Source organism: Amblyomma americanum, chromosome 7, assembly GCF_052857255.1.
Source record: "Amblyomma americanum isolate KBUSLIRL-KWMA chromosome 7, ASM5285725v1, whole genome shotgun sequence".
Lineage (NCBI taxonomy): Eukaryota > Metazoa > Arthropoda > Arachnida > Ixodida > Ixodidae > Amblyomma > Amblyomma americanum.
This window is the reverse complement of record NC_135503.1, coordinates 77,596,196-78,172,911: the sequence shown is the minus strand read 5'-3', so window position 1 is coordinate 78,172,911 and position 576,716 is coordinate 77,596,196. Positions and strand designations below refer to the sequence as shown.

The window sequence follows — 576,716 nt, the reverse complement described above, 5'->3', positions numbered from 1 at the left end:
AGTGCTCCCAGCAGGACTTCCGGGGTCGTCGGCTCGGTGCTTGAACTGGTGTCGCTGCAGATGCAACAACGTTGCGTCCCCTGTTTTTTTTTTTTTGTCGTCGTGCATAACGTGGTTGAATGATCGAGCGAATATACCAAGCAGCTAGACAGCCAAGCTCAGAGCCTGTAGCGGAACCGCAAAAGTAGCCGGAATATTTTACAGCGCTTAACTACAGTAAACAAGAAGCATGAAATGGCGTGGAATCGGTTGCCGCGCTTACTGGAAGCATGACAATCGCTGCCTTTTGTACGAAGGCGCGCCTGGTGCCTTGCAGGCCACCTTCGCACTGCAAGCGGTGGTCATGGGCTGCAAATTAAACTTCTTTTCAATGCGTTGAGAGTGGGCCGTGTTTGCTCACTTTGTCTGTTCGCCCGTATCATTTGAGTTGTTTTGCAATCGGGAACAACCAACTAGCCCGCGCTTCTATCTCGGTTTCTGCAGCAGCCAGTCTGTAGAAACCAGTCTATATATACCGCCACCCCCGCATGCTAGCAGTTACCAATGTGATCAGGGAAAATGGAAAGAAGCGTGGCAGTGGATTCATTTCTGCCCCCGCCCCCCCCCCCCCCCCCCAAAAAAAAAAATGGCACTGGAAGGTGGGGGGCACCGCGGATCCATACCGACATCGCAGTCGCCGAACACCGAGAATGGTTGCCGGCGAGCGCCATAGGAACAAAGAGCGCGCCATACGAAACGGTCAGGCGGGGTTTAACAACGTTACTGACAGTATCGACTTGCGTGGTCGCATTGGATTAACGCAAGGCTGCCAGTATAAGCGATAAAAGTCAAATAATTCATTAGAACGGGGCGAACCTCCATGGGTCCATTTCTTTCGTAGCAACAGACTGGCTTTGCATTTGTAGTTCGAGTGCTCAAGTGTTACATGAGTTTCATCAGGATTGCTTCCCCGAACTTCGTGAACCCCGAATTTTGGCTCCTGTCTTATGACCGTATGCGGCCGCGAGATGATTTAATGTGGGTTCTGTTTTTCCGCAACAATACCCTTAAAAAGCCATGGTTACCTCCAAGCAACTCTGCTCAACACCTCCGCTCATTTAAACGGCAGCAAATGACTACTGACTGGTGAGAGTTGCCGGTATGAAGTTATATAAGGTTAGGCGCAGTCGCATGGAGGAGGAAACAGAGGCAGGGCGGCGCAGAGGCATGCAGCAGGTCTTGTTACACTTCCATGTGTCTGCCTATAACTTCATGCCGGCTACGTTCACCTGCACGAGCCAACAAGCTTGGCTCTAGGATACTACGGATAGACGGACGCTCATTTACACTGCCTATTTGGTCTTGCCGCTGTGAACAAGATTAATTTGTTGCATAGGAGTGCAGAATGTTTGCACTAATTGGCACTATTTTACTCGCCGACGACATCGTTCGTGGCTGCCGCTTCGTGCCCACTGTATTTTTCATTATCTCCTGACTCCAACACTCTCTAAGTATTTTATGAGTTTGTAACATTCCTCTGTCTTGTACAGTATGTATTTGACTCCTGTGCGCATGCAATCGTTTGTGTTTTACATTGGTGGTTCAGGGAGAACGCCGGCTGGTAAGGAAAGCAAACTGCTCCCTGTAGCAACCCGCCAAAAAACTGCTGTGCCTGCAAGATCTCGAAAGCGATACAAAGAAGAAAATCAGCTCGTGCAGCGCGCGCACGCACTTTGCCATGTCATCCGCATGATGCGATGTTGATGAAAATTTTCATTCGAGCCAATACTGGTGCTCGGTCCCACTATTCTGGAGGTCCATTGGATTACAGCCGCTCTTGCCGTTTCTGTCAGCTCTTGCTGAACTTTGAACTTTCGAGTCTGAGCTGGACAGCAACTTCTCGCAGCGTTCACTCGTCGGTTCTTTTATTCTTCCTATTACTGCGTTGTTTTGGCAGGTCCATACAATGTGGTATAGCTGCGCCTCTATGCCGCAGTGTGCGCATTGTGGCATATAGAGTTCTGGGTAGATTCTGTGAAATCGTTTTGGGCTTGAGTCTGTGCTTGTTTGCGTTATTATCAGCGTTAATTCCAGTTACCTGTCCAATTCTTCCTCCGGCAACGAGTATTCTCTTCTGTGTAGCCTATAATGTAGTAGTATTTCTGAGTATGTGGTCAGCATGTTTGAGTAGTGGCGCTCGTTCGTGTGTTGGGGTTCCCAGTCGGAGTGCCCTGGCTATGGCGTGTGCGCCTTCGTTCCCTTCTACGGACTAATGCGCTGGTGTCCATATGAGCCTTGCTCGCTTTTCAGCTTCCTTTATGTCCTTCAGTATCTTAACGGCTGCCCATTCTCTCCTGCCACTGATGTAGTTCCTGCGCGCTTCTTGCCAATCCGTGATTACATTTGCTCTTTTCTAAGTGGTTATTGCGAGCGCAATGGCTGGCTCCTCCACTTGGGTTGGGTCTTAGCATCTGATTGATGCGCTGTTTCTGTTGACTAGATTATTGCGGCAAGCAGCAGGAAAATTTGGTTGCTGCTTTAAGATATGACACTGAAACTGATTGTTTTTGATTAGAAGTACAGACAAATATAACGGTTGATGTTGATGCTTCGAAGGAAACTCGATGCGCTGTCGATCCTCTGCGACGCTGTCTCACTTACATGACACGGCGCTTAAGTTGACAGCGTAGAGTATGGCATTATGTACATACAAGTCATACAAGCCAGCTGAGTACAACTGTTTAGCATCCTCAGACAAAGGCCTCAGGGAGCGCTTGAACAAGAGCATCGCTTATATGCGTGCCATGTATGCCGACGCGGAACACAAGGCCTGCGACGTCGTCCTCCCATACGTCGTTTTCGCATGCAGCACCACTGTGCAGGAGACCACTCAGATGACGCCTTTTAGGATCGTCGTCGACGGCAGGCATGAAAAAATTACGCTTGACCCGATGCTGCCCAGCGTCACCGAAGAAGACAACCTAGACCTCGGTGCCTGACGACCTGCCCGATTACGGATCAAAGACCTGCAGAGCAGCTACGCCATACATTACAACGTACGGAGACGTGACGCTGAATACAAGCCAGGAGACCGAGACTGGCTGTTGGAAGCCCATTCGCTGCCGTGGACTGAGTGGAAACCTCTTGCGCCGCTATTTCGGCCCGTACAAGATCCTTCGTCGACTTACTGAACTGGACAATGAAGTCGTTTCCGAAGAAGTTGCACATCTCAGCGGCACCGTTCACGCCCAAAAGTTGTGCATGTCGTGCCCCTCAAGCCATAATATGCGCGCTATTGGACGCTCTGTGTTAGAATCCTGAGTGTTTACTCTTGGCTACCTTTCATTTTTGTTTGAAAGCATAGGGCTGATGCTTACTCAAAGGGATGGGGGGGGGGGGGATAATGCCGCGAAGGCTTGTAATGTTTGTTCCTTCCTCAAAGCTGCCCGCACGCAGCTTTATCGCTTTGTTTGTGATGCAAGCCGCGACCATATTCATTTCATTTCATTTATTTATCCTAAGGGCCCTTTCGGGTATTGCATAGGGGGGGGGGGATAAAATTAAACAACATTGGTAGTACATGCAAATAAGCAAAAATCGCACTAACAAGGTACCCATAGAATAGATCACAGGAAAAAAATGCAGGAAGAACTTAAAATTATTTTTGAAACTTGAATATTTATACAAAAGATATATACTTTTAGATGATTTAACAACGCTGTGAAAGAATTAGCTATATACACGCGCAATACCGGGAAGGGAGGGCAATACAACAAAGAATACAGTTAGAAACACTAAAGCAGCAACAAAGCAATCAAAACAGCTTAACAGTCTATTCTCTCCAGAGCCTCGAGGAATATTACCGCCACGCGCATCTTCTACAAGGTTCGAGATTGTTGTGGTTGCTTTTAGTGGTTTATCTCGATAGTTCTTTGTCAGCTTTAAATTGAGAGCGGCCGAGAGCCGCGGCGATTCTGTTCCGCGACGACCGCCGAGCCCGTTTGTCGCAGTCGCCCAGCTGTTCAGTTCTTTGTGGGTGCAAGTCAGCTCAATTATTAACTCGTTTAACCGTCACTTTTGTCTGTTCGTCCGTTGTGCACCACGTGAAAGTATTACATGCAAAAAGCCCGACAAGATATTTTAGAACATAAGAGATGGGTCGCCAAGAAATTTAAATACTTGTAAAGAAAGAGCGCTGACTCACATTGAGACAAAAGAAATAACTAGAAAACTAACCAGTGCGTACGCCCGAGATCAGGGGCAGAAATTAAGAGCTTTAAACACCGGGCCAGAAACGCAGAACTAGTTTATTCAATTGAAAAAAAAAAACAGCAGATTACTTGCATATAAAGCGAAAGTGGCAAACCAGTGAAGATTCGTTCTATGACAGTTCTAGAGGCAGCGCATGCTCTGAAGCGAAATCAGGGTGCGTAAGTGCGGGCCACTAGAAAAAAGAAATTGAACCGTGAAGATAACATGTGTGCACTGTGGGGTAAATAGGTAGAAACCATCGAACTTGTTTTAGTAAAAGGTGGCTGTATTCATTCAGGTGTCGACACAAACGCTGTCATTCTTGCTGGGTACCCAGAGTTTAGATATAACTACAGTGTACTAGAGAGAACAAATGTATGTGAATTAATATGGGGTAGACGTTACCAAAAAAAAAGCGGTCCAAAGAGCGTTGCCTTAAAATTAAGGCAGTGGCTTAAGGATAGAAGCTCAGGAATAAAAACTGGTCAAGTGTAAAAGTAAAGAGAATTTGTATATATAAATAAAAAGCAAGAATTCTACGTAGATGATGCAGGTAAGTTTGACATATTAGTTAGAGAAACATAAAGAAAAGAAAGCACCTAGCATGGTGACCACAGTCGCCATCCCGTTTCAAAGGGGACGTTCCGTACATTCGTTCAACGTTCATCCAAAGTTAGAGTCCATCTCTTAATTTACCGGTGTTCTGGTCTTACGTGCGCATGTGGAAATGTTGGGCGGGGGGGGGGGGGGGATATGCGGAGACTGCATATCTATTGATGCTCCACGTCATAAAACTGGGCTAAGAGCTCGCAACACCTTACGCTGTAAAAAAAATCTGGCCCAGTCTAGCACGCAAGAAAACGCCCTTCTACCAATACAACACGTGGTCCCACATGGACCACTGGAACGAAGAAACAGCAACAATTCTGCTTAACGCAGGTTGTTCAACCTCTGTCAACTCATACACGGTTACCGAGCACCAAAAGACCATCCTGTACACCCATCTCCACTTTAAATAGTCTAGATTTTTCCTGGGGTCCTTTCTTCTCATTCGCAAACTTTTGTCAATCAAGGTCGACTGCGAGAAATTCTTGTTCCCGTAGTCAGGATGCTGGCTGGCTTTGGCAATGCCTCAAAGTTTAGGAAAAAATGCGTAATTTATAAAGTTTCTAGAACGAGATTATAGCCCTGAAAGGCAAATTGCGTTTAGTCTGCATAGTTAGTCCATTAATCGGACCACCCTCGTTTATTGGGCTCTTGTGTCATGAAGCTTTGTGGCACCTCCCATTCTTGCTCCATTCCCTTTGTTTTTGTCCCTCTTTCTTGTCAGCCTTCAATGTATACAACGAAAGAGCCGACTGCCCCCCCCCCCCCCCCCCCCCTCCCTCCCTTCCTTGGCACCTTTACTTTCCCAGCTCATTGCAAAAAAACGGTGTTTTGAAGTCGCGAAAAGAAACAATGGCAGAACGCAGGCGGGTTGCTCTTTTTTGTAACCTTGTGCAACAAACGTGAAGAAACAAACGTTTCCTCGTTCTCGCCGCGCTGTTTTGTGCTCGCGTAATCGCAGCCTGCACTTAGCGCTCGCCTGCGTATCCCCGCCACTAGCCGAGTCCTTGATTCACGCGCCTCTGGCTCACCGAGCACACGAAGGCAGCGACACATTTTCACGGTCAGGAAAGCCTTTCTCTCTCCCATGCGAGTAGGTGGTGCCAAATTTACTTGGCCAACCCGGCATCACACTTGAACAAAGGTGTCGCTCGTGGGCGAGAATCACAACATATTTTTAGCTTTGCTGCTGCCCTTAATGATGAGGATAAATTTCGAGCGTGTAGTTTTACCAGTTTTTTGTAATTATTTTACGCCTTGCTTTATGCTATGATCAGCGTCATATTCAGCATTTCCTGGTCTTAAATGCCTTCTTCTGGCACTACGTCAGCGTTTGAGGGCTCCAATTTTATGCGCTTAAGACCTTCGCGACGATGAAACTCGTCTAAAGTGCTATGTTTTCTCTGCTGGACGCTGCGTCCAGTGTCGCTATGCAATACCACCTAGACGCTATGCAATACCACCTAGAAAGTTATCTAGGTGGTATTGCTCTATGTCGCATGCCTACGTGTAGATGTGTTCAAAAACACCGCAAGAAATTGGCCGTATCGTGATCTTATGATGGCAAAGGGTGCCTCCTGCCCCGCCGCGGTGGCTCAGTGGTTAGGGCGCTCGACTACTGACCCGGAGTTCCCGGGTTCGAACCCGACCGCGGCGGTTGCGTTTTTATGGAGGAAAAACGCTAAGGCGTCCGTGTGCTGTGCGATGTCAGTGCACGTTAAAGATCCCCAGGTGGTCGAAATTATTCCGGAGCCCTCCACTACGGGACCTCATTCTTCCTTTGTTCTTTCACTCCCTCCATTATCCCTTCCCTTACGGCGCGGTTCAGGTATCCAACGTTATATGAGACAGATAATGCGCCATTTCCTTTCCCCCAAAAAACAACCAACAACCAAAGGGTGCCTCCATTCTTCAGCTTTTTCTTAATTTCGTTACTTTTAAAAGATATGTTAGAATCATTACATCCATTTTGAGCACCGTGAAATAAAAAAGAAAGAGATCGCTTTTTTTTCGTCAGAACATCATTAATAGCGCATGAAAAATATTTTGCAAGTTTTCATCTATTTCTATGTTCATTGCGGCTGAGAGCCTTGCTTTAAATACGGTTTGTCACTGCTACTGCTGCTTGTTTTCTGCACGGTGGCCTGCCTACATTCATTTTTATTCTGTTTCTGAGTGTTTAGAATAAAATGTGTGAGTGAACAATAAACTAAGCGCGAGCTGAGTGCATGAAGACCCCAACGCTCCGCTTATTTGAAAAAAAAAAAACGCTCCTGTTGTTGACATCGGTTTGGCGCTGAAGACGAAGTTAGCATGGCAATGTCACTATAAACATTACTTGGAGCAAATGTGGATACTTTAGCAAGAGCCAAAGTAAAACGCTCAAATCAGGCATCATGTGTTCCTGTACACATTGGTTAACCCTCGGTCGTTTTTATCTACTATGCCTGGCTGATACAGTTAACTTTTGTCTCAGTGTTTTTCGCGGATAAGGTTAACTTATGTTTTCGCGCCCTATGCGGTTCAAGGCAAGAAAACGGACCGCGGGACGGTAGTGCCGCATTTCGTCTTTTTGGATTATCAAACCATTGTACTGACTTGGAATAGGTCCTCTGTGATGTCTATCATCGCCGCCTGGAACGTACATCACGACATAAAATGTTACGCTGATTTGGAGTGGGAAATTAGTTCTGTATTAATTTAGATGTAGAAGATACCATTAAAAAGGATAGACGAAAAGTCAACCATATGCAACAGGTGGGAAGCAAACCTACGACCTCCGCATGTTGCGCGCAGTGCTTTACTAACTGAGCTCTGGTAGTGCCTGTCTCTCCATCTACTTTCGAACACACTTGTGTGGCCTCACCTTGAGAGCGTCTACCAGCGCCACCCGCGACTGTAGCGGTGGACGTGGAACGTACTGTTGTACCTGAAGGGGATGACGAAGGGGAGGGCGGAGCAAAATGGAGGACGGAAGCTAGGAGAGAACACAAGCTGTGCATGGCATGAAGACTACCAGAATCAAGACCATGTCACTGTGCCTTGGAAACCTTCCTTGAAATACTGCCAGACAGGGTGTATTTAATGCGTTAGCATTAGAACCCTTATGCCGGGAAAAAACTGTCCGGCTAGTGGCGCGGTGGTCCCTAAATCGTCTGAGAACCACCTGCCACCTGCCATGGTTAATAGGCGACAAAGTGAAGAGAGGGAAATCATTCCCCTATTCACTCGTAGGGCAGAGGAGCTTGAGGCTGAAAGGTGGCTACAACGGGAAGAACCCAGAGAGCGGCTACCGCGGACGGAGGTGCTTCTGATGCGGGCGGAGGAATGCCCATCCTAACGGTGGTTGCCACGGGACAATCTGGCGGGTGGCTACTCCGCAAGGTGGAGAATGAGGGGGTTTGTGAGCTGAGCAATGAACCGCAGATATTAGATCGGCGCGCGCGCCGGATGCCACTATTCCGTTGAAGCGGCTGTGTGCAGCTTTCCTTGATGGCTTAACGAGGCTGTGCGATGCTTGCGAGGGGGTCTCAAGTAATGCCGGACCTTCAGTAAGCGGCGTGGGTGTGGATAAGGTGAATGTTAAGAAATGTGTGTGATGTGTCGTGTCATGCAAAGGGTATGGACATTCTCCAACATAGGTTTCCCAAAATGTAGTTTACCGGAAGGGAGTTTCTCCAACAGGGAGTTCCTCCAACATGGAGGTTCTCCAACGAAGGGATTTCCAACATGAAATTTCTCTAACAGAGTATAAAGGTCCAATGATACTCATTTCCGCCGGCCCGGCGCATCAATAGCCTTGCATATTTTTATTTTCATTCCATCATTTCGAAGTCTGCTCAAATCGAATCTTCTTTCGCGTAGACCTCAGTACTGTCCTTGACCTTTTTACAGACCCCATTAGATTTAGCCACGGACGCCAGCACATAGTCCGCTGTCTCCGACGGAAGTAGGTGGTTGAGAAACCGCACCACCGCGTCGGCAGTTCCTCCCGTCCTGTAGTGCGCCTTGGGATACTCTTCTCGCACAGCCAAGACCATATCGCTGACTACCTCGTCGGGATCATCTCGGAGCAGGCCCTCGACGAATACTCTGGCCATCGCTCTCACTTTGGACACTCGAGCAGGGTCGATGTCCTTCTTCGCTTCAGGAGGAAGGCTCGCGACGAGCTCGTCCATTCGCCGCTTAATTTCCTCGGGGTCCGACAGCGCTGTTCTGCAAGAAGAAACACGCCCTATTAGCATCGCTGGCACACAGCTGGAAAATTCAGGGCACACATAATCACTGAGTACGTGTGATGGTGCGATAGCACAGATTTAAAGCCCACCAATTTATATGTGAATTTCTTGTTTCATTTCTCCCTCTGTCTCATGTGATTTGCCGCCTGCTTGAGATATGGAACTTCTAAGCACCTGTTTTTTTTTCCGTTGTTGTTGTCAGTACAGCGGCCACGCGCTCGAAATTCAGCTTGCACGCGCAAGTACCCGCGTGGTCTTCGTGGACTGGCTTGCGCACAAATGGAAGATGATGTAGACGACGACATCTAAAGCACGACGCGACAGACAGGCTGCTGCGATGGCGTTGCCAGCCAAGCGCAACGCCATCGCACACACGGTCCGAGTGTTCCTCTACTTGCTGCGATGGCGTAACGGCCTAATGCATAGGGCAGAGAAGCTTATCTGTTCGCGCCGCCGCGGGTTCAAATCTCACTCATGGCAGAGTATTTTTTCTTTTATTTCACACCCCTACCGAGTTGGACACGAGACATCGTCACGGCGGCTATCACAACGAGCTCCTTATACTGTCGCACGAAACGTGTAAGCGAAAGCCTGCAAAATATATGTGACCAAATGACGCGCCTTGATGAAGGCTGGTGAACGAGAAAAATATTTGCGACTTGAAAGCGTTGTTGCTGAGATTTAAGGTTATATGGATTGTTGCAGCATGCAGTATTTGTAAAAGGTGCTCAAATCAGATTGAAGCCTCCGCGGTGGCTCAATGGTAATGGTGCTCGGCTGTCAACACGAAAGACGCGGATTTGATCGCGGCCGCGGAGGTCGGATTTAGGTGGAGGCGAAATGCTTGAGGCCCGTGTACAGTGCGATGTCAGCGCACGTTAAAGATGCCCAGGTGGTCGGAATAATCCGGAGCCTTCCACTACGGCGTCCCTCATAGCCTGAGTCACTTTGGGACGTTAAGCCTCATAAGCATAAGCATAAACATTAAATCAACTTGTGCCTGGCATCCAAACCATGAGTATCAAAGAAAGGAGAACTGTAGATTTCAATGACAGTCATCTGGAAGTGCCAAGTGTGCCAAAAATGCCTCGCTCTAGCCTTGACGTAGTTTTCGGCCCGGAGGGAAGTGTCTTGTATGCATACTCGATGCGCGATGAGCACCCGTCGCGGTGGCTCAGTGTTTATGACGTTCGGCTGCTGAGCCCGAGGTAACGGGGATGGATCCATGCTGTGGCTACCGCATTTAGATGAAGGCTAATAGCAAAAACGCCCGTGTGCTGTGCAATGTCACCACGCGTTTAAGAACCCCAGGTTTCGTAATGAACCCGGAGCTCGCTCAGAGCTCACGCGTAGTTTCGGAACGTTAAACTGTGCATACCATACCATACTAACCATACTATACCATACCACACCACACCACATCACATCACACCATACCATACCATACCATACCATACCATACCATACCATACCATACCATACCATACCGTACCGTACCGTACCGTACCGTACCGTACCTTTCCGTACTATGCCTTATCATACCAATAAAGTGTGCTGATGATTTTTAAGATTCATAGATAAAAATCTAAAGGTGGCCAAGACAAATGTTCTCTGCGTTCTCCCTTGCATACGTACAGCCTTCGTAGAAAGTGTACAGGACGGAAAATTCGTTTCAAGGATGCGGCATGAAGCTCTTAGTCTGCCTGCCAATCCTAAGCTTAGGAAGGAAGAGATTCCCCTCAACCCTTAGTGGTTTGGAATGCTGGTGGTGAGAAGCGAGCCGTGCTTCATAGTACAGAACCGAAACTCTGCAGCCGGTACAGTTTTGGCGAAGGCTAGTCAGAAACATCATCGGCAGCAGCGCAATGACGCCCACTGCCGAACAGACTGGCCAAAAATCTTGAATCAGCAGTACTGTCCTAGCCCCGCCGCGGTGACTCAGTGGTTAGGGCGCTCGACTACTGATCCGGAGTTCCCTGGTTCGAACCCGACCGCGGCGGCTGCGTTTTTATGGAGGAAAAACGCTTAGGCGCCCGTGTGCTGTGCGATGTCAGTGCACGTTAAAGATCCCCACGTGGTCGAAATTATTCCGGAGCCCTCCACTGCGGCACCTCTTCCTTTCTCCTTTCACTCCCTCCTTCATCCCTTCCCTTACGGCGCGGTTCAGGTGTCCAACGATATATGAAACAGATACTGCGCCATTTCCTTTCCCCCAAAACCAATTATTATTATTATTACTGTCCTAGGCCAGCCGCGGCCGTCCTATCCCGCAAACTTCCTAATCACTGACGGAAAGCATGCGGCAACGCTAAGACGGGATAAAGGGAACAAGACCAGTGTTTGTCTCGTGCCTTACCTGTCCTTCCGTTCCCATCTTGTTACTGCCTTTAAGTTAACATGTACGAACCAGTTAGTATCTGCCCTCTTCTATAATTCCTTATCGCCTCCGCACATCTAACTCTATGGCACCGCCTGCGACGTCCACGATAGCTTGGGATACACTCCGTTATCCTGGGGACCACAGGTTATCTGCTCTCCACCTTACATGCACTGCCCGTGTCCATTTTTCATCTTTATTTGTGGTATAATATCATTGTATTGTGTTTGCCCCCTAGACGTATCGTTGCTGTCCCTGTCTTTCAACGTTAGTCCTGGTCGCGCGGTGTCCTCAACTTTATTTCTACCATTCTCCTTAGGCTCTATGTTTCAGCCTAAGTTGGCGCATACTATGACTGCACGTATCATGTGTTGGTATATTTTCTCTCAAATGTCAGCAAGGAACATTAACATTATCGAGACCTTGCTTTTAAATCTGTCTCCGCTGGCTATCGTTAGTGTTCAGTTCATTTCTGCGGGTTTCGAAGCACGAACAAGGTCGCATAACATTTGAAAAGCAGAACAACAAAAGACGAAAACTACAAGAATAGGTTGACATTAAATAAGGTCATATCTACGCAGCAGCTCGTTTGAATTGATGAAGAAAGCCTTTGAAATACATTAAAAGGTGTTCAAATCCTTCAGGTATCCTTCTGAGCTTGCAATCTGACGCTAAAGTGCATACCTACGATCACAATCGTTCTCATTCTTTGTAGCCAGAATTTACTTCTGCGCTTTTCTTCTGAGCTAAAATTTGTGATGAAGAAGGCCATATGCTCCTTGTTCTAAATGGTGTTTTTACGCTGAAAATTGGAATGATTAAATTCGTTAGTAGCTGTGACGGCAAAGAAAGGAAAGGGGTTTTTGAGTGCTGCGCCATTTAAAAAAATCGGCAGCAGGCCAGCAATTTCCCCCTTTGTTCTTGTACTGAGAGCATTTCTGTCCTCGATATGCCGAAAAAATTGTGTAATTATCAATGTTTTAAAAATGATGTTTATTCTAAATTGGCACAGTAAATACCTAATTATGAACTGCACAGCTTCTGCGCGGCCGGAATACAATATTGAAATTTTGATTCTGTTCCATTGACACAGGCATGCACTATCCCTGTACCACCGTCGAAATTCTCGCAGTGGTTCAAACGTTAACCCTTCTAGCTAGCAGCCAGCCCTCCTTTAAGAGGCGAAATTCTAGAGGCCCGTGTACTGTGCGATGTGAGTGTACGTTAAAGAACCCCAGGTGGTCGAAATTTCCGGAGCCCTTCACTATGGCGTCTCTCATAGCCTGAGTCGCTTTGGGACGTTAAACCCCCCTAAACCAAACCATACCAAACCTCCCTTAAGAACGCTGTTTACCTGTATGCCGTGGGCTCGATGGTGATCACGCGAAGTTTTGTACCATAGAATCTCCGGCGAAGTCCGTCAGCAAGGGAGATGCAGGCGTGCTTTGTCATGCAGTACGGGATGGTGAACGCACCCGTCATGCGACCTGCAATGCAAGCAACCAGCTCAGATTTATGTGGAAGCTTAGGAGTCCGTGCGGTGCATAGTGGAAGTATTTTCAAACCCAAGAGCTTGAAGACTGACGAACAGCATCTGCCACAAGTACCCAAGCCATAGGGTTATCCAGAGCGGCAGTCGGGCAATAAAAATATGCTCATTCTTTGGTAGTCTAATTTTAAACATCAAACGCATACTCTCTTTCATTGATCAGTGATTCCTGATATATTTTTATGCATTCTGTACAGAACTGCTGAACACTGCGCCGAGACAGATCAGTCCACTGGAGGCATGCTTGACTTCAGGTACAGTGAACTATATACATACTAGTTCATCCTACGTCAGCGCTTTACAGCAGCTTTTCTGATACCGGTTCGCGCGTTTGCGCGTTTGCGCATTCACAAACGGTCGACTAGTCGAGCTTGTACATTAGGCGCGGCACTAACCAGGACAGCAATTTTTCCATGCGATTCGAGAACATGTAAACGTGATGCGGCGTTAGAGAGATGGCCGATATCACGTGTCCGTCGACCGCCATATTGTAAGTTGACCCGTTCGACTGAGACTCGGCCTCACTCGGACTGAAGTAGCTTTGATAGTTCAATAGAAGCTAGCACAGCAGTACACCATTTAATTGCTGTTATATTCAAGTGTCGACCAAATGAACTATTGTCTAGAGAGCGTGTGTAAAACGGTAAAAGGCAATCAACACAGTGGCGGAGGAAACGGCCACTATGGCTGAATGATTTTATCTTCCTTTATTACTGTCTTCTTTTTCAACCACAGACCCGCTAATATTTTTCTTACTGCACTGTAGGTTATACACAGTATGCAATCCCACTCCCCTATGTAATGCCTTCAAGTGCTGAGGGTGATTAAATAAATAAACGAATGCGAGCGACACCGTGCCTCACCGAACATGCTGGATACAATGACGATCCTTCCACCAGTCTTTCTCAAGAGCGGCAGGAACTTGACCACCACACGCGTCACTCCGAAGACGTTCACGTCAAACAAGGCGCGCACCTGGTCCATGCAGTGCCACTCCAGCGGACCCACGGTCATCACTCCGGCGTTGGCCACCACAGCCCACAGCGCTGCATTCGCGGACACCCGGCGCGCAGTGGTGCGAGCGAGTAGTGATAAGTCATGAGCTATGAAGCAGAACTGCACAAGACAGAGTCGCCACGCTTAAAAGAAAAGAATTAGACAAGAATTACGGAAATGACCAATAAATACTGCGATGCCGGGTTGACGTGGAGACCGCTGCTGAGGTTCTCATCACATGCCCCTGAAGGGACCCTGAAAGAGCAACGGATTTTATCGCTTCGACATTGCTGTGAAACCTACAGACCTTGCGGTTTCAGTGCTTCACAATCTGTGGAGCACGAATCGGCGTTTTTTGCATACTCTTCTTTCCTGTTAATTCTTTTCACATATTCGTGAAACTATAAAGCTAAAATCGCAGCTACATCATGACCGAGAACTACGAAACAAAGTATAGAATTGGGGTCTTATAATGCCTATAGATACTGTCATATAAAGGGTCCTTCTTCCAAAAAATACGTTGAAGGCTTTTTGCATCAGCGAAGAATTGACGGTCGAACGTTGACCTTAAGCGGCACAGTGGCTTTCCTTCTTCCATAACCAACTCTGCTGCTTTGGAAGCGACGTGCCTATGCCAGCATTGGGACATGTTATGCCCAGTGGAAGATCGTTATGCTGCGATTTGCTCCCCCCTCCCCTCCACATAAGGCCTAAGCGGTCGCTACCCCTTTAGGAGGGCTATTCGGCGTATGTGCTCGGCTTACTATACTCTGCTGATATATTCTCTTGCTGGGAAGAGCAGAATTACGTGGCGCACAAGAAACACGAAGAGTGGCAAAGACTCAAAACGGGCGCTCGAAATGGCGAATGGCCTCTCTAGGTCTAGACGGTGAGTTCCTTACTGTGCGAATAACTATATTGTCGGCCGAAGCAGCCCTCGGGACCTAAGAAGCGACGAAGTGGCACTTTCGACTTTTTGGTGCGATATAGCGAAAACTTCCGCGCCTCTACGAAATAAACATTGAGTTGAAAGTCAGCGCTTGTTCGTGTCCGGTTTCTCCCAGTCTTTAATTGTCCTGGCTGTGTCCTGTCTCTCCCACGATGTACCTCTTAAGAGCCCTTGACGCAGAAAATGGGCGGGTATATTTATCGTATGCTACGGATATCTCTGATCATAGGCCTTTGCCTTTCGCCCCAGTAAGAAAAAATGGGGTGGAATTAAAAAAAGAAAGAAAATTAAACTTTTTCAAAGTGGCGCTTCACTGACCTTTGTAATTCTACCTATTTATCTTTTTTTTAACTTTAGGGTCTGCCCTAAAGTAAACTATTTTAGTCGTTCCCTTCTCGGTCGCCTTCATGACCAAATTTTCCGCAGTCGCGTCGCAGGCAAACCTGTCACGGCGGCATTAGGCTGTGTACAACTCTACAAAATACAGTCGCTACAAGTATTACTGTAGGAATAGCAGTCTCACCTTCCTGAATACCACCTAAAGTTTGCTGGTTGGGGAATAATTTTCCGTTTCCATCTTGGACGTCGTTGCTGCCACGCTGGCTATCGTGGTTTGCCTGCGTACAGGGGGGCTCAAGTAAGAGAAGTTATCAGCAAGAACGCGAGCCCAGTGTAGACACACCGCTGCTGCTAGGGTACAGACTTCCGTCCCGTAATGCAGGAGGAGCAACGCGCCTTACATAATACAGCTTCGAGGCAGAGGTAAAAGAGACGCGGCAAGCCACCCGGTTATACGTATGGTTTGCGAGACAAATAGTTTTTTTCTTCTATGTAGCAGGCGCGGCGACGATTGGCCTAGATACCAACAGAATTTTTGTAGCAGTTCTGGCCATAAACTTGTGGTAACAACAGAATATTCTTCAGTACTGAGCTGTTAATGTAGCGACAGAACTGCAGGAATGTACTACAACAGCAAAATCTGTCGTTCCGGCAAAACGACAAAACAGTCTGTTGTGTTTCGGCACAATTCTGTCGTCTCTTGTTTTACTGGGGAACCGCCGCTGGCAGACACAAGCAGCGAAAATGTCCTCGCCTCGCGAGCTTGGAGAAAATGGCCTCTTATCTCGCACATAACGAGCGCTCGCACCCGGCACTAGCAATTAAGCGTAACCACGGCTGCACGCTTTGAGGAAAACGGTCGCGGGCGGGCGTCTCCAGCTTGTTTCCGAGCATGCCGCTTTCAGTTGCTTCGAGAATAATCGCATGAGTTTGTGTCCTTCGCTTATCAATGTCCCGTGCTATCGTTCTACAGAAGAAACTTGTCATGTCTTGTTGTGCATTGTAGTTGACAGAAGGACGCTTTCCCGACAGAGCCACTGCAGCTGAAGAATAAAAAAAGACACTGCTTGAGAAGTCATATTTGCATTTATTATTTTCAAGAGCGCACTCGGAAGCACAAAGTCATCTAAACTTACCATCTAAACAACGTTCAAATACTTAACACATCTACGCACTTAAACACCTAAAAGTAGCCAATCTTGTATGCTAAGAAAACGCCGAAAAAGACAGGAAAATTTCCTTAGGAGCCCTTGTCGCAACTTTTGTCGAAAAAATATTTTGGGCAACCTCCCCTTCACAGAAAATGTTAAGAACAAAGTTTGAATGCAGACAGAATTCGGAGAATTGCGTGTCCTTCCACAAGTAGCATATAATTTCGGATTCATGATAACGAAAGGTTGAAGGATTTGCTGAGGTAGTGTCACCGACTGGCCACTTGGCTCGCTGGTGTCACATATGAAACCGCCCGCTCTCCTGGGCAGTGCTTTGGGCGGCCTATCTTCTTTCCCATGGTAACGAGCGGCTCTGTGAGGGCACGCCCGTGAGCTACACACTAAACACGCTGCGAGCCGGTAACGTCTGAGTAAATCAGGCACTGAAATTCGTGACAGCAGCCGACCTTCTCTCACAGAGTAAGCTCCGTAATATCGGCCAGAAGTTGGAGCGGATCACACACTCCCTACACATAAACTTATATTTGGAAAAAACAGCGCACCTTTAGACACGGACAGAGGCAGATATAACGACATAGCGCTGGTAAAAGGGCCCGAGGAACTAGAAATTTAACTTGCAAGGGTGGTCAAACGGGCTAGTTGGTAGCTCATATTTGGAGCTACCAAGCTCATATTCAGCGCTGTTGCGTTATATCTGCTTCTGCCCGTGTCTAAAGGTGCGCTGTTTTTTCCAAGTATGAGCTACCAACTTGCCTGTTTGACCACCCTTGCAAGTTACATAAACTTAGCCTTACGGGCGTAGACTGCTTATGCTGACGACATCCAGAGAGGTTCGGGGGGGACTGACCCGTCTGATAGTCGGCGTTGATGATCTCCTTGTACGCTTCGTCGATCTCGTCCTCTTTGGTGACGTCGAGCTGCAGGACGTGGACGTTGGGGACGAGCTTGAGGACACATGCTCCGTCACTCACGGAGCTGAGGCAGCCGGCGTAGACTCGGAAGCCGTTCTCGGCCAGACGCTTAGCCAGGCGGTGTCCGAAGCCCGTGTCGCAGCCTGCGATCAAGGCAAGCGACATCAGTTTTAGGATCCATCGTTGGCGAGAGCAAGTACAATACTAGTATGAATATCCAGTGAAATGTGCGAGAAAAAAAAACATATTATACGGCATACAAATAAGATAGCGAAAACATCTCAAAACCATTGAATAGATTGTTCTTTTGAAAGTTTCTCTTGGTTCAGAAATACCTGCGTGTGGCTATATTTCTTGGGGGCTTCCTGGTGAATACGCAAGACTGCATATGACTAATAAGAACGCGCCTGAAAGGGATATTCATAATTGAGAGAGAAACTGAGAATGAGAACTGAGCAGTGTGAAGGGACTAGGTGGTCCAAAAAAGTTGTAGTGATTCCGCGTTTTAGCGCCTGTTTTTTTTTATATGACGCGAAATTCCCTTTCCAACTAATCAAGTATAATTTCCGTAGTGACTATGCACAGCCGGTAATAAAAGAAAAGCCCGAAGAGCTTGGCATTGCTTATAATGCATTTTAATGTTGAGAATGCCACTAGGTGCAGAGCCACGGAGCCGTAAATTTTTTTAACGTGACGTTAGTATTAGTGGCATCGCTGTGAGCCGCATTTAGCGCTACAACGGACCGTTTGCCTATCAAAGCTCTAGCTAAAATTTTGCTGATAAAATGAACGCATACTATGTGCATACATCGCCGTTACATATTGGTACTGGCCGTGTGTACTGCTGCCCTTTATCCAACAGGCTGAATGGAGACTAAATTCCTAACGGATGCGCAGCAGGCAAGCAGCGCCGCAAACGCTGATTTACGGATGTTCATTGGTTCTCACACGTGCTAACACCATTGCGTGTGGCTCTAGAAGTCAGGGCTATAAGGAGCGTTGGGTGCAGCTATAACCTTGACGGCTATGATCGAGTGTTTCATTCAGGTGCAAAGCAACCCGAAGACTGTCCACCGGTCAAGCGAACCCAGTTCAAAGGTGGCGTTTAACTCTCTGAAGTTTCTTATGTTCCCGATGCAGGTTTTCAAATTTGGTACAGTGCTTATTTAAAATTTACCGTGTGGCATTGACAGTGCACTAAAAAGTCAGAAGATGTGTGAATTACAGGCTTGGGCAAGAGAGGTAATGAGTGAAGAAGGCAAGTGACCGCCACAACTTTGCTATGCACTCATCGCTCATCTTCTCTGTGAGTGCCCTGCATTTGCGAGTGCAAGACATACACTGTGTTGTGCCTTGGACCGCCTCGATCCTCGCCCATTAACAGAGCAAAAGATCCTCGGTCCGTGGCCACAGCAGTCGACTGCCCTCAAGGCATACAAGGCACTCTTTGCCTACTTGAGAGCGACTGGATTGAGTGACAAATTGTGACAGCGTTGTGCGTGTGTTATGCCTTTTTCCCCTTCTCTCTTCCTCCTTTAAGTCCCCTAATCCCTCTTCCCCAGTGCAGGGTAGCCAACCGGAACCCCTTTCTGGTTAACATCCCTGTCTTTCCCTCCTCCTCTTTATCTATCTATATCTATTGCTATGCACTCGAACCCCACATGGACCCTTGACATAGACAACCCACCGCGGGCATCACATGGCACTCGCATGTTTTCCGCTAAACATACACCCTAAGCTGACTTTTACGTACTAGCTTTGTAAAATCTGAAAGAACAGATTTTCGTTGACCGCGTTTGGGGCCGATCGCTCCTCTCACCAGTTATGAGGACACTCTTCCCTTTGGCGTCGACGAGTCCGTTGAAGAAGATTCGCGACACGCAGCGGGACAAACAGCACAGCGCTAGCACTAGCAGAACAGCATTCGTGGCCACAGTCAGCAACACAGATAACCTCGAAACGGCCGTCCAGAGCACCAGGCCCGCTGAAAAAGCCAGCTGAAGAGTCGCCATGTCTTGCTCCCGAGTGCGGCCGGGCAGCGCTTTCTTCCCAGAGAAGCGGCAAGTTCGGCTGCTCGCATTCAAACTGTGAGAACTACCACTTCCTCGTTGAGTAAGCTAGGACAAAAAGTGAAAGTGAAAAAGTAGCACAAGGTTGCTAATATTGTATGCCGCGGAACTACTCTGGAGAGGTTTTGTTGTCGCCACCCGGCTTGCGAGGAATCGCAATATACGTTGCCAAGCGCTTAAATGTCCACAGTTTGTTGCGCAGATGCTGAAACAACAACAAAATAACCAAAAGTGCAATTTATATTTATGTCTTCCGCCCTTTTGCGGCTTGAGGTCGGACACACTAGTAGTGGTCGTCGCGTACGGGCGGTTTTCATTCAACGTAGCCGCCCAGAAAACTCTACGAAGGTCATGAGGGAGAGGGAATGGCGCCTGACGACAACGTCGAACAATAGGAGGTCCCATTACAGTCGCTGACTACGGACCTCCTTCTGCATACATTTATTCAGGCTGTATCTCCTTCTTGTATAAACAAACATGATTCTGATTCTTAAAAAGAAAGGAAGCATAAGAAGCGTTGCGTTTTTCTTTTGGTCCGGTAAACAGCGTTGCGTGCTTTTCTTTTTATAATAAGTAATACAAAGGATTTAGACGATACGTGCCTGCAGGGATACTAGATCACTGTTACTTTGCCATACCTTGTGTATCAGGGGGAAAGAACGAGCGCTGTACTGTGGTGCACAGCAGAAATTGCTTGACTAATAACAAAGTGCTGCAGTGCCGCTGCTTGATTAGCCCCTATACTACAGCAGGCCAGCGTCCAAGAATGTCTTTTTTTTTTTTGGGGGGGGGGGGACGGGGGGATGGGGGGGGGGGGGGGTAGAGGAAAGGTTCGGTCTGACGAAAGCTCGACTATAGTCGAATACAGCTCAAGAACGAGGCGGCTTTTCCCCCCCAAAAAAGGACCCCCTTCCCGCCAGTGGCGTCGGCCGATTCTAGGGCACCGTAACGTAGGATCGAGGAAGGTAAGTTGAAATTATTATGGCATAAAATTATTCATTGCGCTTACATTACATCGAGCGCTTACATTCACAGAGCATGTGCTGCTTTTGTATGGGGTTCGTCAATTGAATCTATGAGACAGGGCTACCTTTTCCGCCCCTTCATCTCTGGCGGCTTTGATTTAGTCCACCTTTAAGCGCGCTCTATTGCTTCGCGTTTCGTGTTCTTCAGTGGCCCCACCCAATAGTTCTTGCTTTCTTGACAGTCAATTTAGTTAATGTTTTACCAATCCTAATTGTCTGTTCTTATAGTTGTGGTCGTCCTTGTTTATTGTGTTTAATTTATGAGGTGTACTTTGCGGTTTGTTTCCTGCCGGTTCGCCTCTTTGCTAAGTTCTTGTTTACAGTGTCGCGCGAACGGTTGCAGTAATATTTTATTTCTTTGCTCTTCCTTCCGCCCATGCACTGCTCTGTATGTCGAGCCTGCGAGGACATGACGAACATTGAAGAGTAGTGAAATGCCTCTCTTGCCGTGCACAAGGACTTTCTTCTATAAGTTACACACAGAGGCATTGCCCATGGACACATGCCTTCAGAAGAAGGGCGTCTGTGTGTCCTCGGTAAACTGCCACCTCTCTGACGTTGCAGAAACAATTTACCGTTGCTTTCATCAATTGTGGAGGCGCTGAACAGTTCTGGGATACCCTACAGCGGCCGAAGAAAGAATTCATTTGACTTTTTCATACCGTACGATACCTACCTGCTCTCCAATATGTTGATGAACCTCTAGGCATGATCTTTCTCACTGGACTTCACAGCCCATGAAAAACACGCATGCTGGATCCACATGGTGAATCTGTTGCTTCACCAGAATCCCGTTTAAGCCAACTGATTGTTCATCTTAGGGAACTGTAAGGCACGAGAGGCTAAAACCGGAGTGGTAGTTCCTCTTGGTGATGTACTCAGCCTTCCCTGCCCCGTAGCGGTTTCTTGCTTGAACTTGTTTTGTTTTGAGGTGGCTTTGATATCGCTTCCTAAACGCTTTGTGGAGATTTCATGCACAGAGAACATTATTTCCTAGGAATAAGCACCATGGCGACAAAAAAAAAATCGGAATTCACTAGGTGCCGCGTCCGGCTCCCCACTTAAAGTCCTGCGGTTGCTTTCCCCCCTCGGTCTGCCGACTCTTTTTTATTTCTTACATTTCGTTGTGGCTGAGTAGAGTGTGTGAGGATTCTCGACAAAGATGTGAAATATGGGACAAGTGTTTACTCCATCGAAATGCGTCACACTCTTTTACTTCAAAGATTGTGGCCCATATATAGACCAATTCCTCGGCTTAGTATCGTCACGCTAAATATTTTGATATCCTGGCGATGCATCGAACAGACGCAGCTCCTTCATAATTGATGATTTAGCCGGCACTTATACGCAATTCAGGCAAATATCTCCTACCTTCCTCGTATGAGCATGTCTCTGTGCACTATGCATGCACGCTCAGGTCACAATGAGAGACCTGTGGAGTGTACTTATTCGTCAGCAGCGAGCTCACAGTCCAAATGACCCTGGTGCAGCACGCTTGTGAGGCAGCGCGGCTCAGCGGAGCCCTGGAATAGGGGCCCGACCTTGCGAGGACAGGACCCGGGACCGCCTGAGACGAGGACGACGCGGGTCCTGCAGCCGCGAATTCCTTAAAAGATCCAATAAAGTTTGCTTACCTTAAGTGATTGCGGAGAGTGCGCTCTATGACTTGTATGTATGTATGTATGTATGTATGTATGTATGTATGTATGTATGTATGTATGTATGTATGTATGTATGTATGTATGTATGTATGTATGTATGTATGTATGTATGTATGTATGTATGTATGTATGTATGTATGTATGTATGTATGTATGTATGTATGTATGTATGTATGTATGTATGTATGTATGTATGTATGTATGTATGTATGTATGTATGTATGTATGTATGTATGTATGTATGTATGTATGTATGTATGTATGTATGTATGTATGTATGTATGTATGTATGTATGTATGTATGTGTGTGTGTGTGTGTGTGTGTATGTATGTATGTATGTATGTATGTATGTATGTATGTATGTATGTATGTATGCACACTAGCAGTATGCGTTGGGCGCAGCTGGCAAAGGACATGGTTAATTGGACAGACATGGGAGAGGCCTCTGCCATGCAGGGGGTGTAGTCAGACTGATGATGAGGATGATGATAGCACCAGATGCTCTGGAACCTGCCTGACGAAGGGTTACGAAATTTTTTAAGATCTCTTAATGAGGTATGGCAAACACCAAACAGCCTGGTTAACAGTGTAGAAGGTGCCTGTTTTGCTGACATCGCTATCGTCATGTGTCTCGAAGTTATTAGAGAGGATGGTATACAGTCAGCTCTCCTGGCGGGTGTCCAGGGAGGAAAAAAAAATGAAGGTAGTAGTTTCGGCGGCTGGGTACTTGCACGGAAATCAAGCAGTTGCACGACTCGACCGAAGCCAGTGTAGCAATTGACAGAGGAAACACAAAGCAGGTGGTGGCGACTAAAACTTTATTTGACACAGGGGTGTTTAGGACCATTTCAGCGCTTAAAATATCTGTTCTTCAATGAGCAATCTCTCTCTGACCTACTGGGTGAAATTCCAGCATTTCATTTTATCTTTTGTAATTGGATTCTGTTCGCGTCTCAGCGCAGAAGAAAGCACCTCATAGTTGGTAACCCATATTAAGCTAAGCAAGATAAAGGGTCTTTCAACCCTTGCCTCGTTTAGAGGTGTATCGAAAGCTATATTGGGGCGTACTGAACATAACATATCGTCAATCGATTAGAAGTTCAATCGAATCGAATATTCGCACAGCCCTCCTTGAATTCTTAGGCCATGAAAGCACGTGTGGGTGGGGGGTCCGCAGTGCACACTTTTCTGCGTGCCTCTCAGCCGCAGTGATGGAGAGATAGAATTTTGGGCCAAAATCTGCGACTAGGAAAAAAGCCAAATAAGAACTCGTCCCCAATAAGACACCCAGCAAAATGCGGAAGAGCAAAGTAAAACCACGACCTTTTATTCATTTTATCGAACCAGAGTTCATCAAACCCGTGTGCCGCAGCCACAACTAGTGGTGCTGGAACCCTGGGCAGCTGCGCGACCCCCATTCCAGCTGTTGCTCTCATTAGCGCTATCCACGTATTTCAGCTGCCGCTCTGGGAGCACGTATTAGAACATACGTCGTTGCATGCATGCGGCACTGAAAGGTCAACTATATATCTACCTATTTAGGAGGGCTTCTCGTTAGACATGGAACTGCCGCGGGTTCTCGCGGTCATCTGCGCTGCACTTTTGTGCTGTACTGATGCCGCTCCTGAAGGTATCATCGACACGCTACTGCAGAGCAGGCCGGATCTCGTCGTCTACCAGGACTTCACAAAGGTGAGGCCGCATTAATTGGCGTCCAAAAGAAAAAAATGCGGTAGGCTTTTAACTTAATTAACCGAGTACGCTTGCGAGAGCCTGGTTGGCTAGCGGTTTTGCTTTGCTGGGTCGTCAGCACATCTGGCGGCGATATCTGTTCGATAGTAGTGAAAGGTGAATTACTGCGACGTGAGAAGCGCCGGCGACTATTACTCTTGCCCAAGTAATCGATGAAGCAACGGGGCGAGAGGCAGGGTTACAAGCAGCAGTTAGGAGCAGATGGGGCGAGCTTGAAGGCTGGCTCTTCTGCCCACTGACGTCATCGGTTTAGGGGACGCGCAATGAGGTGTGTCGCCTTAATCGGTTGCGAGGTACTCCTGGAAGAGATTTTTTATAATTATTTCTAAACTATGGGGCCCACACATAGCTTTAAAATTTGACTAGAATACTTACAAATACCACCTGTACAGATCTGTTGCCCTATAATATGTCCATGGAAATTGTTTCAGGGTCCCTTTAAGGGGAGACGCGGGCCTTGAAATGATCAAATGTGCGAAAATTTCGATTTTGCAAAAAAATGCGTTTTCGGAATCAATACAATATAATGTCCTGCATAAAAAGTTTCATGATCTAAATTTGATTTCCAACTACCAAAATATCTATACAATGCGTACCTATGAAGCCCGGAAATGACGATTTCAGAGCGAAATATGGCATGGCATCGCGCCTGTGGCTTCCCACGACCGCGTTCCCGATGGCCGCAATCTTGACTTTGTTTAAAAGCTGGGCTCCTCCCAACTACCCGGTATTACTCACTACTGAGAAATATTTTTGAAACGTCCGCCTTCCGTTGTTTTTTTTAGGCTCCTACAACGACGCCAGAATGGCTGGCGCGCGCACTTCGAATGCACTTTTCTCAGCTTCGTGTTTTTTGCCAAGAAGACCGGTCTTACGGAAGTTTTTGTTACGTTTTTATAGAGAAATTTCAATTAATCCTCAATCGTTGAATTCAGAAAGGACTAAACTATGCAGCTATTGTTTTTGTTTGGCTGAATCAAACATTTCAAATTTTGTGAACCATAATGTCACTTGACTATACTTCATAATTATGGTGTTTGGACAAAATTTTACATTTTTATATGATACACTTCAACAACAATATAATTAGCATATCTCCATATGGCATATGTTTGGCTATGGCCACATATAAAAAATTTGTCTTAACAACCCATGACAATTTAACTACTTACGCTTCAGTTATTTTTTCCACAAAATGGGGACTAATTGAGATAGACCGAAACTAATCATATTTTTGAAATTAGGAAGAAGAAACACATATACATACCAAATTTCATTGTGAGATCCTTAATAAAAAGAAGTTCATATCAAGACCCGCGCCTCCCCTTAAAAGAAGTGAACTCGTAGGATTATAAGGCAGGGCATTTGCCATGCCGACGGACCTTGTCGCTCGAATTTTCTTTTTACAATAAATGAGCACTAACGGAGTCACCTTTTACTTTCTTTTCATGAGCTCAAGAATGTCCTTGCTACTACTCGCAGTGCATGTTTCCGGGATCAACGTGGTACACGCTGTACCGAAGCACGAGGCAGTCTGGGTTCGGGCCTCACGACAGCTGCCTTAGGGAAACCCAGTTGAGCCAGTTAGCTGACGGAAGCGCTCGCGTCCGCTTCCGCTACGGCGCCGGAAACGAGCGGTTAGTTCCTGCACTTTTTCGTGCATGTACGGTCTTTGTCAAAAGTATACAGCCCAAGGGGTCTGCTTCTGAGCCCTGCATACTAAGGAACCCTAATCTCACGAAGGCGGGAGGAACTCAACTCCTGAAGCCTCCCAAGCTTAGGACAGTAAAATGGCTTGGAAGCAAATCCCTTGGGCTGGATATTTTTGACAAAGACTGCTCGTTTACGCAGAGACGATGTGTTGACAACGGCGACTTGTCGTCCCCTACAATGTGTTGAGGACTCGGGAAAAAAACTGAATTAATTTCCAAGAATTAAAGTAAAGATGGCCCCATTTCTGAAATTGCGGGTCTAGTGGGAAACACACAGAACGTGAATAAGTTCGATAAGCCTCACTTTTAAATTTATGCGCATTGCGTTAAGAAAATAGTGCTGCAAGCAATGACAAAAAAATTTAGAAGTAGCATTTCGTGTTGGTCGTGACGAATGGGAAAGCGGTTCCACAGGGACTACTGGTGCTTCGTGTGAATGTTCAGTGAGTTTAAGTGAGCAGGATGTCATGGAGTATGATCACATTTCAGAGAAATGATGCCGGTGTAGGACGCGAACCCCCCCCCCCCCCCCCCCCAAATTTCGCAGTGTTATAACTCTTGAAGTTGGGCGTTTAATGAAGCTTTCTTTTAGAGAACAGCTCTAAACAGGAGGCGTGCTTTGATGTTGAGTTATCTGTGTTTTGGTGATCTTAGAAATTAGGCAAAGGCCATACAAACGCAGATAACCGTATTCGCGTGACTATTGATCAACTTGAATATTTGGCGAGTCCACTTTCCCCACATTCCCACAAAGAACAATGCACTGTCGCCGTGTATGAAAACAAACCGCTCCTTTGCACGTTAGTGTAGGTTTTCAGATGTTAGCATGAGGAGACATGAAGGTTGTGTAGTGCAACAGCGCCATACATTAGCTTGGGGGGTTAACATGACTACAATTTCCGAGAAGGGTGCGGTGAGGGGCAGGCTTACGAAAGCAAACTGAGTTTTGTGCTACACGTTCAGTTTTACAGTAAAATCACTCATACGATCGTCAGAGTCGAGCAAAAATATTTCTCGTGCATCCTGCTTGTGCATCGCTCGTTGCCATACAAATTGTTACGCCAAGCGGCAAGAATTTGGCCCGGGCAACCACCAAAATTTTACCTTGGCCAATTTGGACCAAAATCGATGTCCAGTCATAATTGAGCGTGCCCATCATGGTGGCGACCTGCAAATTTGGCCCGGCCCATTGCCTAAATTTCACTTTGTCCGATTTCGGCCAAAATCATTGTCAAACAATGATTGACCATGCCTAACATTATGCCAACCTCCAAACTTGGCCCGGGCCATTGCCAAAATGTCACACGGCCCATCTAAAAAATTGACCTTGGCCGATTTGGGCCAAAATCGATGTCCAGCGATAATTGACCATGCCCTACACGACGGAGACCTCCAAATTTGACCCAAGTCATTTCGAAAAATTTGGTCCGAGCCACCAACGAGAAAGTTGTTCACAGCTTAGAGGAGGAGGAGGAAAAACCTTTATTGAGCTCTAAGATTGGTGAGACTCGCCGGATCAGATGGTGTCTTCCATCTTATTAGCAGTGGCCGTCTGCCCGTAGCCCAGGGCTCCGCTGCTGCCAGCTGACCCCGTCGGATCAGCCCAAGTTGAACGTCCTGACGGTCGCTGGAGAGCATTCCTTCCCACTGCTCCGCACTCGGGTTTGGTACCCGATTGCCATGCTGTCGCTTGTGCCGTAACTATTTACGTCATCGCACTTTCACACGTCACACATCAGCGGAGTTGAACCTAGGCTAATTTTCAGAGCGAAAAGCTGTACTCTTCCCATGCTAAACCTGAAGGTCAACTGGCTCTTGGATTTGACCTCTACCGGGAGGCGAGCCGCATGTGCAAAATCGCGCGTGGCGGGTGCCTCGACCTTCATCTTCACCTTCGTCGCCATAGCTGCGCGCTTGGCAGTCACGTACGCCGCTGCGCTGGCTGCTGCTCGGCCGCTCCTCCTCGCCAATTGTGGCATGTGATGTGTCACGTGACTTGCTCTTGCGCTCGGCAGCCACGTCCGCCGCTGCGACGACCGCCACTCTGGACGCTCGCTCTTGCACTTGTGGCACGTGATGCACCACGTGATTTGCTCTCGCCGAAGTCTTGAAAAATAAAGCTGAATCAAAGCTAAACTGTGTCCAGCTATGCTTAACAGAGCTTTCGCTCTGTATATCCTGGCTCAGATGAGTTGAGCCACAGCCAGTTTTTTTTTACTACTTCTTTGTGCAGTTCCCCGAGTCGTGCTCCTTCTTTATATTTTCAAGCTTTAAACCTCTTAATTATCACACGCCCCGGAGATAATCTCTTCTGCATGTGTCTTTGCAGGAACGGGACGCTGATGTTCGGATCTGACGGGCGCAACAGCACGAACTTCTTCCGGAGTCTTCTTGACGGCGGTGAGGATAGCAGAGAGCACAGCACGTCAGGAAAATAATGGCGAGGAAGGCGCGGGTTCAACGAGTTGTGCGCAGTACAGCGACTTATTTTGCGCTGACTGGGGGCCTGCTGTTCGACAGATATTATGCTGCTATGTCAGCACAGAAAACCACAATGTGGCCGTCTACGCGTATCATTAAATTTTACGCGCTGGCAGCACTACTGTGTGAAAGGAAGGCAAGCAACAGTTATAAGTTCAAAAATCAAGGACATGAGTATTATCATATCTGCTGCCCAAAATATAGACAGTGTTTGGTTTTCCTCAAAAGAAAGTTGTTGGTGGCCAGTAAATGAGTGTGCAGGCAAAGAATCCTTAATATCAACAGAGATAATCTGTGAAGCTTACGAAAAGAACGATGACTCGTGCCCCCGATAGGCATGGCCTTCTCAGAGAGAGTTCATACCATCAATATGACTAACGGCTGCCTTGCAAGGAAGGCACTTTTGAAGGAACTTTGTTGGGGTTCTCCCCTGACTCTTATGGTCCTCATGTCTGTTGGTCTGTTGTATGTCTTGAAACCTTTCAATTCCTGTCTCACGACTCCGTAAAGCGGTATGGTTGGTTATTCTCCCACTGTCGGGCGACCTGAATATAAGCTGGCAGTAGACGCCGTTAGAAGAATATGGTGCCATGGTATTGAACCAGACCCTCTTTTTGCAACGTTCAACGCAGAGTTCAGAACCTCAGCACACAATGTTTTGTTCGTCGACTGTCATCGCTGCAAGGTCATGAAGAATGCTGGAAGTGAGTATATACGTGTGGTTTATCATAAGACTTCCCTTTTGCTCATCACCAGTTGATCCCGAAATATCGCTATTCACAGCAATGACAAAAGCATTTTACTATTTTCTCTATTCATTATGTATCAAGACAGAATTGAAGGCTTGCAATGTAACAGGCAAGCGTTGGTATCAAATGACGCTGAGGCAATAGGAACGATGAGTTGTTGGCGATGTTGTAAACAATGAATAATTATTTTTAAACATCAGGTGCCCACAAGATAAGTAATGTTTGCAGGAACGCTAAGGCGAAGCCAGACAAATGCAATGAAACGGGGCAGTTGAAGCTAGCGACATAATTTTTGCAAATTAAGACAGCATTCGAAAGTTTGGCTTCAAGTTCATATAGCTAAGCAAGAGGCACTGTTCGTCCAAGATGTTCTAATTTTAGATCTCCAGAGCTTGTCCGCCTTCAAACATGTAGTTTCTAAATACGATACCGCTCTAAGCTTTACAAAGTAATGCTCGTTCTTCGTGTCAGCGCCGGATTGTTTCCTGTGGGTGCGCCCGGCGTCCCTACGAGACGGCGTGCCCCAGTATTGCCACTTCGTGTTCGACCTACTGTGCGGTGCATCGCCCAAGTACACCATCTCGAACCCGAGCTGCCTCAGCGACGCCGGGGCTGCCTGACACCAGGTTCTAAGTGGTGCCAGGAGGGCTCTACATCCTATTGACCTGCATATAAGGAGACAACACTTCTTGGCACGAGACCGTCTAGCCGCTGTGGCATGGATAACCTGAAAGCTGCCGATAACAGCAGTAAAAGAGTACAAACACCAAGTTTTTGGAAGCGTGTTTTTGTCTTTAGAACGATGAGTAAGACATTCGTATACGTGGATCACCATTCACCTGCGCTCGGTAAATAATTTACAGTTGAATTTATTCTTTCATGCTGTGTCAGTTTCGACAGCCGAAAGGAAGGTATGACGTCAACTCGGACTTCGAGTGAAGTGAGACATCAAAAAACGGCAATTTATTCGCTTATTCTTCATTTTAATTCCCGCGAGCTGTTACACCGGAATAAAAACAAATAAGCAGCGATTATATAAGCTTTAATTTATGCCTCACGAATCAGAAAGTATAAGTTGCCGTCACAGCCACAGTCTGGCAGTTGAAACCGTTAGTGAACAGCATGAGAGAACAAAAACAATTATAAATTCCAACAATTATAACTCCTGCTGCCGGTTTGTGCTTACTGATGTCTTGCGAATAGTTAGAAAGAAAGCAAAAGGATTATTGTGCAGCTGTACCCCTTTCAGTTGACACTATAACACAGGTTAGAGTGATGACCACACGAGGATTTGTGAACAGGAACAAATTCTTGCTGTTACAGCAGCTGAAATATCTGACTGAACCTACGTGAGCACTCTAACAATAAATCCGAGCATTACTTCACAAACATATTAGGGGCCGTATTTCATAAGCTGTTCATTTTCCGTTCGTTTCGCGTCCATTCGGTCTTTTGTCAGTGGTTATTCAGATGTACCCGCGGCTTTCAAGCATCTGTGGCAGTCGACGTGGCCGTTGGATGCTTGGCGACCGGCCTTCGCCATTGGCTGCATATTGCGGCCAATGACAGCCAGTGGTCAGGTCCGGTCGCCTGCTGTTGACAGAACGCTGCGATGCACCTCACCATTGGCTGCATATTGGATCCAATTTCAGCCAATGGTAAGGTCCGGTCGACAACCATCCAATGAATGCAGATGTGAAAACGTCGGTTTCGAAAAGGACGAATGGTGACAAAAGTTATTGGCTGTACTTTCGTGCCAGATTTCTCAGGTATAGTCACACGACGAGGGTGAAAGCGGTGCTCTAGCGGAAAAACAGTCGGTCGACTGAGGCGTTTCGCCAGCGGTTGCGATATGCGAGGAAGGGTGTAGAGATTGAACAAGCATTTGGTTATCAGATTAAAGCTAACGTAAAAGAATGGCTAAAGTGCGCAGGTGCATACGAAGATCACGACAAAGTGGTCGAGTGCATTGGGCCGGAAGAATGCTATTGAGGGATATCGGATGACACTAGACTCCGAGTGCAGGACAGAATGACCGGAATAAATCTGGTCAAAGCACCCGAACTGACTGAGGATTACTACACTCGCAGGAATTTACGCTCGAAATCAGAAACAAAAAAGCTATAGATTGGGCTTTGGTTCGCGGAAAACCGAAGGAAGCAGATTCGTTGCAACCAAAAACTTGGAAGGGGAACCTTCGCAGTTGCGGAAGAGAGTAACGGAGGGCGAGATGACCTAGTGACTACGCAGGCACATTTGTTTCAAGTGCAAGGAACGAGGCCACCTGGCTAGAAACTGCGAAAAGAGAGACGTTTTCGCGAGTATTCAGGATTCTGGCGAGAACCTGCGCCTTTTGCAGCCGTACATGCAGCACCTGTTAATTAAAGGCAAGAAATGCTGAGTTCAAAGCGATTCTGTGCCTACCATAGATGTGGCACATCAGCGCTGCGTTTCTCCTGGTCACTTTACCGTACAGTGTGCGTAGATCCGGCCGGCGGCAGAAAAGCAGACTGTCTGCCTGCAACTGGCTAAGGTAGTCATCGAAGACCCTTTCGGCAATTTTGAACTGAGGCAGCGGCTTCAGCTAGCGAGCCAGAGCATTTCGTATATCTGCCTTCCAACAAGTCCGAGCAGATATTGAAAGATAGGGGAGAGTCGTTGTCACCCGACATAGTGGGCACAGCGTTAACCCGTCCGAGGGCACGTGATCTGCCAGAGAAGCTGGACTGCCCACCACCACAAGCATCGCCAGTGGATGCAAAAGCGAAACCCGAGGCTGCTCAGAGAGGCGACAGCGAGGGTTAGGGAGCTGAAAGCAATGCGGAATCTCTTGCACCACCCCGGCGCGATGGCTCAGTGGTTAGGGCGCTCGGCTACTGATCCGGAGTTCCCGGGTTCAAATCCGACCGTGGTGGCTGCATTTTTATGGAGCAAAAACGCTAAGGCGCCCGTCTGCTGTGCGATGTCAGTGCACGTTAAAGATCCCCAGGTGGTCGAAATTATTCCGGAGGCCTCCACTACGGCACCTCTCTCTTCCTTCCCTCTTACACTCCCTCCTTTATTCCTTCCCTTACGGCGTGGTTCAGGTGTCCAACGATATATGAGACAGATACTGCGCCATTTCCTTTCCCCCAAAACCAATTATTATTATTATTAACCTCTTTCGCCGGCTGACGACAGCCAGGACGTAGGCACGTGGTGTTGAATCCGGCGTCTGATGGCTGGAAGTCGCTCGCTCAACTGGCTAAGGCAACACGTGCTACTGAGGAGAAAAGCGAAATGTCAGTGAGCCGTTTGCTAGAAACACACAAGAAGGGCGAACCCAGAAAGAAAATTTCGTCCTACGAGAATAAAAACAAATGAAACGTCATTTCATCTTTTGTTTGGCCAGCGCCGTTTATTTTCCGTTACTAAGGTACCCCGTTCTGCACGGACGGAAGAAATGGGCTCTCACGTACCTTGATTATGTAAGAATCCAGGATCCTTTCCGGGACATGGGAGAACAATATTGATTACCTGCACATCGTGTTGGAAGGGCTGGGGGGTGAAGGGCATCCCATGAAGGAACGGCAGAATATTTAGATGAAATATAGTTCTTTAGCAGCAGAACTTTAAAGTGCGTCAGAAAAACGGAAAGCTACACACTACTGCTGATGATATCATTCGAGCATTCTAATATAAACTGAACCGTTTAGCTACCTTATTAGGCCACTGTTTAAAGGAATCGATTGGATTCGATTAACTCTTCTGATTTCAGAACGGTGCATACTCCACAGAGTCGAAGAAGCATTCTAATGCCTGCCGCTAGTTTTGTCCGAAGGTGTGAGGAACTTTGAAGGCCTCGTAACGAAGCTAGCTTGAAACATGGAACAGCTAGAGTGCGCTCTCCCCTGCCTTGCCTGACATGTCTCTTGATTTATTTTATACTTTCAATCAGCTGCGTTGCATATATCGGATGTGGGCTCATTGTAAGGACGCTTTTGTGGGAAGTTTTCTATGGGCTTGTAGCACTTCAGAAGCCCTCTGGTTCGTTTTGTAGCTCATTAATGAATATAATTAATTGATTAATAGAACAAATATCTCCTGAAGATCTGGTGAGTCGAGTGGTTTTCATGGGTTGCTTTCAGCGCTTGGTGTGTTTGGTAATGGCGATCTTGCGGGTGCGTCATATTTACACAAATAGAGGCGTCGCTTAGTCCGGAGGGGAAGGCACTAATAGAGACCACGAGAACATCGACTAAAAGCTGGACCGACCATTCTCCCAAGGCTTCGAGCAGCACCGCACAGCTCGACATCCTGATGCAGTGAGAGGCGGTGGGGGTGCTGTTGTGCCCGAGCAGCGATTTCAATGTCGCGTCTGGCTCAAAGCGTTTTCCACGGAGCTACAGCAAACAGCCTCTTGCACAGAGTATTCACTCCAGCTACGTTTCGTTCGTTTATGGCGGTCTGCGTGATCTCGACCAGAAAGAGAAGCTGAGCTCTGGGCGATGGCCGACAAAGCACTTCGCCCTGTTATGTTTTGTTCGCGTCATAGACAAGCCGAGACTCCGGCGCCTTTTCCCCAGCGGCGGAAAGAACGCGACCGGTGCTGCAGCCTGCTCCCAGCAGCTCGGATATGCCACTTCCGCAGAGCCGCCGCTTGTGTGGCTCGTAAATTAAGCTGCCCTTCGAACCTGGGCGGTCCTCTTCACCCTCCCCCATGACGACGTAATGTGACGTGTAGCATATGGATAATGTGCTGAGACCTGGGGAACTTTTGGTCCCCTTAAACAGAGCCCAACCAACATGCACGAACTCTCTTGTCCAAAATCCGCAAGATGTAATCTTTTGCACATGAAGCTCTTTCGTCTTCCAAAACTTCGCATCTTTGTTTCCTCGGGCGCGACCCCAAGGCTTGTGCACATAAGCAGGTCCTAGAGGACGACCTGGACGGACGGACGGACGGACGGACGGAGAAAACGTGCGGACAACGAAAAGTGAAAATGCAGCCCTTAAATGGATTTCTGCATTAAAACTTCGAGAAAGACAAAATTAGGGCAGCATCTCGCCGCCCACACTTTATTCTATTTAGACATGGGGGAAGAGGACTTCTTGGGTAGAGCTTCCTTGGTAATTTGTCTATCCCCGCTTCATGTCGTGTTCAAGGCAGCTGGCGTCCGAGACCTGGTACATGGGCTCAACTCCGCAGAAAAGGCCGTACAGGAATTGGCAGTGCTGGGGAAGGCCGTGGCGAAGAGAGGCCTCGGTCACCGAGAGCGTGCATTTTGGTCCTGCGACGAGCAGTAAGGCATCATGTTACGCCAAGCAACTGCTTGAGACTTCCGTAGCAAAATTTTAGGGCACGTGTTTTAATTCTCAGCAATCACCATGAGTTTGCACACAGCACACGGGAATAAGTGACCATGAATATGCATTTTGCACAGCTCGCGCTAATTAGTTCTGAAACAGGACATGAACGCTCCAGAAGAGTTTACCTCTATTATAAGGGTGACTACATTTCCATGTGAACTAAACATGAATCCTTGTTACCAGAATTTTCTGCGTTCATCCAATTTGTAGATTGCAGTGGGTTATGAAATACCTTTAAGATTGCACTTTAAAAATAAATTCATCATCGCGTTCCTAGAAAATTCATTTCTTGCGAAAGACGGGCTCAGAAGCCATGAGTTGTCCAAGAGACTCGATTACTTATCAGCAAAAGACAACGACTCCTCATAGACACAAAAGAACCAAGGCTGGAACAGTGTATGACTCCTAAGAGCGCCTTGGTAAAGAAATAAAATTTAAGAATACGATCGCCAAGCGCAACTATTTTAATGCTTTGGAGCTGAGCTGCAGAAAAATTCTATGGAAATGTGGAAATTCTTGAAATCTCAAGGAAGAGAACCTGCGGGCCTCCCGAACTTAGTGCATTGTAACGGTGATATGGTGGGTGAGTACTACTAGGAGGCCTGTTCACATAACACTTACTTCCATTCGGGTTTCACTCGACCTATTCAGGTAGATCCCTCCACAGTGGCAAAGGCACTAAGTATTGTTATGTCTGACCTGACTATTACACGCAACGGTATCGTAAAGCCGCATCAGGATATTAAACCTCGTTCTGCTGGCAGGCCTGATGTCCTGCTTTCGTATGTCCTGCGGGCTTGGTCTGATGGCTGCTCATTATTTAGTTATTTTGTTTAATAAATCACTTAAAACTGACTTTCTGAATGACTAGTGGAAAATGGCTGCCGTTGTCTCGCGTCCGAATGGTAGTTCAAGAAATAGTGTCGCAAACTAGAGGCCTATTTCCCTTGCTTGTAGCTGTTGTAGAATAATGGAACACATCCGTTACGGTGCGTTTATAAAACAAATCAAATGAAACAAATTATTCAGCGATTCCCAAACGGGTTTTAGTGCCACCCGCGCATGCACAACACAGCTGGCTGAATTCACTTATGACCCTTTTCCTGCCTTCGACAGCCGTGAACAGGTGGACTGTGTGTTCTTAGACTTCAAAAAGGCCTTCAAACAGCTCCACGCGCCCTGTTACCTGACATGCTGTGTTTTCGTTCAATTGGAAACGAAATGTTTCAATGCATAAAAAGTAATCTTTAAGGGGGCAAGCAACGAGTCTTTCTTAATGGCTGCTTTTCAGACATTACAACAGTCACTTCTGGCGTCCTGCAGGGGCCTGTGTTGGGGTCCCTTATGTCCTTAATATATGTCGGTGACATAGTGGGAAATATTAGTTGCCAGGTGTGACTGTACACAGAAGACAGTGTTTTATACTGTTCGATAAAAACCCCATGTGACATATATGATCTGTACAAATTGTCCGTACATAAGGCGTAAAATGGAACATAGATTTGAATGCTGCAAAATCCTACTCTATATTCCGCTTAAGCGAAGGCGTACCCCAGCTGCGTCTAAGTACCTTTTAAGCAACCAGCCTCTATCTAAAATGACAAGTTATATATATATATATATATATATATATATATATATATATATATATATATATATATATATATATATATATATATATTGGTGTTTATTAATGCGAAAGCACTATTCCGATGGGTGACCCCTGAGCAAGATCTCGCTATGCTTGTGTGCCAAGTGAAATAAATAAATAAGGCGGGGCGAACAAACCAGCTTCGCTGGCCACTGCACGAGAGCGCTATGCTACCACTGCAGTCGATCACGCGTCATGTTAAACTACAACATACCCTTGCTCTGCGCATTGCACATCGTCATCTTTGTCAACAAATACTACTATTAAACTAATAATCGCGCTTAGAGCTATGGGGCGGTAGTGACGAGAGAGATATGCATGCGTTGGCGCGCACAATGCTGTGGCAGAAGCACGGCAATACGCGTTGGTGTTGACAACACTGCTGCAGGAACGCGGCACTGAAGCACAGGCCAGCGTCGTACATTGGGTAAATTGGCATTGACGATGAAAAAGCTGAAGACGCGCATAACAGGTTCCCTGGGTCTGTGGACACCTCAATCGCGCTTTGAGGCACGTGGCGGTGGTGTCCCTGCAAATATATGTTCTTTCGCCCGATATTTCATGGTAAACAATGCTAAACTGCCAGCCATTTTTTTCTGGGGTAACCTCACCTCGATGGAGCAGGTCGAATATTTGTCAACAAAGGCTTCAACAGCGCTAATGTTATTAAACGCAGTTTCAGGGATGCTCTTCAGAAAGTTAAAGAACTTTTATATTTCACAAAGACCAGACCAATTACGGAGTACGCCGGGGCAGTTTAGGATCCTCGAGTCAGGATTCAATTTACAATGCTGCAGCGTGTTTAGAATCGTGCAGTGCGGTTTGCGAGCAACAACTATTGTTTCAGTGTTCGAAGCAAGTGTGTAAATCAGGAACTGAGGTGGGACTCTCTGGATAAGGACCGACTGAGAATTAGGTTAGAATTTCTTTGTTTCTTTCTGCCATTTATTTCAATTAATCTGCTATTCACCCTTAAATTTAATCACTACCACATTTTAGATCCGAAATGTGCGACCATGAATGAAATATGCACGGGATAATGTGCTGCACTATCGTTTTCAAGCGGTCTTTCTTTCCACACACCTTCAAAGAACGAAAAAATCTGCCTGATTGTGTAGTTGAATCCTTCAGATCGGGCTCGCAGCCAGAATTTTTTTTTCGTAAGGGGACCGAGACAGCTGTATACGGCGAAGCCCGGGGTGGGGGGGAGGAGGTAGGGGCGGTTGAGTGCGATTTCGGGGCCATCCGGGCCCCCTCGCGTACCCTCTAGGGTAGGTCCCTGCTTCACATTCTTCTTCCCAGCCCAGCTGTTCCTATACAGTTTTCGCTCCGAGCCCTTCTGACCTAATTACCCCTGCCCCTGATCCAACGTGGCTATCCGTTCCCCACAGTACCTCGACCGCCCCCCCCCCCCCCACCCCTCTACCAATCGACAGGAGTGGCTGGCCTCTGCGGCTCGCGTGGACCAATTGGCTCTTGTCATTCAGGTGGCATAGTACACACTGGGATATATGCAAAATTCAGCAAGGGCGCTTTCCTACATAGCATCGGTGCCATAACATAGATGGCCGACTATGCGTTTCCAGCTGAAGCAAAGCAGCCAGTACTTGCTTGTTGCATTCTTCGGAAATACGATTCATGCATTCCATCCATACATTTGACGCCTATCCTGCAGCACTAGTAGTTATTTTATAGAGAACTCCGTTATCTACATATGTTATGGCAACTTAGTTATGTGGGAAGCGCCCTTGCGGAATTATGCATCTCCTTTTTTTCTCTCTTGAATGCCGATCCGAGACAATGTTCCGGGCACTGCCTGCGGAATTGAGGCGTGCATGGATGTCCGGTTGCTGTTGCCCAATTGTCAGTCTTTTTTTCCTTTTAGTTTTTTTTTCGTTTTACAGTCAGTCTGTTGACGTATGTAAATGCACAGTTACTTCCCCTGTTTGTCTTTCCTGTGCCTGCCATTCATCGTTTATTTTTTTTACGTTGTGCGAATCGTTAGCTCATGTTTTGTATAGGACTTAATAATATACTCCCCTTACAATTATAGTTTCGTCGGGCTGCAGGAGTCGCGAATAAACAAATTAGTGATTAGAATACAGAGATTGGAATACGTCGTAATTTTGCCTTAGTACAGCCCGGAATGTCTAGCGCTTTGGGCAAACTGCTCCTAGTGGCATTTGTAGTTATGCAGAGCCCTTGCATTTCAAGGCAAGACACTCACCTGTTTGACTCTTCAAGATCTTGCAGTATTTGCAGTCCACAAACAGCAGGTCGTACAGCGCCGGCTTAGGGGCTGAGCAGAAGAGGACATGAACACGTAATTAATAATACTTTTTCAGAATATCATCAAAGTGCTTTACGAAGCTCGCGCGCTGTGTGTCTGCGTGAAACAGCTGAAAATGCCACTTTGGAGCCTTCCGAGTAGCAGAATAAAATGGCGCAGTGTCTTGAATAGAAAAAAAGTGTAATAGGTTAAACTTTTGCAAGAAGCCTTGAATTTAATAGGATAACAGTCTTAGTTATAGTTCGGCATTTGTGACATCTAGATCTCACTAAGTTAACAAGATCTTTCCTGAAACCTGAGACCGGGCCACATAGGGCACTGTAAGATGGTGGCTTCCGCTGAACGTCGTATTATTGTAGAATGTCGAAGTACAGGCTGGCACCAAGAGAAGACAAAAATCGTAAGCCAAGCTAATGTCCTCAAATTCTTGAGTGTCGCTGAAAAAAAAAGAAATAAAGAGGCTAGCATGGCTGCAATAAAATCGAGTATTCGTGTAACATTTAAACGCGTTCTAAATTTTCCTTCCCCAGCTTCCCTATGTTCTGGCCTAGTCCCTGTCAATGCAAATCGTAATTTATTTTTGTTTCTAGGGCAAAATATCTTCTGCGCGTGGTACTCACCTCCATCGAGCAGAATCTCGACAATGTTCTTTCCTGTTTGTCCCTCAGACGACCTGAATTTAAATGTTGAATTCCTGCAAAGAATCGAAAGTACAGTGGCAGCTGTAGAGACGTAACAAATTTATTATGTGCTAAAGAACGAAGGAAGATTTCTGGTTCTGATTATTGAAATATATTAGTAATGTCGCAGCGTTGCAATTAATGTAGAACAAAATAATTTGCAGCCGTGAACGCAGCAATAATTTCTCTATGACCTTTATGACCAATACCCGTCAAGAGAAAAGTGTACAACAGCTGTATCTTGCCGGTACTTACCTACGGGGCAGAAATGTGGTGGCTAACAAAAATTATTGAGCTTAAGCTAAGGACCACGAAGCTAGCCATGGAAATAAAATTGATAGGTGTAATGTTAAGAGACCGGAAGCGGGCAGAGTGGGTGAGGGAACAAACGTGGGTAAATGATATCCTAGTCAAAATCAAGAGGAAGAAATGGGCTTGGCAGGGCATGTAATGCGAAGGCGAGATAACCGCTGGTCCTTAAGGGTAACGGAGTAGATTCCAAGAGAAGGGAAGCGTAGCAGGGTGCGGCAGAAGGTTAGGTGGGTGGATGAGATTAAGAAGTTTGCAGGCAAAGGGTGGGTGCAGCTGACAAAGGGCAGGGTTAATTGGAGAGACATGGGAGAGGCCTTTGCCCTGCAGTGGGTGCAGTCAGGGATAATGATGTGCCTATGCACGCACCGAAACATTCATCAGAGTCTTATGACGGGTATCTTGCTAAATACATACATGGCAGAATGCGTAGTGTTACCAAGGCTGCAAATAATCTCACTGTAAGGCGCGAGAACGTTTGAGTTAATCAGCCAATGGGGCGGGAAGCTTATTTTGAGCCTTGTTATTGAATGTATAACGGTTGCTGCGGTCGCCATTTTTGTAATTGTTTTGTCTTGTTTCTCTTTACTTGTTTTATTACTTTTGTTATGGGATTTTCTTTATTCTTGCACTTGCCTTACGCATGCACTACGTATATTCCCCACTCTAAAAATGCCCTCGCGTCTCTGCAGGTATTTTCAAATAAATAAATAAATAAATAAATAAATAAATAAATAAATAAATAAATAAATAAATAAATAAATAAATTCAAACAAAGTAACCAACTCGGGATGCTGAGCAGAGCACCCCGTTTGTTACCCATTTATTGAAACGGCTCCGACTTCCAGAGCCACCTGAGGTGCAGAACTGATGTGTGTTCGTTTGTTTGTTTGTGTTTGCTTGTTTGTTTGAAAAACTAAAATACAGGCGTGCAATGCAATGTGCCCTTGGTATGACGATGACTTGACGACACAGGCGAGGAACGGACGAGGTTCAAAGAGAGAGGAAAGCTGCTTGGTGCACACTGCCATAGCCTCCTTTGTACTTTCTGTGCCTGTCAACTTTGCGCTCCGCGGCCGTCGTCGCCGCTCCTCCTCCTTTGAGAAGTTACGCCGCTGGCTGCCGAGAGATGGCGACAGCGACGTTGGGGCACCCACAGCCTGCCCACAGCAGCCCGGATAGCCGCGTGCCACGTGCTGTTGCTCTGTCGTCGTTACGTGGGCTTTTTTGCAGTGTGCAAGGTCTTACTTCCACTTTTCTGTGCCTTCCGATGCCGCAGGAATACAGCATTGCACCAAGTGGTGAGTGCCAGCTTTGATTTATCCTTCCGGCTATCGCTGCGTAGTGTTCAGCTGCATTAAGGCTTGTGAAAAATAGTGGCGGCACAAAAAACTGCGTTTATCACGCGTCAGTACTGCAATAGTAATTCGGGATGTGCACGTGTTTTTTTTTTTGGACTGCAAATGCTCCTTTTTGTATTATTTTTAATAAAAATTCCACTACCACCAATGCTAATTGCTTCTCTGCCTAGTTCGTCTGCGTAGTATGTTGGATGTGCTCCTGCGCATTTTTTTTTTACAACATACGCTAATTGTGAAATTTTGTGAAAAAATAGAAACAGAAGATTTACCTATTGTTATGGTGGCTACTTTAAAGTGAGCTTAACCGAACGATGGAAAGCTATATTAGTTTAAAATGTTGTCAACTCAATCGTTGTGTCCCTCTCTTGCATCGGAAACCGCCAAACTCGTATTCAGCCGCATTGAGGCCTGTGAAAAATAACGACAGCACCATAAACTGTTTATTACGCGTCAGTAAGGCAATAATATTAAATGTGCGCTAGTATTCTTTGGTCTGCGGTGCTAATTTCTTCCCTGGTTAGCTCGTCTGTGTGGTATGCTACATGTGCTCCAGGGCAGTATTTTTTTTTGCAATGTATCGGCTAATTGTGAAATTCTTTGATAAAATAAAAACACAAGCTTTACCTATTATGACCATTGCTTTGGAGTGAGCGAAACCGAAAGATGCAACGCGTATGTTTGTTTTCCTTGTTTTTCAAGTTAGAAAAAAAATTGTTTGCAGGACGCGATGAATCAATTAATGTAACAGCTGATACCGAAATTGTTCTTCTTACAGCTCCCAATGCCATACTGCTGCGTACCATTGTGCCGGTCGGACAGTAAAAAGAAGGAGCCCGGCGTTTCTTTTCATGAGATCCCCGTCGAAGCTGCACAGCGTGAGCAATGGCTGAAAGCAATACGAAGAGGTGACTGGGTACCTAACTGCACTTCCAACTATTCAAGGGTATGCAGCAAACATTTCAAAATCTCTGACTTCGCAGAGGGCAAACGGCGCCGTCTGAAAAAGGGAGTTGTACCATCAGTGTTCAGTGACTACCCGTCGTACTTGCAACCTCGAGTATTGAAGGAGAGGCACAGTGTAAGCGGAAGAAAAAGAGCAGCTTTTCAGCCCCACCATAGCCAAGATGAGCCAGCGAAAAAACTCATGAAGCATGACGAAAGCACGAACGTGGAAATGCCGGCGTCTGATGCTGACAGTGAGGTCTCTGAAGCCGCTCCAACTACAAGTGTCAACTATTTTGAAGTGACGCAACACCAATCAAGAGCCACTTGTACAAAGCATGAAGAAGAACTTGTCCGCGCCGACAAAACAACGCAAGCTGACATCAGATCTTCCTACTGGCTGGCAGTGGAAAGAATCAAGTGGAAGAGGAAGGAGAGAGACTTAAAAAAGCAAATAGAGAGGCTTCGCACCACGGTAGATAAATATAAAATGGAGCTGAAAAGGCTTAAAGAAGACAGTAATTTTGGAGATATAACATATATCCGGGAACAAGCGGAAGAAAAAAACATTGCTGCAGTTTTCCTGCTCAACCAAGTTGTCAATTTCAAGCGAAAAATGCCAACATGGTCTGAAGATGTAGTGCGACACTGCATTGTACTTAGGCATCTTTCTACAAAGGCCTATGAGCACGTCCGAAAGGAAAAATTGTTGAAGCTTCCAAGTAGGAACACACTACAAAACTTCATTGGAAGTACCTCTGGAGAGACAGGTTTTAGTCGCTTGGTACAAGCCCGGCTGAAAGCAGAGCTTGACAAGCTTGAATCGCCGCAGTCCAGAGTATGTTCTCTCATCGTCGACGAGATGTGAATAAAGCCAAGGTTGCAGTATAACAAGCAGCAAGATAGCTTTGTAGGCCATGTGGACATGGGTGTGGCCACCGATCTTGACAGTGCGCCGGTACTGGCAAATTCCTTGCTTTGTTTTGTAATTAACGGCCTGTCTACTTCATACAGAATACCAGCATCGTACTTTTTTACGAAAGGACTGAATGGCGCACAGCTGTCCAAATTGATGCGATATGTTCTCACTAAGGTTGAAGAGGCAGGCTTCAAGGTGGTGCGCCTTGTGAGCGACAACCATAAAGTAAACGTGAGTGCCATGAAGGACCTCTGCGGCGGATTCCTCACGTACAGGATACAGCATCCGTGTAATCCTGATCGGCTGCTTTTTTTAAGCTTTGATTATTGCCACGTCTTGAAAAACATCCGCTCTCAGTTCCTTGCATGCGACCTTGGAAAGAAAGGCGAGGTTTCGTCATCTCACTTGAAGAAACTCTACGAGATGCAGAAAGATTGGATTGTAAAACCTGTGAGGAGCCTAACCAGAAAACATGTTTTTCCGAACAATATTGAAAAAATGAACGTCAAACGAGCTGTCGAAGTTTTTTCTCCAGGCGTTACATATGCTCTGGAGTTTTTGAAAGAGCACTCAGGACAAAGCTGCCATTCATCATTTGCCTATGCGGGACCCACAATACTCTTTATGAAGAACATCCATCGGTGGTTCCTACTGCACGACACCAGCAACAAGTACCAACATATCGAGCAAAATTTCCCTGACGTCAGGCACTTTGACGACAAAAATGATTCTAGGCTGGAATGGCTGGAAGTTACATTTCCGCTATATATCGACCAACTGAAGAAAGATGCAACTTATCCTCGTGCCTTTTTCACAGCCGAAACGTACGAGGCCCTTCTGCTCACAACATACTCGACTGCTTGCTGCATTCGCTATCTGTTAGCTGAGGAGAAGTTCTGTTTTGTACTAACGCGGAAATTCAGCAGTGACCCGATTGAAGCGCTGTTTGGAACCCTGAGGCGGTCACTGGGATGCAACGACCAACTTGACGTGCGGTCAGTACTCTCAGGACTAGAAAAAGTCTTGAAGACGGGAATTGCCGCGACATCTGAACACAGCAACGTGCTATATCATGAGAGTCACCACAGCACTGGACTTAGGACTGCAGGGCTATGTGCACTTGGGAGGATCGATGAGCTTCCAAAGGCTGCTTTGGAAATCTTGGGACGCTTAGACGTGCAGCATGTCCCTGCTTCTCTACCTACATTGCAGCTGTCGGCCACGTTCTATGTAGGTGGCTACATTGCTCGTGTGATAAGTGAACATATGGAATGTGAGCAGTGCTGTTTACTCACAACCAAGCCACCTACTGGTAACCCACTCGAGCAGTTCACGCGAGAACAGGACCGTGGTGGGCTGCTTTACCCATCTGACGAATTACTCTATGTCTTAGACACGCTGCGGCTGTTTGTGGAGACAAGCTTAAAAGAAAACCCACGACTTGAAAATCCACTGAAGAACCTGACAGATGCAGCTGTTCCAGCCATCTGTAATCAAGGCTGCTGAAGTGCCCTTTCAGTGACAGCAGTCACCGTGAACATTTTTCTCTACTTGTAGCAACTAGATTCATCAGACCGCTGCTGGTGAACTACGCCTGTTCGATAACAGACAAGAATGATTTGTATAAGCCGCTGTTTCGGCAGAAGCCACTCTCACGAAAAGTAATGAAGCTGTAAAAGTAGCTACTCTTGTAGCACAGCGGCTGTTGTGAAATGTGTAAATAAATGTTGGTGCCTTTCTTCTTAAGTTTTGTTTTAGCGCAGCGTAGACTAGCATTGTAACTGTACTATAACCACTTACGCTAGCGGAGCAGTCATGTAGTTTTTCGAGCCATGCCCACGTATCTTGAAACTGCCTCACATAACATGTCATAGCGTTGGTGTTACTGGCTAACTAACGTGATCACTTGTTATGCTTAGAGGATGTCTGTTTTACGAGTAAATATAACGAGTTTGTACGATTCATGCTTAGTAGCAGTTATCCCGCGAGCGAATAACAGCGCTCCCATCCTCGCGCCGGCATTCGCACCAGTGCGCCTCGACACCTACGTCAGTGGCGCCCTCAGCAGCGGGAGCGGCAGCGCCGCGCAACTTTACCCGACGGCGCCGCTGTATGGTTCGCGCGGCGCGTTGACAGTCACAGAAAGTATAAAGGAGGCTATGACACTGCAAAGGGAGCAGCCACCCACCATTCCTGTCCGGCACCGTAGCGGAAGCGGAAGTGGGCTTTCCCGTCGACCACCTCGCCTATCTGGGTGTCCCTGAGACAGCCGTCGTCGGGTCCGAATCCTCCCTGCTCCGTGTTGCGGTACATCACGTACCAGGTGGTGCCAGGGGACACGCACTGCGGCGAGCATTGTATCGGTAGGAATTACGAACGACATCTAGCGCCATAAGCCATGAAGGTTGCGCTGCAAAAAACGCTAAGCGCGGCGAGTATAGTCTCTCACAGTTTCCCTGTATTGACGCAGTTGGATGATGTACCAGGTGTTTCAGGGAACACTAAGTAGTTCTCAAAAATTTGTTCGTTGAGACAAAAAATATGGCTTTTCCCGCATAGTATTACAAGTGTTGGCGGGCAGCAGAAAACCGGTGAATCGTGTTAAGTAGCTAGCAGATTAACTAATTTTTAATAATTGACTTTTTAACGAGCAGAGTTATGCGCCTCTTGATTATTATTATTATTATTATTATTATTATTATTATTATTATTATTATTATTATTATTATTATTATTATTATTATTAGTTACAATTAAAGATTTCTAGCCGGTTGTTAGTAATAGCCATAAAAATTTTTATACTTTCGAAAACGCGTTTACCCTTGGCACTGTGGATCGACAAATTTGGATTTTTTTCTAGTTACGTGCACTGGAAAGCTTACTTTGCCGCCATGCTTTTCGAAAGCGCATGTATTTTGAAACGATGTGGCCATATTTTGTCGAGCCAGAGCGCCGAGAGTAATAGCGTTTTAGAAGTTCTAAAAAACTGATTTGACTATTACTAACGACCGGCTGCAAATCTCTATTTGCAACCAGTTCCTTAGCTGTGATAATAAAAAGATAATTATCAGTAATTATTTAACCAGCTTACTAAACGCAATTCACCTGTTTTCTGGTGTCCGCCAACACTGGTAATACTGTACCACAAAAGACATATTTTTAACCCAAATATAATATTTTTGAAAATTACTTTAAGTTTTCCCTGAAACACGTGGTATAGACCAACCCCGATCTGCGCCGTAAGCAAGGTGCGGCGGCGCTGCTGTCTCCGGTAGGGGTTAATACTATTCGCCATTTAAAGGAAATGGCGAATTGTATTAACAACTTCCAGCAGAGTAAAGAAAAAAAAGGAAAAAAAACTGAGCATAGTGGCAACAACCACTGCCCCGTTTCAAAGGGGATGCTCCTACCTTCCATCCATCCATCCGGGGTAACATCTGAGGGTCCGCAGGAATGCATCCAAACAAAAGTTTGAAAAGTAGTTTACTTATTTCGCATTGCAGCTATACATGGCTTGCACCGACGTCATCAACAGGAATGCTGGGATACGCGGCCGCCATATTCATGACCCACCGCCGCTCCGTGCGCACTGGAGTGGTCGCGGTAGTGCCAGCTCGTGTTGTTTTCCGCGTGTGCGTAAGCGTTGCAGTCTCAGCATGGTCAACTGCGCCGTTGTGGGCTGCTCCAATCGCAGCGACGTTACAGGGAGAAAGAAAAGGCCAACTAGCGCGAGGTTTTTCTCTCTGCCGAAAGTGATCGAAAACCAGTGCGAGCGAACCAAGACTCTGAGTGCGAAGCGCCGCAGCTTGTGGTTAGCGCGCATAAAACGTGCTAATTTCAACCACGAAAGCCCCAATGTGCGCGTCTGCGGTGTGCATTTCATAAAAGGTGAGCCCACTGTATGTATCTCCGTTTTATAGAAAAAAAGCCAACACGACTACGTGGAACGCTTTGAAAACAGCTTTGCCTCCGCAGGAGAACCGTCCAACCTGTTCGACGAGACAAATCCAGACTGGGCCCCGTCTCTCAGTCTCGGCCACGGGACCAGGCATGCTGACTCCGCGCGGCACGATCGCAGAGCAAAAAGACTCGCTCACAAGCGACGGGCCGATGTTGAAGCGACAGCAGTGGCATCGGAGGCGTCGCCGCGTGCCTGTCCCGATTCCCCACAGCCACCGCAAGCCGAGGAAGTCAGCGCCGATGAAAATGAGACAGGTCAGTAGGCATTTTTTTTTCATAGTAATGCATGGTCATTTCTTTTTGCTTACGATGCATTCCAAGGCCTTTGGTGCGTTGGTCCGCTTACCTAGTGCTTGTGATGCCTAGCCAGCATGCAGTTTCGCTGGCTGCCACTCTAGTTTACGAGCTTATAAACTTTTTTTTATACAGGAATCGCTGTTCAAACCGACATGACCATGCAAGACATACAGGCACTGGAGCAGCATTCTGTAGTGCTGAATGAACATCTGCACACATTGCAGAAAGAGAAAGAGCAGCTCGAGGTGACTGAAGACTCACTGAAAAGTTGTGAAGCAAAGGTGCGACTGTACACTAGGATGCCAAACTTTGCTGTTTTATTTGCTGTGTTCGAAGCACTAGCAAGCTTCATTTCACACAATGTCAACAATAAGCTCACAAAATTTCAAGAATTCGTTCTGTTCATGATGAAGCTAAAAGTAAATCTGCAAAACGCTGACCTTGCATTTCGGTTCAATATTTCAGAGGCTACAGTATCGCGCATTTTCGACAAGTGGCTGCACGTGGCGTATTGCAGACTTAAAGATGAAATAATCTGGCCCACACGAGATGCTTTGCAAAAGACAATGCCACAGGCATTCTACGACTCGTTTGGTGCGAATGTAGCAGTCATCATCGATTGCTTCGAAATCAAGATAGAAAGGCCATCATCGTATCTTCCAAGATGTGAAACATGGTCCCAGTATAAAGGTAGCAATACAGCCAAGTTCCTGATTGGGATTGCTCCACAAGGTGTTGTTACATATATATCCGAAGGTTGGGGAGGCAGGGCAAGTGACAAACATATCACCGAACACTGTGGGTTGTTGGACAACTTGGTGCCTGGAGATGTTGTACTCGCCGACAGGGGTTTTAACATCAGCGAAAGCGTCGGTTTCTACTGTGCAAAGCTTCACGTGCCGGCGTTTACCAGGGGAAAGAAACAACTTTCAGCAGAAGATGTGCAGAGCACAAGAAAGCCCGCAAACGTGCGAATACACGTGAAAAGAGTAATTGGACTAATTAGGAATAAGTTTATTTTTCTGAAGTCTGTCGTGCCAATCGATTACGTTGTGTGCCGGCCAGGAGATGAAGTCGCACCACTCGACAAAATTGTAACTGTGTGTTGTGTGCTATCTAACTTGTGTGCATCAATTGTTGCTGCACCAAAGGACGCCACTGGACAGCAGGCTTCTCAGTGGATGGGTGATTGTGAATCCTGCTTCAGCATGTCTGAATAAAGCACTGGACAGCAGGCTTCGGCCTCAGTGGATAAGTGATTGTGAGTCCTGCTCCTGCATGTCTGAATAAAGCAAACTCAGAATCTGCTGACGGCATTGTCATTTCTCAACGCCAGATTTCAGCGTGTCCCATATGGGCCACGTGTGTTCCAGCCTCAAGACGCACTTCCAAGGTTGAAACATGAGGCAGCTGTCCAAGTTGTGTTACAGGTTGCTTAGCCTTTGGGTCCTTTGCACTCTGGACAAAACCACAGTGTAGTTTTTGGTGCTCGCTTGAGTGCCACGCATGAAAAGTGGAACCATTTGTAGTGGCAGGATGCGTTGTCGCAAGCAACCATCTTTCCAGTTTCTGGTCCACGGCAAAAACAGTAGACATCACTGGGAGAGTTTACCACTGGACCAGCATGCTGCCTGGTGAAGTAGGTGCTGAAAAGCTCGGGCAGGATTGCATGAATGAAGAATTTTCTTCCAGCAGCCAGAATTTTCTCACAAAAGTGCCTGTCTTTCTGTATTCTCTCCACGTGCAACAAATTAGGTGTCCACACCACGAAGTCGCACCACTGAACATCACATACAGCCATTTGTGTTTGCACTTGGTAGAAATATCCGTGTTGTCGCCGTAGCTGGACTACACCATTGACAGTTTCCAGGCAGGAACCTGCAGTAGCCATCTCTGTAACGTCCTTCACTTCCCTGAGCGAAAATGGGCACTTAAGTTCAACAACACCCTTCCCACAGCATGCGCAACAAACAAGACCATCTGGTGTTGCTCCAACAAACGGATATCTTGTACTCAGGTGCAGCCCCGACTTGGAGCACTTGAACATGTCGTGCTTCTCGGCTTCACTGGTTTGGTATGCCCTGAAGGCACGGGGCTCATTTTTCACTCCCCATGTGATGGCAGGCGTCTTCAGCGACTGCTTTTCAGGATAGCATATCAGTTTTAGCAGTGATATGCTAGGGTTATCAATGCTTGTGTGGCACACCCTTTTCATTACAGAAGCAGTCACCCTGCCCGCTCGGTACAAAAACCAATTAGACGAGCTGCTCTGTTGCCTTGTCAAAGCTTCAACGGCCTTTACGGTCTCTTCACTTATAATTATTGATGGCATAACATCATTGGCTTTCTTAACCAAAACATCCAAATCATGCGCCAACATTTCTTCGGAGTAGAGGTTTCTCAAACGGGCATCATGCATCGGTACAGGATTTTGAAAGTGTCCATCATATCCGGGGAGGACTGAAAAAATTGAAGGAACAATGCCGGCATCCTGAATTGAGCCGTAAAGCTTGGTACGCTCCTGCTCTGAAAGTGGCGGGACATGAGCCCGCTCCTTGACTGGACCTGCCTCAAAGGAATTGCTATCAAGCTGCCGCTTTTTCCCTTTAGATGATGTGAAGTTTATGTCCTTGAGTCGCGTATATTGTACTTTTTCGACATAAGCGGGCAGCCACATATTATCCTTCTGGGTGCAACTTCTTGACTTCATCATTTTGATGTCGGTCTCAACTGCAAACAAACAGACTCCAACATGGGAGCATGCTTCCCCTGCTCCAGCCATACATGTGCAGTGCGCAGTGATCACAGCGCCATCCTTCTTGCACAAAATCCACACTTGGAGAGGTTTGTGCCCCAGCCTCTGTGAGTGGTTCACCTGCGAAGACAACGAGAAAAAACGTCGGCTTTACTGACCTATCGTTTCAAAATTGCTGCGGTTCAGTTGCACTTTGCCTAGGGATGTCGTCTTAGAACAAAACATTTGAGCCGTTTTTTTTTTCAGAGTTGCGGTGTACGAACTTGTCTGTCTGAACCTGCTCATTTGCAATGCCATTCAGACTGTGCAAAATAAAAACAAAGGCACATAATGGGAGCTGCAACTCGGTTCTTTTAATCTGTGGGAGACTGCGCTGCCCAGCTCGGACTTGGCTGTTCAACGCCGGGTTCTCGAGCGAGCCACCGAGGTCATCACGAAGCAAAGTATTCTGATCACCTAGATTTGACCTCAAGTTCCGTTTTTCTGTTTGTTTTTTGGAACCGATAAGGTTTTTCCGCCTCCTTTCACGCTTTGCGGGCACTTCACGTGCTCGCGTACATACATAACCGAATGTCGCGCTTCAGATGCGCCGCACAGAGCGCTTAGCGCAAACGGCGTACGGACCATTCGTCACAGCTTTGCTCATACAGATTAACAAGATTTGGAATCATCAAATGGATTCGTAATGCTTACCTCGCCGAGCAGGACAACTTTGCCGTCCTGGAATTCCTTGGCAGAAAGGTGCTTCACCCAGCCGCTTGTAAAATAATTGTGGGACTCCAAAGCTTTGTACGCTTTCATGTTTTCCAAAGTCACAAAGTTCGCGGAAAACACAAGATACGTGACGATGTCGCCGTGCGAAATCTCGGGGAAGCCACTCACATCGGCACTTGTGTCCACTCCGGGCCGCAGCGTGTATGGATCGATATCATCGCACAGTTTCAACTTGTCTTCGTAACGAAGGCGAATACTGCCGATGAGTTCAGAGTAATAACCCGCGTTTAAAGGTTCATGCGGCGCCATAGCAGGCGCAAATCGGATGAAGAAGAGCTGTGAACGGTGCCGGTGCCACGAATTTGAAAGCATCCGCGGCACCACAGCACTGAACGAAGACTGAGCGACTGGGTCACAAGCATGGTCGCCGGGTCAAAGAGCAGGCGGATGTGACGTCACGTGCAAGCCATGTATAAGATTACGCCTTTGTGAGCTAAAGATCAGCACATCACAAAACAGCGCATACAAGTATGAAATTTCAGACCGGAAGAAATTTTTTAAAAGACGCAATATGTTAGTGCAGGAGCTACCCGCGGGTTTGGGTACCGGAAGTGAGCGCCGCCAATGGACACACACGTGAACAAAACTTTCCAGAATAATTTTCTAATTCGACGGTGCATCTATGAAATTGTCCGTTCGTTAACACCCGGAGAGTACTTTTAAGAAGAGCACTTAAATGTATGAAGCGCCATTTCGAAGCAGATATGTTTTAAAACGCCGGGATAGTTGTGTGTTTCGAAGCCACGCATGCCTCCAAAAGGTGTTCTATCCACTGCGTGTTTCTCTGAATCACGAAATCTTCTCATGAAGCCCGACTCTCTGCCGCCTGCTCCACATTTGGTCGCGAAGCACTACAGCTTAGACGGCTGAACACTCAAGACAGTTCTCAAACGGCATGATAAGCGAACCACACAGCCTCGGTGCAGACGATACCTTTCTGTAACCTCTGGTTAGCCCCCGGTGAGGTACAGCAGCCACAAGTTTGTAAACACGATGTTCATCCATAGGCAACTCCCGTTCCTAGGCCGCTCCGCTATCTGAGATCGCATTTTTTTGCTCACATATGGTGCGTACATGCACATTATTTTTTTTTCGTCTCAGTCATGTGTAGTATTTTTTTTTCGTCTCAGTCATCTGTAGCAACCCGGCAGTAAATAAGGCAGAAAACCCTCTCCAGTCACCAGAAGGGAGGAGTAGGGAAAAATGGCAGTACAAATTTTCAAATCACCGCGAGACTTTTACTATTCTCAAGTGTCAACAAAAAAATATAACAATGATTTGGTAGCGATCTGCCGCCTCACTTAGTGGATGCTGAACGCCGAGCTTATGCGGAACCCAGAAAAATTTTATGATGTTAAAAAGAGCGAACTGTGGCGTTTTACCCCAAATTACAGGCCCAAATTACCACCACATCAACTTTCGAGGAATTGGCTTGTTGAAATCTAGCATTTTTTCCCGGCGATTTAGTACAGACGGTATTTGGAATTGAATATGTTGCCTTTCGCAGTTTCTCCTAACCATAGTTTTTGCGCTGTGCGCACGGAAGCAATAATCTGCAGAGTGGTTTGCTACGAACTAAAGATTGTTGCTTTCGACATAATGCAAGAATCCATAGCAGTATATTTGGTTAGCCGTTATCAGTGAATATTTTTTAAGAGCGGATCCCGTAAATATCGCGCATGCCCTTGATTATTTTCAAATATACGCAAGACTCGCATCTGTAGAGTAATCAGCTTACAAAAATCATGCGTGCTCGTTCCCCAGATTAGCGAGCAATAAGACATTCTGGAATAGAGACGCGCGCAATAAGCGAAGTTTGAAGTTCTGCGGGGACGCCCTCGCACCCCCCTTTAGTTTCGATTTCCCGCTATGCACCCTGCAGCAACAGCATCGCCTCAAGGGAGGGGAGCATTCCCTGGTTGGTTACCGTAACTAACAAGGGAGGGCGCCACAGAGAGACTGCTTGTATATTATCAAGGAACTTTAACTGCTTGCTGCGCGCGCGCGGGACATAGCGCGCAGCATGAGACTTTTCGGCTGGATCGTCGGCGCGAGCGGACTTGTCGTCCGCGGCTCCGCTCTTCGCCAGCGGGGCGCGGAAGTGGCGGGGAGACTTGCTCCCGCCTCTTGTCCCGTCCGGCTTCGGAGTATCCCCTGTCCTAGTGTGGGCGAACATTCGCTCGTAACTTTGCTGGTGAGTCGGACGACCTCGATTACTCATCGTATTCTGTTGCTACCTGGCGTGGTTGTTGTTGTAGCAATAAATGCCTTGTTTGTGTCGGCCAGTGTGTCGTTCCTCTGTTCCCTCAGAGCAAGTCCCGACATGGAGATCTTGCGTCATCAGGGGGTGGGGTCTGACGGTTTTGAATTGAGTCAGCCGCGATTAAGTGGGGAGAAGGCATTTATCTCCCCTACTTCAAAACCCACAGTTCATAAAAGGCAAACCCATGCCCGGCTTAACTAGGCTGCCAGCTCCGACACGTGAACATTCCGTGTTTAATTGCCACGGCTACTACGCATCTTCCCTGTCGACAAGAGCTTGCTCTATTATCCATGTGCTGTACATGTAGCCGTCCGTGTTAATCAGAAAAGGGGCGGTGCTTTGGTTCGAAAGTTCGAGCGTTTTCTTCCCTCATGTTCCCTCGTTTCCCTAACTGTTTAATGGGGCGGGTTGTTTAGGGAGACCAATACACTTGGTAGCAGGGGCACTGTTTGATGCTCTCCAGAGCTTCCTTCATATCTTCATCGCGCCATTCGCCAATCGATGTTTTCCTTTTATACATTTCGACCATTCTAAAGAGAGATAAAACAAGGCCAGTGCTTTGCAGGAAACAACAAAACAATTATCTTTGCTTTAGGCCCTAAAGAAAAACATGAGGTGACGTTTTGCCGTGTGTGTAGCTCGCCGCTAAACTAATTCAGTGGCAAGAAAGTGGGGTACAAAAATCCTAAAATTTTGCACGAGATAACAGCAGTAACACTATATTATAACTCTAAGGTAGGTAGCCCACAACGCGGTGGACACACCGAGGGACCTCAGAGACGAGGGCTAAACATCTGAGTGGAATTTCTAGTGCTTACGCATTAAAACAAATCTGCCAACAGTGCAGCTCATTTCACTGGGCGCTAATTGGTCTAAACAAATATACGCACACGGCCTGCTTAAAATGATTAATGCACTCATATGCCACAAACACGCTGGCACCTTTAGGCTTCTTATTTCTTTGGCGCCTCTAAAGCGCTAATTTAATTGAGGATTAATCCGGAATCGCCCGGTGGTAATCGCAAAAATTCGAAAGGAGAAGAATATGACAATGATGTCATGATTTTAATGGCAAAAGCTCGGCCAAAGAGCGCCAACGCCAAGGTGTTCGGATTATTCGACGTGGGGCCAAATGCCTTTTAAGTCAAGCCTTTAAGCACGGAAAAACGAAGCATCAGGCCACGAAAAAGCTTGCGCCCTAATTTAAAACCAACGGGTGCACGATGGAGCTGGGGATTGAACGCAACACCTCCAGCGCACGAGGCAGATGCTCAAACCATCAGGACACCGCTGAACTAATTGAAAGAAGGCGTAGAGCATGGCGGCATCACAACAGGCCCGAAAAAAAAGGATAACTCTCAATGGTCCCGCACAGAAAGCGAGCGATCGAAATTTTTGCGGGAAATTGTGAAATATTTGCGTTCAATGAAAATATGCAGCTACTAAGAGCTTCAAAACACTATAGCGCAACCAAAGAAGAGGACAAAAATGAACAGAGGGAACACCACCAGCGCTAAATCAGAGCGCTGTATCAGATTCCCTTATCTTGTGGTAACAAATATATAGGGCAACAGGAAATGAGCGGCTAATGGATTATGCTCGCAATATCAAGAACAGGAATGAGGGAAGCTCGTTGAACATATTCTTTCATGCGAGACAAAAACATGCAAAGCTTTTCTGTATAAATGTGTTGTCATTGCTAAATGCAGAGATAGGTTAACATGAGAAATCATTGAAGCTGAGAAGATAAATGGTTCAGGTCACACATGTGTTAGTACGCCTGTCATCTTGCTGATTGATAAAGACCTCGCTTTTTTGCGAACGCGATAATGTTGTGCAAAGCTTACTACGTGTTCTTTCTGGCATATAAATGTGCTGCTTGAGAACAATAAAGGTTTTGGAGACTAGCGCTTGTTGTGTTCCCTCTGTTCATTTTTGTCCTCGTGTTTGGTTGCGCTACAGTGTTTTGAAGCTATGTACTACCAACAAGCTCAAAAAGTCACCCTACTGTACCAAGAGCTGTAGAACAGTTTCATAATACCTCCAGAATCCACTGGCGCTGGTTCCCGCCAAAGCGCAAAATACGGCATACTTCGTCCTGAGCAAAGTAAAACTAACCGCCTGCTCAACTTTAGTCAGGCCGAAACTTGAATAAGCATCGACCATCTGGAACCCCCATCCAGTCAACCTTATCAAAGTGCTGGAATCCGTCCAGAATAGCGCAGTGCGTTTCGTATATTCAGATTATTGTTACCGCACCAGTGTTCCATCCCTAAAATCTCGAGCTAACCTATCCTGCCTTGAATCGCGCCGCCTTAATCATAAATTATACCATTCAGTCCTGAGCACTCCTGTTATCATCCTAGCCCACCGTCATCCACGCCGTGCTAATCACCCAAAAACCGTACATCAATCTCGAGCATCCACCTCTGCCCATCTCAAGTAATTCTTCAGCCACACTGCCAGAGAGGTGAACAACTTTTCAATGGAAACTGTACTATAGCCCCCCTTACCACTTCAAGGCATTAGTCGAACTAATCACTTAGTATATGTCAGCCCACCCCTCATGTAATTCCCCCTTGCGGGCCTTTGAAATACAAATTAATAAAAAAATATATTCATTGTTTACTTATACTGATAGTGACGCAGACATTACCTATCGGTTTATTCATCCGCGTAATCGGGAAATCTTCTGTTGTGGGCATCTCCAGTGTTTATTTTTGCAATAACCATACCAAAATGAGCTAATACTTTGTGGTTATTAGAAAAAGGTGATTCCTATTAGGTACGGGTTATAAAACTCATTTAAAGCTTGTGACACATGATGCGGCTAAATATTAGGATTAGTTCGAAAAGTAGTTTTAGGGGGGCAGAGGCCAAGGCACAGCTTCTGACTATATGGGTCTTATTGGCAGCGTTGCATCAAGCGCTACCCACGTTGAAGCCGTCCTGCTCCAAGGGTCTTGTGCGTTTAAAATGGCCCCCTGTTATTTTGGAGGAATCTTCTCTCGATGCATAAACAAATGCAGGCTGGTCTTGAACGGACGCAGAAGTGCTGGTCCTGAGATGGTAATGATTTCGGCAAAATTATTTCAGTTCTTAAAAAAAATTGTTATTATCCTTTTTTTAAGCAGTTTCCAGCGATACTTGCTAGTTATATATTGTTTATTAAATAGTGCACAAAATGAGCAGTTTAGTTTCCTCAGAAAAAAACGAGCGCTCATGGTAAATTTACTAATTAATATATTTGTAAATATTTCAGGCAAAAAACTACTCCAGAAGCTGGAATTACAAATATAAATACATTTATTTCAACATCGTAGATGTTAGGAGTGTACTCAAAAACGTATGACTAGCCTGGCACAGGGTACCCCCCTATATACTGATAGAGCGGCAGAAGCAGCGCACGGAGGGAATGTCATCAACAACAAAAGGAATATTTGACATTGCTGCAGATTCCCCCGTAAGTCATAACAGGTCAGGATGGTAAACAATTCATAACGGTGAACAAAACATGAATAAATTGCGTGAACACAGGAAATACAAACAAAATGAGCACAGAAAGTAAAAAAAAAATTGAAAACGTGCGCAGCACGCTAAACTTTTCCTACGTAACCCTGATTTTTTCCTGAATAACCCAATTTGTATCCGAGTTAAACATAAAAAAAATGCATCGCCCGGTTTCACGTACCTCTTCCAATTACGGAGAAAATAAGACCCGAAACGAAGGCGTCTTAATATATCTGCACAGCTACCATAGCCCTCCATAAAGTCAACAATAAAATTCCAATAAAGAGGAGGGTCAGGCAAGGAGATACGATCTCGCCAAAGCTATTCACCGCCTGTTTACCGGAGGTATTCCGAGGCATGAATTGGTAACAGTTGGGGATAAGAGTTAAAGGAGAATACTTAAATAATCTGCGATTCGCTGATGACATTGCCTTGCTGAGTCACTCACGAGATGAATTGCAAAGCATGATCGATGATTTAGACAGGCAGAGCAGAATGGTGGGTCTAAAAATTAACACTCAGACAACCAAAGTAATGTTCAACAGTCTAGCAAGGGAACAGCAGTTCACAATTGGCAGTGAGGTGCTGGAAGCGGTAAAGTAATACGACTACTTAGGGCAGGTAGGGACAGCGGATCCGGCTCATGAGAGGGAAATAACTAGAAGGATAAGAATCTGGTGGAGCGCACAGGGCAGGTTCTCTCAGATCATGAATGGCAGTTTACCAATATCCGCCAAGAAAAAACTGTACAACAGCTGTATATTACCGGTACTCACCTAAGGGGCAGAAACGTGGAGGCTAACGAAAAGAGTTCAGCTTAATTACAGGACAAAGCAGCGAGCCATGGAAAGAAAAATGATAGGTGTAACGTTAAGAGACTGGAAGCGGGCAGAGTAGGTGATGGAAAAAACGCGGGTTAATGACATCCTAGTCGAAATCAAGAGGAAGAAATGGGCTTGGGCAGGGCATGCAATGCGAAGGAAAGATAACCGCTGGTCCTTAAGGGTAACGGACTGGATTCCAAGAGAAGGCAAGCGTAGCAGTGGGCGGATAAGGTTAGGAAGTTTGCAGGCGTAAGGGTGGGCGCAGATGGCGAAGGTCAGGGTTAATTATAGAGACATGGGGGAGGCATTTGCCCTGCAGTAGGTGTAGTCAGGCTGATGATGATGATGATAATCGAATTAAGCCCTTGCATGCTACAAATGTCATCGTCAATGTATGCTACGCTGCAGAAAAGATTCATAGATGGAAAGTTTTCGACCAGAGAAACAGGAAACCAAATTTCCTACTCGATATTTATTATATCTCGCATTCAGGTGCTTCATTCCATCAAAGTGCCCATACTGTAGAACAGCAGATATGTATAATCCCCCCGCACACATTTTCCAAAGCGTAGAGAAGAGCAGTGTCACCTTGCTAACGTCCTGGTAAATGCCAAGCTCGGGCCTCCAACTCAGTGGCTCGTCTGGATTGTACCCCGCGAGGCTACAGGCGATACTCGCGCAGATCACTACTACCATTAACACGACTGAGGCCATGGCTAACACGATTGACTGCTCCAAAACACACACAAAAAATTAAAAAGCTGCAGGTACAGGCTTCAGACAGCGTCGGAAGAACACTGAGGCGTTCAAATCGAAAGCTCTCACGGCGCTGCAAAGGCAATGGGCCTCAGTTTTATACCACGATGAACACCACCGTCCCACGGCTTTCGCCCGCCAGCTCATTAGGTAAGGTTCGTTGAACCGCTATATCGTCTATTTTCCCTGCTAGCATAGTTTCTGCTGTGCGTTGCGCACACATTGCGCTGTTCTGCGCCACCTGGATCCTTAGTGGCGCCGATCGCGCAGGTGGTGCACTCTAACGATACACACTGAGTGTGGCACAGGCGCGCAAAAACCTCGTACGATGCCCCGGTCGAGGTTGGTGACCTTTGAGAAGCTGCCATGCATGTTGCAAGAAGGTCGACGACACGTGCATACTGAGGATCAATGACTCTGTAGCACTGCAAACTACTTTATGTGATGCGCTATTCGCACATAGTTTCTTGTGGAAATGCACCCTACATCACTGCCGGTGCCGCGGAGTTTAAACGACCCAGATTCTTAATACGTCCTCTCTAAAATAAAGGATAAGTTTCCAAATGTCCGTTAATCTATCTGTTCATGTGCTACCTTTTTTCTACCAACGTTCAGCGCTCCGTAAAGACTACACAGTTGCCCCCTCGAATACTGTCAAGTTTTTAGGTCTTCGAAAAAAAAAAGAAATGTAAGCGTGGACGCGAACTCTTGACGGGAAAGACCACACGAAAAAGCATGCAGCACATTTAGCGGTACGTTTATGGCACAAAAACAGTGGTGCGGTGTAACAAAACTTGCCCCCCCCCCCCCCCCCAAAAAAAAAAAAAAAAAACTGCGCTTTACTACTCGAGTCTGAGGAATGAGTGACGGCATTTCAAGCATAAACTGTGAGACTATATCCTCAAGCTAAACCTAAAGCCACGTCGCTGACTTCAGTGGCTCTGAAAAAAAAAAGAAAAAAGAAACAGGATGGCACGCCAGAATTTTTTCTATAGCCTCGCCGTAAAATTTTTGTGCTAAGAATAGAACAGAAAGTCACATGAAATGGCTTTTTCGATACATATTTCAAAAACTTTTGTTCACTGTGAAACCGCGAATTCAGCTCCGTGGTATACCTGGTGTTACAAGGAAGACTTTAAGTAATTTTCAAAAATAAGATTTCTGTGGCAAAAATATGGCTTTTGCGGCATGTTATTGCCAGGATTGCCGGGCACCATAGAACCGGTGAATCATGTTAACTAGTAAGATGGTTAACTAATTTCCAATAATTATCGTTTTAATATTAGAGTTAGACGTCCAGTTGCAATTAGAGGATTGTAGCCGGCCGTTAGTAGCCGCCATATCAGTTTTTGGAATTTCGAAAACGCGATCACCCTCGCCGCTGTGGCTCGACCAAATTTGGCAGCATCGTGCGAAAATACCTGCGCTTTAGAAAGCATGCAGGCAAAGCGACTTCTCCAGTGCACGTAACTAGTCGAAAAAGCCAAATTTTGTCGAGCCACAGCGGCGAGGGTGATCGCGTTTTCGAAATTTCAAAAACTGATATCGCTGTTACCAACGGCCGGCTACAAATCTCTGATTGTAACTAGACGTCGAACTCAAATAGGTAAATGTTAGTTATTGCAAATTAGTCAATCATCTTGCTAGATAAGATGATTTACCTGTTTTCTCGCGACAGCACACGCTGGCAATACTATGCCGCAAAAGCCATATTTTTGCCTCAAGAATCCTATTTTTGAAAATTACTTAAAATCTTCCTTGTAACACCCGGTAGAATGATACCTGTTCATTGTCGCTGTGTTGTTTCCTCTGGTTGGCTACGCTGGCACCGGCGGTAATTTAACGAACATGGTGGTGTGGTAACCTTTCCAGTGCACTAGGGAGCCCGCATCATTGGTCGTATTCAGGGGTCAGGTTTCGTCCACTGAAACGTGACTAACCTGTGCTGAAGAGGAAGGTTATGCCTGAGGTTACGCCACGGGAACACTGACTTAACATTACGAAGATCTAAATGTAAAGTCAGCGAAAATATGAAGGTAATCTTGTGACGGCTCGCCAAATCGAATATTTTTCTTTCTTTTTTTTTCTGACACGACAACCACTTACTTTCCCAACAAAGTGGCGATGAAGAATAGGGGAAATCAAGGGTCCAACTACCTGTATGCGGGACAACTTCGTTCGACTGTGGATGAGGACTTGATCCGAGTAGATTAAGTCTAAAGTTATTACTTACATATTGATTCTTACTGTATGTGCGCCTTTGTCCTGCAGTGGGCGTAGTCAGGCTGATGATGATATCAAGTCCAGCTTTCTCGGGCACAAATTTTGAAAATTGGAAAATGGTAAGACACTGTTACAGAAATATTGAAGGTAATGGCCTATTATTCTGATATGTAGCAAAATCTTTCGTTTAAAGTGTCTCCATCGATCGCATCGAACAGTTAAGACTGCCCTAGAAAACAGAAAACCAATGAGGAACGCTTTGACAATAGCAAAAACATGAATAGAAAAAAAATACAAGACTGCCGTCGGGTGATCTGCGGATATATTGATTGTTATAGTGAAATCTTACAATATATGAAAAACGTGCTTTCATAAAAGGTTTCCCGCTCAGAAATGCTTTTGTCGAGAATTGCTGGATATGCAACGCGCGTGCGCCTATTGACCATTACTCCTGAACGCACCGCCTCCTCGTGGGCCTTATTCAGTGGCCTCCGGTTTCCTACGGTCCAGGATGTGCCATGTGGCTGTCCTTTCCTTTACAAATGTGCCCCGAAATACTCGCTAGCGATAGAATAGCAGGTATCGGTATCGAGGACTCCACTGACTGTCGCCTGTTGTGTTGTGCATCGTTTTCTTTTTGTTTCCATGGCTGGCTCAAGGCTTGGAGCAATTTTTTTGGCTCGTCACCCTGTTGTCTTGGCGTGGTTTTCTCGGTCAGGATATTTAGCACGGCATAAAAAAAGAGTGTCATTTATGGTCGTAATTCCTAAAGAACTCTGTTGCCAAAATGTAGCCGTAAGTTATTCGCATATGAAGTTCTCCATAAATCTTCAACACCCACACTTAATGCCCGATTCTGAGAGAGCGTCTGATTTTCTAAGGATTCATAAATCTTGACATTCTATAGCTGTCAGCTTAAATGTTGCAGTTTCGTTTCTTCCTGGTGAGGACTAATGAGAAGTAATGAGATATGACCAGCAAATTAGAAATGTCTGCACGTTTTCCAGAGTACGTGCGAAGTTGCAACAGAATTCTGCTTAGCACTAATTTTTTTTTCTGAACAATAAAAGTGCAGGATGCGGCAAAGCTGCGTATGCCCCAAAATTGGCCGCCTGTTTTGGATCCAGCGAGGCCTTTGTACTCAGTGACTCTGTAACCTGGGCCAGGTTTATTCAAGGGTTAGGGGAATGGTGGTGAAAGACCAAGGGCCAGATTTCAGAATGTTCCTTAGTTGGGCGGTTTCTATACCTCATATTGGGAGCTCTGCATTCTCTCTTAACTCAAGGAAGCATTGAAGGAAGCTATCCAATTTCATTAGAGCCGTCCTTATCCGCTCCTTGGTTAAGGAGGCACTCCAAGTGACCAGGAGCCGTTTTTACGTGTCTGGTGGCGAGAATCTGCGTCTAAAGATTGAAATATATTTGTATACATTTGAACAAAAGCAAGTACAAATCTAGGCATTCGTATCTGTATATTTTTTTTTATTCACATACCCTAAAGGCTCTTTTCAGCAAGGCGCCCCTGTGTACGCTCGTTTTTGTATTTGAGGCGTACTGTTTTATTGCTCTAATGGCTTTGCAAGAAAGCATAGTTGTCTGGCAACGTGCCCTGTTTTACAGTGCAGCGGTAGTGCATTGCGAACTCGGCATCTCCGCAGCCGCCGGAGACCCCCTACTACGCAAGCGCAGAGCGAGTGGTCGTGCAGTGAAGCATGCGTTCCGGTAAAGCAGCAAGAGAAAAAATGAAGATAACGTCGTGCCTACGTCATGAAAACGACTATCCAAAGGAGACCCACTAAGGGCTCCTTAGTAAGGCGTATTTAAAAATTCAGTGAAGGCGAACAGATTTTAAGGCATCCTCATAGAGCCAAGGAGCGTCTAAGAATTTGGCCCCAAGCGCCGCTGGATGGCGCTAACCGAGAAACCTGCGAGCCTTCTTTCTTTTTCTTGTCTCGAGCTTCATGCCTCTTCTCTTCACGTCTTACATAATGTAGCCCATAAGAGCGCCGACTGAACGATCACCAGAATATGCATAAAGGTTTTATATATTTTTAAAAGAGTTGTGACTGTTATAAAAGAGAGTCTATATCTACAGCTTCGAATTTATAGGCAACAAGGCCTCGGTCTTTAGTTGACGGTGGCAAAATTTTTGCGATCAAAAATCGCTGACAGTTTTTGTTTCTCGCGTGTTTCTGCGTTGAAGGAGCTCTCTGAGGTTTGTGTAACTACTGGTTAGTTCAGTAGACTAAAAATGGCATTCTTTTGTCCAGGCCGCGCTCGGTCCTGACAAAATAATATCATCAAATCAAGTGGACCCGTTTTCAAGATCAGAAAATAAAGTTAAACGCTGCTGGGTTTCCGAGTCATCCTAGAACACAGGAAAAGATTTCTGTGTTGGATAACCTTAAGGTGGCTCTAAAAAGAGAGAAGGCCCGAGAGTTTTCTTGAAAACAGTTGTGATTACATATGCACGCGTGGCATATCTTATTTCAAGAAAGACTGCTGTCGCCCGGCCGTTTGCGTGTGAGTTCAACGCTAACTTGTTCAGATTTGAGTGTTCCGTCAGCAACAGACTGTCAAGAACACTGCCGAGCTCAGTCGTATCTGTACGCTCATTCGTCTCAGTCCTCAGTAGCATCGCAGGTACTGTGGGGTTAAGCGACCAGCTAGCGCTGCTGAAATCCGCAGAATCTTTAAATAAAGCTCGTCTCGGAGTTTTTATGACAACCCTACGTTGGCTCGCTATAGCAGCCAACTATAGTTCAGAGAAGATTATTAAACCACACAAGCGCTTCTGCAGATTTCTATTTCCTAACACAGATCAACAAGCTGAATGTCCTTTACATGCCTGAGGTAAAACCCATTCACGTGAGTTTCACACCCGCTAATTATTATATGTTTCTTTTGTTTTGTTTCTTGTATTTAGGAATGATCGCTTGAGAAACGGATGTTCTCAGGAAGCTGTGTCAGTGCTTCGATAATGCTTTTTTTGTTTACGTGTTAAACTAAATTTTAGCTGCGAGTCATAGCCAGTCCTGTTGCTTTTCGCCTGTCTTAGTCTTTCGCAGTGTATGCTCATCAAGCCGTCCACACAACAGTTATCCCAATTTTCTGTGGCTTGTCATAGAATGTTTTTATATGCGTGACGTGTTACCGGAGTACTAATACGTCGTAACGCTTGCCTCAATTATTTTAAGTCAGTTTTCATTGTGCATTCAAACACCTTTCATTTACCATCGGAAGTCAGCTTGCCACTTGTATGTTTCGCTTCGCCGCGCCGGGATCATCGACCCGCCTCCTGGTTCATCGCCCCTGGCTGCCAACCTGTGCCACGTTGCGCACCAGGCCGAACACTTGGTGCCTGCTTTTGGCGGCTGACGGTCCAAAACCTCTGGTTTTCTGCTAGTTGTTATCTAGTGTTTTTTTCGTGTGTTTGGAAAACTTTTCCGCGTTGCAAACAGAGCATATATAGCCACAACACTGCCATAAACTCGCAGCAGCTTAGGCGGTTATCTTCACTTAAACAGTAAGAGAAGCCTTTAGCAAAACCGGTGAACTCACCATGTCAGCAGTGGCCCTCCGTTCTCTCGTCCTGCGTTGGATCTGCGTGGCAGCGTCTTTGTACGCTGTAGAAGCTTGGGTGAAAGATCCGCACCTGGCATCTCAGCAGGACGCCTCCAAGGTGATGCGCAAAATGCGACTTCTCAAATCTCTAAGCAGAAACCCGTTAGTATTGGCACTCCAGGATGGGCATACATGACTGTGCGGTTGAGAAGACCCGCCGCAGCGGCTCATCGACTTTGGCTTTGGACTGCTGTTCTCAAGGTGGCGGGTTCGGTCCCAGCTGCCGCGGCCTTGTTTCGGTGGAGGTGAAGTGCAAAAACGTCAGTTTCCTGCGCGATGTCAGGTGCTCTAAAATAGTACGGAGCTCTCTTCTACAGCGTCCTTCATGGGCCATATGTCGTTTCGAGTGGTTAGACCCCGCGATTTACAATAAAAATGCTTAGAGTGTAAAAGTCGCCTGCGACAGAGTCCTTATCGTATGTCAACGTCGGCATTAATTTCAACGCACTTCTTCTAAAGTACATTAACAATGGCCAGAGCCTGACTTAATTATTAAGCTGGAGTATGCCACATCACCCCTACATTTACGTTATCATGTTTGTTTTATTTTTCTGAGGAACTGTAGCAATTAGATCAGCATTTGGGTGATGACTTCTGAGACTCCTCGATCGGCTTCACCTGCCACACATTCAGGACTGAAGAAGCTGCCCCTTTAACCAGCGATCCTTAAATGTACGCCACATCATGTAATTTTAATACAGTCGCTTGTGTAAGTGTTTAAGTGAGGAATATCGTGTTCAGGGTGCTCACTGTAGTCACAATGCCCCCCAAAAAATGGATCGTGCAAACACAGAATGTTTATCTGCATGACTACTGCTGGGCAGCAATGGAAGATACAGGAGCCCTTGTGTACACGTGCTCCATTAGGTCCGTCACTGGACGGTTTCGGATTCTGGTTGGATGCAAATCTAGAAGAACCGTTGGCAAGTCGGGGAAAAGTACTACGTGTGCATTACTATACGCTGCTGAGATAAAAACCATGAGGTCTGAGGACTTGTTACTAAAGCTGTGGGCAGAACCTTAAAATAATCGGCCGTTACGGTCGAGAATCTTGTTTTCTGTTTCGTTGCCTTCTCACGCTGCTGCGTTCCTTTGCGTCAGTGTTTGTTGACGGTGCAAGGTCTAGGGCCCGTAAACCATTTTTACACAAAAATGAGATGGGTGGTAACAGTTTCTAATTTCATTAAACGGCATTTAAATGTTAGTCTGATGTGTTTGGAGAATTCTGTGACAATTTCGTACAAGCATGTGGTCGCAGGCGCTGTTTATCCGTGTGTTATTTTGTAATAAAGGACTATCCCCTTTAATATTTGCAAAATTATTATTGCGAGTATTAAGGGCGTGAGTTAATTTTACTTTGATTTTATGTACATCTTGTGATGACCAATTGATTGTAAAGATGCCTTATGAGAAACCACAAGTAGGCTAGAAGGCATCTGCACTAAAATCTGCATGATTCACATCATTCTCACGGTGGACGAGTTGCCACACTGGCGGTTTCTTCAGAAATCAATGTCAAACTTTGATCTAATTATGACACTGCACTAGCTACCTCCCTCATCGAATGTCTAGCTATTGATTACCCAAGTCATCATAATGTCTTCAAGGAATCCATAAATCGTTGTGCATGCTTAATGAAAATGTCCTATTTTATTTCAAGATTCCGAGATAACTGAAAAACTACTTTTGGGCCCGTAAAATGTGAGACTTCTTGCGGCAGATTTATTTCCAGTATTCCAAAAAAAATGAAACGTTCACAAAATGAGCGCATAATTATTCTCAGCATTACTAAGTTACACTGGACCTTCCAAGTCTTGTGCATCGTGCTATGTTTGCCGCTCAAGATCATCTAAATTGCTGCGTAGTTGACAGCAAAAGATGTTCCTGATAATCAGTGGTTGCACATGTTCATATAGTTCCCTTATTGTACCCTGCAAGTTTCCTTCACATCGTTGATGTAGAGCGCGGATCAGGTTCCGATTTCTCTCAGGTGTCTTCATGTTATGTGCGAGCTGACGGTGGCGTCCCCTAAAACTTTCTTTTCCTGCAAACCGAAGTTAGGCAATAAACTGCTAAACGCAATTTGGATCAGCCACCTGCCATAATAATGAAGTCTAGCGAGAAATTCGCCTCTTAGAGCGACGCCAGTTGCCTGCTTTACATGAAGCACTGTATCGGAACCTATCAGCTAAGTGCGCATATTCTATGGAAACTGTTTGTCTGAAATGAATTAGTGTCAATACCTGCGCAGACATTTTGGCATATACCTCCTCCCCTCTTCTTATCTATGCCGCTGCAGGAAGCTTGAAGTTCGAACGAAACTGATTTGGCAGAAGAGGTGCACTAGGTATTTTCTCCGCTTGACTTTACGACGTTTGAAGATGACCTCAAGTGACCGCAGACGTGGCACAGCAGTCACATTTTTTTTACTTTTACAAGCAGCGTAAAAAAAGCTCTGAAAAAAAAAAGAAACTGCAGGGGACACTCACCCTCGACCTTAAAGGGGTGACTTTATACGGCTAATGGGTTAATGCCCATACGTGCAGAAAATGTCATTCCGCACTTTACATTAACAGAACGCTGAGAGTTCGCGTACCACTCCTGGAACAGTGGTGCAGCGATTAAGCGATGCGCCACTGCTCTGTGATGGCAGGTGCTGCCACCCGTGGGGCTTGTGAGACCCATGTTGCTATTCCCGAGCAATCTCTCGAGGTCAATCACTTACTTAACTGTCACCGGTCGCGGTGGTCAGCTTGCTCGCGATCCGATGGGCAGGTTGTGAGGACGCCACAATATCACGTGATCAAGGTTGATCACCTAGGTTGCCGGAGTCTCAAGTTTTCGATCATGCAACGACTGCGTGACAAACGCCGTAAAATACCTTTGAGAAGAATTTCCCGATACCTGCACGCACATATTTTCATGTACCCCGATGATGAAATCTATTACCGGTGGCCACGATGGCGAGAGCACGCCGGCAGAAGTGACAATTTCCACGCCACAAAGCCGAAGCAGGAAGGACAAAATATTTCAGTGAACAATACCATTTTAAATTTCAGACTCCAGTCGTGATATTTGAGCGCTTCAACGTTAACTGGTTAACGTTAACGTTAACGTTAACAGAATGGCGGTGGCAGATACACGAGGTGAACAGCTTCAAAGGCGTCGCGTTATATATGGCAGGTAGAAAACTCTCGTACGCTATGAAACTTGGCGCGTGCACTGGCCGCAATGCTTCTTGACATTCTCACAGTTGTGCCTCCGATAGCAGCTGCCACGCGAATTTGCGCAGGTGCTCCTGTAAGGCACACACAGCAATTGGCCGCGCATACAGTCAGCAGCGTAAGGGTTTTCTTCTGTAAGCTGCGATACACCCCGGGCTAAGTTTAAACCCAAGTAAAACTGGAAGCCAGTATCCTTGTATCGTTACAATTTTTTATCAGTAAGAGCAATAACAATTACTAGCGCCATGCCTATCATAATTTGAAGACCTTTTTTTCGCTCTTAATACGACTGATCCGTTTGTTAACGTATCACACGTTTTATGACCACTCTCACTCCGGCATTTCGCTATGTGTGTGGGTGTAGTAAGCGAGATGTGCGTTTCCCTCTTTTACAACGACATCTATATCTTACGATTTATAAGGGATCTTCTAGGGCAAAGTTCCGCGAAGCCGCTGAAGTTTGCCCGAGAGCCCGCGACATCTGGTATGATGTCGTCATTTGCTCAACGGTCGGACGTTATCAACAGGAACCGGAGCTGCAGAGCGCTTGCATCTGCTGGCATTACGTCACAGCGTGGAGGAGTGGAGGCAAAACGGTTGGCAGCAGCTGTGCGCTTGGTTCCGCGTCATTCCAGACGTCATACTACAGCTAAACCACAGCTCTTGATGGAACTTAGCCGTATGCAAAAGGAGACCTTTGCTTACCCAGTTGCTTTTGCCTTACGGATAGAGGTCTCGACGTCACGGACTATTAGGAGGCCTGCAAAATTATTTTTAAGTTGGTTATTGAACTGTTGCTTACGCCATGTAGCGCTCCGTTTTTATCACCTTGATCTCTATTTTTGCGCGTGAATATCTACGAAAGAATATTACAGCATGCTCTATATGTTACTATACCTCGCCTTCTTCGCACCTCGGCTCGCAGTGCGGCTGGGAGGGCAGCCCCTGGTACGTGCTCTACCGCAGCGTCGAGGGAAGCCAGTTCGGTAAGGAAGCACGCTGCATCAACGGCCTCCAGGTGACGCCACTCGTCAACGACAGCGCCCGCATCCGCTTCCGGTACACGCCCAACGGAGAGAAGTGCGTGCCTGGCCTCAATTTTGCTTATTTTTTTGGCACATCATTCTCTTTGTCTCGTGCCCAGCTTTCTGTGCTTACAGAACCGCGCGCCAAGCCGGAAAGGAGCGTGCAGAGTAGGCGAAAAATCACAATTTCTCACTTGGCAGCAGTACAGCGATACTTCAACAAAAAGATTATAAAAGGTAGTGAATATGCCCAAGAACTTGCACTATTACTTGTGGATTACCTGCTGCGTGGTCCTTAATATGCACTTATGTACCTATCCAAAAATGCTCTTTGTGATCTCTCCGGCGCTATACTCCTCGAAAACTTTTTCTGGCAATGAAGTTAAAGCTACGGAGCTGAAACAATCCACACACAGTGAAAGAATATGGTAACCGCTAGCAGCTATTAAACATACGAAGTTTTCAAAATTCGTTATTTAAGAGATAATTCTAACGCAAGTGTCAGATTTCAACGTTATAAAGCCAAGGAGGAAGCTTTCATGAGTACAGGAAATTTGCTGGGCATGTCCTGCTACAAGCAGCTTCCAAAGATCATCTGCTCCAGTGGCGGAGTAAAGTCAGCGCAGAGAGAGCAACGGGCTAAGCGGCGAGGCGCACTATCGTCCTACCGAGCTATTTGATGGAATGACACAGTTGCGGACGCTCCGTCCTTGTGACTTTCTCTTCGTTGCCAAAAGCTGTTGTCGAGTATAGTCTAGACGTCGTCTCGTGACATCACTACGCAGCACTAGTCGGTAAGACATTTCGGGGATACGGCACTCGCAATGCACTCAAATAGCGCCACCTTGATTGAAGAAGACTTTACACTCTAATGTTGGGAGGCGCTTTCGCCTGGCGATAGACATCAATAGCCTATGCCAGCGGCGACTTCCCTGTTTCTTTGCATATACGTGGGACAGGTTGCACAATGAAACGAGCGGAATCAACTGAACGCCTGTGTAGCCACTCGCTTCATATAAAAAATACCATTCGCCCAAGCGTCAGATTGCTTCTAAGCGCCAATCAACTCAGCTTCAGTGCGCTTTCGCGAGGCATTAGCTGCACACTCCCTAACATAATTCTGCCCTCGAAACCTTGCTCAAGAATCTTGCGCAGTTAGGACGGGACATTTTCTGATACCATGGCTGTGTGGTTATACGAACATAATTCAGCCCAGACAATTTTTAAATTCCTTCTTGCGTTCTCGTCTACAACTTCTAGTGTCCTAAAATGCAGTGCCTTGTAGTAATTCCAGCTTCATTTAGCGCGAATGCCATTTTGGGGCTCCTCACCTGAAACAAGCAAAAATAAGCTTGTAGGATGGCGCGTTTCACATTGAAGCCAACAAAATAATAAGTGTTCAAGCCACAGGGTGTTCTCATTTTGACGATTTGTGAATACGAATGGCACTTTTCAGGTATGCTTCATTTCGTCTTAAGTCTACCGTCCCAGGAGGCGTAAAGAACATCCTCGAGCTGAAGCTGGAAGATGAAGGTAGGTGCCTGTGTGGATATTTCAACAGAAAAGATCTACTGAACCTTGATTTGACCTAGGGGCGTTTTTATTTATCTGATCTCGGGGTGAAAGTCTGAACAGCCGAAGTGACCCCTACTCGAGTGCTCCGAGAAGCGAATCGCGGATCGCCACACATATACAAAATTAGGCGCTCGCTTCCCCAGGCGTGCATCGCAAGCACTCAGGTCCAACGTTATTGAATAAAAAATTTAAATATTGAGAAACTGTAAGGTACTGGTATAGAAATATTGAAGGGAATGGTGCATTCTTCCGATATATAGCAACATATTTTTTTTGCAATGTTTCCATGGCACGCATCGAGCAGTTAAGACTGTCATCGAAAACCGATAGGCAACGCTTTTGACAATAGCAAAAACGTTAACAGCCAAAAAATTCAATCCTGCCGGCGGGAGATCTGCGTATATATCGAATGTTATATTGAAATATTACAGTATGTGAAAAAAAATCCTCTGATAAACTCTTTCCAGATTAAACATGCTCTTCTACAGAATTGTTTGGTATGAATATGCATGCACCAAAAGCCGGAAGCCTAGGACGCAAGGAAGAGAAGAACTCATAAAAATTACTAAACAAAGATACCCAGCAAATAAACGCGATAATATACTAAATCCCGCTCAAAGATCACTGAACTGCGATCCTCCAGCCGGAGGAAGATCAACGCACCATGCCAGCAACTGTCTAGGTTCTGTGTGCGAATAACGACATCTCCTGTCGAAGACGCAATGTAGTGGACAATTAATCATCTGTTTAAAGGAAGCGAACCCTTCATAATCTGTGTGCTGGGACTGGGAACATCGCCAAAAGGGGGCAGGAAGGACGGGAACAGAGATCGGAAATCATAACACCGCGCATGGAAAGGGTTTGCAGCATTCTTTGAGGAAGAAAAATCCTCTGTATGAGGCGTAGGCATAAGAATTGAACTGCCCAAATAGTTCTCTTAATTTGTAAGAGCATATAAAGAGAGGATAAACGCAGCACAGCAGTTAAACATATCGCAGATAAAGTTTCTGCGTGCATAATACTGAAATGGTATTGGCGCCATCAGTGTCGCAATTCTCTTTCCTATTCACGCTGCGCTCTGGTAATGCGTCTAGATTTCATTAGTCTAATAAAGAGCCAAGCGCTGATTCTTGACAGTTGGAAAGATTGAAGTATTTTAACAAACAAGTAAATAAATTGATTTCTATCAGGCCGATCGGCACCCAAAAAAAAGGAACGGTTTCATCATTCCTGTAGATAAAAAAAAATAGAGTAGATCTTTATCGGAGGACTTAAAATGTATCCGAGATGCATAATGTTAGCACTATGGTAACAAAGATAAAAAAATGGCCTCAAAATGAAAAAAAAATATTAGTGTGTACAAGCAGTTGCCAGGTGTTTTTACTTGCGTCAAGCGGTTTAAATCAATTCATTATTCAATTCGATACTGAAAAGAAATCTCGAAACGTATGACGCATTGGACGGTTAGCCAATGTCTTCGCGTGAATATTTGGACAATGAAGATAGAAAGAGCGCTTGTGAGCTGCGGAAAGTACATAAGACAATTCCTAATTTCATACACAGGAAGGAGAACTTGGTGGTCATAAAGAAAGATCAGACTTCAGACAGTACGCGCGCTTGTACGATTACGGTGCGCAGGTTCCAGGACAGTGCCGTTTGACGTTCTCTACTCGGAGTGCGGAACCTGCCAGGTGATCAAGCACGTCACAGCCAAAAACAGTGAGTGCCTTGCTTCGGAAGCCAACTATCTCTCAGGGGACAATATTTACGTAATCCCATTAAATGATTATCATCATCGGTCGGTGCCCTGCAAAATGTGTGGCAAACAAACGGCTTTTCCTATTTGCCTACAAATGGCCTAGCACTGCGCCAGCCACACCCACCCATTCCATCCCAGCGAATTTCCTAATCTCATCTGCCTGCCTCTCTCTGTTGTCTTCGGCTCTTTCACCCTCCGTTCATAGTGCCACACTGCTGACACTCTGCCAGCGCCACCATGAGGCCGGATTGGCGCTTGACCGAGTGTCGTCCTTCTGGATGAGCGCTGCTGTTCTGTGTGAAAATGCCAACGTAAAACGGCTGTGTTGCTTAGTGCTACATTTGTCGGTGACAACATACACTCAGTTACCATAAATATATCTCCGTTTGTCTGCACTAAATAAAATTGCGCGAGTTGAATGGCATTCGTGTCTGTCAAGCACGCGAAGCACTACACAATAACCTCATACAACTCTGAACGCAATGCACTGTGAGGACCGAGCTTTTCCTTTCAGCTACGGAGGTGCACCGCGCTCGACGATGAAAGGCGAGATATTTAGCATAGTGCGCACTTCTACCGGTACAGTTCACCCTGTACCGAGCGCTGTTCCTGCGCATGCGCAGACGGCACAGAGGGCGCCACATGACCCCAGGTGCTGGACAGCTGGGGCCGCATCTGCTGCCTCAAGGCCATATCTTCAAGCGCAGTTGTGGCTCGTGCTATGCTAAATGCCTTTATTCACTCTCTTTTTTAACCGTGACTCAAGGTAGTAAGGCATAGACTTGAGTTTACATAAGTTACGCTCAGTTCTTGGCACCGAACAAAGTTAGATCGCATTCCGATGAGGAGGGGGTTCATTTCCTTTCTTGCCCCGTTATGTGATGGTAGCAAGTTGGGGATATTGAAAACCCTAAAATAATAGTCATTCTTAAGCCTCAGGACATTGGAATCTTCATAGAAGCCCTATCTGCCCGACTATAGTGCTGAAAACACGACCCTGTCGCTTAGGAACTTTTTACCAACCCTGTAGCTGTTATTGGCTACATTTCCAACCCATGTCAGCTTTCGGCCACCTAATATGACGAGACTACGATGAAACTGAAATTAATTTCAGATGGAAGTGCGTTGGATAAAGACTTGGCAACATTAGTCTCGAAAGCAGAATGATCGCTAATTTCAGGCATTCAAGGGCTTGTACTTCCAACCGATCAAAGACTTGTCTAATATTTCCTCATCTTAGTTTACTGCGATATAATACATCATGATTTATCGCTGTACATACTACACACAACACGAGTGGATTTACAACTGAAAATGCGTAATTAGTTTACTTTTGTAAATAAGTTAATCTAAATTTCGTGTTCGCCCTGACATCATTCGCAATGTTCGTTTCTGACATCAAGCTACGTGCCACCCTTCGCTATCAAACCGCCCTTCTGAGTCTCGGTCGCACCCAGTCGCTGCACTGAGGCGTGATCAAAAACACGACTTTCTGCAGCACGCTGATCTTTTTTGCAAGCGAGGAAACATGAGTAGCTTGAAAATTTTCATCGGGCTAAAGTACACCTTTAAGCAGCGCGAAACACAGGACGTAGTGAAAGAAACACGAGACGACACAAGCGTCCTGTCCTATGTTCCCTGTGTCCTGTGTTTCGCGCTGCTTTAAGATGAATCCATTCCAACTTGCCCAGTTTTCTGTTCCCGTTAACTAAAGTACACGCATTAATATATCCATCTGTATCAAATTGTATCAAAAGCCCTAAACATCTACAAAAATAGTGCCAAGGCAAATTAATTAGCTTTAGTAGGAATACTAACCACATTAAATCTTTTAGCAGAACGCAGTGAACTACTGTTGTTTCGCTCTTGCCTGGTTTGGTAATTGGATTTGGGGGGGGGGGGGGGGAACGAAATGGCGCAGTATCTGTTCACATATCGTCGGACACCTGAACCGCGCCGCAAGGGAAGGGATAAGGGAGGGAGTGAAAGAAGAAATGAAGAAGGAGTTTATTCCAGAGTGAAGGGCTCCGGAATAATTTCGACCACCTGGGGATCTTCATCGTGCACTGACATCGCACAGCACATGGGTGCTTTTGCGTCTCGCCTCCATCGAAACGCTGCCGCCGCGATCGGGTTCGAACCCGAGTACTCCGGATCAGTAGCCGAGCGCCCTAACCACTGAGCCACCGCGGCGGGTATTCCGCTCTTCTGCAGATATTTTTTTATGTACGCCTTCTGTGGTGGCTCACTGGCTTTGGCGTTCGGCTGCTGATGCCAAAGTCTCGGGATCGATCCCAGCCGCTGCGGTAGCATTTCGATGGAGGCGAGATGCCACCACAGTGTTGTGCCGGTTTTGTGGGCAATGTCAGGACAGGTTAGAGAACCCCAGCTGGTCTAAATTATTCCGAAGCCCGACCAAAGCGGCGTTATTCATAGTGTGTGTATGTATTACATATACATTCATGTGCATTTGCAGCCACCATCTGCATGCAGTACATTCCAGCCGAGGCCTTCGACAAGGATCTCAAGCACTGCCATTTCATCTACGACTTGGAATGCGGTCACCTGCCAAAGTACTACATCTCGGACAGGAGCTGCCTGTCGCGGTTCGGATGAACAACCTTGAGGCTTGGCACGATGATGAAACAGAGTCATCTATCAATCGAATAAAAGGTCATACCAGAAGCCTGCGTACGTCGTTGATTCATATCGGCAAGCGTGTTTAGAGACTTCTACATCATCTGATAAACTCCGCACCATTAATAAACTGATACGGCTCGTTCCTTCACCAGGGATGTAGGAAAGGGAAGAAGTATTGTCACAATCAAGTGACCATGGCATACCGACTCAAACGCAGCATATAGTATGAGCGAACGCCTGGAAATTCCATGGGGACTTTTAAGTTCATATTCATACAGGTGACTTCAGCCTTGTCTTGCCATTGACCTCAGAGATGCCGGTGAGAGGCAAACGCCTTCTTTTCGGCGTGTGACGCCAGCAACATTCGAAACCAGCAGCCACGTCGAAAATCTTCAACCAGAGGTTGAATGGGGACGCATAGCTTTTGTACAATAAGAAAATGGTCCCTTCCGTATATTTGAAGGTGATCTGATTCACATCGTGGTTGCCTGCCGCTGTGTATTCACGAGGCAGTGCGACAGCCTCTGCTATAATCACTACGGCAGGGTCTCACGCCGAGCAGGTGTTCGCCACAATGTCATCCACGACGCACACCAGAGCCGCACTTCCAATTGCTTAGCATGTTGTCAGCGTGATTACAGCAAGGCTGACAGTGTGGGTGAATTTCTTTGCATTTTGACAGGCCAAACAAAATGAGTGCTTGTTAGAACCTACGCACGCAATGTGAAGCACATCGAAAATGGCTCTTAGGTCACGCTCATGCCTGAGGAACACACAAAGAAAAACCCTTAATGATTCCCTGAAGATAGTCTCACCCTACTGCGACCCTCCGCGGCTAGAGCAAACACCCAGAGGTAGGGCGACCAGTCGTGCTTAGTGCATCGCGCGACTGACGGGTGACCAGAGGCGCGAAACTTTTGAGTTGCTAAAGGAGAAACAGCCCACGTATTTATTGCTTCTTTCTATACAGGGTAGCGGCCGGGTAAGATCACATATGCTGCAATGGTCGGGTTTGCGCAGAACCGTCTGCGCATGTCAGAATAAAATATCCCCCATTTTTAAAGATAACACAAAAGAATGAAAAGTGCAACAATGTACCGGAGAACCCAATTTAGAAGGGAACAAGGTTTGAGCATTCTGTTCATGATAATTCCATAACTATACATGACAAGTGCACTTTTTCGTGCTTTGTAAGAAGTTTTCCACTTTTTATACAATGTCCAAAAGTCATTTTCAATGTCAGTAGAGAAATTTTAAAAAAATTCTTTTTACGCCAATTGGTTTTTCCCATTCATATTAGGGGGACCGTTTGTACAGTACGATGTGCCCAAGTAGAGAGAGAGAGAGAGAGAGAGAGAGAGAGAGAGAGAGACTCTTCAATGAAGAAACAGAGAATTTAGCCGGCGATTCAATATCGCTGGCATGCTACTCTGCGTAGGGAGGGGAATTTGGGAGATAAAGACTGAAGGAGAGCAGCGTGGAAGAGGTGGAAAAAAAACGAAGATAAAATGCAGCCATGAAATGGGTACTAAGGATGCAGTGGCGAGTATTGATGTAACCTATGGAATGATGGAGTGCATAGTCCGACGAATGGGCTGACGAAGTTCACTGCAAGAAGAATGCATGAAGGTAACCTACTGGACTTGAGCGGAAGTGTTTTTTCTTGAGCAGTTACGCTGGCCTTTCCCCAAGAGATCTGGCATATTCGTGTATGCCTGTATGCCTGGTCTACCTCCGCATCCCACGAGTTCTCTAGCAATCGGTTTATTAACTAGACAGTGCCCAAGTACAAATACATGTGAAGTGCACACAGCTCAGTAGACTTCAGATGAGTACCATGAGTACCGTAATGAGTGCCATGAGAGAAACTAAAAATAGCTGTTTTGCTAAAAATAATGGCTGTCAGTTAACTAGGCCCTTGAGGTTCCTTCACCGTTACTTAGCGCCTGTAACGAGTGGCATAAGCACCATGCGTTGCACTTTCCAGTGCAGAGGCCGAAGCAGTACATGAACCGGCAGTTCTGCGACTGAGCACGAGACGTGTTCCCGAGCAGGTGGCTTGCTTTTGTCTGGTCCATCGTAAACACGGGTTCGCGGAACATCACCGATTTCATAGGAGCCGTCGTACCGCTTCTCTGGCTCTGTGTTTCGCAGGACCAATGCTTCGCGGTTCTTTTCAACCTCTATTCTCGAGTCTGTCTGTACAACTTTGGACCACGATTGAGAAGTCGGGTCTAAAAAGGCAGCTCTGGCCCGATTATCTTTGACCTGCACTGTCTACAACAGTAACTACTGCAGCGGCCTATCCACGCCAGTGCTGTCGTAGTTATACAACGCTGCTTAACTGTGAATGCCTCACGCCTCTGGGTAAGGCCTTGTAGGCTTCTTCGAACTGAAAGCACCTACTGGCCTCGATTGAATAGTAAACTTGAGCGGAAGTGTTTTTTCTTGAGCAGTTACGCTGGCCTTTCCCCAAGAGATCTGGCATATTCGTGTATGCCTGTATGTCTGGTCTACCTCCGCATCCCACGAGTTCTCTAGCAATCGGTTCATTAAGTAGACAGTGTTAAAGGCTCCGTTCTCCAGAAAATCCGCTGTCGGCACTGTCGGCGTTATGAGCGAAAATTCACGGGCATGGCTATGGCAGGTGGACCCCAGAGAGCAAAATAGGAGGCAGGTGGGCCCCTAGGCCACTTGATCTAACGACGTCATTACAACCTTCCCACTGGATAGTGAACAAACTGCCGACCGTTGCAGGTGGCAGTTTAATTAATGATTGGAGGCTCGGGAAGAGATAAGCTTGAGCCGCACAAAGCCCACTGCTGGGAGCACCTGTCATCGCAGAGCAGTGGCGCGTCGCTTAACCGCTGCCCCACTGCGCCATGAGGGGTATGAGGACTCCCTGGGATCTATGAATGCAAAGTAGAGAATGACCTTCTGCATATATGGGAATTAACCCACTACGCTATCGCGTCATACACATACGGCGGAGATTAAGTGTTTCCTCTAATTTTTATTCGGCTGCATGATTAGCTGCTTTATTTCATTACGCATACATGAAGCTGGATGTAAGTGCTTGAATCCATAGGTTTTGGCGAAGGCGTTGAATTCATGGGCAGTAGCACACAGCAACGGGACATCTAGCCTGAAATAAAAGAGTAAGTAAAGAAAGCCTTAGGAGCAATGCAAATGGAGGAAGCAGCTGTTCAGGATCAGGTAAAGGCAGATCTGTTGAAGGACGGAGGGGAGATTGTGCTAGAACAACTAGCCACTCTGTACCTCGAGCGTACCATAAGCTTGAAAAAACGACATTATTTTAATTCATGAGATAGGATACGTCAAGAACTTCAAAAATTACAGGCCGATAAGCTTACTCCGTTGCCTGCAAGGTATTACTAAAGTATTACCAAGGTATTACTAAGGTGATCACTAACAGAGCCAGGACAACCTTAGACTCCAATCAACCAAATGATCAGGGAGGCTATCATAAAGGATACTCGACAATAGACGATATTCACACTATCAATTAGGTGATAGAGAAATGCGTAGAATATAGCCAGAACTGTACACAGCTTTCACTAATTACGAGAAAGCATTTACTCAGCGGAAACCTCAGCAGCCATGCAGGCATTGCGGAATAATGGCGTAGAAGAGTTTTATGTGAAAACACGGGAAGATATCTATAGCGACCACACAGCGACCATAGTCCTAAATAAAGTCAGCAATAAAATTCCAATAAAGAAGGACATGTAGGAGATATTTCAAGGCCTGGATTGGGAACAGTTGGGGATAAGAGTTAATGGAGAATACCTAAGCAATTTGCGATTCGCTGATGACATCGCCTTGCTAAGTCCCTCATAAGATGAGCTGCAAAGCATGATCAATGATTTATACAGGCAGAGCAGAACGGTGAGTCTAAAAATTAACGTGCAGAAAACAAAAGTAATTTTCGACTGTCTCGCAAGAGAACAGAAGTTCAAAATTGGTAACGAGCTGCTGGAAGTGGCAAGAGAATACGTCTACTTAGGGCATGTAGTCACCACCGATCCGGATCATGAGAGGGAAATAACTAGAAGAATAAGAATGGGATGGAGCGCATATGGCAGGTTTTCTCATATCATGAATGGCAGTTTGCCAATATCCCTCAAGAGAAACGTATACAACAGCTGTATCTGACCGGTATTCACTTATGGGGCAGAAACGTGGAGGCTAACGAAAAGGGGGTTAAGGACAACGCAGCGAGCTATGGAAAGAAAAATCGCAGGTGTAACGTTAAGAGACCGGAAGCGGTAAGAGTGGGTGAGGGAACAAACGCGGGTTAATGACATCCTAGTCGAAGTCAAGAGGAAAAATTGGGCTCGGGCAAGGCATGTAATGTGAAGGCGAGATAACCGCTGGTCCTTAAGGGTAACGGAGTGGATTCCAAGAGGAGGCAAGGGCAAGAGGGGACGGCAGATAGGTGGGCGGGTGAGATTAAGAAGTTCGCGGGGATACGGTGGCCGCAGCTGGCATAGGACAGAGTTAATTGGAGAGATATTGGAGAGGGTTTTGCCCTGCAGTGGGCGTAGTCAGACTGATGAGGATGATGATGATATACCTGCATGAAATGCAGTTTGCACTTTGCTTCTTAATTGTCCTTACAACGCCTCGGAGGGCGCTTGTCATTACTGCTGGGTTAAAGCGTCTCTGATCAGTATCTGGTAAAAAGTTTGCTATACACCGGCGGTTGACAGGTATTATCTGTGGGTAGCGCAGCCGCCAAAACTTTTTCAGGCAATTGATTCCGCCGCCCTTCTCTTACGTGAGCAGCTACGTGAGCAGCTACGGGCGCGATCGATTATCAATCTCTCGAAAGTTAAGGAATCTCGAGAATAGGAGTGACGGCGAATAGGGCACTGAATTACGCTACAGAACCCGTTGAATTACAAGCGGCTGCACTCGACCCCTGTCATGGGACGAATTTAATGTCATTTCTGACGAATAATATTAGCCTGAATTGACACCCTTTTCTGGGTTGTCGTCACGTGCCTAAAGCTTTGACGTCCCTTACGAATGTTTATAGGGTGGATTCCCCACCGAGAGGTTCAGCTATATGCTCGATGGCGGCGCTGCCGAAGCCTAAATCCATGCCCGTCTCCATTCGGAACTGCGTGTTCCGGCTGCGGTCGCCTGGGGTTCAAATACCCCAGCAGCTGCGCTCAGAAATCGCACTACCGAGAAGCGTAATCGTCGGCCAATTTTTTTGTGTTGAGACGAATAGCGGAGCGAGAAATATAACAGCTGCAGATGACGAGGCGTCGTCCGTCATCCACCCGTGAACCGCAATGAGAGACCAATGAAATGCGGTCCTCTGCGGCTTCACAGCGGCGTCTTGGGTGCCAGAGTAGAGGAGAAGTTTGGCTGTGTCGAATGAGAGAGCGAATGGGCTCTGATTTGACTTTTTGACCGCCTTATAAGGTACGCTTGGCTCTTATACTTTTGAAGAGATGATCATAACGGCCCGATCAACACACTGCCCTTGTTGATTTGAAACGTCCAAACCTGGTCAGTGCCCCACTCAGCACAGGTTTTGAGAACTTCGTCCATTGAAAAATTGCACTCACAATATAAAGAATTATTTTGACAGCCATTATCGGAAGCGCAGTGCATGAAATAGAGGAATGATAAATATCAGCAGGCGAGGAAGACTAACATTATGAAGCCGAGAAATTTGCAGACTGTCTCCTCGACGGCCCACCGCGGTGGCTACTGAGCCAGAGTTCCCGGGTTTGAACCTGACCGCGGCGGCCGCGTTTCGATGGACGCAAAATACAAAAGGTACCCCGCCGCGGTGGCTCAGTGGTTAGGGCGATCGGCTACTGGTCCAGAATTCCCGGGTTCGAACCCGATCGCGGCGGGCGCGTTTCGATGGAGGCGAAACGCAAAGGCTTCAGTGTTCTGTGCGATGTCAGTGCACGTTAAAGGTCCCGAGGTGGCCGAAACTATTCCTGAGCACTACACTACGGCAGCTCGTTCTTCTTTCACTCCCTCATTTATCCCTTCCCTTACGACGTGGTTAGAGTGTCCACCGAGGTGTGAGACAATTAATACGCCATTTCCTCTCCTCAAAAAACAAAATAATTATGCCCGCTGGACCAGCGCTCGCCACGTGCCGAAGAAAGGGGATGGTGTCAGCACGTGTTGCGTGGTACGCTGAGTGTCTCAGTCAGCGGTGCCGCAGCCGACCGCCACGTCGAAGAACAACAAATTAGAGTTGTCGCTGCCGTGCTGATGGATGGTGCCGTGAGGCCTGTGCTGTAGGGTTCACGCCTTACGTAATGACGGCAACTCACGCGGCACTGTCGCGTCGTTTATCAAGTGCAACCAGGACTGCCAGTGCGCCTCTCGGGCTGCAGGGCAGAAATTAGTCGACTCCGCGCCGCGTGACGGCTTCGCCACCTCCATGCTTCGCACCACGAGAGACCACGAAGACGCTGTTTTCGATGCATGAGCTGCCCCAGAGGCAGCGCAGCACGTAGGCAAGAGGGTGAACTGAAAGTTTCGCCAAATTTCGTTTAGGTTCGCCTCCGTGTCTTCCTACGCGTCTAGGCGAAAAGTTCACCCTCGGCGCGCCGACAACGGAAGCTAAAAGCATTTCGTTCTTAATGTATCCCTTCTCAGACAATGCGCACAATACGGCAACCGTGCGGATAACTGTTACTGACTGTTAACGCAAAAGCCATTCCCAGAACTTTTTTATAATTCTTTGTTGGCCATATTTTCCCTCTTATTTTTCAGATATATGTAGCCTAGATTAAGCATCGCGAACAAAGGTGTAGGTTTGTTTTAGTTCGGCTACCTCGCGTGCGGCTGTTCCTACAATGTCACGTCATCGCCAGTATTACCGTCATACCGCGACATCGTGTATTCCTTTCGGAAGTGTACTACGCCGCAGTCAGCTAACGGACTTTCCTAGGGCTCAGCCATCTGTTTGCATTGCGCAAGCCCCATGTGCTGCTACATAATCGACCGTCCGTCGGTGAATGCTCCCACGTTGACCCAGTCGAGGGAATTCGACACACAAGAACCCGAGTGGTCTGATACGTGCCGTCTAAAATTAGCCCACCTGGGTGACATTTCTCTGGTCGGAACAAGTGGAATTCCGGGCTCGTTCCTGCCATCAGTGACAGTGCTTGTTTACACCACCTATCACAGCCGTAGGTCTGACAGAAAGGATCGCATGTCACTACGTACAAAGATCATGAACTCTCATCGTCTCAACGAAATACGATTTTATTTCGATTCGCGACGTTTGGGGCCCTGCAGCCAATACATTTCCATTTTCGGAACTCCCTAATAATGCACAAATTAATAGGAATTCGATTCTTATGAATATATCCACATTAGTGTTGGTTACCACCTTCCAGTAAGAGAAAAAGGAGGTTTATTTGTGGCATACCCGTTCGAACCCGACCGCGGCGGCTGCGTTTTTGTGGAGGAAAAACTCTAAGGCGCCCGTGTGCTGTGCGATGTCAGTGCACGTTAAAGATCCCCAGGTGGTCGAAATTATTCCGGAGCCCTCCACTGCGGCACATCTTCTTCCTTTCTTCTTTCACTCCCTCCTTTATCCCTTCAATTACGGCGCGGTTCAGGTGTCCAACAATATATGCGACAGATACTGCGCCATTTCCTTCCCCCCAAAACCAATTATTATTATTTATTGTTTGTGGCATACCCGCCGCGGTGGTTCAGTGGCCACGGCGCTCAGTTACTGATCCGGAATTCCCGGATTCGAACCCGACCGCGGCGGCTGCATCTTTATGGAGGCAAAAAAACGTTAAGGCGCCCGTGTGTTGTGCGATGACAGTGCACGTTAAAAATCCCCAGGTGGTCGAAATTATTCCGGAGCCCTCCACTACGTCTCCTCCACCTCCTCCACCTCCACCTTCTCTTCCTATCTTCTTTCAATCCCTCCTTTATCCCTTCCCTTACGGCGCGGTTAAGGTGTCCGCCGATATATGAGACAGATATTGCGGCATTTCCTTTCCCCGAAATGCAATTATTATTATTATTTGTAGGCTATCTTCGGTACCTTTACCGGAGCGAACTGAACGCTCACCTTTAATATGTATTGCGAGCTCAGTTTGTTAGACATACTTCTATACGTCTGTGGTTGCGCCCCTACTTTCTGTCGTCCGTGTGTGCGCATGTACGCTGCTTTTTTAAAGCTTTACGAATCTCATTTTCATATTTTTGTAGGATTAGCTGAAGCTCGAGCTCGCGAAAATTTCGAATGGTTATAACATCTCACTAAAATTTGGAGAAAGTAGAACGCTGCCCTTCTTCACCAGAGGAAAGATTCTTCACAAGATATTTCCGGCTATTATGGAAGCAAAACAAGCAAATCCTCAGCTCACTACGATGTAGGGAAGCGGATATTGCCGATTTGATTCATTCATTATAAAAATTCATTTATTTAGATCCAACTGTTAGCCCCATAAGAGGCTGTTACAGGAAAGGGCGAAATGTCCAGAAGGTATTCGAGATGGCAAGAATGATTTTTGGTGGTCACGGGTTCCCAATACCTTCCCCGCTTTCCTGCCCTCGTTACTAATTTCTGTACTATATTTTGTGCTGACACGCGTTAAGCGAGACTGCGATAAAAACGCCTCAAATCTAAGCCAGTGGGGCTGTCCTGTGGCGAATGGTTTTAAAGTGATGGCGATCAACTTCTAAGTTTTAAGGCATGTTCTTCACAATAAAGTGCAATCCGATCATCACAGTCCGCAATTTTTCAGTTTAAAAATACACTGGTGATTAAAAGAGGGGTGACAGTAGTGTTATTGGTAATGGTGGCGGTGCGGTGCTGGCAGTGGTAGTAGTCGTGGTAGTAGGACGGCGTAACCAGCAGGTGCGTTCTTAAGGGGACTACTGGGAGGGCGGTTACCGCGGAAGGAGGAGGATATTGCGAGAGTGGAGGAATGCGTAACCGGTCGGTGATTATCCCCGGAAATACGTGGAGGATGTTTACCGTAGGAGGATGAGGATTCGGGAGGAGATCAGGATGGCGTAATCAGAAGGTGGTTGGCACAGGGACAGTCCGGATGCCACTTAGCGTGGTTGTAGGAAGGCGTCGCAAGAGCGCAGCAGTCCTCAATTGGAGAATGGTGACCATGAAAGGAGGAGGCTATGGCGAGAGCTTAAGAAGGAGCAATCGGTGCGTCGTTGCCACAGGAACCATATGAGCGTAGTTGCCCTGGAAATAAGAGGAAAGTTACCGTGAATGGAAGAAGGTATAGCGAGAGCCTAAAAAGGCGCAACTGGTTGATGGTTACCGCAAGTAATACCCAGAGTGTATTCGCCATGGAAAGAAGAGGAAGGGTACCGTGAAAAGAGGAATGCATGGCGAGAGTGTACGAAGGCGTACTTGGTGGGTGGTTGCAACGAGAAATAACCGGAGTGTAGTTGCCATTGAAGCAAGAGGAAGGATACCGTTAAAGGAGGAATGCATGGCGAGAGCGTACGAAGGCGTGACCGGTAGGTGGTTGACAGTTGACAGCCGTGCGGTGCGGACGCTTGTTTCGGTGCTCTTCGGATTACGCGTGGTGACCGGGACCGGGCGGTCAGACGACTGCGAGAGCGCCTTGAATACGGCAAGTAGATGAGTTCTTTACTTTAATAGTTTGAGAGTTTAGATTTAGGCTAGTTTTAGATCTAGGCTTGTTAGGAGACGTGCTCGCGAAAGAGCAGGTCAGGGCCCTAACGGCCGACTGCTATAGATTTGCAGGGCTCATTTTTGGGTTTACTGGTTTAGACAGGTAGTTAGTATTTCTTTTCTGGGTGATCGGCTTTTGCGGTAGGAAGAATTTTATTTGAGCCCACGGTTGCAAGTAGTTTCTTTTTTTTCTAGCATTTTGTGTTAGCAATAATAGAGTGCTGCTAAGATGGTCAAGCAACTGAATGTTAAATGCAAGGAGTGTGAGGCGTCGGTGAATTTAAAGGAAACGCGGTTCGAATCAGCAGAAGAGGCCGAAGGCGCGGATTTTATGTGCAAATGCTGCATATTAAGTGCACGCCTGGACAGGGCTGACGAAGCGAACGCCAGTCTAGCGTTACGTATGGATTCTTTAGAAAAAGAGCTACAGGTAGAGAGGGGAGAGAAGCGCAAACTCTAAGAGCAGCTCTGTGAATTGTTGGATGCAGAAATGGCTGACACCGCCATGTGAAGTCAAATTGGCGGATATTCCAGCGGCAGCCACGTGCACGGGGCCTGCACTGGCATGGACAGCGATAAGGAGTTAGGTCAGGCGGGTTCAGACAGGAACAGCTATGCACACGTGACAACCAGGAAGTCTGGAGGCGATGGAGAGGAGGAGAAAAAGCTAACTCCAAGGAATGAGGTCACAGTCAATGATAAGCGGCAACATTACCCGGAAGTTAGGAGGAAGGAAGGGAATACCCTAGCGCTTATTGGTGCTGACTCAAATATGAGTAGGTGCAAAAGAACTATAATTGAGCGTTTAAAGGGTGATAAGCGGGTAGCAGTCGGGGCATTCCCGGGCAGGAAAATGGACGCAGTACTGAGAGAGACAAAAAGCGAACTTTCTAAGAACGTTGCAGAGCGCATTTTGGTAGTGGTAGCGGCGGGGCTAAATCACGTCCTGAATGGTGAAGCCGCAAAAGTAGTGGAAAGATTAGCGGAGGGAGTTGACGATTTATGGGCGATAGGACAGCAAGTCCAGACCGTGGTGTGCACAGTGCCGGAAGTGCAAGGAGGGAACGGAGAAATTGCCAAGGACGTTGTGGCTGTTAATCTGGAGATAAGGAAGTTAATTCGGAGAAAAGCCTTGAAGTGGCAGACATAAACAGGGAAGTGCATAGAGCAGGCTTTGGCGGAGGCTTTACACGTGATGGCATCCACTTTAATGGCAGGCTAGGAGCCGAGATTGCCTGGCGCCTGGCAGGCCGGGCAGTAGCTTTTTTGGGGGTCCGCTGCGCATCAGGGCGTAGGGCTATGTAGAAGCAAAGTAGAAAGTGTAACATTGGAGGCATACGCCAATAAAATGGTCGCTAGGAGTTTCAGGAAGAAAACTACAAAAAAGAAATTTAACACCAGGATCAGGTACATAAACATGCAAGGCGGTAGAAAGAGGGCGAAGTGGTTAGCAATAGAACAACAGTTAAAGAACGAAGAAATAGGTGTATACGCGCTGTGCGAGACACATCTCAGGGATCTAGAGCACTCACCAGTTATTGATGGCTACGTCTGGGAAGGGAGCAACAGAACAACAACGGAGAGGAAGGAAGGAGGAGGAGGTATGCTGATACATCAAGGAACAAATTGACAAATAAGGTCAACTTGCTAAGAACATGTCTGGGTATCGGGTACAATTGCCGGTAAAAGGACATAGCTAGGAGTAGTTTATTTAGGGACAGGGGACAAATGCAGGCAAGAGAACAAGGATCTAGTTAAGTGTCTAAATGACGATATAAAGCAGTTTGGAGAATGTGCCGATATTATTCTGCTAGTTGACATGAATGGCCACATTGAGGATCTGAATGGATACACAGTTTGTAACGGGAAGTTGATGCTAGACTTCTCTGAGCGACACAACCTAGTTGTTGTAAATAGAGGAACTAAGTGTGAGGGATAAATCACGTGGGAATCCCTTAACAGGCAAACGACCATTGACTACTACTGCTTAATCTCGCAGGGGATGTATAGCAGGCTCGCAGTAATGGAAGTAGATGAAGAGGGGAAGTATAGCCTCAATAGTGATCATAAGCGCATTAGTCTACAGTTTGGAGCCTTGCTCAAAAGAGAAATCAAGGGAAGTCAAAATGTAACAGGCAAGCGTTGGTATCAAATGAAGCTGAGGCAATAAGAACGATGAGTTGTTGGCGATGTTGTAAACAATGAATAATTATTTTTAAACATCAGGTGCCCACAAGATAAGTAATGTTTGCAGGTACGCTAAGGCGAAGCCAGACAAATGCAATGAAACGGGGCAGTTGAAGTTAGCGACATAATTTTTGCAACTTAAGACTCGGATTCGAAAGTTTGGCTTCAAATTCATATAGCTAAGCAAGAGGCACTGTTCGTCCAAGATGTTCTCATTTTAGATCTCCAGAGCTTGTCCGCCTTCAAACATCCAGTTTCTAAATACAATGCCGCTCTAACCTTTACAAAATGATGCTCGCTCTTCGTGCCAGCGCCGGATTGTTTCCTGTGGGTGCGCCCGGCGTCCCTACGAGACGGCGTGCCCCAGTATTGCCACTTCGTGTTCGACCTACTGTGCGGTGCATCGCCCAAGTACACCATCTCGGACCCGAGCTGCCTCAGCGACGCCGGGGCTGCCTGACACCAGGTTCTAAGTGGTGCCAGGAGGGCTCTACGTCCTATTGGCCCGCACACAAGGTGACAACACTTCTTGGCACGAGACCGTCTAGCCGTTGTGGCATGGATAACCTGAAAGCTGCCGATAACAGCAGTAAAAGAGTACAAACACCAAGTTTTTGGAAGCGTGTTTTTGTGTTTAGAACGATGAGTAAGACATTCGTATACGTGGATCACCATTCGCCTGCGCTGGGTAAATAATTTACAGTTTAATTTCTTCTTTCATGCTGTGTCAGTTTTGACAGCCGAAAGGAAGGTATGACGTCAACTCGGATTTTGAGTGAAGTGAGACATCAAAAAACGGCAATTTATTCGCTTATTCTTCATTTTAATTCACGCGAGCTGTTACGCCGGAATAAGAGCAAATAAGCCGCGATTATATAAGTCTTAATTTATGCCTCACGAATCAGAAAGTATAAGCTGGCGTCACAGCCACAGTCTGGCAGTTGAAACCGAAAGTGAATAGCATGAGAGAACAAAAACAATTATAAATTATTTTACCAGCCGTAGGCGAATTCCAGCTGCCGGTTTATGCTTACTGATGTCTTGCGAATAGTTAGAAAGAACGCGAAAGGATTATTGTGCGGCTGTACCTCTTTCAGTTCACACTATAACACAGGTTAGAGATGACCACACGAGGATGTGTGAACATGCAGGAACAAATTCTTGCTGTTACAGCAGCTGAAATAGTTTAGTTTATGGGGGTTTAACGTCTCAAAGCGACTCAGGCTATGAGAGACACCGTAGTAAAGGGCTCCGCAAATTTCGACCACCTGGAGTTCTTTAACGTGCACTGACATCGCACAGTACACGGGCCTCTAGAATTTCGCCTCCATCAAAATTCGACCGCCGCAGCTGGGATCGAACCCGCGTCTTTCGGGCCAACAGCCGAGCGCCATAACCACTCAACCACCACGGCGGCTCACAGCAGGTGAAATGTCTTAATAATAATAATAATAATAATAATAATAATAATAATAATAATAATAATAATAATAATAATAATAATAATAATAATAATAATAATAATAATAATAATAATAATAATAATAATAATAATAATAATAATAATAATAATAATAATAATAATTCGTTTTGGGGGAAAGGAAATGGCGCAGTATCTGTCTCATATATCGTTGGACACCTGAACCGCGCCGTAAGGGAAGGGATAAAGTAGGGAGTGAAAGCAGAAAGGAAGGAAGAGGTGCCGTAGTGGAGGGCTCCGGAATAAATTCGACCACCTGGAGATCTTTAAAGTGCACTGACATCGCACAGCACACGGGCGCCTTAGCTTTTTTCCTCCATAAAAACGCAGCCGCCGCGGTCGGGTTCGAACCGGGGAACTCCGGATCAGTACTGAAATGTCTGACTGAACCTACGTGAGCACTCTAAGAACACATCCGAGCATTATTTTACAAACATACAGGGGCCGTATTTCATAAGCTGTTCATTGTCCGTTCGTTTCGCGTCCATTCGGTCTTTTGTCAGTGGTTATTCAGATTTACCAGCGGCTTTCAAGCATCTGTGGCAGTCGACGTGGCCGTTGGATGCTTGGCGACCGGCCTTCTCCATTGGCTGCATATCGCGGCCAATGACAGCCAGTGGTCAGGTCCGGTCGCCTGCTGTTGACAGAACGCTGCGATGCACCTCACCATTGGCTGCATATTGGATCCAATTTCAGCCAATGGTAAGGTCCGGTCGACAACCATCCAATGAACGCAGATGTGAAAACGTCGGTTTCGAAAAGGACGAATGGTGACAAAAGTTATTGGCTGTACTTTCGTGCCAGATTTCTTAGGTATAGTCACACGACGAGGGTGAAAGCGGTGCTCTAGCGGAAAAACAGTCGGTCGACTGAGGCGTTTCGCCAGCGGTTGCGATATGCGAGGAAGGGTGTAAAGATTGAACAAGCATTTGGTTATCAGATTAAAGCTAACGTAAAAGAATGGCTAAAGTGCGCATGTGCATACGAAGATCACGACAAAGTGGTCGAGTGCATTGGGCCGGAGGAATGCTATTGAGGGATTTCGGATGACACTAGACTCCGAGTGCAGGACAGAATAACCGGAATAAATCTGGTCAAAGCACCCGAACTGACTGAGGATTACTACACTCGCAGGAATTTACGCTCGAAATCAGAAACAAAAAAGCTATAGATTGGGCTTTGGTTCGCGGAAAACCGAAGGAAGCAGATTCGTTGCAACCAAAAACTTGGAAGGGGAACCTTCGCAGTTGCGGAAGAGAGTAACGGAGGGCGAGATGACCTAGTGACTACGCAGGCACATTTGTTTCAAGTGCAAGGAACGAGGCCACCTGGCTAGAAACTGCGAAAAGAGAGACGTTTTCGCGAGTATTCAGGATTCTGGCGAGAACCTGCGCCTTTTGCAGCCGTACATGCAGCACCTGTTAATTAAAGGCAAGAAATGCTGAGTTCAAAGCGATTCTGTGCATACCATAGATGTGGCACATCAGCGCTGCGTTTCTCCTGGTCACTTTACCGTACAGTGTGCGTAGATCCGGCCGGCGGCAGAAAAGCAGACTGTCTGCCTGCAACTGGCTAAGGTAGTCATCGAAGACCCTTTCGGAAATTTTGAACTGAGGCAGCGGCTTCAGCTAGCCAACCAGAGCATTTCGTATATCTGCCTTCCAACAAGTCCGAGCAGATATTGAGGGATAGGGGAGAGCCCTTCTCACCCTACATAGTGGGCACAGCGTTAACTCGTCCGAGGGCACGAGGTCTGCCAGAGAAGCTAAACTGCCCACCACCACAAGCATCGCCAGTGGATGCAAAAGCGAAACCCGAGGCTGCTGAGAGAGGCGACAGCGAGGGTTAGGGAGCTGAAAGCAATGCGGAATCTCTTGCACCACCCCGCCGCGATGGCTCAGTGGTTAGGGCGCTCGGCTACTGATCCGGAGTTCCCGGGTTCTAATCCGACCGCGGTGGCTGCGTTTTTTTGAGTAAAAACGCTAAGGCGCCCGTCTGCTGTGCGATGTCAGTGCACGTTAAAGATCCCCAGGTGGTCGAAATTATTCCGGAGGCCTCCACTACGGCACCTCTCTCTTCCTTCCCTCTTACACTCCCTCCTTTATTCCTTCCCTTACGGCGTGGTTCAGGTGTCCAACGATATATGAGACAGATACTGCGCCATTTCCTTTCCCCCAAAACCAATTATTATTATTATTAACCTCTTTCGCCGGCTGACGACAGCCAGGACGTAGGCACGTGGTGTTGAATCTGGCGTCTGATGGCTGGAAGTCGCTCGCTCAACTGGCTAAGGCAACACGTGCTACTGAGCAGAAAAGCGAAATTTCAGTGAGCCGTTTGCTAGAAACACACAAGAAGGGCGAACCCAAAAAGAAAATTTCGTTCTACGAGAATAAAAACAAATGAAACGTCATTTCATCTTTTGTTTTGCCAGCGCCGTTTATTTTCCGTTACTAAGGTACCCCGTTCTACACGGACGGAAGAAATGGGCTCTCACGTACCTTGATTATGTAAGAATCCAGGATCCTTTCCAGGACATGGGAGAACAATATTGATTACCTGCACATCGTGTTGGAAGGGCTGGGGGGTGAAGAGCATGTCATGAAGGAACGACAGAATATTTAGATGAAATATAGTTCTTGAGCAGCAGAACTTTAAAGTGTGTCAGAAAAACGGAAAGCTACACACTACTGCTGATGATATCATTCGAGCATTCTAATATAAACTGAACCGTTTAGCTAACTTATTAGGCCATTGTTTAAAGGAATCGATTGTATTCGATTAACTTTTCTGATTTCAGAATGGTGCATACTCCACCCAGTCGAAGAAGCATTCTAATGCCTGCCGCTAGTTCTGTAGCGCTAAAAAGAATACATACACAATTGTCCGAAGGTGTGAGGAACTTTGAAGGCCTCGTAAGGAAGCTAGCTTGAAACATGGAACAGCTAGAGTGCGCTCTCCCCTGCCTTGCCTGACATGTCTCTTGATTTATTTTATACTTTCAATCAGCTGCATTGCATATATGGGATGTGGTCTCATTGTAAGGACGCTTTTGTGGGAAGTTTTTTATGGGCTTGTAGCACTTCGCAAGCCCTCTGGTTCGTTTTGTAGTTCATTAATGAATAGAATTATTAGATTAATAGAACAAATATCTCCTGGATATCTGGCGAGTCGGGTGGTTTTCATGGGTTGTTTTCAGCGCTTGGTGTGTTTGGTAATGGCGATCTTGCAGGTGCGTCATATTTACACAGATCGAGAAGTCGCCGAGTCCGGAAGAGAAGACACCAATAGAGAGCACGAGAACTTCGATTAAAAGCTGGACCGACCATTCTCCCAAGGCTTCCAGTCAGCCGAGCAGCGCCGAACAGCTCAACCTCCTGATGCATTAACTGGCGACGGGGGTGCTGTTGTGGCGAGCAGCAATTTCACTGTCGCGTGTGGTTTAAAGTGTTTTCCACGAAGCTATAGTAAACAGCCTCTTGCACAGCGTATTCACTCCAGCTACGTTTCGTTCGTTTATGGCGGTCTGCGTGATCTCGACCAGAAAGAGAAGCTGAGCTCTGGGCGATGGCCGACAAAGCACTTCGCCCTGTTATGTTTTGTTCACGTCATAGCCAAGCCGAGACTCCGGCGCCTTTTTCCCAGCGGCGGAAAGAACGCGACCGGTGCCGCGGCCTGTTCCCAGCAGCTCAGATATGCCACTTCCGCAGAGGCGCCGCTTGTGTGGCTCGTAAATTAAGCTGCCCTTCGAACCTGGGCGGTCCTCTTCACCCTCCTCCGTGGCGACGTAATGTGACGTGTAGCATAGGGACAATGGGCTGAGACCTGGGGAACTATTGGTCCCCTTATACAGAGCCCAACCAACATGCGCGAACTCTCTTGTCCAGAACCCGGAAGATGTAATCTTTTAATTTATACATGAAGCTCTTTCGTCTTCTGAAAACTTCGCATATCTGTTTTCTTCGGGTGCGACACCAAGGCTTGTGCACATATGCAGGTCCTAGAGGGCGACCTGGACGGACGGACGGAGAAAACGTGCGGACAACGAAAAGTGAAAATGCAGCCCTTAAATGTATTCCTGCATTAAAACTTCGTGAAAGACAAAATTAGGGCAGCTTCTCGCCGCCCACACTTTATTCTATTTAGACATGGGGGAAGAGGACTTCTTGGGTAGAGCTTCCTTGGTAATTTGTCTATCCGCGCTTTATGTCGTGTACAAGGCAGCTAGCGTCCGAGACCTGGTAGATGGGCTCCACTCCGCAGAAAAGGCCGTACAGGAATTTGCAGTGCTGGGGAAGGCCGTGGCGAAGAGAGACCTCGGTCACCGAGAGCATGCATTTTGGTCCTGCAAAGAGCAGTAAGGCATCATGTTACGCCAAGCAGCTGCTTGAGACTTCCACAGCAAAATTTCAGGACACGTGTTTTAATTCTCAGCTATCGCCATGAGTTTGCACACAGCACACGGGAATAAGTGACCATGAATATGCATTTTGCACAGCTCGCGCTAATTAGTTCTGAAACAGGACATGAACGCTCCAGAAGAGTTTACCTCTATTATAAGGGTGACTACATTTCCATGTGAACTAAACATGAATCCTTGTTACCAGAATTTTCTGCGTTCATCCAATTTGTAGATTGCAGTGGGTTATGGAATGCTTAAGATTGCACTTTAAAAATAAATTCATCATCGCATCCATAGTAAATACATTTCTTGAGAAAGACGGGCTCAGAAGCCATGAGTTGCCCAAGAGAGTTGATTACTTATCAACAAAAGACAACGACTCCTCATAGACACAAAAGAACCAAGGCTGGAACAGTGTATGGCTCCTAAGAGCGCCTTGGTAAAGAAATAAAATTTAAGAATACGATCGCCAAGCGCAACTATTTTAATGCTTTGGAGCTGAGCTGCGAAAAAATTCTATGGAAATGTGAAAATTCTTGAAATCTCAAGGAAGAGTACCTTCAGGCCTCCCGAACTTAGTGCATTGTAACGGTGATATGGTGGGTGAGTACTACTAGGAGGCCTGTTCACATAACACTAACTTCCATTCGGGTTTCACTCGACCTACTCAGGTAGACCCCTCCACAGTGGCAAAGACACTAAGTATTGTTATGTCTGACCTGACTATTACACGCAACGGTATTGTAAAGCCGCATCAGGATATTAAACCTCGTTCTGCTGGCAGGCCTGATGTTCTGCTTTCGTATGTCCTGCGGGCTTGGTCTGATGGCTGCTCATTATTTAGTTATTTTGTTTAATAAATCACTTAAAACTGACTTTCTGAGTGACTAGTGAAAAATGGCTGCCGTTGTCTCGCGTCCGAATGGTAGTTCAAGAAATAGTGTCGCAAACTAGAGGCCTATTTCCCTTGCTTGTAGCTGTTGTAGAATAATGAAACACATCTGTTACGGTGCGTTTATAAAACAAATCGAATGAAACAAATTATTCAGCGATTCCCAAACGGGTTTTAGTGCCACCCGCGCATGCACAACACAGCTGGCTGAATTCCCTTATGACCCTTTTCTTGCCTTCGACAGCCGTGAACAGGTGGACTGTGTGTTCTTAGACTTCAAAAAGGCCTTCAAACAGCTCCACGCGCCCTGTTACCTGACATGCTGTGTTTTCTTTCAATTGGAAACGAAATGTTTCAATGCATAAAAAGTAATCTTTAAGGGGGCAAGCAACGAGTCTTTCTTAATGGCTGCTTTTCAGACATTACAACAGTCACTTCTGGCGTCCTGCAGAGGCCTGTGTTGGCGTCCTTTATGTCCTTAATACATGTCGGTGACATAGTGGGAAATATTAGTTGCCAGTTGTGACTGTAGACAGAAGACAGTGTTTTATACTGTTCGATAAAAACCCCATGTGACATATATGATCTGCACAAATTGTCCGTACTCAAGGCGTAAAATGGAACATAGATTTGAATGCTGCAAAATCCTACTACATGCCCCTTAAGCGAAGGCGTACCCCAGCTGCGTGTAAGTACCTTTTAAGCAACCAGCCTCTATCTAAAATGACAAGTTATGTACATACATACATACATACATACATATATATATATATATATATATATATATATATATATATATATATATATATATATATATATATATATATATATATATATATATATATATATATATATATATATATATATTGGTGTTTATGAATGCGAAAGCACTATTCCGATGGGTGAGCCCTGAGCAAGATCTCGCTATGCTTGTGTGCCAAGTGAAATAAATAATTAAGGTGGCGCGAGCAAATCAGCTTCGCTGGCCACTGCACGAGAGCGCTATGCTACCACCGCAGTCGATCACGAATCATGTTAAACTGCAACATACCCTTGCTCTGCGCATTGCACATCGTCATCTTTGTCAACAAATTGTACTATTATACTAATAATCGCGCTTAGAGCTATGTGGCGGTAGTGACGAGAGAGATATGCATGCGTTGGCGCGCACAATGCTGTGGCAGAAGCACGGCAATACGCGTTGGTGTTGACAACACTGCTGCAGAAACGCGGCACTGAAGCACAGCCATCGGCGTACATTGGGTAAATTGGCATTGACGATGAAAAAGCTGAAGACGCGCATAACAGGTTCCCTGGGTCTGTGGACACCTCAATCGCGCTTTGAGGCATGTGGCGGTGGTGTCCCTGCAAATATATGTTCTTTCGTCCGATATTTCATGGTAAAGAATGCTAAACTGCCAGCCATTTTTTTTTCTGGGCTAACCTCACCTCGATGGAGCAGGTCGAATATTTGTCAACAAAGGCTTCAACAGTGCTAATGTTTATAAAACGCAGTTTCAGGGATGCTCTTCAGAAAGTTAAAGAACTTTTATATTTCACAAAGACCAGATCAATTACGGAGTACGCCGGTGCAGTTTAGGATCCTCGAGTCAGGATTCAATTTACAATGCTGCAGCGTGTTTAGAATCCTGCAGTGCGGTTTGCGAGCAACAACTATTGTTTCAGTGTTCGAAGCAAGTTTGTAAATCAGGAACTGAGGTGGGACTCTCTAGATAAGGACGGACTACGAATTAGGTTAGAATTTCTTTATGTCTTTATGCCATTTATTTCAATTAATCTGCTATTCACCCTTATATTTAATCACTACCACATTTTATATCCGAAATGTGCGACCATGAATGAAATATGCACGGGATAATATGCCGCACTGACGTTTTCAAGCGGTCTTTCTTTCCAGACACCATCAAAGAACGAAAAATTCTGCATGATTGTGCTGTTGAATCCTTCAGATCGGGCTCGCAGCCAGAATTTTTTTTTCGGAAGGGGACCGAGACAGCTGTATACGGCGAAGCCCGGGGTGGGGGGGAGGAGGTACGGGTGGTTGAGTGCGATTTCGGGGCCATCCGGGCCCCCTCGGGTACCCTCTAGGGTAGGTCCCTGCTTCACATTCTTCTTCCCAGCCCAGCTGTTCCTATACAGTTTTCGCTCCGAGCCCTACTGACCCAATTGCCCCTGCCCTTGATCCAACGTGGCCATCCGTTCCCCACAGTACCTCGACCGCCCCTCTACCAATCGACAGGAGTGGCTGGCCTCTGCGGCTCGCGTGGACCAATTGGCTCTTGTCATTCTGGTGGCATAGTACACACTGGGATATAAGCAAAATTCAGCAAGGGCGCTTTCCTACATAACATAGGTGCCACAACATAGATGGCCGACTATACGTTTCCAGCTGAAGCAAAGCAGCCAGTACTTGCTTGTTTCATTCTTAATATTAATAATTGGTTGTTTGGGGAAAGGAAATGGCGCAGTATCTGTCTCATATATCGTTGGACACCTGAACCGCCCCGTAAGGGAAGGGGTAAAGGAGGGAGTGAAAGAAGAAAGGAAGAATAGGTGCCGTAGTGGAGGGCTCCGGAATAATTTCGACCACCTGCGGATCTTTAACGTGCACTGACAACGCACAGCACACGGACGCCATAGCGTTTTTCCTCCATAAAAACGCAGCCGCCGCGGTCGGGTTCGAACCCGGGAACTCCGGATCAGTAGTCGAGCGCCCTAACCACTGAGCCACCGCGGCGAGGTGTTTCATTCTTCGAAAATACGTTTCATGCATTCCATCCATACAATTGGCGCCTATCCTGCAGGCCTAGTAGTTGTTTTATAGAGAACTCCGTTATCTACATATGTTATGGCAACTTAGTTATGTGGGAAGCGCCCTTGCGGAATTATGCATCTCCTTTTTTTCTCTCTTGAATGCCGATCCGAGACAATGTTCCGGGCACTGCCTGCGGAATTGAGGCGTGCATGGATGTCCGGTTGCTGTTGCCCAATTGTCAGTCTTTTTTTCCTTTTAGTTTTTTTCGTTTTACAGTCAGTCTGTTGACGTATGTTAATGCACAGTTACTTCCCCTGTTTGTCTTTCCTGTGCCTGCCATTCATCGTTTATTTTTTTACATTGTGCGAATCGTTAGCTCATGTTATGTATGGGACTTAATAATGTACTGTCCTTACAATTCTACCTTGGTCGGGCTACAGGAGTTGCGAATAAACAAATTAGTAAATATAATACAGAGATTGGAATACGTCGTAATTTTGCCTTAGTACAGCCCGGAATGTCTAGCGCTTTGGGAAAACTGCTCCTAGTGGCATTTGTAGTTATGCCGAGCCATTGCATTTCAAGGCAAGGTACTCACCTGTTTGACTCTTCAAGACCTTGCAGTATTTGCAGTCCACAAACAGCAGGTCGTACAGCGCCGGCTTAGGGGCTGAGTAGAAGAGGATATGAACACGTAATTAATAATACTTTTTCAGAATATCATCCAGGTGCTTTAAGAAGCTCGCGCGCTGTGTTTCTGCGTGAAATAAAGCTGAAAATGCCACCTTGGAGCCTTCAAAGGCAGCAGAATAAAATGGTGCAGCGTCTTGAATAGAAAAAAGTCTAATAGGTTAAAGTTTTGCAAGAAGCCTTGCATTTAATAGGATAACATTCTTAGATAATGGTCGGCATTTATAACATCTAGATCTCACTAAGTTAGCGATCTTTCCTGAAACCTGAGACCAGGCCACATACGGCACTGTAAGATGGTGGCTTCCGCTGAACGTGGTATTATTGTAGAATGTCGAAGTACAGGCTGGCACCAAGAGAAGACAAAAATCGTAAGCCAAGCTAATGTCCTCAAATTCTTGAGTGTCGCTGAAAAAAAAAAGAAATAAAGAGGCTAGCATGGCTGCAATAAAATCGAGTATTCGTGTAACATTTAAACGCGTTCTAAATTTTCCTTCCCAGTTTCCCTGTGTTCTGGCCTAATCCCTGTCAATGCGAATCGTAATTTATTTTTGTTTCTAGCACAAAATATCTTCTGCGCGTGGTACTCACCTCCATCGAGCAGAATCTCGACAATGTTCTTGCCTGTTTGTCCCTCAGACGACCTGTATTTCAATGTTGAATTCCTGCAAAGAATCGAAAATACAGTGTCAGATTTTTCTATGAAACACTGAGGTGAGCGTAAAGACAGATGTAACAAATTTATTATGCGCAAAAGAACGAAGGAAGATTTCTGGTTCTGATTACTGAAATATATTAGTAATGTCACAGCGTTGCAATTAATGTAGAACAAAATAATTTGCAGCCGTGAACGCAGCAATAATTCCTCTATGACCTTTACGACCAATATCCGCCAAGAGGAAAGTGTACAACAGCTGTATCTTGCCGGTACTTACCTACGGGGCAGAAATGTGGAGGCTAACAAAAAGGATTGAGCCTAAGTTAAGGACTACGCAGCTAGGAATGGAAATAAAATTGATAGGTGTAAAGTTAAGAGACCGGAAGCGGCCAGAGTGGGTGAGGGAGCAAACGCGGGTAAATGACATCCTAGTCGAAATCAAGAGGAAGAAATGGGCTTGGCAGGGCATGTAATGCGAAGGCGAGATAACCGCTGGTCCTTAAGGGTAACGGAGTGGATTTCAAGAGAAGGGAAGCGTAGCAGGGTGCGGCAGAAGGTTAGGTGGGTGGATGAGATTAAGAAGTTTGCAGGCAAAGGGTGGGTGCAGCTGACAAAGGGCAGGGTTAATTGGAGAGACATGGGAGAGGACTTCGCCCTGCAGTGGGTGCAGTCAGGGATAATGCACGCACCGAAACATTCAACAGAGTCTTATGACGGGTATCTTGCTAAATACATACATGGCAGAATGCGTATTCTCACCAAGACTGCAAATAATCTCACTGTAAGGCGCGAGAACGTTTGAGTTAATCAGCCGATGGGGCGGGAAGCTTATTTTGAGCCTTGTTATTGAATGTGTAACGGTTGCTGCGGTCGCTATTTTTGTACTTGTTTTGTCTTGTTTCTCTTCACTTGTTTTATTACTTTTGTTATGTGATTTTTTTATTGCACTTGCCTTACGCATGCACTACGTATATTCTCCACTCTAAAAATGCCCTCGCGTCTCTGCAGGTATTTTCAAATAAACAAATAAATAAATAAATTCAAACAAAGTAACCAACTCAGGATGCTGAGAAGAGCACCCCATTTGTTACCCTTTTCTTGAAACAGCTCCGACTTCCAGAGCCACCTGAGGTGCAGAACTGATGTGTTTTCGTTTGTTTGTTTTTGTTTGCTTGTTTGTTTGAAAAACTAAAATACAGGCGTGCAGTGCAATGTGCCCTTGGTATGACGATGACTTGACGACACAGGCGAGTAACGGACGAGGTTCAAAGAGAGAGGAAAGCTGCTTGGTGCACACTGCAAAGGGAGCAGCCACCCACCATTCCTGTCCGGCACCGTAGCGGAAGCGCAAGCGGGCTTTCCCGTCGACCTCCTCGCCTATCTGGGTGTCCCTGAGACAGCCGTCGTCGGGTCCGAATCCTCCCTGCTCCGTGTTGCGGTACATCACGTACCAGGTGGTGCCAGGGGACACGCACTGCGGCGAGCATTGTATCGGTAGGGATTACGAACGACATCTAGCGCCATAGGCCACGAAGGTCGCGCTGCAAAAAAACGCTAAGAGCGGCGAGTATAGTCTCGCACAGTTTCCCTGTATTGACGCAGTTGGATGATGTACCAGGTGTTTCAGGGAACACTAAGTAGTTCTCAAAAATTTGTTTGTTGAGACAAAAACTATGGCTTTTTCCGCATAGTATTACAAGTGTTGGCGGACAGCAGAAAACCGGTGAATCGTGTTAAGTAGTTAGCAGATTAACTAATTTTTAATAATTGACTTTTTAACTAGCGGGCTTAGGCGCCTCGTTATTATTGAGCACTCTTTTTCTCATACATAACTTCCCCTTTCATGCATTTTGTCTTTACTGCACTTGTGCGTTTGCACCGGTATTATATTGTTTTTTTCTCTCCTTAATTGTACATCACGTGTACTTGTTTTCATTATTATTATTTCTTTAATACTGTGTACTCACGCCTGATTGTCTGTAACGCGTTCACTAATTACATTTCTTATTGTGTATGATTGTATTTCTAGCTTGTATTTCAGAGGTTTCTTATTCGTTCATATTAGTATTGGCTTTATTCTTGTTTGTATTTTGATATATGCTGTACTTGGCTGTTATCGGTCGTTCTTGTGTTCATTCTCTTTGTTTATTGTTTTATTAGTTATTTATATGTCTGTTGCCTGTTCTAGCTGTTTTCATTTACCGCTGTTCTCGCTGTTTCCTTGTTCTCGCTTTTTTGTTTCATGCTTGCTGTCCCGCCCAGTTTATGTGTCTTTTTTTTCTATCGCCTTGACTGCTGCATTACCTCCCCTGAGTGTCTTCCTTTGTAGTGAAATAAATGTACATTTTGTGCGTGTGAATGGTGTACCAGCACCAAGACCTTTGGGTTGTTCCTGGGCACCGAAAAAATAAAGATTGATTGATTATTATTATTATTATTATTATTATTATTATTATTATTATTATTATTATTATTATTATTATTATTATTATTATTATTATTATTATTATTATTATTATTATTATTAATTACAATCAGAGATTTTTAGCCGGTGGTTAGTAATAGCCATAACAATTTTTATACTTTAGAAAACGCGTTTGCCCTTGGCACTGTGGATCGACAAATTTGGATTTTTTTCTAGTCACGTGCACTAGAAAGCTTGCTTTGCCGCCATGCTTTTCGAAAGCGCATGTATTTTGACACGATGTGGCCATATTTTGTCGAGCCACAGCGCCGAGAGTAATAGCGTTTTCTAAATTCTAAAAAAAACTGATATGGCTATTACTAACGACCGGCTAGAAATCTCTATTTGCAACCAGTTCCCTAGCTGTGATAATTAAAAAGATAATTATCAGTAATTATTAACCAGCTTACTAAACGCAATTCACCTGTTTTCTGGTGTCCGCCAGCACTGGTAATACTGTACCACAAAAGACATATTTTTAACCCAAAAATAATATTTTTGAAAATTACTTGAAGTCATCCCTGAAACACCTGGTAGAGAAAAACCCCGATCTGCGCCGTAAGCAAGGTGCGGTGGCGCTGCTGTCTCCGGTAGGGGTTAACAGAATTCGCCATTTAAAGGAAATAGCGAATTGTATTAACAACTTACAGCAGAGTAAACAAAAATAAAGGAAAAAAACTGAGCATTGTGGCAACAACCACTGCCCCGTTTCATAGGGGATGCTCCAACCTTCCATCCATCCATCCGGGGTAACATCTGAGTGTCCGCAGGAATGCATCCAAACAAAAGTTTGAAAAGTAGTTTTCTTATTTCGCATTGCAGCTATGAGATTAAGCCTTTGTGAGCTAAAACCCAGCACATCACAGAACAGCGCATACAAGTATGGAATTTCAAACCGGAAGAAATTTTTAAAAGACGCAATATGTTCGTGCAGGAGCTACCCACGGGTTGGAATACTGTAAGTGAGCGCCGCCAATGGATACAGATGTGAACAAAACTTTCCAGAACAATTTTCTCATTCGACCGTGCATCTATGAAAGTGTCCGTCCGTTAACACCCGGAGAGTACCTTTAAGAAGAACACTTAAAAGTATGGAGCGCCATTTCGATGTAGATATGTTTTAAAACGCCGGGATAGTCGTGTGTTGCGAAGTCACACATGCCTCAAAAAGGTGTTCTATCCACTGCGTGTTTCTCTGAATCACGAAATCTTCTCATGAAGCCCGACTCTCTGCCGCCTGCTCCACATTTGGTCGCGAAGCACTACAGCTTAGACGGCTGAACACTCAAGACAGTTCTCAAACGACATGATAAGCGAACCACACAGCCTCGGTGCAGATGATACCTTTCTTTAACCTCTGGTTAGCCCCCGCTGAGGTACAGCACCCACATGTTTGTAAACCCGATGTTCATCCACTCCCGTTCCTAGGCCACTCCGCAATCTGAAATCACATTTTTTTGCTCACATATGGCGCGTACATACACATTATTTTTTTTTCGTCTCAGTCATCTGTAGCAACCCGGCAGGAAATAAGGCAGAAAACCCTCTCCAGCCACCAGAAGGGGGGAGTAGGGAAAAAATGGCATCACAAATTTTCAAATCACCGCGAGACTTTTATTATGCTCAAGTGTTAACAAAAATATAACAATGATTTGATAGCCATCTGCCACCTCACTTAGCGGATGCTGAACGCCGGGCTTAAGCGGAACCCAGTAAAATTTTATGATGTTAAAAAGTGCGAACTGTTGCGTTTTACCCCCCCCCCTTTTTTTTTTTACCCCCTTGGGGCAAAAGGTGACAGTGCATGGGGCAACCTGGGATACCCTGTCAAACTCAAGATAGTACGTAGTTTTTCGGCGAAAGCACTCTAGATTGGCTCCACGGACAACATAATATTCTTTGTAAGCCTATCGGCATGACAAATACTGGATCAAACTAAAACGAAGACATGCGACAGAGGTCTGTCTGATTGGGAAAAGAACTTGATTAAACTGTGAAAAGAACTCCAATAAAAAAATGTGTGTTGTGAAGCCGAGTAGGTCCAAAGCTACGTGTTATCGTGTTATCCAGACATACTAGGCATTGTTTTGTTCCCGTACCCACTGCGGACTAGGCAGTTGCACAGCCATGCTTAGCGTATAGTTTGGCTACTGAATTTATTTATTTATTTATTTATTTCAGTACCCTCAGGGCCCGAGGGCATTACAGAGGGGAGTGGGGTACAATAGAATTGTTTTGTTTCCTGCCTTCTTGGGAGCACTTTTATTTAATTTAATTTTATATGTTTCATTATGGCTGCGGAAACCGAAGCAAAGGCAAAAGGCGCCAAGCCCGAGCCTTTGCTCCATGCGAAGTTCGGCACACAGATATTACAGATACGTAAAACGTCAATGGCAAACACAAATCACTTGTTACGCTGAATTAAATGCCGATACAACGGATTAGAAATGGCCTTGGGTCTTTGCTTCAAAACAACTAGGAAAAGACAAAAACCTTATAGAACGCATCTTGAGGAAACTTCGCAAACAAACGAAACATGCAAAGTGCCAACAGAAAATATATACCAGGTGTTCCAGGGAAGTCGATCATTATTTTAAAAAAGTTGGCTTTTGGAGTGAAGAGAAGCTGTTTGCGGCATAGTAATACTAGCGTTGGTGGACGTAAAAAAAAAACAAACAGACGAATCATGTTAACTAGTATAGTGATTAACTAAATACTAATCATTAACTTTCTAATTTTTTAACTACTAACGATAGGCTTCTGTTTATAATTAGAGATTTGTAGTCGGCTGTTAGTAATAGCCATATCAGTTTTCAGAATTTCGACAACGTGATTATTCTCGCCGCTGTAGCTCGATAAAATCTGCCTACATCGTGCAAAAAATGAATGTGAGCTAATCCAGGATATACAAAGCGAAAGCTGTCGGCGTTCATTGTGTTCATCGGCGTTGGCAACGTTCTAGACGCCGATGGTTTTGAGGAAATAAAGATTGCATGCGCTGTGCTCTTAGCGGCTGCCCCGCAGCAGAGGATATAAGCCGCGGCGCGGGCGCTCACCTCGGCAGAAGGCGCAATGAAAGACGACGACGCGGCTGGTGACCGCGTGTGTAGCAAGCGGCATCTTCAGATCCTGCAGGAAGCTGCTGCTACCGACCCCGAAGTAACTGCCTGGCGTGAGGCTGCCCGTCTACGTAAGAATGAAGAGCGGAGAGCTAAGCGCGTGTCGGAGACGCCCGAGGTATACGTGAAGAACGTCTCGCCAAGCGTCTTAACCTGCAACCAGCCGCGTCTTCTTCTTCCATTGCGTCTTCTGCCAAGGCGAGCGGCCGCTCCGCGGCTTATTCTCTGGCAAGCGGTTATATAGTCGGCCTCCGCGATAAACACGCGCTTGCGGCGAGCGTCAAACGATGACGCATAGCGCGCGGCAGTGGCCACTTGCGCCGCGCGTGACGTCACGCGCGGCAGCGGCGAAAGGTCAGGCGACGGAGTCGGCGGCGGCCACCTGCGCCGTGTGTGACTTCACTCGTGCTCCGACATACGCCGGCTCGCGCAAAGCGCGGTGTTGACTAGCGTATTGAAGCTTTTCGCTTCAAAATACATGCGCTTTCGAAAAGCACGCAGGCAAAGCAACCCTTCCAGTGTACGTAACAAGTCGAAATAGCCGTATTTTGTCGAGCAACAGCGCCGTGGGTGATAACGCTGTCTAAATTTGTAAAAACATATAAGGCTATTACTGACGGCCGACTACAAATCTCTAATTGCAATCAGGTGCCCATATGTAATAGTTAAAAGTTAACTATTGATATTTAGTTAATTACCTTGATAGTTAACATGATGCACTAGTTTTTTTTTACGTCCGCCAGCACTGGTATTGCTGCGCCGCAAAAAGCTTCTGTTTACCTTAAAAACACTATTTTTAAAAATGGGTGATCACCTTCCTGAAACACAAGGTAGGTATGTAGGTTGGCAGCACGATTCTAAACCAGCACGGTGATGAACGCGCAGTGAAGCAGTGAAAATTATTTAAGAGGTGACAAAAATTTGTTTCTTCGTTCGCGAGGAGAAAAGTGGTAAAAGAAATAACTTTGAAACGTAATATATGCCATCAAATCGCTGGAAAAAAATAAGTCAAATTACAGAAGAGGAAAATATGGAGCGCACAAAACCGCATGGACGACAGAAGAAAGACAAATACGAGCGCTGACTATATTTTCCTCTTCTGTGATAAACCAACATGCCCAAATTACCACCCTTCATCAACTTTTTGGGAATTGGCCTGCTGAAATCTAGTACTTTTTCCCGGCGATTTAGTACAGACGGTATTTGGAATTGAATATGTCGCCTCTCGCAATTTCTCCTAACCATAGTTTTTGCGCTGTGGGTACGGAAGCAATACTCTGAAGAGGAGTTTGCTACACACTAAAGATTGTTGCTTTCGACATAATGCAAGAGTCCATAGCAGTATATTTGGTTAGCCTTCATCAGTGAATGTTTTTAAGAGCGGATCTGGTAAATATCGTGCATGCCCATGATTGTTTTCAAATATACGCAAGACTCGCTTCTGCAGAGTAATCAGCTTACAAAAATAATGCGTGGTCGTTCCCCAGATTTGCGAGCAATAAGACATTCTGGAATAGAAAAGCGCGTAATAAGCGAAGTTTGCAGGCATTTTGCCATGCCTCAGTTCTGTGGGCACATCCCCTTTAGTTTCAATTTCCTGCGATGCACCCTGCAACAACAGCATCGCCTCAAGGGAGGGGAGCATTCCCTGGTTGTTACCTTAACTAACAAGGGAGGGCGCCACAGAGAGACTGCTTTTATATTATCCAGGGACTTTAACTGCTTGCTGCGCGCGCGCGTGACAAAGCGCACAGCATGAGACTTTTCGGCTGGGATCGTCGGTTCGAGCGGAAGTGTCGCCCGCGGCTCCTCTCTTCGCCAGCGGGGCGCGGAAATGGCGGGGAGACTTGCTCCCGCCTCTCGTCCCGTCCGGCCTCGGAGTGTCCCTTGCCCTAGAGTGGGCGAACATTCGCTCGTAACCTTGCTGGTGAGTCGGACGACCTCGATTTTTTAGCATATCTTGTTGCTAGCAGGCGCTATTGTTGTCGTAGCAATAAATGCCTTGCTTGTGTCAGCCAGTGTGTCGTTCCTTTGTTCCCTCAGGGCAAGGCTCGCCATGGTCAGCTTGCGCTCAGTAGCGTACGCCATCACGGGGTGGGGTCGGACGGTTTTGAGTGGAGTCAGCCGCGATTAAGTGGGGAGAAGGTATATATCTCCCCTACTTAAAAGCCCCCAGTTCATAAAGCCAAACCCATGCCCGGCTTAACTAGGCTGCCAGCTCGTCACGTGAACATTGCAGAGCTCGTCGGAAAAGGGGCGCTGCTTTGGTTCTAAAGAAAGTTAGAGCGTTTGCTTCCCTCATATTCCCTCGTTTCCCTAACTGTTTAATGGGGCGGGTTGTTTAGGGAGACCAATGCACTTGGTAGAAGGGGCATCGCTTGATGCTCTCCAGAGCTTCCTTCATGTCTTCGTCGCGCCATTCGCCAATCGATGTTTTCCATTTATACACTTAGACCATTCTAAAGAGAGATCAAACAAGGGCAGTGCTTTACAGGAACCAACAAAACAATTATTTTTTCTTCAGATTCTAAAGAACAGCACAAAGTGACGTTTTGTCGTGTGTGTAGCTCGCCGCTTAACTAATTCGGTCGTAAGAAAGTGGGGTGCAAACATTCTAAAATTTTGCATGAGATAAGAGTAGTAACACTATATTATAACTCCAGGGCAGGTTGCCCACAACGCGGTGGACACACTTAGGGACCTCACAGACAAGGGCTAAGCATCTGTGTGGAATTTCAAGTTATTACGCATTAAAACAAATCTGCCAACAGTACAGTTCATTGCACTGGGCGGTTATCGGTCTAAACAAATCTACGCACACGGCCTGCTTAAAATGATTAATGCAGTCATATGTCCCGAACCCGATGGCACCTTGAGGCCTCTTATTTCCTTGGCGCCTCTAAAGCGCCAATTTAATTGAGGATTAATCCGGAATCGCCCGGTGGTAATTGCAATAATTCGAAAGAAGAAGAATATGACAGATGATGTCATGATTTTAATGGCAAAAGCTCGGCCAAAGTGCGCCGATGCCAAGGTGTTTGGATTATTCGACGTGGGGCCAAATGCCCTTTTATGTCAAGCCAATGTAGCCCGGAAAAACCGAGTATCAGGCCAAGAAAAAGCTTGTGCGCTAATTTAAAACCAACGGGTGCACGATGGAGCTGGGGATTGAACGCAGCACCTCCAGCGCACGAGGCAGATGCTCAAACCATCAGGAAACCGCTGGAGTGATTGAAAAAAGGCGTCAAGCACGGCGGCATCACAACAGGACCGAAAAAAGTAGTTGAACACCCAATGGTCCCGCACAGAAAGCGAGCGAGGGAAATTTTGGCGGGAAATTATGAAATTTTTATGTTGAATGAAAATACGCAGCTACTAAGAGCTTCGAAACATTGTAGCGCAACCAAAGAAAAGGACAAAAATGAACAGAAGGAACACCACGGACGCTAAATCGGCGCGCTGTATAAGATTTTCTTATCTTGCGGTAACAAGTATATAGGGCAGACAGGAAGGTGCCTCAATGGGCGGCTAATGAATCATGCTCGCAATATAAAGAACATTAAAGGAGGGAAGCTCGTTGAACATATTCTTTCGCGCGAGACGAAAACATGCGAAGCTTTTCTGGATAAATGTGTTGTCATTGCTAAATGCAGAGAGAGGTTAACATGATAAATCATTGAAGCCATTGAAGCTATTGATGCTATTTCAGTTCTTAAAAAATTGGTATTATCCTTTATTTTGAACAGTTTCCAATGATACTTGCTAGTTATATATTGGTTATTAAATAGTGAACAAAATGAGCAGTTTAGTTTCCTCAGAAAAAACGAGCGCTCATGGTAAATTTATTTATTAATATATTTGTAAATATTTCAGGCAAAAACTTACTCCAGAAGCTGGAATTACAAATACAAATACATTTATTTCAACATCGTAGATGTTAGGAGTGTACCCAAAAACCTATAACTAGCCTGGCAGAAGGTACACCCCTATATACTGATAGAGCGGCAGAAGCAACACACGTACGGAATGTCATCAACAACAAAAGGAATATTTGACATAGCTGCAGATTGCCCCGTAAGTCATAACAGGTCAGGATGGTAAAAAATTCATAACGGTGAACAAAACATGAATAAACTGCATGAACACAGGAAATAAAAACAAAATGAGCACAAAAAGTAAAAAAAATTGAAAAAGTGCGCAGCGCGCTAAACTTTTCCTACGTAACCCTGACTTTTACTGAATAACCCAATTTGTGTCCGCCGCCGCAGTAGCTCAGTGGTTATGGCACTCGGCTGCTGACCCGAAAGACGCGGGTTCGATCCCGGCCGCGGCGGTTGAATTTCTTTGGAGGAGAAATTCTAGAGGCCCGTGTACTGTGCGATGTCAGTGCACGTTAAAGAACCCCAGGTGGTCGAAATTTCCGGAGCCCTCCACTACGGCGTCTCTCATAGCCTTAGTCGCTTTGGGACGTTAAACCCCATCAAACCAAACCAATCTGTGTCCGAGTTAAACATAAAAAACGTGTATCGCCCGGTTTCACGTACCTCTTCCAATTACGGAGAAAATAAAACCCGAAACGAAGGCTTCTTAATATATCTGCACAGCTACCATAGCCCTCCATAAAGTCAACAATAAAATTCCAATAAAGAAGAGCGTCAGGCAAGGAGATACGATCTCGCCAAAGCTATTCACCGCCTGTTTACCGGAGGTATACCGAGGCATGAATTGGTAACACTTGGGGTTAAAAGTTAAAGGAGAATACTTAAATAATCTGCGATTCGCTGATGACATTGCTTTGCTGAGTCACTCACGAGATGAATTGAAAATCATGACCAATGAGTTAGACAGGCAGAGGAGAACAGTGGGTCTAGAAATTAACATTCAGGCAATCAATGTAATGTTCAACAGTCCCTTGCAAGGGAATAGCAGTTCACAATTGGCAGTGAGGTGCTGGAAGTGGTAAAGGAATACGACTACTTAGGGCAGGTAGTGACAGCGGATCCGGCTCATGAGAGGGAAATAACTAGAAGGATAAGAATCTGGCGGAGCGCACATGGCAGGTTCTCTCAGATCATGAATGGCAGTTTACCAATATCCGCCTAGAGAAAACTGTACAACAGCTGCATCTTACCGGTACTCACCTAAGGGGCAGAAACGTGGAGGCTAACGAAAAGGGTTCAGCTTAAGTTAAGAACAACGCAGCGAGCCATGGAAAGAAAAATGATAGGTGTAACGTTAAGAGACTGGAAGCGGGCAGAGTAGGTGATGGAAAAAACGCGGGTTAATGACATCCTAGTCGAAATCAAGAGGAAGAAATGGGCTTGGGCAGGGCATGCAATGCGAAGGCAAGATAACCGCTGGTCCTTAAGGGTAACGGACTGGATTCCAAGAGAAGGCAAGCGTAGCAGTGGGCGGATAAGGTTAGGAAGTTTGCAGGCGTAAGGGTGGGCGCAGATGGCGAAGGACAGGGTTAATTAGAGAGACATGGGAGAGGCATTTGCCTTGCAGTAGGTGTAGTCAGGCTGATGATGATGATAATAATCGGATTAAGCCCTTGCATGCTACAAATGCCATCGTCAATGTATGCTACGCTGCAGAAAAGATTCATAGAGCGAAAGTTTTCGGCCAGAGAAACAGGAAACCAAATTTCCTACTCGATATTTATTATATCTCGCATTTAGGTGCTCCATTCTATCAAAGTGTCCATACTGTAGAACAGCAGATATGTATAATCCCCCCGAACACATTTTCCAAAGCGTAGAGAAGAGCAGTCTCACCTTGCTAACGTCCTGGTAAATGCCAAGCTCGGGCCTCCAACTCAGTGGCTCGTCTGGATTGTACCCCGCGAGGCTACAGGCGATACTCGCGCAGATCACTACTACCATTAACACGACTGAGGCCATGGCTAACACGATTGACTGCTCCAAAACACACACAAAAAATTAAAAAGCTGCAGGTACAGGCTTCAGACAGCGTCGGAAGAACACTGAGGCGTTCAAATCGAAAGCTCTCACGGCGCTGCAAAGGCAATGGGCCTCAGTTTTATACCACGATGAACACCACCGTCCCACGGCTTTCGCCCGCCAGCTCATCAGGTAAGGTTCGTTGAACCGCTATATCGTCTATTTTGCTTGCTAGCATAGTTTCTGCTGTGCGTTGTGCACACATTGCGCTGTTCTGCGCCACCTGAATCCTTTGTGGCGCCGATCGCGCAGGTGGTGCACTCTAACGATACACACTGCGTGTGGCACAGGCGCGTAAAAAACTCGTACGAGGCACCGGTCGAGGTTGGTGACCTTTGAGAACCTGCCATGCATGGTGCAAGAAGGACGACGACACGTGCATACTGAGGATCATTGACTCTGTAGCACTGCAAACTACTTTCTGTGATGCGCTATTCGCACATAGTTTTGCTGTGGAAACGCACCCCTACATCACTGCCGGTGCCGCGGAGTTTAAACGCCCCCGATTCTTAATCCGTTGTCCCTAAAATACAGGATAAGTTTCCAAATGTCCGTCAATCTATCTGTTCATGTGCTACCTTGTTTCTACCAACGTTCAGCGCTTCGTACAGACTACACAGTTGCCGCCTCGAATACTGTCATGTTTTAGGTCTTCGAAAAAAAAGAAATGTAAGCGTGGACGCGAACTCTTGACGGGAAAGACCACACGAAAAAGCATGAGCACATTTAGCGGTACGTTTATGGCACAAAAACAGTGGTGCTATGTAACAAATCTTGCCCCCCCCCCCCCCCCCACCAAAAAAAAACTGCGCTTTACTACTCGAGTTTGAGGAATGAGTGACGACATTTCAAGCATTAACTGGGAGACTATATCCTCAAGCTAAACCTAAAGCCACGTCGCTGATTTCAGGGGCTCTGAAAAAAAAGAAGAAAGAAACAGGATGGCACGCCAGAATTTTTTCTATAGCCTCGCCGTAAAATTTTTGCGCTAAGAATAGAACACAAAGTCACATGAAATGGCTTTTTCGATACATATTTCAAAAACTTTTGTTCACTGTGAAACCGCGAATTCAGCTCCGTGGTATACCTGGTGTTACAAGAGTTAGTGCGAAGTTGCAACATAATTCTGCTTAGCCCTGACTAATTTTTTTCTGAACAATAAACGTGCAGGATGCGGCAAAGGTGCGTATGAACCAAAATTGGCCGCCTTTGTACTCAGTGACGATGTAACCTGAGCCAGGTTTATTCAAGGGTTAGGGGAATGGTGGCGAAAGACCAAGGGCCAGATTTCAGAATGTTCCTTAGTTGGACGGTTTCTATACCTCATATTGGGAGCCTTGCATTCTCTCTTAACTCAAGGAAGCATTGAAGGAAGCTATCCAATTTCATTAGAGCCGTCCTTATCCGCTCCTTGGGTAAGGAGGCACTCCAAGTGACCAGGAGCCGTTTTTACGTGTCTGGTGGCGAGAATCTGGGTCTAAAGATTGAAATATATTTGTATACATTTGAACAAAAGCAAGTACACATCTATGCATTCGTATCTGTATATTTTTTTTTTATTCACATACCCTAAAGGCTCTTTTCAGCAAGGCGCCCCTGTGTACGCTCGTTTTTGTATTTGAGGCGTATTGCTTTATTGCTCTAATGGCTTTGCAAGAAAGCATAGTTGTCTGGCAACGTGCCCTGTTTTACAGTGCAGCGGGATCCCGTGCAGCGGTAGTGCATTGCGAACTCGGCATCTCCGCAGACGCCGGCGACCCCCTACCACGCAAGCGCAGAGCCAGTGGTCGTGCAGTGAAGCATGCGTTCCGGTAAAGCAGCAAGAGAAAAAAATGAAGATAACGTCGTGCCTACGTCATGAAAACGACCCTCCAAAGGAGACCCACTAAGGGCTCCTTAGTAAGGCGTATTTAAAAATTCAGTGAAGGCGAACAGATTTTAAGGCATCCTCATAGAGCCAAGGAGTGTCTAAGAATTTGGCCCCAAGCGCCGCTGGATGGCGCTAACCGAGAAACCTGCGAGCCTTCTTTCTTTTTCTTGTCTCGAGCTTCATGCCTCTTCTCTTCACGTCTTACATAATGTAGCCCATAGGAGCGCCGACTGAACGATCAGCAGAACATGCATAAAGGTTTTATATATTTCTAAAAGAGTTGTGACTGTTATAAAAGAGAGTCTATATCTACAGCTTCGAATTTATAGGCAACAAGGCCTCGGTCTTTAGTTGACGGTGGCAAAATTTTTGCGATCAAAAGTGGCTGACAGTTTTTGTTTCTCGCGTGTTTCTGCGTTGGAGGAGCTCTCTGAGGTTTGTGTAACCACTGCTTAGTTCAGTAGACTAAAAATGGCATTCTTTTGTCCAGGCCGCGATCGGTCCTGACAAAATAATATCATCAAATCAAGCGGACCCGTTTTCAAGATAAGAAAATAAAGTTAAACGCTGCTGGGTTTCCGAGTCATCCTAGAACACAGGAAAAGATTTCTGTGTTGGATAACCTTATGGTGGCTCTAAAAAGACAGAAGGCCCGAGAGTTTTCTTGAAAACAGTTGTGATTCCTTATGCACGCATGGCATATCTTATTTTAAGAACGACTGCTGTCGCCCGGCCGTTTGCGTGTGAGTTCAACGCAAACTTGTTCATATTTGAGCTTTCCGTCAGCAACAGACAGTCAAGAACGCTGCAGAGCTCAGCCGTATCTGTACGCTCAACCGTCTCAGTCCTCAGTAGCATCGCAGGTACTGTGGGGTTAAGCGACCAGCTAGCGGTGCTGAAATCTATCCGCAGAATCTTTAAATAAAGCTCGTCTCGGAGTTTTTATGACAACCTTACGTTGGCTCGCCATAGCAGCCAACAATAGTTCAGAGAAGATTATTAAACCACACAAGCGCTTCTGCAGATTTCTATTTCCTAACAGAGATCAACAAGCTGAATGTCCTTTACATGCCTGAGGTAAAACCCATTGGCGTGAGTTTCACACACGCTAATATTTATATGTTTCTTTTGTTTTGTTTCTTGTGTTTAGGAATGATCGCATGAGAAACGAATGGTTTTAGGAAGCTGTGTCAGTGCTTCGATAATGCGTTTTTTGTTTACGTGTTAAACTAAATTTTAGCTGCGAGTCATAGCCAGTCCTGTTGCTTATCGCCTGTCTTAGTCTTCCGCACTGTATGCTCATCAAGCCGTCCACACAACACTTATCCCAATTTTCTGTGGCTTGTCATAGAATGTTCTTATATGCGTGACGTGTTACCGGAGTACTAATACGTCGTAACTCTTGCCTCAATTATTTTAAGTCAGTTTTGATAGTGCATTCAAACACCTTTCATTTACCATCGTAAGTCAGCTTGCCACTTGTATGTTTCGCTTTGCCGCGCCGGGATCATCGACCCGCCTCCTGGTTCATCGCCCCTGGCTGCCAACCTGTGCCACGTTGCGCACCAGGCCGAACACTTGGTGCCTGCTTTTGGCGGCTGACGGTCCAGAACCTCTGGTTTCATGCTAGTTGTTATCTAGTGTTTTTTCTTGTGTTTGGAAAACTTTTCCGCGTTGCAAACAGAGCATATATAGCCACAACACTGCCATAAACTCACAGAAGCTTAGGCGGTTATCTCCACTTAAACAGCAAGAGAAGCCTTTATCAAAACCGGTGAACTCACCATGTCAGCAGTGGCCCTCCGTTCTCTCGTCCTGCGTTGGATCTGCGTGGCAGCGTCTTTCTACGCTGTAGAAGCTTGGGCGAAAGATCCGCACCTGGCATCTCAGCAGGACGCCTCCAAGGTGATGCGCAAAATGCGACTTCTCAAATCTCTAAGCAGAAACCCGTTAGTATTGGCACTCCGGGATGGGCATACATGACCGTGCGGTTGAGAAGACCCGCCGCAGCGGCTCATCGACTTTGGCTTTGGACTGCTGTTCTCAAGGTGGCGGGTTCGATCCCAGCTGCCGCTGCCTTATTTCGGTGGAGGTGAAGTACAAAAACGTCCGTTTCCTGCGCGATGTCAGGTGCTCTAAAATAGTACGGAGCCCTCTACTACGGTGCTCTTCATAGACCATATGTCGTTTCGAGAGGTTAGACCGCGCGATTTACAATCGAAAACGCTTAGAGTGTAAAAGTCGCCTGCGGCAGAGTCCTTATCGTATGTCAACGTCGGCATTAATTTTAACGCACTTCTGCCAAAGCACATTAAGAATGGCCAGAGCCTGACTTAATTATTAAGCTTGAGTATACCATATCGCCCATACAGTGACGTTATCATATTTGTTCTGATTTTCTTAGGAACTGTAGCAATTAGATCAGCATTTGGGTGATGTCTTCTGAGACTCCTCGATTGGCTTCACCTGCCACACATTCAGGACTGAAGAAGCTGCCCCTTTAACCAGCGATCCTTAAATGTACGCCACATCATGTATTTTAATACAGTCGCTTGTGTAAGTGTTTAAGTGAGCGTTCAAAAAGAAACAAGGAATGTCGTGTTCAGGGTGCTCACTGTAGTCACAATGCCCCCCAAAAAATGGATCGTGCAAACACAGAATGTTTATCTGCATGACTACTGCTATGCGGCAATGGAAGATACTGGAGCCCTTGTGTACACGTGCTCCATTAGGTCCGTCGCTTGACGGTTTCGGATTCTGGTTGGATGCAAATCTAGACAAACCGTTGGCAAGTCGGGGAAAAGTACTACGTGTGCCTTACTATACGCTGCTGAGATAAAAAGCATGAGGTCTGAGGACTTGTTACTAAAGCTGTGGGCAGAACCTTAAAATAATCGGCCGTTACGGTCGAGAATCTTGTTTTCTGTTTCGTTGCCTTCTCACGCTGCTGCGTTCCTTTGCGTCAGTGTTTGTTGACGGTGCAAGGTCTAGGGCCCGTAAACCATTTTTACAGAAAAATGAGACGGGTGGTAACAGTTTCTAATTTCATTAAACGGCATTTAAATGTTAGTCTGAAGTGTTTGGAGAATTCTGTGACAATTTCGTACAAGCATGTGGTCGCAGGCGCTGTTTATCCGTGTGTTATTTTGTAATAAAGGACTATCCCCTTTAATATTTTTAAAAATATTATTGCGAGTATTAAGGGCGTGAGTTAATTTTACTTTGATTTTATGTACATCTTGTGATGACCAATTGATTGTAAAGATGCCTTATGAGAAACCACAAGTAGGCTAGAAGGCATCTGCACTAAAATCTGCATGATTCACATCATTCTCGCGGTGGACGAGTTGCCACACTGGCGGTTTCTTCAGAAATCAATGTCAAACTTTCATCTAATTATGACACTGCACTAGCTACCTCCCTCATCGAATGTCTAGCTATTGATTACCCAAGTCATCATAATGTCTTCAAGGAATCCATAAATCGTTGTGCATGCTTAATGAAAATGTCCTATTTTATTTCAAGATTCCGAGATAACTGAAAAACTACTTTTGGGCCCGTAAAATGTGAGACTTCTTGCGGCAGATTTATTTCCAGTATTCCAAAAAAAAAAATGAAACGTTCACAAAATGAGCGCATAATTATTCTCAGCATTACTAAGTTACACTGGACCTTCCAAGTCTTGTGCATCGTGCTAGTTTTGCCGCTCAAGATCATCTAAATTGCTGCGTAGTTGACAGCAAAAGATGTTCCTGATAATCAGTGGTTGCACATGTTCATATAGTTCCCTTATTGTACCCTGCAAGTTTCCTTCACATCGTTGATGTAGAGCGCGGATCAGGTTCCGATTTCTCTCAGGTGTCTTCATGTTATGTGCGAGCTGACGGTGGCGTCCCCTAAACCTTTCTTTTCCTGCAAACCGAAGTTAGGCAATAAACTGCTAAACGCAATTTGGATCAGCCACCTGCCATAATAATGAAGTCCAGTGAGGATTTCGCCTCTTAGAGCGACGCCAGTTGCCTGCTTTACAGGAAGCACTGTATCGGAACCTATCAGCTAAGTGCGCATATTCTACGCAAACTGTTTGTCTCAAATAAATTAGTGTCAATACCTGCGCAGACATTTTGGCATATACCTCCTCCCCTCTTCTTATCTATGCCGCTGCAGGAAGCTTGAAGTTCGAACGAAACTGATTTGGCAGAAGAGGTGCACTAGGTATTTTCTCCGCTTGACTTTACGACGTTTGAAGATGACCTCAAGTGACCGCAGACGTGGCACAGCAGTCACATTTTTTTTTTACTTTTACAAGCAGCGCAAAAAAAGCTTTGAAAAAAAAAAAGAAACTGCAGGGGACACTCACCCTCGACCTTAAAGAGGTGACTCTATACGGCTAATGGGTTAATGCCCATACGTGCAGAAAATGTCATTCTGCACTTTACATTACATTATCAGATCGCTGAGAGTTCGCGTACCACTCCTGGCACAGTGGTGCAGCGATTTAGCGATGCGCCACTGCTCTGTGATGGCAGGTGCTGCCACCGGTGGGGCTTGTGAGACCCACGTTGCTATTCCCGAGCAATCTCTCGAGGCCAATCACTTACTTAACTGTCACCGGTCGCGGTGGTCAGCTTGCTCGCGAACCGATGGGCAGGTTGTGAGGACGCCACAATATCACGTGATCAAGGTTGATCACCTAGGTTGCCGGAGTCTCAAGTTTTCGATCATGCAACGACTGCGTGACAAACGCCGTAAAATACCTTTGAGAAGAATTTCCCGATACCTGCACGCACATATTTTCATGTACCCCGATGATGAAATCTATTACCGGTGGCCACGATGGCGAGAGCACGCCGGCAGAAGTGACAATTTCCACGCCACAAAGCCGAAGCAGGAAGGACAAAATATTTCAGTGAACAATACCATTTTAAATTTCAGACTCCAGTCGTGATATTTGCGCGCTTCAACGTTAACTTTCTTTACTTCAGAAGTACCGATGGCAGCGTAAACAATACTGAAATGTAACGCATATCTCTTAACAGTTACAGACACAATAAACTTAAAAATGACTGTGTTATCCTTACCGATATATTGTCATTTGATGATATACATTTATGCTGTCAAGGTTTCGTTTCAAAACATCGCCTCATGCAGCATTGCACCATTTTGTGCATCAAACTGAGATGATAATCTCTCGTTTGTCCCGTAAAATATTGCATGATTTTCTCGATATACGTAATTTATTGTCATTTGAACCGAAATCTCGCCGCACGTTTTTGAAACGTGGTGGTCGGTGCAAGCAATTCTACTTAGTATTGGTGGATTTCAGGCACTCGTATTCAAGGCATATGACTGCCCTGTGGCGATGCGGATGTATCCTGCAGTGCAGTACAGATGACTGAAGGTCGAATAATGTTGCTGGCTCCGATCATCACTATGTACGTACTCGTTTGAGAGCCTCACTACTACTTTAGACTTTTTCATCGGCATTGTGCAATGTCGTCATTTGAGAACACCTATAAGCAATTTATAAAATCCGCGATTGATGGCGGCACAAGTGTAGGCAGGGAAAACAGCGCAACTATTTTTCTTTCTAAGTCCAAAAAAATCTTCACCCAAGGGCGGTGCAATTCCAGGCACCTCCTAAAGCACAATCAGCGAGTAGAGACCGCAGCTGCCACTGATTGCACCGCAGTAGTAACACTAGAAGGTCTGAGTTTCTATAAAGATTTTTTAAAACAGATTTTTGTCCAAATAGAATGGCGGTAGCAGATACACGAGGTGAACAGCTTCAAAGGCGTCGCGTTATATATGGCACGTAGAAAAATCTCGTACGCTATGAAACTTGGCGCGTGCACTGGCCGCAATGCTTCTTGACATTCTCACAGTTGTGCCTCCGATAGCAGCTGCCACGCGAATTTGCGCAGGTGCTCCTGTAAGGCACACACAGCAATTGGCCTCGCATACAGTCAGCAGCGTAAGGGTTTTCTTCTGTAAGCTGCGATACACCCCGGGCAAAGTTTAAACCCAAGTAAAACTGGAAGCCAGTATCCTTGTATCGTTACAATTTTTTATCAGTAAGAGCAATAACAATTACTAGCGCCATGCCTATCATAATTTGAAGACCTTTTTTTCGCTCTTAATACGACTGATCCGTTTGTTAACGTATCACACGTTTTATGACCACTCTCACTCCGGCATTTCGCTATGTGTGTGGGTGTAGTAAGCGAGATGTGCGTTTCCCTCTTTTACAGCGACATCTATATCTTACGATTTATAAGGGATCTTCTAGGGCAAAGTTCCGCGAAGCCGATGAAGTTTGCCCGAGAGCCCGCGACATCTGGTATGATGTCGTCATTTGCTCAACGGTCGGACGTTATCAACAGGAACCGGAGGTGCAGAGCACTTGCATCTGCTGGCATTACGTCACAGCGTGGAGGAGTGGAGGCAAAACGGGTGGCAGCAGCTGTGCGCTTGGTTCCGCGTCATTCCAGACGTCATACTACAGCTAAACCACAGCTCTTGATGGAACTTAGCCGTATGCAAAAGGAGACCTTTGCTTACCCAGTTGCTTTTGCCTTACGGATAGAGGTCTCGACGTGACGGACTATTAGGAGGCCTGCAAAATTATTTCTAAGTTGGTTATTGAACTGTTGCTTACGCCATGTAGCGCTCCGTTTTTATCACCTTGATCTCTATTTTTGCCCGTAAATATCCACGAAAGAATATTACAGCATGCTCTATATGTTACTATACCTCGCCTTCTTCGCACCTCGGCTCGCAGTGCGGCTGGGAGGGCAGCCCCTGGTACGTGCTCTACCGCAGCGTCGAGGGAAGCCAGTTCGGTAAGGAAGCACGCTGCATCAACGGCCTCCAGGTGACGCCACTCGTCAACGACAGCGCCCGCATCCGCTTCCGGTACACGCCCAACGGAGAGAAGTGCGTGCCTGGCCTCAATTTTGTTTATTTTTTTGGCACATCATTCTCTTTGTCTCGTGCCCAGCTTTCTGTGCTTACAGAACCGCGCGCCAAGCCGGAAAGGAGCGTGGAGAGTAGGCGAAAAATCACAATTTCTCACTTGGCGGCAGTACAGCGATACTTCAACAAAAAGATTATAAAAGGTAGTGAATATGCCCAAGACCTTGCACTATTACTTGTGGATTACCTGCTGCGTGGTCCTTAATATGCACTTATGTACCTATCCAAAAATGCTCTTTGTGATCTCTCCGGCGCTATACTACTCGAAAACTTTTTCTGGCAATGGAGTTAAAGCTACGGAGCTGAAACAATCCACACACAGTGAAAGAATATGGTAACCGCTAGCAGCTATTAAACATACGAAGTTTTCAAAATTCGTTATTTAAGAGATAATTCTAACGCAAGTGTCAGATTTTAACGTTATAAAGCCAAGGAGGAAGCTTTCATGAGTACAGGAAATTTCCTGGGCATGTCCTGCTACAAGCAGCTTCCAAAGATCATCTGCTCCAGTGGCGGAGTAAAGTCAGCGCAGAGAGAGCAACGCGCAAAGCGGCGAGGCGCACTATCGTCCTACCGAGCTATTTGATGGAATGACACAGTTGCGGACGCTCCGTCCTTGTGACTTTCTCTTCATTGCCAAAAGCTGTTGTCGAGTATAGTCTAGACGTCGTCTCGTGACATCACTACGCAGCACTAGTCGGTAAGACATTTCGGGGATACGGCACTCGCAATGCACTCAAATAGCGCCACCTTGATTGAAGAAGACTTTACACTGTAATGTTGGGAGGCGCTTTCGCCTGGCGATAGATATCAATAGCCTATGCCAGCGGCGACTTCCCTGTTTCTTTGCATACGTTTGACAGGTTGCACAATGAAACGAGCGGAATCAACTGTACGCCTGTGTAGCCACTCGCTTCATACAAACAATACCATTCGCCCAACCCTCAGATTGCTTCTAAGCGCCAATCAACTCAGCTTCAGTGCGCTTTCGCGAGGCATTAGCTGCACACTCCCTTACATAACTCTGCCCTCGAAACCTTGCTCAAGTATCTTGCGCAGTTAGGACGGGACATTTTCTGATACCATGGCTGTGTGGTTATACGAACATAATTCAGCCCAGACAATTTTTAAATTCCTGCTTGCCTTCTCGTCTACAACTTCTGGTGTCCTAAAATGCAGTGCCTTGAAGTAATTCCAGCTTAATTTAGCGCGAATGCCATTTTGGGGCTCCTCACCTGAAACAAGCAAAAATAAGCTTGTAGCATGGCGCGTTTCACATTAAAGCCAACAAAATAATAAGTGTTCAAGCCACAGGGTGTTCTCATTTTGACCATTTGTGAATACGAATGGCACTTTTCAGGTATGCTTCATTTCGTCTTAAGTCTACCGTCCCGGGAGGCGTTAAGAACATCCTCGAGCTGAAGCTGGAAGATGAAGGTACGTGCCTCGGTGGATATTTCAACAGAAAAGATCTCGTGAATCTTGAATTGAGCAAGGGGCGCTTTTATTTATCTGATGTCGGGGCCAAAGTCTGCACTGCCGACGTGACCCTTACTCGAGTGCTCCGAAAAGCGAATCGCGGATCGCCACACATATACAAAATAAGGCGCTCACTTCCCCGGGCATACATCGCAAGCACTCAGGTCCAACGTTATTGAATAAAAAATTTAAATATTGAGAAACTGTAAGGTACTGGTATAGAGATATTGAAAGGAATGGTGCATTCTTCCGATATATAGCAACATATTTTTTTTGCAATGTTTCCATGGCACGCATCGAGCAGTTAAGACTGTCATCGAAAACCGATAGGCAACGCTTTTGACAATAGCAAAAACGTTAACAGCCAAAAAATTCAATCCTGCCGACGGGAGATCTGCGTATATATCGAATGTTATATTGAAATATTACAGTATGTGAAAAAAAATCCTCTGATAAACTCTTCCCAGATTAAACATGCTCTTCTACAGAATTGTTTGGTATGAATATGCATGCACCAAAAGCCGGAAGCCTAGGACGCAAGGAAGAGAAGAAATCATAAAAATTACTAAACAAGGATACCCAGCAAATAAACGCGATAATCACTAAATCTCGCTCAAAGATCATTGAACTGCGATCCTCCAGCCGGAGGAAGATCAACGCACCATGCCAGCAACTGTCTAGGTTCTGTGTGCGAATAACGACATCTCCTGTCGAAGACCCAATGTAGTGGATAATTAATCATCTGTTTAAAGGAAGCGAACCCTTCATAATCTGTGTGCTGGGACTGGGAACATCGCCAAAAGGGGGCAGGAAGGACGGGAACAGAGATCAGAAATCATAACACCGCGCATGGAAAGGGTTTGCAGCATTCTTTGAGGAAGAAAAATCCTCTGTATGAGGCGTAGGCATAAGAATTGAACTGCCCAAATAGTGCTCTTAATTTGTAAGAGCATATAAAGAGAGGATAAACGCAGCACAGCAGTTAAACACCTCGCAGATAAAGTTTCTGCGTGCATAATACTGAAATGGTATTGGCGCCATCAGTGTCGCAATTCTCTTTCCTATTCACGCTGCGCTCTGGTAATGCGTCTAGATTTCATTAGTCTAATAAAGAGCCAAGCGCTGATTCTTGACAGTTGGAAAGATTGAAGCATTTTAACAAACAAGTAAGAAATTGATTTCTATCAGGCCGATCGGCACCAAAAAAAAAAAAAAGGAACGGTTTCATCATTCCTGTAGATAAAAAAAAAATAGAGTAGGTCTTTATCGGAGGACATAAAGTGTATCCGAGATGCATAATGTTAGCACTATGGTAACAAAGATAAAAAATGGCCTCAAAATGAAAAAAAAATTATTAGTGTGTACAAGCAGTTGCCAGGTGTTTTTACTTGCGTCAAGCGGTTTAAATCAATTCATTATTCAATTCGATACTGAAAAGAAATCTCGAACCGTATGACGCATTGGACGGTTAGCCAATGTCTTCGCGTGAATATTTGGACAGTGAAGATAGAAAGAGCGCTTGTGAGCTGCGGAAAGTACATAAGACAATTCCTAATTTCATACACAGGAAGGAGAACTTGGTGGTCATAAAGAAAGATCAGACTTCAGACAGTACGCGCGCTTGTACGATTACGGTGCGCAGGTTCCAGGACAGTGCCGTTTGACGTTCTCTACTCGGAGTGCGGAACCTGCCAGGTGATCAAGCACGTCACAGCCAAAAACAGTGAGTGCCTTGCTTTGGAAGCCAACTATCTCTCAGGGGACAATATTTACGTAATCCCATTAAATGATTATCATCATCGGTCGGTGCCCTGCAAAATGTGTGGCAAACAAGCGGCTTTTCCTATTTGCCTACAAATGGCCTAGCACTGCGCCAGCCACACCCACCCATTCCATCCCAGCGAATTTCCTAATCTCATCTGCCTGCCTCTCTCTGTTGTCTTCGGCTCTTTCACCCTCCGTTCATAGTGCCACACTGCTGACACTCTGCCAGTGCCACCATGAGACCGGATTGGCGCGTGAACGAGTGTCGTCCTTCTGGATGAGCGCTGCTGTTCTGTGAAAATGCCAAATTAAAACGGCTGTGTTGCTTAGTGCTACATTTGTCGGTGACAATATACACTCAGTTACCATAAAATATCTCCGTTTGTCTGCACCAAATAAAATTGCGCGAGTTGAATGGCATTCGTCTCTGTAAAGCACGCGAAGCACTACACAATAACCTTATACAACTCTGAACGCAATGCACTGTGAGGACCGAGCTTTTCCTTTCAGCTACGGAGGTGCACCGCGCTCGACGATGAAAGGCGAGATATTTAGCATAGTGCGCACGTCTACCGGTACAGTTCACCCTGTACCGAGCGCTGTCCCGGCGCATGCGCAGACGGCACAGAGGGCGCCACATGACCCCAGGTGCTGGACAGCTGGGGCCGCATCTGCTGCCTCAAGGCCATATCTTCAAGCGCAGTTGTGGCTCGTGCTATGCTAAATGCCTTTATTCACTCTCTTTTTTAACCATGAATCAAGGTAGTAAGGCATAGACTTGAGTTTACATAAGTTACGCTCAGTTCTTGGCACCAAACAAAGTTAGATCGCATTCCGATGAGGAGGGGGTTCATTTCCTTTCTTGCCCCGTTATATTCACATGGGGGACCTCGGCGCGGAGGGACGGGGAGACGAGGCGCGCTACGTCACCGGCCGGCCAAACCCCTTCCCCGCTCCCAAATTTTTAGTATTCACACGGGCAGCGGGGAGCCGCCGCGGGGGATCTAGACGCGCGAAGCGGCCGGGCGGCGTGGGAGGGGTTAAAGAAAGGGCCGGACGGCCGGTTTTGCTGTTCTTTGAAGACAGCGAAGGCTAAAAAAAAATAATAAAGATTGAAGGGAGATAAGAGGGAAAAGAAACCGAAAAAGGGAAACAGACAGTTCCCAGCACCGGAGCTGAATACACGTCGAACTTTCTGGCGCTAGGGACCTCCTTCACCCCGCGACGTCACGAAGATGCGGTGGCGCTGATGTTAGCAGCGACTTTCGCATGGTAGGCAAAGCAGGTTCCGCTTGCCCGTGCCTACCGCAGCTGCCGCAGTTAGCGGCGGCTGCTTCAAGCCTGTGCACTGCAGAAGCAGCATATATTGACCAGCTGCGTCACTGCTGGATCCGCGTAGTAGCATAAAAAATATTAAATTAGCCTCGATAGGTTTCTCGCGCATAAATGCCGCATTCGGAAACTGGCTAACAGGCATTGGGCCACGGTAGTAAAGCGCGAAGTCTGGGAGTCGATAGGCACTGCCACTCAATGCACTTAATAGCATGCAAGTTACTGCGTTCATTCACCTGAACTTCAGGATAGTAGGCTGATAATTGCTCAAGGAAAAAAAGACATAAGTAGCTGCACACATACTTATCATCTTGAGCCGGGGTGCCGACAGGTTCACTCGCCCCCAAGGAATGCGTTTTTTTGTTAATAGCACACCATGTTTTAATGGCGCGTTTTGTGACATTTAATATTTACTTGAAACTGTTTCTTGATATGACGACGTAATTATTTCATTCGAGTAGAAAGAAGTCTGGTAAGTTGTGTCAATCTTGCGCAGTCGCGTTGGTGTGCTTAGAATAGCGTACCTTAAGTGTGCTAAACGCCATATGCTTTTTCATTGTATCATGCATGTGTCATGTCTCATGACGTAATACATGATCGCGAAGCTTGTTTGGAAAGAAGCAGCCGCAGGCGTGCTACTAACAGACACGTGGCGAGATTGAGAGGGGACGCGGCATGAAAAGTGTTTTCGTTATTCATGCATGCGATATGTAACTAAACTTGGTGCAAATATGAAATTCCTACGCTAGTTTCAGTCACTCCTTTTATTTATAGCCATACCTGGTGCAGTTCTGGGCAATTATAATTAACACCGTCGTCAAGTCCCCCCAAGGTCTCAAATAATTGAGTAGATAGTGCGCAGTTTTTTTATGCCAGCATGTACATAAAGCCCTGTTCTCTATGATGACGCGATTAGTTCTTTTTCTATATGATCAGTACTTATCCATGCATAGTTACATGAAAACGTTTCTTACAAAAAATAACTAACACAATACTGCACGTGTAGGGCAAAAAATCGAGATTTATTACGCTCCTCAACGTCTCGGGAATAGTTTGCGACAAATGGAAGCATTTGATTTTCATGCGAATTACGAAGGTGAGTGATCCAGTGGCAGAAAATGTGAGAGGTCAGAAAACGAACCTTAAAGTTTATTCCCTCGTTTATGGCATCTTCACTTTCGCTTTGGTCAAAGAAATGCGGCACTGAAATCAAAGAAATTACCTCACAATTTTTGACGACCACACTTCTAAAAAGCGTAATTTATAAATTTGTATTCAATATTTTGCTATAATTTTCAGTAACGAAACTAGACTTCAGGGCTAGGAAAGAAAATAATTCTAGAAATCAAAAATTTTCACCAAATCGACCAGCTTAACAAGAGGACAAGTCGGCCTGACTGGTGCGTGGTCATGCGGCTAAAAACAGCGCTAAGCGAGACAGGAGATCGGGGACACGACGCTGTCCCCACTTTTCGCGCAGCGCGACACGTACGTATGTCAGCAGACGATGAGCGCATGTCTGCTCCGACGAAACAACGCCAGCACTTCCCCTCACTACTGTCCCGAAGTAAAATGATTCCGGCTAGTGCAGAGTGTCAAAACTTGTTTTATTCAATGCCTAGCGCATAAATAAACGGCAGGAACGCTTTCAACATGTTTACTACTAACCATATATACAATACACAGTGGCAAACTATTTCTCTTTATAGGCCGCACGTGGCCAACGCGAGCTCGTGTACTTCGACAAATTACTAAGTTGGAAGCATCGACCATTGCTATGATTCGCAGAAACTGGAAACGCGCCTACAAGCCTTGAAAACCCGCGCTCAACACCTATCCGCGACGCCACTCCCCGACCTTTTGCCTACCACGAGCTCGCTAGCGACTGCAGCGCCACCTCGTTTGTTTACAAACATGCAGGAGGTCCAGAGGATCCAGAGTAGGAAATGGACGTCGCAAAAAGGCGCAAGTACGTGTTGTTGGCGGCTCTACTTGAAACCGAGGATGACGACGATCTTTTCAAGAAAAAGCGGCGGTGCTGGGTGAAGCCATGGATGCAAGAAAAGTCCCTTGGTGTGCAGCACAGTCTGTATAACACGCTCCGTGAAGATGACCCGGACGAATACCAGAAACTGCTTCGTGTGCCGCATGAAGTTTTCTTGTGGATGCTGGAACGCATCAGACACCGGATTATTATTATTATTTTTTTTTTACAACAAAAGCCGCCATCTGGGTTTACCATGCTCAAGGAGCGGGGCTGTGCTGATCTGAGGAGGGAAAATGCCGACAGTCGAGGGGGGAAAAATTAGACGAAAAAAAAAGAGATGCGTGAAAGATAGAAGAGAAGAAACTCTGAGAAGATGCAGACAAACACAAAGATGACGTATGCCACAAAACGCATTTTGCTCTAACCAGTTCATAAATATTGGACTTCAAAAATGTTTTTATTAGTGCACGCATTCCTCTTCGTCCAACGTGCGCAAAATCCACGGCAAGAAGTAATACAGCTCCGTCGACAGCGGAGCGCCACTCACAGCGACCCCAACGCGCGCCCTGCCAAGTGCCGCCTAATCTCCCGGGGACGCGGGGACTGAACGTAGCGGCCGAGCGAACGGTCCCCTCCCCCGTCGGCGGCGGCCGCCGGACCAAAACCGGAAACTGCGTCGCCGCGAGCACTCTCGAAGGCGTGACGTGTACGCAGCCGCCGTCAGTTCGGGAGGGATTCCATCCCCCGTGTGAATACCCCTTATGTGATGGTAGCAAGTTGGGGATATTGAAAACCCTAAAATATTAGTCATTCTTAAGCCTCAGGACATTGGAATCTTCATAGAAGCCCTATCTGCCCGACTATAGTGCTGAAAACACGACCCTGTCGCCTAGGAACTTTTTACCAACCCTGTAGCTGTTATTGGCTACATTTCCAAACCATGTCAGCTTGCGGCCACCTAATATGACGAGACTACGATGAAACTGAAATTAATTTCAGATGGAAGTGCGTATGATAAAGACTTGGCAACTTTAGCCTCGAAAGCAGAATGATCGCTAATTTCAGGCATTCAAGGGCTTGTACTTCCAACCGATCAAAGACTTGTCTAATATTTCCGCATCTTAGTTTACTGCGATATAATACATCATGATTTATCGCTGTACATACTACACACAACACGAGTGGATTTACAACTGAAAATGCGTAATTAGTTTACTTTTGTAAATAAGTTAATCTAAATTTCGTGTTCGCCCTGACATCATTCGCAATGTTCGTTTCTGACATCAAGCGACGTGCCACCCTTCGCTATCAAACCGCCCTTCTGAGTCTCGGTCGCACCCAGTCGCTGCACTGAGGCGTGATCAAAAACACGACTTTCTGCAGCACGCTGATCTTTTTTGCAAGCGAGGAAACATGAATAGCTTGAAAATTTTCATCGGGCTAAAGTACACCTTTAAGCAGCGCGAAACACAGGACGTAGTGAAAGAAACACGAGACGACACAAGCGTCCTGTCCTATGTTTCCTGTGTCCTGTGTTTCGCGCTGCTTTAAGATGAATCCATTCCAACTTGCCCAGTTTTCTGTTCCCGTTAACTAAAGTACACGCATTAATATATCCATCTGTATCAAATTGTATCAAAAGCCCTAAACATCTACAAAAATAGTGCCAAGGCAAATTAATTAGCTTTAGTAGGAATACTAACCACATTAAATCTTTTAGCAGAACGCAGTGAACTACTGTTGTTTCGCTCTTGGCTGGTTTGGTAATTGGATTTGGGGGGGGGGAAACGAAATGGCGCAGTATCTGTTCACATATCGTCGGAGACCTGAACCGCGCCGCAAGGGAAGGGATAAAGGAGGGAGTGAAAGAAGAAATGAAGAAGGAGTTTATTCCAGAGTGAAGGGCTCCGGAATAATTTCCACCACCTGGGGATCCTTATCGTGCACTGACATCGCGCAGCACACAGGCGCCTTTGCGCTTCGCCTCCATAGAAACGCAGCCGCCGCGGTCGGGTTCGAACCCGGGAACTCCGGATGAGTAGCCGAGCGCTCTAACCACTGAGCCACTGCGGTGGGTATTCCGCTCTTCTGCAGATATTTTTTTATGTACGCCTTCTGTGGTGGCTCACTGGCTTTGGCGTTCGGCTGCTGATGCCAAAGTCTCGGGATCGATCCCGGCCGCTGCGGTAGCATTTCGATGGAGGCGAGATGCCACCACAGTGTTGTGCCGGTTTTGTGGGCAATGTCAGGACAGGTTAGAGAACCCCAGCTGGTCTAAATTATTCCGAAGCCCGACCAAAGCGGCGTTCTTCATAGTGTGTGTATGTATTACATATACATTCATGTGCATTTGCAGCCACCATCTGCATGCAGTACATTCCAGCCGAGGCCTTCGACAAGGATCTCAAGCACTGCCATTTCATCTACGACTTGGAATGCGGTCACCTGCCAAAGTACTACATCTCGGACAGGAGCTGCCTGTCGCGGTTCGGATGAACAACCTTGAGGCTTGGCACGATGATGAAACAGAGTCATCTATCAATCGAATAAAAGGTCATACCAGAAACCTGCGTACGTCGTTGATTCATATCGGCAAGCGTGTTTAGAGACTTCTACATCATCTGATAAACTCCGCACCATTAATAAACCGATACGGCTCGTTCCTTCACCAGGGATGTAGGAAAGGGAAGAAGTATTGTCACAATCAAGTGACTATCGCATACCGACTCAAACGCAGCATATAGTATGAGCGAACGCCTGGAAATTCCATGCGGACTTTTAAGTTCATATTCATACAGGTGACTTCAGCCTTGTCTTGCCATTGACCTCAGAGATGCCGGTGAGAGGCAAACGCCTCCTTTTCGGCGTGTGACGCCAGCAACATTCGAAACCAGCAACCACGTCGAAAATCGTCAACCAGAGGTTGAACGGGGACGCATTGTTTTTGTAGAATAAGAAAATGGTCCCTTCCGCATATTTGAAGGTGATCTGATGCACATCGTGGTTGCCTGCCGCTGTGTATTCACGAGGCAGTGCGACAGCCTCTGCTATAATCACTACGGCAGGGTCTCACGCCGAGCAGGTGTTCGCCACAATGTCATCCACGACGCACACCAGAGACGCACTTCCAATTGCTTAGCATGTAGTCAGCGTGATTACAGCAAGGCTGACAGTGTGGGTGAATTTCTTTGCATTTTGACAGGTTAAACAAAATGAGTGCTTGTTAGAACCTACGCACGCAATGTGAAGCACATCGAAAAGGGCTTTTAGGTCACGCGCATGTCTGAGGAACACACACAAAGAAAAACCCTTAATGATTCCCTGTAGATAGTCTCACCCTACTGCGACCCTCCGCGGCTAGAGCAAATACCCAGAGGTAGGGCGACCAGTCGTACTTAGGGCATCGCGCGACTGACGGGTGACCAGAGGCGCGAAACTTTTGAGTGGCTAAAGGAGAAACAGCCCACGTATTTATTGCTTCCTTCTATACAGGGTAGCTGCGGGGTAAGATCACATATGCTGCAATGTCGGGTTTGCGCAGAACCGTCTGCGCATGTCAGAATAAAATATCCCCCCTCTTTAAAGATGACACAAAAGAAAGAAAAGGGCAACAATGTACACGAGAACCCAATTTGGAAGAGAACAAGGCTTGAGCATTCTGTTCATGATGATTCCATAACTATACATGACATGTTCAAGAAGAACAGCGCGAAAAGACAAGGACCACAGGAAGATACACAAAGACAAGCGCTGTGGTCCTTGTCTTTTCGCGCTGTTCTTCTTGAACATGGCATACCAACTCGCCCAAGCATCAGTCCTATACATGACAAGGGCACTTTTTCGTGCTTTGTAAGAAGTTTTCCACTTTGTATACAATGTCCAAAAGTCATTTTCAATTTCAGTAGAGAAATTAAAAAAAAATGCTTTTTACGCCAATTGGTTTTTCTTTTTCATATTAGGGGGACCGTTTGTACAGTACGATGTGCCCAAGTAGAGAGAGAGAGAGACTCTTTAATGAAGAAACAGAGAATTTAGCCGGCGATTCAATATCGCTGGCATGCTACTCTGCGTAGGGAGGGGAATTTGGGAGATAAAGACTGAAGGAGAGCAGCGTGGAAGGGGTGGAAAAAAAACGAAGATAAAATGCAGCCATGAAATGGGTACTAATGATGCAGTGGCGAGTATTGATGTAACCTATGGAATGATGGAGTGCATAGTCCGACGAATGGGCTGACGAAGTTCACTGCAAGAAGAATGCATGAAGGTAACCTACTGGCCTCGATTGAATAGTAAACTTGAGCGGAAGTGTTTTTTCTTAAACAGTTACGCTGGCCTTTCCCCAAGAGATCTGGCATATTCGTGTATGCCTGTATGCCTGGTCTACCTCCGCATCCCACGAGTTCTCTAGCAATCGGTTTATTAACTAGACTGTGTTAAAGGCTCCGTTCTCCAGAAAATCCGCTGTCGGCACTGCCGGCACTGTCGGCGTTATGAGCGAAAATTCACGGGCATGGCTATGGCAGGTGGACCCCAGAGAGCAAAATAGGAGGAAGGTGGGCCCCTAGGCCCCTTGATCTAACGACGTCATTACAACCTTCCCACTGGATAGTGAACAAACTGCCGACCGTTGCAGGTGGCAGTTTAATTAATGATTGGAGGCTCGGGAAGAGATAAGCTTGAGCCGCACAAAGCCCACTGCTGGGAGCACCTGCCATCGCAGAGCAGTGGCGCGTCGCTTAACCGCTGCCCCACTGCGCCATGAGGGGTATGAGGACTCCCTGGGATCTATGAATGCAAAGTAGAGAATGACCTTCTGCATATATGGGAATTAACCCACTACGCTATCGCGTCATACACATACGGCGGAGATTAAGTGTTTCCTCTAATTTTTGTTCGGCTGCATGATTAGCTGCTTTATTTCATTACGCATACATAAAGCTGGATGTAAGTGCTTGAATCCATAGGTTTTGGCGAAGGCGTTGAATTCATGGGCAGTAGCACACAGCAACAGGACATCTAGCCTGAAATAAAAGAGTAAGTAAAGAAAGCCTTAGGAGCAATGCAAATGGAGGAAGCAGCTGTTCAGGATCAGGTAAAGGCAGATCTGTTGAAGGACGGAGGGGAGATTGTGCTAGAACAACTAGCCACTCTGTACCTCGAGCGTACCAGAAGCTTGAAAAAACGACAACATTATTTTAATTCATAAGATAGGATACGTCAAGAACTTCAAAAATTACAGGCCGATCAGCTTACTTCGTTCGTTGCAAGGTATTACTAAAGTATTACCAAGGTATTGCTAAGGTGATCACTAACAGAGCCAGGACAACCTTAGACTCCAATCAACCAAATGATCAGGGAGGCTATCATAAAGGATACTCGACAATAGACGATATTCACACTATCAATTAGGTGATAGAGAAATGCGTAGAATATAGCCAGAACTGTACACAGCTTTCACTAATTACGAGAAAGCATTTGACTCAGCGGAAACCTCAGTAGCCATGCAGGCATTGCGGAATAATGGCGTAGAAGAGTTTTATGTGAAAACACGGGAAGATATCTATAGCGACCCCACAGCGACCATAGTCCTAAATAAAGTCAGCAATAAAATTCTAATAAAGACGGACATATAGGAGATATTTCAAGGCCTGGATTGGGAACAGTTGGGGATAAGATTTAATGGAGAATACCTAAGCAATTTGCGATTCACTGATGACATCGCCTTGCTAAGTAACTCACAAGATGAGCTGCAAAGCATGATCAATGATTTATACAGGCAGAGCAGAACGGTCGGTCTAAAAATTAACGTGCAGAAAAAAAAAGTAATTTTCGACTGTCTCGCAAGAGAAGAGCAGTTAAGAATTGGTAATGAGCTGCTGGAAGTGGCAAGGAAATACGTCTACTTAGGGCATGTAGTCACCACGGATCCGGATCATGAGAGGGAAATAACTAGAAGAATAAGAATGGGATGGAGCGCATATGGCAGGTTTTCTCATATCATGAATGGCAGTTTGCCAATATCCCTCAAGAGAAAAGTATACAACAGCTGTATCTGACCGATATTCACTTATGGGGCAGAAACGTGGAGTCTAACGAAAAGGGGGTTAAGGACAACGCAGCGAGCTATGGAAAGAAAAATCGCAGGTGTAACGTTAAGAGACCGGAAGCGGTAAGAGTGGGTGAGGGAACAAACGCGGGTTAATGACATCCTAGTAGAAGTCAAGAGGAAGAATTGGGCTTGGGCAGGGCATGTAATGCGAAGGCGAGATAATCGCTGGTCCTTAAGGGTAACGGAGTGGATTCCAAGAGGACGCAAGGGCAGGAGGGCACGGCAGATAGTTGGGCGGGTGAGATTAAGAAGTTCGCGGGGATACGGTGGCCGCAGCTGGCATAGGACAGAGTTAATTGGAGAGATATTGGAGAGGGTTTTGCCTTGCAGTGGGCGTAGTCAGACTGATGAAGATGATGATGATATACCTGCATGAAATGCAGTTTGCACTTTGCTTCTTAATTGTCCTTACAAGATTCCCGCACGCAAACATCATACCTCGCAACGCCTCGGAGGGCGCTTGTCATTACTGCTGGGTTAAAGCGTCTCTGATCAGTATCTGGTAAAAAGTTTGCTATACACCGGCGGTTGACATGGTATTATCTGTGGGTAGCGCAGCCGCAAAAACTTTTTCAGGCAATTGATTCCGCCGCCCTTCTCTTACGTGAGCAGCTACGTGAGCAGCTACGGGCGCGATCGATTATCAATCTCTCGAAAGCTAAGGAATCTGGAGAATAGGAGTGACGGCGAATAGGGCTCTGAATTGCGCTACAGAACCCGTTGAATTACAAGCGGCTGCACTCGACCTCTTTCATGGGACGAATTTAATGTCATTTCTGACGAATGATATTAGCCTGAATTGACACCCTTTTCTGCGTTGTCGTCACGTGACTAAAGCTTTGATTCGCTTGCGAATGTTTACAGGGAGGATTCCTCAACGAGAGGTTCAGCTATATGCTCGGTTGTGGCGCTGCCGAAGCCTAAATTCATGCCCATGTCCATTCAGAACTGCGTGTTCCGGCTGCGGTCGCCTGGGGGTCAAATACCCCAGCAGCTGCGCTCAGAAATCGCACTACCGAGAAGCGTAATCGTCGGCCAATTTTTTTGTGTTGAGACGAATGGCGGAGCGAAAAATATAACAGCTGCAGATGACGAGGCGTCGTCCGTCATCCACCAGTGAACCGCAATGAGAGACCAATGAAATGCGGTCCTCTGCGGCTTCACAGCGACGTCTTTGGTGCCAGAGTAGAGGAGAAGATTGGCTGTGTCCAATGAGAGAGCGAATGGGCTCTGATTTGACTTTTTGACCGCCTTATAAGGTACGCTTCGCTCTTATACTTTTGAAGAGATGATCATAACGGCCCGATCAACCCACTGCCCTTGTTGATTTGAAACGTCCAAACCTGATCAGTGTCCCACTCAGCGCAGGTTTTGAGAACTTCGTCCATTGAAAAATTGCACTCACAATATGAAGAACTATTTTTACAGCCATTATCGGAAGCGCAGTGCATGAAATAGAGGAATGATAAGTATCAGCAGGCGAGGAAGACTAACATTATGAAGCCGAGAAATTTGCAGACTGTCTCCTCGACGGCCCACCGCGGTGACTACTGAGCCAGAGTTCCCGGGTTTGAACCTTACCGCGGCGGCCGCGTTTCGATGGACGCAAAATACAAAAGGTACCCCGCCGCGGTGGCTCAGTGGTTAGGGCGATCGGCTGCTGGTCCAGAATTCCCGGGTTCGAACCCGATCGCGTCAGCAGCGTTTCTATGGAGGCGAAACGCAAAGGCTTCAGTGTTCTGTGCGATGTCAGTGCACGTTAAAGGTCCCGAGGTGGCCGAAACTATTCCTGAGCCCTACACTACGGCAGCTCGTTCTTCTTTCACTCCCTCATTTATCCCTTCCCTTAAGGCGTGGTTACAGTGTCCACCGAGGTGTGAGACAATTAATTCGCCATTTCCTCTCCTCAAAAAACTAAATAATTATGCCCGCTGGACCAGCGCTCGCCACGTGCCGAAGAAAGGGGATGGTGTCAGCACGTGTTGCGCGGTACGCTGAGTGTCTCAGTCAGCGCTGCCGCAGCCGACCGCCACGTCGAAGAACAACAAATTAGAGTTGTCGCTGCCGTGCTGATGGATGGTGCCGTGTGGCCTGTGCTGTAGGGTTCACGCCTTACGTAATGACGGCAACTCACGCGGCGCTGTCGCGTCGTTTATCAAGTGCAACCAGGACTGCGAGTGCGCCTCTCGGGCTGCAGGGCAGAAATTAGTCGACTCCGCGCCGCGTGACGGCTTCGCCACCTCCATGCTTCGCACCACGAGAGACCACGAAGACGCTGTTTTCGATGCATGAGCTGCTCCAGCGGCAGCGCAGCATGTAGGCAAGAGGGTGAACTGAAAGTTTCGCCAAATTTCGTTTAGGTTCGCCTCCGTGTCTTCCTACGCGTCTAGGCGAAAAGTTCACCCTCGGCGCGCCGACAACGGAAGCTAAAAGCATTTCATTCTTATTGTATCCCTTCTCGCACAATGCGCACAATACGGCAACCGTGCGGATAACTGTTACTGACTGTTAACGCAAAAGCCATTCCCAGAACTTTTTTATAAATCTTTGTTGGCCATATTTTCCCTCTTATTTTTCAGATATATGTAGCCTAGATTAAGCATCGCGAACAAAGGTGTAGGTTTGTTTTAGTTCGGCTACCTCGCGTGCGGCTGTTCCTACAATGCCACGTCATCGCCAGTGTTACCGTCATACCGCGACATCGTGTATTCCTTTCGGAAGTGTGCTACGCCGCAGTCAGCTAACGAACTTTCCTAGGGCTCAGCCATCTGTTTGCATTGCGCAAGCCCCATGTGCTGCTACATAATCGACCGTCCGTCGGTGAATGCTCCCACGTTGACCGAGTCGATGGAATTCGACACACGAGAACCCGAGTGGTCTGATACGTGCCGTCTAAAATTAGCCCACCTGGGTGACATTTCTCTGGTCGGAACCAGTGGAATTCCAGGCTCGTTCCTGCCATCAATGACAGTGAATTGTTTACTCCACCCGTCACAGCCGTAGGTCTGACAGAAAGGATCGCATGTCACTACGTACAAAGACCATGAACTCTCATCGTCTCAACGAAATACGATTTTATTTCGATTCGCGACGCTTGGGGCCCTGCAGCCAATACATTTCCATTTTCAGAACTCCCTAATAATGAACAAATTAATAGGAATTCGATTCTTATGAATATATTCACATTAGTGTGGGTTACCACCTTCCAGTAAAAGAAAAAGGAGGTTTATTTGTGGCATACCCGTTCGAACCCGACCGCGGCGGCTGCGTTTTTATGGAGGAAAAACGCTAAGGCGCCCGTGTGCTGTGCGATGTCAGTGATAATAATAATAATAATTGGTTTTGGGGGAAAGGAAATGGCGCAGTATCTGTCTCATATATCGTTGGACACCTGAACCGCACCGTAAGGGAAGGGATAAAGGAGGGAGTGAAAGACGAAAGGAAGAAAGAGGTGCCGTAGTGGACGGCTCCGGAATAATTTCGACCACCTGGGGATCTTTAACGTGCACTGACAACGCACAGCACACGGGCGCCTTAGCGTTTTTCCTCCATGAAAACGCAGCCGCCGTGGTCGGGTTCGAACCCGGGAACTCCGGATCAGTAGTCGAGCGCCCTAACCACTGAGCCACCGCGGCGGGGCGCGATGTCAGTGCACGTTAAAGATCCCCAGGTAGTCGAAATTATTCCGGAGCCCTCCACTACGGCACCTCTTCTTCCTTTCTTCTTTCAGCCCCTCCTTTAATCCTTCCCTTACGGCGCGGTTCAGGTGTCCAACGATATATGAGACAGATACTGCGCCATTTCCTTTCCCCCAAAACCAATTATTATTAATTATTATTTGTGGCATACCCGCCGCGGTGGCTCAGTGACCACGGCGCTCAGTTACTGATCCGGAGTTCCCGGGTTCGAACCCGACCGCGGCGGCTGCATCTTTATGGAGGCAAAAAAACGTTAAGGCGCCCGTGTGTTGTGCGATGACAGTGCACGTTAAAAATCCCCAAATGGTCGAAATTATTCCGGAGCCCTCCACTACGGCTCCTCCACCTCCTCCACCTCCACCTTCTCTTCCTTTCTTCTTTCAATCCCTCCTTTATCCCTTCCCTTACGGCGCGGTTAAGGTGTCCGCCGATATATGAGACAGATATTGCGCCATTTCCTTTCCCCAAAATGCAGTTATTATTATTATTTCTGGGCTATCTTCGGTACCTTTACCAGAGTGAACTGAACGCTCACCTTTAATATGTATTGCGAGCTCAGTTTATTCGACATACTTCTATACGTCTGTGGTTGCGCCCCTACTTTCTGTCGTCCGTGTGTGCGCATGTACGCTGCTTTTTTAAAGCTTAACTTTAGGCTGAATATGGAGCACATCACATTTCTGGCTGCTTTTCAATAACTATCCAGAAAAAGCTTTACGAATCTCATTTTCATATTTTTGTAGGATTAGCTAAAGCTCGAGCTCGCGAAAATTTCGAATGGTTATAACATCTCACTAAAATTTGGAGAAAGTAGTACGCTGCCCTTCTTCACCAGAGGAAAGATTCTTCACAAGATATTTCCGGCTATTATGGAAGCAAAAGAAGCAAATCCTCAGCTCACTACGATGTAGGGAAGCGGATATTGCCGATTTGATTCATTCATTATAAAAATTCATTTATTTAGATCCAACTGTTAGCCCCATAAGAGGCTGTTACAGGAAAGGGCGAAATGTCCAGAAGGTAGTCGAGATGGCAAGAATGATTTTTGGTGGTCACGGGTTCCTTGTACCTTCCCCGCATTCCTGCCCTCGTTACTAATTTCTGTACTATATTTTGTGCTGACACGTGTTAAGCGAGACTGCGATAAAAACGCCTAAAATCTAAGCCAGTGGGGCTGTCCTGTGGCGAATAGTTTTAAATTGATGGCGATCAACTTCTAATTTTTAAGGCATGTTCTTCACAATAAAGTGCAATCCGATCATCACAGTCGGCAATTTTCCAGTTTGAAAATACACTGGTGATTAAAAGAGGGGTGGCAGTAGTGGTGTTGGTAATGGTGGCGGTGCGGTGCTGGCAGTGGTAGTAGTCATGGTAGTAGGACGGCGTAACCAGCAGGTGCGTTCTTAAGGGGACTACTGGGAGGGCGGTTACCGCGGAAGGAAGAGGATATTGTGAGAGTGGAGGAATGCGTAACCGGTCGGTGATTATCCCCGGAAATACGTGGAGGATGTTTACCGTAGAAGGATGAGGATTCGGGAGGAGATCAGGATGGCGTAATCAGAAGGTGGTTGGCACAGGGACAGTCCGGATGCCACTTAGCGTGCTTGTAGGAAGGCGTCGCAAGGGCGCAGCAGTCCTCAATTGGAGAATGGTGACCATGAAAGGAGGAGGCTATGGCGAGAGCTTAAGAAGGAGCAATCAGTGCGTCGTTGCCACAGGAACCATATGAGCGTAGTTGCCCTGGAAAGAAGAGGAAAGTTACCGTGAATGGAAGAAGGTATAGCGAGAGCCTAAAAAGGCGCAACTGGTTCATGGTTACCGCAAGTAATACCCAGAGTGTATTCGCCATGGAAGGAAGAGGAAGGATACCGTGAAAAGAGGAAAGCATGGCGAGAGTGTACGAAGGCGTACTTGGTGGGTGGTTGCAACGAGAAATAACCGGAGTGTAGTTGCCATTGAAGCAAGAGGAAGGATACCGTTAAAGGAGGAATGCATGGCGAGAGCGCACGAAGGCGTGACCGGTAGGTGGTTGACAGTTGACAGCCGTGCGGTGCGGACGCTTGTTTCGGTGCTCTTCGGATTACGCGTGGTGACCGGGACCGGGCGGTCGGACGACAGCGAGAGCGCCTTGAATACGGCAAATAGATGAGTTCTTTGCTTTAATAGTTTGAGAGTTTAGATTTAGGCTAGTTTTAGATCTAGGCTTGTTAGGAGACGTGCTCGCGAAAGAGCAGGTCAGGGCCCTAACGGCCGACTGCTATAGATTTGCAGGGCTCATTTTTGAGTTTACTGGTTTAGACAGGTAGTTAGTATTTCTTTTCTGGGTGATCGGCTTTTGCGGTAGGAAGAATTTTACTTGAGCCCACGGTTGCAAGTAGTTTCTTTTTTTTTCTAGCATTTTGTGTTAGCAATAATAGAGTGCTGCTAAGATGGTCAAGCAACTGAATGTTAAATGCAAGGAGTGTGAGGCGTCGGTGAATTTAAAGGAAACGCGGTTCGAATCGGCAGAGGAGGCCGAAGGCGCGGATTTTATGTGCGAATGCTGCATATTAAGTGCACGCCTGGACAGGGCTGACGAAGCGAACGCCAGTCTAGCGTTACGTATGGGTTCTTTAGAAAAAGAGCTACAGGTAGAGAGGGGAGAGAAGCGCAAACTCTAAGAGCAGCTCAGTGAATTGTTGGATGCAGAAATGGCTGACACCGCCATGTGAAGTCAAATTGGCGGATATTCCAGCGCCAGCCACGTGCACGGGGCCTGCACTGGCATGGATAGCGATAAGAAAGTAAGACGGACAGGTTCAGACAGGAACAGCTACGCACAAGTGGCAACCAGGAAGTCTGGAGGCGATCAAGAGGAGGAGAAAAAGCTAACTCCAAGGAATGAGGTCACAGTCAATGATAAGCGGCAACATTATCCGGAAGTTAGGAGGAAGGAAGGGAATACCCTAGCGCTTATTGGTGCTGACTCAAATATGAGTAGGTGCAAAAGAACTATAATGGAGCGTGTAAAGGGTGATAAGCGGGTAGCAGTCGGGGCATTCCCGGGCAGGAAAATGGACGCAGTACTGAGAGAGACAAAAAGCGAACTTTCTAAGAACGTTGCAGAGCGCATTTTGGTAATGGTAGCGGCGGGGCTAAATCACGTCCTGAATGGTGAAGCCGCAAAAGTAGTGGAAAGATTAGCGGAGGGAGTTGACGATTTATGGGCGATAGCACAGCAAGTCCAGATCGTGGTGTGCACAGTGCCGGAAGTGCAAGGACGGAACGGAGAAATTGCCAAGAACGTTGTGGCTGTTACTCGGGAGATATGGAAGTTAATTCGGAGAAAAGCCTTGAAGTGGCAGACATAAACAGGGAAGTGCATAGAGCAGGCTTCGGCGGAGGCTTTACACGCGATGGCATCCACTTTAATGGCAGGCTAGGAGCCGAGATTGCCTGGCGCCTGGCAGGCCGGGCAGTAGCTTTTTTAGGGGTCCGCTGCGGATCAGGGCGTAGGGCTATGTAGAAGCAAAGTAGAAAGTGTAACATTGGAGGCATACGCCAACAAAATGGTCGCTAGGAGGTTCAGGAAGAAAACTACAAAACAGAAATTTAACACCAGGATCAGGTACATAAACATGCAAGGCGGTAGAAAGAGGGCGAAGTGGTTAGCAATAGAACAGCAGTTAAAGAACGAAGAAATAGGTGTATACGCGCTATGCGAGACACATCTCAGGGATCTAGAGCACTCACCATTTATTGATGGCTACGTCTGGGAAGGGAGCAACCGAACAACAACGGAGAGGAAGGAAGGAGGAGGAGGTATGCTGATACATCAAGGAACAAATTGGCAAAGAATTAAGTCAACCTGCTAAGAACATGTCTCGGTATCGGGTACAATTGCCGGTAAAAGGACATAGCTAGGAGTAGTTTATTTAGGGACAGGGGACAAATGCAGGCAAGAGAACAAGGATCTAGTTAAGTGTCTAAATGACGATATAAAGCAGTTTGGAGAATGTGCCGATATTATTCTGCTAGTTGGCATGAATGGCCACATTGAGGATCTGAATGGGTACACAGTTTGTAACGGGAAGTTGATGCTAGACTTCTCTGAGCGACACAACCTAGTTGTTGTAAATAGAGGAACTAAGTGTGAGGGATAAATCACGTGGGAATCCCTTAACAGGCAAACGACCATTGACTACTACTGCTTAATCTCGCAGGGGATGTATTCCAAGTTCGCAATAATGGAAATAGACGAAGAGGGGAAGTACCGCCACGGAAGTGATCATAAGCGCATTAGTCTACAGTTTGGAGGCTCGCTCAAAACAGAAATCAAGGGAAGTCAAAATGTAACAGGCAAGCATTGGTATCAAATGAAGCTGAGGCAATAAGAACGATGAGTTGTTGGCGGTGCTGTAAACAATGAATAATTATTTTTAAACATCAGGTGCCCACAAGATAAGTAATGTTTGCAGGTACGCTAAGGCGAAGCCAGACAAATGCAATGAAACGGGGCAGTTGAAGTTAGCGACATAATTTTTGCAACTTAAGACTCGGATTCGAAAGTTTGGCTTCAAATTCATATAGCTAAGCAAGAGGCACTGTTCGTCCAAGATGTTCTCATTTTAGATCTCCAGAGCTTTTCCGCCTTCAAACATCCAGTTTCTAAATACAATGCCGCTCTAACCTTTACAAAATGATGCTCGCTCTTCGTGGCAGCGCCGGATTGTTTCCTATGGGTGCGCCCGGCGTCCCTACGAGACGGCGTGCCCCAGTATTGCCACTTCGTGTTCGACCTACTGTGCGGTGCATCACCCAAGTACACCATCTCGGACCCGAGCTGCCTCAGCGACGGCGGGGCTGCCTGACACCAGGTTCTAAGTGGTGCCAGGAGGGCTCTACATCCTATTGGCCCGCACACAAGGTGACAACACTTCTTGGCACGAGACCGTCTAGCCGTTGTGACATGGATAACCTGAAAGCTGCCGATAACAGCAGTAAAAGAGTACAAACACCAAGTTTTTGGAAGCGTGTTTTTGTCTTTAGAACGATGAGTAAGACATTCGTATACGTGGATCACCATTCGCCTGTGCTGGGTAAATAATTTAACAGTTTAATTTCTTCTTTCATGCTGTGTCAGTTTTGACAGCCGAAAGGAAGGTATGACGTCAACTCGGATTTTGAGTGAAGTGAGACATCAAAAAACGGCAATTTATTCGCTTATTCTTCATTTTAATTCACGCGAGCTGTTACGCCGGAATAAGAGGAAATAAGCCGCGATTATTAAAGTCTTAATTTATGCCTCACGAATCAGAAAGTATAAGTTGGCGTCAAAGCCACAGTCTGGCAGTTGAAACAGAAAGTGAATAGCATGAGAGAACAAAAACAATTATAAATTATTTTACCAGCCGTAGGCGAATTCCAGCTGCCGGTTTATGCTTACTGATGTCTTGCGAATAGTTAGAAAGAACGCGAAAGGATTATTGTGCGGCTGTACCCCTTTCAGTTCACACTATAACACAGGTTAGAGTGATGACCACACGAGGATGTGTGAACATGCAGGAACAAATTCTTGCTGTTACAGCAGCTGAAATAGTTTAGTTTATGGGGGTTTAATGTCTCAAAGCGACTCAGGCTATGAGAGACACAGTAGTAAAGGGCTCCGCAAATTTCGACCACCTGGAGTTCTTTAACGTGCACTGACATCGCACAGTACACGGGCCTCTAGAATTTCGCCTCCATCAAAATTCGACCGCCGCAGCCGGGATCGAACCCGCGTCTTTCGGGCCAACAGCCGAGCGCCATAACCACTCAGCCACCACGGCGGCTCACAGCAGGTGAAATGTCTTAATAATAATAATAATAATAATAATAATAATAATAATAATAATAATAATAATAATAATAATAATAATAATAATAATAATAATAATAATAATAATAATAATAATAATAATAATAATAATAATAATAATAATAATAATAATAATAATAATAATAATAATAATAATCAATCAATCAATCAATCTTTATTTTTCGGTGCCCAGGAACAACCCATAGGTCTTGGTGCTGGTACACCATTCACACGCACAAAATGTAAATTTATTTCACTACAAAGGAAGACACTCAGGGGAGGTAATGCAGCAGTCAAGGCGATAGAAAAAAAACACACATAAACTAGGCGCGACAGCAAGCATGAAGCAAAAAAGCGAAAACAAGAAAACAGCGAGAACAGCGGTAAATGAAAACAGCTAGAACAGGCAACAGACATATAAATAACTAATGAAACAATAAACAAAGAGAATGAACGACCGATAACAGCCAAGTACAGCATATAGCAAAATACAAACAAGAATAAAGCCAACACTAATAAGAACGAATAAGAAACCTCTGAAATACAAGCTAGAAATACAATCATACACAATAAGAAACGTAATTAGTGAACGCGTTACAGACAATCAGGCGTGAGTATACAGTATTAAAGAAATAATATTAATGAAAAAAAGTACACGTGATGAACAATTAAGGAGACAAAAAACAATATAATACCGGTGGAAACGCACAAGTGTAGTAAAGACAAAATGCATGAAAGGGGAAGTTATGTATGAGAAAAAGAGTGCTCAAAGTGGAACGTCACGGACATCCAATATAAAGGAAGGGAGAGAATTTTCGAATATATCTAGGTGAGGACAAAGAGAATTAAACATTTTTTGCATTCTGTCCAGAGGGGAGAGGGAGTGCAGGAGCGCAGAAACTTGGAATGGTCTGAATTCCCTCAGGCTCTTTCGCGGTACACGCAAAAGGATACGCGCTAGGAGCTGAGGGCATAGAATGTGACCATGAAGAAGTTTATACAAGAAAATTATATCTGCCCTCAGACGACGGCAGCTAAGAGAAGGAAGCTGCAGTGAGTTACTCCGTCTGGGACGAGAGCTGGAAGTTTTGCAAGAAAACCGATGTGGAAATATGCGTAAAAACTTTAGCTGAACTCTGTCGATTTTTTCACAGTTCGACTGGCAAGTGCCGTTCCAAACAACAGACGCATATTCCAAAATCGGCAAGCATATGGAGAGGTAGAGCTTTAAGAAAGGAAGTGGGGCTCGAAACTCTCTCGAAAGCCTGCAGATGAAGCCGAGTGTACGCATAGCCCGTAGAGCAATGCGTTTTGTATGAGAGGAGAAGCTGAGGCTACGGTCGAAAAGTACGCCGAGGTCATTAATTTCATCAACCCTGGGCAGCGGCCTACCATTCACCGAATAAGAGTAGAGAAGACTGTGCGTTTTACGCGTAAATGAGGCAACCTTGGTTTTAGATGAATTGAGAGTGAGCCCATTCTTCAAGCACCAATCAGAGAAGGCGGATATGTCCGATTGCAATGACAAGCAATCGTGAAGAGTATGTATTGCCTTGAACATTTTTATATCGTCCGCATAAAGGAGAAATGAGGAGTTTTTGACCACGGAGGAAACGTCATTGATAAAAACAGAGAACAGAAGCGGGCCTAATACCGAGCCCTGAGGAACTCCGCTGGTTGGAGTGTAAACAAATGAGGTCTGTCCATTTACACTGACAAAGCAGGACCGATCAAGAAGATAGTTGCGTAGGAGGGCTTCAATTGAAACGTCGATCTCAAACAGCAGAAGCTTTTGAAGAAGTAATGAGTGAGTAACAACGTCGAAAGCTTTGCTCAAATCACAGTACACAGCGTCTACCTGACTCCGCTGAAGGACTTCAGCTGATGTATACGTCATAAAAGTCACAAGGTTAGTTGTAGTAGAACGACCTTTTATGAAACCATGCTGATTATGAATGATTACATTTTTGAGGTGGAAGGAAAGTATTTGTGCAAAGCTAATTCAAAAAGCTTAGAGGTTGCACAAAGAGAAATGGGGCGGTAATAATAATAATAATAATAATAATAATAATAATAATAATAATAATAATAATAATAATAATAATAATAATAATAATAATAATAATAATAATAATAATAATAATAATAATAATAATAATAATAATAATTGGTTTTGGGGGAAAGGAAATGGCGCACTATCTGTCTCATATATCGCTGGACACCTGAACCGCGCAGTAAGGGAAGGGATAAAGTAGGGAGTGAAAGCAGAAAGGAAGGAAGAGGTGCCGTAGTGGAGGGCTCCGGAATAATTTCGACCACCTGGAGATCTTTAAAGTGCACTGACATCGCACAGCACACGGGCGCCTTAGCTTTTTTCCTCCATAAAAACGCAGCCGCCGCGGTCGGGTTCGAACCGGGGAACTCCGGATCAGTACTGAAATGTCTGACTGAACCTACGTGAGCACTCTAAGAACTAATCCGAGCATTATTTTACAAACATACAGGGGCCGTATTTCATAAGCTGTTCATTGTCCGTTCGTTTCGCGTCCATTCGGTCTTTTGTCAGTGGTTATTCAGATTTACCCGCGGCTTTCAAGCATCTGTGGCAGTCGACGTGGCCGTTGGATGCTTGGCGACCGGCCTTCGCCATTGGCTGCATATCGCGGCCAATGACAGCCAGTGGTCAGCTCCGGTCGCCTGCTGATTACAGAACGCTGCGATGCACCTCACCATTGGCTGCATATTGGATCCAATTTCAGCCAATGGTAAGGTCCGGTCGACAACCATCCAATGAACGCAGATGTGAAAACGTCGGTTTCGAAAAGGTCGAATGGTGACAAAAGTTATTGGCTGTACTTTCGTGCCAGATTTCTTAGGTATAGTTACACGACGAGGGTGAAAGCGGTGCTCTAGCGGAAAAACAGTCTGTCGACTGAGGCGTTTCACCAGCGGTTGCGATATGCGAGGAAGGGTGTAGAGATTGAACAAGCATTTGGTTATCAGATTAAAGCTAACGTAAAAGAGTGGCTAAATTGCGCAGGTGCATACGAAGATCACGACAAAGTGGTCGAGTGCATTGGGCCGGAGGAATGCTATTGAGGGATTTCGGATGACACTAGACTCCGAGTGCAGAACAGAATAACAGGAATAAATCTGGTCAAAGCACCCGAACTGACTGAGGATTACTACACTCGCAGGAATTTACGCTCGAAATCAGAAACAAAAAAGCTATAGATTGGGCTTTGGTTCGCGGAAAACCGAAGGAAGCAGATTCCTTGCAACCAAAAACTTGGAAGGGGAACCTTCGCAGTTGCGGAAGAGAGTAACGGAGGGTGAGATGACCTAGTGACTACGCAGGCACATTTGTTTCAAGTGCAAGGAACGAGGCCACCTGGCTAGAAACTGCGAAAAGAGAGTCGTTTTCGCGAGTATTCAGGACTCTGGCGAGAACCTGCGCCTTTTGCAGCCGTACATGCAGCACCTGTTAATTAAAGGCAAGAAATGCTGAGTTCAAAGAGATTCTGTGCCTACCATAGATGTGGCTCATCAGCGCTGCGTTTCTCCTGGTCACTTTACCGTACAGTGTGCGTAGATCTAGGCCAGCGGCAGAAAAGCAGACTGTCTGCCTGCAACTGGCTAAGGTAGTCATCGAAGACCCTTTCGGCAATTTTGAACTGAGGCAGCGGCTTCACCTAGCCAACCAGAGCATTTCGTATATCTGCCTTCCAACAAGTCCGAGCAGATATTGAGGGATAGGAGAGAGCCCTTCTCACCCTACATAGTGGGCACAGCGTTAACTCGTCTCAGGGCACGAGGTCTGCCAGAGAAGCTGGACTGCGCACCACCACAAGCATCGCCAGTGGATGCAAAAGCGAAACCCGAGGCTGCTCAGAGAGGCGACAGCGAGGGAGAGGGAGCTGAAAGCAAAGCGGAATCTCTTGCACCACCTCGCCGCGGTGGCTCAGTGGTTAGGGCGCTCGGCTACTGATCCGGAGTTCCCGGGTTCTAATCCGACCGCGGTGGCTGCGTTTTTATGGAGGAAAAACGCTAAGGCGCCCGTGTGCTGTGCGATGTCAGTGCACGTTAAAGATCCCCAGGTGGTCGAAATTATTCCGGAGCCCTCCACTACGGCATTTCTCTCTTCCTTCCCTCATACATTCCCTCCTTTATTCCTTCCCTTACGGCGTGGTTCAGGTGTCCAACGATATATGAGACAGATAATGGGCCATTTCCGTTCCCCAAAAACCAATTAATATTATTATTATTAATCTCTTTCGCTGGCTGACGATAGCCCGGACGTAGGCACGTGGTGTTGAATCTGGCGTCTGATGGCTGGAAGTCGCTCGCTCAAATGGCTAAGGCAACACGTGCTACCGAGAAGAAAAGCGAAATGTCAGTGAGCCGTTTGCTAGAAACACGCAAGAAGGGCGAACCCAGAAAAAAACATTTCGTCCTACGAGAATAAAAACAAATGAAACGTCATTTCATGTTTTGTTTGGCCAGCGCCGTTTATTTTTCGTTACTAAGGTACCCCGTTCTACACGGACGGAAGAAATGGGCTCTCACGTACCTTGATTACGTAAGAATCCAGGATCCTTTCCAGGACATGGGAGAACAATATTGATTACCTGCACATCATGTTGGAAGGGCTGGGGGGTGAAGAGCATGTCATGAAGGAACGACAGAATATTTAGATGAAATATAGTTCTTGAGCAGCAGAACTTTAAAGTGTGTCAGAAAAACGGAAAGCTACACACTACTGCTGATGATATCATCCGAGCATTCTAATATAAACTGAACCGTTTAGCTACCTTATTAGGCCATTGTCTAAAGGAATCGATTGTATTCGATTAACGTTTCTGATTTCAGACTGGTGCATACTCCACAGAGTCGAAGAAGCATTCTAATGCCTGCCGCTAGTTCTGTAGCGCTAAAAAGAATACATACACAATTGTCCGAAGGTGTTAGGAACTTTCAAGGCCTCGTAAGGAAGCTAGCTTGAAACATGGAACAGCTAGAGTGCACTCTCCCCTGCCTTGCCTGACATGTCTCTTGATTTATTTTATACTTTCAATCAGCTGCGTTGCATATATCGGATGTGGTCTCATTGTAAGGACGCTTTTGTGGGAAGTTTTCTATGGGCTTGTAGCACTTCAGAAGCCCTCTGGTTCGTTTTGTAGTTCATTAATGAATAGAATTATTAGATTAATAGAACAAATATCTCCTGAAGATCTGGCGAGTCGGGTGGTTTTCATGGGTTGTTTTCAGCGCTTGGTGTGTTTGGTAACGGCGATCTTGCGGGTGCGCCATATTTACACAGATCGAGGCGTCGCTGAGTCCGGAAGGGAAGACACCAATAGAGAGCACGAGAACTTCGACTAAAAGCTGGAGCGAGCATTCTCCCAAGGCTTCGAGTCAGCCGAGCAGCGCCGAACAGCTCAACCTCCTGATGCATTGACTGGCGACGGGGGTGCTGTTGTGCCGAGCAGCAATTTCACTGTCGCGTCTGGTTTAAAGTGTTTTCCACGAAGCTATAGTAAACAGCCTCTAGCACAGCGTATTCACTCCAGTTACGTTTCGTTCGTTTATGGCGGTCTGCGTGATCTCGACCAGAAAGAGAAGCTGAGCACTGGGCGATGGCCGACAAAGCACTTCGCCCTGTTCTGTTTTGTTCGCGCCATAGTCAAGCCGAGACTCCGGCGCCTTTTTCCCAGCGGCGGAAAGAACGCGACCGGTGCTGCAGCCTGTTCCCAGCAGCTCGGATATGCCACTTCCGCAGAGCCGCCGCTTGTGCGGCTCGTAAATTAAGCTGCCCTTCGAACCTGGGCGGTCCTCTTGACCCTCCTCCGTGGCGACGTAATGTGACGTGTAGCACATGGATAATGGGCTGAGGCCTGGGGAACTATTGGTCCCCTTATACAGAGCCCAACCAACATGCGCGAACTCTCTTGTCCAGAACCCGGAAGTTGTAATCTTTTAAATTATACATGAAGCTCTTTCGTCTTCTGAAAACGTCGCATATCTGTTTTCTTCGGGCGCGACACCAAGGCTTGTGCACATATGCAGGTCCTAGAGGGCGACCTGGACGGACGGACGGAGAAAACGTGCGGACAACGAAAAGTGAAAATGCAGCCCTTAAATGTATTCCTGCAATAAAACTTCGTGAAAGACAAAATTAGGGCAGCTTCTCGCCGCCCACACTTTATTCTATTTAGACATGGGGGAAGAGGACTTCTTGGGTAGAGCTTCCTTGGTAATTTGTCTATCCGCGCTTCATGTCGTGTACAAGGCAGCTCGCGTCCGAGACCTGGTAGATGGGCTCCACTCCGCAGAAAAGGCCGTACAGGAATTTGCAGTGCTGGGGAAGGCCGTGGCGGAGAGAGACCTCGGTCACCGAGAGCATGCATTTTGGTCCTGCAAAGAGCAGTAAGGCATCATGTTACGCCAAGCAGCTGCTTAAGACTTCCGCAGCAAAATTTCAGGACACGTGTTTTAATTCTCAGCTATCGCCATGAGTTTGCACACAGCACACGGGAATAAGTGACCATGAATATGCATTTGGACAGCTCGCGCTAATTAGTTCTGAAACAGGACATGAACGCTCCAGAAGAGTTTACCTTATGATAAGGGTGACTACATTTCCATGTGAACTAAACATGAATACTTGTTACCGGAATTTTCTGCGTTCATCCAATTTGTAGATTGCAGTGGGTTATGGAATATGTTTAAGATTGCACTTTAATAATAAATTCATCATCGCATCCCTAGAAAATTCATTTCTTGCGAAAGACGGGCTCAGAAGCCATGAGTTGCCCAAGAGAGTCGATTACTTATCAACAAAAGACAACGACTCCTCATAGACACAAAAGAACCAAGGCTGGAACAGTGTATGGCTCCTAAGAGCGCCTTGGTAAAAAAATAAAAATTAAGAATACGATAGCCAAGCGCAACTATTTTAATGCTTTGGAGCTGAGCTGCGGAAAAATTATATGGAAATGTGAAAATTCTTGAAATCTCAAGGAAGAGAACGTGCAGGCCTCCCGAACTTAGTGCATTGTAACGGTGATATGGTGGGTGAGTACTACTAGGAGGCCTGTTCACATAACACTTACTTCCATTCGGGTTTCACTCGACCTACTCAGGTAGACCCCTCCACAGTGGCAAAGACACTAAGTATTGTTATGTCTGACCTGACTATTACACGCAACGGTATTGTAAAGCCGCATCAGGATATTAAACCTCGTTCTGCTGGCAGGCCTGATGTCCTGCTTTCGTATGTCCTGCGGGCTTGGTCTGATGGCTGCTCATTATTTAGTTATTTTGTTTAATAAATCACTTAAAACTGACTTTTTGAGTGACTAGTGAAAAATGGCTGCCGTTGTCTCGCGTCCGAATGGTAGTTCAAGAAATAGTGTCGCAAACTAGAGGCCTATTTCCCTTGCTTGTAGCTGTTGTAGAATAATGAAACACATCTGTTACGGTGCGTTTATAAAACAAATCGAATGAAACAAATTATTCAGCGATTCCCAAACGGGTTTTAGTGCCACCCGCGCATGCACAACACAGCTGGCTGAATTCCCTTATGACCCTTTTCTTGCCTTCGACAGCCGTGAACAGGTGGACTGTGTGTTCTTAGACTTCAAAAAGGCCTTCAAACAGCTCCACGCGCCCTGTTACCTGACATGCTGTGTTTTCTTTCAATTGGAAACGAAATGTTTCAATGCATAAAAAGTAATCTTTAAGGGGGCAAGCAACGAGTCTTTCTTAATGGCTGCTTTTCAGACATTACAACAGTCACTTCTGGCGTCCTGCAGGGGCCTGTGTTGGCGTCCTTTATGTCCTTAATACATGTCGGTGACATAGTGGGAAATATTAGTTACCAGTTGTGACTGTAGACAGAAGACAGTGTTTTATACTGTTCGATAAGAACCCCATGTGACATATATGATCTGCACAAATTGTCCGTACTCAAGGCGTAAAATGGAACATAGATTTGAATGCTGCAAAATCCTACTACATTCCCCTTAAGTGAAGGCGTACCCCAGCTGCGTCTAAGTACCTTTTAAGCAACCAGCCTCTATCTAAAATGACAAGTTATGTATATACATACATACATACATACATACATACATACATACATATATATATATATATATATATATATATATATATATATATATATATATATATATATATATATATATATATATATATATATATATATATATATATATATATATATATATATTGGTGTTTATTAATGCGAAAGCACTATTCCGATGGGTGAGCCCTGAGCAAGATCTCGCTATGCTTGTGTGCCAAGTGAAATAAATAAATAAGGCGGCGCGAACAAATCAGCTTCGCTGGCCACTGCACGAGAGCGCTATGCTACCACCGCAGTCGATCACGAATCATGTTAAACTGCAACATACCCTTGCTCTGCGCATTGCACATCGTCATCTTTGTCAACAAATTGTACTATTATACTAATAATCGCGCTTAGAGCTATGTGGCGGTAGTGACGAGAGAGATATGCATGCGTTGGCGCGCACAATGCTGTGGCAGAAGCACGGCAATACGCGTTGGTGTTGACAACACTGCTGCAGAAACGCGGCACTGAAGCACAGCCATCGGCGTACATTGGGTAAATTGGCATTGACGATGAAAAAGCTGAAGACGCGCATAACAGGTTCCCTGGGTCTGTGGACACCTCAATCGCGCTTTGAGGCATGTGGCGGTGGGGTCCCTGCAAATATATGTTCTTTCGTCCGATATTTCATGGTAAACAATGCTAAACTGCCAGCCATTTTTTTTCTGGGCTAACCTCACCTCGATGGAGCAGGTCGAATATTTGTCAACAAAGGCTTCAACAGTGCTAATGTTTATAAAACGCAGTTTCAGGGATGCTCTTCAGAAAGTTAAAGAACTTTTATATTTCACAAAGACCAGACCAATTACGGAGTACGCCGGTGCAGTTTAGGATCCTCGAGTCAGGATTCAATTTACAATGCTGCAGCGTGTTTAGAATCCTGCAGTGCGGTTTGCGAGCAACAACTATTGTTTCAGTGTTCGAAGCAAGTTTGTAAGTCAGGAACTGAGGTGGGACTCTCTAGATAAGGACGGACTACGAATTAGGTTAGGATTTCTTTATGTCTTTATGCTATTTATTTCAATTAATCTGCTATTCACCCTTATATTTAATCACTACCACATTTTATATTCGAAATGTGCGACCATGAATGAAATATGCACGGGATAATATGCCGCACTGACGTTTTCAAGCGGTCTTTCTTTCCAGACACCATCAAAGAACGAAAAATTCTGCATGATTGTGCTGTTGAATCCTTCAGATCGGGCTCGCAGCCAGAATTTTTTTTTTCGGAAGGGGACCGAGACAGCTGTATACGGCGAAGCCCGGGGTTGGGGGGAGGAGGTACAGGTGGTTGAGTGCGATTTCGGGGCCATCCGGGCCCCCTCGGGTACCCTCTAGGGTAGGTCCCTGCTTCACATTCTTCTTCCCAGCCCAGCTGTTCCTATACAGTTTTCGCTCCGAGCCCTACTGACCTAATTGCCCCTGCCCTTGATCCAACGTGGCCATCCGTTCCCCACAGTACCTCGACCGCCCCTCTACCAATCGACAGGAGTGGCTGGCCTCTGCGGCTCGCGTGGACCAATTGGCTCTTGTCATTCTGGTGGCATAGTACACACTGGGATATAAGCAAAATTCAGCAAGGGCGCTTTCCTACATAACATTGGTGCCACAACATAGATGGCCGACTATACGTTTCCAGCTGAAGCAAAGCAGCCAGTACTTGCTTGTTTCATTCTTAATATTAATAATTGGTTGTTTGGGGAAAGGAAATGGCGCAGTATCTGTCTCATATATCGTTGGACACCTGAACCGCGCCGTAAGGGAAGGGGTAAAGGAGGGAGTGAAGAAGAAAGGAAGAATAGGTGCCGTAGTGGAGGGCTCCGGAATAATTTCGACCACCTGCGGATCTTTAACGTGCACTGCCAACGCACAGCACACGGGCGCCATAGCGTTTTTCCTCCATAAAAACGCAGCCGCCGCGGTCGGGTTCGAACCCGGGAACTCCGGATCAGTAGTCGAGCGCCCTAACCACTGAGCCACCGCGGCGAGGTGTTTCATTCTTCGAAAATACGTTTCATGCATTCCATCCATACAATTGGCGCCTATCCTGCAGCCCTAGTAGTTGTTTTATAGAGAACTCCGTTATCTACATATGTTATGGCAACTTAGTTATGTGGGAAGCGCCCTTGCGGAATTATGCATCTCCTTTTTTTCTCTCTTGAATGCCGATCCGAGACAATGTTCCGGGCACTTCCTGCGGAATTGAGGCGTGCATGGATGTCCGGTTGCTGTTGCCCAATTTTCAGTCTTTTTTTCCTTTTAGTTTTTTTCGTTTTACAGTCAGTCTGTTGATGTATGTTAATGCACAGTTACTTCCCCTGTTTGTCTTTCCTGTGCCTGCCATTCATCGTTTATTTTTTTACATTGTGCGAATCGTTAGCTCATGTTGTGTATGGGACTTAATAATATACTGTCCTTACAATTCTACCTTGGTCGGGCTACAGGAGTTGCGAATAAACAAATTAGTAAATGTAATACAGAGATTGGAATACGTCGTAATTTTGCCTTAGTACAGCCCGGAATGTCTAGCGCTTTGGGAAAACTGCTCCTAGTGGCATTTGTAGTTATGCCGAGCCATTGCATTTCAAGGCAAGGTACTCACCTGTTTGACTCTTCAAGACCTTGCAGTATTTGCAGTCCACAAACAGCAGGTCGTACAGCGCCGGCTTAGGGGCTGAGTAGAAGAGGAGATGAACGCGTAATTAATAATACTTTTTCAGAATATCATCCAGGTGCTTTAAGAAGCTCGCGCGCTGTGTTTCTGCGTGAAATAAAGCTGCAAATGCCACCTTGGAGCCTTCAAAGGCAGCAGAATAGAATGGTGCAGCGTCTTGAATAGAAAAAAGTCTAATAGGTTAAAGTTTTGCAAGAAGCCTTGCATTTAATAGGATAACATTCTTAGTTAATGGTCGGCATTTATAACATCTAGATCTCACTAAGTTAGCGATCTTTCCTGAAACCTGAGACCAGGCCACATAGGGCACTGTAAGATGGTGGCTTCCGCTGAACGTCGTATTATTGTAGAATGTGCAGGCTGGCACCAAGAGAAGACAAAAATCGTAAGCCAAGCTAATGTCCTCAAATTCTTGAGTGTCGCTTCAAAAAAATAAAATAAGGAGACTAGCATGGCTGCAATAAAATCGAGTACTGTTGTAATATTTAAACGCGTTCTAAATTTTCCTTCTAAAGCTTCCCTGTGTTCTGGCCTAATCCCTGTCAATGCGAATCGTAATTTATTTTTGTTTCTAGCACAAAATATCTTCTGCGCGTGGTACTTACCTCCATCGAGCAGAATCTCGACAATGTTCTTGCCTGTTTGTCCCTCAGACGACCTGTATTTCAATGTTGAATTCCTGAAAAGAATCGGAAATACAGTGTCAGATTTTTCTATGAAACACTGAGGTGAGCGTAAAGACAGATGTAACAAATTTATTATGCGCAAAAGAACGAAGGAAGATTTCTGGTTCTGATTACTGAAATATATTAGTAATGTCACAGCGTTGCAATTAATGTAGGACAAAATAATTTGCAGCCGTGAACGCAGCAATAATTCCTCTATGACCTTTACGACCAATATCCGCCAAGAGAAAAGTGTACAACAGCTGTATCTTGCCGGTACTTACCTACGGGGCAGAAATGTGGAGGCTAACAAAAAGGATTGAGCTTAAGTTAAGGACTACGCAGCTAGGAATGGAAATAAAATTGATAGGTGTAAAGTTAAGAGGCCGGAAGCGGGCAGAGTGGGTGAGGGAACAAACGCGGGTAAATGACATCCTAGTCGAAATCAATAGGAAGAAATGGGCTTGACAGGGCATGTAATGCGAAGGCGAGATAACCGCTGGTCCTTAAGGGTAACGGAGTGGATTCCAAGAGAAGGGAAGCGTAGCAGGGTGCGGCAGAAGGTTTGGTGGGTGGATGAGATTAAGAAGTTTGCAGGCAAAGGGTGGGTGCAGCTGACAAAGGGCAGGGTTAATTGGAGAGACATGAGAGAGGAATTCGCCCTGCAGTGGGTGCAGTCAGGGATAATGCACGCACCGAAACATTCAACAGAGTCTTATGACGGGTATCCTGCTAAATACATACATGGCAGAATGCGTATTCCCACCAAGACTGCAAATAATCTCACTGTAAGGCGCGAGAACGTTTGAGTTAATCAGCCGATGGGGCGCGAAGCTTATTTTGAGCCTTGTTATTGAATGTGTAACGGTTGCTGCGGTCGATAATTTTGTACTTGTTTTGTCTTGTTTCTCTTCACTTGTTTTATTACTTTTGTTATGTGATTTTTTTTTTATTCTTGCACTTACCTTACGCATGCACTACGTATATTCCCCACTCTAAAAATGCCCTCGCGTCTCTGCAGGTATTTTCAAATAAATAAACAAATAAATAAATAAATTCAAACAAAGTAACCAACTCAGGATGCTGAGAAGAGCACCCCATTTGTTACCCTTTTCATGAAACAGCTCCGACTTCCAGAGCCACCTGAGGTGGAGAACTGATGTGTTTTCGTTTGCTTGTTTTTGTTTGCTTGTTTGTTTGAAAAACTAAAATACAGGCGTGCAGTGCAATGTGCCCTTGGTATGACGATGATTTGACGACACAGGCGAGGAACGGACGAGGTTCAAAGAGAGAGGAAAGCTGCTTGGTGCACACTGCAGAGGGAGCCACCCACCATTCCTGTCCGGCACCGTAGCGGAAGCGCAAGCGGGCTTTCCCGTCGACCTCCTCGCCTATCTGGGTGTCCCTGAGACAGTCGTCGTCGGGTCCGAATCCTCCCTGCTCCATGTTGCGGTACATCACGTACCAGGTGGTGCCAGGGGACACGCACTGCGGCGAGCATTGTATCGGTAGGGATTACGAACGACATCTAGCGCCATAGGCCACGAAGGTCGCGCTGCAAAAGACGCTAAGCGCGGCGAGTATAGTCCCGCACATTTTCCCTGTATTGACGCAGTTGGATGATGTACCAGGTGTTTCAGGGAACATTAAGTAGTTCTCAAAAATATGTTTGTTGAGACAAAAAATATGGCTTTTTCCGCATAGTATTACAAGTGTTGGCGGACAGCAGAAAACCGGTGAATCGTGTTAAGTAGTTAGCAGATTAACTAATTTTTAATAATTGACTTTTTAACGAGCAGAGTTATGCGCCTCTTGATTATTATTATTATTATTATTATTATTATTATTATTATTATTATTATTATTATTATTATTATTATTATTATTATTATTATTATTATTATTATTAGTTACAATTAAAGATTTCTAGCCGGTGTTTAGTAATAGCCATAAAAATTTTTATACTTTCGAAAACGCGTTTACCCTTGGCACTGTGGATCGACAAATTTGGATTTTTTTCTAGTTACGTGCACTGGAAAGCTTACTTTGCCGCCATGCTTTTCGAAAGCGCATGTATTTTGACACGATGTGGCCATATTTTGTCGAGCCACAGCGCCGAGACTAATAGCGTTTTATTAGTTCTAAAAAACTCATGTGACTATTACTAACGACCGGCTACAAATCTCTATTTTCAACCAGTTCCTTAGCTGTGATAATAAAAAGATAATTATCTGTACTTATTTAACCAGCTTACTAAACGCAATTCACCTGTTTTCATGTGTCCGCCAGCACTGGTAATACTGTACCACAAAAGACATATTTTTAACCCATAAATAATATTTTTGAAAATTACTTGAAGTTTTCCCTGAAACACCTGGTATAGACCAACCCCGATCTGCGCCGTAAGCAAGGTGCGGCGGCGCTGCTGTCTCCGGTAGGGGTTAATACATTTCGCCATTTAAAGGAAATGGCGAATTGTATTAACAACTTCCAGCAGAGTAAAGAAAAATAAAGGAAAAAAACTGAGCATAGTGGCAACAACCACTGCCCCGTTTCAAAGGGGATGCTCCTACCTTCCATCCATCCATCCATCCATCCATCCGGGGTAACATCTGAGGGTCCGCAAGAATGCATCCAAACAAAAGTTTGAAAAGTAGTTTACTTATTTCGCATTGCAGCTATAAGATTACGCCTTTGTGAGCTAAAGCCCAGCACATCACAAAACAGCGCATACAAGTGTGAAATTTCAGACCGGAAGAAATTTTTTAAAAGACGCAATATGTTAGTGCAGGAGCTACCCACGGGGTGGGGTACCGGAAGTGAGCGCCGCCAAAGGATACAGTTGTGAACAAAACTTTCCAGAATAATTTTCTCATTCGACGGTGCATCTATGAAATCGTCTGTTCGTTAACACCCGGAGAGTACTTTTAAGAAGAGCACTTAAAGGTATGAAGCGCCATTTCGAAGCAGATATGTTTTAAAACGCCGGGATAGTTGTGTGTTTCGAAGCCACGCATGCCTCCAAAAGGTGTTCTATCCACTGCGTGTTTCTCTGAATCACGAAATCTTCTCATGAAGCCCGACTCTCTGCCGCCTGCTCCACATTTGGTCGCGAAGCACTACAGCTTAGACGGCTGAACACTCAAGACAGTTCTCAAACGGCATGATAAGCGAACCACACAGCCTCGGTGCAGACGATATCCTTCTATAACCTTTGGTTAGCCTCCGGTGAGGTACAGCACCCACATGTTTGTAAACCCGGTGTTCATGCATAGGCAACCCCCATTCTTAGGCCACTCCGCAATCTGAAATCACATTTTTTTGCTCACATATTCCGCGTACATACACATTATTTTTTTTGTCTCAGTCATCTGTAGCAACCTGGCAGGAAATAAGGCAGAAAACCCTCTCCAGTCACCAGAATTGAGGAGTAGGGAAAAATGGCAGCACACATTTTCAAATCACCGCGAGACTTTTACTATTCTCAAGTGTCAACAAAAAAATATAACAACGATTTGGTAGCGATCTGCCGCCTCACTTAGTGGATGCTGAACGCCGAGCTTATGCGGAACCCAGAAAAATTTTATGATGTTAAAAAGAGCGAACTGTGGCGTTTTACCCCAAATTACAGGCCCAAATTACCACCACATCAACTTTCGGGGAATTGGCTTGTTGAAATCTAGCATTTTTTCCCGGCGATTTAGTGCAGACAGTATCTGGAATTGAATATGTTGCCTTTCGTAGTTTCTCCTAACCATAGTTTTTGCTCTGTGCGCACGGAAGCAATAATCTGCAGAGTGGTTTGCTACACACTAAAGATTGTTGCTTTCGACATAATGCAAGAGTCCATAGCAGTATATTTGGTTAGCCGTTATCAGTGAATATTTTTTTAAGAGCGGATCCCGTAAATATCGCGCATGCCCTTGATTATTTTCAAATATACGCAAGACTCGCATCTGTAGAGTAATCAGCTTACAAAAATCATGCGTGCTCGTTCCCCAGATTAGCGAGCAATAAGGCATTCTGGAAGAGAAAAGCGCGCAATAAGCGAAGTTTGAAGTTCTGTGGGGACGCCCCCCGCACCCCCCTTTAGTTTAGATTTCCCGCTATGCACCCTGCAGCAACAGCATCGCCTCAAGGGAGGGGAGCATTCCCTGGTTGGTTACCGTAATTAACAAGGGAGGGCGCCACAGAGAGACTGCTTGTATATTATCAAGGAACTTTAACTGCTTGCTGCGCGCGCGCGGGACATAGCGCGCAGCGTGAGACTTTTCGGCTGGATCGTCGGCGCGATCGGACGTGTCGTCCGCGGCTCCGCTCTTCGCCAGAGGAGCGCGTAAGTGGCGGGGAGACTTGCTCCCGCCTCTTGTCCCGTCCGGCTTCGGAGTATCCCCTGTCCTAGTGTGGGCGAACATTCGCTCGTAACTTTGCTGGTGAGTCGGACGACCTCGATTCCTCAGCGTATTCTGTTGCTAGCTGGCGTGGTTGTTGTTGTAGCAATAAATGCCTTGTTTGTGTCAGCCAGTGTGTCGTTTCTCTGTTCCCTCAGAGCAAGTCCCGACATGGAGATCTTGCGTCATCAGGGGGTGGGGTCTGACGGTTTTGAATTGAGTCAGCCGCGATTAAGTGGGGAGAAGGCATTTATCTCCCCTACTTCAAAACCCACAGTTCATAAAAGGCAAACCCATGCCCGGCTTAACTAGGCTGCCAGCTCCGACACGTGAACATTCCGTGTTTAATTGCCACGGCTACTACGCATCTTCCCTGTCGACAAGAGCTTGCTCCATTATCCATGTGCTGTACATGTAGCCGTCCGTGTTCATCAGAAAAGGGGCGGTGCTTTGGTTCGAAAGTTCGAGCGTTTTCTTCCCTCATGTTCCCTCGTTTCCCTAACTGTTTAATGGGGTGGGTTGTTTAGGGAGACCAATACACTTGGTAGCAGGGGCACTGTTTTATGCTCTCCAGAGCTTCCTTCATATCTTCATCGCGCCATTCGCCAATCGATGTTTTCCTTTTATACATTTAGACCATTCTAAAGAGAGATAAAACAAGGCCAGTGCTTTGCAGGAAACAACAAAACAATTATCTTTGCTTTAGGCCCTAAAGAAAAACATGAGGTGACGTTTTGCCGTGTGTGTAGCTCGCCGCTAAACTAAATCAGTGGCAAGAAAGTGGGGTACAAAAATTCTAAAACTTTGCACGAGATAACAGCAGTAACACTATATTATAACTCTAAGTTAGGTAGCCCACAACGCGGTGGACACACTGAGGGACCTCCCACAAAAGGGCTAAACATCTGAGTGGAATTTATAGTGCTTAAGCATTAAACCAAATCTGCCGCTCATTTCACTGGGCGGTAATCGGTCTAAACAAATATACGCACACGGCCTGCTTAAAATGATTAATGCAGTCATATGTCACAAACACGCTGCCCCCTTTAGGCTTCTTATTTCTTTGGCGCCTCTAAAGCGCTAATTTAATTGAGGATTAATCCAGAATCGCCCGGTGGTAATCGCAAAAATTCGAAAGGAGAAGAATATGACAATGATGTCATGATTTTAATGGCAAAAGCTCGGCCAAAGTGCGGCAACGCCAAGGTGTTCGGATTATTCGACGTGGGGCCAAATGCCTTTTAAGTCAAGCCTTTAAGCACGGAAAAACGAAGCATCAGGCCACGAAAAAGCTTGCGCCCTAATTTAAAACCAACGGGTGCACGATGGAGCTGGGGATTGAACGCAGCACCTCCAGCGCACGAGGCAGATGCTCAAACCATCAGGACACCGCTGAACTAATTGAAAGAAGGCGTAGAGCATGGCGGCATCACAACAGGCCCGAAAAAAAAGGATAACTCTCAATGGTCCCGCACAGAAAGCGAGCGATGGAAATTTTTGCGGGAAATTGTGAAATATTTGCGTTCAATGAAAATATGCAGCTACTAAGAGCTTCAAAACACTATAGCGCAACCAAAGAAGAGGACAAAAATGAACAGAGGGAACACCACCAGCGCTAAATCAGAGCGCTGTATCAGATTCCCTTATCTTGTGGTAACAAATATATAGGGCAACAGGAAATGAGCGGCTAATGGATTATGCTCGCAATATCAAGAACAGGAATGAGGGAAGCTCGTTGAACATATTCTTTCGAGCGAGACAAAAACATGGAAAGCTTTCCTGTATAAATGTGTTGTCATTGCTAAATGCAGAGATAGGTTAACATGAGAAATCATTGAAGCTGAGAAGATAAATGGTTCAGGTCACACATGTGTTAGTACGCCTGCCATCTTGCTGATTGATAAAGACCTCGCTTTTTTGCGAACGCGATAATGTTGTGCAAAGCTTACTACGTGTTCTTTCTGGCGTATAAATGTGCTGCTTGAGAACAATAAAGGTTTTGGAGACTAGCGCTCGTTGTGTTCCCTCTGTTCATTTTTGTCCTCGTGTTTGGTTGCGCTACAGTGTTTTGAAGCTATGTACTACCAACAAGCTCAAAAAGTCACCCTACTGTACCAAGAGCTGTAGAACAGTTTCATAATACCTCCAGAATCCACTGGCGCTGGTTCCCTCCAAAGCGCAAAATACGGCATACTTCGTTCTCAGCAAAGTAAAACTAACCGCCTGCTCAACTTTAGTCAGGCCGAAACTTGAATAAGCATCGACCATCTGGAACCCCCATCCAGTCAACCTTATCAAAGTGCTGGAATCCGTCCAGAATAGCGCGGTGCGTTTCGTATATTCAGACTATTGTTACCGCACCAGCGTTCCATCCCTAAAATCTCGAGCTAACCTATCCTGCCTTGAATCGCGCCGCCTTAATCATAAATTATACCATTCAGTCGTGAGCACTCCCGTTGTCATCCCAGCCCACCGTCATCCACGCCGTGCTAATCACCCGAAAACCGTACATCAATCTCGAGCATCCACCTCTGCCCATCTCAAGTAATTCTTCAGCCACACTGCCAGAGAGGTGAACAACTTTTCAATGGAAACTGTACTATAGCCCCCCTTACTGCTTCAAGGCATTAGTCGAACTAATCACTTAATATATGTCAGCCCACCCCTCATGTAATTCCCCCTTGCGGGCCTTTGAGATGCAAATTAATAAAAAAATATATTCATTGTTTACTTATACTGATAGTGACGCCGACATTACCTATCGGTTTATTCACCCGCGTAATCGGGAAATCTTCTGTTGTGGGCATCTCCAGTGTTTATTTTTGCAATAACCATACCAAAATGAGCTAATACTTTGTGGTTATTAGAAAAAGGTGATTCCTATTAGGTACGGGTTATAAAACTCATTTAAAGCTTGTGACACATGATGCGACTAAATATTAGGATTAGTTCGAAAAGTAGTTTTAGGGGGGCAGAGGCCAAGGCACAGCTTCTGACTATATGGGTCTTATTGGCAGCGTTGCATCAAGCGCTACCCACGTTGAAGCCGTCCTGCTCCAAGGGTCTTGTGCATTTAAAATGGCCCCCTGTTATATTGGAGGAATCATCTCTCGATGCATAAACAAATTCAGGCCGGTCTTGAACGGACGCAGAAGTGCTTGTCTTGAGATGGTAATGAATTCGGCAAAGCTATTTCAGTTCTTAAAAAAATTGTTATTATCCTTTTTTTAAGCAGTTTCCAGCGATACTTGCTAGTTATATATTGTTTATTAAATAGTGCACAAAATGAGCAGTTTAGTTTCCTCAGAAGAACACGAGCGCTCATGGTAAATTTACTAATTAATATATTTGTAAATATTTCAGGCAAAAAACTACTCCAGAAGCTGGAATTACAAATATAAATACATTTATTTCCACATCGTAGATGTTATGAGTGTACCAAAAAAACCTATGACTAGCCTGGCACAGGGTATACACCTACATACTGATAGAGCGGCAGAAGCAGCGCACGGAGGGAATGTCATCAACAACAAAAGGAATATTTGATATAGCTGCAGATTCCCCCGTAAGTCATGACATGTCAGGATGGTAAAAAATTCATAACGGTGAACAAAACATGAATAAATTGCGTGAACACAGGAAATACAAACAAAATGAGCACAGAAAGTAAAAAAAAAATTGAAAACGTGCGCAGCACGCTAAACTTTTCCTACGTAACCCTGATTTTTTCCTCAATAATCCAATTTGTATCCGAGTTAAACATAAAAAAATGTATCACCCGGTTTCACGTACCTCTTCCAATTACGGAGAAAATAAGACCCGAAACGAAGGCGTCTTAATATATCTGCACAGCTACCATAGCCCTTCATAAAGTCAACAATAAAATTCCAATAAAGAAGAGCGTCAGGCAAGGAGATACGATCTCGCCAAAGCTATTCACCGCCTGTTTACCGGAGGTATTCCGAGGCATGAATTGGTAACAGTTGGGGATAAGAGTTAAAGGAGAATACTTAAATAATCTGCGATTCGCTGATGACATTGCCTTGCTGAGTCACTCACGAGATGAATTGCAAAGCATGATCGATGATTTAGACAGGCAGAGCAGTATGGTGGGTCTAAAAATTAACACTCAGACAACCAAAGTAATGTTCAACAGTCTAGCAAGGGAACAGAAGTTCACAATTGGCAGTGAGGTGCTGGAAGTGGTAAAGGAATACGACTGCTTAGGGCAGGTAGTGACAGCGGACCTGGCTCATGAGAGGGAAATAACTAGAAGGATAAGAATCTGGCAGAGCGCACATGGCAGGTTCTTTCAGATCATGAATGGCAGTTTACCAATATCCGCCAAGAGAAAACTGTACAACAGCTGTATCTTACCGGTACTCACCTACGGGGCAGAAACGTGGAGGCTAACAAAAAGGGTTCAGCTTAAGAACAACGCCGCGAGCCACGGAAAGAAAAATGATCGGTGTAACGTTAAGAGACTTGAAGCGGGCAGAGTAGGTGATGGAAAAAACGCGGGTTAATGACATCCTGGTAGAAATCAAGAGGAATAAATGGGCTTGGGCAGGGCATGTATTGCGAAGGCAAGATAACCGCTGGTCCTTAAGGGTAATGGACTGGATTCCAAGAGAAGGCAAGCGTAGCAGTGGGCGGATAAGGTTAGGAAGTTTGCAGGCATAAGGGTGGGCGCAGATGGCGAAGGACAGGGTTAATATAGAGACATGGGAGAGGCATTTGCCCTGCAGTAGGTGTAGACAGGCTGATGATGATGATGATAATCGGATTAAGCCCTTGCATGCTACAAATGCCATCGTCAATGTATGCTACGCTGCAGAAAAGATTCATAGAGAGAAATTTTTCGGCCAGAGAAGCAGGAAACCAAGTTTCCTAGTCAATTTTTATTATATCTCGCATTCAGGTGCTTCATTCTATCAAAGTGCCCATACTGTAGAACAGCAGATATGTATAATCCCCCCGCACACATTTTCCAAAGCGTAGAGATGAGCAGTCTCACCTTGCTAACGTCCTGGTAAATGCCAAGCTCGGGCCTCCAACTCAGTGGCTCGTCTGGATTGTACCCCGCGAGGCTACAGGCGATACTCGCGCAGATCACTACTACCATTAACACGACTGAGGCCATGGCTAACACGATTGACTGCTCCAAAACACACAAAAAATTGAAAAGCTGCAGGTACAGGCTTCAGACAGCGTCGAAAGAACACTGAGGCGTTCAAAGCGGAAGCTCTCACGGCGCTGCAAAGCTAATGGGTCTCCCTTTTATACCACGCTGAACACCACCGACCCACGGCTTTCGCCCGCCAGCTCATTAGGTAAGGTTCGTTGAACCGCTATATCGTCTATTTTGCTTGCTAGCATAGTTTCTGCTGTGCGTTGCGCACATATTGCGCTGTTCTGCGCCACCTGAATCCTTTGTGGCGCCGATCGCGCAGGTGGTGCACTCTAACGATACACACTCCGTGTGGCACAGGCGCGCAAAAAACTCGCACGAGGCACCGGTCGAGGTTGGTGACCTTTGAGAACCTGCCATGCATGGTGCAAGAAGGTCGACAACTCGTGCATACTGAGGATCAATGACTTTGTAGCACTGCAAATTATTTTCTGTGATGCGGCATTCGCACATAGTTTCTTGTGGAAATGCACCCCTACATCACTGCCGGTGCCGCGGAGTTTAAACGCCCCAGATTCTTAATCCGTCCTCTCTAAAATAAAGGATGTTTCCAAATGTCCGTTAATCTATCTGTTCATGTGCTACCCTCTTTCTACCAACGTTCAGCGCTCCGTACAGACTACACAGTTGCCCCCTCGAATACTGTCAAGTTTTTAGGTCTTCGAAAAAAAAAAGAAATGTCAGCGTGGACGCGAACTCTTGACGGGAAAGACCACACGAAAAAGCATGCAGCACATTTAGCGGTACGTTTATGGCACAAAAACAGTGGTGCGGTGTAACAAAACTTGCCCCCCCCCCCCCCCCCAAAAAAAAAACAAAACAAAAAAACTGCGCTTTACTACTCGAGTCTGAGGAATGAGTGACGGCATTTCAAGCATAAACTGGGGGACTATATCCTCAAGCTAAACCTAAAGCCACGTCGCTGACTTCAGTGGCTCTGGAAAAAAAAAGAAAAAAGAAACAGGATGGCACACCAGAATTTTTTCTATAGCCTCGCCGTAAAATTTTTGTGCTAAGAATAGAACAGAAAGGCACATGAAATGGCTTTTTCGGTACATATTACAAAAACTTTTGTTCACTTTGAAACCGCGAATTCAGCTCCGTGGTATACCTGGTTTTACAAGGAAGACTTTAAGTAATTTCAAAAATAGGATTTCTGAGGCAAAAATATCGCTTTTGCGGCATGGTATTGTCAGGATTGGCAGGCGCCAGAAAAACCGGTGAATCATGTTAACTAGTAAGATGGTTATCTAATTTCCAATAATTATCGTTTTAATATTAGAGTTAAGCGTCCAGTTGCAATTAGAGGATTGTAACCGGCCGTTAGTATCCGCCATATTAGTTTTTGGAATTTCGAAAACGCGATCACCCTCGTCGCTGTGGCTCGACCAAATTTGGCAGCATCGTGCGAAAATACCTGCGCTTTAGAAAGCATGCAGGCAAAGCGACTTCTCCAGTGCACGTAACTAGTCGAAAAAGCCAAATTTTGTCGAGCCACAGCGGCGAGGGTGATCGCGTTTTCGAAATTTCAAAAACTGATATCGCTGTTACTAACGGCCGGCTACATATCTTTAAGTGCAACTAGACGCCGAACTCTAATAGTTAAAAGTTAGTTATTGGAAAATAATTAAACATCTTACTAGATAAGATGATTCAACGGTTTTCTCGCTACAGCCAACACTGGCAATACTATGCGGCAAAAGCCATATTTCTGCGTCAAAAATCCTATTTCTGAAACTTACTTAGCCTTCCTTGTAACACCCGGTAGAATGATACCTGTTCATTGTCGCTGTGTTGTTTCCTCTGGTTGGCTACGCTGACACCGGCGGTAATTGAACGAACTTGGTGGAGTGGTAAACTTTCCAGTGCACTCGGGGGCCCGCATCATTGGTCGTATTCAGGGCTGAGGTTTCGTCCACTGAAACGTGACTAACCTGTGCTGAAGAGGAAGGCCATGACTGAGGTGACGTCACGGGAACACTGACTTAACATTACGAAGATCTAAATGTGAAGTCAGCGAAAATATGAAGGTAAACTTGTGACGGCTCGCCAAATCGAATATTTTTTTTTTTCTGGCACGACAACCACTTACTTTCCCAACAAAGTGGCGGGGAAGAATAGGGGAAATCAAGGGGCCAACTTCCTGTATGATGAACAACTTTGTTCGACTGTGGATGAGGACTTGATCCGAGTAGATTAAGTCTAAAGTTATTACTTGCATATTGATTCTTACTGTATGTGCGCCTTTGTCCTGCAGTGGGCGTAGTCAGGCTGATGATGATTTCACGTTCAGCTTTCTCGGGCACAAATTTTGAAAATTGGGAAATGGTAAGACACTGTTACAGAAATATTGAAGGTAATTGTTCACTATTCTGATATGTAGCAAAATCTTTATTTTAAAGTGTTTCCATCGATCGCATCGAACAGTTAAGACTCCCATAGAAAACCAATGAGGAACGCTTTTGACAATAGCAAAAACATGAAGAGAAAAGAAATACAAGACTGCCGTCGGGTGATCTGCGGATATATTGATTGTTATAGTGAAATCTTACAATATATGAAAAACGTGCTTTCATAAAAGGTTTCCCGCTCAGAAATGCTTTTGTCCAGAATTGCTGGATATGCAACGCGCGTGCGCCTATGGACCATTACTCCTGAACGCACCGCCTCCTCGTGGGCCTTATTCAGTGGCCTCCGATTTCCTACGGTTCAGGACATGCCATGTGGCTGTCCTTTCCTTTACAAATGTGCCTCAAAATACTCGCTAGCGATAGAATAGTAGGTATCGGTATCGAGGACTCCACTGACTGTCACCTGTTGTGTTGTGCATCGTTTTCTTTTTGTTTCCATGGCTGGCTCATGGCTTGGAGCAATTTTTGTGGCTCGTCGCCCTGTTTTCTTGGCGTGGTTTTCTCGGTCAGGATTCCTAGCAAGGTATAAGAAAAAGAGCAACATTTATGGCCGTAATTACCAAAGAAGTGTGTTGCCAAAATGTAGCCGTAAGTTATTCGCATATGAAGTTTTCCATAAATCTTCAACACCCACACTTAATGCCCGATTCTGAGAGAGCGTCTGATTTTCTAAGGATTCATAAATCTTGACATTCTATAGCTGTCAGCTTAAATGTTGCAGTTTCGTTTCTTCCTGATGAGGACTAATGAGAAGTAATGAGATATGCACAGCAAATTAGAAATGTCTGCACGTTTTCCAGAGTACGTGCGAAGTTGGAACATAATTCTGCTTAGCACTAATTTTTTTTTTCTGAACAATAAAAGTGCAGGATGCGGCAAAGTCGCGTATGCCCCAAAATTGGCCGCCTGTTTTGGATCCAGCGAGCCCTTTGTACTCAGTGACTCTGTAACCTGGGCCAGGTTTATTCAAGGGTTGGGGGAATGGTGGTGAAAGACCAAGGGCCAGATTTCAGAATGTTCCTTAGTTGGACGGTTTCTATACCTCATATTGAGAGCCCTGCATTCTCTCTTAACTCAAGGAAGCATTGAAGGAAGCTATCCAATTTCATTAGAGCCGTCCTTATCCGCTCCTTGGTTAAGGAGGCACTCCAAGTGACCAGGAGCCGTTTTTACGTGTCTGGTGGCGAGAATCTGCGTCTAAAGATTGAAATATATTTGTATACATTTGAACAAAAGCAAGTACACATCTATGCATTCGTATCTGTATATTTTTTTTTATTCACATACCCTAAAGGCTCTTTTCAGCAAGGCGCCCCTGTGTACGCTCGTTTTTGTATTTGAGGCGTACTGCTTTATTGCTCTAATGGCTTGGCAAGAAACCATAGTTGTCTGGCAACGTGCCCTGTTTTACAGTGCAGCGGGAGTGCAGCGGTAGTGCATTGCGAACTCGGCATCTCCGCAGCCGCCGGAGACCCCCTACCACGCAAGCGCAGAGCCAGTGGTCGTGCAGTGAAGCATGCGTTCCGGTAAAGCAGCAAGAGAAAAAATGAAGATAACGTCGTGCCTACGTCATGAAAACGACTCTCCAAAGGAGACCCACTAAGGGCTCCTTAGTAAGGCGTATTTAATAATTCAGTGAAGGCGAACAGATTTTAAGGCATCCTCATAGAGCCAAGGAGCGTCTAAGAATTTGGCCCCAAACGCCGCTGGATGGCGCTAACCGAGAAACCTTTTCTTTTTCTTGTCTCGAGCTTCATGCCTCTTCTCTTCACGTCTTACGTAATGTAGCCCCATAAGGGCGCCGACTGAACGATCAGCAGAATATGCATAAAGGTTTTATATATTTCTAAAAGAGTTGTGACTGTTATAAAAGAGAGCATATATCTACAGCTTCGAATTTATAGGCAACAAGGCCTCGGTCTTTAGTTGACGGTGGCAAAATTTTTGCGATCAAAAATGGCTGACAGTTCTTGTTTCTCGCGTGTTTCTGCGTTGAAGGAGCTCTATGAGGTTTGTGTAACTACTGCTTAGTTCAGTAGGCTAAAAATGGCATCCCTTTGTCCAGGCCGCGATCGGTCCTGACAAAATAATATCATCAAATTAAGTGGACCCGTTTTCAAGATCAGAAAATAAAGTTAAACGCTGCTGGGTTTCCGAGTCATCCTAGAACACAGGAAAAGATTTCTGTGTTGGATAACCTTATGGTGGCTCTAAAAAGAGAGAAGGCCCGAGAGTTTTCTTGAAAACAGTTGTGATTACATATGCACGCATGGCATATCTTATTTTAAGAAAGACTGCTGTCACCCGGCACCCGGCCATTTGCGTGTCAGTTCAACGCTAACTTGTTCAGCTTTGAGTGTTCCGTCAGCGACAGACTGTCAAGAACGCTGCAGAGCAAAGTCGTATCTGTACGCTCAACCGTCTCGGTCCTCAGTAGCATCACAGGTACTGTGGGGTTAAGCGACCAGCTAGCGGTGCTGAATTCCGCAAAATCTTTAAGTAAAGCTCGTCTCGGAGTTTTTATGACAACCTTACGTTGGCTCGCCATAGCAGCCAAATATAGTTCAGAGAAGATTATTAAACCACACAAGCGCTTCTGCAGATTTCTGTTTCCTAACACAGATCAACAAGCTGAATGTCCTTTACATGCCTGAGGTAAAACCCACTGGTGTGAGTTCCACACACGCTAATTTTTGTATGTTTCTTTTGTTTTTACGTGTTTAGGAATGATCGCTTGAAAAACGGATGTTTTTAGGAAGCTGTGTTAGTACTTAGATAACGCGTTTTTTTTTGTTTACGTGTTAAACTACATTTTAGCTCTGAGTCAGAGCTAGTCGTGTTGCTTATCGCCTGTCTTAGTCTTTCGCGCCGTATGCTCCTCAAGCCGTCTACACAACAGTTATCCCAATTTTCTGTGGCTTGTAATAGAATGTTTTTATATGCGTGACGTGTTACCGGAGTACTAATACGTCGTAACGCTTGCCTCAATTATTTTAAGTCAGTTTTGATAGTGCATTAAAACACCTTTCATTTACCATCGTAAGTTAGCTTGCCACTTGTATGTTTCGCTTCGCCGCGCCAGGATCATCGACCCGCCTCCTGGTTCATCGCCCCTGGCTGCCAACCTGTGCCACGTTGCGCACCAGGCCGAACACTTGGCGCCTGCTTTTGGCGGCTGACAGTCCAGAACCTCTGGTTTCCTGCTAGTTGTTATCTAGTGTTTTTTCTTGTGTTTGGAAAACTTTTCCGCGTTGCAAACAGAGCATATATAGCCACAACACTGCCATAAACTCGCAGCAGCTTAGGCGGTTATCTTCATTTAAACAGTAAGAGAAGCCTTTGGCAAAACCGGTGAACTCACCATGTCAGCAGTGGCCCTCCGTTCTCTTGTCCTGCGCTGGATCTGCGTGGCAGCGTCCTTGTACGCTGTAGAAGCTTGGGCGAAAGATCCGCACCTGGCATCTCAGCAGGACGCCTCCAAGGTGATGCGCAAAATGCGACTTCTCAAATCTGTAAGCAGAAACCCGTTAGTATTGGCACTCCAGGATGGGCATACATGACTGTGCGGTTGAGAAGACCCGCCGCAGTGGCTCATCGACTTTGGCTTTGGACTGCTGTTCTCAAGGTGGCGGGTTCGATCCCAGCTGCCGCGGCCTGGTTTCGGTGGAGGTGAAGTGCAAAAACGTCAGTTTCCTGCGCGATGTCAGGTGCTCTAAAATAGTACGGAGCTCTCTTCTACAGCGTCCTTCATGGGCCATATGTCGTTTCGAGTGGTTAGACCCCGCGATTTACAATAAAAATGCTTAGAGTGTAAAAGTCGCCTGCGACAGAGTCCTTATCGTATGTCAACGTCGGCATTAATTTCAACGCACTTCTGCTAAAGTACATTAACAATGGCCAGAGCCTGACTTAATTATTAAGCTGGAGTATGCCACATCACCCCTACATTTACGTTATCATGTTTCTTTTATTTTTCTGAGGAACTGTAGCAATTAGATCAGCATTTGGGTGATGACTTCTGAGACTCCTCGATTGGCTTCACCTGCCACACATTCAGGACTGAAGAAGCTGCCCCTTTAACCGGCGATCCTTAAATGTACGCCACATCATGTAATTTTAATACAGTCGTTTGTGTAAGTGCCTAAGTGAGCGTTCAAAAAGAAACAAGGAATATCGTGTTCAGGGTGCTCACTGCAGTCACAATGCCCCCCAAAAATGGATCGTGCAAACACAGAATGTTTATCTGCATGACTACTGCTGGGCAGCAATGGAAGATACTGGAGCCCTTGTGTACACGTGCTCCATTAGGTCCGTCACTGGACGGTTCAGGATTCTGGTTGGATGAAAATCTAGACAAACCATTGGCAAGTCGGGGAAAAGTACTACGTGTGCCTTACTATACGCTGCTCAGATAAAAATCATGAGGTCTGGCGACTTGTTACTAAAGCTGTTGGTAGAACCTTAAAAGAATCGGTCGTTAAGATCGAGATTCTTGTTTTCTGTTTCGTTGCCTTCTCACGCCGCTGCGTTCCTGTGCGTCAGTGTTTGTGGACGGTGCAAGGTCTAGGGCTCGTAAACCATTTTTACAGAAAAATGAGACGAGTGGTAACAGTTTATAATTTCATTAAACTGCATTTAAATGTTAGTCGCATGCGTTTGGACAATTCTGTGACAATTTCATACAAGCATGTGGTCGCAGGTGCTGTTTATCTATGTGTTATTTTGTAACAAAGGACTATCCCCTTTAACATATTCAAAAATAATATTACGAGTATTAAGGGCATGAATTAATTTTACTTGCACTTATGTACATTTTGTGATGACCAATTGATTGCAAAGATGCCTTATGAGAAGCCAAAAGTACGCTCAAAAGGCACCTGCACTAAAATCTGCATGATTCACATCATTACCACAGTGGACGAGTTGCCACACTGGCGTTTCCCCCAGAAATCAATGTCAAATTTTCATCTAATTATGGCACTGCACCAATCCTAGCTACCTCCCTCATCGAAAGTCTGGCTATTGATCCCACGAGTTATCATGTCTTCAATGAATCCATAAATCGTTGTGCATGCTAAATGAAAATGCCCTATTTTATTTCAAGATTCCGAGATAACTGAAAAACTACTTTTGGGCCCGTAAAATGTGAGACTTCTTGCTGCAGATTTATTTCGAGTATTCCAAAAAAATGAAACGTTCACAAAATGAGCGCATAATTATTCTCAGCATTACTAAGTTACACTGGACCTTCCAAGTCCAGTTCATCGTGCTATGTTTGCCGCTCAAGATCATCTAATTTGCTGCGTAGTTGACAGCAAAAGATGTTCCTGATAATCACTGGTCGCACATGTTCATATAGTGCCCTTATTGTACCCTGCGAGTTTCCTTCACATCGTTAATGTAGAGCGCGGATCACGTTCCGATTTCTCTCAGGTGTTTTCATGTTATGTGCGAGCTGACGGTGGCGTCCCCTAAAACATTCTTTTGCTGCAAACTGAAGTTAGGCAATAAACTGCTAAACGCAATTTGGATCGGCCACATGCAGTAATAATCAAGTCCAGCGAGGATTTCGCCTCTTAGAGCGACGCCAGTTGACTTCTTTACACGAAGCACTGTGTCGGAAACTATCAGCAAAGTGCGCATATTCTACGCAAACTGTTTGTCTAAACTGGCTTAGAGTCAATACCTGCGCCGACATTTTGGCATATACCTCCTCCCCTCTTCTTATCTATGCCGCTGCAGGAAGCTTGAAGTTCGAACGAAACTGATTTGGCAGAAGAGGCGCACTAGGTATTTTCTCCGCTTGACTTTACGACGTTTGAAGATGACCTCAAGTGGCCGCAGACGTGGCACAGCAGTCACATTTTTTTTTTTTACTCTTACAAGCTGCGTAAAAAAGCTTTGAAAAAAAAAATAAAATGGAGGTACACTCAACCGCCGCCTTAAAGGTGTGACTTTATACATTAATGGGTTAATGCCCATACATGCAGAAATAGTCATTCTGTACTTTACTTTACATTATCAGATCGCTGAGAATTCGCGTACCACTCCTGGCACAGTGGTGCAGTGATTTAGCGATGCGCCACTGCTCTGTGATGGCAGGTGCTGCCACCCGTGGGGCTTGTGAGACCCATGTTGCTATTTCCGAGCAATCTCTCGCGGTCAGTCAATTAACTGTCACCCGTCGCGGTGGCCAGCTTGCTCACAATCCGATGGGCAGGTTGTGATGACGCCACAACATCACGTGATCAAGGTTGAGCCCCTAGGTTGCCGGAGTCCCAAGTATTCGATCATGCAACGACTGCGCGACAAACGCTGTAAAATGCCTTTGAGAAGAATTTCCCGATACCTGCACGCACATATTTCCTGTACCCTGATGGTGAAAACTATTACCGGTGGCCACGATGGCTAGAGCACGCCGGCAGAAGTGACAAATTCCACGCCACAAAGCCGAAGCAGGAAGAAAAAAATATTTCAGTGAACAATACCACTTTAAATTTCAGACTCCAGTCGTGATATTTGCGCGCTTCAACGTTAACTTTCTTTACTTCAGAAGTACTGATGACAGCGTAAACAATACTGAAATGTAACGCATATCTTTCAACAGTTACAGACACGATGGACTTAAAAACAGCTGTGTTATGCTTACCGATATATGGTCAATTGATGATATACATTGACGCTGTCAAGTTTTCTTTTCAAAACGTAGCCTCATGCAGCATTCCACCATTTTGTGCATCAAACTGAGGTCATAATCTCTCGTTTGTCCCGTAAAATATTGCATGATTACCTCGATATACGTTACATATTGTCATTTGAACCGTAATCTCGAAAAACGTTTTTGAAACCTGGTGGTCCCTGTAAGCAATTCCCCTTCATATTAGTGGATTTCAGGCACTTGTATTCAAGGCATAAGACTGCCTTGTGGCGATGCGTATGTATCGTGCAGTGCAGTACAGACGACTGAAGGTCGAATAATGTTGCTGGCTCCGATCATCACTATGTACGTACTCGTTTGACGGCCTCAATGCTACTTTAGACTTTTTCATCGGCATTGTGCACTGTCGTCACTTGAGAACACCTATAAGCAATTTATAAAATCGGCGACTGATGGCGCCACAAGTGTAGGCAGGAAAAACAGCGCAACAGTTTTTACTTCCAATTCCAAACAAATCTTCACCCAAGTTCGGTGCAATTCCAGACACCTCCTAAAGCACAATCAGCGAGTAGAGACCACAACTGCCACTGATTGCACCGCAGTAGTAACACTAGAAGGTCCGAGTTTCTATAAATATTTTTTGTACATTTTCGTCCAAATAGAATGGCGGTAGCAGATACATGAGGTGAACAGCTTCAAAGGCGTCGCCTTATATACGGCAGGTAGAAAACTCTCGTACGCTATGAAACTTAGCGTGTGCACTGACCGTCATGCTGTTCCGCATTCTCACAGTTGTGCCTCCGATAGCAGCTGCCAAGCGAATTTGCGCAGGTGCTCCTGTAAGGCACACACAGCAATTGGCCGCGCATACAGTCAGCAGCGTAAGGGTTTTCTTCTGTAAGCTGCGATACACCCCGGGCTAAGTTTAAACCCAAGTAATACTGGAAGCCAGTATCCTTGTATCGTTACAATTTTTTATCAGTAAGAGCAATAACAATTACTAGCGCCATGCCTATCATAATTTGAAGACCTTTTTTTCGCTCTTAATACGACTGATCCGTTTGTTAACGTATCACACGTTTTATGACCACTCTCACTCCGGCATTTCGCTATGTGTGTGGGTGTAGTAAGCGAGATGTGCGTTTCCCTCTTTTACAGCGACATCTATATCTTACGATTTATAAGGGATCTTCCAGGGCAGAGTTCCGCGAAGCCGCTGAAGTTTGCCCGAGAGCCCGCGACATCTGGTATGATGTCGTCATTTGCTCAACGGTCGGACGTTATCAACAGGAACCGGAGGTGCAAAGCGCTTGCATCTGCTGGCATTACGTCACAGCGTGGAGGAGTGGAGGCAAAACGGGTGGCAGCAGCTGTGCGCTTGGTTCCGCGTCATTCCAGACGTCATACTACAGCTAAACCACAGCTCTTGATGGAACTTAGCCGTATGCAAAAGGAGACCTTTGCTTACCCAGTTGCTTTTGCCTAACGGATAGAGGTCTCGACGTGACGGGTTAGTAGGAGGCCTGCAAAATTATTTCTAAGTTGGTTATTGAACTGTTGCTTGCGCCATGTAGCGCTCCGTTTTTATCACCTTGATCTCTATTTTTGCGCGTGAATATCCACTAAAGAATATTACAGCATGCTCTATATGTTACTATACCTCGCCTTCTTCGCACCTCGGCTCGCAGTGCGGCTGGGAGGGCAGCCCCTGGTACGTGCTCTACCGCAGCGTCGAGGGAAGCCAGTTCGGTAAGGAAGCACGCTGCATCAACGGCCTCCAGGTGACGCCACTCGTCAACGACAGCGCCCGCATCCGCTTCCGGTACACGCCCAACGGAGAGAAGTGCGTGCCTGGCCTCAATTTTCCTTATTTTTTTGGCACATCATTCTCTTTGTCTCGTGCCCAGCTTTCTGTGCTTACAGAACCGCGCGCCAAGCCGGAAAGGAGCGTGCAGAGTAGGCGAAAAATCACAATTTCTCACTTGGCGGCAGTACAGCGATACTTCAACAAAAAGATTATAAAAGGTAGTGAATATGCCCAAGAACTTGCACTATTACTTGAGGATTACCTGCTGCGTGGTCCTTAATATGCACTTATGTACCTATCCAAAAATGCTCTTTGTGATCTCTGCGGCGCTATACTCCTCGAAAACTTTTTCTGGCAATGGAGTTAAAGCTACGGAGCTGAAACAATCCACACACAGTGAAAGAATATGGTAACCGCTAGCAGCTATTAAACATACGAAGTTTTCAAAATTCGTTATTTAAGAGATAATTCTAACGCAAGTGTCAGATTTCAACGTTATAAAGCCAAGGAGGAAGCTTTCATGAGTACAGGAAATTTGCTGGGTATGTCCTGCTACAAGCAGCTTCCAAAGATCATCTGCTCCAGTGGCGGAGTAAAGTCAGCGCAGAGAGAGCAACGCGCAAAGCGGCGAGGCGCACTATCGTCCTACCGAGCTATTTGATGGAATGACACAGTTGCGGACGCTCCGTCCTTGTGACTTTCTCTTCATTGCCAAAAGCTGTTGTCGAGTATAGTCTAGACGTCGTCTCGTGACATCACTACGCAGCACTAGTCGGTAAGACATTTCGGGGATACGGCACTCGCAATACACTCAAATAGCGCCACCTTGATTGAAGAAGACTTTACACTCTAATGTTGGGAGGCGCTTTCGCCTGGCGATAGACATCAATAGCCTATGCCAGCGGCGACTTCCCTGTTTCTTTGCATAGGTGGGACAGGTTGCACAATGAAACGAGCTGAATCAACTGTACGCCTGTGTAGCCACTCGCTTCATATAAACAATACCATTCGCCCAAGCCTCAGATTGCTTCTAAGCGCCAATCAACTCAGCTTCAGTGCGCTTTCGCGAGGCATTAGCTGCACACTCCCTAACATAATTCTGCCCTCGAAACCTTGCTCAAGAATCTTGCGCAGTTAGGACGGGACATTTTCTGATACCATGGCTGTGTGGTTATACGAACATAATTCAGCCCAGACAATTTTTAAATTCCTTCTTGCGTTCTCGTCTACAACTTCTAGTGTCCTAAAATGCAGTGCTTTGAAGTAATTCCAGCTTCATTTAGCGCGAATGCCATTTTGGGGCTCCTCACCTGAAACAAGCAAAAATAAGCTTGTAGCATGGCGCGTTTGACATTGCAGCCAACAAAATAATAAGTGTTCAAGCCACAGGGTGTTCTCATTTTGACCATTTGTGAATACGAATGGCACTTTTCAGGTATGCTTCATTTCGTCTTAAGTCTACCGTCCCGGGAGGCGTTAAGAACATCCTCGAGCTGAAGCTGGAAGATGAAGGTACGTGCCTCGGTGGATATTTCAACAGAAAAGATCTCGTGAATCTTGAATTGAGCAAGGGGCGCTTTTATTTATCTGATGTCGGGGCCAAAGTCTGCACTGCCGACGTGACCCTTACTCGAGTGCTCCGAGAAGCGAATCGCGGATCGCCACACATATACAAAATAAGGCGCTCGCTTCCCCGGGCGTGCATCGCAAGCACTCAGGTCCAACGTTATTGAATAAAAAATTTAAATATTGAGAAACTGTAAGGTACTGGTATAGAAATATTGAAGGGAATGGTGCATTCTTCCGATATATAGCAACATATTTTTTTGCAATGTTTCCATGGCACGCATCGAGCAGTTAAGACTGTCATCGAAAACCAATAGGCAACGCTTTTGACACTAGCAAAAACGTTAACAGCCAAAAAATTCAATCCTGCCGACGGGAGATCTGCGTATATATCGAATGTTATAGTGAAATATTACAGTATGTGAAAAAAAATCCTCTGATAAACTCTTTCCAGATTAAACATGCTTTTCTACAGAATTGTTTGGTATGAATATGCATGCACCAAAAGCCGGAAGCCTAGGACGCAACGAAGAGAAGAAATCATAAAAATTACTAAACAAGGATACCCAGCAAATAAACGCGATAATCACTAAATCCCGCTCAAAGATCATTGAACTGCGATCCTCCAGCCGGAGGAAGATAAACGCACCATGCCAGCAACTGTCTAGGTTCTGTGTGCGAATAACGACATCTCCTGTCGAAGACGCAATGTAGTGGACAATTAATCATCTGTTTAAAGGAAGCGAACCCTTCATAATCTGTGTGCTGGGACTGGGAACATCGCCAAAAGGGGGCAGGAAGGACGGGAACAGAGATCGGAAATCATAACACCGCGCATGGAAAGGGTTTGCAGCATTCTTTGAGGAAGAAAAATCCTCTGTATGAGGCGTAGGCATAAGAATTTAACTGCCCAAATAGTGTTCTTAATTTGTAAGAGCATATAAAGAGAGGATAAACGCAGCACAGCAGTTAAACATCTCGCAGATAAAGTTTCTGCGTGCATAATACTGAAATGGTATTGGCGCCATCAGTGTCGCAATTCTCTTTCCTATTCACGCTGCGCTCTGGTAATGCGTCTAGATTTCATTAGTCTAATAAAGAGCCATGCGCTGATTCTTGACAGTTGGAAAGATTGAAGTATTTTAAAAAACAAGTAAATAAATTGATTTCTATCAGGCCGATCGGCACCAAAAAAAAAGGAACGGTTTCATCATTCCTGTAGATAAAAAAAAATAGAGTAGGTATTTATCGGAGGACTTAAAATGTATCCGAGATGCATAATGTTAGCACTATGGTAACAAAGATAAAAAAATGGCCTCAAAATGAAAAAAAACATTAGTGTGTACAAGCAGTTGCCAGGTGTTTTTACTTGCGTCAAGCGGTTTAAATCAATTCATTATTCAATTCGATACTGAAAGGAAACCTCGAAACGTATGACGCATTGGACGGTTAGCCAATGTCTTCGCGTGAATATTTGGGCAATGAAGATAGAAAGAGCGCTTGTGAGCTGCGGAAAGTACATAAGACAATTCCTAATTTCATACACAGGAAGGAGAACTTGGTGGTCATAAAGAAAGATCAGACTTCAGACAGTACGCGCGCTTGTACGATTACGGTGCGCAGGTTCCAGGACAGTGCCGTTTGACGTTCTCTACTCGGAGTGCGGAACCTGCCAGGTGATCAAGCACGTCACAGCCAAAAACAGTGAGTGCCTTGCTTCGGAAGCCAACTATCTCTCAGGGGACAATATTTACGTAATCCCATTAAATGATTATCATCATCGGTCGGTGCCCTGCAAAATGTGTGGCAAACAAACTGCTTTTCCTATTTGCCTACAAATGGCCTAGCACTGCGCCAGCCACACCCACCCATTCCATCCCAGCGAATTTCCTAATCTCATCTGCCTGCCTCTCTCTGTTGTCTTCGGCTCTTTGACCCTCCGTTCATAGTGCCACACTGCTGACACTCTGCCAGCGCCACCATGAGGCCGGATTGGCGCTTGACCGAGTGTCGTCCTTCTGGATGAGCGCTGCTGTTCTGTGTGAAAATGCCAACGTAAAACGGCTGTGTTGCTTAGTGCTACATTTGTCGGTGACAACATACACTCAGTTACCATAAATATATCTCCGCTTGTCTGCACTAAATAAAATTGCGCGAGTTGAATGGCATTCGTCTCTGTAAAGCACGCGAAGCACTACACAATAACCTCATACAACTCTGAACGCAATGCACTGTGAGGACCGAGCTTTTCCTTTCAGCTACGGAGGTGCACCGCGCTCGACGATGAAAGGCGAGATATTTAGCATAGTGCGCACTTCTACCGGTACAGTTCACCCTGTACCGAGCGCTGTCCCTGCGCATGCGCAGACGGCACAGAGGGCGCCACATGACCCCAGGTGCTGGACAGCTGGGGCCGCATCTGCTGCCTCAAGGCCATATCTTCAAGCGCAGTTGTGGCTCGTGCTATGCTAAATGCCTTTATTCACTCTCTTTTTTAACCGTGACTCAAGGTAGTAAGGCATAGACTTGAGTTTACATAAGTTACGCTCAGTTCTTGGCACCAAAGTTAGATCGCATTCCGATGAGGAGGGGGTTCATTTCCTTTCTTGCCCCGTTATGTGATGGTAGCAAGTTGGGGATATTGAAAACCCTAAAATAATACTCATTCTTAAGCCTCAGGACATTGGAATCTTCATAGAAGCCCTATCTGCCCGACTATAGTGCTGAAAACACGACCCTGTCACCTAGGAACTTTTTACCAACCTTGTAGCTGTTATTGGCTACATTTCCAAACCATGTCAGCTTGCGGCCACCTAATATGACGAGACTACGATGAAACTGAAATTAATTTCAGATGGAAATGCGTATGATAAAGACTTGGCAACTTTAGCCTCGAAAGCAGAATGATCGCTAATTTCAGGCATTCAAGGGCTTGTACTTCCAAACGATCAAAGACTTGTCTAATATTTCCTCATCTTAGTTTACTGCGATATAATACATCATGATTTATGGCTGTACATACTACACACAACACGAGTGGATTTACAACTGAAAATGCGTAATTAGTTTACTTTTGTAAATAAGTTAATCTAAATTTCGTGTTCGCACTGACATCATTCGCAATGTTCGTTTCTGACATCAAGCTACGTGCCACCCTTCGCTATCAAACCGCCCTTCTGAGTCTCGGTCGCACCCAGTCGCTGCACTGAGGCGTGATCAAAAACACGACTTTCTGCAGCACGCTGATCTTTTTTGCAAGCGAGGAAACATGAGTAGCTTGAAAATTTTCATCGGGCTAAAGTACACCTTTAAGCAGCGCGAAACACAGGACGTAGTAAAAGAAACACGAGACGACACACGCGTCCTGTCCTATGTTTCCTGTGTCCTGTGTTTCGCGCTGCTTTAAGATGAATCCATTCCAACTTGCCCAGTTTTCTGTTCCCGTTAACTAAAGTACACGCATTAATATATCCATCTGTATCAAATTGTATCAAAAGCCCTAAACATCTACAAAAATAGTGCCAAGGCAAATTAATTAGCTTTAGTAGGAATACTAACCACATTAAATCTTTTAGCAGAACGCAGTGAACTACTGTTGTTTCGCTCTTGGCTGGTTTGGTAATTGGATTTGGGGGGGGGGGGGGGAAACGAAATGGCGCAGTATCTGTTCACATATCGTCGGACACCTGAACCGCGCCGCAAGGGAAGGGATAAAGGAGGGAGTGAAAGAAGAAATGAAGAAGGAGGCGTCGTAGTGGAGGGCTCCGGAATAATTTCCACCACCTGGGGATCTTTATCGTGCACTGAAATCGCGCAGCACACAGGCGCCTTTGCGCTTCGCCTCCATAGAAACGCAGCCACCGCGGTCGGGTTCGAACCCGGGAACTCCGGATGAGTAGCCGAGCGCTCTAACCACTGAGCCACTGCGGTGGGTATTCCGCTCTTCTGCAGATATTTTTTTATGTACGCCTTCTGTGGTGGCTCACTGGCTTTGGCGTTCGGCTGCTGATGCCAAAGTTTCGGGATCGATCCCGGCCGCTGCGGTAGCATTTCGATGGAGGCGAGATGCCACCACAGTGTTGTGCCGGTTTTGTGGGCAATGTCAGGACAGGTTAGAGAACCCCCGGTGGTCTAAATTATTGCGAAGCCCGACCAAAGCGGCGTTATTCATAGTGTGTGTATGTATTACATATACATTCATGTGCATTTGCAGCCACCATCTGCATGCAGTACATTCCAGCCGAGGCCTTCGACAATGATCTCAAGCACTGCCATTTCATCTACGACTTGGAATGCGGTCACCTGCCAAAGTACTACATCTCGGACAGGAGCTGCCTGTCGCGGTTCGGATGAACAACCTTGAGGCTTGGCACGATGATGAAACAGAGTCATCTATCAATCGAATAAAAGGTCATACCAGAAGCCTGCGTACCTCGTTGATTCATATCGGCAAGCGTTTTTAGAGACTTCTACATCATCTGATAAACTCCGCACCATTAATAAACCGATACGGCTCGTTCCTTCACCAGGGATGTAGGAAAGGGAAGAAGTATTGTCACAATCAAGTGACCATCGCATACCGACTCAAACGCAGCATATAGTATGAGCGAACGACTGGAAATTCCATGCGGACATTTAAGTTCATATTCATACAGGTGACTTCAGCCTTGTCTTGCCATTGACCTCAGAGATGCCGGTGAGAGGCAATCGCCTTCTTTTCGGCGTGTGACGCCAGCAACATTCGAAACCAGCAGCCACGTCGAAAATCTTCAACCAGAGGTTGAATGGGGACGCATAGTTTTTGTACAATAGGAAAATGGTCCTTTCCGTATATTTGAAGGTGATCTGATGCACATCGTGGTTGCCTGCCGCTGCGTATTCACGAGGCAGTGCGACAGCCTCTGCTATAATCACTACGGCAGGGTCTCACGCCGAGCAGGTGTTCGCCACAATGTCATCCACGACGCACACCAGAGACGCACTTCCAATTGCTTAGCATGTAGTCAGCGTGATTACAGCAAGGCTGACAGTGTGGGTGAATTGCTTTGCATTTTGACAGGCCAAACAAAATGAGTGCTTGTTAGAACCTACGCACGCAATGTGAAGCACATCGAAAATGGCTCTTAGGTCACGCGCATGTCTGAGGAACACACACAAAGAAAAACCCTTAATGATTCCCTGTAGATAGTCTCACCCTACTGCAACCCTCCGCGGCTAGAGCAAATACCCAGAGGTAGGGCGACCAGTCGTACTTAGGGCATCGCGCGACTGACGGGTGACCAGAGGCGCGAAACTTTTGAGTTGCTAAAGGAGAAACAGCCCACGTATTTATTGCTTCCTTCTATACAGGGTAGCTGCGGGGTAAGATCACATATGCTGCAATGGTCGGGTTTGCGCAGAACCGTCTGTGCATGTCAGAATAAAATATCCCCCTTTTTAAAGATAACACAAAAGAATGAAAAGTGCAACAATGTACCGGAGAACCCAATTTGGAAGGGAACAAGGTTTGAGCATTCTGTTCATGATGATTCTATAACTATACATGACAAGGGCACTTTTTCGTGCTTTGGAAGAAGTTTTCCACTTTGTATACAATGTCCAAAAGTCATTTTCAATTTCAGTAGATAAATTAAAAAAATGATTTTTACGCCAATTGGTTTTTCCCTTTCATATTAGGGGGACCGTTTGTACAGTACGATGTGCCCAAGTAGAGAGAGAGAGAGAGAGACTCTTTAATGAAGAAACAGAGAATTTAGCCGGCGATTCAATATCGCTGGCATGCTACTCTGCGTAGGGAGGGGAATTTGGGAGATAAAGACTGAAGGAGAGCAGCGTGGAAGAGGTGGGAAAAAAACGAAGATAAAATGCAGCCTTGAAATGGGTACTAATGATGCAGTGGCAAGTATTGATGTAACCTATGGAATGATGGAGTGCATAGTCCGACGAATGGGCTGACGAAGTTCACTGCAAGAAGAATGCATGAAGGTAACCTACTGGCCTCGACTGAATAGTAAACTTGAGCGGAAGTGTTTTTTCTTGAGCAGTTACGCTGGCCTTTCCCCAAGAGATCTGGCATATTCGTGTATGCCTGTATGCCTGGTTTACCTCCGCATCCCACGAGTTCTCTAGCAATCGGTTTATTAACTAGACAGTGCCCAAGTACAAATACATGTGAAGTGCACACAGCTCAGTAAACTTCAGCTGAGTACCATGAGTACCGTAATGAGTGCCATGAGAGAAACTAAAAATAGCTGTTTTGCTAAAAATAATGGCTGTCAGTTAACTAGACCCTTGACGTTCCTTTACCGTTACTTAGCGCCTGTAACGAGTGGCATAAGCACCATGCGTTCCACTTTCCAGTGCAGAGGCCGAAGCAGTACATGAACCGGCAGTTCTGCGACTGAGAACGAGACGTGTTCCCGAGCAGGTGGCTTGCTTTTGTCTGGTCCATCGTAAACACGGGTTCGCGGAACATCACCGATTTTATAGGAGCCGTCGTACAGCTTCTCTGGCTCTGTGTTTCGCAGGACCAATGCTTCGCGGTTCTTTTCAACCTCTATTCTCGAGTCTCTCTGTACAAATTTAGACCACGACTGAGAAGTCGGGTCTAAAAAGGCAGCTCTGGCCCGATTATCTTTGACCTGCACTGTCTACAACAGTAACTACTGCAGCGGCCTATCCACGCCAATGCTGTCGTAGTTATACAACGCTGCTTAACTGTGAATGCCTCACGCCTCTGGGTAAGGCCTTGTAGGCTTCTTCGAACTGAAAGCACCTACTGGCCTCGATTGAATAGTAAACTTGAGCGGAAGTGTTTTTTCTTGAGCAGTTACGCTGGCCTTTCCCCAAGAGATCTGGCATATTCGTGTATGCCTGTATGCCTGGTCTACCTCCGCATCCCACGAGTTCTCTAGCAATCGGTTTATTAACTAGACAGTGTTAAAGGCTCCGTTCTCCAGAAAATCTGCTGTCGGCACTGCCGTCACTGTCGGCGTTATGAGCGAAAATTCACGGGCATGGCTATGGCAGGTGGACCTCAGAGAGCAATATAGGAGGCAGGTGGGCCCCTAGGCCACTTGATCTAACGACGTCATTACAACCTTCCCACTGGATAGTGAACAAACTGCCGACCGTTGCAGGTGGCAGTTTAATTAATGATTGGAGGCTCGGGAAGAGATAAGCTTGAGCCGCACAAAGCCCACTGCTGGGAGCACCTGCCATCGCAGAGCAGTGGCGCGTCGCTTAACCGCTGCCCCACTGCGCCAGGAGGGGTATGAGGACTCCCTGGGATCTATGAATGCAAAGTAGAGAATGACCTTCTGCATATATGGGAATTAACCCACTACGCTATCGCGTCATACACATACGGCGGAGATTAAGTGTTTCCTCTAATTTTTGTTCGGCTGCATGATTAGCTGCTTTATTTCATTACGCATACATGAAGCTGGATGTAAGTGCTTGAATCCATAGGTTTTGGCGAAGGCGTTGAATTCATGGGCAGTAGCACACAGCAACGGGACATCTAGCCTGAAATAAAAGAGTAAGTAAAGAAAGCCTTAGGAGCAATGCAAATGGAAGAAGCAGTTGTTCAGGATCAGGTAAAGGCAGATATGTTGAAAGACGGAGGGGAGATTGTGCTAGAACAACTAGCCACTCTGTAACTCGAGCGTACCAGAAGCTTGAAAAAGCGACAACATTATTTTAATTCATAAGATAGGATACGTCAAGAACTTCAAAAATTGCAGGCCGATCAGCTTACTCCGTTGCCTACAAGGTATTACTAAAGTATTACCTAGGTATTACTAAGGTGATCACTAACAGAGCCAGGACAACCTTAGACTCCAATCAACCAAATGATCAGGGAGGCTATCATAAGGATACTCGACAATAGACGATATTCACACTATCAATTAGGTGATAGGGAAATGCGTAGAATATAGCCAGAACTGTACACAGCTTTCACTAATTACGAGAAAGCATTTGACTCAGCGGAAACCTCAGCAGTCATGCAGGCATTGCGGAATAATGGCGTAGAAGAGTTTTATGTGAAAACACGGGAAGATATCTATAGCGACCACACAGCGACCATAGTCCTAAATAAAGTCAGCAATAAAATTCCAATAAAGAAGGACATGTAGGAGATATTTCAAGGCCTGGATTGGGAACAGTTGGGGATAAGAGTTAATGGAGAATACCTAAGCAATTTGCGATTCGCTGATGACATCGCCTTGCTAAGTCCCTCACAAGATGAGCTGCAAAGCATGATCAATGATTTATACAGGCAGAGCAGAACGGTCGGTCTAAAAATTAACGTGCAGAAAAACAAAAGTAATTTTCGACTGTCTCGCAAGCGAACAGCAGTTAAGAATTGGTAATGAGCTGCTGGAAGTGGCAAGGGAATACGTCTACTTAGGGCATGTAGTCACCACCGATCCGGATCATGAGAGGGAAATAACTAGAAGAATAAGAATGGGATGGAGCGCATTTGGCAGGTTTTCTCATATCATGAATGGCAGTTTGCCAATATCCCTCAAGAGAAAAATGTACAACAGCTGTATCTGACCGGTATTCACTTATGGGGCAGAAACGTGGAGGCTAACGAAAAGGGGGTTAAGGACAACGCAGCGAGCTATGGAAAGAAAAATCGCAGGTGTAACGTTAAGAGACCGGAAGCGGTAAGAGTGGGTGAGGGAACAAACGCGGGTTAATGACATCCTAGTCGATGTCAGGAGGAAGAATTGGGCTTGGGCAAGACATGTAATTTGAAGGCAAGATAACCGCTGGTCCTTAAGGGTAACGGAGTGGATTCCAAGAGGAGGCAAGGTCAGGAGGGGATGGCAGATAGGTGGGCGGGTGAGATTAGGAAGTTCGCGGGGATACGGTGGCCGCAGCTGGTAAAAGACAAGGTTAAGTGGAGAGATATTGGTGAGGGTTTTGCCCTGCTGTGGGCGTAGTCAGAATGATGAGGATGATGATGATTTACCTGCATGAAATGCAGTTTACACTTTGCTTCTTAATTGTCCTTACAAGATTCCCGCGCGCAAACTTCAGACCTCGCAACGCCTCGGAGGGCGCTTGTCATTACTGCTGCGTTAAAGCGTCTCTGATCAGTATCTGGTAAAAAGTTTGCTATACACCGGCGGTTGTCAGGTATTATCTGTGGGTAGCGCAGCCGCAAAAACTTTTTCAGACAAATGATTCCGCCGCCCTTCTCTCTGTCGTGCCTCTTCTAGAGTCGGTACGTTTCTTTTACTTATGACGGCGATGTGCACTCGCCAGTGAAATTTTACGTTCTCCTGCGCTATGAGAGGGCGGTATGAAGAACGTTAGATGTATACGTCATAGCCCCGCCTCGCCATGTATTTTTTTCTTGCTTCTCGGCTCCCGTCGTCGCGAATGCTTGAAACACGATTGCCGGTATTGGAAGTCGGGGGCACATAAACGCACGAGCAGCGTCCTGACTAGACGGAGCGCCCGCGTTCGCGGTAAGAGAGGAAGAACTGAACGAGGTGAACGACAAAATTTTAAAAATTGAAAATTGGTTTTTAGGGGAAAGGAAATGGCGTAGTATCTGTCTCATATATCGTTGGACACCTCAACCGCGCCGTAAGGGAAGGGATAAAGGAGGGAGTGAAAGAAGAAAGGAAGAGAAAGAGGTGCCGTAGTGGAGGGCTCCGGAATAATTTCGACCAACTGGGGATCTTTAACATGCACTGACATCGCACAGCACACGGGCGCCTTTGCGTTTCGCCTCCATCGAAACGTGGCCGCCGCGGTCGGGTTCGAACCCGGGTATCAGCAGCCGAGCGACCTTAACACTGAGCCACCGCGGCGGATAGGTGAACGACAACCGAAAGGCAGAATAGGACCGGCACCACGCACAGAAATAGATTAACCATGGAAAGAAACTAAAATGGCCTTTTTTAGAGCGTAGCTCTTAGGCGCCTGTTCCTACGTTGAGCGGCGTGCCTCGGCGCCGGCCTCGGCGTAACCGACCGAACGAGCGCATCGGAGGATAAAAGAGAGCAAACGCAGAGCGCAGAGGAAGATGAAAGACAGCGATAAGGAAGAGAGAACGAGGAGGAACGCGTTAGCTTGAAGACAGGTGAAATAAAGAAAAGGAAACGTTTGGTCTGGACCACGGTCGAAGGCTCTGGCTGCTCATGGTCCTGGTCGTCCTCTCCAGGAGACCTTGGCGAAGCGGTGCTAGTGGATAGGGGTTCGAGTTGGTTCCAACCCTCTCAAGAAGTGAGGATAGAGAGTCGCAGCTTTTTGCGGGCTGAGGCGTCTACTCCCGTTCTCGGCGCCACCGCCCCGCTTGAAATTTCGTGCTTGGTGTTTAGACAGCGCTATACTCATGGCACATACGCGTTGAAGGCTTGATTAATATGCTACAAGCCTGGGCGTGCAACGATTGTCTCTCCTCCCCCCCCCCCTCTGCCCCACATGCTGTCTGAATGCACTCTTTATCGAAATTATAATGTTGAAGAGTATCTGTGCCTGCCGTTTCCGGTGAAACTAGGGCGCGCCATTTTAATTAGCATTTGCGGAATCGTCCTTTTCCCGTTTGCGACCGTTTCACTCAAAAGATGATGTGTGACGTTTTGTGTTAAATGGTGTAACGTAAGAGCGAATAGTGTGTAATATGGTTTGTTACGTGAGCAGCTACGCGCGCGATCGATTATCAATTCCTCGAAAGTTAAGGAATCTGGAGAATAGGAGTGACGGCGAATAGGGCTCTGAATTGCGCTACAGAACCCGTTGAATTACAAGCGGCTGCACTCGACCCCTTTCATGGGACGAATTTAGTGTCATTTCTGACGAATGATATTAGCCTGAATTGACACCCTTTTCTGCGTTGTCGTCACGTGACTAAAGCTTTGTTTCCCTTGCGAATGTTTACAGGGAGGATTCCCCAACGAGAGGTTCAGCTATATGCTCGGTGGTGGCGCTGCCGAAGCCTAAATTCATGCCCATGTCCATTCGGAACTGCGTGTTCCGGCTGCGGTCGCGTGGGGTTCAAATACCCCAGCACCTGCGCTCAGAAATCGCACTACCGAGAAGCGTAATCGTCGGCCAAATTTTTGATGTTGAGACGAATGGCGGAGCGAGAAATATAACACGTGCATATGACGAGGCGTCGTCCGTCATCCACCCGTGAACCGCAATGAGAGATCAATGAAATGCGGTCCTCTGCGGCTTCACAGCGGCGTCTTGGGTGCCAGAGTAGAGGAGAAGATTGGCTGTGTCGAATGAGAGAGCGAATGGGCTCTGATTTGACTTTTTGACCGCCTTATAAGGTACGCTTGGCTCTTATACTTTTATAGAGATGATCATGACGGCCCGATCAACACACTGCCCTTGTTCATTTGAAACGTCCAAACCTGGTCAGTGTCCAACTCAGCACAGGTATTGAGAACTTCGTCCATTGAAAAATTGCACTCACAATATTAAGAACTATTTTGACAGCCATTATCGGAAGCGCAGTGCATGAAATAGAGGAATGATAAATATCAGCAGGCGAGGAAGACCAACATTATGAAGCAGAGAAATTTGCAGACTGTCTCCTTGACGGCCCACCGCGGTGGCTACTGAGCCAGAGTTCCCGGGTTTGAACCTTACCGCGGCGGCCGCGTTTCGATGGACGCAAAATACAAAAGGTACCCCGCCGCGGTGGCTCAGTGGTTAGGGCGATCGGCTGCTGGTCCAGAATTCCCGGGTTCGAACCCGATCGCGGCGGCAGCGTTTCGATGGAGGCGAAACGCAAAGGCTTCAGTGTTCTGTGCGATGTCAGTGCACGTTAAAGGTCCCGAGGTAGCCGAAACTATTCCGGAGCCCTACACTACGGCAGCTCGTTCTTCTTTCACTCCCTCATTTATCCCTTCCCTTACGGCGTGGTTAGAGTGTCCACCGAGGTGTGAGACAATTAATTCGCCATTTCCTCTCCTCAAAAACAAAATAATTATGCCCACTGGACCAGCGCTCGCCACGTGCCGAAGAAAGGGGATGGTGTCAGCACGTGTTGCGCGGTACGCTGAGTGTCTCAGTCAGCGCTGCCGCAGCCGACCGCCACGTCGAAGAACAAGAAATTAGAGTTGTCGCTGCCGTGCTGATGGATGGTGCCGTGTGGCCTGTGCTGTAGGGTTCACGCCTTACGTAATGACGGCAACTCACGCGGCGCTGTCGCGTCGTTTATCAAGTGCAACCAGGACTGCGAGTGCGCCTCTCGGGCTGCAGGGCAGAAATTAGTCGACTCCGCGCCGCGTGACGGCTTCGCCACCTCCATGCTTCGCACCACGAGAGACCACGAAGACGCTGTTTTCGATGCATGAGCTGCTCCAGCGGCAGCGCAGCATGTAGGCAAGAGGGTGAACTGAAAGTTTCGCCAAATTTCGTTTAGGTTCGCCTCCGTGTCTTCCTACGCGTCTAGGCGAAAAGTTCACACTCGGCGCGCCGACAACGGAAGCTAAAAGCATTTCGTTCTTATTGTATCCCTTCTCGCACAATGCGCACAATACGGCAACCGTGCGGATAACTGTTACTGACTGTTAACGCAAAAGCCATTCCCAGAACTTTTTTATAAATCTTTGTTGGCCATATTTTCCCTCTTATTTTTCAGATATATGTAGCCTAGATTAAGCATCGCGAACAAAGGTGTAGGTTTGTTTTAGTTCGGCTAACTCGCGTGCGGCTGTTCCTACAGTGCCACGTCATCGCCAGTGTTACCGCCATACCCTGACCATCGTGTATTCCTTTCGGAAGTGTACTACGCCGCAGTCAGCTAACGGACTTTCATAGGGCTCAGCCATCTGTTTGCATTGCGCAAGCCCCATGTGCTGCTACATAATCGACCGTCCGTCGGTGAATGCTCCCACGTTGACCCAGTCGAGGGAATTCGACACACGAGAACCCGAGTGGTCTGATACGTGCCGTCTAAAATTAGCCCACCTGGGTGACATTTCTCTGGTCGGAACGAGTGGATTTCCAGGCTCGTTCCTGCCATCAATGACAGTGAATTGTTTACGCCACCCGTCACAGCCGTAGGTCTGACAGAAAGGATCGCATGTCACTACGTACAAAGACCATGAACTCTCATCGTCCCAACGAAATATGATTTTATTTCGATTCGCGACATTTGGGGCCCTGCAGCCAATACATTTCCATTTTCGGAACTCCCTAATAAGGAACAAATTAATGGGAATTCGATTCTTATGAATATATCCACATTAGTGTGGGTTACCACCTTCCAGTAAGAGAAAAAGGAGGTTTATTTGTGGCATACCCGTTCGAACCCGACCGCGGCGGCTGTGTTTTTATGGAGGAAAAACGCTAAGGCGCCCGTGTGCTGTGCGATGTCAGTGCACGTTAAAGATCCCCAGGTGGTCGAAATTATTCCGGAGACCTCCACTGCGGCACATCTTCTTTCTTTCTTCTTTCACTCCCTCCTTTATCCCTTCAATTACGGCGCGGTTCAGGTGTCCAACAATCAATGCGACAGATATTGCGCCATTTCCTTTCCCCAAAATGCAATTATTATTATTATTATTTGTAGGCTATCTTCGGTACCTTTACCAGAGCGAACTGAACGCTCACCTTTAATATGTATTGCGAGCTCAGTTTATTCGACATACTTCTATACGTCTGTGGTTGCGCCCCTACTTTCTGTCGTCCGTGTGTGCGCATGTACGCTGCTTTTTTAAAGCTTTACGAATCTCATTTTCATATTTTTGTAGGATTAGCTGAAGCTCGAGCTCGCGAAAATTTCGAATGGTTATAACATCTCACTAAAATTTGGAGAAAGTAGTACACTGCCCTTCTTCACCAGAGGAAAGATTCTTCACAAGATATTTCCGGCTATTATGGAAGCAAAAGAAGCAAATCCTCAGCTCACTATGATGTAGGGAAGCGGATATTGCCGATTTGATTCATTCATTATAAAAATTCATTTATTTAGATCCAACTGTTAGCCCCATAAGAGGCTGTTACAGGAAAGGGCGAAATGTCCAGAAGGTAGTCGAGATGGCAAGAATGATTTTTGGTGGTCACGGGTTCCTTGTACCTTCCCCGCTTTCCTGCCCTCGTTACTAATTTCTGTACTATATTTTGTGCTGACACGTGTTAAGCGAGACTGCGATAAAAACGCCTCAAATCTAAGCCAGTGGGGCTGTCCTGTGGCGAATAGTTTTAAAGTGATGGCGATCAACTTCTAATTTTTAAGGCATGTTCTTCACAATAAAGTGCAATCCGATCATCACAGTCGGCAATTTTCCAGTTTGAAAATACACTGGTGATTAAAAGAGGGGTGGCAGTAGTGGTGTTGGTAATGGTGGCGGTGCGGTGCTGGCAGTGGTAGTAGTCGTGGTAGTAGGACGGCGTAACCAGCAGGTGCGTTTTTAAGGGGACTACTGGGAGGGCGGTTACCGCGGAAGGATGAGGATATTGTGAGAGTGGAGGAATGCGTAACCGGTCGGTGATTATCCCCGGAAATACGTGGAGGATGTTTACCGTAGAAGGATGAGGATTCGGGAGGAGATCAGGATGGCGTAATCAGAAGGTGGTTGGCACAGGGACAGTCCGGATGCCACTTAGCGTGCTTGTAGGAAGGCGTCGCAAGGGCGCAGCAGTCCTCAATTGGAGAATGGTGACCATGAAAGGAGGAGGCTATGGCGAGAGCTTAAGAAGGAGCAATCGGTGCGTCGTTGCCACAGGAACCATATGAGCGTAGTTGCCCTGGAAAGAAGAGGAAAGTTACCGTGAATGGAAGAAGGTATAGCGAGAGCCTAAAAAGGCGCAACTGGTTGATGGTTACCGCAAGTAATACCCAGAGTGTATTCGCCATGGAAGGAAGTGGAAGTATACCGTGAAAAGAGGAATGCATGGCGAGAGTGTACGAAGGCGTACTTGGTGGGTGGTTGCAACGAGAAATAACCGGAGTGTAGTTGCCATTGAAGCAAGAGGAAGGATGCCGTTAAAGGAGGAATGCATGGCGAGAGCGCACGAAGGCGTGACCGGTAGGTGGTAGACAGTTGACAGCCGTGCGGTGCGGACGCTTGTTTCGGTGCTCTTCGGATTACGCGTGGTGACCGGGACCGGGCGGTCGGACGACTGCGAGAGCGCCATGAATACGGCAAATAGATGAGTTCTTTGCTTTAATAGTTTGAGAGTTTAGATATAGGCTAGTTTTAGATCTAGGCTTGTTAGGAGACGTGCTCGCGAAAGAGCAGGTCAGGGCCCTAACGGCCGACTGCTATAGATTTGCAGGGCTCATTTTTGAGTTTACTGGTTTAGACAGGTAGTTAGTATTTCTTTTCTGGGTGATGGGCTTTTGCGGTAGGAAGAATTTTATTTGAGCCCACGGTTGCAAATAGTTTCTTTTTTTTTCTAGCATTTTGTGTTAGCAATAATAGGGTGCTGCTAAGATGGTCAAGCAACTGAATGTTAAATGCAAGGAGTGTGAGGCGTCGGTGAATTTAAAGGAAACGCGGTTCGAATCGGCAGAGGAGGCCGAAGGCGCGGATTTTATGTGCAAATGCTGCATATTAAGTGCACGCCTGGACAGGGCTGACGAAGCGAACGCCAGTCTAGCGTTACGTATGGATTCTTTAGAAAAAGAGCTACAGGTAGAGAGGGGAGAGAAGCGCAAACTCTAAGAGCAGCTCAGTGAATTGTTGGATGCAGAAATGGCTGACACCGCCATGTGAAGTCAAATTGGCGGATATTCCAGCGCCAGCCACGTGCACGGGGCCTGCACTGGCATGGATAGCGATAAGAAAGTAAGACGGACAGGTTCAGACAGGAACAGCTACGCACAAGTGGCAACCAGGAAGTCTGGAGGCGATGAAGAGGAGGAGAAAAAGCTAACTCCAAGGAATGAGGTCACAGTCAAGGATAAGCGGCAACATTATCCGGAAGTTAGGAGGAAGGAAGGGAATACCCTAGCGCTTATTGGTGCTGACTCAAATAAGAGTAGGTGCAAAAGAACTATAATGGAGCGTGTAATGGGTGATAAGCGGGTAGCAGTCGGGGCATTCCCGGGCAGGAAAATGGACGCAGTACTGAGAGAGACAAAAAGCGAACTTTCTAAGAACGTTGCAGAGCGCATTTTGGTAGTGGTAGCGGCGGGGCTAAATCACGTCCTGAATGGTGAAGCCGCAAAAGTAGTGGAAAGATTAGCGGAGGGAGTTGACGATTTATGGGCGATAGCACAGCAAGTCCAGACCGTGGTGTGCACAGTGCCGGAAGTGCAAGGAGGGAACGGAGAAATTGCCAAGGACGTTGTGGCTGTTAATCTGGAGATAAGGAAGTTAATCCAGGAGAAAAGCCTTGAAGTGGCAGACATAAACAGGGAAGTGCATAGAGCAGGCTTTGGCGGAGGCTTTACACGCGATGGCATCCACTTTAATGGCAGGAGGGGAGCCGAGATTGCCTGGCGCCTGGCAGGCCGGGCAGTAGCTTTTTTAGGGGTCCGCTGCAGATCAGGGCGTAGGGCTATGTAGAAGCAAAGTAGAAAGTGTAACATTGGAGGCATACGCCAATAAAATGGTCGCTAGGAGGTTCAGGAAGAAAACTACAAAAAAGAAATTTAACACCAGGATCAGGTACATAAACATGCAAGGCGGTAGAAAGAGGGCGAAGTGGTTAGCAATAGAACAGCAGTTAAAGAACGAAGAAATAGGTGTATACGCGCTATGCGAAACACATCTCAGGGATCTAGAAGACCCACCATTTATTGATGGCTACGTCTGGGAAGGGAGCAACAGAACAACAACGGAGAGGAAGGGAAGAAGAGCAGGTAGGCTGATACATCAAGGAACAAATTGGCAAAGAATAAAGTCAACTTGCAAAGAACATGTCTGGGTATCGGGTACAATTGCCGGTAAAAGGACATGGCTAGGAGTAGTTTATTTAGGGACAGGGGACAAATGCAGGCAAGAGAACAAGGATCTAGTTAAGTGTCTAAATGACGATATAAAGCAGTTTGGAGAATGTGCCGATATTATTCTGCTAGTTGACATGAATGGCCACATTTAGGATCTGAATGGATACACAGTTTGTAACGGGAAGTTGATGCTAGACTTCTCTGAGCGACACAACCTAGTTGTTGTAAATAGAGGAACTAAGTGTGAGGGATAAATCACGTGGGAATCCCTTAACAGGCAAACGACCATTGACTACTGCTTAATCTCGCACGGGATGTATAGCAAGCTCGCAATGATGGAAATAGACGAAGAGGGGAAGTACAGCCTCGGTAGTGATCATAAGCGCATTAGTCTACAGTTTGGAGCCTTGCTCAAAAGAGAAATCAAGGGAAGTCAAAATGTAACAGGCAACCATTGGTATCAAATGAAGCTGAGGCAATAAGAACGATGAGTTGTTGGCGATGCAGTAAACAATGAATAATTATTTTTAAACATCAGGTGCCCACAAGATAAGTAATGTTTGCAGGTACGCTAAGGCGAAGCCAGACAAATGCAATGAAACGGGGCAGTTGAAGTTAGCGACATAATTTTTGCAAATTAAGACAGCCTTCGAAAGTTTGGCTTAAAGTTCATATAGCTAAGCAAGAGGCACTGTTCGTCCAAGATGTTCTAATTTTAGATCTCCAGAGCTTGTCCGCCTTCAAACATGTAGTTTCAAATACGATGCCGCTCTAAGCTTTACAAAGTAATGCTCGTTCTTCGTGTCAGCGCCGGATTGTTTCCTGTGGGTGCGCCCGGCGTCCCTACGAGACGCCGTGCCCCAGTATTGCCACTTCGTGTTCGACCTACTGTGCGGTGCATCGCCCAAGTACACCATCTCGGACCCGAGCTGCCTCAGCGACGCCGGGGCTGCCTGACACCAGGTTCTAAGTGGTGCCAGGAGGGCTCTACGTCCTACTGACCCGCACAAAAGGTGACAACGCTTCTTGGCACGAGACCGTCTAGCCGTTGTGGCATGGATAACCTGAAAGCTGCCGATAACAGCAGTAAAAGAGTACAAACACCAAGTTTTTGGAAGCGTGTTTTTGTCTTTAGAACGATGAGTAAGACATTCGTATACGTGGATCACCATTCGCCTGTGCTGGGTAAATAATTTACAGTTTAATTTCTTCTTTCATGCTGTGTCAGTTTTGACAGCAGAAAGGAAGGTATGACGTCAACTCGGATTTTGAGTGAAGTGAGACATCAAAAAACGGCAATTTATTCGCTTATTCTTCATTTTAATTCACGCGAGCTGTTACGCCGGAATAAGAGCAAATAAGCCGCGATTATTAAAGTCTTAATTTATGCCTCATGAATCAGAAAGTATAAGCTGGCGTCACAGCCACAGTCTGGCAGTTGAAACCGAAAGTGAATAGCATGAGAGAACAAAAACAATTATAAATTATTTTACCAGCCGTAGGCGAATTCCAGCTGCCGGTTTATGCTTACTGATGTCTTGCGAATAGTTAGAAAGAACGCGAAAGGATTATTGTGCGGCTGTACCCCTTTCAGTTCACACTATAACACAGGTTAGAGTGATGACCACACGAGGATGTGTGAACATGCAGGAACCAATTCTTGCTGTTACAGCAGCTGAAATAGTTTAGTTTATGGGGGTTTAACGTCTCAAAGCGACTCAGGCTATGAGAGACACGGTAGTAAAGGGCTCCGCAAATTTCGACCACCTGGAGTTCTTTAACGTGCACTGACATCGCACAGTACACGGGGCTCTAGAATTTCGCCTCCATCAAAATTCCACCGCCGCAGCCGGGATCGAACCCGCGTCTTTCGGGCCAACAGCCGAGCGCCATAACCACTCAGCCACCACGGCGGCTCAAAGCAGGTGAAATGTCTTAATAATAATAATAATAATAATAATAATAATAATAATAATAATAATAATAATAATAATAATAATAATAATAATAATAATAATAATAATAATAATAATAATAATAATATAAAATAATAATAATAATAATAATAATAATAATAATAATAATAATAATAATAATAATAATAATAATAATAATAATAATAATAATCAATCTTTATTTTTCGGTGCCCAGGAACAACCCATAGGTCTTGGTGCTGGTACACCATTCACAAGCACAAAATGTAAATTTATTTCACTACAAAGGAAGACACTCAGGGGAGGTAGTGCAGCAGTCAAGGCGATAGAAAAAAAAGACACATAAACTAGGCGTGACAGCAAGCATGAAGCAAAAAAGCGAAAACAAGAAAACAGCGAGAACAGCGGTAAATGAAAACAGCTAGAACAGGCAACAGACATATAAATAACTAATGAAACAATAAACAAAGAGAATGAACGACCGATAACAGCCAAGTACAGCATATAGCAAAATACAAACAAGAATAAAGCCAATACTAATAAGAACGAATAAGAAACCTCTGAAATACAAGCTAGAAATACAATCATACACAATAAGAAACGTAATTAGTGAACGCGTTACAGACAATCAGGCGTGAGTATACAGTATTAAAGAAGTAATATTAATGAAAACAAGTACATGTGATGAACAATTAAGGAGAGAAAAAAACAATATAATACCGGTGCAAACGCACAAGTGTAGTAAAGACAAAATGCATGAAAGGGGAAGTTATGTATGAGAAAAAGAGTGCTCAAAGTGGAACGTCACGGACATCCAATATAAAGGAAGGGAGAGAATTTTCGAATATATCTAGGTGAGGACAAAGAGAATTAAACAACTTTTGCATTCTGTCCAGAGGGGAGAGGGAGTGCAGGAGCGCAGAAACTTGGAATGGTCTGAATTCCCTTATGCTCTTTCGCGGTACACGCAAAAGGATACGCGCTAGGAGCTGAGGGCATAGAATGTGACCATGAAGAAGTTTATACAAGAAAATTATATCTGCCCTCACGCGACGGCAGCTAAGAGAAGGAAGCTGCAGTGAGTTACTCCGTCTGGGACGAGAGCTGGAAGTTTTGCAAGAAAACCGATGTTGAAATATGCGTAAAAACTTTAGCTGAACTCTGTCGATTTTTTCACAGTTCGACTGGCAAGTGCCGTTCCAAACAACAGACGCATATTCCAAAATCGGCAAGCATATGGAGAGGTAGAGCTTTAAGAAAGGAAGTGGGGCTCGAAACTCTCTCGAAAGCCTGCAGATGAAGCCGAGTGTACGCATAGCCCGTAGAGCAATGCGTTTTGTATGAGAGGAGAAGCTGAGGCTACGGTCGAAAAGTACGCCAAGGTCATTAATTTCATCAACCCTGGGCAGCGGCCTACCATTCACCGAATAAGAGTAGAGAAGACTGTGCGTTTTACGCGTAAATGAGACAACCTTGGTTTTAGATGAATTGAGAGTGAGCCCATTCTTCAAGCACCAATCAGAGAAGGCGGATATGTCCGATTGCAATGACAAGCAATCGTGAAGAGTATGTATTGCCTTGAACATTTTTATATCGTCCGCATAAAGGAGAAATGAGGAGTTTTTGACCACGGAGGAAACGTCATTGATAAAAACAGAGAACAGAAGCGGGCCTAATACCGAGCCCTGAGGAACTCCGCTGGTTGGAGTGTAAACAAATGAGGTCTGTCCATTTACACTGACAAAGCAGGACCGATCAAGAAGATAGTTGCGTAGGAGGGCTACAATTGAAACGTCGATCTCAAACAGCAGAAGCTTTTGAAGAAGTAATGAGTGAGTAACAACGTCGAAAGCTTTGCTCAAATCACAGTACACAGCGTCTACCTGACTCCGCTGAAGGACTTCAGCTGATGTATACGTCATAAAAGTCACAAGGTTAGTTGTAGAACGACCGTTTATGAAACCATGCTAATTAAGAATGATTACATTCTTGAGGTGGAAGGAAAGTATTTTGTGCAAAGCTAATTCAAAAAGCTTAGAGGTTGCACAAAGAAGAGAAATGGGGCGGAAATAATAATAATAATAATAATAATAATAATAATAATAATAATAATAATAATAATAATAATAATAATAATAATAATAATAATAATAATAATAATAATAATAATAATAATAATAATTAGTTTGGGGGGAAAGGAAATGGCGCACTATCTGTCTCATATATAGCTGGACACCTGAACCGCGCCGTAAGGGAAGGGATAAAGTAGGGAGTGAAAGCAGAAAGGAAGGAAGAGGTGCCGTAGTGGAGGGCTCCGAAATAATTTCGACCACCTGGAGATCTTTAAAGTGCACTGACATCGCACAGCACACGGGCGCCTTATCTTTTTTCCTCCATAAAAACGCAGCCGCCGCGGTCGGGTTCGAACCGTGGAACTCCGGATCAGTACTGAAATGTCTGACTGAACCTACGTGAGCACTCTAAGAACTAATCCGAGCATTATTTTACAAGCATACAGGGGCCGTATTTCATAAGCTGTTCATTGTCCGTTCGTTTCGCGTCCATTCGGTCTTTTGTCAGTGGTTATTCAGATTTACCCGCGGCTTTCAAGCATCTGTGGCAGTCGACGTGGCCGTTGGATGCTTGGCGACCGGCCTTCGCCATTGGCTGCATATCGCGGCCAATGACAGCTAGTGGTCAGGTCCGGTCGCCTGCTGATGACAGAACGCTGCGATGCACCTCACCATTGGCTGCTTATTGGATCCAATTTCAGCCAATGGTAAGGTCCGGTCGACAACCATCCAATGAACGCAGATGTGAAAACGTCGGTTTCGAAAAGGACGAATGGTGACAAAAGTTATTGGCTGTACTTTCGTGCCAGATTTCTTAGGTATAGTCACACGACGAGGGTGAAAGCGGTGCTCTAGCGAAAAAACAGTCGGTCGACTGAGGCGTTTCGCCAGCGGTTGCGATATGCGAGGAAGGGTGTAGAGATTGAACAAGCATTTGGTTATCAGATTAAAGCTAACGTAAAAGAATGGCTAAATTGCGCAGGTGCATACGAAGATCACGACAAAGTGGTCGAGTGCATTGGGCCGGAGGAATGCTATTGAGGGATTTCGGATGACACTAGACTCCGAGTGCAGAACAGAATAACAGGAATAAATCTCGTCAAAGCACCCGAACTGACTGAGGATTACTACACTCGCAGGAATTTACGCTCGAAATCACAAACAAAAAAGCTATAGATTGGGCTTTGGTTCGCGGAAAACCAAAGGAAGCAGATTCCTTGCAACCAAAAACTTGGAAGGGAAACCTTCGCAGTTGCGGAACAGAGTAACGGAGGGCGAGGTGACCTAGTGACTACGCAGGAACATTTGTGGCGCGAAACGCGGTCATTTGTTTCAAGTGCAAGGAACGAGGCCACCTGGCTGGAAACTGCGAAAAGAGAGTCGTTTTCGCGAGTATTCAGGACTCTGGCGAGAACCTGCGCCTTTTGCAGCTGTACATGCAGCACCTGTTAATTAAAGGCAAGAAATGCTGAGTTCAAAGCGATTCTGTGCCTACCATAGATGTGGCTCATCAGCGCTGCGTTTCTCCTGGTCACTTTACCGTACAGTGTGCGTAGATCCGGCCGGCGGCAGAAAAGCAGACTGTCTGCCTGCAACTGGCTAAGGTAGTCATCGAAGACCCTTTCGGCAATTTTGAACTGAGGCAGCGGCTTCAGCTAGCCAACCAGAGCATTTCGTATATCTGCCTTCCAACAAGTCCGAGCAGATATTGAGGGATAGGAGAGAGCCCTTCTCACCCTACATAGTGGGCACAGCGTTAACTCGTCTCAGGGCACGAGGTTTGCCAGAGAAGCTGGACTGCGCACCACCACAAGCATCGCCAGTGGATGCAAAAGCGAAACCCGAGGCTGCTCAGAGAGGCGACAGCGAGGGAGAGGGAGCTGAAAGCAAAGCGGAATCTCTTGCACCACCTCGCCGTGGTGGCTCAGTGGTTAGGGCGCTCGGCTACTGATCCGGAGTTCCAGGGTTCAAATCCGACCGCTGTGGCTGCGTTTTTATGGAGCAAAAACGCTAAGGCGCCCGTCTGCTGTGCGATGTTGTGCACGTTAAAGATCCCCAGGTGGTCGAAATTATTCCGGAGCCCTCCACTACGGCACCTCTCTCTTCCTTCCCTCTTACACTCCCTTTATTCCTTCCCTTACGGCGTGGTTCAGGTGTCCAACGATATATGAGACAGATACTGCGCCATTTCCTTTCCCCAAAAACCAATTATTATTATTATTAATCTCTTTCGCTGGCTGACGACAGCCCGGACGTAGGCACGTGGTGTTGAATCTGGCGTCTGATGGCTGGAAGTCGCTCGCTCAACTGGCTAAGGCAACACGTGCTACTGAGGAGAAAAGCGAAATGTCAGTGAGTCGTTTGCTAGAAACACACAAGAAGGGCGAACCCAGAAAGAAAATTTCGTCCTACGAGAATAAAAACAAATGAAACGTCATTTCATCTTTTGTTTGGCCAGCGCCGTTTATTTTCCGTTACTAAGGTACCCCATTCTGCACGGACGGAAGAAATGGGCTCTCACGTACCTTGATTATGTAAGAATCCAGGATCCTTTCCGGGACATGGGAGAATAATATTGATTACCTGCACATCGTGTTGGAAGGGCTGGGGGGTGAAGAGCATGCCATGAAAGAACGGCAGAATATTTAGATGAAATATAGTTCTTTAGCAGCAGAACTTTAAAGTCCGTCAGAAAAACGGAATGCTACACATTACTGCTGATGATATCATTCGAGCATTCTAATATAAACTGAACCGTTTAGCTACCTTATTAGTCCACTGTTTAAAGGAATCGATTGGATTCGATTAACTTTTCTGATTTCAGAATGGTGCATACTCCACAGAGTCGAAGAAGCATTCTAATGCCTGCCGCTAGTTTTGTAGCGCTAGAAAGAGTACATACCCAATTGTCCGAAGGTGTGAGGAACTTTGAAGGCCTCGTAACGAAGCTAGCTTGAAACATGGAACAGCTAGAGTGCGCTCTCCCCTGCCTTGCCTGACATGTCTCTTGATTTATTTTATACTTTCAATCAGCTGCATTGCATATATCGGATGTGGTCTCATTGTAAGGACGCTTTTGTGGGAAGTTTTCTATGGGCTTGTAGCACTTCAGAAGCCCTCTGGTTCGTTGTGTAGCTCATTAATGAATATAATTATTGATTAATAGAACAAATATCTCCTGGATATCTGGTGAGTCGAGTGGTTTTCATGGGTTGCTTTCAGCGCTTGGTGTGTTTGGTAATGGCGATCTTGCGGGTGCGTCATATTTACACAAATAGAGGCGTCGCTTAGTCCGGAGGGGAAGGCACTAATAGAGACCACGAGAACTTCGACTAAAAGCTGGACCGACCATTCTCCCAAGGCTTCGAGCAGCACCGCACAGCTCGACATCCTGATGCAGTGAGAGGCGGTGGGGGTGCTGTTGTGCCCGAGCAGCGATTTCAATGTCGCGTCTGGCTCAAAGCGTTTTCCACGGAGCTACAGTAAACAGCCTCTTGCACAGCGTATTCACTCCAGCTACGTTTCGTTCGTTTATGGCGGTCTGCGTGATCTCGACCAGAAAGAGAAGCTGAGCTCTGGGCGATGGCCGACAAAGCACTTCGCCCTGTTATGTTTTGTTCGCGTCATAGCCAAGCCGAGACTGCGGCGCCTTTTCCCCAGCGGCGGAAAGAACGCGACCGGTGCTGCAGCCTGCTCCCAGCAGCTCGGATATGCCACTTCCGCAGAGCCGCCGCTTATGTGGCTCGTAAATTAAGCTGCCCTTCGAACCTGGGCGGTCCTCTTGACCCTCTCCCATGACGACGTAATATGACGTGTAGCATATGGATAATGTGCTGAGACCTGGGGAACTTTTGGTCCCCTTAAACAGAGCCCAACCAACATGCGCGAACTCTCTTGTCCAGAACCCGGAAGATGTAATCTTTTAAATTATACATGAAGCTCTTTCGTCTTCTGAAAACGTCGCATATCTGTTTTCTTCGGGCGCGACACCAAGGCTTGTGCACATATGCAGGTCCTAGAGGGCGACCTGGACGGACGGACGGAGAAAACGTGCGGACAACGAAAAGTGAAAATGCAGCCCTTAAATGTATTCCTGCATAAAACTTCGTGAAAGACAAAATTAGGGCAGCTTCTCGACGCCCACACTTTATTCTATTTAGACATGGGGGAAGAGGACTTCTTGGGTAGAGCTTCCTTGGTAATTTGTCTATCCGCGCTTCATGTCGTGTACAAGGCAGCTAGCGTCCGAGACCTGGTAGATGGGCTCCACTCCGCAGAAAAGGCCGTACAGGAATTTGCAGTGCTGGGGAAGGCCGTGGCGAAGAGAGACCTCGGTCACCGAGAGCATGCATTTTGGTCCTGCAAAGAGCAGTAAGGCATCATGTTACGCCAAGCAGCTGCTTAAGACTTCCGCAGCAAAATTTCAGGACACGTGTTTTAATTCTCAGCTATCGCCATGAGTTTGCACACAGCACACGGGAATAAGTGACCATGAATATGCATTTTGCACAGCTCGCGCTAATTAGTTCTGAAACAGGACATGAACGCTCCAGAAGAGTTTACCTTATGATAAGGGTGACTACATTTCCATGTGAACTAAACATGAATACTTGTTACCGGAATTTTCTGCGTTCATCCAATTTGTAGATTGCAGTGGGTTATGGAATATGTTTAAGATTGCACTTTAAAAATAAATTCATCATCGCATCCATAGTAAATTCATTTCTTGCGAAAGACGGGCTCAGAAGCCATGAGTTGCCCAAGAGAGTCGATTACTTATCAACAAAAGACAACGACTCCTCATAGACACAAAAGAACCAAGGCTGGAACAGTGTATGGCTCCTAAGAGCGCCTTGGTAAAAAAATAAAAATTAAGAATACGATAGCCAAGCGCGACTATTTTAATGCTTTGGAGCTGAGCTGCGGAAAAATTATATGGAAATGTGAAAATTCTTGAAATCTCAAGGAAGAGAACCTGCAGGCCTCCCGAACTTAGTGCATTGTAACGGTGATATGGTGGGTGAGTACTACTAGGAGGCCTGTTCACATAACACTTACTTCCATTCGGGTTTCACTCGACCTACTCAGGTAGACCCCTCCACAGTGGCAAAGACACTAAGTATTGTTATGTCTGACCTGACTATTACACGCAACGGTATTGTAAAGCCGCATCAGGATATTAAACCTCGTTCTGCTGGCAGGCCTGATGTCCTGCTTTCGTATGTCCTGCGGGCTTGGTCTGATGGCTGCTCATTATTTAGTTATTTTGTTTAATAAATCACTTAAAACTGACTTTCTGAGTGACTAGTGAAAAATGGCTGCCGTTGTCTCGCGTCCGAATGGTAGTTCAAGAAATAGTGTCGCAAACTAGAGGCCTATTTCCCTTGCTTGTAGCTGTTGTAGAATAATGAAACACATCTGTTACGGTGCGTTTATAAAACAAATCGAATGAAACAAATTATTCAGCGATTCCCAAACGGGTATTAGTGCCACCCGCGCATGCACAACACAGCTGGCTGAATTCACTTATGACCCTTTTCTTGCCTTCGACAGCCGTGAACAGGTGGACTGTGTGTTCTTAGACTTCAAAAAAGGCCTTCAAACAGCTCCACGCGCCCTGTTACCTGACATGCTGTGTTTTCTTTCAATTGGAAACGAAATGTTTCAATGCATAAAAAGTAATCTTTAAGGGGGAAAGCAACGAGTCTTTCTTAATGGCTGCTTTTCAGACATTACAACAGTCACTTCTGGCGTCCTGCAGGGGCCTGTGTTGGCGTCCTTTATGTCCTTAATACATGTCGGTGACATAGTGGGAAATATTAGTTGCCAGTTGTGACTGTAGACAGAAGACAGTGTTTTATACTGTTCAATAAAAACCCCATCTGACATATATGATCTGCACAAATTGTCCGTACTCAAGGCGTAAAATGGAACATAGATTTGAATGCTGCAAAATCCTACTACATTCCCCTTAAGCGAAAACGTACCCCAGCTGCGTCTAAGTACCTTTTAAGCAACCAGCCTCTATCTAAAATGACAAGTTATGTATATACATACATACATACATACATACATACATACATACATACATACATACATACACATATATATATATATATATATTGGTGTTTATTAATGCGAAAGCACTATTCCGATGGGTGAGCCCTGAGCAAGATCTCGCTATGCTTGTGCGCCAAGTGAAATAAATAAATAAGGCGGCGCGAACAAATCAGCTTCGCTGGCCACTGCACGAGAGCGCTATGCTACCACCGCAGTCGATCACGTGTCATGTTAAACTGCAACATACCCTTGCTCTGCGCATTGCACATCGTCATCTTTGTCAACAAATTGTACTATTATACTAATAATCGCGCTTAGAGCTATGTGGCGGTAGTGACGAGAGAGATATGCATGCGTTGGCGCGCACAATGCTGTGGCAGAAGCACGGCAATACGCGTTGGTGTTGACAACACTGCTGCAGAAACGCGGCACTGAAGCACAGCCTTTGGCGTACATTGGGTAAATTGGCATTGACGATGAAAAAGCTGAAGACGCGCATAACAGGTTCCCTGGGTCTGTGGACACCTCAATCGCGCTTTGAGGCACGTGGCGGTGGTGTCCCTGCAAATATATGTTCTTTCGGCCGATATTTCATGGTAAACAATGCTAAACTGCCAGCCATTTTTTTCTGGCCTAACCTCACCTCGATAGAGCAGGTCGAATATTTGTCAACAAAGGCTTCAACAGTGCTAATGTTTATAAAACGCAGTTTCAGGGATGCTCTTCAGAAAGTTAAAGAACTTTTATATTTCACAAAGACCAGACCAATTACGGAGTACGCCGGTGCAGTTTAGGATCGTCGAGTCGGGATTCAATTTACAATGCTGCAGCGTGTTTAGAATCGTGCAGTGCGGTTTGCGAGCAACAACTATTGTTTCAGTGTTCGAAGCAAGTTTGTAAATCAGGAACTGAGGTGGGACTCTCTAGATAAGGATGGACTACGAATTAGGTTAGAATTTCTTTATGTCTTTATGCCATTTATTTCGGTTAATCTGCTATTCGCCCTTAAATTTAATCACTACCACATTTTATATCCAGAATCTGCGATCATGAATGAAAGATGCGCGGGATAATGTGCCGCACTAACGTTTTCAAGCGGTCTTTCTTTCCACACACCTTCAAAGAACGAAAAAATCTGCCTGATTGTGTTGTTGAATCCTTCAGATCGGGCTCGCAGCCAAAATGTTTTGTTTTTCGGAAGGTGACCGAGACAGCTGTATACGGTGAAGCCCGGAGGGGGGGGGGGGGGGGGGGAGGGGCTGAGCGCGATTTCGGGGCCATCCGGGCTCCCTCGGGTCCCCTCTTGGATACGGCCCGGCTCCAGATTCTTCTTCCCTGCATAGCTGTTCCTATACACTTTGCGTTCCGAGCCCTTCTGACCTCATTACCCCTGCCCCAGATCCAACGTGGCCATCCGTTCCCCACAGTGCCTCGACCGCCCCTCTACCAATCGACAGGAGTGGCTGGCCTCTGCGGCTCGCGTGGACCAATTGGCTCTTGTCATTCTGGTGGCATAGTACACACTGGGATATAAGCAAAATTCAGCAAGGGCGCTTTCCTACATAACATAGGTGCCACAACATAGATGGCCGACCATACGTTTCCAGCTGAAGCAAAGCAGCCAGTACTTGCTTGTTTCATTCTTAATATTAATAATTGGTTGTTTGGGGAAAGGAAATGGCGCAGTATCTGTCTCATATATCGTTGGACACCTGAACCGCGCCGTAAGGGAAGGGGTAAAGGAGGGAGTGAAAGAAGAAAGGAAGAATAGGTGCCGTAGTGGAGGGCTCCGGAATAATTTCGACCACCTGCGGATCTTTAACGTGCACTGACATCGCACAGCACACGGGCGCCTTAGCGTTTTTCCTCCATAAAAACGCAGCCGCCGCGGTCGGGTTCGAACCCGGGAACTCCGGATCAGTAGTCGAGCGCCCTAACCACTGAGCCACCGCGGCGGGGTGTTTCATTCTTCGAAAAAACGTTTCATGCATTCCACCCATACAATTGGCGCCTATCCTGCAGCCCTAGTGGTTGTTTTATAGAGAACTCCGTTATCTACATATGTTATGGCAACTTAGTTATGTGGGAAGCGCCCTTGCGGAATTTTGCATCTCCTTTTTTTCTCTCTTGAATGCCGATCCGAGACAATGTTCCGGGCACTGCCTGCGGAATTGAGGCGTGCATGGATGTCCGGTTGCTGTTGCCCAATTTTCAGTCTTTTTTTCCTTTTAGTTTTTTTTTCGTTTTACAGTTAGTCTGTTGACGTATGTTAATGCACAGTTACTTCCCCTGTTTGTCTTTCCTGTGCCTGCCATTCATCGTTTATTTTTTTACATTGTGCGAATCGTTAGCTTATGTTGTGTATGGGACTTAATAATATACTGTCCTTACAATTCTACCTTGGTCGGGCTACAGGAGTTGCGAATAAACAAATTAGTAAATATAACACAGAGATTGGAATACGTCGTAATTTTGCCTTAGTACAGCCCGGAATGTCTAGCGCTTTGGGAAAACTGCTCCTAGTGGCATTTGTAGTTATGCAGAGCCATTGCATTTCAAGGCAAGGTACTCACCTGTTTGACTCTTCAAGACCTTGCAGTATTTGCAGTCCACAAACAGCAGGTCGTACAGCGCCGGCTTAGGGGCTGAGTAGAAGAGGAGATGAACACGCAATTAATAATGCTTTTTCAGAATATCATCCAGGTGCTTTAAGAAGCTCGCGCGCTGTGTGTCTGCGTGAAATAAAGCTGAAAATGCCACCTTGGAGCCTTCAAAGGCAGCAGAATAAAATGGTGCAGTGTCTTGAAAAGAAAAAAAAAGTGTAGTAGGTTAAAGTTTTGCAAGAAGCCTTGCATTTAATAGGATAACATTCTTAGTTAATGGTCGGCATTTATAACATCTAGATCTCACTAAGTTAGCCAGATCTTTCCTGAAACCTGAGACCAGGCCACATAGGGCACTGTAAGATGGTGGCTTCCGCTGAACGTCGTCTTATTGTAGAATGTCGAAGTACAGGCTGGCACCAAGAGAAGACAAAAATCGTAAGCCAAGCTAATGTCCTCAAATTCTTGAGTGTCGCTTCAAAAAAAAAAAATAAAGAGACTAGCATGGCTGCAATAAAATCGAGTACTGTTGTAATATTTAAACGCGTTCTAGATTTTCCTTCTAAAGCTTCCCTGTGTTCTGGCCTAATCCCTGTATATGCGAATCGTAATTTATTTTTGTTTCTAGCACAAAATATCTTCTGCGCGTGGTACTTACCTCCATCGAGCAGAATCTCGACAATGTTCTTGCCTGTTTGTCCCTCAGACGACCTGTATTTCAATGTTGAATTCCTGCAAAGAATCGGAAATACAGTGTCAGTTTTTTCTATGAAACACTGAGGTGAGCGTAAAGACAGATGTAACAAATTTATTATGCGCAAAAGAACGAAGGAAGATTTCTGGTTCTGATTACTGAAATATATTAGTAATGTCACAGCGTTGCAATTAATGTAGGACAAAATAATTTGCAGCCGTGAACGCAGCAATAATTCCTCTATGACCTTTACGACCAATATCCGCCAAGAGAAAAGTGTACAACAGCTGTATCTTGCCGGTACTTACCTACGGGGCAGAAATGTGGAGGCTAACAAAAAGGATTGAGCTTAAGTTAAGGACAACGCAGCTAGGAATGGAAATAATATTGATAGGTGTAATGTTAAGAGACCGGAAGCGGCCAGAGTGGGTGAGGGAGCAAACGCGGGTAAATGACATCCTAGTCGAAATCAAGAGGAAGAAATGGGCTTGGCAGGGCATGTAATGCGAAGGCGGGATAACCGCTGCTCTTAAGGGTAAAAAAGTAGATTCCAAGAGAAGGCAAGCGTAGCATGGGGCGGCAGAAGGTTAGGTGGGCGGATGAGATTAAGAAGTTTGCAGGCAAAGGGTGGATGCAGCTGGCAAAGGGCAGGGTTAATTGGAGAGACATGGGAGAGGCCTTTGCCCTGCAGTGGGTGCAGTCAGGGATAATGATGTGCCTATGCACGCACCGAAACATTCAACAGAGTCTTATGACGGGTATCCTGCTAAATACATACATGGCAGAATGCGTATTCTCACCAAGACTGCAAATAATCTCACTGTAAGGCGCGAGAACGTTTGAGTTAATCAGCCGATGGGGCGGGAAGCTTATTTTGAGCCTTGTTATTGAATGTATAACGGTTGCTGCGGTCGCCATTTTTGTAATTGTTTTGTCTTGTTTCTCTTTACTTGTTTTATTACTTTTGTTATGTGATTTTCTTTATTCTTGCACTTGCCTTACGCATGCACTACGTATATTCCCCACTCTAAAAATGCCCTCGCGTCTCTGCAGGTATTTTCAAATAAACAAATAAATAAATAAATTCAAACAAAGTAACCAACTCAGGATGCTGAGAAGAGCACCCCATTTGTTACCCTTTTCTTGAAACAGCTCCGACTTCCAGAGCCACCTGAGGTGCAGAACTGATGTGTTTTCTTTTGTTTGTTTTTGTTTGCTTGTTTGTTTGAAAAACTAAAATACAGGCGTGCAGTGCAATGCGCCCTTGGTATGACGATGATTTGACGACACAGGCGAGGAACGGACGAGGTTCAAAGAGAGAGGAAAGCTGCTTGGTGCACACTGCAGAGGGAGCCACCCACCATTCCTGTCCGGCACCGTAGCGGAAGCGCAAGCGGGCTTTCCCGTCGACCTCCTCGCCTATCTGGGTGTCCCTGAGACAGCCGTCGTCGGGTCCGAATCCTCCCTGCTCCGTGTTGCGGTACATCACGTACCAGGTGGTGCCAGGGGACACGCACTGCGGCGAGCATTGTATCGGTAGGGATTACGAGCGACATCTAGCGCCATAAGCCATGAAGGTCGCGCTGCAAAAAACGCTAAGCGCGGCGAGTATAGTCTCGCACAGTTTCCCTGTATTGACGCAGTTGGATGATGTACCAGGTGTTTCAGGGAACACTAAGTAGTTCTCAAAAATTTGTTCGTTGAGACAAAAAATATGGCTTTTTCCGCATAGTATTACAAGTGTTGGCGGGCAGCAGAAAACCGGTGAATCGTGTTAATTAGCTAGCAGATTAACTAATTTTTAATAATTGACTTTTTAACCAGCAGTCTTATGTGGCTCTTGATTATTATTATTATTATTATTATTAGTTACAATTAAAGATTTCTAGCCGGTTGTTAGTAATAGCCATAAAAATTTTTATACTTTCGAAAACGCGTTTACCCTTGGCACTGTGGATCGACAAATTTGGATTTTTTTCTAGTTACGTGCACTGGAAAGCTTACTTTGCCGCCATGCTTTTCGAAAGCGCATGTATTTTGACACGATGTGGCCATATTTTGTCGAGCCAGAGCGCCGAGAGTAATAGCATTTTATTAGTTCTAAAAAACTGATGTGACTATTACTAACGACCGGCTACAAATCTCTATTTTCAACCAGTTCCTTAGGTGTGATAATTAAAAAGATAATTATCAGTAATTATTTAACCAGCTTACTAAACGCAATTCACCTGTTTTCTGGTGTCCGCCAGCACTGGTAATACTGTACCACAAAAGACATATTTTTAACCCAAAAATAATATTTTTGAAAATTACTTGAAGTTTTCCCTGAAACACGTGGTATAGACCAACCCCGATCTGCGCCGTAAGCAAGGTGCGGCGGCGCTGCTGTCTCCGGTAGGGGTTAATACAATTTGCCATTTAAAGGAAATGGCGAATTGTATTAACAACTTCCAGCAGAGTAAAGAAAAAGAAAGGAAAAAAAACTGAGCATAGTGGCAACAACCACTGCCCCGTTTCAAAGGGGATGCTCCTACCTTCCATCCATCCATCCGGGCTAACATCTGAGGGTCCGCAGGAATGCATCCAGACAAAAGTTTGAAAAGTAGTTTACTTATTTCGCATTGCAGCTATAAGATTACGCCTTTGTGAGCTAAAGCCCAGCACATTCCAAACAGCGCATACAAGTATGAAATTTCAGACCGGAAGAAATTTTTTAAAAGACGCAATATGTTAGTGCAGGAGCTACCCACGGGGTGGGGTACCGGAAGTGAGCGCCGCCAATGGATACAGTTGTGAACAAAACTTTCCAGAATAATTTTCTCATTCGACGGTGCATCTATGAAATTGTCCGTTCGTTAACACCCGGAGAGTACTTTTAAGAAGAGCACTTAAAAGTATGAAGCGCCATTTCGAAGCAGATATGTTTTAAAACGCCGGGATAGTTGTGTGTTTCGAAGCCACGCATGCCTCCAAAAGGTGTTCTATCCACTGCGTGTTTCTCTGAATCACGAAATCTTCTCATGAAGCCCGACTCTCTGCCGCCTGCTCCACATTTGGTCGCGAAGCACTACAGCTTAGACGGCTTAACACTCAAGACAGTTTTCAAACGGCATGACAAGCGAACCACACAGCCTCGGTGCAAACGATATCCTTCTATAACCTTTGGTTAGCCTCCGGTGAGGTACAGCACCCACATGTTTGTAAACCCGGTGTTCATCCATAGGCAACCCCCATTCCTAGGCCACTCCGCAATCTGAAATCACATTTTTTTGCTCACATATTGCGCGTACATACACATTATTTTTTTTTTGTCTGAGTCATCTGTAGCAACCCGGCAGGAAATATGGCAGAAAACCCTCTCCAGTCACCAGAATTGAGGAGTAGGGAAGAATGGCAGCACAAATTTTCAAATCACCGCGAGACTTTTACTATTCTCAAGTGTCAACAAAAAATATAACAATGATTTGGTACCGATCTGCCGCCTCACTCAGTGGATGCTGAACGCCGAGCTTATGCGGAACCCAGTAAAATTTTATGATGTTAAAAAGAGCGAACTGTGGCGTTTTACCCCAAATTACAGGCCCAAATTACCACCCTCATCAACTTTTGGGGAATTGGCTTGTTGAAATCTAGCATTTTTTCCTGGCGATTTAGGGCAGACAGTATTTGGAATTGAATATGTTGCCTTTCGCAGTTTCTCCTAACCATAGTTTTTGCGCTGTGCGCACGGAAGCAATAATCTGCAGAGTGGTTTGCTACACACTAAAGATTGTTGCTTTCGACATAATGCAAGAGTCCATAGCAGTATATTTGGTTAGCCGTTATCAGTGAATACTTTTTAAGAGCGGATCCCGTAAATATCGCGCATGCCCTTGATTATTTTCAAATATACGCAAGACTCGCATCTGTAGAGTAATCAGCTTACAAAAATCATGCGTGCTCGTTCCCCAGATTAGCGAGCAATAAGACATTCTGGAAGAGAAAAGCGCGCAATAAGCGAAGTTTGAAGTTCTGTGGGGACGCCCCCCGCACCCCCCTTTAGTTTAGATTTCCCGCTATGCACCCTGCAGCAACAGCATCGCCTCAAGGGAGGGGAGCATTCCCTGGTTGGTTACCGTAACTAACAAGGGAGGGCGCCACAGAGAGACTGCTTGTATATTATCAAGGAACTTTAACTGCTTGCTGCGCGCGCGCGGGACATAGCGCGCAGCATGAGACTTCGGCTGGATCGTCGGCGCGAGCGGACGTGTCGTCCGCGGCTCCGCTCTTCGCCAGCGGAGCGCGTAAGTGGCGGGGAGACTTGCTCCCGCCTCTTGTCCCGTCCGGCTTCGGAGTATCCCCTGTCCTAGTGTGGGCGAACATTCGCTCGTAACTTTGCTGGTGAGTCGGACGACCTCGATTCCTCAGCGTATTCTGTTGCTAGCTGGCGTGGTTGTTGTTGTAGCAATAAATGCCTTGTTTGTGTCAGCCAGTGTGTCGTTTCTCTGTTCCCTCAGAGCAAGTCCCGACATGGAGATCTTGCGTCATCAGGGGGTGGGGTCTGACGGTTTTGAAATTAGTCAGCCGCGATTAAGTGGGGAGAAGGCATTTATCTCCCCTACTTCAAAACCCACAGTTCATAAAAGGCAAACCCATGCCCGGCTTAACTAGGCTGCCAGCTCCGACACGTGAACATTCCGTGTTTAATTGCCACGGCTACTACGCATCTTCCCTGTCGACAAGAGCTTGCTCCATTATCCATGTGCTGTACATGTAGCCGTCCGTGTTCATCAGAAAAGGGGCGGTGCTTTGGTTCGAAAGTTCGAGCGTTTTCTTCCCTCATGTTCCCTCGTTTCCCTAACTGTTTAATGGGGCGGGTTGTTTAGGGAGACCAATACACTTGGTAGCAGGGGCACTGTTTGATGCTCTCCAGAGCTTCCTTCACATCTTCATCGCGCCATTCGCCAATCGATGTTTTCCTTCTATACATTTAGGCCATTCTAAAGAGAGATAAAACAAGGCCAGTGCTTTGCAGGAAACAAGAAAACAATTATCTTTGCTTTAGGCCGTAAAGAAAAACATGAGGTGACGTTTTGCCGTGTGTGTAGCTCGCCGCTAAACTAATTCAGTGGCAAGAAAGTGGGGTACAAAAATCCTAAAACTTTGCACGAGATAACAGCAGTAACACTATATTATAACTCTAAGTTAGGTAGCCCACAACGCGGTGGACACACCGAGGAACCTCAGAGACGAGGGCTAAACATCTGAGTGGAATTTCTAGTGCTTACGCATTAAAACAAATCTGCCAACAGTGCAGCTCATTTCACTGGGTGGTAATCGGTCTATACAAATATACGCACACGGCCTGCTTAAAATGATTAATGCAGTCAGATATCACAAACACGCTGGCACCTTTAGGCTTCTTATTTCTTTGGCGCCTCTAAAGCGCTAATTTAATTGAGGATTAATCCGGAATCGCCCGGTGGTAATCGCAAAAATTCGAAAGGAGAAGAATATGACAATGATGTCATGGTTTTAATGGCAAAAGCTCGGCCAAAGAGCGCCAACGCCAAGGTGTTCGGATTATTCGACGTGGGGCCAAATGCCTTTTAAGTCAAGCCTTTAAGCACGGAAAAACGAGGCATCAGGCCACGAAAAAGCTTGCGCCCTAATTTAAAACCAACGGGTGCACGATGGAGCTGGGGATTGAACGCAGCACCTCCAGCGCACGAGGCAGATGCTCAAACCATCAGGACACCGCTGAACTAATTGAAAGAAGGCGTAGAGCATGGCGGCATCACAACAGGCCCGAAAAAAAGGATAACTCTCAATGGTCCCGCACAGAAAGCGAGCGATGGAAAGTTTTGCGGGAAATTGTGAAATATTTGCGTTCAATGAAAATATGCAGCTACTAAGAGCTTCAAAACACTATAGCGCAACCAAAGAAGAGGACAAAAATGACCAGAGGGAATACCACCAGCGCTAAATCAGAGCGCTGTATCAGATTCCCTTATCTTGTGGTAACAAATATATAGGGCAACAGGAAATGAGCGGCTAATGAATTATGCTCGCAATATCAAGAACAGGAATGAGGGAAGCTCGTTGAACATATTCTTTCGTGCGAGACAAAAACATGCAAAGCTTTTCTGTATAAATGTGTTGTCATTGCTAAATGCAGAGATAGGTTAACATGAGAAATCATTGAAGCTGAGAAGATAAATGGTTCAGGTCACACATGTGTTAGTACGCCTGCCATCTTGCTGATTGATAAAGACCTCGCTTTTTTGCGAACGCGATAATGTTGTGCAAAGCTTACTACGTGTTCTTTCTGGCGTATAAATGTGCTGCTTGAGAACAATAAAGGTTTTGGAGACTAGCGCTCGTTGTGTTCCCTCTGTTCATTTTTGTCCTCGTGTTTGGTTGCGCTACAGTGTTTTGAAGCTATGTACTACCAACAAGCTCAAAAAGTCACCCTACTGTACCAAGAGCTGTAGAACAGTTTCATAATACCTCCAGAATCCACTGGTGCTGGTTCCCGCCAAAGCGCAAAATACGGCATACTTCGTTCTCAGCAAAGTAAAACTAACCGCCTGCTCAACTTTAGTCAGGCCGAAACTTGAATAAGCATCGACCATCTGGAACCCCCATCCAGTCAACCTTATCAAAGTGCTGGAATCCGTCCAGAATCGCACGGTGCGTTTCGTATATTCTGATTATTGTTACCGCACCAGCGCTCCATCCCTAAAATCTCGAGCTAACCTCTCCTGCCTTGAATCGCGCCGTCTTTATCATAAATTATACCATTCAGTCGTGAGCACTCCCGTTGTCCTCCCAGCCCACCTTCATCCACGCCGTGCTAATCACCCGAAAGCCGTACATCCATCTCGAGCATCCACCTCTGCCCATCTCAAGTCGTTCTTCAGCCACACTGCCAGAGAGGTGAACGATTTTTCAATGGAAACTGTACTATAGCCCCCCTTACCACTTCAAGGCATTAGTCGAACTAATCACTTAATATATGTGAGCCTACTCCTCATGTATTTCCCCCTTGCGGGCCTTTGAGATACAAATTAATAAAGAATTCTATTCATTGTTTACTTATACTGATAGTGACGCAGACATTACCTATCGGTTTATTCATCCGCGTAATCGGGAAATCTTCTGTTGTGGGCATCTCCAGTGTTTATTTTTGCAAGAACCATACCAAAATGAGCTAATACTTTGTGGTTATGAGAAAAAGGTGATTCCTATTAGGTACGGGTTATAAAACTCATTTAAAGCTTGTGACACATGATGCGGCTAAATATTAGGATTAGTTCGAAAAGTAGTTTTAGGAGGCAGAGGCCAAGGCACAGCTTCTGACTATATGGGTCTTATTGGCAACGTTGCATGAAGCGCTACCCACGCTGAAGCCGTCCTGCTGCAAGGCTCTTGTGCGTTTAAAATGGCGCCCTGTTATTTTGGAGGAATCTTCTCTCGATGCATAAACAAATGCAGGCTGGTCTTGAACGGACGCAGAAGTGCTGGTCCTGAGATGGTAATGATTTCGGCAAAATTATTTCAGTTTTTAAAAAAATTGTTATTATCCTTTTTTTAAGCAGTTTCCAGCGATACTTGCTAGTTATATATTGTTTATTAAATAGTGCACAAAATGAGAAGTTTAGTTTCCTCAGAAAAAACGAGCGCTCATGATAAATTTACTAATTAATATATTTGTAAATATTTCAGGCAAAAAACTACTCCAGAAGCTGGAATTACAAATATAAATACATTTATTTCAACATCGTAAATGTTAGGAGTGTACCAAAAAAACCTATGACTAGCCTGACAGAGGGTACACCCCTACATACTGATAGAGCGGCAGAAGCAGCGCACGGAGGGAATGTCATCAACAACAAAAGGAATATTTGACATTGCTGCAGATTCCCCCGTAAGTCATAACAGGTCAGGATGGTAAACAATTCATAACGGTGAACAAAACATGAATAAATTGCGTGAACACAGGAAATACAAACAAAATGAGCACAGAAAGTAAAAAAAAAATTGAAAACGTGCGCAGCACGCTAAACTTTTCCTACGTAACCCTGATTTTTTCCTGAATAACCCAATTTGTATCCGAGTTAAACATAAAAAAAATGTATCGCCCGGTTTCACGTACCTCTTCCAATTACGGAGAAAATAAGACCCGAAACAAAGGCGTCTTAATATATCTGCACAGCTACCATAGCCCTCCATAAAGTCAACAATAAAATTCCAATAAAGAAGAGCGTCAGGCAAGGAGATACGATTTCGCCAATGCTATTCACCGCCTGTTTACCGGAGGTATTCCGAGGCATGAATTGGTAACAGTTGGGGATGAGAGTTAAAGGAGAATACTTAAATAATCTGCCATTCAATGATGGCATTGCCTTGCTGAGTCACTCACGAGATGAACTACAAAGCATGAGCGATGATTTAGACAGGCAGAGCAGAATGGTGGGTCTAAAAATTAACACTCAGACAACCAAAGTAATGTTCAACAGTCTAGCAAGGGAACAGCAGTTCACAATTGGCAGTGAGGTGCTGGAAGTGGTAAAGGAATACGACTGCTTAGGGCAGGTAGTGACAGCGGATCTGGCTCATGAGAGGGAAATAACTAGAAGGATAAGAATCTGGCCGAGCGCACATGGCAGGTTCTTTCAGATCATGAATGGCAGTTTACCAATATCCGCCAAGAGAAAACTGTACAACAGCTGTATCTTACCGGTACTCACCTAAGGGGCAGAAACGTGGAGGCTAACGAAAAGAGTTCAGCTTAAGTTAAGAACAACGCAGCGAGCCACGGAAAGAAAAATGATAGGTGTAACGTTAAGAGACTTGAAGCGGGCAGAGTAGGTGATGGAAAAAACGCGGGTTAATGACATCCTGGTAGAAATCAAGAGGAATAAATGGGCTTGGGCAGGGCATGTATTGCGAAGGCAAGATAACCGCTGGTCCTTAAGGGTAATGGACTGGATTCCAAGAGAAGGCAAGCGTAGCAGTGGGCGGATAAGGTTAGGAAGTTTGCAGGCGTATGGGTGGGCGCAGATGGCGAAGCACAGGGTTAATTATTGAGACATGGGAGAGGAATTTGCCCTGCAGTAGGTGTAGTCAGGCTGATGATGATTTTAATAATCGGATTAAGCCCTTGCATGCTACAAATGCCATCGTCAATGTATGCTACGCTGCAGAAAAGATTCATAGAGAGAAAGTTTTCGGCCAGAGAAACAGGAAACCAAGTTTCCTAGTCGATTTTTATTATATCTCGCATTCAGGTGCTCCATTCTATCAAAGTGTCCATACTGTAGAACAGCAGAGATGTATAATCCCCCCGAACACATTTTCCAAAGCGTAGAGAAGAGCAGTCTCACCTTGCTAACGTCCTGGTAAATGCCAAGCTCGGGCCTCCAACTCAGTGGCTCGTCTGGATTGTACCCCGCGAGGCTACAGGCGATACTCGCGCAGATCACTACTACCATTAACACGACTGAGGCCATGGCTAACACGATTTACTGCTCCAAAACACACAAAAAAATTAAAAAGCTGCAGGTACAGGCTTCAGACAGCGTCGGAAGAACACTGAGGCGTTCAAAGCGGAAGCTCTCACGGCGCTGCAAAGCTAATGGGTCTCCCTTTTATACCACGCTGAACACTACCGACCCACGGCTTTCGCCCGCCAGCTCATTAGGTAAGGTTCGTTGAACCGCTATATCGTCTATTTTGCTTGCTAGCATAGTTTCTGCTGTGCGTTGTGCACACATTGCGCTGTACTGCGCCACCTGAATCCTTTGTGGCGCCGATCGCGCAGGTGGTGCACTCTAACGATACACACTCCGTGTGGCACAGGCGCGCAAAAAACTCGCACGAGGCACCGGTCGAGGTTGGTGACCTTTGAGAACCTGCCATGCATGGTGCAAGAAGGTCGACAACTCGTGCATACTGAGGATCAATGACTCTGTAGCACTGCAAACTACTTTATGTGATGCGCTATTCGCACATAGTTTCTTGTGGAAATGCACCCCTACATCCGTGCTGGTGCCGCGGAGTTTAAACGCCCCGATTCTTAATCCGTCCCCCTTAAAAATAAAGGATAAGTTTCCAAATGTCAGTTTATCTTTCTGTTCATGTGCTACCTTGTTTCTACCAACGTTCAGCGCTCCGTACAGACTACACAGTTACCCCCTCGAATACTTTCCAGTATTTAGGTCTTCGAAAAAAAAAAGAATTGTCAGCGTGAACGCGAACTCTTGACGGGAAAGACCACACGAAAAACATGCAGCACATTTAGCGGTACGTTTATGGCACAAAAACAGTGGTGCTATGTAACAAATCATGCCCCCCCCCGCCCCCCCCCCCCGAAAAAAAAACTGCGCTTTACTACTCGAGTCTTAGGAATGAGTGACGACATTTCAAGCATTAACTGGGAGACTATATCCTCAAGCTAAACCTAAAGCCACGTCGCTGATTTCAGGGGCTCTGAAAAAAAGAAGAAAGAAACAGGATGGCACGCCAGAATTTTTTCTATAGCCTCGCCGTAAAATTTTTGCACTAAGAATAGAACACAAAGTCACATGAAATGGATTTTTCGATACATATTTCAAAAACTTTTGTTCACTGTGAAACCGCGCATTCAGCTCCTTGGTATACCTGGTGTTACAAGGAAGACTTTAGGTAATTTTCAAAAATAGGATTTCTGAGGCAAAAATATGGCTTTTGCGGCATGGTATTGCCAGGATTGGCGGGCACCATAGAACCGGTGAATCATGTTAACTAGTAAGATGGTTAACTAATTTCCAATAATTATCGTTTTAATATTAGAGTTAGACGTCCAGTTGCAATTAGAGGATTGTAGCCGGCCGTTAGTAGCCGCCATATCAGTTTTTGGAATTTCGAAAACGCGATCACCCTCGCCGCTGTGGCTCGACCAAATTTGGCAGCATCGTGCGAATATGCATGCGCTTTGCAAAGCATGCTGGAAAAGAAAGCACTCCAGTGCACGTAACTAGTCGAAAAAGCCAAATTTTGTCGAGCCACAGCGGCGAGGGTGATCGCGTTTTCGAAATTTCAAAAACTGATATCGCTGTTACTAACGGCCGGCTACATATCTTTAAGTGCAACTAGACGCCGAACTCTAATAGTTAAAAGTTATTTATTGGAAATTAATTAAACATCTTACTAGATAAGATGATTCACCGGTTTTCTCGCGACAGCCAACGCTGGCAATACTATGCGGCAAAAGCCATATTTCTGCCTCAAAAATCCTATTTCTGAAACTTACTTAGCCTTCCTTGTAACACCCGGTAGAATGATACCTGTTCATTGTCGCTGTGTTTCCTCTGGTTGGCTACGCTGACACCGGCGGTAATTGAACGAACATGGTGGAGTGGTAACCTTTCCAGTGCACTCGGGAGCCCGCATCATTGGTCGTATTCAGGGCTGAGGTTTCGTCCACTGAAACGTGACTAACCTGTGCTGAAGAGGAAGGCTATGACTGAGGTGACGTCACGGGAACACTGACTTAACATTACGAAGATCTAAATGTAATGTCAGCGAAAATATGAAGGTAAACTTGTGTCGGCTGGCCAAACCGAATATTTTTCTTTCTTTTTTTTCTGACACGACAACCACTTACTTTCCCAACAAAGTGGCGGTGAAGAATAGGGGAAATCAAGGGGCCAACTACCTGTATGCTGGACAACTTCGTTCGACTGTGGATGAGGACTTGATCCGAGTAGATTAAGTCTTACGTTATTACTTGCATATTGATTCTTACTGTATGTGCGCCTTTGTCCTGCAGTGGGCGTAGTCAGGCTGATGATGATTTCACGTTCAGCTTTCTCTGGCACAAATTTTGAAAATTGGGAAATGGTAAGACACTGTTACAGAAATATTGAAGGTAATGGCCTATTGTTCTGATATGTAGCAAAATCTTTATTTGAAAGCGTTTCCATCGATCGCATCGAACAGTTAAGACTGCCCTAGAAAACCAATGAGGAACGCTTTTGACAATAGCAAAAACATGAATAGAAAAAAAAATACAAGACTGCCGTCGGGTGATCTGCGGATATATTGATTGTTATAGTGAAATCTTACAATATATGAAAAACGTGCTTTCATAAAAGGTTTCCCGCTCAGAAATGCTTTTGTCCAGAATTGCTAGGTATGCAACGTGCATGCGCCTATTGACCATTACTCCTGAACGCACCGCCTCCTCGTGGGCCTTATTCAGTGGCCTCCGGTTTCCTACGGTTCAGGATGTGCCATGTGGCTGTCCTTTCCTTTACAAATGTGCCCCGAAACACTCGCTAGCGATAGAATAGTAGGTACCGGTATCGAGGACTCCACTGACTGTCGCCTGTTGTGTTGTGCATCGTTTTCTTTTTGTTTCCATGGCTGGCTCAAGGCTTGGAGCAATTTTTTTGGCTCGTCATCCTATTGTCTTGGCGTGGTTTTCTTGGTCAGGATTTTTAGCACGGCATAAAAAAAGAGTGTCATTTATGGTCGTAATTCCTAAAGAAGTCTGCTGCCAAAATGTAGCCGTAAGTTATTCGCATATGAAGTTTTCCATAAATCTTCCACACCCACACTTGATGCCCGATTCTGAGAGAGCGTCTGATTTTCTAAGGATTCATAAGTCTTTTCATTCTAGAGCTGTCAGCTTAAATGTTGCAGTTTCGTTTCTTCCTGATGAGGATTAATGAGAAGTAATGAGATATGCACAGCAAATTAGAAATGTCTGCACGTTTTCCAGAGTACGTGCGAAGTTGCAACAGAATTCTGCTTAGCACTAATTTTTTTTTCTGAACAATAAAAGTGCAGGATGCGGCAAAGCTGCGTATGCCCCAAAATTGGCCGCCTGTTTTGGATCCAGCGAGGCCTTTGTACTCAGTGACTCTGTAACCTGGGCCAGGTTTATTCAAGGGTTGGGGGAATGGTGGTGAAAGACCAAGGACCAGATTTCAGAATGTTCCTTAGTTGGGCGGTTTCTATACCTCATATTGGGAGCCCTGCATTCTCTCTTAACTCAAGGAAGCATTGAAGGAAGCTATCCAATTTCATTAGAGCCGTCCTTATCCGCTCCTTGGTTAAGGAGGCACTCCAAGTGACCAGGAGCCGTTTTTACGTGTCTGGTGGCGAGAATCTGCGTCTAAAGATTGAAATATATTTGTATACATTTGAACAAAAGCAAGTACACATCTATGCATTCGTATCTGTATATTTTTTTTTATTCACATACCCTAAAGGCTCTTTTCAGCAAGGCGCCCCTGTGTACGCTCGTTTTTGTATTTGAGGCGTACTGTTTTATTGCTCTAATGGCTTGGCAAGAAAGCATAGTTGTCTGGCAACGTGCCCTGTTTTACAGTGCAGCGGGAGTGCAGCGGTAGTGCATTGCGAACTCGGCATCTCCGCAGCCGCCGGAGACCCCCTACTACGCAAGCGCAGAGCGAGTGGTCGTGCAGTGAAGCATGCGTTCCGGTAAAGCAGCAAGAGAAAAAATGAAGATAACGTCGTGCCTACGTCATGAAAACGACTCTCCAAAGGAGACCCACTAAGGGCTCCTTAGTAAGGCGTATTTAAAAATTCAGTGAAGGCGAACAGATTTTAAGGCATCCTCATAGAGCCAAGGAGCGTCTAAGAATTTGGCCCCAAGCGCCGCTGGATGGCGCTAACCGAGAAACCTGCGAGCCTTCTTTCTTTTTCTTGTCTCGAGCTTCATGCCTCTTCTCTTCACGTCTTACGTAATGTAGCCCATAAGAGCGCCGACTGAACGATCAGCAGAACATGCATAAAGGTTTTATATATTTCTAAAAGAGTTGTGACTGTTATAAAAGAGAGTCTATATCTACAGCTTCGAATTTATAGGCAACAAGGTCTCGGTCTTTAGTTGACGGTGGCAAAATTTTTGCGATCAAAATGGCTGACAGTTTTTGTTTCTCGCGTGTTTCTGCGTTGAAGGAGCTCTCTGTGGTTTGTGTAACTACTGCTTAGGTCAGTAGACGAAAAATGGCATTCTTTTGTCCAGGCCGCGATCGGTCCTGACAAAATAATATCATCAAGTCAAGTGGACCCGTTTTCAAGATCAGAAAATAAAGTTAAACGCTGCTGGGTTTCCGAGTCATCCTAGAACACAGGAAAAGATTTCTGTGTTGGATAACCTTATGGTGGCTCTAAAAAGAGAGAAGGCCCGAGAGTTTTCTTGAAAACAGTTGTGATTACATATGCACGCGTGGCATATCTTATTTTAAGAAAGACTGCTGTCGCCCGGCCATTTGCGTGTGAGTTCAACGCTAACTTGTTCAGCTTTGAGTGTTCCGTCAGCGACAGACTGTCAAGAACGCTGCAGAGCTCAGTCGTATCTGTACGCTCAACCGTCTCGGTCCTCAGTAGCATCACAGGTACTGTGGGGTTAAGCGACCAGCCAGCGGTGCTGAAATCCGCAAAATCTTTAAGTAAAGCCCGTCTCAGAGTTTTTATGACAACCTTACGTTGGCTCGCCATAGCAGCCAAATATAGTTCAGAGAAGATTATTAAACCACACAAGCGCTTCTGCAGATTTCTGTTTCCTAACACAGATCAACAAGCTGAATGTCCTTTACATGCCTGAGGTAAAACCCACTGGCGTGAGTTCCACACACGCTAATTTTGTATGTTTCTTTTGTTTTTACGTGTTTAGGAATGATCGCTTGAAAAACGGATGTTTTTAGGAAGCTGTGTTAGTACTTAGATAACGCGTTTTTTTTGTTTACGTGTTAAACTATATTTTAGCTCTGAGTCAGAGCTAGTCATGTTGCTTATCGCCTGTCTTAATCTTTCGCGCCGTATGCTCTTCAAGCCGTCCACACAACAGTTATCCCAATTTTCTGTGGCTTGTCATAGAATGTTTTTATATGCGTGACGTGTTACCGGAGTACTAATACGTCGTAACGCTTGCCTCAATTATTTTAAGTCAGTTTTGATAGTGCATTGAAACACCTTTCATTTACCTAAGGCAGCTTGCCACTTGTATGTTTCGCTTCGCCGCGCCGGGATCATCGACCCGCCTCCTGGTTCATCGCCCCTGGCTGCCAACCTGTGCCACGTTGCGCACTAGGCCGAACACTTGGTGCCTGCTTTTGGCGGCTGACGGTCCAGAACCTCTGGTTTCCTGCTAGTTGTTATCTAGTGTTTTTTCTTGTGTTTGGAAAACTTTTCCGCGTTGCAAACAGAGCATATATAGCCACAACACTGCCATAAACTCACCGCAGCTTAGGCGGTTATCTTCACTTAAACAGTAAGAGAAGCCTTTAGCAAAACCGGTGAACTCACCATGTCAGCAGTGGCCCTCCGTTCTCTCGTCCTGCGTTGGATCTGCGTGGCAGCGTCTTTGTACGCTGTAGACGCTTGGGTGAAAGATCCGCACCTGGCATATCAGCAGGACGCCTCCAAGGTGATGCGCAAAATGCGAGTTCTCAAATCTCTAAGCAGAAACCCGTTAGTATTGGCACTCCGGGATGGGCATACATGACTGTGCGGTTGAGAAGACCCGCCGCAGCGGCTCATCGACTTTGGCTTTGGACTGCTGTTCTCAAGGTGGCGGGTTCGATCCCAGCTGCCGCTGCCTTATTTCGGTGGAGGTTAAGTACAAAAACGTCAGTTTCCTGCGCGATGTCAGGTGCTCTAAAATATTACGGAGCCCTCTACTACGGTGCTCTTCATGGGCCATATGTCGTTTCGAGTGGTTAGACCCCGCGATTTACAATCGGAAACGCTTAGAGTGTAAAAGTCACCTGCGGCAGAGTCCTTATCGTATGTCAACGTCGGCATTAATTTTAACGCACTTCTGCCAAAGCACATTAAGAATGGCCAGAGCCTGACTTAATTATTAAGCTTGAGTATACCATATCACCCATACACTGACGTTATCATATTTGTTCTAATTTTCTTAGGAACTGTAGCAATTAGATCAGCATTTGGGTGATGTCTTCTGAGACTCCTCGATTGGCTTCACCTGCCACACATTCAGGACTGAAGAAGCTGCCCCTTTAACCAGCGATCCTTAAATGTACGCCACATCATGTAATTTTAATACAGTCGCTTGTGTAAGTGTTTAAGTGAGCGTTCAAAAAGAAACAAGGAATATCGTGTTCAGGGTGCTCACTGTAGTCACAATGCCCCTCAAAAAATGGATCGTGCAAACACAGAATGTTTATCTGCATGACTACTGCTGGGCAGCAATGGAAGATACTGGAGCCCTTGTGTACACGTGCTCCATTAGGTCCGTCGCTGGACGGTTTCGGATTCTGGTTGGATGCAAATCTAGACAAACCGTTGGCAAGTCGGGGAAAAGTACTACGCGTGCCTAACTATACGCTGCTGAGATAAAAACCATGAGGTCTGAGGACTTGTTACTAAAGCTGTGGGCAGAACCTTAAAATAATCGGCCGTTACGGTCGAGAATCTTGTTTTCTGTTTCGTTGCCTTCTCACGCTGCTGCGTTCCTTTGCGTCAGTGTTTGTTGAAGGTGCAAGGTCTAGGGCCCGTAAACCATTTTTACAGAAAAATGAGACGGGTGGTAAAAGTTTCTAATTTCATTAAACGGCATTTAAATGTTAGTCTGATGTGTTTGGAGAATTCTGTGACAATTTCGTACAAGCATGTGGTCGCAGGCGCTGTTTATCCGTGTGTTATTTTGTAATAAAGGACTATCCCCTTTAATATTTGCAAAAATATTATTGCGAGTATTAAGGGCGTGAATTAATTTTACTTTGCATTTATGTACATCTTGTGATGACCAATTGATTGTAAAGATGCCTTATGAGAAACCACAAGTAGGCTAGAAGGCATCTGCACTAAAATCTGCATGATTCACATCATTCCCACGGTGGACGATTAGCCACACTGGCGGTTTCTTCAGAAATCAATGTCAAACTTTCATCTAATTATGACACTGCACCAATCCTAGCTACCTCCCTCATCGAATGTCTAGCTATTGATTACCCAAGTCATCATAATGTCTTCAAGGAATCCATAAATCGTTGTGCATGCTTAATGAAAATGTCCTATTTTATTTCAAGATTCCGAGATAACTGAAAAACTACTTTTGGGCCAGTAAAATGTGAGACTTCTTGCGGCAGATTTATTTCCAGTATTCCAAAAAAATTAAACGTTCACAAAATGAGCGCATAATTATTCTCAGCATTACTAAGTTACACTGGACCTTCCAAATCCAGTTCATCGTGCTATGTTTGCCGCTCAATATCATCTAATTTGCGGCGTACTTGACAGCAAAAGATGTTCCTGATAATCACTGGTTGCACATGCTCATATACTGCCCTTATTGTACCCTGCAAGTTTCCTTCGCATCGTTAATGTAGAGCGCGGATCAGAATCCGATTTCTCTCAGTGTCTTCATGTTATGTGCGAGCTAATGGTAGCGTCCCCTAGAACTTTCTTTTCTTGAAAACTGAAGTTAACCAATAAACTGCTAAACGCAATTTGGATCAGCCACCTGCCATAATAATGAAGTCCAGCGAGAAATTCGCCTCTTAGAGCGACGCCAGTTGCCTGCTTTACATGAAGCACTGTATCGGAACCTATCAGCTAAGTGCGCATATTCTACGCAAACTGTTCGTCTGAAATGAATTAGTGTCAATACCTGCGCAGACATTTTGGCATATACCTCCTCCCCTCTTCTTATCTATGCCGCTGCAGGAAGCTTGAAGTTCGAACGAAACTGATTTGGCAGAAGAGGTGCACTAGGTATTTTCTCCGCTTGACTTTACGACGTTTGAAGATGACCTCAAGTGACCGCAGACGTGGCACAGCAGTCATATTTTTTTTTTACTTTTACAAGCAGCGTAAAAAAAGCTTTGAAAAAAAAAAGAAACTGCAGGGGACACTCACCCTCGACCTTAAAGGGGTGACTCTATACGGCTAATGGGTTAATACCCATACGTGCAGAAAATGTCATTCTGCACTTTACATTAACAGAACGCTGAGAGTTCGCGTACCACTCCTGGCACAGTGGTGCAGCGATTAAGCGATGCGCCACTGCTCTGTGATGGCAGGTGCTGCCACCCGTGGGGCTTGTGAGACCCATGTTGCTATTCCCGAGCAATCTCTCGAGGTCAATCACTTACTTAACTGTCACCGGTCGCGGTGGTCAGCTTGCTCGCGATCCGATGGGCAGGTTGTGAGGACGCCACAATATCACGTGATCAAGGTTGATCACCTAGGTTGCCGGAGTCTCAAGTTTTCGATCATGCAACGACTGCGTGACAAACGCCGTAAAATACCTTTGAGAAGAATTTCCCGATACCTGCACGCATATATTTTCATGTACCCCGATGATGAAATCTATTACCGGTGGCCACGATGGCGAGAGCACGCCGGCAGAAGTGACAATTTCCACGCCACAAAGCCGAAGCAGGAAGGACAAAATATTTCAGTGAACAATACCATTTTAAATTTCAGACTCCAGTCGTGATATTTGCGCGCTTCAACGTTAACTTTCTTTCCTTCAGAAGTACTGATGGCAGCGTAAACAATACTGAAATGTAACGCATATTTCTTAACAGTTACAGACACAATAAACATAAAAATGACTGTGTTATGCTTACGGATATATTGTCATTTGATGATATACATTGATGCTGTCAAGGTTTCGTTTCAAAACATCGCCTCATGCAGCATTGCACCATTTTGTGCATCAAACTGAGATCATAATCTCTCGTTTGTCCCGTAAAATATTGCATGATTCTCTCGATATACGTAATTTATTGTCATTTGAACCGAAATCTCGTCGCACGTTTTTGAAACGTGGTGGTCAGTGCAAGCAATTCTACTTAGTATTAGTGGATTTCAGGCACTCGTATTCAAGGCATATGACTGCCCTGTGGCGATGCGGATGTATCCTGCAGTGCAGTACAGATGACTGAAGGTCGAATAATGTTGCTGGCTCCGATCATCACTATGTACGTACTCGTTTGACTGCCTCACTACTACTTTAGACTTTTTCATCGGCATTGTGCAATGTCGTCATTTGAGAACACCTATAAGCAATTTATAAAATCCGCGATTGATGGCGGCACAAGTGTAGGCAGGAAAAACAGCGCAACTATTTTTCTTTCTAAGTATAAAAAAAATCTTCACCCAAGTGCGGTGCAATTCCAGGCACCTCCTAAAGCACAATCAGCGAGTAGAGACCGCAGCTGCCACTGATTGCACCGCAGTAGTAACACTAGAAGGTCTGAGTTTCTATAAAGATTTTTTAAGACAGATTTTTGTCCAAATGAAATGGCGGCAGCAGATACACGAGGTGAACAGCTTCAAAGGCGTCGCGTTATATATGGCAGGTAGAAAACTCTCGTACGCTATGAAACTTGGCGCGTGCACTGGCCGCAATGCTTCTTGACATTCTCACAGTTGTGCCTCCGATAGCAGCTGCCACGCGAATTTGCGCAGGTGCTCCTGTAAGGCACACACAGCAATTGACCGCGCATACAGTCAGCAGCGTAAGGGTTTTCTTCTGGAAGCTGCGATACACCCCGGGCAAAGTTTAAACCCAAGTAAAACTGGAAGCCAGAATCCTTGTATCGTTACAATTTTTTGTCAGTAAGAGCAATAACAATTACTAGCGCCATGCCTATCATAATTTGAAGACCTTTTTTTCGCTCTTAATACGACTGATCCGTTTGTTAACGTATCACACGTTTTAAGACCACTCCCACTCCGGCATTTCGCTATGTGTGTGGGTGTAGTAAGCGAGATGTGCGTTTCCCTCTTTTACAGCGACATCTATATCTTACGATTTATAAGGGATCTTCTAGGGCAAAGTTCCGAGAAGCCGCTGAAGTTTGCCCGAGTGCCCGCGACATCTGGTATGATGTCGTCATTTGCTCAACGGTCAGACGTTATCAACAGGAACCGGAGGTGCAGAGCGCTTGCATCGGCTGGCATTACGTCACAGCGTGAAGGAGTGGAGGCAAAACGGGTGGCAGCAGCTGTGCGCTTGGTTCCGCGTCATTCCAGACGTCATACTACAGCTAAACCACAGCTCTTGGTGGAACTTAGCCCTATGCAAAAGGAGACCTTTGCTTACCCAGTTGCTTTTGCCTAACGGATAGAGGTCTCGACGTGACGGACTGTTAGGAGGCCTGCAAAATTATTTCTAAGTTGGTTATTGAACTGTTGCTTACGCCATGTAGCGCTCCGTTTTTATCACCTTGATCTCTATTTTTGCGCTTGAATATCCACGAAAGAATATTACAGCATGCTCTATATGTTACTATACCTCGCCTTCTTCGCACCTCGGCTCGCAGTGCGGCTGGGAGGGCAGCCCCTGGTACGTGCTCTACCGCAGCGTCGAGGGAAGCCAGTTCGGTAAGGAAGCACGCTGCATCAACGGCCTCCAGGTGACGCCACTCGTCAACGACAGCGCCCGCATCCGCTTCCGGTACACGCCCAACGGAGAGAAGTGCGTGCCTGGCCTCAATTTTCCTTATTTTTTTTGGCACATCATTCTCTTTGTCTCGTGCCCAGCTTTCTGTGCTTACAGAACCGCGCGCCAAGCCGGAAAGGAGCGTGCAGAGTAGGCGAAAAATCACAATTTCTCACTTGGCAGCAGCACAGCGACACTTCAACAAAAATATTATAAAAGGTAGTGAATATGCCCAAGAACTTGCACTATTACTCGTGGGTTACCTGCTGCGTGGTCCTTAATATGCACTTATGTACCTATCCAAAAATGCTATTTGTGCTCTCTCCGGCGCTATACTCCTCGAAAACTTTTTCTGGCAATAGAGTTAAGGCTACGAAGCTGGAACAATCCACACACAGTGAAAGAATATAGTCATCTCTAGCAGCTATTAAACATACGACGTTTTCAACATTCGTTATTTAAGAGATAATTCTAACGCAAGTGTCAAATTTCAATGTTATAAAGCCAAGGAAGAAGCTTTCATGAGTACAAGAAATTTGCTAGTCATGTCTTGTTACAAGAAGCTTCCAAAGATCATCTACTCCAATGGCGGAGTAAAGTCAGCGCAGAGAGAGCAACGCGCAAAGCGGCGAGGCGCACTATCGTCCTACCGAGCTTTTTAATAGAATGACACAGTTGCGGACGCTCCGTCCTTGTGACTTTCTCTTCGTTGCCAAAAGCTGTTGTCGAGTATAGTCTAGACGTCGTCTCGTGACATCACTACGCAGCACTAGTCGGTAAGACATTTCGGGGATACGGCACTCGCAATACACTCAAATAGCGCCACCTTGATTGAAGAAGACTTTACACTCTAATGTTGGGAGGCGCTTTCGCCGGGCGATAGACATCAATAGCCTATGCCAGCGGCGACTTCCCTGTTTCTTTGCATACGTGGGACAGGTTGCACAATGAAACGAGCGAAATCAACTGTACGCCTGTGTAGCCACTCGCTTCATACAAACAATACCATTCGCCCAACCCTCAGATTGCTTCTAAGCGCCAATCAACTCAGCTTCAGTGCGCTTTCGCGAGGCATTAGCTGCACACTCCCTTACATAACTCTGCCCTCGAAACCTTGCTCAAGTATCTTGCGCAGTTAGGATGGGACATTTTCTGATACATGGCTGTGTGGTTGTACGAACATAATTCAGCCCAGCCAATTTTTAAATTCCTTCTTGCCTTCTCGTCTACAACTTCTAGTGTGCTAAAATGCAGTGCCTTGAAGTAATTCCAGCTTAATTTAGCGCGAATGCCATTTTGGGGCTTCTCATCTGAAACAAGCAAAAATAAGCTTGTAGCATGGCGCGTTTCACATTAAAGCCAACAAAATAATAACTGTTCAAGCCACAGGGTGTTCTCATTTTGACCATTTGTGAATACGAATGGCACTTTTCAGGTATGCTTCATTTCGTCTTAAGTCTACCGTCCCGGGAGGCGTAAAGAACATCCTCGAGCTGAAGCTGGAAGATGAAGGTACGTGCCTCGGTGGATATTTCAACAGAAAAGATCTAGTGAATCTTGAATTGACCTCGGGGCGTTTTTATTTATCTGATCTCGGGGTGAAAGTCTGAACAGCCGAAGTGACCCTTACTCGAGTGCTCCGAGAAGCGAATCGCGGATCGCCACACATATACAAAATAAGGCGCTCGCTTCCCCGGGCATACATCGCAAGCACTCAGGTCCAACGTTATTGAATAAAAAATTTAAATATTGTTAAACTGTAAGGTACTGGTATAGAAATATTGAAGGGAATGGTGCATTCTTCCGATATATAGCAACATATTTTTTTGCAATGTTTCCATGGCACGCATCGAGCAGTTAAGACTGTCATCGAAAACTAATAGGCAACGCTTTTGACACTAGCAAAAACGTTAACAGCCAAAAAATTCAATCCTGCCGACGGGAGATCTGCGTATATATCGAATGTTATAGTGAAATATTACAGTAATTAAAAAAATCCTCTGATAAACTCTTTCCAGATTAAACATGCTTTTCTACAGAATTGTTTGGTATGAATATGCATGCACCAAAAGCCGGAAGCCTAGGACGCAAGGAAGAGAAGAAATCATAAAAATTACTACACAAGGATACCCAGCAAATAAACGCGATAATCACTAAATCCCGCTCAAAGATCATTGAACTGCGATCCTCCAGCCGGAGGAAGATAAACGCACCATGCCAGCAACTGTCTAGGTTCTGTGTGCGAATAACGACATCTCCTGTCGAAGACGCAATGCAGTGGACAATTAATCATCTGTTTAAAGGAAGCGAACCCTTCATAATCTGTGTGCTGGGACTGGGAACATCGCCAAAAGGGGGCAGGAAGGACGGGAACAGAGATCGGAAATCATAACACCGCGCATGGAAAGGGTTTGCAGCATTCTTTGAGGAAGAAAAATCCTCTGTATGAGGCGTAGGCATAAGAATTGAACTGCCCAAATAGTGCTCTTAATTTGTAAGAGCATATAAAGAGAGGATAAACGCAGCACAGCACTTAAACATCTCGCAGATAAAGTTTCTGCGTGCATAATACTGAAATGGTATTGGCGCCATCAGTGTCGCAATTCTCTTTCCTATTCACGCTGCGCTCTGGTAATGCGTCTAGATTTCATTAGTCTAATAAAGAGCCAAGCGCTGATTCTTGACAGTTGGAAAGATTGAAGTATTTTAACAAACAAGTAAATAAATTGATTTCTATCAGGCCGATCGGCACCAAAAAGAAAGGAACGGTTTCATCATTCCTGTAGATAAAAAAAAATAGAGTAGGTTTTTATCGGAGGACTTAAAATGTATCCGAGATGCATAATGTTAGCACTATGGTAACAAAGATAAAAAAATGGCCTCAAAATGAAAAAAAAAACATTAGTGTGTACAAGCAGTTGCCAGGTGTTTTTACTTGCGTCAAGCGGTTTAAATCAATTCATTATTCAATTCGATACTGAAAAGAAATCTCGAAACGTATGACGCATTGGACGGTTAGCCAATGTCTTCGCGTGAATATTTGGACAATGAAGATAGAAAGAGCGCTTGTGAGCTGCGGAAAGTACATAAGACAATTCCTAATTTCATACACAGGAAGGAGAACTTGGTGGTCATAAAGAAAGATCAGACTTCAGACAGTACGCCCGCTTGTACGATTACGGTGCGCAGGTTCCAGGACAGTGCCGTTTGACGTTCTCTACTCGGAGTGCGGAACCTGCCAGGTGATCAAGCACGTCACAGCCAAAAACAGTGAGTGCCTTGCTTTGGAAGCCAACTGTCTCTCAGGGGACAAGATTTACGTAATCCCATTAAATGATTATCATCATCGGTCGGTGCCCTGCAAAATGTGTGGCAAACAAACGGCTTTTCCTATTTGCCTACAAATGGCCTAGCACTGCGCCAGCCACACCCACCCATTCCATCCCAGCGAATTTCCTAATATCATCTGCCTGCCTCTCTCTGTTGTCTTCGGCTCTTTCACCCTCCGTTCATAGTGCCACACTGCTGACACTCTGCCAGCGCCACCATGAGGCCGGATTGGCGCGTGACCGAGTGTCGTCCTTCTGGATGAGCGCTGCTGTTCTGTGTGAAAATGCCAACGTAAAACGGCTGTGTTGCTTAGTGCTACATTTGTCGGTGACAACATACACTCAGTTACCATAAATATATCTCCGTTTGTCTGCACTAAATAAAATTGCGCGAGTTGAATGGCATTCGTCTCTGTAAACCACGCGAAGCACTACACAATAACCTCATACAACTCTGAACGCAATGCACTGTGAGGACCGAGCTTTTTTCTTTCAGCTACGGAGGTGCACCGCGCTCGACGATGAAAGGCGAGATATTTAGCATAGTGCGCACTTCTACCGGTACAGTTCACCCTGTACCGAGCGCTGTCCCTGCGCATGCGCAGACGGCACAGAGGGCGCCACATGACCCCCGGTGCTGGACAGCTGGGGCCGCATCTGCTGCCTCAAGGCCATATCTTCAAGCGCAGTTGTGGCTCGTGCTATGCTAAATGCCTTTATTCACTCTTTTTTTTAACCGTGACTCAAGGTAGTAAGGCATAGACTTGAGTTTACATAAGTTACGCTCAGTTCTTGGCACCAAAGTTAGATCGCGTTCCGATGAGGAGGGGGTTCATTTCCTTTCTTGCCCCGTTATGTGATGGTAGCAAGTTGGGGATATTGAAAACCCTAAAATAATAGTCATTCTTAAGCCTCAGGACATTGGAATCTTCATAGAAGCCCTATCTGCCCGACTATAGTACTGAAAACACGACCCTGTCGCCTAGGAACTTTTTACCAACCCTGTAGCTGTTATTGGCTACATTTCAAAACCATGTCAGCTTGCGGCCACCTAATATGACGAGACTACGATGAAACTGAAATTAATTTCAGATGGAAGTGCGTATGATAAAGACTTGGCAACTTTAGCCTCGAAAGCAGAATGATCGCTAATTTCAGGCATTCAAGGGCTTGTACTTCCAACCGATCAAAGACTTGTCTAATATTTCCTCATCTTAGTTTACTGCGATATAATACATCATGATTTATCGCTGTACATACCACACACAACACGAGTGGATTTACAACTGAAAATGCGTAATTAGTTTACTTTTGTAAATAAGTTAATCTAAATTTCGTGTTCGCCCTGACATCATTCGCAATGTTCGTTTCTGACATCAAGCTACGTGCCACCCTTCGCTATCAAACCGCCCTTCTGAGTCTCGGTCGCACCCAGTCGTTGCACTGAGGCGTGATCAAAAACACGACTTTCTGCAGCACGCTGATCTTTTTTGCAAGCGAGGAAACATGAGTAGCTTGAAAATTTTCATCGGGCTAAAGTACACCTTTAAGCAGCGCGAAACACAGGACGTAGTGAAAGAAACACGAGACGACACAAGCGTCCTGTCCTATGTTTCCTGTGTCCTGTGTTTCGCGCTGCTTTAAGATGAATCCATTCCAACTTGCCCAGTTTTCTGTTCCCGTTAACTAAAGTACACGCATTAATATATCCATCTGTATCAAATTGTATCAAAAGCCCTAAACATCTACAAAAATAGTGCCAAGGCAAATTAATTAGCTTTAGTAGGAATACTAACCACATTAAATCTTTTAGCAGAACGCAGTGAACTACTGTTGTTTCGCTCTTGGCTGGTTTGGTAATTAGATTTGGGGGGGGGGGGAACTAAATGGTGCAGTATCTGTTCACATATCGTCGGACACCTCAACCGCGCCGCAAGGGAAGGGATAAAGGAGGGAGTGAAAGAAGAAATGAAGAAGGAGCTTATTCCAGAGTGAAGGGCTCCGGAATAATTTCCACCACCTGGGGATCTTTATCGTGCACTGACATCGCGCAGCACACAGGCGCCTTTGCGCTTCGCCTCCATAAAAACGCAGCCGCCGCGGTCGGGTTCGAACCCGGGAACTCCGGATGAGTAGCCGAGCGCTCTAACCACTGAGCCACTGCGGTGGGTATTCCGCTCTTCTGCAGATATTTTTTTATGTACGCCTTCTGTGGTGGCTCACTGGCTTTGGCGTTCGGCTGCTGATGCCAAAGTCTCGGGATCGATCCCGGCCGCTGCGGTAGCATTTCGATGGAGGCGAGATGCCACCACAGTGTTGTGCCGGTTTTGTGGGCAATGTCAGGACAGGTTAGAGCCAGCTGGTCTAAATTATTCCGAAGCCCGACCAAAGCGGCGTTCTTCATAGTGTGTGTATGTATTACATATACATTCATGTGCATTTGCAGCCACCATCTGCATGCAGTACATTCCAGCCGAGGCCTTCGACAAGGATCTCAAGCACTGCCATTTCATCTACGACTTGGAATGCGGTCACCTGCCAAAGTACTACATCTCGGACAGGAGCTGCCTGTCGCGGTTCGGATGAACAACCTTGAGGCTTGGCACGATGATGAAACAGCGTCATCTATCAATCGAATAAAAGGTCATACCAGAAGCCTGCGTACGTCGTTGATTCATATCGGCAAGCGTGTTTAGAGACTTCTACATCATCTGATAAACTCCGCACCATTAATAAACCGATACGGCTCGTTCCTTCACCAGGGATGTAGGAAAGGGAAGAAGTATTGTCACAATCAAGTGACCATCGCATACCGACTCAAACGCAGCATATAGTATGAGCGAACGCCTGGAAATTCTATGCGGACTTTTAAGTTCATATTCATACAGGTGACTTCAGCCTTGTCTTGCCATTGACCTCAGAGATCCCGGTGAGAGGCAAACGCCTTCTTTTCGGCGTGTGACGCCAGCAACATTCGAAACCAGCAGCCACGTCGAAAATCTTCAACCAGAGGTTGAATGGGGACGCATAGTTTTTGTACAATAAGAAAATGGTCCCTTCCGTATATTTGAAGGTGATCTGATTCACATCGTGGTTGCCTGCCGCTGCGTATTCACGAGGCAGTGCGACAGCCTCTGCTATAATCACTACGGCAGGGTCTCACGCCGAGCAGGTGTTCGCCACAATGTCATCCACGACGCACACCAGAGACGCACTTCCAATTGCTTAGCATGTAGTCAGCGTGATTACAGCAAGGGTGACAGTGTGGGTGAATTTCTTTGCATTTTGACAGGCCAAACAAAATGAGTGCTTGTTAGAACCTACGCACGCAATGTGAAGCACATCGAAAATGGCTCTTAGGTCACGCTCATGCCTGAGGAACACACAAAGAAAAACCCTTAATGATTCTCTGAAGATAGTCTCACCCTACTGCGACCCTCCGCGGCTAGAGCAAATACCCAGAGGTAGGCCGACCAGTCGTGCTTAGGGCATCGCGCGACTGACGGGTGACCAGAGGTGCGAAACTTTTGAGTGGCTAAAGGAGAAACAGCCCACGTATTTATTGCTTCCTTCTATACAGGGTAGCTGCGGGGTAAGATCACATATGCTGCAATGGTCGGGTTTGCGCAGAACCGTCTGTGCATGTCAGAAGAAAATATCCCCCTTTTTTAAAGATAACACAAAAGAATGAAAAGTGCAACAATGTACCGGAGAACCCAATTTGGAAGGGAACAAGGTTTGAGCATTCTGTTCATGATGTTTCCATAACTATACATGACAAGGGCACTTTTTCGTGCTTTGTAAGAAGTTTTCCACTTTGTATACAATGTCCAAAAGTCATTTTCAATGTCAGTAGAGAAATTTAAAAAAATGCTCTTTACGCCAATTGGTTTTTCCCTTTCATATTAGGGGGACCGTTTGTACAGTACGATGTGCCCAAGTAGAGAGAGAGAGAGAGAGACTCTTCAATGAAGAAACAGAGAATTTAGCCGGCGATTCAATATCGCTGGCATGCTACTCTGCGTAGGGAGGGGAATTTGGGAGATAAAGACTGAAGGAGAGCAGCGTGGAAGAGGTGGGAAAAGAAAACGAAGATAAAATGCAGCGATGAAATGGGTACTAAGGATGCAGTGGCGAGTATTGATGTAACCTATGGAATGATGGAGTGCATAGTCCGACGAATGGGCTGACGAAGTTCACTGCAAGAAGGATGTATGAAGGTAACCTACTGGCCTTGAGCGGAAGTGTTTTTTCTTGAGCATTTACGCTGGCCTTTCCCCAAGAGATCTGGCATATTCGTGTATGCCTGTATGCCTGGTCTACCTCCGCATCCCACGAGTTCTCTAGCAATCGGTTTATTAACTAGACAGTGCCCAAGTACAAATACATGTGAAGTGCACACAGCTCAGTAGACTTCAGCTGAGTACCATGAGTACCGTAATGAGTGCCATGAGAGAAACTAAAAATAGCTGTTTTGCTAAAAATAATGGCTGTCAGTTAACTAGGCCCTTGACGTTCCTTCACCGTTACTTTGCGCCTGTAACGAGTGGCATAAGCACCATGCGTTGCACTTTCCAGTGCAGACGCCGAAGCAGTACATGAACCGGCAGTTCTGGGACTGAGAACGAGACGTGTTCCCGAGCAGGTGGCTTGCTTTTGTCTGGTCCATCGTAAACACGGGTTCGCGGAACATCACCGATTTTATAGGAGCCGTCGTACCGCTTCTCTGGCTCTGTGTTTCGCAGGACCAATGCTTCGCGGTTCTTTTCAACCTCTATTCTCGAGTCTGTCTGTACAACTTAGGACCACGACTGAGAAGTCGGGTCTAAAAACGCAGCTCTGGTCCGATTATCTTTGACCTGCACTGTCTGAAACAGTAACTACTGCAGCGGCCTATCCACGTCAATGCTGTCGTAGTTATACAACGCTGCTTAACTGTGAATGCCTCACGCCTCTGGGTAAGGCCTTGTAGGCTTCTTCGAACTGAAAGCACCTACTGGCCTCGATTGAATAGTAAACTTGAGCGGAAGTGTTTTTTCTTGAGCAGTTACGCTGGCCTTTCCCCAAGAGATCTGGCATATTCGTGTATGCCTGTATGCCTGGTCTACCTCCGCATCCCACGAGGTCTCTAGCAATCGGTTTATTAACTAGACAGTGTTAAAGGCTCCGTTCTCCAGAAAATCTGCTGTCGGCACTGCCGGCACTGTCGGCGTTATGAGCGAAAATTCACGGGCATGGCTATGACAGGTGGACCCCAGAGAGCAATATAGGAGGCAGGTGGGCCCCTAGGCCACTTGATCTAACGACGTCATTACAACCTTCCCACTGGATAGTGAACAAACTGCCGACCGTTGCAGGTGGCAGTTTAATTAATGATTGGAGGCTCGGGAAGAGATAAGCTTGAGCCGCACAAAGCCCACTGCTGGGAGCACCTGCCATCGCAGAACAGTGGCGCGTCGCTTAACCGCTGCCCCACTGCGCCAGGAGGGGGGGGTATGAGGACTCCCTGGGATCTATGAATGCAAAGTAGAGAATGACCTTCTGTATATATGGGAATTAACCCACTACGCTATCGCGTCATACACATACGGCGGAGATTAAGTGTTTCCTCTAATTTTTGTTCGGCTGCATGATTAGCTGCTTTGTTTCCTTACGCATACATGAAGCTGGATGTAAGTGCTTGAATCCATAGGTTTTGGCGAAGGCGTTGAATTCATGGGCAGTAGCACACAGCAACAGGACATCTAGCCTGAAATAAAAGAGTAAGTAAAGAAAGCCTTAGGAGCAATGCAAAGGAGGAAGCAGCTGTTCAGGATCAGGTAAAGGCAGATCTGTTGAAGGACGGAGGGGAGATTGTGCTAGAACAACTAGCCACTCTGTACCTCGAGCGTACCAGAAGCTTGAAAAAACGACAGCATTATTTTAATTCATAAGATAGGATACGTCAAGAACTTCAAAAATTACAGGCCGATCAGCTTACTTCGTTGCCTGCAAGGTATTACTAAAGTATTACCAAGGTATTACTAAGGTGATCACTAACAGAGCCAGGACAACCTTAGACTCCAATCAACCAAATGATCAGGGAGGCTTTCATAAAGGATACTCGACCATAAACGATATTCACACTATCAATTAGGTGATAGAGAAATGCGCAGAATATAGCCAGAACTGTACACAGCTTTCACTAATTAGGAGAAAGCATTTGACTCAGCGGAAACCTCAGCAGCCATGCAGGCATTGCGGAATAATGGCGTAGAAGAGTTTTATGTGAAAACACGGGAAGATATCTATAGCGACCACACAGCGACCATAGTCGTAAATAAAGTCAGCAATAAAATTCCGATAAAGAAGGACATGCAGGAGATATTTCAAGGCCTGGATTGGGAACAGTTGGGGATAAGGGTTAATGGAGAATACCTAAGCAATTTGCGATTCGCTGATGACATCGCCTTGCTAAGTCCCTCACAAGATGAGCTGCAAAGCATGATCAATGATTTATACAGGCAGAGCAGAACGGTCGGTCTAAAAATTAACGTGCAGAAAAACAAAAGTAATTTTCGACTGTCTCGCAAGAGAACAGAAGTTCAAAATTGGTAACGAGCTGCTGGAAGTGGCAAGAGAATACGTCTACTTAGGGCATGTAGTCACCACCGATCCGGATCATGAGAGGGAAATAACTAGAAGAATAAGAATGGGATGGAGCGCATATGGCAGGTTTTCTCATATCATGAATGGCAGTTTGCCAATATCCCTCAAGAGAAAAGTATACAACAGCTGTATCTGACCGGTATTCACTTATGGGGCAGAAACGTGGAGGCTAACGAAAAGGGGGTTAAGGACAACGCAGCGAGCTATGGAAAGAAAAATCGCAGGTGTAACGTTAAGAGACCGGAAGCGGTAAGAGTGGGTGAGGGAACAAACGCGGGTTAATGACATCCTAGTCGAAGTCAAGAGAAAGAATTGGGCTTGGGCAAGGCATGTAATGTGAAGGCGAGATAACCGCTGGTCCTTAAGGGTAACGGAGTGGATTCCAAGACGAGGCAAGGGCAGGAGGGGACGGCAGATAGGTGGGCGGGTGAGATTAAGAAGTTCGCGGGGATACGGTGGCCGCAGCTGGCATAGGACAGAGTTAATTGGAGAGATATTGGAGAGGGTTTTGCCCTGCAGTGGGCGTAGTCAGACTGATGAGGATGATGATGATATACCTGCATGAAATGCAGTTTGCACTTTGCTTCTTAATTGTCCTTACAAGATTCCCGCGCGCAAACTTCATACCTCGCAACGCCTCGGAGGGCGCTTGTCATTACTGGTGGATTAAAGCGTCTCTGATCAGTATCTGGTAAAAAGTTTGCTATACACCGGCGGTTGACAGGTATTATCTGTGGGTAGCGCAGCCGCAAAAACTTTTTCAGGCAATTGATTCCGCCGCCCTTCTCTTACGTGAGCAGCTACGTGAGCAGCTACGGGCGCGATCGATTATCAATCTCTCGAAAGTTAAGGAATCTCGAGAATAGGAGTGCCGGCGAATAGGGCACTGAATTACGCTACAGAACCAGTTGAATTACAAGCGGCTGCACTCGGCCCCTGTCATGGGACGAATTTAATGTCATTTCTGACGAATGATATTAGCCTGAACTGACACCCTTTTCTGGGTTGTCGTCACGTGACTAAAGCTTTGACGTCCCTTACGAATGTTTATAGGGAGGATTCCCCAACGAGAGGTTCAGCTATATGCTCGATGGCGGCGCTGCCGAAGCCTAAATCAATGCCCGTCTTCATTCGGAACTGCGTGTTCCGGCTGCGGTCGCCTGGGGGTCAAATACCCCAGCCGCTGCGCTCAGAAATCGCACTACCGAGAAGCGTAATCGTCGGCCAACTTTTTTGTGTTGAGACGAATGGCGGAGCGAAAAATAAACAGCTGCAGATGACGAGGCGTCGTCCGTCATCCACCCGTGAACCGCAATGAGAGACCAATGAAATGCGGTCCTCTGCGGCTTCACAGCGGCGTCTTGGGTGCCAGAGTAGAGGAGAAGATTGGCTGTGTCCAATGAGAGAGCGAATGGGCTCTGATTTGACTTTTTGACCGCCTTATAAGGTACGCTTGGCTCTTATACTTTTGAAAAGATGATCATAACGGCCCGATCAACACACTGCCCTTGTTGATTTGAAACGTCCAAACCTGGTCAGTGCCCCACTCAGCACAGGTTTTGAGAACTTCGTCCATTGAAAAATTGCACTCACAATATTAAGAACTATTTTGACAGCCATTATCGGAAGCGCAGTGCATGAAATAGAGGAATGATAAATATCAGCAGGCGAGGAAGACTAACATTATGAAGCCGAGAAATTTGCAGACTGTCTCCTCGACGGCCCACCGCGGTGGCTACTGAGCCAGAGTTCCCGGGTTTGAACCTGACCGCGGCGGCCGCGTTTCGATGGACGCAAAATACAAAAGGTACCCCGCCGCGGTGGCTCAGTGGTTAGGGCGATCGGCTGCTGGTTCAAAATTCCCGGGTTCGAACCCGATCGCGGCGGGCGCGTTTCGATGGAGGCGAAACGCAAAGGCTTCAGTGTTCTGTGCGATGTCAGTGCGCGTTAAAGGTCCCGAGGTGGCCGAAACTATTCCGGAGCCCTACACTACGGCAGCTCGTTCTTCTTTCACTCCCTCATTTATCCCTTCCCTTACGGCGTGGTTAGAGTGTCCACCGAGGTGTGAGGCAATTAATTCGCCATTTCCACTCCTCAAAAAACAAAATAATTATGCCCGCTGGACCAGCGCTCGCCACGTGCCGAAGAAAGGGGATGGTGTCAGCACGTGTTGCGCGGTACGCTGATTGTCTCAGTCAGCGCTGCCGCAGCCGACCGCCACGTCGAAGAACAACAAATTAGAGTTGTCGCTGCCGTGCGTATGGATGGTGCCGTGAGGCCTGTGCTGTAGGGTTCACGCCTTACGTAATGACGGCAACTCACGCGGCGCTGTCGCGTCGTTTATCAAGTGCAACCAGGACTGCGAGTGCGCCTCTCGGGCTGCAGGGCAGAAATTAGTCGACTCCGCGCCGCGTGACGGCTTCGCCACCTCCATGCTTCGCACCACGAGAGACCACGAAGACGCTGTTTTCGATGCATGAGCTGCTCCAGCGGCAGCGCACCATGTAGGAAAGAGGGTGAACTGAAAGTTTCGCCAAATTTCGTTTAGGTTCGCCTCCGTGTCTTCCTACGCGTCTAGGCGAAAAGTTCACCCTCGGCGCGCCGACAACGGAAGCTATAAGCATTTCGTTCTTAATGTATCCCTTCTCAGACAATGCGCACAATACGGCAACCGTGCGGATAACTGTTACTGACTGTTAACGCAAAAGCCATTCCCAGAACTTCTTTATAAATCTTTGTTGGCCATATTTTCCCTCTTCTTTCTCAGATATATGTAGCCTACATTAAGCTTCGCGAACAAAGGTGTAGGTTTGTTTTAGTTCGGCTACCTCGCGTGCGACTGTTCTTACAATGCCACGTCATCGCCAGTGTTACCGTCATACCCTGACCATCGTGTATTCCTTTCGGAAGTGTACTACGCCGCAGTCAGCTAACGGACTTTCCTAGGGCTCAGCCATCTGTCTGCATTGCGCAAGCCCCATGTGCTGCTACATAATCGACCGTCTGTCGGTGAATGCTCCCACGTTGACCGAGTCGAGGGAATTCGACACACGAGAACCGAGTGGTCTGATACGTGCCGTCTAAAATTAGCCCACCTGGGTGACATTTCTTTGGTCGGAACCAGTGGAATTCCAGGCTCGTTCCTGCCATCAATGACAGTGAATTGTTTACGCCACCCGTCACAGCCGTAGGTCTGACAGAAAGGATCGCATGTCACTACGTACAAAGACCATGAACTCTCATCGTCTCAACGAAATACGATTTTATTTCGATTCGCGACGCTTGGGGCCCTGCAGCCAATACATTTCCATTTTCGGAACTCCCTAATAATGAACAAATTAATAGGAATTCGATTCTTATGAATATATTCACATTAGTGTTGGTTACCACCTTCCAGTAAAAGAAAAAGGAGGTTTATTTGTGGCATACCCGTTCGAACCCGACCGCGGCGGCTGCGTTTTTATGGAGGAAAAACGCTAAGGCGCCCGTGTGCTGTGCGATGTCAGTGATAATAATAATAATATATGGTTTTGGGGGAAAGGAAATGTCGCAGTATCTGTCTCATATATCGTTGGACACCTGAACCGCACCGTAAGGGAAGGGATAAAGGAGGGAGTGAAAGACGAAAGGAAGAAAGGGGTGCCATAGTGGAGGGCTCCGGAATAATTTCGACCACCTGGGGATCTTTAACGTGCACTGACAACGCACAGCACACGGGCGCCTTAGCGTTTTTCCTCCATGAAAACGCAGCCGCTGCGGTCGGGTTCGAACCCGGGAACTCCGGATCAGTAGTCGAGCGCCCTAACCACTGAGCCACCGCGGCGGGGCGCAATGTCAGTGCACCTTAAAGATCCCCAGGTGGTCGAAATTATTCCGGAGCCCTCCACTACGGCACCTCTTCTTCCTTTCTTCTTTCAGTCCCTCCTTTAATCCTTCCCTTACGGCGCGGTTCAGGTGTCCAACGATATATGAGACAGATACTGCGCCATTTCCTTTCCCCCAAAACCAATTATTATTAATTATTATTTGTGGCATACCCGCCGCGGTGGCTCAGTGGCCACGGCGCTCAGTTACTGATCCGGAGTTCCCGGGTTCGAACCCGACCGCGGCGGCTGCATCTTTATGGAGGCAAAAAAACGTTAAGGCGCCCGTGTGTTGTGCGATGACAGCGCACGTTAAAAATCCCCAGGTGGTCGAAATTATTCCGGAGCCCTCCACTACGGCTCCTCCACCTCCTCCACCTCCACCTTCTCTTCCTTTCTTCTTTCAATCCCTCCTTTATCTCTTCCCTTACGGCGCGGTTAAGGTGTCCGCCGACATATGAGACAGATATTGCGCCATTTCCTTTCCCCAAGATGCAGTTATTATTATTATTTCTGGGCTATCTTCGGTACCTTTACCAGAGTGAACTGAACGCGCACCTTTAATATGTATTGCGAGCTCAGTTTATTCGACATACTTCTATACGTCTGTGGTTGCACCCCTACTTTCTGTCGTCCGTGTGTGCGTATGTACGCTGCTTTTTTAAACCTTAACTTTAGGCTGAATATGGTGCACATCAGATTTCTGGCTGCTTTTCAATAACTATCTAGAAAAAAGCTTTACGAATCTCATTTTCATCTTTTTGTAGGATTAGCTGAAGCTCGAGCTCGCGAAAATTTCGAATGGTTATAACATCTCACTAAAATTTGGAGAAAGTACTACGCTGCCCTTCTTCACCAGAGAAAAGATTCTTCACAAGATATTTCCGGCTATTATGGAAGAAAAAGAAGCAAATCCTCAGCTCACTACGATGTGGGGAAGCGGATATTGCCGATTTGATTCATTCATTATAAAAATTTATTTATTTAGATCCTACTGTTAGCGCCATAAGAGGCTGTTACAGGAAAGGGCGAAATGTCCAGAAGGTAGTCGAGATGGCAAGAATGATTTTTGGTGGTCACGGGTTACCAATCCCTTCCCCGCTTTCCTGCCCTCGTTACTATTTTTTCTACTATATTTTGTGCTGACACGTTTTAAGCGCGACTGCGACGAAGACAGCTGAAATCTAAGCCAGTGGGGCTGTCCTATGGCGAATAGTTTTAAAGTGATGACGATCAACTTCAATATTTTACGGCATGTTCTTCACAATAAAGTGCAATCCGATCATCACAATCCACAATTTTCCACTTTGAAAATATACTGGTGATGAAAAGAGTGGTGGCGGTAGTGGTGGTGGCAGGGTAGTAGTGGTGGTAGTAGGATGGCGTAATTAACCAGCAGGTGTGTTGTTATGGGGACTAATAGGAGGGTGGTTACCATGGAAGGAGGAGGATATGGTGAGAGTGGAGTAATGCGTAACCGGTCCGTAGTTACCACCAGAAATACCCGGAGGATGTTTACAGTAGGAGGGTGAAGATGCGGGAGGAGATCAGGATGGCGTAATAAGAGGGTGGTTGCGACAGGAACAGTCCGGATGACGCTTAGCGTGGTTGTAGGAAGGTGTGGTAAGAGCGGAGGAATCCTCAACTGGAGAATGGGGACCATGAAAGGAGGAGGATATGGCGAGAGCTTAAGATGGAGAAATCGATGCATTGTTGCCACAGGAACCATATGAGCGTAGTTGCCCTGGAAAGAAGAGGAAAGTTACCATGAATGGAAGAAGGTATAGCGAGAGCCTAAAAAGTCGTGACCGGTGGCTGGTTTCAACGAGAAATACTCGCAGTGTAGTCGCCATGGAAGGAAGAGGAAGGATACCGTGAAAGCCGGGATCTATGGCGAGAGCCTAAAAAGGCGTGACCGGTGGCTGGTTTCAACGAGAAATACCTGCAGTGTAGTTGCCATGGAAGGAAGAGGAAGGATACCGTGAAAGCCGGGATCTATGGCGAGAACCTAAAAAGGCGTGACCGGTGGCTGGTTTCAACGAGAAATACTCGCAGTGTAGTTGCCATGGAAGGAAGAGGAAGGATACCGTGAAAGCCGGGATCTATGGCGAGAGCCTAAAAAGGCATGACCGGTGGCTGGTTTAAACGAGAAATACCTGCAGTGTAGTTCCCATGGAAGGAAGAGGAAGGATACCGTGAAAGCGGGATCTATGGCGAGAGCCTAAAAAGGCGTGACCGGTGGCTGGTTTCAACGAGAAATACTCGCAGTGTAGTTGCCATGGAAGGAAGAGGAAGGATACCGTGAAAGCCGGGATCTATGGCGAGAGCCTAAAAAGGCGTGACCGGTGGCTGGTTGCAACGAGAAATACTCGCAGTGTAGTTGCCATGGAAGGAAGAGGAAGGATACCGTGAAAGCCGGGATCTATGGCGAGAGCCTAAAATGGCGTGACTGGTGGCTGGTTGCAACGAGAAATACTCGCAGTGTAGTTGCCATGGAAGGAAGAGGAAGGATACCGTGAAAGGAGGAACGCATGGCGAGCGCCTACGGAGGCGTGACCGGTGGGTGGTTGACAGTTGACAGTTGACAGCCTTGCGGTGCGAACGCTTGTTTCGGTGCTCTTCGGATTACGCCGGATTCGGGACCGGGTGGTGGACGACTGCGAAAGCGCTGTGACTACGACAAATAGATGAGTTCTTTCCTTCAATATTTTGAGAGTTTAGATTTAGGCTAGTTTTAGATCTAGGCCAGTTAGGTGAAGTGCTATCGAAAGAGAAGGTCAGTGCACTAACAGCCTGGTCTGTTCCGGCCGGCAGCTACATATTTGCAGGGCTCATTTGTGAGTCAACTGGTTTAGACAGGTGGTTAGTATTTCTTTTCTGCGTGATCGGCTTTTGCGATAGGGAGAATTTTTTTGAGCACGTGGTTGCAAGTGGTTTTTTTTTCTAGCATTTCGTGGTAGCAATAATAGAGTGCTGCTAAGATTGTCAAGCAACTGAATTTTATATGCAAGGAGTGTGAGGCGTCAGTGAATTCGAAGGCAACGCGGTTCAAATCTGTAGAAGAGGCCGAAGGCGCGGATTTTATGTGGTGCGTATTAAGTGCACGCCTGGACAGGGCTGACCAAGCGAACACCAGTCTGGCGTTACGTATTTATGCTCTAGAAAAAGAGCTACAGGTAGATAGGGAAGAGAAGCGCAAACTCCAAGAGCAGCTTAGTGAATTGTTGGATGCAGAAATGGCTGACACCGCCATGTGAAGTCACACTGGCGGACATTCCAGCGCCAGCCATGTGGATGGGGCCTGCACTGGCATGGATAGCGATAAGAAAGTAAGACGGGCAGGTTCAGACAGGAACAGCTATGCACACGTGACAACCAGGAAGCCTGGAGGCGATGGAGATTAGGGGAACAAGCTAACCCCAAGGAATGAGGTCACAGTCAATGATAAGCGGCAGCGTTATCCGGAAGTTAGGAGGGAGGAAGGATACCCTAGTGCTTATCGGTGGTGACTCAAATATGAGTAGGTACAAAAGAACTATAATGTAGCGTGTAAAAGGTGATAAGCGGGTAGCAGTCGGGGCTTTCCCAGGCAGGACAATGGACGCAGTACTCAGAGAGACAAAAAGCGAACTTTCTAAGAACGTTGCAGAGCGCAGTTTGTTAGTGGTAGCGGCGGGGCTAAATGATGTCCTGAATGGTGAGGCCGCAAAAGTAGTGGAAAGATTAGCGGAGGGAGTTTACGATTTATGGGCGATAGCACAGCAAGTCCAGATCGTGGTGTGCACAGTGCCGGAGGTGCAAAAACGGAACGGAGAAATTGCCAAGGACGTTATGGCTATTAATCTTGAGATAGGAAAGTTAAGCCAGGAGAAAGGCCTTGAAGTGGCAGACATAAACAGGGAAGTGCATAGAGCAGGCTTTGGCGGAGGCTTACACGAGATGGCATCCACTTTATTGGTAGACTACGAGCTGAGTTTGGCTGGCGCCTGGCAGGCCGGGCAGGTTTTTACGGGTCCGCTGTGGCTCAGGGCGTAAGGGTATGTAGAAGCAAAGTAGAAAGTGTAACAATAGAGGCTGACGCCAATAAAATGGTCACTAGAAGGTCCAGGAAGAAAACTACAAAAAAGAAATTTAACACGAGGATCAGGTACATAAACATGCAAGGCGGTAGAAAGAGAGCGAAGTGGTTAGAAATAGAACAGCAGTTAAAGAACGAAGAAGTAGGTGTATACGCGCTATGCGGGACACATCTCAGGGATCTAGAAGACCCGCCATTTATTGATGGCTACGTCTGGGAAGAGAGCAACAGAACAACAACGGAGAGGAAGGGAAGAGGAGTAGGTAGGCTGATACATCAAGGAACAAATTGACAAATAAAGTCAACTTGCTAAGAACATGTCTGGGTATCGGGTACAATTGCCGGTAAAAGGACATGGCTAGGAGTAGTTTATTTAGGGACAGAGGACAAATGCAGGCAAGAGAACAAGGATCTAGTTAAGTGTCTAAATGACGATATAAAGAAGTTTGGAGAATGTGCCGATATTATTCTGCTACGTGACATGAATGGCCACATTGAGGATCTGAATGGATACACAGTTTGTAACGGGAAGTTGGTGCTAGACTTCTCTGAGCGACACAACCTAGTTATTGTAAATAGAGGAAATAAGTGTGAGGGATAAATCACGTGGGAATTCCTTAACAGGCAAACGACCATTGACTACTGCTTAATCTCGCAGGGGATGTATTCCAAGCTCGCAATAATGAAAATAGACGAACAGGGGAAGTAAAGCCACGGAAGTGATCATAAGCGCATTAGTCTACAGTTTGGAGCCTTGCTCAAAAGAGAAATCAAGGGAAGTCAAGAAGAGTCCGCAAAATTAAATGAGGAACAAATAGCGCGAAAATAGCGACCAGCATAAAGGAAGCAATAGAGACACATACAATGAAAAAGTGGAATTTTAATATTTTAGAACTACTCATTAGTACAAAACTAAAATAAGTAAAATGAGTAAACCACCGGAGAGGAAAGAGGAAGCCACGAAGTTGGTGGAATAAGGAAATTAGGGAGGCCATCGAACAACGACGGTTGGAATCGCGGGAACACAGAGAAGCAAAAAGGGCGCAGTTATCTGAAGAGGAAATAGGCCGAAAATGAGAATCTTATCGACAAAAGAAACAGCAAGTGCAGGTCCTCATCCAGGCTCAAATGAAGCAGTCTTCTGATCGCTGGCTGGCTGAAGTTCACGATGCAACTAAAAGGGGGCCAAAAAATTTCTGGAACCATATAAACTGGCTGGGTAAAGCGAGTCACAGAAAGCCGGAACAGATTCACGATGCCGAGGGAAAATGTTTAGAGGGAGATGAGACTGTGAACTACATTGCGTCACTTTTAGCTGAGTCATTTAGTAAAGACGATAGGGTAGCCGGCCCAAATGAGAGAGAAACACAGGATAGCACAATATAAAACAGCCTAGAACTGACCACTCTTAACTGGAAAAAGGCGGAATATTCCAAAATGCACGCCCGCAGAGAAAGACGAAATTCCAATCTAGTTAATGAACTGGACCCAAGAGGCAAGGAAACGCTGATAAACGTATTGGAGGCAGTCATAACAAATAAGCAAGTTCCGCACAGCTGGAAACAGAGTAAAATGAATTTGATTTATAAAGGGAAATGCGATAAGACGAACATAAAGTCCTTCCGACCGATTACTATAACATCAGTTATATACTGGCTGGCGATGCAGACGGTGAAATTAAAAATGCAGTCATAGGTAGAAAGTAATAGATTACTTGGAGAACTTCAGAACGGGTTCAGAAGTGGTATGCGCTTAGATGATAGCCTGTTCGTGCTTACCCAGTGCATAGAAATAGCAAAGGCGGAAGACAGACCTCTGTATTTAGCCTTCCTGGACATTAGCGGTGCACACGACAACGTGAACAGGGGACTCCTGTGGATCATATGAATATATGAAGGTGTCGGTCATGAGGTAATTGAGTTTCTACAGGAAATATATCGAGAAAATAAAGTTGAAATATCATGGGAAAGAATTAAGTGTACGACAACTGTCGAGGTGCACAAAGGATTAAGGCAAGGTTGTCCTCTATCACCGCTGCTGTTCATGCTTTATATGACAAATATTGAAAGAAGGCTACAAGGAAGCAATAAAGGTTATAATATGTCGTACAGATTAAGCGGACAGGATGTTGAGCAACGACTACCGGGTTTAATGCATGCGGACGATATTGTACTGTTAGCAGATAGCCAGGAAGATTTGGAAACTCTGATTAACTGCTCTGGAGACGAAGGAGACAGTCCAGGTCTCAGTTTTAGCGCAGCTAAGTCCGGTGTGATCATTTTCGATGATACAAATTATCAGGAGCTTACAATACAAGGTCATGAAATACCCTGAGTGGCCGAATACAAATGCTTCGAGGTATGGGTAAACGAAGGGCAGATGTACACGGAATAGCACGAACAGTCTCTCATAGCAAAAGGGCGAATAGTTGCCGGGATAATGAAACATAGGGCAAAGGGGGGAGGGGGTACAGCAGGTATGAAGTACTGAGCGGTATTTGGAAAGGAATAATGGTGCTGGTGCTCACTTTCGGGAATGCGGTTCTGTGTTTAAAGGCAGAAGTTCAGACGAGATTAGAAGTAAATCAGAGACCTGTTGGAAGATTAGCATTAGGTCCCCATGGGAGAACCACAAACGAGGCAGTACAAGGGGATATGGATTGGGCATCGTTTGAGGCACGGGAAGCTCAGATTAAAATACTATACGAAGAACGCCTGCGGAAATTGGACGATAACAGGTGGACAGCTAAGCTATTTAAATACCTATAACGAAAGAGCGTTGATTCAAAATGGCAGAAACGAACCAGAAAGCTAACCATTAAGTATGCCACACACGAGGACGGAGACAGAAAGAGCATTAAATTACAGGTTAAAAACGCGGAAGGTAAAAAATAGGATAAATTCAATGGCAAAGAAGCATAGTGTACAACTATATCGATACTGGAAACAGCTGATCAGGAAGGATGCATTTTATGATCACTCAAGAGGCAGTGCCCTACTCTTTGAAGCTAGGTCAGGGTGTCTTAGAGCGCGCAGCTATAAAAAGAAATTTAACGAAGAACATGACACATGTGCTGTGTGGGGTAAATCTGTAGAAATAACAGAACACCTCATACTAAACGGTTGATGGTATCCATTCTGATGTCGATGTAGGCGCAGTCACTCTTCCTGAGGCCCTAGGGTTTAAAGATAACAATAGCCATGTAAATAAATCTGCGGGCGAAATTAGCAAAACAGAATGGAAGATTGGAGGCCCAAAAGAAGAGAGGTGACATAAGGTTAAAAGCGTAGGAAGACGTATTTAAAGGAAATGGCGAAATTTAATAACTTACAACGCAGGTAAACAAAAATTAAGGAAAAAATCTGTGGGTGGTTTCCACAGGACCCATCCGGAGTGTAGTTGCATTGGAAGGAAGAGGCAAGTTACCGTGAATGGAAGAAGGTATAGTGAGAAGTAAAAAAGGTGCAACTGGTTGGTGGTTACCACGAGAAATACCCGGAGTGTAGTTGCCATGGAAGGAAGAGAAAACATACCGTGAAAGGAGGAACCATGGCAACCGCGTACAAAGGCGTGACTGGTGGGTGGTTCCAACGAGAAATACCCGGAGGGTAGTTGCCCTGGTAGGGAAAAAAAGATTACCGTTAAAGGTGAAGAGTACGGCGAGAGTCAATGAAAAGGCAACCTGTCGGTGTTTGCCACAGAACCCATCCGGAGTGTAGTTTCCATGGAAGACAGAGGGAAGTTACCGTGAATTGAAGAAGGTATAGCGAGAGCCTAAAAAGGCGCAATCGGTTGGTGATTACCACGAGAAATACCCGGAGTGTACTTACCATGGAAGGAAGAGGAAGTATATTGTGAAAGGACGAATGCATGGCGGGAGCGTAAGAAGGCGAGACCGGTGGGTGGTTGCCACGGGAACCGTGGGCAAGGTGGTTGCCGTGCAAGAAGTAGAATGTGGTGAGAGCGGAGGAATTTCCAACCTCAGAATGGTTTCCGTTGAAGGACGAGGGTGTGGTGAAAGCGTAGGAAATCTTTACCGGAGGATGGTTAACTCTGAAGGAGAAAGGTATGGCAAGGGCGTAAGAAGCCGTGACCGGTGGGTGGTTGCCACGGGAACCGTGCCGAAGGTGGTTACCGTGCAAGAAGTATAATGTGGCGAGAGCGGAGGAATTTCCAACCTCAGAATGGTTCCCGTTGAAGGACAAGGGTATGGTGGGAGCGTAGGAAATCTTAATCGGAGAGGTGGTTACCGTGGAAGGAGGAAGGTATGGCAAGGGCGTAAGAAGCCGTGACCGGTGGGAGGTTGCCACGGGAACCGTGCCGAAGGTGGTTACCGTGCAAGAAGTAGAATGTGGCGAGAGCGGAGGAATTTCCAACCTCAGAATGGTTCCCGTTGAAGGACAAGGGTATGGTGGGAGCGTAGGAAATCTTAATCGGAGAGGTGGTTACCGTGGAAGGAGGAAGGTATGGCAAGGGCGTAAGAAGCCGTGACCGGTGGGTGGTTGACACGGGAACCGTGCCGAAGGTGGTTACCGTGCAAGAAGTAGAATGTGGCGAGAGCGGAGGAATTTCCAACCTCAGAATGGTTCCCGTTGAAGGACAAGGGTATGGTGGGAGCGTAGGAAATCTTAATCGGAGAGGTGGTTACCGTGGAAGGAGGAAGGTATGGCAAGGGCGTAAGAAGCCGTGACCGGTGGGTGGTTGCCACGGGAACCGTGCCGAAGGTGGTTACCGTGAAAGAAGTAGAATGTGGCGAGAGCGGAGGAATTTCCAACCTTAGAATGGTTCCCGTTGAAGGACGAGGGTATGGTGAGGAAATCTTAACCGGAGGGTGGTTACCGTGGAAGGAGGAAGGCATGGCGAGAGCGTTAAGCACAAGCGGAGGGTAGTTGCTCTGGAAGGAGGAATGCATGGCGAGAGTGTAGGAATGCGTGTCCGGAGGGTGGTTACCGTGTAAGAAAGAGAGAGGTTATCCGGAGAACGGAGGAATGTAGTATGGTCCATCTCCTGTAGCTGCTGCACTCTAGACATGAATACGCATGGGAGTAAAAAGGGAGTCAATTTTTTACTAGCGCACTAGCGCTTGAGGACAGCTTGCATTATTTTTACTCTTTTATGCTTGGAGTTTGCGAAACGCGCCGCCCAAGGAGAGTATCATCAGAGGCCCCGCGCGCCTAGAGCAGCGGACTGGATACAACAGCTACTCCAAAAGCCGGGATGTCGGGAAAACTAGAACAGCGCTCCAGAACTGTACAGATATATAATCGCTCTCATATTCTCTGCCTAAACATGTCATAAAACATAAATACTTTAACAGGTGTAGCTCAATCTTGCGCTACACAGTGGTGACCATCCTGTCAATATCTTTGCCGTGTCATTAGCGCAAAAGACAGGGACGAGATGAAGGCGACAAACACGTACACTAAAGAGATGGAAAAAGCTGTCGGACGGAATGCTCGAAGTCATCGTTTGTACAAGACAATACGCGTGGGTAAAAGAGACAAGGGCTTTGAAGAACGTGGTGCCTTGCCATCATTTTCGTCGGCCATGGTTTCGACTTTTGCGCGCCATATATTTATAATAAATTTGAGTGGGCCAAAGCAGCTGGAGGTAGTTGGCTGCACAGCATATATTGGTAAGCCTCGAACTGTTAACGACCACACGGATGTAGTGCATTTTCTATAGTATACAATGGACGTCTAAATATGTTTAAAGTTGAAATTTTTGGCTTTGCGGACTGTTATAGGTACTGATGCAGGGGTACTATTTTTAAGTATCACCGAATACATTACTTTTTTCCAGCGCTCGTGCTATTACAAAGTTTCGAGATACTTGCATTTCGCGAGCGCGGAAGTTTTTATTGGCTGGTTATACACCTTGCTTCCGCGGGCTAAGTACTGGCTGCAAACATCTATTAAGAATTTTTTTTAGAAAAATTTGACCCCCACAGACTGTTGACCAGCAATCACGATGCTTTACTTGCGATCTCGCATTCGTGAAAACGCTCTCTCTGTGCCCTGGAATCGCGGACGTAAACGCAATCCCCAACAGATTGCCACTTAATAAGGCAAAGTGGCGCGTCTTGACCTCGTAGAAACGCCCGTCTTGACGCCCTCATTTCGGGGGCTCTAAGATACCAAAGCTCGGGTCTGTACGGAGTCAGGACGTACTCCTTTGCCCAAAGTGGCATTCTGTCGCAGGTTCGGCCCGAGGCTGGCGCGACTTGAAGCAAAAGTCATTGCGCCACAACCTGATTTGGTGCTGCTGCATGTGCTCCGTCAGAGCTACAGGTGTCTCTGTTCCAGTACATTTGCATCCTGCCGTCCGTTGGAAAATGTAAATAACGTTGTTTTGTTATTCCCCACAAGAGGATATTCTAAAACGCACCGGATGTTTTCGAAACTGCCTCCCCGCGTCCGCTTGTGGTTATAGACTTCAGCTTTGTTCGGGGTTATTTAACGTGCTTTCCTGTCGTGTGTACGCGGCGCCTACTCATTTACGACCACGGATACCAGCTGTTTTTGGGGGTGATGACGTTTTGCCCTAGCATATATTAGGACACTCTGTACGCTTACACGCTGCGTAAACTTTAATCTGAGCATAGCTGGACGCCGATTTACTGGACGCGAGGAATGTATAACGTACGTTGATTTCAGTCATGACAACTTCAAAATTCAAATCGCTCGCTTGCTTCTTGCCCTCGAAGAGTGATATGCTGGATATTCAACATCGAGGAGATCTGCTTGTCTCCTCCAAGACATTTTTAAGCTTCTACTTTTATCACTAGCAGTTCTCGCGGGGAAAAATGTACTCGTATAATAGATTTTCTTTCAAGTAAATAATCGGTTTCGTTACCGTTGTTTTAATATACCGTAGCAGAAAAATGCAGTGTGTCAACCGTCCGGTTAACGAGAAAGTTACGGATGTGCTTAGTGGTATTTAGAGCCGCGTGTATCGGGAAGAAGGCAGTAGTGGTAAAGTTCCACCTCTGCTCAGGGATATAGGGAAGGTTACAAGCGCGCGGTCTAATGAGCTGCTTGATGCAACTACCGCTTTCCCCCCTTAGGGGCGCAACCGAAACCTAGGAAGTTTCTAAATAACTTGTGTTGCAGCTTTTCCGTGCGAGCAAGAGTGTGTGTGTGCTTAATGGAAGATCATCATTAAGGACGCTTTCCGTCGTGAACTGCGCCACAATCGCTTCTTGTGTTCAATGTCGCAAATGAAAACTCTACTCTCGCGTCAGCCAGCTACCTGATCGACGAGAATTTTGTGCGAATGAAAGGTGCCATTGTCGCTGCGTCAATGCATCCTGCGTATGTCACGTTAACTGAGTGGTATTAGTCGATGTGAGCCTTCCAGAGAGCGCTCTCATGGAGTAGGAGCAGGGGAGCGGTGCCGCTTCCCGTGGCACTTTTTTGCCCAATTAAAGGAGAAGAAAATTGGAAAGTCGCTTAATGCGAAATGCATTTAGGTGCGACTCCAGGACAGTCCCCTGTCGGCATGTTACGAGTGAAGAATCTCAGAAATCGTGAAAAGTGACAGCAATTATAAAGTTAACCTGCTGTCCAGAGACAATTATGTCCACGTTACTTTCGGCCTCAACGGCCATGTGTATACGAGAGTAGTCATTCTCGGTCGTGCCCCGTCCATGTCAGACAGCTAAGTCTTGCTTTCGAAACGTGTTCGGAGCATTTGTCGGGTGAGACACTTGTGTGCACTCGGCTTGCGGTTCCTTACCGTCAACTATAGGAGACAACTCCAAGCAGAGACAGAGAGCGGTCAGATTGGGTTAGGGAACAAAGGCGACATCAGAGCTGCAACAAAGAAGAGGAAAAACCCGTGGTCACAGCACATAATGCGGTGAGCAGATAATCCTTTTACAGATGCTCTGCGGACCAATTGAAGGCGGTCTTTATCAGCTCGTTACCGCGTTCTAGTGACAAAGAGGCATTTCAAAACGGAGTCCTAAAAAGCGAGAGAATGACACAGTCTTTAAATACAGGTGTCGCCACCTTCGTCCATTTTTACAGGAGAGCCGTGTTAATGTGAACTTTTTTATTCTATATTTGAGGCTATACCACACCGTCCCAAACTTCCAGCTAGTGATCACAGAGACCGTAAAAGTCGCGACGTCATTCTCAACGCCTTGAGCTTGAGCCCAGTGACGAGTAAAAAAACCTCTTTTTTCTCGACTGCAAGTTTCTCGCAAATGAATACTTTTTGCTGCCGAATGACCGTTAAGAGAGTCGCAAAAAAAATAAATCGAGCGTTACTGAGGACAAAAAACTTTTAGGCGATCCTCGGTCGATCGTCTCAATGCCTTAGAAGACAAACGTTCGTTTTATACCAGGATGACAAAACAAAATCTGTTATATCCGAGGTCGACACACTAAATTTATCGCATCCGACGTACAGACACAAAACTGCCTTATATTCCATCCCAGGTGACATACTTAGTCCCTACCTCGCCCACACTTAAGCATACTTTGTAATAACCCAGGTAACACACGAAAGTTCGGTATATACGAGAATAACGCGATAAAGTTCGTTGTATCCGAGGTGGTATACTAAGGTTCGCTATATCCAAAGTAGCGCACTAATTAAGTTCGTACAGGCAGTATACTAAGTCCGTAGCGCGTGGGCAGGTTTCCACCTACCCACCATGGCAGGGGGCCACCCATCACTGGCTACTGACATACGGCGGTCGCCATTTCCGCTTGCACAGAAACCTCTAATGATAACGCATTATAATTAGCCGAATCTCATGTTTGAAAAAGTGCGAAGGACTGGACAGGAAAACACGAACATGAATCTCCCCTCTACACGGCACTCTGCTACTAATCCGGAGTACCCGGGTTCCAACCCGACCGCATCGCCAGCGTTTCGATGGAGGCGAAACGCAAAAGGCGCCCGTGTGCTGTGCGATGTCAGTGCACGTTAAAGATCCCCAAGTGGTCGAAATTATTCCGGAGACCTCCACTACGGCACCTCTTTCTGCCTTTTTTCTTTCACTCCCTTCTTTATCCTTTCCTTTATGGCGCGGTTCAGGTGGACGCCGAGATGTGAGACCGATACTGCGGTATTTCCTTTCCCCAAAAACCAACAAACAATCCCCTCTACCTTACTCGGACTCCCTTTACTGAACCCCCATTCGCCACTATAACTAACCTAGTAATGCAGCGCGACAGCACCACAGACGAAACCCGGCGACACCTCAGTGGTCAGTTCATGAGCTGACACGACGGACGACCACGAGATGTGGTGAATAGGTCCAGGTGCCTCACCGTACTCGTTCACAACCTGAAAACTAAACATTTGGTGGATTTACCTGTCTGTTTGGGTCTAAAGACTTATAATAAATTCTGACACATCTCCAACCAAGACCTTTAATTCGTAACCCAACGTTTCGGAGCCGACTCGGCTCCTTCTTCAGGGTTGAGTTGGGGAGTAGCTAGCGTCTTTAAGTGTGCATGGAGGGGATCAGGAGGAAGGCATGAGTCACGTTGTGAGTCAATTCAACAGCGTGACTTATAGTATTAATTCCCAACCCCTCTCTCGCACCTTTCGCATCACAGCTTTCGTTCTTTGACCTCCTGCTCCCCTCCATGCATACATAAAGACGCCAGCTACTGTCCCCAGTCACCCCTGAAGAAGGAGCCGAGCCGGCTGCGAAACGTTGGGTTTCAAATTAAAGGTTTTTATAGAGATGAGTCAGAGTTTATTACAAGTTATTCACAAGCTGTCCATTTAAGCAAACGGGAGCGTAATGGATCTGGCCATGCCCACCGATTTGCGGATAGGCCTGACAGTATGCACACCGCAAATTAGTCATATTCGGTTACGATTAAGTGTTGTATATAAGAATCGCGCCTACTAAACTTTGCCAAGGCGAGTAAGACCATACGAACATTGAACAGCAATGACTCACGATAAGAGCGTTTATCTGAACCAAAAAAAAAATAATAAATCAGGGGCAGTCAGGCTTTCCGGCTGAAATGCATCGTTGCTTAGCTCGTGTACAGGGTAGGTACTTATTTACCTAACTCCTCAAGGGCCCCAAGTACGAGGCATGGGCAGGGCAGTTATACAATGACGACCCTGGCGCATTATCTCGGAAATTGAGTTTGTACAGTGTACGGCATTCGGCGGTCGATCATTCCAGTACCGAGATGATTTGACAAAAAATGACCTAAGGTGAGCAGAATGAAGTTCTAGCAAATGGGGCGTCGACGGCCTTTGCAGTCGCTTTTTTGGCTGGATATCCGACGAGCTGCTTATGCAAGTGAGGTCGTGGAGATTTCCGGCCAGCCATTCTTGAGTTGTATTGGCTGTGTGGGATGGTGCGGAGTCTAGCTGGAATTAAACATACGGCCTCCCACGTGCTACAGCAACATTCCAAAGCTTCACAATCGTGCTCAATACCTCAGTGTAAGCAACAACGTTCACTATGAGCCGTTCAGGAAAAAAAAAATCTCGAGGCATCACGTCACCTCCACTACACATGACACCCAGGACCATCACTGATTCTGTAAGTTTTGTGCGCATGACATGCAGTTGGAACATCCTTAAGGCATTTACCTAGCCACGGATCATTTTTGCGGTTCAACTTCTGGTCCTGGACGAAGTTTTTTCCATCAAAGAAAATCCACAAGACTCCACACTCCTCTGGGTGACTCGGTTCAAAGGGCGCTTGGCTCTGGCCAGGCGGTTCTCCTTGTTTTTTTTTTTCAGATAATAACTGTCCTCTGCGCATAACATCTGACTTGTAGCGAAGGTCCTCATGAACTACACGTCTAACGGTGGTCTCGTCAATCTCCATCTGCTTGGCGAGTGCCCTTATCGACTTGCCAGGGTCTTCATCGATGATCTTGGACGTGACTGATGAATTCCTGGCGTCTTAAGAGTGTCAAAAGCCGACAATGTCGTTTCCTTTGGAAAATAGCGTCCACATCACCATGACAACCTGCAATCTTTTCCAAACTTTGAACAAGAACGATCAGGCTACCTTCAAGAATGTTCCGATCTCTTAATCGGGGTGTCCTGCAGCCAAGGACCCGATAAATACATGCCTCTTCATTTCTTGGGTTAGCTGAAGTTCTGCCAAGGTTACTTGCTGCGAAAAAGGGTTTTTAACTATGATGTAGAGGATTGAGCGTCATCTATAATGTGTGTTTTCAAATACCTGACCCGCCCTGTGTGGGCATTACCCCGTTAACGCGATCGCGTCATACCCTTAAAGCGGAGCTTACGAGTTCACTCCAATTTTTCTGTCCTTATGTGTCTGGCGCTACCCAGCCAATGTCCGAATAGCTCGAACAAACACTGGAGGGGGCGCGTAAGCTCCGCCTTAAGTGTATTTCTATAGCGTTAATGGGTTAATGCCCATATATGCGAAACCGGTCATTATCTGCTTTACATTCATGAATCCTGGGAGTCCTTATACCACTGCTGGCGCATTGGTGCAGCTATAAGGCAATTCACCGCAGGAGGCCTGCAATGGATTCCGTCACCGGTGCGGCTTCTGAGGTCCAGGTATCTGCTCCCGAGAAACCTATCGTGACCAATCATTAATTTAACTGCCACCTGCCACGGTGTGCAGTTTGCTAACAATCCGGTGAACAGGTTGTCATGACGTCACAAGGTAATGTAACCTAAGACACCCACCTGCCACCTAGGTTGCTTATCTGGGGACGTTTCGTGGATTTTGCTCTCACGGCCAACGAAGTAGACGCCGGCTTTTCTGCGACACAGAACCCTTAACGCTGTCGCGTCAAAATGGCTATTGGTTAGATTCTTTCAGAGGTCACGCAGCTCTCGTGACCACGGATGGTCAGCCGTGTCGCGCTAGCACGTCAGCGATCGCTGCACCGCCTCCCCCCCCCCCCCCCCCCCGCTAGTCGGTAGCCTGACAGTGTGGCCAAGAGGGTGAGGAGGTAAGGAAGAAATGAGTGAAAGCGCTGAAAACCAAATTTTGATTGCAGGTAATTGATCATCTGCAAAACCCGTAACGGCGTCCTTTATCAACCTAGGTATACCAAACCTTTTTTGAATACTGTTGCACGGTCATTTTAAGCGCACAGAAAGCTCTGAACAAGCTTGCGCACGGAGCACTTGTTAGCTTGCAGCAAGTGGGTTCACACGCCTGCGAAAAAAATTAATGATCACTAGGTGGGTACTGTTTAGAAAGGAAAGAATGGGACACATGTGAGAGTGACGCACTTCCTCTAGAAATAAATTTCAGTTTTCCTCCACAAACAAAGTAAAACGCCAATCATTAAACGTGCATTCTATCCTGAAAACCACGAGCGAGGCACTTCGACAAAGGCAGTGAATTTAACGTTTGCGTGCCTATAAAAACAGTAATTAAAGAATCCTTCGACCAGGTGCCCTGAATATGACGATGATTCTGCTGCGGATAAATAGCATGACAACGTTGTGTGCTCCGCCTGTTCCCTCAACCTCGCGTCAAAAGTTTGCGTCACTTTTGCCACCGAGGTTAACTTCCTCTCATTGTTAGCTGCATCGTATGTTCGGGGTACCGGCAGCCCTCATGTAAACACGACCTTCGTCATCGCTTCCATCTCACTGTGCGTTTACGTGTGTCCGGGGTACCGGCAGTCCTCACTTAAACACCACCTTCGTAATCGCTTCCATCGCACTGGCCGCTTACGTGACGGTTCTGTTATTCTGAAATACGGTGAAGGCGTTGAATACATCAGCGCTATAACAGCCATTAGGCCGTTCTCCTCTATGCGTGACTTCATTTCCTCATCCTGTTTACAGGCGCCAGTTCTGCCTTTCAGGTCTACCTCACCGGCTGCTCAATGGCTGTATGGCGTTACGTTCCCCTACGCACAAACTGGCGGGTTTAATTCCATCTCTGACGGCTGCATTTCGATGAAAGAGAAATGCAAAAGCGCCTATGCACTAAAATTTTGTACGAGCTAAAGGAACCTGTGGTCTTGCCTTAAAAATTGCTCGGGACTCTCCGCTGTGGCGAGCTTTATAGGGTCGTCTTTGCAGACGAAAATTTTATCAATCATCATCATCATATCCAACATTACGAATGTACGCGAGCCTTGCTACCGTCCTTACTACGCAGCAGTTTGCTGACTTTCACGAATAAAGCGCGACGATTTTTGCTAAACACATCGATAAGAAAGAAATATATTTTCTTATAGGCCTGATGAGATTTCGTCAGACCTTAGATTTCAGAAATATATTTTGCTTTTCATAGATGCGAAGGTGTAGTTTGTACCAATTAGTTTACTCAACATGGTTTATAAGATGAGCGGCCAACTTGCATCGGCTATCTGCAATACTTGCTCCGGTCAAGTTCATGCCTTTCTATGGATTTCCGCGAGGACATCCTTAATTCAAGCTTGAAGCGGAATCCAGCCTTATTCCTTTTTGTATCCTCACGCTTCGCCTCCTGTTTTTGTTCCAATAGCTCGCTGCTTTGATCTAAAATAATCTGAAGCTTTCTCGTTGCCCTCGAAGCTTCAGGAGAACTGGCAGCCTGATTTCTGTTATGCCATCAGTGCATTATGCGGCACTATATGCCACTTTTTTTGTTACATTACTACGCAAATGCCTGTGATCTGGCCTGTCTGATCTGACTCTGATCTTCTATTTAGAGCTTAGGTGCAGAAAGTGTGAGGAAATGAGAGATAGAGTTATCATCAAGGCTCACTCTGCAGCTTTCTAGCTATCCTCCTAGCGACTGCCTGCTTATTATGAAGATGCTCTATTAAGGCAGGCTTTTGTGAGAAAAGCTGTCCAAGCTGTTGAATCTGTCAATGAAGGAACGCTCCTGGTCACCGACTCAGCGCTGGTGACCCTCGAGGCCACGTCCGAGGAAAGAACCAAGGAAGATCTATGGCTCCTAGGGTTCGTTCACTTGTAGGTCTTTTAAACATGGCGGAGATAGCGTGATGAGACGGTATTGCTTGAAAAAGATACCCAGCTCTTCCAAATGAGCCACTAGGAATAACGAAGAGGTGAGGCCACCGCTCACTGGCCTCTTCTCACAGTTCCGATGTCCTCAGCACCATCACCGCCTCCCCAAACACGAATATTTTAGCGCACCTGGGCACCGGCAAACACGCAAGAGCGCCTGGGCCGACGGCTCTAGGCCGTCCAGTTCTGTCCGCACTGACATATATTCCAAGGAAAACAAGAAAGGCCGGGAAAATCTGCCTCGCCCCAGAAAAAGCGTTGAGTACCTGCTGAGAAAGTGGACGAAAGGGGCGCCGAAGAAATCTCGGAGCGCTACAAGGCCAATCGGAACGATGTGCAGCACGCGAGTAGTGGGCGGCTCGAAGCTGGAGGAGAGGTTCGCCACTTTCAAGCGCCCCCCTGTGAGCAGTATCAGCTGAGCGAAATCGAGAAAGACTCCGAGGTTTCGGCAATAGCCGCCGTTACCGAGTCGTGCCACAGCGCTACCACGGGCTTCCCACTTTGAGTGCCCTCTACTACGACTGCTGCTAGGGGACATGCACACACAAAAGGCACCAGACATGCAAGGATGCCAGCAGCATCCTGTAGACAGAAGTAATCCTGCAACAGTGCCAGACCCGCACCTCCTCTTTATTTCCAACAGCACTAAAATGTTCTTTTTTGCGGAAAGAGCAACGTCTTCGAAGGTCTATTCCCACGCCCAAGTTGTGGAAAGGCGCCGCAAGACGCCGTATATTTCTTCAGAGTTCTGTGTCACGGAAAAGCCGGCGTTGTTGGTCGTGAACGAACCCGCCAAAGAATGTTCGAATTGACGTCAAATTTCGCAGGCAGGTTCCCGTAAACAAAGGAACGTGATTCAGTTGAAAACAAAATTAGGTTAATTTGGTTTTGAGCAGGAGTCGAAACCAGGCCCTTCGGACTGCGAGACGGGCACGCTGTATACTCAAGGGACACGATGATCGTTGGTTTAAGCTCAATAAGATGGACCTAGTGAATGCGTTGAGGTCCTTCACTTGGTGAACTGTCTTAGAGACATGTACTGATGCTTGCACGAGTAAATATGAGTATGTTAATTAGGCATTAGGTCACTGTATGAATTTTAAGTATGCGATGCGAACGGGACCCGATAACGCTATCGAGTTCTACTCTTAAAGGCGAAGCTTAAGCGTCCCCCAAATTTTTAGTGGCATTGTGTCGGGAACTGCCACATTTGGTGTGTATTGAATGGGTGTCTGGCACGTGTATACATGAGTGTAGTTCTTTCAGGCGCCTTTACTACCTGTACGAATGAGAATTTGATTGTGATGGAAAGCGGGAATGAAGATGGCCTCAGCGATCGCTAGTGTTTCGGCCGCCGTAGCAGTGGGCAGTCCGGTGCTTTGACGCCAGGACAGCTCTGACGTGCTCAACCACAGATTGTTGGTATGTGCGGAGAAGTTAAGGCGACCGAATGAGCTAGTTGGCGCACAACATAAGGTGGTTTTGAGTAGGAATTTTGCAAGGACAGGACGAGGATGGGTTGAATGTGTGGACACTCCCAGATCACCGTGAGGGTTATCAGAACATCCGCTAGAGCGCTAGAGGGAAGGGCGGTATGCGGAAAACGTACATCGGTTGAGCCCCCGCTTTCAGGGTATTGTCTTGCATGCATCCTGAAGGAAGTTTTGGCAAGTCATCAACAGCCACACATTCTCTCACTACGTTGGATGGTCAACTCAGGGTCACAAAGAGAGCAGAGAGAATGTGTGCAGTTATTTACAGCTGTGCGGCGCCGTTAAAGGTGGTAGCGTGCACCAACTTTGTACGTCCGGTGGTTCGCCTTGCATGACCAGTTTGTTGGCGCATCTTTTTCTCTCTTTTTTTGCAACAGTGGTCGACCTTAGCGACCTTATATATATATATATATATATATATATATATATATATATATATATATATATATATATATATATATATATATATATATATATATATATATATATATATATATATTATGGGGCGACGCGATGACGCCATGCGCACAAACGTTGATGCTGAGCGTGCCGAAGCATGGTGATGAGTTCATCGCTACATGTTACCATTAGGACCGTCAGCTGAATTGAAGTGAACCATAAAAGGCCTAAAGCGAGCCGCGCGCACTTACGGCACGCAATTTGCAGCTTGCCGGCTTGTGTGTTTGCGAGGACGATGCCCCGGATGTTCTTACATCGCACAGCTGTAGTACGCCGGAGCTTCGAGTGTTTTTCTTAACCGACGTCCTTTAAGTTCCGCTTTGATGGTCAGGTAAGCAGGTGGTGATCCGGCTGATCTTATTAACGTGTGCGCCTTGCACCTGCTGTGTTAGCCAGGAATTGGAGCATAATGGCTAGTTGCAATACCTTGGTTTCCTATCCGTACACCATGGTAATTTGGTGGCATATTGACCTCAATACAGCGCAAAAGGCAAACATACAGCAATAATAACCTCACAGACCGTTACGCACTCTATATAACAGCATATGAACTAGATCGTCATGAAAAGCGCGGTGCCATCAGGAATTCCCAGTCTCGCTTCTTCAAAAGGAAGCCGGTATAGGCCCTGACAACAACGTCTTTCTCCCGCGTGCTCAAGGGCGCACTGGGTGCTCTCGTCATGAGTTTTTTCAAGTTCACCACGGTATTCCTGAATGGCTTGTTCGCAACCACAACCGGCCTACAGACACGCACAGCTTTCCTGGACTTCAGCAGCTAGTGCCATCTGTCAGCTGCCAAGAGAACACCGCGTAATACGATGGGGATATTTTAAATTAGTGATTTTGAGAAAAGTAGAGATTCCCGAGAGATTTTCCATGAAAATCATGATTATTGTGGTCGAATGTTCTTCTTCGCTACAAAATATGACCACTAAAATGCTTCGTACGCTCACACCAATTATTTCCGACGGCCATAGAAAATCAGTCAGATTTGTCGAATATTCAAAATTCCAGCGGTTATTTTGAGTGCTGAGCGCCACTCCTCAAGGGGTCGTAGCCGTAAAAACTAGAATCGGATGCCCAGATTCCCTAGGCTTGGGACTATAAATATAGAACTGCGCACGCAGCACTGCATTCCATCTGCATGTTTCTATTCAAAATACAAGAGTCACATTTTGCGTGAGGTACGTCCATGCCTTCTCACAAACGCTTGCAGCAACGCTCCGTACTGCAACAGCTGCTTAAACCTCAGGAACTAGGCATAAATAAGTCCCAGGTATGCAAACTCCTCCGCCCATGGGATACAGAACATCGGCGACGCATCGACTAACAGCATACCTCGGCTTTCAAAGTAACGTGGCAACTGGCGCTTGCCTTCACTCCAAATGTTGACCACCACATATCGCGTTGCCACTGGCACTCCTACGTTGCCACGCCAGTGTTAAAAGGGCAAACTCCATAACTTCTGACAGCGATTACCTTTCAATCCTCAAGAGGCCCACTTTCAGGTATAACATCCTCACAAGCGACGCCAGCAACTACCCCCCCCCCCCCTTCCTCAACCGGCTTTCTAAATATCAGAGAGTCGCAGACTCGCCCCTTTCGACAGCAGGCAGACGTTAAGCCAACCCGCCCAGAATGCGCCCTACCCGTTCACCAAGTAATGAAGCCCACAAAGTCATGCACGGCTGGCAACGCCGAAAACGGACTGTTTTTAACTCCTGTAAGACCGACGGTTTGCCATTTCAGCCATGAGCCTAACAACGCAAACACCTTGGGAACAGTGGCGATGCCTGTGGGAGCAGGCAGACGCTATTTATACAAAGGCACAACAAAGGCAAAAACAACGCACTGCGCTGGACTAATAATTATCCTCCTCTACAGTAGGGTCTTGTTCATTCAGTCCCACCACCCTTTGTTGACTTGCTGCTACAAAGCAGCCGCAAATATTTTGCAGTTATGCGCGCTTGTTTTCATGTTTAGAAGCACAAGCCCGCAGTATTGCTAAACCTTTAGCGGAGCCAACATACGTCCCAAGGTTTCGTTTGCGGACACGCGTAAAGCATGTTTTTCAGGCAGTAACTTTCCTTGTTAGCCGACAAACAATTGGCTGATGCGCTTTTAGTGACAAATTTTCCACTCTACGGCGGCCTAGCAAGTTTTGGACGGCCATTTAGTTCACTTCATTTCGCTGTAAAAAACAGTGCGCAGCCCGGAGCCCCCCAGAACGTGTCGCAACAGTGACAGGCAATCAGATTCGCAGCGGGCTAGTGACCAAAAAGAAAAAAATTATCCAATCAACTTGAAATCTAATGATGTCAGTGGTACAAGAGAAGCAAAGGGTCATTGTTGACAGCACCTGTCTGTTACAGCACACACTCAATGCAGCTATAGTGCAGCGACCTTTCAGGCTTGTTTCCAAACCGCGCCCGTTGCCCTCGCGCACGCGACAGGGGCGGGCTTTCTCCAATTCACGCCCAGATTGTACACGTCAGATGGATGCCGATGACCACAGTTCAAACCACGTGGCCTGGGCACATAAATAGGCCTGGCTCATTTTCATAATGAGAGTAAAAATTGTGTTCGTCTTCGTCGACGTTTTGCACAAGCGAAAGAGCTAGAGGCCTCCCTAGAAACCTCGTTCATCTGTTCCGTACTCCTTTTGGGGATTTCACACTTCACCACGAAGTTCCAGCCTTCCACCGACAAGTCGGTGAAACATTGACCGGCCGGGGACGCCGTATACTCCTCTAGACGCTTCTTGGGCGTGTTTCCAGTGACTTCGAAGTGCACAGTGCGTGTAAGCAAAAAGCTCATTCACTTTGAACTAATATTCTGCTTTTGTAGCCGCTGCGAAACTTCCTGTATTAGTTCTCGCGAATTGTATAACACGTAACAGTCCTTCAAAGGACGTTTATCAAAATTGGTGCAGACATTGTCCGCTGCTGTGTGCAATGAAAACGGCGACGACCCCGTTTAATCCGGACGAAATCCATTTCACATATAGCGCTGCAAAAACTCTCAAAGTTTTTGCCGTTCCCCGTGGCAAAGAAATTGGAAGCCCCTCTGCCCAACGTGAGCCTCAGAGTGCCAATGCTGAAACCGGCCTGAACAACACTAGTACATGTTCGAAACCGCTCGCATCCGGCCCAGATGCCGGCAGGATCTGTAAAGTGATCCTTAACAAATAAAATTACATTCCTGTCGATGGCTTCTTCCCAGCAGCATCCGCTCCAAGGCACACGTGGGCCTAATGGTCAACTCCTAGTTGGAAAGCATTCCCGTTTATCATTAAACTAACGTCAGTTTTCTTACAACGCATATACGAAGCGTTGCAGACGGCGACATCGTTTAGTTGAAAGGTAGTCCACCCATAAAGCTGTTAGTGGAGAATTTCGAAGCTTTGTTACCTGAAAATGAACTATAAATCGATTGGGAGTTTGCCTCGGTTCTTGAGTGTCAGGCTTTTTGGAACACGCCGAGGACAGTGATTACAGGACAAGTCTCCTGGCCCCACGAAAAGCGAAATCGACACATAGAGTGGAGCAGAAATTTGGCCGAGTTGGTACGTGTTCATATTGCTCACAGCGCAACAAAGACGGCACGAAAGACGAAGGTAAAGAAGGACAAGCGCTGACTATCAACTGGGTTTATTGGGGTATGTATAGACACTGAAAGCAGTAATAACAAACAGAGTTATCTACAGGCCACGTGGGAAGACAGGTCTCATTTCACTCTCAGACACGGAAACGAAAGGATTACTCATGCACATTGTGCATGTGTGATGAATGTGGAAAGCGTACATTACCTCGCGCGTTAACTTATCGCTGTGGAGGAACAGGATAAGTGTGCTTGAGATCTGGGGTGCATTTGCACTCCTTGCATCGGAATGCCGATTGAGCAAGAGGGTCACCTTTTTCTTTCCTGTCATCGTGTTCCTTCTCGTGCTTGCATTTGCACGTCCTGCAGCGGACAGCTGTGCGTGACAGGGGGTCATTTCTTCTTGTGTTTTCATGCTCAATAAGACGCTTACTGACACGCCTTGAAGTCTGTCCAATGCACATGGCACCGCAAACAGCTGTCCACTGCAGGACGTACCAGTCCGAGGAGGAGAAGGAACACGATGACAGGAAAGAAAAAGGTGACCCTCTTGCTCAATCGGCATTCCAATGCAAGGAGTGCGAATGCACCCCAGATCTCAAGAACACATGTATCCTGTTCCTTCACAGCGGTAAGTTAACGCGCGAGGTAATGGGGGTTTTCCACATTTATCACAAATGCACAATGTGCATCAGTAATCCTTCCGTTTCCTTGTTTGAGAGTGAAATGAGATATGTCTTCCCCCGTGGCCTGTAGATAACTTTCTTTGTTATTATCGGTTTCAGTGTCTGTATATGTGCTACATTCCCAAATAAACCCAGTTGATAGTCAGCGCTTGTTCGTCTTTCGTGCCGTCTTTGTTGCGCGGTGAGCAATATATGCATGATCGAAACATAGGTTTCATGCTTTTCGACGGTCATCTCATTTCACTAGCATGCATTACAGCATGCGAGTCCGAGATTCACATCCACGGAGTAGTCTCAGGCACTGGGTAACAGAAGAGTAACCGGCGTCGGTCATGGTCAGGGAGTCAGTCCAGAATTATTTCGGGTTCGGTTCAATTTCGGGTTCACACCTTTAGGGTACGGGTGCGAGCTTCGCTCCTGAGCTGCATTCTTTTCAGGCTGGAACTGGCTGGAACGGTTTCGAAAGATTTCGGAAGAAAGAAAAACACAGATTGTTTTTCCTGTTTTAATGCCTCGTTCTGTTTCTTTGTGACGCTGCTATAAAAATGAAAAATACATAAAATAATTTTTGTGCGAGTGTTTGCGCTTAGCTGCACTTGACTGATAAATCCGAAGCAAGAAGATTATCAACAGTTACCGACCACTAAAGCCAAATAAATCGAACTAAAAATTTCAGTTTGGAATGCTGCATTATGCGCCAGATTCATGTTATTTAGCGCAATGGAGAAAACAACAGAAAAAAAAAATACGACCATGAACGCTAAGTGAGTACGAAAAACATTTAATGCACAGAATAAATCGATGTTAGGTGGACTCTAATTCCAGGAGCCCATTAGCTTCGCCGCCGCTCTTGCTCGGTTCACCAGCCAAAGCTGGTCATGCGGGTGCAAGCTGGACAGCGTCGCCTCCCGGTCCTCAGTTGTTGGGTCATTGATTCTCTCGATATTTGGATTGTTCTGGCGTGCCCATACCATGTGGCATAAGTTAGCCACTTCACCGCAGAAGGCGCAATGCGGATCGTTTGAATTTGGAAATATATCGTTGAACTTGGCCGGTTTGATATAAGTATTTGATTACAGTTTCCTTAGGGTAACCCGATACTCCCTGTTTATATTGTTAGGTTTGGCGTACAGTACAACATATTCGTCACTTGCACAATCTTGTCCTGCTTTTCTGATAAAAAAACTCCACCTAAATTTTATGAGCGATTTTTTGCTTACTTCTTTCAGTCACGATTCATACGCCTCAAAAACGCGGTTTGTACAGTCGTTCGCGCTAAATTAGATTAATTTTGTCAAAACAACATTCGCAACGGTTAACGCTTTTACTGTACGATACATGTATTTTAGTTCTGAATGGCTGTTTAGCATTTCTTTTTTGCTTTCGCTGACTCTGACAGTGTTGTTTCTTGTAAATACTGCTTGCGAATACACTTTCCTTAGTATAAGACTTGTGAGAAGATTAAATAATAGCCCCAATAGCTCATTGTCAGAACTGCTGAATTCTGGCGACCCGGGATCGTCATCGGACTCGCTGCAGCTGTACAAGTCTGAAGCGTCCGTCGACGATGCGACAGCAGCTCAGCACGAGCCACAATACCACACTCGCGATAGAGCCACCACCGTTTTCACGGCGGGTTTAAAAATAGCACGCTGGTGGCGAGAGATCTAACTACCTAAGAAATTAAACTTTCGTTCCTAATCCAACCACGAGAAAACGGGACGTGTCCATCAATCACGGATAATCGACGCTCTATGGGCGTAGCTGGGAAAGTGTTAAAGCAATTGTCGGTTTTCGAAAAAAAGCGGCTTCCATTTGTTGCAACTTGCCTTTACAGCTGTTGGAGACAACGGGCGCTTCCGAAAGTAAATGTCACAGAATTCCGTTTTATAGCTGCGCTTTATGTTTTTCTTGTTGGTGGCATATGACATCGAGAAAAAAAACTGTTCTCATTGGGTGCTTTACAAGTTAGATCAGTTTCAAAAGTTTGAATAAAAATTCGGAGGAGACACTTAAGCTCCGCCTTAAGCGTATGACGCGATAACGTTATTGGATTAATGCACATATATGCGTAATTGGCCATTCTCTACTTAACATTCAGATAGACGTTAAACGGACGCGCGGAGCGGCAAACCACGTAGAAGCGCTGCCAGGCGCCTTGCCGAAACGCGCGGGACTCAATTTCCAGTCGTAGTTCGTCAGCACATTGTTCTCGACAAACCCAATGCCACGAACGCCAGCATAGCTTCCGCGCCTATCGAACGGGCAGCAAGCCGCAAGCTTCGTGGTGAACGCGCTTTGGATGTGCGCTGCGTTGCTCGCCGCTCACCGCGTGATTCCTGCGTGCCCGCACGGCCCCACTGCGCCCGAACGAGACCAGCGGGAGGCGCTGCCGACGCGCGCTATCTGTTGGGGCAGTGGCGTATATTGAGAGGAGGAGTTAGAGGAGGGAGTAGTTTTAGTGGGCGCCGCCTTATGGTGCTACGTGCGCGCCAAGCGAAGAGGAAAATATAGAAGTTAGCGCAAAACTTAGACGAAGACAGAGAAGAAACACACAAGACGACAGACGAGCGCTGTCGTCTTGTGTGTTTCTTCTCTGTCTTCGTCTAAGTTTTGCGCTAACTTCTTCTATATCATGCAAAGCCAACTTGCCCGACAACACGCTCTTCTGAAGAGGAAAAGTAGCGGAAACGTACTTTGCTACTCGCCTAACTGCAACTTCTGCAATTTCCACGCTCATAATTACTAATATACACCACAGTACATGTCTCTAAAGCACCCTTCTAAGACAACACCGTATTCACTCCTTACACCGCACACCGTACACACCGTAACACTGTATTCGCTGGGATTTATTTATTAATGCTTCTTGGATTTTTCGCTCACGGCCAACGCCTCCGACGCCGATGACGACACTGGCTTTTCTGCGACACGGGGCCCTTAAACAGTTTTGCGAAAATGCACAAAGCGAGAAGTGCATTAGACTGAAGCTTCTGTTATTGTGAGATTTCCAGAATTGACGAAATTGTACTTGTTATGTATTATGTTTTCATCATGCCCTTCGATCAACTCTCATTTATATTAATTCGTGCATTAAACTCCATTTCCGTGCTGTCTAGCACAGCTGCCAACTATCGCAACTTTCTCCAAAGGTGCGCCGCAGCGCAACGCAACGCGGTCACGTGATGCCGCAATGAAATGCTAGCGCGAGGGCGAGAAAGACCGGTTGAGAGTTCTTCGCAGGAGCCGTACCTGTACTGAGCCGTAGTATTCGGGTTCAAACCCAACTGAGGTGGCTGCGTTTCGATGCAGGCTGAAGGCAAAAAGCGCCCGTATACTGTGCGATGTCAGTGCACATTAAAGATGCCCAGGTGGTGGAAGTTATTCCGGAGCCCTTCACTACGGTACTTCTTTCTTCCTGTCTTCTTTCACTCAACCCTTCATTATCCATTCCCTTAAGGCGCGGTTGGGGTGTCCACCAATATATGTGAGACAGTTACTGAGTCATTTCCTTTCCTGAAAAACCAATCCTTTCATTTCGCTCTGATGTTTGTGGTGAGCCTTACCGTGCGCATTACGAGCTTTTGTTCATTAAAAAAAATGATGACTTCCACCTAAAATGCGGCTAAATTTCATTCCGGACCGGTTCGGAGAGTTTATTAATTCCTTTTCGGGTTCAGAGCGGTATTTGGACCCGTTGGTTGTGGCTCACACGACCTGGAGATATTTTTGGCCGGTACTAGCTTCAGCTACTCGTACAATCTTTTCAGTCTTGTGGCAATCTCCGGCGAACTGTAGTGTTGTTCTGAACTTGACTAATCCCACCACCGCAATAGAAGGTCTGTAGGCTCTGCGCTCCTCAGAACATCACTCAGGATTCTGGGCCAATACTGCAGAGGTGCATCACCTCCGGATGGCCGCGCGCTGCTGTAAGTTGAAACGAACGCTCCAAGCCATCAACACAACCACAGGCGCGGTCGGTTAGGTTGGCTGCGCCGTCAGTCAGGCACTAGTTGCTGAAACCAACTGTTATCGGCGTAGTAATAGTGGCCTCTTACATGTGCTTCCGTAAAAAAACACACCGCCCTTTTTTAGTCCGGAATCACAATTACTGCAGGCACAGCTCTCCATGTAATTGCACGTGGTTGACTGGGAGTATTTATAGGCGTTGTGAGACATAAACCACGTCACAACATGGCAACTGCCGTCGTACCTACTGACGCCTGGTCGTCTATCACGTTTGTAGCTCTGTTCCCAAATGGAATTCTGCCAGGCGTGTATTGCTCACGAGTACATTGAAAACATGTCACATATGTCTCACTTCCGCCAACGCTGACAAAGGTATCTCGTGTTGTGCACGGCTGCCCACTCGTGTCAGTTGTTCCCGTTGGTCGCATCGGTGCTAGGCACTAAGTAAATCATTCCACAGTAAAAAAAAAATCGCTGCTGCGTCTACTTGAGAGGTTATTCGGAGCTGCGTAAACACCGCAATTCTCGGCGGCCTACAGTGAGCAGATAGTTGTGAAACTAAGCGTTTTCCGCTCGAGGTAAGCTAAGGTATAGTCCCCTTATTTCATTTTCAGCTCCGAGTTACTTCTTTGTTCGGCTTTGATCCGGAGTGCTGTGTGTGCAGATTTATTTTTCGGCCAGGGTATGTATTACATTCACGTGAAATGATTTGGTGCTTCCCGAAGTCATGACTGGTCATGAACAGTAAAACTGCTTGCTTTTATTCCCTCTAATCAGCACAATTTGTTTATTTACTAACAAGGCGCCATGGGTGAGCGGGGCACGGAACGTTAGCTGCATGGTGTCCTGTTGGTGCCCGACATCCCTAAGGATTTTGCACCGGCAGCTGCGAAAGGATTCTCTTCGTTGTAAATACCGTCAAAGCAGTATGTGGCACTGAAAAACGCGTTCAAATCCAGGTCTGCTTGAGCCATGACAGCCATGTGAACGGATCGGGGATGAGAGGTGTCTAAAACGTTCAGTAGAGTTGAACCTCGTTATAACAAAGTTGAAGGGGCCCGGTGGTTTACTTCGTTATAGCCGTAGCTTTATTATAGACCTCGTTCGCCAAACTTCTAAGGGGAATCGTCATTCCTCCGTTATATTCATTATTTCGTTACAAACCATTTCGTTATAAAAATGTTCTAATGTGTATGGTTTCATGGGGGTGGGGGGGGGGGGCTACGTTGTCAGAAGCGCTGCAATATTTTCGTGAGAAGAAGGCGGGGGAGCGAAGTCATAATGACCGTCATTTTTACTACGTAGCCCACGCAGCGAGAGAACTTAGTTTTAATGTTAGGGAGCATTTTTACTCTCATTCATAATACTTTTCTTGTGTACTGTGTTAACTTGATAAATAGGCTGTTAAACAGGACGGTCTAAAAGAACAAAGAACAAATCGAATCAAAAAAGGAAAAAATAGCATAACTGAAATAAAAGGCTCTCTTCGAAGATGCAGTTCTGCTGCAAATTTTACCCTATCTTTATATATTCAGAATCCTTCTTACATTCATTCTTTTGTGCCCAGAGTCGCGAGTACGAAACATACGGTTTGCACGTCGTGCATTCATTATTACTGCACGCAAAATTTTCTGTGAAAATGTTCTCAGCAGCCAGCGTTACCCGGTCAATATGCTTGGCGTTACTATGGGCAAGCTGCGCGATGAAAATGGACGCGAGATTTCCCCATGTGCAACATTCACCCATATCCCAGCAGCTCCTCGTTTCCCATTCTCTGATCACTCTTGCGAGAAAGGTCAGAAGTTTGTTGTACGAAACGTTGCTTACTCTCCCTGGAACATCGAGTTGGTTCGAGGCCTTCGGTTTGCCTTTCTCACAACCAGGACTAGCCGTACAAAATGGACCAAATTTTATTTCGTGTTAAGCCGAGGCGCGCCGATTTATTAAATTTTAGCGGTACAAACAAAAATTGATATTGCCTCTGGAATGTTAGTAGATTACCTACCGCAATGTGAAGATAAAGACTTAATAGTTTCCTTATAGATGCATCCATCTTCCTGGAGCCCCATAAATGCGAGACATTTAAATGGATCCAGAAAAGCGGTCTCAATAAAGGTGCGATATGTCTGGGATGTTAAAAGACGCCGCTTCATAATTATCCTCCAGCAAGAATTATCATAATGAGGTTTGTCGAAGCTGAGTTATATGGAGACAAAATTTGAACTTCCGCATCTTCGCGCCTTTCCCTCTCCTCTCGCACGACAAAACAGCGGCGCTCCTCCGTAGGCCCAATCTACTCGGCCCCTCCCCTACCTCCGCCGGAAGCGGCGCGCGCGGAGTGGCCGCGGTAGCGCGTGACGTCTGAAAGAATTTGGCGTTGTGAACCAAGGATAACCCCCGGCTGCTGACGTCATTTGCAATACGTGTCCAGGTTTTCGGCACCGCGCGTCGCCGCGAGGTGCAAAAGCGGGAAGCTGTGTGAGAACCCTCTTATGCTACCTATGGTATCAAGACTGCCAGAACCGAGACCCTCATTAAGCTATTTAGCAAACAAGGGACGTGAAATGAGGGCTCGTTTGACGTGCATATGAAGGAAAGCAACCGCCACCGAAACCAAAGTGCATTGGGGAATGTATAATGTTTTTTTTTTTGCTTTGTGGTGTTCTCAACGGGAGTGTAATACTGTGACTAATCTCTTGCTGAGAGAAAATTATTTATTTATTTATTTATTTATTTATTTATTTATTTATTTATTTATTCAAATACCCTAAAGGCCCCAGCGGCTATTACATAGGGGGAACAACAGCAAAAACGAAGCAACAAATATTTGCAATAAGTACAAAATTCTTTGGCCGGGAACACCATGTTGAAAAGCATCAAACACTCAAAATATAAAGGCACATGGCAGCAAACATTCAAGTTTTCTTGGAAAGCAGTGCTTCAGCAGAAATGCAGAAAGAAAGGAATGCAAGGATGAAGGTTACAGCTCGAAGTGGCGTTTTAGGGCGGTTACAAACGCTTCGTAATCATTGGCAGCTGCAATGGTGCCAGGGAGTAGATTCCATTGACAGATGGCGAGGAGGAGAAGAGAATGAAAGAAGAGATTAGTTCTCGGAAATAATGGTTCGACTTTGAGTTGGTGATCAATGCGTGGGAATATCCGATCAGCTGGCTTGATATGGTACAAAGCAAAGGATGAATGACTGGGATATAAATTGTAGAAAAATGACAGCATGCAAAGCATTCTCCGTTTTTTGAGAAGAGGTAAATTCAGAGCTTTTTTATTTCAGTTACACTCGCTGGTGGTGAGTAGTTCTTAGATATGAACCGGGCAGCTTTATTTTGCAGAGCCTCCAATTTTGTTGCCAGGTTCCAGATCAAAGAGGGGTAATGCAATTTCGAGCGTACGAATGTAGGGTATGCTAATATATTTGTGTCTGGATTAGCTGAACGTAGGTTACATCTGAGGAACCCGAGTGCTTTGGAAACTTTGTTAATAACCGTATCGATGTGACTGTTCCATGAGAGGTCTGCTGCTAAATGCAACCCTAGATATTTTATGATGGGTGTCGATTCTACGCGCACACTGTTCAAAGTGGAATGGCAAGGTTCGGCGTTAGATAATGTGTTAAATCTAACAACTTTTGTTTTTGAGGTGTTAATTTCCATTTGCCATTGTGTGCACCAATCATTAATCTTGTTAAGGTCTGATTGTAGACGAGTAGAGTCGGAAGGATCATTAATCTGTCTATATCACGCAATCATCTGCAAATATCTGACCGTGGAATTTAGGTTATTACTTATGCCATTAATATCAACTAAAAACAAAATAGGCCCGAGTACGGACCCTTGCGGTACTCCAGATTTAACAGGGGAGATGGATGATGAATGCCCATTAACAAAGACTGTTTGACACCGACCGGCCAAAAAACTCCTGATCCAAGAAATAACCTTAGAATTTAAGTTCAGATTCTCAAGTTTTTTTATTAAACGAATGTGTCGGACTTTATCAAATGCTTTGGCGAAATCTACAAATCCGGCGTCTATTTTAGAGTGAGCATTAACAGCGTGGTGAAGGTCAGTGATCAGTTCAAACAGTTGTGTTTCGCAAGATCGACCGTGCAAGAAGCCGTGCTGATTGGCAAAAAGGAAGTTATGCTTCATCAGATGACCCATAATGACAGATGAGAGTATGTGCTCGAGCAATTTTCCGCTGATGTTGGTTAACGAAATGGGTCTGTAATTTAATGGTTTAGAAGCATCGCCAGATTTAAAAACGGGAATGACACGCGCAATTTTCCAGTCGTTTGAAACACAGCCAGTATCAATGGATTGCTGAAAAATAGCAGCGAAGATGGGGCATACTGCAGGTTTTGCTATTTTGAGTAATTTAGGACATATCCCATCGAGGCCGGGGGCGGAGTTAGCGGGTAGACGGTCTATGGAAAAGGATACACCCTCTGGCGTGACAGTTATGTCGGGCATAGTTGAATGCAACTTTGGAAATCGCAGGTCAGTAGGCAAAGGGCTCACATCCGTGAACACAGCAAAAAAAGTGGTTAAATTCCTCTGCTACCTCAGGGGAGGTAAGGAGCTTACCTTCTTTAGCTATTGACACTGAGGAGCTGGAGCTGTAATTTGGATTAACAACTCGCCAAATTTTTTTAGGATTGTTCTTTAACAGATGTGAAAGGTCATTGTTATAAAACTTGTCCTTTGGGTCTTCAATTTCAGTTTTGCACAGTTGCGCATGTGTGCGGTATTGATTCCAATCGTGTTCAGATCCTGACACTTTATATTTTGCGTACAACCTTTTCTTTTTGTTTTATACACCTTTTGACGCTCCTTGTGAACCATGTGCTTTCTGTAGATGTGGTGATGGTGACTTTGGGCACGTACTTATCTTTTAGCAAAGTTAGTTTGTCGCGAATAAGAGACCAGTTTTCATTGGCACCCCGGGAACTGAAAGAATGAAAAACATCGGCAGAAAATAATCTACGCACGCTCCTTGCGCCACGTGTTACGTATATAAGTCGCGACGATTTCTTGTCCCGCTCAGTGATCAAGGAAACCGTACGAGGTTCCGAAACGTCTTTGAATTTCATGACATGGTCGGTGACCGCATTCCTTTTTCTTTAAGAAAATAATGATATTTCATTGAGCAGCATATCAACATTTGCCCTGGCATAATCAAATATAACTTTCTTTGCTTTTCCTGGTTTATTCCTGGCTACTGTGAAATCGCACTGCAAAATCCTATGGTCACTGGCACCATCGAGCACGTTTACAGATGGCTTGTCCGGTTGTGTTGTCAGCGCAAGATCTAAGAGTTAATCGCCACGCGGAGGTGTGGAAACTATTTGATGCAGATCGAAAAGTGATAGTTCATCCAGAAAACTCTGGCATTCACGCTTTCTTATGCCGTGAAGGGGGCTGCATGTCTGCCAATCAATATGCGGATAATTGAAGTCACCGGCCGGGAATATTGGCGAGCGTGTAAATTTGTTCTGCACGTAAGTAAGAGATGCATTCAGTTTTTGAGAAAATTCCTCGTGCAAATCAGGCGGGCGATAGTAGACCCCAACGGCACAAGTTACGGACGGTGATAGACGCAACGCAACCCATAGAATTTCCAAACACGATCCTGTATCAACAACATAGGCTTGCAGGCTTTTCCTTACGGCGATCAACACCCCACCACCGCGCGAGGTAATGCGATATTTTCTAAATAATGAAAAATGGCTGGACAAGGATAGTTCAGAATCGGCAATATCGGGAGATAACCAGGTCTCTCTGCCCAACACAAGGTCGGCTGATCATGCTTCGACATACACACATTATCTTGTTTTGGAAAGAGGCTGCGGAAGTTTGACACTAAAACTGACAATGTTGAATTTATGGGTTTATTTTGTAGTCAGTGGTCCTGAGTGGTCACGTCGCGTTCAGGAGGAGTAGACATTTCACTAATTCCGCTTTTGGGAATAGCAGCCACTCTAGAGTCGCGCTTGGGGAGAGCAATCACTTCTTTAGTGGCAGAGTTAAATGAATACAGTATTATTGAGAAGGAGCTTATCAAATAAAAGCTTATACTTTTCACCAGGATTTCGACTGTTTCGGGCGAAGTCTCTGAGCTGTTTCCTAATAAACTACATCCTGGGCGAAAAATCCTCTCTATCTAAACGGAAGCGCAGTCGAGATCTTTTATTTTGGATGCATTTTTCAGAATGTTGGTCTTGTCTTTGAAATTTAAGAACTTCACTATTATTGGGTGGATATTGTCCTGCCTTCGCTCTCCTATTCTGTGGGCGCGTTCGATTTCGCCAGCTGAAATTTCCAAGTTTTTGTACACAAACTTAGTCACAACTTCTTCAGTATCTTTCCATGTTTCCGCTGTCTCGTCTGTAATACCTTTGAAGACCAGGTTATTTCTACACATTCTGTTATTGAGGTCGTCAACAACTATGGTAGAATGACGCGTTTGTGTTGTTTCTATGCTTGGAAGCCTGTCTTGGGATTATTTGATCATCGAGCCCAAGTTGTTGACTTCCTTAGAGACGTCGCTAACTACATCCGAGTTTTCTTCTAGTTTAGATAGGCGCCGTTTGATCTCTGTGATGCTCAACTGCACGTCTTTGACCTTTCCAAGAATTTCTTTTTGAAACTTTTCACTGGATAATGTCATTTCTTTTACAGCAGCGAGAATTTGATCACATTTGTCAGGGCCGGGATTTGTTTCAATGTCACCAGCACAGATCAGCAGGAGCCGAATACAAGAAATGGCTAAGGTCAGACGGTCACGTACGCATAATTTTGCAGTAGCCGACCCCGAGCAAAACCATACTCGTGAAAATGATGTTTCCCGGCCCAATGGCCCAAAACAACCAATTCGAACACGGTATGTGCAAAGATCGACACCCTTCACCACAGGATTGACAGCTCAGAACAATACAGTTGGGATTTGCAGCCAAAAGAAAGGAAGTAGTCTGCCGAGCCTATGTATTTGCGTCACACTCACCTACAGCTGTGAAGAGCAGAAGTGGTTAGATGCAAGAATTCGGCCGCAAATCCCACTCGGCAGCTGATCGTCTGTCTTTTTATAGCAGATCCAGGAGGGGCGCTGCCACGGGCAGTGATGGCGATTGCGCTGTAGGCTGTTTATGATGGGTGGCGAACCGATGATCTGGCAGTGATTCAGGGAACGCGTGGCGGCAGGTAGCTACCAGGAACGGTCGATAGTCAGCAGATCCGTGCAGGTTTCGCGTTCGCCGCAGTCGTTCCGTCACTACAGGCGTGAAGAACAGAAGTGGTTAGATGCAAGAATTAAGCCGCAAATCGGCCGAAAAATAAGGCAAAAGAAAAAACAACCACGCCACCGATGGGATCCGAACCCACGAACTTCGAATCACATCCGGTGCTCTAGCAGCTGAGCTACGGCAACGGCTGTCCTATCTTCTGCTTTCGGAGTATTTGTTTTTTCGGTTCGGTTAGACCCGGGTCTGTCCGTTTGTCCATTCGTCTGTCTTTCTTTTTCTTTCTTCCTTCCTTCCTTCCTTTCTTGCTTTCTTTCTTTCTTTCTGTCTAAAACGCAGCTTTTAAAGGGCGCGCGCGGCAAAGGAATAGCGTAAAGCACCAGTGCTAACTATGGGGGGGGGAAGAGGAAGGAAAAGGACGACATAGAAGAAAAGAGAACCGATGACAACTTGAACAGGCGGTCACCGAACGTGGAGGCAGGTGTTCGGAAGAAGCGAATGACAAAAAATAAAAAGGGAAAAGGATAAAGAAGGTAGAGAGAGGGTAGAAGGAGGATTTGAAGTCTCTCAACAGGCTGCCATGATATCGGAAAATTCCTTTAACCACCCCCCCCCCCCCTCAGGACTTCCTTATAAATATGATTCCAATTCATGTACTTTAATTTTAATATTTGTTATGTTTTCGCTTTTACTTTTTTTACGGGGAAATATTTTCAACTGCGGCCGGAATCGTATGAGTGACTTCACAACAATACATGTTCGCATGCGTTCGACCATATAGGCACTCATCTCCAGGAAATATGCCACAGGTCATCACGATCTGGATATGGCGAAATCCGCTCGATGAATTTGCGAGGAAGGAATAGTTCTCGGACGCGCAAGTTAATTTTCCAGACCAGAAGATGCCGATATAAAACTATCCTAGCATGCAACTGTAATTTTATCGGCTATAATTTACTAAGACAGTTCAAGCACGATTCCCGCACTATATTTTGATCAAGTAAAATTACTCGCTTACTTGCTAAAATATCATCCACCTGCAACATCCTACCTTAAGTATACTTCGGGAACGTTATGCTGCGCAAGGTTTGTTTTGTTCGTACTAAAACGATGTCAGCACATGACGGAGAGAAAAAAAACGGACAACAAAAAGCATTCGCCTTACTGTGTTTCGCGCGCCATCGCCACACTGATCACATCTACTTTTTCATGTTCACCTCTTACATTAGAAAATATATATTTATACGCCACTCTGTGTTCAGGCTGAAAGTATGCTGCTACAGAGATAACGGCCTTGAGTCAGTTGTATGTTCAAGCTGTAGGGCTCGCTCGCGGGCCGCCCACTCAAATCCCGCGCCTCTCCTCTCGACCACCCTCCTCTCCCGAGTGGGGCAGGGGTAACCGGGCTAGGCGTTGGGGGGCTATTTAAGTGAGGCCTGACCGCCGAGGTGGCCTCTTCTTCCCTGCAAGCCACAACGACACCTGGTTCCCCGCCCTGACAACCCCTGACCATGTGAGAATAAACCTATTTATCCTTACTACCTGGCACGAGTGTCCCTGTTTGGGTGTCCTCGCGCAGAGGAACCGCCCACGAACAATGGCGCCAAATGTGAGGCCTTAACACCCCTGTGGACAATTTGTCTGCCGATATTGGAGCATGCGGCCAGTCTCATGGCAGGCGCTGTTTGTTTGGGACAACGCTGGACCGCTATGGTTAGTGCGTAAGTCAGCCGCAATGGTCGCGGGGTAGTGTACTTCTAGTACCATGTTTTACAGTGTTTTTAATTTTGTTAGGTGTTTTGTATTGTTTCTATAGTTTTCGGGCGTTTGATGTTGTACATTTCGCGTGTTTGTAGATAGACTTTTTTTCGTATGTGAATGCCCTTTAGTTTTCGCCGTGAGTCGTTAGTCTGTGCGACCGGACAGCTGACGCGGGCTTGAAACAGTCGCGTGTAGGGTAGACTCTCGCCTTTTCCCCTCAGTTTGAGCAGTTATGCCTCCGAAGAAGGATAAATCAGATAAAGCCGCGGCTTTGGATGCCGGGGACACCCGGGAATGAGGTAAGGAATGCGGCAGAGCACGCGCAAATTCACGACGCGGCGGCCGTAGTGGGGCAAGTAACTGAAATGTTTGCCGCACTAGTCCGTCAGCTCGGTTCGGTGGCTGGCGCCAACCAAGCCGCAGCATCAGCGACCGTATCATGTCCGCGGGTAAATATGGTCTGTTTTATCTGGCCAAAGATGATCACCCGTGTTATCATTTTGTTGCCGTGCGCTGCGTATCTGATGTACGCGGTTAGTGTGCATGTGTTAGAGTGCACCCTGGCCAATGGCATGCCTCGGTTGCAGTCAGGCTTCCTTTGTAAGGCGAAGCCTCTGGATCGTTTCTCTCCGTTATGCTTGTGTTGCTGTCCGAATCAATACTTGACTTCACGGCGTCTCTGGTCAACATGGCGACGAGGATGGGATCGTTCGGGCCGAGGCAATGACCGAGCCTGCAGAAACGACGACGACGCTACGACAAGCGACGACATCAGTGATGACCGCCACCCTGGGATCTCTGGCCGAGTTCTGCCCAGAGTCTGGCAACATCGATGCCTACATGGAAAGGTTCGACCTGTATGCAGCCGCCAACGGAATAGACGCAAGTGAGAAGTTGCAAGTCTTCTCAACAATCCTGGGTGAAAAGGCTTACGTGACTCTGCGCAGCCTGCTGCTGCCGAAGAAACCCACGGAAGTCAAGTACGAAGAAGCTACAGAAGCTCTCCGAAAACACTATGCTCCAAAACGGTCCGTGGTTACCGAGCGTTATCACTTCTACCAGCGAAAGCAAGAGCCGAAGGAGAGCCCGCAACAGTAGTTCATCGTCGAGCTGAAAAGACTGGCTGCGACGAGTTCGTTTGGAAGTTCTTTTGGAATAAGCGCTCCGGGATCGACTGATTGCTGGAATCAGAACGGATTCGATCCGATGCCGCCTTCTTGTCCCGTCGGACGACGAAGTCACTCGGGAGCGAGTGACAAAATCGCCACTGCCTTGGAAACTGCCGTGACAGACACGCGAGACTGGAGGGGTCAAACGCCCGTCCTACCGACTTTTACTTGCATCGGGAACACAACACGCCAGGCAAGCGACACGCAACGAAGGACAAGACTGCTGGCAACGAGCAAGGGCCCCCCAAAATAGGCCAAGGAAGCAACGTGGGAAAAGTAGTGTTCGCACCTGTCATAGATGTGGCGGACTGCACGCGCCAGTGAGTGGTCCTTTTCTCAAAAGTGCGTGCTTCAAATGCTCAAAGCCAGGTCATGGAGCGAAAATGTGCAAAACAAACGTCGTGCACAAAGCTGAGGAGACCGTGTCTGCAACCAATTTGCTTGCAGTTTGTACTACGAACAAGGCAGGTAGCTCGCCGCCTATTGCGCTTAAAGTAAAAGACAACGGCAAGCTGATTCCAATGAAATTGGACACAGGAGCCGCTGTGACCATAATGTCTGAAAGAGACTTTGATGAAAATTCTCCAGACTACCCACGTTCCAAAGGCAATGGATGCCTGCAGGAGTGTATGACGGCACTGCACTCAAAGTGAAAGGCGAGGCGAACGCCACTGTCTCTTATCAATCAGAACCAAAGCTACCGTCTGCCTATGATAGTTGCAAAGCAAGAAAATGAAGCTTGCATGCCGACGCTTCGAGGTCGCGATTGAATAACAGCACTTAAAGTTCACCTGCACAATGCTGCGCAGCAGTTGCAGTATGACGTGGATAATGCAAAGGGTGGCAAGCAGATAGCAGCAGCGGAAGAAGAGAAGAGATTAAAACAGCTTTACGGCGATGTGTTTGAGCCAGGCTACGGTTCTATCCAAGGATTCACTGGTAGCATCGAAATGAAAAATGATGCGCAACCAACCTTCTGTAAGGCGAGACCAGTTCCATATGCTTTGCGTGAACAACTGCAGAATGAGTTGCGTGACCTTGAGAAAGCTGGCGTAGTGTACAGAGGCAGGCACAATGATTGGGCTACACCACTTGTAATCGTGCCAAGAAAAGCAGGAAAAGAGATCAGGATTTGTGGGGACTAGTCACTGTAAATCGGGGAATCGAACTCGACCACTATCCCCTGCCCCTACCGGAGGACATATTCGCGTCACTGGTTGGAGGAACTGTGCTCGCATTGCTGGATTTGTCGAAGGCTTACCTGCAGCTTGAGCTGGATGAGCAAGAACAGGAGCTGCTCACGGTGAATACGCACATGGGACTTTTCAGGTTTAGGAGATTGCCGTACGGAGAGGGAAGCGCACGAGCAATCTTTCAGGCCGTGATGTACCAGGTTTTGCGAAACATCCCTGGGACTGCCTGTTACCTAGATGATGCGTTAATAGCCGCCAAAAACCTGATAGAGTGCTGTCAGCGTTCTCAGCAAGTGGTACAAGCGCTCAGTAAGCACGGAATTCGTCTTAACGCAGGCAGATGTAAATTTCCCCGAGAAAGTGTTTGTTACTTGGGGCCCGAGCTAGACAAGAACGGCGTACACCCAGAAGCGGAAAAAGTGAAGACGATCCGAGAAGCGCCAAAGCCAAATAATGTGACTCGGCGGAAGGCATTTTGGTGCCTAATATACTACGCCAGAATTTTTGCCTGATCTAGCAAACGTTCTACGACCTCTCCATCAAGTGTTGCGTAAGGGCAGCACATGGAAATGGTCAAGCTAGTGTGACGGATGTTTCAATCGCTGTAAAAACTTCATCAGTGAAGACATGGTCTTGGGACTGTATAATGTAACCACGGAAATACATGTGACGCTTCTGCTTGTGGCTTAGGCGCAGTACTATCGCACGTGGTTGAGGGCGTAGAGCGAGCAGGTGCGTTCCCGTCGCGAACAATAGAGGCTTTCAATTGAGCGCATTTACGTTCAGCTACGCTGGTAGTTCCCCAGCGGAACGTAGCGCGAGTAAAGAGTTTTATCGCAGCCCCAATGAGCGCAGTAGCGATGGATGGACGGACGGATAAGGCTGAACCATTTAAATCGGGCGGTGGTTCAAGCCACCTAGCCATGACTTGTGAAATTTTAGCCACCAATCAGATAACCTTCGCTTGATTACTTCTACCCGCTTAAAATCTACTTTCCCTTCACTGTCCTTAAAACCCAATGCCTCGGATAAATCAGCCCCGCTGCTTTCCACTGTAGGGTGAAGCCCTTTACAGAAGAATATCAAGTGTTCAGCCGTTTCCTCCTCCTCTCCGCACGCAACGCACAACGTGTCTATCTCGTGGTACCTGTCTCTATATGTCTTAGTCCGCAATACTCCCGTCCTGGCCTCAAACAACGAAGAGCTTCCCCTACAATTATCATAGATATTTTCTTTGGCAATTACCTGCTTAAAGATCCTGTATGTTCCCAGTGCCGATTTCGTCAGCATCCCTGTTTTCCACAGAGCACCGGCCTTTCGCCGTCGGAGGGAGAATTTTGAGGAGGTCAATGCGCAAGTCGGGTCGGTGACGAGGTGTACGAGGCCTGCCGGATAGGTAACATCCGTCTCAGACCGGCCAAAACCTCTTTAAACTTACCTGCTGGCGCGGAAAATGCAGAGGGAGCTGTGCGTCTAATGATGCGGTTTGACGGCAGAACGCGATGACATCGCTTCGTCTATATTCCTGGCTTGTCGATAGCAGTAATTCTGGGAAAGGATTTCCTCTCGACCGAAGACATTGTGCTCGACATGAGGGAGAACGGCTGTCGCTACAGCCCGCTGGCCCCCTCATTCCCTTCGAAAGCGCACCAATGCAAAACAGTAATTACCCGAGGACATTTCCCTGGGGCACACCAGACATGACAGGAAGACAGCCGGTTTGTTGCCCGCCGAGAACGACGTATTGTTTTCGAGTACATAATCACTTACCTGAAAAATAAAATTGGGACAACCTGCGGGAGACCAATAGGTTGAAGTTTGAGTACTAAGCTGCTGTGAGCAACTATACCAAACGCTTTTCTGATATCTAAAAAGGTTACTTCAAACTGACCGTAGCTATTGAGTACTGAAATGAACGAGTGCACTACATATGCCACCTGTTTACTGCCGCCGCGGTGGTTCAGTGGTTATGGCGCTCGGCTGCTGACCGGAAAGGCGCGGGTTTGATCCTGGCCGCGGCGGCCGAATTTCAGTGGATGCGAAATTCCAGAGGCCCGTGTACTGTGCGATGTCAGTGCACGTTAAAGAAACCCAGGCGATCTAAATTTCCGGAGCCCTCGACGTCCCTCATAGCCTGAGTCGCTTTGGGACGTTAGCCCCCATAAACCACCTGTTTACTGTAGAGTAGCCCTTCCGGGATACATGTTGGTAGTTTGTTAGGACCAAGTTCTAATCTGAAAATTCGCGAACGTGAGTGGTGATAACATGCGCCATAGTTCTGCAGCAGGGATAAATTAATGGTATAGCCGGTAGGTTTTCAATACCAGGGGCCAGATTACGCAACTGTGACAAATTGTCAAACGTTATTGACGGTGACGTCATAATGACGACACGGTGAGACGTCACCACGTGACGCAACGAGGAATCAGCCAATTACAGCAGGGCGGCGCCCCAAGAGCATTCGAGGGGCCGTCTGCTTGTTTTTTTTTTGTAAAAAAATAAGAAATGAGCAACGATGAAAATAACTAATATTTTATTTTGCTAAAGCATTGTGTTTAAAGTTTGAAAATATTAAGCAAAACAAAAAGCGTTCGAAGTTTTGGTATTAAATCGGCTGGTGGGTAACGTTCGGTGCCACGGGTGTGTGCTGACGGCAGTAAAAAGGCCGCTTTGCACGAAAGCAGCTGTTTCACGCCGTGTTATTGTTTTTTGCGCGGCGTTTGGAATCGAGCTACTGTGCGGTTGATTTAAGTGCGCAGAAAAATTTCAACGAAGGCAACCGAGCGAACTTGCAAGAAGCGCTTGGTACGAAATCGACGAAGACAACTTGTTGAAGTTCGCGTTGTTCGGCTCTTTCGATCGATGACAAAAATGCCAAAAGGTGAGGTGTTGCAGTATGTGACGAGAGGTTGTTTATTTCTTTCCCCTTGGGAAACAGAAGACGACCACGAAGTGCCATTTGCTGGTAAAAATAAAGTGCTTTGCCAGCATAAGCGTGTTATATGTAGCTGTGTGTCAAAGAGGTGACGACGGCACCCACCCCCTCTGCGCACTAACTTTACAAACTGCCTCCAACACCCGCTGTACGCATTTGCTCACCGCCGGTTGTGCGATGCAGACGTACGCCTCATTACCAACGGCAGCTTGAAAGCTGCCGGTAGCAAATAACCGCAGTGCACACAGCACCTGCCGCCGCACCGACAGCGCGCTCGCACGCAAACCTCCCAGTTCATCGGCGAGTTCGTCACACAGCCACTCCACAGTCTGCTTCTCCAGTCGAAGAAGGTGTCGAAACAGCGCGTCCGGCAAGTCAAACGCGTCTTCGTGCGCCCTCATTCGCCGTTGCTCGCGCCAGCGCAGTCTCCTCAGTCGTATGGCCGCGTACACCGCCGCCATTTTCTGTCACAAAGGCAACGGTCAAATTGACAGCCTCAAAACTGTGACAAAAAACTGTCAAATAGCGGCTGCATAATTAGGTGTGCAACGCCATCACTTCTCCCACATCCGTGACGTCATCTGCAGCCACCCATGACGCAAAAAAGCAATATGGCCGCCGCCACGACCGACCAATAGGAGCGAAGCTTATTGACACTTTTGTGGCAAGTTTTTGACAATTTTCCTAATTGACAGTTACGTAATCTGGCGTCAGATGGTCACCACGTATAAAACTAGGTACCATACAGGCTGTATTCCATTCGCTTCTCACTTTCGCCGACAGCAAAGATGTACGAAACATACAAACGAACTTCCCAAACAGTTCGGCATATCTACGAGGAAACAGGTTTGGAACGTCATCAGGTTCGGAGGAAGTTTTAGTTTTTCAAGTTCAGGAGCATGTAAAACACACCTTTGTAAGCAATGATATCCGCTTCAGAGAGGTAAGATGGTGTCGCACTCAACGCACATTGCATTGACACCGATAAAACGCTGTGGAAGTAGACATTGAAATGATAAGCAGTTGCCCTGTAATCATTGACTATTGTATCAGCAAATAATACTTCGGAAACAGGTTCCTTTGTGTCCTCAGGACTTTCTCGGGATATCCTTTATATGGTTTGCCAAATATGTTTTGTAATAATAGTCTTTTGACCTGGTTGTAGAACGTGTAGCCCAAGGGTCTCTTTTATATCCGCGATTAGGTCTGGTTGTGGGCGTTTCTTCTTCAGCCGTTTAATTATGCGTTTAAGGTGAACAGTGTTCTGATTCATCTAAGGCGTCTGTTTGTTGATCGTTTTGTGCTTTTTCGGCACAAAGTTATCTTGAAATTAATGACTGATTTCTTTAAGATTGTTCTAAAGTGTCTATATATCCGTTTTATCAAAACTGATAAGGCACGCTTCCAAACGGTGTATTATGTGGGCGTAATCCACGCGTGTGTAATCTTTGAATTTGCGTAGCCGTTGCTGTTTTAGTGGGCTAAGCGCGTGGAATCGTGTATGAATGCTCACAAGTTGATGATCAGAAAGCCCTTGCACAGCCGATAATGTGCAGTCAGAGTGTGATGCACGAATGTCGGATCTAAAATAGGACGGCGAGTGTGGTATTCGCGAGCTGGTTGGTTGATTCAGTAAGCGAAGGTTTGCTGCACGGTGCCATTGTCGTGTAGTCGTTACTACCAGGTGTTTCAGGAAAGACTTTCAAAAAATTTCAAATATAGGCTTCTTGAGGTAAAAATATAGCTTTTTCGGCACAGTATTACCAGTGCTGGTGGACACCGGAAAGCCGCTGAATTGTCTTAAGTACTAAGCTGGTTAGCTCATTTGTGATAACTTTTTAACTATCAGAGATAGGCAACTGGTTGCAATTAGAGATTTGTAGCCGGTTGTAAGTAACAGCCACATAAGTTTTTAGAATGTCCAAAACGCGTTTACCCTCGCCGCTGTGGCAGGACGAAATTTGGCTGCATCGTGCGACAATATATGCTCTTTCTAAAGCATGCAGGCAAAGCAACCCCTCCAGTGCACGTAACTAGTCGAAAAAGCCATTTGTCGAGCCACAGCGCCAAGGGTAATCGCATTTTCTGAATTATAAGAACTGAAATGACTATTACTAATGATCGGCCAAAAATCTTTAACGGGAACTAGACGTCTAACTCTAATAGTTAGAAAGTAAATTACGAAAAATTATTTAACCAGCTCACTACTTCAGACTATTTACCCGCTTTCTGGTGTCCGCCAACACTAGTAATACTGTGCTGCAAAAGTCATACTTTTACCCCAGAATGCCTGTTTCATAGAATTTTATGAAAGTGTTCACTGAAACATCCTGTATATCGGCGAGACAGGCCGTTGCATCAGTTTTGGACGGAGAGAGCGTTTTTTGTCTTTGGGTGAAGCGGCAAGCTCGCAGCTGTCAGCGCATTCTGCCATGTGTGGACCGAAGGAAGAAGATAAGAGTAGAAAGAAAAATAAATCAGTATGCAAGCCGCTAATTTATTATGCCCGGATTTTATTTTGTCATCGTCATAAGATAACATGGGACGTTTCTGAAGTTTTTCATATCCCGTGAGGTGGGGCTGAATGCGTCAGCCGTCCCTCCATTCGGCTGTATTATAATGAATATGTATTTTTGGCCTGGGATTATCGGTGAACACGTGTCCTGTCCGGTTGTGGTTCTTTGGTTTACGGCAACGTTCCCGCCTGCGCATACGTTGAGATTATGAATGCGCTATAGTCGTTCAATAAACTTTTCAGTCGCGAGACAGCGCCGTGTTTGTTGTCTCCTCTCGTGTTTTTCTATTTATTTGAGCTTAAATATAATTGGTCTGAAAGTTCGCTGCTGGCCTTCCCGAAAGGTGTCAACGTTGATGTGTCCAAGTATTTTCTTTATTTTTTATTATTAGTACTTTCCAGTCATTCCCTAGCCTCGTCCTGTTATTTTGGAAGGACATAGATGATCAAGTTCGACCGCCCGCTACGATTTTCTAGGTTTTCGGTACTATGCTCTATGACTTGAACTAAGCGATTCAGGGAAGCAAGCTGGTCATGGCAGGAAGAAATTTTGCCTTCTAGTGAAGATACAGCATCTAAATAATCGTCTACGTTGGCGAGTCGCTTCTCTTTTATTTCTTTAATATGTCTACTGCAATGTCTTTCAGCTGTGCTGCAATTTGTGACAGCTGGGGACCAGTATTTTGTTCAACATTACCGCCCAGTAATAACAGTTTTTCTGTACGATACAACTTGTAACCACACATTTGGGCACGACAGGACGAATAGGAACGGGTCATTGGAACGAGTGCGTTTTTCGCAATATTTTCTCACCTGCAGAGTGAAGATGAAAAGGTTGAAAGGCTGCATGCTCACACGATTTTTACAAATAGGCTTTTTTTGTTTGAAGATCACTTTTTGTCGGCGTAGCAATCTCACTGGTGCAGTACATCAAAATACAGCTAACATGGGCTAACAGACAGGCTGGTTAACTAATAACAAATAAAACATGGGCTAACAGACAGGCTGGTTAACTAATAACAAATAATCAACTTTTAAACTATCACAGTTAGACTCCTTAATTAATGAGAGGCGTGGCGCTGTGGCCCAACAAATTATGGCTATTTTGACGAGTTACGTGCACTGCAGAGACTCCTTTACCTGCAAGCTTCTCGAAAGCTCATGTTATTTCCCGCGATGTAGGCAAAACTTGGGCCACAGCGCCGAGGGTGACCACGTTTTCAAAATTCTAAAAAATTATATGAACATTATAGTGGGCCACACGCCTCTCATAAATTAGGGAGCGTAACAATAATAGTAAAAAGTTAAATGTTCAACACAGTTAACCAGCCTGCTTGTTAGCACGTCTTAGGTGTATTCTGGTGTACAACGCCGCTAACCGGAACCCCTTTCTGGTTAACATCCCTGTCTTTCCCTCCTCCTCTTTATCTATCTGTCTACAACGCCGCTGACAATGCTATACGAAAAAGCCCTCTTCCTACTTAAAGAGTATATCTTTCAAAAAATTGCACAAATCCTTAGGTGAAACAGTCTGTATAAAGTGGGACCGCTCGGGGGGCGTTGTCCACGGATCGCATGCACATCGCACAGAGCGCGTAGCCCTTGAGTGGAAAACAGCTGCGACCTTATGGATGCACGAGTGGGAATCAGCAGAAGGCAGACTGTCCGATTCGGTGAAAGTGCACGACAGCGCGCCGAGCCATATCTGCGGAGGGAAGACGAACAGTGTTAAAAGGCTGAATCTTCACGCTGCCGCCGTTCTCGTGTCCAGTTGAAATCAAAGCAACAAAAAAAAGAACGCCACCGTCTAGAAGACGTTGAAGTAACGAGCGTTAGCTGTTTGGTTTACTAAAATGAAGAAAGCGAAGAAGAACGCGCCCGTTGTCCCGTTGCACCCCCCAGATACGTCGCAAACAGAATTTGCTTCGTTTGGGGGGTCAAGGTGGGCCTAGAAATCGACTTGCGGTGCGATATAGTAACGTTTCTATTAGTAGTTGTATGCATACAATGTTTACCTATTATTTAATTGTGGTTTTATTTCTATACTACAACCCATAGGGTTTTATTTGCCTATCAGAGTCGGTACACAACTGTCACCGGATGGGTGCCCCCTTGTTGTCGGAGTATATATGTATTTTGTACCTTTGTTTTGTCTTGCACGTGCACATGATATTTTTGTTTATTGCACACAGCACCATGCCCACGATGTATAAGACCAACCAAATTTCATAATTAACACTTTGTTCTTTCATTCTTTTTTACGGTATTATGTATGAAGTGAACCCTTGAATATTTTTGTTATTTACTGTCCCCCCGTATGTAATGCCCAGCAGGGCCCTTAGGGTACTTAAATAAATAAATAAATAAAGCGGAGCGAATGTATACTCATATAGCAGCCCCGTAACGAGACAGTCTTCCTCCCGTTATAATATATTTTTGGGGAGGGGGAAAGGAATGGGAGGGCACAACAAATTTTATCGGCCGCCATCTTGAAATTTAGAAACCGAAACTATGCCACCATTTCGTCCCCTGACGCCATACTCCCATAGTTCCACCTCTATTCACCATAGTGGACCGTGACATCATCACTGGCACGCGGCAGGTGGTTGTTTCTACAATGCTATTGTAGATGGCGTTAGAAGTCTCAATGTGAGGTGTGCTGTTTCTAGTTGCTGTCACAGATAGCGTTGTGATCTCAGGGTGGTAGCAGACCCCACGAAATCTCGAAACGTGATGAGTATGAGCTAACGCTCTTAAAATTATTTTAAAATCCCATCCAACAGCATCTGTCTTTGATAGCAGCAGGTTAAGATAATTATAAAAAAGAACGGGTGTGATATGCGCGTGTACATGTCCAACATTCTCGGACAAAAGTTATGAAAACTCAAAAATTGTAAGATACTGTTATGGAAACAGTGAACTTAATGGTCTATCCTTCTGATGTGTTGCAGAATCAGTCTTTTAAAGTGTTCCCATGGATCGCACCGAAGGTTAAGACTGCCACAAAAAACCAATAGCGAACGCTTTTGGCGATAGCAAAATTAATAGAAAAAAATTAAAGACTACGGTCGGATGACGTGCGGATATATTGATTGTTAAAGTTAAATGTTACATTATAAGAAAAAAAACTGCGTTCATGAATGGTTTCCCGCTCAAAAAAATCTTTTGTCCCTAATTGTTGGGTATGAATCGGCAATAAGGTAGTCAACGTTGTATGCGATTAAGAACGTCTTACAAATTGCACTCTTTTTCCAAAGGCAAACATACTTGCTGCCAGAAACACAGAATGAGTTAATGTGTTTCAAACCTTGGTAACGATAGCCAAAGTGGCGCAGCCGTCGTCACCAAACTACCGTGTAGCCAGGCACTACCATGTGTACGCAGCACTAAGCGTGCTGTGTTTACAGTTAGTTACGCCCCCCCCCCCCCCCCCCCCCCTCAATTTTATAGGACTTTATCGCTATGAGTCTTGCGGACTCCTGTCACGCGTTAAGTTTGTCTTAATATGGCCTAAGACATTAATGCTACTGGAATGAAATCAGAGACAGGCAGCGCCACGAAACGGAGCAGTGACAAATACTCTACCCCCTCAAACTTTTGTGAACGTTGAGCCAGCACAGGCGCCGCAAGTGCCACCAATGGAAACTATGCGACGTTGATGGCACTCTCGTTAGTGACTGCGACGTTTTTCATGCACCGTGAAATTTTAGTGAGTGCAATTGCGCAGCCACAGTCAAGTTTTATACGTATATATGGTGATACGTGTATAGGCACGATCAGAAACTACCGCATTTACTCGCATAACAAACGCAACACCTACTTCCACTGTCAAAAAGTATAATTTGATTATCCCTCGCATAGTAGACTAATCTGTTTCTTCTGGTGCGCAATCTACTAATAACGATAGTCAATGATAGCAGGTGTTATTCTGGAACGCCGAAACTACTATGCAATAATACGGAAGGCCGTCTGTCGAATTTCGGGACTACTATGTATACCATACTCAACGGGAAGAACAGCGGGCAACAATGTTCCGCGAAGAATACGGGAACCTGCATAAACCACACCCGGTAACAAATGGTTTCGCTACTGCATCTCCCATTCTAATGTTTGTACCAACATGAAGCGGTTGGGCTTCGCGCTGAATGCTGTCAGCTGTGCTAGACTCAACTCTGTATTCTCCTTGAACATAAGTATAGGCCGCTACGAAAGTAATATCTGCGGCTGCAAAAGAGAAGTTGCTGACTATGCTCTCGAGCATGGAAACCGAACTGGAGAGTGCGTTTAGTTTTATTTAGATGGTGAGCTGTACCGGATGAAGCATTTATAACAGCGCACATTTTCGCCCCGACATTACCGCTTCAAATTCTTTTATGAGTATTTTACCCCGCGCTTTGAACGCACCTCCAATTTCCAGAGATTTTCCCGGAAGAAGGTGTGTTCATTATGCGAGTCCTTGGATGCATAGTGCACAGCAATATCCGGTGGACCTGATTCAGCCGAAGAGCCAGCTAATGTCAATGACAAAACATGTAGTGCAGGTGATTTATGCCTTCCTGTTCTTTTTTTTTTGCAATGTAGCAAGAGCAGAAATCTAAAAAATCCGAAGAGTCCAAACAATTGAAAACATGTAGCAGCTGTCATCCGGGAGAGTATTGTTGCTCTCTTCCGACGGCCGTAAAAATGAATAATTCATCTCAATTACGCTAGCGGTTTACAGATGCCAAGTTCGAGCTCTTTTTACGGGTCCACTTAGTTTCCACTAAACGAACAGCACACTAACGGCAACAGCTCTCAGGTTTACTCGAACCCAAAGTCTCTGTGTCCGTTTATTTAAACCGTTCAAGAGCGCTTCTTACCTCTAGAATTTACCACCAAGACTGCCTACGACTTTGAAAGGTAGGTAAAAATTAATTTCTGTTCTAACTGCAATGTGTTGCCTGTGCACGGAGGCCTATTTGATTTCGTCCAAAACGCGCCATCACCACCTGCATCTCGCAGCTCAGTCAATTAACGACCGCATCTCGCAGGCCTGTCACTACTTGCCCAAACTGTCAAACGACAAACCAGTATGTGTCAGAACGGCAGCTACAGATCATGAATGAATACATCGTTACTTGTTCACTGTGCGCCGGGACTTAAGTGACAAAAAGACAGGTGCAAAGAGAAAAACAGTAAATGATAAAAGGCAGTTCCGTATCGTTTCCAGACAATGCAGCGGTGCCTCTGGCAATTTGGGGAGGGAAATATATTCAAGGTGGCATATGCATTGTAGGCTGTTTTGTAGAATATTCGAACTCACGAAGGCGATATCCGAGAAATGGTCGCGACGATGAAATGTCAGTTCTGGTTGTAATTATGAAAGACATAAGGAAAGCAGTACAATTCAAGAAGATGCGATAAGTGGCCGCCGTGATGAAGTGAGCTTGGATATGCTCGATGATAGCTGATGTTTTTCGCCTGGGAAGCCAGCAACTCTCAAACACCATCGTCTCGTGACATCGCTTGAGACAATAAAAGATGCGTACCAGGCACTAATCCACAAGAAGGGCAATTTCGAAAACGCGAAAAATGAATATACTGATCAGCTTACTGTCAGGTCCCTACAAAAGACTTACAAGATGATTTCCAATACAACAAGAGCTACATCGTGCCACAGCAAACCGACGAAGCAGACTTGTTTTTAGAGTGGGTGCTCGATAACAGACCAGAGCCATGGTAGTAGAAAAATGACAGAGTAAAATATGCAGAAATTAACGAGTTCTCGTGTTAGACCTTAAAGCTATGTAAAATGGCAATTTTTTTAATCCAAGCATCATAATAAATCTGAAAATAAAGTAGACGCGTCATTTAAGACGTAAATTCCGATATGATAGAAACAACAGAAACGATTTCACTCACCTGTGCAGCTGAAAAGCGGAAGATAAAAACAAGATCTCTGACTTTTCATCCTGTCTGGAAAACATAAACGGCAGAGAAAGCGGTCCAAGAGGGTCCAAGAAGACCTTGAAACCTTGAAGACCTTGAGATCCAAGAAGACCTTGCAAACTTTGCCACAGGTGGCATGTTTTAATTTTACAGCATTCTCAGTAGACAAAACGGGGACCTGGTATCGTCTTTTGTACGCTTTCAACCCTCTTTCTCAGTGGTAAACCGCGCATTTGATGCCGAACTTTGCGAACAACACTGCTTGATTACTCTCAAATCTGACGTCATTTACTGAAGCTGTGAATGATAAACGGGCAACTGGGGAAAGAATCGTTACAAAATACCGTTTTTCAAAGATATTTATTGAAATGACGAGTGCGCTATCGGTGTAACACTCGTCTCAGAATGCCGAAAATTCCGCAAGCTTTTTCTGATGCAGCTGTCGCTGGAGAAGCTCTAAATGCAAGTTGGCAGATGTCAAGTTCGGAGACAGAAGAGCCTCATGAATTAGTGACAAGGGCGAGATGATGGCACCCTTGCTGAATGCAGCATTGAGGCACTCTTGTTGAGGCGCATGGACAGGGTACACAATGGCAGAACAAATAACCGGAGTTCTCCAGAAGTGGCAAAAGAGTGAATCGAAAAAGGAAATGAGGTCAGGTGACATGAAGCGATTAGGGGGGTTGTGTTGGGATAATGTGGTTGCGTCTGCCGCAAGGCACAGCCATGAACAATACTGTGAGAAGCTTTTGTCCTTCGCCGTACTCAACCTGGCTAATGGCAAAGGAGATTAAGAAATTTCGTTTAGCTCGCCGTGTGCCATCAAGAGCAACGTAGATCGGCCGCCCACAGTTTATACAAAAGCAACATGTTGTACGCAATGCGGAGGCTTCTTCTTGTGGCACTGTGTGTACACGCCAGAAAATCAGCTAGCGGAGCGAACCCTTGCGCATCTCTGGCACGTTATGCTGTGTGCAAGGTCAGTGAAGCTTTTTTACAGCGATAGCTGTTATGCGCCCGTTCCCAAGTTAACCGTCGTAGTAGTAGTACTAGGTCGTAGTCATCGGCTTAACCGGTAGGCGCGTTGCCATGGGAACCACTCGGAGGATGGTTACAATACAAGAAGTAAGGTACGACGTGAGCGGTGAAATGCGTAACCTGTGGGTGGTTACGACAGGAACCATCCGGACTGTTGTTACCTTGGAAGTAGGAGGGTATCGAAAGAGCGGAGGAATTCCCAACCAGAGGATGGTTACCCTGGAAGGAGGAGGGTATGGCGACAGCGTAAGAAGGCGCAACTGGTCTATGGTTGCCCCGGAAATCATCCGAAGGTTAGTTACCCTGGAACGAGATGGATGGCTACTATGGAATGAGGCTTTATGGAGAGCGTAGGAAGGCGTAACTGTAGGGTGGACACCACGGGACCGACCGGAAGGTGATTACCTCGGAAGGGGGAAGGTGTGGCGAGAGCGAAGAAATCTCCTTGTGGAGGGATGGTTAACCCTGAATGAGGAGGGCTACCGTAGAAGGACGAGGAAGGTTACCGTGTAAAAATGAGGGTGTGACGAGAGCGGGCAAAACCCCGACCATAGGATAATTCCGTGGAAGAAGGAATGTACAGCGAGAGGGGGAGGATATGGCGAGAGTGTAACACGGCAACAATCTGGAACTTGAGAATGTGACAGAAATAAAGCATTCCATGGCTCAGAAAATCCGAGTGCGGAGTAGTGGGAGAGTGTGCTCTCCAGCGGCAACCCAATCCTCCAATGAGGATTGGTCATCCATGCCCAGCGAGCGGCCAAACTCTGCGGTGTGCCCTGGAATAGGGGCGCCGACCTCTGCAAGACGGAGGGAGACATCTGCTTGAAGATGAAGACCTCTGTCTGACCGAAAGACCTTGTTAGAGCAATAAAGTGTATCCTATCCTATCCTGGAAAATGGTTGTCGTTAAAGGAGGAGGGAGGATGTGGCGAGAGCAGAGGAATGTATCACGGTCCATCAGCGGCATCTCCTGCGAACGCGCCGCCCGAAGAGATGATCCTCAGTGGCGCTGCGCTCCTAGAGCATAGAAGGGTCAGGGTTCGGGCTAGTGGGTAATCAGCATGAGGATTCATAGCGCACAGAATACACAGGACACAACACAAGCGCTTACTTCCATTCAGTGGAAGTAAGCGCTTGTGTTGTGTCCTGTGTATTCTGTGCGCTATGAATCCTCATGCTCCTAGAGCAGCGGACTTGAGAGGACGCCTAGACCAAGGACGAACAAAGATGTGTGGAAAACTAAAAAGGGCGCCCTTGAACTGCACAGATGTAACGCTTCTCTGATATACTCTGCCACAGCAAATCGTAAAATATAAATACCTTAGCAGCTGTCGCTGAATCTCGCGCTAACAAGTGGTAACCGTCCTGTCAGATTTTTCTGAAAGGCTTTCAAACTTTCAATAATTTTTCCTCACCATTTTTCCTGCAAGGTCATCCAAGAGAATTCTGATTACGGGTCGCAAGCCACCAGGACTGGTGGCTGATTACAAGCTGATTACAAGCCACCAGGACTCTTAATAAAATGACCAATGCAGATTTTTAAGTAAGGATGCCTTAGTTCTTTCACGCATGTCCCGGGAAAAAACAGGCGGAACAAGTTGGTATTTAATGCGGTTAGTGTTTTGTTTCAGCTTGTACCATCACGTACTTCTCGCAGAAGCTTTCCACTTGATAGAAAAATAGTTTCCACTGTCTAGTAATTACCCCCCCCCCCCCGGCCTCTCTTCACGCTTTCCAGATGGCGAGAATATGGGCGTCGCAACTCATAAAGCAAGTGACGAAAGTGAGGAGTATGCTAAATGAATGGAACCTCGGCACGGAAGCCTACCTGGAACTCGAGGCGCGCGTGTACAAAGAGAACCTGAGGGCGCTCAACATGGTTCGCTTCGTCGAGCCGTCGACCGCAACATCTAGCGGCGAACGCCAGTACCTGGACGTGGGCTGCGGACCTGGAAACTTCACCAAGGAAGTGCTGCTGCCCCGGATCCGAAAAACGTGCAGCCGTATCGTGGCTGTAGACAGGTGAGTCCCTGCACATATCAAGTCCCCACAGAAGAGCACTCAATGCGAATAATGTTAAAGATTGCACCTGTGACCCCGACAACTGCAAAAAAAGGAGATGGGGAGGTGGGGTGGAGTGTTGAGGCTTCAGTGGTTTGTTTGCACGTGTTTTAGTATTCAAGTGACGTCCCCCAATGCACGTCTGTATTGTCGCATTAGCGGATTCACACACTTTCATGTGTCTCGCTGCACCTCTACAAAAGTAACTGATTTTAACACGCTCTCCCAATAATCAGCAGACAACATTAAACACACTCTTGCAGCAGTCTAGCCTGGCGTTGGCGTGAACATGACTGCAATTTCTAGCGTGCCAAAGCAAATGCTGGAACCTGAACATGACCGTCGCAGGAAAGAGGCAACCAGCACTCGCCCACATCGTATGCGTTTATTGAAGGCGGCAGGAAGCTGCATTTAATCAACATGACGGCGGCCTCCATGTGACAAGAATACCGTTCGTGAAGGACTGTAGATTAGAGGGGGTAGGGTGGCACTCCAAGCACTAGCTGGAAGAAAAAAAAACGAAGGAGGCCAGAGTGCGCCCACAAACGTTCTGACGACAGGACTTACCTTCTTCTGGGCGAAGACAAAGACAAAAGCAAGACTCACAACTCCGGTCGAAGGACGGCGGGTACCCTCGGTATCCTTTGGCATGCTCCCAACCCTTAGTAGAGTTGCTGATACTGGCACTGGATTAACGGTAGTGTTTTTCGCAACTGTTATCGATTAAACATACGAGCCAAATACCCTGGACAGAGCTTCTTTCACGACGCCTTATTATTCGTTATTTACATGAACATGAAATCTGAGGTTGGTTCCTTATTGCGGCGCCGCCAACTACACTCCGAATACGGAAAAAATTCACACTAGAATTGGCGACATAATACACAATAAAACATAGCTGCAGTTACACATAGTGCATACACCAGAAATGCGAACAGTAAATGAAAAAAAGCAGTAAACTACAATTGAGGACATAATCACGTAACGTTCAGGTCAAACGCTTTTATATTTTAATTATCATCTTCTGAAAGCAAGCATTATTACATGTAGAGCAAGCCCCCCTTCATTTCTCATTCATCAAGGTTTGAGGAACTGTAGATTAACCCAGCATTTTTGTCTTGGTACAGCGATTACATTGTACGCTCGCTTTCTTCTCGCTTCAAAAGGTGTCCCCAAACCGTGAACTACGCCATGAAAAACTTCGCACACCGCCGCATAGTGCACGACGTCCTCGACGTGGAGCACAACGACAGCGGGGTGATCCTGCAGAAGTACGGCGCGTTCGACCGTCTCTACTCGTTCCTTACGTTCCACTACGTGGCCGACGTGGCCAGGGCGTACGCCAACGTGGCCAAGCTCCTGAGGGAGGGAGGCGAGTGCCTCGTCTTCTCCATTGTCAGCGCCGACGCCATCGACGCTTGGGACGAGTCGTACCAGATGCACGAGTGGAAGCCCCTCATCATCGTGAGTGTTCGACGGCACAAGCCTCATGATACGTAATCTCGACGAGCTAGTAGCCTGCAAAAATTTCGACAGACACGATTGCTTATGTGTGGGAAGGCGAACGCATTCTGTTCCTGGGTGCACTGACACCCACCCACTCACACCCGTGCGTATGACACCCCTCGGAACGCTGTACGACTAGCGGTTGCATTACAATCTTGATAGGAAACTTAGTTTTTGAGGCAAGAAAATGCGCCGTAACTGTCTCGCATCTCAGTGGACACTTCAACGCGCCTTTAGGAAAGAGGTAAAGAGTCTGGGAACACATACAATTCGAGGTGCATATGTCGTCGGTTCGAATCCTTGCCGCAAGCTAACCTCCATCTTGACTAGCCCATGTGAACTGTGTTTTTTTTTAACGAGAAATCGTATCAAACCACCCGAAACGCTGTACGACAAATGCTTATGTCACAATTTTGGTGCGAATGTTGTCGGGAAAACTGACCTCACATTGAGGTCGGACGTACGACATCTATATGATTGTCTGAAATGGCGCTGCTCGGCTTGCTGTGTGCGTCATACTGCCGCTTGGTGACATCACCGGTGGAAACCCCAACCGCGTAGTGGGGGAAGGGATGGAGGGTGCAAAATAAGGAAGAGGGAAAGAGGCGCCGTAGTGGTGGGCTGACATCGCACAGCGCACGACCGTCTTTTGCGTTTAGCCTCCATAGAAACGCAGCAATCGCCGCGGCCTGGTTCGAACCCTGATAATCAGCAGCACGAGTTCGCGTATGTCGCTCTTTTCATAGAAACTCCTATCATGGTCCAACGCGCCGGTTAAGCTGTAGGGGCGTTGGGGGCTCCACGCGATTTCATGCCCGTCCATGCTCTCATTCAATAAAGAAGCCTCTGTAGTATTGCGCCGAGAATATATCTGCTTCCTCTGCTGCTTCTTCGTATTCATCGTATTCCCATTCTTCCTGGCTCACTACATTACATAGGTAGTCTGCCCTCCTAATTTCCCAGCCATGTATGCAGCTACATGCATGTGAAGATATGGGCGGCCCTTAATATTACCTAGGTGAGGCTGGAGCTAGATGGTAATTATGGTCGGCTCGTGCGGACGCGGAAATTTCGCCGCAAATATATGATTTATACACCCCCTGGATTGGACTTCAGCACTAAAAAGTATACGACCTGTATTCATTATAATGGCCAAAGACTTTGACTTGTATGTCTTCCACTAACAGCGATGAACTCCAATATCCACTCGTAGCTCGCTTCATTATGCCCAGTGAAACAGTATACACATATTAAAGAAATATTAGCGTGGAATTCATGTCTCTGAAGAAAACAAAAACATAGCTGTGCTTTCACCATAGCAACCTTCAAGTACTATGGCGCCATCTTTGCAGCAGTAGCGATGAGCATTGCACGCGCTTCTCCCTACAATGCATGAAGTTGCCAGTTCTCGTTTAAACCGATAAAAACAACTGTTCGATGTCGATATTTTTTTTTCGTGTGATCCCTAAGAAAAGGAGAGTTTGCTTTGCTGTTCGCACCACATGTGGTAAGGTTCTATCTACCCTATGAGTGACAGATATCTCTTCTCTGCACATCATGTTCCGGAATAAAATCCATGCAATGAATTTTTTGGATAAAAGTGCTTTAGTGCAGCTGGTAAGGACATATTAAGAGCCATTTACACTTCTACTATAATGCGTTCGTTTTTTTTATGCATGCATCCTTTCCTCCGTTTTAGCAGAATCCAAGAGAACTCTTCCCAGGCACCTTGTGCGTCGACGAAGCCACGAGGCTTCCGGGGATCCTAGAAGCCGAGACAAGGAACAGCGTCTCAGCAGCTGGTCTTCGATGCGTCGCCTATCAGCAGTACGAGAGCCGATGGGCGTTCGGCCGGTTGGAGGATTACCTCGGTAAGGACTTCGTTAAGGCAATGTTTTTTTTCTTCTTCTTTTCAAAGCCTCGCCATATATTTCTGTTCGGCTATGTTGTCACCATTATGTCCTCGGGAATTAGGTGAAGAAACTGTTGTTGCACGTTGGAAACACTACATCATATCTTCACTTCATTTGCACATAGGAAATATCACTAGCAAAGTTTACCCGGCTTAAAAAAGAGACACTGTTTGCAAAGAAGAAGTTGGAGATGTCGTTACGCACCCCAGAACTGGCACTGGGATCAAAGATGTTACTATCACGAGAGTGACCTCACCCTTACTGTGGCCCTGTATGTATTCATTACAGATATCACTGTAACTGATCTTTACGGGGTTTCTGTACAACACTTATACTATCGAAAAAATAAATAAATTGACAGCCATATGTAGAAAAGCATGGTTAGTCTGCCGGAGCGATTAAGGTGCGAGATCTTGTACGTTTTTTTTTCAGACATGTCCAACATTATTCGACAAAAATTGTTGAATATTAAAAAACCGTAACGTACTGGTAAATAATTAAATCTTAAAAAATATAGAAAAATTGCGACATTAGCTCTTTCCCGTTCAAGCATGATTTTGTCGAGAATTGTTGGGCATGCATAAAAACGATCGATCTGAATCAAACCTAGATGAGCGCACCTAGCAGGTTCTGCCCCCCTATAAACTGTGCATTCGATCACGGCTCATTGAAAGCCTTCACATGGACGAAGCCAGCAAAGAAGTATAGCCTCGGTCTCTAAGTGGTTAGCTCACCTGCCTACAGAGGATACTATCCGGGCCTGATGTGAGACCAATTTTTTAAGACGTCAGTCAGAACTTCTAATGGCACTGGAGAGACCCTTCCTGAATCCGGGCATATAACATATTCTGCATCCAGAGAAATTAATTTTGTGACTTTTAGCTAAATTATGAACGCTACAATGTGCAGTATCATAACCAATATAAAAAAGAATCTCAAATATCGGTATTAATTTATGCTGGTATGAAGGGCCGTTTACGCGAAATGTGGCATGGTCAATTGAAGGCTCGGTCAACGCTGCGCGCTGTAAATATTTCTGACCGCAACAACGGTCTTTGTTTTCTTTCTTTATTTGCTGGCAGATAAGTCAGTGTGCAAAAACTACAAACAGAGAAAGAATTTCGAAGGACTTCGTTAATCAAACAATCCACCCACGCGGTTACACCCCTCTATTGAAGTGTCGTGATGCGCAACTGTGCTTCAGTGTGTGAAACCTAATTTCGGAGAACATTTAGAACGTCTAGCAACCCTAAAATTCCCTCGTGGAAGTGGTCGCGCACTTATCGCGCTCGTCGGCACTTACTTGTGGGCATCCAGCCGGAGTCTTTCTTTAATGTGCAGGCCCATCAACACTAAAAGGCCAAAGGGCATAGAGCTGCGAAAGCACTCCCACTGGTTGAATCTTGAACTCTGAACTATAAACCTGGATCGAGAGCAAAAACCACGAGGTGTGGCTGTCATTCTGCTCCTCCATATCTTGTGCTTGCGTCTTGCTCGACAAACAACCAGGCTTGATTTTTCGCGCTTCTGGTTTGCAACACCTTTCCAAATTCATAGCATGACTCTCAGATCATTATATTAAACAAAAGTTGTAGGGGACACTTAAGATCCGCCTTAAGGGCGTAACGCGACAGCATAGTGGGTTAATTAATGCCCATGAATGATGCGGAATTTGTCCTTTTCAATTTTACATTCCAAGATCCTTGGGAGTCATCATGCTGCTCCTGGCGCTGTGGTGCACCGGTTAAGCGATGCGCTACTGCCCTGCGATGGCAGGTGCTGCCACCAGTGGCTCTTGTACGACCCAGGCTGTTCTTCCCGAGCGACCAATCATTCATTTAACGGTCACTTGCCACTGTGGTTAGTCTGTTCGCATTCTGATGGCCACGCTGGGATGACGCCACAAGGTCACGCGACCTATGTGGCCATCTTGATTGCTTCTCCGCGGATTTTTCGCTCACAACGCCGACGACGCCGCATTTTCTGCACAAATGGGAGCTTTAACGCCTCCCGTTTAAAAAAAAATGACACGGAGGCTCACTTTCCGCAAAATTTTGCGACCGTTTGGGAAGAATACAATAGACTGCTGTGAAAAAAAATGGAATAAAGTAAGCTTCCGTATTTCAGCAGCGTACGTGAGGAGACGTAAGAGAAAGCTACCGTTTATGTGCACATTGAACGAAACACTTGCAATGCGTGCTCGCGGCTTTGGACAATTAGTCACTTGTGTGCAATATTTTTTTTTTCTTCTCTACGCAGACCCGTTCATGGCAGCGTTCAAGGCCTACGACGGCGTGCCTCCCGAAAGACGGGTTGCTTTTAGGAACCTCTGGTTGGACCTCCTTCGGGAGAGGACAAGTTCAGTGTCCGGAGGACAGTGTCACGTCACCTACATCTTCAACGTTGTTCACGCGCACAAGCCACGACACGACTAATCCAGAATGCAACGTGCCCGAGCCATTTGTTGCCTTTAGGCTAGATTATTATAACAAGGGCTAAAAAGTGCATGACATGCTAGCTGACGTACCTCTTGTTTGTTTGTTTTTCTTGCAAAAAATGCTAATGTCTTGTGAGAGAGGACCGGGCTTTCATTGTCGCACTCCCGATGGGCACCTGAGCCGTGCCGTGAAGTACTGGCGCTTTTGCGTTTGGCCTTGAAGAAGTCCTGGCCGCAGCTTCCGTATTTCAATGGAAGCATAACGCGAAAGCTTCCATGTGCTGCGCGACGCAAGTTCAAGTGAAAGAACTTCAGCTGATCGAAGTCATTCCGCAGCCCGCCATTACAGCGTCTATTTTTCTGTTTTCTTTCACTGCGTCCTTCGTCCCTTCCCTCACGGCGCGTTTAAGGCTCCAGCTCGTGTTCAAATCCACGAATCCTGATTACCGGCGCACGTGACTGCGGTTATCTGAAGCAGCATTTTAGCAGTAGACGTTTTACAGCGATAGTCGATTACGTCGCTAACTGCAAAGCATGCGAGTTTTATCACTGCCATATGTAATCGGTAGCCGTAGCTTAAAAACCGAATCGAGTGATGCGAAGGTTGAGAGCCGTATATAGTGGGGTTTCTATATTAAAAGCCCTATGCTGAAGCGGAGCGCACATTATCTTGCTAATAAAGTTCATTCTCTATTTCTCTATGGAAAAAAAAAAAGAGTTCTCATACGACTTGTCATAAAAAAAAATAAAGAGTACATCTGTCTGCTAAGATAGCGCTATAATAATTCCCAACTTTACGAAATATGTAGGAACCGGCAAAGTTTGCGTAAAATCAATAATTTGGCAAAAACGACCTTGCAAGCATGTTTTTGCTACCCTGAATTAGCTATACTCCATTGCACGCAAAAGAGTACTCCATCCTGCAGTAGGAAACCTTGATACGCTTCTGCTAAGAGAGGTCTCATAGAGGCCATTTAAGGCTATCTTCTATGTTCTTAAATAAATGGGCGCCTATTGGCTATTTAGGAAAGCTTCAACCCGTATTGGTGAGGTGGGCCCACACTGAAAGCCATGCATTGCAGGACTAACGGTGTATAACGGATGTCATCCCGTTTCCCGATGTTCGGCGTCCGCTTATGTGCACAGGTGCACATCTGCGCAGGACAAGCGCAGGTGCAGAGCAAGGGTGCACCTACGCGCATGCGTGGAGGGGAGGACTAAAATGAGCGAACATGGCAGAACGGATACAAAAAAGACAGAATGTAACCGTAAATGAGTTTCATGCGTTAAATAAATAAAAATGCAGTTTTTTTTCCGGGGCTTAAAAAAAAGACTGGCTGTCTCTTTAGCGCATTTGATCCATTAATTCTCATCCATTGAAAACGTCAGGTAAAAGTTACAAATTTTCAGGACTTAAGCACTAATGGTTTCTTGATCGCAAAATGTAAAAAAAACTGAGATAAATTGAGAAAAAATTCATTACATATTAGTTGATTTAAGGTAATTTTCATATCTGAGTGCCTAAAGTCTTTAAAAGCATGTGCTAACAAGCAGGTGCATGCAGGAATTAAATGTACTTAATTAAGTAATTAAAACTGCTCCATCATCTGTGAATTCAGCACATTAACAGCATAAACTTTATGCTGTTTTGCGTTACGGCTAGCTTTTGCTCGAATTTACCTTTTCGCAGACCTCCTGCTTTTCTGGCAGCTTATACTTTGGCCTTGCGCTGATAAATGTGTTGGAGAAGAGCGTTACTCGGAGTATGCAAGAAGTTCAAGTATAAATACTGGCAAGAGAATACAGAGGATTGGTACAGCGTAAAGACAAACACACTGGAACACAAGCATGAAAAGGGCCCGCATGAAAAGGCAAGAACGGGCACAGGAAGTACAAGGGCAGAGCGCAACACCCCAGACGACCTGTAATGGTCAGGGGAATATCGAAACCTCCATGCCAGGTTGCAAGTAAAGGCAACGAAATGGTACGTGCAGAATTTTGCTTGAAAAGGAAGTAACGCGCACCGAAGGGATAAAGGACACGGGGCTATTAAAGAGTATAATAAGCCGCACAGTAAATATTAAAAGAAAGGTCACGAAAGCCCGCATGGTAATGGCGACGCAGTGAGTGCAATAACAAGAACAGAGTTGCAGAGACCACGATGCAGAGTAAACTGGCGGCAATCTGGACGATGCATGAGCCCTACGCAGGAGACTGCCTGGCACAACGGTCGAGTACACAAAGGGCAGCGGTCGAAGGAAACGTTAGCGCACAGATATTTAGGCATGCAAAGCCGACCCTTATAAAAATGGTCTAAATATTCTTAGAGTTTTTACAGACCCTGCTTCCTTCCTATAGATATTTCCTTTGCTATTCAAGCCTAAAGACTGTCCATAGAAATTCTACTAAAAATGTATGGCCATAAATCTATAAATCTGTCTATAGACTCTATATGATTTGTGTAGTCTATCGACTAGTCTATAAAATTTAACCAGAGTGAGTCTACAAGCTGTATAGACATAAATCTATGGAAACTCTATAGGCTGTCTAAAGAAACCTCTTTAAGCATGAGCATGTAAAGAAGCATTTTACACGAAACACTCTAGATAGGCGATTTAGAAACGTCAAGGAATCTATACGGTCGTACTACGCTCGAATATTATCGTAAGTATATACAGTCACACCACATCACACAAGGAAATGAAAACCGCAAAAAACATCACGCGAATTTGTACTACTTAGCGAAATGTTACAAGGTGAGGCATGAGTGGCCTTGAGGTAATTTTATTAAAGTTGAAAAGGAATGAAGAAAAAAGAATTAGCCTTTAAGGTTGAACAGCCATGAATAATTTCTCAATTTTGCTTGCTTAATAGAGACCAGGCTCACACTATCAGAATGTAATTGGTTGAAATAAAATGCAATATAGAATTCTCGGCAACTTTTGCCGTAGTTCGTGTGTATTATGAGAACAGCGAGGGGCTGCACTGACTTGAGTAGCCCACGTTTTGTCTGAGATGTCGGAAGGGCCGGGGATCGCAATGTTTATATATTGTTGTATCAATTCTCAAAATCCATGCCATATATTATGTGGATGGACCGTCGGTATAAAATTTTATCCGCACGATGTTTTCTGGAAAGGGCAGAGGAGCCGTATTACAAAAATGAACCTTGAGATTCCGCTGTCATTTTGTTGGGCCTTTTTTTGACTCGATGAATTTTGTACGAAACGTCTAAAGTCGTTGAGCTTCCTGAGGAATAAATTTTACAAATTTTTCTTGAGCCCTTCAGCATGAAATGCTCATTGAGTAGTAGATGTTGATTCTTGTCCTGTAGTAGTTGTGGCGTGAGCAGCGCGCGTGCCATCTTGCGGTGTTGCATTGCTCCCACGTGATCATTCCCGTGAGCCAGCGGTGGCCGATTTTATTTCCCCGCCTTCAGCAGCATGGTGCCGCGCGTGCCAACGTGTTTCTTTGGGTAGTGTTTTTTCATGCAATCTGGTCAAGCGTCGTGTGTTTCTTGTGGATAGGTAATCGTAGAAGTTTTTATATCCACGTATACCTATCAGCGCGCTATATCAGTTACGCGGTGAGTGTGAGCTGATGTAGTTGTTTGGGTGTGCACTTCTTTGTCCTTGGCAGCCGGGAAGTTTGCTGTCCTGATCCCGTGACACGGAAAACAATTGAGAATCTATTTATCGCGTATGCCCGTGCCTGTGAAGTGACCTCTGCACGGCATCATGGTTCTCCCAAGAGCTAGCTGCGCTGCTGCTACACCAAATGTCTATCGGCGGCGTCAAGCAGCTATTCACAGAATTCCTGCTCTGCACCAGTGTTAAGCTTTTGCGCTTGATCCCTGCCATGACCCAAGCCACACGAGCCCGAGGAACGTTTATATGTATAGGCACTAATATTTTAGTGCGCTAGCGCTTATACAGCGGCCATTCCCCGCATTTAGCCGTTGTGTGGTTGTTTGTCTATCTTTTTGTATTGAAGCCTGTTTTGTGGCAGTCTACTCACCTGCCCAGGCGTGCATCATATATATATATATATATATTAGCAGACAAGGCATATGAAATGAGGGGCTCGTTTGACAAACATATTAAGGAAGCCAACAGTCACCGAAACCAAGGTGCATAGAAGAATGTTTCTAATTTGTTCTTTTTTATTTGTAGTGCCAGTCAATTGGTTTTTAAAGAAAATTACTTATAAAGCATCAGAAAAAACAACAATGCCGCCGGTGGGATCCGAACCCACGACCTCCGAATATCGCGTTCGGTGCTCTACCAACTGAGCTACGGCGACGGCTGTCAAATCTGCTGCTTTCGTGGCACTACAAATTAAAAAAAACAAATTAGAAACATTCCCCTTGACTGTTGCTTCCTTAATATATATATATATATATATATATATATATATATATATATATAGAGAGAGAGAGAGAGAGAGAGAGAGAGATCACAGTCGACTAGCACTGGAGAGGTTGAAAGCGCACGTTGCAGCCAAAATTTGTCGAGCCACAGCAGCGACGACAGTAATCGCGTTTTCGAAATTCTGAAAACTTATATGGCTATTACTAATGACTGGCTACAAGTCTCTAATTCCAACCAGTAGCCTAAGTGTTACAGTCAAAAAGTTAATTATCAGAAATTAGCGGCTAACTAGGTATCGTTATTTACATGTTTTCAAATGTCTGCCAACGCAGGTATTATTGTGCCGCAGAAGCCGCCTTCATACCTCAAAAAACCTACTTTAAAATAATATGGTTCACTTAAGTTGAGACACCCGGCATAAGTGCCAGCTGTATAATGCGCAGCCCAAACAAATACGTTGATGAGTATGGCGTTTGGCTGTTTGTCCCAAGGTCGCGGGTTAAATCCCTGCAGCGGCGGTCGTATTTCGGTGGATGTGAAATGCGAAAACACACATGTGCTGCGCGATAGCAGAGGACGTTAAAGAACACCAGGTGGTCTAAACTGATTCGCTGCCCTACATACGGCGTCCCTCATAGCGTACGTGTCGCTTCAGGACGTTAAACACGAATAATATCTGAATAAGTCGCCAGCTCTGTGCATGTATAAAGCGCATACAATTGACAAAGGTGCACTCAGAATGACATCAGAAATTGAAGGGCATCACTTTCAAGCCGTTTCGGCCACTAGTCCTGTACAGAACAGAGTACACATATTTATCAACGACTACGTACAGAGACCTCAAATGTGCCACGTATTCGTACCTCAGCCTCATTGACACATAAAAAAACCTGTCATAGGATCCGTAATTTCTTCAAGAAATATCATTAGGCTGTTCACTGATGGAAAAGGCTGAAAAGCTCAACACTGTTTTCATTTTTTTTCCCCGCCAAAATTGGCCCCTTCGAGCTGTACACCCGCTCTTGTAAAAACACACGGGACACCAAAGCAGCGTATTAGCGAAAGGCAAAAACACACTGATTGGTTTGTTTGATAGTTGGGCAGCATTTAGCTAGCGAAAATATCGCACGCTTACTGCACCGTTGCACGTTTGCCGGCACTTGAGGCAACTATAACAACGTGGCTTCCGCTGTCCTAGAAAGTGTTAACCTCAGAATTTACTATTTATATATGACGAGGTCGAGAGCATAAAAACACATGCGCTGTGCGGGATAAGTTGTTTTTTTGTCTTCATGAATGGAGTGCACAGCACCGCAAAAGGTACAAGGACGAAGGTTCCTCACATATCCGCTGCACTCTACCCATTTGGCCCTAACTCCATTGCGTTCTCCATTGTGACTCCATTGCTCAAAATGACCTCAACCCGCATCGTGAGGTGAGGTTGAGGTGAGGTCGGCGACGGCTCGAAATTTTGTGAGTGAGGTCAGCAAATCCGACCTCAACCTCACGCGTGAGTTTGAGGTTGAGTGAGGTCGTCATTCAATGAGGTCAAAATTTTGAGGTAGAGACTTTGCAGTTTCCTCGTCTTACTCCGACGAGGGCCGCTTCCGAAGCGGAGTTGCAGCGCATCACCGCAGTGTTCATGCAATCACGCTTGGTGTTCGGTTTCCCCTGTTTGGACAACTGGATGCCACAGTTCCCCCTTAGTTTTCGGTGCTGCGCCGTAATGTCCGTTCAGCCCGAGCCTACAAAAAGACGCACCCCTCTGGTCTTCCCGGAAGGAGTGTTACTGTCACAGCACGCCACTTTCCCTCCCGCTTGCCCCGCTGGCGTAGCACACGGCTGCCTGCCGGTCGGCTCAAACTACCGGGAGCGCGCAAAGCACGTAACTCACGTTGACCCGCAGTAGCTTTGTTTGATGCCTCAAACAAATAAGTTCACTCCAACAAGCACGCAATAACTTCGCCGCAGGCGGATGACCCCAAGCAAGACTGCTTCGTGTTCATGCTCGTTGCCGGTGCTGACGTCACGGCTTTTGCCTTGCATTCGAAGAAAGGGGATCCTGCTGTACATTAAAAAGATTTCGCTGCGGGGAAATTTGAGCGGAGAGCCATGGTGCTCTTTACAGAGAGAGCGGTTCACGCTGTGCACTCTAGGCCAGTTGTTTTTACCGGTGTGATTTTAATAGTTGGCATTGTGTTCGAAGACGTAATCTAGCCCTTTCTTTCAAAATGCCGCGGGTTCACCGAGTCATCGGTGACTTCCCAGGATTTCGAAACCATTACCATCGCCACCTGGAGGGAAGTGGTGGAAACGGGGGAGGGTCTTGACCTTCCAGGAACATCAACCATCATCCTTAATTATTAGGTGCAGGTATTCCTATTTTCCCGCACAATAATTGTCTTCAGGTCCGCAGTGGCCTCAGGAAAAGTGAGGTGAGGGCGTCTAAGGAGACCTCATCCTCAACTGATGAGGTTGAGGTTGAGTGAGGTCGGCAAATTCTTTTGGAGCTTGAGGTGAGGTCCAGATTTTTGAGGTCTGAGGTCAAATGTCTGCCTCTGGTCGCCAGGACCTCCCTGCGGCTCGGTCCCGAATGTTCACGCTGCGATGCGGTTGCCGAGTGTGGGACTCCTCATAGCGCTTCTGTTCATTAAGACCACCTCGCCGACCCATAAAGAACAAACGGCAGCGAAGCGCTCGCCATGCGTGAAGTGCTGTACTTTGCTACACGGAGCTACTTTTCCCAGATTTGTAACGGCATCTCGTTTTTTGCCGCTGTCTCTTTGGTACTTGTCAGTAGTATTGCAAGCGAAAAACATGACCACACCACATTCCCTCGAAGGCGCTCGAAGGCGGCATGTGCAGTGTGGGGATGCTGTAGGCCGGGAGGGGCTCCGGATTAATTTATACCATCTGGAGTTCTTTAACGCGCACTGATATCGCATAGCACACGGCCTTCTCGCGTTTCATCTCCATCTAAATGAGGCCACAGCGGCCGGGATTCAATCCGCGACCTTGTGCTCAGGAGCCGGTCGTCGTGGCCACTTAGCCCCTGCTGTGGGTTCGCTCTCACAAGGTTCCTCCGCGAAGGAGAAATGCACACTCAAAACCTGCCCCGCATTTCAGTCCGAACCCCAAACTGTCCCCGAGGAAACATGGTTCCGCTGCTCGAAGGCGAGAGCTTGTGCGCGCTCATTCCCAAGGACAGCCGAGCGCCCTGGCACCACCCTGGCACCCAGACGGTGCGGTCGCAGCAGTCGTAGGCGGCAAGTGTGCGACGCGGTGTGGTTGAGCTTGCAAAGTGCTTACGCGGGCGCCCTGAGGAGCGTCGCATGTGAACTATACCTCACCGCACACTTTTGAGAAAGGAAAGTCCGGTATCGGCGGCCAGGGACTCCGGAACAGAGGGTGAAGGGAGGGAGCCGCTCCCCCCCCCCCTCCCCCCCCCACGAGATTTTTTCAGCCGGGCCAGCGCGTCCCCAGCCTCGAACCCTCGAACTGCTTCCACTAATGTCGGATTTATGATTGAGATACTCCGACTGTAGAATGCCAACAACGTAAAACAGGCGACTGACCTTATTTACTCCCTAACCTAATTAAACGTATTTCTTTCAACAATCCAGCGAGATCTCATTGCAATAAGCGATGTTTAATGAGAGGCCCCACTTCATGAATGTGAGAAGCCCTCAGAATTTGCACAGATATCTTCTGATCTACTTTAGATCACTCCTCACATGCACGGTTCCAAGCGCACCAGATAGTATTTCAGATTTCTGGGCATTAAAAAATATACGTGTTATATAGCTGCTTCTGCTTTCCAAAGCAGCGTTTGCTTGCTTTTTAGCACTTTTCCTCTTCCTTACCTGTAGTGCGGAGAACTAGAATCAGTCTGAAAAGTGAAATAAGCTTTCCTGTGTTTTGAACTTGCGCAACGGTTTTGCAATAGAACAAGGGGAAGATTTAGTGGGAGCAGGACAGGGGAAACCACTTCTTCGGAGCGAGAAATTTTATCTGGGAAATCTGTTTTAGCCCAAATTTTTATTACAAAAGCTCACCGGTCAACAAGTCATAGTCTAAAGTTTGAAATCAGCTGAAGAAACGTACGTGTAAGATGTATCACCCTGTAAGGAGATGCTCATCTCGACCACGCCCGACGGTACTGTCCGACTGCCGGCTACCAGATATCTCTGCACACAGTCTTGGAGAGCGTTCCGCTGAAGTCCTCACTCATGCTTGTAAGTCAAGAAAAGGATGGCGAAGCGAGGACACAGGTACCAAACGAAGACAATTCCCTAAGGAGTCGCAGCCCGCGTCCCATAACCGCGTCCCATATTCATAATTGCTTGCATATTATTTTGTGAACAGATTCGAGAGCAGCGCATTAACACTGGTTGTCTCAGTGACCTTGTCTTCGTATCTCATGAATGTCAAGCTGTCGCGAGGAAATATATCTGCAGGCAGGATTTTCCCACCATGTTTCAAAAAGTTTTGTCACGCCTGATGAGACCGACGGACCACAGCATTTTGTCCTGCGACAAAGCTTATAGGAGAACTGTGCGCACTTATATGAATGTACTGTGATATGGTTACAATGCACCAATATTTTTAGAAAACTAATTACAAGATGGGCAGTGAAGTACACGCCTTGATGTGGCTAGCGCCTTAGCGCTTCTTGAAACGCATTTCACCAGCACAATGACGCGAAGGCACAGAACAACCATCGGCTCCACTCCGCTCCATTCCTCGGGGTTAGCGCCATCTATAGACCACTACCTCTTCTAAATATAAGATGACGTCAAGAGACACGGCCTGATGTGCAAAATCAAAGATTTTACGTTGCCCCGCCGCCTTTCTCCTCGCTTTTAGAACCGCCTCGGCACCTGCCGCACAACGCTATCAGCAGTTTCAAGTTTTGCCATCCAACCAGCCACGCCCCCTCAGTGTCACTAGTGACCTCAGGACGGGTCACCACTTCGTGACGGCATGAGAATCAGCCTGAGACACGCATCAAAACGACTTTTTGAATGCATGAAATCCAGCAAGCGTGAAAGAAGACATTGAGGGCCCCTGAGTAAAGCAAGGCAACCCTTTCAACAATAGAGTGAAATAAAATTAACTGTACCCTGCCTGCTCACTAAGGAATAATGGATGCAAGAGCGCATTTAGAATCGAGAACTGCAGTGACCCTGGGACGCTCGTAAACAGCATCGGCGCGCACCACAGTGCCCACTTGCACACTACTAAGTGTGGGTGGGCGTGACGATGCTCGGCTGATCGGTCCGGCAAGGGAAGGAGAACCGGAGAGAGTGTGGTGGCCAGAGTGCGGGAGAAAGAAGGAACGCCATTTTGAGAATAAACGCAAATCGCGTTTTCCTTTTGTGATAGATTGGAGACATAATTAAATTTGAGAAATTAGCTAGTCCAAGTACGGTTCTTCCGGACAAATCAGCCAGCTGGCACCATGAGACAACGCGTCTTCCTCAGGCGGAGGAGAACGCCCAGTTGGGAGAGCAAGAGGGGAGGAGAGTGCTCGGAGATGCCCTCTTCGCCAGTGTGGTCGGCGGGCCGAAAGTGTGGAGCTTATCACGTGACTGATAACATCAAAAGAACGAAAATCTGAAAGCCTGCAGCGCACGCAAAAGCACGTTCACACACCGGCGGGCTGTAGACGTCGCAGAACAGTCTTAAGTCGATTCGTCACACTTGCGGCATCACAGGTAACTCACGAGCGACCGGAATGAATGAACCAAAACTGGTCGCGCAACATCAGCGGCTCGCCGGTGTGTGCGTAGACAAGGTGCAGACAATTGTCCAGAAGCTAACTTCTTCGACTGACACAAACATTCTTCTTAACCCAGTCATGATCAGAGACCAGAAGTGAATCCACTGCCCACCAGACGTAGGTGCAGAGTTCAGTCCAAGAAAGTGGTGAGCAGGCCTACAGCTTCCCTCATTCAGTTATGTTTAACCGTTGGCCGTAGCATGAGCTTGTCTCTCCTCACTTAACCCCGGCCCATCGCTGAGCAACTGAATCAGATGTATTGAGGTGAAGTCTAGAAAGGTGGGGACGTCACATGGGCACAGCCGACACATTATTTTCTTAGTGCACGCTGTATATACAACAAATTGACGCCACCTATTAAGAGTTATCATCATCAGCTTGACTAAGCCCACTGCAGGGCAAAGGCCTCTCTCATGCCTCTCTAATTAACCCTGTCTTTTGCCTGCTGCGGCCACCGTATCCCCGCAAACTTTATAATGGTTCAGGTGTCCAAAGATATATGAGACAGATACTGCGCCATTTTCATTTCCCCAAAAACCAATTATATATAAACTTTATAACCTCGCCCGCCCACCTAACTTTCTGCCGCTCCTTGCTGCGCTTGCCTTCTCTTGGAATCCACTCGGTCACCCTTAAGGACCAGCTGTTATCTTGCCTTCGCATTACATGCCCTGCCCAAGCCCATTTCTTCCTCTTGATTTCGACTGGGATGTCATTAACACTCGTTTGTTCCCTCACCCACTCTGCCCGCTTCTGGTCTCTTAACGTGATAAATTTCATTTTTCTTTCCATAGAAAAATGTTTCTGCCCCATAAGTGAATACCGGTAAGATACAGCTGTTATATACTTTTCTCTTGGTGGATATTGGTAAAGTTTGTTCATAGAAGTTTGCGGCCAAGTACTACACCAGGGTGGCCAAATATTGCTATTGTGAGGGAGTGCGCTGTCGGTTCTGGTCACCGAGATCACAGCGCCCCAGGCCTGGTCATGCAAGTCCATCTACTCACGGAGTTTTTTTTTTTCAAATCAGATGGAGAATAGCGCAGCACCGGAATTCCAACACCGGTCCTCTTGCATGCCAGGAAGATGCTCTTTCTCTACGCCGTCTGAGGCGTAGAGGTAGAGGCGTAGAGGCTATAAGCAGGTTATAAGCGTATACAAGTGCAACAACAACCTAACATGTGAGGCATTTAAAAGCAGCCGAAGATGCTCTAAATCATAAACGATGCTTGATGTCATGAAATTGCTAAAGTCATTATCCCCTCCTTATTGAACTAGAAGCAGATCAACTCAAGAACAAAGGGATGAAAGCCCCTCAAAGGAACCCCTCCAGCCAATGGCTTCAACCGATCCCTTTAGATCTGATTTAGGCGGGTACAACTGAAGGACGAAGCGGCTATTCCCCGTCAGATAACCCACTTCCAGCCAATGGCGTCTGCCGGTACGCATGGACCTGCTAGCATCACAATGCAGGGAGGGGACTGTACCCTTTCATCTGCCACTCCCAGCACTGTCATGATGGCAGGCTCAAGAGAATCGGCCGGCGCCATTGGCTGGAATCGGGTCCCTTGGCGGGGAGAAGCTGCTATGTTCTTGAGTTGTATCAAACTATAGCGTGAAATCACAATTTTTTAATATTCAAAATTTTTGTCCAAGAATGTCGGACATGTTGCAACTCACGCAAAATGTCTGCCTTTATTGTACAGAGACAGCAGAACTGCATATTTTCTCATGCAGTCGTTCGCACCGCATCCCATTCACCCAAGGCCAACTTCGGCGAACATCAATCGTTGAGCCGCTATGCAAGGGCCCCAAGAACCACAACCCGTCTGGGTAAACGACGCAAAGAACTGCAGATCTCGACCCCGAATCATGCACCTGGCTCGATGCTTTCAGTCGCAAATACAACCTGAAAGCGCTAGAAAGCGTGCATTTCAGACGAATACCATGCCGCCAGGAACAGCACCTCGATGTTGGCTGCGGCCCGGGAAACTTTCTCGCTAAATGCCTCGTGGAATGACTGCGCCCCTTCATACGTGTCGTCGGTACCGACGTCTCTCCAGGCATGGTGCAGTACGCTGGAAGACAATACCAGATGCCGGAGGTATCCTTCGAGCCCCTGGACATCGAGCACGGCGATCCTCAGGGCATCGTGGTCAAGTACGGCCTATTTGACCGAGTGTACTCTTTCATGACGTTTCACTATGTGTGGGACTTGGACAGGGCGTACCGCAACGTGTACAGGCTTCTGAGAGACGGCGGTGAGTGCCTGGTCGTCTCTCTTGCCAGGACCGTCATGAGAGACGTGTGGCATAGGCTGTACCAGGACGATGAGTGGAAGACCTACATGCCAGTGAGCAAAAGAGCAGCCAATCGCACTCATTTTGCTGGCCGATCCACATTAGTGGCTCAAAAGCGAATTCCTGAATTTTCTCAGTGGTGTACCCTTTTTCGTAAGGTGTATGTGCAAGAAAAAAGAACGTACTTAGGAGCATCTAACGTGTACCTGGTATTGCTAAACCACCCTTCAGAAAAAGTTTAAGATTTGTCTCGGTCGTGAACATCAAAACCAATAAGCAGGTTAACAGGTTGAGTCGACTGCGTGAAAAGGTCTCTCCCAGTGCTTCCCACTTAAACAGGCTCGGAACAAGCCACAGCCACCCCTATGCTACCACTTTTTCGTAGTGGTATCCATGGTGCTTCTCCTCAAACTACCTCTTACCTCCCCTACGCACTGCAAGGCCAGACCCAGTCCCGTTGTCATTAATGTGAGGCCGCTGCTAGTTAGCGCCACTAAGCCTTTCGGTCTAATTATGTCACTTCAACGGGAGAGGTCAATTTTTTTTTTTATAGAGACGTAGTATATAAAACAAACTAGGAGTTTTCACAGCATTAAGGTTCTAGGTGATGTCCCATGCATGTAAAAGGTAGCGGCATCTCGATGTTTCACCTAACGTTTATTCCAAAGATATTTAAAGTTTAAAGAGCAGGCGTGTGAAGTAACGACGAAAATTGAGCACCTTTTTAAGCGTCAAAAACGCCATTTTTGCAGAATATACAGCTAAAATCGCTTTTTTCCAGCGACTAGAAATAGAGCAGGGACTGAGCGTTGTATCATTAAAGCTGTTAAGAAACATGAGCAATAACCGCAATAACCGCAATGTGGCGTTAATTGTAGTAGTAGTAGCAGTAGTAGTAGTAGTATTTGGCGCAACCGGGGGTTGGATACCTTGGCAACCATCCGTCACCGTGAGCCTTAGAAAGAGAAGTTTTGAGATAACGTCACTCATAACGTCACCTGAACGCACCATGGAAGCGCTTCATGCTGAGTGGTCAAAACCCAGTGACGTCACGCATGACGGCGCAGTTCCTCTTTTGTAACTTCCTCTTACTGCTCTGACGACCTCCCGAAATGCATGCATAGATTTCGTCTTCCGGAATCGGGCATTGCTCCACCTCGAAACCATCACCTGCACTCCTCAGATCGCAAGGCATCTTTCGTGACTATTAAGAACCGGAAGAGAACTGTTACCTGAAAATAGAGTATAACTGTACTCATGTGCATGTAAATACTTCATGCCGGCAGGCACACTGTCGTGATAAAAAAAAGGCATATGCATGTCGGTCACAAATCCTTCCCTTCCATATATCTCGAAATAAAAGGACCTCAAGAGCTGTCGCTGAATTTACACATTAGTAACCGTCCTGGGAGTTTTTTTTTTTTTCTTCCAAGAAAAATGTTATTTTCTTGTAATGTGCTGCGCGATGGCATTGCTACACTTCAACACGAAAGGAGCAAAAAAAGCAGGAAGCTGCCCTCTAGCACCCTCCCTTTAGGGAAAAGATATATGCTGCCCAACCCCTGGGGTTAAATTACGTACAGAATACGTACTTACGGCTGGCAACGGAAACGTATTCTCTTTCAAAGCATGCAAATTTCTAGCAGTTATGAAGAGTTCAATCGAGGTTTTAGACTCCTCTCCATTGCTAGCTACATCAACGTACTACGCTTTGAGGGGGGGTGGGGGATGTATGCCTCCGCTGCCAAGAGTAAGCACTCCGTACATTTAGTGATCGAAATAGACTCCGGAACTTGAGCAGCATACACAGCACCTAAAAGAGAGTACGCTAGCGGACAGCTTAGTCCCTTTTTACTCCCATGATGAACTAGGCAGCTGTTCCGAATTCCAGCTCCTCGCCACCTCGCTGCTCAAACACGGCGGGGCCGAGAATGTCACGTGACACTTTCGTCACGGAGCTTCTCAATTTGGTGCGCAAATGTATTGCCTTCTGTATAGGTTGAGTTCTTTCGTATGTGCTATTTTGTGTTCACAGACTCTTTTCCATGTTAGCTAGCTGTTTAGACAAGTAATGTATGCATATAGAGTTATCTCTCTACTTCCTGCCAGATCATCCAACAAGCAAAATGACCTTAGGCAGACCAGAATTTATGAATGTGTACGCATAAACACGAATAAATTTTGATTTGATTTGATTTGATTATGCCGACACCTTCGCACTCGCGCCCTCCTCCGTCTCACGCGTCTGCGTACGTCGGTTAAAAGATGGCTGTTGGCTACATTCGTTCAGGCGTCACACAGCTACCACGGCCGCGGCCAATCAGCCGCGTCGCTCCGGCGGGCCAGGAAGCTGGTCAGGCAAAGGAGGGACTTTTGAGAAACTACGGGTGGACCGACGGCAGCATCAGGCCTAATCGCTCTGTCGAACCGAACACAATGGCCGACTGGAGTCAAACAAGTGCATTGGCGGCTCCTAAGAGGTGGTGAAAGACACCAGAGCGTGCGTTCACGTTGTTTGTGTAGTATTTCACATTATGTCCACCACCACCGCTCCGTATTCTTCGTCTTCGATTGACTACGGGAGTGTACGGTGTGTAGTTGCATGGGAATAGGTTCTGCGCTTCGCAAGGTACGCTGTTGTTGTTGCCTCAAACACAATGGCACAAAAAAAAAAGCTTCTATTTAGCTAGCGGTGCACCTTTCTCTTTCTTCAACGAATGGATGGTTCGGATAAGTACGCATCGTTTGAGCCACTTTTGCAGATGAGAAGCACTATTTTTCTCTTTAGACCACGGCGAAGGCTGCTTTTAACTGCGTGCCATGAAAACCGAGGACTCTGTTATTCTCCTCAGCTGTCGATGAGCATTAATCGCAGCTGGAGTGCACTTCGTCGAAAAATTATCGATGTTCGCTTATAATAATGCGCTTTGCGATTGCAAGTGTTTTTTTTATGCTGCTTTCTATTTCGATCATTCACGCTTTTAAGGTTGGTCGGGTCGTTCCGAACATTGAAATAATTATAGCAGGACTTGCTGAGAGACATGCTTGTGTCACGGAAATTTCTTTCGAGGGCTGAAATCAATAAAGGTATCTTTGTGACACCGGCAATGCTTTATCATGCTGTGAAATGAAAAACTGCTCCACGAGCGCTGTTTTGTGGGGAATAGTTGCTGCTAACCGATAATAGGAAAGCTGTTCCATAGTTTTGTTTATAAGTTCTTGCTATTCTTAGGATAGAACCACTGGTGTTAGTTTTTGCTTTTTGTGCTCATCTGCGCGTCGAACTTTCAAAGTGAAGCAGTTGTAGCGTGTAGTATTTCGAATTAATTACTAATATGTTTATCGCGGTAGTGATCCCTGTCATTGTTCAGGCAGTTTTGCCCCTTTGAACCACCTGCAAAAATTCTTTTGCATTTTCGTGGGAAACAGCTTCTTTATGATCGTTGTTTGTTTCAGAGACAATTTTATTTCAGATCGAATGTTGACAAGAAGCTTTTATTTTAATATTCAATGCCCACGACTGTGATTTTGGCTTTCTTTTCCAAACCATTTTCTCCGAAAAAATAGCCATGCCGACTAAAGGAATACCTTCAGTCAGACTGTAATAATGAACACATATTTTAAAGCGCACTTTATGCACTGCAAACCTTGCTGTGTGTAACGTGAACATATATTAGGTTGGGGCAACCTAAAAAGATTGAAAAATAATAAGCCCCTGCCTGCGTCACTGACGTATAACAGGCTTAATCCGATTTGAAGATAAAAGAAAAGGTCCGAGGGCAATGGTAATTTTGCCACCCGTAGGAGGAGAAAATTGAAAAAAAAAATGAGGGTGGGGGAAGCTACATAGCGACCCACAGCTGGTAGAGCGGGCCCGGGGAGACTCCCCTGATCTCCTCTGGGATGTAGCGGAGAGGATGGGTGAATTAGATAGGATGTCTGGTTGTCGGGAAAGGGGTTATGGGCATAGGGATGGAAATAGGGACAGCGAGTTTTCTGTTCTGATCCTTCGAATGTCTTGACTCCAATGCTGGCCTGAGTGGCCAGAAAAGGGACGGCGTCAAGATTGCCCAATGGTGCGGCCCCGCTCACGGGATGCCCGACCACCCACCAAACGCAAAGGGCTCCGACCTCCATAGACAGGAGAACCGAACCCGGAGTCAGCTACCTCGGGCTCCTCCACGACTTTCAGGGTTTGTTTCCAACTCGCCAGCTACTAAACGTCGAGTGATTTTCGCGGTTTTTCGGACACCGGAAGTATGTGTGGTGTGATCTGGCCAAGAGGCTTAGGTCGTGAGCCTATCGGCCCTCCGGCTCTCGGCACCATGACCTAACGCCTCCGGGGGCACCCACCTGTGCTTCCAACCAACCAACCATGCACCTATTTCCTCCCCTAGCTTGTTACACGCCTACTAAGGAGGGAGAGTTCAAGTCTGGGCTGACCGGGCCACAAACCAAGAACGTGGCTTAGGGTGAGATAACCTGGGCCTACTCCGTCGGTACTCCTCAAAATCGACGGTTTTCGCACTGGTCATATTACGCCCCCTTACCTCGGCTGCTGTGAACCCCCGCGCAGATTTGGTTTCTCCGCAACCAGAAACCGGCGCGTCGGTCGCCAGACGTGCACACCCCCGCGTGCGGGGGGAAGTTGCATGCATCTGAAAACCTCTTGACTTGTCACATGCCTTCCGTGCCGGATGTGGTGGGTCCAGCCTGATGTGTCTCCAGGCCTGCCTCCACTCAGGCATCGGACCGCACGAGCGCGACTGGCCCTCACAGTCGCTTGGGAGTCGCTGCCACTCCCATGGGGTTTTGCATCCCCAGAGGACGGGCCCCGCCAGCCCATCCCCACCGCTGGCGTTGCACCGGTACAAAGCCTAGTAGCCGAAACTACACCGTCCCGTATTCAGTGGTGGGGGTGGGGGGGGGGCACAGTCGGATTTTTCCGCCCTGTAATGTGAACAGTTGAAAAAAAAACAGTCGGCACATACACTTAAGACTGCTTATGTGTGAACAGACGTAAGCCTGCCCGCTCACTTTGTGAACCCAGTCGCCTCGCACTGCCCTGTGCCACACAGCTAGCAATCCTACCTCAGCATGTTGATACGTAGCCGCCACCGCACCCCTTCTCATCAGTGCGCTGATCCGCCTTTAAGGTATGGCGCGACAGCTAACAGGTTAATGACTATATATGCACGGTTGGTCTGCCTTTACTTAACATTCATACCTCCTTGTGAGTCCTCATACAACTCCTGGCGCAGTGGTGCAGCGGTTAAGCGGTGCGCCACTGCCCTGGGATGGCAGGTGCTGCCGCCGATAAAATTTGTGCCATCCAGGTCGTTCTCCACGAGCAACCTCGCGCGACTAATCATATATTTAATCGTCACCTGCAAGGTTGCATGTGGACGTCATCTTTTATTATGAGTACATTGTAGGGTCCCCCCATCCCCCCCCCCCCCAACACACACACACACACTGATTCTCGCTTACGCCTTAATAAAAAAGAAAGGCCGCCACCGTCTGCAAGACGTTGAAGTGACGAGCGTTAGCTTTTTGGTTTACTAGACGAAGAAAGCGAAGAAGAATGCGCCGCTCGTCTCGAGAAACGGAATGCAATACCCTTTGAAACGGGGTGGATTTCCACCATGAACGGCTACGCGCCCACGCACGCCGCCTAGCGGAACGATCGCCGCCTAGCGCCATCTATCAGAAATTACGATGCACGTCTACCCATGATCGAGTTGCACCTCCTCAAGATACGTCCCAAACGGAATTTGCTTCGTTTTGGGGGTCAGGGTGGGCCTAGAATTCGGCTTGCGGTGCGATATGGTAACGCTTCAATTAGCAATTGCATGTATACAATGTGTACCTATTATTTAATTGTGGTTCTTTACCATACCTCAACCCATAGGCTTTTATTTGCCTACCAAATTCGGTACACAACTGTTGCTGGATGGATGCCCCTTGTTGTCGGAGTATATATAGCGAAACGAATGTATGCATCTATACCCGTTTTAGGATGTTTTTTTTTGGTGACGGAGGTGGGAAAGGGATGAGAGGGCACAACCACTTTTAATGACCGTCATCTTAGATTCGAGAAGCCGAAACTGTGCCGCCATTTCGTCCCCTGACGTCATACTCATAGTTCCACCTCTACCTACCATATTTGACCGTGACGTCATCATTGGCACACGGCACGTGGTTGTTTCTACAATGCTATCGTAGATGGCGCTACAAGTTTCAATGCGAGATGCTCTGTTTTCTAGCTGCAGCCACAGATGGCGATTTGATCTCAGGGTGGTAGGAGACCTCTCGAAACGTGATGAGTAGTTGCTGCCACAGATGGCGCTGTGATCAAGGATTGTAGCGGACCCCACGAAATCTCGAAACGTGATGAGTAACAGCTAGCGCTCTTAAAAAAAATTGAACACAAATGCACTTCATGAGCGTATTTCAGATATCTGGCTGTTCGCGTTCAACTAAGACCGACGTGCAATAAGGCTCACGTCCTGCAGTCTTATAAATTGAAAGAGACAGTCACTCTGCGGCAACTCGTGTTTGCATGTGCAAACACGTACACAAATTTTGTCCGTCCACATCTTTTCAAATAGAAATACGACGTTGTACATGCACGAGGTAGAGGCCACGGGTACTGGCTGAAGGTTTCTACAGATCTGTGTTGGTAAACCACGACTAAGACTGGCAATTCTGCGAGAAATGCGGAAAACATGGCGGGCCGAGTTCATTTGCTCCCCGTATTTCGGCAACTGCTCAGACGAAAAACGCTTCACTTAGCCCAAGGTATCATTGCCAAGCGTCGCTGTATGCCAGGCGCGCGGAACTATGCGAATTGTTCAGTCTCGCAAGGCGTTAAGATACTCTAGGCGCCGATTCCGCGGCATCTTCCATTTCTCCGCGTTCGTGCGCACACACATACACAACACGCATCCAATGAAACGCCATTCTGTGCAATTTTCTGTGGTAGATGTTTTCTAAGCACACATTAGAGGGGCGAAAAAAATAACTAGATTAGACTTAAATGGACCCTGAAAGGGGGTCTCCATAAAGGTGTGATGTGTCTGTGATGTTAAAAATGACGGTTCATAATTATCCCCCAGTAAAAATTATTTTAAAGCGTTTTGTGGAAGCTGAGTTATATGCAGAAAGAATTTGAACTTCCGCGTATTCGCGCCTTTCCCTCTCCTCTCGCACGCCAAAACGGCGGCGCTCCTCCGCCGGCCCCACTCACTCGGCCCATCCCCTACCTCCGCCGGCTGCGGCGCGCGCCGAGTGGCCGCGGCCGCGCGTGACGTCTGAAAGAGTTTGGCGCTGTGAACCAATGATAACCCCCGGCTGCTGACGTCATGTGCAAGACGTGACGTCGTCTGTCAGGTTTTCGTGCGAAAGCCCGGCACCGCGCGTCGCCGCGAGGTGCGAATGCGGGAATTTTTGAAAATGTATTGTAAATTTCCCGCTCGCTTCTGAGGTCTGGTAGCGGCATGGACGCTCGGTGGCCTGTACTCTACATAGTGCAAGCATTTTAAAGCCAAGCTCAAGCACCCCTTTTTTTAAGCAATATTTCGGGTGCTTAGGACCGGTGCGGCTTCTCCATGGCATGGTTCTGACGCCCGTATAGGAAGAAACAGATTTAGGCGAAGGCTTTCTCGTGCTTTAGTCTTTTCTTTAACCGGAAAGGGGGGGGGGGGGGGGGCGAGAGGTCAATGGGCAAAGGTCGCTTTTTTCTAGTACTTGAGGATGGCCCGAGCGACCTATGTTTCCTAATATCTGAATATTTGAAAGCTTCATAAAACCGTTTTACGAGGTTCTTTGTGGGGTCAGACTAACGGTATTGCAGCCTCTCCTGTGTTCATTTTTTTGCGCAAGGTTCTGCTAAAACATTCCATTTAGTGCGGCGTGGCGCATGCAGGCATCACGTAACGTTAGCAGATCGCTTGGAGCACTGCCAATTGTGTGCAGTAAAAGCCTCTCTATACGCTTGCGTTAAAAAAAGAATAACGGCGTTGTTTAGTGTTTTGTTGCTCAAAGCATGAACTGTAGTCATTTGTGAAGACGAAAGAGAATCTATATCTATATCTTTGCAGTTTTCCTATTCCGCTCTTCTGAAATAAATGTACACATATATATACCGGATTCCCAGTTGGGGGATGGGGCCGAGAATGATAAGCCGTTCGGACTGGTGTTGCCCCACTTTATCAGCGGTCTAAATCTTCAAACGGAGGTGTCTGTTTTGAGGTCACGAACATTTTTCTCCAATCTGTATTTCTCATAAAAATGCTGAAAAACAACGCCTATCATCCTCCCAGCTTTATTTTTATTAATTAGCTCATGTTGCGTTCCTTCGTTGTTTGGGTCTAGCAGCGGATTCCTTGCGTTCCTTCGTTGTTTGGGTCTAGCAGCGGATTAAGGAAAAAAGTATATTTTATACCTATAGGCTAGAGTTATTCGTACATTTAATGAGGCTCTTCAGCCCCGCGGGGAGTTGTGGCACAACTGCTTCCTGATAAAGCAGTTCCAGCTGTTCTGCGGTTTGCATAAAATGGTAAAAAGTAGTACACGTTACAGCCTTGTAGGACGGCTAAGTAAAAAAAAATATGAAACTAGAACTTTCCTCGTAACTACAAGCAGAGCTGCCTTACTGAGGCCAGAGCAGAGTAAGGCCCCGCGACTCGCAATAGGCGAACCAAAAGTAGACTTGCTTTGATTTGGTGTCTTTTGATTCGGCCGCTTTTGGAGCCGCGCTGCAGCCGTGCCCACACTTTACTAATCCGCCGCAGAGTTAAGAGTGAGGTCACGGTGTAATGTAGACTATAAGATGTGTGATGCAGACTATAAAATATTTGCAGAAATCCTTCCTTACCGCTTGCAGCTGGGGGCGCTGGATTGCAATGGCTCACATCAAGTATGTTACATTCGAGGCCGCAGTATCCAAACTCCTATACATATTGCGCGCTCGGTGTTATAGTTGGTAACAGATGAGGCCGCTCAGGTTGCTCTAATTCAGATCGATCTTGCGAAGGCCTTTGATACGGTGCGTCACGAGTTCTTGTTTGCAGTCTTGGAACGTACAAACATTGGGGATGTAATGCTTAAGGGCATTAGACTCTGCTACAAACAGTCCCATAAAAGGTTGATAGTAAATCATGAACTTGCCAAACCAATTCCACTAATCTCGTCTGTCCGGCAAGGCTGCCCATTATCACCTCTGTTATTTGCTTTAAACTTCGAACTCTTGTGCTTTAATATCATCAGATCTCAAGCTATTCGAGGTTTTTCACTTGATCAGTCAGAAATTTGATCTCTAGCCTATGCTGATGACATCGCCTTTTTCTGTTCAGATAAAAAATGCTTGCAGCTATGCATTTAGCAGCGCAGTTCTGTGACGTCTCTGACGCAGCTCTAAATTTGTAAAAATCTAAGGGATTCTGGTTGCGTTACTGCGTACGAAACCTAATCGTTTTATAGGCATTAGCTGGGACTCTGATTCCCTACAGTATCTCGGAGTTCCCCTTCATCTGGTCCGGAATAATGGGTCTTATTGGGAGTCACAAACTCGCTCTGTGAGGCGCCAAACACAGGCGTGTAAGGGTCAGGAGCTCTCGATTTTTGCTCGGGCACAAGTCTGCGACATCTTCACGGTTGCAAAGACTGCCTACGCGTTGCAAGTGATGCACTGTGTGAGGAAAGGGGTATAGGCGCTGCACAGACTATTCGCGACCTTTGTTTGGCGCTCTCAGTGGGAGCCTATGCGTCGAGACAATTTGTTTCTTTCTTTCGAAGCGGAGGATTTGGACTTGTTCAATTGTTTGCTTCACCAGCTTGTTTCCTGGCTTTTCTTCAAAGCTGCAAGCCACTTCTTTCAGCTAGCGTTGCTTAGAAGGCGACTGAGCTGTCGCCTGCCTTATCTGTTTGCTTCGACTGCCCATGGCCGAGAAGGGGCTTTGTGAGGTTTCCAGAGGGAGGTTGCTGATACCTTTGATTTCCCGACTGTTCGTTTCTCGTTGCAATATTAATTTGGCCTGTCAAGGAGGCAGATGACAAAAGTACTAATAGAATCTCTGTTCCTTGTGCCCGTGTATCGGCAGCCTTACCTTGGTTTTATAGATTAGAGTGTATTGAACCGAGTTCAGCGAATGTTTATTCAACCTGTTGCAAAATCATTATTTTTAGAACTCTGCACTTTTCCTCAACCCGTCAAGGTCTGGCTTCGCGCCAAGGGGACTTTTGTGCCATGGTCAGTGAACTGTCGCCTGTGCGGCCAACAAGAGACGATCGACCATTGGTTTTTGCGGTGCCGTGATGCAGTGTTTTTCTGGGACATACTAAAGCGAACAATCAAAAAGGACATTGAGATCTCGCCTTACATTATAAGGGGTTCTTGCCTGTCCTGAAAGACTCCGGGATTCTGTGCGTCCTGTTATTGCTGATTGGAATTTTCAGCCTGTAGAAGAGCCGCATGATGTATCGACACGCAGAGCCACCTCGTTCATCTAAGTCTCTGTTCAGTGAACAGTTTTCCATGGTGCGGGGGGCTTATGCTACGCAGGACCAGTCGCATGAATGGTTGCCGATTCTTGACGCATGTGTATGTCTCCCGCAATTTGGATGTACACGGGTAGTCAAAAAATCCCAGGCCGCTCGGAACGGCCGCGGAGCGGCTCCTCTCCGCTATCGGGGCGCTGTTATCGCACGCTTGTCTCGCCGCGCTTGTGTTTCCAGGGTATGCGCAGAGAGGGGGTGATGCCCCCTCTCTCTCGCTCTCCTCCATAACGAAGCAGTGAAAAAAATAGTGCGGCGTACGCCTGCAGCATTCGCTCTTCGCTCTCCGTATTCGGCTGTGGTGCAGCGCGTCGCGGTGCAGACGACCATTCGCATAAAGTGACGCACTATGCTGGCGGCCGTATTTAGTATGACTTCGTGTGCTTCTTCCTACGTTTCGGTTTCCTGGCGTACGATATAGGGCATTTACCTTCACCTACGCCAGGAAACCGAAACGTAGGAAGAAGCACACGAAGTCATACTAAATACGGCCGCCAGCATAGTGCGTCACTTTATGCGAATGGTCGTCTGCACCGCGACGCGCTGCACCACAGCCGAATACGGAGAGCGAAGAGCGAACGCTGCAGGCGTACGCCGCACTATTTTTTTCACTGATTCGTTATCGAGGAGAGCGAGAGAGCGGGGGCATCACCCCCTCTCTGCGCATACCCTGGAAACACAAGCGCGGCGAGACAAGCGTGCGATAACAGCGCCCCGATAGCGGAGAGGAGCCGCTCCGCGGCCGTTCCGAGCGGCCTGGGGTTTTTTGACTACCCCTGTACTTGTGCAGTGTACGAAGGCGTGAAGATGTGTGTCTGCATCGCGGAACAGCATGCGTGTAAAGCATGCGGTAGCTGAGAGGGTTTTATTTCCATGCAATAAAGAAAAAAAACACGTCGTGGCGGAGTGGAAACGTCCCCGTCTCGAACGCCAAAGGCCCTTGTCTGATTTCCGGCTTGGACGCCAGTTTTTTTATTCACTGAGTGTGCGTGCCCTCTCATTTTTACGCAGCCCCCATATATTTCGGCGCATGCACAGTAGAGGGCTGTGCCAGGCATGCGAAATCGGCTTCACATGGCTTAGTGAAGCTATCGCTTCAATAATTTTGCAAACGCAGCTTCGCTCTGCCGATCACCGCGCCGCTCCCTCTGTTGCACCCAAGGGGCCGTTGGTTGCCATAACCGGAAGCGGTGTTGAGCTTTGTCACGACGGCGAACCCCATTTCGCGGTAACCGCAGTTAAGTTCGGTAACCGCGGTTACGGCCCTGTAGCCCAGGGGGACGGCCTTTGTAAGAGCTTCGCGCGTAGTCGTTTTGCCCCAGTTAGGAATCAAATGTTCTTAGCTCCCTTTCTCGGCAAATTACGGCAAAAATCGTCTGAAGCTGAAGATGTATACGAAGGGCGAACTTATCCCAAGTATTCCGAAAGTTCCCGCCCTCGTGGTATGCCGCAGAAAATCTAGAACCACGTGCGAGATTTCAACTGCTTGCGGCGCAAACAGATAAGCTTCGCTTCCCGCTGTTTTATACTGCACGGCCATCGTCGCAGCCCCTCTCTCGGTGTTCATAACTGGTATAGTTGGTTCGTTGGCCTCAAAGATGGCACATACCCACTATGGGGAAGTGGCCAAGACACAGGCGGTGAATTGCTGGAAACAGGAGCATTTAGAGGGGGAAAGGAGTAGCAATAGTTTATATAGGCTGACAGATTTGACGACACAACGACAGGAGACCTGTTAACAAAGAGATCGAAGACGGGGCAATGGCTTTGTGTGAAAATTCGAATACAACACGTAATGTTTCCATTTCGCACTGACTGAGACAGGGGAGGGGGACAATTAAATAAAATAAATACCCCAGAATTGCAGTTCCTCACACGCTGTGGTTTGGGTTTCGTCGTCTTCATCGCCCCTCATCCGCTCAGTCTAGTTTAGTTTAGTTTAGTTTATGGAGGTTTAACGTCCCAAAGCGACTCAGGCTATGAGAGACGCCGTAGTGAAGGGCTCCGGGAATTTCTAGCACCTGGGGTTCTTTAACGTCCACTGACATCGCACAGTACACGGGCCTCTACAATTTCGCCTCCATCGAAATTCGACCGCCGCGGCCGGGATCGAACCCGCGTCTTTCGGGCCAGCAGCCGAGCGCCATAACCACTCAGCCACCGCGGCGGCCATCCGCGCAGACTGTTCCGCGAATGTCTGCTAAGGCCGCTAAGAGAAAAATTACCTCTGCGCAAAGGAAAGCCACACTAACTGTCCCATTTTTCAGTATATACACTTGAAACGCGCAATGAGAGAAGGAATAAAAAAGCGAGAAGACGAAAACGATGAAGTCCGGCAGCGGTGTGTTCCGCATTAATTTTGAATATTTGGGGTTCGCAACAGTTCCCCGGATCAGCAAAGGCTCCTCATCCGTCAGGCGGAGACAGCTTACTACAAGACTCTCTCCGCGGTCTCCGCTGCTGAGAGCCGGCCGGGAGGCACCGCCTCCTAATTGCTGCGCCCCGACCGTGAGGCCCCATGATGACGGGAATAAAGTTCATTCATTCATTCATGCACTGATATCACGCAACACACGGATGCCTTCCGCATCCCACCTCCGTAGAAACGTGCCCACCGCGGCCGGGAATTGATCCAGCATTCTCGGAGTCAGCATCCGAACGCGCTAACCACTGTATACATGCCACTGTGATGAGTGCTGCTGAAGAGCAAGAGAGCGCTACGGTGCTTCAAACAACGAGAGGAACCTTATGAATGCAGCGAGAGACGAAATTTCTGCCAAATAAGAAAGAAAAAGCGGCTTAACGCAGTAGCTCTAACACCAACTCTAGCAAGCCATGTAGCAAGCGCCGACCATGCACGTGCCGAAGAAGAGAAGGTCGTGCCAGCACGTCCAACATAGAACGTTGGGGCCTTCGCCTCGGTCGGACGCCGGCACTGCTGCCGCCGCTCCGTCGACCGCCACGTCGATGCAACTGCAATAAATGCGGGCGCGACCGCGATGTGCCGCGCGTGCTGACGCCGCTTCCTCTTCGGAGGCCGCCGCTGGTCACGTGGTTTTTCACGCATCAAAAGTAGTTAAGGCAGCCGACCGTGCCCGTCATCACTTGCCACGAACAGCAAAGAAAAGAAAGAGCGTGATGACGGAGGCTACAGGACTTGAGTGCAGCTGCACGAGCATTCAGGAGTCATGGCACGATGCGCTGCTCTCTTTCTTTTTAATTCAAAGACTTGCCATGTGGCAAAAAAAGAGGCTGTCGGTAAGCTAAAGCAGGACCTGGATGCTGTTCTCTTCCAGAAACCTGAGCAGGCTCCAGCTCCTAGCTTTGTCGGTTAGCCAAAAGGAAAGGTATTCCTCTCTTGTAGTCGTAACTGCAACTTCCATTAGCCTCGTCGCTGCAGGGACTCAAGCCCCGGGATGCAGCACCCCATCGACTCTACAACGACCACAAGTTAACGGAATGGACGCAGACAAAGCAGAAGGCTGGGCGGTCGTCCAGTCAAAGAAATCGAAGAGACGCCAAAATGGCGGCGACAAACCGCAAATTTTGGCGGGAAACGGCGCAGGAAGGTCGCCATCTTCCGACGAAGCGGGAAGAAGCGCAGCTGGCGCACCGGAGAAGAAACAATGGGAGGGAGGGCCGAGGCTGCGACTGCCTCCTCTCCCGAAAGACGACATCAAGATAGTCCTCCGGCCGAGGGGACTCGCAGTCAAGGATCTACCGCAATACAAAGTGGTGGAAGCGGTGGTTGCGGCCACCGGAAGAGGATGCAAGGAAGAAGATCTTCTCGTCCGACTTCGCCACGGCTCGAACATCATAATCGTGAGCACAGCTAACGAAGACGCAGCCAAGAAGGTTCTGCACATCAGGCAGATCAACTTTGGAGGCAAAAGCTTTGCAGTGAACACACACGCGGCGGCCCCGGAGGGAACGCTACGGGGAGTTATTCACGGCCCAGCACCGAAAACCACATCCGAGGAACTCAAGGCCCACATACGACTTCGCACCCAGGGCGTCAGAGTCATAACGGCAAGAATGCTTGGAAATTCAAGCACGGCCCTCATCACTTTCGACGGCCCTACTCTTCCGAAGTTTGTCATCTACCACAGCAGCGAATACCGGTGCCACCCGTACAGGCCAACAAGGCAGGTATGCTACACCTGCGGCCAACAGGGGCATCGCATGGACGTCTGCCCAAACCCGAACGCCAAGGTCTGCAGACAATGCGGACTTCAGAACCCAACGACGGACCACCAGTGTACACCCAAGTGCCTAGTGTGTGACGGCGACCACATCACGGGCACGAGGGACTGCAAACAACGACTCAAATCAGCGAGCGAGCTGCGGTGGGGCCCCCTGCAGCAGCAACGCAAGAGCCGGGACCGCAGCCGCAGAAGAAGGCCGCGGTGGTTCCGAGACGAGAGCCAGGAATCCGGGCGCAGCGGCAGCCGCGGACGCAGCCGCACCCGGAGCCGGAGTCGAGGATCCGAGCGGGACGAGTCCTTCCCGCCCCTGGGACAACAGCAACAGAAGCAGAAGCAAGGACAAGAGCAACAGAAGAAAAAGAAGACCGGCGGTGTCAAGGTGAGCTGGGGAGACGGCCCTCCCAAAACGCTCTTTGCTCCGCACTCAAACACAAACACACAATCCACTCGCGAGAAACAGTTAATGGAAGAGAACAAAGCCCTCAGACAGGAACTAGGCCAACTCAGAAAGCAGCTGAGCGAGGTCCTTAAAGAACTCCGCGAAATCAGGACAGGGCAGACACAGCCCAAAACTCAGACCCCACCACCCCCAATGGTGGAAGCAACACAGCCACAAGATGGGAAGCTCGAGGCTCTCATAATGAACATGCAGAAACAGACGCAAGAGCAGATGCAATTTATGCAGCAGAAATTTGCCCTTCTAGAGCAAAACGTTAGAACACACATTAAGAATCAGAACGCGCAGAGAACGACTAACGACGCTAGAGAACGCCTATATAACGAACGCAGGTTCGGCGCAGAAACCCTCAACTCCAACCCTAGTACACCATCATGGCAGAACGCCTCCAACAATTAGAGATATGGCAATGGAACTGCAGGGGGTACAGGCAAAAACAAGGCCTCCTGCAGCAGTACATTTATGCCAAAGGAACCCCGCCAGACGTAATTATATTACAGGAAGCCAACTGCACACCTTCGCTGAGGGGCTATACGTGTCAGGAAGCTCGCCGTACGGCGACCCTCGTAAGCAAGAAATTGGTAGCCACAGCACACGACGAAATAACGGACACTCGGATCGACCACACGATCACAGAGATTATACCTAAAAAGAAAGCACAATCCAAGAGCACCTTTATTATCAACCTATACAGCCCGCCTAAGCAGAAGGATGGGGACTTTAGCAGGCTTTTTACAGAGGCTAGAAAACTAGCGGGCAACAACACCCTAATAATAGCAGGCGATTTCAACGCCAAGCACCCAAAATGGGGTTACAGCAAAGACGATAAAAAAGGAAGAACAATCAGCGACGCTGCAGAGCAAACGGATTGCGATCTCCTAACTGACGAAACCCAACCAACCAGACAGGGTAACAGCGTCAGCCCAGACACTTGCCCCGACCTGACTTTTGTGAGGGGCGCCAGACAGGTCGAGTGGGAAAACCTACTCGAAAACCTAGGAAGCGACCACTATATACTGAAAACCAGCATCACAGCCGAAGACACAAAACGAAAAATAGGCAAGACCCGTCTCGTCGACTGGGACGCCTTCAGGGCCCACTGTAGACAGATGCAAGGAGGCGACATTGTATCTGTGGGGGAGTGGAGCCAACAGCTCAAGGAGGTCCAGGAACTCTACACCAAAGAAGTGGACCGAACCGAACACGCCCCGGAGGTGGATAAGCGACTCCTCAAGCTATGGGAGGCGAGACGCGGACTCACCGCACGGTGGAAAAGACAAAAGCTGAACAGGAAGCTCAAGACCAAGATAGCTGAAATCACCAAGCAGGCGGAGGAGTACGCGACGCAGCTGGCCAGACAAGGATGGCAGCAGTTTAGCAACGCGCTGAACGGCACCCTGAGCACGGCCAGAACGTGGCAGATCCTCAAGTCCCTCATGGACCCAAGCAAAAACAAGTCGGAGAGCGGCAAAGCAATACGAAGGCTGGTGCACCAATACACCGGTACAGATAAACAACTACTGGAGGAGGTCCGGGTCAAATGCTACGGCAACGACCAGGTCGAGTGTTACAAAGAGGAATATCAAGGCGAAGAGAACCCCGTCATGGACAGGCCCATAACCAGGGAAGAGGTGGTCGATGCGATCAGGTCGGCAACAAGAAACACGGCAGCAGGAGCAGACAGAATCCGCAATTCACTGATCAGAAACTTAAGCGACGGAGCTATTGACCAGCTCACCGCGTACCTCAATAAACTATGGCAGGAAGGAACAGTACCCGCCGAATGGAAACACGCGGTCGTGGTGATGATTCCGAAGCCCGGTAAAAAACTACAAGTGGAAAACCTCAGGCCGATATCCCTCACATCGTGCCTTGGCAAGATGTACGAACGAATAATAACGAAGAGAATTCAGTCACACCTGGAGAGAAACCAACTCTACCCTGATAGCATGTACGGGTTTCGAGCCCACCTGTCCACGCAAGACGTACTCCTCCAGCTAAAGGAGGAAGTACTTGAAAAAATGCCGAGAAGCGGAGAAAACGTTGTCATGGCCCTCGACATCAAAGGAGCCTTTGACAACGTAAGCCACGCCGCTATCATGGAAGGCATAAACGACACGAACTGCGGAAGGAGAGCCCATAACTACATCAGGGCCTTCCTAAGCAACCGAACAGCGACCGTAGGGCTAGCCGAGCTGCGAAGTGACGTCTTCGCCACACCCTGCAAAGGAACACCCCAAGGCTCAGTCATATCGCCGGTGCTCTTCAACATGTCAATGCTAAGACTGGCAAGAAAGCTCAAAGAGATCCCGGGTATCAAACACGCCATGTACGCCGACGACATAACCGTGTGGATCACCCAAGGATCGCTAGGAGAAAAACAAGACCGACTACAGGAAGCCGCCACCTGCGTAGAAGACTACGTGAAGGAGAGGGGCCTGAAATGCTCGACCGAAAAATCGGAGCTCATCAGAATAGGGAGACACCCTACCCAAGCCCCGCTGGACGTCGTTTTCGAGGGACAACCGATCCCGGAGAAAAACATAATCCGCATTCTGGGCATGTGGCTACAGAGTAGCCGCAAATGCAGCCACACCATCACCCTGCTCAGGAAAGCCACGGAACAAGTAGGAAGAATGATCAGCCGAGTATCCCAAAGAAGATACGGAATGAAGGAAGACGACACCCTAAGACTCGTAAACAGCCTAATCGTCAGCAGGGTCACATACTCGCTGCCCTACCACGCAACAACAAAAGCGGAAAGAGAGCAAGCCGACTGTATACTAAGGAAGGCCTACAAGATCGCTCTGCACCTACCCAGGAACACGTCAAATGAAAAATTACTCCAGCTCGGAGTCAGCAACACCTTTGACGAGCTAGCAGAGGCTCAAATGGGTGCGCAATTGACGAGGCTCAGGGGCTCCCCCACAGGAAGGGCGCTCCTAAAAAGGCTAGGTCGGAACGCAAGTGGTCTGGCTGACAGATACACAGAAGTTCCAGACGACCTCAGAAGAACTTTCAACGTGGGACCCTTACCTAAAAATATGGATCCCAACCTACACGAAGAAAGGCGGAGAGCCAGGGCCGAACAGATAAACAGAAGGCTAGGCCAATCCGAAAGCACACTATACACAGACGCTTCTATGTACGCAAGAGCAGAGAAACGCACAGCCGCGGTAGCGGTGGTCAACGGTACAGGGGAAACTATCACCTGCGCTTCAGTAGGGGTGTCAGGGATAGCAGAGGCCGAAGAAATTGCCGTCGCGCTAGCGATAGCCGAAGGCTACAGAAAAGGTCGCTCCCTAAATATCCTAACGGACTCGAAAGAAACATGCAGAAACTATACGAAGGGCAATATCAGCGGCACTGCCCTCAGAATAATCAGCGAGGCGGCAGCCTCAGCTGAAAGACTACCCATACAACATATAATCTGGGTGCCAGCCCACGCAGGCGTAGCAGGAAACGAAAGGGCGGACAGTCTAGCTCGAGGGCTCACTTACCGAGCAGGCTTATCGATCGTCTCGGAGTCACGGCTACTCATATGCGAGGGGGGCTACACAGAGACCCTACAACTATATAGGGGAATCAGAAAGAGATATCCATCACCACACAAAGCACTAAATAGGGAAGAGGCTGTAGGATGGCGTAGGCTACAGACGAACACCTTCCCTAACCTACACACATACAACAAGATATCACCAACGCAATTCAGACCAGACTGCCCCTGGTGCGGCAGTACGCCCACACTCTATCACATCACCTGGGAATGCAAGAGAAACATAGCATTCCACAATCAACAAACACCGAGTGCGGAGCAATGGGAGAGCTGTCTCTTCAGCAGCGAGCTTGAGGTCCAGAGGGCCTTGGTAAAGCACGCAACTGAGGCGGCACAACTCAGTGGAGCCCTGGACTGAGGGCCCACTCTTGCTTGAAGACTCAAGTCGCCAGCACCCAAGCAAGACGACCAGGAAGTCTTCATCCCCGCGAACCTCTTGGAAAGAAATAAAAGTTTTCTCTCTCTCTCTCTCCATTAGCCTTCTTCATGAGTACTGCGTTCCTGGGCACGTCCAGACAAGACGACGAAGATGCACCTCAGCAGCCGGTTTTTTGGTACATTTGGGACATTTGCTTAACACTGCAACTTCCTCAGAGTCCCATCGGCACGTCACTGGCGATGTCAGGGCTTTATCCTTCTAAGGGATACCTCCTCCAATCCTGTTAAGTTATGAGGGAGGGGCTCAGTGCACGCGGTAGTCAAAGCACGTGCACTTCTTATAAAGGACGGCAAGATGGGAAGAGCGGAGCGGAGATCTAAGGGGTTAGTGGGGGACGCATTCGTATTTGGGGCTTGGTGCGTAAGGACGTCTCCTTTCCTCTGGTCAAAATTCTGGGTATCCTCTTGCGTCCAATGTATCTGGACGCGTTTCTTAATTTTTAAGTTGAGAGCATGTATCGCCTGAGTGATGCTTAGTACCTTCGTCTCTCCTTTGAGTTAATACTGCTACGTAGTCCGTGTATACACGGGCTTCTCTTATAGACGCTATGTTATTGATACACTCCACCGCATCACGGATAGCGTAGAGCTCCATCACAAGCGGGTCCGGATGGTCCGAGACGTATCCCCGATGTGTGATCACCTCAAAATGTGTCATTCGCCGTTCTTCCGCCCTTTTCTATGACGGATGCGTGCGTATAAACTATACGCGTTCCTGGACCTATACAAACCAATGTTCGGGCTGTCGGCTTTGCTTTACGATTGAGCTTGGTCGCCTTGTTTGTAGTTATTGTAGTGTATGTCCACGCAAGGGGTCTATCATTTTCGGTGGCCGTGCTGTGACTTCATTGCATGCAGCTTCAACGGATGTACAGTACTTTCTCTTGAGATGTTAGGTTGCCTCTCGCTGTTAAATAAGTTCAGTGGGCGTGTGTTTGTGGGCGTGTGTTTTTATTGCTTCATCATTAAATAATCACGCGCACAACCTGTACATATTTATTATTGTGTAAATAGTTTTTGTGTATATTACCTAGGTGGCAGGTGGTCCACCTAGATCACGTCATCACAACCCGCCCACCGTGGCAGGTCGCAGTTAAAATAATGATTGGCCGTAAGAGGTTGCTCGAGTCACAAAAGCCCCACCGATGGCTTTGATTCAGACAGCCTCCTGCCTGGACTGTGCAACATCGCTTAACCGCTGAACCACTGTGCTATGAATGGTACGAGCGCTGCCAGGGATATTTGAATGTAAAGTAGAAATTGCCCGCGTATATGGGCATCGACCCATTAGCCTCTAAGCGCTATGGCGTCATATACTTAAGGCGGAGCGAGCTTAGTGTCCTCTCCAGTCTTTGGTCACTCTATTTATTTATCTACTTATTTATTTATCTATTTGAAATGCCCGTAGTCTACTGTGAAGCAGGGAGGGGCGCCAGATTCACAACTTAAAACAGATCTCTGAACACAATAAACGAGAATGAAAAAGTTTTATACATAGCAAGAAAATAGCTAAACGCATGAGTGGCTTACGAGAAATAGGCCAAACAAAGAGGAAGAGAAATAAAACTAAGCAGCATGCGACAGAGTATATAGCGCAATAAAATGAAGCGCACGTGGCGGGTGCTGTTGTCAGCGCGAAATGAAACAAGTCGCCACTTAGCACAGGATACGTTGAGCAAAGCAGTAAAAATGAAGAAGAGAAAAAAAGGAAATTGAAAGTAGAAAACGAAGACGGAAGCACAAAATAGCACCAAATGGCACATAACAGCTGCAAAAAAAAGAAAGAGACATATGAGCGAAGGTATAAGCAGAAGCAAAAGATTACAGTCACTGACCAAGTCAAAGTAATAACAAATTGAAGTTTCGGAACCCGTACGGGTTCCTTGTTCACAATGAGGCTAAAATGGCAGTGGTCGAAACTTAAATACCCAGAATATGACGTAATGACTGTATGTATACGGGTGGCATCGTCCCTTCCTTCAGGTTCATAGTATCAGGGGTCGTCTGGATGAATGATGACTCAAGCAAAAGCCGTGCCGTCAGGTTCCGCTCTTTGGAAAGAATTGCGGCGTTGTCCCAGGCGATATCATGCGTTTTTTCGTGCGCGTGCTCGGCAATCGCATTGGAAGCCACTTTGTGGTTATCAACATCGCGCTGATGTTCTTTCAATCTTCTGGGGAACTTTCCCGTTTCGCCTATGTAAACGTGGTTACAATCACCGCATGGGATTCGGTAGACAACGCCGGGAAAGCGGTTATCTGGCAGGGGGTCCTTGACATTCACCAGCATACTTCGAAGTTTGCTGGAAGGCACGTGTCCGATGCGCAAGTTATATTTGGCGAAAATACGGGATAAAGCTTCGCTTATGCCCCGTACATACGGAATTCCAGCAGTGGCGGTGAAAACCTTACGACTGGAAGAGCTCGGCTGCAAAATATTTTTCTCGATCCTTTTCACAAAATGGTTGGGATAGCCGTTGGACGAAAGTTCTTGGCGTATCATTTGGAGTTCAGCTTGCAAATCTTCCTTTTCTTTGCAGATTCGTGTCGCACGCCTCACCAAAGATGACACAACGGATCTTTTGTGGGCAATCGGGTGATTCGAATTAAAGTCTAAGTACTTTCCTGTGTGCGTAGGTTTCCGGTATACTTTGAAGGAGAGTCCATCGCCCTTGCGTTGTACTAATACGTCGAGGAACGGGAGAATGCCTTGTTGCTCATATTCGGCCGTGAACTGTAGTCTCTGCTCGAAAGAATTTAATTATTGCAATCAGCGAAGGTATGCTAGGCTGCAGCTTCAGCAAAATCTGCGATGGTTTAGTGATTGAAAGAATCTTGATTACACTGAGAAGGTAAGTTGAATGGTGCGGTATTTCATGATGTCATATAGCTCGAAGAAGTACTGATTGATTTCAATACTAGTGAGCCCCACCATAGACCGCGTGAGGGTGAAGTGATTGTGCAATTTTTAGACGCGCGGGATGGAACATCAAGGTCAAAATAACGTGATCTATTGAAGCGCACATACTTGTGAAGTAGTGTTAAGGAAGCGATGTCTCAGCGTGTGCATAAAAATTGTGGAGAAATATTAGTTTTAATATGAGTTACGCTGCGATGGCAGTTACAGCTGTGTGAAATGAATTTTGTTGCCCTATTTTGGATAGATTCTAACACGGTGACCGTGTTATTATGATAAGGAGACCAAATGCAGAAAGCAAACTCAAGCTGGGATAGAGGCAATATAGCTGACGAATATCAGCAGGACTATTTCTCAGACTACGGCGAAGATATCTCAGTGACTTCGACGTGACGGCGCATATGGACGGAATATGGAAGAGATGAAAGCTCCGAAGAGAGTTTAAAACCGAAGTATTTGCAGAGAGATACCCGAGACTTTGTCATCCAGAATACGGTATGTGTAGATAGATTTATTATATCTGCGGCTGAATTAGATTACTTTGCATTCGACACGTTGCAGAACAACAACCATGTGTTGCGCCACTCGTTAATAAATTTGTTAAATCTACGATCTACTTGCAGTCCCAGGTAGTCATTAGTGATTTAATTGGGCGGTAGATAATGAAATCGTCCGCGAAAATCCGCATGCAGAAAGATATGTTATTAGAAAAAATAAATTATATAAATAAAAATATAAAGTACCTAGCACAAGCTGCCCTGCAACACTCTGGAGGCAACAGACGAAAGATGCGAGGATGGATTATTTACAAATATGAATTACTGGCGATGCGAAAAGAAGCTACGAAGCATGCTAAGGTTAATGTCACAATATTCGGGGCATATTCGAAAAAAAAGGCGTAGCGCGGTAGCAATCGCGCCCGCGCGCACCGTAAATAAAACAAAGAGCGGAGAAAGAACCCCGGAGAGCGCACAACCTTGTGTGTGCTGCTGCCCTTTCCACTTTGCTCGACGGCGCGGCGCCAAAGGGAACATGACCGCGCGCGCCGTCGATTGTTCAAGAACGTCCGAGTGATATCTACTCATTGTCGACGGAGAGGGCGTAGCCTTGACTGCGCTAAGTTGATACTGCGTGTATGTGCGCGCCTGCCTTGGCGCGAAGAACAAATAGACTCAGGCTGCGCCTCTAAATGAGGGGCATTGACCGCTGTCAGCCCGAGCCGCCGCTTAAGCTTCCGAGAAGCGTGCCCGCTCGACTCCCGGGAGGACACCACTCGCCCAGCCACGGACCAGGGAGGCAGCGTGCGCCAGTGTGCGGGACGGTTCCGTCGTGTTCCGCGGGTCGTCGGCCTGTCGCAGTGTCCGGTGAACAAATTTTGTTTTGTTTGTTTGTCTCTCTCTGTGTTAGTGCACTTTAGGTGCAAAGATTCTGTTGAATTGTAACCTCTCGATTGTTACTTTGCACGAGTCGCATTGCATTTGTGAATCACTTTGTGTGTGCTCGTACGAGTTATTGTGAAGTCCTCTGTATCGTCTCGTTGTTGTATAAACTTTGTTTTGTTTGTGAACCTTTGGCTCCGACCCATTCTCTGGCTTGACACCGGCGAAAGCTGGGCACCAAACGACCACCCCCCTTGTCACTTGGTAGCTGGTCTCCGGCTGAGCTTGCCACGCTGAGTCGAGGGCATCTCCTTTGTGACCGAGACCACTACCCCCACACGCTCTAAGTGTGTCTGGGAGTGCACGCAAAAGTGCTCGAAAAGGTGACAGTTAAAGAGTATGTTCGCAGTGCAGACATTTTCGAAATCATACGGTAATGTACTGCACGGTCGAAAGCTGTCCCGAAGTCGAAGCCTTTGACTTGGCAGCGGAGGCGACGGACAGAGCGGACGCTCATTTTTCAACTTGTTCACAGGTTGGAACTTTTGAGTTTTGGCTGTTTACTGTCGGTAGTTTTCTCCGTGGCCTTTGCCGTCAACTGTTGTCAAACGTTTTTGTGTACTGAGCCTTGCAAGCGCAGTGACCTTCGCCATGGGAACTGAACTGGCTGACTTCAAACGCGAGATGCGCAAAGAAATCCGTGAGCCAATCTAGAACACATGAACCAAGATGTTGAGGACTTCCGAAAAGAGTGTGCTAACTTGAAGAAAGAAAACGCTGCTCTCAAGCAATTAATAATGAAATGACAGATGAGCTTCGACAACTGAAAAAAAAAATTGTAGCTGAAAACTCGCTGCGAATCACTGCACAGGAGCAGTACTCTAGGAGGAACAACATTGAAATTAAAGGGATTCATTAAAGGGAACATTGAAGTTAAAGGGGTGGCGGTGGTGCGCTGCAGTTAGTATCGGAAAAATTTTAATGTTCCTTGCAACCAGCATTTTCAGAAGTTAATGACGACTATGAAGCTATAACGCTCAATGCACAATTTTTTGGGCTATTTAGAAAAGTTGCTCAATTTTGCAACTGTCAACAAGATGCATTTGATTCTAGGCGGTGACTGCAACATAAACTTATTAGAAAACGCAGTGTCAGCACGTGAATTTCAGATACTTTTTTATTCATATTTTGTCATAATGTTATATCTGTACCTACACGAATCAGTCATCACTCCGAAAACCTTTTAGATTTGCTTGTGACAAATAACATTCATGACTGTGTAATGTCGGGGAGAATTGTAACAAGCTTAAGCGATCATTTCCCTATCTACATGTTCTGCAAAGAAGGCGACTTTCTTAAGAGGAGAAAACTCTGTTCGGAGACATATACTCTGCGAGAAATAAATCTGGAGACTCTAGAACTATTCCGAAACGAACTTTCATATGTTGGGACCCAGTGTTTGAATGCACATGCGCTGAAAAAGCCCATGAAACATTCATGGCACTTTTCAAAACATGTTGCTATTCCTGTCTTAAACTTAAAGTGGCAAAGAAATGTAAAAAATCTACGTAAGCCGTGGATGAGAGATTAATGTCTTGGAATGATAAAGAGGAAAGGAAAATTGTGCGATAAGTTCATAAAAACAAAGAACCTGGATGACCTTGCAGCTTTCAAAAAATACAGGAATTTTGTAACAAACTTTTTACGTAAAATTAAAAACACTTGCTTTGTAAATCTTTTTTCCTGTACAAAAAGTGATGTCTTATGGCGCGAACTCGGCAAACTCTTGAACATAGGCACTCGCATCAATGGTGAATTCCGTTTAACAGTGAATGACGAACTACTGGAGGGCGAAGAACTGGCAGAAAAGTTTAATGAAAACTTTGCAACTCTCTCCTCATGTTCGCACGCGGTTGACAGGAATGGTGATAAAACATTTTTAGGCCCACAAACTTCTAAAGCTGCATTTTTTGAGCCATGCACTAATGAAGAAATATATTCTATTTTCATGTCTCTAAAGAATAACGAGACCAGAGACATTGATGATTTAGAAATCAAATCAGTATAATATATCCTCGACCTTTTAGTACCCCAACATCGTTTTATCTTTAATGCTTGCTTGCAAGCAGGTACTTTCTCAGAAAGCATGCAGTGTGCCAGGGTAAGTATTATACATAAATCCGGTGACAAAAACAATTTATAAAACTATCGGCCAATCTCTGTGCTACCCATTTTCTCTAAAGGATTAGAAAAGGTTATATGCTAGTGAATAATGTATTTCTGTGACAAGCATATGATTCTCTCGGAGCAGCAATTTGGATTTCGTAAAGGGCGATCTACAGAGTTGGCCCTCTTTACGCAGAAAGAACTATTACTTCAGGGTTTTGAGGACAATATACTTACTTTGGGTATTTTTATCGATTTCTCAAAAGCGTTCGATCGAATCGACAATACAATCCTGTCTACCAAATTACAGCAGTACAATTTCCGCGGCACTCCTGGTGCACTTCTTAAATCATATCTTAATCATCGCAAGCAGTGTGTTGTAATTAATGAATGGCGTTCTACTGTACTAAATATTACTCAAGGGTAACACAGGGGAGCGTATTGGGACCGATACTATTTATCAATGCCATCGATGGTGTGCTAACGCATGACGCGGCTTTCCTATCTATGATGATGGCATTGACAAGAAAAGAGATTCAATATCTTGAATAACTATGACGACATGATGCGACAGAAGGAATTCTTCCTCGCCTTCCACTGTTTTTGTTTTTTCCTTTCTAGTATTTATTGTGAGCAATGCAATAAAACCTGCAGTTGTAAGTCAGCTCTGTGTGTGTGCGTGTCTCCTTTCTCGTGTCCCGTGTAAGCGCGCTGTTTTTCGGTGAGATCATGTACCAACTCGCCCGGCAACTGTCCTTAATACTTTTTATGTTTTCTGTTTTATTGTTGTTATTAATCTCGCTCATGTGACCTGAGAATTACTTATGCGATGTTGTGTTTGAGCGCTTGTATGATTTTGGTGTTAAGTTTTATTCTGTTTTGTATATAAATGCCTGTTGTCTGCTACCCATGCCAGGACAGAGACAGAAACGCCGTCAAGCTACTAGGATAGCAGCTGTTTGTTCTTGTGCCAGTATTTTTTCCTGGTTGATTGTGGAAAAAATGCTGAATAAAGGATTTGATTTGATTAGAAAAGAATATCTAGGTTACCGTTCATAATAAAATGCAAATCAGTTCTTAATTAGAATACCTGTTTTTCGCTAGAACAGCTATTTCTAAATACGTGTCTATTGCCGTAGAAAAAATTATTGGGCTCAAAATGGTACTAAACATGAGATTCAATTAGGATACAATGAGGCAAAACGCGACAGAAATTTGCAAATCATCGCCATTGTTTTTAATTAGTCTATATAAAATACAAATGCTGTCGCATTATTCTCTACCGTCTTGACATTACGCTCACTGTATACGAAAAGTATAGCGAATAGGAACACCGTAAAATTTAATGAAATTAAAACTTCGAAATTTAGCATTTTGCACCACCGCTTGGGATAAAATGAGGCGGTGCACGGGGGAAAATGAGACGCTCTTTCAAACGCACCATTACTCATCACTACAATGAATATTCACAATATCGGCTCCATGGGCATCTAGACAACCTTGTGAGCCTGTCCGAGTGACAGGCACTGTATATTAAGGCCGAACCCGGCACTGTTTCCTTCCATGGCGTACTGCAGTCAACGCAGTTCGACCGTCGGGCGCGGCGTGTGCACTGCCTACTTGATATTTTTGAATTTCCTGCGTTCATCACAATTTTTTTCTTTTTTTAGCGTCACAGTTGTTGCTCATTCGCTCAACTGTGTGGAATGGACTTGCTATTTGGTGCGATCCGAAGCGCGTGAACAAGTAGTTTTCAATGCGATTGAAGGTCAGACCGAACGCAGCTTGCTGCATTGTCAGAATGTGTCGTACAAATAGCCTCTCACCCCCGTCGGGCAGAGGGTGACACTGAGGTTCGGAAGTCCTTTCTATACAGTATCTGCTTTTCATATTCTCTCGTTTTCCTGGCCGTTCTGTGCTTCGTGCCTTTGGGAACACCGAAACGCTTAATGGCACCGGCGCTGCCCGCGTCTCTCCACAGCTTTCATCATGTTTTCTGCGCGCCAGTCGGCATTGACTGTATTTCTTTTGTACTTTCGGAATATCCTAGAGTACAGCTCTACAGCGAGTTGTCAAGCCATTACATTTACTTTAGACCCACCAGAGCATCACAACGTCGCGTTTTGGTCCACTTGTAGCCTGCTGCTAAAATAATTCAATCTTATTCACTAGAGGAGCAAAAATTCTGAAAGTCTGCATGGAACGAGTCCAACAAAAAATTGTAACAACAAAACACTTGCGTTAATTTAGGACGCCAGGTTGACTGAGCTGAGCTGCACAGTTTTGAAAAAATCAGGTGTGCAGAATTTCGTCCCTTTTCGAACAGTGCCTCTTCTTAGAGCCGACGTAGTCAACCTTGCAATGGATTGTAGCAGACACGTGGCGGGTCAGAGCACATATACATCAAGTTAATATGATAGTTCATATAAAGGTTAGGAGACTCTACGTACCAAAATGTCGTCTGGAGCTTTGAAACTAGATGAGGGTGTCTAAAAAATGGCAGCTACAAAATGAAATATAACCAAGAAGAACATGCGCAGCCTGTGGTAAATATGCAGAAGTAATTGAACATATTACACTGTACGGGTTTTGCTCAGAAACACTAAAAAAGAAAATTACCAGCGTAATTTATAAATGTGTTCAAAATGTTTTGTATGGTGTGCTATTAGAGGGTAAAGAGAAAAAAGACCTGTATAGAGCAGGAGACCTACTACCATTTGAAGAATTCAAGAGATATACTATCTATACCAGGTTCTATTACGACAATATGTTTAAGTCAGAGAAGCCTCAAAGCAAGTTCACCTTAAGAAACATAGAACGATTCAGCGTCCCCAGAATTTATACGAATTATGGCAAACGGTGCAGAGCTTACTATGTGCCTGCATTATTCAATAAACTATCCGATGTCGAGATCAGCCATACATCGATAAAAAAGGTAAAGCGAGTACTAACGGATGTTTTCCTTAAAAATCTATAAAAAGGTTTGCACCTTAACATTACATGCTGTATATGTGTTACGTTGTATATTTCCACATTCACTATTTCATTTTCTTTATTCAAGTGTCTAGATGTGTAATTATATATATTAGCCTTTTTACTTTGTTTTTTTTTATGGAATTTCCCCGTGTCGTAGAGAAGATGCAGTATCTGTGTATGCTTGCCCAATTCTTTAGTACTAACAAAATTCAATCTGTCCACAGACTAACGATGATGACATGTAGCGCTTGTGTACAAAAACTGTGAATGATCTTGTGCTTTAATCAAAAATTTCCGCTGTCCAGATAGCGACGACGGTAACATGTGCTCTTGTTTTTTTGTTGTACTTTGATAAGATTGTCAAGCCAGTGATTTAGTTCTAGAAAGGTACCGAGAAAACGTGTATTTCGCAGGCTGCCGGCACCGCAGACAAGCACAACAGTGCTTAAGCGGTGCGGGAATGTACGCTTTGTAAACAGTTGGACAAAATAAAACATTATTATTATTATTATTATTATTATTATTATTATTATTATTATTATTATTATTATTATTATTATTATTATTATTATTATTATTATTATTATTATTATTATTATTATTATTATTATTATTATTATTATTATTATTATTATTATTATTATTATTATTATTATTATTTTTAACATCCATCCGGATGTTGATGCAGGCGCGGTCAATTTCCCTGGGGCCCTAGGGTTTAGAAATAAGAATGGTCATGTGAATGAACCTGCGGTGGAAGTTGGTAAAAAGCGATTGGAAGATTTGTGGCTCAAAAACAGAAGGGTGACATACTGTCAGAAGTGTAGCATTAAAAATGTGTTTAAATAAAATGGCGAAAATATACACAGACTGATTTAAAACATCGTTAAAAAAATATAAAGAAAAATGAATGAAAAAGAAGCCAACCATGGTGGCAGCTGCATTAAAAATGTGTTTAAATAAAATGGCGAAAATATACATAGACTGATTTAAAACACCGTTAAAAAATATAAAGAAAAATGAATGAAAAAGAAGCCAACCATGGTGGCAACTGCATTAAAAATGTGTTTAAATAAAATGGCGAAAATATACATAGACTGATTTAAAACACCGTTAAAAATATAAAGAAAAATGAATGAAAAAGAAGCCAACCATGGTGGCAACTGCCACCACCCCATTTCAAATGAGACGCTCCTATCTTCCACCCATCCATCTTGTTTTGCTTCCCGTCGCATTTCGCCCCACTTTGCCCTATGCCTTTTAGCCATTTTCAGCAAACGCAGACGAGAGATGTCAGACGGTACTTTTCATGTGGGCTTTTGTTGCCGGTTTTAATGCGTATTACTTTCGTAATCATCCTGTATGACATCGGTATTCAGAGGGGAAAAATGCTGAACAAAGTTTATATCCACTTTGTATTTGCTCGAGCCAGATCGCTGCAACTGCTTGCACGGCCGAAAGCCGTCCGTGGCGATAGTTAAGCAGCAGCACCTCTAAATGCGGACTTAAAAGTTACGCATTCCTTAAGAAAGTCGCCACATCATCTATCGCAGCCCTGCCCAGGGCAACAAAGAGGTTGGGGATACCAACACAGCCAGCTCCTACCTACGGAGCACGGGGCTGTAAGCATGAGATGCAGTATGTGTTATAGTATTTTTCCGAAAATGCAGGTGAGAGATATCAGACGGTAATTTTCAGAGGAGGTTTGGTTTTCAGTTTTAAAAATGCGTATTACTTTTGAAATCATGTCGTGTGACGCTCGTATTCCTGTAGTAAAATATGACCGAAAATATTTAATCGTGCATGTATTTTTCCCGTATATATGTACATCTGAAACGTGCACAGTTTACGAACACAATTATAGTTTCGTTGTCTATTATTCATTGCCAGTGCACTTCTCTGATCTCCTTGATCTATTACTTCCTACCAACTGCTGAGTTGGGCAACCGTTTTGGAGCATTGATGCAGGGTTAAAGACGCTGATATACATCGCTTTTAACGACACCGTATACCTATACGCTGCACCACCTTTATTACAGACAGTATGCCCTAAGCCTGTTCAGTGTAAACGGGCCCGACCACATTTTATCTCTTCTGAGTCAACGAGCATGGACCACAGCTCTTCAAAGCAGAGCATCTAACGATAAGAGGGCAATCACTCAACTGTAGCTATTTGTATAACGAATCAGTCGCTGCAAGGGCTCTGTGGCTTTGACGCTCGACTGCTGAGCCCAAGGTCGTGAGATCGATTCCCAGCAGTGCCGGCGTCATTTCGATGTAGGTGAAATACACAAAGGCCTGTTAAAAAACCATAGGAAGTAGTCGGGGTAAATCCGTAGCCCTTTACCGCGGCGTTCCTCATAGTCCATGCGTCGCTTCCTGAAGTTACACCCCACATGTCACGCCATAACTCATACCTTCCGGTCGTTAAACTGCGCACACTATCGATAACGAACTGAGTTCGACGATTTGTGGCGCACCTCTGTGCCCTAGCGGTCTTCTGTCGCCGCGCGCATACGCGCACAGAAGTCTCAGGCTTCCGCCTGTGGCTTGCAACAACCCTAACCTCCGAGTCTTCCCGTTGTCTCGGTCAATAACCCCTCCAGTCGGCCTCTCCCTCCGTCTCTCCGCGTCCCACACCTCACGGCGGCGTTCGTTGGATGCTCAAATTGATAATGGCACACTGAGACGATAGGGCGACATACCGCTGACTTCGCTTCACGCGTCTGCACGATAGCGGTCTGCTAGGAGCCATTAAGCGCGGCATACGCATCGGGAAGCCTCACCACATTGGAGCGGGAGTCAACGATGCATCGAACTTGGCGAACATCGAAGTTCTCTCGCAAATGAAGGTTGGCGACCGCACCTCTTTTTACATCTTTTCTCTGTCTTCGCCCGCGCTACGTATGTCTTACCATGTGTGCCGGTTATTCTGCAAGATATTGGTTCGGACATAACTGGTGATATTCTCGGGGAACAGAGACTCCAATTTCACGATGCACATGCGTTTGTGGAAAGGAATGCAGGAACCGACAAAGGGCAAAAAGAAGTGAGATTCAAGAGGGATAAAAAAAACTTATTGGAATCCTAAAGATGTTCAAAACGTATTATGGGAAGGTTGAACAAAGCTTCTTGAGGGTTTAATTTCTAGCCGCGCCGGCAACGGCTCTATTTTCGTGGTGACGGAAGACAAAACACTTGGGCCTTCAAGGTGGCCGAAATAGATTCAAAGCCCTCTCATGCTGCGTGTCATGTGCCTGTGTCTTTGACAACTCAAAGATGAAAAATAATAGCAACGATACTTTAATTTAAATCTAACCTCGAAAATATCTGCGCTGAAGGCACTCCTGCAGACAAAACAGAAACACTGCGAATGAAAAATTTTCACGTAATATTTGCATGTGCCTGTTAGATTTGCATGGCTCTTTTATGTTGACTGGTTTTGTGATTCTTCTAGTGTTTTTCGCCTTTTAACGGCTTTAAATTACTGCTTTTAGAATTAAAAATGAGCAATTATTTTGCCGTGCTCTTTTTTGCATTCTATGCGCATCGTATTTCATTTTATAAATCCATAGGTTATTTTATTATCGGATTTTTTTGTGTGTGGTTTATGTGTGGGAGACTCGTACGCTCCTGACTTTTAACGCGACAGCGTTAAGTGTCCCGTTCAGCGAAAGATTCCAACAGAAGCAACTTAGATGGTTCACCTAGGTCACGTGACCTTGTGACATTACCAGGACCTGCTCAACGGGTTGTGAGCGAACTACCCACAGTGGTAGGCGGCAGTTATATTAAACAATGGTCGCGAGTTGTTACTCGGGAAGATCAACATGCTAGCACTGCGCAATCTATGAATGTAAAACTATAGAGAATGATCAATACTGCAAACATGGGTATTAACCCAATGTCGCTATCGTGTCATACCCTCAAGGAGGAGCTTAAGTGTCTGCTCCAGTCTTTTTTCCAACTTCTTACTTTTCCTGGTTTTAGATCTCGCCATGTTGTAAGTTTTAGGCGTGTTATTTGTTTGCTTTTAAGATTTTTTTAAAAATTCATCTACCTCCACACGCATTTTGTGACGCAGCGGTGGCAACCTAGATTTCTCTTTTTTCTTTTCATAACTTTTTTTTGCTTTACATTCCCGCCACCTGTACCTGTTTCAGTTTCCACTAGCCTAATTGTAGGTCACTCGGTTCATTTATATTTCGTACGGTGACTTCGTCAGAAATATAGCCCCCGTCCTGCAGTGTCCCCTTCTGCGCCTTTGTCTATGCCTCTTTCGCGCTTCCTTTACGACGGAAATGGAAGGCGAATCCACAAGGTCGGTTTTCCCAGCAGTTTCACGTTTGATAGGCATGTTTCCTCCTACCGCGTGGGTTGCACCAGCTATGCGACCCGGCGTAGCACTAGAAAGTTGCCGAGATGTTCTCAGCGGTACTTTCTAAGCAAGTGCTACAGTCGTGCTTTGCCGTGCAACCGAACAAAACAAAAGGCCACTTCCACACGGCAGCTTTCGATACCAACCAGACGTTGGTTTCTACGTCAAAGTAGCCCGGCCATTTTTATACACCAAGGGCAACTGAAGGAGATATCGAATTCAGGCCAATATGAAACGATCGCCCAAATCACACCAGCTTCCTCGTAAGAGTGCCTAATTCCAACGACATTTCCTCTTTTCCAGGAAAGTCCTTAGGCAGCGAGTATTTCGGCGTTGTCTCATATACGAACGCCGCGCCAAGAAGAGGTGGCGTTGCTACGTGAACGAGCTGCTGGCACGGAGTCCTATACGACGCCCTCGGGCCTCTAAGGTGAGTGCACATCTCGAAAGACAGAAGAATCGGGCGGTCGCGGTAGACTTATGCCGGATGTATCTATATAGGATGTTTCACCTAAGAGTTTAGACAATTTATAAAAATAGGTTTTTTGAGTTAGAAGACCGCTTTTTTTCGTAGCATTGTCAGTCGTGTAGACACAGAATACTGCTAAGACTCGCTAACTAGCGGTCTGCTTAACTCATAGTGAACAGTTAACTTTCTAACTATTATTATTACGTTCCTTAGTTACCGAGAGGCGTGTATAGTCCACCGTAATTAATATTCATATCAGCTTTTACTATTTAGAAAACGCGGTTAACCTCGGCGCTGAGGCCCAGCAAAGGTTGGCTTTTTCGACAAGTTCCGTGCAGTGCAGCGGTTGCTTTGCCTGCAAGCTTCTTGAAAGCGCGCGTAATTTGGCGCGATGTAGCCAAAATTTGTTGGTCCACAGCACCAGGGAGACCGCTTTTCCGAAATTCTAAAGACGGATATGGATAATAATTACGGTGTGTCACACGCCTATCAGTAATTAAGGAGCCCAACCGTAGTGAAGAAGTTAACTATTCAATATTAGTTAGCCATCCTGCTAGTTCGCACGTATTAGCTGCATTCTGATGTACTACACCGCTGACAGTGCTATGCCGAAAAAAGTGCCCTTCTAATTAAGTCAGAAAGCCTATTGATTTTAATTGGGTAAGGATTCAGGTGAGGCACTCTCTACATGAACATGCATGCTGACGTCACCCACATCGGCCACTCATCAGTAGCTGCCGTAAAAAGGTGTCGTTACTTTCTGGGCTTCTGAGAAAGGGAAACGGAATGACATGCTTTACGATTTACGATGTAACGCCATACTAAACCGTGTAAGCGCGCTGTGTGCCTAATTCGACTGCGATGAGCAGAGTAGGCTCGCTCACTGTATAGCCCACGGCATTTCCCTCTTTTGCAATCCCTGCTCACTACCTCCACATGCGAGCGGACTCTCCGCGTCCGCCTCCGGCGGCAACGCTCTTGCGTCCGCGCTGCCAGAACTCATCGCGGTATCGCACCTGGAAAACAGTTAAGACCCCGTGTGTGTTTGTAAGCTTACTGGGAGCGCCAAACGAAACGCGAGCAGGGAAAGGCAAAATTAAATAAAATAAGAAAAGGCTTTAGCTGAGAGAGCTCTTGATTATCATTTCTATGCGGCTTGAACACCGCTGCGTGGAAGTGTTTATTGACCCTGCCTGTATTTCTTTATATATATATATATATATATATATATATATATATATATATATATATATATATATATATATATATATATATATATATATATATATATATATATATATATATATATTGTTACAAGTGGACGAATCATGAACGAAGAAGTGGCGGTGCGCTGAACGACGACGACGTTGACAGTTGGTATCTGGCAGCTCGGTTCTGAGCTGAGTGCTGGCCATCTCAGAGCAGCCGCCAATATAGACTTACCGCCGTAACATCCCCGTAACATCTTTTGGTGGAGGTGCGGGGTATATCAGACTACACTGTTAGCATCATCATCATCACCATCTTCTCGAGAGTCAAAGGCATGTATCGTTGTATTATCTTTTCAGTATGATATTACACATTAAAGAAGATATTACACATATCACACACATTAAAGAAGCCAACAGTCACCGAAACCAAGGTGCATAGGGGAATATTTCTATTTTTTTTAATATCTAGTGCCAATCAGTTTTTAAAGAAAATTACAAATCAAGCAGCAGAAAAAACAACCATGCCGCCGGTGGGATCCGAACCCACGACCTCCGAATATCGCGTCCCACTGATCTGCACTACACATTAAAAAATAAAAATCAAACATTCCCCAATGCACCTTGGCTTCGGTGACTGTTGGCTCTCTACATATGTTTGTCAAACGAGCCCCACATTTCCTTAACTTTGTCTGCTAATAGCTTAACGAGGGTCTCGGTTCTGGCAGTCTTGATACCATAGGTAGCATAAGAGGGCTCGCGCACAGTTTCCGCCCTCGCCGTTAGATGATGCTCCACGTCACGCTCGCGGTATTACAGGACGTGCTGCGTCCGCCGCTATGGTTGAGGGTGGCGCTGGTGAACACTCTCAAGGTTCGAGTACACCAAATAAACATAAATACCCACGAGAGCAGCAGATTGGACAGCCGCCGCCGTAGCTCAGTTGGTAAGAGCATCGGACGCGATATTCGGAGCAGCACGGATGGTTTTTTCTGCTGTTTTATAAGTATTTTTTAAGCCATAGATTAATCTAATTATTATCCCACTGATCAGCACTACACATTAAAAAAAATTACACATTCCCCAATGCACCTTGGTTTCGATGACTGTTGGCTCTCTTCATAAGTTTGTCAAAAAACCAGCCCCTCATTTCCTTAACTTTGTCTGCTAATATATATATATATATATATATATATATATATATATATATATATATATATATATATATATATATATATATATATATATATATATATATATATATATATATATAAAGACGCGGGTTCGATCACGGCCGCGGCGCTCCGCATTTCGGTGGAGGCGAAATGCTAGAGGCCCGTGTACAGTGCCCGATGTCAGCTCAAGAGTGCAATGCAGTAGCATTACAGATCCCTCCCGCGCAAGTATTCCTTGTCTTGCATACTTTCTTAGATAGCGGCGAGTCCTCAGACCACTACTGGAGCGTTGGTGCCGTGGTTAAGCGATGTGCCAGTGGCCCGGCAGGTGGCTGTTTCAATCACAGCCAATGGTGGGGCTTGTGAGTTTTTCTTCCCGAGCTCCCGTCAAGCACATTTTTGCACAGATAGTTCTTTGGGAGGCCGTCTGCCTCCGGACCAATGAGTCAAATTGATTGCGTTACCACAGTGGGTAAGCGGTAACTTCACTGAATTTATCTGAAAGTATTTCGTTGCCATATCTGCTACGGCGGACGAGTGGCAATGCCTGCCCACCGCAGAAGGTAAGCCGTCTGCATTTTCGTCACACGGAGGAAGGACGTCGGTTTTCTCGAGAAGAAAACTTCTAATGATACCGCATTGGTATCTGGGAATCGGTACAGATGGTTGATTCCTCTTCTAGCGGCGTCCTCAGTCCAGAAGGCCGATCAGCCTCTGCGATTTCGCATGCCCGCTTGAACAGCAGTTGCCGGTATTGCAGGTCTGAGCTGTACAGAAGTTTCCCATGAGGAGAAAATGGTGGGGAATAGGAAGGCCTGGTGGTTTGGGGCACGCCAGTACGGAACGATATTCGCAACCGTGGCCTCCCGTGTTTTTGTTATGCTCGCTCAACGGTGGCGAGGGCCGTTGTAAGGCGCCGTTTGCACTACTGCGCTAAGGCACTGACACCGCTTCTTGGTTCTGGCATGCCTGTGCCGTCTAGCCCTCGAACTCTTTTTAACGGCGTTAAAAATCTGTCTTTAAATTCCCCATTTTCGTTAAATGCATTTTTAGTCCTACTCTTCTAACATTGTCACCTCTCTACTTTTGCGCCATCAAATTTCCAATCGCTTTTGGCTAACTTCGACCGCAGATTCATTTCCATGAGCATTGTTATCTCTAAACCATAGGACCTCAGGGAGAGTGACAGTGCCTGCACCGACATCCGGATGGATACCATCACATTCTAGTATGAGATGTTCAGTTCTTCATATGGATTTACCACATACTGCACATGTGTCATCTTCTTGGTTAAATTTCTTTTTGTAGCTTCGCGTACTAAGACACCCTGACCTAGCTTCAAAGAGCTGGGCACTGCCTCAAGTTATCATAGAACGATTCCTTCCTGATCTGCTTTCTTTTTCGATTTCGTTATAGTTCTACACTCCGCTTCTTTTCCATTGAATTAACCCAGAATTTACCTTCTGCGTTTTTTACCTGTCGTTTAAAGCTCTTCATTTCACCGTTTTTGTGTCCTGCATACTTACTGGTTAGTTTCATTGTCCTTTTCCGCCGCTGCGAGTCGACTTCTTTCAACAACGCTCTTTCTGCCACCCAGGGCTGGCAGCGCCGTCCCACGGAGAAACCCGGCAAAAGACCGTTGCGATCACACGGCGCTTCATCAGCCTTCGAGCAGGCACAGAAAAAATAGGAGTCGCAACTTTCAAGTACGGTGCCGCCTCCATGCGGCAATCTCCGGTATCGCCCGAGCGATGATACCGACGAACGGCGCACGGCTTGGTCAGGCGTCTCTTGCTTAGCTTCTCTTCGGTTAGTTCAGCGCATTTAGTGCAGTATTGATCTCAGGGCTACTTTTTTGCACAGAGCCATGGCAACAGGTTAACCGCGTAAAGCACACAACAAGGACGGAAAGCATAAAAGTAACCACATTTTCTGTCTTCAGCAGTTTTCGGACTGCGTGGTTAAGGCGAGGTAACCCCGCACACATTTCTTTTATGTTCTAAGCTCAAGAAGAATCAATGATCAAATTAATTAAAATGTCAGTGTGAGGCAGTCAGTCACTCATCATGAAAATTTAAACCAACGTGAAAAAAAAACGAGGACGATGAAGAAACATAAAAGCGGCAAGACAGCGCCTATTCATTATCTTTTCACGGTGGTTTAAATGTTCGTGCTAATGCGGCCTATGCCAACGGAATCCCGGACTCAGGACCCCATCATCTTCCCCTAATCCCCCCCCTTCCCAGTTCTTCTTCAATAAACGTTTTCATCGTCGGCATCATACTAATCGTATCATGCATTGCAGATTCTAAGTTAGTACCGCCAGAGAGCAGTGATTTTCACTGACGCAAATTGTGGAGCAGCATTGATGGCAGCATTATTCAGCAGCGACCACTTGACTGTACAAGCCCTTTTTTAAACGAAAAAATCAGTCTCCTCCGTGGTTAAACGTGTGCAACACTTGCAATCAGTAGTTACCGGATTGTGTGCAGAATTTTACGTAGACTTGGATCTATTTCCGCAGCGGGTACCGGTAAATAGCACGAATGGCACTGAGCAAGCAGTAGTTATGGCTTCCCTTTAGACTCCCCGCGACTTGGACGAGCCAGGTTCGTCATAAACCGACTGTCATTTCTGATTCGTGACGAGTCCAGCTTGTCGGGTCGTTTCCGACACACTATGGCCGGTACAAGGCGAGTAGGGCTCGACCAAACCATACTTTAGCCTGCCGACAGATGGCAGCACGGGTGATAAAGCACCATTTTGGTGCCATTTTCGAAAAAAAAAAATGTGTCCGTTATGGAGCTACCTTGCTTGTCAAGCAATCGATGCGGAAACATGTTTCCTTCAAAGCATATGTTCACGATCTCCGCCAACCAAAATCATTTCCCACCAGAGGTTCCACAAAAGAAATCAGCGAGGCTGAAATATGCACTGCAGACCGTTATTGCTACTTTGTGTCGGTGCTTGTCTAGGCAGCCAGATGCGACAGAGTATATGCTAAAGTATCAAGTCCACTGGCTGCAATTTCAGCGTATACACGTACTACGTGCGTGAATGCACACCTGGCGACATCTCGATATGCTGGAATCGGCGAGAACGAGAGAATTGGAAAAGAGCTGCAAATTTTCTCGTTATCCGAGTTTGTTCTTCTGACTCGTGTCCAGGGTTTCCCTGCCGCCTTTCCATCCGCGATTAGTGCCGCCTCAAAAGTGTCGCACCTGCTGCTCCGCGCACGCCGACAGCAGCCGGATGTTTTGCATACAAGACAAGCGACACCTGCGTCGTGTCGTTTCTATCGCACCTGCGAAATCCGCACACGGAGGGTTTGTACGGTGACAGAACGGTGCATATATCTTCGCGCAACAGTACATAACTATAGGCCTTCACTGAGAGCTTCTTCGCCTTCCGCAAGGCAGCACACTCTCGTCAGTAGCACCAGTGTGAGGCTTAATGTATCCCGCTGCAAGATGGTGCGTAGATGAAACGAATATTAACGCAATATCATTAAAGGCCCCGTTCACCAGAAAATACGGTGTCGGCGTTGTGAGCGCCAAATCACTGACATGGCTCTGGCCCCAGAGGGCAGCCTAGGAGGCAGGTGGGCATCTTAGGTTACGTGACATTGCAGCGTAATCACAACCTGCCCACCGTGACAGTTAAATTAATGATTGGGCGCTCGGGAAGAGCAACCAGGGTCGCGCAAGGCACACCGCTGGGAGCACCTGCCATCGATGGGCAGTGGTGGTTCGATTAACAGCTGTATAACACCGCGCAAGGAGTATGAGGACTCCAAGGGATCTATGAATATAAAGTAGAGAATTGCCTTCTGCATACATGGAAACTAACCCATTACCCCATCGCGTCATACCCTTAGGGCGGAGCTTAAGTGTCCCTCCAAATTTTTAATGATGTATCAGGTAGCACAGCGCGGCTGCTGACGCTGCATATTGCCACTGCAAGGGGAAGCTGCTTTAACATCCTTCGGAAAATACAATACGGATTTATGGCTTTCCATAAATCTATGTTGTCAAGAAATCCAACTGTACCGTTCAGAGAAAACTCGACCTGCAGTGTGATGAAATGTCGTCAATAAATGTGGTCGAGGGCAAGCTGCTTGGGAAAAGATATTGATTTAAAGAATACATTTAAATCAGTGGTTTTGTCAAAGTCACGGCTCATTAATAAGCCTTAAATCCTAGGTTTCTCAGTCCAATTTTATCCTTGCAATGCTGTCTCGTGACAGTCCAGAACTTTTTCTTTTATTTTTTTATGGTAGGGTGTCACACCGCCAAAGGACATTCTGCGAGACTCCCGTGGCTTTTTCTCACACAGCACCGTTAAATTCATTCTCTATTATAACTGGTCACTGCTTTTTTTTTTTTTACTCTGAATATGTTCCCGTTTCTTTCGGATGAAATGAATAAGACGGCCAGTGCTCCGTGGCCATATATCTTCTCCCCCTCATTTTCACTGTGCTGCACTTCGCTACAGCGTAAGCGCTCTTTTTTCTAGGGGGGGGGGGGGGGGGGGTACATAATGGTCTGTGCATGGATAAAAGTCGGGTGTGCTCCGGCCGCTCGTCTCGCTGTAATGCAATATCGCTTTTGTAAGGTCCCTTGCAAAGTCGTAGAACCGCAGCGGACAGTCAGGGCCAGCACATCACATATATCAATCCTAGTAGAAAACACAATTTGCAATGCTGAAAGTTTCGCACCGCCTGCTGCTTCAACTCATTGTCAGAAAAGTATAGATGGTTTTAGAAATTGTTCAAAAAATAGGTCCTGCACAGTTGCTCGCGAGATTTCAAAATGTCCATGGCTGTTGTGGCATGTTTTAAACCTAATTATCTTGAAATAAACGGTATTTACTGCTAAAATCGTGTAGAAAAATTACTTTTAATCCTTGCGCAACCCACACTTTGGTTTTGAAGGTTAACTTTAAGATTATGCGGTGTCATCATTGTATTCAAACAAAATATCCCCCATTGTGATAAAAGACGCACCAAAATTAAAATAAACAAAACGGTTAAAATAACAAGCTCGCCTTTTTTGCCGTTTATGAAACCTTTACGACGAATTCAATAAGTACTTACACAAAATGAATGTCCTCAGGAAAAGATAAACACCTTTAGAATGTAGCTGATCGCCATCTGCAGTCTCAAAATCGGCCGCAAATGGCACAAACATACTCGGCAATGCTATAGCTAACTTGGGATTATTTATTCCCTTAACCATTGTGTTGTCAGTATACTATATTGGCGTGTCCAAAAATTGGCCAGGATAACCAGTTAAGCATTCAATGGGCGAGGTGCGCCTCCGGAGAAACGCTAAGAATCATGGGAAATCGTCTGCTATGTACCCCGTTGAAGTGCTCTAGAGACAGCTGTGTGGACGACTGTGTTTCTGGTTTCAATTTCCTTCCACTGCTTGCCTGTTTCATAGAGGTCACTCAACACGCTGGCATCGTTTATCCACTCATTTGCTTGTGCTGCAACATCTCTCATTGCACTGCGTCATCGCGAGACTTGCGCGTGCTGCATATGTGCAAGACGGGGGCGCAGAAATATACAACGCCGAAAGGTAAGCATGAGATTTCGTGGTTAATATGCTGACGTAGGCTGGCTGCTGTACACACGTGCGTACCCAGCAATTCTAGACAAAAGCATTTTTAAACGGGAAAGGTTTTATAAGCGCAATTTTTTATTTCATATGCTGCAGTATTTCACTATAAAAGTGAATGTACCCGCAAATCTTCCGCCACCAGGCTTGCATTTTTTTTGTTGCTATTAACGTTCTTGTTATCGTCAAAAGCGCTCCCCATTGGTTTTCTATGGCAGTCTTTACCGATCCAGGAGAGCGATGGGAACTAATATAAAAATTTTGCTACATATCGCAAGAATGGACCATTACCTTCAATATTTCCATAACAGTACCTTACAATTTTTGCAATATTCAAAATGTTTGTCCAACAATGTTGGACATGGTATGTGCTGCAGCCAGTTTCACGTGCATTTCAACGATTTTAACATCTCATTATACATTCGTTTTTCTTTTTTCCGCAATGTGTTGTGAAGAAACTTGTACAACTGAGGCATGTATTTTCCCCACATGTGAAGGGTGCCAGTGGACTTGTAGACGGCCCATACATGCAACTACGCTTACCGTGCGTCTCAATGCATCGCATGGCGTGGTCATTGAAAGCCTCGTCCCATTGTTATTTTCGCTACACTTCAGCTCGTGTTTCGTGTGACAACATTCCACGAAGCAGAGTATAGAGTCAACGTCGCGTTGGTCCTGCGTTCATCCATGGTATAAACAGCGATGTTGCAGCACAAATACACCAGAAAAACAAGCGCTATAAACACATCGACTGCAATGAAGCAGACGAAGAGGGGAAGATTGTTGGAACCGGAAGTAGTGGTAACAGATGAATTCGCCATGATCCTTTGCGTTGACTCCGGAAACGCACCTCGTCGGAGCAGATGTTGACGGTTGCGACGAAGCTGACTCCCGTCTTCTGTACGGACCATGTATGAGCGAGGGGCGACGGCTTTTTCGACGAGGGCCTTCGTGGTCCACCCTCTCTTGTCGAGCAGCCTAACGGTGTCATGCTTGCCGAGCGCTTCTAGTGGACGCCTCTGAGGGTGGGCTTTTTGACCTCTCGTGCCTTATAATCTGCGAAGACGGGCAGCCTTCCTCTTAACCTTCTCCCATGAGTAGCTCGCACGGGGGTTTTCCGGCCTCGAGTGGTGCTATGTTGTAATTTAGAAGCCCGACCCAAAAGTCTTCATTCGCATGTAACGTGGAAAACCGGGACGAGAAACAACACGGGCAAAATCACACTGTCTTGCAAATGCACGAAATGCCTGCGGTGAAAACTGTGGTCCGCCATCCGTGCAAACTTCAAGCGGAATGCCGTGAAAGGCAAATATCATGGCCAGCTTTTTTTTTACACAGTGGCTGGTAGTTTGAGGAAGCGACTCTACGTCAGGGTAATTGGAATAGGCATCGTAGGCTGCAAGGTAGTTCTTTCCGGCATGCTCGAACAAGTCCACCCCTACCCTAGCCCACGGTAATGCGGGACAATTCCTTTGCATTAGCGGTTCATTTCGCTGCTTGTAAGCGAAACGGCAGCAGGTTGGGCACCTCGAAGCTTTCTCAGTTATTTCTGTCGCCATACTAGGCCAATACATCAATACTCTGGCCATTGCTTTGCATTTTCTGACGCCCAAGTGACCCTCGTGTAGGGGCTGAAAGATTTCTTTTCGCAGGGACTTCGGAATAACAACTCTAGAACCACGCAAAAGCATGCCTTACACACATGATAGCTCACCTTCGAAGGGAGCTAGCTGACCTATTACGCTCTGCCCATATTGTAGGGCTTCAATGACTTGCCTTAGCTCGTCGTCTTCACTCGTTTATTTTGATATCCGCTTGGCTGTTGTGTGTCACTGACGAGAGTGGAGAGGACAGCCGTTGCATGGATGGCCACATCTTGTAGTTTGCTTTCAAGTGCCTCATCGCTGTCGCATCGTATTCTTAAAAGAGCATCGGCCAAAGCAAGGTATCTCCCTGGGACGTGCTGCAGGGAAATGTTGAACGGTATGAGAGGCAGAAAGAAACGCTGCAGGCAAGGAGACATGTCTGACCGGTTCTTCTGGGCAATGGCTATCAGTGGTCGATGGCAAGTTTCCACAATTACGCCGACGCCAGTGATGAAATAGCGAAACCGTTCACATGCGAACGTGACCGCCAGGGCCTCTTTCTCAATCTGCGCATATCTTGTCTCCGCGTCAGCTAGCACACGCCAAGTATAAGCAACCGGTCGCCAGTGCTCGCCATGAGACTGCAAAAGTGTCGCCCCTAGCGCAAAGCTGGATGCGTGCGATGTTACCTTGGATTGCTTTCACGGGTCAAATATGGCAAGCACTGAAGCTGTCGACAATGTTTCGCACAGGTTTTTCCACTCCGCGTCGTGGCCAGCTGACCAATCGAACATGCAATCGCGTTTTAACAGGGCTCGCAGATTAGTGTTCTCAGACAGGTTTGGAATGAACCTTCCGAAGAGGTTTACGGCGCCCAGCAGTTTCTGAACACCTTGTTTTGAGGTTGGAGACGTCAAATCGACTACACAATTAAGCTTTCATCTGGCTTTATTCCGTCTTTCGAAATGACGTCGCCTAAAAACTTTACTTCATGCGTGCCGAAACTACACTTCTAACGGTTAAGCGCTAGTCCTGCTTATTTTGCCGCCAGCAGTACTGCTCGCAGTCGTTTATGATGTTCCTGCTGCGCGGCGCCCCACACGAGTGTGTTGTCGATGTAGACGCGAGTACCTTGTAGGCCGTCAAAAATGTTGGGCATCGCTTTCTGGGACACTTCGCTCGTGGTGCATATCCCGAATGGCAGCCCTAAAAAGCGATACTTTCCAAACGGCGTGGCAAAGTTGCAGATTTTTTAAGTTGGTTCATCCAAGGGAATTTGATGAAGTCTGCAATTAGCTTGCTGAATACCTTCGCATATACAAGCTCAGACTCGATTTCGTCTCTGGATGGGAGCTGGTAGCGATCTCTCTTCACGCATCGGTTTACGTGCTTAGGGTCCATGCAAATGCACAAGCAGCCATCTTTTTTTCGGACAATGACAAGGCGACTCACCCACTCAGCAGCCTCTTGAATCTTTCGGATGATTCCTTCACGTTCCATGCGGGCTAGTTTTTCACGGAGTGGCTCACGAAGCGCACGTGGAATTCGGCGCGAGGGCAGCGACACTGGGCTTCCTCCTTCATTCAGCTCGAGGCTGTAGGTTTCCTTTACGCAAACTAGACCTTCGAAAAGCTGCGGCGAATCACTGAAAACGTCATCAAATCAGCAGGCTTTTAAATAGTTTGGATTCTTGAAACTAGAACGCAGCGTTCGCAAGCCTCAAGGCCCAGTAGCGCTCGCTTTCCTTTCTTTGGCACAAATAAATCGGTCGGTTCTTCGGTTTTGCCGATGCGAAGTGATAGCGTCACAGTTCCAAAGTGCTTTATCACAACGCCGCCGTAGCTGGTCAAGAGCGAGGACGACAGTGTAAGGCGCCTTCCCTCGCTCACATTTAGAAAAAGGGCATGAAGAAGCAGGTTGGCTTGTGCCCACGCGTGTCAACTTCGATGCGCATGGCGCGATAAGACAGCGTTGTCGTGATTATCCTGTCTTGGCTTCTCGATACATCGCTCATGCTCACGGCCAAAATTTGGAATTCGTCGTCGGATTCCGCTTCAGTCTGCGCTTGACAGCCAACTTCATGAATGCTTTTCGTTCTGCAACACAGTGCAGAGTTGTTTCTTTTCCGACATATGTCGCACGCTTTGCCCCACGCTGGGCATTTCCGATGCTCATGACTTCGGTTGCAGTAGGGGCACTTGCGAATTTATTTCGTTGTGGCGCCTTGCTGCTGTTTGCTTTTTCCGTACGGCATTTAGCTCCAGTTCGTCCTTCTCCCACGTTTGATTTTGGCACGCAGTTAGCTCTGCGGCTTTGCACTATTCTATGGCCCCATCCAGGGTGAGGTCCTTCTCCCGAAGAAGCCACGTCCGGAGCTTCTTGTCTGGCGTTATACGCACCAGCTGGCCTCGAACCATTGATTCTTTCAGGTCTCCGAAGTTACAGCTCTGAGCTTTCATCTGAACATCGCGTAAGAACTGTTCGAACGGCTCATCATCTCGTTGTTGTCGAGTTCTAACAAATGTAGCGCTCGTAGGTCTCGTTACTCTTTGGCGTGCAATACTCTTCAAAGGTCTTTGCGATAGCGTCGTAGTTCTCACGTTCTCCGGATGACAGTTTAAACATGTTAAACACATTAATAGCTTCCTGACCTGCCAGACAGAGGAAGACTGCAGCCTTCTGTGCACTCGTGCGCTCTTTCGCAGATGAAGTTCTGCGAATTTCTTCCTGAATTTCTTCCAGTTTTCCGCCGGCGCTTCGGAGAGCAGTAAGGGACCAGGGGGCGGTAGTCCTTCAGTTGCGCTGGCTCAGTCGAAGCGGGAATGGGCGTAATAAGAAACTTCTGACACGATGTGTCATTCAAGATAGCATGCGACGCAGGCAACCGCTGGGCTCGAGGTGCAGAGTAACAGTGGCGTTTATTGGGCGCTTGCGCTCTTATATCAGCATCCCGACTGGCCGGCTTGCACAGCATGGTTGCCAATCTTGAGGACCCTGGTTGCCAGATCCGATACAACTGGGACAAGCGCGTGGCATATGTCAGTCAAGCCTCCCTACCTCGTTACAACAAATGCTTCGCGTTTCTGATAGGCCCTTACTTTATTCAGCACGTGCCCACGCAGAACTTCTGTATAGGTTTAATTAACAAAGCCTGGTCGTATTTTCTAACAAGCGGTGCAACGTGAACTACGCCAGCCTTGCTTACTCTTCCTAGAATCCGACAGACGATTTCGTTTGCATCTGTTCAGTTTCGTGAGCTGAGGTGACATAGGTGTATTCGTAACAGGCTTTTTCGTTTGTTTCAGGAGCGCAGCGGACTTGCCTTGTCCCTCAGAAACGCACGAGCGACGTGTTTCTCACGCGTCTGTGCTTTCCGCGTGTCGTGCAACAAAAGCTGGCATCCACGTCCGCCAATTATTTAGGCGCCATGCAAGACTCTCAGGGAACCGACCATACGGAGCAGAAAAAGTCCGACCTCGACCCAGAATCCTTCACCTGGCTGAAGGTGCTTTCCTACAAGGAAAACCTCAAAGCCTTGGAAAGCACCCGCTTCAGACAACCCGCAAGCGATCAACACCAATATCTCGATATCGGCTGCGGACCCGGCAACTTCCTCATGGAACATCTGCTTCCGCGACTGCGTCCGTACAGACGCTTCGTTGGAACTGATATTTCCCGGGATATGATAGAGTACGCACGAACCCGCTACGGGACGCAGGACGTGTCCTTCGAGCTCCTGGACATCGATCACGGCAATCCCCAGGCCATCGTGGACAAGTACGGCCCGTTCGAACGCGCCTACTCTTTCCTGACGTTCCACTACGTGTGGGACCTGGACAGAGCGTACCGCAACATACATCGGCTTCTGGGGGACGGCGGAGAATGTCTGGTCGTCTACTTCACCAGGACCGGCATCACGGACGTCTGGCACAGGCTGTACCAGGACGAGGAGTGGAGGCGGTACATGCCGGTGAGAGATCGCTCTGACTCTTCTTTCTGGGAAAGAAATTTCAGGAGCTACGCAAGCGATTACTGCAAAGGGTGGAGAACATACAGGGCGTCCCACCAAACTTGAGCCATGCAGCTGCCCGGAGAAAACAGGCCTGTAATAACTTAACTATACATTAAGATGTCTTCGCGCATGGTAACCTTAGGTGCTTATGTGCCACTAAACCTAACACAACATACTAATAATTGTCTGAGCGCACGTAAGTGACCAAAATCTTGCTCGTACCTCTGTGGTTTCCCACGCTTACGTTACTGAGTGACAAGAATGCGAGGAATGACGCTATTTTTTCACATATTTTGCAGCTAGGGAATTCTTTTGATGCTCCCACAGCTCCCTAATAGGAAGTTTTCGTGCGGCTGCGGTCGTTTAAATGCAAATAGATCGGGAGTTAAAAAGGGCCGAAAAGTACGAACTACGCCTCTCGGGGTAGATAATTTGTATATTCTCTATGGTACAGTAACGAGTAAAAAGTATTAGCATGGTGATGTCACTGGTGGGAAGAAAATCTCACCGCGCGGCTGGCGCAGTGCCGTGCTTTGCGAATGCACCTGCACATTTGTTATCGGCAGGTTCGTACCCGCAGCGCTATCTTCTGCTGTGGTGGCAGGTCACTATTGCTTATCTTTTTTACTTGCGACTGTACCGAATGGGGCACTGAAAAACTTTTAAATCAGTTTGGTATGGTTTATTGAAATAAAAACAATTACGCGGTCGTTAACCACTCGCTTGATCTCTTTTTTTATTTTCAAAATGCTGCATAGGGCTATCCTGTTCTTTGTTATCGTTGCAGCCAGAAGTGCTTGAGCATTGCCCATCATATTTGAAGGGAGCTGAGTTTAGGTTAGGTTCATTGCCTGCATACTAGAAGCAAACATCTTTTCATCGCGATTTTAAAGCCGATTCGAAGATGAGGAGGGTCTCGTCAGATCGTCCCAGCTGTGCCAACATGTCCGTTCAGCATACGCATACTCCGCGTTCAGCACGTGACAAGAACATAAAAACTCGCCACAGACTTCGCAAATAAGGGGCAGTGACTGTATACTGGATGCATACCTATACCGCGTTTCATTTCCGGAACACATTTGAGAACTGCGCTCCGCCTGTGCCCTCTTGCTTCCTTGCTGTTGACGCGTCCGTATTCTATAGCGTGGAAACAAAAATTGCGGGAAGCACTGAAGACTGCTTACGTGCTTTGAATGCGAAAGCATTCTCTCATTGTGAGAGGTTTTGTGGCCTATTTACATAAACTATTTAATTTCTGTGCTGATAAATAGCATGTCAACAATAGTTTTGTGGCCTATGGGTTGCGTACTCGCCTCGAAATCTGAAGGTCTGTTTCAATTCCCCGCACATTGGGAAATAATTTATTTTTTCTTCTTCGCTGTAGACGTCACTGTCTTATGGTCTACTGCTGACGTCATGCGGCAGCATGGTAACGTCACTGAAGAATTCCGTGCCGAGGACGGCGACGGACGCCGGCTTTTGTGATAATGGGGCATACAATGCTTTCGCATTGATAAAGGTGACTGCCACGTCTCCTACTTTTGCGCAGAACCTGGCCGAGATGTTCGCTGAACGCTACTGCATGGACGAGCCTGTTCCCGAAAAAGAGATGGTCGCCCGCGAGCGAAGCGCTGTGGCTGCGGCGGGACTGGACATGGTCGCCTGTCGCACTTACTCCAGCATCTGGACGTTCCCAAGCGTGGACGCCTGCCTCAGTAAGTGAACTGAGATTCGTGCAGAAGCGAAGATTGGCCCGTTCAGAAGGCGTTCGAAGCTCTTTAGTGAGCAGAACGGCGTGAGGTGTGGAGTCGAGTGAAAGTGGACGTGACAAGAGTGGACTTTGAACCCGTGCTGATGTGGTAGCATTTGTCCTGTAGCCGTGCACACAGTCGCAGCCCCAGTGCTGCTTCACGCCACTGTCTTTGCCACAAGCCGCGGCGCTCCATAATAATATAATGGTTTGTGTGGAAAGTAAACGCACACAAACTGCACTGCCTCCCTAGGGGTGTAAACCCGAACAACGAAGGAATTAAGAAGAGGTTGAAAGGAGAGAAAGAGTTGCTGGAGCGGTAGAGAATTCTGTAACCGGATACAACTCAAGATCGAAGCGGATTTTCCCTGACAAAGAACCGCCTTCCAGCAAATGGCGTTGGCCGGTTCTCATGAGTCAGCTAGTGTTACAACGAAGGGAGCTGCGCTACAATGCAGGGGGGGGGGGGGGATTTTCCCCTTTCATCTGCCGCTCCCTGCATGGTCTCGCTAGCAGGGCCAGGAAATCGGCCGACGACATTGGCTGGAAGGGGGTCCTTTGACGGGGAAAAGCGACATCGTTTTTGAATTGAGACTATATCGTGTCCTGGCGTACGTGACAGAATAAGGAACGACTGTGGAAGCCGAAAAGTTTTTTTTTAACTAAATGAAAAAAAAAACGTGCAAGTAATGACGCAATAGGCTAAGAAAGGAAAGGCGCATGTAAAGGCCTCACTCTCGATTGATACTTGAGCCGCGCTGTGAGGAAAGAGATGAAGGATGCAATGCAAGAAGGAGAAGAGAGAGTCTGCGTGTAAGTATAACGTGCTCACCCGAGGATACTTTAGCCGGAATTGCTGTGTGCGGGATCTGCAAGCAACGGTCCTTCTATATACATCACAACTATACGACTGGCCCAATAATATGAGCCTCGCGCGCTTTCTCTTGCGATGCGTGCAGAGACCTACGTGCCTTTCTTCAAGCTGGACGCCAACGTGCCGGCACAGAGGCGCGGTGCCTTCTGGGAGGACTGGAGGCGAGCGCTTCGCGAGGGATCCACGACCACCGCGTCCGGTGGCATCGCCCTCACCTACGAAATTATCCTCGCGCACTCGCGGAAGCCCGGCGCTGCCGCTTAAAGGGACGTTCAAACGACTTTTGTCAACTATTCTCTTTTTGAGATAATCGATAGTTCCTTGGTCAAATAAACGAATACCCGGGTGTTGCACTGAGACACAGCAGAACATTTTAAACCATAAATTTTCCATGTCGTTTTCTCGTGGTCGTCTGCAAGCCCCAATGTCAGGGAAACGACGACTTCCGCGACACCTTGGCAGCAAGCAAGAAGGCATTAACCATGACATTATATAGCCGAGTTGCATAGGGATTATTAGATCTGTAGTTTAGAGCAATAAGGGGCTTTAAAAAAATGACAGTCGATTTGCGTAGTTAAGCCAAATATGAATTGTGTGCGCTAGCGCTGCGCGACAATTGTTTTGCATTGTTTATCGTGGTTACCATTTGTAATTCATGATATTGCTATGTGATTAAAGAAGGTACCTAGTTTATTTTCTGTTGTGTGAGTTTGCACGGCCTAGATGAAGCATAGTAGCTGAGTGACATTTTTACAGTCGTTCTAAGCATGGATATCCGTCACGGCTCCCGTTGTTCTCCTCTGTTGGAGTGGCACACTGCAGAAAATCCGGCATCTTCGGAGTTGCCGCCGTCGTCCTCGGCGGTGTTGTGCTCACCTGCCACCTAGGTCATGTGATATTTTGCTGTCATCATATATATATATATATATATATATATATATATATATATATATATATATATATATATATATATATATATATATATATATAATGTCTGCTCTTGTGGTTTTTAATGTTTATGGCGTGTAAGCGAACCTTGAGTGTTCACCAGCGCCACCCGCGTCCATGGCGGCGGACGAAGCACGTCCTGTATTACCGCGAGTGTGACTTGGAACGTCATCTAACGGCGAGGGCGGAAGCTGTGCATGAGCCCTCTTATGCTACCTATGGCATCAAGACTGCCAGAACAGAGACCCTCATTAAGCTATTAGCAGACAAGGTAAGGGAAATGAGGGGCCCGCTTGCCACTTGCCGCGTCCACGTACGCAACTGACTTGCTGTCCATCGGATCGAAGCGTCTGCAGGTGATTAGTGCTTCTGCCCTCTTCTCAGTGTTCAGTATGGGATGCATGTTACAAGGGAGTGGGGGAATGATTTGATTTTCTCGGCAGTCCTGCGGAATGCTCTGTCTCGTAGTCCCCTATCTGTTCGCAGGCCTACCATTTCAAGGATGGCTCTGCCCGTGGTTGTTCGGCTTAATCTTTCGAGCTGTGAAATTCTGACAGCCTCCGCTACGTCGTCCCAGGTATTGTGCACTCCCATAGAGAGGAGCTTCTCTGTGGAGGTGCTAATATGAGGACTGTGACATCAACGTGTACTTACAGGTCACGTGAGACATGAAAAAACTGCAATATAATCGCTGCTTCCTCATTCATTGTCATTTCAGCCCTTGAGGAAGTATGGCTTCAGCACTGCAGTAAATTAAATAGATGAAGCAGCGATTATATGGACGTTTTTTCATGCCTCACGTGACACAGTACTCTTTTGTTGTCACAGCCATCGTTCGGCTGTTGAAACCGAACCCGAAACAGCACGACATAAAAAAATTGATTATAAATTATTTAGCGGTCGTAAACAAATATCACACGATGATTCGTGCGTAGTAGTGTCTTCCGAAAAATTGTAGAGAAGAAAATAAGCCACCAAAATTAAGTGTCTATACTCCTTTAAGTATGCATGCATGCTCGCTCAGCGCACGGTTAACGTCCACAAAGCAAATGATCAGTATTTAGCTCCTCGCCCACCCGAGGACTGATGTGCCGACTCGCATCATGGTGGACGCTTCCAGTGGGGACATCGGCGCTGTCCTCCAGCAGCAAATTGACTCCGAGTGGCAGCCGCTGGGTATCTCCTCTCGGAAACTCCAACCTGCCGAGATCCACTGCAACGTTTTGGCTGTGAGCTCATCGCTATCTACTCCACCATTCAGTACTTCCGGCACTTCTTGGAAGACCGGCTATTTTACGCCCTCACGTATCACAAGCCCATGGCCCATGTGTTCCGCACAAACTCCTCGAAATATTCTGCAAGCGAGCTTCGTCAATTGACCTTTATATCGGAGTTCAGACGGATATGTCCGCCACGTTGAATGCACCGACACCAAGGCAGCAGACGCACTTTCGCGCATCACCTCCATCGGCACTTCTCCATCTGCCATAGACTGGGGAAGTTGAGTTTCCCCCTTCAGGTGGCGATGAGAGGAAACACCTCGTTGATGAAATCAGGGTTTCTTGATGACCCGGTGGTTATAACTCGCAAACATTCACGTTACTCGGAGCAACGAGGTTAACTATTTATTTACAACATAAATAAAACTAGAAGCAAAGCAAGGAGAAAACTATTTACATGACTAAACCGTTGATCAGACGAATTCAGCCCTCGTTCAACCCAGCGCGCTTGTTTTTAAACCCTCTGTCTCCGCCCTTAGCGGGGACAGCGTATCTCGTGCAGTACCGAAGCCTCAGCAACCCCTTGACAACGCACACATGTCGACACCTGTACCTGGTTAGGCTTCTTAAGACGGGCTATGCCCGTGACCGCGCGGAGGAGATAAGGACGTCCGCCGCAAGCGGGGGAGGCCGGGACGGGACGGGTCCCTTTGTTGGCGACATCAGACCCTACTGGAGCGGCCTTCCTTACGAACACAAGACCAACAAGTTCGCGGAAAGGTCAGCGAACTCCACAGGGGACCTCTGGCCCGGGCTCAAATAGATGAACATGAGCTAATCGCTGCGTATACTCACCCCCATTCCCTTCGACTGCAGCACGTACGTGCCTCACCCGTTTGTGTCCGGATCACTCTGGTGCGACACGTCAAGGGCTCAATCTCGCCTTTTTATTCCAGATGTCTTCCGTCGTTCTGTTCTTCATATTCCCTTCATAACATGTCCTCCCAGAGCCAGAGCCACGCAGCGCCTCGTCCCACGCAGCGGTATCTGTTCGAGCATTGATATAATATCGATGTTCGCAGTAGACCAGCTCCTGCCTCACTTGACAGTCCACCGAAGTGACCCGCCACACGAAGACTCCCGCCCAGGATTTGCTGCCACCTGGATGTCGCTTTGATCACGTCCATCTTGACGTGGTTGGAACCTTCCTCTGTCTCACGACTTCTGGTACATTCACACCATGACTGACCTATTCACCCCTTTGGCCCGAAGCTATGCCCATTCCTGACAACACTGCAGAAACAGCTGCAAACGCCTTCAACTCAACATTGGTTTCGCGCTTCGTTTGCCTTGGCTACACTGCACTACGTCTACAGGCCGTGGTCGAACGTGGTCGACAATTTGAGTGCCCTCTTTTCACTTCCCTCCCTTATCTGCTTTGCGCAAAGCACTGTCGCATTGCACATCTCTGCGCCAACGGCAAGATCGAGCGGCTCCATCGCCATCTCAAGGCTGCGCTCACTACCCGCCTGGAAAGGTAACACTGGGGCTGACCACCTTCCTATGGTGCTTCCCAGTCTACATTCTGTACTGCGCACAAACCTTGGCTGTTCAGCGGCCGAATTACTCCTCATCGGCGCGTCCCCACGGCTTCTCGGAGACTTCTTTGTTACTTCGGCTCCCTCGCCCCAGACTCAGCAGTGTCTCCAAACCTCCAACGCCTGCAGGAATGCATTCAGCATTTGCGCTCAATCCCGCCTTGATCCTCTGACAGGAGCGCCTTCTTGCATCCTTACCTTGCGTCTTGGACACACGTTTTTCTAACGTGATACGCTGTAAAGGCACGTTTTAGACAGCTGCCTACGCGTCCTCCACAAGACGTCCAAATCTGCAACCATTCTACTGAATGGCCGCGAAGAGGCAGTCGGACCAACCGGCCTTCATCGAGGCGCCTCCGAAGGAGTTCCCCACAGATGTCGCCGGTGTATCCGCTTTGCCTGCCACCAAGGCAGCCCCATCTCTCTCTCGTATTGCGTGTCCATTTCGCCGTTCTGGGCGGCAGGTCCTGTTGCGCCCATACTTTCGCCGCACCTCGGAGGCGCTAAGATCGACGCTCCAGACGGCGCCGTGGTGCCGGCTGAGATCTGAAAGAGAATAAGAATTAAGATGAACGGTGCGTATTGTGCACGCATGCACAAAAGTATAAGCAGTAATCTCCAACCTCAACCTTGAGCAAAGGCCGCGCTGACCGGCTCTACCCTGGGACCAGCAACAGCTGGTACACCGGGCCCAGCTGACAGCAAAAGCTGGGGATCTCCTTTTGAGCTTTCTTTCACCACCACCACCAAGTTGTACTGCTGTTGGTTGCGTCGCAAGGCCTAGAAAGGAAGCCAAAAGTTTCTCTCATACACAGTAAGGGGCGAAATCGATGGGCAGGAGCTTTGGAGGACAAGCCTTATGTGGTGGACCGGCTTCGCGGCTACCCGCGGCTATCATTGCATTTTTGCATGAAAATCTGGTCAAATTCAATCATCGTCCAAGGAGTGAGTACATAAACTCGCTCAATCACCATTCTGTGGTCATGAACACCTGATCCAAATAAAAAATGGAAAGGGCACTTAAGCTCCACCTCAAAGACGTTAATGGGTTAATGCTCACATAAGAGGAGTCCTCATATACCACTCCTGGTGCAGTGATGCAGCGGTTAAAGGGCTAGACACCAAATTTTTGCTTGCATGTTTTCTTCTTTCAAACGTGTTAGACATTGGTACACATGAAGCACCCCGCGCTATTCGCCTATGACCACTAAATAATTTACCATAGAATTTCTTCTTGACGTTGATTCGGTTTAATCAACCGAACGAAGCCCGACGTGTAGTTCAATTTTAGGTCACTGAGGCAAACGACAATAAAACTGCTGATAAGTTGTTTGTAGTAATGTTCCTTTTTCACAAGGCCGTTCTGTGCACGTGCGCCTCTTCTCCATCTCCACTGGTTGAAAATGAAACCGCCAGCTCCTATTGCGCATGCGCAGTTCATATTATGTGACAGGCGCATGCAACAGATGCTGGCAGCTGTAAAGCACACACCTCACTTCGCGGGCGCAGCTGTCTTCTCGTGGAACCAGATCGCACCTACTCTTTCCATGTGTGTGTTTTGAACCAGTAGCTGACGAATTTTCGCCACTTCCCAGAGGGTGCCACATCTTGTGAAAAAGGCGGATTCTATCTCTTGAAGCAGGCTGGTTTAAGTGCTGTAGTGAGTTCAAACTATGTATCAGCATTCATATTCCAGTTTTTCTGCGCCTCACATGACCTAGAGTGGAGCTACACATACAGCCATGCATGGTTTCGCTGATGAAACCGAAATAGCATAAGGAAATCATTTATTTAGCGGTCGTATAGGTGAATGCATACCACGGGGTGATCCATGTAAACCAATGTCTATTAACGTATCATTTGAAAGAAGAAAACACAAAATAAAATTAGGTGCCTATAATATAGTCCTTAAAGCGAGGTACCATTGCCCTGCATGCGAAGGCAGGTGCTGCCACCGGTGGAGCTTGTGCGGCCCAGGTTTCTCTTCCAGAGCGACCAATCATTAATTTAACTGCCACTTGCCGCGGTGGTCAGTTTGCTCACAATCCGGTGGGCCGGACGGCGATGAATTTTCTGCAGAACGCGAGTCATAACGCTATCGCGTTAAAATATACTTCTACATGCAACAGAGAACCCCCAATCACTTGCAAAAGTTCGCGTGCCCTGTCCGGCGACTTCGAGCACAGCTCCTAGGCGGCCGCCCGTTCCTGGCTTCCGCGTCGTAGTCACCGTCGCGTTGTCGGCGTAACCGGTTGTCCATAGATGGAACATAGGTGCGTCAGCTTTGAAACGGGGTGGTGGCTGTTGCCACCACGATCAGCTTTTTATTCATTTACTTTTATGTAACTGTGTTATAAATTGGTCTTAAAATTCGCAATTTTCTCAAAATGTTTTCAGTCCTACACTTCTAACCTTAAGTCACCTCACTGCTTTTGAGCCACCAATCTTCCAATTGCTTTTTGCTAATTTATTCCACCGCAGATTTATTTACATGACCATTAATTTGTTATCTACATACCCTATAGGGCCTCGGGGAGAGTGACTGTGCCTGCATTGACATATGGATGGATACCATTGCATTCGAGTATGGGATGCTCAATCTTTTCCAGATTTACACCATACAGCACAAATGTCATCTACTTGGTTAAAGAGTGAAACGCCACCCGGAAGGTGACTGCCACGGGAAGATCCCGAAGGTTGGCTAGCAGCGCAATACGCAACCTGCCAGCCGTGAACAACTGCACTCAAACTTTGCATTACCAGCGATCGTAATTGTCTGTCTTTTTTTTTTTCATGCTCGCACACTTCTCAGACTGTTACACTCCTGAGTATATTTCTTTTCAGAAATGGCTATATGTTAAATTATTTCAGACGTCATGCAGCTGCCATGGCAACAACTGCTCCGGCGGTGGGGCCCAGTGGGCCTCAATCCCTCTCACGTGCCTGCAGTGTGCGATAGTCCCTTCGGGTGCGATAGTTTGTGTCTGACTAGTCGTGTGCATGAAGTAAATGAAATCAAAAACATGCTTGCACCAGGGTGCCGATAACAGGTGATGTTTCCAAGCAGACATGCTACAATCGACATCGCTGAGTGCTTACAAGTGACTTAATGAACAAAGTGCACAAAGGTTCTGTTAGAGACAACCTTCCTTGGGTTGATCCTTGCGTATGCATGACACGAAAACATTAAACAGCATGCATGCATCCCTGCAGTGGGGCAATCTAGACGCAGCACGATTAGACCGCTAATTTTTCTGCAACATGCTGATGGCTGACATTTCCCTTCACGCACTGCATTCAATCCTTAAACATTACGAATGATCCTGCTAATGGCCTTTAGCAATGCGTAGACACCACGAGGGCATTTCTTCTCCTCAAGCGGGAACAAAATGTTCAAAGCATTCAACAGCCAGATTGGGTTGAGCAAGACTGATATGAAAAATTTTTTAACAGGTTACAAGTGCACTGCAGCTGCTTGGAAGCAACAGCACTAGACGGGCACATGGCCCTTATCCCACAGAGCTAATATGATTTCTCACTTAAGAGCAGTAAAGCCTTCAAGAGTGACGCACAGCAGGGTGCACTGGACTATGAACACAAGACATAGAATCCTGAAAGGGGCATTTATTGCTTCATTCCAAAAGGAACCTAAAGCATATGCCACAAAGACACAATGGCTTTTTAAGTGAAAACATTATATGGATCATCAGGAGCGAGACCTGGCATTGGTGTTGACCAGCAGAAGTGGTCCAAAAAATCCCAGATGACGCCACCAAAGCATCAAAGAAAAGCAAAATTTCCTATGAAGGTGCGGGGAATGGACCCCAGGATTTTCAGATCGAGAGGCGAGCACGCAACCCATAGGCCACAAAATTTTTTTTCTCTTTATTTCCTGTTCAGGGTCAAAAAAAGATTACAGCAGCAACAGGGGAAAATAACAAAGACAAACAATATTCAACATGACCGCCACAACTGAAGCTGCGCTGTTCAAAAAAATTTTAAGATTGCAACACTGGCATATCTAGAGTTCTGTGACCTGAAAAAAACAACTTAGGAAATACTTATCTGATGTCATGTTAACGACGGAAAGGTAAGTGTGTGCGTGTGTGTGTGCAGGTGTGTGTGCAGGTGTGGGCATCCCTTTTGATGTCCTGTCTTATGTGAGCGCAGTTATTTCCAAAAAAGTATGCAGTACCAACTCGCCCAAAATGCAACGATTCTGGAAAGGTGAGAACGTCTTAATAAGAGCTAAAAGTATGCCAGTCCAATCATCAGCAAAAAGTTTCTTCTTCCTTTCACACAGTGGTGCATTATTTTCCTTAGAGAAAAAGGCTTGTGTTTCGCCTATAGGCCACAAAACTGCATTGCTGCTTGGCATACAAAGGGGACCCTAGAGTAGGATACAATTTAAGAAAACAGCAGTAGGCAACAATGGGCCAAAGTCCTCAGCGTCCTGTATTACTCCGCTGGCCGATCACAACAGTAAATGAAATCAGCTTTTTAATGTTTGACTACACAAAACAAGCCAGATATCAAAACTCTACAAATTACCATTTTTCTCTCGTGATTAAGCATCTTGTTTAAGTAACAAGAAAAGTTTCAACAACGGACTACTTTTTCATTGTGAAGAAATTCTATGCGGTGGTCCTAAATATGGGTGGAGCTTTTAAGCTGTATCTGACTACAGTATATGCAATGCCTTACAACTGTGTACTAATGAGTAGGTGTGTCATTAGAAAGGAAGAGAAAAATAAAAAGGAAATAAAAATAAAAACACCGCTTTCAAAATTAAAAGCACATAAGTAGTGTTGAGTGCCCTCCATAATTTTTATGAAAATAAACTGCCTTTTACATTTTCATTTCAATCATTTATCAACAATCACATAAACGCATTATAGAGGGTTATAAAAAATACAAAAGCATGAAATGAATTAAGCCAAACAAGATGCAGAGAAATGTGGTCAAGATGTGTAATCTAGAACAGGTAACCATATGCAAAAGCATCATATAGAATGAAATTAAACAATAAACTGAGACTCACAAATTAATGGAACAGTTACACACGCATGGAAAAACACAAAAGGCTATATTTACCAACAAAGAAAACTTAATTACAGAGCTAAAATACACGCAGTCACATTAACTCACCTCGCTCGCACATTCACACACTCGAGCTGTCTGCACAAACACTGGTTCTCACTCATCATTCTGGTACACTGCCGTTGCCCTAATTTTTTCCAAGTGCCACTGAGAGCTATAGACTTGTTACTTTTACTTTTAAACAAAATGTGCAACACCTGTAGAGTGGCCATTGCTAAAAAAAACACAGACATAAAAAAGTCATCACAATGTGGATTAAATTTAAGTCGGATATATCTTATGTCTGCAATGAAGCTGCGCCCACATTTAGGACCGGCGCACAGAATTCCTCCACGACAAAAAAGTAGTCCGTTGTTAAAACTTCTTTCCTCTCCTAAACAAGGAGCTAATGACGAGAAAAAAATTGTAAGCTCTAGAATCTTGATACCTGGCTTGTTTAATCAAGTCGAACATTAAGCAGCTGATTTCGTTTACTTTTGTGATTGGCTAGTGGAGTAATACAATACACTGCGGATCAGATCGTGGCCCAGTGTTATAACAACTGCTGTTTATTTAAGTTATATCCTACTATAGTGTCTCTAGCATTACAGCAAACTTTCAGCAAAAAAAGCACAAAAGAATGCCTGTAAAAGGGGCATTTCTTTCCTGAAACCTTTTATGTGAACATCTAGACCACACACCAATGCATGGCAAATGTACTAAAAAAATAATAATGAGACTGTAAATGCAAAGACCTATCAGAAATCACGCAACCACATAACATGATCTAGATTTAACTCAAATAAATTTGTATTAAAAACAAAATAAACTTATTGTGGTTTTAAAATTAAATTCACTTAGGTCCTAATTAAAAACAACATAAACAACTTATTAAAATCTTAAAAGGTATATTTTGTATTTTTAGTTCAATTTTCGGTTATTTCCTTTGTTCTTGCCCGTCCTCTATCTATAATGTACCATGCACTACTGCAGGTAAAATAAAGAAACCACTGCCAGTGTGTGCCAAATCGTGCAAAACCTATGCGCGTCTCAGCACCAAGAGTGCTTCATCAGGTGGCGCCGGCATGCAGTTTGGCAAAGGTTTGGCACAATTCGGCACACACTGGCAGTGGTTTTTTTATTTTGCTCACGACAGCACCTTGAGGGTATAATAAATAAATAAATTGCAACTGCACATTTGTACTAAAATGATTAGTTTAAAACAAGATGCGCTATCCTATAATAAAATCAGCTCAGTTTATTGAGGACTGGCCACACTGAACCGTGCTTACACACTTTTTTTTCACAGTGTCATACACACAACTGTAGTGTCGGCATTTTTGGTGACCCAGGGGTGGGCCAGCACTTCGTCCAAAGAAATGCGGTCTTTGGCACGCCGCTGGAGCAGCTGTATCAAGAAAAAAAATGAAGGCAATGCAATACTGAGCCTTGCCATAAGAACCAAGCACCCACAGCTAATATCAGACATGGCCCACAGGCTGAAACATTTGTCTTCAGCTCAGCTCAGCATTTGGCATGTTTGCCCAAGTTCAAAATGTCAGAGAGGCACATGCAACAGCACCACATGTGCATCAAACAATTTTGTTATAGTGTTACTGTAGTCCAGGACAGAGTACATGCAGCAATCAATCTACTTTTTAGCTGCCAAAGCCTTTGACAGAAGTGACCAGTTTTACCAAACTGGCAGAATTCTCCACAACTGTAGTTGTTGGTACATCTCTCGCACCACAGGAGTTTGAGTGAGGACTGAAGATTGGTAGACTTAAAGCAGGTTACTGAATTCAGTGCCTGAAAATTCACTTTGAAAGGAGGTATCTCACAAGAATGCATTAACAAGGAGGCACTCTGAATGCTACAGTACCGCAACTTCTGGTTTTGCTTCCCTGCTTCTTTCACCTTTTTTAAACAGCGATTTTGCCTCAAAAGCATTTAAAAATCCAATCTAGAAAGTAAAACACACCCAAGCAAGATGCAAAATTATTTGCATGCTGATTCTGGGTGTAAAAAGAAAACCATGGAAAAAATTAATTTTGAGTAAAGGGATTCGAACTTTCTCTTATGTGTTCAAAAATACAGCTTAAATTTACTGCGTCGCTGTACCAGTGTTAAAGAATGCTTTTAGTTATGCTTTGATCTGTCCTCATCAAATTTCTTCTATTCGCTTTCATGTGACACTGATCAACAGAAAGCCACGTTATACTAATGAGAAATGGTTGGAGGACTGGTGGCTTAAAAGTGCAATGACCTAAAGGTACTAGTTCAAGACTTCGAAGTGGCATAGTGTAGAAGTCAATGAAATTTTTATTAAGGAAAAATTTCCAGATGGTATGTTTAGGTTTGACAGATTGAATAGTTGGGAGATTTATTGAGCAAAAAAAATAACAAGCAAGGTAGCACCCACCACCACTCCATTTCAAAGGAGATGCTCCTAACATCCAACTATCCACCATGTGAGACTAGAATTGGGAAAACAGAATCATACAATGCGGAGAAGCAGCTAGCTGGTAAATGACAGAAGAGCATAACCACAATAAACAGCAACCATGCACAGTGCTCTGTATTTATCACGCCCACAGCCCCGAATTAGCTGTTCTGCATCTCTGTCTAGTGTCTCATAAGCTCAGCTGACATTGAACTGGGTGCCGTTCTATGCCACACAATGAGTGATGCATGCAGAAGGGAAAGTTGAAGTGTACAGTGCAGTCGCCTGTTGACGGGGTTCTCAGGCTTCTAATTTGCGGGCTGCCTCTTCTGACTAAGGTTACAATATTTTTTTCTAGTGGCAGCTTGTGTTTGTTTCTCTGTCCTAGTATTTTCTCAGCCATTTGACTGCTGGCAAGAGCATAATTTGCAATGCATCTAATATCCAACCAATTTAATGGTTTTTTAGAACAAGTAAAAAAAAGAAGTGATAACTTTCTGCGTGTGGCCATCATCTTTGTTTGGCCAGCACCGAAGCTATCCTTCTAGGCTAACTCTCAATGGTGTGCCCATGTGACCAAAAAAAATATTAGATACTTGCAAATGCATGTACTGGCAGAAGCGGGCTAACATATTTTGACATGGTGTTTTATCAAAGTGTGTTAACTGTGTGTGCACATCTCGGACGTAACACTTGGTGAGGGCCCATTTTGCAAGACTAGGTGACTATCTTCCTGCATGCAATGACAGGCAGCGGAAATCATTGCTCATGCCATAGCCAAGGGCTTCATCTTTTGAGCCTTAAGGAACCACAGTGGCTTTCGAAATGTGCTAAAAACCCTGCATGGTTGGTCTCCAATCCGTTACTAGCTGCCTAACATGTGCATGAAAAAACAAGCATCTAAAGGTGCATAGCCCTCCTCCGCTCCCAAAAAAAATGCCAGAGTAATGACTGGCTGCATAATGAAATAGACTGCAAAGCACTGCACTCAGCTTAACAACCAAGGAAGCGACAGTGCGATATGAATCTATTATATAGTGACCTTGAGCACATGCAGTGATTGTTTAAGTAAAAGAAAAAAGAAATGCATGCTCACTTGAGAAAACAGCACGTACTAAAATGGATGCCTGACATGTATCCAACACTGTAGCATCTGGACATGGTAAAGTAAACTTATTCCAAAATTAGCTTTTTTTGCAGAAGGAAAAGACATGGGAACAAGCCTCTCAAGTTGCAACATGCTATCCCATTCCAACTGCCTTTACCACAGCAATTCATCTTTCGTGTCCAGGTGCATCAGAGCAGCACATCACATTCCCTCCCATGCCTATCACGTGCATGGTGTTCAACCAACTTGTGCCCCCATGAACAAATATCAAAATTCCTCATTGGCCTTGTCAATAAGAAAATGGAATGCTTTAGGAGCCAGCATAGCGAATATAATTCAATTTTCTTTCCAGTCATATCATTAACATTCCTTGAATCAAAATCCACATCGCAGATGTCTTTACTTTGTTTTTACTTTTTCTCTCTCTCTCTTTCCAACTATCTTTCCTATTGCAATAATCGATACTATATTGTATGCATGTGCACGTGCAAAACATAAGTGTATTGTGTTCTCAGCGTATTTGAGTGTATAAGGACTTTGCATTCTTTATTTTTTGTTTTTCCTGTGAAGGATTCACAGGCCTGCATTAATTAGTTATAAAATATGGGTCAGCACATAAACTGACGAGACGTAATTCTTGGTTCTACCTGGAGTCTCACAAAATTGAGAGCAAAAATTGCTCTTTTTCTTTTTGTGTAAGGGTCACACCCCGTCAAAATCTAAAGAAAGAAAGTGTGGCCCTTTCACAAGTGTATACAGGGTTCTTTTTTGCGTTAACATTTTTTGGCAACCGTGTTATTAGCTGTACACCTTCTCCCTAGGGACCCCCCATTTAATACCCAAATGGGCCCTTAAATAAATAAATGGTCTCAACAAGAAGGGGTGAAAGGTGCGGCAGGGTGCAAACCTGAAGGCAACAGAGTGGTTATTTGCAGAAGACACTCACACCATGGACAGCAAAGCCACACCAGACACCCTGAACGTCACATCTACCAGCGCAGCACGGCTGCAACCCTCAGCCACCGTCCTTACACAATTTAATGCCATCTCTGCCACCCACCTTTCCAATGACGTCCCGTGCCTCGGCACCGACATGGTCGGGGAACTGAACCTGGCCCCTGAGTATTTCCTCGCTGATTTTTTCCATAGTATCGCCGTTGAATGGTGGCTTCCCCACCAAGAATTCGTAGATGAGGATGCCTAGGCACCAGTGGTCGACCTTCTCATCATAGGCACACTGTTCGACCATCTCTGGCGGCAGGTAGACGGGTGTGCCGCACAGTGTGACTCGCCTGCAAAGCGCATTGCAAGAAGCAACACAAGAATGTTTGCAACTCACACTTTGGACTACAATTAATGTGGCCAGCTATTGTTTGCCTCCGCTCTGCAGCCCCTTTTTGTAGCTGCAGACCCTTGAGTCATATGATGATGGATAAAACTGAAGCTGGAATGTATTCGCTGACTATCGCATTCTAATGACAAAGAGGCCCACTTTCAGTGAAAATGGACTTTTTGCATGCTACACAAGAAAAAAATGAGATACTGGTATCGCAGTTGGCAGTGATAATGGTAATGGTGTTTCTGTGCAGGCAGGATTAGGATGCACAGTGTCTACCAGCCACTGGCACACCTGCTTTACTTACAAGAACAAAAAGGTTCAGTGTAGCACTCCCAAAAGCTGTTTTCACATTCAAGCTGCAATGGCGTCCATATAGGCAAGGCTATATTGCCACCCACTTCCAAACTGAAGGGCAATCACGGAGTCTTAGTTGGTCTCCACATCACGCGTTTAAATCGAGTGAACGGAAAAAATTCTCCATTTCTAAATCCAATTTTCTTAGCAATAAATGTGTCTTTTGCTGTGAAACAAACGATAGCCACAAAAGAATTAACAATAGAATTTACTGAGAACAAAAACTGGATCACATTGGCCTCGCTGTTCCTTTAAATTTCATGCCTGACATATCTGATGTTTCCTAAATGAACAGCTGCACACACTGAAAATATTCTGGAAGTTTTCCTCCCATAAGGCCAATAGCAACTGAGCCCAATCTGCTGACCAAAAATGGCTTACAGTCAAACCCAATTGTAACGAAACGAAACCGGGCAGGGCGAATTAAACTTTATGCCAAAAGCCCGAAGCAGTTCTATCATCATTCATGTGAAATAAACTTTCTACAACGAACTGCACATTGGAGTTATCTAACTGAGTGCATACAATCAATCAACACACATGTGCACTAACGCACTGGCTGTGCTGGCTCACGGCTGCCATGCCTGGTAGCGCCGACCCGCAGGGCAGGTTGAGGGTGGTGGAGCAAGCAAAAGCAGCCATCTGAACTCCGCAACTTCGCCCCACTTTGTAATCCTATTCAGCAGCCACTCCCCGCATGATCAAATACTTGCAAGCATGCAGCTCGCCTGTCACACTTGAGGAATGACAGAAATGGACATTGGAATACAGAAGAGAAGGAGCGGCAGCACACTGCCAGCTGCGCTATTATCCAGCATCCTGCAAGTAAAATGGCCACTGTGTCGTGTGGTTAAGATGACAAAGCAATGGTAAGCCCAGCTGCTTTCCAACAAAGTGGAGGTTATTTGCCACCCTCGATGCAGCAAAACGTTGCAGTGCACTTCAAGATTGCCAAAAGCATTCTCAGTTTTAAAAACAAGTGAGAATGCTCAAATACTGATGAGAGTTGCACCTGCAAGCCGGTGTTTTCAGCCAGCTGAAGTACCAATGTTCTATCTAAGCACTTTTTTTTTTATTTTACAGCAAACTGCTTTTCGTTATGTACAAGCTGCAACCTACACGCTACAGCACTACAGGAATGGTATGAAGGAAGCAAAAATTCCATTTGAGCAACATGATCTCCATGCATGATGCAATACAAAGTGCGCAACTCAAAGCTCTGGTAATGCAAGTACGAAATAACCAGCTTTGAATCATCATGGCAAGCACATGCTACACTTGGAATAGGTTATTCAAAATATTATGTGGCACCATAATACTGTTGGTGCAATTAAAGCACAAAGGTGTTGTTTTCATCAAGATATATGCTTGCACTTTGAAAATCTTTCATCAGCAGATGAAGTCAGTTACCACAAGCTTTGCAGATTGACCAAAAAGTCGTGCCCACCTACCTTTACAGTACTGAAGCTAACTGAACTCAGCTAAGAGACTGGACATGAATGGATCCATTTTTACCGTGGCTTCAATATGCCATATGCACTGCTGAGTGGCAGAGAATCATGGTTTATGGTTTACGAGTGTTTAACGTCCCAAAGCGACTCAGGCTATGAGGGACGCCCAAGAGAATCATTGAAGTGAAGATACCTCTAATGCATGCTGTCCACTTGCCACTATGAAGAACACAACAAAAAATGTCCATGGCCCTGGTCAGTATTGTCTGTATTAGCTAAGCATGAGCACATGACAACGCCGCCAAACAAAAATATTTCCATTTATCGAAATTCTTATTCTGCTTCTTATTATTCTGTTTCTGGATGAGTACAGAGTGAATCAGCAATTCTTCAAACAGTATTTCATCATTCATTTGGGCCAACAAAGTAATTCAGAAGGGCGTGCTGTTGGGCTAGTTGGTGCAGCATAATGTCAAGAAATTAGTGCAAAAATAGAGACGCATATCACGATCAACAGGTGGTTACTGCCCACCATTGTTGCACATGCTCCTTTTTTCCCTTGCATTCTCTGCTCTATACCTCAACAAAACAGTTCATAGTAGCACTTGTTAATCATCATGCGTGTCTCCTCCCTTCTCCTTTGTCTCCATCTCTGCACTGATTTCTTTACATTAAGCAAGTAATCATTTCTCAGAGCCCACCGAAGCACTGCCATGTGAACATACGAAACGTTACACAGATGCCAGAATTCAGCGCAAAGCAACAAACATAAGTGAGCGGCTGGGACGTGTGCTAACAGACACTTCTTGGTGCAGAGCATTGGTTCTCAACCTGGGTTCTGCAAAATCCCTGGGTTCCTTGAAGTGCTTTTTTGGCTTTCTGAGTTCCCACTGTTGCGTGCCTCAACCCCCCCCCCCTCCCCCCCCCCCCCCGTGGCTGACAATTTCACTACAGAATTGCAGTTGGCTTTAAAAAACCCCGCAATATGCTATTGAACATAGTTGTGGTATATATGTGCAATTTAAAGGACGCCGCTTCACGACTATCCTGCTGCAAATATACTTTGAAAGCTTTTTGTAAAAGTGGAGTTATTTGCGCTCAAAATTTGAATTTTGGTGTTTTCTTGCCTTTCCCTCTCTTGAAAATTTTTCACACTCAAAGGCAGGCGCTCGCAAGCCAGACCCTCCAACCCAGCCTCACCCCCATGCTTCCACTGCAAGCGGACACCCTCCAGGAGGCAGAGCTTTCCGACCCATCGGCACGACGCAGCTGACTGGCTGAGGTCCTGGATGCTGCATGGCATCCAAGAGGATGTGACCACTGGCCATTCTTAACATATGCACATGCATATACAGACGAGGAAGAGGGTTGGAAAAATCGACAGGAGAGAGCTTGCCAACTTTGAAGCGGAATAGGGGTCACAGCCTGGGCCAGGGGGCGCTGCAGATGGCAGTGAACAGCGCCCTCTCCAAGCGGCTCCTCCTAGTTGATCGGTCAGGCCGACGAGCTTCGTCACTGACTTGTGTGCGCTTGCGGCACCCGCACGTGAAGGAAGCTAGTTTTGCATGTGTGCGCTTGTTCTTTCTGGCTGACACTTCGGCGTCGTCGTGAGAGGGGCTTGCTTCGTGCACGCTATGTTCTCTTCGCTGTGAGAGAAGAGCGCGCCTGCTCGAGGGTAGTCCTCACGCTTTGACACTGCTGCAAAAAATTTTCGCGCGCTCTCGTGCTGAGCAGCTCGTGTGCGCGGCGTCAAGCAAATAGTCCAAAAGGGCGCTGTTTTCGTCACACCATAGTTTTGTGCCCTGAGTGCATAACCACGTGGTGTACGAAGTGAAAACTGAAATTAGAGCCTACCTTCGAACGAAACTGCGGCACAAATGCGTTTCGCGTCTTTTTTTTCTTCGTCAGCTCGATCTGCTTGCTTCCGCTGTGCGTGCTGTTGACACATTTCTGCTACCTTTTCCTTTTCCCTTTCCGCAGTGTTCCAATGGCTTTAGCGCGCTAAGCTGCTTATCCCAGTGTCACAGGTCAAATCGTGCTGCGTTTAGATTTGTGCGAAATACGAGAGCGCATTTCACGATGTCGGTGCACATTACTGAATCCCATTCTGTTGAGGTTTGAGAGTTTTAGCATGGGTGTACAGCTGATATGACCAATATGGTAACGCATTGCCATTCCTACCGGTGTCGCACTTGCCTAGCCGCTTCTGCCGTATGGTCATATTTACAGCAGATGGCGTATTTACCATAAAGATATCTAAAAATAATATCTGTTAATCCGAAGCCTTTCGAAAACGGCTTTGCGCACAATCTACGTACAGCCTTGGGACGTTAAACTCACTAACCACTGGCACGACTTAGTTCCGATGAGCAACGATGAGGCACGTAACACTATTGCGCGGCTGCCTGAGGTCTACAGTCCATGGTCTGTAATCTGCAGAGCCACACTGCTACTGCGTATGTACAACAGAGACACAAGGTTAGTTCACATGTGGAATCGTGTCTGCCTACTTCGCCTTCGCAGTTGCATGCGCTGCCAGCTTACATGGTGTTGGCCGAGTAAGTGCACATATATTAAGTGCCCACCAGCGATCTCTCCTGTTGCCGCAGGTGATGGATCACTAGTACTATTTTTTAATCAATACTGCAGCGCCCGATACTGCACCGCTACTTCGCACTGAACGATTCCTGCCATCTGGGTGATTTCTGCTGGCATCACACACGGGAGTAAGCAAATGCGTCATTTCAGGGAAGCCCACAAGTCAAGCAAGACACTTCCCCGCCTTTAGGCAACCACGGTGCAGCGTGCCACTTCGATCACCACGTAAAAACTGCCCACCGATGGACATAATCGGCACACTGTGCAGTCATCAGGCTGTGCTCGCATCTGCCGCGCCCGCGAGGAGACGGCAGCGAGCAGCACACGAACATGGCCAGTCAGAGCACTGTTGCGCCACCATGCCCGATCGATGCTTCAGAATTCTGCCGCTACGGGAGGAGCACAACGCTGTCGTCGTGCGGCAAACTTTAGGTTGGGGCCCCTATTGTGGGTTCTCTGCTGCACATATTATTTCCAGTATCCATGACATCACAATTCAGTGATAGAGCAAGTTATTATAACACGCTCAAAAGTACTGCAGGGGCTCTTTAATGGAATTTGGGCAATTTTTGGGCGGCTGCTCATCTCCATGATCTTTTTTTTGCATCCAAGTTAAGCCCGAAGGGATAAAAGCCAAGACACGTGGGGTTCCTCAGCACCTTTCGTAAGGCAATGGGGCCGCTCGAGGCTTAAAACAGTTTGAGAACCTCTGGTGCAAAGAGTTGTCATGTTCCATCTACACATACATGGCATCTGTCTTGCGTTGCACTGAATTCCATAATCTGAAAATGATTTATGACCCAGTAAGCTTAGACTCAACTAATGCTAAGAAATCCATGCAGCTTTCTTAGAATCTCCACAACCGATGAAAAATTCGTGCAAGAGCAGGGCTCAACCTCTGCGAATGTGGGCTACCATGAATGCCAAGTGAAAGCTCGCCAGTGCTGAGCTGTCTATACAATAAAGATTTTTCAACTGAACTGTGCACCCACCTGGATGTGGGTGCATGCACCGACCAGCCAAAGTCAGCGAGCTTGATCTCGCCATTGAGGCCGAGCAGCAGGTTTTCCGGTTTTATATCCCGGTGGATCACCTTGAGGCTGTGGCAGCACTTGAGGGCCTGGCACAGCTGGTAGACATACTGAACAAGGAGAGGGGAAACTACTGATTAAGCAGTTTTAACATGCAGGTGTGCTGCACCTAAAAGTAGCTGTTCTGCCTATCAGAAAGCTTTGGTTTTAATTTCATCTCATCTTTTTGTCCTCAACGACCCCTCAGGGGGTGGAGGGTTATACATAATGGTGAACCATGCCACATGTTTTTAAATATACAGGAGGTTATTTAAATTTTCAGCGAATGATGATGGGCAGGTGATGTCGACAATATGCTGGAGAAGATAATGCAGTAATATGGTAGCTATACAATGACGAACTAAAAAAGGTGATATGAAGATCTAGTTTTTAAGAGCTTAAATATCGACGTCATACAAATAAGAAGAATGGATGAATCTTGCAACATGGTTTCGGACTGCTTCTATGTTGGTTATGAGGATAACATGGTGCAGCTTCGATATGGTGGATGCATATTCCAGTTCAGGTCAAACAAGTGACCTGTAAACGAGCAATTTCATGTAACATGCGGCGAGGCAAAGTTCATGTTTAAGATATCCCAGTGTTTTGTTAACTGATGCTAATAAGCTGGAAACGTTCACATGCCATGTTAGGTCATTAGATAAAGTGAAACCTAAGTATTTGAAAGATGATACGGATTCCATAGATTCATTACTGATTTTGTGCTGAATTTAAGACACGACTTTTGTGGCGACAAGCAATGAAAGAAACTTGCATTTGCTTGGGTTAAGGGTCGTAACCCAATTTTTCACACCACTTTTCTATGTGTTTAAGGTTTTGTTGAAGGGCCCCTTGGTCAGTAGTTCAATGCGAGTGACAAAATGAATGACAGCACCATCTGCCATTTAGTGCCATGAAGCACATAACTTCTATAAAACGTCCTCCAGCAACGTCTAACTCTAGATTGAAATGCTTAAAAAGCATCTCAGCAATGGAGGTTTATCCACAAATGTTTTAAAAACGTACTGACAAAAGAGGTTTATTCACAAGCGCTTTGAAAACTTCTCTAAATATACGTTTTCCATGCAACGTTTTAAAAATTTCTCCGACGAAAAGTTTACTCGGGAACGTATGACGATATAAAAATGGAGGCATGAAACTTTCCAGTGCAAGAGAAATTTGTAAGGCGGCCCCTGCAAAGCAAGCATCCTGCTACTTCCAGTTTTAATGCCAAGCAATTTAGTTTTTTTTTGTTGGACACTTATATAATAAACTATGGCAGAGACTGACGAAGCGGGTTTTCTTGCCTTATTTGCATGTGTATTTATGTTACTGCACATATCTCAGCAAACAAATTCTGCAGCTCTAAAAAAAGCATGAGCCCTAAACCTAATGAAATCCCACTGGTTGATTTTAGACGGTTCTTAATATATAGCATACTGATCTTGTGCCTATAGGCTTCATACACAAGCAGCCATTTCCAAAAAATAAAAATGTCTAAAGATCTTTTTTGGCGGAGCATTAGCAGGCATATAACGCCTCTTTTTGCCTCATTGTCTACAGAACATCTGAAGATAGATTTCTTCTAGACATTACTGTATACTTTTGTAGATGTTTGTTACACATTGCGTAGCTTTTCCTGTGTTTCGTGGGTGGAGCCCTCAGGTTGATACTAGAATGTGGTAACTGCAGTTTGCACATGTGAACAAAGCATGCAGGAAGTTAGCACATCCTGGCAAGAACCTGTCTGCTTCAATGCGATAGCATTACAGTTCACACCAGGCACAAAATCCGGCATCACATGTCACAAAATTCGCTGATTGATTGAGAAAAGCCTCGTAACCTTGTGACATCATCACAACCTGCCCTGATGGGCCACCCTAATTGGTTGAAAGAGGTCATGTGACCTTGTTACATCATCACAACCTGCCCACTGTGGCAGGTGGTAACCTGGCCACAGATTTGTGAGCAACCTGCCCACCGTTGTATGTGTTAATTGAATTGATTGGTTGAGAGAGGTCACATGACCTTGTGACATTATCACAACCTGCCCACCGGGTTGTGAGCAACCTAGTTCTCAAACTGGCATACGATATATGCAAATGTTGGCACTATCACAGCATAGCGGATACCTGCTACTGCAGCTAGCAGTCCAAGTTAGCCCATTGATCGAGTGACAATTGCAAAGAAACTGATTCGCACACATAGGAGTTGCAACAGAACCTGTGACAAATGTGAAATCTAATGCTATAGCATTCCACTGTTCTTGTGACTAATGCATCCCGATAGTTTTTAGGATGCTTATAGCTGCCACAGCCATTCAGTCCTTTTGTGCCAACCAAGCCTTGTGCCGTACTTCAAGCAGTCTTTGCGTGCAATGCAGTGCTCCATTTTATCCGTAACCTCCAAAGACTTAGAAACTGAACTTCAATATAAAACATAGAAGACATAAGGATTGCCTGCCTAAACATGTTGCCCATGGAGGAAAGAAAACACAGGAGCGGCCCCAGCATTCCAAGCAGCATTGCAGAAAGCGTGCCAGAAGTCACATGCTTTTTTTCATGAAGGGGTACTGCAATTCATTACCACAATGATGACGAAATCATCACAAAGGCACCAGCAGAAAGCTTGGCCACTAAGATGATTGCGCTGGGAGAGGTTCTCTGCAGTAGCTGCGAAATGTGCTGCACATGGTTGGGCATTGCTATAGCAACAGAGATGACATATACAGCTGCCCCCAGCTCTCTAATTGGTGGCCAACTGGCATATAGAAGGCCCCATTCCTGGGTCTAAAAATGGTGATGTAATGCCCTCTTCTGAATTGTTTCCTTTCTCCACGATCTGCTGTGTGTGTATAAAAGCAAAATATGTTTACAAGTTTTTGCCTGAGGGCCTCAAAGAGAAGGCACACAACACTCTACTGCCATAGAAAGGCATCTTGGCTTTGCTTGCACCCTTTGGGCCAGACAAGATGGAAAACCTTTTTTGTAGGTGTTCAAAAAAAGCGCCTCAATTTCACACTTGCCAACTGATAACCCAAGGGTGCACACAGGTGATTGCAATATCTGGTGGTCCGGTAGTGACTGCTGCATGCGACCTCTTTGTATGCCTCACACAATGCTGATAAACTAAGCTAGAGTCGTAGATGTAGTCTCTCGTATGTCTCCCACGCTTTTGCTGCCACTGATGGAGCACTGAGTTTCCAAGCAGCCTTCACAACATCTCTCCTTGCCGTGACAACAAACATACAACATTCTACCACAGGCTTTCTTTCTCCTCTGAAGAATTACTTGCATGCATTGTCACCCACACAGCACAAGCCGTGCACCTCTGAAGATAGGTCAATCACAATGCTGCATCTTTGACTGCACCTCCTTCAGGACATGGTTTGCTCGCAGATGCATTCACCATTTCTCTGGCAAAGATTCTGATGGTCACGTGGATCATGTTCGTTTTATCCGAACTTCACTGAAGTGGACTTCCCAGCTAGACAAAAGTGGTATTTATTATTTATTTAAAATGTCCATTACACATGTCCGCTTCCCAATCACGGTGCCTTCAGAGCTCTCCAGAGCGGTCATGTGCTGCTCTCCAAAACTACTGTTGCCGCCGGGCTGCTTTAGGGTTGCAATTTACTAATTGCGATTTAAACGCTCATGACAACTAGTGGTAGGTCATTCTCCTCGTCTCCACACGTCAATTAAATTGCAAGGATGCAGCAATGAAACTACCGTAGTGCATGTGCACGCAGAACATGCTATCTCCCGTCTGCACGCTGCCTGCACACAGCGCAGAAAGTGGGGAGCTGATTGAGCAGGTGAAGCACAACACGTGACCATATGGATCTGCAGGGCTTACCATGTGACTGATATTCAAACTTCCCCGACTGCTGCCATTGGTTCATCACTTACCATGCACAGTAGCTTCCCTTTCAGCGACAGCCACTACTACACTTTTGCACCCACGCTTTGCTTCTGCAGCAAGTACTCACACGCGTAAGATTGACCTTGTGCCCGTCGGCAGCTCCTTTGCTGGTGGTTAAATGCAGTATCAGCCCATAATGAAGGGCTCTGGAAGCAGTGCTGGTTTTTAATACATTCCTTTGCTACAATTTGTCGAGGGGGAGTTGAGGAGAGCTCTTCGGTGTCCGCACTGGTGGGAATTTCGGCCGCTAGGGCAAGCTTAGGGCATGTCCTTGTTCGCTATAATCGAGTATTGCAGCCAGGGTTGTCCATTTTATCTGAGACTTAGTGCCATTGCACCAATGCATATTTTGGCCATAGCACTGCCCTCATTCATAATAAGCAAGTGTTCGTCATAACTGTGGCCAATATAATTGGGCTCGACTGTATTCTTACAATACATGCGACACTACAGGCAATTATGCAAAAGACATGAACGGACGAACACTTAAATCCACAAATACCTCGTAAAGATGGGTCAGAAGCCTCTTAAATGTTTCACCCAATCTTATGTCACCTCCTGTGAGGTGGTTTTCTTCATGCATATATACTAGTTGCTGCAACAAGCAGGATGCATGCAGAGCTGTATTCACAGTCAAGATGAAGAGCCACGTACGGCTACCATGCCAAGGTTTTAAAAAACCGTGAGCAGCATCTTTAGTCAGAACCAAGACAAAAGTCTACTTAAATATTGACGCATGAGGACGACTGCTTGCCACATCTAGAGAAAGGTGAAGCCTGCAACACTGTGCAAGTGTAAGGCTGGGCAGAGCGCACTTCCAATGTCACTGCTGCCATGAAGCAATGTTGGCAGGTCCTGCTTTTCTATCCCACTCAGCTGCTCTCCCATCAATAAAAGTATCATTCCATACAGCTGTTAACATTTTGCACATCATCTATCAGGTTAAGGGGCACAGTTTTCAAAGACAACAGCAACATCCACTGCAGCCAGCCATGCCAGAGAATAGCAAACAGAATAGATTGACACCTTCTTGAAAAGGAACAACCTGCACAGGCAATGGATGGATAGAGCAAGGACACAACGCCAGAGCTGACTGAACTAAATTTATTGAAAGGAACACATAGAATAAATATGCTCCGAGCTGAAGAAAGAAAACAGACAAACAAACTTTTACAGCATTGTGACTTACTGATGTGAGAAATTCCTGAGACCCACGACATAACACAGAACAGTGCCACATTTGTAAGCCAAGCTTCAATCTTACTCACTAGTGAGCAGCACACATACCTCAATAAACTTTGTGTGTAGACAAGAGCAGGCTTTGCAACTTAACTCTCTTTGCTTTCTAATGGTGTCAGTCCATTTTTTCCCCTTTAGTTTTGATACGTTATGTGGGGTTTAATGTCCCAAAATTGTATGTAGGCTATGAGAGACACTGCGATAATTTCAACCATCTACCTGGGGTTTTTTAATCTGCACTGACATCGCACAGCACATGGGGGTTTCTACATTTTGCCTACATCAAAATGCAGCCACTGCAGTCAGGATTTGATCCCAAAACCTTGACCTCAGCAGGTGAATGTCATAGCCACTGATGAACAGTGATCTTTATCCCAGAGCATATTTAGAGTGAGTATTCCTCCTAATATACCCCTCAGTTGTGCGTCAGCCCTGGTGCAGTGTCCAGCTTCTTTCATCCATCAATCTGTGCAAACTATTCCTACTAAAGATGCCAAACCAGCTAGCAGCTAGGATTAGCCATTACCATGCACCCCTGGTCATTCAACTGACAGGTGGTCCCTGCAGCAGAATCTTCGCATAGCCACAGGCGAAGAAACAAGCTCCGTCATTAATCAATGCTGCAAAGCAGCCTAATAGCACGTGATCTGCACCACAGCACTTTTCCTGACATCTTTGATGAGGACAGAGCACTCACTGTGGCGGCCTGCTGGTCAGTGAATCGCCTTGCCAACCGCAGACGGTGATACAGCTCCCCCTGCGGAGCGTACTCCAATATGAGGTAGATGCGGGTCTCGTCGTGGAACCAGTTGTAGAGACACAGGATGTTTGGGTGTCTGCGAGGACAGGCATAAAGTGGCCACTGAGCAATTGCACCCACCCAGTCTGTACCAGTGGTCCCTAACAAAGTACACGGTATGGTCTGTATTAGCCTGCATTGAAAGGCTCACATAACAGTGTTGTACATGTAAATTGGAACTCTTTAAGAATACAGATTTAAACAATTCTATGTACCCCTTTTGTCAAAAGTAACTGAGCAACAGATTTTTACTTCTCAATTGCTGTATAGCGGAGCCTTTACAGTACCCCTAAAGACCGGAAATTGTCCAAATATGAGGAGAAGGGTTCGCCTTACTTTACACAGATTCAGAGCTTAATGGCTGCCATAAGTTCTTCGCTACGTGGCTAAGAAACAAACTACCGCTGCCCGGTTATTTTTGGCAAAGACGGCACATTTGTAAGTGCTCAAAAACAAGCCCCCAGAAGATACACAATAGAAAGAAAAAACAGAAAGGGATATTTAAAAGGTAGACAAGGTATGCCAAGAAATCATTTTCTCAGTCCTCAACTAAAAACCCGTACACACTCAATTCGTCCGCATAACAGGCTCGCTATAACTGCATCTGCTTTCCTAAACCCCAAACAAATACAATAAAAAAAAGGAATAATAATGGCTGCATTGGCATCTCAGAAAAATAAGTAAATGCAAGATATCCTCCAGACTTTCACAACTGTCACACACTAACATGGTCCCATGCAGTTCTCACCGTACACAGAAAGTGCAGTATTCACATGATAGTGCATATGGTTTCCGGTTCAATTCTCATGCATATACTATTCTGAGCACTACGTCAAAATTCTTAAGCCCATTTCCAGTACAGTTTGTTTTAAGTTCTAATCTATACATCTTCCATGGTAACTGCAAAATGCTCACCTCAAATAAGAATAAATTCAACAGTAATTATTCGCTTCATCTTTAACCAGCGGAGAAAACAATTCCTTCACCAAGGAGTGCACCACATTTCTCAGAAGGCAGCCACCAGTTCTTACTTCACAATTTTTTCTTTGCCTTGACAGCATGTGCATTCTGTATACCTTAAAAAAAAAAGGCAGCCATTGCAGTGCTTTCCAAGCATCTGTAATAGCAAGTGGACAGCTGCATCAAGCAGGTTGCTCACCAGAGGTACTAAAAGGGCAGCTGAACCATTTTCTTGAGGATTCGAGCTTCAGTTCAAACGTATGCAGATTGGAGGTAATTAATTAGCATACCATGTTTGTTTTGTTTCTTTTGCACTAGCACTTTAAACAGTGATGCAACCATCAATTGCGGCTGCAGAAACTTTCATGCATCCCAGCATGGCACAGTGTGAGGTTCAGTTCGGCAGCAGCGGATGACAGAAGGTGTATTACGAACTCATCAGCTTGCGCTGGCGGCAGTGCAGCCAGAACTGGCAGCACTGGTGTGGGAGCGCATATATGCATCAACATTCCTGGAGGAAAGAAAACTCAGGAGAGGCCCCCGCTATCCTAAAGCACCTCTGTTGTCGCTGGTGTAAAACGCCATGGAGGGGCTTTACGCTATCCAAGCTGCACGCCAAAAAGTGTGCCGGAAGTTACACGCTTTCACAAGGACTACTTAAAGTCTTTGGTGACGGCGCAACGATGTAGTCTGCTGCAATACCTGCTGCACATGCGCAAGCGCGCTGAGACGACGGCCAAGTATAGGAGGGAAGCAGGGGGCTGCCAGCTTCAAACAAAGTCATGTAACTGCCTCTCCTGAGTTCTTTCCTTCCTTCATGTACCATATAGGCGCGTGTAAGGGCCGCACTTTTTTTTCCACATTCAAGGGGCAATTTTTGGGGTGGAAAAAAAATTTTTTTTCAAGTAAAAACATGCCAATCGGAGAATGAGCGGCATTTATTCTATGTTGAATCATCATTCGTGGAGTCTTCTGACTCTAGTGCTGTGCTCTGCAGGCTCATCCCACAAGAAGTTGCAAAGCATGTCCATTGTTAACGCGTAGTCGTTGTTCCTCACTTCCATCACAAAGCAGAGCACCTCTTCTTCCAGTTCAGGAAATTTGCATGGCTTGCCTCGGAAAGCGTGCTTTGCAGCTTGTGTTCCTCAATACACCCTTTTTGGTTGCGCCATTGTCGGACAGACTTCTCGGGCACGTTGAATTTCCTTCCTGCCGCACACTTGCCGCGTTCGAGAGCAAACTCCCAGCCGTGTAGCTACTAAGGTGTTTGCCCATTGTGCTAAGGTCGCAACGCTCGGCAGCAGCATACAAAAGCCACAACCATGACTCCCGTGCCTTTGACGGGCACAAAAAATTCGGCTGTGGTTCAACTCTGCTGAACCTGGTTAGTTGGAGTGAAAGGTTGGTTATGCTTGGTTAAACATGGTTTCTGTCGTGTAATTTACATGCTCATTAATAAATTATTCATGAACTCCTCAGAGCATAACTAGAAGATACGTTTCTAAGACATCTGTGCATTCACTAGAGGCGCGCCATCTGCTGGATTATCGCCGTACACAGCGTGTTGGGGTTTCAGTGGCTGCCACATGATGGCACTATGACTGCACGCCATACCGGAAATGTACTTCGCTACTCGCTTATTTGGGATATCTGTAATTTACGTGCTCATAATTGAAGTATTCATGCATGCCTCAGTACATATCCCGAAAATACATTTCCTAGACATCTCTGCATTCACTATATGCGACTTCACTCACTTTCAAGAGTCGAACAGGCATTCCATTTCCTCGCTGTTTTGTTTTCCTTAGAATTCCTGTACAGTCTATCCAGAAGACAGATTACAAGAGTTCTGACTGAGACATTGTTTCTTGCACCGATGTATCAGCCTTACCTCTCCATTCTAGACAATCCTGTGTTAAAGCGGGTGCAACGGATGTGTGTTGAAGCGGCCGCAGACTTTCTTTATTTAATTATTAAACTTCACAAGTCTACCTTACCTGTCAAAATGCGGCACTGTGAGAAACGGACTTTGTGCCACGGTCCGTGAACTGTCACTTGTGTCAGCAGCCAGAAACTATATTGATCATTGCTTTGTGTTCTGTCGTGATGCTGTGTTTTTTGGGACATTCTTCAACAGACTGTCAAAAAGAACATTGAGATTACGCCCTATACTATAAGATTTTTGCCTACAATGGAAGGTTCTAAGGTTCGAAGTGATCTTTTAGCACTCATAGGACTGTTCAGCCAGTGGAAGAGCCACTTGACAGAACACCATGCAGAGCCAACAAGATCATCAAAGTCTCTGTTCAGAGAGCAGTGGGCTATGGTGCGGGGGGTAAATACTGCACAGGATCGACCTCCTGCCTTGCTCCCTTTCCTCAATGCATGCGTGCGTCTCCCGGAATTTTGATGTGGGGGCAAAGTGAGAGCAGGATTCTGGTGTGATGGTGTATGACGGGCTGCGGGATGCAACCTGCTTAAGTCGAACTTGAAGCCCGTCAGGGTGGCTGTATTTCCATGCAATAAGGAAAAAAAGAAAGAACAGTCGTGGCGGAGTGGAAGCATCCCCATCTTGCATGCCGGAGGCTCAGGTTCGATTCCCACCTACACCACTGTTTTCTTCTTTTCTTTATTAACTGAGGCCGCTTCAAGGTCGTATCTAGGCCGTAACATGGCCTTCAAGGTTTGTATGCGAGAAGTGGAGCTTTCTTAAGGAAGGAAGGAAGGAAGGAAGGAAGGAATGACCGACCGACGGACCGACCTACCTACCTTCTATTTTGCTTTCAAAATCTCTAATTTGACAATCTTTTCCTCTCTAAATTCACCCCTCCCTTGACTACCTCCACCAATCTTCTAACCTTCCCTTCGTCCAAGTCGGGCCTTTCTCATCCAGTCTCCTGTCCTCCCCAGAAAATCCCAGTGCTCTATGTCTGTAGCTGTTCCCTGGGAGAGTGGGGCAAAGTTCTGTGCATCTCAATACCAAGTGCTCCATGGTCTCCGTTTCCATGGGGCAAAATGGTGTGGTTTCCGTGAAGACCCCAGAAGTGGTAACACTAAAAAGTATGTCCCCACCCTAAGCAAGGCGGTACGTGCAGGCTCCCTAGACTGCAAGTACTGCATTGTACTAGGTCAACATTTTTGTTTACAGTGATTCAGAAGGCCAGGATCGCGCTGTTATTTTGCAACCGGGCAGTAAGGAACCCTTGCACGCCGTATTCTTGCACAGGTGCGGTGTGGCGCGTATTTAAAATCCTGAAAGGGTTTTTCAAAGGAGTGAAAACTACACTTCTGTTTGCCTTCATGATATTTGGACTGCTGATGATGATTAACAAGGCACACAATACTCTAAACTTGTGACAAAATGGTACATAGGAGAGGCAAATGGCCGTCCCACCATTTATTTTTCACTTTGTGAGCCACCTGCAAAGCATTACCATTTGAGGACGATGTCCAGCTTGTTTTTGTTTTTTGTTCTGCAAGCACTAGAGATGTGCTGACTACCGGTCTTATGTTCTATCTGTTAGAATTTTCACATTTTCTTGAATTTAGGAACGCTATTATCTTTGCATCGAGCCTTTCTGTACCATGCTGATCTTGGCTTGTGTCTAGCCTTTACGCGCTCATTCTTTATCTTGCCCTGGAAAAAAGTTTCCTCGGCACTCAGTCTCTTCATTAAATATTGCAAGCCGAAGGACCACTTGCTCCAAACAGAAGACAAAATCGCCAGATGGAAAGAGCTACTGTTGATTTAAGATTGCTTACCTGCCTGTATTATAGGTACACTTCACTGTACGACTTACATTGAAATAGTTTCGGTACGACAAAATTAAACGAGACATTGTCCACCTCTGGCCACAGCCAAAAGTAGGTAATGCACAAGCAATTCTAAATTTGCACCAGTGAAACAGAAGCAAGAAGTGTGTTGTGTGCCAGTTACTTTCACCACCAGATCGATGTGCTAAAATCTACTGGGCAGCGCGTAAGCAGCCTGAACTTTGCTCCAGTGAAACCAAAGCAAAAAGTGTGAGCCAGCTGCGTCACCAAACACTAGGCGCCTTACAATTGATTTGAGCACCATGTGAGCAATCCGAAATTCGCGCCAATAACATCGAGACAGGAAATGTGGGGCCAGTTGCTCTCGCCAACCGCTAGGTGTGCTAGAATCGAATGGGCCACTGGGGTCTATGGGAGCGTCCTCTCTCATTGATTCTTTCGCTAGGTATCTGCAGTAGCATATGAAAATGAGAAGCAAGGACAGACTCCAGCGGCTGGCCCAACAAGCGAGTCTGCTGTTGCTGCTATCCCAGCAGGAATGCCTCCTGTAGAAGCAGGCAAAGGCGGACGGACCAGCTGCAACTCTGGGGCTGAGCTCCTGGAAGCTCCATCAGCCGCTGACAACAATTCCACCAAATTCCTTATAAAGGAAGGCAGATTTATCAACTTTCTGGCTTGTGATGGTGGCAGCATATATAAGTGGTTGTCACAATAAAGCTCTCCTTCCTGTTCATGCCAAGTTGAGTTCTGTGCACATTACTGCAGCTGATATGGTGGTGATGTCACCAACTGGAGAGATCAGAGTTACACTGCTTCGGCCTGCATACTGCTGTGCGTTCTTGAATGCTGCCAAGCACCACAGCATGGGTTCTACCTTGACTGCTGCTTGTTTTCTTCTTTCTAGCTGTTTTACGCTCATTTCTACCATTCAAAGTGGACCCAAATTTTCATTAGAAGTGTGCATAACTGATCCTCCCTGAGCGGCTCTCCTAAAAAGCAATGTTGGTCCCTCTTTCTTCCAGAAATCAATGAGAAAAAATGGTCAGTCCAGGTCTAGCCATGTGAGACAACCTTTCTATGAGTTGCCCACAAATCAGCCACTGCTTACAAAACCATTCAGTAATGTAACATGTCCAATTAAACAATGTCGTCTTACTTCCAACAAGACTTCGCAGTCTTGTGTACTGCAGTTTTCAGAGCTGTACAAACAACATTCCTTCAGGTTGGATCAGAGTAGAACTGGAAGGCACTGATTGGGTTCCAACTGTGCCAACAAGTAATTAACAACATGCACACAAACTAGGTGAACACTGTCAAAAAGTGAGCAATGCACTGCAACACACAGAAATGTAAAAGAAAGAACTGGGAAGGAGATTGCATGCTAAACCCAAGCAGCATAAAAAATCTTCAAACAAGAGTGGAGTGCTAAAGATAAACGGGCAGTCCACTCATGCCAACATAGGCAAGAAACCAAGGAAGCTTACCTTAGATGGGATTGAATTTCGATTTCCCTCCGGAGCTGGTTCTCCATCGAATACTTGGCCAGTTTAGATTTGAACATTACCTGCGCACACAATTTTTACCAACAATCATCCTAAACACTGCTTGCTCAACTTTTGCAGGTCACATATTTCCGACAACCAAAGCAAGACAATTATTTCACAACTTGATACTGTTAATTGAGCACTATTTGTTGACTATTGTACAAACAGCGTTGCAGCCAAACTGCAAATGACGGATGTTTAGTATGACAAAAGTGCATCAACTTAATATCAAAAAAGGGACGTTTCTGTCAATCTGTCCAGATATTTTCAATACAGCACAGCCCATCACCTGGAAAAGCAACAGTTCAATGAAGTTTTTCTCAGCTTTTGCTTCTTGTTCAACGTGCTTAATGCGGCAGTGATTTTCGGAGCCCTAATCACTGTGCATGGTGACACACTGGTGGGTCACCCTTAAATTTTGTTGGGTGCAGAATGACCCCCTACTGAGCTTCCGGTAAAGCTGACTTATAGGAACCAAAGGTACAGTACAATAGCACCCTGGCTTGTGTGTTTTTCACAGGCTATTTCAGAAACCTGATCTTTCCTACGGTTTCAGTGCACCACTCAGTATTCGTGCTGCATAGCATGTATACACAGTGTGGCCCAACAGTGACCCACGACACAGTGAACGCGTGAATTTATCCATGCAGAAAGAAATAGCCCTTGGAAATCCACTTTTTGTTCCCATTGAAATTAAATATTTTTTCCACCTAAATAATATATTAGGGCCTTACAAAAGACAATTTGTTAGTTTTCTAGTGCGAAACACTAGTGGTGATATTTGTAGGGATGTGCAAGATTTTGCACAAAGCATCATAGCTGATGGAAATAACATCGAAATGTTGCGACTTATCATGTTAACACCTGGAATTAATTTCTATTCTGAAGATGCACACATTAAGCTTTAAAGTGCCAAAGAAAAAAAAAATGCTACTACTAGTGGCAAAATATGTCTGCACAGAAATAGTGGATGATGTGCTACATTACCCAGTTTCACGAAATATTATTTACTGTGTTACTGGCCGTCCTCAGAAAGGTGCACTGTAGTGACCACAGAATGGTAAGGTTTTAAATTAGCTTTGACTTGAAGAGGGAACGGAAGGAGCTAGTGAAGAGGAAGTCCATTAACGAGTTAGCCGTAAGAGGGGAAAGTGCAGGAATTCAGGATATCACTGCAGAACAGGTATTCGGCTTTAACTGAGGAAGACTACCTTGATCTTCATACAATGAACGATAATCTGACAGCCATCATTACGGAGTGCGCAGGAGAAGTAGGCTGTAGGACAGTTCGACAGGATACCGGCAAGCTATCTCGGGTGACGAAAGATCTGATTAAGAACCGCCAAAGCATGAGAGCGTCTAACCCTACCGAAAGAATAGAACTGGCAGAGCTGTCGAGTTTAATAAATAAGCGCAAAGGGTTAGCCAACATAACGAAGTTTAATATGGAGAGAATCGAGCATGCTCTAAAGAATGGAGGTAGCCTAAAAGCTGTGAAGAGGAAACTAGGCATAGGTAAAAACTAGATGTATGCGTTAAGAGACAAGGAGGGCAATGTCATTAGCAATATGGATAAGATAGTTAGAGTAGCCGAAGAGTTCCACACAAATCTGTACAGTAGCCAATGTAATTACAACGTTACTGAGAGAGACAATAGCACACAGCAATGTGTCATGTCACCAGTAATGAAAGAGGAATTAAAGAAAGCCTTAGGAGCAATGCAAAGGGAAAAAGTCGCTGGTGAGGATCAGGTAACAGCATCTCTGTTGAAGGACAGAGGGGAGATTGTGCTGGAAAAACTAGCCGCACTGTATATGCAATGCCTTATGACCTCAACTGTGCCAGACGCTTGGAAGAACGCAAACAGTATCTAAATTCATAAGAAAGGAGATGCCAAGGACTTGAAAAATTACAGACCGATCAGCTTACTATCCGTTGCCTACAAGGTAGTTACTGAGGTAATCGCTAAAAGAGGCAGGTCAACCTTCAACTTTAATCAACCAAATGATCAGGCAGGCTTTCGTAAAGGATATTCCACAATAGACCATATTCACACTGTCAATCAGGTGATAGAGAAATGCGCAGAATATAACCAACCTCTATATATAGCCTTCATTGATTACGAGAAAGCATTCAACTCAGTGGAAACCTCAGCAGTCATACAGGCATTGCGTGATCAGGGTGTAGAAGAGCCTTATGTCAAAATACTGGAAAATATATATAGCAGCCACACAGCTACCATAGTCGTCCATAAAGTCAGCAATCAAATTCCAATACGGAAGGCAACAGGCAAGGAGACACGATCTCGCCAATGCTATTCACCGCCTGTTTACAGGAGGTATTCCGAGGCCTGAATTGGGAACAGTCGGAAATAAGAGTAAATGAGGAATACCTAAATAATCTGCGATTCGCTGATGACATTGAATCACTCAGGAGATGAACTGAAAATCGTGATCAGTGAATTAGACAGGCAGAGCAGAACGCTGGGTCTAAAAATTAACATGCAGAAAACCAAGATAATGTTCAACAGTCTAGCAAGGGAGCAGCGGTTCCCAATTGGCAGTGAGAGCCTGGAAGTTGTTAAGGAATACGTCTACTTAGGGCAGGTAATAACCGCTGATCCGGATCATGAGAGGGAAATTACTAGAAGAGTAAGAATGGGGTCGAACGCAATTGGCAGGTTCTCTCAGATCATGAGTGGCAGTTTACCAATTTCCCTCAAGAGGAAAGTGTACAACAGGTTAATCTTACCGGTACTCACCTACGGGGCAGAAAAGTGGACGCTAACGAAAAGCATTCAGCTTAATTTAAGAACAACACAGCGAGCAATGGAAAGAAAAATGATAGGTGTAACGTTGAGAGACTGGAAGCGGGCAGAGAGGGTGAGCAAACAAACGCGTGTTAATAACATCCTAGTTGAAATCAAGAGGAAGAAATGGGCTTGGGCAGGGCATGTACTGCGAAGGCAAGATAACCGCTGGTACTTAAAAGCAACAAAGCAGATTCCAAGACAAGGTAAGCGTAGCAGAGGGCGGCAGAAGGTTAGGTGGGTGGACGAAATTAAGAAGTTTGCTGGCAAACGGTGGATGCAGCTGGCAAAGGACAGGGTTAATTGGAGAGACATGGGGGAGGCCTTTACCCTGCAGTGGGCGTAGTCAGGCTGATGATGATGATGATGTATGGCATTAAAAATCAGCTTATTTGTGAGAAGGATGCAAAATTCGCCTAAAAAAAAGAAATCTTTGAACCTCTGTTAGGTGCAACCCAATAACAAAGAAAGCTGGAGTCCGCTTTGTGTACAATTATGTACGTAGCGGGTCAAAGGGTTAATTTGTCGGAACATTCAAGCACAAACTTCCGACAATTGTCAGTCACCTCATTAAATGACTACAAAGGCCACAGTCCGCACATATTTTTAAAAAATGGTACGGTTTTAACGTAGTTAAACCAAGCAGATGTGCGAAAGCATGTGTTTAGCCTAATTGGCTCATGGTTTTGCACTACTTGGTTGTTGGCAAGTCTGGCGATGATATTACTTCGGTTAAGCTTTGATCCAGGTTAAGTTGATCTGATCTGTTCTCGCCACAGATGGAAGTTGATGAAGATGACAATGCGCAATGCACAGCGCGACAGTGTGTTGCAGTTTAACATGAGGCGTGATTGGCTGCGGCGATAACATAGTGCTCTCAAGCAGTGGCCAGTGAAACTGATCTGTTCACGCCACCGCAGGCTCGAATTCCAGTCACATCTATAATTATTTATTTATTCAAGGTCAAGGCTTCAGCAATGAGTTGGCTTTTGCAGTTTGGTCGCGCTGCAGAGTTTTGCTCTCAAATGGCTCTAAAATACAGCAAACTCCAAATACTTTGACATTTCTTGTAGAATCTAATTTATTTATAATGTCCATTCACTTTTTCTTTTCATACTTAAGTCTTCCTTGTAACTTTACAAACCTAGCTCGATACCTGGCCCCCTTCCTGCTCCCCCCATGTAGGTCATTTATGGAGGTAACGGATGAAGTCATACAATATAGTGCCTAGAAGGCTTCTTCCTAGTGTGCCGTGCGCCAACTCCGCATAACGGGAGATTGTGGCAGCACTTGTAATGTATACGCGTAGCTGCCACCAGGGGGAGCAAGGGCACGGGAGGGTGCCAGCCGTGCTAGTGCTGCAGCAGCTGCAGCAGGCAGTTCGAGACCTTGGTCTGGCCTTGCAAATGTGAATGCATGTTGCGGAAGTTGTAAAGGGCCTCTTTTTGCTGTTTTCATGGTGTGCATGCAGTGTTACGCGTTTGCAGCTTCTACAACAATTGAATATGTCCAAGCCGAAGCGCCAATGCAAAGATAAGACATGTATTGTGCCGCTTTGCAGGAGTGGTTACCGTTCAAGTAAGGACCACGTTTCTCTTTCTTCACTGCGCCAAACAACATTGTGTGGCATGCACTGTGGGAGAACAACATCAAGAGAGAAGACAGAAGGCTAATGCCGAGCTGTGTCATGTGCGAAAAGCACTTTGAGGAGAGCTGTATAGAGCGCTCCTTCTGGATCACGGTGAATGCAGTCGTGAACGAGCTTGCTCGCGACAAACTGCGTCCGAAGCCCGATGCCGTTCCGACAATATCTGATGGCTATCCAAAGCACCTTCTCCCCAAACAAGCTATGAAGAGAAAGACAAGCTATGCATGCGAACAGGAGCCTGCTGTTAAACGGCACAAGCCGGAGGCCACCGAGCTCAACTCCGTTGTTGAAGGCGTCGGCTCTGAGAGCAAGGGGTACGCTGGCGATTCTGAAAATGCCGATATATCCATGGGGAGGAGTTGGAACTCTGACCATGAAGGACAGAGCACTGCTGAATCTCAGTGTGACACCTCTGGGCAGCAGACTCAAAGCTTTAACGACAGTCATCATCCGTTCTCCGGAATACTTGTTCCAGTGATGTGGATGCAGGTGCCTCATGTGCCGTCTGACACACTGGCCTACGCCTGTTGCGAGGCCGTAGAGAACAATTTTACCAGCCTTTTTATCCAACAGATAACATTTGGAAAGCCTCTGCCCGAGCGAGGATCAGTGATATCCACTGTTTACGTGAGAGGAAGAGAGCAGGAAAAGCATGTGCTTACAAATCGTAAAGAGGCTGAATTGTTGATTCACGAAGTCGCCTCAAAAGCCCTTTGCAAAGGATATGGTATGAAGCCTTCAGGTGGAAGTTACACCACGTATAAAGATATGTTTTTTTGCAGAGAAATGTCCAGAATTCACAGAGTCTGAACGTGAATCTTGTGCTCAGTGCAAGTATCAACGAATACTGGAGAGAACCAAATATGCAGAGGACGGACAAAAGATATGACCTACAGCAAAAAAAAACAAGCGCAAGACTAGATCTCGCACTCTGTTAAGGACGCAGAAAAAACTGCCGGCTGCTCAGGCACAAGTGGCACATATGAAAGAGATGAATGAGACACTTAATCAACAATCTTTTGAGTTTAATATTAAGTCACTGCCTATGAAGCAGCAACTGGCTGCCAAGAGCTGCTTCCTTGCTGCAAGTCAGAAATCGCAGAAGAGCATCACTTATGACAATGAGTGGATGGTTGAGTGCATTATGATGAGGATGTGAAGTTCCAAGCTCTATGAGCACCTCCACAGGGAAAATATCATGATCTTGCTGGGCCGCACTTGCCTCCAGAAATAGTGCGGCGCTTCAAAGGCGGCTTTGGCCTCAGCCCGAAAATATTTTCCGCTCTAAGCGAGAAGACGAAGGCCATGGACATCTTCAGCCACCATGGAGGCCTTGTTTTGAATGAGATAAAGCTCTCAGAACATCTGAACATGAGAACAGCTGGTGAGCTGAAGTTCTCACGTAATCATGCACTTTGCCTTGTACATGTTCTCACAAAGGGTGGGTTGCTGCAATTGCTATCAATCCTCATGAATTGAAATGTTGAAGTCAAAAATATGAAATAACACATGTTCCATGCTGTCTCCTCCATAGTCTTTATTGTGGCGTTGGTGTTCCCTTGCAGCATCGGAAACTAACTAATGGATGAAGTTGATTCTATCCACATTATTTTTTATGCGACTCAGGTGACGAAGGTTTTGCAGACCTTGGCGACTACACGTCTACAGAGCAGGAGGAAGTCCTGGCAGATCACGGAATGGTCGTCCTATATCAGCCGTACAGCGGTAAGTTGTGAACTTGATAAGGCCGTGGATGTAACGAGGAAGCAGATGATATTTTGTACTCTACTTTGGTTTTCGTAGGGAACTGGACACAGATCCTTGGCATATTCGCATCAAAAGGTAATGTCAAGGCATTAACATTAGCAAAAATAATTGTGGAAAGTACTGTTCTCCCTGAACAAGCTGGACTGTAAGTTGACTCAATCCCTTGTGACGGGGCCACCTGGAACCAAAGCACGTGACGGCTTTTTGGAATACAGGGTAAGAGTTTCACTTTGAAGAATACAAATATAGATCTGTGTAACGTGTTTTGTCCACAGCGTATACCTAGTTTTCATAGCTTTGACTGAGCTTGATCAATTACAGGTTCGCCGAGCGCCATCAGAAACAGTGCCAAGCATCCAGTCGACAGGAAGAGGAAATTGTTTTTATTTCAGACTTTCCGCACCTTGTCAAGAACTTTAGGAATGGATTCGTAGCTAAAGGCTTCCTAACACCTTCTGGGCACATCCACAGTGGCATAATTGAGGTAACATTTCAAGCGGACCATGATGCTGTCATGCTCAAAGCTATGCCTAGCATCACAAACGTTCACATCAGACCAAGTTGTTTCGAAAAGATGAAGGAATTTGTAACCTGCCTAGAACATGGGAGCAGCATGCAAAACCAGCCGGGGGTGGTTTTGGTCAAAGAGCACTGCTGGTTTTAGGGTGACCCTTAAGAGCACACTGGATCTAATGCAATATTTGGCTTCAGTGGTAAGGCTCATATACCTCTCAATGTCCCGCCTGAGTCAAGATTAACTAGAAAATTTATTTGGTATAATTAGACAGTCATCTGGATACAATGATCATCCCCCAGCCTCTCAGTTTTTAATCACAGTAAATTTATCGGCTATGTATAATCTAGCTGAGTCACCACAAGGAGGAAGCTGCTCGCCAGAAATGATAAATGCATTACTTAACCGGCCAGCACAGTCTGAGCAGCCCAAAAAGTTCCTTGTGGACACTGTAGACGATTTCCTGGACCAAGGGAAGCTTAGCGAACTTGAAGTAATTATTCAGGCTCTTTGCACACATGACGATCAAGTCGGATACACCGAGAAAAGGAGCAACAGTACTTTGATGTATTATGCAGCAGGATATGTAGCAAGAAAGATAAATGCTAAAAATGTGTGCCCAGATTGTGCAGAGCGCCTTTGTGCTTCCAGAAGACAAGCGGGTGCAGATGCCAACTCTTGCTTCACGGCCAATCTCGACACTGGTGGCCTTATATACACCAGCCAACTGCTGGCCCTAGCTGTGAAGCTCATGGAAGATGCTTTTACTTCCTTCTTTAGCAAACATAAACTTCATGCAGGAAGCTTTACTGACTTCGCAAAGCACCTCGAAACATTGACGCTGCCACAGCTTGGCTGCACAGAGCATGAAAGAGCTACCTTATCACAAATAGTGAAGTTTTATGCGCTACTTAGGTTTCAGTTTTTTGTAAAAGGCACAAAGAAAGGGACGCTCAGAGGCAGCAGCAGAAATTATTCAATTTACGCCACTGCCAGTGACTAGCCGCTTCGTGGAGTTGAAGTGTTGCCTTCGCGGCGTGTCCCAGGCCTGCTTTACTTATGCAAATATTAAATATCATTTCCTTTTTCTGCCAACTGTGTTTCTCATTTTTGCACATTTCGTTATTACTCCGTGTGCAAGGCAGCCACGAGCTTTGTTACGTCTGGGTGATTTCTCCCAAGAAAAGTAATTTCATTGTTGCAGATATGAGATATGCAATTGGCAGTCTAGCGTGATTGCTTCATCAATTAAAAAAAAGAACGTTTAGTAAATTGCGCGGCTAACGACTGGAATCTGCCATCCCATGTATGTGAAAGAGCAAGCAGCGCTCGAGGTGAGCTCTTTTTATCCGATAAGCGTGCAGCATGCTTCAGCAAATTTGTGTTCTTCAAGGCACTTTTGGATAGAAAACGAAAGCACAAGAAACAAAATGAGAAAGTCAGCAGTTACGATTACGGCTCACAAGACAGCACGCAAGGCTCGATTAAAAACAACTACCCGCCAGCACCCTCTCGCATGGCAGCGCCCCACGCGGCAACCGTCGGCATTCATTGCTTGCGAAGCCCCTCAAGCGCTCGCGAACGACACACTAGGAAGAAACCTTCTAGGCACTATACATACAATTAGCGAAAACGAAACAACACAAAATGCACATTTGATTACAAGTTGTGGCCCGCTTACACACTTGCTAAAGAACACTTCATGTGAAACACATGAACGTGGCAGCTTATTATAGCAGCTGCAGAAGCCACGAAAAGAAAGACAAATTTTAATAATACATCACGTGACTTAACTACTTGAAGTATTATGTTTCTGGTGCAGCGCTTGCACCAATTATCCCCTGAACACTGCAGATACATTCATGTACCATCAAACAAAGAGGCAGGCATGACGAATAATCGACAACATAACCAGTACCGTTTTTATGCAGTTCTCCAGTCCCATAGTAGTTTTTGTTAATTCTTTAGTTTTTTTCGAGAATGGTTTTAACAAGCCATAGAGTGCTGAATTTCATGTGTTTTGGCCCTACCATTCATGCTAGCAATTTTGACGGTTCAACCCACCGTGGCTCAAACTTTGAAGTTAAGATAAACACAAGACATTAAATGCTTTGGCCAGCAAAAAATACCACAGGACTGCTTAGTATGTTGCAATGTTGAATACCACATCACTGCATAGAATTATTCAGTACTTATTTTACACACCCACCTTGAGTGCAACCACAAATTTCGTCTTTTTTTCCCGGGCAAGGTAAACACTACCATACTGGCCCTTCCCCAGTGGTCGGCCTATCTCAAAATCTTGGAGGCACCAGGTTTTCACTTCACTGCAATTTTAAAATGAGAGAAAGAATATGGTGTTGCTATGCAGATGACTACACACGAAAAGAAGAAAAATATTATAATAATGCTCAAGAGGAATATGCTGAACCCACAGCGTTGCAAGACTATGTACTTACAGTACATCAGTCTCTATCACCGCCCAGATTAAACTGAAGAACAGTGCGTGAACCTCTGTTTTCTCCTCGAACCGAACCGTCATGAGCCAGCTGCTGCTATGCTATCTCAACAAATTCCCTTTCCTCATCTCAATCACCATCAGACTCAATGCCAGCCCCAGTAACATCTCCTTTTCCTTTGAGATCACCACTTATGCGGCCTGCACATCCCTTTCCTAATGTCATTTGCATTTCGAGGCGGTCCAGGGCACAACACAGTGTATGTCTTGCACTCGCAAATGCAGGGCACTCACAGAGAAGATTAACAGAGCAAAACATCCATTAACAGAGCAAAAGGTCCTCGGTCCGTGGCCACAGCAGTCGACTGCCCTCAAGGCATACAACTGGCACTCTTTGCCTACTTGAGAGCGACTGGATTGAGTGACAAATTGTGACAGCGTTGTGCGTGTGTGTGTGCTATGCCTTTTTCCCTTGTCTCTTCCTCCTTTTAGTCCCCTAATCCCTCTTCCCCAGTGCAGAGTAGCCAACCAGAAGCCCTTTCCGGTTAACATCCCTGCCTTTCCCTCCTCCTCTTTATCTATCTATCATTTGCATTTGCGGCCAGCACATGTCATAACTCATATTTTTAAATTGATGCGTACTGCGTAGGGGAATGTGAATGGTGCTTTTTTGAAACTGAATCAGCTACAAATAGAGTAGCTTCACAACCAAATTGAATACGAATACTGTAACTAAACACCAAACGGAATAGGAATCAACTATTTTTGTGACTGCTTGCTACTTATGTGAGGATTTGCAAAAAATGATTAATCATATGAAAAAGCGAAGGATTAGCGAGGGTGCTGAAGCTATAGTTATAGCTGTCAAAATGTGCAACACTGATTTCCACCGGCGTTGAATGCAATGCAAAGTCAGCACTTTAAACTTATGATTGCCATGTCGTATGTACAGGAAAATGAACTTTTGCTACTGATGACAACAGCGAATAAGCTAGCATCACATCTCGGTATATGAGAGGGGCGATAGCCCGAAAAGTCATGGCCTCCAAGAATGGGCATCAAGGTAGAGTTTGGCAAACCTTCTAGAGGCATCGTCCGTGCATCGTCTGCATCGTCCAATCTTGCAGGCCATGTGTGAGTATAACAAACACTCTAGCACGAACAGACCGTGTCGCGATGATGGACACTCCATCCCATGCAGACCGATCGCAGCAGCATACTGTGCAGAGTCGGAGTGGGCCGTTTTAGAAGCAGTCGCCCAAGAAAACTACGGTGTTCCATATTCGAACTTCGCACTAATTATTCGAAAACTATTTGAGCATTTCAGAACATACTCGAATCGTTTCGAATCATTTTGAACACACATTATTTTGTTTGTTCAGCAAATCCCTATTAGAATTAGTTTCTAATATTCGCATACCCTTAATCGATAGTTGCACTGTCCATATGGAATGATCGTATCAGTTACCTTCCAAGTTTCAGCTCCTAAGTGAGCACTGGCAGGAGGTATCAGATACAGAGTATTTTTTTTTAAGTACCTGAAGTTTGTCAAGCACTTTCACCGTATAACAGCGCATGATGTAGGCCTTTACAGGTGCACTGCTCCACTACTTTCATGTACTTCACCACCTGCCATAAGCTGCTGTTCCTTCTCACAAGACTATGGAAGATTGATTACATTACTTCATGCTAATCACTGAGATAGCCTGTTCGTCATCAGCATATTAGAGGTTGCTGAGGTATAGGTATGGATTTTTTGGTTAACCATATATTTCACATAAAGTGCGTAGAGAGACTCCGTGGTAGTCCGCACTAAACCTAGCTGAGATGTAACCTCTGAAATCTAACTCTCTGAATGCTACTATTAGACATGAACTGATTCTCACTCCCTATGGCTGCCTTAATTGATACCCTTTCTGATTGGTAAAGGGTACCACACAATGGGCAGAGACAGTAGGGAATGGTACCAGTACTGGTGGCAATGTTCCCTTCTGTGTTTGTGGTTCTGTGCTGTGATTAAGGATGAACAAGTTTCCAAATGTCAGCTTTGCTGAACTCCAGTGCATCTACTTATGGGAAAATGTGGTCACAGTTATATGCCATAATGAGACAACAAGCTGAAGATGCCGAAGACTGCAGAAAAAGCGAAGCATCATAAAAGAAATATATGTAGCTCACAATGTGCACGACACTTGAAAACAAAGAAAAAACTGCAAACTCCCAGTCATAAAACACCCATAGCTCAGACCTTCCGCAGACATAGTTGGCTAAAGTGAAATTGAGCTGGTATCAACGGGCTTCCAGTTTGGTACCAATCAGTCTGTTTGGTTCCTGTCAGTTATTCCATGTGTTTAAGGAAATTCACTTGTGACCGAGCTAGCATGGCCTCACGTGTCGACAGGCGCTTCTGGGTTAGTGGTGGGCGACGTCCCTGAGGGCGGCGCCTCCTCTACCATGTCGCCCGACCTCCTTCGGTAGGATCGAGAGTCCTGCAAATATGGGCAAATTCGAACGTGACAACTAGAAAAGGAAGGGAACTCCGACGCTACAAAACTCGCACGCGCAGAGCATCCAGCGACGCACGCAGGGGCGGAAATACGAATACGAAGTACAGGTTCGCAAGTAATTCGTATTTCTTCGCGTCATGCTGACGCAGCAGTTATGCAGTGCGCATTACAGCGCACGAGTACGTACCGATCGATATATATGCTATCGCGCAGGCCACTCGAGCACTGACAGCAGTTCTCTACTTAGAATAACGGCAGTCTGAAATCAAGAAAGTCGCACAAGAAGGACAAGCGACGAAATCAGTGAGCTGAAAAACGTCGTCGTATGGGCGTAGTACTTACACGAGTCGCAGGCCAGTCACTGCGAACGAGGTAACTGAGAGTAGACGCGTAGCACCGGGCTCCGCCGAGCAGCGACCACCGTTACCCGCCAAGTCGGTTTGAATAGATTCAAATAAGTGCCCAACCTCGTGACGTTTGGCGGAATAAAGACGCTACCGATGCCGCTGATGCGTGCTTGAGACGAAAGCACGAGGACGGTTGCGTGGCAGGGCGCCGTTTTTGAAGGAAGACGAAGCAAAAAAAGCATCGGTAAACTAGCAGGTTCCCGCTTCCAAACACGAACGCTTCGCAAAGTATGCCTTCCATTAAGCTACAGCGCTACAGCTGCTACAGCATCGACCTCACTCGATCGTCGCAGGCGCGCGGTGATACGGTCCCGTGATGCAGACGGAGAACACCTGCAGCCATTGAGCGATCGTACCTTCGCAAGTTCTATGCATGAAATATACGGCTCCCATGTAATTTCCTGTCATTTAAGCACAATAAGTACGCAGCGTTACGATACATATGAGCGTCATTCAATGAAAGCTCTCCGCAAAGTTTCGGTTTCGTTTACACGCGCTAATCGCCACACGATCGAACGTGTCCGAAACACATTTGTAGTTTCCTGCAGTAGTCCAGACGTACGATCACATTTATTCCGCGTTTGATGTGTGCAATGCACGCGTCTTCTACATGCAGCACAGCTCGCCTCAGTATGGACTGGAGCTGCAACTAACATTTAAGCTGTTGTCACGTCCTAGTTTTGTTCTCAAATCTAGATGCGTTTGTGTTGCAGCATCTTCAAAAACAACAGTTAGCAAGCACTCGTTTTCATCTTTATTGCAAAACAGATCTTCGGCCACAGCCATATCCACCCTTCATTGGCAAAACAAAATGCACAGAGAAGTCCGTCAGTTACAGCACACATGCAATATTCCACATCTCTCGCATGCTGCACAACAAAAGGCGATGGGAACTTGTGGCGATAAAGACAAGACGTACATAGTAATGTGCAAACAACATTTGCAACGGTTGTGCAACAACAAATTATCAGCAGACTAATTGCAAAAAACAATGTGTCCTAATAAATGCACACACACTCCAAAAAAAGTCTAAATGTGCAAACTGTTCATAATTCTTTAGCTGAGAACAATGATTGCTATAGTCGGATGCAAATCAAGTCTGCAGTGAAGCTCCACTCACATTCAGGACTGCCGAACGGAATTCCTCTGCGATAAAAAGTACAGTTAAATCTTTTCTTGAGACCTAAGCGACAAGCTAATCATGACGAAATTATAAGTTAAATAACTTTGATGCCCCTGGCTTTTATTTTTTTGATGCCGATGCAGTCAAGCATTAAAACTGATTTTGTTCACTGTTTTGATTGGTCAGTAGAATACAGGATGCCGCAGACCGTGGCCCACAGTTACGAACTGCGGTTTTTAAGTTGTATCCTACTATGGTGCAAAATAGCACAGCCCAACACTCAAGCACATGCTTTTGGACTCCTCCTACATTGCGACTTGAATGAAAACAACCACCAGCAAGCCAACAGCATGCATAATACTCACAGCCTGGCAAAAATGGATGAAATGCCAAAATACAAAGGAAGGATTTTAAAAGGAATGCAAAGGAAGGAAGGATGCTCTGCCCCAGCTGACTCTATGGTCACAGCAGAGGTCGCATATGAAACCATTTTTTATTCATTTCTAGCACAGAATATTAACACATAATCACCTTTCCTTTGAAACATTACTACAGAGACCTTTTAAATATTTCAACTTTCCTTTAAGTTGCTTTTGGATGTTAACACAATAAACCAAACCTTCTAACTAGTACTACAGTTTGGATGCTACACATTTATTTAAAAATGTCTGCAACTTTCCAAACTTTTTATAGAAACACCAACTGAAAAAATGCAAGATTCTATTCTCTGCAGGCAACCAATGACAGCCAGCAGAGAGCAGGCATCAAACAATATTCAAGATAAAATGCAGCACATCGGCACACAACATAGTGAGGCCACAAAAGTGTGCTTGTCGAAGACTTCTCGAAAGTGATACTGAAGAAAAAGAACATCTTTCCATAAACGAAGTGTGCCCAGTCATAATCTAGAAAATGCTGATATGCTCATAAGCAATGCTGACTGATGCAAAGCCATGAGATTAGGTTTTTGGAGCAGACAGGAAAACAACTACAGCCGACAATAAGGTGGTCATCAGATTTTGGAAACGATTAACATGAAAATCTGTCTCAAAATACGAGTTGTTGCATTTTGTTCCATGCCTTTTCTACATGTCACTCAGTGCTTTTCAAGAACTTGCCAACAAGGCGAGAAAGAATTTGCATGCACTCAGGAAGCATTGCAAACGCAAGTTGAACCTGTGTCTGAGCCTCTCTTTCTCAGCTGTTCGTTTGAGCAGCACAATGCCTTGCTAGGACCCTACGTGAGGCCACTGCCTGTAATGCTGTAGAAAGCATATTCTTTGCCTCTCATGTACAAACCCCTCACAAAAGTACACGGAAATGAGCATACGCACATTACCCAGAGACTGAAAGACAAATGAACAGCTATGAAACAGTTCAATGCATAGAACTCTCACAAAGACCAAGCTGGTCTACGTGACATTAGGGATTGCCTAAATCCATGCGCTTTTGTTCAGCTTTGCTTTATCCTCACTTAAAGAAACCAAAGAAAGCAGGGAGGTTAGCTGCACGTAAATAAATAGAAAGTTTACTACAACTTATACAATAATAACTGCTCAATTGAGTGCCTCATATGGTTCCATTTGTAGCTTTAAATGTGGTGGTGGTTAAGAAGGTACTGCAGACCTAGCTGCAGTACCGCATTTATAAAGGCCACAGTACCCAACTCAGCATTCTTTAGTATTTCACTAACATACAGACAAGTAAACACAGCCCTTTTTGATGTAGGCTGCTGAGCTATTCAAACTATCTGCTAAAAAAATCTTGTCCCTCAGTTCCATCATACAATGCAAATAAATCTGCTTTATGTGGGTTTAACATCCCAAAGCGACTCAGGCTATGAGAGACGCCGCAGTGAAGGGCAGGAACAAGGGTTCTGGGACACGGGTCAGCAAGTTGCAGTCAAACATTGAAAAAGTGTCTCCAAAAGCACGGTCCACTTGAGACTCAAAAAGTTGCCCGGCTTGGCTTGTGTTGAGCTAATTGAGCTAGCAGCAATACTGCACACAATTCACCATGAATGATCATGGTGGCTCTAATATGGGTGCTCACAACACTATAAACAATGCCTGCTTTTTCACGGCAGGAATCCCATCTGGCCATCTCCCATTTCAACGTGATAGCTCTAGACAAGCATAAGTGGATATCTCCGTGCAGTCAGCCCAATGCACTGGGATCATGTCAACACAATGGCACATAACCGACCATGACAGAAAAATACCTAATCGCAGACTTCCATAATAACACGTGCACACACACATGTATGTGTGTGCATGCATGTGCATAAATATTTTTCCCTTTACAAACTTGTTTCTTCACCTGCAGGCAAAACAACTTTACATTACTAACTGCAACAAGCAGCTTCTAAACTGCACCACTGCATGTCTATGACGCTACATGCTGAACATCAATTTTTGTGCTGCCCAGGAATTAGATGGTGGTTCAAAAACATCCTTGTAAGCAACTCTGCATGCAGACGAGGCACATGCTTAAACAACCTTGAGCTGAGCAATGAAGCTGCATTTATCGTAACTCTCACCAACCAATGCAATACAGTATCACCACAACATGTTCCAGTTGCAGAATAATGCATATTATAAAATAGAAGCCATTAGCACTATACTCTCAGGTGTTCCACACACAGCACACATTGCCTTTCATCTTTCATTGGACAAGGCATTCACCTAAAGACAGCACAAAAGTGCTGCATTTTGAAAAGTGCAAAGACACTGCATTCTCCAGCAAGCTCTGCATAGAGATGTGGCAATGTTAAACACAGGCTGCCCCATACTGTACAAAACAAGAACACTGTTTTCATGCATTTTCTTGCAAATAACGTCAAGCATGTACTCTTAACAAATGAACACCCTTTCAACGCACACAACATCGGGACTCTGGTACAAGACATCAGTGCCAGCTCGACCTAATCCTACAAGTTCCATGTCCCTCTGTACAAATGTAGCTGCAAGCTGGACATCACTAGCCTCTAAGTGTAAAAAAATCAGGACATCACAAAAACAAAAGCATATGCATGTGCACTGAGCCACAGCTTTGACGCCATTAACATCCTCAAACTTTGGCCATCATTGCATGAGGTGTACCAGCAGACACAAAAAAAGTGACGGGCTGGTGCAGCACATCAACAGTCGTCAAAAAAACAATGACACAACACGGGAATCGCCTCAGCCATAAAGCCTGCCGCTGTAACTCCTGTGCTAACCCGTTTACTACAGGGCTATATTCGCTGATAAGCAACATAAATGAGAAAAAAAACACTACCAGTCTTGCAGAACAAATCTTGTTAGGGAATACTTTGCGGGGCGAACCTGATAAAGAAAAACACAACCTTGAAAACAACCACACAAGGTAAGTGTTAACATGCCACCTATGGTGGCTGATAAATGCAGCACTAACTCTGAGACTTAACAAACAATACAGCCTCAGAAAACAAAAGTAAAAGTAAAACCAAACAGTACACCAGGATGCACAAGCAGCCTATAAACATACAAAGTTCATAAAAGGTTTTATTCTCAAGTTTTAACTCTAACCATTAGGTCATTGGGCCGTTAGGTCCACATTACACTTTGCTCACACAGAGGAATGGATAGGCAAGATAAAGCAACTTTGCCTGACAGAGGACCATGCAGCATAATCCAAAATGGCGTCATGAAAAACCACAGGCATGGTGTACATGAAGGGAATTACATGGAAAAACTGTTGAAAGTAAGGAGTCCATTGCTTCTCCGCAGCTGTGCTCGCACTCTCAACGATGTTCCTTGCATGACGGTGCCCACTTGAGGTGGTTAACACAACACAACAACTTTGACTTTCCTATGTGAGAGCTATGCACATTGTACACAATGCCCGGGCCCATGATACTTGGGTGCCCAGGGAAAGGAGAGGCACTTCAGACAACGTCACATGGCAGTCACTAACATGGGTGACAGTGGCGCAGTCTACGACACCATTTCGTTGGCAGTACCAGTTCTTTTTAGTGCAGAATGCAGCACACACCATGAAAAAACATAAGCATAGGCTAAAAATGTGCCAAACAGACCAGTCTTTCAAGCTAGACTCCGGCAACTTGGACAACCTTTCCAACTCTACGAACCCAAACACAACTTGTTTTGGACCTCTGCTAATGCAGTGAATGAACATCAATGCTTAAGTGAAGAACGTGAGCACTAAGGCATGTCACCCTTTGCTGCTTGCATCTGCTTTTTTCAGTCTTACATGCGACAGCTTCTGCTGGTAATTACACAATAAGAACAGTTGTCCACTGCTTCTCATCGCTCTTTTTTTTTTCAGGAAGCAGAGAGAACCATTATGCGAGCCAAGGCAAACTTCAGAAGATGCACTGCACACGTGCTTGCATCAACATAATTAATAAACTCCTGTCCTGCTTTGGCAATAACATCAATAAAACTAGAGCAGGAGTAAGTTTAAAATACACCCGCACCTGTCTTCGAGCAAATGACAGCAGTTCTCAATGTTTTAAATGCAAAATGACCACGCCTTTCATTTCCAGTACCTAGATTATGAACTCTGCTCAAATTATCATCATTCTGATGTCACGCTCAAGCTCACAACCTGTTATCCTTGCTGTTGATGCACTTGAAGACACCATTTCCACATCGTATGGTGTTCAAAATGATGTAAAACAAAGAGCACCTTTGCAGACTGGCCACTGTGTGGCACACTCTGTCGCCACATGCACTTGCACAAGATTCATCATTTGTACATGACCACCTTTTTCGGGCATCGAACTCTGTCCGCCAGCGTCACTCGCGGCCACAAGGGCCACGTGTATGATACACTTTCACAATACATTCCAGGACACTGCACTCGTGCCGTCAAGCCTCGTCGCCAGTTGCTTCTTCAGTGCATTGGTGCAGCGGGGGCAAGGGGCGCTCAGCCCACAGGGTTAACTGCCCTTTCCCCAAAAGACAGCTGTGCAGGCAACGAGGATGCACTACTCCCACCCTCAGAGAGAGAGGAGGTCATCTTCGCGATCGAGCAGCCCTGCCTCGCGGCTGCAGGCACCCGAGGCCACGAACCGCCGCAGTTCTTCCTCCTCCTGAGGCTTGAGACCACTCGAGAAGAGCGGGGGACTCGAACCCAGCCGCCCAAAGGCTGCCTCCATTTCCTGTCACGGTGAAAAAGAACCAACAATGAGCTCAGATGAAAAACACACTTCGGGCACCGACCAACCATATTCAAGGCCCTTCTTTCTCAGGTTTATTTTTTTTCTTGAATTCAGCTGGTAAAAATCGGGCAATACTTCTTTAGCTCAAAGTGAGTACAACTTTGTTTATTAAAAAAAATTCCATAATTTGCGGTTTTTCGTGTCTTTTTTCTTTGTCAAAAGAAAATTTTCCATAACCGCTGTTGTTTTTTTTTGTGGGACAAATTTTCCGCACTTTTTCTCCGTTTTTGTAAGCAATAAAAAAATGGCAGCTTCCATTGGAAAAAAAAAGGAATTCATAAAATCAGACATTCCTTTTTTGTCATTCATTAAACTATATCATCGAGTGCATTACCATCTCCTGTGCTCCAATACCTGCATCCGTGCAAGACATGCCTGCCTTTGTACTGTGCAAAAACATTTATTAAACCCCACATCGACCATTTTAAAGCATGTCGCGATTAGCATGATTACAGTTTGATACAATGATGCCAAATAGACCCCTGGTTAGTACCCCTGACTCGACCTCTTGCTTCTAAAACATACATTTGAACTTGTCCTAAAAGCTTGCTGCATCATGAATAATTACCGTTTAAAAACATTTGAAATCATCGCTTAACTGAAAACAACTTTCTGGAATAAGCGCAAGGTATACACTAATTTCTGTGCGGAGCCTCCAGCTTAGTGCACTGGAAAACTGTTCAGTAGAAGGGTGCATTTTTGTACACATACTTGGTTTGACCACATTTTTAAAAAGTCTGTACATGGTGCAAGAATCAGATTAACCAGGTTTTACTGCAAAACAAAGGGCCCTAACTACAGCAGAATCATGATAATACAAACTCTGATAATTCACACTTTCAGCTAATTCAATAATTCATCAAACTTCAAAATTTCGGTTGGCCAGCTATATTTTCAGTTTCATTTTAAAGCCCCTTAATTTGTACCGTGGCTTCACATAATTCAAACTTTTTGTCTTGCTCCAACGCTCCTGGCATGCTTAAGAGCAGCGACTAATGTTTGGGTATGTGACGTCAACAGTGCCACACAAGCTGGAAATTCATTAGTCATACCTTGACGAGGCAAATGATCAATCAGATGTCACTCATCAAGCCTGAATTACGCTGCCCATTGTTGAAAGCACAAGCTTTCAGGTGCACGCAACAACATGGGCGATGATAATAAGAGGGCCCCCGCCACCATGTAGTGTTGTTTTCCGAGCTTCACTACCAACCCCTAGCGACAGCAGCACCAGTCAGCCAAACCCTGCTGCACGTCATTTCGGACCCTGACTGCTGCGTTCCTTTTCTTTTAAGAAGGCATCTCGCAGTTCTGCCACCAATGTGCGTTTCCCTCGCTTTTGTCCACATGGCTCTTCCCGTGCAATGAAACTGCATGCTCATCACGAGCTGTTCACTGTTTTGCTGCAAAGCCTCCCAACAGAGGCGCCACCGCTTTTGACGAGGCTAACGCCACTGCTGCATCGTACGAAGAAGCTGCGGAAACCTTTACCATTTTGGAGCACGTTTACTTTCACACTCCCCAAGGGGTAAATGCAACAAAAAAATTGACACTGCAAAAAATCGCTGTTGCCGCGCAGTTTCCACTGTGAAGCAGATGGCTGTTGTCAATTTTTTCATCAATTAAGTATACTATGGTGCGAGACAAATTTTGGCAGAGCTTTTGTGGTCATTCGATAATTTGAATTTTGGGTAATTCAGGCACCCTTTTCTTTTTGCGAAACACAAGTGGAACAGAACTTTATACAGACGGCTCGAAAATAGAAATCGAAGCCAGATGTGCAATAATACAGTATAATCTCGTCACAACGGGTCCGGGTACAACAGACATTCAGATATAGCATACCAACTTGCCATGTTTGATTGATCTTCCTATTTTTGCCATTGACTGAGCTTCGTTTACTGTGGATACGATTACAATGTACATTCGAATAAAATGGACTCAATTGGGTTGCCAATAAGCTGTTCAGGCTTTGTTATGCGAAACCTCAACTTCAGGTACTCTTCGGTGTGTCTTGGCAGCAGTCATTTCATTACCACGAATTTCCACTCATGAATGAACTCTGAATAAAAGTCAACTGCTGCCCCACTCACGAGCCTTGCTAAAAAAAAAAACACTTAACACAGGCCGATATGCGTATAGTACAGATTTATGTCGAGTATAGTAGGCATGCTAGGGCTGTAGGGGTCAGAGAGGCTCCTCTCCTCATCCTGCAGCCCTAGCTTGCCAGGGAAAGATCTGTTATATGTCTCCAGCATGCTTCTTGGCATATAACTGTCCACAAACTCATGCCCGCTCACCTTTCATTCATAGACATCCTGCGCTGTTGCCAACTCTTGTCTGAAGCTTTACTTCCCACAAGACGTTGCCATTGCGGCATGCACACGGGTTAGGATGTTGCTATGCAACGCTAACGTAAGCAATGATGTAATTCGAAAAGGGCAAGTAGGTAAGAGAGATTGAAGACAATAAAACAGCGCACCTTCCAACACTCGTGTGTTCTGACATCGCTACTGATTGCACCGGTGAGCGGCTAAACAAACCACCATCCGCCGCCAACAGCCCTGTGGTTGCTGTGGCTGCAGTTCCAGATTCCAGTGTGACGCCTGCCCCCAAACTGTGAAAGTTGTCGCTGGGGTCACCTATTGCTCATTCAGGAGAACGACTGCCAGCATTAGCACGTCGCATAGCAGTGAAGGTGCGTGATCCAAAATATCGGCGGTGAAATAGACTGCATCACAAGGGCCAGAGGAAATTGGTGTGGAGGCCCGGAGCGATCACCACGCCCGCTTAAATCAAACGCGGTTGTCATGGCTGGGATTCAACCACGCAATGTTGGGCTCATGTGCCAAACATGAAAACAGCTACATTAGTGCTGCTATGTACAAAATTATGCACACAAGGGGCTTGCTACTACCCACGGATAGGCAGAAACTGAGATCATGTTGAAGATGGATGCTCAAATATAATATCAAAACCTCATAGTCGCATAGCTACCTTTCTTTAGATGCGTTACCGAACGAATAAACAAGGTCTTGTGAGCTTCAAGGTTACTCCGATTACAACGGACTCACTTATGGTTAAATAAAAGTCAGTTGAAACAGTATTTGGATTCTACAGGCTTCTCTTACAGCAAACCAAAACCTTGGACACTACCAGAGTCTGTTGTAACAAGATTATACAGTACAAAACAACTGAGAAAAAGTAACAACACTGCCACAGTGTGCATCAATTTTTACCCCTGAATGCTATGCCATCTGTGTTGCTGTAGAGAAAGAAATGAAAGCATCAAAAATGGTGTTAGCTACACTCATTCACTGAGTGTACTCAAGGCATTAGATTCCAATAATGCTTCCAAGCCCTTAATGGGAACACAATATAGTAAAGGGCATAACATAAGGACACAGCAATGAAATTCTACCAATCCCAGGCCATGCTGGGATAGATGGCAGTAAGACAGCAGATGAATGTGTTGCACAATCTCGCAGTGGTATATAAAAAAAAATTAATGTACCCCATAGAGATTACACGAATTTAGTGCTCAGTAAATCGAGGAATGTCAGGCTGCATGGGATAATGAAATTAACAATAAATTATATCTCATAAAACCTTTCTGGACTTAATGGAAATCATGCAGTCACTGGGAACATTTCATCGAAGTACAGGTATAATTTTATGCCACTTTTTCGCTGGACACACACCATGCACATAACTTCTTATCGACGAAATAAGACAAACCTATATTTGAAATATATAGAGGCGACCTCACAGTAAACCACATTTTATTCTCATACATAAAACTTCAACTAAGGAAATAATATTTTACTCTCGTCTACAAAGAACACATCCCTTTTCAACTAATGTTGCTCTAAGGTGAAAATGCACTTGTTGATTTTATACATGTTTTTTAAAGTTCCTCAAGGAAGCAAATGTTTTAAACTAGTATAGATTTTTAAAGATTTGGTCTTTTTAACACAACAAATGTCCATTAGAACCCTGTGTTTGGTGCGTGACAGCATTAGCTGCTTATGTGCCATAAAACTTAATATATTGTAATAAGGAACGTCTGGCAATGCACAGAGTCACAAACAACCAGCTGTACAGTCCAGGCACAGACCATAGGGAGCCGTCAGTCTAGAGCACACACGAGGGACGGAGCATATAGCGCTCCTTCGGAGCGTTCGGCGCTTCTCGTCGTCTTCTTCGTTAAGCGCTAGCCTCTGAAGATTCCAAAGCCGAAGGCCAGTCTTACAATTCCCCCCGGGAGAAAGGCCGCCATCCTGGCGGCCTAGGGCGATGTGACGACGATGGGGCCGTAGTATGGTTTGAGGCAAGTCGTGTGGACAATGGCGCAGCCTTGGCGATGATGATCAGGAGATGGCGTAAGGGGTTCGATGAGGTAATTGACGGGGGATGTCTGCTGAAGAATACGCTAGGGTCCCTGGTACTTGCTAACAAGTTTGGAGGAAAGGCCGGAACCTGAAGAGGGTACCCAGAGCCAGACCAAAGAGTCAGGAAGGTAAGCGGAAGGAAGTGCAGGGAGATCACGGGTGCTTTTTTGCTGCTGCTGGGCGTGAGAAGTGAAGGACCGGGCAAGCTGTCGGCATTCTTCGGCATATGTTGCGGCTTGCGAAAGAGTTGTTAATTCAGAAGCATCAGGGCGGTAAGGTAGAATGGTGTCCATTGTGCAAGAAGGCTCACGGCTGTAGGTAACAAAGGCATGTGTGCCACTTGAGCCCTCGGAGTATGTTGTCCATCATGCGCTCAATGCAGTTTTTGGGCAATCGGCCTCCGCCATCGGCACCTGCCAGTAACCGGAGCGCAAGTCCAATGAAGAAAAGAACTCAGCGCCCTACAGGCAGTCGAGGGCATCGTCGATACAGGGGAGAGGGTAAACGTCCTTGCATGTAACCTTGTTCAGACGATGGTAGTCCATGCAGAACCGGTTGGAATCGTCTTTTTTCTTCACCAGGACCACTGGCGATGCCCATGGGCTGTGCGACGGCTGTATCACGTGGCGCTTGAGCATGTCGGTCACCTGCTCGTCAATGAGGCGGCGCTCAGCGGCTGACACGCGGTACGGACGTTGGTGCAAAGGGGCATGGGTTCCAGTGTCAATACAGTGGGCAACGGTGATGGTGCAGCCCAAGGAAGGTTGTTGGTAGTCAAACAAAGCTTGAAAACGGTGCAGAACAACGACAAGCTGGTCTCGTTGGGTAGACGTCAGGGCGGCGTCGACGGAACGGTGAAAAATAAAGACAGAAGAATGATGAGTGATGGGAACAGGCGTAATGACGCTGACGTGAAGGCCGGCCGTGCTAAAGACGAGGGGGTATGCTGAGGCGGGATCGAGAAAGGCAACACCACCAAGCGATTGGCCACGGAGTAAAGTGGTAAGGCATGAGAACGGGTTGGCCACATAAATAGCGCTGGAGCCACGAACAATTGTCAGCACAGCATGAGGCAGCAAAACAGAATTCTGGTCAGCGCATCGTAAAGAGGGGGTATAAGTTACAGCTTCATATGAGAGAGCAGCACAAGAAAGAGGCACCAGAACTGAAGAGAAAAGCGGAACGTCTGTGTTGTCTGAGACAATCACAGTAGCGGCAGCGGCACCGGGTACGTCCAAGGGAGCGTCACTGTAGGGCGACAAGTCAAGCTGAGCACGGGCGCAGTCAATAACGATGTGATGTGAGGAGAGGAAGTCCCAACCAAGGATAACGTCGTGAGAGGAGCGGGCGAGGACGATGAACTCGATTGTGTAGGGAACGTTCTCGATGAGCAGGCGGGCGGTGCAGGCGACTAACGGTCGAATGTCCTGAGCACCGGCGGTGCGGAGAGAAACGGCAGGAAGGGGCATCGTCACTTTTTTGAGTCTGCGACAGAGGGTGTGACTAAGAACGGAAACGGCTGTGCCAGTGTCAACAAGTGCTTTAACAGCGACTCCCTCAGCGAACACGGTAATAATACTGCAAGGCACAGAAAGAGGTCTTGAGTGAGTCGCTGGTGACGCAGTTCTTGCCTCTGGAACTGGAGCCGTTAGTTTTCCGCGTGGACGGCGGGTTGGCAGTGGTGCATCGGAGAACGAGAACGGCGGCCAGGAGAAGGTAAGCGGTGGAAGCGGGGATGGTAACTAGGAGAAGAAGAATCCGGAGGCGGCAAGTGTGACGCAGGCGAGGACGACGGCGGAAGGTCGTACGTCAGCTCACGCCTATAATTGTAGGGACGGTTGTCACGACTGCGACACAAACGAGCCACGTGACCAGCGATGCCACAGGCGTAGCAAGTAGGGCAGTTGTGTGCGCCAGGGGTTAAGGGGTGCGCCAGGGCTGTGATCGGGGGCGGGCAACCGGACGGTAAGGTGGGGTTGCAGGTCGCTGGGGTTCTAACTGCCGGGTAGCTGGCCTGTAGACAGGGGCAGCAGGTGAGGGCCGCGACTGCACCACGGCATCAACATACGTCAGAGGAGCCGCAATCAGGGGTGGCTGAGGAGGAGGTGGCAGGACTTCAGCGACCTGCTCCTCGATAACACGCTGTAGGTTGGGAGTGAGCGACGGCGCAGGCGTAGGCGGGCAGGTAGACAAAGATAGCTGGCGTGCGACTTCCTCACGTACAAGCTGCTGGATGCGCTGGAGGAGCGACTGTTAGTCCAGAGCACCGTCGCATGGGAGAGCCAAGCTGGAAAGTGTGGCCTCCTGAAAGCTTGCACGCCGGGTAGAAAGGCGCTGTTTGCGCAGCTCATCGAAGCTTTGGCAGTAGCCGATGACACCGGAGAGAGTCTGGGGATCTTTGGCGACGAGCATCTGGAAGGCATCATCCTCAATGCCTTTGATAATGTGTCTGACCTTGTCGGCCTAGCTCATAGAAGGGTTGACATGATTGCAAAGGTCAACGACATCTTCTATATAACTGGTGAAGTTTTCACCGGTTTGCTGGGACCGACTTTGCAAGTGTTGCTCGGTGCGAAGCTTTCGCACTGCGGGACTGCCGAAGACTTTTGTCAGACTGGTTTTTAGAGCTGCCCAGCTTGAGATGTCAGCCTCGTGGTTTCGAAACCAGAGATTGGCTACGTCGCTCAAATTAAAGATAACGTTGGTGAGCTTGATGCTATCGTCCCACTTATTCTACGCGCTTACGCGTTCATAGTAGACCAACCAATCCTCCACATCCGTGTCATCTGTGCAGCTGAAGATGGACGGGTCACGCTGCTACGCGGCGCCGAAACAGAAGACAGCCGACAGAAGCAATGAAGTGATTTGGGTGATGGTCTCAGGCATTGCCGAGGCGGTAGGCAATGCACGGGTGCAAAGCTCCAGAGTGAGGGGATCGTTGGCTCCTGCACCATTTCTAATAAGGAACATCTTGCAAAGCACAGCGTCGTGAACAACCAGCGGTACAGTCCAGGCACAGACCAGAGGCAGCCGTCAGTCCAGAGCACGCACGAGGGATGGAGCATTTGGCGCTCGAAGGAAGGAAGGAAGGAAGGAAGGCCTCAGACGTTGCTGGCACATACCCACTACGGGGGAGTGGCCAAGACACAGGCGGTTAATTACTGGATACAGGAAATTTTTGACGGGAAAAGCAGTGGAAATAGTATGTAGTCTGATAGATTGGAAGAGGGAAGGAAAGGGGTCAGTTAACTTGGAGATCGAAGACGGGACAATTGCTTAATGTGCATAATTGTACACAATGCCTGTAATGTTGCAATGTCTTACTGACAGAGATCAGGAAAAAGAAATTAGAATGGGAGTCGCTGCGTTTCTTGAAGAAAATTTTGCACAGCAGAGCGCACACTCCTGTCGCTTCGTCCAAGCAAAGAAGCGCCAATGGAAAGAACAACCGCGGAAGACACAGGCAAGCCCAGTTGATGAAATGGAATTTGCAAAAGACGCTTCCTCAAATGAGAAAAGCGGCGGCAGAACAGCAGGAAGTGATCTATTGTCTCAGGTTCGGCACAAAAAGGGCACAGTGGGGAAGCTGCCAGGCCAGATCTGTGAAGGTAGAAATTTAGAAGGGGAACCCGGCAACGCAAGCGCGTGAAAGAGACCTCTAGTCTGCGTGAGCGCCAGTCTTTGCTACTCCAAGGATGCAGAAGATGCTGATATTCGGGAGACGATGTAAGAGCCGAGGCAGCAAATTCCTGAAATATTGTGTAGCTGCGAAACCTCACCGCAGCTGTATATGCACACGATGGTAGGACAGCAACAATTGGGCCGCTGAGAGAGGCTCTTGCTAAGGAATCTGCAACCTCATTTAAGTGAAAGCCCATGTGACCTGGTACCCAAAGCAACCTTACCGAATTTAGATGCAGCGGAATCAGGAACTTAAAGAGGCGTAATGGCCGAGAGTCAGTGGGCGAGGATAAGGAAGAGCAAATGGACAGAGAGTCTGTCATAACCACGACCTGGGAAACGGTAGATTCTAATTTTCGTAAGGCTAAGATTACTGCTAATAATTCAGCCAGAAAAATTGGAGTGAAGTCAGGAAGACGGAGAGAAAAAGACCAATCCAGTGAAGGTGAAAAAATTCCCACACCTGCCTTTTCGCGATCCTGCGAGGCATCGGTAGCAATAAGAACATGAGAGGGAAAGGACCTTAGGTGGTCCAGCAATAGACCCTGAAGAAGCGGGAAGGGCTGCAGCTTTGCATTCGATGGGAAAATGTCATCGAATTCAAAGCTTCGGAGCGTTCGGCGCTTCTCGTCGTCTTCTCCATTAAGCGCCAGCCTCTGAAGATTCCAAAGCCGAGGGCCAGTCTTAAGCGTGGCCCGCATGGAGCGTTTTCTGCCCGCAAAATCGCGTCACGCGCCCGACGCCTTCTCTGGCGTTGACGAATTCACTCCCACATGGTCAGCAGCCGAGTGGCATTTTTTTGCCGCACAGTTGTGCAATGCACACAGCCCCATCCATGCTGAAAGCAGACGGATGCGAAGGAAGCGAAGTGAAGCCGATGGCTCTCGCGCACAAAATGCTCGCGAGCGTGCATCCTCCATGCAAGCGCGTCTCCCGCGGCCGGGGTACTGTAGCTGAGTGCACCGGCGCGGCTCCGTCCAGAATCCCGTGACGCCCATTCCGGCTCTCATTAGCCCTCTGTCGCTGCCCTCTCCCAGCGTCGGCGCGGCGTTGGCGTTTTTTTCTGTTCTGCCAGAACCCGACGATTTGGCAAAAACGTCCTCTCCGGGGGCAAAAAAAAAAACGCTCGCCGCCGTCGAATCGCCCGGAAAAACGCTCCATGCGGGCCACGCTTTACAATATTATTAATTAACTGGCTTTTTCCAGTCCTTTGAAGTGCCAACGGGCACTGTTTTGCTCAACTCAGGAACCAGCACATTAGGGGTAACTTCTATTTTACAGTCATACAACAGGCTGGGGAGTGCTGGTTAAATAAACGAATCACCACTTTTCACAGATATTTTATGTTATGCTAATGCTTGTAGGTACGTTTGCATAGAGACAAGGGCTCAAAATACTATTTGTATGCATGGATATCCATGCAAATCACATTAAGTCTTTGACCACATTAGGGTGCAATTCTGATAATTCAAACAAAAGTATCTGGTCCTTTAAAGTTTAGATTAACGTGTCTACTGTATACTGCATTACAATTATGAATCCTGAAGCTACAAAATGCTTCTCCTGCCTAGGTCAGGGGTTCTAAAACAGGGTTTCGCAGAACCTTTGGGTTCCCTGGAGTGCTTTTTGGTTTCCCGAAACACCCATAAATCCATGGATGCCTTAACCCCCTCCCCTCTCCACCTTTTCTGCGACCCACTTTATTTTGCCACTAATCATAGTGTAACTGCTCACAGTAGACTTCCTCCAGACTCATTAATTTAATCTGAACAATTTTTACGGGGCTGTGCACCATTTTACGCATCTATGTCATGCAGAAAGGGATAAAAACAAGAAACACAGGGTTCCTCAGCATCTCTCGAAAGCCAGTGGGGCTCCCTGAGGCTTTTCTGAAAAGATTAAGAACCCCGTGGCCTAAAGTGCTGATTAGAGCGTGTTCCAAACTTTGAGATGTGGCTTCATGCACAAGGCTTTTGCCAGTGCAAAAACAGCACCGATAATGAGAAGGAGGAATTACGCCTCCGACCTTCATCTTGCGGCTACTGTTGAAATGCTCAACAATGCCCACACAGTGGGTGCCACAGTCAACATAAACGAAGCTCGTGTCCCACATGAACAGAACTCCATTTCAACTTCATACTCCTGCACCCCTCATGTCTTCTCCCGGATGGTAGCAACTCCTTCCAGCACCTCCAGAAAAACAATGTCGTCCTTCAGAACTTTACTCCATGGAAGGTACGCATTTTATAGGCACCTTGCCTTCTTTGCAGCACCACTGCAACATCTGAAATGCTCACAGTGAGACCTTCATCGCCTGCCAAAGTGACTGCCACAAACATCCGCAGAGTCACTGCAACAGTTGCGCTATGCTCCTTTGGCCACAAAACTAAGCGAGAACAAGCATAAACGCTGTCTGGTTTTAGTGTGCGAGCACCAAGGGCTCCACTCGGCCAAAAAGCCATTGTCTGTCAGTTTTTTGAGCAGTCCCTGGTCTTGTGAAAGGCTACCCACCACCTGCTCAAGGGGTTGCGGACAACCTGCCATGTGTATACCATTGTGGCAGGTGGCAGTCCAGTTTATGACTCGTTGCGAGAGGTTGCTCGGCAAGCTTAACCTGGGTCTCGTAAGCCCCACCAATGGTAGCACCTGCCATCGCAGGTGGCACATCACTCAACCGCTGCACCACTGTGCCAGGAGTGTACAAATACTGCCACGAATTTATGACTGTAAAGCAGAGAATGACCAATTCCGCATATGTGGGCATTAACCAACTATTGCCACCCGAACAGCTTCCATCCATGAACACTGGATCCGAACACCAAAACTGAAGCGAAAAACTGAAGTGCTCACGCACTTAATTCGCATTTGGCCTAACTACTCAAATCAACCGTCAATTTTTCAAAAATCCCTTCCTTCATAGTACGATCCAGGTCTCCACCCACTGTGTAAAGGCTGCTAGCATGCCTTTCTTACAAGTACTTATAATCCTGACACAGACAAGCACAGAGTGTAAGAGACATTTCGAACCGCTTGGTAGCGTGTCACGACCATGTGTCCCACCCGTTGACGGCACGAGGCACGGGTGGCATGCATGGGGTGGTCACCTTATCGCTGAGAGGAGCTATACGTTGTCGGCGGGAGCTACGTGTGATCGGCGGCGGAAGGTGTCCCATCAACAGCTGTCGCTGTAAATAGAAGAGAGCACAAGGCACCGGTCTGAGGTGGCGCAAATGGTGAGCCCATGAGGCCGTGCCGATGCTTTTGCTGTGCCAATGAGGCAATGAGGCTGCAGGTGCTGTGCTTGTGCTGTGTGGGTGCTGTGCTGGTGCTGAACAGGTGTTTCTGCTGAACAAATCTGCCACCGACAAGCGTGGGTGCTGTGGAGAACGAAAGCAGATGGCATGCGTGTGAATGCCAGCCACTCTAGTTGAAGTCTGCATTTCCGCAGATGTGGAACCAAGCACAACTTCTGGACTGCACAGACGCAGCCTATTAGGCAGCAACTTGAATTGTGCGCAACAGCTGACTGGAGTGCAAGACTGGATTCCTAATGATGGCCTTGCCTGGATTCGCAACTTGTTTTGAATGACTGCTTCACCCTTTTAGGGTTTTTTTGCCACACAAACATGGCAGTGGATTTCCATCACAGGGGTGTATTGTTGCGCGGTGATCTTGTGTTTGAAATTTCGCACTGTACTGAACATGTGCTCACCAGGAGGTGCTGCCACCTCTTAGGACTTACAAGAAGCATTACAGAAGTGCTTATGCTACTTACTTGCAGAAAATAAAAAAGAAGACTTTTGACCTTCAGTTCTTTCATGTGTTTTACGATGACACAGCTGCGCGGTTTCAGTTTCTCCTCATGCATTGTCTGGCCTTGTGGAGGCAAGAGAAAGTTGATTTTTGTCTTGATTAGCACTGCCCTTGGTTCATTATTACTGACGCTCATGGTGCATCAGAGCTCTCCACTTTTTTTAGTCAGTTCCCTTCGAGCTGTTCAGATGCCTGGTGCAGTTGTGTTATGGCCGCACACGTCATTTTCATTTTTTGTGGTTCCAGCAATGGCTCTTACAGCTCAGATTACATACTATTTACAGTTTCTAAATCTGAGGAGATTTGCTTGTCTTCAAATGAGGAACTACATTCCACCAGTTCAAACTCCGAGCCCGACGCAGCTGCAATATCCTGGAAGTGCACAAGGCATGATGACGCCCAATGGTACTGAACCCGTCGGAGGTGCCCTATATGCACTTACACGACTCTGTGTTCATCTGTTTTACACCTGTTTTATGTGTGCAGAATGTGACATGGCGCAGTGCATAAAGCTGTGCTTCAAGCACCATCGCATGGTGGAGAAATACTGAACATTTTAGCAGTTTTGAGCAATGCTGCAACTAAAATACTGTTTCTAAATGTTTTTTTTTTCAATTACTCATTTTGTTTCCTTAAAATCAGCTACAAAAGAATTTGATCCTAGGGGAAAGTTTTTTCAAAAAATTCTATTTTTAGAGGGTTTATTTCTCTGTCCTGTTTTTGGTGAGGTGAGGGTCAGCTATGCTCTCTCAGGCTAATCAGAGCTTGACAAGCACGCAAAAACATGGGTTCACCCACACTGGCTTGAACATGCTCCAGCGAACATTGGCTCAGCGTATCTGTGTGAACATCTGATATTCACATCGATTCCATCATACTTACTCGAACTTATGCCCCCTAACTGGTCTCATAAATAAACTCGAGCCCGAATAGCCCCGAACGCAGGGCCAATAAACTGAACTCCAATGCCACGCCGTTCCGGTGGCAGGCAGCTGAAAACAGGCGTCAGCACTGGCCAAACAACGCACCGTGTCAGAAGAGAAGTCGATGAGTGGCGTGACGCGGCCTTCCTCCTTTCCCTCAGCCTCCTTCTTGCCGTTGGCCTCTGGATGGTCACCCTGCTGGCCCCCACCCTCCTGCAGCAGGGAAGGAGAAAGGACGAAAAAAGAGCGCAAGTGTGCTCACCCTGCTTTGGCACAAATCCAGGCAGCATGCTTTATTGAATCATTATTTATTCCCTTATTTGCACATACTGTGAGCCATATCTCAGCCCAAGCAGAGGAGCATGAAAACAAAAACAATAGACAGGACAGCAAACACATGACAGCAATTAGGAGTCACAACAAAAATCTTCCAGCTCCTTTACAAAATGCTTCGATTCGAGTACATTTCCAGGAAGAGAGTTGCAATCCGCGACAGCCCTCGCAGGAAAAGCTACACTTGAAGCCATTTGTCAATTCGAAAACTAGGGCTAATGCGTGCTCATTTATTTATCAGGGTTCTCCTAGTGCTTTCAGCACAATTCAACGGATCTGTTTTGAGATTTAAGAAATGTAACTGTGAAGAAACATGAGACTGCTCACTTTCCTATGCAATTCTAGAATGTGTACATTAATTTGCAGCATTAGCGCAATTGGTGAATCCGTCCTCCTATATTTAGCATAAATAAAATGAACTGCTTTTCTCGGAAGACGCTCCAGTTGGCTGGTATATTTTTAATATGTGGGTCCCACACCGCTACAGTACATTCAAGCCTAGATCTAGCACAAGCATTATATGCAGCTATCCAGGTACAGATGGGAGAGTTTCTCAGTTTTCTTTTAATAAGCCACAATCTCTTTCATGCCGGTGACCAAATATCAGATATGTGATGACCAAGTAACAACAAAGAAAAGCCAACATTTTGCCACAATATGTCTGCCGTCAACAGACTGCACAAACGTCCACAATGTTTTCCGTTGTGCATTAGCATTTCATTTCCCTCTCGCTTTTACACCACTTTCTCTGTCAAGTTACGTTCAGCTAACGCTTTCTTATCACTAGCCATTCACCTCTGTTGCTGCCACCACTGGTGCTTATGAGGAGCACACGTTAGCCATACTTTGGCCAGAGGGTGGTCCACAGCAAAGTGAAATTAATATATCCAAGCACGTGATGTTCTCCTGTCCTGCACTTTGAGCAGAATAAAAAAACTGACATGCATCAATTTGACCACAATTGCAGCTTCAAAGCTCATCTTCTTCTATCCTCTCAGCTGTCATGCACATGACATTTATGTTTGACCTCTTTCAGCGTGAATATAGCACACTACAAGAAAAATATCAAACTGAAACTGAACCTCCTCGTTGGTGTGTAAGACAAACTGCAAGTTTAGCAAAATCAACGCAATTCAAACAGATTTGTAGCTATGCTGCAAAAAAAAGTATAGAAATTGACCAAAAGCACTAGAATAATGCTTCACCACCAAACTCAAAAAGTGTGAGGAGAAGCCAACTTCTCAAAGTCCTTGGGGTCGTGGGGAAAAGCGCGCGGCACACACGGGAAAAAAAAAAAAAAAGTAGAGCTGGCTATGAACGCAGAAAGGAGGCGCGGGTCGCTGAGAAAGGAAAGACAGCAAAAATGCTGGGAAGAGTAGGAAAGGGAAAAGGGGCGAACATTCGCAGCACAGTAGCACGGAACACGGAAGCGGCAGTAAGAAACGGAGGCACGGCAGCACTGCGTGAGCGGTACCGTTGCACCTCGACTGTGTCCCGCATTTAACTACTGCCTCTCAAACGACGCCGAGGCTGCAGAAAGTGACACCATGTTCACACAAAACATTTTCTTTCACTTGAAATCAAACTCGTGTTAAATCTGTAGCAGCATTGTTTTTGTTCAAATGCAGTACTTCCTCAGGATGTAAACAAAATCAAAAATATGACACCATAAAATGTGATAATTGAAAATAAATAAATATCGTATAAAGGAACAATAAGAGCAGGATGGAAGGTATTTGTGAATGTTTCTTTTATAAATCAACCCTGTGTTTAGACGGTAGCCAATTAATTACCAGAGAGCATCATCAGAGCCATGCCATCACCAGCAACTGATATAGTAAAGACCCTGATATAGTAAAGATTTCTGCTAGTCCGAGTCACTTTACTATAGAGGGGTCTACTGTAATAAGAGCTAGACAGTGCTGCCTATTCTCAAAGCAAGAGGAATCCACATAAAACACTCGAAGTCTTCACACATAGGTTATACTGTTACACGAGCAATTTCAACTCCCAATGAATTCAATGGCGGTCATCTATGTTTGCAAGCCTCTTTGAACATGCTCTCCATGGAACCAAGTTCAACCTCTTGGATAAGGCAGTCAATCCAAAGTGGCCTAAAACTCTCCTTTACTTTTTCTTGTTTTCAAACACTCCTTCCCATTTTTCATTAAACTGCAAATGCAAGAGAAGTTCATTTCGCTCATCACACAAAGACAAGACTACAAACAGAGGCGCGTTTGGTTACAGCATCCGATTACAGTTATTGAAACACCCTTCAAGCATTTGTGTAATACACATTTATACATATTATGCCAGGATAACTACCTTCTATTCTGTTAGACAGGAAATGTCAAGAAAAGAACAAGAAATGGCCCCAAGCAAGTTAATACGATGTGGCCATCAAGCACCATATTGCTAGTTGAGCTGTTCCAACTGGTACCACTAATTACAGTTCAACTAAACAGCCATGACAGTTGCTACGCAAAACAACTATGCGGCACTACCCGACCGAAATTGGGTACAGTGATTTACCACTAGTTCCAAATGACTGTGCAACAAAGGTCTATTAGTTACACAGCATCATACCTGCATTGCCGGAGTCGTTGCTGCTTGCCGCGAACCTTGCTAGGCCTGGAAAGCCACCTAACAGCCCCCCCAAAAAAAATGAAGTAAACTTTCACTCACAAGATATTATATACCACATTTACATGACTCTAAAACACCATTTTTGCATAAAACATTGGCTGAAAATGACAAGTGCATTAGAATCAAGTACAAAAACGAAACTATGTCAGCAACACCCTACTGCCTTTGCCAACAAAAAATGATGACTTGATAGTACTTCTTGTGCCTCGGTGCAGTAAAAGCTCACTAATTCGAAAATCTGGATAATTGGAATATGTGATGTTTATGGATTTTTATGGCGCAAGGGCATCTGCGGCCAAAGAGTGCCACGGCTCAAGGTATTTTTCAATTACTCAAGGTGGGGCCAAAGACCCATTTCCCAAGCAGAGCACCAGACCAGGGGAAAGCTTCTACCCACTGTATCACCGGTGCGTACCCGGCGGCTCTGGGGATCGAACCCCGCACCTTCCGCATATGAGGCGGTTGCTCAACCACTCGGCCACCGCTGCAGTCGGATAATTGGAATAGCCAGCAACTGGAACAGCATGCAAGTATATGGTTTTGGACGCTCGCTAATTCGGGTGCCACGCATCTCTCACTGGGTGATTCATGCCTAGGTCATGCCTAGGTATGACTGCCATGGTCAGCTGTGAGGTGCACAACAAATTCTCTGGAAATTTTTGAGTGCGGTACGTGCGCCGACAGTGGTGCGTCGACAGAGGTGTGTCAGACAGCAGAGCGCTGCACATGCCAGCCCAGCATTGTGCGTGTGCACGTGCAAAGAGTGTATGCGAGGCAATGCCGCCCATTGCCGTTTTGGCAGTCGATGGAATTGAGCCTGGTATAATATCCTGACATGAAGTACTGGACGTACAAGTCGACCTCTGGCCGTCTCGGTCCAGACCCCTCCACCCCTTGATGAGATGCGCTCGATCAATTGCAACGTAATTGCTGCTGCTTTCTTTGTCTTATGGAGTCATTGTGTCCCTTTGCTTGGCTCATGAGCATGCATATCCTAAAGACCCTCAGCAGCTCGTCCACATCATGCAATGTGTGGTTACCAATCTTGAACGTGAACCTTGCAGCTTGCTATTTGTTTCTTCCGTTATTGTTAGCTACGTGAATGTAACGAGATTTTTGTGGTTACAGTTCCGGGCCCGCTTCTTAAATGTATTCCTCCAGTATGTTTAAGGCTTTTTTTAAATGACGGTTCTGCGTCGGACCATACCGTGACTTCATCTGCGTAAATCATGAGATGTATATGTGGTATTTCTCTTAATTTCCAAGCCAATGGCATGAGAAGGGTGCTGAGACTTAGCCTTGTGGCACTCCATTATTTGAGGTGTAATTGTCGACCTGTTCTCTATTAAGCCAAATAGAGAATATCCTGTCAATAAACAGGTTCTGTACAACTTTCGTAACCAGAAAGGGAAGACTCAAATCTTTCATGTTCTCAAGGATCTTCGCAAGCGACACAATCTTATATGCTTTCGCAACGTCAGCAGTCAACACCGTGCGTACAAGGTGGCTATGAGGCGACACATGTATTGCGTGTTCAGCCAGTGCAGCCAATTATATTTTCGTACCGAGGCTTGACCTGAACCCAGCTTGTCGCAGATGGTATTTTTGCTCATTTTCAAGCCACCACAACAGGTGCGTGGCCACAGTCTTCTCACAAATTTTACAAATTGAAGATGTTAATGATAGAGGCCGCAGTGATTGCACGCTGGTGGGAGGTTTTCCAGCCTCCGGTATCGGGACTATGAGCAAGTGTTTCCATTCTTGTGGAATTTCCCCTTTATGCCAGGCCTCATTTATCACACCCCTCAAGGGGGATTAATAGATTCTCCTTCTAAATTCTTAAATACTTTGCATTAAATGTCCTGTCCTGGAGTTGTTCTTTCGCGTTCTTCTAAAGGAGCCATCAGCGGCAAATGTTATTCGCGTCTTGTTCACTCTGTCCTTAGTCGGAAATAGGGCTGGGGGACTGTGCATGATTTGAGAAAAAGGTTACTGCCTAATCAGCAAATTCCTGCGGAGTCAACTGTAGGACAAGCCGGTGTTGCGTTGTGTCTGCTCCGTTAGCGGACCCAACGGGTGGCGAAGAGCCGATTGTCAGAAGTCGGGCAGCAGGCACTCGGGCATCGCGTTTGACGACGATGCAGAGACGAGTCGAGCAATAGAGAAAACTAACAGAGATTTATTTACATGGTGATCGAAGCGATTTCGGTCCCACAATGAGCACTACGGCTCGTTTTAAAGGGTCCCGTGTCCCCAGGTCCCTAGTTGGGGAACTTGGTTTAATGAAAAGCGTCCAATCACTACCCTTTTGGGTCACGTGCACTTTCTTCGGGAACCACCCACCGAGACGTCCCCGACACACCCTCGCCACTTCCTGCAGCAGCGATGACAAACACGAAAGGCGACCCAGGTGGAAGGAGCGAAAACAAGGCACAAGTCAAAGCAGCACTTGCGAACAGAGTTCCGCACAATGGAATAATAATAATAATAATAATTGGTTTTTTGGTGGAAAGGAAATGGCGCAGTATCTGTCTCATATATCGTTGGACACCTGAACCACGCCGTAAGGAAAGGGATAAAGGAGGGAGTGAAAGATGAAAGGAAGGAGGAGGTGCCGTAGTGGAGGGCTCCGGAATAATTTCGACCACCTGGGGATCTTTAACGTGCACTGACATCGCACAGCACACGGGCGCCTTAGCGTTTTTCCTCCATAAAAACGCAGCCGCCGCGGTCGGGTTCGAACCCGGGAACTCCGGATCAGTAGTCGAGCGCCCTAACCTCTGAGCCACCGCGGCGGGGCAAAGCGCACAATGGAAGAGGAGGCGTCTTCAGAACGGCTGGTACACAGGTGGTGGGGCTCGCTGTAAACAACAGCAGCCGCGTCCGCCGCCGGGCGCGGGCCACCCAACAGGACACCCAGACACACTCTCGTCGCCTCCGGCAACTGGTTGTAAAGGGGCTTTGCCACTTAGCGCACGACCCTCTCGGCGCCGCTCTCCCGATGCACACAATTGAAAACATACGCGCGCCGGGAACCCGAGGAAGCAGCTTGGAGCAGTTTGGCCAGACCAGCGGATGTCCGTCCGAAACCCACTGTCCCGAGGCTGGGGATATTTCGAAACGTAACAGCTCCTCCGGTGGCGTCCGAGATCCCGATGGACAAAGGTCAACAATCATTGTTCAGAGGGATAACTGGGCGGATGGTGTTCACCATGTGCTTCACTGATGCTGGTACTCTGTTTCTTCAGGAAGTCTCTGCAGCTCCCTTTTTTTTTTTCTCTCAAAATGACGGCTTCTTGTTCTCTGCAGGCCAGTTTACTTCCTAGGAAGGCAGCATCAGTTGAACAACACAGAAACCACAACTGCAAAGCAAGCAAGTGCCATGACTCTCTCCCTGAAATTTAACAGGCTTCTTTTCAACCAAAACGGTTTTAATCCTTGCACAATTACGGCAGCAATTGAAGCAACCTGAGCATTCTTCAAACATACAAACAAGAGTTCAAGATGCCCGATAAAAAAAAAGTGATAGTACGCATAAGTCAGGAAAAAAAATGCACACAAGCCAGAATCTCCGAGGCTATCAGTTACACTAAAAGCAGCGACCTTAGCCATCGGCATTGCCGTTCAATTTACCTCTTTTGTACCGAACGTCAAAAGAGTATTGCTGCAGTGCGAGGCTCCAGCGGAGCAGTCGGCCGTTTTTAGGGGACATACTCTGCAACCACGTGATACCTACGATAGAGTACCACGGACCTTTCTTGAAATAGCACATTTTTCTTTGCAACACCTTCTTCCTCCCTGCATCTAAGACTCTGCAGTGTGGAGTCTGCCCTTTGTTCAGCTATCAAGGACGATCGGTCAACCCCTAGCAATCTTTGCAGGCTATCAAATGCCGGTGTTATCAGAAGCTCACCATAGGCCTCTTTAAGCTCCATACAATTTTTGCTACTTTCAGGCCTGCCCAGAATGTTTACTTCTTCAGTCGCCGTTGCGGGGACCTCTCCTGACGCGTCAGGAGGCTCACTTTCCACCGTACCAACGCTACTTGACGCTTCCAGCGGCATGGCCTTAGCGGCAATTTTTCGTGCTTTCGAGCGAGTTAGCGCGTAGACAGTCCCCTCCCCGAACACGAGGTCCTTCTGCCGCAGCAGTTTATCTGATCTGTTTGAAAACAGATAGGGGTACTGCATCGGCAGGCTGGCTGACACGGCAGCCTCCGTATGAAGTACTCCAAAGGGGCCTTCAATGCTTATGTTAGCAATAGGAAGGCACACGCTATTGGCTTCCACCGCCTGTTTAATCCAGGCACACTCCCCGGTGAATTGCCCTGGCTCTACATACGATGGGTGGACTACGTCCATTGTAGCTGCCGAATCTCGCAGCACGCGACACGGCTTTCCATTCACTACAAGATCTCGGATGTAGGGCTCTAGAAGCTTCAAATTTTCCTCGTTGCTGTCCACTGACAAGCAAACAACTTTTGGGTTTTTGCACACCGCCGCCATATGTCCCGGCTTTTGGCAGTTATAGCACACCGGCGCCCGTCTCTTTTCAAATGCTTTCTTTTGGCGCTCTTCTGCTTCAGGTGCTTCCTCTTTTATCCCCGCGCCCTTTTCGGAAGATTCTACACTCCGTGCCTGCTCCTTCACTTTGAAAAGTTGCCCCCTCTCTCCAGAAGCTTTCCTGTTCTGGTATTCTTTCTTGGGGCTTTCCTTTCTGTCGAGTGCACGGCGTGAGACGAACTCTTCTGCCAGGTCAGCTGCCTTCGAGACAGTCGTAACGTCATGCCTGTCTTGCACCCAGTGCATTATGTCTTCAGGCAACCGACGGTAGAACTGCTCGAGGCCGAAGCATTGCACCATTTTCTCGCTTTCGTCATACGCCTTAGCTTCTTTAAGCCATTCTCCCAGGTTAGCCATCAGCTTGTACGTGAAGTCTGGGTATGACTCATCCCTCTGCTTCTCGGCGTTGCGAAATTTTTGACGGAATGCCTCAGCTGACACTCTGTACTTTTTCAGCAGACTAGACTTCACATTGTCGTAGTTGTCTGAATCTTCCTTACACAAGCGGGCAATCACATTGGCAGCCTCACCTGACAATAGAGTCAGCAAGCACTGTGGCCACGTTGCCCTGATAAACCCTGCCTTCTCGCACGTGCGCTCGAAGTTTACCAAAAACAGACCTATGTCCTCTCCTTTCCTATAAGGTTGCATGAGGTCTTTCATTCTGACCGACTTTTGCTCTCCTACGCTAGGTGCTATGCTCTCACCGCTTTCGTTTCGAGCCTTTAGCACCTCCAGTTCAAGACGCTTAAGCTCAAGCGTTTTCTCTAAGCGTTTATCATTTCTCTGTTCTGCTTCCCGCTCTGATTTCTCTCTTTCCGCAATTAGCTCCAGACATTCTGAGAGCTCATCGTCGTCTGCCTGAAGTGCCTCGATAGCCGCGATGATGGCTGGCTTTCTTGTTTGGTCCCGGACATCCAAACCCAAATTTTTGGCCAACTCCAGCAAAAGCGGCTTTTTTAATGCTTTCAGATCCATGGCTGCCTCTAGAGCTGCAAGATTTTCACTTTACCAGGAAATATTTCAACTTACTTTGAAACAACATGTCAAAGATAGCCACAATATACAAAACCTTTGTAAGCTAACTAAGTACAAAGCCTGGTGAAACCTCAGTGAAGAAAATCCCAGCACTCACCGAAGTGTGCAACCATGATCCCCGCGGAGTCGATCCCGACGCTGCCAACCAGTTGTTGCGTTGTGTCTGCTCCGTTAGCGGACCCAACGGGTAGCGAAGAGCCGATTGTCAGAAGTCGGGCACTCGGGCATCGCGTTTGACGACGATGCAGAGACGAGTCGAGCAATAGAGAAAACTAACAGAGATTTATTTACATGGTGATCGAAGTGATTTCGGTCCCACAATGAGCACTACGGCTCGTTTTAAAGGGTCCCGTGTCCCCAGGTCCCTAGTTGGGGAACTTGGTTTAATGAAAAGCGTCCAATCACTACCCTTTTGGGTCACGTGCACTTTCTTCGGGAACCACCCACCGAGACGTCCCCGACACACCCTCGCCACTTCCTGCAGCAGCGATGACAAACACGAAAGGCGACCCAGGTGGAAGGAGCGAAAACAAGGCACAAGTCAAAGCAGCACTTGCGAACAGAGTTCCGCACAATGGAATAATAATAATAATAATAATTGGTTTTTTGGTGGAAAGGAAATGGCGCAGTATCTGTCTCATATATCGTTGGACACCTGAACCACGCCGTAAGGAAAGGGATAAAGGAGGGAGTGAAAGATGAAAGGAAGGAGGAGGTGCCGTAGTGGAGGGCTCCGGAATAATTTCGACCACCTGGGGATCTTTAACGTGCACTGACATCGCACAGCACACGGGCGCCTTAGCGTTTTTCCTCCATAAAAACGCAGCCGCCGCGGTCGGGTTCGAACCCGGGAACTCCGGATCAGTAGTCGAGCGCCCTAACCTCTGAGCCACCGCGGCGGGGCAAAGCGCACAATGGAAGAGGAGGCGTCTTCAGAACGGCTGGTACACAGGTGGTGGGGCTCGCTGTAAACAACAGCAGCCGCGTCCGCCGCCGGGCGCGGGCCACCCAACAGGACACCCAGACACACTCTCGTCGCCTCCGGCAACTGGTTGTAAAGGGGCTTTGCCACTTAGCGCACGACCCTCTCGGCGCCGCTCTCCCGATGCACACAATTGAAAACATACGCGCGCCGGGAACCCGAGGAAGCAGCTTGGAGCAGTTTGGCCAGACCAGCGGATGTCCGTCCGAAACCCACTGTCCCGAGGCTGGGGATATTTCGAAACGTAACAGCTCCTCCGGTGGCGTCCGAGATCCCGATGGACAAAGGTCAACAATCATTGTTCAGAGGGATAACTGGGCGGATGGTGTTCACCATGTGCTTCACTGATGCTGGTACTCTGTTTCTTCAGGAAGTCTCTGCAGCTCCTTTTTTTTTTTCTCTCAAAATGACGGCTTCTTGTTCTCTGCAGGCCAGTTTACTTCCTAGGAAGGCAGCATCAGTTGAACAACACAGAAACCACAACTGCAAAGCAAGCAAGTGCCATGACTCTCTCCCTGAAATTTAACAGGCTTCTTTTCAACCAAAACGGTTTTAATCCTTGCACAATTACGGCAGCAATTGAAGCAACCTGAGCATTCTTCAAACATACAAACAAGAGTTCAAGATGCCCGATAAAAAAAAAGTGATAGTACGCATAAGTCAGGAAAAAAAATGCACACAAGCCAGAATCTCCGAGGCTATCAGTTACACTAAAAGCAGCGACCTTAGCCATCGGCATTGCCGTTCAATTTACCTCTTTTGTACCGAACGTCAAAAGAGTATTGCTGCAGTGCGAGGCTCCAGCGGAGCAGTCGGCCGTTTTTAGGGGACATACTCTGCAACCACGTGATACCTACGATAGAGTACCACGGACCTTTCTTGAAATAGCACATTTTTCTTTGCAACACCTTCTTCCTCCCTGCATCTAAGACTCTGCAGTGTGGAGTCTGCCCTTTGTTCAGCTATCAAGGACGATCGGTCAACCCCTAGCAATCTTTGCAGGCTATCAAATGCCGGTGTTATCAGAAGCTCACCATAGGCCTCTTTAAGCTCCATACAATTTTTGCTACTTTCAGGCCTGCCCAGAATGTTTACTTCTTCAGTCGCCGTTGCGGGGACCTCTCCTGACGCGTCAGGAGGCTCACTTTCCACCGTACCAACGCTACTTGACGCTTCCAGCGGCATGGCCTTAGCGGCAATTTTTCGTGCTTTCGAGCGAGTTAGCGCGTAGACAGTCCCCTCCCCGAACACGAGGTCCTTCTGCCGCAGCAGTTTATCTGATCTGTTTGAAAACAGATAGGGGTACTGCATCGGCAGGCTGGCTGACACGGCAGCCTCCGTATGAAGTACTCCAAAGGGGCCTTCAATGCTTATGTTAGCAATAGGAAGGCACACGCTATTGGCTTCCACCGCCTGTTTAATCCAGGCACACTCCCCGGTGAATTGCCCTGGCTCTACATACGATGGGTGGACTACGTCCATTGTAGCTGCCGAATCTCGCAGCACGCGACACGGCTTTCCATTCACTACAAGATCTCGGATGTAGGGCTCTAGAAGCTTCAAATTTTCCTCGTTGCTGTCCACTGACAAGCAAACAACTTTTGGGTTTTTGCACACCGCCGCCATATGTCCCGGCTTTTGGCAGTTATAGCACACCGGCGCCCGTCTCTTTTCAAATGCTTTCTTTTGGCGCTCTTCTGCTTCAGGTGCTTCCTCTTTTATCCCCGCGCCCTTTTCGGAAGATTCTACACTCCGTGCCTGCTCCTTCACTTTGAAAAGTTGCCCCCTCTCTCCAGAAGCTTTCCTGTTCTGGTATTCTTTCTTGGGGCTTTCCTTTCTGTCGAGTGCACGGCGTGAGACGAACTCTTCTGCCAGGTCAGCTGCCTTCGAGACAGTCGTAACGTCATGCCTGTCTTGCACCCAGTGCATTATGTCTTCAGGCAACCGACGGTAGAACTGCTCGAGGCCGAAGCATTGCACCATTTTCTCGCTTTCGTCATACGCCTTAGCTTCTTTAAGCCATTCTCCCAGGTTAGCCATCAGCTTGTACGTGAAGTCTGGGTATGACTCATCCCTCTGCTTCTCGGCGTTGCGAAATTTTTGACGGAATGCCTCAGCTGACACTCTGTACTTTTTCAGCAGACTAGACTTCACATTGTCGTAGTTGTCTGAATCTTCCTTACACAAGCGGGCAATCACATTGGCAGCCTCACCTGACAATAGAGTCAGCAAGCACTGTGGCCACGTTGCCCTGATAAACCCTGCCTTCTCGCACGTGCGCTCGAAGTTTACCAAAAACAGACCTATGTCCTCTCCTTTCCTATAAGGTTGCATGAGGTCTTTCATTCTGACCGACTTTTGCTCTCCTACGCTAGGTGCTATGCTCTCACCGCTTTCGTTTCGAGCCTTTAGCACCTCCAGTTCAAGACGCTTAAGCTCAAGCGTTTTCTCTAAGCGTTTATCATTTCTCTGTTCTGCTTCCCGCTCTGATTTCTCTCTTTCCGCAATTAGCTCCAGACATTCTGAGAGCTCATCGTCGTCTGCCTGAAGTGCCTCGATAGCCGCGATGATGGCTGGCTTTCTTGTTTGGTCCCGGACATCCAAACCCAAATTTTTGGCCAACTCCAGCAAAAGCGGCTTTTTTAATGCTTTCAGATCCATGGCTGCCTCTAGAGCTGCAAGATTTTCACTTTACCAGGAAATATTTCAACTTACTTTGAAACAACATGTCAAAGATAGCCACAATATACAAAACCTTTGTAAGCTAACTAAGTACAAAGCCTGGTGAAACCTCAGTGAAGAAAATCCCAGCACTCACCGAAGTGTGCAACCATGATCCCCGCGGAGTCGATCCCGACGCTGCCAACCAGTTGTTGCGTTGTGTCTGCTCCGTTAGCGGACCCAACGGGTAGCGAAGAGCCGATTGTCAGAAGTCGGGCACTCGGGCATCGCGTTTGACGACGATGCAGAGACGAGTCGAGCAATAGAGAAAACTAACAGAGATTTATTTACATGGTGATCGAAGTGATTTCGGTCCCACAATGAGCACTACGGCTCGTTTTAAAGGGTCCCGTGTCCCCAGGTCCCTAGTTGGGGAACTTGGTTTAATGAAAAGCGTCCAATCACTACCCTTTTGGGTCACGTGCACTTTCTTCGGGAACCACCCACCGAGACGTCCCCGACACACCCTCGCCACTTCCTGCAGCAGCGATGACAAACACGAAAGGCGACCCAGGTGGAAGGAGCGAAAACAAGGCACAAGTCAAAGCAGCACTTGCGAACAGAGTTCCGCACAGTGGAAGAGGAGGCGTCTTCAGAACGGCTGGTACACAGGTGGTGGGGCTCGCTGTAAACAACAGCAGCCGCGTCCGCCGCCGGGCGCGGGCCACCCAACAGGACACCCAGACACACTCTCGTCGCCTCCGGCAACTGGTTGTAAAGGGGCTTTGCCACTTAGCGCACGACCCTCTCGGCGCCGCTCTCCCGATGCACACAATTGAAAACATACGCGCGCCGGGAACCCGAGGAAGCAGCTTGGAGCAGTTTGGCCAGACCAGCGGATGTCCGTCCGAAACCCACTGTCCCGAGGCTGGGGATATTTCGAAACGTAACACCGGGTACTTTGCACATGATCTTTAATCTGCTCCTCTTTTCCATGCCTCTAAAAGTCCTCCAGAGGGCTCTGTTGTCCTTGGTTGTGCCCAAACTACTGCGCCAGTCTGTACACCTGTTATGTGCAGTTGCTTCTCATGGCGGCATGTCTGAGCTGTTTGTCGGTTTACTGCTGTCTTCATCTGAACGTCCTCAGGGTGCCGAGTAGCCTGTATTGCCGCTTGTTTTCTACGTGCCCATAGTTACACAAGTTGGAGATCCGTAGTTGGCTGTTCCTCGTTTACTGTTCTATTGACAGTGTGACCCTTGTTAACCGCTTGTAATGCTGACACAATTTTATCTGGGCTTACAATTTCGGTCCGAGTATCCTGCAGAACACCATCCCATCTGTTAAGAACAATTTTCCCGAGATTTTCTTTATTTGTGTCGAACTGAAAGCTATGTGTTGTAGAAAACTAACTGATTTAGCTTTCGTTTCTAATGACAGTAGACTGCTATCGGTTATGTAACTTCGTTTATTGCAAGAAACTAGAAACAATCAAACTGTTCGTTAGGAGGGGAGCAAGAGCTCGAAAAATTACATGCTTATCGTTGGGGCTCCCCGCTCGTTATGCCCTTTTCCCTTGCCCCTCCAGACGGAGGCGCTCTCTGCTGGTCTCAACCTTTGGCCCTCTCCCTCGGGTTCCCAGAGTCCCGTCGCCCGAGGGCAGCCGCCGCCGGCCATAAACAAGCGAGAGGTGTCTGGGTTTCGTCCCATGAAGCGTATTTAAGAAAATCACATACAAAGGACACACAGGTTAAACAGGAAAAGAAAACGAAGTTTCAACACTGCCCCGCCGAATGAGCTTGCTCATTCTACGTTTCTGCAAACTCTAATGGGTACAATGACTGAGCAGGGCGTCGCAAATTCTTCCCCTGAGGCATCCTGACCTCACAAGAACGGACCCTGCCGTCTCGCCCAGGAAACACGGCAGCGATAACTCCTGTTCTCCAGAGCAGCCTCGGTTGATTCTCTCGAACCAAGACAACCTCTCCGACTCTGGGAGTCACGGCTTTGGGTTGTTTAGAGGCAAAGGCCGAGCGTAGCTGCCCCAAGTATTCTCGCCGCCATGTCTGCCAGAAAAGATTCAGCATTCGCCCTCGCTTCTTTCAGAGCGCCCGGAGCGAAGCGGCGGACGCCTCGATGGCTCGTGTTTCAGGCGAAGGCAGAGCCGTCAAGCGTCTTCCCGTCAGGAAACTGGACGGTGTGAGCGGCGCACCGTCTTTAGGGTCCTCATATGTGTACGTGAGGGGCCTAGAATTTATTACTGCCTCAACCTCAGCCAGGATTGTTGACAGCTCAATGGTGTCTAGGCACTGACGTCCAACCGTTTTTCTCAGCGCGCTTTTCACGCTACGGACCAGCCTCTCGTAGAATCCGCCCCACCACGGTGCGCGCTCCGCTATAAATTTCCATTCTATGCCGGAGTTGGCAAAATGGTTCTGAGTTTCAGGGTGCCGCAGGAGCTTCCACAAAATGCCCATATCTTTTGAGGCTCGTTTGAACGAAAGAGCGTTGTCACAGTAAATGGTTCGGCACAAGCCTCTGCGCGACACAAAACGGCGGAATGCCTGTAAGAATCGCTCTGTGCTCATGTCCGCAACAAGCTCAAGATGCACCGCCCGCGTCACAGCACATGTAAACAGCACGATGTATGATTTCACGGTCCGACTGTTCTCCCTCACCAGGAGGGGACCGGCAAAGTCGAGGCCGACGACCTGAAACGGGTCCGCTTGGGACGTCCGGTCAGGTGGAAGGAGCCCTGTTGCTGTGTCGAAGTGCGAGGCACTGTGCCGCTTACATACCACACACGATCTCACAACACTTTTCACAAGCTGACGCCCCCGCACAATCCAGTACTTGTCTCGTAATAGCACAAGTGTGTCTCTTGCACCTGCGTGAAGCAGCTGTCGATGTGCTTGGTGCACCAGCAGCGATGTGTAGCGATGCTTCTTGGGGAGCACAATCGGGTGTCGTTCGTCGAGTGTCGTCTCTGTGGAGCAAATTTGCCCTTTTATCCTCAGTAGGCCGTTTTCATCTGTCCACAGGGCGAATTCTTTCAAGGCGGAGTCGTTTGGGATGCGGCTGCGTTTCTTCGTGCTTTCCAGTTCCGCAGAAAATGCCGACTTCTGAACCCTTCTCACCCAAAATCCTTTCGCATGATCGATTTTTGCAGCAGTCATAGGGCCCGAGATCCTGTCAGAAGATCGCAGATTTCGCACGAACCGGAAAATCCAAGCTGTTACTCGGTTCACTCTAGATGCAGAGCTAAAATCTTCCAGATCCAGCAACTCATCTTCTTTATCGCTGGTGGAATTTAAGACACCGACCTCCCTTTTCTTCTCCAGTTCTTCAGCCGTGAAGTCGCCTGGTTGTGATTCAACCGGCCATACGTCAGCTCGACCTGTTATCCACTGCGGCCCGTTCCACCATAGCTCGCTGGTTTTCAGTTGAGTGCTTGTCAATCCCCTGGTCATGAGGTCAGCCGGATTCGATTTTCCGGGGCAAAATCGCCACGTCGCGGTCTCGCTGTTTTGTTGGATTTCCGCCACGCGGTTCCTCACAAATTCCTTCCAGCGTGCTGCGTTTCCTCGAATCCAGCTCAGTGTGATCATAGAATCGGTCCAGAGGAAAACCTTGTCAAACTTCATATCAAGATTCGACCTCACGAACTGGTAGAGTCTTGACGCGAGTAAGGCTGCCAATAGTTCTAGCCTTGCCAAGGTGACCGCTTTCAAGGCGGCGACACGACATTTGGCTATCATGAAGGCGGAAGTTCTTTCTCCTGTAGAATTCTCGGTACAGAGGTAGACCACGGCGCCGTAAGCCTTCGGGCTGGCATCTGCGAACACGTGCAAAGTTCGACTCTGTGGGTGCCCTTTGGCGTTGGCTTCATACCTTCTTGGGATGGTGACCTCATGTAGCGAACGTAATTCTTCGCACCACTTGATCCACTGCCTTAGGAGATGGTCTGGAAGTGTCTGATCCTATGCGATGTTTTCCTTCCAAATCTCCTGAAACAGCCCTTTCGCTCTCACTGTATACGGCGATAGAATTCCCAGGGGGTCGTAGAGCCGCGCGGTCGTTTGTAGGACAAATCGCTTGGTATTCTTTTGCGCCTTTGAAAATTCAATGACAGAGTCGGGAGAAAACGTCAGTTGGTCTTCCCTTGGTTTCCAACTTAAACCTAGCACTTTCAGCAAATTAGCCGGTTGTCCAAGGGGCATTTCATCGGGGATCTCCTGACAAAACAGTTCGTTCATCTTTGTGCTGTTAGAACCCCACTTGTGCAGGCGCATTGAAGCAGCCCGAAAGATGCGACTTGCCTCGTCGTATATCTTCGCTCCTTCCTCATCGTCCTGTGCGCCGCAAAGCAGATCATCCACATAAATGCAGCTTTTCAATACATCTGTCGTTGCTGGAAATTCATCCTGCATTGTTTCAAGGTGGTGCTGAAGCGTTGCTGCCAGGAGAAACGGGCTCGATGTGGTTCCGAAGGATATTCTGGTCATTCTGAATCCTTTGATCTCTGGCAATGGCCTGCCTTCTACAGGGCTCTCGGCGAACCATAGAAACCTTAGCGCATCGCGGTCCTCTGGCGCTACACTTATTTGAAGAAATGCCTTTTCGACATCAGCGACGAGCGCGACTTTATGTCGCCGAAAGTTAAGCAGGAGCCGAACGAGGTCAGGATTTAAATTCGGACCACACTCGAGGTTTTCGTTCAGGGATTTAGCCTGAGCACTGTGTGATGAGGCATCGAAAACTATCCTCAGTTTGGTAGTCGTGCTGCTTTGCCGCAGTACGGGTTGATGGGGCATGTAGTACACTCGCTGAGAGTCGCCGCAAAGTGTGTCTGTTGCCCTCTCTGCTATGTCTTCGTCAGTTAAGCGCCGCATTTCGGAGTCATAATCTCTCATGAGACTCGGGTTCCTGCTTAACCGCTTCGTTAAATACCGAAGGCGATTCTCCGCTAATCCGCGGTTGTCAGACATTTCCACTTCGTCTTTCCAAGGAAGCTTTACTTCGTAGCGATCGTGGATCTTCTTGATATTTTTAGAGAAAACCTCCAGGGCTTGGGAGTCTGAATTTTCGGTCGATGTGTCTGACGCACCAGTGTTTTCCAACTCCCAGAACCTCTTTAGAATCGGAGCGGTTTCTCGATCAGCCACGGTCGTTCTCATGACAATAGTATGTGTGCAGATTGTCCCTTGACATTTGGACAGGACTTGGCCCTGAACTGCCCATCCAAATACCGTCTCGATGGCAGTCAGTTTGTTGGGCAGCTTTCTCACCTTCCCAGTGATGCATTCCCAATACTGATCGGAGCCAATCAACACATCAATCGGTGTGTCGTCGTTAAGAGCCGAATCATCACCCAAAGGAAGCATCAGCTCCCGAAGTGTTTCTCTGATCAGTTCGTTGGGGCAGGGGATACTCTGTTCACATATGGAAGGTGTTTCTAGGGCTTCGATTTTGTACTGCGCTTTTGGGTCGTCTCGTCGGAAGAGGCACACTTCAACTCGCCTGAATGTGCGTCTGGTCTGCCCTCCTCCAAATACTCCCACCGACAGTAACTCTGTCCCGAGCAATTTCCACCCAAGTTTCCTGGAGCAGTCTTCTGTTATAAATGTTCTCTGACTGCCGCTATCGAAGAGAACTCGAGAAATCTTTCTTGCTTTAGTCCCTTTGTTCAACGCTGTAATGGTAGGCATTAGGACTGTGCGGCGAGTAGGGTCCTTTTCTGCCCCTGAGGCGTGCAGGCTTACTGGCTGTACCCCTTCTTTGGCCGACCGTGCGTTCTTGGCTTCGTTGACAGTAGGGTCGCACATCGCTGTCGCATGTCTGCGTTTACATCTCTTGCAACTGAGTTTAACCTTGCATTGCCTCAAATGGTGTCCATGCTTCGTGCAACGAAAGCATCTGCCTTTCGCTGTGAGGACTGCCTTCCTTTCGTTTACTGTCATCTTCGACTCGCACTCTTGGCTCTCATGTGTCTTTGAGTCGCAGAACACGCATTGCATGCAGATGGCTGCATCGTGCAGGGCTGAGGCCGAAGAAGGGCGAGCGTGCCCTCGATGCTTTCGTGCCTTGTGCCCATCAAAGTGAGAAGCAGGCTTACCATGTGCGTCGTCGGGCCGGTCCTCTAGCGTCCTCTCGCGGCTTTCTAGCTCGAAGCGGAAGAATCTGAGCAGGGAATGCAGTGGCGTCAGCTGTGAGCTGTCCGACGACAATGTCGTTGAACCTGAATCGTCGACCACCGCCGGCGTCGCTTCCTCTTGGTTCTCAGCATGTGAACGATGATAGTCCAAGATCAATTCTTTCGGGAGAGCGCGGAGAAGGACAGGATAGAGCATCGCCTGGTAGCCATCGTCCTCAATGCCCAAAGCCTTCAGCCCCCGCATGTGAACCTGTATCTCATTTTAAAGCCCTCTCAAGGCTCGCACATTCCTTGCAGAGAACACCGGTTTCACGTCGATTAGGCCCTGCATATGATCCTGAACCAACGCTTCAGGGTTTCCGAATCGTTGTCGCAAGATGTCGACCGCGTCGCTGTAGCAATCACCTGATGCCTGCAGTCCGGCAATTGCAGTCACGGCCTCTCCGGTCAGCAGCGTCTTCAAGTAATTCAGGCGGTCGATGTTAGAAAGTTCCGTATTTTTGTGGACTGCCACCTCGAATTGTTCCCAGAATGGCTGCCAGTTTTTCCTTTTGCCATCGAATTTTGTTAGTTCCAGTTTTGGTAATTTGATTCTTTGAGCCGCGGAAGCGCTACCAACGGTAGCTTGAAATCGGATTTCCTTGTCTTTGCTTGCTTGTTCAGTTTGCTCTTTCTTCAGGTTTAGTTGGCAAATGCAAGTAGCAATCTTGTCACTATACTCGATGACTTGCTCGAATTCAGCCTCCGCTTCGTCATCTTTGACATTTGGCTCGATTGCCGCATCTACGTCGTTGAGCTGTTGTTTGACCAATCGTAGACGTTCAAGAAGCACGCTCACCTTTTCGTTGGTGGGGGCTTCCTCGGCAGCGAGGATGTCGTCCGTTTCTTTAGTCAGCCGTGTAGCTTGACTTCTGAGGGCCTTCCTCTTTTTCTTCAGAACATCCATGTTGATGTCGTTGGCACGTTGAGTCGTTGGGTCCGGTCGATGTCCCCGTTTAATCCGCTCCCGGGTTTCGGCACCAAAGTTTTGTTGTAGAAAACTAACTGATTTAGCTTTCGTTTCTAATGACAGTAGACTGCTATCGGTTATGTAACTTCGTTTATTGCAAGAAACTAGAAACAATCAAACTGTTCGTTAGGAGGGGAGCAAGAGCTCGAAAAATTACATGCTTATCGTTGGGGCTCCCCGCTCGTTATGCCCTTTTCCCTTGCCCCTCCAGACGGAGGCGCTCTCTGCTGGTCTCAACCTTTGGCCCTCTCCCTCGGGTTCCCAGAGTCCCGTCGCCCGAGGGCAGCCGCCGCCGGCCATAAACAAGCGAGAGGTGTCTGGGTTTCGTCCCATGAAGCGTATTTAAGAAAATCACATACAAAGGACACACAGGTTAAACAGGAAAAGAAAACGAAGTTTCAACACTATGTTTATGGGGGTGTGGTCGCTACCCGGTGCATCTAATTCTGCCTCCCAGTCCGGATCACCGGGACCCTTCCACCATGTCAGATCTGGAGAGTGCGTTCGTGTTGCAGGCAGCATTGCGACCCCTGGTTCATTGAGGAGTTGAACTCCATGTCTGTTAATGCAGCGTGAATTTGATGCTCTCTTTTGGAGTCATGGTCGTATCACCAAGCCGTATGCGGAGCGTTAAAGTCCCCGCCTATTAATACAGGTGTGGCGGGGTATGTTAGACGAATGTGTATAACCCATCCTATATTTATTACCGTGTCTTTAGGTCGTGCGTAGACTGACACCACTATTAGTGGGGTTTTAGTTGGGCGCGTGAGTACAGCAGCGACTTCCTGCTGACTATTACGCCATCTGCCTAAACCGATTTATGTTTGAGGAATGTTGGCCCTTATATGCAGGGTGTTTCGCCTAAGACTTTACACATTTAAAAATAGGCTTTTTGAGTAAGAAGACCGCTCTTATGGAAAAGTATTGTCAGCGGTGTAGTACATCAAAATACAGCTAAGATGTGCTAACTAGCAAGGTGGTTAACTAATAACGAATAGTATGAGTTTTAACTATCACTGTTAGGCTCCTTAATAATTGAGAGGCGTGTAGCCCATTATAAGTAGTATCCCTATCAGTTTTTAGAATTTCAGTAACGCGGTTACCCTCGGTGCTGTGGCCCAACAAATTTTGGCTACTTTGACGAGTTACATGGACTCGAGAGGTTGTTTTGTATGCAAGCTTCTGGAAAGCGCGTTTATTTCGGCGCATTGTAGCCAAAACAAAGAACAAATAGAGATCTCCCTTTAAAGGCACTTGTGGACGTTTGACAGTGTATGGTCGACAATGAAGTTTCCAACTTTTCTTGGCTGGGAAACAACTCTCGTTGGAGTCAAGTGTGCTTCCGCAGGTAAATGGAATAGATTGAACGACACCGATAAAGCAACAGTCGTATTACTATTGTTATTCGTTAAAAGTCCCGTGTTGTAAGATTGCGGCACAGTTAAAAAAATAACGTGAAATGAACTGGTAGATATCGCTAAAACAGACTGGCTTGGCGTGCCGTCTGTTTTCCACCAGGCAGCTACGCGCAGTGACCGAATGTTCCGCGTGTGCTACCTTGGACTAATAACAGCTGGACGTCCCACTCCAGGCGTAGTGAACATAATGTTGCGCGCGTGTGCTTTTATTGCTTAAACATGAACTAATCACGCGCGCCACGTGCACATATTTATTATTGCGTAAATAGTTTTTGTGTATATTACTTAGGTGGCAGGTGGTCCACCTAGATCACGCGACCTTGTCAAGTCATCGCAACCCGCCCACCGTGGCAGGTCGCAGTTAAATTAATGATTGGCCGTACGAGGTTGCTCGTGTCTTAAAAGCCCCACCGATGGCTTTGTTTGAGACAGCCACCTGCCTGGACAGTGCTGCATCGCTTAAGCGCTGAACCACTGCGCTATGAATGGTACGAGTGCTCCCAGAGATCTATGAATGTAAAGTAGAAAGTGACCAATCCCGCGTATATGGGCATTGACCCATTAGCCTATTAGCGCTATGGCGTCATATACTTAAGGCGGAGCGAGCTTAGTGTCCTCTCCAGTCTTTGGTCACTCTATTTATTTATCTACTTATTTATTTATCTATTTGAAATGCCCGTAGTCTACTGTGAAGCAGGGAGGGGCGCCAGATTCACAACTTAAAACAGATCTCTGAACACAATAAACGAGAATGAAAAAGTTTTATACATAGCAAGAAAATAGCTAAACGCATGAGTGGCTTACAAGAAATAGGCCAAACAAAGAGGAAGAGAAATAAAACTAAGCAGCATGCGACAGAGTATATAGCGCAATAAAATGAAGCGCACGTGGCGGGTGTTGTTGTCAGCGCGAAATGAAACAAGTCGCCACTTAGCACAGGATACGTTGAGCAACGCAGTAAAAATGGAGAAGAGAAAAAAAGGAAATTGAAAGTAGAAAACGAAGACGGAAGCACAAAATAGCACCAAATGGCGCATAACAGCTGCAACAACGAAAAAAAAAGACATATGAGCGAAGGTATGCTAGGCTGCAGCTGCAGCAAAATGTGCGATGGTTTAATGATGGAATGAATCTTGATTACACTTAGAAGCTAAGTTGAATGGTGCGGCATTTCATGATCTCATAGCTCGAAGAAGTATTGATTGATTTGAAAGCTAGCGAGCCCCACCATAGACCGCGTGAGGGTGAAGTGATTGTGCTATTTTTAGACGTGCGGGATGGAACATCGAGGTCAAAATAACGTGATCTATTGAAGCGCACATAATTTTGAAATAGTGTTAAGGAAGCGATGTCACGGCGTGTGCATAAAAATTGTAGAGAAATATTAGTTTTAATATGAGTTACGCGGCGATGGTAGTTACAGCTGTGTGAAATGAATTTTGTTGCTCTATTTTTCATAGATTCTAACACGGTGACCGTGATGTTATGATAGGGAGACCAAATGCAGAAAGCAAACTCAAGCTGTGATTGAGGCAATATAGCTGACGAATATCAGCAGGACTATTTCGGGGACTACTGCGTAGATATCTCAGTCACTTCGAGGTGACGGCGCATATGGACGTAATATGGAAGAGATGAAAGCTCCGAAGAGAGTTTAACACCGAGGTATTTGTAGAGAGATACCCGAGACTTTGTCATCCAGAATACGGTATGTGTAGATAGATTTATTATATCTGTGGCTGAATTAGATTACTTTGCACTTCGACACGTTGCAGAACAACAACCATGTGTTGCACCACTCGTTAATAAATTCGTTAAATCTAAGGTCTACTTGCAGTCCCAGGTAGTCAATAGTGATTTAATAGGGCGATAGACAATGAAATCGTCCGCGAAAATCCGCATGCAGAAAGATATGTTATTAGAAAAATCATTTATATAAATAAAAATATAAAGTACATAGCACAAGCTGCCCTGCAACACTCTGGAGGCAACAGACGAAAGATGCGAGGATGGATTATTTACAAATAAGAATTACTGGCGATGCGAAAAGAAGCTACGAAGCATGCTAAGGTTAATGTCACAATATTCGGCGCATATTCGGGGAAAAAAACGGCGCAGCGCGGAAACAATCGCGCCCGTAAATAAAACAAAGAGCGGAGAAAGAACCCCGGAGATCACACAACCTTGTGTGTGCTGCTGCCCTTTCCACTTTGCTCGACGGCGCGGCGCCAAAGGGAACATGACCGCGCGCGCCGTCGATTGTTCAAGAACGTCCGAGTGATATCTACTCATTGTCGACGGAGAGGGCGTAGCCTTGACTGCGCTAAGTTGATACTGCGTGTATGTGCGCGCCTGCCTTGGCGCGAAGAACAAATAGACGCAGGCTGCGCCTCTAAATGAGGGGCATTGACCGCTGTCAGCCCGAGCCGCCGCTTAAGCTTCCGAGAAGCGCGCCCGCTCGACTCCCGGGAGGACACCACTCGCCCAGCCACGGACCAGGGAGGCAGCGTGCGCCAGTGTGCGGGACGGTTCCGTCGTGTTCCGCGGGTCGTCGGCCTGTCGCAGTGTCCGGTGAACAAATTCTGTTTTGTTTGTTTGTCTCTCTCTGTGTTAGTGCACTTTAGGTGCAAAGATTCTGTTGAATTGTAACCTCTCGATTGTTACTTTGCACGAGTCGCATTGCATTTGTGAATCACTTTGTGTGTGCTCGTACGAGTGATTGTGAAGTCCTCTGTATCGTCTCGTTGCTGTATAAACTTTGTTTTGTTTGTGAACCTTTGGCTCCGACCCATTCTCTGGCTTGACACCGGCGAAAGCTGGGCACCAAACGACCACCCCCTTGTCACTTGGTAGCTGGTCTCCGGCTGAGCTTGCCACGCTGAGTCGAGGGCATCTCCTTTGTGACCGAGACCGCTACCCCCACACGCTCTAAGTGTGTCTGGGAGTGCACGCAAAAGTGCTCGAAAAGGTGACAGTTAAAGAGTATGTTCGCAGTGCAGACATTTTCGAAATCATACGGTAATGTACTGCACGGTTGAAAGCTGTCCCGAAGTCGAAGCCTTTGTCGCGGTCGAAGCCTTTGACTTGGCAGCGGAGGCGACGGACAGAGCGGACGCTCATTTTTCGACTTGTTCACAGGTTGGAACTTTTGAGTTTTGGCTGTTTCCTGTCGGTAGTTTTCTCCGTGGCCTTTGCCGTCAACTGTTGTCAAACGTTTTTGTGTACTGAGCCTTGCAAGCGCAGTGACCTTCGCCATGGGAACTGAACTGGCTGACTTCAAACGCGAGATGCGCAAAGAAATCCGTGAGCCAATCTAGAACACATGAACCAAGATGTTGAGGACTTCCGAAAAGAGTGTGCTAACTTGAAGAAAGAAAACGCTGCTCTCAAGCAATTAATAATGAAATGACAGATGAGCTTCGACAACTGAAAAAAAAATTGTAGCTGAAAACTCGCTGCGAATCACTGCACAGGAGCAGTACTCTAGGAGGAACAACACTGAAATTAAAGGGATTCATTAAAGGGAACATTGAAGTTAAAGGGGTGGCGGTGGTGCGCTGCAGTTAGTATCGGAAAAATTTTAATGTTCCTTGCAACCAGCATTTTCAGAAGTTAATGACGACTATGAAGCTCTAACGCTACAGTGTAAAAGCAATACTATTTGTAGTCCTTTACCGCCCCCCTCATGGAAATGCACAATTTTTTCGGCTATTTAGAAAAGTTGCTCAATTTTGCAACTGTGAACAAGATGCATTTGATTCTAGGCGGTGACTGCAACATAAGCTTATTAGAAAACGCAGTGTCAGCACGTGAATTTCAGATACTTTTTTATTCATATTTTTGTCATAATGTTATATCTGTACCTACACGAATCAGTCATCACTCCGAAAGCCTTTTAGATTTGCTTGTGACAAATAACATTCATGACTGTGTAATGTCGGGGAGAATTGTAACAAGCTTAAGCGATCATTTCCCTATCTACATGTTCTGCAAAGAAGTCGACTTTCTTAAGAGGAGAAAACTCTGTTCGGAGACATATACTCTGCGAGAAATAAATCCGGAGACTCTAGAACTATTCCGAAACGAACTTTCATATGTTGGGACCCAGTGTTTGAATGCACATGCGCTGAAAAAGCCTATGAAACATTCATGGCACTTTTCAAAACATGTTACTATTCCTGTCTTAAACTTAAAGTGGTAAAGAAGTGTAAAAAACTGCGTAAGCCGTGGACGACAGATTAATGTCTTGGAATGATAAAGAGGAAAGAAAAATTGTACGATAAGTTCATAAAAACAAAGAACCTGGATGACCTTGCAGCTTTCAAGAAATACAGGAATTTTGTAACAAACTTTTTACGTAAAATTAAAAACACTTGCTTTGTAAATCTTTTTTCCTGTACAAAAAGTGATGTCTTATGGCGCGAACTCGGCAAACTCTTGAACGTAGGCACTCGCATCAATGGTGAATTCCGTTTAACAGTGAATGATGAACTACTGGAGGGCGAAGAACTGGCAGAAAAGTTTAATGAAAACTTTGCAACTCTCTCCTCATGTTCGCACGCGGTTGACAGGAATGGTGATAAAACACTTTTAGGCCCACAAACTTCTACAGCTGCATTTTTCGAGCCATGCACTAATGAAGAAATATATTCTATTTTCATATCTCTAAAGAATAACGAGACCAGAGACATTGATGATTTAGAAATCAAATCAGTATAATATATCCTCGACCTTTTAGTACCCCAACATTGTTTTATCTTTAATGCTTGCTTGCAAGCAGGTACTTTCTCAGAAAGCATGCAGTGTGCCAGGGTAAGTATTATACATAAATCCGGTGACAAAAACAATTTATAAAACTATCGGCCAATCTCTGTGCTACCCATTTTCTCTAAAGGATTAGAAAAGGTTATATGCTAGTGAATAATGTATTTCTGTGACAAGCATATGATTCTCTCGGAGCAGCAATTTGGATTTCGTAAAGGGCGATCTACAGAGTTGGCCCTCTTTACGCAGAAAGAACTATTACTTCAGGGTTTTGAGGACAATATACTTACTTTGGGTATTTTTATCGATTTCTCAAAAGCGTTCGATCGAATCGACCATACAATCCTGTCTACCAAATTACAGCAGTACAATTTCCGCGGCACTCCTGGTGCACTTCTTAAATCATATCTTAATCATCGCAAGCAGTGTGTTGTAACTAATGAATGGCGTTCTACTGTACTAAATATTACTCAAGGGTAACACAGGGGAGCGTATTGGGACCGATACTATTTATCAATGCCATCGATGGTGTGCTAACGCATGACGCGGCTTTCCTATCTATGATGATGGCATTGACAAGAAAAGAGATTCAATATCTTGAATAACTATGACGACATGATGCGACAGAAGGAATTCTTCCTCGCCTTCCACTGTTTTTGTTTTTTCCTTTCTAGTATTTATTGTGAGCAATGCAATAAAACCTGCAGTTGTAAGTCAGCTCTGTGTGCGTGCGTGTCTCCTTTCTCGTGTCCCGTGTAAGCGCGCTGTTTTTCGGTGAGATCATGTACCAACTGGCCCGGCAACTGTCCTTAATACTTTTTATGTTTTCTGTTTTATTGTTGTTATTAATCTCGCTCATGTGACCTGAAAATTACTTATGCGATGTTGTGTTTGAGCGCTTGTATGATTTTGGTGTTAAGTTTTATTCTGTTTTGTATATAAATGCCTGTTGTCTGCTACCCATGCCAAGACAGAGGCAGAAACGCCGTCAAGCTACTAGGATAGCAGCTGTTTGTTCTTGTGCCAGTATTTTTTCCTGGTTGATTGTGGAAAAAATGCTGAATAAAGGATTTGATTTGATTAGAAAAGAATATCTAGGTTACCGTTCATAATAAAATGCAAATCAGTTCTTAATTAGAATACCTGTTTTTCGCTAGAACAGCTATTTCTAAATACGTGTCTATTGCCGTAGAAAAAGTTATTGGGCTCAAAATGGTTCTAAACATGAGATTCAATTAGGATACAATGAGGCAAAACGCGACAGAAATTTGCAAATCATCGCCATTGTTTTTAATTAGTCTATATTGCCGCCAATATTTGCAGTGTTTGTTCGTTTTTCAAATCTGCCGCGACACCACCTTATCGCTTTGTTTGCGACGCAAGACGCGACTAGATTTATCTCGATTGATCGCAGCCAGGCAAAGCTGATTCTACGTTGTTCCGGAATGTTCTAGTAACTTTGCGCCCTTTATCTCGAATGTTCGCTATCAGCTTTAAATTGAGCACGGCCGACAGCGGCGGGCATTCTGTTCGACGACTGCCGAGCACGCTTGTCGCTTCGCCGCCGCCGAGTGATTCAGTCCATTTTGGGTGCAAGTCAGCCCAATAAACAGTTCTTTTAGAAGACCCTTTCGTCCGTCTTCATCGCTCCTTCGACTGCCGTCACCACTACGTGACAATATAAAACACAAATGCTGTCGCATTATTCTCTACCGTCTTGACATTACGCTCACTGTATACGAAAAGTATAGCGAATAGGAACACCGTAAAATTTAATGAAATTAAAACTTCGAAATTTAGCATTTTGCACCACCGCTTGGGATAAAATGAGGCGGTGCACGGGGGAAAATGAGACGCTCTTTCAAACGCACCATTACTCATCACTACAATGAATACTCACAATATCGGCTCCATGGGCATCTAGACAACCTTGTGAGCCTGTTCGAGTGACAGGCACTGTATATTAAGGCCGAACCCGGCACTGTTTCCTTCCATGGCGTACTGCAGTCAACGCAGTTCGACCGTCGGGCGCGGCGTGTACACTGCCTACTTGATATTTTTCAATTTCCTGCGTTCATCACAATTTTTTTTTTAGCGTCACAGTTGTTGCTCATTCGCTCAACTGTGTGGAATGGACTTGCTATTTGGTGCGATCCGAAGCGCGTGAACAAGTAGTTTTCAATGCGATTGGAGGTCAGACCGAACGCAGCTTGCTGCATTGTCAGAATGTGTCGTACAAATAGCCTCTCACCCCCGTCGGGCAGAGGGTGACACTGAGGTTCGGAAGTCTTTCTATACAGTATCTGCTTTTCATAATCTCTCGTTTTCCTGGCCGTTCTGTGCTTCGTGCCTTTGGGAACACCGAAACGCTTAATGGCACCGGCGCTGCCCGCGTCTCTCCACAGCTTTCATCATGTTTTCTGCGCGCCAGTCGGCATTGACTGTATTCCTTTTGTACTTTCGGAATATCCTAGAGTACAGCTCTACAGCGAGTTATCAAGCCATTACATTTACTTTAGTCCCACCAGAGCATCACAACGTAGCGTTTTGGTCCACTTGTAGCCTGCTGCTAAAATAATTCAATCTTATTCACTAGAGGAGAAAAAATTCTGAAAGTCTGCATGGAACGAGACCAACAAAAAATTGTAACAACAAAACACTTGCGTTAATTTAGGACGCCAGGTTGACTGAGCTGAGCTGCACAGTTTTGAAAAATCAGGTGTGCAGAATTTCGTCCCTTTTCGAACAGTGCCTCTTCTTAGAGCCGACGTAGTCAACCTTGCAATGGATTGTAGCAGACACGTGGCGGGTCAGAGCACATATACATCAAGTTAATATGATAGTTCATATAAAGGTTAGGAGACTCTACGTACCAAAATGTCGTCTGGAGCTTTGAAACTAGATGAGGGTGTCTAAAAAATGGCAGCTACAAAATGAAATATAACCAAGAAGAACATGCGCAGCGTGTGGTAAATATGCAGAAGTAATTGAACATCTTAACATCCATCCGGATGTTGATGCAGGCGCGGTCAATTTCCCTGGGGCCCTAGGGTTTGGAAATAAGAATGGTCATGTGAATGAACCTGCGGAGGAAGTTGGTAAAAAGCGATTGGAAGATTTGTGGCTCAAAAACAGAAGGGTGACATACTGTTAGAAGTGTAGCATTAAAAATGTGTTTAAATAAAATGGCGAAAATATACATAGACTGATTTAAAACACCGCTAAAAAATATAAAGAAAAATGAATGAAAAAGAAGCCAACCATGGTGGCAACTGCATTAAAAATGTGTTTAAATAAAATGGCGAAAATATACATAGACTGATTTTAAAACACCGTTAAAAAATATAAAGAAAAATGAATGAAAAAGAAGCCAACCATGGTGGCAACTGCCACCACCCCATTTCAAATGAGACGCTCCTATCTTCCACCCATCCATCTTGTTTTGCTTCCCGTCACATTTCGCCCCACTTTGCCCTATGCCTTTTAGCCATTTTCAGCAAACGCAGACGAGAGATGTCAGGCGGTACTTTTCATGTGGGCTTTTGTTGCCGGTTTTAATGCGTATTACTTTCGTAATCATCCTGTATGACATCGGTATTCAGAGGGAAAAAAATGCTGAACAAAGTTTATATCCACTTTGTATTTGCTCGAGCCAGATCGCTGCAACTGCTTGCACGGCCACTGCTTGCACGGCCGAAAGCCGTCCGTGGCGATAGTTAAGCAGCAACACCTCGAAATGCGGACTTAAAAGTTACGCATTCCTTAAGAAAGTCGCCACATCATCTATCGCAGCCCTGCCCAGGGCAACAAAGAGGTTGGGGATACCAACACAGCCAGCTCCTACCTTCGAAGTACGGGGCTGTAAGCATGAGATGCAGTATGTGTTCTAGTATTTCGCCGAAAATGCAGGTGAGAGATATCGGACGGTGATTTTCAGAGGAGGTTTGGTTTTCAGTTTTAAAAATGCGTATTACTTTTGAAATCATGTCATGTGACGCTCGTATTCCTGTAGTAAAATATGAACGAAAATATTTATTCGTGCATGTATTTTTCCCGTATATATGTACATCTGAAACGTGCACAGTTTACGAACACAATTATAGTTTCGTTGTCTATTATTCATTGCCAGTGCACTTCTCTGATCTCCTTGATCTATTACTTCCTACCAACTGCTGAGTTGGGCAACCGTTTTGGAGCATTGATGCAGGGTTAAAGACGCTGATATACATCGCTTTTAACGACACCGTATACCTATACGCTGCACCACCTTTATTACAGACAGTTTGCCCTAAGCCTGTTCAGTGTAAACGGGCCCGACCACATTTTATCTCTTCTGAGTCAACGAGCATGGACCACAGCTCTTCAAAGCAGAGCATCTAACGATAAGAGGGCAATCACCCAACTGTAGCTATTTGTATAATGAATCAGTCGCTGCAAGGGCTCTGTGGCTTTGACGTTCGACTGCTGAGCCCAAGGTCGTGAGATCGATTCCCAGCAGTGCCGGCGTCATTTCGATGTAGGTGAAATACACAAAGGCCCGTTAAAAAACCACAGGAAGTAGTCGGGGTAAATCCGTAGCCCTTTACCGCGGCGTTCCTCATAGTCCATGCGTCGCTTCCTGAAGTTACACCCCACATGTCACGCCATAACTCATACCTTCCGGTCGTTAAACTGCGCACACTATCGATAACGAACTGAGTTCGACGATTTGTGGCGCACCTCTGTGCCCTAGCGGTCTTCTGTCGCCGCGCGCATACGCGCACAGAAGTCTCAGGCTTCCGCCTGTGGCTTGCAACAACCCTAACCTCCGAGTCTTCCCGTTGTCTCGGTCAATAACCCCTCCAGTCGGCCTCTCCCTCCGTCTCTCCGCGTCCCACACCTCACGGCGGCGTTCGTTGGATGCTCAAATTGATAATGGCACACTGAGACGATAGGGCGACATACCGCTGACTTCGCTTCACGCGTCTGCACGATAGCGGTCTGCTAGGAGCCATTAAGCGCGGCATACGCATCGGGAAGCCTCACCACATTGGAGCGGGAGTCAACGATGCATCGAACTTGGCGAACATCGAAGTTCTCTCACAATTGAAGGTTGGCGACCGCACCTCTTTTTACATCTTTTCCCTGTGTCTTCGCCCGCGCTACGTATGCCTTACCATGTGTGCCGGTTATTCTGTATAGGTATTGGTTCGGACATAACTGGTAATATTCTCGGGGAACAGAGACTCCAATTTCACGATGCACATGCGTTTGTGGAAAGGAATGCAGGAACCGACAAAGGGCAAAAAGAAGTGAGATTCAAGAGGGATAAAAAAAACTTATTGGAATCCTAAAGATGTTCAAAACGTATTATGGGAAGGTTGAACAAAGCTTCTTGAGGGTTTAATTTCTAGCCGCGCCGGCAACGGCTCTATTTTCGTGGTGACGGAAGACAAAACACTTGGGCCTTCAAGGTGGCCGAAATAGATTCAAAGCCCTCTCATGCTGCGTGTCATGTGCCTGTGTCTTTGACAACTCAAAGATGAAAAATAATAGCAACGATACTTTAATTTAAATCTAACCTCGAAAATTTCCGCGCTGAAGGCACTCCTGCAGACAAAACAGAAACACTGCGAATGAAAAATTTTCACGTAATATTTGCGTGTGCCTGTTAGATTTGCATGGCTCTTTTATGTTGACTGGTTTTGTGATTCTTCTAGTGTTTTTCGCCTTTTAACGGCTTTAAGGTACTGCTTTTAGAATTAAAAATGAGCAATTATTTTGCCGTGCTCTTTTTTGCCTTCTATGCGCATCGTATTTCATTTCATAAATCCATAGATTATTTTATTATCGGATTTTTTTGTGTGTGGTTTATGTGTGGGAGACTCGTACGCTCCTGACATTTAACGCGACAGCGTTAAGTGTCCCGTTCAGCGAAAGATTCCAACAGAAGCAACTTAGGTGGTTCACCTAGGTCACGTGACCTTGTGACATTACCAGGACCTACTCAACGGGTTGTGAGCGAACTACCCACAGTGGTAGGCGGCAGTTATATTAAACAATTGTCGCGAGTTGTTACTCGGGAAGATCAACATGCTAGCACTGCGCAATCTATGAATGTAAAACTATAGAGAATGATCAATACTGCAAATATGGGTATTAACCCAATGTCGCTATCGTGTCATACCGTCAAGGAGGAGCTTAAGTGTCTGCTCCAGTCTTTTTTCCAACTTTTTACTTTTCCTGGTTTTAGATCTCGCCATGTTGTAAGTTTTAGGCGTGTTATTTGTTTGCTTTTAAGATTTTTTAAAAAATTCATCTACCTCCAGCATTTTGTGACGCAGCGTTGGCAACCTAGATTTTTCTTTTTTCTTTTCATAACTTTTTTTTTTGCTTTACATTCCCGCCACCTGTACCTGTTTCAGTTTCCACTAGCCTAATTGTGGGTCACTCGGTTCATTTATATTTCGTACGGTGACTTCCTCAGAAATATAGCCCCCGTCCTGCAGTGTCCCCTTCTGCGCCTTTGTCTATGCCTCTTTCGCGCTTCTTTTACGACGGAAATGGAAGGCGAATCCACAAGGTCGGTTTTCCCAGCAGTTTCACGTTGGATAGGCATGCCACATGTTTCCTCCTACCGCGTGGGTTGCACCAGCTATGCGACCCGGCGTAGCACTAGAAAGTTGCCGAGATGTTCTCAGCGGTACTTTCTAAGCGAGTGCTACAGTCGTGCTTTGCCGGGCAACCGAACAAAACAAAAGGCCACTTCCACACGGCAGCTTTCGATACCAACCAGACGTTGGTTTCCACGTCAAAGTAGCCCGGCCATTTTTATACACCAAGGGCAACTGAAGGAGATATCGAATTCGGGTCAATATGAAACGATCACCCAAATCACACCAGCTTCCTCGTAAGCGTGCCTAATTCCAACGACATTTCCTCTTTTCCAGGAAAGTCCTTAGGCAGCGAGCATTTCGGCGTTGTCTCATATACGAACGCCGCGCCAAGAAGAGGTGGCGTTGCTAAGTGAACGAGCTGCTGGCACGGAGTCCTATACGACGCACTCGGGCCTCTAAGGTGAGTGCACATCTCGAAAGACAGAAGAATCGGGCGGTCGCGGTAGACTGATGCCGGATGTATCTATATAGGATGTTTCACCTAAGACTTTAGACAATTTATAAAAATAGGCTTTTTGAGTTAGAAGACCGCTTTTTTTCGTAGCATTGTCAGTCGTGTAGACACAGAACACTGCTAAGACTCGCTAACTAGCGGTCTGCTTAACTCATATTGAACAGTTAACTTTTTAACTATTATTATTACGTTCCTTAGTTACTGAGAGGCGTGTAGTCCACCGTAATTAATATTCATATCCGCTTTTACTATTTCGAAAACACGGTTAACCTCGGCGCTGTGGCCCAGCAAAGGTTGGCTTTTTCGACAAGTTACGTGCAGTGCAGCGGTTGCTTTGCCTGCAAGCTTCTTGAAAGCGCGCGTAATTTGGCGCGATGTAGCCAAAATTGGTTGGTCCACAGCGCCGAGGGAGACCGCTTTTTCGAAATTCTAAAGACGGATATGGATAATGATTACGGTGTGTCACATGCCTGTCAGTAATTAAGGAGCCCAACCGTAGTAAAGAAGTTAACTATTCAATATTAGTGAGCCGTCCTGCTAGTTAGCACGTATTGCCTGCATTCTGATGCACTACACCGCTGAAAAAAGTGCCGAAAAAAGTGCCCTTCTAATTAACTCAAAAATAATAATAATAATTGGTTTTTGGGGAAAGGAAATGGCGCAGTATCTGTCTCATATATCGTTGGACACCTGAACCGCGCCGTATCGGAAGGTATAAGGGAGGGAGTGAAAGAAGAAAGGAAGAAATAGGTGCCGTAGTGGAGGGCTCCGGAATAATTTCGACCACCTGGGGATCTTTAACGTGCACTGACATCGCACAGCACACGGGCGCCTTAGCGTTTTTCCTCCATAAAAACGCAGCCGCCGCGGTCGGGTTCGAACCCGGGAACTCCGGCTCAATAGTCGAGCGCCCTAACCACTGAGCCACCGCGGCGGGTTTAACTCATAAAGCATATTGATTTTAATTGCGTAAGGACTTAGGTGAGAAACTCTACATGAACATGCAGGCTGGCGTCACACACATCGGCCCCTCATCAGTAGCTGCCGTCAAAAGGCGTCGTTACTTTTTGGGCTTCTGAGAAAGGGAAACGGAATGAAATGCTTTACGATGTAACGCCATACTAAACCGTGTAAGCGTGCAATGTGCGTAATTCGACTGCGATCAGCAGAGTAGGCTCGCTCACTGCGTAGCCCACGGCATTTCCCTCTTTTGCAATCCCTGCATGCTCACTGCCTCCACATGCGAGCGGACTCTTCGCGTCCGCCTCTGGCGGCGACGCTATTGCGCTCGCGCTGCCAGAACTCATCGCGGTATCGCACCCGGAAAACAGTTAAGACCCCGTGTGTGTTGTAAGCTTACTGCGAGCACCAAACGAAACGCGAGCGGGGAAAGGCAAAATGAAATAAAATATGAAAATACTTTAGCTGAGAGAGCTCTTGATTATCATTTCTATGCGGCTTGTCAAACAAGCCCCTCATTTCATTTGTTTGTCTGCTAATAGCTTAACGGGGGTCTCGGTTCTGGCAGTCTTGATGCCATAGGTAGCATAAGAGGGCTCTCGCACAGTTTCTGCCCTCGCCATTAGATGACGTTCTACGTCACACTTGCGGTATTACAGGACGTCCACCGCTTTGGACGAGGGTGGCGCTGGTGAACACTCTCAAGGTTCGCTTACACGCAAAAACATAAATACCCACGAAAGCAGCAGATTGGACAGCCGCCGCCGTAGCTCAGTTAGTAAGAGCACCGGACGCGATATTCGGAGGTCGTGGGTTCGGATCCCACCGGCGGCATGGTTGTTTCTTCTGCTGGTTTATAAATAATTTTCCTTAAAGGCAATTGATTGGCACTAGAAATTAAAAAATAGCAAAAATTCCCCTATGCACCTGGGTTTTCGGTGTCTGTTAGTTTCCTTAATATGTTTGTCAAACGAGCCCCTCATTTCATTTGTTTACATACACACACACACACACACACACACACACACACACACACACACACACACACACACACACACACACACACACACACACACACACACACACACACACACACACACACACACACACACACACACACACACACACACACACACACACACACACACACACATACATACATACATACATACATACATACATACATACATACATACATACATACATACATACATACATGCATACATACATACATACATACATACATACACACACACACACATACACACACACACACACACACACACACACACACACACACACACACACACACACACACACACACACACACACACACACACACACACACACACACACACACACATACATACATACATACATACATACATACATACATACATACATACATACATATTTACGTCGCAGTAATCGTGTTCGCGTTTTACTTGAGGCTGATACAATAGTAGACACGTAGGCCGCCGCGGTGGCTCAGTGGTTACGGTGCCCGGCTGCTGACCTGAGAGACGCGGGTTCGATCACGGCCGCGGCGCTCCGCCTTTCGGTGGAGGCGAAGTGCTAGAGGCCCGTGTACAGTGCATGATGTCAGCTTAATGCACAATGCGATAGCATTAGAGATCCCTCCCGCGCAAGTATTCCTTCACTTTCATAGTTTCATATATCATGGGTAGTCCTTATACCACTACTGGCATAGTGGTGCAGCTGTTAAGCGATGTGCCAGTGTCCCGGCAGGTGGCTGTTTCAATCACAGCCAATGGTGGGGCTTGTGAGACCCAAGTTTCTCTTCCCTAGCTCCGATAAAGCACATTTTTGCACAGATAGTTCTTTGGGAGGCCGTCTGCCTCCGGACCAATGAGTCAAATTGATTGCGTTACCACAGTGGGTAAGCGGTAACTTCACTGAATTTATCTGAAAGTATTTCGTTGCCATATCTGCTACGGCGGACGAGTGGCAATGCCTGCCCACCGCAGAAGGTAAGCCGTCTGCATTTTCGTCACACGGAGGAAGGACGTCGGTTTTCTCGAGAAGAAAACTTCTAATGATACCGCATTGGTATCTGGGAATCGGTACAGATGGTTGATTCCTCTTCTAGCGGCGTCCTCAGTCCAGAAGGCCGATCAGCCTCTGCGATTTCGCATGCCCGCTTGATCAGCAGTTGCCGGTATTGCAGGTCTGAGCTGTACAGAAGTTTCCCATCAGGAGAAAATGGTGGGGAATAGGAAGGCCTGGTGGTTTGGGGCACGCCAGTACGGAACGATATTCGCAACCGTGGCCTCCCGTGTTTTTGTTATGCTCGCTCAACGGTGGCGAGGGCCGTTGTAAGGCGCCGTTTGCACTACTGCGCTAAGGCACTGACACCGCTTTTTGGTTCTGGCATGCCTCTGCCGTCTAGCCCTCGAACTCTTTTTAACGGTGTTAAAAATCTGTCTTTAAATTCCCCATTTTCGTTAAATGCATTTTTAGTCCTACACTTCTAACATTGTCCCCTCTCTACTTTTGCGCCATCAAATTTCCAATCGCTTTTGGCTAACTTCGACCGCAGATTCATTTCCACGAGCATTGTTATCTCTAAACCATAGGACCTCAGGGAGAGTGACAGTGCCTGCACCGACATCCGGATGGATACCATCACATTCGAGTATGAGATGTTCAGTTCTTCATATGGATTTACCACATACTGCACATGTGTCATCTTCTTGGTTAAATTTCTTTTTGTAGCTTCGCGTACTAAGACACCCTGACCTAGCTTCAAAGAGCTGGGCACTGCCTCAAGTTATCATAGAACGATTCCTTCCTGATCTGCTTTCTTTTTCGATTTCGATATAGTTCTACGCTCCGCTTCTTTTCCATTGAATTAACCCAGAATTTACCTTCTGCGTTTTTTACCTGTCGTTTAAAGCTCTTCATTTCACCGTTTTTGTGTCCTGCATACTTACTGGTTAGTTTCATTGTCCTTTTCCGCCGCTGCGAGTCGACTTCTTTCAACAACGCTCTTTCTGCCACCCAGGGCTGGCAGCGCCGTCCCACGGAGAAACCCGGCAAAAGACCGTTGCGATCACACGGCGCTTCATCAGCCTTCGAGCAGGCACAGAAAAAATAGGAGTCGCAACTTTCAAGTACGGTGCCGCCTCCATGCGGCAATCTCCGGTATCGCCCGAGCGATGATACCGACGAACGGCGCACGGCTTGGTCAGGCGTCTCTTGCTTAGCTTCTCTTCGGTCAGTTCAGCGCATTTAGTGCAGTATTGATCTCAGGGCTACTTTTTTGCACAGAGCCATGGCAACAGGTTAACCGCGTAAAGCACACAACAAGGACGGAAAGCATAAAAGTAACCACATTTTCTGTCTTCAGCAGTTTTCGGACTGCGTGGTTAAGGCGAGGTAACCCCGCACACATTTCTTTTATGTTCTAAGCTCAAGAAGAATCAATGATCAAATTAATTAAAATGTCAATGTGAGGCAGTCAGTCACTCATCATGAAAATTTAAACCAACGTGAAAAAAAAAAACGAGGACGATGAAGAAACATAAAAGCGGCAAGACAGCGTCTATTCATTATCTTTTCACGGTGGTTTAAATGTTCGTGCTAATGCGGCCTATGCCAACGGAATCCCGGACTCAGGACCCCATCATCTTCCCCTAATCCCCCCCCCCTTCCCAGTTCTTCCTCAATAAACGTTTTCATCGTCGGCATCATACTAATCGTATCATGCATTGCAGATTCTAGGTTAGTACCGCCAGAGAGCAGTGATTTTCACTGACGCAAATTGTGGAGCAGCATTGATGGCAGCATTATTCAGCAGCGACCACTTGACTGTACAAGCCCTTTTTAAACGAAAAAATCAGTCTCCTCCGTGGTTAAACGTGTGCAACACTTGCAATCAGTAGTTACCGGATTGTGTGCAGAATTTTACGTAGACTTGGATCTATTTCCGCAGCGGGTACCGGTAAATAGCACGAATGGCACTGAACAAGCAGTAGTTATGGCTTCCCTTTAGACTCCCCGCGACTTGGACGAGCCAGGTTCGTCATAAACCGACTGTCATTTCTGATTCGTGACGAGTCCAGCTTGTCGGGTCGTTTCCGACACACTATGGTCGGTACAAGGCGAGTAGGGCTCGACCAAACCATACTTTAGCCTGCCGACAGATGGCAGCACGGGTGATAAAGCACCATTTTGGTGCCATTTTCGAAAAAAAAATGTGTCCGTTATGGAGCTACCTTGCTTGTCAAGCAATCGATGCGGAAAAATGTTTCCTTCAAAGCATATGTTCACGATCTCCGCCAATCAAAATCATTTCCCACCAGAGGTTCCACAAAAGAAATCAGCGAGGCTGAAATATGCACTGCAGACCGTTATTGCTACTTTGTGTCGGTGCTTGTCTAGGCAGCCAGATGCTACAGAGTATATGCTAAAGTATCAAGTCCACTGGCTGCAATTTCAGCGTATACACGTACTACGTGCGTGAATGCACACCTGGCGACATCTCGATATGCTGGAATCGGCGAGAACGAGAGAATTGGAAAAGAGCTGCAAATTTTCTCGTTATCCGAGTTTGTTCTTCTGACTCGTGTCCAGGGTTTCCCTGCCGCCTTTCTATCCGCGATTAGTGCCGCCTCAAAAGTGTCGCACCTGCTGCTCCGCGCACGCCGACAGCAGCCGGATGTCTTGCATACAAGACAAGCGACACCTGCGTCGTGTCGTTTCTATCGCACCTGCGAAATCCGCACACGGAGGGTTTGAACGGTGACAGAACGGTGCATATATCTTCGCGCAACAGTACATAACTATAGGCCTTCACTGAGAGCTTCTTCGCCTTCCGCAAGGCAGCACACTCTCGTCAGTAGCACCAGTGTGAGGCTTAATGTATCCCGCTGCAAGATGGTGCGTAGATGAAACGAATATTAACGCAATATCATTAAAGGCCCCGTTCACCAGAAAATACGGTGTCGGCGTTGTGAGCGCCAAATCACTGACATGGCTCTGGCCCCAGAGGGCAGCCTAGGAGGCAGGTGGGCATCGTAGGTTACGTGACATTGCAGCGTAATCACAACCTGCCCACCGTGACAGTTAAATTAATGATTGGGCGCTCGGGAAGAGCAACCAGGGTCGCGCAAGGCACACCGCTGGGAGCACCTGCCATTGATGGGTAGTGGTGGTTCCATTAACAGCTGCATAACACCGCGCAAGGAGTATGAGGACTCCAAGGGATCTATGAATGTAAAGTAGAGAATTGCCTTCTGCATACATGGAAACTAACCCCTTACCCCATCGCGTCATACCCTTAGGGCGGAGCTTAAGTGTCCCTCCAAATTTTTAATGATGTATCAGGTAGCGCAGCGTGGCTGCTGACGCTGCATATTGCCACTGCAAGGGGAAGCTGCTTTAACATCCTTCGTAAAATACAATACGGATTTATGGCTTTCCATAAATCTATGTTGTCAAGAAATCCAACTGTACCGTTCAGAGAAAACTCGACCTGCAGTGTGATAAAATGTTATCAATAAATGTGGTCGAGGGCAAGCCGCTTGGGAAAAGATATTGATTTAAAGAATACATTTAAATCAGTGGTTTTGTCAAAGTCACGGCTCATTAATAAGCCTTAATTCCTAGGTTTCTCAGTCCAATTTTATCCTTGCAATGCTGTCTCGTGACAGTCCAGAAGTTTTTCTTTTATTTTTTTATGGTAGGGTGTCACACCGCCAAAGGACATTCTGCGAGACTCCCGTGGCTTTTTCTCACACAGCACCGTTAAATTCATTCTCTATTATAACTGGTCACTGCTTTTTTTTTTTTTACTCTGAATATGTTCCCGTTTCTTTCGGATGAAATGAATAAGACGGCCAGTGCTCCGTGGCCATATATCTTCTCCCCCTCATTTTCACTGTGCTGCACTTCGCTACAGCGTAAGCGCTCTTTTTTATGGGGGGGGGGGGGGGGGGGGTACATAATGGTCTGTGCATGGATGAAAGTCGGGTGTGCTCCGGCCGCTCGTCTCGCTGTAATGCAATATCGCTTTTGTAAGATCCCTTGCAAAGTCGTAGAACCGCAGCGGACAGTCAGGGCCAGCACATCACATATATCAATCCTAGTAGAAAACACAATTTGCAATGCTTAAAGTTTCGCACCGCCTGCTGCTTCAACTCATTGTCAGAAAAGTATAGATGGTTTTAGAAATTGTTCAAAAAATAGGTCCTGCACAGTTGCTCGCGAAATTTCAAAATGTCCATGGCTATTGTGGCATGTTTTCAACCTAATTATCTTGAAATAAACGGTATTTACTGCTAAAAACGTGTAGAAAAATTACTTTTAATCCTTGCGCAACCCACACTTTGGTTTTGAAGGTTAACTTTAAGATTATGCGGTGTCATCATTGTATTCAAACAAAATATCCTCCATTGTGATAAAAGACGCACCAAAATTAAAATAAACAAAACGGTTAAAATAACAAGCTCGCCTTTTTTGCCGTTTATGAAACCTTTACGACGAATTCAATAAGTACTTACACAAAATGAATGTCCTCAGGAAAAGATAAACACCTTTAGAATGTAGCTGATCGCCATCTGCAGTCTCAAAATCGGCCGCAAATGGCACAAACATACTCGGCAATGCTATAGCTAACCTGTGATTATTTATTCCCTTAACCATTGTGATGTCAGTATACTATATTGGCATGTCCATAAATTGGCCAGGATAACCAGTTAAGCATTCAATGGGCGAGGTGCGCCTCCGGAGAAACGCTAAGAATCATGGGAAATCGTCTGCTATGTACCCCGTTGAAGTGCTCTAGAGACAGCTGTGTGGACGACTGTGTTTCTGGTTTCAATTTCCTTCCACTGCTTGCCTGTTTCATAGAGGTCACTCAACACGCTGGCATCGTTTATCCACTCATTTGCTTGTGCTGCAACATCGCGAGACTTGCGCGTGCTGCATATGTGCAAGACGGGGGCGCAGAAATATACAACGCCGAAAGGTAAGCATGAGAGTTCGTGGTTAATATGCTGACGTAGGCTGGCTGCTGTACACACGTGCGTACCCAGCAATTCTAGACAAAAGCATTTTTAAACTGGAAAGGTTTTATAAGCGCAATTTTTTATTTCATATGCTGCAGTATTTCAGTATAAAAGTGAATGTACCCGCAGATCTTCAGCCACCAGGCTTGCATTTTTTTTTGCTATTAACGTTCTTGTTATCGTCAAAAGCGCTCCCTATTGGTTTTCTATGGCAGTCTTTACCGATCCAGGAGAGCGATGGGAACTAAAATAAAAATTTTGCTACATATCGCAAGAATGGACCATTACCTTCAATATTTCCATAACAGTACCTTACAATTTTTGCAATATTCAAAATGTTTGTCCAACAATGTTGGTCATGGTATGTGCTGCAGCCAGTTTCACGTGCATTTCAACGATTTTAACACATCTCATTATACATTCGTTTTCCTTTTTTCCGCAATGTGTTGTGAAGAAACTTGTACAACTAAGGCATGTATTTTCCCCACATGTGAAGGGTGCCAGTGGACTTGTAGACGGCCCATACATGCAACTACGCTCACCGTGCGTCTCAATTGCGTGGTCATTCCGTGCGTGGTCATTGAAAGCCTCGTCCCATTGTTATTTTCGCTACACTTCAGCTCGTATTTCGTGTGACAACATGCCACGAAGCAGAGTATAGAGTCGACGTCGCGTTGGTCCTGCGTTCATCCATGGTATAAACAGCGATGTTGCAGCACAAATACACCAGAAAAACAAGCGCTATAAACACATCGACTGCAATGAAGCAGACGAAGAGGGGAAGATTGTTGGAACCGGAAGTAGTGGTAACAGATGAATTCGCCATGATCCTTTGCGTTGACTCCGGAAACGCACCTCGTCGGAGCAGATGTTGACGGTTGCGACGAAGCTGACTCCCGTCTTCTGTACGGACCATGTATGAGCGAGGGGCGACGGCTTTTTCGACGAGGGCCTTCGTGGTCCACCCTCTCTTGTCGAGCAGCCTAACGGTGTCATGCTTGCCGAGCGCTTCTAGTGGACGCCTCTGAGGGTGGGCTTTTTGACCTCTCGTGCCTTATAATCTGCGAAGTCGGGCAGCCTTCCTCTTAACCTTCTGCCCATGAGTAGCTCGCACGGGGGTTTTCCGGCCTCGAGTGGTGCTGTGTTGTAATTTAGAAGCCCGACCCAAAAGTCTTCATTCGCATGTAACGTGGAAAACCGGGACTAGAAACAACACGGGCAAAGTCACACTGTCTTGCAAATGCACGAAATGCCTGCGGTGAAAACTGTGGTCCGCCATCCGTGCAAACTTCAAGCGGAATGCCGTGAAAGGCAAATATCATGGCCAGCTTTTCTTTTACACAGTGGCTGGTAGTTTGAGGAAGCGACTCTACGTCAGGGTAATTGGAATAGGCATCGTAGGCTGCAAGGTAGTTCTTTCGGGTATGCCGAACAAGTTCACCCCTACCCTAGCCCACGGTAATGCGGGACAATTCATTTGCATTAGCGGTTCATTTCGCTGCTTGTAAGCGAAACGGCAGCAGGTTGGGCACCTCGAAGCTTTCTCAGTTATTTCTGTCGCCATACTAGGCCAATACATCAATACTCTGGCCATTGCTTTGCATTTTCTGACGCCCAAGTGACCCTCGTGTAGGGGCTGCAAGATTTCTTTTCGCAGGGACTTCGGAATAACAACTCTAGAACCACGCAAAAGCATGCCTTACACACATGATAGCTCACCTTCGAAGGGAGCTAGCTGACCTATTACGCTCTGTCCATATTGTAGGGCTTCAATGACTTGCCTTAGCTCGTCGTCTTCACTCGTTTATTTTGATATCCGCTTGGCTGTTGTGTGTCACTGACGAGAGTGGAGAGGACAGCCGTTGCATGGATGGCCACATCTTGTAGTCTGCTTTCAAGTGCCTCATCGCTGTCGCATCGTATTCTTAAAAGAGCATCGGCCAAAGCAAGGTATCTCCCTGGGACGTGCTGCAGGGAAATGTTGAACGGTGTGAGAGGCAGAAAGAAACGCTGCAGGCAAGGAGGCATGTCTGACCGGTTCTTCTGAGCAATGGCTATCAGTGGTCGATGGTAAGTTTCCACAATTACGCCGACGCCAGTGATGAAATCGCGAAACCGTTCACATGCGAACGTGACCGCCAGGGCCTCTTTCTCAATCTGCGCATATCTTGTCTCCGCGTCAGCTAGAACACGCCAAGTATAAGCAACCGGTCGCCAGTGCTCGCCATGAGACTGCAAAAGTGTCGCCCCTAGCGCAAAGCTGGATGCGTGCGATGTTACCTTGGATTGCTTTCACGGGTCAAATATGGCAAGCACTGAAGCTGTCGACAATGTTTCGCACAGGTTTTTCCACTCCGCGTCGTGGCCAGCTGACCAATCGAACATGCAATCGCGTTTTAACAGGGCTCGCAGATTAGTGTTCTCAGACAGGTTTGGAATGAACCTTCCGAAGAGGTTTACTGCGCCCAGCAGTTTCTGAACACCTTGTTTTGAGGTTGGAGGCGGCAAATCGACTACACAATTAAGCTTTCATCTGGCTTTATTCCGTCTTTCGAAATGACGTCGCCTAAAAACTTTACTTCATGCGTGCCGAAACTACACTTCTCACGGTTAAGCGCTAGTCCTGCTTATTTTGCCGCCAGCAGTACTGCTCGCAGTCATTTATGATGTTTCTGCTGCGCGGCGCCCCACACGAGTGTGTTGTCGATGTATAGACGCGAGTACCTTGTAGGCCGTCAAAAATGTTGGGCATCGCTTTCTGGGACACTTCGCTCGTGGTGCATATCCCGAATGGCAGCCCTAAAAAGCGATACTTTCCAAACGGCGTGGCAAAGTTGCAGATTTTTTAAGTTGGTTCATCCAAGGGAATTTGATGAAGTCTGCAATTAGCTTGCTGAATACCTTCGCATTTACAAGCTCAGACTCGATTTCGTCTCTGGATGGGAGCTGGTAGCGATCTCTCTTCACGCATCGGTTTACGTGCTTAGGGTCCATGCAAATGCACAAGCAGCCATCTTTTTTTCGGTCAGTGACAAGGCGACTCACCCACTCAGCAGCCTCTTGCATCTTTTGGATGATTCCTTCACGTTCCATGCGGGCTAGTTCTTCACGGAGTGGCTCACGAAGCGCACGTGGAATTCGGCGCGAGGGCAGCGACACTGGGCTTCCTCCTTCATTCAGCTCGAGGCTGTAGGTTCCTTTACGCAAACTAGACCTTCGAAAAGCTGCGGCGAATCACTGAAAACGTCATCAAATCAGCAGGCTTTTAAATAGTTTGGATTCTTGAAACTAGAACGCAGCGTTCGCAAGCCTCAAGGCCCAGTAGCGCTCGCTTTCCTTTCTTGGGCACAAAGAAATCGGTCGGTTCTTCGGTATTGCCGATGCGAAGTGACAGCGTCACAGTTCCAAAGTGCTTTATCACAACGCCGCCGTAGCTGGTCAAGAGCGAGGACGACGGTGTAAGGCGCCTTCCCTCGCTCACTTTTAGAAAAAGGGCATGAAGAAGCAGGTTGGCTTGTGCCCACGCGTGTCAACTTCGATGCGCATGGCGCGATTAGACAGCGTTGTCGTGATTATCCTGTCTTGGTTTCTCGATACATCGCTGATGCTCACGGCCAAAATTTGGAATTCGTCGTCGGATTACGCTTCAGTCTGCGCTTCACAGCCAACTTCTTGAATGCTTTTCGTTCTGCAACACAGCACAGAGTTGTTTCTTTTCCGACATATGTCGCACGCTTTGCCCCACGCTGGGCATTTCCGCTGCTCGTGACTTCGGTTGCAGTAGGGGCACTTGCGAATTTATTTCGTTGTGGCGCCTTGCTGCTGTTTGCTTTTTTCGTACGGCATTTAGCTCCAGTTCGTCCTTCTCCCACGTTTGATTTTGGCACGCAGTTAGCTCTGTGGCTTTGCAGTATTCTATGGCCCCATCCAGGGTGAAATCCTTCTCCCGAAGAAGCCGCGTCCGGAGCTTCTTGTCTGGCGTTATACACACCAGCTGGCCTCGAACCATTGATTCTTTCAGGTCTCCGAAGTTACAGCTCTGAGCTTTCACCTGAACATCGCGTAAGAACTGTTCGAACGGCTCATCATCTCGTTGTTGTCGAGTTCTAACAAATGTAGCGCTCGTAGGTCTCGTTACTCTTTGGCGTGCAATACTCTTCAAAGGTCTTTGCGATAGCGTCGTAGTTCTCACGCTCTCCGGATGACAGTTTAAACATGTTAAACACATTAATAGCTTCCTGACCTGCCAGACAGAGAAAGACTGCAGCCTTCTGTGCACTCGTGCGCTCTTTCGCAGATGAAGTTCTGCGAATTTCTTCCTGAATTTCTTCCAGTTTTCCGCCGGCGCTTCGGAGAGCAGTAAGGGACCAGGGGGCGGTAGTCCTTCAGTTGCGCTGGCTCAGTCGAAGCGGGAATGGGCGTAATAAGAAACTTCTGACACGATGTGTCATTCAAGATAGCATGCGACGCAGACAACCGCTGGGCTCGAGGTGCAGAGTAACAGTGGCGTTTATTGGGCGCTTGCGCTCTTATATCAGCATCCCGACTGGCCGGCTTGCACAGCATGGTTGCCAATCTTGAGGACCCTGGTTGCCAGATCCGATACAACTGGGGCAAGCGCGTGGCATATGTCAGTCAAGCCTCCCTACCTCGTTACAACAAATGCTTCGCGTTTCTGATAGGCCCTTACTTTATTCAGCACGTGCCCACGCAGAACTTCTGTATAGGTTTAATTAACAAAGCCTGGTCGTATTTTCTAACAAGCGGTGCAACGTGAACTACGCCAGCCTTGCTTACTCTTCCTAGAATCCGACAGACGATTTCGTTTGCATCTGTTCAGTTTCGTGAGCTGAGGTGACATAGGTGTATTCGTAACAGGCTTTTTCGTTTGTTTCAGGAGCGCAGCGGACTTGCCTTGTCCCTCAGAAACGCACGAGCGACGTGTTTCTCACGCGTCTGTGCTTTCCGCGTGTCGTGCAACAAAAGCTGGCATCCACGTCCGCCAATTATTTAGGCGCCATGCAAGACTCTCAGGGAACCGACCATACGGAGCAGAAAAAGTCTGACCTCGACCCAGAATCCTTCACCTGGCTGAAGGTGCTTTCCTACAAGGAAAACCTCAAAGCCTTGGAAAGCACCCGCTTCAGACAACCCGCAAGCGATCAACACCAATATCTCGATATCGGCTGCGGACCCGGCAACTTCCTCATGGAGCATCTGCTTCCGCGACTGCGTCCGTACAGACGCTTCGTTGGAACTGATATTTCCCGGGATATGATAGAGTACGCACGAACCCGCTACGGGACGCAGGACGTGTCCTTCGAGCTCCTGGACATCGATCACGGCAATCCCCAGGCCATCGTGGACAAGTACGGCCCGTTCGAACGCGCCTACTCTTTCCTGACGTTCCACTACGTGTGGGACCTGGACAGGGCGTACCGCAACATACATCGGCTTCTGGGGGACGGCGGAGAATGTCTGGTCGTCTACTTCACCAGGACCGGCATCACGGACGTCTGGCACAGGCTGTACCAGGACGAGGAGTGGAGGCGGTACATGCCGGTGAGAGATCGCTCTGACTCTTCTTTCTGGGAAAGAAATTTCAGGAGGTACGCAAGCGATTACTGCAAAGGGTGGAGAACATACAGGGCGTCCCACCAAACTTGAGCCATGCAGCTGCCCCGAGAAAACAGGCCTGTAATAACTTAACTATACATTAAGATGTCTTCGCGCATGGTAACCTTAGGTGCTTATGCGCCACTAAACCTAACACAACATACTAATAATTGTCTGAGCGCACGTAAGTGACCAAAATCTTGCTCGTACCTCTGTGGTTTCCCACGCTTACGTTACTGAGTGACAAGAATGCGAGGAATGACGCTATTTTTTCACATATTTTGCAGCTAGGGAATTCTTTTGATGCTCCACAGCTCCCTAATAGAAAGTTTTCGTGCGGCTGCGGTCGTTTAAATGCAAATAGATCGGGAGTTAAAAAGGGCCGAAAAGTACGAACTACGCCTCTCGGGGTAGATAATTTGTATATTCTCTATGGTACAGTAGCGAGTAAAAAATATTAGCATGGTGATGTCACTGGTGGGACGAAAATCTCACCGCGCGGCTGGCGCAGTGCCGTGCTTTTCGAATACACCTGCACATTTGTTATCGGCAGGTTCGTACCCGCAGCGCTATCTTCTGCTGTGGTGGCAGGTCACTACTGCTTATCTTTTTTACTTGCGACTGTACCGAATGGGGCACTGAAAAACTTTTAAATCAGTTTGGTATGGTTTATTGAAATAAAAACAATTACGCGGTCGTTAACCACTCGCTTGATCTCTTTTTTTATTTTCAAAATGCTGCATAGGGCTATCCTGTTCTTTGTTATCGTTGCAGCCAGAAGTGCTTGAGCATTGCCCATCATATTTGAAGGAAGCTGAGTTTAGGTTAGGTTCATTGCCTGCATACTAGAAGCAAACATCTTTTCATCGCGATTTTAAAGCCGATTCGAAGATGAGGAGGGTCTCGTCAGATCGTCCCAGCTGTGCCAACATGTCCGTTCAGCATACGCATACTCCGCGTTCAGCACGTGACAAGAACATAAAAACTCGCCAGAGACTTCGCAAATAAAGGGCAGTGACTGTATACTGGATGCATACCTATACCGCGTTTCATTTCCGGAACACATTTGAGAACTGCGCTCCGCCTGTGCCCTCTTGCTTCCTTGCTGTTGACGCGTCCGTATTCTATAGCGTGGAAACAAAAATTACGGGAAGCACTGAAGTCCGCTTACGTGCTTTGAATGCGAAAGCATTCTCTCATTGTGAGAGGTTTTGTGGCCTATTTACATAAACTATTTAATTTCTGTGCTGATAAATAGCATGTCAACAATAGTTTTGTGGCCTATGGGTTGCGTACTCGCCTCGAAATCTGAAGGTCTGTTTCAATTCCCCGCACATTGGGAAATAATTTATTTTTTCTTCTTCGCTGTAGACGTCACTGTCTTATGGTCTACTGCTGACGTCATGCGGCAGCATGGTAACGTCACTGAAGAATTCCGTGCCGAGGACGGCGACGGACGCCGGCTTTTGTGATAATGGGGCATACAATGCTTTCGCATTGATAAAGGGGACTGCCACGTCTCCTACTTTTGCGCAGAACCTGGCCGAGATGTTCGCTGAACGCTACCGCATGGATGAGCCTGTTCCCGAAAAAGAGTTGGTCGCCCGCGAGCGAAGCGCTGTGGCTGCGGCGGGACTGGACATGGTGGCCTGCCGCACTTACTCCAGCATCTGGACGTTCCCAAGCGTGGACGCCTGCCTCAGTAAGTGAACTTAGATTCGTGCAGAAGCGAAGACTGGCCCATTCGGAAGGCGTTCGAAGCTCTTTAGTGAGCAGAACGGCGTGAGGTGTGGAGTAGAGTGAAAGTGGACGGGACAAGAGTGGACTTTGAACCCGTGCTGATGTGGTAGCTTTTGTCCTGTAGCAGTGCACACAGTCGCCGCCCCAGTGCTGTTTCACGCCACTGTCTTTGCCACAAGCCGCGGCGCTCCATAATAATATAATGGTTTGTGTCGAAAGTAAACACACACAAACTGCACTGCCTCCCTAGGGGTGTAAACCCGAACAACGAAGGAATTAAGAAGAGGTTGAAAGGAGAGAAAGAGTTGCTGGAGCGGTAGAGAATTCTGTAACCTGATACAACTCAAGATCGAAGCGGATTTTCCCTGACAAAGAACCGCCTTCCAGCAAATGGCGTTGGCCGGTTCTCATGAGTCAGCTAGTGTTACAACGAAGGGAGCTGCGCTACAATGCAGAGGGGGGGGGGGGGGGGGGATTTTCCCCTTTCATCTGCCGCTCCCTGCATGGTCTCGCTAGCAGGGCCAGGAAATCGGCCGACGACATTGGCTGGAAGGGGGTCCTTTGACGGGGAAAAGCGACATCGTTTTTGAATTGAGACTATATCGTGTCCTGGCGTACGTGACAGAATAAGGAACGACTGTGGAAGCCGAAAAGTTTTTTTTAACTAAATGAAAAAAAAACGTGCAAGTAATGACGCAATATAGGCTAAGAAAGGAAAGGCGCATGTAAAGGCCTCACTCTCGATTGATACTTGAGCCGCGCTGTGAGGAAAGAGATGAAGGATGCAATGCAAGAAGGAGAAGAGAGAGTCTGCGTGTAAGTATAACGTGCTCACCCGAGGATGCTTTGGCCGGAATTGCTGTGTGCGGGATCTGCAAGCAACGGTCCTTCTATATACATCACAACTAGACGACTGGCCCAATAATATGAGCCTCGCGCGCTTTCTCTTGCGATGCGTGCAGAGACCTACGTGCCTTTCTTCAAGCTGGACGCCAAGGTGCCGGCACAGAGGCGCGGTGCCTTCTGGGAGGACTGGAGGCGAGCGCTTCGCGAGGGATCCACGACCACCGCGTCCGGTGGCATCGCCCTCACCTTCGAAATTATCCTCGCGCACTCGCGGAAGCCCGGCGCTGCCGCTTAAAGGGACGTTCAAACGACTTTTGTCAACTATTCTCTTTTTGAGATAATCGATAGTTCCTTGGCGAAATAAACGAATACCCGGGTGTTGCACTGAGACACAGCAGAACATTTTAAACCATAAATTTTCCATGTCGTTTTCTCGTGGTCGTCTGCAAGCCCCAATGTCAGGGAAACGACGACTTCCGCGACACCTTGGCAGCAAGCAAGAAGGCATTAACCATGACATTATATAGCCGAGTTGCATAGGGATTATTAGATCTGTAGTTTAGAGCAATAAGGGGCTTTAAAAAAATGACAGTCGATTTGCGTAGTTAAGCCAAATATGAATTATGTGCGCTAGCGCTGTGCGACAATTGTTTTGCATTGTTTACCGTGGTTACCATTTGTAATTCATGATATTGCTATGTGATTAAAGGAGGTACCAAGTTTATTTTCTGTTGTGTGAGTTTGCACGGCCTAGATGAAGCATAGTAGCTGAGTGACATTTTTGCAGTCGTTCTAAGCATGGATATCCGTCACGGCTCCCGTTGTTCTCCTCTGTTGGAGTGGCACACTGCAGAAAATCCGGCATCTTCGGAGTTGCCGCCGTCGTCCTAGGCGGTGTTGTGCTCACCTAGGTCATGTGATATTTTGCTGTCATCATATATATATATATATATATATATATATATATATATATATTATATATATATATATATATATATATATATATATATATATATATTAATTTCTGCTCTTGTGGTTTTTAATGTTTATGGCGTGTAAGCGAACCTTGAGTGTTCACCAGCGCCACCCGCGTCCATAGCGGCGGACGAAGCACGTCCTGTATTACCGCGAGTGTGACTTGGAACGTCATCTAACGGCGAGGGCGGAAGCTGTGCATGAGCCCTCTTATGCTACCTATGGCATCAAGACTGCCAGAACAGAGACCCTCATTAAGCTATTAGCAGACAAGGTAAGGGAAATGAGGGGCCCGCTTGCCACTTGCCGCGTCCACGTACGCAACTGACTTGCTGTCCATCGGATCGAAGCGTCTGCAGGTGATTAGTGCTTCTGCCCTCTTCTCAGTGTTCAGTATGGGATGCATGTTACAAGGGAGTGGGGGAATGATTAGATTTTCTCGTCAGTCCTGCGGAATGCTCTATTTGTCTCGTAGTCCCCTATCTGTTCGCAGGCCTACCATTTCAAGGATGGCTCTGCCCGTGGTTGTTCGGCTTAATCTTTCGAGCTGTGAAATTCTGACAGCCTCCGCTACGTCGTCCCAGGTATTGTGCACTCCCATAGAGAGGAGCTTCTCTGTGGAGGTGCTAATATGAGGACTGTGACATCAACGTGTACTTACAGGTCACGTGAGACATGAAAAAACTGCAATATAATCGCTGCTTCCTCATTCATTGTCATTTCAGCTCTTGAGGAAGTATGGCTTCAGCACTGCAGTAAATTAAATAGATGAAGCAGCGATTATATGGACGTTTTTTCATGCCTCACGTGACACAGTACTCTTTTGATGTCACAGCCATCGTTCGGCTGTTGAAACCGAACCCGAAACAGCACGACATAAAAAAATTGATTATAAATTATTTAGCGGTCGTAAGCAAATATCCCACGATGATTCGTGCGTAGTAGTGTCTTCCGAAAAATTGTAGAGAAGAAAATAAGCCACCAAAATTAGGTGTCTATACTCCTTTAAGTATGCATGCATGCTCGCTCAGCGCACGGTTAACGTCCACAAAGCAAATGATCAGTATTTAGCTCCTCGCCCACCCGAGGACTGATGTGCCGACTCGCATCATGGTGGACGCTTCCAGCGGGGACATCGGCGCTGTCCTCCAGCAGCAAATTGACTCCGAGTGGCAGCCGCTGGGTATCTCCTCTCGGAAACTCCAACCTGCCGAGATCCACTGCAACGTTTTGGCTGTGAGCTCATCGCTATCTACTCCACCATTCAGTACTTCCGGCACTTCTTGGAAGGCCGGCTATTTTACGCCCTCACGTATCACAAGCCCATGTGTTCCGCACAAACTCCTCGAAATATTCTGCGCGCGAGCTTCGTCAATTGGCCTTTATATCGGAGTTCAGACGGATATGTCCGCCACGTTGAATGCACCGACACCAAGGCAGCAGACGCACTTTCGCGCATCACCTCCATCGGCACTTCTCCATCTGCCATAGACTGCGGAAGTTGAGTTTCCCCCTTCAGGTGGCGATGAGAGGAAACACCTCGTTGATGAAATCAGGGTTTCTTGATGACACGGTGGTTATAACTCGCAAACATTCACGTTACTCGGAGCAAGGAGAAGGTTTACTATTTATTTACAACATAAATAAAACGAGAAGAAACAAAGCAAGGAGAAAACTATTTACATGACTAAACCGTTGATCAGACCAACTCAGCCCTCGTTCAACCCAGCGCGCTTGTTTTTAAACCCTCTGTCTCCGCCCTTAGCGGGGACAGCCACCAATAAGATTACAAGCGACACACCTCACCAATCAGTGGTCAGGGAAAGGAAAATAAGGTTTCCGCCAACTAATGACAGATTGGGGAAAGAGCACTGATTAAACATTTGGGAAAGGAGAGGTTGCAATCAAATACACAAACAGCACAAATGCGACCACCCTCTCCCACGGCACAGCGGTTACCACTTTCCTAACATTTGTTTTCTCTTTCGCACACGCGACAAACATATGCCGACGAGACGATCACTAAAGTTGTTTACAGAACACACCGAAAGAGAAGACAGTCGTTACGGGAATAGTGGGTTTCCGGTCACTCGGCTAATACTCAGCCGTATCTCGTGCATTACCGAAGCCTCAGCAACCCCTTGACAACGCACACATGTCGACACCTGTACCTGGTTAGGCTTCTTAAGACGGGCTATGCCCGTGACCGCGCGGAGGAGATAAGGACGTCCGCCGCAAGCGGGCGAGGCCGGGACGGGACGGGTCCCTTTGTTGGCGACTTCCGACCCCACTGGAGCGGCCTTCCTTGCGAACACAAGACCAACAAGTTCGCGGAAAGGTCAGCGAACTCCACAGGAGACCTCTGGCCCGGGCTCAAATAGATGAACATGAGCTAATCGCTGCGTACTCACCCCCATTCCCTTCGACTGCAGCACGTACGTGCCTCACCCGTTTGTGTCCGGATCACTCTGGTGCGCAACGTCAAGGGCTCAATCTCGCCTTCTTATTCCAGACGTCTTCCGTCGTTCTGTTCTTCATATTCCCTTCATGACATGTCCTCCCAGAGCCAGAGCCACGCAGCGCCTCGTTCCACGCAGCGGTATCTGTTCGAGCATTGATATAATATCGATGTTCGCAGTAGACCAGCTCCTGCCTCACTTGACAGTCCACCGAAGTGACCCGCCACACGAAGACTCCCGCCCAGGATTTGCTGCCACCTGGATGTCGCTTTGATCACGTCCATCTTGACGTGGCTGGAACCTTCCTCTGTCTCACGACTTCCGGTACATTCACACCATGACTGACCTATTCACCCCTTTGGCCCGAAGCTATGCCCATTCCTGACAACACTGCAGAAACAGCTGCAAACGCCTTCAACTCAAAATTGGTTTCGCGCTTCGTTTGCCTTGTCTACACTGCACTACTACAGGCCGTGGTCGAACGTGGTCGACAATTTGAGTGCCCTCCTTTCACTTCCCTTCCTTATCTGCTTTGCGCAAAGCACTGTCGCATTGCACATCTCTGCGCCAACGGCAAGATCGAGTGGCTCCATCGCCATCTCAATGCTGCGCTCACTACCCGCCTGGAAAGGTAACACTGGGGCTGACCACCCTCCTATGGTGCTTCCCAGTCTACATTCTGTACTGCGCACAAACCTTGGCTGTTCAGCGGCCGAATTACTCCTCATCGGCGCGTCCCCACGGCTTCTCGGAGACTTCTTTGTTACTTCGGCTCCCTCACCCCAGACTCAGCAGTGTCTCCAAACCTCCAACGCCTGCAGGAATGCATTCAGCATTTGCGCTCAATCCCGCCTTGATCCTCTGACAGGAGCGCCTTCTTGCATCCTTACCTTGCGTCTTGGACACACGTTTTTCTAACGCGATACGCTGTAAAGGCACGTTTTAGACAGCTGCCTACGCGTCCTCCACAAGACGTCCAAATCTGCAACCATTCTACTGAATGGCCGCGAAGCGGCAGTCGGACCAACCGGCCTTCATCGAGGCGCCTCCGAAGGAGTTCCCCACAGATGTCGCCGGTGTATCCGCTTTGCCTGCCACCAAGGCAGCCCCATCTCTCTCTCGTATTGCGTGTCCATTTCGCCGTTCTGGGCGGCAGGTCCTGTTGCGCCCATACTTTCGCCGCACCTCGGAGGCGCTAAGATCGACGCTCCAGACGGCGCCGTGGTGCCGGCTGAGATCTGAAAGAGAATAAGAATTAAGATGAACGGTGCGTATTGTGCACGCATGCACAAAAGTATAAGCAGTAATCTCCAACCTCAACCTTGAGCAAAGGCCGCGCTGACCGGCTCTACCCTGGGACCAGCAACAGCTGGTACACCGGGCCCAGCTGACAGCAAAAGCTGGGGATCTCCTTTTGAGCTTTTTTTCACCACCACCACCACCACCACCAAGTTGTACTGCTGTTGGTTGCGTCGCAAGGCCTAGAAAGGAAGCCAAAAGTTTCTCTCATACTCAGTAAGGGGCGAAATCGATGGGCAGGAGCTTTGGAGGACAAGCCTTATGCGGTGGACCGGCTTCGCGGCTACCCGTGGCTATCATTGCATTTTTGCATGAAAATCTGGTCAAATTCAATCATCTTCCAAGGAGTGAGTACATAAACTCGCTCAATCACCATTCTGTGGTCATGAACACCTGATCCAAATAAAAAAATGGAAAGGGCACTTAAGCTCCACCTCAAAGACGTTAATGGGTTAATGCTCACATAAGAGGAGTCCTCATATACCACTCCTGGTGCAGTGATGCAGCGGTTAAAGGGCTAGACACCAAATTTTTGCTTGCGTGTTTTCTTCTTTCAAACGTGTTAGACATTGGTACACATGAAGCACCCCGCGCTATTCGCCTATGACCACTAAATAATTTACCATAGAATTTCTTCTTGACGTTGATTCGGTTTAATCAACCGAACGAAGCCCGACGTGTAGTTCAATTTTAGGTCACTGAGGCAAACGACAATATAACTGCTGATAAGTCGTTTGTAGTAATGTTCCTTTTTCACAAGGCCGTTCTGTGCACGTGCGCCTCTTCTCCATCTCCACTGGTTGAAAATGAAACCGCCAGCTCCTATTGCGCATGCACAGTTCATGTTATGTGACAGGCGCATGCAACAGATGCTGGCAGCTGTAAAGCACACACCTGTCACTTCGCGGGCGCAGCTGTCTTCTCGTGGAACCAGATCGCACCTACTCTTTCCATGTGTGTTTGTTTTGAACCAGTAGCTGACGAATTTTCGCCACTTCCCAGAGGGCGCCACATCTTGTGAAAAAGGCGGATTCTATCTCTTGAAGCAGGCTGGTTTAAGTGCTGTAGTGAGTTCAAACTATGTATCAGCATTCATATTCCAGTTTTTCTGCGCCTCACATGACCTAGAGTGGAGCTACACATACAGCCATGCATGGTTTCGCTGATGAAACCGAAATAGCATAAGGAAATAATTTATTTAGCGGTCGTATAGGTGAATGCATACCACGGGGTGATCCATGTAAACCAATGTCTATTAACGTATCATTTGAAAGAAGAAAACACAAAATAAAATTAGGTGCCTATAATATAGTCCTTAAAGCGAGGTACCATTGCCCTGCATGCGAAGGCAGGTGCTGCCACCGGTGGAGCTTGTGCGGCCCAGGTTTCTCTTCCAGAGCGACCAATCATTAATTTAACTGCCACTTGCCGCGGTGGTCAGTTTGCTCACAATCCGGTGGGCCGGACGGCGATGAATTTTCTGCAGAACGCGAGTCTTAACGCTATCGCGTTAAAATATACTTCTACATGCAACAGAGAACCCACAATCACTTGCAAAAGTTCGCGTGCCCTGTCCGGCGACTTCGAGCGCAGCTCCTAGGCGGCCGCCCGTTCCTGGCTTCCGCATCGTAGTCACCGTCGCGTTGTCGGCGTAACCGGTTGTCCATAGATGGAACACAGGTGCGTCAGCTTTGAAACGGGGTGGTGGCTGTTGCCACCACGATCAGCTTTTTATTCATTTACTTTTATGTAACTGTGTTATAAATTGGTCTTAAAATTCGCAATTTTCTCAAAATGTTTTCAGTCCTACACTTCTAACCTTAAGTCACCTCACTGCTTTTGAGCCACCAATCTTCCAATTGCTTTTTGCTAATTTATTCCACCGCAGATTTATTTACATGACCATTAATTTGTTATCTACATACCCTATAGGGGCTCGGGGAGAGTGACTGTGCCTGCATTGACATATGGATGGATACCATTGCATTCGAGTATGGAATGCTCAATCTTTTCCAGATTTACACCATACAGCACAAATGTCATCTACTTGGTTAAAGAGTGAAACGCCACCCGGAAGGTGACTGCCACGGGAAGATCCCGAAGGTTGGCTAGCAGCGCAATACGCAACCTGCCAGCCGTGAACAACTGCACTCAAACTTTGCATTACCAGCTATCGTAATTGTCTGTCTTTTACGCTCCTGAGTATATTTCTTTTCAGAAATGGCTATATGTTAAATTATTTCAGACGTCATGCAGCTGCCATGGCAACAACTGCTCCGGCGGTGGGGCCTAGTGGGCCTCAATCCCTCTCACGTGCCTGCAGTGTGCGATAGTCCCTTCGCGTGCGATAGTTTGTGTCTGACTAGTCGTGTGCATGAAGTAAATGAAATCAAAAACATGCTTGCACCAGGGTGCCGATAACAGGTGATGTTTCCAAGCAGACATGCTACAATCGACATCGCTGAGTGCTTACAAGTGACTTAATGAACAAAGTGCACAAAGGTTCCGTTAGAGACAACCTTCCTTGGGTTGATCCTTGCGTATGCATGACACGAAAACATTAAACAGCATGCATGCATCCCTGCAGTGGGGCAATCTAGACGCAGCACGATTAGACCGCTAATTTTTCTGCAACATGCTGATGGCTGACATTTCCCTTCACGCACTGCATTCAATCCTTAAACATTATGAATGATCCTGCTAATGGCCTTTAGCAATGCGTAGACACCACGAGGGCATTTCTTCTCCTCAAGCGGGAACAAAACGTTCAAAGCATCCAGCAGCCAGATTGGGTTGAGCAAGACTGATATGAAAAATTTTTTAACAGGTTACAAGTGCACTGCAGCTGCTTGGAAGCAACAGCACTAGACGGGCACATGGCCCTTATCCCACAGAGCTAATATGATTTCTCACTTAAGAGCAGTAAAGCATTCAAGAGTGACGCACAGCAGGGTGCACTGGACTATGAACACAAGACATAGAATCCTGAAAGGGGGCATTTATTGCTTCATTCCAAAAGGAACCTAAAGCATATGCCACAAAGTCACAATGGCTTTTTAAGTGAAAACATTATATGGATCATCAGGAGCGAGACCTGGCGTTGGTGTTGACCAGCAGAAGTGGTCCAAAAAATCCCAGATGACGCCACCAAAGCATCAAAGAAAAGCAAAATTTCTTATGAAGGTGCGGGGAATTGACCCCAGGATTTTCAGATCGAGAGGCGAGCACGCAACCCATAGGCCACAAAATTTTTTTTCTCTTTATTTCCTTTTCAGGGTAAAAAAGATTACAGCAGCAACAGGGGAAAATAACAAAGACAAACAATATTCAACATGACAGCCACAACTGAAGCTGCGCTGTTCAAAAAAATTTTAAAATTGCAACACTGGCATATCTATAGAGTTCTGTGACCTGAAAAAAACAACTTAGGAAATACTTATCTGATGTCATGTTAACGACGGAAAGGTAAGTGTGTGCGTGTGTGTGCAGGTGTGTGTGCAGGTGTGGGCATCCCTTTTGATGTCCTGTCTTATGTGAGCGCAGTTATTTCCAAAAAAGTGTGCAGTACCAACTCGCCCAAAATGCAACGATTCTGGAAAGGTGAGAACGTCTTAAAAAGAGCTAAAAGTATGCCAGTCCAATCATCAGCAAAAAGTTTCTTCTTCCTTACACACAGTGGTGCATTATTTTCCTTAGAGAAAAAGGCTTGTGTTTCGCCTATAGGCCACAAAACTGCATTGCTGCTTGGCATACAAAGGGGACCCTAGAGTAGGATACAATTTAAGAAAACAGCAGTTGGCAACAATGGGCCAAAGTCCTCAGCGTCCTGTATCACAACAGTAAATGAAATCAGCTTTTTAATGTTTGACTACACAAAACAAGCCAGATATCAAAACTCTACAAATTACCATTTTTCTCTCGTGATTAAGCATCTTGTTTAAGTATCAAGAAAAGTTTCAACAACGGACTACTTTTTCGTTGTGAAGAAATTCTATGCGGTGGTCCTAAATATGGGTGGAGCTTTTAAGCTGTATCTGACTACAGTATATGCAATGCCTTACAACTGTGTACTAATGAGTAGGTGTGTCATTAGAAAGGAAGAGAAAAATAAAAAGGAAATAAAAATAAAAACACCGCTTTCAAAATTAAAAGCGCATAAGTAGTGCTGAGTGCCCTCCATAATTTTTATGAAAATAAACTGCCTTTTACATTTTGATTTCAATCATTTATCAACAATCACATAAACGCATTATATAGGGTTATAAAAAATACAAAAGCATGAAATGAATTAAGCCAAACAAGATGCAGAGAAATGTGGTCAAGATGTGTAATCTAGAACAGGTAACCAAATGCAAAAGCACCATATAGAATGAAATTAAACAATAAACTGAGACTCACAAATTAATGGAACAGTTACACACGCATGGAAAAACACAAAAGGCTATATTTACCAACAAAGAAAACTTAATTACAGAGCTAAAATACACGCAGTCACATTAACTCACCTCGCTCGCACATTCACACACTCGAGCTGTCTGCACAAACACTGGTTCTCACTCATCATTCTGGTACACTGCCGTTGCCCTAATTTTTTCCAAGTGCCACTGAGAGCCACAGACTTGTTACTTTTACTTTTAAACAAAATGTGCAACACCTGTAGAGTGGCCATTGCTAAAAAAAACACAGACATAAAAAAGTCATCACAATGTGGATTAAATCTAAGTCGGATACGTCTTATGTCTGCAATGAAGCTGCGCCCACATTTAGGACCGGCGCACAGAATTCCTCCACGACAAAAAAGTAGTCCGTTGTTAAAACTTCTTTTCTCTCCTAAACAAGGAGCTAATGACGAGAAAAAAATTGTAAGCTCTAGAATCTTGATACCTGGCTTGTTTAATCAAGTCGAACATTAAGCAGCTGATTTCGTTTACTTTTGTGATTGGCTAGTGGAGTAATACAATACACTGCGGATCAGATCGTGGCCCAGTGTTATAACAACTGCTGTTTATTTAAGTTATATCCTACTATAGTGTCTCAAGCATTACAGCAAACTTTCAGCAAAAAAAGTACAAAAGAATGCCTGTAAAAGGGGCATTTCTTTCCTGAAACCTTTTATGTGAACATCTGGACCACACACCAATGCATGGCAAATGTACTAAAAAAATAATAATGAGACTGTAAATGCAAAGACCTATCAGAAATCACGCGACCACATAACATGATCTAGATTTAACTCAAATAAATTTGTATTAAAAACAAAATAAACTCATTGTGGTTTTAAAATTAAATTCACTTAGGTCCTAATTAAAAACAACATAAACAACTTATTAAAATCTTAAAAGGTATATTTTGTATTTTTAGTTCAATTTTCGGTTATTTCCTTTGTTCTTGCCCATGTACTATGCACTACCGCAGGTAAAATAAAGAAACCATTGCCAGTGTGTGCCAAATCGTTCAAAACCTATGCGCGTCTCAGCACCAAGAGTGCTTCATCAGGTGGCGCCGGCATGCAGTTTGGCAAAGGTTTGGCACAATTCGGCATGCACTGGCAGTGGTTTTTTTATTTTGCTCACAACAGCACCTTGAGGGTATAATAAATAAATAAATTGCAACTGCACATTTGTACTAAAATGATTAGTTTAAAACAAGATGCGCTATCCTATAATAAAATCAGCTCAGTTTATTGAGGACTGGCCACACTGAATTGTGCTTACACACTTTTTTTTTCACAGTGTCATACACACAACTGTAGTGTCGGCATTTTTGGTGACCCAGGGGTGGGCCAGCACTTCGTCCAAAGAAATGCGGTCTTTGGCACGCCGCTGGAGCAGCTGTATCAAGAAAAAAAATGAAGGCAATGCAATACTGAGCCTTGCCATAAGAACCAAGCACCCACAGCTAATATCAGACATGGCCCACAGGCTGAAACATTTGTCTTCAGCTCAGCTCAGCATTTGGCATGTTTGCCCAAGTTCAAAATGTCAGAGAGGCGCATGCAACAGCACCACATGTGCATCAAACAATTTTGCTATAGTGTTTCTGTAGTCCAGGACAGAGTACATGCAGCAATCAATCTACTTTTTAGCTGCCAAAGCCTTTGACAGAAGTGACCAGTTTTACCAAATTGGTAGAATTCTCCACAACTGTAGTTGTTGGTATGTCTCTCGCACCACAGGAGTTTGAGTGAGGACTGAAGATTGGTAGACTTAAAGCAGGTTACTGAATTCAGTGCCTGAAAATTCACTTTGAAAGGAGGTATCTCACATGAATGCATTAACAAGGAGGCACTCTGAATGCTACAGTACCGCAACTTCTGGTTTTGCTTCCCTGCTTCTTTCACCTTTTTTAAACAGCGATTTTGCCTCAAAAGCATTTAAAAATCCAATCTAGAAAGTAAAACACACCCAAGCAAGATGCAAAATTATTTGCATGCTGATTCTGGGTGTAAAAAGAAAACCATGTAAAAAATTAATTTTGAGTAAAGGGATTCGTACTTTCTCTTATGTGTTCAAAAACACAGCTCAAATTTACTGCGTCGTCGTACCAGTGTTAAAGAATGCTTTTAGTTATGCTTTGATCTGTCCTCATCAAATTTCTTCTATTCGCTTTCATGTGACACTGATCAACAGAAAGCCACATTATACTAGTGAGAAATGGTTGGAGGACTGGTGGCTTAAAAGTGCAATGACCTAAAGGTACTAGTTCAAGACTTCGAAGTGGCATAGTGTAGAAGTCAATGAAATTTTTATTAAGGAAAAATTTCCAGATGGTATGTTTAGGTTTGACAGATTGAATAGTTGGAGATTTATTGAGCGAAAAAAATAACAAGCAAGGTAGCACCCACCACCACTCCCTTTCCAAGGAGATGCTCCTAACATCCAACTATCCATCATGTGAGACTAGAATTGGGAAAACAGAATCATACAATGCGGAGAAGCAGCTAGCTGGTAAATGACAGAAGAGCATAACCACAATAAACAGCAACCATGCACAGTGTTCTGTGTTTATCACACCAACAGCCCCGAATTAGCTGTTCTGCATCTCTGTCTAGTGTCTCATAAGCTCAGCTGACATTGAACTGGGCGCCGTTCTATGCCACACAATGAGTGATGCATGCAGAAGGGAAAGTTGAAGTGTACAGTGCAGTCGCCTGTTGACGGGGTTCTCAGGCTTCTAATTTGCGGGCTGCCTCTTCTGACTAAGGTTACAATATTTTTTTCTAGTGGCAGCTTGTGTTTGTTTCTCTGTCCTAGTATTTTCTCAGCCATTTGACTGCTGGCAAGAGCATAATTTGCAATGCATCTAATATCCGACCAATTTAATGGTTTTTTGGAACAAGTAAAAAATAGAAGTGATAACTTTCTGCGTGTGGCCGTCATCTTTGTTTGACCAGCACCGAAGCTATCCTTCTAGGCTAACTCTCAATGGTGTGCCCATGTGACCAAAAAAAATATTAGATACTTGCAAATGCATGTACTGGCAGAAGCGGGCTAACATATTTTGACATGGTGTTTTATCAAAGTGTGTTAACGGTGTGTGCACATGTCGGACGTAACACTTGGTGAGGGCCCATTTTGCAAGACTAGGTGACTATCTTCCTGCATGCAATGACAGGCAGCGGAAATCATTGCTCATGCCATAGCCAAGGGCTTCATCTTTTGAGCCTTAAGAAACCACAGTGGCTTTCGAAATGTGCTAAAAACCCTGCATGGTTGGTCTCCAATCTGTTACTAGCTGCCTAACATGTGCATGAAAAAACAAGCATCTAAAGGTGCATAGCCCTCCTCCGCTCCCAAAAAAAATGCCAGAGTAATGACTGGCTGCATAATGAAATAGACTGCAAAGCACTGCACTCAGCTTAACAACCAAGGAAGCGACAGTGCGATATGAATCTATTATATAGTGACCTTGAGCACATGCAGTGATTGTTTAAGTAAAAAAAAAAAGAAATGCATGCTCACTTGAGAAAACAGCACGTACTAAAATGGATGCCTGACATGTATCCAACACTGTAGCACCTGGACATGGTAAAGTAAACTTATTCCAAAATTAGCTTTTTTTGCAGAAGGAAAAGACATGGGAACAAGCCTCTCAAGTTGCAACATGCTATCCCATTCCAACTGCCTTTACCACAGCAATTCATCTTTCGTGTCCAGGTGCATCAGAGCAGCACATCACATTCCCTCCCATGCCTATCACGTGCATGGTGTTCAACCAACTTGTGCCCCCATGAACAAATATCAAAATTCCTCATTGGCCTTGTCAATAAGAAAATGGAATGCTTTAAGAGCCAGCATAGCGAATATAATTCAATTTTCTTTCCACTCATCATTAACATTCCTTGAATCAAAATCCACATCGCAGATGTCTTCACTTTGTTTTTACTTTTTTTCTCTCTCTCTTTCCAACTATCTTTCCTATTGCAATAATCGATACTATATTGTATGCATGTGCACGTGCAAAACATAAGTGTATTGTGTTCTCAGCGTATTTGAGTGTATAAGGACTTTGCATTCTTTATTTTTTGTTTTTCCTGTGAAGGATTCACAGGCCTGCATTAATTAGTTATAAAATATGGGTCAGCATATAAACTGACGAGACTTAATTCTTGGTTCTACCTGGAGTCTCACAAAATTGAGAGCAAAAATTGCACTTTTTCTTTTTGTGTAAGGGTCACACCCTGTCAAAATCTAAAGAAAGAAAGTGTGGCCCTTTCACAAGTGTATACAGAGTTCTTTTTTGCGTTAACATTTTTTGGCAACTGTGTTATTAGCTGTACCCCTTCTCCCTAGGGACCCCCCATTTAATACCCAAATGGGCCCTTAAATAAATAAATGGTCTCAACAAGAAGCGGTGAAAGGTGCGGCAGGGTGCAAACCTGAAGGCAACAGTGTGGTTATTTGCAGAAGACACTCACACCATGGACAGCAAAGCCACACCAGACACCCTGAACGTCACATCTATCAGCGCAGCGCGGCTGCAACCCTCAGCCACCGTCCTTACACAATTTAATGCCATCTCTGCCACCCACCTTTCCAATGACGTCCCGTGCATCAGCACCGACATGGTCGGGGAACTGAACCTGGCCCCTCAGTATTTCCTCGCTGATTTTTTCCATAGTATTGCCGTTGAATGGTGGCTTCCCCACCAAGAATTCGTAGATGAGGATGCCTAGGCACCAGTGGTCGACCTTCTCATCATAGGCACACTGTTCGACCATCTCTGGCGGCAGGTAGACAGGTGTCCCGCACAGTGTTACTCGTCTGCAAAGCGCATTGCAAGAAGCAACACAAGAATGTTTGCAACTCACACTTTGGACTACAATTAATGTGGCCAGCTATTGTTTGCCTCAGCTCTGCGGCCCCTTTTTGCAGCTGCAGACCCTTGAGTCATATGATGATGGATAAAACAAGCTGGAATGTAATGGCTGACTATCGCATTCTAATGACAAAGAGGCCCACTTTCAGTGAAAATGAACTTTTTGCACGCTACACAAGAAAAAAATGAGATACTGGTATCGCAGTTGGCAGTGATAATAGTAATGGTGTTTCTGTGCAGGCAGGATTAGGACGCACAGTGTCTACCAGCCACTGGTACACCTGCTTTACTTACAAGAACAAAAAGGTTCAGTGTAGCACTCCCAAAAGCTGTTTTCACATTCAAGCCGCAATGGCGTCCATACACATTTGGTAATGCATATCTCTGAGGCAAGGCTATATTGCCACCCACTTCCAAACTGAAGGGCAATCACGGAGTCTTAGTTGGTCTCCACATCACGCGTTTAAATCGAGTGAACGGGAAAAATTCTCCATTTCTAAATCCAATTTTCTTAGCAATAAATGTGTCTTTTGCTGTGAAACAAACGATAGCCACAAAAGTATTAACAATAGAATTTACTGAGAACAAAAACTGGATCACTTGGCCTCGCTGTTCCTTTAAATTTCATGCCTGACATATCTGATGTTTCCTAAATGAACAGCTGCACACACTGAAAATATTCTGGAAGTTTTCCTCCCATAAGGCCAATAGCAACTGAGCCCAATCTGCTGACCAAAAATGGCTTACAGTCAAACCCAATTGTAACGAAACGAAACCGGGCAGGGCGAATTAAACTTTATGCCAAAAGCCCGAAGCAGTTCTATCATCATTCATGTGAAATAAACTTTCTGCAACGAACTGCACATTGGACTTATCTAACTGAGTGCATACAATCAATCAACACACACTGGCTGTGCTGGCTCACGGCTGCCATGCCTGGTAGCGCCGACCCGCAGGGCAGGTTGAGGGTGGTGGTGCAAGCAAAAGCAGCCATCTGAACTCCGCAACTTCGCCCCACTTTGTAATCCTATTCAGCAGCCACTCCCCGCATGATCAAATACTTGCAAGCATGCAGCTCGCCTGTCACACTTGAGGAATGACAGAAATGGACATTGGAATACAGAAGAGAAGGAGCGGCAGCACACTGCCAGCTGCGCTATTATCCAGCATCCTGCAAGTAAAATGGCCACTGTGTCGTGTGGTTAAGATAACAAAGCAATGGTAAGCCCAGCTGCTTTCCAACAAAGTGGAGGTTATTTGCCACCCTCGATGCAGCAAAACGTTGTAGTGCACTTCAAGATTGCCAAAAGCATTCTCAGTTTTAAAAACAAGTGAGAATGCTCAAATACTGATGAGAGTTGCACCTGCAAGCCGGTGTTTTCAGCCAGCTGAAGTACTAATGTTCTATCTAAGCACTTTTTTTTTATTTTACAGCAAACTGCTTTTCGTTATGTACAAGCTGCAACCTACACGCTACAGCACTACAAGAATGGTATGAAGGAAGCAAAAATTCCATTTGAGCAACATGATCTCCATGCATGATGCAATACAAAGTGCGCAACTCAAAGCTCTGGTAATGCAAGTACGAAATAACCAGCTTTGAATCATCATGGCAAGCACATGCTACACTTGGAATAGGTTATTAAAATTATTATGTGGCACCATAATACTGTTGGTGCAATTAAAGCACAAAGGTGTTGTTTTCATCAAGATATATGCTTGCACTTTGAAAATCTTTCATCAGCAGATGAAGTCAGTTACCACAAGCTTTGCAGATTGACCAAAAAGTCGTGCCTACCTACCTTTACAGTACTGAAGCTAACTGAACTCAGCTAAGAGACTGGACATGAATGGATCCATTTTTACCGTGGCTTCAATATGCCATATGCACTGCTGAGTGGCAGAGAATCATGGTTTATGGTTTACGAGTGTTTAACGTCCCAAAGCGACTCAGGCTATGAGGGACGCCCAAGAGAATCATTAAAGTGAAGATACCTCTAATGCACACTGTCCACTTGCCACTATGAAGAACACAACAAAAAATGTCCATGGCCCTGGTCAGTACTGTCTGTATTAGCTAAGCATGAGCACATGACAACACCGCCAAACAAAAATATTTCCATTTATTGAAATTCTTATTCTGCTTCTTATTATTCTGTTTCTGGATGAGTACAGGGTGAATCAGCAATTCTTCAAACACTATTTCATCATTCATTTGGATCAACAAAGTAATTCAGAAGGGCGTGCTGTTGGGCTAGTTGGTGTAGCATAATATCAAGAAATTAGTGCAAAAATAGAGACGCATATCACGATTAAGAGGTGGTTACTGCCCACCATTGTTGCACATGCTCCTATTTTCCCCTTGCATTCTCTGCTCTATACCTCAACAAAACAGTTCATAGTAGCACTTGTTAATCATCACGCGTGTCTCCTCCCTTCTCCTTTGTCTCCATCTCTGCACTGATTTCTTTACATTAAGCAAGTAATCATTCCTCAGAGCCCACCTAAGCACTGCCATGTGAACATAAGAAACGTTACACAGATGCCAGAATTCAGCGCAAAGCAACAAACATAAGTGAGCGGCTGGGACGTGTGCTAACAGACACTTCTTGGTGCAGAGCATTGGTTCTCAACCTGGGTTCTGCAAAATCCCTGGGTTCCTTGAAGTGCTTTTTTGGCTTTCTGAGTTCCCACTGTTGCGTGACTCAACCCCCCCCCCCCTTCTTTACGCATTTTATTTTGGGACTAACAATACTAATTGTTTGTGGCTGACAATTTCACTACAGAATTGCAGTTGGCTTTAAAAAACCCCGCAATATGCTATTGAACATAGTTGTGGTATATATGTGCAATTTGAAGGACGCCGCTTCACGACTATCCTGCTGCAAATATACTTTGAAAGCTTTTTGTAAAAGTGGAGTTATTTGCGCTCAAAATTTGAATTTTGGTGTTTTCTTGCCTTTCCCTCTCTTGAAAATTTTTCACACTCAAAGGCAGGCGCTCGCAAGCCAGACCCTCCAACCCAGCCTCACCCCATGCTTCCACTGCAAGCGGACACCCTCCAGGAGGCAGAGCTTTCCGACCCATCGGCACGACGCAGCTGACTGGCTGAGGTCCTGGATGCTGCATGGCATCCAAGAGGATGTGACCACTGGCCATTCTTAACATATGCACATGCATATACAGACGAGGAAGAGGGTTGGAAAAATCGACAGGAGAGAGCTTGCCAACTTTGAAGCGGAATAGGGGTCACAGCCTGGGCCAGGGGGCGCTGCAGATGGCAGTGAACAGCGCCCTCTCCAAGCGGCTCCTCCTAGTTGATCGGCCAGGCCGACGAGCTTCGTCACTGACTTGTGTGCGCTTGCGGCACCCGCACGTGAAGGAAGCTAGTTTTGCATGTGTGCGCTTGTTCTTTCTGGCTGACACTTCGGCGTCGTCGTGAGAGGGGCTTGCTTCGTGCACGCTATGTTCTCTTCGCTGTGAGAGAAGAGCGCGCCTGCTCGAGGGTAGTCCTCACGCTTTGACACTGCTGCGAAAATTTTTCGCGCGCTCTCGTGCTGAGCAGCTCGTGTGCGCGGCGTCAAGCAAATAGTCCAAAATGGCGCTGTTTTCGTCACACCATAGTTTTGTGCCCTGAGTGCATAACCACGTGGTGTACGAAGTGAAAACTGAAATTAGAGCCTACCTTCGAACGAAACTGCGGCACAAATGCGTTTCGCGTATTTTTTTTCTTCGTCAGCTCGATCTGCTTGCTTCCGCTGTGCGTGCTGTTGACACGTTTCTGCTACCTTTTCCTTTTCCCTTTCCGCAGTGTCTCAATGGCTTTAGCGCTAGGCTGCTTATCCCAGTGTCACAGGTCAAATCGTGCTGCGTTTAGATTTGTGCGAAATACGAGAGCGCATTTCACGATGTCGGTGCACATTACTGAATTCCATTCTGTTGAGGTTTGAGAGTTTTAGCATGGGTGTGCAGCTGATATGACCAATATGGTAATGCATTGCCATTCCTACCGGTGTCGCGTTTGCCTAGCAGTTTCTGCCGTATGGTCATATTTACAGCAGATGGCGTATTTACCATACAGATATCTAAAAATAATATCTGTTAATCAGGAGCCCTTCAAAAACGGCTTTGCGCACAATCTACGTACAGCCTTGGGACGTTAAACTCACAAACCACTGGCACGACTTAGTTCCGATGAGCATCGATGGGGCACGTAACACTATTGCGCGGCTGCCTGAGGTCTACAGTCCATGGTCTGTAATCTGCAGAGCCACACTGCTACTGCGTATGTACAACAGAGACACAAGGTTAGTTCACATGTGGAATCTTGTCTGCCTACTTCGCCTTCGCAGTTGCATGCGCTGCCAGTTTACATGGTGTTGGCCGAGTAAGTGCACATATATTAAGTGCCCGCCAGCGATCTCTCCTGTTGCCGCAGGTGATGGATCACTAGTACTATTTTTTAATCAATACTGCAGTGCCCGATACTGCACCGCTACTTCGCACTGAACGATTCCTGCCATCTGGGTAATTTCTGCTGGCATCACACACGGGAGTAAGCAAATGCGTCATTTCAGGGACGCCCACAAGTCAAGCAAGACACTTCCCCGCCTTTAGGCAACCACGGTGCAGCGTGCCACTTCGATCACCACGTAAAAACTGCCCACCGATGGACATAATCGGCACACTGTGCAGTCGTCAGGCTGTGCTCGCATCTGCCGCGCCCGCGAGGAGACGGCAGCGAGTAGCACACGAACATGGCCAGTCAGAGCACTGTTGCGCCATCATGCCCGATCGATGCTTTAGAATTCTGCCGCTACGGGAGGAGCACAACGCTGTCGTCGTGCGGAAAACTTTAGGTTGGGGCCTCTATTGTGGGTTCTCTGCTGCACATATTATTTCCACTATCCATGACAACACAATTTAGTGATAGAGCAAGTTAGTATAATAAGCTCAAAAGTGCTGCAGGGGCTCTTTAATGGAATTTGGGCAATTTTTAGGAGGCTGCTCATCTCCATGATCTTTTTTTTGCATCCAAGTTAAGCCCGAAGGGATAAATGCCAAGACACGTGGGGTTCCTCAGCACCTTTCGTCGGGCAATGCCCCTCTAGGCTCAAAATAGATTGAGAACCTCTGGTGCAAAGAGTTGTCATGTTCCATCTACACATACATGGCATCTGTCTTGCGTTGCACTGAATTCCATAATCTGAAAATGATTTATGACCCAGTAAGCTTAGACTCAACTAATGCTAAGAAATCCATGCAGCTTTCTTAGAATCTCCACAACCGATGAAAAATTCGTGCAAGAGCAGGGCTTAACCTCTGCGAATGTGGGCTACCATGAATGCCAAGTGAAAGCTCGCCAGTGCTGAGCTGTCTATACAATAAAGATTTTCAACTGAACTGTGCACCCACCTGGATGTGGGTGCATGCAACGACCAGCCAAAGTCAGCGAGCTTGATCTCGCCATTGAGGCCGAGCAGCAGGTTTTCCGGTTTTATATCCCGGTGGATCACCTTGAGGCTGTGGCAGCACTTGAGGGCCTGGCACAGCTGGTAGACATACTGAACAAGGAGAGGGGAAACTACTGATTAAGCAGTTTTAACATGCAGGTGTGCTGCACCTAAAAGTAGCTGTTCTGCCTATCAGAAAGCTTTGGTTTTAATTTCATCTCATCTTTTTGTCCTCAACGACCCCTCAGGGGGTGGAGGGTTATACATAATGGTGAACCATGCCACATGTTTTTAAATATATAGGAGGTTATTTAAATTTTCAGCGAATGATGATGGGCAGGTGATGTCGACAATGTGCTGGAGAAGATAATGCAGTAATATGGTAGCTATGCAATGACGAACAGAAAAAGGTGATATGCAGATCTAGTTTTTAAGAGCTTAAATATCGACGTCATACAAATAAGAAGAATGGATGAATCTTCCAACATGGTTTCGGACTGCTTCTATGTTGGTTATGAGGATAACATGGTGCAGCTTCGATATGGTGGATGCATATTCCAGTTCAGGTCAAACAAGTGACCTGTAAACGAGCAATTTTATGTAACATGCGGCGAGGCAAAGTTGATGTTTAAGATATCCCAGTGTTTTGTTAGCTGATGATAATAAGCTGGAAACGTTCACATGCCATGTTAGGTCATTAGATAAAGTGAAACCTAAGTATTTGAAAGATGATACGGGTTCCATAGACTCATTACTGATTTTGTGCTGAATTTAAGACACGACTTTTGTGGCGACAAGCAATGGAAGAAACTTGCATTTGCTTGGGTTAAGGGGTCGTAACGCAATTTTTCACACCACTTTTCTATGTGTTTAAGGTTTTGTTGAAGGGCCCCTTGGTCAGTAGTTCAATGCGAGTGACAAAATGACTGGCAGCACCATCTGCCATTCATTATCTGCTCCCGAGGCCAAGCTTAGTGGCAGCAGGCCGGAGTGTCTAGTTTTGTCCGATGTGCAGGTTTAGCAGTTTCGTGCAAACGTAATGAGGTGCCACAGTTTTCTTTATGTTACCACATGTGCTGTAATCAACGCAAAATGCCTCACCCAGCCTTCGCTAATCCCTCAGCTTTCACAACATTCTCACATAAAAAAGTTGTATGGATACTTTTTTGAAGAAAACAAAAATTAAAATCTAACTTCATTGAAGTGGACTTCCCATACATGCCGTAAAATCTGATTCTGTGCCATGAAGCACATAACTTCTATAAAACGTCCTCCAGCAACGTCTAACTCTAGATTGAAATGTTTAAAAAGCATCTCAGCAAGGAAGGTTTATCCACAAACGTTTTAAAAACGTACTGACAAAAGAGGTTTATTCACAAACGATTTGAAAACTTCTCCAAATATACGTTTTCCACGCAACGTTTTAAGAATTTCTCCGACGAAAACTTTACTCAGGAACGTATGCAGGTATAAAAATGCAGGCATGAAACTTTCCAGTGTAATAGAAATTTGGAAGGCGGCCCCTGCAAAGCAAGCATCCTGCTACTTCCAGTTTTAATTCCAAGCAATTTAGTTTTTTTTTTGTTTGACACTTGTATAATAAACTACGGCAGAGACTGACGAAGCGGGTTTTCTTGCCTCATTTGCATGTGTATTTATGCTGCAAAGGGCAGCTGCCTGCCCTTTGCAGTTCGAGCTGTACTGCACATATCTCAGCAAACAAAATCTGCAGCTCTAAAAAAAGCATGAGCCCTAAACCTAGTGAAATCCCACTGGTTGATTTTAGACGGTTCTAAATATATAGCATACTGATCTTGTGTCTATAGGCTTCATACACAAGCAGCCATTTCCAAAAAATAAAAATGTCTAAAGATCCTCTTAATGAGTTCTTATGAAGAAGTTTTCTATATCTTTTTTGGCGGAGCATTAGCAGGCATATAACGCCTCTTTTTGCCTCACTGTCTACAGAACATCTGAAGACAGATTTCTTCTAGACATTACTGTATACTTTTGTAGACGTTTGTTACACATTGCGTAGCCCTTCTTGTGTTTCGTGGGTGGAGCCCTAAGGTTGATACTAGAATGTGGTAACTGCAATTTGCACATGTGAACAAAGCATGCAGGAAGTTGGCACATCCTGGCAAGAACCTGTCTGCTTCAATGCGATAGCATTACAGTTCACACCAGGCACAAAATCCGGCGTCACATGTCATAAAATTCGCTGATTGATTGAGAAAAGCCTTGTAAACTGCCCTGATGGGCCACCCTAATTGGTTGAAAGAGGTCATGTGACCTTGTTACATCATCACAACCTGCCCACTGTGGCAGGTGGTAACCTGGCCACCGGTTTGTGAGCAACCTGCCCATTGTGGTATGTGGTAATTGAATTGATTGGTTGAGAGAGGTCACATGACCTTGTGACATTATCACAACCTGCCCACCGGGTTGTGAGCAACCTAGTTCTCAAACTGGCATACGATATATGCAAATGTTGGCACTATCACAGCATAGCGGATACCTGCTACTGCAGCTAGTAGTCCAAGTTAGCCCATTGATCGACTGACAATTGCAAAGAAACTGATGCGCACACATAGGAGTTGCAACAGAACCTGTGACAAATGTGAAATCTAATGCTATAGCATTCCACTGTTCTGGTGACTAATGCGTCCCGATAGCTTTTAGGATGCTTATAGCTGCCACAGCCATTCAGTCCTTTTGTGTCAACCAAGCCTTGTGCCCTATTTCAAGCAGTCTTTGCGTGCAATGCAGTGCTCTCTTTTATCCGTAACCTCCAAAGACTTAGAAACTGAACTTCAATATAAAACATAGAAGACATAAGGATTGCCTGCCTAAACATGTTGCCCATGGAGGAAAGAAAACACAGGAGCGGCCCCAGCATTCCAAGCAGCATTGCAGAAAGCGTGCCAGAAGTCACGTGCTTTTTTTTATGAAGGGGTACTGCAATTCATTACCACAATGATGACGAAATCATCACAAAGGCACCAGCAGAAAGCTTGGCCACTAAGACGACTGCGCTGGGAGAGGTTCTCTGCAGTAGCTGCGAAATGTGCTGCACATGGTTGGGCATTGCTATAGCAACAGAGATGAATATACAGCTTCTCCCAGCTCTCTGATTGGTGGCCAACTGGCATATAGAAGGCCCAATTCCTGGGTCTAAAAATGGTGATGTAATGCCCTCTTCTGAATTGTTTCCTTTCTCCGCGATCTGCTGTGTGTGTATAAAAGCAAAATATGTTTACAAGTTTTTGCCTGAGGGCCTCAAAGAGAAGGCACACAACACTCTACTGCCATAGAAAGGCATCTTGGCTTTGCTTGCACCCTTTGGGCCAGACAAGATGGAAAACCTTTTCTGTAGGTGTGTTCAAAAAAAGCGCCTCAATTTCACACTTGCCAACTGATAACCCAAGGGTGCACACAGGTGATTGCAATATCTGGTGGTCCGGTAGTGACTGCTGCATGCGACCTCTTTGTATGCCTCACAAAATGGTGACAAACTAAGCTAGAGTCGTAGCTGTAGTCTCTCGTATGTCTCCCACACTTTTGCTGCCACTGATGGAGCACTGAGTTTCCAAGCAGCCTTCACAACATCTCTCCTTGCCGTGACAACAAACATACAACATTCTACCACAGGCTTTCTTTCTCCTCTGAAGAATTACTCGCATGCATTGTCACCCACACAGCACAAGCCGTGCACCTCGGAAGATAGGTCAATCACAATGCTGCATCTTTGACTGCACCTCCTTCAGGACATGGTTTGCTCGCAGATGCATTCACCATTTCTCTGGCAAAGATACAAGCCTGTGAGGGCATATTACAGTTGAGTCCGCTTATAATGATTCAGATGGTCACGTGGATCATGTTTGTTTTATCCGAACTTCACTGAAGTGGACTTCCCAGCTAGACGAAAGTGGTATGTATTATTTATTTAAAATGTCCATTATACACGTCCACTTCCCAATCGCGGCGCCTTCAGAGCTCTCCAGGGCGGTTATGTGCTACTCTCCAAAACTACTGCTGCCGACGGGCTGCTTTAGGGTTGCAATTTACTAATTGCGATTTAAACGCTCATGACCACTAGTGGTAGGTCATTCTCCTCGTCTCCACACGTCAATTAAATTGCAAGGATGCAGCAATGAAACTAGCGTAGTGCATGTGCACGCAGAACATGCTATCTCCTGTCTGCACACTGCCTGCACACAGCGCAGAAAGTGGGGAGCTGATTGAGCAGGTGACACACAACACGTGACCATATGGATCAGCAGGACATACCACGTGACTGATATTCAAACTGATATTCAACCTTCCCCAACTGCTGCCATTGGTTCATCACTTACCATGCACAGTAGCTTCACTTTCAGCGACAGCCACTACACTTCTGCACCCACACTTTGCTTCTGCAGCAAGTACTCACACGCATGAGATTGACCTCGTAGCCCGTCGGCAGCTCCTTTGCTGGTGGTTAAATGCAGTATTGCAGTATCAGCCCGTATTGAAAGGCTCTGGCAGCAGTGCTGGTTTTTAATACATTCCTTTGCCACAATTTGTCGAGGGGGAGGGCTCTTCATGGGAGTTGAGGGGAGCTCTTCAGTGTCCGCACTGGTGGGCATTTCGGCCGCTAGGGCGAGCTTAGGGCATGTCCTTGTTCGCTATAGTCGAGTATTGCAGCCAGGGTTGTCCATTTTATTCGAGACTTAGTGCCATTGCACCGCATATTTTGGCAATAGCACTGCCCTCATTCATAATAAGCAAGTGTTCACCATAACTGTGGCCAATATAATTGGGCTCGACTGTATTCTTACAATACATGCGACACTACAGGCAATTATGCAAAAGACATGAACGGACGAACACTTATATCCACAAATACCTCGTAAAGATGGGTCAGAAGCCTCTTAAATGTTTCACCCAATCTTATGTCACCTCCTATGAGGTGGTTTTCTTCATGCATATATACTAGTTGCTGCAACAAGCAGGATGCATGCAGAGCTGTATTCACAATCAAGATGAAGAGCCAATACGGCTACCATGCCAAGGTTTTAAATAACCGTGAGCAGCATCTTTAGTCAGAACCAAGACAAAAGTCTACTTAAATATTGACGCATGAGGACGACTGCTTGCCACATCTAGAGAAAGGTGAAACCTGCAACACTGTGCAAGTGTATGGCTGGGCAGAGCGCACTTCCAATGTCACTGCTGCCATGAAGCAATGTTGGCAGGTCCTGCTTTTCCATTCCACTCAGCTGCTCTCCCATCAATAAAAGTATCATTCCATATAGCTGTTAACATTTTGCACATCATCTATCAGGTTAAGGGGCACAGTTTTCAAAGACAACAGCAACATCCACTGCAGCCAGCCATGCCAGAGAATAGCAAACAGAATAGATTGACACCTTCTTGAAAAGGAACAACCTGCACAGGCAATGGATGGATAGAGCAAGGACACAACGCCAGAGCTGGCTGAACTAAATTTATTGAAAGGAACACATAGATTAAATATGATCCGAGCTGAAGAAAGAAAACAGACAAACAAACTTTTACAGCATTGTGACTTACTGATGTGAGAAATTCCTGAGACCCACGACCTAACACAGAACAGTGCCACATTTGTAAGCCAAGCTTCAATCTTACTCACTAGTGAGCAGCACACATACCTCAATAAACTTTGTGTGTAGACAAGAGCAGGCTTTGCAACTTAACTCTCTTTGCTTTCTAATGGTGTCAGTCCATTTTTTCCCCTTTAGTTCTGATACGTTATGTGGGGTTTAATGTCCCAAAATTGTATGTAGGCTATGAGAGACACTGCGATAATTTCAACCATCTACCTGGGGTTTTTTAATCTGCACTGACATCGCACAGCACATGGGGGTTTCTACATTTTGCCTACATCAAAATGCAGCCACTACAGTCACGATTTGATCCCAAAACCTTGACCTCAGCAGGTGAATGTCATAGCCACTGATGAACAGTGATCTTTATCCCAGAGCATATTTAGAGTGAGTATTCCTCCTAATATACCCCTCAGTTGTGCGTCAGCCCTGGTGCAGTGTCCAGCTTCTTTCATCCATCAATCTGTTGTGATGACCCCCATAATGCGCAGGTCCACACGGGACGGAGAGGCAAAGAGACACCGTATGGCTCAGTTTAAACAAACAGGTATATTCAATAATTACACATGATGAAGATTATACATCAGAGGCTGGGGCGTCCGAGCTTACGTGCCGACGACTTCATGGGGGCGATGGAGTGGCTCCGGAGTTGGGCTCGAGCGGTTGCTGGCAGAAGCTGCACGCCGTCGGGCTTCGGCGCTGAAGGCCCTTTTGGCGAATGATGTCGTCCTGAGCGTGTATGCAGTAGAATTTCAATAGTCGTCCGTTTCTTCGAGGATGGTTCCCAAACCCTTCCTCTAGTGTCGTTCGGCTTGGAAGATGAACAGGAGGCGAGCTTGTAGATGATGACAGCAGAGCATAATTTTACAACATACATATACAGAGAGTTAAACTGGAAAAAAGCAGAACTGAATTTACAAAAGAACAAACTTTGCACTACTTTACTCATCGACCGGGCAGGTTAGTGCCTAAGTAGCATCACATTACATGCTAAGCATGGAGCCCCAGCTCAGACTCCACTGCATCCGTTTACATGTGCTTTTAAGCACTTGATTAACAAAGGACTAAGGGCGGTCATTTCCAGTGGCCCGCCCAAAGCATCAATTCTCCAATCCAAAATAACATGCGAGATGGGGACCACCCCTTGGGTTGGGCTTAGCCTCGAACCCAGAGTCTGTTAACAATACAAACTAAATAAACAACAAAAACGCCACCACTCTCTCTCAAGTGAGAGTATACACAGGCTCTCTCTTCGGAGCTAATTCACTAGCGCCTGTCTTTCCACATTCTTGGCGAGTACTGCCTGTCCGCCATGACAGGTGTCCGTCACGGCCCTTCTGGGAATGCGCTTTTGTTCACGAGGCACGGCGGGAAGCTGTGGGTGCCTTCCCGGCGATAGCCCACGTCGAAAGGGGAAGGAGGGAAGGAATGTTGTCTTCGCGGTAGCGCATAGCGTCGGCTGTGGTACGGCGCGCTCTGGCCCGCTGACAGCTCCCTTGTCCTGGAATGTGCCCGGAAATTGGGGAGGATAAAGCCTGTTTCCCCGGGGCGGCGGCGGGTCCGGTTGTTCTGGTCGTCACTCAAAGAGCATGGCTGGGTAATTGATGATGCCGCTGTCACGGGTCTCCGTCTACGCCGCGCCGTCGAACGTGGATCCTCGTAGCACACACGGAATGTCACACTCGCTCACCCTCCAGAAGAATGTTCTCCGAACATTTGAGTCCACGCAGCTCCCCTTGTCTTTCTGAATCGCCTCGCACAGTGCGTCCGACAAAACACTTTTCGCTGCACTCAACACCACTGCACAACACCATATGCCTCCGCTGTCAATACTGGCGTCTCCAGGGGCAGCACTGATCTTCTTTTACAGATAAACATGAAACTCAGCACCCAAGCCTCTCCTTTCTAGTCCAAACTGGACGAAATAAATTTACCACAGTTACAAAGGAGCTCCCACTTCTAGCACGATCACGGCACAGACAAAAATATAGATAACGAAAGGAAGTAGGGCAGGTTCTGCATGCGCTCCGCATGCTCTCCTGTGAAGGTGTTACTTAATGACAGAAAGGTTTAACTACCAACTCCGATAACTTAACACATAAGCACATAGCAATGTTATGAGCTGCGGCATTACACAATTCTAACCAGTTCACAACTCCGCTCTGTTTACGCCATTAGTCCGACTTAGCTTTCCGATTTCGCAGCGGATATCGGCCTTCATGAGTCATACTAAGTAAGTCTGTGCCCCTTTGTCTGCTTTGGGACTCGCGAGGGCTCGTGGCAGGAGCCTCTCCTGGCGTTATCTGCGCGGCAACCTCGCGCGCTTCTTCTTCTAGCAATGCATGAAGTAAATCCGGTGGCATTCCGGCCGTCACCTCGGGCGCCTGCCGAACAAATGCAGGAGAGGGCGTTTCTTGCGAACTATCTGCGTGCTCCGCTTCACTTCTGTCCCCATCAAAATCCGCGCTTTCCCTTTCCTCATTTCGTGAATACTGAACCGGTGCCGACTTGAGGCGATTTGCGTGTATCCTTATCAAACGCCGGTTCACGTCTCGGACTCTGAAGTTTACCGGAGAAAGCTTCTCGACAACCTCGCACGGTCCTCTCCACTTCGTCTGGAACTTACGAGCTAGCCCAATCTGCCTTTGGCAGTTTTCAATGTACACGCTGTCCCCCACATCAAACGGCGCGTCTCTAGCACTGCGATCGTGCACCTCCTTCCTGTGCTTCGCCGCTTTCTTTAAGGACTCCTTTGCGATGTCCCTCGCCACTTGCAAGCGCGATTCTAGCTCAACCTTATAGTCGTCCAGTGAAGCGTATGGGACACGACGGGGGCCCTCTGGCACTTCACTAGGCTGGTCCGGGTCTCGGCCGTAGAGAAGAAAGAATGGCGATTCGCCCGTGCTCTCGTGTGCTGCGGAATTGTAGGCAAACATTGCATACGGGAGCCACAAGTCCCAGTACCGCTGGTCGCGCGAAACAAAATGCGACAGGAACCCGGCCACGGTTTGGTTCAGTCGCTCCACCGCGCCGTTGCAAGCCGGATGGTACGGTGTTGTCTGCTTCTTAGCGATCTTAAGCAGCTCGCAAACTCTCCTCATTAGCTGCGACACGAAGTTCGTTCCCCGATCTGTCAAGAGTTGCCTCGGGGGTCCATGTCGGAGCACGATCTGTTCGACAAATGCTCTTGCAACCGTGTCTGCCTTCTGATCTGGGAGTGCTACCGCTTCCGCGTATTTTGAAAGGTGGTCGACAAATACTAAAATGTACTTGTTTCCGGAAGTGGTCGTGGGCAATGGGCCCATTATGTCCATACCTGTCCGCTCGAAGGGAGCCGAAACCTCAGGGAACGGCTGAATTGGAGCTGGTCTTCGTCCCTTGGGTGTTTTTCTTTCGAGACAGGAATGACACTTCGCACAGTAGTCTCTAACATCCTGTCGCATGCCACTCCAAAAGTACAAACGCTCCACACGCCTGTGTGTCTTCGCTACGCCAAAATGACCGGCGCATGGCGCATCGTGAAACGCGCGAAGAACCCTTTCTGTCCACGACCGAGGTATGACGACTCTCTCCCAAGCGTTTTTCTCTGGTCTCCCTTTCCTGGTTGGCCTCGTGCGCCGACACAGGGTGCCGTCTTTGTCAATGAAATAACCTAGCTGTTCGGGGTGAGACGGTGCGCCCTCTAAGCTTTCGATTATTCGCTTCAGGTCAGGATCTTTGCACTGCTCTGTGCGTAATTCGGCGGGGTCGACTACGGGTACAAACTCTTCTATAGCTGCCACGGCAGCTGTGCGGCTGAGTGCATCAGCATTCAGATGTGTCTTTCCTGACTTGTGCTCAACTTCAAAGCAGTATTCCTGCAGGTGTAGATTCCATCTAGCGAGTCGCGAGCTAGGGTCCCTGACACTCATCACCCATTTCAGAGGATGGCAGTCTGTGACTAGCTTGAATTTGCGGCCGTAAAGGTAGCATCTGAAGTGCTTTACTGCCCAGACAACGGCGAGGCACTCCCTTTCCGTAGCTCCGTACTTTTGCTCTGTGGGGCTCAGCTGTCGGCTAGCAAAAGCAACGGGATGTTCTTTGCCCTCGATAATCTGAGATAGCACGGCACCAACTGCGAACTTTGACGCATCTGTGGCCATAACGAAGGGCAAATTAAAATCCGGGTGGCGCAACAGCGGTGCACTCATTAGCTTCCCTTTCAGGGCCCCAAAAGCATTCTCCGCGTTTTCGTCCCAGCGAAATCCGACATTTTTGGCTGTTAAGGCGGTGAGCGGCTTAGCGAGCTTGGCGGACTCCTCTATGTGCCTTCGGTAGTAACCGATCAGGCCGAGAAACTGCCGGACCTGGCGGACGCTAGTCGGGGATGGAAAATCCGAGACACACCTTAGTTTCTCAGGGTCCGGTCGCACGCCGTCAGCTGAAACAACGTGCCCGAGGTATTTCACCTCGTTTTTGAGGAATTGGCACTTAGAGGGCTTCAGCTTGAGACCCGCTGCTCTTAGTCGCACCAAAACCTGCTCAATATCGCGCAAATGGTTATCAAAACTGTCACTGTATATGATAATGTCATCCATATACACGAAGCACAGCCTCCCCAGAAGACCTGCCAGGATAACATCAGCGGTTCTCTGCCAGACAGCAGGGCTGTTGGCCAGACCCATCGGCATTCTTTTCCATTCATAGTGCCCTGAGGGCGTGTTGAATGCCGTTTTCTCGGCATCTGCCGGATCCATTGCTATCTGCCAGAATCCCGCCGCCATGTCCACTACCGTGAAGTACCTGGCAGAGCCCAGCTGAGAAAGCGTCTCCTGTATATTGGGGATGGGGTATGGATCGATGCGAGTTACGGCATTTAGTTTGCGGTAGTCCACTACTAATCGATATGAGCCATCTGGCTTTTCCACCAATAGTGCTGGTGCTCCCCAGGGTGACTTTGAGTGTTCGACAATGCCGCGATCAATCAGGTCCTGCACCTGCCGCTCCATCTCCTCACGTTGGGAGTAAGGAATCCTGTACGCACGCTGGTAAACGGGCGATGAAGTGCCGGTTTCTATCCTGTGCTTTATAACGCCACAGCAGCCCAAATCCAGGTTGGACGCGGCGAATACCTCCGAGTAGTCGTTCAGCAAACCAGCCAGAGCCTCCCTCTCCCTGGATTTTACGTGAGAAAGATCGAACGACACCTTTGGAGCAGCCGAAGGACTAGCATGCTCTACAGTTGCGAGTACCGTATCGGTGGGCTCACGTTGCTCTATCGCAGAGGTGAAGAAAGCCAATGTTTTGTTCTTGGGAAGGCTCAGTGGCTGCTGGCTACAGTTAACCACCCGTAGGGGCACTCTGTGGGCGTCATTAACTGTCACGAGGCACGCGGCTGCCTTCAGGCCATTGCTGAGAGAGTCGACCGGCTCAAGCACTCCCACGGCGCCGCTCTCTACATCTGAAGGCACAAATGCGTACAAAATGTGCTCCGACCAAGGAAGGACGACCGCCTCCTCGACCAGCCGGACGGCAACCCGCGAATATACCTTCTCCAATGATCCCACTGTTTGACGGGTGTCAATATCGGTAATGCGAATCTCAACCCCTCTCCTGTTCAAAAACGGAACTTTTGAGCCGCCCGCATTAACCTCTTCCTCAGAGAATGAGACTACTACCTTCCCTTTTCTCAAAAAATCCTGCCCTAATATACCTGACACTCCGTTTGGCAGAGACACCGTGTCCGGGCATACGTAGCAGGGGTGCTCCAATGCAATTCCGCCGAGAGAGAAGTGTAACCGGTAGAGTCCACTTATGCCAAGAGTATCCCCCGTTATGCCTACAAATTTGGTTGCCATACCACCAGACGCTTCCAACACCTCGCGGTACCCCTTCCTTCGAAGCGTGTTAAAACTGCTCTCCTTAAGCAATGTCACCTTTGACCCCGTATCTATCAACAATTCCATGCAACAACCATTTAACTTGCAACGCACAACAGGGCATGCCTCGTCGGCCACACAAACTACCACCACCTCATCATCCACTGCTCCCTCCCCACGCTCCTCAGGCTGGGGAGGACTAACTAGTTTTTTGTCTCGGTATCTGGAGCCCCGCTGTAGGCTTGCTTAGGGCGTGTCTCGCCTGCTTCTCTTTGTGGCTCCCCACGGCGCACGTTTTGGCAGAACCTGGCGATGTGTCCGCGACCCTGGCAAGCGAAGCATACGATTTCTTCAAAATCTCGCATACCGCGCCTGTAGCTTTGTGGCGGTCTCCGGTTTCCAGCGAATGAGCGCTGTTGAGCGCGCGCTTCAACCTGGCGTTCTGCCTGCTGAGATAGCAGCTGTTCTAAGCGATCTAATCGCTCTGTCAAGAGAGCAACCTCAGGGTTGAGCACCGCTCTCTCTATGACGCGCACTCTCGCTGCGGCTGTCGTTAACGCCTCATTTCGTTCCTCATCCAATGCGGCCTCCACGGCTTGGTCGAAATTGCTCGGCTTGCGCGAGAGCACGAACCGGCGCACGGGGTCTTGCAGACCAGCCACGAACAAAGCGGTCATTTCCTCTTTAAGTATATCCTCCGCGTATTTCTTCTTTAGCTGGTCTCCTTCCTCCTCCCTGCTTAACGTATCGCGCGCTAAGCGCTGAAGCCGCGACGCAAACGTTCGCGCGTCCTCCCCTACCATCTGTACGGCGTCACGGAACCTCTGTACCCGCACGTGACGTGGTTCAGTGTCGAAATGCTCGAACGCGAGCTTCTTAAATTCCGCAAATGATTTTGTGGATTTTACTTTTTCGTCTCGCCATGCAAAATCATGAGCAGCTCCTGCCATCTTACACCTCGCCATTCCCAGCATTTGAGCATCGGACCATCCCCCCATTTTCCCAATCTCTTCTAGCATGGAAAAGAAATCGCAGATTGGAACCCCTGTCTTATCTCCCGTAAACGTCGGAATGACGCTTCCTAATGCCAGCATGCTTGCTCCGAGCGACGGCTGTGGAGTGGGAGCTCCCTCAGATAAAGACATTTTTTTTTCAAGCCCTCCGGTGCCTCAAGCCTCTCAAATGGGGGTAAAAGTCCCACAATCAGTCCCGTGATTCCCTTTTGATTACAATTTTGAAGTCATGAATGTCACAGCATTCAGAGGACATTTGCTTTTGAGACCCCACTTCTGACACCAGTGTGATGACCCCGATAATGCGCAGGTCCACACGGGACGGAGAGGCAAAGAGACACCGTATGGCTCAGTTTAAACAAACAGGTATATTCAATAATTACGCATGATGAAGATTATACATCAGAGGCTGGGGCGTCCGAGCTTACGTGCCGACGACTTCATGGGGGCGATGGAGTGGCTCCGGAGTTGGGCTCGAGCGGTTGCTGGCAGAAGCTGCACGCCGTCGGGCTTCGGCGCTGAAGGCCCTTTTGGCGAATGATGTCGTCCTGAGCGTGTATGCAGTAGAATTTCAATAGCCGTCCGTTTCTTCGAGGATGGTTCCCAAACCCTTCCTCTAGTGTCGTTCGGCTTGGAAGATGAACAGGAGGCGAGCTTGTAGATGATGACAGCAGAGCATAATTTTACAACATACATATACAGAGAGTTAAACTGGAAAAAAGCAGAACTGAATTTACAAAAGAACAAACTTTGCACTACTTTACTCATCGACCGGGCAGGTTAGTGCCTAAGTAGCATCACATTACATGCTAAGCATGGAGCCCCAGCTCAGACTCCACTGCATCCGTTTACATGTGCTTTTAAGCACTTGATTAACAAAGGACTAAGGGCGGTCATTTCCAGTGGCCCGCCCAAAGCATCAATTCTCCAATCCAAAATAACATGCGAGATGGGGACCACCCCTTGGGTTGGGCTTAGCCTCGAACCCAGAGTCTGTTAACAATACAAACTAAATAAACAACAAAAACGCCACCACTCTCTCTCAAGTGAGAGTATACACAGGCTCTCTCTTCGGAGCTAATTCACTAGCGCCTGTCTTTCCACATTCTTGGCGAGTACTGCCTGTCCGCCATGACAGGTGTCCGTCACGGCCCTTCTGGGAATGCGCTTTTGTTCACGAGGCACGGCGGGAAGCTGTGGGTGCCTTCCCGGCGATAGCCCACGTCGAAAGGGGAAGGAGGGAAAGAATGTTGTCTTCGCGGTAGCGCATAGCGTCGGCTGTGGTACGGCGCGCTCTGGCCCGCTGACAGCTCCCTTGTCCTGGAATGTGCCCGGAAATTGGGGAGGATAAAGCCTGTTTCCCCGGGGCGGCGGCGGGTCCGGTTGTTCTGGTCGTCACTCAAAGAGCATGGCTGGGTAATTGATGATGCCGCTGTCACGGGTCTCCGTCTACGCCGCGCCGTCGAACGTGGATCCTCGTAGCACACACGGAATGTCACACTGTGCAAACTATTCCTACTAAAGATGCCAAACCAGCTAGCAGCTAGGATTAGCCATTACCATGCACCCCTTGTCATTCAACTGACAGGTGGTCCCTGCAGCAGAATCTTCGCATAGCCACAGGCGAAGAAACAAGCTCCGTCATTAATCAATGCTGCAAAGCAGCCTAAGGGCACGTGATCTGCACCACAGCACTTTTCCTGACATCTTTGATGAGGACAGAGCACTCACTGTGGCGGCCTGCTGGTCAGTGAATCGCCTTGCCAACCGCAGACGGTGATACAGCTCCCCCTGCGGAGCGTACTCCAATATGAGGTAGATGCGGGTCTCGTCGTGGAACCAGTTGTAGAGACACAGGATGTTTGGGTGTCTGCGAGGACAGGCATAAAGTGGCCACTGAGCAATTGCACCCGCCCAGTCTGTACCAGTGGTCCCTAACAAAGTACACGGTATGGTCTGTGTTAGCCTGCATTGAAAGGCTCACATAACAGTGTTGTACATGTAAATTGGAACTCTTAAGAATACAGATTTAAACAATTCTATGTACCCCTTTTGTCAAAAGTAACTGAGCAACAGATTTTTACTTCTCAATTGCTGTATAGCGGAGCCTTTACAGTACCCCTAAAGACCGGAAATTGTCCAAATATGAGGAGAAGGGTTCGCCTTACTTTACACAGATTCAGAGCTTAATGGCTGCCATAAGTTCTTCGCTACGTGGCTAAGAAACAAACTACCGCTGCCCGGTTATTTTTGGCAAAGATGCTACATTTGTAAGTGCTCAAAAACAAGCCCCCAGAAGATACACAATAGAAAGAAAAAACAGAAAGGGATATTTAAAAGGTAGACAAGGTATGCCAAGAAATCATTTTCTCAGTCCTCAACTAAAAACCCGTACACACTCAATTAGTCCGCATAACAGGCTCGCTATAACTGCATCTGCTTTCCTAAACCCCAATTACAATAAAAAATAGGAATAATAATGGCTGCATTGGCATCTCAGAAAAATAAGTAAATGCAAGATATCCTCCAGACTTTCACAACTGTCACACTAACATGGTCCCATGCAGTTCTCACCGTACACAGAAAGTGCAGTATTCACATGATAGTGCATATGGTTTCCGGTTCCATTCTCATGCATGTACTATTCTGAGCACTACGTCAAAATTCTTAAGCCCATTTCCAGTACAGTTTGTTTTAAGTTCTAATCTATACATCTTCCATGGTAACTGCAAAATGCTCACCTCAAATAAGAATAAATTCAACAGTAATTATTCGCTTCATCTTTAACCAGCGGAGAAAACAATTCCTCCACCAAGGAGTGCACCACATTTCTCAGAAGGCAGCCACCAGTTCTTACTTCACAATTTTTTCTTTGCCTTGACAGCATGTGCATTCTGTATACCTTAAAAAAAAGGCTGCCATTGCAGTGCTTTCCAAGCATCTGTAATAGCAAGTGGACAGCTGCATCAAGCAGGTTGCTCACCAGAGGTACTAAAAGGGCAGCTGAACCATTTTCTTGAGGATTCGAGCTTCAGTTCAAACGTATGCAGATTGGAGGTAATTAATTAGCATACCATGTTTGTTTTGTTTCTTTTGCACTAGCACTTTAAACAGTGATGCAACCATCAATTGTGGCTGCAGAAACTTTCACGCATCCCTGCATGGCACAGTGTGAGGTTCAGTTCGGCAGCAGCGGATGACAGAAGGTGTATTACGAACTCATCAGCTTGCGCTGGCGGCAGTGCAGCCAGAACTGGCAGCACTGGTGTGGGAGCGCATATATGCATCAACATTCCTGGAGGAAAGAAAACTCAGGAGAGGCCCCCGCTATCCTAAAGCACCTCTGTTGTCGCTGGTGTAAAACGCCATGGAGGGGCTTTACACTATCCAAGCTGCACGCCAAAAAGTGTGCCGGAAGTTACACGCTTTCACAAGGACTACTTAAAGTCTTTGGTGACGGCACAACGATGTAGTCTGCTGCAATACCTGCTGCGCATGCGCAAGCGCGCTGAGACGACGGCCAAGTATAGGAGGGAAGCAGGAGGCAGCCAGCTTCAAACAAAGTCACGTAACTGCCTCTCCTGAGTTCTTTCCTTCCTTCATGTACCATATAAGCGCGTGTAAGGGCCGCACTTTTTTTTCCACATTCAAGGGGCAATTTTTGGGGTGCAAAAAAAATTTTTTTTCAAGTAAAAACATGCCAATCGGAGAATGAGCGCCATTTATTCTATGTTGAATCATCATTCGCGGAGTCTTCTGACTCTGGTGCTGTGCTCTGCAGGCTCATCCCACAAGAAGTTGCAAAGCATGTCCATTGTTAACGCGTAGTCGTTGTTCCTCACTTCCATCACAAAGCAGAGCACCTCTTCTTCCAGTTCAGGAAATTTGCATGGCTTGCCTCGGAAAGCGTGCTTTGCAGCTTGTGTTCCTCAATACACCCTTTTTGGTTGCGCCATTGTCGGACAGAATTCTCGGCCACGTTGAATTTCCTTCCTGCCGCACACTTGCCGCGTTCGAGAGCAAACTCCCAGCCGTGTAGCTACTAAGGTGTTTGCCCATTGTGCTAAGGTTGCAACGCTCGGCAGCAGCATACAAAAGCCACAACCATGACTCCCGTGCCTTTGACGGGCACAAAAAATTCGGCTGTGGTTCAACTCTGCTGAACCTGGTTAGTTGGAGTGAAAGGTTGGTTATGCTTGGTTAGACATGGTTTCTGTCGTGTAATTTACATGCTCATTAATAAATTATTCATGAACTCCTCAGAGCATAACTAGAAGATACGTTTCTAAGACATCTGTGCATTCAATAGAGGCGCGCCATCTGCTGGACCACCGCCGTACACAGCCTGTTGGGGTTTCAGTGGCTGCCACATGATGGCACTATGACTGCACGCCATACCGGAAATGTACTTCGCTACTCGCTTATTTGGGATATCTGTAATTTACGTGCTCATAATTGAAGTATTCATGCATGCCTCAGTACATATCCCGAAAATACATTTCCTAGACATCTCTGCATTCACTATATGCGACTTCACTCACTTTCAAAAGTCGAACAGGCATTCCATTTCCTCGCTGTTTTGTTTTCCTTAGAATTCCTGTACAGTCTATCCAGAAGACAGATTACAAGAGTTCTGACTGAGACATTGTTTCTTGCACCGATGTATCAGCCTTACCTCTCCATTCTAGACAATCCTGTGTTAAAGCGGGTGCAACGGATGTGTGTTGAAGCGGCCGCAGGCTTTCTTTATTTATTTATTAAACTTCACAAGTCTACCTTACCTGTCAAAATGCGCACTGTGAGAAACGGACTTTGTGCCACGGTCCGTGAACTGTCACTTGTGTCAGCAGCCAGAAACTATTGATCATTGCTTTGTGTTCTGTCGTGATGCTGTGTTTTTTGGGACATTCCTCAACAGACGGTCAAAAAGAACATTGAGATTACGCCCTATACTATAAGATTTTTGCCTACAATGGAAGGTTCTAAGGTTCGAAGTGATCTTTTAGCACTCATAGGACTGTTCAGCCAGTGGAAGAGCCACTTGACAGAACACCATGCAGAGCCAACAAGATCATCAAAGTCTCTGTTCAGAGAGCAGTGGGCTATGGTGCGGGGGGTAAATACTGCACAGGATCGACCTCCTGCCTTGCTCCCTTTCCTCAATGCATGCATGCGTCTCCCGGAATTTTGATGTGGGGGCAAAGTGAGAGCAGGATTCTGGTGTGATTGTGTATGACGGGCTGCTGGATGCAACCTGCTTAAGTCAAACTTGAAGCCCGTCAGGGTGGCTGTATTTCCATGCAATAAGGAAAAAAAAGAAAGAACAGTCGTGGCGGAGTGGAAGCATCCCCATCTTGCATGCCGGAGGCTCAGGTTCGATTCCCACCTACACCACTGTTTTCTTCTTTTCTTTATTAACTGAGGCCGCTTCAAGGTCGTATCTAGGCCGTAACATGGCCTTCAAGGTTTGTATGCGAGAAGTGGAGCTTTCTTAAGGAAGGAAGGAATGACCGACCGACGGACCGACCTACCTACCTTCTATTTTGCTTTCAAAATCTGTAATTTGACAATATTTTCCTCTCTAAATTCACCCCTCCCTTGACTACCTCCACACAATCTTTTCCTCTCTAAATTCACCCCTCCCTTGACTACCTCCACCAATCTTCTCACCTTCCCTTCGTCCAAGTCGGGCCTTTCTCATCCAGTCTCCTGTCCTCCCCAGAAAATCCCAGTGCTCTATGTCTGTAGCTGTTCCCTGGGAGAGTGGGGCAAAGTTCTGTGCATCTCAATACCAAGTGCTCCATGGTCTCCGTTTCCATGGGGCAAAATGGTGTGGTTTCCGTGAAGACCCCAGAAGTAGTAACACTAAAAAGTATGTCCCCACCCTAAGCAAGGCGGTACGTGTAGGCTCCCTAGACTGCAAGTACAGCATTGTACTAGGTCAACATTTTTGTTTACAGTGATTCAGAAGGCAAGGATTGCGCTGTTATTTTGCAACCGGGCAGTAAGGAACCCTTGCACGCCGTATTCTTGCACAGGTGCGGTGTGGCGCGTATTTAAAATCCTGAAAGGGTTTTTCGAAGGAGTGAAAACTACACTTCTGTTTGCCTTCATGATATTTGGACTGCTCATGATGATTAACAAGGCACACAATACTCTAAACTTGTGACAAAATGGTACATAGGAGAGGCAAATGGCCGTCCCACCATTTATTTTTCACTTTGTGAGCCACCTGCAAAGCATTACCATTTGAGGACGATGTCCAGCTTGTTTTTGTTTTTTGTTCTGCAAGCACTAGAGATGTGCTGACTACCGGTCTTATGTTCTATCTGTTAGAATTTTCACATTTTCTTGAATTTAGGAACGCTATTATCTTTGCATCGAGCCTTTCTGTACCATGCTGATCTTGGCTTGTGTCTAGCCTTTACGCGCTCATTCTTTATCTTGCCCTGGAAAAAAGTTTCCTCGGCACTCAGTCTCTTCATTAAATATTGCAAGCCGAAGGACCACTTGCTCCAAACAGAAGATAAAATCGCCAGATGGAAAGAGCTACTGTTGATTTAAGATTGCATACCTGCCTGTATTATAGGTACACTTCACTGTACGACTTACATTGAAATAGTTTCGATACGACAAAATTAAACGAGACATTGTCCACCTCTGGCCACAGCCAAAAGTAGGTAATGCACAAGCAATTCTAAATTTGCACCAGTGAAACAGAAGCAAGAAGTGTGTGCCAGTTACTTTCACCACCAGATCGATGTGCTAAAATCTACTGGGCAGCGCGTAAGCAGCCTGAACTTTGCTCCAGTGAAACCAAAGCAAAAAGTGTGAGCCAGCTGCGTCACCAAGCACTAGGCGCCTTACAATTGATTTGAGCACCATGTGAGCAATCCGAAATTCGCGCCAGTAACATCGAGACAGGAAATGTGGGGCCAGTTGCTCTCGCCAACCGCTAGGTGTGCTAGAATCGAATGGGCCACTGGGGTCTATGGGAGCGTCCTCTCTCATTGATTCTTTCGCTAGGTATCTGCAGTAGCATATGGAAATGAGAAGCGAGGACAGACTCCAGCGGCTGGCCCAACAAGCGAGTCTGCCGTTGCTGCTATCCCAGCAGGAATGCCTCCTGTAGAAGCAGGCAAAGGCGGACGGACCAGCTGCAACTCTGGGGCTGAGCTCCTGGAAGCTCCATCAGCCGCTGACAACAATTCCACCAAATTCCTTATAAAGGAAGGCAGATTTATCAACTTTCTGGCTTGTGATGGTGGCAGCATATATAAGTGGTTGTCACAATAAAGCTCTCCTTCCTGTTCATGCGAAGTTGAGTTCTGTGCACATTACTGCAGCTGATATGGTGGTGATGTCACCAACTGGAGAGATCAGAGTTACACTGCTTCGGCCTGCATACTGCTGTGCGTTCTTGAATGCTGCCAAGCACCACAGCATGGGTTCTACCTTGACTGCTGCTTGTTTTCTTCTTTCTAGCTGTTTTACACTCATTTCTACCATTCAAAGTGGACCCAAATTTCCATTAGAAGTGTGCATAACTGATCCTCCCTGAGCAGCTCTCCTGAAGAGCAATGTTGGTCCCTCTTTCTTCCAGAAATCAATGAGAAAAAATGGTCAGTCCAGGTCTAGCCGTGTGAGACAACCTTTCTATGAGTTGCCCACAAATCAGCCACTGCTTACAAAACCATTCAGTAATGTAACATGTCCAATTAAACAATGTCGTCTTACTTCCAACAAGACTTCGCAGTCTTGTGTACTGCAGTTTTCAGAGCTGTACAAACAACATTCCTTCAGGTTGGATCAGAGTAGAACTGGAAGGCACTGATTGGGTTCCAACTGTGCCAACAAGTAAATAACAACATGCACACAAACTAGGTGAACACTGTCAAAAAGTGAGCAATGCACTGCAACACACAGAAATGTAAAAGAAAGAACTGGGAAGGAGATTGCATGCTAAACCCAAGCAGCATAAAAAATCTTCAAACAAGAGTGGAGTGCTAAAGATAAACGGGCAGTCCACTCATGCCAACATAGGCAAGAAACCAAGGAAGCTTACCTTAGATGGGACTGAATTTCGATTTCCCTCCGGAGCTGGTTCTCCATCGAATACTTGGCCAGTTTAGATTTGAACATTACCTGCGCACACAATTTTTACCAACAATCATCCTAAACACTGCTTGCTCAACTTTTGCAGGCCACATATTTCCGACAACCAAAGCAAGACAAATATTTCACAACTTGATACTGTTAATTGAGCACTATTTGTTGACTATTGTACAAACAGCGTTGCGGCCAAACTGCAAATGACGGATGTTTAGTATGACAAAAGTGCATCAACTTAATATCAAAAAAGGGACGTTTCTGTCAATCTGTCCAGATATTTTCAATACAGCAGAGCCCATCACTTGGAAAAGCAACAGTTCAATGAAGTTTTTCTCAGCTTTTGCTTCTTGTTCAACGTGCTTAATGCGGCAGTGATTTTCGGAGCCCTAATCACTGTGCATGGTGACCCACTGGTGGGTCACCCTTAAATTTTGTTGGGTGCAGAATGACCCCCTACTGAGCTTCCGGTAAAGCTGACTTATCGGAACCAAAGGTACAGTACAATAGCACCCTGGCTTGTGTGTTTTTCACAGGCTATTTCAGAAACCTGATCTTTCCTACGGTTTCAGTGCACCACTCAGTATTCGTGCTGCATAGCATGTATACACAGTGTGGCCCAACGGTGACCCACGACACAGTGAACGCGTGAATATATCCATGCAGAAAGAAATAGCAATTGAAAATCCATTTTTTGTTCCTATTGAAATTAAATATTTTTTCCACCTAAATAATATATTACGGCCTTACAAAAGACAATTTGTTAGTTTTCTAGTGCGAAACACTAGCGGTGATATTTGTAGGGATGTGCAAAATTTTGCACAAAGCATCATAGCTGATGGAAATAACATCGAAAAGTTACGACTTATCATGTTAACACCTGGAATTAATTTCTATTCTGAAGATGCACACATTAAGCTTTAAAGTGCCAAAGAAAAAAAAATGGTACTACTAGTGGCAAAATATGTCTGCACAGAAATAGTGGATGATGTGCTACATTACCCAGTTTTACGAAATATTATTTACTGTGTTACTGGCCGTCCTCAGAAAGGTGCACTGTAGTGACCACAGAATGGTAAGGTTTTAAATTAGCTTTGACTTGAAGAGGGAACGGAAGGAGCTAGTGAAGAGGAAGTCCAATAATGAGTTAGCGGCAAGAGGGAAAATACAGGAATTCAGGATATCACTGCAGAACAGGTATTCGGCTTTAACTGAGGAAGACTACCTTGATGTTCATACAATGAACGATAATCTGACAGCCATCATTACGGAGTGCGCAGTAGAAGTAGGCAGTAGGACAGTTCGACAGGATACCGGAAAGCTATCTCAGGTGACGAAAGATCTGATTAAGAAGCGCCAAAACATGAGGGCATCTAACCTTACCGATAGAATAGAACTGGCAGAGCTATCGAGTTTAATAAATAAGCGCAAAGGGTTAGCCAACATAACGAAGTTTAATATGGAGAGAATCGAGCATGCTCTAAAGAATGGAGGTAGCCTAAAAGCTGTGAAGAGGAAACTAGGCATAGGTAAAAACTAGATGTATGCGTTAGGAGACAAGAAGGGCAATGTCATTAGAAATATGGATAAGATAGTTAAAGTAGCCGAAGAGTTCCACACAAATCTGTACAGTAGCCAATGTAATTACAACGTTACTGAGAGAGACAATAGCACACAGCAATGTGTCATGTCACCAGTAACGAAAGAGGAATTAAAGAAAGCCTTAGGAGCAATGCGAAGGGAAAAAGCCGCTGGTGAGGATCAGGTAACAGCATCTCTGTTGAAGGACAGAGGGGAGATTGTGCTGGAAAAACTAGCCGCACTGTATATGCAATGCCTTATGACCTCAACTGTGCCAGACGCTTGGAAGAACGCAAACAGTATCTAAATTCATATGAAAGGAGATGCCAAGGACTTGAAAAATTACAGACCGATCAGCTTACTATCCGTTGCCTACAAGGTAGTTACTGAGGTAATCGCTAAAAGAGGCAGGTCAACCTTCAACTTTAATCAACCAAATGATCAGGCAGGCTTTCGTAAAGGATATTCCACAATAGACCACATTCACACTGTCAATCAGGTGATAGAGAAATGCGCAGAATATAACCAACTTCTATATATAGCCTTCATTGATTACGAGAAAGCATTCAACTCAGTGGAAACCTCAGCAGTCATACAGGCATTGCGTGATCAGGGTGTAGAAGAGCCTTATGTCAAAATACTGGAAAATATATATAGCAGCTGCACAGCTACCATAGTCGTCCATAAAGTCAGCAATCAAATTCCAATACGGAAGGCAACAGGCAAGGAGACACGATCTCGCCAATGCTATTCACCGCCTGTTTACAGGAGGTATTCCGAGGCCTGAATTGGGAACAGTCGGAAATAAGAGTAAATGAGGAATACCTAAAAAATCTGCGATTCACTGATGACATTGAATCACTCAGGAGATGAACTGCAAATCGTGATCAGTGAGTTAGACAGGCAGAGCAGAACGCTGGGTCTAAAAATTAACATGCAGAAAACCAAGATAATGTTCAACAGTCTAGCAAGGGAGCAGCGGTTCCCAATTGGCAGCGAGAGCCTGGAAGTTGTTAAGGAATACGTCTACTTAGGGCAGGTAGTGAGCGCTGATCCGGATCATGAGAGGGAAATTACTAGAAGAGTAAGAATGGGGTCGAACGCAATTGGCAGGTTCTCTCAGATCATGAGTGGCAGTTTACCAATTTCCCTCAAGAGAAAACTGTACAACAGCTGTATTTTACCGGTACTTGCCTACGGGGCAGAAAAGTGGAGGCTAACGAAAAGCATTCAGCTTAATTTAAGAACAACACAGCGAGCCATGGAAAGAAAAATGATAGGTGTAACGTTGAGAGACTGGAAGCGGGCAGAGAGGGTGAGCGAACAAACGCGTGTTAATGACATCCTAGTCAAAATCGAGAGGAAGAAATGGGCTTGGGCAGGGCATGTACTGCGAAGGCAAGATAACCGCTGGTACTTAAAAGCAACGAAGCAGATTCCAAGACAAGGTAAGCGTAGCAGAGGGCGGCAGAAGGTTAGGTGGGTGGACGAAATTAAGAAGTTTGCTGGCAAACGGTGGATGCAGCTGGCAAAGGACAGGGTTAATTGGAGAGACATGGGAGAGGCCTTTACCCTGCAGTGGGTGTAGTCAGGCTGATGATGATGATGATGTATGGCATTAAAAAACAGCTTATTTGTGAGAAGGATGCAAAATTCGCCTAAAAAAAAGAAATCTTTGAACCTCTGTTAGGTGCAACTCATTGTCAAAGAAAGCTGGAGTCCGCTTTGTCTACAACTATGTACGTAGCGGGTCAAAGGGTTAATTTGTCGGAACATTCAAGCACAAACTTGCGACAAGTCAGTCACCTCACTAAATGACTACAAAGCCCACAGTCCGCACATAATTTTTAAAAATGGTACGGTTTTAACGTAGTTAAACCAAGCAGATGTGCGAAAGCATGTGTTTAGCCTAATTGGCTCATGGTTTTGCATTACTTGGTTGTCGGCAAGTCTGGCGATGATATTACTTCGGTTAAGCTTTGATCCAGGTTAAGTTGATCTGATCTGTTCTCGCCACAGATGGAAGTTGATGAAGATGACAATGCGCAATGCACAGCGCGACAGCGTGTTGCAGTTTAACATGAGGCGTGATTGGCTGCGGCGATAACATAGTGCTCTCAAGCAGTGGCCAGTGAAACTGATCTGTTCACGCCGCCGCAGGCTCGAATTCCAGTCACATCTATAATTATTTATTTATTCAAGGTCAAGGCTTCAGCAATGAGTTGGCTTTTGCAGTTTGGTCGCGCTGCAGAGTTTTGCTCTCAAATGGCTCTAAAATACAGCAAACTCCAAATACTTTGACATTTCTTGTAGAATCTAATTTATCTATAATGTCCATTCACTTTTTCTTTTCACACTTAAGTCTTCCTTGTAACTTTACAAACCTAGCTGGATACCTGCCCCCCTTCCTGCTCCCCCCATGTAGGTCACTTATGGAGGTAATGGATGAAGTCATACAATATAATGCCTAGAAGGCTTGTTCCTAGTGTGCCGTGCGCCAACTCTGCGTAACGGGAGATTGTGGCAGCACTTGTATTGTATACGCGTAGCTGCCACCAGGGGGAGCAAGGGCACGGGAGGGTGCCAGCCGTGCTAGTGCTGCAGCAGCTGCAGCAGGCAGTTCGAGACCTTGGTCTAGCCTTGCAAATGTGAATGCATGTTGCGGAAGTTGTAAAGGGCCTCTTTTTGCTGTTTTCATGGTGTGCGTGCAGTGTTACGCGTTTGCAGCTTCTACAACAATTGAATATGTCCAAGCCGAAGCGCCAATGCAAAGATAAGACATGTATTGTGCCGCTTTGCAGGAGTGGTTACCGTTCAAGTAAGGACCACGTTTCTCTTTCTTCACTGCGCCAAACAACATTGTGTGGCATGCACTGTGGGAGAACAACATCAAGAGAGAAGACAGAAGGCTAATGCCGAGCTGTGTCATGTGCGAAAAGCACTTTGAGGAGAGCTGTATAGAGTGCACCTTCAGGATCACGGTGAATGCAGTCGTGAACGAGCTTGCTCGCGACAAACTGCGTCTGAAGCCCGATGCCGTTCCGACAATATTTGATGGCTATCCAAAGCACCTTCTCCCCAAACAAGCTATGAAGAGAAAGACAAGCAATGCATGCGAACAGGAGCCTGCTGTTAAACGGCACAAGCGGACCAAGCCGGAGGCCACCAAGCTCAACTCCGTTGTTGAAGGCGTCGGCTCTGAGAGCAAGGGGTACGCTGGCGATTCTGAAAATGCCGATATATCCATGGGGAGGAGCTGGAACTCTGACCATGAAGGACAGAGCACTGCTGAATCTCAGTGTGACACCTCTGGGCAGCAGACTCAAAGCTTTAACGACAGTCATCATCCGTTCTCCGGAATACTTGTTCCAGTGATGTGGATGCAGGTGCCTCATGTGCCGTCTGACACACTGGCCTACGCCTGTTGCGAGGCCGTACAGAACAATTTTACCAGCCTTTTTATCCAAAAGATAACATTTGGAAAGCCTCTGCCCGAGCGAGGATCAGTGATACCCACTGTTTACGTGAGAGGAAGAGAGCAGGAAAAGCATGTGCTTACAAATCGTAAAGAGGCTGAAATGTTGATTCACGAAGTAGCCTCAAAAGCCCTTTGCAAAGGATATGGTATGAAGCCTTCAGGTGGAAGTTACACCACGTATAAAGATATGTTTTTTGCAGAGAAATGTCCAGAATTCACAGAGTCTGAACGTGAATCTTGTGCTCAGTGCAAGTATCAACGAATACTGGAGAGAACCAAATATGCAGAGGACGGAAAAAAGATATGACCTACAGCAAAAAAAACAAGCGCAAGACTAGATCTCGCACTCTGTTAAGGACGCAGAAAAAACTGCCGGCTGCTCAGGCACAAGTGGCACATATGAAAGAGATGAATGAGACACTTAATCAACAATCTTTTGAGCTTAATATTAAGTCACTGCCTATGAAGCAGCAACTGGCTGTCAAGAGCTGCTTCCTTGCTGCAAGTCAGAAATCGCAGAAGAGCATCACTTATGACAATGAGTGGATCGTTGAGTGCATTATGATGAGGATGTGAAGTTCCAAGCTCTATGAGCACCTCCACAGGGAAAATATCATGATCTTGCTGGGCCGCACTTGCCTCCAGAAATAGTGCGGCGCTTCAAAGGCGGCTTTGGCCTCAGCCCGAAAATATTTTCCGCTCTAAGCGAGAAGACGAAGACCATGGACATCTTCGGCCACCATGGAGGCCTTGTTTTGAATGAGATAAAGCTCTCAGAACATCTGAACATGAGAACAGCTGGTGAGTTGAAGTTCTCACGTAATCATGCACTTTGCCTTGTACATGTTCTCACAAAGGGTGGGTTGTTGCAATTGCTATCAATCCTCATGAATTGAAATGTTGAAGTCAAAAATATGAAATAACACATGTTCCATGCTGTCTCCTCCATAGTCTTTATTGTGGCGTTGGTGTTCCCTTGCAGCATCGGAAACTAACTAATGGATGAAGTTGATTCTATCCACATTATTTTTTATGCGACTCAGGTGACGAAGGTATTGCAGACCTTGGCGACTACACGTCTACAGAGCAGGAGGAAGTCCTGGCAGATCACGGAATGGTCGTCCTATTTCAGCCGTACAGCGGTAAGTTGTGAACTTGATAAGGCCATGGATGTAACGAGGAAGCAGATGATATTTTGTACTCTACTTTGGTTTTCGTAGGGAACTGGACACAGATCCTTAGCATATTCGCATCAAAAGGTAGTGTCAAGGCATTAACATTAGCAAAAATAATTGTGGAAAGTACTGTTCTCGCTGAACAAGCTGGACTGTAAGTTGACTCAATCCGTTGTGACGGGGCCACCTGGAACCAAAGCACGTGACGGCTTTTTGGAATACAGGGTAAGAGTTTCACTTTGAAGAATACAAATATAGATCTATGTAACGTGTTTTGTCCACAGCGTATACCTAGTTTTCATAGCTTTGACTGAGCTTGATCAATTACAGGTTCGCCGAGCGCCATCAGAAACAGTGCCAAGCATCCAGTCGACAGGAAGAGGAAATTGTTTTTATTTCACACTTTCCGCACCTTGTCAAGAACTTTAGGAATGGATTCGTAGCTAAAGGCTTCCTAACACCTTCTGGGCACGTCCACAGTGGCATAATTGAGGCAACATTTCAAGCGGACCATGACGCTGTCATGCTCAAAGCTATGCCTAGCATCACAAACGTTCACATCAGACCAAGTTGTTTCGAAAAGATGAAGGAATTTGTAACCTGCCTAGAACATGGGAGCAGCATGCAAAACCAGCAGGGGGTGGTTTTTGGTCAAAGAGCACTGCAGGTTTTAGGGTGACCCTTAAGAGCACACTGGATCTAATGCAATATTTGGCTTCAGTGGTAAGGCTCATATACCTCTCAACGTCCCGCCTGAGTTAAGATTAACTAGAAAATTTATTTGGTATAATTAGACAGTCATCTGGATACAATGATCATCCCCCAGCCTCTCAGTTTTTAATCACAGTAAATTTATCGGCTATGTATAATCTAGCTAAGTCACCACAAGGAGGAAAATGCTCGCCAGAAATGATAAATGCATTACTTAACCGGCCAGCACAGTCTGAGCAGCCCAAAAAGTGCCTTGTGGACACTGTAGACGATTTCCTGGACCAAGGGAAGCTTAGAGAACTAGAAGTAATTATTCAGGCTCTTTGCTCACATGAGGATCAAGTCGGATACACCGAGAAAAGGAGCAACAGTACTTTGATGTATTATGCAGCAGGATATGTAGCAAGAAAGATAAATGCTAAAAATGTGTGCCCAGATTGTGCAGAGCGCCTTTGTGCTTCCAGAAGACAAGCGGGTGCAGATGCCAACTCTTGCTTCACGGCCAATCTCGACACTGGTGGCCTTATATACACCAGCCAACTGCTGGCCCTAGCTGTGAAGCTCATGGAAGATGCTTTTACTTCCTTCTTTAGCAAACATAAACTTCATGCAGGAAGCTTTACTGACTTCGCAAAGCACCTCGAAACATTGACGCTGCCACAGCTTGGCTGCACAGAGCATGAAAGAGCTACCTTATCACAAATAGTGAAGTTTTATGTGCTACTTAGGTTCCAGTTTTTTGTAAAAGGCACAAAGAAAGGGACGCTCAGAGGCAGCAGCAGAAATTATTCAATTTACGCCACTGCCAGTGACTAGCCGCTTCGTGGAGTTGAAGTGTTGCCTTTGCGGCGTGTCCTAGGCCTGCTTTACTTATGCAAATATTAAATATCATTTCCTTTTTCTGCCAACTGTGTTTCTCATTTTTGCACATTTCGTTATTACTCCGTGTGCAAGGGAGCCACGAGCTTTGTTACGTCTGGGTGATTTCTCCCAAGAAAAGTAATTTCATTGTTGCAGATATGAGATATGCAATTGGCAGTCTAGCGTGATTGCTTCATCAATTAAAAAAAAGAACGTTTAGTAAATTGCGCGGCTAACGACTGGAATCTGCCATCCCATGTATGTGAAAGAGCAAGCAGCGCTCGAGGTGAGCTCTTTTTATCCGATAAGCGTGCAGCATGCTTCAGCAAATTTGTGTTCTTCAAGGCACTTTTGGATAGAAAACGAAAGCACAAGAAGAAACAAAATGAGAAAGTCAGCAGTTACGATTACGGCTCACGAGACAGCACGCAAGGCTCGATTAAAAACAACTACCCGCCAGCACCCTCTCGGATGGCAGCGCCCCACGCGGCAACCGTCGGCATTCATTGCTTGCGAAGCCCCTCAAGCGCTCGCGAACGACACACTAGGAAGAAACCTTCTAGGCACTATACATACAATTAGCGAAAATGAAACAACACAAAATGCACATTTGATTACAAGTTGTGGCCCGCTTACACACTTGCTAAAGAACACTTCATGTGAAACACATGAAAGTGGCAGCTTATTATAGCAGCTGCAGAAGCCACGAAAAGAAAGACAAATTTTAATAATACATCACGTGACTTAACTACTAGAAGTATTATGTTTCTGGTGCAGCGCTTGCACCAATTATCCCCTGAACACTGCAGATACATTCATGTACCATCAAACAAAGAGGCAGGCATGACGAATAATCGACAACATAACCAGTACCGTTTTTATGCAGTTCTCCAGTCCCATAGTAGTTTTTGTTAATTCTTTAGTTTTTTTCGAGAATGGTTTTAACAAGCCATAGAGTGCTGAATTTCATGTGTTTTGGCCCTACCATTCATGCTAGCGATTTTGACGGTTCAACCCACCGTGGCTCAAACTTCCAAGTCAAGATAAACACAAGACATTAAATGCTTTGGCCAGCAAAAAATACCACAGGACTGTTTAGTATGTTGCAATGTTGAATACCACATCACTGCATAGAATTATTCAGTACTTATTCTACACACCCACCTTGAGTGCAACCACAAATTTCGTCTTTTTTTTCCGGGCAAGGTAAACACTACCATACTGGCCGTTCCCCAGTGGTCGGCCTATCTCAAAATCTTGGAGGCACCAGGTTTTCACTTCACTGCAATTTTAAAATGAGAGAAAGAATATGGTGTTGCTATGCAGATGACTACACACGAAAAGAAGAAAAAAATTATAATAATGCTCAAGAGGAATATGCCGAACCCACAGCGTTACAAGACTATGTACTTACAGTACATCAGTCTCTATCACCGCCCAGATTAAACTGAAGAACAGTGCGTGAACCTCTGTTTTCCCCTCGAACCGAACCGTCTTGAGCCAGCTGCTGCTATGCTATCTCAACAAATTCCCTTTCCTCATCTCAATCACCATCAGACTCAATGCCAGCCCCAGTAACATCTCCTTTTCCTTTGAGATCACCACTTATGCGGCCTGCACATCCCTTTCCTAATGTCATTTGCATTTCGAGGCGGTCCAGGGCACAACACAGTGTATGTCTTGCACTCGCAAATGCAGGGCACTCACAGAGAAGATTAACAGAGCAAAACATCCATTAACAGAGCAAAAGGTCCTCGGTCCGTGGCCACAGCAGTCGACTGCCCTCAAGGCATACAATTGGCACTCTTTGCCTACTTGAGAGCGACTGGATTGAGTGACAAATTGTGACAGCGTTGTGCCTGTGTGTGTGTTATGCCTTTTTCCCTTCTCTCTTCCTCCTTTTAGTCCCCTAATCCCTCTTCCCCAGTGCAGGGTAGCCAACCGGAAGCCCTTTCTGGTTAACATCCCTGCCTTTCCCTCCTCCTCTTTATCTATGTATCTATCATTTGCATTTGCGGCCAGCACATGTCATAACTCATATTTTTAAATTGATGCGTACTGCGTAGGGGAATGTGAATGGTGCTTTTTTGAAACTGAATCAGCTACAAATAGAGTAGCTTCACAACCAAATTGAATACGAATACTGTAACTAAACACCGAACGGAATAGGAATCAACTATTTTTGTGACTGCTTGCTACTTGTGTGAGGATTTGTACATAATGATTAATCATATGAAAAAGCGAAGGATTAGCGAGGGTGCTGAAGCTATAATTATAGCTGTCAAAATGTGCAACACTGATTTCCACCGGCGTTGAACGCAATGCAAAGTCAGCACTTTAAACTTATGATTACCATGTCGTATGTACAGGAAAATGAACTTTTGCTACTGATGACAACAGCGAATAAGCTAGCATCACATCTCGGTATATGAGAGGGGCGATAGCCTGAAAAGTCATGGCCTCTAAGAATGGGCATCAAGGTAGAGTTTGGCAAACCTTCTAGAGGCATCGTCCGTGCATCGTCTGCATCGTCCAATCTTGGAGGCCATGTGTGAGTATAACAAACACTCTAGCACGAACAGACCGTGTCGCGATGATGGACACTCCATCCCATGCAGACCGATCGCAGCAGCATACTGTGCAGAGTCGGAGTGGGCCGTTTTAGAAGCAGTCGCCCAAGAAAACTACGGTGTTCCATATTCGAACTTCGCACTAATTATTCGAAAACTATTTGAGCATTTCAGAATATATTCAAATCGTTTCGAATCATTTTGAACACACATTATTTTGTTTGTTCAGCAAATCCCTATTAGAATTAGTTTCTAATATTCGCATACCCTTAATCGACAGTTGCACTGTCCATATGGAATGATCGTATCAGTTACCTTCCAAGTTTCAGCTCCTAAGTGAGCACTGGCAGGAGGTATCAGATACAGAGTATTTTTTTTAAGTACCTGAAGTTTGTCAAGCACTTTCACCGTATAACAGCACATGATGTAGGCCTTTACAGGTGCACTGCTCCACTACTTTCATGTACTTCACCACCTGCCATAAGCTGCTGTTCCTTCTCACAAGACTATGAAAGATTGATTACTTTACTTCATGCTAATCACTGAGATAGCCTGTTCGTCATCAGCATATTAGAGGTTGCTGAGGTATAGGTATGGATTTTTTGGTTAACCATATATTTCACATAAAGTGCGTAGAAAGACTCCGTGGTAGTCCGCACTAAACCTAGCTGAGATGTAACCTCTGAGATCTAACTCTCTGAATGCTACTATTAGACATGAACTGATTCTCACTCCCTATGGCTGCCTTAATTGATACCCTTTCTGATTGGTAAAGGGTACCACACAATGGGCAGAGACAGTAGGGAATGGTACCAGTACTGGTGGCAATGTTCCCTTCTGTGTTTGTGGTTCTGTGCTGTGATTAAGGATGAACAAGTTTCCAAATGTCAGCTTTGCTGAACTCCAGTGCATCTACTTATGGGAAAATGTGGTCACAGTTATATGCCATAATGAGACAACAAGCTGAAGATGCCGAAGACTGCAGAAAAAGCGAAGCATCATAAAAGAAATATATGTAGCTCACAATGTGCACGACACTTGAAAACAAAGAAAAAACTGCAAACTCCCAGTCATAAAACACCCATAGCTCAGACCTTCCGCAGACATAGTTGGCTAAAGTGAAATTGAGCTGGTATCAACGGGCTTCCAGTTTGGTACCAATCAGTCTGTTTGGTTCCTGTCAGTTATTCCATGTGTTTAAGGAAATTCACTTGTGACCGAGCTAGCATGGCCTCACGTGTCGACAGGCGCTTCTGGGTTAGTGGTGGGCGACGTCCCTGAGGGCGGCGCCTCCTCTACCATGTCGCCCGACCTCCTTCGGTAGGATCGAGAGTCCTGCAAATATGGGCAAATTCGAACGTGACAACTAGAAAAGGAAGGGAACTCCGACGCTACAAAACTCGCACGCGCAGAGCATCCAGCGACGCACGCAGGGGCGGAAATACGAATACGAAGTACAGGTTCGCAAGTAATTCGTATTTCTTCGCGTCATGCTGACGCAGAAGTTATGCAGTGCGCATTACAGCGCACGAGTACGTACCGATCGATATATATGCTATCGCGCAGGCCACTCGAGCACTGACAGCAGTTCTCTACTTAGAATAGCGGCAGTCTGAAATCAAGAAAGTCGCACAAGAAGGACAAGCGACGAAATCAGTGAGCTGAAAAACGCCGTCGTATGGGCGCAGTACTTACACGAGTCGCAGGCCAGTCACTGCGAACGAGGTAACTGAGAGTAGACGCGTAGCACCGGGCTCCGCTGAGCAGCGGCCACCGTTACCCGCCAAGTCGGTTAGAATAGATTCAAATAACCTCGTGACGTTTGGCGGAATAAAGACACTACCGATGCCGCTGATGCGTGCTTGAGACGAAAGCACGAGGACGGTTGCGTGGCAGGGCGCCGTTTTTGAAGGAAGACGAAGCAAAAAAAGCATCGGTAAACTAGCAGGTTCCCGCTTCCAAACACGAACGCTTCGCAAAGTATGCCTTCCAATAAGCTACAGCGCTACAGCTGCTACAGCATCGACCTCACTCGATCGTCGCAGGCGCGCGGTGATACGGTCCCGTGATGCAGACGGAGAACACCTGCAGCCATTGAGCGATCGTACCTTCGCAAGTTCTATGCATGAAATATACGGCTCCCATGTAATTTCCTGTCATTTAAGCACAATAAGTACGCAGCGTTACGATACATATGAGCGTCATTCAATGAAAGCTCTCCGCAAAGTTTCGGTTTCGTTTACACGCGCTAGTCGCCACACGATCGAACGTGTCCGAAACACATTTGTAGTTTCATGCAGTAGTCCAGACGTACGATCACATTTATTCCGCGTTTGATGTGTGCAATGCACGCGTCTTCTACATGCAGCACAGCTCGCCTCTGTATGCACTGGAGCTGCAACTAACATTTAAGCTGTTGTCACGTCCTAGTTTTGTTCTCAAATCTAGATGTGTTTGTGTTGCAGCATCTTCAAAAACAACAGTTAGCAAGCACTCGTTTTCATCTTTATTGCAAAACAGATCTTCGGTCACAGCCATATCCACCCTTCACTGGCAAAACAAAATGCACAGAGAAGTCCGTCAGTTACAGCACACATGCAATATTCCACATCTCTCGCATGCTGCACAACAAAAGGCGATGGGAACTTGTGGCGATAAAGACAAGATGTACATAGAAATGTGCAAACAACATTTGCAACGGTTGCGCAGCAACAAATTATCAGCAGACTAATTGCAAAAAACAATGTGTCCTAACAAATGCACACACACTCCAAAAAAAGTCTAAATGTGCAAACTGTTCATAATTCTTTAGCTGAGAACAATGATTTCTATAGTCGGATGCAAATCAAGTCTGCAGTGAAGCTCCACTCACATTCAGGACTGCCGAACGGAATTCCTCTGCGATAAAAAGTACAGTTAAATCTTTTCTTGAGACCTAAGCGACAAGCTAATCGTGACGAAATTATAAGTTAAATAACTTTGATGCCCCTGGCTTTTATTTTTTTGATGCCGATGCAGTCAAGCATTAAAACTGATTTTGTTCACTGTTTTGATTGGTCAGTAGAATACAGGATGCCGCAGACCGTGGCCCACAGTTACGAACTGCGGTTTTTAAGTTGTATCCTACTATGGTGCAAAATAGCACAGCCCAACACTCAAGCACATGCTTTTGGACTCCTCCTACAGTGCGACTTGAATGAAATCAACCACCAGCAAGCCAACAGCATGCATAATACTCACAGCCTGGCAAAAATGGATGAAATGCCAAAATACAAAGGAAGGATTTTAAAAGGAATGCAAAGGAAGGAAGGATGCTCTGCCCCAGCTGACTCTATGGTCACAGCAGAGGTCGCATATGAAACCATTTTTTATTCATTTCTAGCACAGAACATCAACACATAATCACCTTTCCTTTGAAACATTACTACAGAGACCTTTTAAATATTTCAACTTTCCTTTAAGTTGCTTTTGGATGTTAACACAATAAACCAAACCTTCTAACTAGTACTACAGTTTGGATGCTACACATTTATTTAAAAATGTCTGCAACTTTCCAAACTTTTTATAGAAACACCAACTGGAAAAATGCAAGATTCTATTCTCTGCAGGCAACCAATGACAGCCAGCAGAGAACAGGCATCAAACAATATTCAAGATAAAATGCAGGACATCGGCACACAACATAGTGAGGCCACAAAAGTGTGCTTGTCGAAGACTTCTCGAAAGTGATACTGAAGAAAAAGAACATCTTTCCATAAACGAAGTGTGCCCAGTCATAATCTAGAAAATACTGATATGCTCATAAGCAATGCTGACTGATGCAAAGCCATGAGATTAGGTTTTTGGAGCAGACAGGCAAACAGCTACAGCCGACAATAAGGTGGTCATCAGATTTTGGAAACGATTAACATGAAAATCTCAGTCTCAAAATACGAGTTGTTGCATTTTGTTCCATGCCTTTTCTACATGTCACTCAGTGCTTTTCAAGAACTTGCCACCAAGGCGAGAAAGAATTTGCATGCACTCAGGAAGCATTGCAAACGCAAGTTGAACCTGTGTCTGAGCCTATCTTGGTTGCCATGGTTGCCAATCTTGAGGACCCTGGTTGCCAGATCCGATACAACTGGGACAAACGCGTGGCATATGTCAGTCAAGCCTCCCTACCTCGTTACAACAAATGCTTCGCGTTTCTGATAGGCCCTTACTTTATTCAGCACGTGCCCACGCAGAACTTCTGTATAGGTTTAATTAACAAAGCCTGGTCGTATTTTCTAACAAGCGGTGCAACGTGAACTACGCCAGCCTTGCTTACTCTTCCTAGAATCCGACAGACGATTTCGTTTGCATCTGTTCAGTTTCGTGAGCTGAGGTGACATAGGTGTATTCGTAACAGGCTTTTTCGTTTGTTTCAGGAGCGCAGCGGACTTGCCTTGTCCCTCATAAACGCACGAGCGACGTGTTTCTCACACGTCTGTGCTTTCCGCGTGTCGTGCAAAAGCTGGCATCCACGTCCGCCAATTATTTAGGCGCCATGCAAGACTCTCAGGAAACCGACCATACGGAGCAGAAAAAGTCCGACCTCGACCCAGAATCCTTCACCTGGCTTAAGGTGCTTTCCTACAAGGAAAACCTCAAAGCCTTGGAAAGCACCCGCTTCAGACAACCCGCAAGCGATCAACACCAATATCTCGATATCGGCTGCGGACCCGGCAACTTCCTCATGGAGCATCTGCTTCCGCGACTGCATCCGTACAGACGCTTCGTTGGAACTGATATTTCCCGGGATATGATAGAGTACGCACGAACCCGCTACGGGACGCAGGACGTGTCCTTCGAGCTCCTGGACATCGATCACGGCAATCCCCAGGCCATCGTGGGCAAGTACGGCCCGTTCGAACGCGCCTACTCTTTCCTGACGTTCCACTACGTGTGGGACCTGGACAGGGCGTACCGCAACATACATCGGCTTCTGGGGGACGGCGGAGAATGTCTGGTCGTCTACTTCACCAGGACCGGCATCACGGACGTATGGCACAGGCTGTACCAGGACGAGGAGTGGAGGCGGTACATGCCGGTGAGAGATCGCTCTGACTCTTCTTTCTGGGAAAGAAATTTCAGGAGCTACGCAAGCGATTACTGCAAAGGGTGGAGAACATACAGGGCGTCCCACCAAACTTGAGCCATGCAGCTGCCCGGAGAAAACAGGCCTGTAATAACTTAACTATACATTAAGATGTCTTCGCGCATGGTAACCTTAGGTGCTTATGCGCCACTAAACCTAACACAACATACTAATAATTGTCTGAGCGCAACGTAAGTGACCAAAATCTTGCTCGTACCTCTGTGGTTTCCCACGCTTACGTTACTGAGTGACAAGAATGCGAGGAATTACGCTATTTTTTCACATATTTTGCAGCTAGGGAATTCTTTTGATGCTCCACAGCTCCCTAATAGGAAGTTTTTGTGCGGCTGCGGTCGTTTAAATGCAAATAGATCGGGAGTTAAAAAGGGGCGAAAAGTACGAACTACGCCTCTCGGGGTAGATAATTTGTATATTCTCTATGGTACAGTAGCGAGTAAAAAATATTAGCATGGTGATGTCACTGGTGGGACGAAAATCTCACCGCGCGGCTGGCGCAGTGCCGTGCTTTGCGAATACACGGCCTGCACATTTGTTATCGGCAGGTTCGTACCCGCAGCGCCATCTTCTGCTGTGGTGGCAGGTCACTATTGCTTATCTTTTTTACTTGCGACTGTACCGAATGGGGCACTGAAAAACTTTTAAATCAGTTTGGTATGGTTTATTGAAATAAAAACAATTACGCGGTCGTTAACCACTCGCTTGATCTCTTTTTTTATTTTCAAAATGCTGCATAGGGCTATCCTGTTCTTTGTTATCATAGCAGCCAGAAGTGCTTGAGCATTGCCCATCATATTTGAAGGGAGCTGAGTTTAGGTTAGGTTCATTGCCTGCATACTAGAAGCAAACATCTTTTCATCGCGATTTTAAAGCCGATTCGAAGATGAGGAGGGTCTCGTCAGATCGTCCCAGCTGTGCCAACATGTCCGTTCAGCATACGCATACTCCGCGTTCAGCACGTGACAAGAACATAAAAACTCGCCAGAGACTTCGCAAATAAAGGGCAGTGACTGTATACTGGATGCATACCTATACCGCGTTTCATTTCCGGAACACATTTGAGAACTGCGCTCCGCCTGTGCCCTCTTGCTTCCTTGCTGTTGACGCGTCCGTATTCTATAGCGTGGAAACAAAAATTGCGGGAAGCACTGAAGACTGCTTACGTGCTTTGAATGCGAAAGTATTCTCTCATTGTGAGAGGTTTTGTGGCCTATTTACATAAACTATTTAATTTCTGTGCTGATAAATAGCATGTCAACAATAGTTTTGTGGCCTATGGGTTGCGTACTCGCCTCGAAATCTGAAGGTCTGTTTCAATTCCCCGCACATTGGGAAATAATTTATTTTTCTTCTTCGCTGTAGACGTCACTGTCTTATGGTCTACTGCTGACGTCATGCGGCAGCATGGTAACGTCACTGAAGAATTCCGTGCCGAGGACGGCGTCGGACGCCGGCTTTTGTGATAATGGGGCATACAATGCTTTCGCATTGATAAAGGTGACTGCCACGTCTCCTACTTTTGCGCAGAACCTGGCCGAGATGTTCGCTGAACGCTACTGCATGGATGAGCCTGTTCCCGAAAAAGAGTTGGTCGCCCGCGAGCGAAGCGCTGTGGCTGCGGCGGGACTGGACATGGTCGCCTGCCGCACTTACTCCAGCATCTGGACGTTCCCAAGCGTGGACGCCTGCCTCAGTAAGTGAACTTAGATTCGTGCAGAAGCGAAGACTGGCCCATTCGGAAGGCGTTCGAAGCTCTTTAGTGAGCAGAACGGCGTGAGGTGTGGAGTAGAGTGAAAGTGGACGGGACAAGAGTGGACTTTGAACCCGTGCTGATGTGGTAGCTTTTGTCCTGTAGCAGTGCACACAGTCGCCGCCCCAGTGCTGTTTCACGCCACTGTCTTTGCCACAAGCCGCGGCGCTCCATAATAATATAATGGTTTGTGTGGAAAATAAACGCACACAAACTGCACTGCCTCCCTAGGGGTGTAAACCCGAACAACGAAGGAATTAAGAAGAGGTTGAAAGGAGAGAAAGAGTTGCTGGAGCGGTAGAGAATTCTGTAACCTGATACAACTCAAGATCGAAGCGGATTTTCCCTGACAAAGAACCGCCTTCCAGCAAATGGCGTTGGCCGGTTCTCATGAGTCAGCTAGTGTTACAACGAAGGGAGCTGCGCTACAATGCAGAGGGGGGGGGGGGGATTTTCCCCTTTCATCTGCCGCTCCCTGCATGGTCTCGCTAGCAGGGCCAGGAAATCGGCCGACGACATTGGCTGGAAGGGGGTCCTTCGACGGGGAAAAGCGACATCGTTTTTGAATTGAGACTATATCGTGTCCTGGCGTACGTGACAGAATAAGGAACGACTGTGGAAGCCGAAAAGTTTTTTTTAACTAAATGAAAAAAAAACGTGCAAGTAATGACGCAATATAGGCTAAGAAAGGAAAGGCGCATGTAAAGGCCTCACTCTCGATTGATACTTGAGCCGCGCTGTGAGGAAAGAGATGAAGGATGCAATGCAAGAAGGAGAAGAGAGAGTCTGCGTGTAAGTATAACGTGCTCACCCGAGGATGCTTTGGCCGGAATTGCTGTGTGCGGGATCTGCAAGCAACGGTCCTTCTATATACATCACAACTAGACGACTGGCCCAATAATATGAGCCTCGCGCGCTTTCTCTTGCGATGCGTGCAGAGACCTACGTGCCTTTCTTCAAGCTGGACGCCAAGGTGCCGGCACAGAGGCGCGGTGCCTCTACTGCCACGCTACTGAACTATATTTCTAGTACAACGGGCCCGCTTTTTAATGTTCACCAGAATCCCTGTGCTACGGTTTCACTCATAGCGCTTGCAACATGTCGTGCACGCACAATGTCGTTTTGCATCCGCAACAGGTTGCTGCCTGAAGACGTGAGGCGGTTGTTTGGAGGATTCGTCCCATCGGCTGGTCACGGCATGAGGGCATGCAAGCTTGCCAAATCCGAGTGGTACAGGCAAGCCCGGCTTCACAGGCAGTGCCTCGAGGCTCAACTTCTCTCGATTGGCGAAAGTCAGGCAGCCTGGCGAACTCTTCGGGAATACCAGCGTATCACTGCTCAAGCTACCGAATGCTTGTGGGCTCAACATCTGCCACAACTACGGGCCGACCTTGCGAGCAGGACGAAAACAGCTCGGAGCACCGTCCACACCCTGGAGGCCCTGGATCTACCGGATGACGTATCAAGGGTTCTATCGTTAGGACCAAAGTTTGCTGTGGAGCCCAAGCCGTCAGCTGCTCAACTACTTGCGATGGTACGCCAAGTATCGCAGCGTGCAACGCAACTGGAACACGACCGCTGCATTTCAGAAGGAGTCGACGTTTTGCAGTGCTCAAAGCCAGGATCTTCCAAGCTACCCCTCAAGCGCGTCGAGTCCTTCATCAAGGAACAGGACCTGGTCGTGCTGCCTGCTGACAAAGAAGGTGGCTTTGCGATTCTATCCTGTGAACTTTACAAGTCCAAGGCTTACGAAGCCGTGTCGTCTGTATTTAACTGCCGCAACAAAGTAATGATGTCAAAAGTAAAAGCTAAAGCGAAGAAGCTATGCAACAAGTTAAACCTTACCAAGCTGGCTAAAGAAATAGGCGATGCACGAAAAGATTTTTTAGACGTGTTTTTCAGTGCAAAAACCCATAAACCGGAAAAACCATTCAGGGTGATCATCTCTGAAACTGGCACATGGCAAAAAACGGTTTCAATGTACTTACAAAGCAAACTTAACCTTTTACCGCTTGACGACCCCTTTATGGTTAAGAAATCTGACGAAATTTTAGACTTTGTTCGGTCGCGCTCTGATAACAGCATGGTTGCATTTTCAGTGGATGTTCAGGATCTATATTACTCGCTGCCGAACGACGAGGTGCTGTGCTGTGTAGAGGAGTGCATAGATGAGTTCGGATGTGTTGCTTTCCAGAATGCGGCGGGTGTGTCGGCGAGCAGTTTTTTAGAAATTTTAGCTATTTACTTGCAGTCAACGTTCATTAACTGGGAAGGAAAACCCTACCTTCAGAAAGAAGGGATATGCATCGGGTCGTGCATAGCGCCAATTCTGAGTAATCTGTTTTTAGCAAAACTTGACAAGGCTGTTTCCAGCCACCTTGACAGCTTGGACGTAATCAAAGTCTTTAGATTTGTTGATGACTTTTTTATTCTTGTTAAGTGTGACCAAGGCTCACTTGAGTCAAAGGCTCATAGCATTTTAACTACCATGACAGAACATTTTAAACCGCTTGTTTTAACATGCGAATTGCCCATCGATAACTCCATTAGATTTTTAGATATTAACTTCACCTTTCACGCTCATCACATATGCTGGGCCTACCAGCCGCGAAGCAACAAGCCGATGCTGCCATATCACTCCGCTCATTCAAAACTGATAAAAAGAGGTATTGTCAATTTATGTTTTCGAAATGCCCTCCAGAAATCTTGTCCGCACATGATGACCGATAGTTTTCAAGAGCAGTCCAATAGGCTTACTAATGCCGGATACCCCTCCCATGTTCAAGTTTCTGTTGCGGAAAAACTTGTTAAGAGAATGAAACCAGACAATCAATGTAATCCAAACCCAGTTCCTCATGAACGAAGAAACCTTGTTGTATTACCGTATCTACACAAGATTTCCCACAATTTAAAAAGAATTGGTCAACGAGCGAATGCGACCGTCGTGTTCTCGGCGCCGAAAAAACTTGCAACGTTGTGCAAACTGGGAAAAACCAACACCAACAAAGCGCGCGGATGCGCAACTAGGCACCAGAAGCCCTACGTCACGTGCGATGAAGGTGTTATATATCAAATTCCCTTGTCATGCGGGAAACACTATATCGGCCAGACGGGGAGATGTCTGAACGAGCGCCTAATGGAACACGCTCGCAACGTCAGAAACGGGCAAGGCGGATCGCTAGTTGACCACATTCTCGCATGCAAGTCAAAATCCTGTAAGCCTTTCTTTGATAAAAGTCTTGTGATAGGAAAAAGTAGAGAAAGGTTAACGCGCGAAATCATTGAAGCCGAAAAGATAAATAGGTCAGGATGCTCGTGTGTTAGCACACCTTCCATTCTCCTCTCAGATAAAGAGCTCGTTTTTCTAAGAAATCGATACTGTTCGCACGTGTGATTACTGTTTTCTGGTGTATAAATGTGATGCTTCAGGAGAATAAAATTTGTTGGAAGTTAGCGCTCGTGGTGTTCGTCTCTCGTCTCTTGTGTCCTCGTCTTTTGCTGCGCTACAGTGTATTGGATTATAGGAGGTATTCACATGACGTCATCCGCAAGGGGCGCTAATGGCCGGCGCGGCATTCGCCATGTTGGTGGTCGCGCGCGCGGCAGCCGCAGCATTTACCTGGCTTGTGATGTGTGAAATGTGAGTGTATTTAGCGTCTCGCCGCAGATCATTTCTGTTCGACCCGTAACACCGTGTGACTGAGTGGATACGCCGTGAACTGCGCCATGCAGAAAGAGTAGGCACGCTGAAAATGTTACATTTTGTGAAAACGTTGACCCGTAGGAATGTGCAGGTGCCGGCTTGGTGTGCGACGTACTACAAGACGGCTGCCGTGCGTTGAATTCACCGATATTGAGGTCTGCCTTGTGCACGGCGTAAGTTTGCCGACAGGCCGAGGAATTAAAGTATGCAAATCTATGAGAGGGCGCAATTGCTTGACATGCGGTCGAGCCGAACGTCCGTGCTGAGGGTGCCGACGGCCGAAGTGCCGTTTTTCACCTAGGTGAGTAGTTAAACGTGTATGTTCGTTTAGCTAGCTTAACTTGTCATCTCTGTCTGCTGAAAGTGACGTGTTACTACTGAATGTAGCGGAATGGCTGCACATCGCGTTGCTGCGAACCGGCCTACAGATTCCAGGTCTTGTGCACTGGAAGCAACGCTACGTTTCTACAATCAAACCTGCAAAACATTCTTGCTGTCTGCCATTCGTGCTGCGAGTGCATGACAGTATTTGCTCGACCATTTTGTCGCGTAAACAAAGCAGATATGACACAATATGCCTTTTTGCTGAAACAATGAGTATTCGGCGGTTCGCGGACTACAGCCGCTGGAAATATGAGTTTCAGCAGCGTCCGCTTAGGAATATGGGTAATTAATCATGTGCTGTGTTATCCACTATGTGTGCTGCATGAGTAGCTGACAGTTATGAACTGATATTAAAAGCTGCAAGTCGTTTACATTCTTGCATGCAATGCAGCCGGCCAGTTTTGCTGCCGAGTTGCGGCACGCAGCTCAGTTAAATCACGGCACAGAATTCTGCTGCAAACTTCATGTACAATAAGCATTCTACAAAGAAAATTGAACGTTGTCGCATTTAACAACGTGCAATGATGTTACGGATCACCAACAATTCAGGCCGGATACCTCACGGCGCACCGTGACACTGCGCGAGCTTTCGCGAAACGACCACAAACATGGCGCGTTTGTCGCGGCGACGCTTTCGCCGCCTGGTAGCGCGGCCTCAGTGGATACCTCCTATATGGACGTTTTTTCATGCCTCACGTGACACAGTACTCTTTTGATGTCACAGCCATCGTTCGGCTGTTGAAACCGAACCCGAAGCAGCACGACATAAAAAAATTGATTATAAATTATTTAGCGGTCGTAAGCAAATATCACACGATGATTCGTGCGTAGTAGTGTCTTCCGAAAAATTGTAAAGAAAATAAGCCACCAAAATTAGGTGTCTATACTCCTTTAAGTATGCATGCATGCTCGCTCAGCGCACGGTTAACGTCCACAAAGCAAATGATCGGTATTTAGCTCCTCGCCCACCCGAGGACTGATGTGCCGACTCGCATCATGGTGGACGCTTCAAGCGGGGACATCGGCGCTGTCCTCCAGCAGCAAATTGACTCCGAGTGGCAGCCGCTGGGTATCTCCTCTCGGAAACTCCAACCTGCCGAGATCCACTGCAACGTTTTGGCTGTGAGCTCATCGCTATCTACTCCACCATTCAGTACTTCCGGCACTTCTTGGAAGGCCGGCTATTTTACGCCCTCACGTATCACAAGCCCATGGCCCATGTGTTCCGCACAAACTCATCGAGATATTCTGCGCGCGAGCTTCGTCAACTGGCCTTTATATCGGAGTTCAGACGGATATGTCCGCCACGTTGAATGCACCGACACCAAGGCAGCAGACGCACTTTCGCGCATCACCTCCATCGGCACTTCTCCATCTGCCATAGACTGGGGAAGTTGAGTTTCCCCCTTCAGGTGGCGATGAGAGGAAACACCTCGTTGATGAAATCAGGGTTTCTTGATGACCCGGTGGTTATAACTCGCAAACATTCACGTTACTCGGAGCAACGAGGTTAACTATTTATTTACAACATAAATAAAACGAGAAGCAAAGCAAGGAGAAAACTATTTACATGACTAAACCGTTGATCAGACGAATTCAGCCCTCGTTCAACCCAGCGCGCTTGTTTTTAAACCCTCTGTCTCCGCCCTTAGCGGGGACAGCGTATCTCGTGCAGTACCGAAGCCTCAGCAACCCCTTGACAACGCACACATGTCGACACCTGTACCTGGTTAGGCTTCTTAAGACGGGCTATGTCCGTGACCGCGCGGAGGAGATAAGGACGTCCGCCGCAAGCGGGGGAGGCCGGGACGGGACGGGTCCCTTTGTTGGCGACTGCCGACCCTACTGGAGCGGCCTTCCTTACGAACACAAGACCAACAAGTTCGCGGAAAGGTCAGCGAACTCCACAGGGGACCTCTGGCCCGGGCTCAAATAGATGAACATGAGCTAATCACTGCGTACTCACCCCCATTCCCTTCGACTGCAGCACGTACGTGCCTCACCCGTTTGTGTCCGGATCACTCTGGTGCGCAACGTCAAGGGCTCAATCTCGCCTTCTTATTCCAGATGTCTTCCGTCGTTCTGTTCTTCATATTCCCTTCATGACATGTCCTCCCAGAGCCAGAGCCAAGCAGCGCCTCGTCCCAGGCAGCGGTATCTGTTCGAGCATTGATATAATATCGATGTTCGCAGTAGACCAGCTCCTGCCTCACTTGACAGTCCACCGAAGTGACCCGCCACAGGAAGACTCCCGCCCAGGATTTGCTGCCACCTGGATGTCGCTTTGATCACGTCCATCTTGACGTGGTTGGAACCTTCCTCTGTCTCACGACTTCTGGTACATTCACACCATGACTGACCTATTCACCCCTTTGGCCCGAAGCTATGCCCATTCCTGACAACACTGCAGAAACAGCTGCAAACGGCTTCAACTCAACATTGGTTTCGCGCTTCGTTTGCCTTGGCTACACTGCACTACGTCTACAGGCCGTGGTCGACCGTGGTCGACAATCTGAGTGCCCTCTTTTCACTTCCCTCCCTTATCTGCTTTGCGCAAAGCACTGTCGCATTGCACATCTCTGCGCCAACGGCAAGATCGAGCGGCTCCATCGCCATCTCAAGGCTGCGCTCACTACCCGCCTGGAAAGGTAACACTGGGGCTGACCACCTTCCTATGGTGCTTCCCAGTCTACATTCTGTACTGCGCACAAACCTTGGCTGTTCAGCGGCCGAATTACTCCTAATCGGCGCGTCCCCACGGCTTCTCGGAGACTTCTTTGTTACTTCGGCTCCCTCGCCCCAGACTCAGCAGTGTCTCCAAACCTCCAACGCCTGCAGGAATGCATTCAGCATTTGCGCTCAATCCCGCCTTGATCCTCTGACAGGAGCGCCTTCTTGCATCCTTACCTTGCGTCTTGGACACACGTTTTTCTAACGTGATACGCTGTAAAGGCACGTTTTAGACAGCTGCCTACGCGTCCTCCACAAGACGTCCTAATCTGCAACCATTCTACTGAATGGCCGCGAAGAGGCAGTCGGACCAACCGGCCTTCATCGAGGCGCCTCCGAAGGAGTTCCCCACAGATGTCGCCGGTGTATCCGCTTTGCCTGCCACCAAGGCAGCCCCATCTCTCTCTCGTATTGCATGTCCATTTCGCCGTTCTGGGCGGCAGGTCCTGTTGCGCCCATACTTTCGCCGCACCTCGGAGGCGCTAAGATCGACGCTCCAGACGGCGCCGTGGTGCCGGCTGAGATCTGAAAGAGAATAAGCATCAAGATGAACGGTGCGTATTGTGCACGCATGCACAAAAGTATAAGCAGTAATCTCCAACCTCAACCTTGAGCAAAGGCCGCGCTGACCGGCTCTACCCTGGGACCAGCAACAGCTGGTACACCGGGCCCAGCTGACAGCAAAAGCTGGGGATCTCCTTTTGAGCTTTTTTTCACCACCACCACCACCACCACCAAGTTGTACTGCTGTTGGTTGCGTCGCAAGGCCTAGAAAGGAAGCCAAAAGTTTCTCTCATACTCAGTAAGGGGCGAAATCGATGGGCAGGAGCTTTGGAGGACAAGCCTTATGCGGTGGACCGGCTTCGCGGCTACCCGCGGCTATCATTGCATTTTTGCATGAAAATCTGGTCAAATTCAATCATCTTCCAAGGAGTGAGTACATAAACTCGCTCAATCACCATTCTGTGGTCATGAACACCTGATCCAAATAAAAAAATGGAAAGGGCACTTAAGCTCCACCTCAAAGACGTTAATGGGTTAATGCTCACATAAGAGGAGTCCTCATATACCACTCCTGGTGCAGTGATGCAGCGGTTAAAGGGCTAGACACCAAATTTTTGCTTGCGTGTTTTCTTCTTTCAAACGTGTTAGACATTGGTACACATGAAGCACCCCGCGCTATTCGCCTATGACCACTAAATAATTTACCATAGAATTTCTTCTTGACGTTGATTCGGTTTAATCAACCGAACGAAGCCCGACGTGTAGTTCAATTTTAGGTCACTGAGGCAAACGACAATATAACTGCTGATAAGTCGTTTGTAGTAATGTTCCTTTTTCACAAGGCCGTTCTGTGCACGTGCGCCTCTTCTCCATCTCCACTGGTTGAAAATGAAACCGCCAGCTCCTATTGCGCATGCACAGTTCATGTTATGTGACAGGCGCATGCAACAGATGCTGGCAGCTGTAAAGCACACACCTGTCACTTCGCGGGCGCAGCTGTCTTCTCGTGGAACCAGATCGCACCTACTCTTTCCATGTGTGTGTTTTGAACCAGTAGCTGACGAATTTTCGCCACTTCCCAGAGGGCGCCACATCTTGTGAAAAAGGCGGATTCTATCTCTTGAAGCAGGCTGGTTTAAGTGCTGTAGTGAGTTCAAACTATGTATCAGCATTCATATTCCAGTTTTTCTGCGCCTCACATGACCTAGAGTGGAGCTACACATACAGCCATGCATGGTTTCGCTGATGAAACCGAAATAGCATAAGGAAATAATTTATTTAGCGGTCGTATAGGTGAATGCATACCACGGGGTGATCCATGTAAACCAATGTCTATTAACGTATCATTTGAAAGAAGAAAACACAAAATAAAATTAGGTGCCTATAATATAGTCCTTAAAGCGAGGTACCATTGCCCTGCATGCGAAGGCAGGTGCTGCCACCGGTGGAGCTTGTGCGGCCCAGGTTTCTCTTCCAGAGCGACCAATCATTAATTTAACTGCCACTTGCCGCGGTGGTCAGTTTGCTCACAATCCGGTGGGCCGGACGGCGATGAATTTTCTGCAGAACGCGAGTCATAACGCTATCGCGTTAAAATATACTTCTACATGCAACAGAGAACCCCCAATCACTTGCAAAAGTTCGCGTGCCCTGTCCGGCGACTTCGAGCACAGCTCCTAGGCGGCCGCCCGTTCCTGGCTTCCGCGTCGTAGTCACCGTCGCGTTGTCGGCGTAACCGGTTGTCCATAGATGGAACATAGGTGCGTCAGCTTTGAAACGGGGTGGTGGCTGTTGCCACCACGATCAGCTTTTTATTCATTTACTTTTATGTAACTGTGTTATAAATTGGTCTTAAAATTCGCAATTTTCTCAAAATGTTTTCAGTCCTACACTTCTAACCTTAAGTCACCTCACTGCTTTTGAGCCACCAATCTTCCAATTGCTTTTTGCTAATTTATTCCACCGCAGATTTATTTACATGACCATTAATTTGTTATCTACATACCCTATAGGGCCTCGGGGAGAGTGACTGTGCCTGCATTGACATATGGATGGATACCATTGCATTCGAGTATGGGATGCTCAATCTTTTCCAGATTTACACCATACAGCACAAATGTCATCTACTTGGTTAAAGAGTGAAACGCCACCCGGAAGGTGACTGCCACGGGAAGATCCCGAAGGTTGGCTAGCAGCGCAATACGCAACCTGCCAGCCGTGAACAACTGCACTCAAACTTTGCATTACCAGCGATCGTAATTGTGTCTTTTTTTTTTCATGCTCGCGCACTTCTCAGACTGTTACACTCCTGAGTATATTTCTTTTCAGAAATGGCTATATGTTAAATTATTTCAGACGTCATGCAGCTGCCATGGCAACAACTGCTCCGGCGGTGGGGCCCAGTGGGCCTCAATCCCTCTCACGTGCCTGCAGTGTGCGATAGTCCCTTCGGGTGCGATAGTTTGTGTCTGACTAGTCGTGTGCATGAAGTAAATGAAATCAAAAACATGCTTGCAGCAGGGTGCCGATAACAGGTGATGTTTCCAAGCAGACATGCTACAATCGACATCGCTGAGTGCTTACAAGTGACTTAATGAACAAAGTGCACAAAGGTTCCGTTAGAGACAACCTTCCTTGGGTTGATCCTTGCGTATGCATGACACGAAAACATTAAACAGCATGCATGCATCCCTGCAGTGGGGCAATCTAGACGCAGCACGATTAGACCGCTAATTTTTCTGCAACATGCTGATGGCTGACATTTCCCTTCACGCACTGCATTCAATCCTTAAACATTATGAATGATCCTGCTAATGGCCTTTAGCAATGCGTAGACACCACGAGGGCATTTCTTCTCCTCAAGCGGGAACAAAATGTTCAAAGCATCCAACAGCCAGATTGGGTTGAGCAAGACTGATATGAAAAATTTTTTAACAGGTTACAAGTGCACTGCCGCTGCTTGGAAGCAACAGCACTAGACGGGCACGTGGCCCTTATCCCACAGAGCTAATATGATTTCTCACTTAAGAGCAGTAAAGCCTTCAAGAGTGACGCACAGCAAGGTGCACTGGACTATGAACACAAGACATAGAATCCTGAAAGGGGCATTTATTGCTTCATTCCAAAAGGAACCTAAAGCATATGCCACAAAGACACAATGGCTTTTTAAGTGAAAACATTATATGGATCATCAGGAGCGAGACCTGGCATTGGTGTTGACCAGCAGAAGTGGTCCAAAAAATCCCAGATGACGCCACCAAAGCATCAAAGAAAAGCAAAATTTCCTATGAAGGTGCGGGGAATGGACCCCAGGATTTTCAGATCGAGAGGCGAGCACGCAACCCATAGGCCACAAAATTTTTTTTCTCTTTATTTCCTGTTCAGGGTAAAAAAGATTACAGCAGCAACAGGGGAAAATAACAAAGACAAACAATATTCAACATGACAGCCACAACTGAAGCTGCGCTGTTCAAAAAAATTTTAAGATTGCAACACTGGCATATCTAGAGTTCTGTGACCTGAAAAAAACAACTTAGGAAGTACTTATCTGATGTCATGTTAACGACGGAAAGGTAAGTGTGTGCGTGTGTGTGTGCAGGTGTGTGTGCAGGTGGGGGCATCCCTTTTGATGTCCTGTCTTATGTGAGCGCAGTTATTTCCAAAAAAGTATGCAGTACCAACTCGCCCAAAATGCAACGATTCTGGAAAGGTGAGAACGTCTTAAAAAGAGCTAAAAGTATGCCAGTCCAATCATCAGCAAAAAGTTTCTTCTTCCTTTCACACAGTGGTGCATTATTTTCCTTAGAGAAAAAGGCTTGTGTTTCGCCTATAGGCCACAAAACTGCATTGCTGCTTGGCATACAAAGGGGACCCTAGAGTAGGATACAATTTAAGAAAACAGCAGTAGGCAACAATGGGCCAAAGTCCTCAGCGTCCTGTATTACTCCGCTGGCCGATCACAACAGTAAATGAAATCAGCTTTTTAATGTTTGACTACACAAAACAAGCCAGATATCAAAACTCTACAAATTACCATTTTTCTCTCGTGATTAAGCATCTTGTTTAAGTAACAAGAAAAGTTTCAACAACGGACTACTTTTTCATTGTGAAGAAATTCTATGCGGTGGTCCTAAATATGGGTGGAGCTTTTAAGCTGTATCTGACTACAGTATATGCAATGCCTTACAACTGTGTACTAATGAGTAGGTGTGTCATTAGAAAGGAAGAGAAAAATAAAAAGGAAATAAAAATAAAAACACCGCTTTCAAAATTAAAAGCGCATAAGTAGTGTTGAGTGCCCTCCATAATTTTTATGAAAATAAACTGCCTTTTACATTTTCATTTCAATCATTTATCAACAATCACATAAACGCATTATAGAGGGTTATAAAAAATACAAAAGCATGAAATGAATTAAGCCAAACAAGATGCAGAGAAATGTGGTCAAGATGTGTAATCTAGAACAGGTAACCAAATGCAAAAGCATCATATAGAATGAAATTAAACAATAAACTGAGACTCACAAATTAATGGAACAGTTACACACGCATGGAAAAACACAAAAGGCTATATTTACCAACAAAGAAAACTTAATTACAGAGCTAAAATACACGCAGTCACATTAACTCACCTCGCTCGCACATTCACACACTCGAGCTGTCTGCACAAACACTGGTTACTTTTACTTTTAAACAAAATGTGCAACACCTGTAGAGTGGCCATTGCTAAAAAAAACAGACATAAAAAAGTCATCACAATGTGGATTAAATTTAAGTCGGATATATCTTATGTCTGCAATGAAGCTGCGCCCACATTTAGGACCGGCGCACAGAATTCCTCCACGACAAAAAAGTAGTCCGTTGTTAAAACTTCTTTCCTCTCCTAAACAAGGAGCTAATGACGAGAAAAAAATTGTAAGCTCTAGAATCTTGATACCTGGCTTGTTTAATCAAGTCGAACATTAAGCAGCTGATTTCGTTTACTTTTGTGATTGGCTAGTGGAGTAATACAATACACTGCGGATCAGATCGTGGCCCAGTGTTATAACAACTGCTGTTTATTTAAGTTATATCCTACTATAGTGTCTGAAGCATTACAGCAAACTTTCAGCAAAAAAAGCACAAAAGAATGCCTGTAAAAGGGGCATTTCTTTCCTGAAACCTTTTATGTGAACATCTAGACCACACACCAATGCATGGCAAATGTACTAAAAAAATAAAAATGAGACTGTAAATGCAAAGACCTATCAGAAATCACGCAACCACATAACATGATCTAGATTTAACTCAAATAAATTTGTATTAAAAACAAAATAAACTTATTGTGGTTTTAAAATTAAATTCACTTAGGTCCTAATTAAAAACAACATAAACAACTTATTAAAATCTTAAAAGGTATATTTTGTATTTTTAGTTCAATTTTCGGTTATTTCCTTTGTTCTTGCCCGTCCTCTATCTATAATGTACCATGCACTACCGCAGGTAAAATAAAGAAACCATTGCCAGTGTGTGCCAAATCGTTCAAAACCTATGCGCGTCTCAGCACCAAGAGTGCTTCATCAGGTGGCGCCGGCATGCAGTTTTGCAAAGGTTTGGCACAATTCGGCACGCACTGGCAGTGGTTTTTTTATTTTGCTCACGACAGCACCTTGAGGGTATAATAAATAAATAAATTGCAACTGCACATTTGTACTAAAATGATTAGTTTAAAACAAGATGCGCTATCCTATAATAAAATCAGCTCAGTTTATTGAGGACTGGCCACACTGAACCGTGCTTACACACTTTTTTTTCACAGTGTCATACACACAACTGTAGTGTCGGCATTTTTGGTGACCCAGGGGTGGGCCAGCACTTCGTCCAAAGAAATGCGGTCTTTGGCACGCCGCTGGAGCAGCTGTATCAAGAAAAAAAATGAAGGCAATGCAATACTGAGCCTTGCCATAAGAACCAAGCACCCACAGCTAATATCAGACATGGCCCACAGGCTGAAACATTTGTCTTCAGCTCAGCTCAGCATTTGGCATGTTTGCCCAAGTTCAAAATGTAAGAGAGGCACATGCAACAGCACCACATGTGCATCAAACAATTTTGTTATAGTGTTACTGTAGTCCAGGACAGAGTACATGCAGCAATCAATCTACTTTTTAGCTGCCAAAGCCTTTGACAGAAGTGACCAGTTTTACCAAACTGGCAGAATTCTCCACAACTGTAGTTGTTGGTACATCTCTCGCACCACAGGAGTTTGAGTGAGGACTGAAGATTGGTAGACTTAAAGCAGGTTACTGAATTCAGTGCCTGAAAATTCACTTTGAAAGGAGGTATCTCACATGAATGCATTAACAAGGAGGCACTCTGAATGCTACAGTACCGCAACTTCTGGTTTTGCTTCCCTGCTTCTTTCACCTTTTTTAAACAGCGATTTTGCCTCAAAAGCATTTAAAAATCCAATCTAGAAAGTAAAACACACCCAAGCAAGATGCAAAATTATTTGCATGCTGATTCTGGGTGTAAAAAGAAAACCATGGAAAAAATTAATTTTGAGTAAAGGGATTCGAACTTTCTCTTATGTGTTCAAAAATACAGCTTAAATTTACTGCGTCGCTGTACCAGTGTTAAAGAATGCTTTTAGTTATGCTTTGATCTGTCCTCATCAAATTTCTTCTATTCGCTTTCATGTGACACTGATCAACAGAAAGCCACGTTATACTAGTGAGAAATGGTTGGAGGACTGGTGGCTTAAAAGTGCAATGATCTAAAGGTACTAGTTCAAGACTTCGAAGTGGCATAGTGTAGAAGTCAATGAAATTTTTATTAAGGAAAAATTTCCAGATGGTATGTTTAGGTTTGACAGATTGAATAGTTGGGAGATTTATTGAGCAAAAAAAATAACAAGCAAGGTAGCACCCACCACCACTCCATTTCAAAGGAGATGCTCCTAACATCCAACTATCCATCATGTGAGACTAGAATTGGGAAAACAGAATCATACAATGCGGAGAAGCAGCTAGCTGGTAAATGACAGAAGAGCATAACCACAATAAACAGCAACCATGCACAGTGCTCTGTGTTTATCACGCCCACAGCCCCGAATTAGCTGTTCTGCATCTCTGTCTAGTGTCTCATAAGCTCAGCTGACATTGAACTGGGTGTCGTTCTATGCCACACAATGAGTGATGCATGCAGAAGGGAAAGTTGAAGTGTACAGTGCAGTCGCCTGTTGACGGGGTTCTCAGGCTTCTAATTTGCGGGCTGCCTCTTCTGACTAAGGTTACAATATTTTTTTCTAGTGGCAGCTTGTGTTTGTTTCTCTGTCCTAGTATTTTCTCAGCCATTTGACTGCTGGCAAGAGCATAATTTGCAATGCATCTAATATCCAACCAATTTAAGGTTTTTTTAGAACAAGTAAAAAATAGAAGTGATAACTTTCTGCGTGTGGCCATCATCTTTGTTTGGCCAGCACCGAAGCTATCCTTCTAGGCTAACTCTCAATGGTGTGCCCATGTGACCAAAAAAAAATATTAGATACTTGCAAATGCATGTACTGGCAGAAGCGGGCTAACATATTTTGACATGGTGTTTTATCAAAGTGTGTTAACTGTGTGTGCACATGTCGGACGTAACACTTGGTGAGGGCCCATTTTGCAAGACTAGGTGACTATCTTCCTGCATGCAATGACAGGCAGCGGAAATCATTGCTCATGCCATAGCCAAGGGCTTCATCTTTTGAGCCTTAAGGAACCCCAGTGGCTTTCGAAATGTGCTAAAAACCCTGCATGGTTGGTCTCCAATCTGTTACTAGCTGCCTAACATGTGCATGAAAAAACAAGCATATAAAGGTGCATAGCCCTCCTCCGCTCCCAAAAAAAATGCCAGAGTAATGACTGGCTGCATAATGAAATAGACTGCAAAGCACTGCACTCAGCTTAACAACCAAGGAAGCGACAGTGCGATATGAATCTATTATATAGTGACCTTGAGCACATGCAGTGATTGTTTAAGTAAAAGAAAAAAAAGAAATGCATGCTCACTTGAGAAAACAGCACGCACTAAAATGGACGCCTGACATGTATCCAACACTGTAGCACCTGGACATGGTAAAGTAAACTTATTCCAAAATTAGCTTTTTTTTGCAGAAGGAAAAGACATGGGAACAAGCCTCTCATGTTGCAACATGCTATCCCATTCCAACTGCCTTTACCACAGCAATTCATCTTTCGTGTCCAGGTGCATCAGAGCAGCACATCACATTCCCTCCCATGCCTATCACGTGCATGGAGTTCAACCAACTTGTGCCCCCATGAACAAATATCAAAATTCCTCATTGGCCTTGTCAATAAGAAAATGGAATGCTTTAAGAGCCAGCATAGCGAATATAATTCAATTTTCTTTCCAGTCATCATTAACATTCCTTGAATAAAAATCCACATCGCAGATGTTTTTACTTTGTTTTTACTTTTTTTCTCTCTCTCTTTCCAACTATCTTTCCTATTGCAATAACCGATACTATATTGTATGCATGTGCACGTGCAAAACTTAAGTGTATTGTGTTCTCAGCGTATTTACTTGAGTGTATATGGACTTTGCATTCTTTATTTTTTGTTTTTCCTGTGAAGGATTCACAGGCCTGCATTAATTAGTTATAAAATATGGGTCAGCACATAAACTGACGAGACGTAATTCTTGGTTCTACCTGGAGTCTCACAAAATTGAGAGCAAAAATTGCTCTTTTTCTTTTTGTGTAAGGGTCACACCCCGTCAAAATCTAAAGAAAGAAAGTGTGGCCCTTTCACAAGTGTATACAGAGTTCTTTTTTGCGTTAACATTTTTTGGCAACCGTGTTATTAGCTGTACACCTTCTCCCTAGGGACCCCCCATTTAATACCCAAATGGGCCCTTAAATAAATAAATGGTCTCAACAAGAAGGGGTGAAAGGTGCGGCAGGGTGCAAACCTGAAGGCAACAGAGTGGTTATTTGCAGAAGACACTCACACCATGGACAGCAAAGCCACACCAGACACCCTGAACGTCACATCTACCAGCGCAGCACGGCTGCAACCCTCAGCCACCGTCCTTACACAATTTAATGCCATCTCTGCCACCCACCTTTCCAATGACGTCCCGTGCATCAGCACCGACTTGGTCGGGGAACTGAACCTGGCCCCTGAGTATTTCCTCGGCAATTTTTTCCATAGTATCGCCGTTGAATGGTGGCTTCCCCACCAAGAATTCATAGATGAGGATGCCTAGGCACCAGTGGTCGACCTTCTCATCATAGGCACACTGTTCGACCATCTCTGGCGGCAGGTAGACGGGTGTGCCGCACAGTGTTACTCGTCTGCAAAGCGCATTGCAAGAAGCAACACAAGAATGTTTGCAACTCACACTTTGGACTACAATTAATGTGGCCAGCTATTGTTTGCCTCCACTCTGCAGCCCCTTTTTGCAGCTGCAGACCCTTGAGGGATAAAACTGAAGCTGGAATGTATTGGCTGACTATCGCATTCTAATGACAAAGAGGCCCACTTTCAGTGAAAATGGACTTTTTGCACGCTACACAAGAAAAAAATGAGATACTGGTATCGAAGTTGGCAGTGATAATGGTAATGGTGTTTCTGTGCAGGCAGGATTAGGACGCACAGTGTCTACCAGCCACTGGTACACCTGCTTTACTTACAAGAACAAAAAGGTTCAGTGTAGCACTCCCAAAAGCTGCTTTCACATTCAAGCTGCAATGGCATCCATACACACTTGGTAATGCAGATCTCTGAGGCAAGGCTATATTGCCACCCACTTCCAAACTGAAGGGCAATCACAGAGTCTTAGTTGGTCTCCACATCACGCGTTTAAATTGAGTGAACGGAAAAATTCTTCATTTCTAAATCCAATTTTCTCAGCAATAAATGTGTCTTTTGCTGTGAAACAAACGATAGCCACAAAAGAATTAACAATAGAATTTACTGAGAACAAAAACTGGATCACATTGGCCTCGCTGTTCCTTTAAATTTCATGCCTGACATATCTGATGTTTCCTAAATGAACAGCTGCACACACTGAAAATATTCTGGAAGTTTTCCTCCCATAAGGCCAATAGCAACTGAGCCCAATCTGCTGACCAAAAATGGCTTACAGTCAAACCCAATTGTAACGAAACGAAACCGGGTATGGCGAATTAAACTTTATGCCAAAAGCCCGAAGCAGTTCTATCATCATTCATGTGAAATAAACTTTCTGCAACGAACTGCACATTGGACTTATCTAACTGAGTGCATACAATCAATCAACACACACTGGCTGTGCTGGCTCACGGCTGCCATGCCTGGTAGCGCCGACCCGCAGGGCAGGTTGAGGGTGGTGGAGCAAGCAAAAGCAGCCATCTGAACTCCGCAACTTCGCCCCACTTTGTAATCCTATTCAGCAGCCACTCCCCGCATGATCAAATACTTGCAAGCATGCAGCTCGCCTGTCACACTTGAGGAATGACAGAAATGGACATTGGAATACAGAAGAGAAGGAGCGGCAGCACACTGCCAGCTGCGCTATTATCCAGCATCCTGCAAGTAAAATGGCCACTGTGCCGTGTGGTTAAGATGACAAAGCAATGGTAAGCCCAGCTGCTTTCCAACAAAGTGGAGGTTATTTGCCACCCTCGATGCAGCAAAACGTTGTAGTGCACTTCAAGATTGCCAAAAGCATTCTCAGTTTTAAAAACAAGTGAGAATGCTCAAATACTGATGAGAGTTGCACCTGCAAGCTGGTGTTTTCAGCCAGCTGAAGTACCAATGTTCTATCTAAGCACTTTTTTTTTATTTTACAGCGAACTGCTTTTCGTTATGTACAAGCTGCAACCTACACGCTACAGCACTACAAGAATGGTATGAAGGAAGCAAAAATTCCATTTGAGCAACATGATCTCCATGCATGATGCAATACAAAGTGCGCAACTCAAAGCTCTGGTAATGCAAGTACGAAATAACCAGCTTTGAATCATCATGGCAAGCACATGCTACACTTGGAATAGGTTATTCAAAATATTATGTGGCACCATAATACTGTTGGTGCAATTAAAGCACAAAGGTGTTGTTTTGATCAAGATATATGCTTGCACTTTGAAAATCTTTCATCAGCAGATGAAGTCAGTTACCACAAGCTTTGCAGATTGACCAAAAAGTCGTGCCCACCTACCTTTACAGTACTGAAGCTAACTGAACTCAGCTAAGAGACTGGACATGAATGGATCCATTTTTACCGTGGCTTCAATATGCCATATACACTGCTGAGTGGCAGAGAATCATGGTTTATGGTTTACGAGTGTTTAACGTCCCAAAGCGACTCAGGCTATGAGGGACGCCCAAGAGAATCATTGAAGTGAAGATACCTCTAATGCATGCTGTCCACTTGCCACTATGAAGAACACAACAAAAAATGTCCATGGCCCTGGTCAGTATTGTCTGTATTAGCTAAGCATGAGCACATGACAACACCACCAAACAAAAATATTTCCATTCATCGAAATTCTTATTCTGCTTCTTATTATTCTGTTTCTGAATGAGTACAGAGTGAATCAGCAATTCTTCAAACACTATTTCATCATTCATTTGGATCAACAAAGTAATTCAGAAGGGCGTGCTGTTGGGCTAGTTGGTGTAGCATAATGTCAAGAAATTAGTGCAAAAATAGAGACGCATATCACGATTAAGAGGTGGTTACTGCCCACCTTTGTTGCACATGCTCCTATTTTCCCCTTGCATTCTCTGCTCTATACCTCAACAAAACAGTTCATAGTAGCACTTGTTAATCATCACGCGTGTCTCCTCCCTTCTCCTTTGTCTCCATCTCTGCACTGATTTCTTTACATTAAGCAAGTAATCATTCCTCAGAGCCCACCTAAGCACTGCCATGTGAACATAAGAAACGTTACACAGATGCCAGAATTCAGCGCAAAGCAACAAACATAAGTGAGCGGCTGGGACGTGTGCTAACAGACACTTCTTGGTGCAGAGCATTGGTTCTCAACCTGGGTTCTGCAAAATCCCTGGGTTCCTTGAAGTGCTTTTTTGGCTTTCTGAGTTCCCACTGTTGCGTGACTCAACCCCCCCCCCCCCCCTTCTTTACGCATTTTATTTTGGGACTAACAATACTAATCGTTTGTGGCTGACAATTTCACTACAGAATTGCAGTTGGCTTTAAAAAACCCCGCAATATGCTATTGAACATAGTTGTGGTATATAGGTGCAATTTGAAGGACGCCGCTTCACGACTATCCTGCTGCAAATATACTTTGAAAGCTTTTTGTAAAAATGGAGTTATTTGCGCTCAAAATTTGAATTTTGGTGTTTTCTTGCCTTTCCCTCTCTTGAAAATTTTTCACACTCAAAGGCAGGCGCTCGCAAGCCAGACCCTCCAACCCAGCCTCACCCCATGCTTCCACTGCAAGCGGACACCCTCCAGGAGGCAGAGCTTTCCGACCCATCGGCACGACGCAGCTGACTGGCTGAGGTCCTGGATGCTGCATGGCATCCAAGAGGATGTGACCACTGGCCATTCTTAACATATGCACATGCATATACAGACGAGGAAGAGGGTTGGAAAAATCGACAGGAGAGAGCTTGCCAACTTTGAAGCGGAATAGGGGTCACAGCCTGGGCCAGGGGGCGCTGCAGATGGCAGTGAACAGCGCCCTCTCCAAGCGGCTCCTCCTAGTTGATCGGCCAGGCCGACGAGCTTCGTCACTGACTTGTGTGCGCTTGCGGCACCCGCACGTGAAGGAAGCTAGTTTTGCATGTGTGCGCTTGTTCTTTCTGGCTGACACTTCGGCGTCGTCGTGAGAGGGGCTTGCTTCGTGCACGCTATGTTCTCTTCGCTGTGAGAGAAGAGCGCGCCTGCTCGAGGGTAGTCCTCGCGCTTTGACACTGCTGCGAAAATTTTTCGCGCGCTCTCGTGCTGAGCAGCTCGTGTGCGCGGCGTCAAGCAAATAGTCCAAAATGGCGCTGTTTTCGTCACACCATAGTTTTGTGCCCTGAGTGCATAACCACGTGGTGTACGAAGTGAAAACTGAAATTAGAGCCTACCTTCGAACGAAACTGCGGCACAAATGCGTTTCGCGTATTTTTTTTCTTCGTCAGCTCGATCTGCTTGCTTCCGCTGTGCGTGCTGTTGACACGTTTCTGCTACCTTTTCCTTTTCCCTTTCCGCAGTGTCTCAATGGCTTTAGCGCTAGGCTGCTTATCCCAGTGTCACAGGTCAAATCGTGCTGCGTTTAGATTTGTGCGAAATACGAGAGCGCATTTCACGATGTCGGTGCACATTACTGAATCCCATTCTGTTCAGGTTTGAGAGTTTTAGCATGGGTGTGCAGCTGATATGACCAATATGGTAATGCATTGCCATTCCTACCGGTGTCGCGTTTGCCTAGCAGTTTCTGCCGTATGGTCATATTTACAGCAGATGGCGTATTTACCATACAGATATCTAAAAATAATATCTGTTAATCAGGAGCCCTTCAAAAACGGCTTTGCGCACAATCTACGTACAGCCTTGGGACGTTAAACTCACAAACCACTGGCACGACTTAGTTCCGATGAGCATCGATGGGGCACGTAACACTATTGCGCGGCTGCCTGAGGTCTACAGTCCATGGTCTGTAATCTGCAGAGCCACACTGCTACTGCTTATGTACAACAGAGACACAAGGTTAGTTCACATGTGGAATCGTGTCTGCCTACTTCGCCTTCGCAGTTGCATGCGCTGCCAGTTTACATGGTGTTGGCCGAGTAAGTGCACATATATTAAGTGCCCGCCAGCGATCTCTCCTGTTGCCGCAGGTGATGGATCACTAGTACTATTTTTTAATCAATACTGCAGTGCCCGATACTGCACCGCTACTTCGCACTGAACGATTCCTGCCATCTGGGTAATTTCTGCTGGCATCACACACGAGAGTAAGCAAATGCGTCATTTCAGGGACGCCCACAAGTCAAGCAAGACACTTCCCCGCCTTTAGGCAACCACGGTGCAGCGTGCCACTTCGATCACCACGTAAAAACTGCCCACCGATGGACATAATCGGCACACTGTGCAGTCGTCAGGCTGTGCTCGCATCTGCCGCGCCCGCGAGGAGACGGCAGCGAGTAGCACACGAACATGGCCAGTCAGAGCACTGTTGCGCCATCATGCCCGATCGATGCTTTAGAATTCTGCCGCTACGGGAGGAGCACAACGCTGTCGTCGTGCGGAAAACTTTAGGTTGGGGCCTCTATTGTGGGTTCTCTGCTGCACATATTATTTCCACTATCCATGACAACACAATTTAGTGATAGAGCAAGTTAGTATAATAAGCTCAAAAGTGCTGCAGGGGCTCTTTAATGGAATTTGGGCAATTTTTAGGAGGCTGCTCATCTCCATGATCTTTTTTTTGCATCCAAGTTAAGCCCGAAGGGATAAATGCCAAGACACGTGGGGTTCCTCAGCACCTTTCGTCGGGCAATGCCCCTCTAGGCTCAAAATAGATTGAGAACCTCTGGTGCAAAGAGTTGTCATGTTCCATCTACACATACATGGCATCTGTCTTGCGTTGCACTGAATTCCATAATCTGAAAATGATTTATGACCCAGTAAGCTTAGACTCAACTAATGCTAAGAAATCCATGCAGCTTTCTTAGAATCTCCACAACCGATGAAAAATTCGTGCAAGAGCAGGGCTTAACCTCTGCGAATGTGGGCTACCATGAATGCCAAGTGAAAGCTCGCCAGTGCTGAGCTGTCTATACAATAAAGATTTTCAACTGAACTGTGCACCCACCTGGATGTGGGTGCATGCACCGACCAGCCAAAGTCAGCGAGCTTGATCTCGCCATTGAGGCCGAGCAGCAGGTTTTCCGGTTTTATATCCCGGTGGATCACCTTGAGGCTGTGGCAGCACTTGAGGGCCTGGCACAGCTGGTAGACATACTGAACAAGGAGAGGGGAAACTACTGATTAAACAGTTTTAACATGCAGGTGTGCTGCACCTAAAAGTAGCTGTTCTGCCTATCAGAAAGCTTTGGTTTTAATTTCATCTCATCTTTTTGTCCTCAACGACCCCTCAAGGGGTGGAGGGTTATACATAATGGTGAACCATGCCACATGTTTTTAAATATATAGGAGGTTATTTAAATTTTCAGCGAATGATGATGGGCAGGTGATGTCGACAATGTGCTGGAGAAGTTAATGCAGTAATATGGTAGCTATGCAATGACGAACAGAAAAAGGTGATATGCAGATCTAGTTTTTAAGAGCTTAAATATCGACGTCATACAAATAAGAAGAATGGATGAATCTTGCAACATGGTTTCGGACTGCTTCTATGTTGGTTATGAGGATAACATGGTGCAGCTTCGATATGGTGGATGCATATTCCAGTTCAGGTCAAACAAGTGACCTGTAAACGAGCAATTTCATGTAACATGCGGCGAGGCAAAGTTGATGTTTAAGATATCCCAGTGTTTTGTTAGCTGATGATAATAAGCTGGAAACGTTCACATGCCATGTTAGGTCATTAGATAAAGTGAAACCTAAGTATTTGAAAGATGATACGGATTCCATAGACTCATTACTGATTTTGTGCTGAATTTAAGACACGACTTTTGTGGCGACAAGCAATGGAAGGAACTTGCATTTGCTTGGGTTAAGGGTCGTAACGCAATTTTTCGCACTACTTTTCTATGTGTTTAAGGTTTTGTTGAAGGGCCCCTTGGTCAGTAGTTCAATGCGAGTGACAAAATGACTGGCAGCACCATCTGCCATTCATTATCTGCTCCCGAGGCCAAGCTTAGTGGCAGCAGGCCGGAGTGTCTAGTTTTGTCCGATGTGCAGGTTTAGCAGTTTCGTGCATACGTAATGAGGTGCCACAGTTTTCTTTATGTTACCACATGTGCTGTAATCAACGCAAAATGCCTCACCCAGCCTTCGCTAATCCCTCAGCTTTCACAACATTCTCACATAAAAAAGTTGTATGGATACTTTTTTGAAGAAAACAAAAATTAAAATATAACTTTCCAGTGTAATAGAAATTTGGAAGGCGGCCCCTGCAAAGCAAGCATCCTGCTACTTCCAGTTTTAATTCCAAGCAATTTAGTTTTTTTTTTGACACTTGTATAATAAACTACGGCAGAGACTGACGAAGCGGGTTTTCTTGCCTCATTTGCATGTGTATTTATGCTGCAAAGGGCAGCTGCCTGCCCTTTGCAGTTCGAGCTGTACTGCACATATCTCAGCAAACAAAATCTGCAGCTCTAAAAAAAGCATGAGCCCTAAACCTAGTGAAATCCCACTGGTTGATTTTAGACGGTTCTAAATATATAGCATACTGATCTTGTGTCTATAGGCTTCATACACAAGCAGCCATTTCCAAAAAATAAAAATGTCTAAAGATCCTCTTAATGAGTTCTTACGAAGAAGTTTTCTATATCTTTTTTGGCGGAGCATTAGCAGGCATATAACGCCTCTTTTTGCCTCACTGTCTACAGAACATCTGAAGACAGATTTCTTCTAGACATTACTGTATACTTTTGTAGACGTTTGTTACACATTGCGTAGCCCTTCTTGTGTTTCGTGGGTGGAGCCCTCAGGTTGATACTAGAATGTGGTAACTGCAATTTGCACATGTGAACAAAGCATGCAGGAAGTTAGCACATCCTGGCAAGAACCTGTCTGCTTCAATGCGATAGCATTACAGCTCACACCAGGCACAAAATCCGGCGTCACATGTCATAAAATTCGCTGATTGATTGAGAAAAGCCTTGTAACCTTGTGACATCATCACAATCTGCCCTGATGGGCAACCCTAATTGGTTGAAAGAGGTCATGTGACCTTGTTACATCATCACAACCTGCCCACTGTGGCAGGTGGTAACCTGGCCACCGGTTTGTGAGCAACCTGCCCATTGTGGTATGTGGTAATTGAATTGATTAGTTGAGAGAGGTCACATGACCTTGTGACATTATCACAACCTGCCCACCGGGTTGTGAGCAACCTAGTTCTCAAACTGGCATACGATATATGCAAATGTTGGCACTATCACAGCATAGCGGATACCTGCTACTGCAGCTAGTAGTCCAAGTTAGCCCATTGATCGACTGACAATTGCAAAGAAACTGATGCGCACACATAGGAGTTGCAACAAAACCTGTGACAAATGTGAAATCTAATGCTATAGCATTCCACTGTTCTGGTGACTAATGCGTCCCGATAGCTTTTAGGATGCTTATAGCTGCCACAGCCATTCAGTCCTTTTGTGTCAACCAAGCCTTGTGCCCTATTTCAAGCAGTCTTTGCGTGCAATGCAGTGCTCTCTTTTATCCGTAACCTCCAAAGACTTAGAAACTGAACTTCAATATAAAACATAGAAGACATAAGGATTGCCTGTCTAAACATGTTGCCCATGGAGGAAAGAAAACACAGGAGCGGCCCCAGCATTCCAAGCAGCATTGCAGAAAGCGTGCCAGAAGTCACATGCTTTTTTTCATGAAGGGGTACTGCAATTCATTACCACAATGATGACGAAATCATCACAAAGGCACCAGCAGAAAGCTTGGCCACTAAGATGACTGCGCTGGGAGAGGTTCTCTGCAGTAGCTGCGAAATGTGCTGCACATGGTTGGGCATTGCTATAGCAACAGAGATGAATATACAGCTGCTCCCAGCTCTCTAATTGGTGGCCAACTGGCATATAGAAGGCCCAATTCCTGGGTCTAAAAATGGTGATGTAATGCCCTCTTCTGAATTGTTTCCTTTCTCCGCGATCTGCTGTGTGTGTATAAAAGCAAAATATGTTTACAAGTTTTTGCCTGAGGGCCTCAAAGAGAAGGCACACTACACTCTACTGCCATAGAAAGGCATCTTGGCTTTGCTTGCACCCTTTGGGCCAGACAAGATGGAAAACCTTTTCTGTAGGTGTGTTCAAAAAAAGCGCCTCAATTTCACACTTGCCAACTGATAACCCAAGGGTGCACACAGGTGATTGCAATATCTGGTGGTCCGGTAGTGACTGCTGCATGCGACCTCTTTGTATGCCTCACAAAATGGTGACAAACTAAGCTAGAGTCGTAGCTGTAGTCTCTCGTATGTCTCCCACACTTTTGCTGCCACTGATGGAGCACTGAGTTTCCAAGCAGCCTTCACAACATCTCTCCTTGCCGTGACAACAAACATACAACATTCTACCACAGGCTTTCTTTCTCCTCTGAAGAATTACTCGCATGCATTGTCACCCACACAGCACAAGCCGTGCACCTCTGAAGATAGGCCAATCACAATGCTGCATCTTTGACTGCACCTCCTTCAGGACATGGTTTGCTCGCAGATGCATTCACCATTTCTCTGGCAAAGATTCTGATGGTCACGTGGATCATGTTCGTTTTATCCGAACTTCACTGAAGTGGACTTCCCAGCTAGACAAAAGTGGTATTTATTATTTATTTAAAATGTCCATTACACATGTCCGCTTCCCAATCACGGTGCCTTCAGAGCTCTCCAGAGCGGTCATGTGCTGCTCTCCAAAACTACTGCTGCCGCCGGGCTGCTTTAGGGTTGCAATTTACTAATTGCGATTTAAACGCTCATGACAACTAGTGGTAGGTCATTCTCCTCGTCTCCACACGTCAATTAAATTGCAAGGATGCAGCAATGAAACTACCGTAGTGCATGTGCACGCAGAACATGCTATCTCCCGTCTGCACGCTGCCTGCACACAGCGCAGAAAGTGGGGAGCTGATTGAGCAGGTGAAGCACAACACGTGACCATATGGATCAGCAGGGCTTACCATGTGACTGATATTCAAACTTCCCCGACTGCTGCCATTGGTTCATCACTTACATGCACAGTAGCTTCACTTTCAGTGACAGCCACTACTACACTTCTGCACCCACGCTTTGCTTCTGCAGCAAGTACTCACACGCGTAAGATTGACCTTGTAGCCCGTCGGCAGCTCCTTTGCTGGTGGTTAAATGCAGTATCAGCCCATAATGAAGGGCTCTGGCAGCAGTGCTGGTTTTTAATACATTCCTTTGCTACAATTTGTCGAGGGGGAGTTGAGGAGAGCTCTTCGGTGTCCGCACTGGTGGGAATTTCGGCCGCTAGGGCAAGCTTAGGGCATGTCCTTGTTCGCTATAATCGAGTATTGCAGCCAGGGTTCTCCATTTTATCTGAGACTTAGTGCCATTGCACCAATGCATATTTTGGCCATAGCACTGCCCTCATTCATAATAAGCAAGTGTTCGTCATAACTGTGGCCAATATAATTGGGCTCGACTGTATTCTTACAATACATGCGACACTACAGGCAATTATGCAAAAGACATGAACGGACGAACACTTAAATCCACAAATACCTCGTAAAGATGGGTCAGAAGCCTCTTAAATGTTTCACCCAATCTTATGTCACCTCCTGTGAGGTGGTTTTCTTCATGCATATATACTAGTTGCTGCAACAAGCAGGATGCATGCAGAGCTGTATTCACAGTCAAGATGAAGAGCCACGTACGGCTACCATGCCAAGGTTTTAAAAAACCGTGAGCAGCATCTTTAGTCAGAACCAAGACAAAAGTCTACTTAAATATTGACGCATGAGGACGACTGCTTGCCACATCTAGAGAAAGGTGAAGCCTGCAACACTGTGCAAGTGTAAGGCTGGGCACAGCGCACTTCCAATGTCACTGCTGCCATGAAGCAATGTTGGCAGGTCCTGCTTTTCCATCCCACTCAGCTGCTCTCCCATCAATAAAAGTATCATTCCATACAGCTGTTAACATTTTGCACATCATCTATCAGGTTAAGGGGCACAGTTTTCAAAGACAACAGCAACATCCACTGCAGCCAGCCATGCCAGAGAATAGCAGACAGAATAGATTGACACCTTCTTGAAAAGGAACAACCTGCACAGGCAATGGATGGATAGAGCAAGGACACAACGCCAGAGCTGACTGAACTAAATTTATTGAAAGGAACACATAGATTAAATATGCTCTGAGCTGAAGAAAGAAAACAGACAAACAAACTTTTACAGCATTGTGACTTACTGATGTGAGAAATTCCTGATACCCACGACATAACACAGAACAGTGCCACATTTGTAAGCCAAGCTTCAATCTTACTCACTAGTGAGCAGCACACATACCTCAATAAACTTTGTGTGTAGAGAAGAGCAGGCTTTGCAACTTAACTCTCTTTGCTTTCTAATGGTGTCAGTCCATTTTTTCCCCTTTAGTTTTGATACGTTATGTGGGGTTTAATGTCCCAAAATTGTATGTAGGCTATGAGAGACACTGCGATAATTTCAACCATCTACCTGGGGTTTTTTAATCTGCACTGACATCGCACAGCACATGGGGGTTTTTACATTTTGCCTACATCAAAATGCAGCCACTGCAGTCAGGATTTGATCCCAAAACCTTGACCTCAGCAGGTGAATGTCATAGCCACTGATGAACAGTGATCTTTATCCCAGAGCATATTTAGAGTGAGTATTCCTCCTAATATACCCCTCAGTTGTGCGTCAGCCCTGGTGCAGTGTCCAGCTTCTTTCATCCATCAATCTGTGCAAACTATTCCTACTAAAGATGCCAAACCAGCTAGCAGCTAGGATTAGCCATTACCATGCACCCCTGGTCATTCAACTGACAGGTGGTCCCTGCAGCAGAATCTTCGCATAGCCACAGGCGAAGAAACAAGCTCCGTCATTAATCAATGCTGCAAAGCAGCCTAAGGGCACGTGATCTGCACCACAGCACTTTTCCTGATATCTTTGATGAGGACAGAGCACTCACTGTGGCGGCCTGCTGGTCAGTGAATCGCCTTGCCAACCGCAGACGGTGATACAGCTCCCCCTGCGGAGCGTACTCCAATATGAGGTAGATGCGGGTCTCGTCGTGGAACCAGTTGTAGAGACACAGGATGTTTGGGTGTCTGCGAGGACAGGCATAAAGTGGCCACTGAGCAATTGCACCCGCCCAGTCTGTACCAGTGGTCCCTAACAAAGTACACGGTATGGTCTGTGTTAGCCTGCATTGAAAGGCTCACATTACAGTGTTGTACATGTAAATTGGAACTCTTAAGAATACAGATTTAAACAATTCTATGTACCCCTTTTGTCAAAAGTAACTGAGCAACAGATTTTTACTTCTCAATTGCTGTATAGCGGAGCCTTTACAGTACCCCTAAAGACCGGAAATTGTCCAAATATGAGGAGAAGGGTTTGCCTTACTTTACACAGATTCAGAGCTTAATGGCTGCCATAAGTTCTTCGCTACGTGGCTAAGAAACAAACTACCGCTGCCCGGTTATTTTTGGCAAAGATGGTACATTTGTAAGTGCTCAAAAACAAGCCCTCACAAGATACACAATAGAAAGAAAAAACAGAAAGGGATGTTTAAAAAGTAGACAAGGTATGCCAAGAAATCATTTTCTCAGTCCTCAACTAAAAACCCGTACACACTCAATTAGTCCGCATAACAGGCTCGCTATAACTGCATCTGCTTTCCTAAACCCCAAATACAATAAAAAATAGGAATAATAATGGCTGCATTGGCATTTCAGCAAAATAAGTAAATGCAAGATATCCTCCAGACTTTCACAACTGTCACACACTAACATGGTCCCATGCAGTTCTCACCGTACACAGAAAGTGCAGTATTCACATGATAGTGCATATGGTTTCCGGTTCCATTCTCATGCATGTACTATTCTGAGCACTACGTCAAAATTCTTAAGCCCATTTCCTGTACAGTTTGTTTTAAGTTCTAATCTATACGTCTTCCATGGTAACTGCAAAATGCTCACCTCAAATAAGAATAAATTCAACAGTAATTATTCGCTTCATCTTTAACCAGCGGAGAAAACAATTCCTCCACCAAGGAGTGCACCACATTTCTCAGAAGGCAGCCACCAGTTCTTACTTCACAATTTTTTCTTTGCCTTGACAGCATGTGCATTCTGTATACCTTAAAAAAAAAAGGCTGCCATTGCAGTGCTTTCCAAGCATCTGTAATAGCAAGTGGACAGCTGCATCAAGCAGGTTGCTCACCAGAGGTACTAACAGGGCAGCTGAACCATTTTCTTGAGGATTCGGGCTTCAGTTCAAACGTATGCAGATTTGAGGTAATTAATTAGCATACCATGTTTGTTTTGTTTCTTTTGCACTAGCACTTTAAACAGTGATGCAACCATCAATTGCGGCTGCAGAAACTTCCATGCATCCCTGCATGGCACAGTGTGAGGTTCAGTTCGGCAGCAGCGGATGACAGAAGGTGTATTACGAACTCATCAGCTTGCGCTGGCAGCAGTGCAGCCAGAACTGGCAGCACTGGTGTGGGAGCGCATATATGCATCAACATTCCTGGAGGAAAGAAAACTCAGGAGAGGCCCCCGCTATCCTAAAGCACCTCTGTTGTCGCTGGTGTAAAACGCCATGGAGGGGCTTTACACTATCCAAGCTGCACGCCAAAAAGTGTGCCGGAAGTTACACGCTTTCACAAGGACTACTTAAAGTCTTTGGTGACGGCGCAACGATGTAGTCTGCTGCAATACCTGCTGCGCATGCGCAAGCGCGCTGAGACGACGGCCAAGTATAGGAGGGAAGCAGGGGGCTGCCACCTTTAAACAAAGTCATGTAACTGCCTCTCCTGAGTTCTTTCCTTCCTTCATGTCCCATATAAGCGCGTGTAAGGGCCGCACTTTTTTTTCCACATTCAAGGGGCAATTTTTGGGGTGCAAAAAAAATTTTTTTTCAAGTAAAAACATGCCAATCGGAGAATGAGCGGCATTTATTCTATGTTGAATCATCATTCGCGGAGTCTTCTGACTCTGGTGCTGTGCTCTGCAGGCTCATCCCACAAGAAGTTGCAAAGCATGTCCATTGTTAACGCGTAGTCGTTGTTCCTCACTTCCATCACAAAGCAGAGCACCTCTTCTTCCAGTTCAGGGAATTTGCATGGCTTGCCTCGGAAAGCGTGCTTTGCAGCTTGTGTTCCTCAATACACCCTTTTTGGTTGCGCCATTGTCGGACAGACTTCTCGGCCACGTTGAATTTCCTTCCTGCCGCACACTTGCCGCGTTCGAGAGCAAACTCCCAGCCGTGTAGCTACTAAGGTGTTTGCCCATTGTGCTAAGGTCGCAACGCTCGGCAGCAGCATACAAAAGCCACAACCATGACTCCCGTGCCTTTGACGGGCACAAAAAATTCGGCTGTGGTTCAACTCTGCTGAACCTGGTTAGTTGGAGTGAAAGGTTGGTTATGCTTGGTTAGACATGGTTTCTGTCGTGTAATTTACATGCTCATTAATAAATTATTCATGAACTCCTCAGAGCATAACTAGAAGATACGTTTCTAAGACATCTGTGCATTCACTAGAGGCGCGCCATCTGCTGGACCATCGCCGTACACAGCGTGTTGGGGTTTCAGTGGCTGCCACATGATGGCACTATGACTGCATGCCATACCGGAAATGTACTTCGCTACTCGCTTATTTGGGATATCTGTAATTTACGTGCTCATAGTTAAATTATTCATGCATGCCTCAGTACATATCTCGAAAATACATTTCCTAGACATCTCTGCATTCACTATATGGGACTTCACCTTCAGCTTGTTTTTGTTTTTTGTTCTGCAAGCACTAGAGATGTGCTGACTACCGGTCTTATGTTCTATCTGTTAGAATTTTCACATTTTCTTGAATTTAGGAACGCTATTATCTTTGCATCCAGCCTTTCTGTACCATGCTGATCTTGGCTTGTGTCTAGCCTTTACGCGCTCATTCTTTATCTTGCCCTGGAAAAAAGTTTCCTCGGCACTCAGTCTCTTCATTAAATATTGCAAGCCGAAGGACCACTTGCTCCAAACAGAAGACAAAATCGCCAGATGGAAAGAGCTACTGTTGATTTAAGATTGCATACCTGCCTGTATTATAGGTACACTTCACTGTACGACTTACATTGAAATAGTTTCGGTACGACAAAATTAAACGAGACATTGTCCACCTCTGGCCACAGCCAAAAGTAGGTAATGCACAAGCAATTCTAAATTTGCACCAGTGAAACAGAAGCAAGAAGTGTGTGCCAGTTACTTTCACCACCAGATCGATGTGCTAAAATCTACTGGGCAGCGCGTAAGCAGCCTGAACTTTGCTCCAGTGAAACCAAAGCAAAAAGTGTGAGCCAGCTGCGTCACCAAACACTAGGCGCCTTACAATTGATTTGAGCACCATGTGAGCAATCCGAAATTCGCGCCAGTAACATCGAGACAGGAAATGTGGGGCCAGTTGCTCTCGCCAACCGCTAGGTGTGCTAGAATTGAATGGGCCACTGGGGTCTATGGGAGCGTCCTCTCTCATTGATTCTTTCGCTAGGTATCTGCAGTAGCATATGGAAATGAGAAGCGAGGACAGACTCCAGCGGCTGGCCCAACAAGCGAGTCTGCTGTTGCTGCTATCCCAGCAGGAATGCCTCCTGTAGAAGCAGGCAAAGGCGGACGGACCAGCTGCAACTCTGGGGCTGAGCTCCTGGAAGCTCCATCAGCCGCTGACAACAATTCCACCAAATTCCTTATAAAGGAAGGCAGATTTATCAACTTTCTGGCTTGTGATGGTGGCAGCATATATAAGTGGTTGTCACAATAAAGCTCTCCTTCCTGTTCATGCCAAGTTCTGTGCACATTACTGCAGCTGATATGGTGGTGATGTCACCAACTGGAGAGATCAGAGTTACACTGCTTCGGCCTGCATACTGCTGTGCGTTCTTGAATGCTGCCAAGCACCACAGCATGGGTTCTACCTTGACTGCTGCTTGTTTTCTTCTTTCTAGCTGTTTTACACTCATTTCTACCATTCAAAGTGGACCCAAATTTCCATTAGAAGTGTGCATAACTGATCCTCCCTGAGCGGCTCTCCTAAAGAGCAATGTTGGTCCCTCTTTCTTCCAGAAATCAATGAGAAAAAATGGTCAGTCCAGGTCTAGCCATGTGAGACAACCTTTCTATGAGTTGCCCACAAATCAGCCACTGCTTACAAAACCATTCAGTAATGTAACATGTCCAATTAAACAATGTCGTCTTACTTCCAACAAGACTTCGCAGTCTTGTGTACTGCAGTTTTCAGAGCTGTACAAACAACATTCCTTCAGGTTGGATCAGAGTAGAACTGGAAGGCACTGATTGGGTTCCAACTGTGCCAACAAGTAATTAACAACATGCACACAAACTAGGTGAACACTGTCAAAAAGTGAGCAATGCACTGCAACACAATGAAATGTAAAAGAAAGAACTGGGAAGGAGATTGCATGCTAAACCCAAGCAGCATAAAAAATCTTCAAACAAGAGTGGAGTGCTAAAGATAAACGGGCAGTCCACTCATGCCAACATAGGCAAGAAAGCAAGGAAGCTTACCTTAGATGGGACTGAATTTCGATTTCCCTCCGGAGCTGGTTCTCCATCGAATACTTGGCCAGTTTAGATTTGAACATTACCTGCGCACACAATTTTTACCAACAATCATCCTAAACACTGCTTGCTCAACTTTTGCAGGTCACATATTTCCAACAACCAAAGCAAAACAATTATTTCACAACTTGATACTGTTAATTGAGCACTATTTGTTGACTATTGTACAAACAGCGTTGCAGCCAAACTGCAAATGACGGATGTTTAGTATGACAAAAGTGCATCAACTTAATATCAAAAAAGGGACGTTTCTGTCAATCTGTCCAGATATTTTCAATACAGCAGAGCCCATCACCTGGAAAAGCAACAGTTCAATGAAGTTTTTCTCAGCTTTTGCTTCTTGTTCAACGTGCTTAATGCGGCAGTGATTTTCGGAGCCCTAATCACTGTGCATGGTGACCCACTGGTGGGTCACCCTTAAATTTTGTTGGGTGCAGAATGACCCCCTACTGAGCTTCCGGTAAAGCTGACTTATAGGAACCAAAGGTACAGTACAATAGCACCCTGGCTTGTGTGTTTTTCACAGGCTATTTCAGAAACCTGATCTTTCCTACGGTTTCAGTGCACCACTCAGTATTCGTGCTGCATAGCATGTATACACAGTGTGGCCCAACGGTGACCCATGACACAGTGAACGCGTGAATATATCCATGCAGAAAGAAATAGCCCTTGGAAATCCATTTTTTGTTCCCATTGAAATTAAACATTTTTTCCACCTAAATAATATATTAGGGCCTTACAAAAGACAATTTGTTAGTTTTCTAGTGCGAAACACTAGCGGTGATATTTGTAGGGATGTGCAAGATTTTGCACAAAGCATCATAGCTGATGGAAATAACATCGAAATGTTGCGACTTATCATGTTAACACCTGGAATTAATTTCTATTCTGAAGATGCACACATTAAGCTTTAAAGTGCCAAAGAACAAAAAATGCTACTACTAGTGGCAAAATATGTCTGCACAGAAATAGTGGATGATGTGCTACATTACCCAGTTTTTCACGAAATATTATTTACTGTGTTACTGGCCGTCCTCAGAAAGGTGCACTGTAGTGACCACAGAACGGTAAGGTTTTAAATTAGCCTAGATTTGAAGAGGGAACGGAAGGAGCTAGTGAAGAGGAAGTCCATTAATGAGTTAGCCATAAGAGGGGAAAGTGCAGGAATTCAGGATATCACTGCAGAACAGGTATTCGGCTTTAACTGAGGAAGACTACCTTGATGTTCATACAATGAACGATAATCTGACAGCCATCATTACGGAGTGCGCAGTAGAAGTAGGCAGTAGGACAGTTCGACAGGATACCGGCAAGCTATCTTGGGTGACGAAAGATCTGATTAAGAACCGCCAAAGCATGAGAGCGTCTAACCCTACCGAAAGAATAGAACTGGCAAAGCTATCGAGTTTAATAAATAAGCGCAAAGGGTTAGCCAACATAACGAAGTTTAATATGGAGAGAATCGAGCATGCTCTAAAGAACGGAGGTAGCCTAAAAGCTGTGAAGAGGAAACTAGGCATAGGTAAAAACTAGATGCATGTGTTAGGAGACAAGGAGGGCAATGTCATTAGCAATATGGATAAGATAGTTAGAGTAGCCGAAGAGTTCCACACAAATCTGTACAGTAGCCAATGTAATTACAACGTTACTGAGAGAGACAATAGCACACAGCAATGTGTCATGTCACCAGTAATGAAAGAGGAATTAAAGAAAGCCTTAGGAGCAATGCGAAGGGAAAAAGCCGCTGGTGAGGATCAGGTAACAGCATCTCTGTTGAAGGACAGAGGGGAGATTGTGCTGGAAAAACTAGTCGCACTGTATATGCAATGCCTTATGACCTCAACTGTGCCAGACGCTTGGAAGAACGCAAACAGTATCTAAATTCATAAGAAAGGAGATGCCAAGGACTTGAAAAATTACAGACCGATCAGCTTACTATCCGTTGCCTACAAGGTAGTTACTGAGGTAATCGCTAAAAGAGGCAGGTCAACCTTCAACTTTAATCAACCAAATGATCAGGCAGGCTTTCGTAAAGGATATTCCACAATAGACCATATTCACACTGTCAATCAGGTGATAGAGAAATGAGCAGAATATAACCAACCTCTATATATAGCCTTCATTGATTACGAGAAAGCATTCGACCCTGTGGAAACCTCAGCAGTCATACAGGCATTGCGTGATCAGGGTGTAGAAGAGCCTTACGTCAAAATACTGGAAAATATATATAGCAGCCGCACAGCTACCATAGTCCTCCATAAAGTCAGCAATAAAATTCCAATACGGAAGGCAACAGGCAAGAGACACGATCTCGCCAATGCTATTCACCGCCTGTTTACAGGAGGTATTCCAAGGCCTGAATTGGGAACAGTTGGGAATAAGGGTAAATGAAGAATATCTAAATAATCTGCGATTCGCTGATGACATTGCCTTGCTGAGTCTCTCAGGAGGTGAACTGCAAATCATGATCAATGAGTTAGACAGGCAGAGCAGAACGCTGGGTCTAAAAATTAACATGCAGAAAACCAAGATAATGTTTAACAGTCTAGCAAGGGAGCAGCGGTTCCCAATTGGCAGCGAGAGCCTGGAAGTTGTTAAGGAATACGTCTACTTAGGACAGGTAGTGACCGCTGATCCGGATCATGAGAGGGAAATTACTAGAAGAGTAAGAATGGGGTGGAGTGCATATGGCAGGTTCTTGCAGATCATGAGTGGCAGTTTACCAATTTCCCTCAAGAGGAAAGTGTACAACAGATTAATCTTACCGGTACTCACCTACGGGGCAGAAAAGTGGATGCTAACAAAAAGCGTGCAGCTTAATTTAAGAACAACACAGCGAGCCATGGAAAGAAAAATGATAGGTGTAACGTTAAGAGACTGGAAGCGGGCAGAGTGGGTGAGCGAACAAACGCGTGTTAATAACATCCTAGTTGAAATCAAGAGGAAGAAATGGGCTTGGGCAGGGCATGTACTGCGAAGGCAAGATAACCGCTGGTCCTTAAAAGCAACGACGCGGATTCCAAGACAAGGTAAGCGTAGCAGAGGGCGGCAGAAGGTTAGGTGGGTGGACGAAATTAAGAAGTTTGCTGGCAAAGGGTGGATGCAGATGGCAAAGGACAGGGTTAATTGGAGAGACATGGGGGAGGCCTTTGCCCTGCAGTGGGTGCAGTCAGGCTGATGATGATGGTGCACAGCATTAAAGATCAGCTTATTTGTGAGACGGATGCAAAATTCGCCTAAAAAAAGAAATCTTTGAACCTCTGTTAGGTGCAACCCAATATCAAAGAAAGCTGGAGTCCGCTTTGTGTACAATTATGTACGTAGCGGGTCAAAGGGTTAATTTGTCGGAACATTCCAGCACAAACTTCCGACAATTGTCAGTCACCTCAATAAATGACTACAAAGCCCACAGTCCGCACATAATTTTTAAAAATGGTACGGTTTTAACGTAGTTAAACCAAGAAGATGTGCGAAAGCATGTGTTTAGCCTAATTGGCTCATGGTTTTGCACTACTTGGTTGTCGGCAAGTCTGGCGATGATATTACTTAGGTTAAGCTTTGATCCAAGTTAAGTTGATCTGATCTGTTCTCGCCACAGATGGAAGTTGATGAAGATGACAATGCGCAATGCACAGCGCGACAGTGTGTTGCAGTTTAACATGAGGCGTGATTGGCTGCGGCGATAACATAGTGCTCTCAAGCAGTGGCCAGTGAAACTGATCTGTTCACGCCGCCGCAGGCTCGAATTCCAGTCACATCTATAATTATTTATTTATTCAAGGTCAAGGCTTCAGCAATGACTTGGCTTTTGCAGTTTGGTCGCGCTGCAGAGTTTTGCTCTCAAATGGCTCTAAAATACAGCAAACTCCAAATACTTTGACATTTCTTGTAGAATCTAATTTATTTATAATGTCCATTCACTTTTTCTTTTCGCACTTAAGTCTTCCTTGTAACTTTACAAACCTAGCTGGATACCTGGCCCCCTTCCTGCTCCCCCCATGTAGGTCATTTATGGAGGTAACGGATGAAGTCATACAATATAATGCCTAGAAGGCTTCTTCCTAGTGTGCCGTGCGCCAACTCCGCGTAACGGGAGATTGTGGCAGCACTTGTAATGTATACGCGTAGCTGCCACCAGGGGGAGCAAGGGCACGGGAGGGTGCCAGCCGTGCTAGTGCTGCAGCAGCTGCAGCAGGCAGTTCGAGACCTTGGTCTGGCCTTGCAAATGTGAATGCATGTTGCGGAAGTTGTAAAGGGCCTCTTTTTGCTGTTTTCGTGGTGTGCATGCAGTGTTACGCGTTTGCAGCTTCTACAACAATTGAATATGTCCAAGCCGAAGCGCCAATGCAAAGATAAGACATGTATTGTGCCGCTTTGCAGGAGTGGTTACCATTCAAGTAAGGACCACGTTTCTCTTTCTTCACTGCGCCAAACAACATTGTGTGGCATGCACTGTGGGAGAACAACATCAAGAGAGAAGACAGAAGGCTAATGCCGAGCTGTGTCATGTGCGAAAAGCACTTTGAGGAGAGCTGTATAGAGTGCTCCTTTAGGATCACGGTGAATGCAGTCGTGAACGAGCTTGCTCGCGAAAAACTGCGTCTGAAGCCCGATGCCGTTCCGACAATATTTGATGGCTATCCAAAGCACCTTCTCCCCAAACAAGCTATGAAGAGAAAGACAAGCTATGCATGCGAACAGGAGCCTGCTGTTAAACGGCCCAAGTGGACCAAGCCGGAGGTCACCGAGCTCAACTCAGTTGTTGAAGGCGTCGGCTCTGAGAGCAAGGGGTACGCTGGCGATTCTGAAAATGCCGATATATCCATGGGGAGTAGTTGGAACTCTGACCATGAAGGACAGAGCACTGCTGAATTTCAGTGTGACACCTCTGGGCAGCAGACTCGAAGCTTTAACGACAGTCATCATCCGTTCTCCGGAATACTTGTTCCAGTGATGTGGATGCAGGTGCCTCATGTGCCGTCTGACACACTGGCCTACGCCTGTTGCGAGGCCGTAGAGAAGAATTTTACCAGCCTTTTTATCCAAAAGATAACATTTGGAAAGCCTCTGCCCGAGCGAGGATCAGTGATATCCACTGTTTACGTGAGAGGAAGAGAGCAGGAAAAGCATGTGCTTACAAATCGTAAAGAGGCTGAATTGTTGATTCACGAAGTAGCCTCAAAAGCCCTTTGCAAAGGATATGGTATGAAGCCTTCAGGTGGAAGTTACACCACGTATAAAGATATGTTTTTTGCAGAGAAATGTCCAGAATTCACAGAGTCTGAACGTGAATCTTGTGCTCAGTGCAAGTATCAACGAATACTGGAGAGAACCAAATATGCAGAGGACGGAAAAAAGATATGACCTACAGCAGAAAAAACAAGCGCAAGACTAGATCTCGCACTCTGTTAAGGACGCAGAAAAAACTGCCGGCTGCTCAGGCACAAGTGGCACATATGAAAGAGATGAATGAGACACTTAATCAACAATCTTTTGAGCTTAATATTAAGTCACTGCCTATGAAGCAGCAACTGGCTGTCAAGAGCTGCTTCCTTGCTGCAAGTCAGAAATCGCAGAAGAGCATCACTTATGACAATGAGTGGATCGTTGAGTGCATTATGATGAGGATGTGAAGTTCCAAGCTCTATGAGCACCTCCACAGGGAAAATATCATGATCTTGCTGGGCCGCACCTGCCTCCAGAAATAGTGCGGCGCTTCAAAGGTGGCTTTGGCCTCAGCCCGAAAATATTTTCCGCTCTAAGCGAGAAGACGAAGACCATGGACATCTTCAGCCACCATGGAGGCCTTGTTTTGAATGAGATAAAGCTCTCAGAACATCTGAACATGAGAACAGCTGGTGAGTTGAAGTTCTCACGTAATCATGCACTTTGCCTTGTACATGTTCTCACAAAGGGTGGGTTGTTGCAATTGCTATCAATCCTCATGAATTGAAATGTTGAAGTCAAAAATATGAAATAACACATGTTCCATGCTGTCTCCTCCATAGTCTTTATTGTGGCGTTGGTGTTCCCTTGCAGCATCGGAAACTAACTAATGGATGAAGTTGATTCTATCCACATTATTTTTTATGCGACTCAGGTGACGAAGGTTTTGCAGACCTTGGCGACTACACGTCTACAGAGCAGGAGGAAGTCCTGGCAGATCACGGAATGGTCGTCCTATATCAGCTGTACAGCGGTAAGTTGTGAACTTGATAAGGCCATGGATGTAACGAGGAAGCAGATGATATTTTGTACTCTACTTTGGTTTTCGTAGGGAACTGGACACAGATCCTTGGCATATTCGCATTAAAAGGTAATGTCAAGGCATTAACATTAGCAAAAATAATTGTAGAAAGTACTGTTCTCGCTGAACAAGCTGGACTGTAAGTTGACTCAATCCCTTGTGACGGGGCCACCTGGAACCAAAGCACGTGACGGCTTTTTGGAATACAGGGTAAGAGTTTCACTTTGAAGAATACAAATATAGATCTATGTAACGTGTTTTGTCCACAGCGTATACCTAGTTTTCATAGCTTTGACTGAGCTTGATCAATTACAGGTTCGCCGAGCGCCATCAGAAACAGTGCCAAGCATCCAGTCGACAGGAAGAGGAAATTGTTTTTATTTCAGACTTTCCGCACCTTGTCAAGAACTTTAGGAATGGATTCGTAGCTAAAGGCTTCCTAACACCTTCTGGGCACGTCCACAGTGGCATAATTGAGGCAACATTTCAAGCGGACCATGACGCTGTCATGCTCAAAGCTATGCCTAGCATCACAAATGTTCACATCAGACCAAGTTGTTTCGAAAAGATGAAGGAATTTGTAACCTGCCTAGAACATGGGAGCAGCATGCAAAACCAGCAGGGGGTGGTTTTTGGTCAAAGAGCACTGCTGGTTTTAGGGTGACCCTTAAGAGCACACTGGATCTAATGCAATATTTGGCTTCAGTGGTAAGGCTCATATACCTCTCAACGTCCCGCCTGAGTCAAGATTAACTAGAAAATTTATTTGGTATAATTAGACAGTCATCTGGATACAATGATCATCCCCCAGCCTCTCAGTTTTTAATCACAGTAAATTTATCGGCTATGTATAATCTAGCTAAGTCACCACAAGGAGGAAACTGCTCGCCAGAAATGATAAATGCATTACTTAACCGGCCAGCACAGTCTGAGCAGCCCAAAAAGTGCCTTGTGGACACTGTAGACGATTTCCTGGACCAAGGGAAGCTTAGCGAACTTGAAGTAATTATTCAGGCTCTTTGCTCACATGAGGATCAAGTCGGATACACCGAGAAAAGGAGCAACAGTACTTTGATGTATTATGCAGCAGGATATGTAGCAAGAAAGATAAATGCTAAAAATGTGTGCCCAGATTGTGCAGAGCGCCTTTGTGCTTCCAGAAGACAAGCGGGTGCAGATGCCAACTCTTGCTTCACGGCCAATCTCGACACTGGTGGCCTTATATACACCAGCCAACTGCTGGCCCTAGCTGTGAAGCTCATGGAAGATGCTTTTACTTCCTTCTTTAGCAAACATAAACTTCATGCAGGAAGCTTTACTGACTTCGCAAAGCACCTCGAAACATTGACGCTGCCACAGCTTGGCTGCACAGAGCATGAAAGAGCTACCTTATCACAAATAGTGAAGTTTTATGTGCTACTTAGGTTCCAGTTTTTTGTAAAAGGCACAAAGAAAGGGACGCTCAGAGGCACCAGCAGAAATTATTCAATTTACGCCACTGCCAGTGACTAGCCGCTTCGTAAAGTTGAAGTGTTGCCTTCGCGGCGTGTCCTAGGCCTGCTTTACTTATGCAAATATTAAATATCATTTCCTTTTTCTGCCAACTGTGTTTCTCATTTTTGCACATTTCGTTATTACTCCGTGTGCAAGGGAGCCACGAGCTTTGTTACGTCTGGGTGATTTCTCCCAAGAAAAGTAATTTCATTGTTGCAGATATGAGATATGCAATTGGCAGTCTAGCGTGATTGCTTCATCAATTAAGAAAAAGAACGTTTAGTAAATTGCGCAGCTAACGACTGGAATCTGCCATCCCATGTATGTGAAAGAGCAAGCAGCGCTCGAGGTGAGCTCTTTTTATCCGATAAGCGTGCAGCATGCTTCCGCAAATTTGTGTTCTTCAAGGCACTTTTGGATAGAAAACAAAAGCACAAGAAGAAACAAAATGAGAAAGTCAGCAGTTACGATTACGGCTCACGAGACAGCACGCAAGGCTCGATTAAAAACAACTACCGGCCAGCACCCTCTCGCATGGCAGCACCCCACGCGGCAACCGTCGGCATTCATTGCTTGCGAAGCCCCTCAAGCGCTCGCGAACGACACACTAGGAAGAAACCTTCTAGGCACTATACATACAATTAGCGAAAACGAAACAACACAAAATGCACATTTGATTACAAGTTGTGGCCCGCTTACACACTTGCTAAAGAACACTTCATGTGAAACACATGAACGTGGCAGCTTATTATAGCAGCTGCAGAAGCCACGAAAAGAAAGACAAATTTTAATAATACATCACGTGACTTAACTACTAGAAGTATTATGTTTCTGGTGCAGTGCTTGCACCAATTATCCCCTGAACACTGCAGATACATTCATGTACCATCAAACAAAGAGGCAGGCATGACGAATAATCGACAACATAACCAGTACCGTTTTTATGCAGTTCTCCAGTCCCATAGTAGTTTTTGTTAATTCTTTAGTTTTTTTCGAGAATGGTTTTAACAAGCCATAGAGTGCTGAATTTCATGTGTTTTGGCCCTACCATTCATGCTAGCAATTTTGACGGTTCAACCCACCGTGGCTCAAACTTTGAAGTTAAGATAAACACAAGACATTAAATGCTTTGGCCAGCAAAAAATACCACAGGACTGTTTAGTATGTTGCAATGTTGAATACCACATCACTGCATAGAATTATTCAGTACTTATTCTACACACCCACCTTGAGTGCAACCACAAATTTCGTCTTTTTTTCCCGGGCAAGGTACACACTACCATACTGGCCCTTCCCCAGTGGTCGGCCTATCTCAAAATCTTGGAGGCACCAGGTTTTCACTTCACTGCAATTTTAAAATGAGAGAAAGAATATGGTGTTGCTATGCAGATGACTACACACGAAAAGAAGAAAAAATTTATAATAATGCTCAAGAGGACTATGCCGAACCCACAGCGTTGCAAGACTATGTACTTACAGTACATCAGTCTCTATCACCGCCCAGATTAAACTGAAGAACAGTGCGTGAACCTCTGTTTTCTCCTCGAACCGAACCGTCATGAGCCAGCTGCTGCTATGCTATCTCAACAAATTCCCTTTCCTCATCTCAATCACCATCAGACTCAATGCCAGCCCCAGTAACATCTCCTTTTCCTTTGAGATCACCACGTATGCGGCCTGCACATCCCTTTCCTAATGTCATTTGCATTTCGAGGCGGTCCAGGGCACAACACAGTGTATGTCTTGCACTCGCAAATGCAGGGCACTCACAGAGAAGATTAACAGAGCAAAACATCCATTAACAGAGCAAAAGGTCCTCGGTCCGTGGCCACAGCAGTCGACTGCCCTCAAGGCATACAATTGGCACTCTTTGCCTACTTGAGAGCGACTGGATTGAGTGACAAATTGTGACAGCGTTGTGCGTGTGTGTGTGTTATGCCTTTTTTTCTTCTCTCTTCCTCCTTTTAGTCCCCTAATCCCTCTTCCCCAGTGCAGAGTAGCCAACCGGAAGCCCTTTCTGGTTAACATCCCTGCCTTTCCCTCCTCCTCTTTATCTATCTATCTATCATTTGCATTTGCGGCCAGCACATGTCATAACTCATATTTTTAAATTGATGCGTACTGCGTAGGGGAATGTGAATGGTGCTTTTTTGAAACTGAATCAGCTACAAATAGAGCAGCTTCACAACCAAATTGAATATGAATTCTGTAACTAAACACCGAACGGAATAGGAATCAACTATTTTTGTGACTGCTTGCTACTTATGTGAGGATTTGCACAAAATGATTAATCATATGAAAAAGCGAAGGATTAGCGAGGGTGCTGAAGCTATAATTATAGTTGTCAAAATGTGCAACACTGATTTCCACCGGCGTTGAACGCAATGCAAAGTCAGCACTTTAAACTTACGATTGCCATGTCGTATGTACAGGAAAATGAACTTTTGCTACTGATGACAACAGCGAATAAGCTAGCATCACATCTCGGTATATGAGAGGGGCGATAGCCCGAAAAGTCATGGCCTCTAAGAATGGGCATCAAGGTAGAGTTTGGCAAACCTTCTAGAGGCATCGTCCGTGCATCGTCTGCATCGTCCAATCTTGGAGGCCATGTGTGAGTATAACAAACACTCTAGCACGAACAGACCGTGTCGCGACGATGGACACTCCATCCCATGCAGACCGATCGCAGCAGCATACTGTGCAGAGTCGGAGTGGGCCGTTTTAGAAGCAGTCGCCCAAGAAAACTACGGTGTTCTATATCCGAAATTCGCACTAATTATTCGAAAACTATTTGAGCATTTCAGAACATATTCGAATCGTTTCGAATCATTTTGAACACACATTATTTTGTTTGTTCAGCAAATCCCTACTAGAATTAGTTTCTAATATTTGCATACCCTTAATCGATAGTTGCACTGTCCATATGGAATGATCGTATCAGTTACCTTCCAAGTTTCAGCTCCTAAGTGAGCACTGGCAGGAGGTATCAGATACAGAGTATTTTTTTTTAAGTACCTGAAGTTTGTCAAGCACTTTCACCGTATAACAGCACATGATGTAGGCCTTTACAGGTGCACTGCTCCACTACTTTCATGTACTTCACCACCTGCCATAAGCTGCTGTTCCTTCTCACAAGACTATGAAAGGTTGATTACTTTACTTCATGCTAATCACTGAGATAGCCTGTTCGTCATCAGCATATTAGAGGTTGCTGAGGTATAGGTATGGATTTTTTGGTTAACCATATATTTCACATAAAGTGCGTAGAAAGACTCCGTGGTAGTCCGCACTAAACCTAGCTGAGATGTAACCTCTGAAATCTAACTCTCTGAATGCTACTATTAGACATGAACTGATTCTCACTCCCTATGGCTGCCTTAATTGATACCCTTTCTGATTGGTAAAGGGTACCACACAATGGGCAGAGACAGTAGGGAATGGTACCAGTACTGGTGGCAATGTTCCCTTCTGTGTTTGTGGTTCTGTGCTGTGATTAAGGATGAACAAGTTTCCAAATGTCAGCTTTGCTGAACTCCAGTGCATCTACTTATGGGAAAATGTGGTCACAGTTATATGCCATAATGAGACAACAAGCTGAAGATGCCGAAGACTGCAGAAAAAGCGAAGCATCATAAAAGAAATATATGTAGCTCACAATGTGCACGACACTTGAAAACAAAGAAAAAACTGCAAACTCCCAGTCATAAAACACCCATAGCTCAGACCTTCCGCAGACATAGTTGGCTAAAGTGAAATTGAGCTGGTATCAACGGGCTTCCAGTTTGGTACCAATCAGTCTGTTTGGTTCCTGTCAGTTATTCCATGTGTTTAAGGAAATTCACTTGTGACCGAGCTAGCATGGCCTCACGTGTCGACAGGCGCTTCTGGGTTAGTGGTGGGCGACGTCCCTGAGGGCGGCGCCTCCTCTACCATGTCGCCCGACCTCCTTCGGTAGGATCGAGAGTCCTGCAAATATGGGCAAATTCGAACGTGACAACTAGAAAAGGAAGGGAACTCCGACGCTACTAAACTCGCACGCGCAGAGCATCCAGCGAAGCACGCAGGGGCGGAAATGCGAATACGAAGTACAGGTTCGCAAGTAATTCGTATTTCTTCGCGTCATGCTGACGCAGCAGTTATGCAGTGCGCATTACAGCGCACGAGTACGTACCGATCGATATATATATGCTATCGCGCAGGCCACTCGAGCACAGACAGCAGCTCTCTACTTAGAATAACGGCAGTCTGAAATCAAGAAAGTCGCACAAGAAGGACAAGCGACGAAATCAGTGAGCTGAAAAACGTCGTCGTATGGGCGTAGTACTTACACGAGTCGCAGGCCAGTCACTGCGAACGAGGTAACTGAGAGTAGACGCGTAGCACCGGGCTCCGCTGAGCAGCGACCACCGTTACCCGCCAAGTCGGTTTGAATAGATTCAAATAAGTGCCCAACCTCGTGACGTTGGGCGGAATAAAGACACTACCGATGCCGCTGATGCGTGCTCGAGACGAAAGCACGAGGACGGTTGCGTGGCAGGGCGCCGTTTTTGAAGGAAGACGAAACAAAAAAAGCATCGGTAAACTAGCAGGTTCCCGCTTCCAAACACGAACGCTTCGCAAAGTATACCTTCCATTAAGCTACAGCGCTACAGCTGCTACAGCATCGACCTCACTCGATCGTCGCAGGCGCGCGGTGATACGGTCCCGTGATGCAGACGGAGAACACCTGCAGCCATTGAGCGATCGTACCTTCGCAAGTTCTATGCATGAAATACGGCTCCCATGTAATTTCCTGTCATTTAAGCACAATAAGTGCGCAGCGTTACGATACATATGAGCGTCATTCAATGAAAGCTCTCCGCAAAGTTTCGGTTTCGTTTACACGCGCTAATCGCCACACGATCGAACGTGTCCGAAACACATTTGTAGTTTCCTGCAGTAGTCCAGACGTACGATCACATTTATTCCGCGTTTGATGTGTGCAATGCACGCGTCTTCTACATGCAGCACAGCTCGCCTCTGTATGCACTGGAGCTGCAACTAACATTTAAGCTGTTGTCACGTCCTAGTTTTGTTCTCAAATCTAGATGTGTTTGTGTTGCAGCATCTTCAAAAACAACAGTTAGCAAGCACTCGTTTTCATCTTTATTGCAAAACAGATCTTCGGTCACAGCCATATCCACCCTTCACTGGCAAAACAAAATGCACAGAGAAGTCCGTCAGTTACAGCACACATGCAATATTCCACATCTCTCGCATGCTGCACAACAAAAGGCGATGGGAACTTGTGGCGATAAAGACAAGATGTACATAGAAATGTGCAAACAACATTTGCAACGGTTGTGCAACAACAAATTATCAGCAGACTAATTGCAAAAAACAATGTGTCCTAACAAATGCACACACACTCCAAAAAAAGTCTAAATGTGCAAACTGTTCATAATTCTTTAGCTGAGAACAATGATTTCTATAGTCGGATGCAAATCAAGTCTCCAGTGAAGCTCCACTCACATTCAGGACTGCCAAACGGAATTCCTCTGCGATAAAAAGTACAGTTAAATCTTTTCTTGAGACCTAAGCGAGAAGCTAATCGTGACGAAATTATAAGTTAAATAACTTTGATGCCCCTGGCTTTTATTTTTTGGATGCCGATGCAGTCAAGCATTAAAACTGATTTTGTTCACTGTTTTGATTGGTCAGTAGAATACAGGATGCCGCAGACCGTGGCCCGCAGTTACGAACTGCTGTTTTTAAGTTGTATCCTACTATGGTGCAAAATAGCACAGCCCAACACTCAAGCACATGCTTTTGGACTCCTCCTACAGTGCGACGTGAATGAAATCAACCACCAGCAAGCCAACAGCATGCATAATACTCACAGCCTGGCAAAAATGGATGAAATGCCAAAATACAAAAGGAAGGATTTTAAAAGGAATGCAAAGGAAAGAAGGATGCTCTGCCCCAGCTGACTCTATGGTCACAGCAGAGGTCGCATATGAAACCATTTTTTATTCATTTCTAGCACAGAACATCAACACATAATCACCTTTCCTTTGAAACATTACTACAGAGACCTTTTAAATATTTCAACTTTCCTTTAAGTTGCTTTTGGATGTTAACACAATAAACCAAACCTTCTAACTAGTACTACAGTTTGGATGCTACACATTTATTTAAAAATGTCTGCAACTTTCCAAACTTTTTATAGAAACACCAACTGAAAGAATGCAAGATTCTATTCTCTGCAGGCAACCAATGACAGCCAGCAGAGAGCAGGCATCAAACAATATTCAAGATAAAATGCAGCACATCGGCACACAACATAGTGAGGCCACAAAAGTGTGCTTGTCGAAGACTTCTCGAAAGTGATACTGAAGAAAAAGAACATCTTTCCATAAACGAAGTGTGCCCAGTCATAATCTAGAAAATGCTGATATGCTCATAAGCAATGCTGACTGATGCAAAGCCATGAGATTAGGTTTTTGGAGCAGACAGGCAAACAGCTACAGCCGACAATAAGGTGGTCATCAGATTTTGGAAACGATTAGCATGAAAATCTCAGTCTCAAAATACGAGTTGTTGCACTTTGTTCCATGCCTTTTCTACATGTCACTCAGTGCTTTTCAAGAACTTGCCGCCAAGGCGAGAAAGAATTTGCATGCACTCAGGAAGCATTGCAAACGCAAGTTGAACCTGTGTCTGAGCCTCTCTTTCTCAGCTGTTCGTTTGAGCAGCACAATGCCTTGCTAGGACCCTACGTGAGGCCACTGCCTGTAATGCTGTACAAAGCATATCCTTTGCCTCTCATGTACAAACCCCTCACAAAAGTACACGGAAATGAGCATACGCACATTACCCAGAGACTGAAAGACAGAAATGAACAGCTATGAAACAGTTCAATGCATAGAACTCTCACAAAGACCAAGCTGGTCTACGTGACATTAGGGATTGCCTAAATCCATGCGCTTTTGTTCAGCTTTGCTTTATCCTCACTTAAAGAAACCAAGGAAAGCAGGGAGGTTAGCTGCACGTAAATAAATAGAAAGTTTACTACAACCTATACAATATTGAGTGCCTCATATGGTTCCATTTGTAGCTTTAAATGTGGTGGTGGTTAAGAAGGTACTGCAGACCTAGCTGCAGTACCGAAATTTATAAAAGCCACAGTACCCAACTCAGCATTCTTTAGTATTTCACTAACATACAGACAAGTAAACACAGCCCTTTTTGATGTAGGCTGCTGAGCTATTCAAACTATCTGCTAAAAAAATCTTGTCCCTCAGTCCCATCATACAATGCAAATAAATTTGCTTTATGTGGGTTTAACATCCCAAAGCGACTCAGGCTATGAGAGACGCCGCAGTGAAGGGCTCTGGAAATTTCAACCACCTACCGCCGCGGCCGGGATCGAACCCGCGTCTTTAGGGCAAGCAGCCGAGTGCCATAACCACTGAGCCACCACGGCGGCTCAATGCAATGCAATGCAATGCAATGCAAATAAGTTCTTTCCAAATCGCTAGCAAAATGGAGGTGCTATCACCTAGCCTCCAAGTCTTCCAGGTGTGAGGAGTGCAAGTCAGTGACATGAACTCAAGTTGCCCGACACTATAGTGCACCCAGCAGCTCAAAAATTACACAGGCTAGTCAAGAATAGGCGCACGACCTCACAGCGAATGATGCCTTAATGCGGGCAGGAACAAGGGTTCTGGGACACGGGTCAGCAAGTTGCAGTCAAACATTGAAAAAGTGTCTCCAAAAGCACGGTCCACTTGAGACTCAAAAAGTTGCCCGGCTTGGCTTGTGTTGAGCTAATTGAGCTAGCAGCAATACTGCACACAACCCACCATGAATGATCATGGTGGCTCTAATATGGGTGCTCACAACACTATAAACAATGCCTGCTTTTTCACGGCAGGAATCCCATCTGGCCATCTTCTCCCATTTCAACGTGATAGCTCTAGACAAGCATAAATGCATATCTCCGTGCAGTCAGCCCAATGCACTGGGATCATGTCAACACAGCATGGCACATAACCGACCATGACAGAAAAATACCTAATCGCAGACTTCCATAATAACACGTGCACACACACATGTATGTGTGTACATGCATGTGCATAAATATTTTTCCCTTTACAAACTTGTTTCTTCACCTGCAGGCAAAACAACTTTACATTACTAACTGCAACAAGCAGCTTCTAAA

At 46.2% G+C, this 576,716-nt stretch overlaps 17 protein-coding genes, 1 long non-coding RNA gene and 1 pseudogene across 24 annotated transcripts in view; 9 read left to right on the top strand and 10 right to left on the bottom strand.

The window, feature by feature from the left end:
• LOC144099350 (small ribosomal subunit protein uS12) overlaps positions 1-80,512 on the bottom strand; it is a 247,506-nt gene extending 166,994 nt beyond the window's left edge. Inside the window, exon 1 of the mRNA XM_077632577.1 lies at positions 80,508-80,512. The gene's annotated coding sequence lies outside the window, so the exon portion shown is untranslated. The remainder of the gene's footprint in view (positions 1-80,507) is intronic.
• LOC144097254 (D-beta-hydroxybutyrate dehydrogenase, mitochondrial-like) lies at positions 8,639-19,515 on the bottom strand. Its single transcript, XM_077629998.1, has 5 exons — positions 19,187-19,515; positions 17,304-17,510; positions 13,864-14,046; positions 12,806-12,938; positions 8,639-9,051 (listed from the first exon to the last, which is right to left on the bottom strand). The coding sequence occupies exons 1-5, from the start codon at positions 19,377-19,379 to the stop codon at positions 8,676-8,678; spliced, it is 1,092 nt and encodes a 363-aa protein (XP_077486124.1). The 5' UTR covers positions 19,380-19,515; the 3' UTR covers positions 8,639-8,675.
• On the bottom strand, positions 33,860-67,589 carry LOC144097253 (uncharacterized). The gene is made up of 5 exons (XM_077629997.1): positions 67,425-67,589; positions 44,507-44,661; positions 38,728-38,801; positions 38,045-38,116; positions 33,860-34,087 (listed from the first exon to the last, which is right to left on the bottom strand). Exons 2-5 carry the CDS (start codon positions 44,629-44,631, stop codon positions 33,936-33,938), a joined length of 423 nt encoding a protein of 140 aa, XP_077486123.1. The 5' UTR covers positions 44,632-44,661; positions 67,425-67,589; the 3' UTR covers positions 33,860-33,935.
• Positions 80,513-91,080: 10,568 nt separating the features above from the next.
• Positions 91,081-116,555, bottom strand: LOC144097831 (uncharacterized). The gene is made up of 5 exons (XM_077630455.1): positions 116,475-116,555; positions 97,625-97,779; positions 96,239-96,312; positions 95,556-95,627; positions 91,081-91,232 (listed from the first exon to the last, which is right to left on the bottom strand). The coding sequence occupies exons 2-5, from the start codon at positions 97,747-97,749 to the stop codon at positions 91,081-91,083; spliced, it is 423 nt and encodes a 140-aa protein (XP_077486581.1). The 5' UTR covers positions 97,750-97,779; positions 116,475-116,555.
• Positions 103,672-125,805, top strand: LOC144097252 (uncharacterized). The gene is made up of 5 exons (XM_077629996.1): positions 103,672-103,815; positions 116,503-116,657; positions 118,057-118,133; positions 119,818-119,898; positions 125,615-125,805. The coding sequence occupies exons 1-5, from the start codon at positions 103,723-103,725 to the stop codon at positions 125,752-125,754; spliced, it is 546 nt and encodes a 181-aa protein (XP_077486122.1). The 5' UTR covers positions 103,672-103,722; the 3' UTR covers positions 125,755-125,805.
• Positions 125,806-145,163: 19,358 nt separating this feature from the next.
• Positions 145,164-170,784, bottom strand: LOC144097830 (uncharacterized). The gene is made up of 5 exons (XM_077630454.1): positions 170,704-170,784; positions 151,726-151,880; positions 150,333-150,406; positions 149,656-149,727; positions 145,164-145,315 (listed from the first exon to the last, which is right to left on the bottom strand). The coding sequence occupies exons 2-5, from the start codon at positions 151,848-151,850 to the stop codon at positions 145,164-145,166; spliced, it is 423 nt and encodes a 140-aa protein (XP_077486580.1). The 5' UTR covers positions 151,851-151,880; positions 170,704-170,784.
• Positions 169,814-176,769, top strand: LOC144097829 (uncharacterized). The gene is made up of 5 exons (XM_077630453.1): positions 169,814-169,882; positions 170,672-170,886; positions 172,286-172,362; positions 174,040-174,120; positions 176,630-176,769. The coding sequence occupies exons 1-5, from the start codon at positions 169,814-169,816 to the stop codon at positions 176,767-176,769; spliced, it is 582 nt and encodes a 193-aa protein (XP_077486579.1).
• Positions 176,770-197,444: 20,675 nt separating this feature from the next.
• On the bottom strand, positions 197,445-354,066 carry LOC144099346 (uncharacterized). 3 transcript variants are annotated; one of them, XM_077632571.1, is made up of 5 exons: positions 353,859-354,066; positions 204,020-204,174; positions 202,623-202,696; positions 201,935-202,006; positions 197,445-197,660 (listed from the first exon to the last, which is right to left on the bottom strand). In XM_077632571.1, the coding sequence occupies exons 1-5, from the start codon at positions 353,904-353,906 to the stop codon at positions 197,509-197,511; spliced, it is 501 nt and encodes a 166-aa protein (XP_077488697.1). In that variant the 5' UTR covers positions 353,907-354,066; the 3' UTR covers positions 197,445-197,508. The 3 variants fall into 3 exon arrangements, with proteins under 3 accessions (XP_077488697.1, XP_077488699.1, XP_077488698.1); XM_077632573.1 differs by lacking the exon at positions 353,859-354,066 and adding an exon at positions 222,928-223,008; XM_077632572.1 differs by lacking the exon at positions 353,859-354,066 and adding an exon at positions 217,962-218,216.
• LOC144096822 (uncharacterized) lies at positions 222,038-228,993 on the top strand. The gene is made up of 5 exons (XM_077629688.1): positions 222,038-222,106; positions 222,896-223,110; positions 224,510-224,586; positions 226,264-226,344; positions 228,850-228,993. The coding sequence occupies exons 1-5, from the start codon at positions 222,038-222,040 to the stop codon at positions 228,987-228,989; spliced, it is 582 nt and encodes a 193-aa protein (XP_077485814.1). The 3' UTR covers positions 228,990-228,993.
• On the top strand, positions 265,624-298,047 carry LOC144097251 (juvenile hormone acid O-methyltransferase-like). Of its 3 annotated transcripts, none has more exons than XM_077629993.1 (5): positions 265,624-265,736; positions 290,689-290,972; positions 292,178-292,475; positions 294,217-294,388; positions 296,690-298,047. In XM_077629993.1, exons 2-5 carry the CDS (start codon positions 290,689-290,691, stop codon positions 296,863-296,865), a joined length of 930 nt encoding a protein of 309 aa, XP_077486119.1. In that variant the 5' UTR covers positions 265,624-265,736; the 3' UTR covers positions 296,866-298,047. The 3 variants fall into 3 exon arrangements, with proteins under 3 accessions (XP_077486119.1, XP_077486120.1, XP_077486118.1); XM_077629994.1 differs by lacking the exon at positions 265,624-265,736 and adding an exon at positions 286,705-286,880 and having other exon boundaries at positions 294,220-294,388; XM_077629992.1 differs by lacking the exon at positions 265,624-265,736 and adding an exon at positions 286,705-286,880.
• Positions 274,947-275,591, top strand: LOC144096821 (uncharacterized; annotated as a pseudogene).
• On the top strand, positions 332,617-359,401 carry LOC144099345 (juvenile hormone acid O-methyltransferase-like). The gene is made up of 5 exons (XM_077632570.1): positions 332,617-332,812; positions 342,651-342,777; positions 355,712-356,376; positions 357,968-358,133; positions 359,128-359,401. The coding sequence occupies exons 3-5, from the start codon at positions 355,834-355,836 to the stop codon at positions 359,304-359,306; spliced, it is 888 nt and encodes a 295-aa protein (XP_077488696.1). The 5' UTR covers positions 332,617-332,812; positions 342,651-342,777; positions 355,712-355,833; the 3' UTR covers positions 359,307-359,401.
• Positions 359,402-368,836: 9,435 nt separating this feature from the next.
• LOC144099342 (aurora kinase A-B-like) lies at positions 368,837-402,604 on the bottom strand. Its single transcript, XM_077632569.1, has 8 exons — positions 402,536-402,604; positions 402,078-402,175; positions 399,438-399,555; positions 390,431-390,510; positions 384,111-384,249; positions 378,173-378,321; positions 372,499-372,730; positions 368,837-369,295 (listed from the first exon to the last, which is right to left on the bottom strand). Exons 2-8 carry the CDS (start codon positions 402,140-402,142, stop codon positions 369,191-369,193), a joined length of 888 nt encoding a protein of 295 aa, XP_077488695.1. The 5' UTR covers positions 402,143-402,175; positions 402,536-402,604; the 3' UTR covers positions 368,837-369,190.
• LOC144097250 (uncharacterized) lies at positions 396,096-397,162 on the top strand. Its single transcript, XR_013306964.1, has 3 exons — positions 396,096-396,331; positions 396,574-396,930; positions 397,036-397,162. It is a non-coding gene; the product is annotated as an uncharacterized LOC144097250 (long non-coding RNA).
• Positions 402,605-405,640: 3,036 nt separating the features above from the next.
• On the bottom strand, positions 405,641-424,715 carry LOC144099341 (uncharacterized). Of its 2 annotated transcripts, XM_077632567.1 has the most exons (4): positions 424,657-424,715; positions 421,843-421,950; positions 420,106-420,186; positions 405,641-408,869 (listed from the first exon to the last, which is right to left on the bottom strand). In XM_077632567.1, the coding sequence occupies exons 1-4, from the start codon at positions 424,660-424,662 to the stop codon at positions 408,708-408,710; spliced, it is 357 nt and encodes a 118-aa protein (XP_077488693.1). In that variant the 5' UTR covers positions 424,663-424,715; the 3' UTR covers positions 405,641-408,707. The 2 variants fall into 2 exon arrangements, with proteins under 2 accessions (XP_077488693.1, XP_077488694.1); XM_077632568.1 differs by lacking the exon at positions 420,106-420,186.
• A 20,172-nt stretch (positions 424,716-444,887) lies between these two features.
• On the top strand, positions 444,888-471,286 carry LOC144097248 (juvenile hormone acid O-methyltransferase-like). Of its 2 annotated transcripts, none has more exons than XM_077629990.1 (5): positions 444,888-445,109; positions 454,232-454,358; positions 467,301-467,965; positions 469,556-469,721; positions 470,722-471,286. In XM_077629990.1, exons 3-5 carry the CDS (start codon positions 467,423-467,425, stop codon positions 470,898-470,900), a joined length of 888 nt encoding a protein of 295 aa, XP_077486116.1. In that variant the 5' UTR covers positions 444,888-445,109; positions 454,232-454,358; positions 467,301-467,422; the 3' UTR covers positions 470,901-471,286. The 2 variants fall into 2 exon arrangements, with proteins under 2 accessions (XP_077486116.1, XP_077486117.1); XM_077629991.1 differs by lacking the exon at positions 444,888-445,109 and adding an exon at positions 452,242-452,393.
• Positions 471,287-481,064: 9,778 nt separating this feature from the next.
• On the bottom strand, positions 481,065-522,856 carry LOC144097828 (aurora kinase C-like). Its single transcript, XM_077630452.1, has 8 exons — positions 522,788-522,856; positions 522,330-522,427; positions 519,687-519,804; positions 510,673-510,752; positions 504,339-504,477; positions 490,072-490,220; positions 484,370-484,601; positions 481,065-481,169 (listed from the first exon to the last, which is right to left on the bottom strand). Exons 2-8 carry the CDS (start codon positions 522,392-522,394, stop codon positions 481,065-481,067), a joined length of 888 nt encoding a protein of 295 aa, XP_077486578.1. The 5' UTR covers positions 522,395-522,427; positions 522,788-522,856.
• A 2,767-nt stretch (positions 522,857-525,623) lies between these two features.
• LOC144097827 (uncharacterized) lies at positions 525,624-534,951 on the top strand. Its single transcript, XM_077630451.1, has 5 exons — positions 525,624-526,166; positions 527,760-527,925; positions 528,921-528,974; positions 529,572-529,685; positions 534,908-534,951. The coding sequence occupies exons 1-5, from the start codon at positions 525,624-525,626 to the stop codon at positions 534,949-534,951; spliced, it is 921 nt and encodes a 306-aa protein (XP_077486577.1).
• A 6,004-nt stretch (positions 534,952-540,955) lies between these two features.
• LOC144099340 (aurora kinase A-B-like) lies at positions 540,956-573,040 on the bottom strand. The gene is made up of 8 exons (XM_077632566.1): positions 572,842-573,040; positions 572,382-572,479; positions 569,738-569,855; positions 560,716-560,795; positions 556,106-556,244; positions 550,103-550,251; positions 544,408-544,639; positions 540,956-541,198 (listed from the first exon to the last, which is right to left on the bottom strand). The coding sequence occupies exons 2-8, from the start codon at positions 572,444-572,446 to the stop codon at positions 541,094-541,096; spliced, it is 888 nt and encodes a 295-aa protein (XP_077488692.1). The 5' UTR covers positions 572,447-572,479; positions 572,842-573,040; the 3' UTR covers positions 540,956-541,093.
• Positions 573,041-576,716: the final 3,676 nt, after the last annotated feature.

Bases quoted from the DNA above. Each gene is read 5' to 3' on its own strand.
- LOC144097829 (XM_077630453.1), top strand. From the start codon at position 169,814: ATGCTGTTCCGCATTCTCACAGTTGTGCCTCCGATAGCAGCTGCCAAG. The intron at 169,883-170,671 runs GTAAGGCACACA...TATCCACTAAAG, and splicing joins GAATTTGCGCAGGTGCTCCT to AATATTACAGCATGCTCTAT. The intron at 174,121-176,629 runs GTGAGTGCCTTG...GTGCATTTGCAG, and splicing joins GCACGTCACAGCCAAAAACA to CCACCATCTGCATGCAGTAC.
- LOC144096822 (XM_077629688.1), top strand. From the start codon at position 222,038: ATGCTTCTTGACATTCTCACAGTTGTGCCTCCGATAGCAGCTGCCACG. The intron at 224,587-226,263 runs GTACGTGCCTCG...TACGGTGCGCAG, and splicing joins GCTGAAGCTGGAAGATGAAG to GTTCCAGGACAGTGCCGTTT. The intron at 226,345-228,849 runs GTGAGTGCCTTG...GTGCATTTGCAG, and splicing joins GCACGTCACAGCCAAAAACA to CCACCATCTGCATGCAGTAC.
- LOC144097248 (XM_077629990.1), top strand. From the start codon at position 467,423: ATGCAAGACTCTCAGGGAACCGACCATACGGAGCAGAAAAAGTCTGAC. The intron at 467,966-469,555 runs GTGAGAGATCGC...ACTTTTGCGCAG, and splicing joins AGTGGAGGCGGTACATGCCG to AACCTGGCCGAGATGTTCGC. The intron at 469,722-470,721 runs GTAAGTGAACTT...CGATGCGTGCAG, and splicing joins AAGCGTGGACGCCTGCCTCA to AGACCTACGTGCCTTTCTTC.
- LOC144097827 (XM_077630451.1), top strand. From the start codon at position 525,624: ATGCAAGACTCTCAGGAAACCGACCATACGGAGCAGAAAAAGTCCGAC. The intron at 526,167-527,759 runs GTGAGAGATCGC...ACTTTTGCGCAG, and splicing joins AGTGGAGGCGGTACATGCCG to AACCTGGCCGAGATGTTCGC. The intron at 528,975-529,571 runs GTGCCTCTACTG...GCTGCATTTCAG, and splicing joins GGTGCCGGCACAGAGGCGCG to AAGGAGTCGACGTTTTGCAG.
- LOC144097830 (XM_077630454.1), bottom strand. From the start codon at position 151,850: ATGTACCGCAACATGGAGCAGGGAGGATTCGGACCCGACGACGACTGT. The intron at 150,407-151,725 runs GTGGGTGGCTCC...GATTCTTTTCAG, and splicing joins TACGGTGCCGGACAGGAATG to GAATTCAACATTGAAATACA. The intron at 145,316-149,655 runs GTGAGTACCTTG...TGCTCTTTGCAG, and splicing joins GGTCTTGAAGAGTCAAACAG to GACCAAAATGCATGCTCTCG.
- LOC144097254 (XM_077629998.1), bottom strand. From the start codon at position 19,379: ATGGCGACTCTTCAGCTGGCTTTTTCAGCGGGCCTGGTGCTCTGGACG. The intron at 14,047-17,303 runs GTCAGTCCCCCC...CCGCGAATGCAG, and splicing joins CAACGCCGACTATCAGACGG to CGCTGTGGGCTGTGGTGGCC. The intron at 12,939-13,863 runs GTGAGGCACGGT...CTTGCATTGCAG, and splicing joins CATTGTATCCAGCATGTTCG to GTCGCATGACGGGTGCGTTC.
- LOC144099341 (XM_077632567.1), bottom strand. The intron at 420,187-421,842 runs GTGCGTTGTTTG...TTCTATTTACAG, and splicing joins TCGACTTCTCTTCTGACACG to CGACAGCTGTTGATGGGACA. The intron at 408,870-420,105 runs GTGACCACCCCA...TCACCGTGACAG, and splicing joins TAGCTCCTCTCAGCGATAAG to GAAATGGAGGCAGCCTTTGG.
- LOC144099345 (XM_077632570.1), top strand. From the start codon at position 355,834: ATGCAAGACTCTCAGGGAACCGACCATACGGAGCAGAAAAAGTCCGAC. The intron at 356,377-357,967 runs GTGAGAGATCGC...ACTTTTGCGCAG, and splicing joins AGTGGAGGCGGTACATGCCG to AACCTGGCCGAGATGTTCGC. The intron at 358,134-359,127 runs GTAAGTGAACTG...CGATGCGTGCAG, and splicing joins AAGCGTGGACGCCTGCCTCA to AGACCTACGTGCCTTTCTTC.
- LOC144097831 (XM_077630455.1), bottom strand. From the start codon at position 97,749: ATGTACCGCAACACGGAGCAGGGAGGATTCGGACCCGACGACGGCTGT. The intron at 95,628-96,238 runs GTGAGTACCACG...TCTTCTACTCAG, and splicing joins CGAGATTCTGCTCGATGGAG to CCCCTAAGCCGGCGCTGTAC. The intron at 91,233-95,555 runs GTGAGTACCTTG...TGCTCTTTGCAG, and splicing joins GGTCTTGAAGAGTCAAACAG to GACCAAAATGCATGCTCTCG.
- LOC144097253 (XM_077629997.1), bottom strand. From the start codon at position 44,631: ATGTACCGCAACACGGAGCAGGGAGGATTCGGACCCGACGACGGCTGT. The intron at 38,802-44,506 runs GTGGGTGGCTGC...GATTCTTTGCAG, and splicing joins TACGGTGCCGGACAGGAATG to GAATTCAACATTTAAATTCA. The intron at 38,117-38,727 runs GTGAGTACCACG...TCTTCTGCTCAG, and splicing joins CGAGATTCTGCTCGATGGAG to CCCCTAAGCCGGCGCTGTAC.
- LOC144099340 (XM_077632566.1), bottom strand. From the start codon at position 572,446: ATGGTAGAGGAGGCGCCGCCCTCAGGGACGTCGCCCACCACTAACCCA. The intron at 556,245-560,715 runs GTAAGCTTCCTT...CTGTCCTCGCAG, and splicing joins GAAATTCAGTCCCATCTAAG to ACACCCAAACATCCTGTGTC. The intron at 550,252-556,105 runs GTGAGTGCTCTG...CTCCTTGTTCAG, and splicing joins CTGACCAGCAGGCCGCCACA to TATGTCTACCAGCTGTGCCA.
- LOC144099346 (XM_077632571.1), bottom strand. From the start codon at position 353,906: ATGGAACGTGAAGGAATCATCCGAAAGATTCAAGAGGCTGCTGAGTGG. The intron at 202,007-202,622 runs GTAAGTACCACG...TCTTCTACTCAG, and splicing joins CGAGATTCTGCTCGATGGAG to CCCCTAAGCCGGCGCTGTAC. The intron at 197,661-201,934 runs GTGAGTACCTTG...TGCTCTTTGCAG, and splicing joins GGTCTTGAAGAGTCAAACAG to GACCAAAATGCATGCTCTCG.
- LOC144097251 (XM_077629993.1), top strand. From the start codon at position 290,689: ATGGCGAGAATATGGGCGTCGCAACTCATAAAGCAAGTGACGAAAGTG. The intron at 290,973-292,177 runs GTGAGTCCCTGC...TCGCTTCAAAAG, and splicing joins CGTATCGTGGCTGTAGACAG to GTGTCCCCAAACCGTGAACT. The intron at 294,389-296,689 runs GTAAGGACTTCG...TTCTCTACGCAG, and splicing joins CCGGTTGGAGGATTACCTCG to ACCCGTTCATGGCAGCGTTC.
- LOC144097828 (XM_077630452.1), bottom strand. From the start codon at position 522,394: ATGGTAGAGGAGGCGCCGCCCTCAGGGACGTCGCCCACCACTAACCCA. The intron at 490,221-504,338 runs GTGAGTGCTCTG...CTCCTTGTTCAG, and splicing joins CTGACCAGCAGGCCGCCACA to TATGTCTACCAGCTGTGCCA. The intron at 484,602-490,071 runs GTGGGTGCACAG...TGCGCTTTGCAG, and splicing joins TTGCATGCACCCACATCCAG to ACGAGTAACACTGTGCGGGA.
- LOC144097252 (XM_077629996.1), top strand. From the start codon at position 103,723: ATGGCGGGGAGACTTGCTCCCGCCTCTCGTCCCGTCCGGCCTCGGAGT. The intron at 103,816-116,502 runs GTGAGTCGGACG...CTCGGCTCGCAG, and splicing joins ATTCGCTCGTAACCTTGCTG to TGCGGCTGGGAGGGCAGCCC. The intron at 119,899-125,614 runs GTGAGTGCCTTG...GTGCATTTGCAG, and splicing joins GCACGTCACAGCCAAAAACA to CCACCATCTGCATGCAGTAC.
- LOC144099342 (XM_077632569.1), bottom strand. From the start codon at position 402,142: ATGGTAGAGGAGGCGCCGCCCTCAGGGACGTCGCCCACCACTAACCCA. The intron at 384,250-390,430 runs GTAAGCTTCCTT...CTGTCCTCGCAG, and splicing joins GAAATTCAATCCCATCTAAG to ACACCCAAACATCCTGTGTC. The intron at 372,731-378,172 runs GTGGGTGCACAG...TGCGCTTTGCAG, and splicing joins GTGCATGCACCCACATCCAG to GCGAGTCACACTGTGCGGCA.